The following is a 576,716-nucleotide window of genomic DNA, read 5'->3' as shown; positions in this document are numbered from 1 at the left end:
GGAAAAAGAACATGTCATAAGTTGAAAGTTTGTTTTTGTCTCTCCTATATTAATTGAAGCCTTAAGCCCCAATGTGATGGAATTTGGAGATGGGGGTCTTTGGGAAGTAATTGGGATTAGATGAGGTCACGAAGGTGGGGCCTTATGATAAAAGACACTAGAGAACTTAATCTCTCTCTCACCCCACCTCCCTTCACGCACAAAGAGGTCATGTGAGCACACGAGAGGGGTGGCGGCCAAGAGAAGTCTCATAATAAAACCTGCATTACCAGCACCTTGATCTTAAATTTTTCAGCCTTCACAACTGTGAGAAATAGATTTAAATTTCTGTTCTTTAAGTCACCCAGTCTATAGTATTTATTATGATTGCTTGTGATAAAACTGGTGGGGTCAATGATAAAACTCAGATTTTTAATCTGGATTCATAGAAAAATGATAATGATTCTGATAAACAGGAAGGTAAGAAGATCTAGTTTGGGGAGACACCAATCTAAACCCACATAATTAGGTCAACTTTAGCTGTCCCCATAGCATGAAAATCAAATAAATGCTATATATCCTGTGTATAATAAAAACAAATGTAATGGAGTATAAAATGATAATACTTGGGTATGTCTCTCTGTAAGATGATCACACATTGATTTTACTTTTGACACAATAAGATTAGCAAAGCTATAAGAATGTAAAAAATTCATTTAGAACTCTGCTGTTTATGTTTGAGTTTGTGTTTCTATTTATTCTTCTCTAATGATATTGGTAATGAGCTTGTCAAAGAATGTTTATGCCAGGATTTGAAATATTACATTCAAATTGTTTACATTTTATTTATTTATTTTTTTATGTCAGCAGAATATAATAAAAGGAAAACCCAGACCAAGAGGTTTTTTCATTACCAAACTTAATTCTTTTTGATGTTCTTCATTATCCACCTCCACTAGACCTGACCCCCCTCCTCACCTTCACCACACTGTTGTCTGTGTCCATGGACTATACATATATTTCATCTTGTTTTATCCAGTCCCCCCTACCCTCCTCCATTCTGAGACTCATCAGTCCGTTTCATGTATCAAGCCTCTGGTTCCATTTTGTTCATCAGTTTATTTTGTTCATTACATTCTGTCAGTCTGGACAACTTGTGTATAAACTGCATTCCATGCCAGGCCTAAAATGTTCCAAAGCTCAGTTTTGTGATAAAATTGCAACCAAGATTTATATATTGCAAAACTGGTAGTGATTTAAATGTATTCCTTTCGGTAAATTTCATTTTATTACAGGATAAATCTAAATACTGGAGGGACAGCAGGCCTTCAAATGAATTCTTACATAATTCGCTCCATGTATTTCCACTGAGAATTGGTTTCTCAACCAAACGGTATGACTTCCATGTATCTTCATCAATGTAAGAAACAGTTTCCTTGAAAGTTTGAGATGATGAAGGTGCCACTATAGGTGTTGGGCTCCAGCACAGGCACTCTGTGGAATCTCCGCTTTGGGTCGAGACAATACATGACAGTGTCCCATTATCGCAGGTACAGAGCTCACACATGTTCATGGTGGTGCTCTGTTCAGTCATTGGAGGAAATGTCTCAGATGACTCCAGTTGCTGAGTTTTGACAACTTCCAGGTCTAAAGATTGGACTGTGACTTCAGACGAGGTTTGCTGCTGAGCCTGAACAGGCTCTGGAAGTTGAAGTGTCACTTCAAGGTGCTTTGGAGGAGCTGTAGTCTGCTGCAGGGCTGTAGCATCAGTTTCCAAAGTAGGTTCGGGAGTAATGGTGAGTTCCAGGTTCAATGGCTGAAATGTGACTTCAGACAAGGTTGGCTACTGGGCTTGAACAGGCTCTAGAAATGGAAGTGTTACCTCAGGGTTCTGGAGGAGCTGTCATCTGCTGCAGGGCTATAGCATCAGCCTGTGAAGTAGGCTGAGCTGAGGGATGGAGGTTTGACCTCTTCAGTGGACTTTGGAGGATGGGCTGAGAACTCTTTCTCAGTTGCAGATGTTGCAGTCTTCTTAGGGGGCTCTGTAGTTATCAAAACCTCCAGATCCACATCTTAACCATGGATTGGCAACACTGGATGCTGAGTTGCGCTCACACCTAGGGGTGAGAACGTCACCTCATGATGTACTGAAGGTTGAGCTACGACATCCATAGAGGATTTTGGAGGCTGAGCTGGACCCTTCTGCTGGACTGGAGAAGGTTGTACACTAGCAAGGGCACGTGAGGCAGACTTGAGCTCTTGTGCTGGGTTGAAGATTGAACATAGTCAGGGGAGGGTAGATGCTGATCTGGAACTCCTTGGAGGACTAACAAAAATTTCAGTGGCTCATAGGACACTGTAGACTTCCACTTGTTGGGGTGGAAGCTAAGCTGAAACCTCGTAAGGATTTGGAAACGGGTCCATTTTCTTAGGGTCCTCTGTAGGCAGAGCCAAGGCTTCCTGTTGAAATGATGGAAGTTCAGCCTCTTCAGATGTATATAAAGGGCTTTGCTGATCCAAAGGCCAGGGCTCCGTGGGCCCCGGGGGGAGGGAGGTGAGCAGGACAGGGTCCAGGGCTAGTGCCGGTGGCTGAGCCGCCTGGACCTGCAGCCATAGCAGCTGCCACAAGAACAGGAGCCATAAGGTCCACAGGTGCAGCTCTGACATGACAGACAGAGGTCTGGGCACAGCAAGCGACCCAGGCAAGTGAGGTGCTGGCACCACAGGCTGAGCCGGAGCCGTGTCACAATCAGGAGCCGTGTCATAATCAGCAGCCATGTCACAACTGGCAGCTGTGTCATGCATGTGCCCTTAGCAACCAGGCACCTCAGGTTGTAATCTTATTTTGGCAACCTCTTTCAGTCTGGGGCTGAGAGTGACTGCAAAAGAGGAAACCTGTTAACCAGGATCACCAGGGACCAAGCGGTCCTTTTATCCTGCAGAAAAGACAACTACCTCCTGCTGAGTCCCCCAGCCCACACACAGTGAGGCAGAATTTGGGCTGCACACATGGGTGGGTCCAGACTCCAGCAACCCAGGAATGGTGGGATGGGGGGGTATCAAAGAAGGTGAGGAGTTGGGATGAGGGGTGCAGCCGAGTTTCCCAAGGAAGCCACAGAGCCTGGCATCCCAGGAAATTCAGAAGTTCTAGTCCAGTTCTGGCAATTGGAATCCTCCTCAGAGCTGAATCTGAAAGACATTCTTGCTCCTCTTGGCCAAACTGCTTCCAAGGAAAGTAGCTGGCCTGTAAAGTGACCACCAGCTAGAGCCGGGGTGGGGGCGCGGGCGGCATATTTCACAGTTCTGAAATGTTGCTATTTCCTCAAAATTCTCAGTATCCGTGTTCTGATTTTTTTTTTTAATCCTCACCTATGGATATGCTTATTGATTTTAGAAAGACAGGGTTGGGGGTGGGTGGGGGAGAAACATTGATGTGAGAGAGAAATATCAATTGGTTGTCTCCCTTACACATCCTGACCGGAGTTGAAACATAAAACTTGGGTGTGCTGGCCCGCTCACAGCACCTCGCCTGATGAAATAACACGAAAGGGCCAACTGTGGAGCTCTCAGAGGCCAACTGAGGAAGTACCAGCTGGCCTGGTCCTCCTCTATGTGAATTTGTCCTCTAAGTGAATTTGTTATTTTTTAGAGCTTAGAAATAGAATGAATAGCAGGACAACCCTGACCATAGATGTGGGCTGACTCAGCTCCCTCCCGCCTCCGCTCCCTCGGCTTATCGCCAACTGCCCCGCTTCTTACTTGTTTGCTCCCCACAAGGCCAACAAGAAATGCCATTTGCAGAAATTTGTAACAAGCCCCCTATACAATAAAAATGTAGCTGAATGTCGGGGCTGATCTCTGAGAACTCGGGATTAGTCGCTGGCCGGCTTTGCTCTCTATTTGGCTTTAATTTCGCTCTGGTGGTCTCTTGGTTCTCTTGTGCCACAACATTTGGAGGCCCTAGCGAGATCCTTCCTTTGCGGGGAAGCCCCAGACTGGACCACTAGACCAGGTATCGAAACTGCAAGAGGGGGCTAGTCTAGGGGTAGGCTTTGGAGGGACATTCCTCTGCCCTGAGATTAAGCCTGCCCTCCCAGTTTCCCTGGCCTGGTCTCAAATCCTGCTCTAAATTGAATTCTGAGAGAGCATCTGGACTCATCTTGAGTCATCTGGAATCTCACCAATGAGTACTGTTTCTGTTCAGTCTGATAGGCGCCTTTCAGTGGCAAGGGGGAAGGCTGGACGCAGCACTACTTCCCCGGCCAGGTTCCCTAGCGAGACATCTCAGGGAACTTCAGTCAGGTCCCCTGAAAAATGTTGCAGGGAACTTTGGTTTCAGTCTGTTGTCAGTTCTGTGTTTTTTTGTTTTTTTTGGTTTCAGCCCTGTCTGTGTTTTTTCCTGTTCGTTTGTTGGCCCTCCTGATTGTCTGCTGTTGTCGTCTGATTGCACTTCTCTTTGATGTCATGGGCCAAAGTCAATCTGGTACAAAAACTCCACTGCAATGCCTATTGGATAATTTTAAAGATTTCAAAGCTCAGGCAAAATGTTACAATGTCCCAGTGAGCTCTGGGACCTTACGGACCCTATGCAAACTCAAATGGTCTACCTTTGGGGATAATTGGCCACCTGAGGGTAATTTCAATTTGCAATTGGCTTTTATGGTCTATCAGAAAATATATGGGAGCCCTGGACACCCAGATCAAATGCCATATATTAAAAAATGTCAATGTCCAGAGGTTCAAAAGAAAGAAAAAACAGTTTTGTTAACAATGCCTCAGTCTGCCCTAAAGAATGGTAAGTTCTCCCAGTCCCCAAAGAAATTATATCCCATCTTGTAGGACCCCCCCTGAGGATATACTAAAATGTTAACTAACCTGAGTTGGCCTACTTTGGGTTCTTATTACAGAAAAGCTAGAGGATAGATTTGGATCTGTTAATGATCTGTTGATTCAAAAAATGTCTATTGAAAATATGAATATAGTTGCCAATTTGGGGGATGTTAATTACTTGTCACAAAAAAAGAAGAAAAAAAATCAACATTTCTAAGAGTTAAAAGTTCAGATTAAGTTAGAAAGAAATTACATGGTTTTGATGAAAGAAGATATAAGATATGGAAATATGTATATATATATTCTTTGAAAAAAAATTGTTCTAAAACTGGTTATTTCTGGATGGATAAAAAGGTTTATAAAAGTTCAAAGATTTGTTAAGAGAAATCTTATAAAGAAATCATAAATAAGATAAATAATGAATTAAATAACATACATAAATCTAAAATAAATTAATATAGAATTTATTTGTTTGTTTTTTTTGGCTGTTAAAAGGGAAAATCTTTTTTTCCCCAATATTTGCCTGGGAAGCAAAAGTTATATATATTATTAAAATGGTTCTATGTCATGTTAATCAGGTACTTGATTCCTTAAAGACCCATTTTCTTAATCATAAGAACTGAAATTTCACTGACTTATGTTTATGTTTAACATATGTTGTTATCACTTTAAATGAATAAATAATTAAATACTGTTTCATGATAATACTACATAATCTTGTGGTCAAATATATTTGACAGCCTTCCCAGGATTTGAATTTTAAGAAACATTTTCTTCACCTGCAATTAGCTTTGGGTCATTCCAATAGGCCCTAGAATTCCTCAAGGATTTGTTTTCTCTCCTTATGAAAGGAAACTAAATCAATGCAGAGAGCTTAACACAAGTCTGTTTCCTCACTGGAGTATGGGTAAGGGGACAACAAACTCCAAATGCAAGAGCAAACACACTACTAAGAGTGATTATTTGTTCACTTAGCAGATGCATAGAATGCCTCTTATATGTGGGTCTCTGCGAATGCAAGCTAAATGCAAAAGCTATTCTATTTCAACTATGATTTAAAATTTTTAAATTAGCAGATGCTTGATTTCTTTTTAAAATCTATTTGTTGACATTGGTTAATAGGATCATATAGGTTTCAGGTGTACCTTTCTGATATAAGAGCTGTATATTACACTATGTGCCCACTACCCCAAGACAAATCTTCTTCTGTCACCATATATTAGGCCCCTTTCACCCCCAACCCCCTTCCCTCTGGCAACACCACACTGTTGGCTGTGTCTATGACTTTCAGTTTTATATCCCACATATGAGTGAAATCATATAATTCTTAGCTTTATCTGACTGGCTTATTTCATTTAGCATAATATTCTCAAGTTTTGCATATGTTGTCACAAATGGCAGTATTTTGTTTTTTCTGATGTCTGAGTGGCATTCCATTGTGCATATGTACCACATCTTTATCCAATCCTCTATCGCTGGACACTTTGGTTGTCTCCATGTCTTGGCCACCATGAATAATGCTGCAATGAACATATGGGTGCATACATCTTGTGAATACATGCTTTTTAGTTTTTTGGGTATATGCCCAGGAGAGGGAGTGCTGGGTCATATGGTAACTGCATTCTTAATTTTTTGAGGAATCACTAGACTGTTTTCCATAGTTGTACCAGTCTACATTCCCACCAGCAGTGAATAAGGGTTCCCTTTTCTCTACAACCTCTCTGTCATGGGCTACCCACATCCCCAAGGTAAGGAGGCTCTCGAACAATATCTCCTGACTCTATTCTGGGGCATCCAGGAAACAATTTTGGCTATTCAGGGGCTTTGTGGTTCCATAGAAATCTGATATTTTTGTTGTTGTTGTTCTATCTTTAAAAATGACATTGGCCCTGGCCAGTTTGGCTCAGTGGTTGGCGTGTTGGCCTGAGGTCCCGAGAGACCCAGGTTTGGTTCCTGCTAAGGGCACGCACCTTTGTTGCAATTTGTCCCCGGCCCTGGTTGGGTTGTGCGGGTAGCAACCATTCAATGTGTCCCTTTCACATTGATGTTTCTCTCTCTCTGTGTCTCTCTCTGTCTCTCTGCCTCTCTCTCTTTCTCTCTCCCTCCCTCCCTCCCTCCCACTTTATCAGAACAAAAAATGGAAAAATGTCCTTGGGTGAGGATAAAAAAAAATGACATTGAAATATTGGTGGGGATTGCATTGAACCTGTATATTGCTTTGGGTAATATGGCCATTTTAACTATGTTGATTCTTCCAGTCCATGAACACAGGATGTTTTTCCATTTTGTTGTGTCTTTTTCAATCTCTTTTAATAATTCTTTGTAGTTTTCAGTATATAGGTCTTTTACATCCTTTGTTAAGTTTATTACTAAGTATCTTATTCTTTTGGTTGCAATTGCAAAATAATTTTTTTTTCTGAAGATTCATTGTTAATATACAGGAAGGAAGTGGATTTTTGTACATTGATTTTTGTGTCCTGCAACTTGACTGTATTTGTTTATTGTTTCTAATAGTTTTTTGGTGGACTCTTTAGGGTTTTCTATGTACAGAATGATGTTATCTACAAAAACTGACACTTTTACTTCTCCTTCCCAATTTGGATGCCTTTTATTTATTTCTCTTGCCTTATTGCTCTGGCTAGGATTTCCAGAACTATGTTCAATAAGAGTGGAGAGAGTGGTCATCCTTGCTTATTCCTGATTTTAGAGGAAACATTTTCAATTATTTGCCATTGACTATGATGATACCTGATGGTTTTTCATATATGGCCTTTATAATGTTGAGGTACTTTCCTTCTATTGCTATTTTATTGAATGTTTTAATCATAAATGGACATTGTATCTTATCAAATGTTTTTTCTGCATCTGTTGATAAGATCATATGATTCTTATCCTTTCTTTGGTTAATGTGGTGTAATACATCAATTGATTTGTGTATCTTAAACTATCCTTGTGCCCCTGGAATGAACCCCACTTGATGGTGATGTATTATTATTTTTTTATTTATTGTTGTATTTGATGTGCTAGTATTTTGTTTAAGATTTTTGCATCTGTATTCATCAATGATATTGGTGTGTAGTTTGTGTGTATATGTGTGTGTGTTTGTTATTCTTGCCAGGTTTTGTTATCAAGTTAGATTGGCCTCATAAAATGTGTTAGGAAATATTACCACTTCTTCAAATTTTTGGAAGAGTTTGAGAAGGATAGATTTTAAATCTTCTTTGAACATTTGGTAGAATTCACTGGTGAAGCCATCTGGTCCTTTCACTTTTTTTTTTGAAGGTTTTTGATGGTTGTTTCAATTTCCTCACTGCTGATTGGTATATTTAGATTTCCAATTCTTCAAGATTTAGTCTAGGAAGTTTATATTTTTCTAGGAACTTATCTATTTCTTCTAAGTTATTGAATTTGGTGGCTTATAGTCCTTCACAGTATTCCAGTATAATCTTTTGTATATCTGTGATGTCTGTGGTGACTTCTCATCTTTCATTTCTGTTTTAGTTTATACGGGTCTTTTCTCTTTTTACCTTTAGTGAGTCTAGCCAGGGGTTTGTTAATTTTATTAATCTTTTCAACGAACCAACTCTTTGTTGCATTAATTTTTTTGTATAGTCTTTTTGTTCTCTATTTCATTCAATTCTGCTCTAATTTTTATTATTTCCTTTCTTCTGCAGACTTTGGGTTACTTTTGTTTTTCTTTTTCTGGTACTTTAAGATGTAATGTTAGATTGTTTACTTGGGATTTCTCTTGTTTCTTAAGATAGGCCTGTAAACTTCCCTCTTATTACTGCTTTCACTGCATCCCAGAAGTTTTGATATGTTGTATTATGATTCTCATTTGTCTCTACATATCTTTTGATCACATCTTTTGTTTCTTTGTTTACCCAGTCATTTTTTAGTAGTATGTTGTTTAATCTCCATGTGGGTTTCTTTACTTCCTTTTTGCAGCTGATTTCTAATTTCAAGGCATCACGTTCACAGAATATGCTTGGTATAATTTCAATCTATTTGAATTTGTTGAGGCTAGTTGTATGATCCAATATATGGTCTATTCTTAAGAATATTCCATGTGCATTGGAGAAGAATGTATAATCTGATGTTCTAGGATGAAAGGCTCTGTACATGTCATTTGTGTCCATTAGATCTAATATGTCATTTAAGGCTGATATTTCTTTATTGATTTTCTGTTTGGATGATCTGTCTAGACTTGTCATTGGAGTACGAAGGTCCCCAACTATGACTGTGTTTTGATCTGTTTCTCCCTTTAGTTCTGTGATTAGTTCCTTTGTATATTTTGTTGTTCCCTGACCAGGTACATATATATTAAGAAGTGTTATGTCTTCTTGATGTAGTGCCCCCTTTATCATTATATAATGTCCATCTTTGTCTCTTGTTACTTTTGTTATCTTGAAAATTTATTTTGTCAGATATGACTATGTCTACACCTGCTTTACTATGGATTTTATTCGCTTGGTGAATTACTTTCTATCCTTTCACTTTGAATCTACCTTTATCTTTATAACTTAGATGTGTCTCTTGAAGCATACAGTTGGGTTTGTTTTGGGTTTTTGTTTTTTTTTTTTGGATCTTATCTGCTACTCTGTGTTTCTTTATGGTGAATTCAGTCCATTTACATTTGACATAATTATCGATGTATGATGATTTCCTAGAGTCATTTTATCTTTTGTTTTCTGGTAGCTCTGTACCTACATTGGTTCTTTTCCTTTGTGTTTCTGTTGTTTTTGTTTTGTGGTATTCCTTAGTTCTTTCCTCTGTTTCCTCTTTTTTTAAGCTATGTGTCTTAATTTGGGGATTTTTGTATGTGGTTACCATTAGGTTTCTAAAAAATAAAGTTGCATTATACAGTACTTTCCTTTCTTTTGAGTGCATCTGATCTCCAGCCTCCCATGCCAGTTCAAACTTTTACTCCCTCCACTTTTATGTTTTTGTTGTCACAAATTATCTCTGTTTATGCTGTACAGTTTTTGGTGCTCTTTTTGTTGTTGTTGTTGTTAATCTCCAATATTTTTCCATTGATTTTCAGATAGAGTGGAAGGGAGGGAGACAGGGAGAGAAAGAGAGAGAAGCATCAACATGAAGGAGACACATCAATTCTTTGCCTCCCACATATGCCCTAACTGGGGCCAGGGATCAAAACTACAACCCAGGTACATGCCATTGAACAGGTATCAAACCTGTGACCCTTGGGTGCTTGGGCCAACCTTACAACTACTGAACCACAATGGTGAGGGCTGATTGATTTTTTGCTAAAGTTTCTTCAGTAAAGTTCTCATTTTGTTCATTAATTTGTTTTCTGAATGCATTAAATATTCTATTTTCTTGCATCTCATTGAATATTTTCAGAACTGTGATCTTGAATTCTCTGTCATTTATATCACATATTTCTATGTGTCTCAGTTTTTTTCTGGAGATTTTTCAGTTTTTTTCTTAGGTACCTATTACCATGGTTATTCATGGTACTTGCTCATCTCCTCTGTCTAGGCATCTATATATTAATTGGTCCTTCTTTAGCAGCTTTCTCTGAATCAGTCTTTCTACTATTTTCCATTAGGTGGCATTGAATCACAAGATGTTTATCTCTGTGACCTCCCTCAGCTGACCTCTGTGGCTGCCATCAGACAATACAGCTGCACTGCTTGGGGGTGTGGTTTATTTTGCCCTCACTGTAGTGGCAACCCCAGACTTCCATGGGGTCCCCCACAAAGTGCCTCACCTGGGGACCAGTCACAGAAGAAAACAGTGATTCTGCTGCAATAGCTCTCAGTGTACAGATAATGTTCTCCTCGACCAACACCTAAGACAACGGGTGGCAAGTTTTGGGAGTGCAAGGAGCAGCAGGCTCTATGACTCCATTTGGCTGCCTGACAGTGAACAGCTGGACAGAACCCTTATGCTGTGTTCTTGCCCAGGCATCTCAGCTGGCTCAGCTGCAGTTCACACCACTTGCCATGCTGAAGAGCCCACAAAGACTCTCTGTTCCTCTTGGGCCATGGAAGCACCTACTACCAGTGGCTGTCTCCCCTCAGGCTGAGATGGTGCCAGCTCCCAGGTGCAGAGCTGCACCCATAGCCATCTGAGCTTTCCTTCCTTCTCACCTCCCCATTTGCTCCTGTTTGCCCACTTTTAGATGCTTCAGTGCACAGGTCTCAGGCATGCCTCTATATAGGGCAGGGGATCCTTTGTTGAGCTATGGTTGATCAGCTTGTTAAAGTTTCAGAGGAGAGACCAGTGGGATCTCTGATGCGGCCACTCTAACATCACTTACAAATGCTTGATTCATTACCAAACTTAACATTGTAAAACAATCACAGGAGGCTTCTTTAAAAAGTAATCAGCCAAATATTAATCTGATATCACACCAAATATTCAAGCCTTTTTTTTTTTTCTTTCACTGGATTTGTGTTGTGTAGGATAGTCCTCAAATGATTGGTGGAAGGCTACCCAATTGTGGTCCATGTAAAAGCTAGTATCCTAGTATTAATGGATTCAAGCCTGTGCATAAGCTTTAGTATTTTAGAATTAAGTATTTAGATTGTATAATTTTCTTTTGTTGGCTTCATTTTCCATTTATAAAAACCAACAAGATTTTCTCCAGTTTGATGAGGATAGTTGTGTAGATAAGTTGAAACAAATTTGGCTAGAACCTTTTGCTCCTACACAAAAGGTAAAAAAACAAAACAAACAAACAAAAAAAACCAGTACCATCAAAATCAACAATAGGCTGAAATAGTAGTAGTTTTTAAATATTTTAAGAACAAAACAAAAAGCCAAACCAACAAGTAGAAATTTTATCATACCTTCAGTGGAATGTGATTCAACATAAATCAGTAGAAACATTGTTATATAACCAGGCACCATCATCCAAAGCAGCCCCAGGGAATGAAGAATTCCAGTAGTTCAAGAGTACAACTTTAATTTGGGTATCTCCAGAATCTGACTCAGACAAATGCAAGTATCTTATTTGGAAGGTGATTCCGGGAGCCACTGGTGCAGTGAGACAAGAGCATCAGAACCACTCGGGGGGCTTGTTAACGCAGAGATGGCTGGCCCTGGCCACGTTGGCTCAGCGGTTGAGCATCAGCCTGCGGACCAGAGAGTCCCGGGTTCGGTTCTTGCTAGGGGCATGTACCAAAAAACAACAACAAAAAAGCAGAGATGGCTGTGTCCCATGCCCACAATGTTAGCTCTGAAACTGCATTTCTAAGAAGTACCCAGGTAATTCTCATGTTGATACTAGACCACACTTTGAGAATCACTGCTTTAAAGCAGTCTGGGCACCAACTCATCTAATCCTAATTACTTCCCAAAGACCACCATCTCCAAATCCCCTCACATTGTGGGTTAAAGTTTCAACACACAAATTTTGTTAGACACCAATATTCAGCCTATAACATCTGCCTTTTCTTCTCAGTCACCAAGTGTTGCCATGTCTTTCTTTGTGATAATGCATTCACCTGCCCCTTCTCTTCTAGTTTGATTATAAACATTTGATTTCTGTACCCTTATTATTTAATTCCTGGCCTGTTGCAATAGCTTTTCAGTAGCATTTGCCTTCTCTGATAAGAAGACTTTTCTGATGCCCTGTACGTTGCTCTGTATTTCACTCTAATAACACCTTGTATTTCTCTTAGTCCATTTACTACTCTGTATTATAATGTCCTTTATCCTGTGCTGTCTCCCTGGCTACACTCTGAGATCTTTAAGGGCAAGGAAACTGTCTTCCATCTCTGTTGTTTGGTGATTAACATAAAATAGGTGTTCCATAAATATCAAGTAAGAAAAAAAAGTCATAGGGAAGAGAGAGAGAAAGAGAAAAGTATTTGAAAGGAGAGGGAAACAGAGGTAGGGGGAATAGAAACCACAGTGAGGGCTTTAAATCCTTGATTATCTCAGTGTCAAGTCCTCCAGAAAGCAGAGTCTGAGTCAAGGACGGAGTGCGTGTAGTTTGTCTGGGAGGGGCCAAGGATACCTGCTTTGGGCTGGGAGGTGGTGCAGGGAGGAAAGAGAAGGCAAACCATTAAGGATGCACTATGAAGGCAGCAAGCACTGGGTGATGAAACTATGTGGGTGAGGGGAAGCTCTTGGAAACCATGTAAAGCACAGGAGTCCAGGCCAAGGGTAGAGGGAGCTGGAGTGATTTACCTCCACATCCTTCAGTAATTTGTTAGGGGCTCCACCCAAGAGTACTTTAATTCTCAGGTCTTTTCAGCCTGATGTGAAAAGGTGCTGGGTGTTGGAAGTCAGGCTGGCATGGGTGGAAAAGGATCCCAGGGGAATATGAGTGAAAAATTGACAGCATTTGCTACACTTAGAGACTAAAGAGAAATCTCATTAAGTTCTGTCCAAGAAAAAGAAAGAAGCCGAGTTGAAATATGGAAACGTGGCATGTTCTGGTGCGTCAATGAACAGAGTTTAGGCTTTCACATTAGAAAAATCAAATCAGTCCAAGGCAAATTTAAGGAGATGCAGCATCATTAAAAACTACACCTAAGCTTCACCAACGCCAAGCTTCTTGGACACAGTCAGCTACCTGACTCAATCATACTGAGGCAACGGTATATAAATCAGACAAAAGAGAAGGTATAGTTATATGGCTCAGGGAGAGACTTGGAGAGGCGAGAGTCTTTCTGACCATCTGTGGTCCTTAGCAAGGAACTGATAAGTAAAATGCAAGCAACCTCTGGCAGCATCCGCTTCTAAAGAAGGGCTAATCAAAGTGACTGAAAAGAAATGTATGAAAGTATTCTCCTGGCACTTACTATGGAAAATGAGTTCTTATAAACTCTTTACACAAGCCATATGAGTATGTTGTTGGTGGTAAGGCCATAGATTTTCTTCCAACTTAAAAGCACTGTTTTAAACATCACATAAATCCAAAAATAATGACATACATATACAAGTGCACTTATTTTTCATTTCTTACTATTTGCAATCATTTCTAAGCTCAGTTAATAAATCACCTTCGGGCGGAGTTTACTGTGTGCTTCATTAAGCGTTCAGGTAATGCTTTTATGAACAGAACATAGGACCAAGCACCATGTTTCACACAAAGAAGAAAACAGACTTTGCTCTCAAGAATATATGACCTCATAAAGGGGGAATGACAGATGTGTAGAAAAAATAATATTGCTATCATCACACACACACACACACACACACACAAAGCTATGGGAAGTCAGAGAGGGAAAAGTTTCTTTCCTGTGAGGGAGGGTAAGGCTCATGAGTCTGCTGGAATTGGAACAACGTCAGCATTTGCAGGATTCGGAATTATAGACGAACAACAGTACTCTGTGGATGCAAACCAGCACAAAGGCATGGTGGCAAAATAACGGATGATTTACAGCTATGAACACGGAATTCAACTTGGCTGGAGAGTGGAATACACAGAGGAAAGAAAACTGAAGACAGAAACAGGATTGCAAACAGTAATGAAAGTTCTAGAGATGCACTAATTGGGTAGCCATTACCACAAGTTGCACTGAGCCACTGAAATGTAGCTCAAAACAAATCTTAAGTAATTAGAAAATATAATCATTCTTATATGATATGTTGAAATAATATTTTAATATATCGAGTTAAAAATATATTGCTTTATTTTTACTTTTTAAATTTTTTTCTTTATTGAATTTTAGAGAGAGAAGAAGGGAAAGGGAGAAAGAGATAGAAACATCGATGAGAGAGAACATCAACTGACTGCCTCCTCCATGTCCCCCACTGGGGACCGGGTCCACAACCTGAGCATGTGCCCTGACCAGGAATCAAACGGGTGACCTCTTAGTGCATGAATTGACACTCAACCACTGAGCCACATCAGCTGGGCTATTTCTACTTTTTAATATAACTATGATAATATTTAAATTACATGTGTGGTACAGATTGTATTCTATCAGGAAATGCTGTTCTGGAACAGTGGCTGGATGTTTGCACTTTGTTCTGTAAGAAATCGAGGCTGTAGGACAAAGAGTGAATGACTGGGTCACATCATTAGATAGGTGCTTCAAAATGATTAAACTTGACTTAAAAGGGAGGTACTTGAGCAGAAAGAAGAAAAGCAGTTGGGTGTACAGAAAAAGAGACAGGTGTAAGGGACATTGGGAAGGTAGGACTGACATCTGGCCGTGGATCCGAAGTGTGGGAAAGGGCAGAAGTCAAGCACGGTGCCATGTTACTGGGAAGAATTAATTGGAATCAGTGTGATGATGTTAACAGAAACAGCCAGAGGGAATTGGTTAAAAGAAAAAAAAAGAAAAAAGATGAGCTCACCTTGAGACATAATAAATGTGTTGTAGGTCCATGGGACCTATAGGTGGAGGAGCCAAACAGTCAGAAATGTGTGAGAACAGATGTTCCTGCAACCTGGGAGATTGTCAAAGACCATACAGAGAAAAAAAAAGAAACTAATAAATTTTCTTAAGTAACAATTTTTACTCACGAAATGAAGCCCTCTTGTTCCTCTTAGATTCCATATAGAGGTCACACCTCCATGTGCTATAAAAAATATTGTCTCTCTATCTATTTAACTATCTATGGAGATATCTTTAGATTAGATAGATAGATGATAGATAGATAGATGATAGATAGATAGATAGATAGATAGATAGATAGATAGATAGATAGATTGATAGATAGATAGATCCTGTTAATTGTGTCTTTAAAAGGAAGTTCAAGGTATAGAACAGCATACAAAAAGGAAACCCCTCCTTCTTTCAGCTGTTACTCATGGAGATCCCCGGGGTCAGGCACACGCAGCCTGGAGAGGGGCCTGGACGAGGCTCCAGTCTGTTCTGGGAGCTTTCACAACCACAGTTTTCCTTCGGTAAAGTGAACATGTTAAGGAATGGTGAAGCTGGTATGAAAACTTATCAAACTGTTAAGCTGTAAAGATTACAGCCTCTAATAGAAACGAAACCTGAGGCAAAATGAAGCAGTCTCAAGAAAGGTATTGTTTCCTTTTTATTTTGTGACTGGCTTTAGTGTGATACAATACTAGCCTTAACACTGTAGCATTCTGTAGCGTTAAGTGTCTACAGTTTTTAACGCTGATATTCAGGAGTCTTTTCTTTCCAGTGAAGTCAGAGTCTGTTCTGTGCTCTATGTGAAGTCATGTATCTACTTTTAAAAGATCATTTCCATGATTAAAGATACTTATGGGGGCCTCTTTACAGCTGAGAAGACTAGACCTTACAAACTAGAAAACAAAAAACAAAAAAAAAACATCCATTTGGGAGGCAAATAAAATCACCACATCAAATTCTCAAAGCATTCGCTGGAATTGTATCGTGGTCCAGATGCAGTTGCATGGGGCCAGTCCCCGGCACTGCATAAACAGAACGTTGTGATGTGTTTGGGGCTAGGGAAAACAAGGACAGACAGGGAAGTCTTGAAGAATCATTTTCTCGTGAAGTCTGACCCCCGAGTGAAAGGAGGAGAGAACATAAACATTTCTCAGAGAGATGGCAGAAAGTAGCCACAGTTTAAGAGACTAAATGGCTATAAACAGAAACTTTAATCACGTTTGACGGTGTCTAAATACTGCACAGCACTAGGGTTGAGCTCTGTTGTTTCTGCTGCCAGAGGGTGAACCCACAGTTTTCCAGATCTGTACTGGTGGTCCTGGTAAAACACGATGTAAAATTCCTTACAAAAAAAAAAAGACACAAATCTTGCAAAGACCAAGTATGATGATTTCTTACCACTGACAAAGTGTAGTTACTCCAACTCACTTCCTTCCAAAAATAGAATAGAAAAGATAGATGCAGTTCCCAGACCCTGCTCTGTCAGAACCTGATGGTGTGTTCTAGGACACAGCCATATCACTGGGGAGAGAGCTGATGGTAAGTCTTTAAGCTTGTAATTAACCCTAAAATAAGAAAATATGATTGAATGATCATTTTAATAACAGAAGAATAAATGATGATACAGTGACAGATCAGACAAAGGAGTTCTTTCTCAGAGAAAGAATATTACTGCAATTTCCATTTTAATTTGAGCTGAACTATTATTTGGCAAAACTCTATAGATCCTTAAAGAATATTAATTCAAATCTTCTAAGCTGTCAGTGAAACACATTATAACTTTATTTTTCTTTTCCTCTTCATTACTTCAGAAGTCTAGATGGTAGAATGAAAATGTAGCCCCCATTACACAAAATGGCATTTTATGTGACCCTTATAATGATTATGGAAAATCAAGGCATTGATCTTATCCTCATTCCACATTTAAATGATGGCATGGTCAATGCCTCTTTCCCATTTTAACATTTGCTTAAGTTTAATCACTGTACAATTAGAAAGCCATCTCGTAACATTAAATGCAAGGCATTAATTTTAAAAAAAATGAAATGTCTATATTTCATGTCCTCTAAATACCAGCAAGGGGTAAGTCACCCTAGAATAAAGAGAATTTAAAATTTTTGATATTAACATATCCTTTGGTGGAGGGAGAAAAACGAACCTTTACTGATCTCTCATAAAATGCCAAGCTCCGGGTGAAGTACTATACATAGATTATGTCATTTAATTCTCATTCTACCTATGAGATCCTGAAACAGGAATGCCAGGACTGACATTAGTAGAAATGTGAAGACTTAAACAAAGTCTACCCCCATGCAGTCTCCTACCTTCCCACCCACCCACCAACACACACACACACACACACACACACACACACAGGCACACACGCACACATACACACACAGGCACACATACACAGCTTGCTGTGCCTCTACCTTATAAGGTTTGCTTGACTTACTGTTACAAAATAGACTATTTCCCTGACATCCCAGCATAAGCAGAAAGCAGACATTGAAGGGGCAATAGTCAGCATGTATTTTGGAAACTCCCATGGAGAGGAAAGTACACTCTAAATGTGCTGCTCCTGTATTTATTACACTCAAGTAAAAAACATGTTTTGGATTTTTTCTTTGTCAGAGCTAATGATTTTCTTTATCAAAAATAACAGAGAATGATAAGGATGGAGCAGAAATGTTTTACAAAGGTAGTGTAAATCTACTGCAACAGTTAATTGCAACATCAGTGGAGGCAAGGAGAAGCATAGAATCAGCAAATGTGGGATACAAGTAACCCACTGAATCAGAAATACTGGTTACAAGTAATAGAAATCAAGCTGAACTGGTATAAGGAAAAAGGGGAGTGGGTAGATACTAAAGACTTAGGAAATACCAGATCAAGTCAAGCACACTGAATTTGGAAAGAACAGAATGAGAAAACTCTGATTCCGGGAGTTCCTTAAGAAATCAGCAAGTGATGGATAATAAGCACATGAAAAGATGCTCAACATCACTAATCATTAGAGAAATGCAAATTAAAACCACAAAGAGATACCACTTCACACCCATTAGGATAATGGTTATTATTTACAAAAAAAAAAAAAGAACAGAACAAGTGTTGGTGAGGATGTAGAGAAGAAATGGGAACATTTGTGCAATGCTGGTAGAAATATAAAATGATGCAGTTGTGGAAAACAATATGTCAGTTCCTCAAAATCACCACAGGATCCAGCAATTCCACTTCAGGATATATTATGTGTTACAGGACCTTGAGTTGGCTCGGACTCCTGACAACCCTATGAGTGAGTGATGTCCATGACGTCCTGTCCTCAACAGCCCTGCTCAGCTCATGTAGACTCATGCCCATGGCTTTCTTTATGAAGTCATTCTATCTCATGTTTGGTCTTTCTGTTTTCATGCTGCCTCCTATTTTCCCAGCATTATCGACTTTTCCAAAGAACCCTGCTTTCTCATGATGTGCCCAAAGAAGGACAGCTTCAGTTTTGTCATTTTTGTCTCCAGAGATGTTTCAGACTTAATTTGCTCTAGGACTCACTTGTTTGCCTTTCTGGATAAAAACCCAAAAGAACTGGAAACAAGGATAAATGTTCATAGCCATATTATTCAATAGCCAAAAGGTAGAAGCAATCCAATGTTCACAGATGGATGAATGGATAAACTAATTATTATTCAGTCTTAAAAAAAAGAAAGAAAGAAAAATTTGACAAATGCTATAACATTTCTGGACAGAAAACAGGCCACACACACTCACCCTGACAAGCTCAGGGGAGGCCTGCATGGCAGGCTCGACAAACTCAGAGGCCAAAAGTAACCTCATAGGACAGTCTGAACATAAAAATTCCTAACTAAAAGCAGGTCATGGGGGGCAGTCATGTCCTAGGCCTATAGTTTCCTCCACAAAGGTCAATCTTTTCCTTAACTGAGCCTGCCTGTTGTCTTCTTGCATCTAAGATAACAAACCCCGTGGAATGTCAGAGTAGCTGCCTTTTTCTGGAGCCCTCAGGATACAGTCCTGCACCAGAGCACAGACCACAGAACCCCTCGTTGTTACCTTATTCCCCAAATACCATCTCTGTGCTATAAATGTTAATTATCCTAGACCATCACCTTTAAATAAGTATGTCTTTCTTCATTTCACTCTTTATTCAATCTCAGAGATTTCTCTGATTTGGTTTCTCCTGCCTCCCTAATACACCACCAATGAATTCCATGTAACCCTATGCTTATGCCTCCTCTTTGGATTCTAATGTATAAAATAAGCTGTAAATCCACTCTCTGGAGCATCTTCTCAATCCATTGAGATTTTGCTTCCCAGCAATTGTCATCAGTTTGGCTCAAATAAACTCATAAAAATTCTCTACAGATTTGGATGTTTTTTACACCCATCGACACATGGATGAACTCTCGACACCTTAGAGGTAAGAGAGTTTACCATCCCCAAATATGCCTTTGAAGATACTGATTATTTTAAGCTGATTATTTTTTAAGGAACAAAACTCAGGAAAAAGATTTGACCTTCCCCCTACCTGTCAAAAATAATTTAGACAGAGGTTTTCCCCCAGGAAGAGGGGTTATCATCACAGATAACTGTAGTTTCATATGAGCTAGTGTGTTATTGGGAGGAACCTAGAAGGGTCTGTTTGATCAAAGTCATCTCTGTGTCCCATTGTTTAGATGGCCCAGCAAACAGATGGAACTATAAGCCTTATGATAGCATATAAGCCTTAACTGCTAATCTATCCTCGGGTCTCATATTCTTATGAAACCCCCATATGTACATACGCAATAAATTTAGTTATTATCTCCTATTAATCTGGTTCATGTCAATTTGACCATTAGTCCAGCCGAACTTACAAGGATAAAAGGACAGTTTTTTCCCCACCCCTACAACATTATGCTAAGTGAAATAAGCTAGTAACAAAAGAATAACTATTGTATGACTCCACTTGTATCAAGTACCTAGAGTAGGCAAATTCATAGAAAGACAAAGCAGAATGGTGATTCCCAGGGCCTAGGAGGGGGGAGAGTGGACCTTATTGTCAGTGGTGCAGAATTTCAGTTTAGGAAGATAAAAAAGTTCTGGAAATGAATAGTGGTGATGGTCGCACAACAGTGCCAATGTACTTACTACCACTAACCTTACACCAAAAAATGGGTAAAATGGTAAATGTTATGTTATGTACCAAAAAGAGAGAGAAAGAATGAGAACAGGGATAAGATCACTGGATCTGATCATTAAAAAATTACCATGTATTGAAAGCATGATTTCAGCAAAGACAAAAGCCAGGCTGTGAAGGTGTAGGGGTCCCACGAGAGAGAAGCGGGCAGGGAAGCAGTGGACAGGTGCTCACAGAGGTAGGTAGGGATCTGGGCGAAGAACGGTGGCCAGATGACAGAATAAACTTAGAAATTAAAGGGAAGAGCCCTGGCCAGTTTGGCTCAGCGGTTTGAGCACTGGCCCATGGACCAGAGAGTCCTGGGTTCTGTTCCCGCTAAGGGTGTGTACCTCGGTTGCAGTTTGTCCCCGCCCCGGATGGGGTTGTGTGGGTGGCAGCTAGTCAATGTGTCTCTCTCACATCGATGTTTCTCTCTCTCTTCCTCCCTCTCTCCCTCCCACTCTGTCTGAAGATAAATGCAAAAAAAAAAAAAAAAATGTCCTCAGGTGAGGATAAAAAAAGAAAAGAAATTAAAGGGAAGAAATAAATGAATGAATAGAAGGTTTTAGATTAACCAAAAGAACAATGCAGTTGATGCCTCATGATTGATGTTTTGTATTTGGAAAGCAGTAAGTATATAAACTAGTTAAGAGCAGCTCCTATAGGTATCATATCCTGACCTTCTAATTGTCTCAGAAGAAAAACACTTTATTGGACTAGGTAAGTCATTTAGGCGTCCTTGGCCATAGCTTTATCATGGTTTCTATGGTTTTATCTCTAGAGATAATTGTCAGTTTGGCTAAGAGTAGGCAAAACTACAAAGAGAAGAAGACATGTAAAATGTTATCGTTTGAAATTCAAAGGTAAAAAACAAAATGGGGCCAAGTAGAGAAGAACAAAGAAACAAACACTCAAGTATTTCCATTTTGGCGATCTTTATGTGGGTAATACCTAATAGATGATATTTAATCTGTTCCATTTAGTAGCTTCCTTTTGAAACTAATTGTACACCTTTCTAGTAAAGTAAAATTAAGAGAAAGAATATAAAACTAATTATTATATCACTGCATAGAAATTTTTCTATAAAAATGTTTTTTAAAAGGAGTAAAGTGTCTGATTATAACAAAACTGAGGAATTATTTCCCTTATGTACAGAAAAAAAGTTAAAATTAAAGTTAATTAAAATTAAATGTAAAAAATATTAAATACCAATATAAAAAAAATGGCTAACCACAGAGCTTGACCAAGGCTGACATTAAGAATACAATATATAGCCCTGGCCAGTTTGGCTCAGCGGTTAGAACGTCGGCCTGCGGTCCAGAGAGACCCGGGTTCGGTTCCCGCTAAGGGCATGTACCTTGGTTGCAGTTTGTAACCGGCCCTGGTTGGTCGTGCGGGTGGCAGCCACTCGATGTGTCCCTTTCACGTCGATGTTTCTCTTCTTTCTCTTCCTCTCTCCCTCCCACTCTGTCTGAACAAAAAAAAAAAAAAAAATGGAAAAATGTCCTCGGGTGAGGATTAAAAAAAAAAAATACAATATATAGTTCATCAATAAAGAGAGTAAGCCTGGACCATGTGGCTCAGTGGATTCAGCATCGTCCCACAGACTGAGAGGTCCCAGTTGGATTCCTCGTCCAGGCACATGCCCGACTTGCGGGCTCCATCCCCAGTAGGGGTGTGCAGGAACAGATTGATGTTTCTCTTTCACACCCATGTTTCTATTTTTCTCTTCCTTCCTCTCTCTCTCTCAAATCAATAAAAACATAGTTAAAAAAAATAAAGAGAGAGAGCGCATCAGGTCACTTAACTCTCACCTGTGTTTACCCTTCCAAGGCAGTGCGGAGTAGGAGTTAAGCACTAAAACCTCAGAACAATGCGCTCGGGTTTGGAGCCTCTCTGACACCATCTATCACTTCATCTCCAGGAGCCTCAATGTCTTAATTTAGAAAACAAGGATGATGACAACTATTATGAATATGGTGGTGGTGGTGGTGGTGGTGACTAATCTACCTTGCAAGAGTGTTATGAAGATTAGACAAGGTAACGCATATAAAGTATTTATAATGGTGCCTGACACATAGGAAAAGGTGATATAAGTGTTATCATTGTCTATTCAAGTCACTGCAAGTTCTGAAATCTGTAATTAACGTTAGCAGGTAGGAGAATAAATGGTACCAGTTTTTATCACCTCCTGTTGATACTTATTTTCCATGTGTCACATGGCTTTATTGGAAAACATGCATATCCTAGTTCTCCCACAGGAGTACATGCCAGCCCAGCTCCCTCCTCTCCCTGTCTTGTTAGGTGACTCGTTTGATAGGCTTAGCCCCCCGCCCCTTCTCTGTTGCTTCTAGTAGCAGTCAGCAGCTTCTTGAAGTATTGTACAGTCACCCAGCGGTGTTGTGCAGTGGACTGAGTGTCATCCCAGGGACTGAGAGCTCCTGGTTCGATTCCAGTCAGGGCACATGCCCGGGGTTGCAGGTTCAATCCCCAGTAGGGGCGTGCAGGAGGCAGCCGATTGGTTTCTCGCTCACATTGATGTTTCTCTCTCTCTCTCCCTGAAAAAAATCAATAAAAACATATTAAATAAATAAATAGTATACAGTCACACATGAATGAATATATACATATGTTAGAATGACATAGCAATGCAAGTAAACCCAGAGAAATTAAATAATTGCCTGTAGCAAATAAAGTCTTTCCTGCCACAACGAACTACTCATGTGAAAAAGAAAAGGAGGAAAATTGAAGCAGGAATTCTTATTAAAATTACATTATTTAGCACTAACATCTTTTGTTAATGTACAGTATGTTTTAAATATTAATATTCTGCTAATGCTTTACCTACTAGGCACTGATCACTCATATTCTGTGGGTTTTTTAAAATTAGTTTTGTTATTATTTTGGTCAATGTTCTCCTCTATCCTCAATATTAATGTCCTTATAACTTCTAAGCAAAAGATCATCAGAACATAAGACAAAAACAACTCAATGATAAACTGGAGAAGAACCTTGTTTGGAAACCGGTGTAAGAGCTGTGAGGTAGTAGGTGAGAAGAACCACACGAGAGAACTTGACGGGCGGGTCTATGCGTCACTGTACTTCTCCCTGCCTAGCATAGTGCTCAGCGGGCGTTTAGCTAATAGTTGTGTGAATTTTGAGTGAATGAAAGAATTGTTAACTTTATCAAACAGAAGTTTCTGGATTATGCATAAGGGGTCAACAATCTGAGAAGTGGTTCTTAGCTAGGGGAGGAACAACCTACTTATGGGTGTCTGGAAACATGGTGGGTGGGGGGTTGGCTTGTCAAAATGACTTTGGGTCAGTACATGGGGCCCAGTTATGCTAAAATCTAATACGGAGACAAGTGCAGACAATTATAGGACAGTCCAACACAATAAAGCATTTTTCCATCCAAAATGAAAACAGAATTGATACGAAAAAGGATAAAAGAAACAAAGACAAGCAAATCAGAAATGTAGGGGGCAGAATGTGTGTACCTTTTTACCTTTTATACTGCTCAGAAGGCCTTTGCTAAGAGGGGGAAGGAACTGTTTAGCCAACTGAGCTGGCCTAGAAACGTCTAAATCAGAGCTTCTGTGTATGTGTAATGCCATGGAAGCAACACCAAGCATCTGCTCTTTATAGTAAAACAGATATGAAATAATGATAAAGTAGGGTTACAAATTTACTTTAAATTAGCATACGAGATTCAAAGAAATCCCATGTGTGTGGGGACATCGGGGGCGTGTTCCCAGAGCTCCGTATACCACGCGCCTTCACCTCCCACCCCCACCCGTGGGCGGTGCCTCAGTGGAAACACTGCCTGGGGCCTGAGCAGTGAGCAGTGCGTCAGAGAAGAACGGCGGCACTCAGTAGGGAACTTTGTGGGGGTAGCACCAGGATGGGAGCAGAAACAAGACATCTAAAGAAAGGTGTAGATGTTCAGGTGAGTCCACACAAAGTACACAAAGTGAAAACATTAGTGCATAACCTATTGACCACTTCTCTGCGTCAGGCACTGTGCCAGGCCTTACGGACAGAGACGGACAGGAGACATGGCCTGGTCCTCCTGAAGCTTACAGTCTATCACAGAAGCAGGCGTTAAACAAATCAACAGTGATTGAAACTCACAGAGCCTGTAGAGAGAGGATAGCAGAGGGATATATTTTAGATTGCAGATGAAGAAGGATTGCCCTTAAGAAGTGGTATCTTTCAGGGTTCTGAATGACGAATAGGAATTAGATGATCTACACAAACTGTATTCAGGGAGACAGCTCAGCCTGCACCCAGTCCCAAGGCAGGACAGAGTCTAGAACATTCTTAGGGCTGTAACAAGGGGAGTGTGTCTATTGTCTTGGTGAGCTGGGAGGAGACACCTGAGCGAAGGTGGAGGACAGGCTGGGCACAGACTCCTTCAGCCTCCTACAGGAATTTGACTCTCACTCTAATCAAACTGGGAAAGCACGGAGGGCTTTCATCAGGCATGGGCCAGTTTTGGTCTTAAGGTTGCACTGGCTACAGTGCGGAGAAAAATTGAAGAGAGGGGCAGGAAAAGGGGCAGGAAGACCATTAGGGAAGCTAGTGCAATGGTTCAGGTGAGAAACGATGGTGGCATGGTTGGGAGTAACAGCAATAAAAATAGGAAATGTGGGTGGATTCAAAGAAACGATGACGTACGCAGGGTGTGAGGAGAAGTGAGTGACGCGGATGAATCACTCACATGAGCAACTACAGAGGTGACAGAGGCTGCTGTGCTCTACAGTAGGCAGATCAGAGGAAGAAGGATTTCAGGAGAGGATGATCAAGGACTCAGCTTGGGACGTGTTCCTATCAGTGTCTGAAAGCAATCTGAATGGAGGTGTTTGGAGTTCGAATCTCCAGCGCAGATCAGGGTGTGCATTCGGGAGTTCCAGGCTCAGATTCGGAGTATAGAAAGAAATGTCCTTGGCTAAGATCACCTGGGTGAAGCATGGTTGTCTCAGCCCATCAAGAACACACTATTAAATTAATTCTCTGACGTCCAGTAAATATGACCTCATGGGGAAATGACTTTATTTCTAATATCTTTTCTGTTTTATTTCATTTGCTATCCACTGTTTTTTTCTGTCATTTATTCTAATACACTGAGTACACAACAAAACAAAACAGCACCTTGGTGTTCTGATTCTGTGTACTTTGCATTCAGATGAATGAGTCCAAGCAAGGATGTAGCAATTATTGTTTTCTTTTTTCTTTCTTTACATGCTTCTCGTAGTATTCATGAGTTTAGTAAAAGGGACACTAACCAGTTTATCAGAAGTTCATGTGACTCTGTGGCATACCGTGCATTCGTATGGAAGGCATTTGCAGCCTATTTGCACGTCTGTTTCCATGATTCAGATGCCGCTGGCCCAACATCACCTACAAAGTGAAGCCTCAACCCTAGGCTGCCTTTCCTTGCAGCCCCTGTCTTGTCAAACCCTCATAACCTGGCATTTTAGCAGGAAGTTCACACCGCTTCCCTCTGCTCTGCCTTTGCCCAGGCTTTTCCTCTGCCTAGCCCACCCTGCCCTCTCAGTGGCCCCAAATATTAAACATCCACAGTCAGAATGTTTCTCTGCAACCCCCAGAAGTCTCCATGATCCCCTAATTAGGTCACTCCCTCCTCTTTGCTTACTTGTCACTCTTCCTCCAAACTCCTTAAAATCAGAGCCTGGGTCTAATTATTGTCTGGGTCTGTCTCTCCTGGCACAAGGTCCGCACAGGGGAGTAATGGAAATCTGTTCAATTAAATTAAATTGACCAGTCATGATGCAGTTGAATATGGTAGAGTGGTTATTTTGTTTAAGTATAGAAAAAACTACCTCATACTTCAGGAATCATTAAAAAAAAAAGGTAAATAACTATTGTGCACTGGGAAATGTAGCTACTTTGACAGTTTTAAAGACACTATTTTTTGTTTGTTTGTTTTGTTTTTTTAAGTGCTCTTTGGCTCAGAAAAGACAAATTATCAGCCATCCAGGGATGAGTCCAATCTGTAGTTCCAATCATTCAGTGAGACCTAAATAATCTCTAACCTTTTGAGACTGCTACTCATGGTGCCATTTAAAGAAAGCGGAAGACGGGTCAAAAGTCCCTGTGAAGTTTGAAAGTGCTCAGTGCCTCCACATGGAATCCATCACCGCACAGAATGACAAGGCTTTCTTCGTTCAAATCATGTACTGCAAAATTATTCTAACCCTGCTGACTCACAACAAGTATATAATTAAAAAGCAGTTTCACTATAAAAAATGTAATTGCTCAAAGCAAAAGATAGTTCATCACTATGTTTATCTTACATTTTTTCTGTTAATCTCATAGACCAACATTCATATGTAACAGAGTTTTCCAAGAAAATGAGAGTTCAACAAGAAAGGAGATTCCTTTGGAGTTAGTCCTGGACTGGTGGTCTGGCCTTCAAGGAGTACTTTAACTTCCTAGCTACTTCGTTTCCTCATCTGTTTCATGGTGCTAATAATAATTCTGCTTTAAAGTGTCTTCATGTAGATTCCGTGAGAAAACATTCAGTTTACATTCAGTAGATGGTTGTAGAGCATGAATTATCAGTCTTACCACTGCACGTTAGGGTTAAGGTCACGGACTCTGGAGGTCAGACCACTTGCTGTGTGACCATAGGAAAAGTACTTAACTTCTCCCAGCTTCAGTCAGCTACAGAATTTGCAGAGTCTAATATAAAATGAAAACGCAGTGCTTCTTGTTCAAAAATTATTAAGAATTTCAAGACAGTGACAATATAGTATTAAACTAAATGCAGGGCCCCTCTGAGGCCTATGCCACTACACAAGTTACAGGCCATGTAAGCCAGTCCTGGCCTCATCTTCCTGCCTTGAGGACAATAGTATCTCCCTCATGAAACTGGTATGGAAAGTAAAACAATTAGAATAGTGCTTTGCACATAGTAAATATTCTGTAAGTATGAGCTACATAGATGTGTATAATGCATTGGGACTCTAGAATCATTTTTGAATTAGAAAAAGTCATGCTTCCCAAATAATAATTTTACAACATCAGTATAATAAAAGAGAATGCAAGGAAAGTCCCCAGATTTTGCATCTTTTTTCCTTTACCCTCCTTCCACTGAAAACTTCTGACACAGCTCAACATCCGTTCCTCTCCAGGTCATTCCCTCTTTGGATAACTCAAAGGAAGGGAAAGATATAATTGTAGGGACTATACATCAGTTTCTTCAGGAACTTGTGAAGATGATAAAGTGCCTAAAATTCACTAATCAAAACTCTTCTTGGAAAGATGTTCAGCAAAAAAAAAAAAAAAAAAAATTGAGAAGAGTAATGGAAAGCAACCCAGACCCAACTACACGGAATGTTGCAATCTCTGTCAAAGTTGAGAATGAAAGCAGGAGAGTCTGCAGCACTGAGACCTGGCCCTGAAGGCCATGTGTGCCTGCTCTGCCCTCTTTACTTTGAGCAGAACAAGCCTCAAACCCAGAATGCAACTATTAGAACTCATCACGTCTACACTGATTTTAAAAGTTATACTTAACTATATTGGAAAAAAATGTTAGGATTAAGACAGAACAACCAGTTTGCTAACATAAGAAGGTGACTTCATTGAAAGTCTCTAATTTCTTTAGAAGCAGAAAGTAATTTCAATTAGTCTATCAATGGATCTTGAAAAAGTAACAGCATTTCTTACTGATTTTATAGGAGAAATAGTATAGATATTTCCCCTTTCCCAGACATATTCTTTATGTCCTAGAAAGGGGGGAAAAAAAGGCCAAAAGTGGTAGCAATCATCATCATCATAGTAATAGTGATTTTCTTCCAAGGAGTTTAAAGTACTTGTTAAATATCATTTTATAATAAAAGAAGTAAAATGGACTATTGGACTACTGGCATTACTATCATTATTTGGATAATGTAATAGCATCTGTACTAAATTTTAAAATAGCTGAGAAAATCAAACATCTAAGAAGTATTAAAAGGCACAGGCATTTCTCTTATTTTGAACTCTGAACTTAATTTTCTTTATAAAAATACCTGGGTGATTGAGTTCTGATAGCTCATAATGTAAATGACACCAGTGTGAGCTTAAGACAATATAACAATTTAGAAAATGAGTGGTCAAATAGGAAATGTCACGTTAATCTACCTGTCTGGTTACTCAGTGTTCATGACTCAAAAATGGAGCAGCTTTTTCAATACTGGCATTTGTGAGAAGTCTTATGGTACTCCATGCAAATTAGATTATTTGGGAATAAACACTTCAACAGCAGAGCAATATTTATTAGTTAGTTGTTAGTCCACCACTAGACATGTTGTGGTCGTTTTAGTGTACCCGTAGCAATGATGTCCTCTGAGCATCTATTAACACATTATCACTAATTGTTGTCAACCAATGAGTGTTTGATTCTCAAATGTAAAACTTTAGTACAATTATTTGACAGGGAGACAGATATAATCTCACTGTCAATATAACTGAGCACATTAAAAGACATGACTCACTTTATAGAGGCAGAACAGGTCATTGGAATAGTTGTTGATCAGTGACTTTGGAATCAGACTTGGAAGGCAACTTCTGTCCCCACCACTTAATATCTGAACAAATGTGGACAAGTTACTTTAAAATTGTCATAAAAACAGTACTTGATAGGGTTGCTGCAAGGAGTCAAGGAATAACCTCTAAAAAGTGCTCAATATACATGAGCTACCATAACTCTCATTATTTATATATTAAGATGCATTTAATAGTATATTATAAAGAATATAGTGTTTAATTTAACTTGGGATATGAGTAAGTTAAACATAACCTCAAAGATCAATGTTATCGGAATTTCCAGCCACTACTACCAGAGCAGTCGTGTTTGAAGAATGTATCCAGGAGTTCTGAGGAGTCATGTGAGGCGAGGAGAGAGTGACATGGAGGGTTGCAGGAAGGGAACTGGGTGGGGACCAAGATTGGTAGGACCAAAGTAGAGGACGTGCTCTTCCTGTAGGTTCACCAGAGCATCTGAACATTATCTGAAGACATCACTGATTCTTAGCTTTCTCTCCCACTCCCATCCTATCTATCAGCTAATTGTCAGTGCTACCTTCAAAGTTCATCTGACCATGTCAGACTGCCTCTAATTCCACCACTCTAATCTACTCCACCACCAATTTTTGTTGTCCTCCCTTCTGCTCCCAGGCCTCACACAATATCTGTTCTCAACACCACGGCCACAGTGGTTCTGTTGAAACCTAAACCTGATCTGTTACTCCTGTATTCAAAACATTCCAATGGTTGTCCTGGCTGGTGTTGCTCAGTGGTTAGAGCATCAGCCCACACACCAAAGGGTGGCAGGTTTGATTCCTAGTCAAGGGTACATACCAAAGTTGCAAGTTGGATCCCTGGCCTTGTGAAGGAGTCAACCAATTGATATGTCTCTTTCACAATGATGTTTCTCTCTCTCATGGATGCTTCTCTCTCTCTCTCTCTTTTTCTTTCCTTCCCTCTCTTCCACTCTCTCTAAAAATCAATGAAAAAAATATATCCTCGGGTGGGTGAGGATATGTAACAAGAAAAAACATTCCAATGGCTTCCTAACTAATTTTACTAAGAATAAAATCCAATATCTTTTCTTTGGCCTACAAGGTCACCCACTACCTCTCAGACATTATTCCCTGTGACACCCTCCTCATTCTCTCTGATGCAGCCTCACGGTCTCCTTGCTGTTCCTCCAACACATCATGCACACTCCTGTCTCAAGGCATCTGTACTCATGATACCCACTGTCTGGACCCCTCGTCTGCGTGGCACCCACATAGACATTTCCTTCAGACTTCTTTTCAAATGACATTTTACCAGAGATGCCTTCTCTGACCTTCCTACATAAACCAGCTTTCCCACACCCCACCACTTTTTTTCCCTACACCTATCATCACCACCAGACAAATCCATTATTCAGTTTATTGTCTGATTGCTCTACTAAAAGGTAAATTTCAGACAAAGAGAAATTTCTTACTTTTTAATTTTCTTCATTGTTGTATCCCAGTACTGCCTAAACTAGTTCCCAGTACACAGCAGGTACTTAACAGAACTTTATAATTGATTGGCAGAGTGAAGGCAAGAGCAGCATCCTAGATGACTCTCAGGATGCTGGCTTGTGAAGTGAGCTGATGATGATGGCACAAGTCACTGAATCCGAGACAAGGGCCTGGTCAGAGGTACATTAGTTCTCTGCATAGGAAATTACTCCCCAAAAGTAGCAACTTAAAACAGCAAGCTCAGAGTTTCCAAAATTCAGAAATATGGAAGCAGATTAGTCGGGTACTTCTGACACAGGTTCTCCATGAAGTTGCAAACAAGCTACAAGACACGGCTACAATCATCCCGGGAGTCTATTTTGACTTAAGAATCCACTTCAAAACTTGCTCATGTGGTTGTTAGCTGGTCTCAATCCCTCCTTAGTTAATGACGGGAGACTTCAGCCTTGCAACATGAGCCTGTCCATAAGACAGCTCACAACAATGTGGTAGCTTGCTTCCTCAACACACATCCTCACCCTCCCTCATGAGACATCAAAAAGAAAGAAAACGCAAGTAAGAGAAAGTTTTCAAGATGGAAGCTGCAGTGTTTTTTTGATGTCACTTCTGATATTATGTACTGATCACACAGACCAACCCTGGTATAATAGGGGAGGGGACACAAGTGGGTGAACACTGGGAAATAAGGATTAAGGGCCAGTTTGGAGGCTAGCCAACATAGGGGGGAAACTGTGAATTCAGCAAATGACAGGATGACTTTGAGGGGCCTTTGATTTTTTTTTTTGTTTTTGTTAATCCTCATCAGAGAATATCTTTCCATTTATTTTTAGAGAGAGTGGGAGGGAGGGAGGAAAAGAGAAACATCAATTTGAGAGACACATCGATTGGTTGCCTCCCCCATGTACCCTGACAGGGGCCGGGGATTGAACCTGCAACCCAGGTATGTGCCTTTGGTACCCGAGACCATTCAGTGCACATACCCAATGCTCCATCCACTGAGCCACACTGTCCAGGGTACCTTTGAGATATTTAAAGGGAAGTGTCAAGCAGACAGTGGTGGAGATAGTTCTAACAAATGACCACAGGTCAAGGGATCCAAGAAAACATCCGAATTTAAGTGTGCTTCGATTATAATCACAGTTTGTGATTCAAATGTGTTATCTTGAAATGTCAAAACAACTGAGATTAAAGTTGATCTACCTTCATTTTATGTTATACTGCTCATCTTGTTATTTCTTATGTATGAATTTTGAAGAATGTATATAATTATTAAAATTTAGGAATATCTTTCATTCTATAACTAATAACTAATATTAAACTATGTAATTAAATGAACTATTAATTTGTTTCTAGTAACAACACTTTACTTAGTGGATTAAGAAATAGTTATAAAATAGGAGAAACATCTATAACAAAAATTAATTAATTAATTTAAAAAATATATAAGAAATATTTATAAAAGATAAAAATCAGAAGACATAAAATTAATTTTCCATTTATCCCACACTTCATTGTGAAATTTGAGATCATCAGGCAAGAACAACTCAATATTCCTTCACCCTACTCATCTTCTCAATTACCTTCTATTTCAGAGGGAAAAGATAGTGCCTCTCTCCCTGGCTGGTTTGGCTCAGTGGTTAGAGCGTAGGCCTGTGATCCAGAGAGACCCAGGTTCACTTCCCGTTAAGGGCACATACCTCAGTTGCAGTTTGTCCCCGCCCCGATTGGGGTCCTGCGGGTGGCAGCCAGTCGGTGTGACTCTCTAGCATCTATGTTTCTCGCCCCCCGCCCCCAGATGAATGCAAAAATGTCCTCAAGTGAGGATAAAAAAAAGAAAAAGAAAAAAAAGAATGCCTCCCAATATTCCCTTAATGCTACCTGGCTCCACCTTCTCTGAGAACTAGCTTGCGAATGATCTCCTCACTTCCTACTCCTTCTCAAAACACACGTTCTCATGGAACTCGTCCCCTCAGCTTATAGACATGTGCACATGCTCACAGGTCCTCTTCTTAAACAACCTTTCTTTGCCTTTGTTGCCTTTTCCTCATCAACTACAATATTACCCACTCCCTTTCTTTCTCCGCCAAACTTTACAAAGAAAACCCACCAACAACTTTCTGCGGTTTTCGCTCCAGTTACTGAAATCCAGTATATATTCTCATTGTTCTACCGAACATGTTTTCCAAGGTCATCAAAGAGACCTCCTAGCCATCTAATTCATTGGCTTTTTCTTACTTTCATCTTTCTCTGCAGCACTCAATTGTGTCAACAGCCTTCTTGTATTAAAAGTCTCATTTTGGTTCACTGTAGGTTCTTCGGCTCCCATTCCCCCTTTCTCTTCTCTACGTTGGCTGCTTTGTCTCCTGACACCAACCTGAATGTGGATCTCTCCCAAGGACTAAGCCATAAAGATATTTTCTCCTTGCAGTGTTTTTTGTTGTTTTTTTTTTTTTTTTTCCTTGTCAATTTTATCCAGACTCATGACTTCAAACACTGGCTGGATATTGATAATTTCTACATATCTATTTATAGCTCGTATTCATATCACAAGGTCAGCCCCACATTTTAAAGCACAACTCCGCGTTTTTAACTGAACCCAGTACATTTTCTCCTAGGAACACCAGCCCCCTGGGCCCTGGGCTGAAAATGTTTTCACACCATTAACACTTCACTTTTCCTTGATTGCCAACATGATCAATATTCATTCTGCCTTCAGAACAGCTATAACATCCATTTCTTCTTTATTCTTACCTTCATTCTCTCACTACAGGCCATTGTGATTTCTCATATGAAGCATTGATACAGTCTCCAAATTTTCTCCTTCCCTCAATTATGTTCCTTCCGCATTCTACTTTATATACAGTGCCAGAATAATTCAAACGTCCTGAGAAAAATTTCAATAACTCCTCATTACAGAATGAAGTCTGTAGGAGTTCAAAACAGGCCTCCACAATACGTGCCCCTTTGGCATGTGAATTGCTTAGAGATGAACACAATCAAGACCCCGCAGGCTCATGAGAACTTTTACCTCTCCCTTAAAAACTTTAAATTAAGGTCCTTGCCCATAATAAGAGTTGTCACCAGAATAATCTTTTCGTGACCTATTTACAGGACAGGGCAAACTACTAAATATTGAACATCAGTTCTTATCATCCTGCAGTGACCCTCTGAGGCCCCAAGGTGCCTTACCTTCCTTACCCTTAGCTCAGAATGTCACATATGCTTCATTTTGACTTTCTGTCTCTGAACCTTACATGCGTATGGGGCCTCTGACATACATACATACATATGTGATTAAGCTTAGTTATTTTTTTCTTGTTAAACTGTCTCATGTAGATTTAATTATTAGACGAGCCTAAAGAAACTTTTAGGGTAGAGGAAAACTTCTTTCTCCCCTACAAGTCTAAATCCTTACTCTGACATTTTATTCTCTTCGTGAACTGATCCCACATTGGTCACCAACCTCACGAAAAAGTCCCAGCCTTCTTGATTCACTTTCTGCTATTGAGTGAACTCAATGAGTTGAGGTTCACTACCAATATATTAAACAGCAAAAGTAGCTGTTTGGCCTCTGATCCACAATCAAATGTTGTATTTGTTAAAGGAAAAAAATGTTCATGACACTTGTGAAAATACAGGAAGGCAGACTTTATTCGGGGAGGCTATCCAGGTAGGAGTAGGGACCCTTGCAATGGGGTTTGCAGTAGGGGAGAGAGATTTGGCTCAACTCTGAATATAACAAAGAGAAATAGGAATTTATATTCAAGGAGTAGAGCTGGAGATTTGTGGGTAAAAAATTACTGAAAGGAAACATCAGGGGTCTGGGGGGATTCTGGCCAAGCTGATCTAAAAGGACTTTTTGTTGAAGGTAAGCCAGAGTGATCAGACATCACACGACGGATGCTGGAGGATGAAAAGCCTGATTATGTATTGATCAGATATCAAGATGGGAGATTCTTGGCAAACTGAATTAACAGGATTTTTGTTAAAACTGGACAATGCATAAACAGAAAGCCCCAAAAATCAGGACCTAGTTGAGAAGAGAGTTCAGAGGAGCCTGAGTTAAATTTGATCAAAATTGTCACACTCAGTTGAGTTAAAATACTAACAACTGTCACACTCAGTTGAGTTAAAATACTAACAACCCCAAAACAATGACCCCCAAGTGCCATTTTTGAAGAACAAGAAATGGCTTTCAATGAAAAATTTTTCATCAGCACATTTAATTATTCTTTATCTGCAAGAGGGCTGACAGTTCATCATTCAATCAAATCAAAGCATTGCTTTGTCTTTGTCTATTTAGAGGGTTAATAATTCAACCATGTAGCCAATTTGAAAGGCATCCTTTTCTTAGTTTTCTAATGAAAATAAAATCTTAAACGTTCTGTAGAAATGTGCCATGAGATATACTTTTGTGCTTACAAAAGACAACCTGATCAAAATATTAGCAAAATACTGCTCATTTGATTATTACTCATACTTTATGACTTAGTCCATGAATTTAGAGGTAAAAATCATTGATAATTAAAGTCACCAATAATTTTCATGAGCTAGAAATTCACCAAAAATATGTACATTATAATTCTACAGAATGTTGTCTAATTCCATCCAAGTCACTCTCAGATACTATTGTAAAATTTAAATGCATTTTAAACAGTGTGAACTACAGAAAATTTGACAAGAAAATAAATCACTTAAGCCAAAATATTCTCCTTTTCTTCCCCATATTAGACTAAAACAGAGAAAAGTGAGCGAACTAATTGATCATCCCCAAAGACCACTGCCTCTTATTCCACATGCTAATTCACTCTGCCTCTGCAGGCTGCATTCAGCCATGTCTTGGTTCTCACATTCCCAGCTCTAATCATGAGCCTAGCAGCAGTGGGTACAAAGCTCATTATTTAGTAGAGTTAGTACAATCCAGATAAACATGGAGGAAACCTACTTTGCCTACATAACAGGGAAAAAAAAATTTTAAGTGTTTCTTTGACCACCCCCCAGTCTTAATTCTAGAGCAATTTTTGTTACCTCCTAACATGAATAAAGCTTACACATCACATGTAGTATATTGACCTAAAATGAAAGATTTTACCATACATTGTTTGACAAGCATTGGCGAGTCATCTAATAAAGGCCTATAGGGAAAACACAGGACATGGAATGCGAAGAGCCAACCTGAGTCCCAGCAGCGCTGCATGTCAGCTCAGGGAACCAGCATGTTCCACATCCTCTTTGACCTGCAGTTTCCTCAGCTGTAAAACAGAAGTAATGATTCTCTCAGGTGACTGGATGTCAGTTGCAAAGTGCAACAATGCATGAGACAGTCATTTTGTGAAAACTGTAAAGCACTACACAAATGTAAGGCATGTTGTTTCTTTTTTTACGAGGCCTCAGAACCTCTCTCCTTAGCAAAACCAGATCCTCAGGTCACCTTCACATCACCGGGAAGCTGCTGTTTCTCGGGCTGGAAAACATCTAGCTCCACGTGTTTCTGTGTGAAACTGGAAAGCAGGTGCACTTTGATTGACTAACGGCTGTATAACTTTGGAAAAAAAAAAAACTGAGCTAAAATAGGACTTAGGTAATATTTAGGTGAAACTGAGCAATATTAGAGGCAAGAAGTTCTGCTAAGTTTGGGGTTAAGGAGCCCAAAGTGTGAAATAAAACTATGTATGTCTCTCAAAATCCCTATAGAACTTTCACTTATTGGTATCAGCAGACACTTTCTAAAACGTATCAATCACTTAAGCACTGCTCCAGCTGTGATCGTCCTGGAACAGAAGGAGAAAACCTTAATTTCTTTCTCTCTCAGTCTCCTCTTTTTTCATATGGCAACATCTTTCCTCAACTTTTTGGCCACCTGGGAATAGACAATTAATAGTGCATTTCCTTTTTTCCAATAATTAATATAAATCAAACACATCCACTTATAGCAATGGTGCTAAGTTCTCATGCTAGATAGATCTTGTTTATATTTACATAGCCATCACAAATACAAAAGGTGATAGATATATGTGGCTGATTAAAGTTAATCAAGAATCTAGTCATTGCCCTGGCCGGTTTGGCTCAGCGGTGAGAGTATCATCCTGCGGTCCAGAGAGACCCAGGTTCGGTTCCCAATAAGGGCATGTACCTCAGTTGCAGTTTGTCCCGGGCCCTGGTTGGGTCGTGCGGGTGGCAGCCACTCGATGTGTCCCTTTCACATTGATGTTTTTTTTTCTCTCTCTCTTCCTCCCACTCTATCTGAACAAAAAATGTAAAAATGTCCTCAGGTGAGGATAAAAAAAAGAAAATCTAGTTATTATATACAGAACTACACCAGAAAGTACTGATTATCACTAATGGCCAAAAGCTTAACACTTGAAAGAAAGGACTCACTATTGGACTATAATTACAGAGACATTAGAAGCAGGCCTAGCTTTAATGAAAAGATGACATTAAACTTTCCCTGTGGCCCTTCCATGCCTCTGCTTTTTTTCTTCCACAGAGCTCTCAGGCTACTCACTACCTGCCCACATAATCTCACATACACACTCTTATACACTCTAATATACACACACACACCCTACCATGACCCTCATTAACTGCCACAAATATCTCTTTCCCCTCTTTTAAACATAGCTCCTTTAGCATGACTTAATGTCTTCTGATCATAACAATTTTTATACAAATATAAAAGAGAACTACTTCAATTACTGTTTCCAACGTGTATATTCATATATAAATACCTAAATAACTTTTAAGCCTAAAATGCCAACTCTTTGGTAGTGGCTTTTTGGATTGCAGTATTCTTAAGTGCAAAAGAGATAGGTGATGATCAATAGATAGAGCAAGATAGATGAGTCAGGCAGCCAGACACTAAGCGCATATATGTCTGGGCATGTTTATATGTGCCTATTTGGGGCGAAATGCCTTTCAATCACATTAGCTTAGAAAAGCTCTTCGTCTGTTCTATGTGAGGTCAGCCATAAGATGAAACAACCATTTTCTCTCTGAGCCAAGTAAAACATCAAATAATGGACAAGATCTTTGCAAATGCTTTTTATAATGCAATCTCATAGCATTCTTTCATCTTAGGTAAAAATGATTTCTAAAATTGGTTTCGGACCCTCAAAGTGTTCATGATTGTAGAGCTCCTTACTCTGAAGTCTGTTTCTTATGTCTTTGTCTGTATGACAGGTTCCCAGAGAAATCTATTCTTTCCATCTTCTGAAGGAAGTTACTTGCTTCAAGAAACTTTCCTTTGGGATTCTCTTTCAAAGACTATTCCACTGAGAAAATATCTATGATCTTGTCATCTATCTATAGAGAATTATTAGACTTAGTCGTGTGATATTGATGTTTCAGGTACTTTTAGAAATTAAGGAAATAAGTATAACCTCAGTTTTATGATGATGAAGGAAAGCATATGTACAACTTAAATGTACAGAGCCAAATGTAACTAATAGTCCACTAATAGAAGCATCTGAAAATTAGGAACCACAAGTCCTTGTTCCACTTTCTCTATAGTTACTTAAAGAAACAACCACTCTAGCTTTCTGCTTTCTTCTAGAAACAACAACATTTGCCCTGCCTGACTCAGAGGGCCATGCTGAGAATCAGATGAGATAATATATTTTAAAACAATGTATTGCTTCATTATTACTTTTTTAGGCAAAGAACCTTATAAATTAGTGTTGGCTTTTTAGGAAAGCAGAGGTGTCCACCTTGATTATTAACTTCCAGAGCTGAATAGTTTTGATAGCTTCATTTTCTTGACTTTCGGGTAAAAATGCCAAACTGCAGATGTGAGGCATAAAGACCTTGGCAATGACAGATTCGTTGTGGAATTTTTTACGATCATGTAAGTTTAAGGCACAGTTTTTAAGGATAGTGGGAGGACAGCAGGGAGTTAAAGACACAATTAAACCAATCTTAGCAGAGTGGAAACAGCCCAGGCAGGGTCCACAGATTTGGCCCAGTGTCTTACCCAGCCGACTTTCACTCTCTGTGACTCTAAACTTGAGTCATATCTCTGCAGCCTTGGATTCCAGAAATAGCTGACTTCAGATTTCTTTCCTCCTCTTAAAAGAATATCTCTGAGTAAAGACTAAGTCTCTTGCAGCCCACTCCCTCTCCCCAGCTTTATGCATTTTATAAGCAATCATAGAAAAGTTTAGACAATTATTATATGCTCAAAATTTATATCCCTAAAATATTGCTTTCACTTTGTCATGAGGGTACCAAGCACATCTCACAGGTTAAAATGTTGAGGATCTGTCCTGTTACTGATATCTAAGCCTCCCTATCAAGAACTCTCTTTTTTGTGTATTCCCAAGAACAGAAATCTTCTCTAACATGAGTTCATTTTCCCGAAGGTTCTCATCTGTACGCAGACTGAAGTTCAGTGAACCAGACTATTCCCAAAAAGGAGCCATTAGCAGAATGAAGCCTTAACATCCAGGATGAAGGCTGAAGAACAGCAGTTTCATCTTTGTGTATGTGTTGGGGTAAGGAAGGTGTAGGGAAGCTTTAGGGAAATTTCACTCTAAATAGTTTCTTCCCAAGGTGAATTAAAATAAGCCTGTGAAATAGCCACAAAGAATTAAATTAAATTTAAGTGGGTTTACAATAGACTCAGGTGTTGCTAGAACCTGGAATGTTAAATATCTATTTCTGCATAGCTCTGGAATGGACATGTTTACAGTTGCTAATACTTATAATTATTAAACCCTATTGGTAAATAAAAGAATAAACAGGTTTAATTATGAGATTAATTGGATCAGGTCTCTTGATTGGACCTTATTTTATTCTAAATATGTTTTTATTGATTATTTAGATAGAGAGGAAGGGAGGGAGGAGAAAGATGGAAACAGTGATGAAAGAAAAACTGATTGGCTGCCTCCTGCACACCCCATACTGGGGATCAGGCCCACAACTTGGGCATGTGCCCTGGCCAGGGATCGAACCGGCAACCTCTCAGTGCATGAGACGATGCTCAACCCCCTGAGTCACACCAGCAGGACTTAATATAATTTTAATTGTCTATATTCTTTAGCTTAGAGATGTTATATTGAAGTTCTATAATTTATTCTGAATTAGCATTAGTTGGAGTGAAGTCCAAGCTGGCATAAAAAAGGAAAAAGTTCCAAGTGTATTTCTTCTTCATGCAGTAATTGAGAGATGGAATCTGTTACACAGTTATTCAGGGACTCAAACCAGTGAGGTGGCTGTAGAAAATCCTTATGGATTCTAATATCTATTTAATTCATATCCCATTGGTGATAACTTCGTCACGTGGGCATGCATAAAAGCAAGGGAGGCTGATATATATTGTCTCTTCCTGGGCAGCCATGTTTGCAGCCACAACTGGTAGGCTCTTCCAGAACATTGTTTGGGTCCATGTACGTACGCCTCCTCCACTATCGTCATGAGTATACAATACCACATGGTGTCAAGTCAGTGGCACTGACATGGCTGTTTAATCCATGCCAACAGTTCAGGGATGTCACACTTGGTCAGCAGTGGAGTTTATAAAGGATAAAGGACCACTCTAAATTTACCATATGCATCTCCTTTGTTATTGATAAAGTATTCTGGGATTTCGTCAAGAATTGCTGGACTAACTCATAAAGGTACGGGTTAATAACTGCAATAGAAGCTCATTACACTTTATTCGACAAGAGAAGAAACAAATCAGGTAAATTAAAGCTATGCCCATGCAATGGATTTTAGATTTTATTTTAACTGAGATTTATAATCTAATTTGTAGAGATACGGGTAATATTATGAAGGTTATGCGGACTTAAAGAAACTGTCCAATTACAGTTAAAATGAAGGTCTGGCATACCCCTGACTACTTTTTTTTTTTTTTTTTTTAATTCTCATCAGAGGACACGTTTAGAGAAAGAGAGTGAGGAGAGAGAGAGAGAGAAACATTAATGAGTTGCCTTCCATACCTGCCCAACTGGGGACCAAACCCTTAACCCAGGTATGTGCCCTGACCAGGAATTGAACCAGCAACCCTTTGGTACACAGGATGATGCTCAACCAACTGAGCCACTATGACTGGGCTTCCCTGACTACTTCTAATGGTAGATTTGATTTGATTTGATTTGATTTGATTAAGTAGGAGATCTAGGATTTCTGATATTCTTGATTAATTATTTTTATCTTTTGAGGATTTAAAGGACTAATAAATGTGATAAAAATTAGACCACATGGGCCATTGATGAAAGTGAAATTGGGTTTTAAATTATTTATGTACCTCCATAATGGAATAATCATAGCAAGGCCTATTTTATATTAAGAAGTTTGCATCCAAGTAAGATGAAAAAAACAACATTCTATATCAGAGGTTCTCAAATATTTGGTCCTTGAGGTTCCTTTAAACTCATAAAACTTGAAGACCCCAAAGAGATATTTTTATGTGGATTCTATTGATATTTACTGTATTAGAAAGTAAAACTGAGAAAAATTTAACTATTTACTTATTTAACTATTTATTAAATTAACTATTATTTAATATAATTATTATTTAATATTATGTACAATAAATTATTAAATGTTTACTTATTTAAAATAACAATAAATATAGAAATAGCTATATTTTCCAAAACAAACAAAAAAATTTTGAGAAAAAGGACATTCTTTGTTGTTTTAAAACTCTTTAACATCTGACTTAACAGAGGCAGCTGAATGATATTGGCGTGTGCATTCCTTCTGGGATGATATATCCTTTTCATTGACGTATATAGAGAATTCAGCCTGCGGTGATATGTAGGTAGAAAAAGAAGAATTTTACGGACCTCCTGAGAGGACCTCAGGACTCCGAGGTCTCCTCCTACCACGCCTTGAGAACCACTGCTCTGCATGTTCCCTGGGGCTTCAGTTTAGTCTCTTGGAAGGAATCCGCGCTTTCCTTGACCAGGGAAGAGCAGTCCTGGGGCCTCAACGAGGGCAGAGCTCAGCCCCAACCCACTGGTGCCCTAAGCCCAGCCTGAAGAGGCGTTTCCCTGTGGCTGCTGGAGGGTACGCTGGGACGATTCGACAGCAGAGGGAAGTACCAGAAGATGAGCAATAGGACCATGTTAAAGGTAAACCAGAAAAGAAAAAAAAAAAAAAAAGAAGTGGGAAAACATATAAGGTTAAACATGAGTGGAGTCCATTGAATAAATATGATAGTTGAAGGAAAAGAAATAACGGAAGTGAAATCCGTCATTCACGCAGGTCCCAATTTTTCTGAATAACTTGCCACATTTGGATATATGTATACATCCTTCCCCAAGCATAGATATCCAAAGATAAAATTTTTTACCCTCCCTTGCTGCTTAAGTGATGACGGGGGATGTAAATCCCACCATTATTGCCCTGGCCAGTTAGGCTCAGTGGTTGGAGCATCTATTCCAGTCAAGGGCACATACCTCGGTTGCAGTTTGATCCCCAGCCCTGGTCGAGGTCGTGCAGGAAGCAACCAGTCGATGTGTCTGTCATGTTGATCTCTCTCTCTCTCTCTCTCTCTCTCTCTCTCCCCCCCTCACTCCCCCTCCATCCCTCCCACCCTTCCCTTCCCCTCGACTCTATCTGAAGATATATAGGGAAAAATGTATCCTTGGGTGAGGATTAAAAAAATAATAATGTCCAGCCAGTTGTGGCTCAGTGGTTGAGCATTGACCCATGTACCAAGAGGTCACTGGTTCAATTTCCAGTCAGGGCACATGCCTGGGTTGTGGGCCCGATACCCGGTGGGGGGCATGCAGGAGGCAACTGATCAATGTTCTCTCCCATCAATGTCTCTATCTCTTTCTCCCTCTCCCTTCCTCTCTCTCTAAAATCAATAAAGGGAAAAAAATCAAATAATAATAATAATAAATCCCACCCTCAGATGCACCTGTGCAAGGCTTTAGTTCAGAACTGAGTTATACAAAGAGAGAGGAACAGAGGCTGCATCCAGGTGGGGGGATACAGCCAAGTGTGACTCTGGAGTCCCCAGCTATGGAAGATGCTCCGATCAGCATCTTACTGATCATGGGTGGCAGGACACGCTCTGGAGCCGGCTTCGGGGCTGGGGTGACACCTTCATAACTGGATGCTTTCTGGGGTTTTCAGAGGGAGCAGATAGTGCTGTCAGTCTCAGAAATTCAAACGGTATCTGTCAGGCTCCCAGAAGGACATAGTTGATATACTCAGAGAAGTTTAGCTGAAAAAATTTTGATGGGATGACTAATGTAGAGGTTTGGGAAATTTAAGGGAACCCAAAAGGGGTGGTTAAGTAACCAGGGACTAGCCAGCATTAAGTCTGAAGGCACAAGAGAGGCAATGGTGTTGCTGGAGGCTGTGGAGAGCTACGGCCAGGAAGAAGGAGCCTCCTGACACAATACATAGCCCTGTGCAGCCACGGCCAGACCACAGCATGGCACAGAAAGGTAAGGGGGAATAACTACCTAATCTCTTTTTCCTTCTAACTCCGATCTTGTGCCTGATGCCTCCTATTGGCTGGACCCCACTGGAAGCCAGGTAGCAAAGAGCCCAGCTAATGCAGTCCACGGAGGCCCATGTCCTGGGGTCCAGCAGGGCAAATCCAGAGTTGGAGTGGAGCCAGGTAGAGAGCTAGTTGGGAAATGCTGTCACACCTAACCTTAGGTTAAACTGGCCCATTCCCACCCGCAGTTCCTAAAGAAGAGATTCAAAAAGTGATTCAACTTTAGTATGGAGAAAGTACTACTCTAGCAGCTGGTACAAGAAATCCCCTTAAGCGGAATGTACTTTTGTTGAGAAAAGCTTTAGGGCATAGAGTGAGAAATCCCTGCAAAGCCTATCTGCTAATGCAAAGATCTGAGACAAAGGAAAGAATTAAGATGATAGAAATGGAAAAGAGAGATAAAGAGAAAGCCAAAGAGTTCCTGAGAGGACAGACCATAAACCTGGGGCTTTAAGACCTGGGAAGTCTCTGACACTTTGGAAGGCCAAGGGCTTCCACAAGCCATGGTATTAATGATTCAACTCAAGTTTATACATTTTGAGTCCAAGAGGTCACAAGTGACAACTGGCTTATAAAGAAGAATATATAGCTAATGACCATTAAGCCTGAATATTGCAAAGGAAAACTTAATCCTGTAAAATATCACTTTCAACCCTTTATTCATAAACACTCAGTGATTAGAGGAATGGGGAGATTTCCTGTTCCAGTTCTCTCATTCCTGGGCATCCTGTTTCCGAGAAATATTTATCACAAGCCCAGATCTCCCTGTCCAGGAATTTTGCTGTGTCTTTATTTGGCCTCTCCAGACCCCACCCTGCCTTCACCCTCAATGCCATGCCTTTGACGTCGGCCACTGCTGTAGAGAAAGGGGTTGGAATGGTCAGAACACAGTCGTCCCATTTATCCCCAGGGGCACTTTCTAAGATCCCCAGTAGATGCTTGAAACATGGATAGTACTGAACCCTATATATGCTAGGTTTTTTCCTATACACACATGCCTATAACAAAGTTTAATTTATAAATTAGGCATGGTAAGAAATTAACAAGAACTAATAATAAAATAGAACAATTATAACAATACACTGTAAGAAAGTTATGTGAATGAGGTCTCTCTCCCTCTCTGAAAACTAAGAAAGTTTCAAAATAATGAAGAACAATCAGTGTCTACAGCGTGGAAATGCTGGACAAAAGGATGATTCACGTACTGGATGGAACAGGATGTATTGAAATTTCATCACTCTACGCGGAATGGCATGTAATGTAAAACTTATGAATTGTTTTATTTCTGGAATATTCCATTTCATATTTCTATGGTTGGCCATGGGTAACTGATACCACAGAAAGGGCAACCCTGGTTGGGGGTGGGGGCACTGTAATTATCCATGCCCACAGAGTTACCATTTGTTTTCTTCATTCTCTCTAAACTGTCATTAGCCACCCTCCCTTTCTGGAGTTCTTATCACAAAGACCTGGCTGAAATGTAGCCACCATTCACTGCCCATGGCATTGCCTGCTTATACCAATAGAGTTCTGGGGTCTGGGGACCTACAGGCCCCCTAGGTAACTGCAACACCTGCAACGAAGGGTCACACTGAGTGCAGCAGGTTCTCAATGTGGGGAAAGACAAATGAAGAATGAGGGATGGAGAGTTCCCACGGACCGAAGGGACTCCAGGGTAGTTGGACTGAAGCAACTCATAACTAGGTTTCTGTTTTTTAAAATATCTTGAACCTTACAGCTTTCCTCAGTGTTTGCTATTTTAAAATTAATGAGTATTTATTTCTTTTGTTTTTTTCCTCAGGGTCCTGCAAAATGACTCTTTGACCCGAAGACATTTTTGCATTTATCTTCAGATAGAGCAGGAGGGAGAGAGGGACGAAGAGAGAGAGAGAAACATTGATATGAGAGAGACGCATCGAGTGGCTGCCACCCACACAACCCCAACCAGGGCCGGGGACAAACTGCAGCTGAGGTATGTGCTCTTAGCAGGAACCGAACCCAGGACTCTCTGGTCTGCAGGCCAATGCTCTAACCACTGAGCAAACTAGCTAGGGCAGTATTTATTTCTTTTATCTCTAGGATGCTAACACTAAAAATTCTGTAGAGATTCAAAGAGATTTGAGTGTTCATTTGGAAATCAGGGGAGAAAAAAAATCAAGAAAATTGTATTACTGTGTTTAGCTCCATAGTGACTCTTGAAACAAATAAATCATAGTTGTGCCTTAAAAGGAACTAAATCAGTCTAATCTCTGGGGAGCTATGGGAAGAAAGGGAAAGGAAGGGTAGGGTAGTGGAGGGGAGGGGAGGGGAGGGAAGGGAAGGGAAGGGAAGGGAAGGGAAGGGAAGGGAAGGGGATACGAGGTTATGCGAAGCCAATTTACGAAACCAATTGACCCTAAGATTGTAATGGGCAGAAAACCTTGTAATCTTAGCTTTTGATAACCTGTGCTATTAAGAAGCTCCTGTGGCCTGGCCTGTGTGGCTCAGTGGTTACAGTGTTGGCCCACACACTGGAGAGTCAAGGTTCGATTCCCTGTCAAGAGCACATATCTGGGTTGCTCGTTCCATCCCAGGCCCCAGGTTGGGCTGTATGCAAGAGGTGACCAATCAATGTGTCTCTCACATTGATGTTTTTTCTCTCTCTCCCTCCCTCCCTCCCTCCCTCCCTCCCACTCTCTCTAAAACTCAATGGAAAAGAGATCCTTGGGTGAGGGTTAACAAAAAGAAAAAGAAGAAACACATGTAGATTCATAAATATGGCAATGGCCGCCATTGGATATAAATCTCAGTGCCAGCTCTACCACTTAGAGCCTACAGCGAGTTATATGATCATATCTAGCATTGGTTTTCTTGTTCAAAAAATAAAAATACCTACTTCCCAGAAGCTAATAAACGAATGAGTGCGAAGAGCACTGGCAACCCCATCACCTTACACCTACCAGTGGGCAGCGCCAGGGGGCAGCAGTGGCCCAGGCCGTACAGCCACGTGGCTCTGCCGTCAGCTGTGGGATCTGCCGAGCGCCTCACGTCCGAACACTGCACTCCTCCCCTCTGGAGCGGACCTCACGGCCTTCTCCGCAGAGCTGTTGTTCAGAAATACTTGCACTTGGCGGCATCTGGCGCCTACGAGTACTCAGGCCGTGGGCGTGTCCTCCTCCCGCCGGATCCGCGGCCTCGGAGACGTGGCACCGAAGGGCCCGAGCGAGCCTGCTGGCTCCCGCTTGGCAGAGCCGCCGAGGCAGCAGGAGTATTTCTTCCTTGTGAATGACAACACCGGAGTTTAAATCTGAGATGTATTGGTTAAAACACCTCATCTTGCTTTAAAATTCATCCACAGCCCTAGCTGGTTTGGCTCAGTGGTTAGAGCATCAGCCTGTGGTCCAGAGAGACCCGGGTTCGGTTCCGCTAAGGGCACGCACCCCGGTTGCGGTTTGTCCCCGGCCCTGGTTGGGGTCCTGTGGGTGGCGACCACTCGATGTGTCTCTCTCACATCGATGTTTCTCTCTTGCTTACTCCCTCTCTCCCTCCCGCTCTATCTGAAGATAAATGCAAAAATGTCCTTGAGTGAGGATAAAAAAATAGAAAAATAAAAAAGAAAATAAATAAGTAAAATTAATCTACAGTTTGAAGATGGGGGCCAGGAGATTGCATCATAATCCACACATAGCTTACTCTTTAACTTATGATGCTGTAGCAAAAGAATAAATAACTTAATATTTGAAAAGGTTTTAATAATAGACTTCCAGTTTCTTCTCTGTTTTACTTTCCTGTTATTTAACCACAGCTATATATGTAAGAATTACAGATATCCAGACTCCCAAAAATCAAATTTAAAATAATCTAAAATCTCTGCTTTCTTCTTTTTATTTTCTCTTTTAAGTAATTTAAAAACAAAACATCTATCTCAATTTTAGAAGAGGAAGGGAGAGAGAGAAAAACAATGACGTGAGAGAGAAACATCTATCAGTTGCCACCTGCATGTGCCCTGACAGGGGATTCAACCCATAACCTGGGAATGTACCCTGACAGGGAATTGAACCTGCCACATTTTGATGTAGGGCATGATGCTCCAAAGAACTGAGTCACACCAGCCAGGCAGCTTCTTATTCTTCAGTTCTTCTCACCTCTATTTTCTGAGATGCTGCCTTTCTTTCCTGGGGCAGACTCTCGCCTCAGAGGGAACTCATTTACCATGACTATTAACAGCTTCCCAAGGTCATCGATCCTCTCTCTTTCTTTTGCAGTGTTTCATTTCTACAACCCATACTGAGACCTGCACCAAGTTACGGAAACTGCTCTTTTCCAGGGGAGTTTGGCCTGAATTCATCTTAAATTCCTGACCATGTTCTGGCTCTTTGATACTGTACACTTCTAACTCTTATCTCCCTTCTTAAAGCTGAAGATTCTTTGCATTATTACAGAGACAGAGAAGTTGAAACAGGAAACGTCTACACAGGTAAGACACTGAGATCTCTGGGCATGTGAACTCAGTTCTGGCTTCGTCTGTTTCATAGGTGTACCTGGGACATGTGCCTGGATACAGATGTTTTTCTCCCTAAAGATTCCCCAAAGAGTTCTGCTATTAATCACCAAAAGTTTCTTAAAATAGTTTGGCATAGCTAAAGCTAGCAGAGTAAGGACATTTTGATATATAATGAACTTCTGCAATAGCAATTGTGGGACTACAATAATACCCACCACAAAACAGTGCGATCATCTATTATACAAAGTTCAAGCCTCCCGAATTCCCAGTCCAGTGCTTTGCATCATGTCAGTGCTTACTTAATACAGGTTTGTGAATGAGCATTGAAATAATTTCTGATTCTGTACAAAAAGAGGAAAGACTAAGCTTCTTCTCCAACAGCAATTCAAATTCATATCCCTAATTTTCCACCAAGCCACCCTAGAGAAAAAGCCCCATCAGAAAGTGAATTCTAGGACTTTGAAGAAACTGGATGTGGTTATTATTAATTTTCTGCCTCTAGAACATGGAAGGGCATTTAATCCAAACACAAAATGTAAAAGAAATCAATTCTGTAATCTACAGTTACTGCTAAAAAACAAGACAAGAGGAAAATTCAACTATAATGAAAGGTTCACTTATTTCAATTACATCTCTTTTCAAAATGAACATTCTTTTACCTCAGACATCAGCAATTTAGTACTAATTTGCTCACAAAATAGCATCAATTATAATACTTTAACCAAAAGAAGATAAAATATATTCACAAATTATTTAATGGTATTTATAAATGTAAGAATTATAAACATATCAGATGGATCAAGTTCTCTATTTATAATTAATTCAATTATTATCAACAACACCATGGGATTTTATATATATATACATACACATATATATGTAATCATATATAATTTTACATATATAATGTGTGTGCATAGTGTCTATATATGCAGATAATTACTCCCTTCTCAGAATCATAAACACCCAAAGAAAAATCTTTTATATATCATCATGTCTTTGCCTTTTCAATTTCCACGAGTGTTCATGAACATGAAAGGTCAAGAAAAGTAATTAGCTGACTTTTTCTCTTACGTGGGTACATCTAATTTGTGCCCAAGAATTTATACTCGCTTTAACATTCTAATAAGGGAAATATTATCAACTCCTTCCATTAGTTTTAAATTTGAAGATGAGGGTAAAATTTAGTTCTCAAATGGAGACACGTCATGGCACAGTAAGCCTGTCTGGCATCCCCGGAGCAAAGAGCTTTCCAAGGCAGACAGGAACAGGCTAGAAAGAGTGGTCTTCAAGAAGTTTGTAACTGGGGTGAGCAGAACAGAATTTTTGTGCAGTGTTAGGAGGAGCTAGCTTCTACTAAAGAGCTGATTATTAAATATTTAGGAATCATCGCTGAAATTAGCCATGGTGGAAATATTTACACCATGAGAATCGGCAGGTGCTCTAAGCCTGGGCATTGGCTGCTCCCGATGTCGTTTCTGTTGCAGTCGTTGTCACTGGGAGAGCAGTTCACAAGCACAGCCCTGCCTGCAGTGTGGCCCAGAGTCAGCAGTCCAGCCATGAGCATTGCAGTCCAGCAGCCGGGACGGCAATTACTTCAGAGAGTGGCACCACACTGTAGTTGGCCAGGCCATCTTTCTGGAATGTTTGACTTATGATCAAAATAATAGCATATGATATTCATGTATTTCCCTAGCTCCCTAGCAGAAAGCTCAAAATTCTTTATTGTCCATTGTCCAGGTAAGTTTACAACTGACATATTAAGGTTTGTTATACATTAAAGAATGCAATATACATATTTTATAAGGGTTATAAGAAGTCTCTATATAGTAATCCCAAATTCTATTTTTAAAATAGAAATATCTGAGTTACAGTTCTTCCATATTTATTTCCAAGAACAAAAGTATTTTTATTAAAATGAAAATGGGTAATGATATGTTTCCCTCCATCATACAAAGATTCACTAAACCTTTATCATTCAAAATAGTAACCATTATTACTACTGCACAGTACTTTTTCTAAGACATTGATACTCCATCCTATGAGTTAGAAATTACTATTCCCATTTTACAGCATCAAAACTGAGACGCATAGAGTATAACTTACTTAAAGTCTCAGAACAAGGCTGGATTAGAACCCTCCCTCTGATTCCAAAGTTCATTCTTTTAACCACTATATTTTTTTGTCTCTTGTGCATACATGGTCTTTCTACACTCAGACACAAACCACTGATTCTTTTCCCCAGCTTAAAACCTTCAGAACTGTGTGCCAAGCTAACCACGATAATCATTGACACGCTGCTGATGTAGAAACACAGGATGTTTAAATCAATGGCCTTTAGAGAGTTTATTCTAAACCAAGTTGTTGGTTTTAATTAACCCATCAACTCAATATTTGGTATCAAATTGCCATGATATTTAATATCTGTAAAGTCCTTAATTATATAGTTATACCACAGTTCAAAATTTTCCCTACCTCTCACACCTCCTCTACTTTCTGCAATGAAATCGTTAGGTCAATGACCCCATACTCCATAAATGCCTTTGAGTCTACCTCTGATCCAAAACAACACAGCAAGTTTCTAAGTCCACATTTTCCTGTCGGTTTCCATATCTAAAAACTGAATCCTATAGTTGAATATGAAATTGTGAATTTGATACCACAATTTACATATCAATTGTATCCCTGTTTTTATCAGTAAGAGGGAAATCTACACATTTAGAATGAAAAAAGAAAATTGTTCTTGGAAATAATGGTAAGACATAGCTGATAGAATTCCACAATAGCAACTGACAGGAAAATATCATTTACTTTCTGAAACTGGCAAAGTTATCAGCGCTGGTATGTTGAAAATGTCTTATAAATGTTAGAGGAGAAAAAGCTTAAACCTTGGGGAAGTCACTGAAAGAAAGTACAACCTTATAAGAATCACATTACAAAAAGAGAATGCCCTAGGATTTAAGGGACATTAGGAAAACTGTTGGCAGACCTACTATTGGTTCACACACTATTCATTAACACATTATGAAATCCCAAATTCTCTTGAAATTGAAAGGCCCTTACCTGCCCACTCATTTTCAAGTAACTCCAAAAGGAGAATTTTACTTAAATGAATTTTAAGGATGGATACAGGGGTGTAGAGGGCCATCAGCAACTGCTCTTTAACTCAGAGTCATTCTTTAAACCTCCAAGAATAACGTAATTTGACTCAACTTCACTTTCATTTTCAGTGAGAAATAATTAGTTATCTGACATATGCAAGAAAATTTTATTTAAAAATCAATACTTTGCTCATTCCCATAAAAACGTGTACTCCAATCAGAAGCTTCTGAGGTATTATGAGAAAATACATTTATTTCACTAACAAGAAGGTAAATTTGAAACCTTATGATGTCCACTTACATTAGATCTGCATTTCTCCTGATACTGATATATTTCCAGTGTTCATTGATTTCCCACAGGAAATTATACATGCAGCTTGCTGAGAAATAGTGCTATTTTTATTTTTTCATTAGAGCAAGTTAAGAATTTATACTAGATTATGTCTAAGGTCCCTCCTAGGGCTAATTTCAATGACCCTATGTTTATAAATTTTTATATTCACACGAGAAAGCTCTGTACACTCAAGTGTCTTATATGTGTATGCTACTTTTCTTCTAACATTTTCCTGATATCATATGATAGCAGTAATTCCATTTGGTACTTTTTCTAACAAGTTTGGCAATGAGTCTAATGTTAATGACACCTGTTCTTAGATAATTATTCTCATAAACAATAGTCTTATCTTCCTGCTCAGCAAATGCATTGCTGCATCTGTGAAATCTCAATCGTTGCCATGACAACAGAGGTGGCCAACAAGGAGAAGAGGCAAAGCTTTTGTATAACATCAAGTAGAAACAGCATGTAATTTCTTAAACTTGTTATTCAAATTAGATTTCATAAGCTGATTCAGAAGGAGGAAAGAAATGTGTAACTTTCTCAGGTTGTTTTTTTTTTCCCTCTCTTATAGGATAACAGCTCTAGAAAAATATCTCTGTACGAGATAAAGTAATTAGTCAAATTCAATTTTTGTAAGCCTAATGGGCATACGTCTGATGGCCTGTGTATAAAAGAGAATTACTGCAACACCTGATGTTAGTATTTGGTAAAAATAGACCAACCCAAATTCTCCTCCGGTAACCAGAGCCTAGTTTTACCAGTTTGTTGAAATTCTGGGTGGTGAGAAGGCAGGTTTGGATGTAGATGTGTTTTTCTATCTGTCAGCACACACTGCCTGCAAAATTGGGGCACAGCACGTCTGCCAGTGTGTGGGGGTGGAACTGAAAAGGTAGATGTGGAGAACTCTCTGGGCACACAGACAAGGGCCCTTGGCGGTGCAGCTGAAGGGGTCCCCCCAGTTTGTTTTGTCCCACGCTGCCTCCCAAATCCCCAAGGATCCCAGAGCCTCTGATAGGAAAACAGATAAGAGTCAAGGCCAGAGCCTGTATAAAAAGAACAAGTTCTCTGTAGGAATGTGGGCCAACAAAGTGAATAAATATAAAGTAAAAATAAAAGCCAGGGGCATATCCCTGAACCCCGGTAGAGGCAGGTGATAGGAGAGGGGGTGCAGAAGTCAAAGGAAGAAGCACGCCGAACGGAGAGAAGCAGCAGAATCACTTGCCACCCTTGAAGTCAGTTCTGTGAAGAGTCAACAGAACAGCGTGTTAGAGTGAGTAACGCACTTGAGGGAAGACACAGTAAGCGAAGGACGCTGCACAGGTTGTACAGCTCAGGCCTTACCAGAATACAAGTGATTTGCCCACACACCGACAGTTCCTAGGTCCCACGGCCAAAGTTGTGACTTATGCAGGCAAACATTTGCTGTCCTTGCCCTGAGAATCAAGAACTCAGTGTCTGGGTGGCTCTTGTAGACCTGTCAGTTCTCTGCGATTAATGGTGATCACTCTGTGAACATCCTGTGGTGTGTGTGTGTGTGTGTGTGTGTGTGTGTGTGTGTGTGTGCGCGCGCGCGCACGCTGAGCATTTACAAAGGAACTGCACCCAGGGTCCCATTCTGAGCACAAACCAACCAGATAGAAATAAAAGACCCCCCACCCCGACAAAAAACCTCTCAGACTTCAGCCTCTTGCCCTCTAGAATATAAACTCGTCTAGGGCGGGGATATTGCCCTGTTTTGTGTACCAACAAATCTCCAGTACCTAGAATCGTGCCTGTTCGTATTAGGCGCTTCATAAATCCTTGTCCATAAAGCTGTGAGACGCTAGTTTCCTTACACCTCCCAGCTTGTTCCCTGCATTCCCTTCCAGAAGCTCCACACTCTCACTCGACTATGCAGGACAATTTATGTTTTACCCCCTACTCTTTTGCATAGCTGCCCTTACACATCAGAATAGTCATCAACGTGCTCTGACCAAGGCCCTCGTGCCCCAACCATCACGGCAGAGAGGCGCAGGCACAGACGGGCACCTCAGACTTCCCTTCCCCTTCAGTCTCTGCAAATAGTCCGTGTGGGATTAAAATAACCTGCTTTCTACCCAACTGCCCTTGGGTTGTGGAAAACACATTTTCTCCTTAAAGTAGCTAGAATAATCTGTGTGGAATTATATTTCCTAATTTCACTTATATGAAACAATGTTAATGAAAAGATCCAACCTGCTTTCTTTCTTTCTTATTTATTTATTTTATTAATTAATTAATTTATTTTTGTTACAGATGTTTCTCCTTTTCCCCCCACTGATACCTTCCTCCCCCACTCTCCCCCGCCCTGTCCCCAGCTTTTTTGTCCATGTCCATTGTTCATGCATACATGCATATAAGTTCTGTGGTTTCTCTCTCCTCCCGACCCCCTCTTCTGGGGATTGTCAGTCTGTACCCCACTTCCACATCTCTGGGACTACCCCATGCCTCAGACTGATATGTTCATTATATTCCACAAATGAGTGAGATCATGTGATACTTGTCTTTCTCTGCTTGGCTTGTTTCACTTAGGAAACAAGCCAAGCAGAGAAAGGTCCCTTCATGTAGTCTCAAAGGATAAGAGATCTTTCTTTCTTAGAGCTGCATAGTACTCCATTGTGTATATGTACCACAGCTTTTTTATCCATTCGTCTACTGATGGACATTTGGGCAATTTCCAGATCTTAGCTATTGTAAATAGTGCTACTATGAACATGGGGGTGCATATATGTTTTCTGATTGTTGTTTCCAACCTGCTTTCTTAAAAGTTTATAAAAAATATTTTATTTTGCATTACATTTTTTAAAAGTATGTTGCCTATGCCCTGGCCAGTTTGGCTCAGCAGTTAGAGCATTGGCCAGCAGACTGATGAACTGCGGGTTAGATTCCAGTCAAGGGCACATACCTCAGTTGCAATTTGTCCCTGATGCCGGTTAGGGTCATACAGGAGGCAACCAGTTATGTGTCCCTCTCACATTGATGTTTCTCTCTCTCTCCCTCACACTCCATCTAAACAAAAATAAAAAATTGTCCTTGTGTGAGGATTTTTTAAAAAAAGTATATTGTCTACCCCTAACCATTTTATAAAATAGCATGAGTCAGTGATTAGATTTTATCTAGTTAGACTCATTATTTTTTTTTATTTATGTTAAGGTTATGCACACACACACACACACACATCCCAAAAGCACGCACATATATATGACATTTAATCAATAATAATCCTTTCCTTGACCCCTTTTATCTGCATTTTCTATCCATAGTTAAAATGATACTGAAAACACAATTCTGTGCCCCGATGCCTTCAGGCTCTTGCACACTACTTCCCATACGAGCAGGCACAGGCCTGCTTTGAAACAAAGCACATCTGTCATGAGATTTAGCTTGGTTGAAAAAAAAAAAAAAAAGCCTCTAAACAACTAATGAATTGTTTGGGGTGATTTAACAAATATTTTTTACGAACAATCACTGTATCATAAATAGTGTCAAGGCACAGCCTGTGACCCAGTTTAATTTTCACAGTGACCTTAATTCTCCTGATATTTTCTGAGGCCGGCTCTCCAGACTCTCTGGCCAGGGCTGCCATAAATGGGTAGGTGCCATTTTTACCCATATATATAACTCCCAGGGCAATCTAGTCAAATTCTCTACCTCTTTTTCACTTTCTATGCCCAATAGTTAGTGCACTATGAGATACTGAACATTTTATATACCAACATTTAAACATCACTATTGGATCCTTTTTTATCTCATGCCCTTTTTATCTTGAATAAATTTTATTTTAATTTTTCTTTTAGTGGCTTTACTGAGATATAATTGGTATGCAATAAACTGAACATATTGGAAGTGTGCGATTTGACAAGCTTCGGCATATGTGTATATCTATGAAACCATCACCACAATGGTAATGAACAAATCCTTTATCTCCAAACGTTGCCTTGTCAATGCTACAGTGTGTGCTCTTTTTTTGGCTTCCTTCATTTAGCATAATTATTTTCTAGTCCTTTTATTGTGCAGTATGTTTCAAAATCTGTTCCTTTTTACTACTGATAGGATTACATTGTCTATGTATAAGTGTTTGTTTATCCATTCACTTTTTGATCGACATTTAAGTTGTTTCTAGTAATTGGCTATTATAAAATTGCTACAAACATTCATGTACAAGTCTTTGTATGGACATGTGTTTTCATTTCTCTTGGTTAAATACCTAGGAGTGGAATGGATGGATCGTATGGCTTGTATATATTTAATATTTTAAGAAATTACCAATCTGTTTTCCAAACTAGTTATGCCATTTTTACATTTCCACAAGCAGTGATAATTCTCACCAACACTTGGTCTGGTTAGTCTTTTTCATTGTATCTCTACTAACAGGTGTAGGTGATACTCCATTGTGGTTTTCATTTGCATTTTCCTAATAATTAATGAGGTTGAGCATCATTTCCAATAATTTTTGCATATTGTTCAAACTCCTTTTGCTTTTTGTTTTGTTTGTTTCAGACATCACTATACAGTTGTTCCAGCACCATTTGTTGAAAACACTATTCTTTCTCCACCAAATAGCTTTTGCACCTTCATGGAAAATTTGTTGTCAATATTCACGTGGGTCTATATCCAGACTATTGTATTCCAATAATCTATTAATGTCTTTGTTGATATCAACAAACAGTCTTAATTACTATAGCTTCATAATAAGTCTGGATATCATGTTATGATAGTTCTCCCACTTTGTTTTTTATTACACATTTTTTTTTTTTTTTTTTTTTTTTTTTTTTTTTTTTTTTTTATATCCTCACCCGAGGACATTTTTCCATTTTTTGTACAGACAGAGTGGGAGGGAGAGAGAGGAAGAGATAGAGAGAGAGAAACATCGACGTGAAAGGGACACATCGAGTGGCTGCCACCACACGACCAACCAGGGCCGGGGACAAACTGCAACCGAAGTACGTGCCCTTAGCGGGAACCGAACCCGGGTCTCTCTGTACCGCAGGCCGACGCTCTAACCGCTGAACCAAACCGGCCAGGGCTATTACACATTTTTAATATACTTGTTACCATTGACCATTGAATATGGTCTTCCAATGTTGAGAATACATGTAAGTCAGGTTCACATTTGGGGAAAATGGTCTGATCAATGCTACCAGCACTCTTCTTACTTTTGAAAGGCAGTCTTATTCTTATAAAATATGGGAAGTGTGGCCATTTACAAGAAGCCCTAGAAAGCACCAGAAGCACTAATAATAGGATAAGATAAAAATAATTAAGAAAAGCAACTCATCATACTGTTCACTTTCCCAAAATAACTCGTTCTTTGAGAATAGATCATGTTATATTTGCACACTATGTTCCCAAACCTTAACAAAGCAAGATGTCAATACAAACAGGATGACTTAGCTCATGGTCTCATCTAAGAGCAATCTCAAAACTGGTTCCCTTCTCTTCATTTTTGGCTTTGTGTTCTTCTGAGCCCCAGCCACAGCTTTAAGACCCCCCAAACATGTTCACTAATATGTTTGATTGTCCACTATAATAGACAGTTTGTGGATTAAATTAAACACTAGAGGAATGTTTTCTGCCACTGGGCACATGCCTCCTCCAGGTGATATAGTGCATAATAATTTCATAAGGAGCAAATTCAATCTCTTGTGGTTACTCTCTTTTCAAAAAGAAGAAACTCCTTTTCTCAGAAACTAGTTTTAAACACCTTGCTATTTTCTAACAATGGGAGATAAGGTCACAAATAAATAAAATAAAACGAATAAGTAAAAAGTATCTTACTGAGGAAGTTGGATACAGGGAGGAATTGGGGAGAAGATGGAGGAGACAGACATCCACAAGTGTCATGTTGTGAATATAGTTTAATAAAGTTGAATGCAAAGTATATTGAGTCTAAAGGAGGGAGCAAGTAGCTCTGTCGTGGGGGATGCAGGGACACTGCACAGGGCTCAATACCCTCATGGCAGAAATAAGACCCATCCATATGAATTAGCTAAATACCAATTCAATAGAATCAGTTCTAAATTAGCAATTTAAAATGTCCAGAAAGCAACTTTTTCTATTTGTTGACCTTGTTATACTCATAATTTATTCATTAAATTCAGTCAACTAAAATTACCAGAACCTACCACCTGTTATTCACTGTTATAAGCACCAAATACGGCCTCTCTAGATTTACACTCTAGAAGTGGGGAACACACAAAGAACCATTAGACAAATTCATAAATATGATTCTTCGGATAGTGGTGAGCCGATGAACGAAATCAACAGCATGATATGACGGTGCAGGGAGGGAGGGCCTTTAGATAATGCTGCCAGGAAAGGATTCCCTTCTGGAACCATTGAATTAAGAACAAATGACTTACACCCTACACAAGAATAAACTCAAAATGGATAAAAGACTTAAATGTGACTCATGAATCCATAAAAATCCTAGAAGAAACTGTAGGCAACAAAATTTCAGACATCATACACAGCAGAATTTTCACCGATACATCACCTAAGGCAATAGAAACAAAGGAGAAAATGAACACATGGGACTACATCAAACTCAAAACCTTCTGCACAGCGAAAGATACAATCATCAAAACAGAAAGGCTACCCACTGTATGGGAGAGCATAACTGCCAATGATATATCAGATAAGGGGTTAATTTCCAATATATAGAGAGTGCTCATACAACTCCACAAAAGAAAGAAAAAGAACCCAATTAAAAAATGGGCAGAGGACCTAAATAGAAACCTCTCCAAACAGGACATACAAATGGCTAAGAGACATATGAAGAAATGTTCAACATCACTAATCATCAGAGAGATGCAAATTAAAACAACAATGAGGTATCACCTCACACCTGTCAGAATGGCTGCCATCAACAAATCATCAAACAACAAGTGTTGGTGAGGGTGTGGAGAAAAGGGGACTCTAGTACACGCTTGGCGGGAATGCAGACTGGTGTAGCCACTATGAAAAACAATATGGTGGTACATCAAAAAATTAAAAATTGAACTCCCATTTGACCCAGTGATCCCACTTCTAGGAATATACCCTAAGAAGCCTGAAACACTAATCAGAAAGAATATATGTACCCCATGTTCGTAGCAGCACTATTTACAATTGCTAAGATCTGGAAACAGCCCAAGTGTCCATCAGTAGACGAATGGATAACAAAGCTGTGGTACATATACACAGTGGAGTACTACGGAGCTGTAAGAAAGAAAGATTTCTTATCCTTTGAGACTACATGGAGGAACCTGAAAAGTATCATCCTAAGCGAAACAAGCCAAACAGAGAAAGACAAGTATCATATGATCTCACTTATTTGTGGAATATAATGAACATAACAGTCTGAGGAATGGGGTAGTCCCAGAGACGTGGAAGTGGGGTACAGACTGACAATCCCCAGAAGAGAGGGTGGTGGGGGAGAGATAAACCACAGAACTTATATGCATGTGTGCATGAACAATAGACATGGACAACAAAGTTGGGGACAGGGTAGGGAGGGAGGGAGGGGAGAATTAGAAGGGGGAAAAGGAGAAACATCTGTAACAAAAATAAATTAATTAATTGTTTTTAAAAAGAAGATAAACAAAGATTTACCATATGACCCAGCAATTCTACCTCGTGGCATACACCAAGAGAAATGAAACTTATGTCCATACAAAAGTTATGCATGAATGTTTATAGAAGCATTATTCATAATAGCCAAAAGGTAGGAAAAAACTAATGTTTATCAACTGATGAAGGAACATCTGTAATACTCTCAACAATAAAGATAAATTTTTGAAAAAAAAAAAAGAACAAATGATTGTTAAAACACTGAGACAGGGAGCCATTATCATTCTGGTGGAAGCGTCTTCCACATGCAGAGGCTCTGAGGCACGCGTGAGCTTGTTTCATTCCCAGAACCCAGAGTAGCCTGTGTGGTTGGTGAGCGGTGAGCAAGGGGGGGTGGAATCAGGTGAATGGGAGACACAGGCAAGGTGCAGACGGGGCAGGACCTTGAAGCCCATAGTAAGGGGTTTGAGTTCCAGGTTTTGTTTCTAGTTGACATCATTGGTAACTATGGACAAAGTGAGCCGCTCTGCAGAGAATATGTTTAAATTATTTTATGGAAGAAAGTGGCCTCACTTAGTAGATATTTATGTCTTCGTACTGACTTAGGATACTCTAAATGTCTTTTCTGATCAAGATTGTTTTCTAAAGCTCTTCTGAAATAAACAACAAATATCATAGCTTTGCCTCTAGCATCACCCTTGAAGTACTTGGTGTTTATCAGTGAACTACTATCTCAGAGTTAAGACCTAAGGAAATAAAGAGGTAATTTATAAAAGGAGTAGGAAATAAGGCAAAACTAAAACATATTATTTCACATTTCTACCTAGAGACAACAATGCTAGCAGAGACTTTCTAAGACTCCTAACTTGAAAACAGGAAAAAGTCCTGGGGAAAAAAAGGTGCGTACTGTTTTATTTCATAAAATGATAACCCGTACCCAAATAGTGGTAGTTATTTTATTTTTAAAACTATGCTCTATGTTTATATTTGGCTACTGTACAGTCATTAAAAAACTATAATGTAATTAAAAGACAGCATTAAGAGGGCGAAACATCCCCAGGAGAGTGATATCCAAAACGTAGAGAGAACGGCCACAAAGCAGTAAGAAAAGACAACCCAATTTTAAAATAAGCAAAAGGCCCAACTGGTAAGTCCAAATGGCTGATTTTAAAATGCTCAACATCATTATTTATCAGTGGAAAGAAAACTGAGACCAAAGCCCTCATCACAATGGTTAAAATGAAAGAAACTGTCAGTCCAAGAGTTGAGGAGGATAAGATAGAAGAACTCTCAGAGGCTGCTGAGGGGACGGTACATCCGTACCGTCACTTTGCAAAGCCGCTGGCAGTATGTACTGCAGCTAACCACAGACCTCCTCTGCCACACAACACTCCGCATCCAGGTGCACACTCGAGGGTAATAAATTCCTATGTCCACCCACAGACACGTACAAGAACATTAATACAGCTCCATTCATAATAATCATAAACTATAAATAAGCCCCATGTCCATCAACAGTAGAATGACTAAAACGAGGATGGTGGGTACATCCCTGCCACAGCATAGGAGATGGCAGTGTGAAGAACTGCTGGCACCCTGGAGTACCACTGCCTGGCGTTAACCTTCTGGTTGAGGAGGTGCCATTTCAACAGCTTGAATGAACCTACCGCCAGCCTATGACCCAGCCACGAGCAGCCAGAGAAGGAAAGAGGCTGCCCTCCCCGTGAATGTTCTCTTCCAGAAAGCCCTGAGTAGACTGGATAACAGACCTGTCGACCTCCCACCTCTCTTCCTGCACCGTGTTTCCTGCTCTTATGTTGTTGTTTTTTTTAATTAATTAATTTATTTTTGTTACAGATGTTTCTCCCTTTTCCCCCACTGATCCCCCCTCCCCCTCCCTCCCCGCCCTGTCCCCAGCTTTGTTGTCCCTGTCCATAGTTCATGCACACATGCATATAAGTTCTGTAGTTTATCTCCCCCCATCCCCTCTTCTGGGGATTATCAGTCTGCACCCCACTTCCACGTCTCTGGGACTACCCCATTCCTCAGATGTTTTAAATGAGCCAATAGAAAATGCACCCATGAGACCCTGACCCTCCATGCTCAGACCCTAGTAAGGCAGAGCCTCGGGTCCGTGAGCTCTCTCTCACGGGGCCTCTGCGGCCCTCGGGCATGCCAGGTACCCTCCAGAACCTGCGACTCATAAATCTTGCTCCTCAGAGTCCCCTGATGGTTACATGGACTAAAGATTTAATATAAGACCTGAAACTGTAAAATTCCTGGAAGAAAACAGGGGGAAATCTCCTTGATATTACTCTTAGCAATGATTTTTACTTCTTGTATTTGACACCAAAAACACAGGCAATTAAAGCACAACTAGACAAGGGGGACTATATGAAACTAGAAAGCTCTGCAGGGCAAAGGAGACAATAATAGAGTGAAAGGCAACCTTTGCAAGGGGATGAAATATTTGCAAACCATATATCTGATATGGAGTTAACATCCAAAATATCTGGCACTCATCGAACTTGATAGCCAAACAAATATTCTTAAATAATGAACAAAGTACCTGGATAGAGATTTTTCCCAAGAAGACATACAAAACAGGGCCCTGGCCGGTTTGGCTCAGCTGTAGAGCATCGGTCCACGAACCAATGATTCCAGGGTTCGATTCCAGCCAAGGGCATGTATCTCAGTTGCAGTTTGGTTGTGGTTCATCCCTGGCCCTGGTCGGGGTCCTGTGGGAGGCAACCAGTCAATGTGTTCCTCTCACATCGATGTCTCTCTCTCTCTCCCTTTCTCTCCCTCTCGCTCTACCTGAAGATAAATAGGAAAAAAAAAATATCCTCGGGTGAGGATAAAAATATATATATATATATATATATATATATATATATATATATATATATATAATAAGTGTTGGTGTGGAGAAAAGGGGAGCCTTGTATACCGTTCGTGGGAATATGAATGGGTTCTGTCACATGGAAAACACTAAGGAGGTTCCTCAAACAATTAAAAAGAGATACCACATGATCATAATAGATACCATATGATCCAGCAATTTCGCTTCCGGGTACATAACTAAAGGAAACAAAATTAGTATCTCAGGTATCTGCAGCCTCATGTTCATTGCAGAATCATTCAAAATACCCAAATATGGGAACAGCAAAGTATTCATCAAAGGATAAATGAATAGAGGAAATGTGGCACATAGATACAATGTGATATTATTTAGCCATAAAAAATAAGAAAATATTGTCTTTTGCAACACCATAGATGAAACTTTAATTTATAAGATGATAATTTATAAGACTATGAAACTTTAATTTATTGTCATTAGGTGACTATCATTAATAATACTGTACTATAGACATGATACCAGCTAAGAGAATAGATCTTAAGTGTTTTCACCACAAAAGCAAAAAACTGGTAACTGTGTGAGGTGATGGATGTGTTAATTAACTTGATTGTGGTAATCATTTCACAATGTATACACATATCAAATCATCACATTGTACACTTTAAATATATACCATTTTATTTCTCAACGATACCTTATAAGGCTGAAGAAAAAATTAAATTTAAATTTTTTTAAAATATGTTATTAAAAATAAAAATAATAACAAAGCTTACTTCTAAGTGGTAGGATTCATTGGTGATTTTTCCTTTCATTGGACTTTCTATATTTTTTTCAAATTTTCTTTAATGAACATACATCATTGCTATAAAATACATTTTACTATCAATGCATGGTGTTAAAACGTATACTATTTATGTGGTATTTCTGTTCTTTGTTTTCTGACTATGCAAAACTTTGAATCTTCTATAAGAATTCTATGTGAGACCCTTTTTATCCCATATGGATAGATTATTCCTCTGGCAGAAATATTAGCTATTTCATCCAAATCTTTCCCCAGCAGAAAATGAGTGTCCCTCTGAGAGAAGCATGTCTTCACAGCTTTAGTTGTTAACCTCAATTAATTACCATTGACACTAGGTTGGAAAGCTAATACTTTCTTAAAGTAATTCAGTGTCAAGAAGAAATCATTACTATTTACATTATTACGTGACCATTAATAATCTAGTTCTTTGCAAAATTTTAAGGTGTCATAAATTAGTGAATTCCTTGTGAACTCATTAATTGTCCTAGATTTGCATGGACCAAAAATTAGTATATCATTTTTGTCCATTTTGCAGGCAAACCTTCCCATCCAGGAGACCATTACAAGAAAAGCATTACAAGAGGCAACAAGGCAATATTACAACCCAAAGGGCTAATTTTATTAACAAAGTTTAACCTCTATTATTCTACTCATATGGGTTAATGATAATGTTACCTGTGTTACAGTGTCTCTTCAATTAATACAGTACAGAGAAGAGATAGGATTTTTGTTTGCTTACTTGCTTTTTGCTGTTTTTGTTTGGTTTTCGCTTTTCATCCTGTGGAATGAAGTTGAAGCCTGTCTGGGGTCCTACTGCCGTCCCCTGAAGACAGGTGCTGCGTGGTGTCTATTAAGTTGTGAAATTGGTTCAAGGGAGAAGTTCGCCTTTCCCTTAACTACTGCATTTTCAACTGATTGCAGCTGGTACCAGGCAACACACTGTATAACCAAACAGACATTGCCAACCCCAAGGGGCTGTTTGTCCAGGCACCGTAATGACAGGCCGTTTATGAGCAGCCTGGTTGACTAGTGCGCTGCTCTGACCCAGCCACTCACCACGCTTCCTCACACTCCACAGGGCAGCGAGGGGTGACAAGAAAATCGGCCTAGAAATGAAAAATCTCACGAAATGTCAAAAAAATGAAAGGGCTGAATTACATACATTTTAGAAGGGATTAAGCTACAAACAGAAAAGCTTTCAGAATTATGCACAAAACAGTAGCACAGCTCTGATCTGTAAACGCTCTCTTCCTCCGAACTGCCGTACAAAAATAGACACAGCAGAAAGATTATAGTTGGCAAAATCCCAAAAGGCTTTGTTTATGCTGAAAAAAACTTACACCATTACTCTTTTCAATGTTGAAAGAATTACACCATCACTCTTGGATTAAGGACTAGGGCCAAAACTGGCCAGAGACTGACCTTCGGCCAGCTTGAGCACTGGCTCAAACTTTGTGTTCTCTCCGGGACCTCTTCTCTCTGGCTGTGTCAGGAATCTGTCCCGCACCCACATACTGACAGCAAAGTCTCTGGACTGACTCTCAGCAATCTCGGCTTCATCGTCGACTCCTCGTGTTGCCTCAAGCAAATTATTTCAGTTCCCTGAGCTTCCGTTCGCTCTCATGTGAAATGAAAATAACGTGTACCTCCTCACAGGGTCCTTGTGAGGATTAAATGTACGCACAGGATGGTGCCTGGTACATAATAAGTACTCATCAAATACAGTATAGGTGATACTACTCATTCCATCCACATAAGCTTAACACCTGAGAAAGGAAATGGAGACTTTTTTTGAACCTTCTTTGCCCTAGTAAGGTTGAAACTGAAATATGGTAGAAATGCTGTATACAAATGAATGTGAGCAGAAATGTAAGTTTAGTTAAAATTCACTTAAGTCAGTTTTTTTCAGGGACATATTTAAATTATTTTTTAATTTTTTTCCTTTATTGATTTTAGAGAGAGAGGAATGGAGAGAGAGCGCGAGATAGAAACATCAATGAGAGAGATCATCGATTGGCCGCCTCCTGCATGCCCCTCACTGGGAATCGGGCCCACAACCTGGGCATGTGCCCTGACCGGGAATCGAACCAGTGACCTCTTGGTGCATGGGTTGATGCTCAACTGCTGAGCCACACCAGCTGGACTCAGGTACATATTTAATCAACAAAAGTTCAAATCCTCTTTCATATTTCTTTCTCCCCACCAACCCATTCATAATTGGGTTACTACCTCTATATATCAGAGGCAAAGTGGTTTTCTTACTCTTTATAGATTCTTCTGATATAACTTTTTAAATCTCACTTTTCTGTTACAGCCCATCCTGAGTGGGAGTTCCTTCCTAAATCTTTTCTGCCCCTTCACTTTCCTCAACTTCTATGGGACCCATGCAGACTGAGCGTCACTCAATGCTACTATTTCAGATTGTTAAATATTTTTCTATTTGAAACATTTAAAGTTAAAAAGTAAAATTAAATCACTTTGAAACTATATCTTTGTATTAATTAAACCATAAGGAAAGCACTCAGAAATGTTTTCTGATTCCCTTAAATGCCACAGATGTAGTGTAAAACTAGCTCTCGTTTAGGGAATGCATTCTACGTGCCACCCTACTGACTACGAGCCTTTCATAGCTTATCTAATTTAAACCCCATGGGTTTGGGGGGTGGGTTCAATTAATAAAGATAGGAAAGAGGATTATAATTTGTAGATCCAGACATTATAAATTTTGTTCATGTTATTCACTGAATTATCCTAATAGTCTTTGACGGAGATGATAAATTCTCGCTTTTATAAATCAGAAAACTTAAAGCAAGTGGATTAAGTAACTGATCCAACACCATGTAATTAGCAAATGGCAAGTCCAAAGTTAGAATGCAATGATTTCTGATTTTAGCTCCTGTGACCTAAGCCTCGTTGGCTTGTGACCTTGGAAAAGTGAGTTAAACCTGCCAGACATCAGTCCCTCATCTAGAAAGGAATTATTTACACTGAAAGCTAACACTTATTGAGGACATACATGTTTATGGAACATTTTCCACTTTCTCCTCAGAACAAATCCATAAGGCACTTATTATCATCCCTGTTTTCCCATCCAAGTACTAACCAGGCCTGACCCTGCTTAGCTTCCGAGACCAGACGGGATCGGGGCATTCAGGGTGGTATGGCCGTAGACTATCATCCCCATTTCACAGATAAGGAAAAAGAGGTGAAGGGGATGATGAAACTTGCCAGGACCACACAGCTGGTGTGGTTGAACGGGAATTACACCCACCTTCGTCTGCATCACGAGCTTCATGCCTCCAGTGATGGAGAGGCCCGTCATAAACACTGCACTCAGTGTTGTGAGCACTAAGTGAAAGAACACATATGAAAACGCCTTCCACCAAAAGGTCAGCTTTGCTTACAAAATTTCAGGTAATACCAACAAATGTACTAAAGGATGAAACCGGGCTCTAAAAATTCTTTACAAGCAGAAAGGGGGCACCAATAAACAACATGACATTTCACAAGCTAACAGCAAGGCCCTCTAATGAAACCTAAAAAATTAAATGTACAGTTCTGAAGGGAGCATCTATGGTTAACAACTGAATTAAAATTTATAAAAGGATTTTAACAGATTTCAAGCTTCAATATGAGATAATATTACAATAAAGCTACCCGCCCCCCCAAAAAAGTCAAAGCGCCCGGCCAGTGTGGCTCAGTGCTTGAGTGTCGACCCATGCACCAAGAGGTCGCCGGTTCGATTCCTGGTCAGGGCACATGCCCAGGTTGTGGGCCCGATCCCCATTGGGAGGCATGCAGGAGGCGGCCAATCGATGTTCTCTCTCATCTATGTTTCTGTCTTTCTCTCCCTCTCCCTTCCTCTTTCCAAAAGCATAAAAAAAAATTTTTTTTAAAGAAAAAGTCAATGCCATCTTGAATGACATTAATAGAAATTCAGTGGGACCAAATTTGCATGGATCAGATCATATCCAGAGTTCTGGGGTTCTTTCAGAGAGTCAGTTTTAGAGGAACGATGAGAGAAGGGAGCAGAGGACTACACAGAACTCAGGCATCTGCCATGTCAGATACTAAAGTTATGAGAGTGTATCAGAAAACTTACACTAATGGTCACTAAATAGTTGAAAACTACATAAGGGAATAAACTTTCAGAAACAATTAAAGGTATATAAATTATATAAACTTTCTTATGAATGTGAGTGTTCTTATCACTGCAACTGTTCAAGCAAATGGTCAACCACCACTTATTAAAACTATCACATAAAGATACAGGCAAGAGCCTGGCTGGTATTGCTCAGTGGTTGAGTACCGACCCATGCACATGCCCAGGTTGTGGGCCAAATCCCCAGTGAGGGGCATGCAGGAGGTGGCCAGTCAATGTTCTCTCTCATCAATGTTTCTATCTCTCTCTCCCTCTCCCTTCCTTTTTCTCTAAAATCAATTAAGAAAAAAAAATTTTTTAAGGCCCAGGCAAGAGGCTAGGGCTTGGATTGTAAGGACTTGACATTAAAGCTTTGTGATTTTATGTGTGAAGAAGAGGGGGGGGCATTTTTTTTTAATTGACTTTTAGAGAGAGAGGAAGGGAGAGGTAGAGAGAGATAGAAACATCGATGAGAGAGAACATCAATTGGCCACCTCCTGCATAACCCCCACTGGGGATTGGTCCCACAACCTGGGCATGTGCCCTGACCAGGAATTGAACCGGCGACCTCCTGGTGCATGGGTCGACACTCAACCACTGAGCCACACTGGCCAGGCAGGGGAGACTTTTAAATCTGATAGAAGGAACCTGTTTAAATTAGTTTGTACAGTACATTAATAGCACCATACTCACAAGTGGCTTAATAAAAAGTTTCAAAGAAAAATGTTTCCTTCACAGCAAAATAACCTGTGTCACCTAATAAATTAAGAAACAGTTAAAATGCAGTTTAAATCTGCTCTATAAGATTGAACACTTTTATAGGTTTTATAACATACTAATTAATTTACCATTATGTATGGAAAACCATATGAGGGTTCTTTATCCTCTCGCCCTATCTTTCTCTTTCCCTGACTAAGCCAACAAATTCCTCCCTCCACAAGACTTGAAAGAACATCTATTGCCAGTGCAGACCATCTTTTAGAATTCCATAGCTGCATCATCCTACTCAATATTTCTATCTGGATGCCCAACAGGTAACTCAAAAATCATTTTTACATCTGAGCTCCTCATGGCCTGATCCCACCCACAGTCAATCCAGTCTTCCTCCAATTTTTCTAGACACAGTAACTATACCGCCATCCCCCAAATTTTTATGCCAGGAACCTTAGAACCATTCATGAAAGTTTCTTTTCCCCATATCCCGTATCTTGCCTGTCACCAAGGACTTAACTATTCTCCTCAAAAACATTACTCCATTGACCTCCCTCTATGGCTTCTGCCCACATTCCAGTCCATTCTAACCTCATCTCACACCTTGAACTACTTACTGCAAACGCTCAGATCTAGTCTGCTCTGCCCTAACTATTGCATCCTAATTGTACTGACTATGTTCCAATAGTTTTACTTTTAATTATCTTGTATTTCTTTGTAGGCAATCAAACAATATGATTCACTTTTTACTTCTCAATGTTTATACTTTTTTCCATCTTATGATTATTGCAATACGATATTGTATACCATCCGTGATAGATACTTGTCAGTGGTCTTTTAACATCTAGAGGGGAGGGGCAGGTTTTCATGCATGGGAAGAAATTCTCCCTATTTCCTACATTTGATTAATATTTAATTTATTGAATTTATACATTTTTAAATATAGCTTTACTTAACACCATAAGATAAATTGAAAGATCTTATTTTATTTCTGAGCTTTTGGCTACAAATAGAAACCTCAAATTCACTTGTTCTTTGAATAATGTATAATAACTCATAATTTTAACAGATTAGATCCTTTTAAAACATTTAATACCACTTACATACATAATTAATCAAATCCCTATAGACAATTTGAATCACAATTACCCACTCAATGTACCTGACTCTCTCAAATATGTTAAACACAAAAAGTCAGATATACAAATTGAACAAATAAATTTTTCTTAGAACTTTACTCTTGTAAGTCTAAGTCAGACATCATTTTAATAGGTCAAATTTTATTACACATTTCAAAAATTTATGAAACAAAAATAGAATCTTTGGGGTTAAAATGTGAAAACGTACATGTAAATTTTCTCCCTCCTGAAATACTGCTAAAACCCAAACTGAAAGGAATATTTTTAACAAAGAAATACATCTAATCTCAGACTTCTAGCTTATAGAAATGTGAGAAATAAACTTCAGTTTATGGTACTTTGTTATGGCAACCTGCACTAAAACAACACCCACAAATATACTGAAGAGCACAACAACAGGATTTTGGAAGTTAAAAAACCATAAAGTCAAGAACAGTAGATCTAAACCAGTCACAAGAAAAGCGAAGGGTCAACCCAGTTTGCAGCACAGAATCTTCAAAATGTCCAGGAGGAGGCAGCAGCAGACACTTCTGGTAGGAGAGCTTAGTGGTGGAGGTTGAAGTGGAGAGCTAATGTTCCTAAATCTCCTGCCCCCATCCCAATCCTAACATAAGGTTTTTCCACTTACTTTTATTTTTTTAAAGATTTTTTTATTGATCTTGAGAGGGAGAGAAAAGGAGAGGGATAGAGAGAGAGAAACACTGATGTGCGAGGAGCATTGGTCCGCTGACTCCTGCAAACCCCCTACCGGAAATCCAGCAGGAATGGAACTGGCAACCACAGGACAATGCCCAACCAACCGAGCCACACCTGCCAGGGCGACATAAAGGTTTTTTTTAGAGAAAGGAAACAGAAAGTCTCCAGACTGGTGGTACGGGAGAGAGTGGAGGGCTTTGTTATCATATCTGCACAGTGGGAAATAATGGGCCAGGCATACCACCGATGCAGCGATTCCCAGTAGCCTTCCTCCACTAAGCTCGTAGACGTCTGGCAGCCACATCTCTCCTCTTCAGACAAGTGGCGATTCTTTTCTAAAAATCTGACTTGCCCACGGTGACTGAGGGAATGACAGGAGGTCCCCTAAGAAACAGCCTATGCTAAAGGAATATTTTAAACAAATAAATACATCTGATCTCAGACTTCTAGCTTATAGAAATGTGGGAAATAAACTTCAGTCTATAGTACTTTGCTCACCTGGAGACAATTTTTCTATACCCCCCCCCCCCAACCCAGGAAAAATTTGACAATATCTGGAGACATTTTTGGTCCCAGCTGGAGGGAATACAACTAGATCTGGTATGCAGAGGCCAGGGATGCTGCTATATGTCCTACTAGCACGGATAGCCCCTTATAACAAAGAATTGTCTAGTGCAATCATGTAGAAACTTCATTTCTTTAATACGACCTTTGTTCCTTTCTTTCCCTTTGATTCAAACTGGCCTCATCTGGCACCCTGACTCACCAGCTCCTTCTCCCAGCAGGACCACTCCCTTAATCACCAAGCCTTCTGGACAGTGAGGTTCTGGTCAGTATTAAATAATCTTAGACACAAAGCCTTGAGTTGACTGACCACAGAGACAGAGTTTCTGTCAAACTAGAGATAACATCTAGACCTCAGTTGTGTTTCAGTTCCAGGCCCAGAAAAGCAGCAAAACCAGATGAAGCGACATCATGGCTGACATCAGGTCCAGATTCAATGGTCAACCACCCCCTGCCCAAGCACTGACCAATCCGTAGAGACCATGACCTCAGTGACGGAAACCCTAACTCCCTTAGTCACCATGATTAATGATTTTTCCCCTATATCACCCACCCCATGGAAGACATTGGGGATCCAGGACTTTGAGCATTAGGTCACCTGTCTATGGGCATAGGTCACTTTCCAAAAATACCCCCTTACTTTCTTTACTGCAAGCTTCTGTTCATGTCTCTTTGGGCTTGGGTGTTCACAGGCAAACAAACCCCTTTAATCCGGTAGCACTAACCCAAAATGTTAGTAACGCTGAGGCTGGGAAACCCTACCCTAGAAAGAAGTTCAAATTTAACAGATCCTGACAATGCATTCAAAGTTTCCAGTAAGCTTTTTGTTCCTCATTCTTAGTCACAAACAGGAAGCCAAGAAACATCAGAGCTGTCAGGAAGACATCTAACCAGGAAGATGAGAAAACAGCATCAAAACAAAAGAAGCTGAGGCCATGGATGAAGAATAAAACTTCAAAAATATATTGTTTATCTTGAAGAGATGAGAAAAGATATTGATTCTATAAAAATATAGAGAATACAGTAAAACAGCTCTGGGAAATTTAATTTATGATAGAAATGAAAAGGTAATCAATAAAGGATTAAAAGATCGCTCAAAGCTCCCAGAAAGTCAGCAACAAAAAAGAAATGGAAACCAGGAAAGAAAGAGGAGAGGCTTAGGCAGTGAAGTGTAATATCTAAATATATGTTCAAAAACAAAGGAAAAGAAAATAGAAGGGAGGAAATCATCTAAGAAATATTACAAGGAAATTTAACCAAACAAAAGAACATGAGTACCAGATTGGACATTCCAAACGTCCAGTTCACTGGTTTTAAATAGCAACTCTGGCCCTGGCCGGTTTGGCTCAGCGGTTGGAGCGTCGGCCTGTGGACCAGAGAGTCCCAGGTTCGGTTCCCTCTAGGGGCATGTACCAAAAAAAAAAAGAATTAAATAGCAACTCTGGAAGCTATAAGTTAATGGAATGCTTTCAAATTATGAAAGTATATTAACATCTATACTCAGCCAAGCTATTAGCTAATTTTTTATATTTTTAAAAGGTATTTCAGACATAAGATGCACTTTAAAGTGTATCTCCAGACAGACATTTAGAGCCACGGAAAAGAATAGAGAGGCCAGAAATAAAACATCACGTACGTGGTCAAATGATTTTTGAAAAGGGTGCCAAGACCATTCAACAGAAAAAGGACAGTTTTTTTAACAAATAATGTTGGGGAAACTGTATATCTATATGCAAAAAGGTAATAATAAAGTTGGACCCTTACCTTATACAATATCAAATGTTAACTCAAAGTGTATCACAGACCTAAACATAAGACCTAAAATTATAAAACTCTTAGGAGAAAACATCAGAGAAAGCTTTATGACATTGGATTTGACAAAAATTTCTTGGCTATGGTACCAAAAGTATAGGCAACAAAGCTAAAAATAGATAAATTGAACTATATAAAATTTAAAACTTCTGTGTTTCAAAGGACACAATCAATAGTTCCAGAGACAACAATTTGAATGTGCATAACATACTGACCTGTACATTTTTTTAAATCTTCACTCGAGGACATTTTTCCATTTTTCTGTTCAGATAGAGTGGAAGGGGGAGAGAGAGAGAGAGAAAGAAACATTGACATGAAAGAGACACATCGAGTGGTTGCCACCTACACAACCCAACCAGGGTCAGGGACAAACTGCAACCGAGGTACATGCCCCTAGCGGGAACCGAACCCAGGACTCTCCAGTCCGCAGGCTGACGTTCCAACCACTGAGCCAAATCGGCCAGGGCTTCAGTAGCATTTTTTTTAAAGTCTATCCTTTCTCCACTAAATTAGATTTAAACCTATGCCAAAAACCAATTGTCTACATACATGTGGGTTTATTTCTCAGCTCTCCATTCAATTTCCTTGACCTGTTTATCTTTATACCAACACCACCATGTCTTGATTGTTAAAACTTTGTTATAGGTCTAGAAATCAGGTAGTATAAATCATCTAACTTTGTTCTTCCTTTCGAAAGCTGGCATGGCTATTCTAGATACCTTTGATTTCCATGTGAATTTTAGAGTCAGCTCATCAATTTCTACGGGGGAAAAAAAACCTGCCAAGATTTTTACAGGGATTACAGTGAATCTAGAAGACATTTTAGGGAGATGATATCGAATCTTCTGCTCAGTATCTCTCTCTATTTAGTTCTTCATTTTCACTCAGTAATTCTGCATTTGTAGTCTACCAATATTTTACAAATTTCTCAGATATATTTCTTTTTTCTTTTTTTCCCTTTATTGATTTTAGAGAGAGAGGAATGGAGAGGGAGAGAGAGATAGAAACATCGATGAGAATCAGGCCCACAACCTGGGCATGTGCTCTGACCAGGAATCAAACCCGCGACCTCCTGATGCATGGGTTAACACTCAACCACTGAGCCAAACCGGCCAGACTCTCAGATATATTTCTAAGTAACATATATCTCATGTTATGGTAGAGGATATTTTTCATTTCAGTTCCAATTGTTCATTGTTAGTACTTATAAATATAATTGACTTTTATATGTTGACCATGCATTCTGCTAAACTCACATATTAGTCCTGGCAGCTTTTCTTTTTCTAGATATCTTAGTATTTTCTACTCAGATTGCCCTGCAGCCTAAGTATGAAAACAGTTTTGTTTCTTCCATATGCCTTTTGATTCTTTGAGCTAAAACCTTTAGTACACTCTTTAATGGAAGTAGTGTAAGTGGGTGTTCTTGCCTTATTTCTGTTCTTTAGGGGGAAAGTATTCAGTCTGTCGCCATTTAGTATAATATTAGCTGTAGGTCTTACGTAAGTTCACTTCAACTTTGCTGAACATTTTTATTAGAAATGAACATTAGATGTTATCAAATGATCAAAAAATGTTAGCTTTTATCATCATGTATTAAGATGGCTATTTTCTTTTTACCTATTTATATGGTGAATTATATCTATTACCTTTTAAATGTCAAACTAATCTTGCATTTTCAGGATAAATTCTGCTTGGGTTATCCTTTTTGTATAATGTTTTATTCTATTAACTTAAAAAAAATTGTATGTGCATGTTCATGAGACATATTGGTCTAGAGTTTTCTGTTCTGGTAATATCTTTGTCTAGTTTGGGTATTAGAGTGAATTCTGACCTCATAAAATGAGTTGGTATTACTCCCTCATTTTCAACTTTCTGAAAGAGTTTTATAGAATTGGTATTAATTCTTCAGGAAATATTTGGTAGAATTCTTCAGCGAAGCCATTTTTATGACTGTGATTTTTATGACTGTGTGAATGTGTGTGTGTGTGTGTGTGTGAGAGAGAGAGAGAGAGAGAGAGAGAGAGAGAGAGAGAGAGAGTAAAAAATTTTTAACTACAAATTCAATCTATTTAATAGACATAGGGGCTTTTAAGATCATCTATGTCTTCTGGACTGAAATTTGATACTTTTCATTTTTCAAAAAATTTATTCATTTATTGTGTTGACCTATCCTTGCCTTAGGATAAGCCTCACCTAATACTGATATACTGCCTGTTAAAAATATATTTCTGGATTTAGTTAGCTAATATTTTATCTAAGATTCTTGCAACAGCATTCATAAGTTAATATTTTTCTTTGTGTTGCCCATATATGGTTTTGCTATCAAGATTATCCTAGCTCCATATAATAAGAGGGGAAGCTTTTGCTTTTAGTTTATAAAGACTAGTTTATCAATTTTTAGAAGGAAAGGAAAAGAGAGAGAGAAAAATGAATGTGAGAGAACATCAACTGGCTGCCTCCTTCATGCCTCCTACTGGGGATTGAGCCCACAATCCTGGCATGTGCCCTTGACTGGGAATCAACCCAGCAACCTCCTGGTGCATGGGATGAAGCCCAACCAACTGTGTCACACCAACCAGGGCAAACTTTTGTCTCTCATTTATGGAATAACTTCTAAAGAATAAAACAGAAATCAGTTGTTCCATGAAAACTTGGTGCAAACTCCCCTGTAAAGCCATCTGGGCTAAATTATGGAGATAAAGATAGTTATACTTGAATTAACATTTAATTAAATGGATGGCAGATGAGGAGCGGATTTCTCCCTGTTGTAGTGGGAGGTTACAAAAAAGCAAGGGAGAAAGGCTAGAATGAACCATGCAACAAAATAAATATCAATGAGTCCATACTGCTATAAATAAATGATTTAATGAATTCATTAGCTAATTAATTAGGAGGAAGAGTCAAATAACCAGTGCAGAAGAATTCCAAACAATTTGTGTAAATACTTCACCCTCAAAAAGGTAGAGTATAACTTTCAACTCCTTAAGTGTGCACAATGACTTACTCCCAAAAAGTACAGAATGTAGAGGAGGAAAAAGGGGAACTATAGAGTGGGAAAACCTGACAAAATTATTTCAGCCAGGTGATCAAGGTCAGCATCAACAGTGAAGTCATATTGATAATATACACCCTTCATACAATGTAATGAGACTGGCGCTTGACCTCTGTGGTCTTTCTCCCAGAAACCCATAACCATAATGTAATCATGAGAACAGTATCAGGCAAATGCCTCTTGAGGGACTAAAGAACTAAATGGTCATTAGTCTTGAGGCCAAATAATGTGTTTGTTTGTTTTTAATATTTTCCCTTCTGGGTCATATTTTTAAGTTTAATCATTTTCTACCACCTGACCAGTACTCTTCAAAACATTAAGATCATCAAAAGGAAGGAAACTCTGAGAGACTGTGACACCTAAGAGGTGTCTAAAGAGCTATAAGGACTAAATGTGATGTGGTATACGGGATGGGATCCTGATACAGCAAAAAATAAAAAAGTAAAGAAATAAGGAAATCTGAAAAATATATGTACTTTAGTCAATAATAATGTATCAATATTGGTTCATTGGTTGGAACAAATGTCACATACAGTCGTCCCTCACCGCTTCACGCTTTGACTTTTGCGGCTTCATTCTATCATGGTTTTTTCAAATATATTTATTAAAAAGTTGATCGAGACAGTGAAAATGATACAGTGCACACTCGGTTGTCTGAGTCAATTATACACCCCTGTATTACTGTTAAAATTACTGTACGTAGGGACTGTAGGCCTATGTATTTGAGCACTCCTGCAAATCCTTCAATGCCAGGTGCAACCGCTGGACCACTCCTTGTGTGTGAGAAATAATTTTTTCCAAAAAATTGGGTGTGGTGAAATCAAGCCAATCAGAGCATGCTGTTCATTGATTGACTATCCTATCCTGGCCACTAATTGGCTCAACCTCATCTAAGTTTGTTTCTCTCATACAGGCTTCTACATCGCTACGCATTGGAAGCATCTTTGCTCTTGTAAGTGTTTGCGATTTCTGAGAACTTTTATCTAAGCCCCACGATGGCTCCTAAACATGCTGCTTCTTCTACACCTTCTGACGATAAAGTGCCAGAGTAAGATGCTTACGATCCAGGAGAAGGTGAAATTCTTGCATATGATCAAAGATGGCAAGAAAATCATGGAGGTTGCTCGCCATTAAGACTTGAATGAGTCTACCGTTCACTCCATCTGTAAAGATGAAAAGAACATCTGTGCAGTGACTACTCTCTTTCAACAAGGAAGCAAAGCTCGTCGTGACAAGTCGTAATAAGTTCATAGTGAAAACGGAGTCTACCCTAGCCGTCTGGATCAGCAACAGCCGCAAGAAAAACATTCCGGTGGATTCGCTCGTCATCCAGGAGAAGGTGAGGCAGCTCTATCAGCACTTTATGGTGGACGAACTTCAACCAAGACCCTCTTCTGAAGCGTTCATGGATTTCATGGCAAGCAAGGGTTCCTTCAAGAAGTTCCAGAAGATGTATCATCTGAAGAGTGTTGTTTTCCACAGAGAAGCTACCTCTGCTGACCAGCCTGCATCAAAAGACTATGTGAGCAACACATTCCAGAAGATCCTTGAGGAGGACAAGTATCATCCAGAACACGTGGATGAGCTGCTGGAGACACATTTGGATCCCTTAACTGATGAGCATCTAGTGGAGATGACTAAGTCTGCGAGTGAGGAGGAGGAAGAGCAGCCAGAGGTTCCTGGGGGTCAGGAGGAGGAAAGTTGGCCTTACACTTGAGCATCTCTTGCAAGTTGTGAGAACTGTTAAGGCAGTACAGGACATGATTGGCGAATGGGACCCACAAATGATGCATGCATTGTGGTTCCGGATGCACTTGATGGAGCGATAGAACACTACAAAAGCCTCCTCATGCATATGAAAAGATAGCACCAGCAACTGCCTATTACAATTGTCTTCAGCCGCGCACCCAGACACCCACTGCCTACTCCTAGTGCTCCTTCAGCGGAAGAAGACGACAACACACCCACTGAAGATACTGCACCACCTAGAGACTCTCCTGCTGAGGTCATCCTTCAGAGAAGTTGTATCCTTGCTCTTCTTTGCTGTGCAGTACATCTCTTCCTCTTCATCGCTTCATCATCGAACAAGTTGTACTATTTTCATAGGTTATTGGTTGTGTGTAAGAACGGTGTGTGTATGTGTAATTAAATGTACAATAATAATAATATGATATTTATAACATCTAATATGTCTTATTTTCTCTTATTTTGTCTACTATATTGGGTAATACAAGTGTAATGGTGACTAAAGGGTGTTATTTCATGTCTAGAGGGCTCTAATAATGCTAAAAAACATATTTAGAAGGTCGTAAACAGGTTTTCTATGCTCTAACTGCAAAAATATTCAATTTATAAATAAAGAATCCTGCTTCATGGAAATTCATTTATCGTGGTAGAGTCTGAAACTGATTAGCCGTGATAAACGAGGGCCGACTGTAACGTATATGCATGTTTAATATGTTTCCCAATAGAGGAAACTGGGTGGAACATAAATGGGAACTGGTTGTACTTTCTTCACAACTTTTCTGTAAATCTAAAATTATTCTAAAATAACCTAAAATCTAAAAACAAGAATAAAAATTTTAAAATAATAAAACAAAACAAATAGAAACAAAGAAAAGTACCCAGAAGCATGTAATGTGAATACTAAAATGACTGTTCAGATTGAAAATGACCAGATAAACACTAACAGTTGCAAAAATGGAATAGAGCCATAAGAAGTCCATCCATTCATTTCTCTTCCCTAAGACAGTATCTCATGTAATTATCTCCTATATTTTAGAGCCTTGGTAGAAGACCCAAAGCTTCCATCAGTAGGTCATTATAATTTTTTAGTTTTTTTTACTATTCCTCCCAAAATTCTTCCTAGCAGTCTAATTAAATTAATTACAGTACAATTTCAGCTCATCCTCCCTTTGATTTTCCTTAGTGAAGATATATATGTGGAGTATTATGCATTGGGAAAATGCTACACAAGTACTTGAAGACAATTATGGAAATGACCTTTAGTCTTGAGGCTAAATAATGTATGTTCTTTTACCTTTTCCCTCATGGGTCATATTTTCTACGTTTTTAATCATCTTTATGATTTCCTTTGAACTTCTTATTAGAAAGACTTAACATTGAAAAGGAAAAAAATATTTAGCAGACTTACAGAATTTTAATGGCACTGCTAAATTTCATCATGCAGATTTGCCCTTTCTTTAAGCCATAATCAGACTTCTGCAGTTGGAAAAAATGCCAAAACTTTGCCCTAAGTATTGGGAATTATCTTCTGTCATTGAAATAATATCTTTCCCCATAGTGTAATGTTAGAACTATGGACTTTGAAATAGTATCTCTCTCCAAAATAGTACTATTCAAATTGAAACATCACTGTAGTACATTATTGTCTAACCATTATGCTGTACATCTGAAGCTAATACAGAATAATATTGAATGTAAACTATCATTTTAATTTTTTTTAAAAGAACCATCATTGTAACTTTTCCAAAACTGAAAATATAGCATTCAAAATGTATCATTTGACCTACCTTGATGCATGGTCAATAATTAGATTATTACAGACATCCAGACTTCAATCAACAATAAAGAAAGTATCCTCATAAAATAAAGCAATTACTTTTCAAAAATTCTGGTCTGTTTCTTTCTACCAGTAAGCTCACTGATCTCTCTTTCTATAATGGCTTATGTTGAACAATGATATGTCTGATGATGAATTATAATATCACAAGAGTCAATCCAGGTAAATTGATCTGAAAAAGAATCATTTTGTCTTTGTAAAGCTACTTATTATTAGTTTCTCTATACCTGATGAAGTTAACTTGACTTATTTATATGTTAAACTATCAAAACCTTATCAATGCTCAAGAAGGAAGTGCTAATATACTAATTTCTTGGATGGCATAATCTTCCAATTTCTACATCTTTTACATTTAATTTTCATAACTCTTGTGTAGCTAATGTGCTTCCCTATTACACTCACCGTACCCATCACAAACTGAGAATATAGTGAAATTCATAAATAAGTGGGCCTATAAATCAATTCACATATCTTATTATATGTTACATGGGTTAATCTCAACGGAGAAGCACTAACTCCACAGTAACAGTGGTCATCCTTTCTCATCAGTTCCTCACTACCTCAGATGTAAGCATGCTGACCTCTCATTCAGGTGGGACTAACCTAAGTAATAAGAAGATGGAAATCTTTGGTCAAATCTGATGAAAGCTCCCTGTTCTTTTCTCGTTTTTGTATCTTCTTTCTCATTTCCTCTCTTTGTTCTGGGAATTCTAGTCTTTCATAAGATTCCCTCTGTGACAGACATCTGCCCTACCCGTCTTCCCCGGCTCCCGCCATCCCGTTCAGGCCGAGGGCTCCTTGTGGGCAAAGCCCGCAGCTCTGCCTCAGGACTCTCTGACGGAGGCAGCGTGTTTCCGTGGGAAGGCCAGAAATGCTGGGCAGTTGATGTCTTGAGGAGCAGCCCTAAAGAGCAATGCACAGGAACTAACGGGTAAATGCCGCAGCTTGCTTCTCCATTTTATGGGACACCCCAGGAATGCTTTACACAGAGTCCACGTGGCAATCTGCCTTTAACGCCCTAATTGGCTTCCTTTCTTCCCGGCGATGGTCCTGGACTCCCTCCCAAGTGGAACTACGTGCACTCAATCCTTACCTCAGGACCAACCTATGACATGATATTTTTGTCAATATTTGCTTTTTTTTCTTTTCCATTCTTAGGCCAAATGCAGAAAAGTTAAATCACCTCATTGATAGTTTTAACTATGAGTTAAAATTTAAGGTGTAATCATGAGATGCTGTATCTGAATGCATCATAAGCTCTAAAAATTTACAGTTATAATAATAGAGAACTTTGTTATCAAATGCAAGATAGCTTGAGGTAAGCAGGAGCCTTCTGCTTCCATAAGTATATCCAATGATACTATTTTACCTTTCAAGCACACAATGTTTTTTTAAGTGTTTGTTCGTCCTTTACCTTGATGGACATTATATCACCAATTTGTATATCTATTTCATGAATTCTGAGATGTCCAGCCTGGACTCCATGAAATAATATACTATTTTTCCATTGCCAAGTAAATGGACATTGGCTAAAGTTGCAAATAGTTTGATAAAATGTAATGAGATTTTTAAAAGTTAACGTAAATACCAGCTTTATTTAAATAATTTTGATTAGACTTATGGTATGTGACCATCTACCTGTGTTCTTGCTCTGGGCTCACAGTTGTTAGGAGAGACCTGAGGAGCAACACAGATTATTTAGATCCTCGGGACAAGAGGCCCATCCAACTTCACAGAACCATGCCTCCCCCTCTCCCACAAGGGAACTGGAAAATTTGGATTTTTATGAGAGAATTTAGGTAGAGACTACAGAAAAATATCTTTCATTGTATTCTAGGTCCTTGATTTTGTTTCTACATAATTGGTATAGTTTTAAGAAATAAGAATTCATCCTCATTTGATATCCAAAGGCAACCAATGAGATAAATTGCTGCATCACACCACTCACACTGAGAGATTAGTCTCGGGAATAATTTATAGGCACACTCACAGCACGAACAGGAGCTTCTAGAAAAACATTAAGGGAAGTGATGCTTGCTTTCTGTTAAATTTCTAGAAGAATGAATATAGGAACTGGCATTTGGAGAAAAGCCAAATAGCAATACATTCGTGTCACAACTTATTCCCCAGGTGAGTTATACTTAATAAAATAATTTTTAAGCCCTGGCCAGTTTGGCTCCGTGGTTAGAGCATTGGCCTGTGGACTGCAGAGTCGAGGGTTTGATTCCAGTCAAGGGCATGAACCTCAGTTGTGGTTCGGTCCCCCGCCCTGGTCGGGTTCATGTGGGAGGCAACCAGTCGATATGTCTCTCGTACATCGATGTTTCTCTCTCTCTCTCTCTCTCTCTCTCCCCCTCCCTCCCTCTCTTCCTCCCTCTCATCTATCTGAAGATAAATGGAAAAATATCCTCAGGTGAGGATTAAAAATAATAATGATTTAAAAAATATATTAGCGCTCCTTGGGTTAGAAATATAAAAATCCAGATGGTTGAAATGTTTGCATTATGATGGGCCCCTCACAGTACTTCAAAGCGCTGCAAAGGCAGAAGAGACGACCGGTCTTCCTGACGCAGCCTTCTCTGGGAGCCAGCTATCACACAGGGCCTTCTCCTCGCTCCCTTCATGGCATCTGCATGTAGATCCAGGTGCTATTTCATATCCTAGATTAGCCACTTGTAATGGCAACACAATCACAAAATGGACTCAGAAGTCAGGTTGCAAGGGGGACTTTGAATGTCACATGAGGTCATAAGGAAGCATGGTCATAGAGCTCTTTAAATCCCTTTAAGACAAGAGCATACACCAAGGCTGGGTTAATTTAAAAAATGTAATTTGTATCATCATAAATTTAGCAGTTACCAGCCACAAGCATAATTTAACCACAGTAGCCCAGATAGAACAAACACAACCTTTCTGTTATAATATTGTGTCTGGTAATATTGTGGCTGGGGAAAGAGAAACTCTAGCTAATGAAAGCAGGAGAGAAGCTGACACAGGAAGACAGATCTGTACCAACTGTGCCTCTTCAAACCCATCCTGAAGCTGGCATAAGCATTCATTTTTCAACTTACTATTTTCTTCATGTAAAATGCATCAGAAGAAATCTTGTTCAATAAATAATATGTGCCCTGGCCAGTTTGGTTCAGCGGTTAGAGCATCGGCCTGCGGTCCTGAGAGACCCGGGTTCGGTTCCCGCTAAGGGCACATACCTCGGTTGCAGTTTGTCCCCGACCCTGGTCGGTTGTGCGGGTGGCAGCCACTCGATGTGTCCCTTCACGTCGATGTTTCTCTCTCTCTCTCTGTTCCTCTCTCTCCCTCCCACTCTACCTGAACAAAAAATGGAAAAATGTCCTCGGGTGAGGATAAAAAATAATAATAATAAAATAAATAAATAAATAATATGTTAGCATAGTTTACAGCTGAAACATGACTATAATATTAAAATTAGTGTCAATTAATGATTTCCATGTGTGTAAAAGACATGAAACTAACTAGAGAAAAAAAATTTTTTTTTAATTTGATACTAAGTATTCCACAATGAATCTTTCTAATTTAAATTTCATGTAGTGAAAGACCATGACAGTAACTAACCTTCTTCCTCTGGGCTATCCTTCATGTCTTCTGACAAGAGAAGGAAAACATCAATTAGTAATTTGTCATTTAAATGGTGATTTATTAAAATATTCATTTAGGAAAATTATGCTTTAAAAACTGTTTTGAATGAGGTATCCAAAGTATGGATAATGCAATTCCATATACCACTTTCAGTGCATATATATAGTACAAATGACATTTACAGTAAGACACCAAGTATATATTGGACTATAAAATAATTTCAATAGAATGTATACCCACTAGAAATTTAAACAAATTTAAACAAATTTCTAGTTTAAATGATGCAGTGTTATCAGAGAGCTAAATGCCCCCCCATCACTTTTCCTATGCCACACCCCAGGTCTTGCCTGGTACCATGGTTAGGTTGCTTTATTCCCTCCAGAGGAGAGCCTACCCCTAAGCCTACAGGAAGCATCCCCATATGCACTTCCATCACCAAACACCTGCAGTTCCCACATCACAGTCCCTTCTCAGCACATCCTAAGCTCATTTTTATTGTCTGGAACCTCCTCAGATATTTGTTAAGCAGAATCTCTCTCAATGGATCCATGGTCACATTTTAATTATTAACCTTTGATTACGCATCCATCATTTTTGTTGGATCAAACTGTTAAAATTTGAAAGTAAATCGTATATACCAACCAACATGTGTTTGGGTCATTTCTTTATACTATTATTTTAGTGCCATTAGAAAAGTCATGATAATTTTAATTTAATTTAAGACAAATCACAAATGATAAGGATGATAAATCTACTGCCAGAAGAAAACTTGGAATTGGCTGAGTCTACGTGGACCCCAGTTTTCTCATTGCTCCAACGCAAGTCCTTTTCCGTTCTTGTATTCCACGATTCTTTGCTTCGCAGTTCAGCCTAATTAGCTTCTAAAGAGTCCTATGGGGTAACCTCACCACCACCAGAGGTCAGAGTGATTTCAGCCCTCAGATTTCTCATAGTCTGAAACAGAATATATAAATAGATCACTGACATGCAATATGACATTGTAAATTATTTCTTAAAGAAGGGAGGGTAGCCTGGCTGATGTGGCTTAGTGGTTGAGCATTGATCCATGCACCAAGAGATCACTGGTTCGATTCCCAGTCAGGGCACATGTCCAGGTTGTGGGCCAGATCCCCCGTGGGGGCATGCAGGAGGCGGCCAATCGATGTTCTCTCTCGTTGATGTTTCTATCTCTCTCTCCCTTCCTCTCTTTTTAAAATCAATAGGAAAAAATTTTTTTAAAAAAGAAGGGAGGGTAAAAAAAAAAAAACGGGAGAGTCAGGTGTGATTACATGTCTCTGGGGGTCAGAAAAGAAATAACATTTGAACAGTGTTTCTGTTTAAGTAAAAATTTTATTGACATATATATACATATGTGTATATATATATGTTTTATATATATATATATATATATATATATATATATACACATACACACACACACACACACACACATTGTTTTGAGAACCAGGAATGGGAAGCTGGCATTCAGAAGGGTAACTATTCCAACACCGTCGCAGAGCAAGCTGCTGCAAACAGCTGAGGCTCACTGGTGCGTGGAGCGCAGGGAAGCACAGGAGGGACGAGCCCAGGGGGCAGCCAGGGCCTCAGATGCTGTCCTGCAGTACCGCTACCTGCACTGTACACAGAAAAGTAAAACAAACAGTATTTACCCCCTCAGAAAGAGCACTCGAGCTGACCTGCAGAGCATGGATTTGAGTGTTGTAAAAAGAGAGTCAGGGAGACCAATTAAGAGACTGGCTCAAAAAAAAAAAAAAGGAGGCTGTTGCAAAAGACCAGCAAGTGCTGACAAACCAAGATGCTCCTTTGATCTCGTGTCATCGCTCTCCTCTGATCAGTAATAACAGTTACAAGGTTCTGATATTCATGCAGCTCTGGGCCAAACTACAACTGCTAACCCCAGAGAAATGCGAAAATAGACTCCTGTTCCAAAGGGAGGAAAAATAAAGTTTTTCTCCTACAAAATGTATTTTCCCCTTACAGACAGTATTTGGCATTGCCTTTGAGATGTCACTACAGTGCTGAGCTCCCCAGTTCCGGCGCGTGTACTATCCTCCCCCATTCACACACCTCCTTCCCTAGGGCACCGCTACGGTACCTGGAACCAAACAAGATGCCGTGTTAGTTCAATTCTTTCAAACAAAAGCTTGTTCATTCCCTGGAGACGATTCAACAAAAATCCATTTAAAAAGGGAAACCAAGTAAGGATTTTCATAATCCGCCTTGTACTACATGAAAACAGGAATACTGTTTTGAAACAATTTGAAGATGATGTCAAGAGAAGTAGAAGACAAGGCACAGACTGGGAGGAAGCACTTGCAGAAGACATAGATAAAGAACTGTTATCCAAAATATACAAAATTAAACCTCTCAAAACTCCACAGTAAAAAAACACACAAACAGATTAAAAGATGGCCCAAAAACCTTAACAGATACCCCATCAGAGAAGGTATATGAATGGAAAATAAGCACGTGAAAAATGCCACACATCATATTTCATCAGGGAAATGCAAATAAAACGACACAAGATACCACCACACACGTACAGAATGGCCAACATCCAGAACGCTGAAAACACCAGGTGCCAGAGATGTGGAGACTCCCATCCAGTGCCGATGGGAAGGCAGAAAGGTACAGCCACGTTGGAAGGCAGATTTACAGTTTCTTATCAAACTAAACGTACTCTTACAATACAACCCAGCAATCAAAGGAGTTGAAAACTATGTCTACATAAACCCTGAACAAGGAGGTTTATAGCAGATTTCTTCATAATTGCCAATACTTGGAAGCAATCAAAATGTCCTTCAGTAGGTGAATGGATAAATAAACTGTGGTATATCCAGACAATAGAATATTGTTTAGTGCAAAAAGAAATGAGCCTTTGAGCCATGAAAAGACAGGAAGGAACCTAAAATGCATACTAAATGAAAGAAGCCAATTTGAAAAGGCTGCATGATCCCAACTATATGACATTCTGGAAAAAGCAAGACTATGGAGACAGTAAGAGGATCATTGGTTACCAGGGACTGGGGGAAGAGAGAGTTAATAGGTGAAGCGCAGAGGATCTTTAGGACAATAAAACTACTCTGTATGATACTATAATAGTAAATATATGTCACTATAAATTTGTCCAAACCCATATTACACACAACAGCAAGAGTGAACCCCAATGTAAACAGTAACTCTGGGTGATAATACGGTATGTCAATGTAGGTTCATCAATTATAACAACTGTACCACCCTGGAGAGGAATGTAGATCATGCATGTTTGGGGACAGGAGATCTAAGGGAAAATCTGTTTCTTAACCTCAATTTTGCTGTAAAACTAAATTATAAAGGCTATTAAAACAAAAACAAGCAAAGAAGAGGGAAACTAAAGCTTTCCTAAATGCCAGATCCCCACAGAAACCACTGTTAGCTTTGATCTGGCTTCTATTTTATTTTATTACAAGCTGTGTTAATTTAGTGCAATAGCCATTCTGTTAAATTTCAGGGTCTAGTCAAAAAATGCTTCTGAATATTTATGTGCTATTTTACCAAGTTTTTTTTATCATTTAGAATTTGACTTCTTTGAAATTTTTTTCTGTTTACTTGTATTTGAGTTACAGCTTTAAAGACAATTATTCTAATTTTCAGTTAAGCAACAATTATTAGGCACAGTGCTGGGAAATTAAGAGTTTCAAAGAACAATGAGACCTAGTTCTTATCCTGGAGAGCGTATGATGTATTTGACAAAACAAGGAAAGCAAACATCATAGTCAGGCAGTGTTTTTTGAATATTAATCTAAACCAAAAATGAGTTAAGAAACAGTACATAATGGGCTACAATGCAGTAAATTACTAATTTCCAAATGGTAGAATTAGATAACAATTGTGTTCAGGAGATGAATACAATAGGGATGGAACTATTCATCCATAATAATTTTCATATAATGGAAAACTCTGATTTGTCATTTTGATAACCAAAATCCATACCCAAGGCTTTCTTTAAAACCTATAAATACAGTCCTACATTCCAGTTTCTGCCCGAAGGACAGAAATTTTTTGCGATTTAATATTGGTGGCTGACAGGCAATGAGTGTCCTTCCCCAGACTGAATATTTCCACCCCATCAGTCTGGGTTGATGGCCTTCATCTAAAGCCCATCCTCTTGATCACACTGGGTCGTGGGCCACAGTCTCAGTCTGTCCATGTGGTGAATCCTGCCCACTTCCTCTTTCCTTCTGGCTTCCTTTACAGCATCATGCTTGAGAGAAAGTGTTGATTGATCTAAATAACCAATTCTAATCCCTAGAGCTACACATAATTTTAGTTAAAGCAATATGACCAAATGTCCTTATAAGAAATACCACCCCAAAGGGGTTACATACCTAGCAAAACCCTTTTCTAGCCCTAGTTGATGGATCACATCAATTGAGCAATACCCTTACAATAAAATTAAAGTACTGAATAAATATATGAACTGTCTATTAGAACCATGTTCTTGTCTGGAGTTCTTTTTCTCTGGTTTCTACTACCACACTGTTCACCCATTTTTAAGCTCTCATAATTCCACAGTTTGCTATTCTCTTCGTCTAGGTTCTACCAACATTACAATTGTAATTGCATGGCACCTTTCGATTTTGTTCTTTTACTCTTCAATAGATAACCTTTCTCATGGGATTTTTTTTTCTATGCCTCAAAATTATAAATATATTAATCCCCATGGGGATAGCACAATTAAAAAATCACGCCAGTGTCTATGATCTTTGTATCATTGGGTAATGTAAGGTTGTATATATACAATTCTGAAAGTTCTCAAAACAATTATCAATTTACTTGAATACCACCTATACATTCCCCAAATATATCGAGGTACTTTTTCCAAGGTGTCCCATATTTCCATAGACCAGAGGTAATAATATTCAAGCTAAACTAAGGATTTTATATACATTATTTCTTTTAATCTATGTAACAACCCTGAAAGGTAACTATTATTATTTCTGTGTTACCAATTATAAACTGGAGTATCAAAAATCTTATATTCCTTTCTCCCCCAAGGTGTCATGAAAATATTTACTTGTTTCTTGGGTCCACCACAGGTGTCCCTGCCCCAAACTGTGTATCTGTCTTACTGTTTATCCACTGGGTTTTTCTTTCTCCTGCAAGTTGACAGTATGTCACCAAACTGTCCTTCAACTTGTCAATAAACTTTGGATTTTCCATGATATTCTGGAGTTATTCTGCATGTAATTGATCAGGTTTAACAGAAAATGATGAAAAATAAAACCTCTCAAAATGAATACATTTGAGAGTTTATGAACATTTCTTTGGTTTTTTTTTTTTCTGTTTAAGTTGTGGTTCCTTTAGGATTTATGGAAGGCAGCCTGCATAATGTTTAGGGAGATCAAAGTACAGTCAGCGATATCTCGGTCTACATCCAAGCTTGCCCACTTCCAACTTGTACATCCCAAGCAAGTGGTGTAACAATTCAGAGCCTATCTTCTAGGCTGTAAAATAGCTAATATTTCCTTAACATTACATAAAACAATAGGATTTGGGACATAGCAAGTACTCACAATAAAAGAGACCTTGAACCTGGCTGGTGTGGTTCAGTGGTTAGAGCATTGGCCCACACACTGAAGAGTTGTGGGTTCAATTCCCTGTCAAGGGCATGTACCTGGGTCGCAGGTGCCATCCTCGGCCTGGGTCAGGGCACATGCACAGGTGGCAGCCAGTGGATGTGTCTCTCTCACATCAATGTCTGTCTCTCTCTCTCTCTCTCCCCCTTCTCTTCCTTCTACCCTCTCTGAAAATCAATGGATAAAATATCCTCAGGTGAAAATTTAAAAAAAAATTTTTTTTTTTATAAAGAGTCCCTGCTATGATGATGATGATCATGATTCCTACAGCATGGAAATGCATCTTTCTAAGTAGAAATGTAGTCATTTCACTCACCCACCTCTATTTTTCAGGGTGAAGTTCTAATTTATTAACGTGCATGTGAGACTTGTTACGATCTAGCCACTGCTTCCTCTTTAGTGCCGTTTCAGCCTTCCACACTCTGTCCTTTGTGCGACACGGGCACTGCCACAAGTTCACTCTCACCTCCGAAGTATCCTGTCTGGACTCCACAGGTCTTCCAACCCTCAGCTCAGACACTCACTCCTCCAATGTGGATTTCTCAGCCCTTGCTCCCCTCATGCAACCCTCGATCCAGATTTGCTCTCCCTCCCACTGCTCCCAGCATGCCCCAAGCAACTTGTAGCATAGCAGGGATCATTTATCCTCTGGGGTTACCATCACAGTTTACTTAGTTATCTACCCATTAAAATTAAGTTCAATGTTGAGTGATTAAAAAGTACTTTCGATGAGATAGGCAATTTCCCCCTGAAATTCAGACTGATATCATCGATGCTGGTTACCAAATAGACTTTGGCTACTAAATAGACATTAGGCCATAAATACATTTCAAATATAGACGTTGCATTTATTCTTTAACAACAACAACAACAAAATTCAGACATTAGATAGAAAGGAACCAAGAAAAATATTTGCATGAATGTTATCAAAATGTTTTCACTATTTTGTCTTCAAAATTGTGAAAAAAAATCTGAAATTTTTCCATCAGAATTAAGAGTATGCAACAACAGAAATAACTGTAATTAAAATAAAATTTTAAGAAGTTTATTTTATTCTTTTTTCTTTTTTTTTTTTATCCTCACCCGAGGACTTTCTTCCATTTTTTGTTCAGATAGAGTGGGAGGAAGAGAGAGACAGAGAGGGAAACATCGATGCTAAAGGGATACATCAAGTGGCTGCCACCTGCACGACCAACCGGCCAGGGCTGTTTTATTCTTTATAGTGCAGTTTCACTTACTCATTTTACTATTAACCAATGTGGATAAGAATAGATTGCTCTCTCTAAAAACAGTTGCTGACAATTTCCAAAGACATAATTTCTTTTACAGTGCTAGAAATGATATAATGTAGGGTTCTGAGTCCTTGTTTCTCAAGAAAGTTATTTTTTTAATGTCCACTATCAGGTAAAATTAAATTTTTAGAATATTTGGCGGGATGGCGTAAATTTCACAGAAAGGTCCATAATGAATAGTTCCATTCAATCACTTCCATTAATAACAACAACAAAATAATGATCTCTTAAGTTTGGACGATGAAAGGTACAAGGTTACATCTTTAATGCCAGTCATTACACTTGGATGAGAAGAAAATAATAAATCTGATAATTTTAGTATTTTCTCCAATAGTTCAGGATCCTTTTCTGAGATGTCTTCTTTTTGTGATATGGATTTCCGTGGAGTCTTTTAGATCTTTTCCCAGACAATCTTTCCTCCACTAATAAAATTAAAGCGACTACTTCTATACTGAAAATGAGAATAAGTATCAGAGCAGACAACTCTATCCCAAAAACCACTCAACAGTGAACATTCTGGTTAAATGCATATGTGTATCATATATTTATTTTTATATAATTTTTATTCTGTTGATATTACAAGTAGCAATACCACAGAGAAAATAAAATATGTATTTGGATATCTTACCATTGTTCAGGTGGAGTCACACATGACTTAATCTTAATTTTTCAAAAGACATACACTGAATTTATTTTTTTATTAACATATTACTATTTCAGTCTCTAAATGACCTCACTTTTGTTCAAATAAATTTTTTTTTTCCTCTGTCTTATTGTAGTCTGTTAAATATAAATATACTGATGTTAGTCATTTTTATAGCAAAATTAGAGTCCACTTCTATACTGTAAATATCCACTTTACTTATCTTAGGCACAGTTATTGGACTAAACATAAACATTGCCTTATATTGGGAGAATTTTCCCATCAAAGGCATTGATAGGCCTTTCTAGGGGAAAAAAATAACAACAAAAATAATAACAACAAAAACATTTCGAGCAACTCAGGGAAATTTGTAACAGTGATGATATTTATGCTTTACATCTGTCAATGCATCTGTTTCATATTATCTTCACCACCCCATCCCTAATTCTAAGTATCATCACAGCCCGCCTGGCCTGCAGCGGTCACCTCTGCCTGGTTACCGCCACACACTCTGGGCTCCCCCAACAGTCTGCACGCTGTGAGGCAATGGGCATTTCACCATATGAAACTGGTGATATCCCCCTCCGACTCCAACTTCATCCTCTTAAAACTCTCCATGGCCTTGGCCTGTTTGGCTCAGGGGTTAGAGCGCCAGCCCGCGAACCAGAGAGACCTGGGTTCGGTTCCCACTAAGGGCACATACCTCGGTTGCAGTTTGTCCCTGGCCCTGGCTGGGGTTGTGTGGGTGGCAGCCACTCGATGTGTCTCTCTCACGATGATGTTTCTCTCTCTCTCTTTCTCCCTCTCTCCCTCCCACTCTATCTGAAAATAAATGCAGAAAAAAAAACTCTATATGGTTTTCATCACTGTGAATACAATCCAAATTCTTAACAATCAAAATTTTTAGCATAGTCTATCATTGCATTATTTACTCCTGTCTCTATCCCCAACTTCATCTGACACTTATTCTCCTCAGTTTACATGCTCCAAACACACTAGCCTCTTTTTTATTATTTATTTATTTTTTTTTTATCCTCACCCGAGGATATTTTTCCATTTTTTTGTACAGATAGAGTGGGAGGGAGAGAGAGGAAGGGAGAGAGAGAGAGAGAAACATCGACGTGAAGGGAGCCATCGAGTGGCTGCCACCCACACGACCAACCAGGGCCGGGGACAAACTGCAACCGAAGTACGTGCCCTTAGCGGGAACCGAACCCTGGTCTCTCCGGACCGCAGGCCGACGCTTTAACCGCTGAGCCAAACTGGCCAGGGCCACACTAGCCTCTTTATAGTCTTTCCACATCTCTTTGCTGTCTCCCAGCACCAACTCCAAATAGTCATACAGCTCCCACATTGGATCACATGCCCACTGTGTGGCTGGTGGAGATTAGGCTAAAAGGAGAGGAGATGGATCTTCATGTTCATAGTGGATATGAGGAGCCATCACCATGGATTAGGAGAAATCAAAGCCATTGTAAGCTGAACAGGTAATCCTAAAGGTAAGTTCTAGATTATGCTAGTTTTTAAAAATGTATGCCAGCTAGCTTCAGTGGGACCACGTGGCTGCTGCCGCTCTAGGTGGCTTCCAGGTCAAGCTCCCAGCAGGCTCCTCAGAACCCAAACCCCTGGCCCACCCATGTCATCACCCCCATGGCTCTGGGCTCCCAGTGGGATGAAAACTGTAAGACACTGATGAAAGAAATTGAAGAAGACACAACTAAATGGAAAGGTATCCCATGTTCATGAATCATAAGAATTAATATTATTAAAATGATCATTTTAATCAAAGTGATTTATAGATTCAATGCTATCCCCATCAAGATCCAATAGCATTTTTTATAGAAATAGATAAAAACAATTCTAAAACTTTATGGAACCCCAAAAGACCCCAAATAACCAAAGCAATCCTGAGAAAGATCAAATTTTATTACTAAGCTGTAGTAATCAAAACAGCATGATGTTTACATAAAAGCAGACACATAAGCCAACAGAACAGAATCAAGAGCCCAGAAATATACAGTAAACTAATATTTGGCAAGTTAGCTTATGTATTATATGCTTAATGGGAAAAGAATAGTTCCTTCAAAAAACGATGTTGGGAAAACTGGATACTCACATGCAAAAGAACGAAGTGGACTATGCTATCTTACACCATTCACAAAAATTAACTCAAAATGGGTTAAAGTCTTAAATGTTAGACCCAAAACTGTAAAGCTACTAGAAGAAAACACAGTGGAAAAGGTCCTTGATACTGGTTTTGGCAATGACTTTTTAGATAGTACACCAAGAATGCAAGCAACAAAAACAAAAATAAACAAAGTGGAACTATATCAAATTTAAAAGTTTCTGCATAACAAAAGAAACAATCAACAAATTAAAAGAGGAACCTACAGAATGGGAGAAAATATTTGCAAACCATTTATATGATAAGGAGTTATTTTCCAAAATATATAAGGAACTCATACAACTCAATAGCAAAACAACAACAAAATCAAAGGTTTAAATGGGCAGAGGATTTGAATAAATATTTTTCCACAGAAGACATACAAATGGCCAACAGGTCCAAGAAGAGTTACTCAACATCACCTATCATTAGGAAAATGCAGATCAAAATCATAATGAGATATCACCTCACACCTGTTAGAAGGACTATTATCAAAAGACAAGAGACGATAAGTATTGGCAAGAATGTGGAGAAAAGAAACACTTATCACTACTGGTGGACATGGAAATTGGTGCAGACACTACAGAAAACAGTATAGAGGTTCCTCAAAAAATTAAAAATAAAACTACCACCCTGGCCAGGTGGCTCAGTTGGGTGGAGCATTGTCCCGTGCACCAAAAAGGGTTGTGGGTTCGATTTCCGGTCAGGGCACATACCTGGGTTCCAAGTTCAATCCCCAGTTAGGAGGCATCCCATCGATGATTCTCTCACACATAAATGTTTTTCTCTCTCTCTGTCCCCTTTTTCCTCTCTCTGAAAATTAATAAAAAACATATCTTCAGGTGAGGATTTAAAAAGTAAAACTACTATGTGCTCTAGCAATCCCACCACTGGCTAGATCTCTAAAGGAAATGAAATCAGTCTTGAAGAGATATCTTTATCCCTTTGTTCACTGTGGCTTTATTCACAATAGCCAAGGCACAAAAGCCACCTAAGGGGCTATCAACAAATGAATGAGTAAAGAAAATGTGAGACAGATATGGATAGATAGATGATACAGACATAGACATAGGCACACATATAGATAGATATATAATGTTATTTATATATATAAAAAGAAGGAAACCCTGCCATTTGTGACAACATGAATGGGTCTTGAAGGCAGTATGCTGAGTGAAGTAAGTCAGAGAAAGACATACACTGTATGCTCTCACTTATATGCAGACTCTTTAGCCAAGGAATAGAGACCAGAATGGTGGTTGTTAGAGGCTGAGGTAAAGGAGATGAGGAGATGTTAGTCAAGGGTACAAACTTCCAGCTATAAGGTTAAAACATTGTGGGGACCTGATGGGCAGCATGATGACCATAATTAACAACACTGCATTATATACTTGAAAGTTAAGAGAGTAAATCTTAAGGGTTATCACCACAAAACAAAAGGGGCGTAAGGAGATAGGGGTGTTGCCAAACCTCATTATTGTAGTCATTTCACAATGTATGCGTGTTTCAAATCATCACAATGCTTATTACATTTCACTTATGTATTATATGCCAATGATATCTCAGTACAGCTGAGTGCTCTCCCTGGTGTCGTTTGTCATGGCTTATCGTTTAAAAGTCAGGATGGAATCTAGAGCACATTAGCCTACTTCGCCCATGCACATCCCTGACTCCACATGAGCATCGCAGGACCACTGTCAGAAAACGGAACAACGTGTCACAGAGTCCCTGTGAAGCCCATACGAGAGTGAGTGGGTGAATCGGTTCAAAGTGAGCTTTGAGCTGCTGAGAATATTACAGCATTTCCCAAGACGAATACTTGGCAAATTTCACAGCAGGTGTCATGATGTCTGTGGTTCTAGCCAAGAGTGACAAATGTTCAGCCCAGACCCAACTCTGGAAGTCACCCCTGCTGCCGAAAGGAATGAGCCCATGGGACTCCTTTCCTGGAGACGGGAGGAGCACTGGGGGAGAAGGCACAGGTGTATTTCTAAGCACTTGCTTATCGCTTGAGGTTCCTGCTCTATAAGCAGGTCATGAAATCAAACCACATTTCCTGGCAGAAATAGACGAGACTAGAATCGAAAAATAAGCGAGTGCAAGTGCATCACAGTGATAAAAATGCTGTCTCATTAACTCACTTTTGTCTCATTAATCTATGTACATGGATTTGTGTAATGAATTGCGATGTAAAATGTGTTTCTTGGTGTGAATCACAGTGAAAAAATGTTTGGAAGATACTCCTTTAGCAAAAAAAGAAAAAAAAACAAAAAACAAAGGCCATAAGTCATTTATAGCAGACATTTTAGAAAATGCTTCTTTACAAACACCACAAATAAAGATAAGGTATTGAAAATAAACTGTGTGCGATCTGGACCCTAGTCAAACTTTAATTCAATTCAGTATGTCAATGAAAACGCACCTGGATTTTCAATGCAGGGCCTAGACATTGGTGGTGTTGCGGCCGTGCGGCCTTGGCTACAGCTGTTACCAGTGGGATCACTGTGCTGTTTTGTTTCCAAGAGGAAGAGAATGGCAAAGCACGGGAAAGCGCAGACAGGTGGGCGGATGCATAGGGAACTCAATGCACAACTACTGTCATTTCAACAGTCCTACAGGAAGGGAAATTAGCAAATGGACTCAGATGATAAAGGTGTAGGCATGAGACAAAGAGAAGGTCTTTGAGGATTACTACTTCGTTAGTTAACATCGCACATCTGTAATGGTACTCAAAATATAACTAGCTTGACCTTGGCTTCACCAATCTTAAAATGACCACAAGTGTCTTATAGATGCAGATCTATCTTTTTATTTATTTATTTATTTATTTTATTGATTGATTTTAGAGAAAGAGGAAGGGAGAAGGAGAGATAGAAACATCAATGAGAGAGAACATCAATTGGCTGCCTCCTGCATGCCCCCCACTTGGGATCAGGCCCACAACCTGGGCATGTGCCCTGACCAGGAATCGAACCAGCGACCTCTTGGTGCATGGGTCGACGCTCAACCACTGAGCTACACCGGCCAGGTGAGATCCATCTTTTTTTTAAATCTAGATCTTGGACTGCATAGTTAAAATCATTTACACACAACATTGAAGAGTGTGCATTAAATATATTTCTACATTACAGTGTGAATGACTATTGCTATTGAAAGCTGCCCTTCTACTTATTTTGTCTTATATATATAAAATTTTTTGTGAGATATGAAATAAAACATTTTTATAAAGAAAAGAAACTGAACAATTACATATGCGGAACTGACCATTTTTCACAACTTCCCGATACAAGATCTCTGATACAAGGAAGTGGCAATTTGGTTCAGAATGGCATGTGTCAGAAATTGCATGGATCATAGGGAAAAAAAGAAACAGCACATCCTGGCAGTGCAGGGAAAAAATATTCAGAAACAGACTTGAATAAATTGGCTAAAAGCTAGGGGGGAGGGGCTGGTTGTTAGTTCCTTAGGAAAGAGCGTGTGGAATCACACTGAAGTGGAAAGGCTGTCTTAAATTAACCACATGAACGGAGTTCTCACGCTCCGGTTCGGATGCAGGACTTCTCCACTAGGCGTTTCTACTGTTCTCACAAACTTCTCAGTTAAAAACATCCCTTCATATAGTCATGGATAGAGAAGTAAAATGAAGAGATCTTTCCTGATTCTTGCAGTAGAAACCCAGGTAACCCATCAGAATAGATAAACCAGGCACTGAACCCCAATTATAGAAACCGCCTCACCAGAAAAATCGCTGCATAGGTATGCTACACCAGTTACACATAACCAAAACACAAGAAAACGTACTTACCACCCTTCAAAACTCAGAAAACCCAAACCATCAACCACAGAAAGCCAGGAAAATGAGTAATATGCCTGTAGTTTTGATCACCATCATTTCATATGTCACATGGATCATCTGCACATCCAAAAGCAAAGTGTTGAAGTTTCTATAGAACATTAATCAGTTCCCAAAACATTTATTATCAGTCTGCCTTTACATTCTTTCTGACTATAGTTTAAATGAACCAGTTATCACATAGCAAAAGTGATTTGAATTCTAACAGATAACGCCAATAACACACCTTAGATTTTCATACAAATTAGGAAACTGCTTCTTCTGTGCTATTTCTAGGCAAATTTTTAAAATCTGTTCCATACTTTCAGACTATTTGAAAATCAAACTATTTTTTTAATCTCCCTATTTTGCAATGGTTTTTGTATGTCTACATGAAGCCAAACGACTGTGAAATTCTGAAACCCCAAAAAAGACTTTACAAAGGTTTCATCTGTAGCCCTGGACCTCAAATGCACACTTTCTAATAACCCAAAATACAAGTCTTGATTTTTAATTGATTCACTTTTCTGAATTGCCTCACTTGAACTAATATTAAAATATGCTTGCATTAACTTGAAAAAGATCATTGATATTAAGTTTCAGGGAAGTGTGCTGGATTTTCAGGAAAGGTTAATCCTGGTGGAACTTGACTTCCTATAATCCTCAAAATGTGAGAAAATTTCACATAACTGCAAACTGAATGTATAAATACCATATAGTGCTTTGTTGGCTCCCCTTCAAAAATTCACCTATTAATACAGCCTGCAAGTTGTATTTTTGCTGCAAATTAGCTGTCAGTAAAGTGTTGAAACATTGTTGGACATGTATTTGCACTGAGGCTATATGTCATCAACAGCTTAGTGTTTCCTATCAGATGGGCCAGACTTCAAAAGACTTTGTTGCTTTATTTTTTGTTTCCCTGTGGCATTACTAAGATAAATGGTCTCCATGAGTATTCACAGTTTGAAGAATACTCTTGTTCAATGAGGTGTGTAGATGAAGCAATGAAGCCAGTCTTTTACTAAACTTTCATGTGCCATCCATTTCTCTTCATCAAAAGTTTATTTTATACTCTTATATGCAAATTTGTAACCACCATTAAGCAGCTTCTATTTCAAAACTTTGGGTGAGAAATTTCAAAGTATGCACAGCGGATGTCTGCTTTTAACTACAGAAAAGTAACAAAGAAAGTTATTGTTAATTCTAGCACCATGAAAGTGTAAAAATTTCAATGGACAAGAAATATAACCAAAATTTATTATACTTCTGGAAATGAAAAGGCACCACCATATTTACAATTGAACAAATAAGGTCTAGACATTTTTAAGTGAGTATGAGCAATTTAATTCCTACCTAGAAATGTAGCAGCAAAATGCAGAGTAGACACTCTGCTTCCTAATTTTCTCGTACAGAAAACAACCACCAATAATTGTATTTATTTAAAATGTAATTTTATCATGAAAAAAATGTTTATCCAAGATCTACAGTATATAGAATCATTTGAGTTGCCTCATATTTATGCTAAATGCAACTGAAAATTATAACTTTGCTTTAAAATCTTTATGTCCCTTCGTATGCACAGTGGACTATACATACACAATGGATGTCATTGACAAATAATTATCATTCAGAATGCAATATAAGTTAATTGACCATAATTCTTTAGTGGATTAAGTTAGGTTGTATGCTCTTTATTATTTGAGGTCAAGGAACTCTGAGCAGATTTTCTATGATAAAAAAAATTTTGGCTTCAACATACTTTTTCTTTCTTAATTAGTTAATTAATTAACTGATCCATTAATCCAGATATTGAACATCCCTTGTGTTACTGTGTGTGTTTTATGCTATTGACATTAAGATTAAAAGTATGATTCTCATAGTATTAATAAATGTCACCCTGAATAAAGATTTGTGTCTGGCCCAGAGTTGTGGCTTAGAGGATTGAGTGTCATCCCATGGACGCAGAGGTCCCAGTTCAAATCTCAGTTAGGGCACATGCCTGTGTTTCAGGCTCCATCCCCTGTAGGGGGCGTGCAGGAGGCAGCCTATCAATGTTTCTCTCTCACATTAATGTTTTTCTCTTTCTCCCTTTCCCTCTCTAAAAAAAAATCAATAAAAACATATTAAAAATAAAAGGTATGAGGAATGTGCACAATTAAGAAAATATATTTTAAAAAAGATTTGTGTATGATAGCTACCTAAATAAAAGTGGTTACTTAGAAAATGAATAGTTTGCTTTTGGATTCTAATTTACTAAATTTTGTCTCCCTTCACACAATAAAGAAATTGAACCAATAATATTTATACTTCACTTATTTGAACTAGTGCAAAAAATAATAAACTGGTGATAAATAATCAACTACTTGTAATAGATTAACCTTAGTGAGATAAAACAATAAGAAGGAGACCTGCTTCTGATTAATAGATGGGAAACACAATTATAGGACAGAGCCCAGGAATAAAACTGGCCTTATTTGATTAACATATTCTTCCTGTTCCTGCAATGGTCAGAGCCTGGGCCCAACCCTGGAAGCCGTCTATGGACAGGAGCATGAGCAGAGAGCCCTCCTCACAGCCCATCCAAACAAGGGGAGCCACATCTATCCCAACAAACCAACCATAAACTGTGGGCAAGTCTGTCTTGAGGAGAGGAAGAAGAGACAAAGATATTGGTCAATACTTATTCCTCTCCACTCAGTAGTTTGGTTCATAGCCTACCTTTTTGAAATAAAATATAGATAGGGGTCAGCTCGCTCGTTTTGACAGCTAACTGTAGGTGATTGAGGGGGGATGCAGAATAAACCACTTCTTCCTTCTTTAGTTACTCTGGTTCACTTAGAGACTTTCTAAAACAATTGTCAAGGGGAATACTTTTTTTTAATTCATCTTTATTATTGAATGTATTACAAATGTTCGCCCCCCCTTTTTTCCCCATTGACCCCCTCCTCCCCAATCCTGCCCCCCTCCTGCCCTCCTGCCTTCCCCACACTATTGTCAGTGTCCATTGGTTCTGCATATATGCATAGAAGTTCTTTGGTTTGTCTCATCTCGCCCTCTCTGCCCCCTTCCCTTTGAGGTTCATCAGTCTAACAACCAATTTGTACTTCTTAATTCTTTCATCTTTTTCACCCCTCCTCCCAGCCCCAACCCATCTGGCAAGCAACAAAAAGTTCTCTGTATCTGTAAATCTATTTCTGTTCTGCTTGCCTTTTTTTTTTTTTTTTTGGTAGATTCAATTGTTGATAGATATGTATTAATTGCCATTTTATTGTTCATATTTTTGTTCTTCTTCTCCTTCAAAAAGACCCTTCAACATTTCATATGATACTGGTGTAGCTTTTTCTTGTCTGGGAAACTCTTGATATGGCCATCAGTTCTAAATGATAGCTTTGCAGGATAGAGTAATCTTGGTTGTAGGTTGCTGCTTTTCATCACCTTGAATATCTCTTGCCACTCCTTTCTGGCCTGCAAAGTTTCTTTTGAAAAATCAGCTGACAGTCTTATGGGAGCTCCTTTGTAGGTAATGGACTGCTTTTCTCTTGCAGTTTTTAAGATTCTTTCTTTGTATTTAACCTTTGGCATTTTGATGATGATGTGTCTTGGTGCGGACCTCTTTGAGTTTATCTTGTTTTGGACTTTCCATGCTTCCTGGACTTGTATGTCTGTTTCCTTCACCAAGTTAAGGAAGTTTTCTGTCATTATTGTTTCAAATAGGTTTTCAATTTCTTGTTCTCTCTCTTCTCCTTTTGGCACCCCTATGATGCAAATGTTGGCATGCTTGAGTTGTCCTGTAGGCTAAGGACAATGAATTTTAAAACGAAAATAAATCAAGTCAAATATACATTACTACTAGGAAACAACTCAAAGCAAGTGTCCCACTTCGAGATTAATGGTTAAGTGTATTGTTGCAAAAACTAAATGAAAATCCACAAGCGCTTAGACAAATAAGTGCATAATAAACAGCCTTAGTAACACTGGTTAACATTTCTATCCAATGCTATAGGATACTCTCAAGCTCACCATCTCATCCAATCTTCGCAGTATCCTTCGGAGATAACTAATATTTTCTACAGTTTATGAATAAAAAAGAGTCTTACCAGGTTAAGTAACTTATCGATTCTACCATGTTACATCCCACCCATTTTAAATTACATCATCTTTCAACTTTAGGATAAAATTCAGTCCCTTTAGCATGGCATAAAAGGTCATGGTCTGACTCCTTGATTTGCCCACAGTAACTCCTGTGGTGGTGCCACACAGACCTTTCACCACATCACATCCCCTCCCCTCCTGATACACCAACCCCATTCCCTTGCATAGGTTCTTCCTTCTTCATTAAATACCTTTCCTCTAGTCTAACTCCTGTTCCACCCGGCATGCTCCTACCCATTTATCAAGACTCAGTTCAAGCATCACCTCTCCTAAAAGCAACCACCCTTGACTCTTCCTTACTCACCTTCTCTGGAGACAGGCTGCATCCTCTGTGCTCACTTTTTCACAAATCTTATCACATGGCCTTAAGCTTGGTCTGTCTCCTATCCGTCCATTTAGAAGCTGAGAGAGCACCAATAACTCTTCCTCATCCAGCTCTATCTTACCAGCATGTTGCATAATATCTGACACATGATAGGTGCTCTACATATGGTGGTAGAATAAAAGGAAAAGTAATATAATGAATAAGTGAAACAATGTACAGAAGTAAAAAGCAATAGACAGAAACTGAAACCCAAGATTTCTGAATCTAATTCGTTATGTAGCAGACATTTGTGAAGTACCCCTACTATTTTCTACATTTGCTACTAAATACTGGAGATAGAAAGTTGCAGAAGGCATGATTCATGCCCTGAAAGATAAATATACACATGCTATCATACCTCAAAAAAGTCAATTATTATAAAACTACTAGACACCTTATTTAAAATATTGTTTTCCTGGCTCTATGCAATTGCTCCGAGTTTGCTACACACAAGAGTCAGCTTTTACCTTTCCCTCTTAGGCATTTAGCTGTACACCTGGCAGTAATATTCTGAACTTTTCATCATCTCAGCAAAACCATTACACAGAAGACGGACAAAGGAAAATTGCAGTTTTTACAGAATACATAATTAGCAATCATTATTTTCAAGCTCCTTTGACTCTGCAGAACTGATTCAGCAAGCAAAGGTTCTGAAATAATCCTGGTTCTAAATTTTTTTAAGTGCTGTTTAGATGATTATCATAGAATAAAACATTGTATGAAGTCCAAGAAATTGACTGTGGTTTCTAGCAATGCTCTTCATGTCATCAATCCAAACCAACAACTATTTAGATTTTTGCATAATAAAAATAAATGTATTTTATTTGCAGTCATTAATGAATGAAATATGAAATAGTACAACTAAAAGCTATTGAAGAAAGCAGCACAGAACACACAAGGTCTCCTCTTGTTGAGGGTCAGTTTCAAAATAACGAGTACTTGTGACATCAGCTCCACTCTGGGATTTGAAGCATGACTCAGTTAGATGGGATCTTTCATGTCCGGCAGTGAGATATTTGCATATTCATACGGGAGATACCAGCCTGCCCATTAGCTGGAAAATGCCTCTGCGCAGGCCTGGCGTGACTGTGCTGTCCCTCCAGGTCTGAAATTGTCACCACTGTAATTTACCTATCAAATGCGGGAACAGGCCCTCGGGAAGATGGTTATCAAATGCACTTGGGTTAATTGAAGAGAGCTCTCTGAGGTTTTCCTTTAAAAGAACATAAAAAGTTTGGAGAAATGCAGGAAAAAAAGGGGTCAGTAAGAAAGATAATGAAAAGAGAAGAGAAAGCTATCTCAATTTTATTTAAGACCTGCGCAGCCACACAAAAATGCCATCTTTTTCAATCTTCTATTCTAACTGCCTCTAGAAATAGGAAATATATCTTTTATTTGAGTTTAATATTACATGAATCATTTTCTAGTTTTAATAAACATTTTATTCCACCCAGTTTGTATTACATTATAAGAATATTACATTTTGCCCAGCTGGTGTGGCTCAGTGGTTGAGCATCAACTCATGCACCAAGAGGTTGCCTGTTTGACTCCCAGTCAGGGCATATACCCAGGTTGTGGGCCCAATCCCCAGTGGGGGGCATGCAGGAGCCAGCCAGTCAATGTTCTCTCTCATCAATGTTTCTGTCTCTCTCTCCCTTTCCCTTCCTCTCTCTCTAAAATCAATAAAGAAAAAAAATATTACATTTTTTCATGTGCTGCCTTGAAACTGTTTCAAGCTCATTGTAAGGATTTATATTAGTCCAGGAACCATGTCTAATTTTAATTAACAACAATTAGGTGTCTACTATGTGCAAGGCACTGTGGGCTAGGAACTGTGGAAAATATAAAGATCAACAAACACAAGGGACAGACTGAGGAAATGGAGGAGGATGAAGAAAGAACATGCAATGGAGGTGTGAGAGGTATATTAACATAATGCTAACTTCAGTGATTTAATCCAACAGAAATTATTTCTTACGTATATCAGTCTAACACCTGTTTTATTGGTCTGCCAAAATCTTTCCTCCACGTGATGATTCAGGGACCTAGTCACCTTTTACTTATGGCTCTACCATCCCCAAGGTTCCAGACAGATGAGAAAAAGTAGAGAAGGCAAAAAGTCATCTCAATTGCTTTAGACCAAAAGCAACACACACCAATTATTGGTAAGACCCAGTCTGTAGCTGATTCTACCTTAGATGGAAGAGGGACTGAGAAATGCAGCCCAGGTAAGAACCTTGTTAGACAGCTAGCTATCCTTGCCTCAGAAGGGATGTAGCAACCAAGGTTTAAATTTCAACATTGATGTTAATTTTTTTTAATTCTAGTGGGATAAAGTGGTGAAAAATATGGGTCCTGCCTTGGCCGGTTTGGCTCAGCAGTTAGAACGTCAGCCTGTGGACCACAGAGGCCAGGGTTCGGTTCCCGCTAAGGGCACAAACCTCCGTTACAGTTTGTCCCCAGCCCCCAGTTGGGGTCGTGTGGGTGGCAACCACTTGATGTGTCTCTCTCACATGGATGTTTCTCTCTCTCTCTCTCTCTCTCTCTCTCTCTCTTTTCTTCACTTTCTCTCTCCCACTCTATCTCAAAATAAATGCAATATATATCCTAATTTGAAGGCATGATTACAGGTTAGACACAAAGCTATGCCCTCAGTGGGCACTTGGACCATTTTTCTTAAGTTATCTAATTATTTTAAAGGAAACAAATATTTCATACGATAGCCCCGCAAAAAAAGAATTTCTGGAAAATATACACCTGTCTCGTGTGTGTATCTGTCACTAAACAAGGTCTGGATTAGAATGACCTATAGCAAGGTATAATCATAATCATATTCAGGTACAGTATTAGAGTTAGAATATTTTATTCTTTTATTTTTATGCTTGTGTATTTCTAAATTTATCTACAATGAACACTTAATATATTCTTGATGCATAAATTATAACCATTTCTAAAGGTAAACACAATCAATGTTTTGATATTCTGGGATTTGAAGAAGTGGTTTTAATTTTTTTTCTTTTTTCAAAACCATGCAAGTTTATTCACTTGTTTTGTCTTTTAGATCACAGAAGTAACTTGCTTTTTACATTAATCTATTTTTTACCATATGTTCATATTAGTTGCTAATTCTCTCTTGGATCCATCATAATGCTCCCTCCCATAGAATATTACCCCACTAAACCAACTGCACAGAATGATAATAATAAAAATATTGGGCACTTATAATGTACCAGTCACTGAGCTAATCTCTTGTGATATCTATCATTTAAGACCCCCTATCTGATGAGATAAGTGCTATTATTACAACATTTTACCTGGGGAGGCTTGATCTTGGAGAAGTATATTATTCACTCAACCTCTCATAGCTAATCAATAGCTTACTATGAACCCAGGTAGAGACCGTGCATTCAAACACCATAGTACATTCCCTCCACAAAAACTTATGTCATCTAGCAACAACTTATACATGCATAGTAGTTTATAATATTCAGGGAACCTTTACAAACATTATTACATTAGATCTTTATAGCAGCATAAGAATTATCACCATCATTTTCCAATTGAGGTAATGAAGAGTCAAATACTTAAAGTTCCAAAGCTAGTAGAAGGTTGCATCAGTATGTATCCATCCAGAGAAACAGCAACCACATTCATTATCTCAGTTTAAGGTGACTTAATACAAAGACTGGTTGCCAAAGTGTTGGGAGGGCTGGAGTAGAAAGTGGGAGAGGATGATACTAATGGCAGGGAACCACTACCCTCACTAGAGCCGGAGGCACAGAAAAGCAAGTGTTGCTATTCAAAACCAATGCACACTGCATGACTGAGCAAAAATACAGGAACCTACGTGCCTCCTGACCAGAAATCAGAAGCCAACAGTCCTGCTGAAGCTCCTGGGCTGGTTGCTTTCACTGCTAGATTATATCGTTGTTTACATTGCTCCTACAACTGTTAAAACCAGATTCAGGTGAGAAAAAAAATACAGCTTTTTCCTTCTCCCACATTAAAACCTTATGCAAGTTATTCTACTGGTTAAGTCAAGGGTCTCTAGGAAATATGATTTTTAGAATTCCAGTCATGTGCATACAGAGGAGAATATAAAAGGGCAAGCATGAAGCTGAGAGCCAAGAGACAGATAACTGACCCAGTGGCAGAAACAGAGCTGAACTCAGAGCTTCTCATTTAGAATGAGTTATTTTCATGCAATGTATTTTTATGCAACTCCTCTGAGCCAGGCACTATGACAGCTCCAGAGATTACCATTGCAAACTAGACACGATGAACTAGGTTTATGAATTAGGTATGACCCCACCTAGTGGAGGGGTATGAACTAGGTATGACCCCATCTAGTCATGGCCCTATGAAGATTAAAGTGTTGTGGAAATGAATACTGGAACTGTTTCCATTCCAGTCTACCCTCTGAACAGGGCTGAAGCATCTTCTGTGGTTGAAAGTTTGCTGGATTTTGTTGTGTCAGCTCAGCTACGCTGGGAACTGTGTTTCACAGTGTTTCCTACTCTATGTTCCGAATTAGAATTGGCCTGAAGAGAAATGTGCTCAAGACTGGAAAGCAGAAGTGAAGAAGAGCTGTTATCCTCACAAGTCTTTGTGGTAAGAGACTGTTGTGGACAAAAAAAGTGGCTGGCGAGTCTCATCTCTGCTCTCCTCTGCATCGAGCTTGTCTTCCCGGTTGTTGGTTCTACCAGCCACCTAGCATTTGGTGGCAGGGAAGCCGTCACGGACAGCAGCCGCTGGTCCCGGCGCACTCCCTGGCTGCCCCTTCACTGTCTCGCTTCAGCAGCTGGATGTGCTTGCTTTGCAGATGTCCTGTGGCCACAATTTGTTCACTCATGCCAGCCCGTCAAGTGGGCTGGTTAGTGACTCCTTTTCCCGTCCTCCCTCTCAGTCCTTCAAGTCCCAGTCCCCCAACAACTGTGCATGGTCTGGTTCCTGTTAAAGAAATATCATCTCATGAACTCAAAGTGGGCCTGCTATCCTGACTGATAACAGCAGCCTCGAGTCCCGTGGTATTTCCCAAGTCAAGCTGTCTTCCCAATCCTGCTGTATTAAGGCATGGTTCATGATGCTTTCTTACCTCAGACATGTCTATCTCTCAGCCTATTTATCTCCCAATCATCAGTACTCTGGTCTGGCTACAAAATTCAGAGTCTGGTTAAACCTCCGACATTAAATTAATAAATAATTTAGAAAAGGGCTTCTGGCAATTCTCCTAGAAGCTCCAAGAAGACGACCGAAAAGATCGTTTGAAATGCCTCTACCTCTTGCTATAAAACAAGATTCTTTCCCTCGTTGCTTATGTTATTTGAATGTTTCTTCTTCCCTGGCATAATGCTTAATTCCCTGTACTAAAATGCTAACATCACAAGTCCTCTCAACTTCCTTGCAGGCAATAAATTGTCCTGTTGACTGTGTATTGGAACCAGAGTGTGTGAACTGATTTTCTATGGTGTCATGATAATTACCGGAGAGGATAACGTAGATTCAATAAAAGCCAGCTCATCAATAAAAATCAAGGGTTGCCTTCCTGATCTGCAAATAAGGGCTTTGGAAAGATGAACTTGTTATTTTCGGTGAGTCACTAAACCATTAAGTAAATTTCCCTCTATGGTTTCAACAACCGTGATAGAATATGTCATCATCCAAACTATTAGAAGTGCTGACCAATGGGGATAAAGCTAATAGAAAGATTTTTGACCACAGTAGAGGAAAAGTTCTAAAATCCCACAGCAATTTATACCCATATAACACATTTAATTAGTTGTAGTGACTACACCACATGGAACACAAACATAGGAGAGACTAGGAGTTTGTGGGGACTTGGTTAGCCAGAAGCAAGGACTCAAGTCAGAGTCCCAGAAAGTGAGCTGCACAGAAATCAAAGATCAATAGTAACTCAGTAAGGGTTATAAAAAATATAATGATTTTATTCAAGTGAAGCCAAACATTATAACCATGACCAATTACAAAACAGCTATGAAAATGTTTCTCCAGCGAGAAGATAAATTATAAACTGACGCCATCCTCAGAAAAGGTTGTTGTGAAGACACCTTTTTGGTTCATTTTCTGTTTTTCACTTTGGCTGATCCTTGACAGACTAATCAGAACGCCAGAGCACTTTAGCATGTTGGCTCATCCTAACCCAACACACCCCGGATTCAACTCTAACAGTGCACAACAGCCTTCTCGTTCCCAGGGGTACTCTGCTCCCCAACCAGCCACTTCACCAAAAACCCCTATAATTTCTACTAGCAACCACCTTGCAAAATTCCAATAACCCAATTTGATGATTACACACACACACACACACACACACACACACCTTTCTGATAGGAAGCTGTGCTTAATTTGGGGGCGGGTGAAAAAGAAAGAATTGTACAAAAGCAGCCATAGGAAAGTCTAGCCTCTTCCTTAGACTAGATGAGCGGTGACAGCCCTGGCTGGTTTGGCTCAGCAGTTAGCATGTCAGCCTACAGGCCAAAGGCCTGTGGGTTCAATTCCCAATCAAGGGCACATACCTGGGTTGCAGGTTCAATCCCCAGCCCTGGTTGGGATCATTTGGGAGGCAGCCAATCGATGTCTCTCTCACATCAATGTTTCTCTCTTTCTCCCTCCCTCCCTCCCAGTCTAACTAAGTATCAATGGCAAAATACCCTCCGGTGAGGATTAACCACATACACACACACACACACACACACACACACACACACACACAAAGATGATGGATGACAACCAAAGGCGTCCACTCCCTCTGAGCTTCTTAAACCTCCCCATCACAGCATTCTAGTCTTGCATGCTGCAGATCCAAAGGTACTGGGGGTGGGGGGGTAATCATTTTCCATCAGTGACCTACAGAGTCAATATAACAAGTAATTAATAATTAATAATACTGACCTTCTTCAGTCACTGGCTTCTTTGACTGAGGGGAAAAAACCATGGAGGAGAAACATAAGACCTTGAACAGAGGTAACCTATTCTTTAAAATTTAAGTCACTCATAGGCAGAGCGTATTGACTCCCCTGAAAACAAGGCAAGGGGAGATTTCGGGTGCCAGCCAGTGCATTTACTTTCTTGCCATGACAAATTCAAGATGCAATTCTTTTTTCCTTTGTTTCTGGAAACATTCATAGCTGACGGGATCAGGGCGTATGCAGCTGTTTGCCTTTTTGTCCCTTAAAGTCCAATATGTCTGCAGTTTCTGATTTACGAACTCTGACAGGGTTTGACAGGCCCGGTGAGTACAGCGCCCCTGACCAATTTCTTGCGGTGGGAGAGTGTGTAGACTTTTCCAGTTAACGCGTCTAAGAACAAGGGCTGCCGGGAGAAGTCGCCAGCTCTGCAGGGTGAGCGCGCACGAGAGAGTTGAACACAATGAAACTGGGTGTGCATGGGGCTAAACACGGGGCTCTGGGAATATAAAATGAAAACTTGTAAAGAAATCACATTCACATGAAATAATAAAAATGAGCCGTGTGGCCGATGTGAGGGAAGTCAAGTAAATGAGATTCTCAGTTGTGGGGGGAACCAGTTCTCTACATATTAGACCCAAAATGAACAGCACAAATACATTCAAGCAGAAGAGAAGCTGGGAATTTAAGACCGTGAAAAGGTTATTAGTAAAACATTTCCTGCTCGAAAGTGGAATCCCAACATTCTATACTATCTTGAGCCTCACCAGAAAAGCTGATCAGTTTTTCTCTAGGTAAACAGTGGAGCTTTGCAGGAGGACTTCTTTTACTAGTTATAATACATGGGGAATTTTTTGTTTTCAATAAAGGCAGTATTTCTGGAGGGAGTAAATTAGGTTCGCTGATCTGAAGGCATTTCGGATCCCAGAACTGGGGTGCAAAGTTCCCTGGGCTAAAGCTGCAAATGGAGACAACTCCATCCCTCACCTGTTAGTTTCTCTTTATTAATTTATGTTCTCCAGGACATACCAATCCAGGGGGAAAGCAACAGGCAGAGAGGAAAATCGCCATTCAAAATTACAATCCCCCCTGCCCAGAGCTGACCAGCAAGTACTCAGCCCCCCACAAATTCTCTACTAATCTTTCTGAGCGACCCCGTGGTATCAAACAGATAGTTCACGGCAGAGGGTTGGGCATCCCCTCCGCTGTCCATGGCATCCTCTGTTTCCTCCTCTCTTCTACCTGCCCCAGATTCATGTTAGTAGAGGCACCTCTGCTGCTCTGCCACGAAAGGCAGTGCCACTCTGTTGACGCCCTCGACACCCGAGCCATTGCTGCCCACCCCAGGTGCTGACAGTACGAGCCTGCCAACCATGCGTGTCCCAGGAGTGCCCTCTGCCACTCCTGCCGAGACTCCAGTGCCACCTGCGGTCACTGCCAAAGCTCCTGGCTTCAGTGCAGCCAACACTTAGCTTTTATCCAAGTTTAAGGGAAGGCTCTCACCCAGAGCTCAGCCCAAGGAAGCTCCATCGGGCTATAACCTGAATGTAACATATGCCGTCATCAAAGTCCTTCCTATTTTAAGACACCAGTCCTTTCAGCCAAGTTTGTGTCTTGATGATCTCTTTCTTTTAATGGAGTTCCCTCCAAAGAGGTTTCTTCTCCCCAACAGTGAATGAGGTAGACCTCTAGTCCTGTAGACATGTCCCAGCAAGTCTGAATCCAGGGCTGGATTACCATAATGCATTCATTCACCCATTCAACGAATCTTCCTGAGCACCTACTTGTCAGAGACTCTACTGAATGCTAGGGATGCAGTGGTTAAAAAGACCAATATACTTCACGCCTTCAGGAAGCTTTCCCTGTCCTAAGGAAGATAAAACAAAATAACAAAATAAACAGGGATGAGGGTTCTATAATTTCAAGAGCTGACTATAGAACGACATAAGAACATTTTTTGAATCTATGCTGTGAAGGGAGGAAAATCAATTTGCTCAAGTTCATCCTGGAAGTAGGTCAGCATAATAAAGGTGCCAATGATGATGACCTTCTCAAAAAAAAGTTTTGGAGGAACGCTCAAAATTACCAGGATGTTCTCCAGCACCAGTCCTAGGAAATTGAATTAGAGATCCCTCCCTAGGTAAATTTCCACAATTATTTCCTTCTCTGTCGGTGATACGGGCATTCAGTATAATTGGCTATAGTCAGCAACCATAGATTTCAAAGCACAAATCACCCGCAGAGCTCCCAAATTGTCTTGGAAATAAGATACCGGCGTTGTCCAAATTCGTTCAGAACCGCGTCTGAGGTCAGTCTCACGGCTCCCTGCCAAGGTCGTTTGGCCAGTGACGCTCCTAAATTTCCGGTGTTGAAAGAGCCCCGAAATCAGGGTGTCTGAATCTGCCCCTGAAGCCACTGCAACTTCCACTTTTCCCGCTATCCCCATGCCATCTACCAGGTCGCCCCCATTTTGCGTCGGGGTTCTGAGGATGGACGCTGAGAGACGATGGCCGAGCGCAGGGGCTGCGGGACTTCCCGCCACGGGGCCAGCAGATGGGAAGGCAGAGAGGAGCATCCTCACTCCCCGGTCGATGAGGTGCCAGGAACCTTCAAAATAACAATAAGGATATTTAAAAAGAAAATAAATGAGCAGACCTCGCACTTCTCAGACTGTAACGGCTGCTTGGAGGGTGAAAACGGAGCAAACAACAGTCCCAGGCCAGGTTAGGACAGAGCAGCCGTCATCCAGGCCCCCAGGCCCGGTGTGCACAAAACCATCTGCAGCACAGGGCCCGGCGGGTGCAAGACTCAGAGCCGCGGAGTGGTGGTGGCGGCGATGGCCACCTGGAGGCCATGGGGTAGCCCCAAGAGTGGACATTGCAGTGGAAGCAGCATGAGCTGTAGTGATGACCACGGAGGAAATACCTGCGGGGAACAGCACCGCCCAGGCCCGAGCAGCAGAGGAGAGCAGCAAAGATCAGGCATCAGCGCCGCAGGATACAGGTGTGTCCTTTCACGATCTTCTTGGGAACTAGAAGTGCTGATGGAGAATTGAACTTCCAGTAAGTAATCTGTGAGGCTGAGCTGGTTTTCTGACCCTATTGAAAGTTGGTGCTAGAGAAACATGTGTTACATCTGGATAGATTAAAATGGGGCTATTGCACCCGGCCGGTGTGGCTCAGTGGATTGAGCGCCATCCCACGGACTAAGAGGTCCCGGTTCAATTCCCAGTCAGGGGACATGCCCAGGTTGCCTGCTTGATCCCCAGTTGGAGGCATGCAGGAGGCAGCTGATTGATGTTTCTCTCTCCCGTCGATGTTTCTATCTCTCTCTCCCTTCCTCTCTCTCTAAAAAATCAATAAAAACATTTAAAAAAATACAATGGGGTATCAGTCTCCAGTGATAACAGGAGTTCTGGAGTGGGTTAATAAGAATAAAAACACTCTCCACATAGAGCATGCTTTGAAGCAAGTGAGTTCATCCTATCTGTGCTCCTTATACTTACACTTCTCAGTCCCCATTCGTACATCAAACTAATGACAGCATGCTTTTGTTGTCACAGGACCTCCCGCCTTGTCCTTTCAAGATCATTCAACTCCTTAGAATTGTCAGCATAGGTAGCCGGTTAGAATTAATAAAGGAATGGAGCAAAGGACATCAGACATTAAGCCTAGTAAACTAAGGAGCAAAACTGGCCAAGCTTGATCAGGTCAGAAGCTATGGCTTCACACTCCAGGGGACAGCGGCATTGTCCTGCCAAGGGGATTACTCCCCTCTGCCCCCCATGTAGGGAGGAAGGGCCAGCTTTCCAGTCTCCCCGGGGTACAACTAGCCATTAGCCAGGATCACCAAGGGGGGAATAAGAACAGCAGGGGAAATTCCTTTGCCAGATACATGTGCAGTGGAAGCCAAGATGGCACAGGGGACAGTCCTTCTACTATGAGCAGGTGCAGGAGGAGCTAAAATGGTGACCATAAAGCGAGGAATCTAACCCAGACAAATATTCTGTTTGAACTAGTCAAACATAAGTAGGCCTGAGAGAGGGCCAACTTCCTAGGTGTGCAAAATGTGCAGCTCACAGGACCCTGCTCTTGGTTTAACGTTCTGCTGTTACTGTCTCAAAATTCTTAATACGTTTTTTAACAAGGGGCCCTTCATTTTTATTTTGTACTGGGCCCCACAAATAAAGTAGCTGGTCCTACTCGAATGGGTCATGATTGCATAGTCTACATAGTCAACAGAATTGCATTTTAGCAGAATTGGCAGGAATCTTCCAAATAGAAGTCAAATAAAATCACAGAGAGAATACAAATCAATGAACATCAACTGCTGGATTATCCTGAGATTCAAAATGGGGAGACAAATTAGCCATCCCATTTTTGTCACAAACAGGGAAATACTCTTCTCTGCAACAGATCCTTTACTCTGTCCTTACTTTATGCTTTTAATCTCTCCTAAAAACAAACAAACAAACAAAAAACTCACAGAATTTCCGTAAGAAAAGCTTTAGCATAATCAGAGTAATGTCAAGGAAGATTTGGGGCTTAATATCCTCTTTATTTACGTGGGTGAATATGGAGCTTATACAGAGAACATGTTCTTAAAGAAGTGTTTTCTAGGCCAAAGGCAGAGTTGGCATGTGCTAAGGACAGGTGTAGCGCAGGGCATATATGGGACAGCGATGAGAGTGTGGTCAGACAGGGACAGACTCAGAGAATACTGGGAAGAAGTATTCAATGTGTGGACAATAGAGAAACTAAAAAGATTTTTAGGAAGAGAATAAACAAACAAGGGTAATTTTATTTTATGCCTTTTGGTCTGTGTGGAATATAGAAAGAAAAACAGCCAACTGGGAGAATGCTGTAGTCTACAATGATGGCAGTAACACTGAATTAAAGAAAATAAGATGTGTTGAAAAAAAAAAATAGCCTCTAGAAATAAAATAGCCTTTTGATGATCAAGGCAGAATCCAGATTAGAATAGAAAGAGAAAAGAGAAGCTAGCACACAACCCTGGGCTGGGTTTCCATTCAGCACTTACAGAAATGACTGAAACAAGTACAGGAAGAAGGGTGAGAGACACAGGAAAATCAAAAGAGGGAAAAACTATAGAACATTTCATATTGGCAGATATTTCCATGATAATTCAGTGAGGAGAGAAATAACTTAGTAAAGGCCCCTGGATTGGCAGCAAGCAATTTAATACTGTCCAAGATTTCACATATCATTTTAAAAGGTGCCACAGCGACTTAATTCTATTTTATAATTTTACCTTCTGTTCCATGGGATTCTGCTCACCATTAGACTCCCAGCACCTAGTCCAGTGTGATGAGACTTCAGTCGCCCCTCCAGAATAACAGAACCTCATATCACATCTTCTAAAAGTAAAGATCTTGCCCTGGCCAGTTTGGCTCAGTGGTTAGAGTGTCAGCCTGAGGACCGAAGGGTCATGGGTTCGATTTCAGTCAAGGGCACGTACCTGCGTTGCAGATTTGATCCCTGGCCTGTCTGGGAAGCAACCAATTGATGTGTCTCTCTCACTCTCGCCCCCCCTCCCTTCCACTGTCTCTGAAAAATCAGTGGAAAAAAATATCATCAGGTGAGGATTAATAGTGAAGTAAAAATGTTAACCAACTAAGAGATTTCATGTCTTACTCCTCTTGACAGGTGCTGTAAACTCTGTACACATCCTAACTATGTTACTGGACAAATATTGTGACCTATTGCCAATGTTGCCATCAAATGCTCTCAAAGAGCCTTTGGGAAGCATGGCAGGGCCCCAAGGTGCACTTTGTCCACCCCTGGGAAGCATCGTGCCATTTCGTCTTCCCTACGTAATGGTCATGAAGACGACCTCTGCCCTGCTGACCCTAACTAGCAAATCTTGGAGGTGGTGCTGGCTCTCCTCAGGCACCGAAGACAGCCTGTTTTGTCATGTTAGGGAACCAGGTTGACGGTGGCCCCCGCCTCCGGCTGGGGAAGCCTCTTCTTTCTGCAGTGCAGGGACACCACAGGGAGTCCTGCTGGGACAGCTGTGGCACTCATTTTCTGCTGCAAATGAGGATATAGAAGACACTCAAAAAATTGATGAGTGAATGATGGTGATTAACCCTCTACATTTAGGACCTCTCCATAGTCACCCATCCACAAGTATTGGTGGCATTGATTTTGCTTTGTTTAAAGAGTGAAGAGAACTGGGTCTATCAGAACAATGAAAGGGCAGAGCAAGAAAACAAAACGAAAGTTTTAATAGGTGCATTTTTCTCTTTAAAATAAAAACATCTCAAAAAACTTACCTTATTTGAGTTGAAAAGTATGAGAATAAAGGATAGAGGAATGATTTAAATTATTAGGAGGACACAAAGTGTGTATTTTTAAAGGCAAGGACAAGTCTTTATAGGAAATAACTAAAGAAAACCAGAATAAAAATGAACACCCAGAAAAAGTGGCACATTTTTCTGTGTTTCATTTCCAAGATGTCACAACTAAAAATGTTCATAGTCAGAAAGGTAATTAAACAATACCTCTGAAGCCATTGTGAGCACTGGCTAGAACCAGCACAATAGTACCGAGGTCACTGGAGGGCATAACACACAGTAAAGAAGGATACCACAAGCAGAAAAACATACAGGTGCAAAATAAAGAAGGACCCAAGGACATCTCTCTAAGGTACCATGAGGGGGGAAACTCAAACACTGTGCTACAGATACAGGGGTGAAAGCACACAGACAAGGGTGTGACTTCTATTATGCTGGTGCCATGCTGGATAAACCAATAAAGGAGCTTAATCGCTACAACAAAAGCCCAAGGTTAATAGTGACAAACTCCACCAATAAGTTGCACAGCAATAATGTGAAAAAAGATGACTTTGGACAGCAGCTCTACAGTAACTACTCTGCACCTGGAGAAGTTCCATAGATTCGTACAAAAGAACTCACATACAAATCTGTTCAAAAGAAAGAGGAAAACTCTTAGACAGACAGATGGTATTTTTTAAATTATAATAAAACCAGCTTCAGGGAAAATCTTTGACAGGGAAGTGAGACGAGAAAACAAGCTTCATTAGCAAATGGGTCCCGGAATCCAGTACAATGCAATGAGTGCAGAATGCACAGTGGGTTTAAAGGAACCACTAATTTAGTCCCGATACACCTAAAGTCTGGTCTCAGAATTGTCACAAAAAATAGAGGAGGTTGTCATTAATTTCCTGCTTCCAAATGACCTCTTTAAGCATAGAAATTTCCTTGGAAAATTCACAATCTCAATGGGCCCTCTGCCTAGTCCTCAACGTTAGGGGAGGACTCACCCCAGCCAGAACTAGTTGGAAAAAGGAAAATAGTGACATGAAATTTGCCTTTAACTCTCAAACCACAGTTAATTTACAAGGAAAATAATGTCTGGTATTTGTGTTAGAATGATCCAGAAGTGCACAGATATGGCAGAACTGAGGAATATGTGATGTTCCTATTTAAGTCTGAGAGATATTTTCATCATGGGAATAAACTGTGTAACTAGGAGGATATTCCTGCTCCCACCAAGCACATCCCTCTCCTAGAGCAACTCTGTACTTCTAAATCCAGTGTGTGTGTGTGTGTGTGTGTGTGTGTGTGTGTGTGTGTGACAGAGAGAGAGAGAGAGAGAGAGAGAGAGAGAGAGAGAGAGAGAGAGAATGAGGGAATGGCATAAGGAGACACAGCTCCTAAAAGTGTACCCTTTGTCCTTTGTCCAAGGTCGTATCATTCCCTTCACATTGCAAACCAGCCAGTACTAATCCCCTTACCCACAGGAAGCCTGATTTACAGGGACCTGGGCTGGGGCCCTCAGTGTGTGGAGAGGTAGTTAACCCACGTAGAGGACAGGGCCAAGGGCAGCCTTTATGCAGACATGCACCTGTCTTGCAATACATTCTAAGGCTTCCTACATTAGTAACGAAGAGCCAAGTTTGAAAGATGTTTCTTCCAAGTTCACCACTAATTTTATTTTGACTGAACCTTCATGTGATTAATAAATATTATAAGCTGATCATTTTCAACAAACCCACATACACTACGACTGCTTCCTTTCTTCTAGGTCCATCCTTTCTTCCTCGCTTCTCTTTACCTCACTTTCTTTCTGCTCAACATTTTTTCTATTTCTCCTCTTCTCTCCACCTTTTTATCTTCCCCATTTTGACCTCCCTTTGGCTGAATTCTTTCCTTTTTGTTTTTTGTTTTTATCCTCACCTGAAGATATTTTTGCATTTATCTTTAGACAGAGCAGGAGGAAGAGAGAGAGAGAAACATCGACATCGAGTGGTTGCCACCTACATGACCACAACCGGGGCGGGACAAACTGCAACCAAGGTATGTTCGGTTAGCAGGAAGCGAACCTGGGACTCTCCGGTTCATGGGCCTAAGCTCTATCTGCTGAGCCAAACTGACCAGGGCCTGAGATCCTTTCTTCAACCCCTCCTCCTAAGCCCCCCCTCCCCTCTCCCCACCACACTGATTCTCGGAAGTTTGCTGACAATCTGAAGTCAAGGTTTTTTAATATAGTACAATCTCTGTAACTCATCATAATTGGAGAGGGGAGAATGGTCGTTTAACTTGGTGGAAACTTCAGGGAAGAAAACTTTTCTTAAAGAAAGTGGGTTTCAAAACATTCCTGGACAAATCAATGGAAACCACTGTCGCAGGAAGGCAAACTGTGCAAGCTCTTTGACTGCTAACATATTTGTAATTAGTACTTCCATTGTCCGCATGCAAATGTTTCAGCTGAAGGCCTTACTCTCAATCAGCATCGCATTTCCCTTGCTTACTCTATTAATTTACTTAGCAACCCTTTTCATAGACGGAAGTTAAACGAGGATCTCACAGAGCTGTAAGGTCCCAGCAGATGGCCCATAGAAACAGCCTGGTTGGTCTAGTCAAAACAAATTTTGCACAACAAGCACTTGCTCTGTTCCACGGCCTGGTCACAATCACTCTCTGGAAGAAAACGTTTAATTGGGTATTGTTTGCTGTTTGCATTGTAAGCAGGCAGAGCTGGCCTTAGATATAAATATGAAAATAGTCTAAGTTTGTCAGCTAGGTCCTGATCGCTCCTTTTCTTATCCTGCTCTCCTCTGTCCCACGTGGGACCCTGGTCTCATGAACGAGGGGTCTGTTCCCTGCCTTCCAAGGAAGAGCTTCCTTCTTCCAAGCACCAGTCCTCGCTCCCTGGAAAAGTCACCTCATTAATAAGGTATTAAAAGGAAAAGCATTGCAGATAAAAAATCCTTTATTATCATCTTTTTTTGTTTGTTTGTTTATCCTCACTTGAAGATATTTTTCCATTGATTTTTTTTTTCTTTTCTTTGTGATACAGTGGAAGGAAAGAAGGGAAAGAGAGAGGGAGGGAGAGAGAGAGAGAGAGAGAGAGAGAAACATCAATGTGAGAGGGATACATTGACTGGCTGCCCCCTGCATGAACCCAACCAGGGCTGGAGATTGAACCTGCAACCCAGGTACATGCCCTTGATCGGGAATCAAACCCATGACCCTTCTGTCCTAAGACCAACACTCTAACTGTTGGGCCAAACTGGCCAGGGCAAAAAAAAATCCTTTAATTATTTTACCAATCAACCTTGTTGTCAGTAAATGTAACTTAAAAAATATATACTGAATTTTTAAGAATTTATATCCATTTTTTTATCAAATTAATATATAAACTGGAACCTGATTAACATGAGGTCTCAAAACATTTACACTGTGTTCTATAAAATCTACTCATCACTCACAACCCAGCCTGGACCCCGTCTTCAGAGGATGCACACACACAGCCCCTGGTGAGGGGTTTCTTTAGCGCTGTTGACTGCTGCACAACCCATAGACTGCTTTGGCCACCACTGATTAGACCAGGGCACCTTATCCAAAATGAGCCAATCAATTCTCTTTCCAGAGAAACTAGAACTAAGAGATTCCAGTCATCTGGAATCTAAGGGTCTATATGCTTATGTAGACCTAAAAGACGAAATGAGATCAGTTTTGGAGTAATGATGATTCATCCTCATTGCAAACTGGCCCCAAAATAAGTTGGCCATTTATAACCATTAGGTTCTTTCACCGAAGACAGAGGCAATAATATTTTAGCATCAGGACTGAGCTAAACTTCTCACCACAACTGGATAACAGAACCCAGAAACAGAATCTAATTGAGTCCTAAAACAAGATATGACCTTCCAAAAATGTAATCTTACACCTCATATAAAAAAGAATTGCATAAACAGTATTTCTACCCAATCCCTAATCTTTAACAGCACATATTTTGCTGATACAAAGTTTCTTCTAATGCCCTTTGTGCTAATTGTAAAATTGTCTAGAGCTAAGCTGAGATAAATATGTTTGAAACTTGTGGTAACTGTCTTTGGAGTATGGATTTCTGGTTAGGTTCTTTCAAATGCTAACTGGTGTATGTACTTCAAAATTTAAGTGCTGGCCCCTCAGGTGTAAATCAACTATGTATATATAGATGCATGAATACAAATACATATATGCATATATGCATGTGTGTATGTGTATATATGTGTTAGCAGAGAGGAGGATGACACAGGTGGGACAAGGAAACAAAGGAAGGACACCTGGGGGAACTCTTAAGAAAACTGCCTTCATTTTTGGTAATCTTTCTCTCTCTGGTTTCAATCCTCGGTGAGACCTAGCTGTACTTCCTACTTTGGGCTTATATGAGATACTCCTATATCATTATATTATATTTCCCCTTTTCTTTAAACTAATTTGAGTATATTCTGTTACTTGTTACCAAACAATCCTAGACTTAGAGATTAATACTAATATTATAGAATTAATATAATTACAAACGAAAATAAAGAAACTTGATATTTTAGTTGGCTTCCTGGCCTCATTACAGGTAAAGGTATGATTTCCATTGGGCTTATTTAAATATTGAAAGTAGCTCAAGGACCACAGTTGTCACCTTTATAGATTCTCAGGAACTCCCAGTTGAGAACCACTAAAACAGACGTATGAATGCTCAAATCCTAAAGATTTCTAAGCATATGTTCATTTTAAGACGATGCTTTTTCAAACTCAAGCAACCTTTGCTGAGTTTCTGATATAGTCAAAGAGATGTCTTAAGTGTTGCAGTACATTTAAAGGTAGAAGACATGATTCTTAACTATGGAAGTTAAGATTCTATTAGCATGCTAATGAAGAGATAGGGAATTCACCCACAGAAATGATTCCAATGAAGGGTCAACAAAGGTGGTAAATGTCATGGAAAGTATAAATACTGAGGGGGTGTGACAGCAGAGGATAGGTTACTCAGCTCAGAATGAGTCCACAAGTTCTCAATGTACTGAGTAGACATTGATGAACTGGTGTGCTCTGCACAGGCAGAGAAGTAAGGAAAAGAAGGGAAGACCTACCAAGCAAGAAAAACTATAGGAAGTATGGAGCTTGGAAGTCAGAAGATATGTTCTAGAAACAGTGGCAGTGTGGGCCAGCTGTGATATAAAACTGCCTGAAGACATCATGTGAAAGAAAGAGTAGAAAAGGTTTGTACCTGATTGTTGAAGGTCTTAAATTGCACACTAAGGTTTCTGAAACTTTATTCTATGGTCAATGTGTGTGTGTGTGGGGGGGGGGCAGTAAAATGGCATGATGAATTTTGTATTTGAGGAGAAATACCTCTGGCCACAGGATGTAGAAGAATGAGAAGACAAAGAGACTAGAGCTGCGAAGCCAGTTAGGAGGCTGTCAAAGCCCTCCGGCTGAGAGTTAATAAGATGCTATTCTAGGGTAGTTACAGTAAGAATAGAAATAAAGGGGTAAAATTAAAGTTAGAGTTGAGAAGTTATGATGACAAATTACATAGGAAAGCAGGTCTATGAAAAATGACTTAAAGCTTCTTAACCATGGAGACTAGTTTCATCTTCTTTAAGAAGGAGCTGATATTTTCTCCCTCACAATATTTAGTGATAATGAAGGGTATAATGCATGGAAAAGTGAACACTCATAAAGACTAGAAATTTTTTAAAAAGTTTTTTAAAAACAAGCTAGAGATTCATCTTTTATAGGAGTAACTCAGAGCCATAGTCTTTGACTGCGTTGAGAAGACTTTTCTAGGCAAGACCAAGCCTAGGTCAGAGCCACGCCTGGCGTGGGTTCCCCACAAGTTTTAGTACGTAGTTAATAGAAGGGTCCAGAGACATGTCAAAGATAAACATCATTACTCACTATTAACTCAGATATCAAAAGGGGTTATTGGTTATAAAAAATTAAACCAATAGTCAGAAGCAGAAAGTTAACAAAAAATGCCTTCAAAGTAGTTGACTTGGCAAATCAAGTACTGGGGAACAGGTCCATGTCAGCCATTAAAAAAAGACTAAGAGATAAAACGATGTCCAAATGGACCCAATGGCACAATTCTAAAACCAATTCCGTAATAACCGTGAAGCAACATGCACGACGGCTGTTTAGCGGGCAGCTCAGTGAAAGCTGCTGGTAAAGGGCAGGCTTTCAAAGCTTTCCCCGACCAGCTGCACGAGATCAGTAAGCCCTCATCACCCTCCTAAATCATTCATTGAATGTAATAAATTAATGTCTCTCCTTTGCATCTAAAATTGTATTTGTTAATATACCATCTTTGGTAAAACTGACAATAATCACTCATACCATTTTCCTTATTCTGTGGCTAGAACTGGAATCCCCTATTTTACAGTATCAAACTGCAACCAAAGCTCACACGGTACTAAGCAGATTTGCTGACCTAGGAATGGATTGCATAGAAAATGAAAGGAAAATGAAGAAGTAAGCCCTCTGAAGTTCCCCTTTTGAACCAATCTATGCAATAGCTAGAACCATAGAAACGCAGTGGATTAAAATTTGTAGTCAAAGTCCGAACTTTGAAACACTGGCCAGGTAGAAACAGAAGCAGACAGAGGAAAACGGTCATTCAGACAGGGCTGGCATGGGACCTTGACCTGTGAAGGACACTGCAGAGGACCGAGGGACAAGCCAAAGAGGACTCAATTAGATCAGTACAAAGATGATTCCTAAAGCTGTTCCTAAGTCATGGTTCTGCCAACTCCTGTTCAGGAAGAATTGGAGTAAATCTGTTTCCATATTTAAGCTAACTCTTTAGTATGATGTATATGGTTCAGTATATCATCAGAATCTTGTCAATTTATTTCTGTTTAAAAAAAAATCCCCTTTTTACCCTAGTTCTGGTCAGATACCGACAGGAGGAATATCTGTGCCAGGTGTATCCTAATTAACAACTACAGTTAAAATTCTGTGGTCCTAAGTGGGCAAGTCACTCAACTCTCATATGGAAATCATCTTATTAAGGCCTCCCGTCTAGGTGTGCTACACTTCACAAAAGCATCTGTCTTTTGGGTAATATATAGATGCCCACATTTTGTCTTGCTTTCTCTTTGTTAATTTTGAGACTTTTCCAAATCCTAGAAAGTATCTCACTCACTCACTCAACAAATATTCACTGAGCTCCTCCAGGGGATGAGTAGGCACTTTAAATCTTTTTTTTTCCTAACCTACCACCAACTCAGCTTACGTAGTCTATAGAATGCACAATTTGCATATCCATTTTCTTTTTAAATCTATCACCTATATATTTTCTGCCAATATACTTGATTTTCCTTTCCTTTGTGCTCAGTGAATTATGCTTCATAAGAAAAGTAATCAAATGCAGTGGTTAAGAGAAGAGACTTTGTAGCCTCATTGCCAGGGTTTGAATCCCGGCTCTGGCTCTTATTAGTCATATGACCTTGGGTAAATTACTTCAGCTCTGGGTCCTCGTGTTCTCATTTATGAGATAACAAGAATGATAGCTCCTACTGACCTCCTGCAGCTGTTGTGAGCATTAAAGAAGTTGATTTAGGTGAAGCACTTAGAAAGAACAGTTCCTGGAATATTAAGCAAGCACAACCTAAAGTGTCCGCTATTATACGAACTCCACTGTTAAAATGTTTCATGTATTTATGATACCTGACTGGTCAGTGCAACTTGAATTTCCCCCCCACTCTAAGTCTGTAAGGCTCAGTCCCACCAGACCCAATCCCCCGCTGAATAACAAATATTTTCTAGTCCCACAATTGCCATCATAAAATAAAATTCATAGATAATATAATGTACTAAAGTAGCTTATATCATAATCTATGAAATAATTTCTACAATGCCCCAACTTTAATAAGTAGGCTACACTAAAATTATAATAAAATAGTATTATTTCACAGCATAAATGCTTGTGCAGACTACAACAGCATCCTTACATTAAGTTTGGGAGGTACTGCCCTGGATGAGAAGACATAATAAAGTAATCTTTATGTACTTGAACTTACAGGTAGCCTTGTGAAGGCAACAGCCAAAAGCACACTAGTATGTGCCATGTTGGCAACTCGAATACTGTGAGTGACAATGCTACTAATAGTTTTCCAAAACGGAAAGATCCAAACAAAATAGATTTCCAGCTCTCTCAAATTACCCAGTAATTGTATTTGTAGAAAATGCGATGTATAGTAAAAAACAGTGAAAAATTACTTTGTGGTTATATGTAAAATGGACTGAGGTCCAGTGTCGGATAATTATAAACAATTTTCACCTATATGAATTTGAGGGTAGCACTCAGAAGCAGTGATATATGCGGGACAGTTCTTGACTGTGAAAGACTGTGCCACAAATCCTGCAGGACACCTAACCTCCCGTCCCGGCCTGCTGAGTCTACCAGCTCCACCACCCCAATGCACTTAACAACTAAAACAACCCAACACATTTCCCGTGCGGCCCGCGGCCCTTGGGTCCTGTACTGTCTCACTAAGAGCCACTGGTGTAATGAATGACAGAGGAGGAGAAAGAGGGAAGATGTGTGTTGGGACACAGTTTCATTCCTAAGAGGGGAGCAAGTTTGAGAGCTTTAACCCAACCGCTGAAAAAGGTCTGGTGGCAGGACTATCCCAGCAATGGAAGAGGAACTAAAATATTTCTTTCTATACTTAAAAATAACCTTCAACATGAAATACAATGAAAATATTAAGAAAAAAATAAATGAAGGAGAATTTTCAAAGTCACATGAATCAGCAAAAACCAAATTATGGAAAAACACCTACAGAAGTATCTTTATTGAGCAAATCACAAGGAAGAGAAAGAAAAAAGGAAAGGAGAGGGGTTATAGATGAAAAGAGATTTAAATGACATACCAGCCTAGCTGGTGTGGCTCAGTGGTTCAGCATCGATCATGCACTCAGAGGCTGCCGGTTCGATTCCCAGTCAGGGCACATGCCCAGGTTGTGGGCCCGATCCTCATGGGGGACATGCAAGAGGCAGCCAGTCGATGCTCTCTCTCATCAATGTTTCTATCTCTCCCTACTTCTCTCCTCCTCTCTCTAAAATCAATAAAGAAAAAAAATTAAAAATAAATAAAATAAATGACATACCAACCAGGTGCAATTCGTGGATCTATTGACATAATTAGAAATATAAACACTGACTGGATAGTTGATATTACAGAATTATTGTTAAATTTTTTGGTGTAACATTAAAATTATGCTTATTTTTAAATGAGCCCATATCTCCTAGAGATACAAACTAAAATAGTTACAGATTTTTTTAAAAAATGAGATTTTCTTCAAAATAATAAAGGAATGGGGCAAGAAGGTGGGAACACACCAAAAGCAATATTGGTCATGAAGTCCATTCTATTTTTTAATGTTTACATATTCCACAATTTAATAAATGACATTGTAAAGATGTGGTTACAGAGAAAGAAAAAGCTAAGAAGGATCACAGTCTGGTAAGATGCTACTTAATGCCATACTGCAGAGGGGTGGGGGGGACAAAAAATTTATAGACATAGAAAGGGAGAATCACCCACAATTCCATCACAGTCAGTTTTGTGATTTGAAATGTAGCAACAATATTTTAGTTTGTTATTTTCACCCACTCTCTTTTCCACTTCAAAGCTTTAAAAAAAAAAATGTTTAAACCTCACAGTAGCATTTTGGGGTCAGGAAAGAAGAGGAAACGGACAGAAAAGTGAGTTGTACTCCGTGGAGACCGATACAAAGCAAAGGCCCTACAGGGTGAACGGCAGTCCGCGGGATTTTGTCCCTTGGTTACAGTCCTGGGGCCCCCCACCAAACCGAGGTGATGTAAAGGTGTCCCAAAAACAAACAAACAAAAAACGGTGCTCTGGACATCACCCCGAGGCACCAGACGTGTGTCGAAGCTGCACTCTGGCAGACAGTGCAGTCTGGAGCCCGGCGGGTGAGCGCAGGAAGATGGCACCCCACCCCCACCCCAACCCCAACCCAATCCCACCCCAACCCCAACCCCACCCCCATCCCCCGGGGAAAGAAAGGAAAAGAAATTCAAGGCATAGGGGCAGCACAAAGATGGCACTCACCAGTCTCCTCCTAGAGGGCACCTGAGCAGGCCCCCAGGTGCGAGTGAAACCAGACGCCTGCCCCTAGGGGGTGCTCCAAGACAAGCACAGGAGACACGAAGTCCAGCGCCCCCCTTGCTTCTGCCGGAGCCCTGGGCCAGAGGAGCCCCAGAGCGCAGCCCCTAGGGGCCCATCTCAGCTAGTTACAGCTTTGCGATCTCCTAGGTGCCAACTCCACCGGTTTTCAAAGCTAGATGTTTGGGGGTTTTGTCTCTAAGGCGCAGGTCTTAAAAGTTGGGGGTGCCCGATGTAGGGTTCAGACCCTCTGCTCCTCAGGAAGAAGTTCCAGGTTTGGGGATCACTCCCAACTTACTCACTGCACCTGGGGTGGGGTCCTGGCCAGCTTATGTCCCAGCCCCCTTCCTGCTTGGACGTGGCCAGCTCCAACGTTGCTCAGCCAGTTCCTAGGGTTATTTCAGGGGAAGCTGCTCCGTGTGCAGCAGAGGATACATTGTCTTTGTAGGAGATGAGTCAGAACCCTCCGTCACCTTGGTCAACCGGTGCTGGACTTAAACTGTGGCACCGGACGTGGTAAAGCCCCAGAGCTTTCTACGGATGGACGTTCCCTGTCCCCAGGGATTTTACATCTCCAGTTCCTTAAAACTGCTGTCCTTACTCCCACCCCTACCTCTCCTTGCCCCCTCAAAGGAACACTAAACAAGCATGTGCTGTCAGAGCACCTTCTCCGTTTGTGGTGACGGAAGGGGAAAGGAATCACTGACTTTGCTGTAGGAGTTGTCCCCTAGATGAATATTATATCATCTGTAAATTATTTTTAAATACTTGAGCATAGAAATTGTGAGATATAAATGTGTTAGTTTTAACCTACACCTAAATATTAACCTATATATATTAAATATGTTTTTATTGAATTTTTAGATAGAGATAGAAACATCTATATGAGAAACATCTATCAGCTGCCTCCTGCACGCCCCCTACTGGGGATCGAGCCCCCAACCCGGACACGTGCCCTGACCAGGGATCCTCTCAGTCCATAGGAGGATGTTCAGTTCACTGAGCCACACAGTCCAGGCAATATTAGCCTATATTTGAGGTCGCTAACCAGGCTCACTCCATGGGTGGTTGGTTAGCATTTGAATAACACTAATCAGAAGCCCATGTTCCAGAGCAGGTTACCACAAGCATTTTTAACTACTTTAATCTTCTATCAGCTCTATAGGGTTTGTTAATTAACATAAGAGATATTGGAAATGACTTTTCACTGGTTAAATAAGAGATATTCAAGATATAGAGACTCCGTAGAAATATCTTGAGTACTTGGACAATTACATGTGTAGAAATATGTCACGCCATAGCTTATACCCTTGAAGTGACATTCTCTCTTATGTCTTGGTTTTTGCCATTAACAGAGAATTCTGTCACTTGATTCCTAGGTTACCTGAATCTTGCCGGTAGAACACTGTCTTTCTCCCATACCTGTTTCGTGCAAGGCGTCCGGGGCCTCGGAGCGGTGGACACTGCCATCGCAAGGACAGGCTGCCTAACTGCATCGGTGCCACTTGCTAATTGATGTTTATAGATACAGAGAATCTGGTGTGAGACTTGCTTGCCCTGTAACCTGCCTATTAGATGTAGAGATGGAGTTGAGGGAGACCTATAACCTTCACCTACATCAAAATAATATTGGTTCTTACATCTGCCAATAAAAACCTAACGGTTGATTGCGCACAGCCAATTTGGCTTAGATCGTTTTGTAACAAATGTGTCTCTGACATTTCCAATTAGACGTAAAATGCTTTTTCCTACAGAAACCTCAAGTTTCTCAAGTCTTTCAACATACATACAGGTATGTTTTTTAGAGGTATAAGGACAGCCCCCTTCTGTGCATACCAGGGGTCTACAAACTGCTGCCTGGTTTGTTACAGTGAGCTAAAAATATTTTTTACAATTTAAAACAGAAAAATTAAAAGAAGAATATTTCATGACATGTGAAAATTACATGAAATTTCAATTGCAGTGTCCCTAAATAAATGTTACTGAGACACAGCCAGGCCCATTTGTTCAGGTACTGACTATAGCTGCTTCCACACTGCAACATGAATAGACACTGTTACACTCGTACCTAAACTATTTACTATCTGGCCCTTTACAGAAAATGTCCCTCAATCCCTGCTGTATATCATAGCTGTTTTTGGACTACCATGAAAAAAGAAATCACACAATATTATAAAGAACTGCTTTTCAAGTTCCAAATAGCTAAGTGAAGAATTATTGAAGGAAGTACAAGCCATCTGTAAGTTGGGAACAGGTTTTAAGAGGGTTTTAGGTCCTCTGATTTTAAAGTAAGATACACATTTGGCTATCACTCATGCATAAAAGTTAATAATCTTCACCAATCCTGGACTGGTGCCAGGGTGCAGCACCTGACCAAACATATTATCAATCAGTGATCGAAGTGCCGTGCTCGTGTTCTTTATATAGGCAAAAGGCAAAAATGCCTCAATAAACTTGTCTCTGCCACACTGCCTCAATCTGAAATCCACTCCTATCTACTTCTCCCTCCTATTTAATCTTACAAATACATAAAAATGTTTTCATTTAGCATATCTATATACTTTATTATTTTTAATATGCCTACAGGGTTAGATGCATTAAGAGGAGAGTTATAGCAATGTTGGGCTCACAGTAATGAGCCAATGAAAAGCTTTTTTTAACAAGTTTTTAGGGCAAGAGCAACCAATTAGGTGTGTATACCCCTGCCTCCTGTCTAAGTCTTTCTGGAACAATTTGTCAACAAATAGGCCAAGAACTGCCATGAGCAGTTATTTTAAAACAGAAGAGGCAGACATATTTTAATATACTGATCTACAGATTTCTCTGGATGCTGCATCTCTTTTACTCAACCTCAGTAAAAGTCTCTTCAAGCTAGACAGTAATGTCAAAACAGTAGCTGAGGGAGAAGGTTCCAGCTCATTAGAATTGTGCTCATCACCATCTTAAGGAGCTCCTGGAAAAATGGCAAGTTAAGCAGAGCAATTGAGATCCACACAAAATAAATCCAGACAGTCAGAGCTTTCTAACCTATTGCTCACTGGCAGTAGCCATGCTGAACACTTTTTACCTACTGTAAAAGAAAAAAAAAAGTTGTTAAAAGTATATGTATTCACACATAAAAGCATCCCTTGATTTTTCAGATTCTTTCTTTATGTCAATTCACAAGTAAGGGTAGCTTAATTTCATAAACAATTGTGAATTTTAAAGTCTTAGTCTATAGCATGGCTTATTTTATTTTAATAGAGTAACTATTTCATTGACCAATTAGTTACTGAACGCCAACTTTGTGCCAGGCATTGTTCTGGTATTAACATGTATAAAACAAACACGGTTACTGCTTTTGTGTAGCATATATGCTGGGGGGGTGGGGGCTTTAACTCAACAGAATAATTTCTAATCAGAAGCCAGACTTTTAAGACAATACAGTGAGTTGGTACTGGGGAGTAATTTCAGATTGTGTCATCAGGGAAGTCCTCTTTGGAGGTGACAGTTGAGTGGAACTTACATGAAGAGAAGAGAGTCATGCAAATATCTTGAACAGGAGAGAGTTCTAGAAGAAGGGGAGAAGACACACAAAATTCCTAATGTGGAAAATAGCTTGTGTGGACAAGGAATCATAAGAAGTATAATTAGCAAGGGGGAAAGTGGTAGAAGTCAAGGAATTTGAACTAAAATAACAATCCCATTTACCATCACAGCAAAAAAATTAAGATACCTAGGAATAAACTTAACCAAAGAAACAAAGGACCTATTTTCAGAAAACTACAGGTCATTGAAAAGAGAAATAGAGTAAGATATAAAAAAGTGGAAGCACATACCTTGTTCATGGATTGGAAGAATTCACATCATTAAAATGTCCATACTACTCAAAGCAATCTATAGATTCAATGCAATCCCCATCAAAATACCAATGACATACTTCACAGAACTAGAACAAATACTTCAAAAGTTCATATGGAACCAAAAAAGTCCCTGAATAGCCACAGAAATCTTGAAAAAGAAGAACAAAGTTGGAGGGACCACATTACCAGATTTCAGGTTATACTACAAAGCCACTATAATCAAAACAACCTGGTACTGGCACAAGAACAGGTACATAGATCAATGGAACAGAATAGAGAACCTAGAAATCAACCCAAAATAATATGCTCAATTAATATTTGACAAAGGTGGCAAGAGCACACAATGGAGTAAGACAGCCTTCTTAATAAATGGTGTTGGGAAAATTGGACGGCTACATGCAAAAAAAAAAAAAAAAAAATGAAACTAGACCATCAACTTACACCATACACAAAAATAAACTCAAAATGGATAAAAGACTTAAATGTGACTCCTGAATCCATATAAATACTAGAAGAAAATGTAGGCAACAAAATTTCAGAATCATACACAGCAGAATTTTCACTGATACATCACCTAAGACAACAGAAACAAAGGAGAAAATGAACACATGAGACTAGATCAAACTCAAAAGCTTCTGCACAGCAAAAGAAACAACCACCAAAATGGAAAGGCAACCCACTCTATGGGAGAGCATAATTACCAATGATACATCAGATAAGAGGTTAATTTCCAAAATATATAGAGTGCTCATACAGCTCAACAAAAGGAAGACAAAGAACCCAATTAAAAAATGGGCAGAGGAGCTAAATAGACATCTCTCCAAAAAGGACATAAAAATGGCTAAGAGACATATGAAGAAATGCTCAACATCACTAATTATCAGAGAGATGCAAATTAAAACAACAATGAGGTGTCACCTCACACCTGTCAGAATGGCCGCCATCAACAAATCATCAAACAACAAGTATTGGTGAGGGTGTGGAGAAAAGGGGACTCTAGTGCACTGCTGGTGGGAATGCAGACTGGTGCAGCCACTAGGGAAAACAATATGGTGTTACCTCAAAAAATTCAAAATTGAACCATTTTACCCAGTGATCCCCCTTCTAGGAATATACCCTAAGAAGCCTGAAACACCAGTCAAAAAGAATATATGTACCCCCATGTTCATAGCAACACTATTTACAATAGTTAGCTGGAAACAACCCAAATGTCCATCAGTAGACGAATGGATAACAAAGCTGTGGTACATATACACAATGGAGTACTATGCAGCTGTAAGAAAGAAAGATCTCTTATCCTTTGAAACGACATGGAGGGACCTGGAAGTATTATCTTAAGTGAAACAAGCCAAACAGAGAAAGACAAATATTATATGATCTCACTTATTTGTGGAATATAATGAACATAACAGTATGAGGCATGGGGTAGTCCCAGAGACATGGAAGTGGGGTACAGACTGACAATCCCCAGAAGTGGGGGTGGGAGGAGAGATAAACCATAGAACTTATATACATGTATGCATGAACAATGGACATGGACAACAAAGTTGGGGACAGGGTGGGGAGGGAGGGAGAGAGGGGAATCCGTGGGGGAAAAGGGAGAAACATCTGTAACAAAAATTAATTAATTAATTAAAAAAGAAATAATTCCTAGGGAAACAGAAATTCCAAATCAAACAAAAAATAAATTTTTGTATGGTTTTATTATTTGAAGAAAGAGCTAAGAAAATGATGAAAATGAAAGTTTAAAAAAAAAAAAACTAGTCAAGGAATTTGCCAGGCCATATTAGAGATAGGCTATGTAGAGAATTAAGATAAAATGATGGGAAAGAAGTGACTGTGTGACTCTTTAGAATGGGTGATAAGGAAAGAACTTCTGAAAGGGGACATTAGGGACATTGAACTGGTGCAAAGGCCTTCACCAAAGAGTTGGAAGTTGTTCATAGTCTTGACCACAAAACCAGAGTCGAAGGAGTTTGGGGGAAAGAAGCCTGATTAGAGTGCATTAGAGAGAAATGATATTTATGGCATGTTTAGAGATAAGAAGACTCAAGAAAAAAAATTAGTTTTTTCACAAATTCAGGTGAAAATCTTCCCAGGATTTTATTATCTTGACATGAAGTTCTTAAAATTCATATGAAAGTACAAAGAGACAAAAATGTCTATGAATACTTTAAAGAATATACTGGGAGATATGTTTCAACAGTCATTACAAAGCTTCAGTAAATAAGATCATATGCTCTTGACTCGGAATTATACAAATAAACCATTGAAACAATGAAATAACACAGCTATCCAGGAGATAATATAAGATAGGGGTGTCATTACAAAACATTGGGAAAATGACGTGCTAGTCATTCAGGATGCTAAAAACAAATGTGCGAAAGGTATGAATAGGCAATTCAAAAAGAATAACACAATGACCAATAAACACATCAAAAGATACTCTATTTTTCTAGATGTCAGAGAAATGCAAATTAAAACCACAGTGAGGTACCAGTTCAAACACATCAGCTTGGCAAAATTTTAAAACCTGATAATTCAAGTGTTGGCATGAACATGAAGAAATAGGAGCTTCTCATTTAGTGTTCGTGGGGATGGAAATTGTGATAACATCTATCAGTAGAAAATGAAAAATATAGTAGCTATTCAATGAAATACTATACACAATTAAGATAAATAAATGTATACATTGATATGAATAAATCTAAAGAACATAATATTGACCAAAGCTGTAAGTTGTAAAATGACATATATGACATACTACTTACATAACATTTGGAAACTTGAAAAAAAAAAATACTATATATCGGTATAGGTATATAACTTGTACAATATATAAAAACATATGTAGATATGATAAACACCAAGTTCAGGTTAATAGTTATCTTCAGGGATGGGAGAAAATGCATTTGAGAAGGGTTTTAATTGTATCTATAACATCTCATTTAAAAAGGTAAAGCAGTCCTGGCTGGTTTGGCTCAGCAGTTAAAGCATCAGCCTGTGGACCAGTGAGTCACAGGTTCTATTCTGGTCAAGGGTGCATAGCTTGGTTCTGGTTCTTCCCCAACCCTGGTCAGGGTCATGCAGGAGGCAACCAATCGATGTGCATTTTTCACAGTGATGTTTCTCTCTCTCTCCCTCCCTCCCTCCCACTCTATCAGAAGATAAATGAAAAAATATCTTTGGGTGAGGATAAAAAATAGAAACATTTAAATAAATAAAAAGGTAAAGCAAATATAGAAAAACTTTAAGACTTAAAAAAGCTGGACAGTGGCTGTAATGTTCAGAGAAATATATTAGTCCCTAACTATTCTCTGTTTGAGTTATTTCATAATTTAAAAAGAGAATGCAAGTTAAGGAAGTAAGAACAATTAATATAGACAACTTGTAGTAGTTTTACTGTGAAGGGACAGAGAAATAGAGTGGTTGCCTAAAAGGATCAACATAAGTTTCTTTGCTAAGATGGAAGATGTTAGAGTATTTTGTATGCTGAAGTGAATAACCTAGCAGAAAGAGAGAAACGGATTCAAAAGAGAGTGGGCACACCACAAAAACAAAGTCCTTAAGTGGCAAAGCAGGACAGGATACTGGGCTTAAGTAAGACTCACCGCTCACAAGTAAAGCCACTTATTCCTCCTGTGTAATAAGAAAGACAGAAGGTCAGAGCAGATGCAGGCAGACTGGAAGATTTGATGATGGAAGTTGAAGGGAGATGAAGGACTTCCTATCTGACTATAGCTATTGTCTTAGCAAAACTGGAAGGCTAGGGAGGAGATTGTCAAAGTAGAAACATTAAGAAGGTGAAGAATCATTTTTCTAAAAGTGGGAAAGGGAATTTTTTACAGGAAATTCATATAAGTGAATTCTAATGAACCTAAGCCAATTTGGTTAAACTCAAATAGGTTAATTTTAGTGAGTAGTAGTGGGCAATAGTAGTTGAAAGTGGGTGAGAGTTTGCTATTCCCTTACCAGATTTTAGTAAAAGAAGGAATCAAACAAAAATCCCCCACACATACAGACCATTAAGTTAACACGTATTGGCAAACAGACCCCAAATAGGCCATTTAGCTTATTCTGTAAGCCTAATAAAATCCCTTTCCTGTGTTTCAACCATGTCTTGCATGAAGGGTTCCTTTAGGACGATGCGACAACATTCTGGATGCAAGATTCAGTTAGCCTGTGGTCATTAGCAGGCCGACTAGAATCCTCCGGAGAGGGCTCGGCACAGGACTGTTGGGGATCAAGCTTCCAACTTAATTTTAATGCTGAAAGATAACTTATCAGACTAATGTCAAGGCAAGGCGTTTTTCCAGAATGTTTTAGTTAATTCACAAATTTTATCTATCACTGATCTCATTAATGAGTGCCCATTGTCAATATCTATTATCTAACAAGCCACTAATTTCACCAATGAATACCAACCTCTAGCTTTCATTATGCTAATATATTAAAATCTGGCATCAATTGGAATTAAAGATTACTGAAGACTGTAGTAGGTATCTCAGGAATGTAGGTTTTTTAATTAAATGTTGACCGTCCCTTCCCTCCTTCCTAGCATATGTATTTTGACCTGGCCATACCTAGAGTATAGCTCAAACTCACACAGGCAAACACACAAACAAACACATGTGCACACATGTGTGCCTATTCCAAAATATTTAAAGTAAGATATAGACGTTATCTTACATAAAGTACAATACAGATGGTGTTGAATTCACATTTCACATTTCAGGTCACAGGCTTCGCTCAATATTTCTACTGACAGTTACTCCTCATGGGATCCTAACTTGTAATCAGAGACTGGACTTAAGTCATCATTAGCTTTGAGAAGTTAGGAACTTCCTTGGCCTGTAGCCTGCATAAGCTTCCTCACCTGCAAAATGATAATAGTATCTACCTAATGCAGATGATATGTGCGTAAACTGAACAGTGTCCTCCTATGTTTGTTATTATGGTTAGAACATTTTGGTTAGCATCTTTTGGCTGTCATCATTTGGAAAGGTTTTGAACTGGTTACTCCATTTCATCATCTCTGTGTGAGTAACATCCCTTTTAGATTGTAAGTCTCTAAAGGCAAATGTCTATGTTTCATGCACTAAAGTTACTTTGAGCCCTACAAAACTGTGGGATTCTGGAAACTTTCTTTTAAGGTACGTGCTTATTAGCCAGACAGAGCCGTCTGCTGCTAGGTATCTTATCATAGAAGCCTCTCAGTCTCTTCCTCCCCCTGCCCCACCTTGAACTCTGCTACAAACGAAAGTCTCTCCCATGCCTCCCGCTCTGCCTATATACAATTCTCTTTTTAAAAAATGTGCTTCGGTCCAGCTAGCTTGTCAAACTAATTCTCTCCCATTTCTCATTGCTAGATTATAAAAAAGGAGTCTCACTCACTGTCTCTTTTCCACTGCCCAATTACTCTGTAATGCACTGCAGACTGACTCCTTTCTCCATTATGTTACTGACATGCTCTCCCAAAGGTCATGGATTTCTCCCTAACAAGATCCAACAGCATTTCCTCAGCACTCCTCTTCCTGACTCTCTCTGCAGCCTGCGACCCTGCTGACCATTCATGCTCCTTGCTGTGTGTCTAAGTGCTCAGGCAATGAGCACTGGAAGATTTCAGACCTCTAACATTTTTCAATGGCATCATTTAAACTGAGTTTGGTATCTATAAAGTTCAAGTCATTAATGAAAGTTCAAAATTTATCATGACTTTATACAGAAAGAAATATATGTAACTGGCTGACACCGAACATATCTTATTGATTCTCTTAGCAGCCTGTCTTTGTGCTAATAACTATTTTAAAAACTGCTGGTGCTCAAGGAGACATGATGAAGTGGGAGGGTGGCACTACCTCTCCCAGGTGGCCCTGGGCAGGGCATGTTCCAGAGTAGGCAAGAGCATCCACTATATATGGTTCTTGGGGAGGGCCGGGGATACCAATATTCCCATTTCAGGCATCGCCATAGGGGTCAGAATGGAAATGACCTTAGGATCCGCCTTTACAGCAGGCAGCACCATCACAGAAGCCGACGGGATCTGTACGCACAAACATCCCCACAGGATGCCCTCCTCCTGCAGCACCCTTGCCTACTCCCCACAGGATGAGGAGGACAGCATGGCCCCCAACAGCACCCTGCACTGCTCTGACTCTGCCATCTCCAGCGACTCCCCCACTCTGAGTCCAGCCTGTCCCCGTGCTCTACCCCCTAGATGTCCGAGGACAAAGCGGAGCCAGAGCCACTGGTGTTTACTAAGCAGCCCTTGGTGAAGCCCTGTTGCCAGCTCTGCTGCAGTATTTTCAAGAACCCTGTGATCACCGAGTGTGAGCACATGCTCTGTCAAAGACGCACCATGAAGTCATTGCAGTGTTCCATGGACAATGCCAGGCTGGAAGTCATGGTAAACAGCACTGCAGTGCCGAGCAGATCCAGGAGTTCTCCATCCTCTGCAGGCATAGCTAGCCCAGCAGTCGGGGCTGGGAAGCCCACCATCCTTGGGGTAGACCTCGAAAGGTGCCCTTTCACCATCAAGCTCGGTAGCCAGAAGGACCATGAAGGTAGCTGTGACCACAAGCCTGTGCAGTGCCCCAACAACCCCAGCCGCTTGACCTTCCTCGAGATGAACCTGGAGGCCCACCTCAAGGAGTGAGAGCACATCAAGTGTCCCATTCCAAGTAGGAGTTCACATTCACTGGGAACCAGGACATATATGAGAGGTACTTGGAAACATGCCACTTGGACAGCCTGAAGGAGTTCCAGCAGCAGTCAGTGGCTTCCAGGAGATGCTTATGGCACTGGCCCAAAAGGACCAGGAGATTGCTTTTCTGCGTTCCATGCTGGGTAAGCTCTCAAGAAGATCGACCATCTGAAGAAGAGCCCTGAGCTCAAGTCTGATGTCCTGAACAAAAACCAAAACAAGCTTAGTGAGGAGCTCATGGAGTTCTGGGAAGATGCATCCATGTTGAATGAGGAGCTGTCCCATATCAATACATAGCTGACAGGAGCATCCTATGACCCTCAGCAAACCTTCAAGTGCAAAGGAAATTTCATGGGCCACTAAGGGCCCCATTTTCTACTCCATGGGTGACCTGCTTTTCAATAGCTCCTCTAACAAGCACATAAAGATGTGGGACACCTGTACCACCTACTAATGCCAAAGGTGCTGAGGGCCATAGCAGCATTGTGTTGGTGCTCTACATCTGGGGGTTGAAGCCCTGCCATGGCTCAGCAGACTGCTCTATCATCATGTGGGGCACTCAGAATTGGCAGAAAGTGAACATGATCTGGGACCAGCAACTGGAGTGCACTCTGGTCTCCTCGCACAGCATCCTCTTCAGCAGCTCCCTGACGGTGACCATGTCAGGGACACGGTGAGCATTGAGCTGAAGTTGAAGAAGGAGCTCATTGGCCTCAACTACTGGGTGTAGGCTCAGGTGGCTTCCCCAAACTACTTGTATAGTGACTATTACCAGACAAGCAAGATGTCAGTGGCAGCTCTATTCTGTCATCCTAAGGAATCACCTTGTCTGGGGCACCTGGAAGAAATTTATGCACCTGTAGGACATCAAGTCCAAGTAGCAGGCTTAGACCCTGATGGGTCACGTGGGCACCATGTATTCCCTGGCAGTCATCTCAGTGCCAGACCAGACCAAAGTCTTCAGCATGTCCTGCGGTCCCTCAGGGTCTGGAGTATAAACATCATGATCTGCATCATCACCAGGGCAGTGTGGCTGGGCTGGCTGTGTCGCAGGGCCAGCTCTTCACAGGGGTTGTGGACAGCACTGTGAAAGTTGGGACTTGCCCACAGAAATCGCAGCCCAGGCCCACCCACGAGGGGACAGGTTGGCCAAAAAACTGATCTCTGCCTGCCCTGTGGGCCAGGTGAGCAGGCTCATCCAGCCTGGCAGTGCCCTCCTGCCCAATGCCCAGCAAACCTCCTCCTGCTTGGCCTCATCACTGTTGCTGCCAGGAAAATGCCTAGTCCCAGCTCTCTGGATGCCAGATACAAGTCTGGGCTGGCCCACCCTCCTACCCCACCCAGATGGACTGTGGTCTTTTTACACACCTTTTCTACTGTTTTTAGATTGTATATAGATTTGATTACTCCCTGATTGAAATAAAAGCTGCACAGACTGTGAAAAATGTTACCTGCCTTTCTAGTGTTCAGCTTATAATTAGTTTTCTCAGAGAGGTACAAGTTCAGTCTTTCCTGTGTTACTATATTCCTTACCAAGGACTTGGAGAGGGGCAAGTAGGGAAGAGCTCTTTGCTAACAGCCCTTGGAGGAAGGCTGACCGGCTTTGTCTGCGCAAGAGAATCGGGTCATTCAAGTTCTCCCACACCAGGATTCATCAAAAGGTCTCGGAGAAAATAATGAAGATAGATGAGGATACACAGCCTCCTTCCCTGGGTTGCTGTCATTCATATCCGCATTCAAACCATCATCCCGGGCCTACACCTGCCTCCCTTCAGTCCTGCCCTTGCGCAGTCCGTTTTTGTCAGGTTCCAGCTGCTGCTCCTCCCCCGGCTGGCTGGGGGCAGCCCTTCTGTTTAATTCTGTGTCTTTAGCTGACTGCCAAAATGGAATGATTATCCGGAGGGTAAATACGAAGATAGCAGCCCACCTTGGCCTTCCCGTCGGCATTGCCCTGCGTTTCTTTCTGTGCTCTCTCTCCTTCCTAAGATAGTGGGTAATAAAGCAGGCAGAACTCTCTGAACAATACCGGATGACTTTGTATCAACAAGAAAAACATGTAGTCAAGACACCCAAAGTACAGACAAGGACACTGGGTGTTTATAGGCGGTAATGGAATCTGTTCTCCCCAGATCAAAGATTTAATACTCACGGCACCGCCCATCTGCCCCTCCTAGGACTGCTTTCTTCTCAGAGTAGTTCATCCATTCCTGGTCAGTCACTCATTGTTTTTTTAATTATTTTTATTAATTTAATTATTTTAATTAATTTATTTTGTTACAGATGTTTCTCCTTTTTCCCCATTAACACCCTCCTCCCCATCCCCTCAACCCCACTCCCCCACCCTGCTGGTTCCCAGCTTCCAAAAATATGGACGGCTGCCCTGGCCGGTGTGGCTCAGCAGTTAAAGAGTCGGCCTGCGGACCAGAGTGTCCCCGGTTTGGTTCCCGCTGGGGCACATACCAAAAAAAAAAAAAAAAATATATATATATATATATATATATATATATATATATACACACACACACACACACACACACACACACACACACACCTTCACTAATGTGTGTGCCATCCTTGCGCAGGGGCCATGCTAATCTTCTCTGTATCGTTCCAATTTTAGTATATGTGCTGCCAAAGCAGCCCAGTCATTCATTTTTGATGGCAATGAAAATACCTCAGGAATCTTCCTGGCCTACCTGAATTGCAGAGACAAAACAGCAGTGTGAGCCAAAAGAAACGAACACTGAGCGGACAGTAGTCCATCTACCAAAGAAAAGAAATAAAAACGGTCTAGATTCTTATGTAGTCTCCTAACCCACGATGTTCAAATAAGTAGATGCAATGTGGGGGAAAAGACCAATGCAAACAGCGAAAGTTGGATGTGACCCCACATTTTCACTGGCTTCTCTTTATTTTAATGTTGTGATATTGTAATTTATAATAAGACATATATATTTCGTCCATGTCCTGATTTAGGGCACAAAGCTCCTGAAATCCTTCGGAATTTCCTGAGTGATGAGAGCAGCAAAGGTATCTTATGTTAATGGGTGAGGTAAGACCCCACCTAGGGATGGGGGCTGGTTACCTAGGGGGCAAACTTTCAGTCCCACCTCTTTGACCCCTGGGGATGGAAGATTGAGTTCAGTTACCACTGGGCAATGGTTACTCAATCATGCCCATGTAATGAAGCTTCTATTTGGTCATCAAAACCCAAAAGGACAAGGTGTAGAGAGCTTCCGGACTGGTGAGCACGTGGAGATTCGGGGAGAGTGGGGGGTGCATGGGAGCGCTGCCCCCTTCCATACACCGTGCCTGTGCACCTCGTCCGCTTCACTGTTCCTGAGGTATGTGCTTTCGTACTAAACTGGAGTCTAGGAAGTAAAATCTTTCTGTGAATTCTATACGCCACTTGAGCAAATTAACCCAAGAGACAACCTGGAGTTTTGATGGGTGTCTGAAGTGGGGTGATGGGGGGCAGATGTGTAGGACTGGGTCCTTAACATGTAGGATCTGATACTATCGCCAGGTACACACACACACACACACACACACACACACACACACACACACACTGGAATTGGTGACCAGCTCCCATGATTTGTTAATTTGCCTGATGAGTATCAGTTTCTCTCTTAACACCTGTTTTCCCTACACTAGCGGGAACATAATGAAATACAATGAAGAAAAAGACAGGCTTTGGAATTAGACAGATGTAGGTTGAAAACCCTGCCTCACATTTACTAATTGCATAGTTGGGAAACATACTTACCAACTCTGAGCCCAATTTCCTCATCTGTAAAGTATAAATAAAAGTTGTACTCACCTTATAGAGGTGCTGGGAAGATGTCATCTAAGCATACAAAGCACCTATTCGAGAGCTCGGTATTTAGAAGGATCTAAAAAAATTATTATCTGTTGCTTAACAAATGGAATAGTTTTGGTTTTTTGTTGTTGTTTTTTAATGATATTAACCAATTCATTTTGGCAACCGTTTCTCCTCTCTCGTGATTTCAGATGGAGTACCTCTGCAAAGATATACTGCCCTTTACCCCTACCTTGTACATTTTAAATGCACTACTGAAATTCTGCCAGAAAATAAAGGGGGACGCTTACCTCTTTAAGAATATATAATTATTGTTGACAGTCAGCCAGTTTAAAGAAGCACTTCTGGATTAATTAAGAGTGACCCATAATTACACACAACAGTACTTAGAGAAAGACCCAATGATCCCAGAAAGCGTTGTTTCAAGAACAGTGTGTTTATTCTTATTTGCTTCCTACATCACAGTTATGAACATTAGTTACCCAGATTTTTAATTAAAAATGGAAAAAATTAACAAGATAATGCTATCAAGAGAAACTTTTAAATATTTGTCATCTTAATATAAATTTTTTAGTAAGAAGACTATCACATGGACATTGTTTTCATAACTTGAGACTGTTGCTTTCTCTCCTAGAGAAAGAACACTGATGCTCTGCAACAGGATTGGAACGTGTAACCCAGGGACATACAGCAAAGAGAGAAAGTTAGCACCCACCAGCTCTCCAGCCAATATGAATGTATTTTTAAAATATTTGTATACATATTCATAGGGGTGGGCAAAAGTGGGTTTATAGTTGTCCATATGGAAAAAATACAATAATTAATAAATAATACAAGAATAAATTATTTTCTGTCTCGCAACTATAAACCCACTTTTGCCCACCCCTGTATACATAAGTATGTATGTATTCTAAGGCCTTATATCACTTCTCCTAGATATAAAGTAGATTCATCTTTCACCTTGTTTATTTCTCATTTTCAGATGTGTTGTTCTGAGTGAAGTTCTACATCAATTTGAGTATTCTAATTTTCTTCAGATATCACCAAAATAAGCTGTAGTTAAAAATGAAGGCTGAAAACTCATTACCCTAAACTACCTCTGGATACCCCAAGGAAATAATATTAGAGGAATTTTTTAAAAATATGAAGCCACAAGAATAAACAGAAGGAGACAGCACTAATAGTTGGAGAATTTCTGCAGCAGATAAAGCAATGAGGTCATTTAGAGCAATCCTCCTGCTGAGGAAATGCAGAAAAAAGCTAGATGAAATATAAAATCATCTGACTGAAGGCCATGGAGAGCTTACATATCATGACACATTACCAGAAGGGAGATTTACAATATATCAGAATCAAGACAAGTGAGCCTAGATTTGGGGGCCACTTTTGCCCCGGGGCTTTTGTGATCTGTAAGAAAGACAGAGGCTAAATAGTGCTTTTGAAAATCTCTTGATAGGAAAGGGACAAAAGTTGAAGTGAGGGCCATGGTAAAGCCCTGGGAAACTCCAAAAGGATGCATTTTAGGAACAAATGTGGATACAACGTATACCATACTTCCCACAAGTACAGCCCAGCTTTGAATTATCTGTGTTGTTGAATCTTCAACTAGGAAATTTTATTAAGCTGCTACTGGGTTGCTAGTAATCCCAGGTGCTTGGAAGAAGCAAAGGAAAATTTTCTCTGGAAGGAGATACCTGAAACTTCAAATTCTTTCTATAAGCATATACTCTATAATAAACTTTTAATTTTAGAATAGATTTAGACTTACAGAAAAATTATGGAGTCCCCATATACCCCATACACAGTTTCCCCCATTATTACGGTAAGTTTGTTACATTTAATGAACAACTATTGATATATTATCATTAACTGAAGCTCATATACTATTCCAATTTTCTCAGGTTTTTTTTGTGTGTGTGTTTTTGGTTGGTTTTTTTTTTTTTTGGGTACATGCCCTTAGTGGTAACCGAACCTGGGACTCTCTGGTCCGCAGGCCAACGCTCCAACCACTGAGCCAAACCAGCCAGGGCTCAGGGTTTGTTTGTTTTTTAACTTAATTTTTTTTTTCTGTTCTAGGATCCTATCCAGGACACCACATTATATTTGGTCATCATATTTCCTCTGGTAAATCTTGGCTCTGACAGTTTCTCACTTACCTTATGTTTTATGGCCTTGACAGATTTGAGGAGTTCTGGTCAGAAATTTTTGTAGAATGTCCCTCAATTTGGACTTGTCTGATGCTTTTCTCATGATTAGACTGGGATTATGGGGTTTTTGGAAGGAGACCACAGAGGCAAAATGCCATTCCCATCACACCATATGAAGGGAGCATACTAATAACATGACTTCACTATTGATGTTGACCTTGATCAGGGTTATATTTGTAGGATTCTCCACTGTAAAGTTACCGCTTTCTTCCCCTTTTCTGTGTTGTACTCTTTAGAAGGAAGTCACTGTACACAGGTCACACTTTTGTTCCGCCTCCTGGAAAGTGAGTTATCTACCTAAATTTCTTAGAATTGCTCTGCACAGGATATTTGTCTAATTATTCAATAATTTATCTATATCAATATGGACTCATGGATATTTATGTTACATTTTGTGTTATAACCAGACACTATTTTATTCCTCAAACTACTTCAGTTTTGGCCATTTAGAGCCCTTTCCATGGGAGTCTCTGTTTTTCAATTTTGTTTTTTATTTTGTTTGAACGCTTCCTTACTTTCTGGCACTACAAGACACTCCAGGTTCATTGTGAGTACGTCCCGCCCCAGTTTTAGAACCAGCAGTTTCTCCAAGGAGTCCTGGTACACTTCTTAAAGAACGGTTAGGAACCAAGATTTAGGTGCTAAGTGTGTTCATTGCTTCTAGGCTCTCTTAGCTTATGGAGAAAGGAAAAAATGTGTATACTGACCAGTACACATACACACCTCTATAAATATATATATATATAACATATAATTAATTAATATGTTTCTATAGTACATGTTAATATATTAAACTGAATGTGAGTTTATAATGATGTCTCTGCTCCATTACCATGTGTATTATTTCTGTCTCTTTCTCTTGCCTGCTGTAACCTTCCACTTCTACTGTGAGAAGCTGGCTCTCACCATCAGCCATCCACTTGTTTATTAGTTCAGTATGCATGCTAGAGTTGTTTCAGAATGGTTAACTCATAGCCCCAAAGCAATTTGTTCAACGAGAGTACACTCCATTTGCCTCCAGTCTCACCATTTTACTCAGCTCCAAATTCATTCAGGTCAGCTTTGCCCTCACTCCCTTCAGTGAGTGGTTTCATACGTTCTTTGGTCTCCACCTGCACTGTCACAATTAGCATAATTAGTGCAACCTAAAGAATTACTTTTCATTTACATGCCTTGAGATTCACACCTCTGCTGTAAAGTTCTATGGGTTTTGAAAAGTGTATAGTGTCATGCATTAGAGTATTATACGAAATAGTTTCACTGCCCTAGTCTGCTATACTTCAATTATTCAAAGCACACACACCCCAAAATGCCTGCAGCTACTAATCTGTTTTACCTATTTGCCTTCTCCAGAGTGTCATATAAATAGAATGATACACTATGCAGCCTTTACAGACCGGCTTTCTTGGCCTAGCAACGTTCATTTAAGATTCATCCCAGGTCTTTGCATGGCATGATAGCTCATACTTTCTTATTGCTAACAACATTCCATCATATGGATATACACAGTTTCTTTACTAACTCACTCACCTACTAAAGAACGTTTCAGTTACCTCTTGGTTTTGGCAATTATGAACAAGGTTGCTGTCAACATCCAAGTGCAGGTTTTTGTGTGGACATACTTTTTCAAATAAGTTGGGTGAATACCTGGGAATGATTGCTGGATTGTATGATAAGACTACATTTAATTTGGTTAAAAAACTACCCAACTGTCTTCTAAAGTACCTGTACCTGTTTGCATTTCCACCACTAATAAGTGGGTCTTTGTTGCTCTGAATCTTTGCCAGCAATTTGTAGCGCCAACTTTTTCCTAATTTTAGTCATTCTAATAGGTATGTAGTGGTACCTCATTGATGTCTCAATTTTCATCCCCTAGTGATGTTGTATCTTTTCCTACGCTTATTTACCATCTGTATACCTTCTTTGGAAAGGGCTCTTATTCAGATCTTTAGCTCATTTTTAATTGAGTTGTTAGGTTTTCTTATTGTTGAATTTTAGGTTTTCTTTGTGTATTTTGGATACAAGTTCTTTATTTTTTATTTATTTATTTATTTATTTTAATCCTCACCCGAAGACATTTTTCCATTTTTTGTTCAGATACAGCGGGAGGGAGAGAGAGGGAGAGAGAGAGAGAGAAACATCGATGTGAAGGGACACATCGAGTGGCTGCCACCCACACGACCAACCAGGGCCGGGGACAAACTGCAACCGAGGTACGTGCCCTTAGCGGGAACCGAACCCGGGTCTCTCTGTACCACAGGCCGACGGTCCAACCGCTGAGCCAAACTGGCCAGGGCTGGATACAAGTTCTTTAACAGAAATGTATTTTGCAAATGTTTTTTCCAAGTTTGTGGCTTATCTTTTAATTTTGTTTACAGTCTCTTTAATGGAGCAGAAGTTTTTCATTTTAATACAATCAAAGCTATCATTTTTTTTTTTGTTCTTTTATGGGTCATGCTTTTATATTGTATCTAAAATCTCATCACCAAGCCTAAGGTCAAGTGGATTTGCTTCTATATTTTCTTCTAGAATTTTTATATGCATTTTATTTTTATATGCGTGATTCAATTTTCATTTCTGTATAAGGCATTACATCTGTTTCTAGGTCCATTTTTTGTTTGTTTATTTGGGGGGATAGCATATGATATTATTTGTTGAAAAGACAGTCTGTCTCCACTGAACTGCTTTTGCAACTTTGTCAAAAATCAATCGACTATTTGTGTGGGCCTGCTTCTGGGCTCTTTATTCTGTTCCATTAATATTTGTGTATATTCTTTTACAAATACCATTTGTCTTGCTTATTGTAGTATAACTCTTAAAGTATAATGTCTGGCATAAAATAAGAAAAAATAACTTATACAAGAAGTAAGGATAATAACAAAACAAACAAACAAACAAAATGCAAGGCAATAGAAACAACCCCCCACCCCCCATCCCACCACACCCTGCTGAGCTTCAGAATTTAGAATTATCAAATTACTCTTAACTATGTTAAATGAGATAAAACACAAGGTTTAAAACTTCAGCACAGACCTGGCCGGTTTGGCTCAGCAGTTAGAGCATCGGCCCGCGGACCAGAGAGTCCCGGGTTTGGTTCCCACTAAGGGCACGTACCTCAGTTGCAGTTTGTCCCCAGCCCCAGTTGGTGTCATGTGGGTGGTGACCACTCGATATGTGTCTCTCAAATCAATGTTTCTCTCTCTCTCTTCCTTCCTCTCTCCCTCCCGCTCTATCTGAAGAGAAATGCAAAAATGTCTTCTGGTGAGGATAAAAAAACAAACTTTAGCACAGAAGTATAAACTATTTTTCAAAATGATGAAGCAGATTTCAAAAAGAACCAAGTTGAAACCCCAGAATTTAGAAAATGATAACAAAAATTAAGAACATTATATCCGGCTGAAGGGAAAACAGTAAGATAAAAGATGAGTCGATATAATAAAACAAGAGTGAGCAAAAGGGTTAGAACAACATGAGTATATGAGATACACAGATTTTATGATAAAGACGGAACTTTGGACCAGTAGGGAAAATGATAACCTTTATAATAAAGAGTGGTAGGATGGGCAAAAGTAAACTACAGTGCTTACAGAGGTGTAGTTAAGTAGTAAAAGAATTAAGAAAAGCAAATAAATGATTATCATAGACATCTGAAAAATAATTACATATAATAGAGAAGAAAGATTTGTATGTGTGAGTGGGATCATGGTGGGGTGCTGTTAATATTCTCTGTTTTTACCTATATAGTACTAGTTTTCACTTAATAATAATTTTATTAATTGGACATGTAGGTTTAAGCAAAGTTTTAAAATATGGATTGAGCCCAGCCAGTGTGGTTCAGTGGATTGAGCAGCGTCCCATGGACTGGGAGGTCCTGGTTCAATTCCAGTCAGGGCACATGCCTGAGTTGTGAGTTTGGTCCCCAGTGTGGGGCATGCAGGAGGCAGCTGATCAATGTTTCTCTCTCACATGGATGTTTCTCTCTCTTTCTCCCTTCCTCTCTCTAAAAAAAAAAATCAACAAAAACATGTTAAAAATAAGTACATCACTTAAATAAATAAAATAAAATAAAATCTGGTAGCAGACCTAGAGAAGCAAATCTTTTTTTTTTTTTTAATTTTTTTAGTTTTATTCCTCACCTGAGAACATTTTTTCATTTTTTGTTCCGATAGAGTGGGAGCAAGCGAGAGAGAAACATCGACGTGAAAGGGACACATCGAGTGGCTGCCACCCACACGACCAACCAGGGCCGGGGACAAACTGCAACCGAGGTACATGCCCTTAGCGGGAACCGAACCCAGGTCTCTCTGGCCAATGGAGAGGCAAATCTTACACTGACAATAGACAAAGCTCAGAAACAACAATATATATGTGTGTGTGTATATATATATATATATATATATATATATATATCTAGATACAGATACAGATACAGATGTAGATACAGATACAGATACAGATACAGATACAGATACAGATACAGATACAGATATAGATATAGATATAGATATAGATATAGATATAGATATAGATATAGATATAAAGACATGCCAGGTATTTCTGGAAATGGTGGTAAATTGATGAAAGGGTTGGGTTGAAAATAAAAGGACAAATTGAAATATCTAGTAATTAGTGTTCCAAATCCCCTTCCCAATTCTATTCATTTGTGTAACTGCCTCTTGGCCACTCAACAGAAGGCTGAAGGCTTATTTTCTGGCAGGGTGAAACATTCCCTGGACTATTAAATATTTGGCAGATGTGAGAGTAAGGATACTTCTCTGAAAATAAGAACATTAAATTAAAATAGACGTAAGAATATGAAGGCCCTGGATGTCTTTCTCTGCTTATATACGGATACATTGAGAATCAGTCTTTATCCTAATATCAAAAGATTAGTAGACCTGTCTGGAATGTCTGGCCACCTGCAGAGGGAATAGTTAAAGATACCGAGTTCAGGTATTTTAGAAAGAGGGTTGCCAGACATAGAAAATGAAAATAAAGAATACTCAGTTAAATTTGAGTCTTAGATAAACAAATAATTTTTAGGGTATCACATACAACATTTGTGACATATTTGTATTAAAAAATTAGTTGCTGCTTATCTTAAGTTTAAATTTAACCGGGCATCTTGTATTTTATCTTGAAGACCTAAGGAGCAAGCAGCCCAGTCCAGTCACCCTACAGAAGACCACAGTCGACAAGTTTCAGTCTCACGCACAGAGCTTTCAGTCAGTTATTAACACTTAAATATAAGTGAATGGTCAATCAAGGATTACCAGACATTTGAGGAAAAAAAAATTTTTTTCTTTATTGATTTTAGAGAGAGAGGAAGGGAGAGGGAGAGAGATAGAAACACTGATAAGAGAGAACATCAATTGGCCGCCTCCTGCACGCCCTCCACTGAGGATCAGGCCACAACCTGGGCATGAGTCCTGACCACCGCTTGGTGCAGGGATCGATGCTCAACCACTGAGCCACGCTGACCGGACTTTTTTTTTTTACTGTTGTAAGTATTACAGATGTCCCCCCTTTTTCCCCATTGACCCCCTGCCCCCACCATCCGCCTGCTTTCCCCACACTAGTGTCTGTGTCCATTGGCTGTGCATATATGCAGACAAGATTTTTGGTTTATCTCTTTCCACCCTTCTCGCCCCCCATCCCTCTGTGGTTTGTTAGTCTGTTCCCTACTTCCATGACTCTGGGTCTATTTTGGTCGAGAGCTTATTTTAAGAAAAGTTTCTAATATAAAAAAAATAGAAAACAGAAAAGAAATTTTAAAATACAGCTTGGATGAAACATAGGCTACTTAAGAAGAAAATAATTTTTGAAACTGTTAAGTATTTTTAAAGAGATAAAAGAAATTATATCCCTAAAATCCTAAAACATTATCTTATTAAAATAAAAAAGCAAAGAAAAATTCCAAGATAAACCACCAAAAATGATTCCCCAGAAATTATAAATGATGGTAGACATTTAAAAACCAAAGAAAGGCCTGGCTGGTGTGGCTCACTGGTTGAGTGTTGACTCATGGACCAAGAGGTTACCGGTTCGATTTCTGTTCAGGGCACATGCCAGGTTGTGGGCCTGATCCCCAGTGTGGGGCGTGCAGGAGGCAGCCAATTGACGTTCTTTCTCATCGATGTTTTTATCTCTCTCCCCCTCTCCATTCTTCTCTCTCTGAAATAAATAAAGAAAAAATATATATTAAAAAAAAAACAAAGAAGGGTTAAAATATTAAGTTGAGAAAATTTTCTAGAAATCAGAGTTTAAAGAGTAAGAGTTAGAGGATAACAGAAGAAAAATTACATATTAAAAGTTAAAGAACCAGTTCAAGAACACTGTCATCCAAATAATATGGATTCCAGAAAAGAGAATATAGAAAACTAAAGATGAAAATCAAATATCTAAAAGAGGCTTTCAGTAACTTTAGAACATAAATCCCCATATAAGGGTGCTCTAAATGCTCCACATGATGGATTAAAATGGACCCACCACCAATAAGATCACCATGAAATATCAGAACATTGGAGACAAAGAAAAGTTTCAATGAGCTTCTATAGAAACTTTTCTATAGAAAAGATTCTATACAAGGAATCAAGAACAAAAAGGACTCCAGACTTCAGCAACACAAAAGCTAGAAGACAGTGGATTAATGTCTTCAATATTCTAAGTGAACGTTATTTCCAACCTAGAATTCTATATCCAGTTGTCTTAGTTCACTCAGCCTGCTTTAACAGAATACCATAGACTGAGTGGCTTATAAACAACAGAAATTTATTTCTTACAGATCTTGAGGCTCAAAATCTGAGATCAAAGTGCAGGCAGGGTCAGTTTCTGAAGATAGACAGTTTTCTGCTTCATAGAGACCGTCTTGTCACTGTGCCTCCCATGACGGAAGACACAGAGGAGCTCCCTGGTGCCTCTTACATGAGGGAACTAATCCCATTCACGAGGACTCAACCCTCATGACCCAATCACATCCTCAAGACCCCGCCTTTGGATACCATCACAGTGGCATTTGGTTCTCAATGTGTGAATTTTGGGAGGACACAGACATTCTGTCTGTAACACTGGCCAAACTATCAATCGAAGGATGAGGATGGATAGAAACCATTTTCAAACATAGGATCTCAAACTTATCTGCTGAGAACTTTCAGTTACCTACTGGAGCACATGCTCTGCTAAAGCAAGAGTAAGTTTTAAAAGGAGACCACATGGGATCCAGCAAACATGGGATCCAACACAAGAGAGGTGAAAGGAGCCCCAGGGTGACTGCGAAAGATCTTCGGATGCCTAGTGTGGACGAGAACGAGAAATGTACACAGCTGGAGAAGGTTAGAACGTCCTGGGAAAGACAGGTGACCTTGTGAGGAGAAAATCTACACATCTGGAGTAACATTGGGAGAGAATGTATTGTTTTGCATGCAGAAAATGAGGGGAAACTAATGAGACAACTGCAAAAACATCAAAGGGGATAATGGTTAACAGTATCAGGGTCCTAAACCGGTCTCTTTGGGTTCAAATCCTGGTTCTGCCACATATACCTTAGATTCTTCAAATATAAAACATAGATAATAATAATAATAGGGATTACCTCATGATGTTTTATTGAGTAATATATATAATCTATGGAAATATCTAAGAACAGTGTCTATCACAACATAAGAGCTCAATCCATGTTAGAAATTACGGTATACACTGTGGCTCAGCTATTAGTAGCATGTATGCAGTGACAAGGATATTAAATTGAATATCCAATAAGCTGAAAACACAGTGATACTGAGGTGGTTGGAGGGATGGGGCAAGTACATGTTTACAAGGAGTGGGGAGGGTGTGGAAGGGAAAGTATTCTCAATATTCATTATTTGATAATATCTGAAAGTGAAACATGAAAAAATACTAGTAGAAGCATACTATTTCCAGGTACGAGAGAAAATTCCAGAAGAATTAACTTAGAGAATTAAGAGTGATTGCCTTTAAATGGAGGTATGGCAGCATTATCTTTCACAAACATTTTCCTCTACTTTGTGCATGAATAACAAATTTTAAAAAATTAAACCAGACTCAAAACACACCAAAAACGTAATCTCTATGTAATGCCAGAAAGAACGCTGTTTATACAGCAGTACATTTCTAGGAGCCTTGCTGTCTCTGGAGACTAACGCGTGTTGAATCACCACCCACTTCCAGGGTGATTCAGCTTTCTCAATAGGTGTTCCTTGTGGGTGTCATTTTGGAAACATTTGACCCTAGCTGTCAGACTTCTTCCACAGCTGGCAGGACATCCCCTGGCTCTCTGTGTCACTGTAACAGGTAAATAATGAAGGAAAAAAGCATTCCTTCTGTCTGTGGACACTTGTCTACAATGGCGTTTCGGGTCCTGGAGCTAGGCGGACAGATGCTCTTCCAGAAGGTTAATGAGATAAGGTTCCTCCAGCTGGCCCTTAAGCAGAGATTACACCTGCAGAAAAGATAAGTGGATTATTCCAGAAACAGACACCGCTTCGTGTTCTTCATAAATTAGCACCCTCATAAGGTAAAGCAAGAAGGTTATCCTCACTCAGCTTGCATCGATATTTAATTATTTTCCATATTTCTGTCATTTCTTTTTAAATGAGATTTGGGGCTGTTCCGTGATTGTGATAGATTTACTGATGCACAAAAGTCAGGATGTATTTGGAAACCAGAAGGGCTATTTTTGTTTTTTGGATTTTTCTCCAAGTTCAAGGAACCAAAGGTAAGTTGTTTAACTTTGTTTGTTTTAAAATTGCTTATCTGTAAAATCTATTTGTAGATTGCATATAGAAGTGAATATTCAAAATCAACAAGGTTACTAGTATATCTCAGAGAGCTAGCATGTGATAGCCCCTAAATAAATATTGATTGATTGATTGGTTAAAGATTGTCCGAAATGGTTTTTACATTATTAAATATTTACTACATAATCTTAAGTGCAATTTATATTAACAAAATAGGAGAGATGAATGCATCCAATACTTTAAAATTGACAAAATTAATATTTTGTTATTTATGACCCAACAGAAGTGTATTTCTAACCTTCTCATAGTTAAATCATGAGTTACCTTCCCGTAGAAAATAGAAAGTGTGCTTTATCTTCAGGGTTTATGATTACAACCAACTCAGAAACTTGATAGGTTTTGAAGTTTTATGCATATAAAAACTAGGCACTGAATGTTCTTACAGCAAATCTTCACATAAACCAAAAATTAAAGCAAACCACACAACAGGCATATCTAAGAAAAAGAATATATTTTAAAAATTGTAGAAGAAAGCTTCACTTTTTTTTAAGAATCAGTCTGATTTTGAAAACATGATCTTTTTAAGACAATTGAAATTAATAATTTTCAGTTCTTTTTTTTTAATCCTCACCCAAGGACATTTTTCCACTTTTTGTTAAGATAGAGTGGAAGAGAGAGAGAGAAAGAAACATCAACTCAAAAGGGACACATCGAGTGGCTGCCACCTGCATGACCCAACCAGGACCAGGGACAAACTGCAACCGAGGTACAGTTCAGTTCCTTAGCGGGAACCGAACCCAGGTCTCTCTGGACCACAGGCTGACGCTCTAACTGCCCAGCCAAACCAGCCAGGACAATTTTCAGTTCTTCTTTAAGAATGACTTAGCTTCAGACAATTAACATGTTAACTAAAGCATTGGTTTGCAAATGTCCACAGAAAAGTACAAGAGCCCTGGTCGGATGCTCAGTGGTTAGAGCATCAGCCAATGGAAAGAAGGGTCACAGGTTCAATTCCGGTCAAGGACAGTTTTGATCCCTGGCGCCAGTGGGGGTTGGGCAGGAGGCAAACAATCAATGTGTCTTTCTCACATCAATGATTCTCTCTCTCTCTCTCTCTCTCCCTCCCTCCCTTCCAGTCACTCTAAAAAAAACCAAAACAAAACAAAAAACCAGCCCTGGCCTGTTTGGCTCAGCGGTTAGAGCTTCAGTTCCACGGACCAAAGAGTCGCGGGTTCAATTCCAGTCAAGGGCACATACCTCGGTTGCAGTTCAGTCCCTGGCCCTAGTCGGGGTCATGCAGGAGGCAGCCAGTTGATGTCAGTTTCTCTCTTTCCCTTTTTCTCTCTCTCTCCCCTTTCCACTCTATCTGAAGATAAATGAAAAAATATCTTCAGGTGAGAATTAAAACAAACAAAAAAATCAGTGGGAAAAAATATCCTCCAGTGAGGATTAACAACAACAAAAAAGTACAATAGTTGGTTGCATTTATAAGTCACAAAATAACCGATTCTGCCAGTTATTTTATATGTAATTTTTAGTGGTTGCATTTGGAGGAAGAAAAAAATTTATGGAAAATATTATATAAAAATTTCCTTTACATTTTGCTGCATAAATGATAGTGGAGGAAGCAAAGGTTTACTTACCTTCCCTTTCAATTATCAATTACATATAAATGTTTAATTTATTTTTTAAAATATTTTAATTCTAAGCAAATGGTGGTATTTCAGTGTATGCTGAACATAATATGCTAAGCAAATCAATTTGTTTCACAAACTTAACCAGGCAAATCAGCTTTGGTTTTTTGTTTGTTTAATTAATTATGTTAATTAATTTAAGTATTTTTTTCTATTTTAATATATTATATATCAACCCTTACAATTTCAAATTGCATAATTATATATAAAAAGTTAAATAAAATAAGCCCACCAAGAAAAAAATACTACAATTTGTTATATACCCATTTCTATGAAATAAAGTATTATAGCTGCAAAATAAAAAATCCTAACGTGTTACTTGTTTGGGGCTTTTTACACTGTAAGAATCTCAAATCTGTGAATTTCTGTTAATCTTCAATTAGTGAGGTCTACATTAATTAAAGTTTATTTACTTCAGCCAAACTGGTTTCCCATTTGTGACTAATTGACCATCATGAGTGTATTTACACAGAAAATGGTTTTAGGAGAGAGAAGAGCTCAATTTAACACAACTTGCTATTCAGCATAACAATTGGGTTATGCTTAAAAATTAGAGATCATGGGAACAGGGAGGAAGGGGTCAATGGAAGGAAAAGGGGGACATCTGTAATACTTTCGACAATAACGATACATTTTTAAAAATTATAGATTATTTGAAAAATCAAAAAGATATGAAAAATTACCCGTAGTACTTCCATCTAAACACAGCACGTGCTAGCACCTTCATATGGTTCCTCGTCCTTCCTCTATGTTGCTTACTTAATGTTTACACGATTGCAGTTCTATTACACACAATTTTATACCAGTCTTTTTATACTTCTAGTATATCATAGGAACGTTGTATATTGCTATTTAGTTTCGACAAGAATCATGTTATACTTAGCATAATGTTCTCTTCAGTTAATACTTAACAAAAGAGAAATAATTGTTTCTAATTATTTTGTTGTTATGAATAATATTGTGGCTGAACATCTTGGTGCATGAGCCTGTCTCAGTATCTAAGATTCTTAGCATAAATTCACTAAGGTAAAATTACTGGGTCCAAGCGATCTAAACAGTTTTATGGTATTTGATTCCTATTGCCAAATTATTTCTTAAAAGGTTTTATATGCTCCAAGGTGATTTTCACCCCCATTTGATTTCCAGAGTGCTTACCATGTACCCAATACAGAATACTAAGGGATTCAAAGACATGCCATTATTTCAAAATGTTTCCTTTAAGCTTTCTAGATTCTGAAGGAAATGGTTTTGATTTTAAAACATGCATTAAATACAATTTTTTAGTGCAACACAGGATAGTTCAGTCATTTCAAAGAACAGTCACTTCATGGAGATACCAAAGCTCCTGTCTGGTATCCTTGGTGGGCCCACAGTTGTACCGGATGTGCACGACACTGTTTTCTCCTATCATTCCATTTCACATACACAACTTCATCCAATCACTTGTGACATTCCAAAGTGTGGAATAAAGGGAAGAGAGAAAACCCACCCTTGGCACGCCCTAAAATAGAAATGGTGTCTATCACAGTATGTGCCTGTTGCATTACATTTGGTTATACTAAATGAAACCTTTAACTAAGTTATTATTCGTTCACCAAGGTAATTATTTTAGTAGCTGTGAAACGTCAGGAAATTTGCATTTGAACACACTCCATTTCTTGCTCATCCTTTGCTACTGGGAAATGTTCTCATTTCATAAAATTTCCCTGGAAGGTATTTTCCCTCATTGTGGCTCCATTAGCAGAGAACACAGCTTCATTTGTATCCCTGAGACAGCTGGCAATCCAGTCATGTTAACTTTGCTGCTCCGATATGTTTGTTTTGTTTTTTTTATGTTTGCTACAGTCTCAGGACAGTGTAATTGGAAAGGTTCAAAGTAGGTTAATTTTGTTCAATAATATCTGAGAAGGTGTCCTTAAAATCAAAGCTGTGCAAACTAAAAACACTTTGCATCCAATTGAACAAACTGTGGTGGCATCCTTCAAATCATTTGTACATTATATACTTACTTTAAAAAGAAAGAAACAACTGCTGCCTTGTGGCCCCTCTATGCTTATTTCACTGATCCCACGAAAGGGCTGTATATGTGTGAGCTCATTAGGAATCAATGGCATGACCTACTGCGCTCTTGGCCATCTCTGTCCATCATGAGCATGCAGCCACCTCAAACATCAACTATATTTGCATGCTAATGCTCTCTGGAAACTCAGATCCTGTATACCTTCAGAGCCTATATCATGTTTACAGATTCTATGCTGTTTTAAAAGGATCCATCTGAGGCAACAGTGTTTGTTTTTCTACAATAATCTCTAGGTTTACATTATAATTCAGAATTTTGTAGTAATGACCATAAAAAAGTCCTGAGCTCATCACTATCTTGTGAAGTATCCAACTCCAGGGTGTCTGAGGTCTCTTTGTGCTTCAGGGTAGGGAAGACACTTTTGTAGTTGTAGGGAGGAAACTGGTTACACCAACCTTGGAACACCTCGAAGCAGCTTGCTGGAAGGCAGGAGAAAGCCTTAGACCACAACGTGTCTCAACCTTACAAAGCAGAGTCTTCAGCAACCACTGGGACTCAGCCCACTGAGAATGAGAGACATTACCACTGGGATTTCAGCCTCACAAGTCAAGAGCACCAAGTCAGATGGAACCATTTCAATTTTGCTCTGTGTCCAAGGCAACCCTCATGCCAAAGTTTCTCCTGCAATGAGTTGACATGGTTGACCTGCATAGCCATGGTAATGTGAATCTGTGTATGGAAGTGACAATGTCAAGTGTGAACTACACATGCATTGATATAATTATTTATTGAAAATGTACTCCCACGAACGCACCTCTCCTCTGGCCACAGTAAATGTGGGAAGAATATGAAAGAGCTACAGAAGAGTGATAAATGCTCGAAGCTTGTGGTTGCATTCAGTAGATAAATAGTATCCCATGTACAGTCAGTCATTCTTGAGGAAACACTGTCTTTCTGTGTGCCTTTGTAAAGTCATCATCATTATCTCCAACTTGGTTTTCTTATTCAGACCTCTTTAGTGCCCTCACCCACCTCGGCCAACATTTATTATCATAATTGCTTCCCCCAAAGAAGGGTTAAAGGAAACTAACCAAAAGGGATTTTTGTGGAGGAAAGTCAAGACCTCAAAATTAATGAAAATTTCCACTTCAGAAATACTTTGACTTCATACAGAAAATAGCATGTGTAGGGCTAATTTGTCTCTCTGAAGGTTCCCGCTGCATTTATGAACAAACAAAATTAAGCCTAAGTATGAAACCCAAGGGCACTATGACTAACCCACTGTGATTACTTCAGACCTGATCAAACTACTTTGCAGATAGCAATCAGATTGATATTTTCTTGTAAAAGCTCGAGCAAATTTTTATTAATCTTATCTCCTACGATTTTACTGGTTGGTGGACAATGTGCTCATTTCTAGTCAGGAACCGAAGGCAGAGAATGCGAAGTAATGTTCCTAAAAGCATTTGAGGTGAGCAGATTAGAACCAAAGCTGGGATTTAAGCTGTAGTCCTCTCCTACATCCGCTTGGTCTATTAATCAGTCTGTTGTCATATGATGAATGCAATTAACATGGTTTTTACTATCAATTTAAAAGCCAACTTTTCTCTGCTGACAACACTAGATGATTGCCGATTCTGAGCCATTTCTAACATTTACATACCTGACTGATCTCAGGATTTGTGCCCATATTAGTCAACTCTACCATAAAAAACAGAAGCACCAATTTTAGAAGTTCTATTACTCATTATGAAAGAAATGTGAGATTTGAACTCCTCAAAGAAGTAGAGTCGTTTATTCATTGTCCTTTCGAATGCCCACCATTAAAGTCTAAGTTTCATGGCAAGTGCCTTATTTCAGATTGTGTTATGTACCTAAAGGCAATACTTGGCCTTGTGGCTGTGACTAACACAGTGGGAAAGCCCCATCTGAACCCAAAATACCTTCCTGTCAAACCCTGAAATTTTACCTCCAAGCTAGCAATATTTTCAAACTCAAGATATATGACTCTGAAACACCCCTTTCTAATAATTCTTCTTCCTTCCTTCCTTCCTTCCATGGAGTCTGATTTGTACTTTCATCAAACTACTCCAGTCCCTCAGCCTCTCCTAGTTTCTCCAGTTCTTCAGCCCATCCACATGTCAGTGACCTACGCATTAATCCTGGGTTTTCGGGTCCTCTCCTGAACCTCTCAACAGTCCTCTTGTTAGTACAGTAGAAACTTACTCCTTGACTTTCTGCTCCATTTGCTTGGTTATTCCTCTCTGGGTAGACTTAGCCTTCAATTTTTGTCACTCTCATCCCTGAGCTGCCAAGTGTTATCAGAGAATCGCAAATAAACAGAGTACTTCCATGAAACAAATCCGTGTGCTACAACTTTAATAGGGCCTCCAAGCTGTTCCACAGAGACACTCATCTCTGATTCCCTGACAGTCTCCCAGACTGATTTCCAACCTTCCCTCTCTCCTCAAGCCGGCAGCTTAATTCTTCCTCATCCACATAACAGCACCGTTACGAGCAGAGACTTCAAGGTTTGCATAGGACTGCATTCAACACAGGACACAGCGACACAGAACAGTTCTGTTACCTACCAGTTACATGACTTTCACAAATTGCTCAGTCACATATATGTCTCCATTTTGTGGTTTCTCGTCGATAAAAGGGGAATAATAATAGCAGTGTCTGCCTCACAGGGCAGTAATGAAGATAAGTGCAACAGTGTTCCCGAAGCTCTTAGTGAGGTATCTGCTACACAAATGCTCACTAAATGCTGCTTCCTAAGATGACTAGGATGACTACCACCATTACTGGTACCACCGCCTCCTACATGCCGAGAAGATTGGAGTCATTTGATTTAATTTGACATCTCTTCTTTCCACTTCAAAGTTTCTCTGAGTCTTTATCCAAAGGCTTCTCACTCTGTCTTGTTTCAGAGAGAATAAAAAGATTTCATATTTTTTATAATGTTGCTATCTACCTATGACTTCAACTCCATTTACAACTAATTCCTCCAAGAACTTTCCTCTGCCGGTCTCCTTTTCCATTGACTTAATTTTCCCAGCCTGAAGACTGTAATGAAACATTTCTCAGCACTAGTAAAAAAAAAAAAAAAAAAACCACCAGGGCTGGAGCGTTAAATCCTACATTGAAGATTCTGATTTAATTGATCTGGGATGGGATTCTTGTTAAAGCTATCCAGGTGATTCTACTATGCAGCCAGGTTTGAGAAGTATGATCTATTGCCCTTCTGTAAAGATATGACACACGAGTCATTATATTATTGGCCAGTGGGGGAATTTGTTTTAATCTCCCTCTCTTTTTAGTAAATTATATCATAAATATATTTCCAGTCTGAAGGGAGTGGTCTCACTATTTAATAGTGCTCATAGAATGATTTGTATAATCATTCCCTTCATTATACTGTTTCATGTTTTTAACAATTTTACATGAAACAGTGCTGATTATATTAGGGCATAGAGAGGTTACGGGAATATGTATTTTGATAAAGCTACACCGAATGCTCTAAGGCACACCATTAAAGACAAATGCTCCATGAGGACCAGAACTATGTCTACCTTGTTCTTCGTAATATCATCAGCACCTCTTTTCTGGCATAAACCACTCTGCTTCTTGCATTCTTTCTCATTTCATCCCGTCACCCTTTATCTCTAAAGTCAGGAATTGTGGTATCATCTAAGACATCGTCCTCTTCTTCCTATTGAATTTGTTACCAAATCCTATCAAATGATGTGCTGATAAATATTTAGCAATTATGTCTCGGCGGGGGGCAAAAATCCTTAATCATAGTGTTTGCCAATATCCATAATTTAAATAAATAGTCCTCCCATGGCCACTTTCAAACTAGCAACAGGACATCGTCTGTCGTGGATGTGCCAGGCAGCTCCCGGGAGCTGGGGGCCAGTGTGACCTGTTTCAGCACGACCAGCGGCACCAGCAGATTGAGTCCACAGACGCTACTTCGTCCCCGCCTGGCCGGTCCAGGCGCTTCCGGGGACCGTGTCTAACAAGCTTCTCTCGGGTTCTGCCCTCTGACTTCATTTCCTAAACCCACCAGAACTAGTCAGTCAGTGGCATACCCTGTCAATACAATCTCATAAAAATCCCTGTATTTCTCTGGTCTTAACTAATCCACATCCCCTGCTAGAGAAAAAGAAAAGAAAAGCGCTTCCGAAGCCTCTGGATGCCTTCAGAATAAAACCCAATAATGTCACTTGAGAGCTTTTATGATCTGGCCGCCACCGTCCTCGCCAGGCTTACTGCTTGAGTCTCTGCCAAGGGCTGTACTCATTGCTTTCTATAAGTCTCCTTACTTGGGACATATATCTCAAGAGTGTATAAAACATAGCTGTGGTATTTAGAAAACAATAATAACATGCCCACTTCCCAGATGAATAACAAAACATCAACAGCGTCTCAGCAGCCCCATCTGCTCTGCCGGGATCTCGTTCCCTTTGCTCTGTGCCAGAGGCAGCCACCGCCGTGAGTCTTGTGTTCATCGTGTCCTTGCTTGTCACTGGTGTCTCCACCTACAGATGCATTCTCCAAACAATGTGTTTCTTTGCTTTCTTTGTGATTTTCATATAAATAACACCATGTTGCATGTGCTCTCTTATGACTTAGTTCTTTGGCTCAACATTATGTTTTAAGATTCATCCACCTTGTTGCGTGCAGCTGACCTGAGGCAAGGCGTACCCGTTACGTCTCGTTAAGGAATGCATTTTCAGGGACCCAGGAGGGAAAGAAAACAAGGGGTGAGGCCGTGAACAAGTGAGAACCAACACAAACATGCCTCACCAAACTGGTCACCACTTTGTATCAAGTGCGACCAATTGCTGGTCTCAAAGAACTGTCTTCAGAGACCACAGGACTGTAGGACCTCCAGGCAGTCTGTGAGGGTGGGAATCTGGGGGTAAGTGGAGAAGAATTCATAAGAGATCTCTTCAAAGGTTTGCAGTGACTTTCCTGCATTGTGTGCTCATCTATGGACAGCAGGCGGGGCCTGATGCTTCTCCCATCTCTGCAGCCACAGAAAATCCTGGGGCAAGAGAAAGCAAACACCATGACAGAGCCATGAGGCAAGGCCTGTCTCCGGTAGCGGGTCAGAACACAGAACACATGAAGACAGAGTCGGAGAGAGGTGAGGCTCAGAGGACCTGAGATGGTTCATGAGAGGCATCTGAGACAGACTGGAGTCTAGTACAGATACACCACCACATATTCATCTTCTGTGGATGGACTTTACCCTTGTACATGTCCCCTGGTGCCCACCAGACAGGAGTTTCTCCAAAGAGAGGTTGGCCTCTCTCTCTCTCTCTCTCTCTCTCCCACTCTCTTGAAATCAATCTCCCTCTCTCACTCTCTCTCTCTCCTATATAGGGGAGAAACAATGTGTTGGGAGGTTTACTTGTTTTCAGCTTTACCAGATGATATCAGACTGTTTTCCTAAGTGTTTTTTGCCATTATGAGTAAGAGTTCCTTTTATTCCAGATCCTCACCCACACGTGGTATTGCCTGATTTTTTTTTTTTTTTTGCCAGTGTGCAGGGGTTGTAAAATAGTATCTCGTGGTTTTAATTTGTATTTCTCTGATTACTAATGGTATTGAATATCTTTTTACATGTTTTGGTTCTTTATTTCCTCTTCTAGAAAAGGCTTAAACAAGTATCTGGCCCGTTTTACACTGTGATGCATCTTCTCTTATTGATTTAGAAAATTTCTTTAAAAGTTGTGGATCTTGATTCTTTTGCACTTTTTGCAAACCTTGCAAATATCTTCTCCAACTTTGTAGCTTATTTTTTTTCTCTTAATGTCATCTCTGATGAGCATTCTTAATTTTAATGTCATTGAACTTATCAGCCTCTAACTTCATGTTTTGTGGGAGTTTTTGTCTTACTTCAAAAATCCTTTCCTATCTCAAGCCATGAAAATACTCTATATTGTCTTATAACAGTTGTATAGTTTTGCCTTTCATGTTTAAGCCACTAGTATTTACTGTGCGTGCATGTGTGTGTGTGAAGTATAAAGACAATTTTTGTTGTTGTTGTTAATCCTCACTTGAGGATATTTTTCCATTGATTTTTAGACGGAATGGAAGGGAGGGAGGGAGGGAGGGAGGGAGGGAGGGAGGGAGGAAGACAGGGAGGAAGAAAGAGAAACATCATTGTAAAAGAGAAACATCAGTTGGTTGCCTCCTGCACAACTCTGACTGGGACTGGGGATCGAACCTGCAATCCAGGTACATGCCCTTGACTGGGAATCAAACTTGTGACCCTTTGGTCCTTGGTCTGATGCTCTAACCACTGAGGCAAAGCAGGAAAACAGTTTTTAATATACGTAGTCAATTGTTTTAGCACCATTTACCAGATAGCTCCTCTTTTTCTCTCTGTGATACTCCTCCTGTCACGATTTGTCCCTGGGCCAGTGCCACATCACCTTAGCGTCTACAGATTTACAATAATCTTGATATCTTGCAATAACCATGTTATCCTGGCTCTGTTCTCTTTCTACAGAATGTCTAACCTATTCTTGACTCTCCATTCTTCCATAATACATTCTAAGATTAGTCACCAAATTCCACAAAACACCTTATTGAGGTTGGCTTAGAGTTGTGTTGAATCTAGAGATCAATTTGCAGGAGAATTGACACCTTTATAATGTTGTCTTTCTATCTAAGAACATGGAATATCTTTCTTTTCATTAGTACCTTACAATAAAGTTGCATAATTAATTTAATAAAGGGTTTCCACATCTTGGACTTATCTCTAGTTCCTTTATATTAAATGTGATCATGTAGGTTGCATTCTTATTACATTTTCTATGTAGAAAAGTAATTGGATTTAGAGCCTATAGCTTTGCTGACAACCTTAATGCTGAAAATTTACTCTCAGTTCATTGAAGTTTTCTACTTAAAAATTGTCATTTGTGAATAAAGAAAATTTGAGGATTTTTTTTTCCTGTCTTTGTAACTTTTATTTCTTTATATTTTCTTACTGCCCTTCATAGGCCAACCAATATAACGTTAAAGAGAAATGGTAGTTGGCTTGCATCCTTAATTTGATACTGATATTGAAGGGAATGCTTTCATAATTCACCATTAAGTATGATGCTTGTTTTAGATTTGAGTTTGTTTGTTTTTATTAATGCCTTATATCAGGTTTTTTTTTAAAGTTATTCTCTGTTCCTATGAGTTTTAATCATGATTAAATATAAAAATTTATTGGATATTTCTGTCTATTGAGATTGCCAAATGCTGTTTCCATTGTAATTCATTAATGTGATAAATTACCTTAATCAATTTTCAAATATTAAACCAACCCTACATTTCTGACATAAATCCAACTTGATCGTGACCTTTTTCACACTGCTGGATTCCATTTGCTAACATTTTATTTTGAATTGTTACATTCAAATTCATAAGTGAGATTGAAGCATGATATTTTTTCTTATACTTTCCTTGTCAGGTTTTGTAAGAGTTTGTATAAAAATGGAATTTGTTTTTTCTTGAATGTTTGCTAGAACTCTCTGGTGAAGATAGAGAATTATATTTATGGAAAGATATTTGACTACTAACTCAAAAATTTTCAAAGGATATAATAGTAAGTAGAATTTCTATCATGTATATTAATTCGGTAAGCTTACCAAATTATTTGTAGAATTATATAAATTTCATATAAAATTTCAAATTTATTGACAAAATATTATTCATAACAAGTATAATGGTATCTCTCTTTTTCAATCCTGATAGTAGTTAATTGTGGCTTTTCTTTCTTACTTGGTCAATCTTGTTTTTTGTTTTTGTTATTAGTATTTTCAAAGGAAAAATTTCTGCAGTATGTTTATCACACATGGAAATTGGCAAATGCTACAAAACAGGCCTTCTCGTTCATCCTCAAGTTGGTTATTAAACATATACCAGCGGCGCCCTGACTTTATTTGATATTAATATAACTGTACCAATTTTCCTTTGGTTAGTATTTGCATATCATAACTTTTCCCATCCTTTTAATGTCACCTTCTCTGTATCTTTTCATTTGGATGTGTCTATTAAAACAGCATATGGTGGGATCTTTTCTCTTTTAATGCAATCTGACAATCTTTGTCTTTTAACAGTGGCCCTTTATTCTTAAGTTTTTAATGTGGTCCAAATATTGCATGGGACATATTTATATTTTTTAAAAATTATCAGAAATTCTAATTTAACTGGGGGTTCTATGTTTTATTTGCTACACCAGGCAATCTTATTCCTATTTATTCCTAGCCCTAAACCTCAGAATAAATAGCAAGGTACCAGAGCATAATAACAGCTACCAATGTGCCCGGCCTTCCACAAAACTCTAGACATCTATTTTCTCATTTAATCTTTAAAACAAGACTATGTAACATGCAAACCTTAATGCAAAAGTACGGTGTCGGGATTATTGTTAGACCCTTTTGAGGTTAGAAATCTGAAGCATATGGAGATTGTTTGGCCCCAGTTCAAGTAGGGGCGTAGGAAGGCAGAGCTATCTTGTGTAATTTCAGCCCCTCAAGTACTTAAAATGAAGTTTAACTTGCTTCTCTGTGTGGACTGCGATAGGTCCTTAGGCACCCAAAAGTTTAACAGACAGAGATTTGCAACTATTTCTGACTAGTCTGCTCCAATTCTGCTCTCCTTCAGTAGTTAAAATATCATTCTTTTGTGATACTATTGTACCAGTGTTATATATGTAATTATCTTTACTCAGCATTACCAACATATTCCAAGATCAGATTTTTGCATGAGAGCATTAAAACTACAAAGTAGTGTACTGCGTGGTTTATAGTATTAGAATCACAGGCAGCAAAAAGATTCAGAAAGTAATGATGCTGGGCTAAACGAGACCTGATTCTGATATGAGTGCTTCAGATATGGTAAGGATCTAACAGGATAAATATGCCCCAAATATATAGCACCCCCAGGAACTACAGGGGGAAAGATGCCCTCCGTTCCGGTAGCCCAGCATGGCTGAGCCAGAAGCAAATGGCATATCTCCTGCATGTGTCCCCTAAGCACACCCACATCCCTGGCCCTGATATTTCCTTAGTGCACCCCCAGCCTCTGAAGTTAGCTTCTTCCTGAGTTCGGGGGAGTGTTTTTTATAGACTCTTGGTAGGTCTCTGAATCCCTGCCTCTTGTCTCCCCGCCCATTTCCAAACAGATCACAGACTGACTCTGCCTCAGGCTTGCAAATGGTCTGGTACTGTTCCAGCATAAGCCTTTGGGTCCCACATCATTCCACCTTTGTGTCAAGCCGGGCTACAAAAATGCTCCGAAAACTATAACATCCCATACCTTTTTGTGAGGTACAATTACCACTCATCGCCCTCATACCTCAGATTTACTTGTAAAATTCCATTCTGAACCTCTCATCACCACTTCTGCGTTTATGTAAGCTCCACATTTTGAAATCTATGGAGATGGTGCCGGAAAAAAGTACACATGATGGGTTAAAAAATGGGAAGCAGAAGCGATGAAAAAGGTTAGTAGAATTTAAGGTAATGTAAGGATGAGATGATTAAAAGTAGTTTAATGGGCTTGGTCCTACATGTATGCAGAGAAGGTAGCTGCCCGACCAGAATGATGCTCAGGGAGCGAAAAAACCCAGCTCTGGAGAAAGCCCTGGTTTCTCTTTGTCAACTCCTGGAAATAAGCCTTAGCTAAGCTGGCCAGCAAGTTGAACATAATTGTTCTCACTCTGTTTCACATCCTGATTTCTTCAGCCTGACCTCAGCACTAAACCAACTCCACTCACCATTTTTTTTTTCCGAAGTAATATACTTTACAGTTAATCACAGCTTATAGAAATATCCTGCTCTTCTAACTTACAAGACTGGCTTCTTTAGGGGAGAAAGGATTTTGCTGATTTTGCTTATGTATTCATGTGAAAAGCATTTACATTCCTTAACATTTTAAACTTTTCTGCTATAATTCCCAAGCAAATTTTGCACTCCGTGAAGAAGCATCCGGGTTAGTCCTGTGGTGCTCACAACCTGGGACACAGTACTGCACACCTGGAGGGCGCTTGACAGTCAAGGGCACCTGTGGCCTTGGCGTGGCAGGAGGAATGGCACCTCCAAAACAGGTAGTGCTGGGAGTGGACTTCAGCCAACAGGCTGCATTGTGACCTTGTAAGAGACCATCAAGCCGCCCATGACAAGCACCTCAGTTGTGTTTCTCTTATTACCCCGGACAGAAAGAGGCCATTCATCTTTGAGAACACCCCTCCCCTTCTCAGTATGCCCTCCTCTCTCTCCCCACAAATGTGATAGAAGTCAGCACAGATTTCTGTTCTGGGTACGGGTCAAGACAAGGCCCTGCTGACCTCCTGCCTCTGGACTCTTACCAGTCACAGAGAGCTCCCGCTCCACCCTGTCAGAGGGCCATCCCCTCGGGCACAAAGGAGACAACCCCCTTTCATTTTCTGCTTCTCCCTTCAACTTCAGCGTCCTTCCTGCCCACACACCAAGCTGTACATGCCATCAGCAAAATTTCTCAGCATCTCACCTAATTTTTTTTTTAGTGCAGCGAGGTAGAAGAGGGACCTAATACATAATATAGAGAGAGAATAAAAAATAGGAGTTAGCAACTTTTATTTCTTGTAATGTTTTTCCAAAGTTTTAACCCTTTCCTTTCTGATATATCAAGTGTAATGGCTACATCTGATGTTTGCAATGAAAAAGATAATGCAACTGCTCTAATCTTTGAGAGAAGGGAACACTGATATTCACCTTCGGTAGGGGGCGGTGTTGCTGAACAAGCTAACAAGCCTAAGGAGAGCTGCAGGGACATCCAAGTTACAAAAACTCCAGAGATGGCCAAGGTGCAGCACCCCCAGGCATCACTAGTAATCTGTCTGTATGCTAACAACTGTGAGAGAGTGTGCTCCTCATATTTCATTACAGAAAATCCCTGGAAGTTTCCTTAATTTCCATGATCTTCCCTTCTGTCCTTTATTCCGGCACACTTTCACTGGGGTGGGCATTGTGGAAGTTGACTGGGAACTGCACGTAGGAAGAGGGGTGGGAACGTGGGGCACAGGAACGCCTGTGCTCATGCAGAAAACAGGGCTGAAAACTCATGCAATGTTCTGCATCAGCACTAAACAAGGTATTTCGTACATTTGCAGATTTTTGAGTCATAGTCAGATATAGTAAGCATAACGTGCATTCAGTTGCCCTTGCTCTGTGAAGAAAAATGTTCAGATGTGTAACTTAACATCTCTGCTAATGGGCGGGTGGAGCAGATACAATAGATCACAAACAAGCCTTTGCATGAAGGCTGTAACCCCTCACTTTTTTTTTTTTTTTTGTAAGATTGGGAAGTTTATGGAAGATTAAATTATTGGCTGGTGTGGCTCAGCAGTTGAGCATCTACCCATGCACAAAGAGGTCACCAGTTCAATTCCCTGACAGGGCACATGCCCAGGTTGTAGGCCAAATCCCCAGTGTGGGTGTGCAGGAGGCAGCCAATCGATGTTCTCTCTCATCAATTGATGTTTCTATCTCTCTCTCCCTCTTTCTCTAAAATCAATAAAGAAAAAAAAATTTTTTTAAGATTAAATTAGCATTTTTTAAATCTTTCATTCATTGATTTGGTCTGAAATGTTATCCACTTTCTCTCTATGGAGTTCTGTTTTTCAAATGGAGATTTTTGTTCTGTAGTAATTCCAGTAACTTGTGTCTCTACTGTTAATTTGTTCATTAAGATATAACAGCCTTCTCCCCTTAAGAATGGGAACAAGACAGCAATGCCCACTTTCACCACTCTTATTTAACATAGTACTGGAAATCTTAGCCACAGCAATTAGACATGAAGAAAAAATAAAGGGGATCCAAATTGGAAAGGAGGAAGTGAAACTGTCATTATTTGCCGATGACATGATATTGTACATAGAAAACCCTAAAGACTCCATCAAAAATCTACTAGACTTAATAAATAAATTTGGTAAAGTAGCAGGATACAAAATTAATGTCAAGAAATCGACAGCATTCTTATACACCAATGATGAAATCACAAAAAGAGAAACTAAAAAAAAAACAAACCCATTGACCATCACAGCAAAAAAATTAGGATACCTAGGAATAAACGTAACCAAAGAAGTAAAAGACCTCTTCACAGAAAACTACAGGTCATTGAAAAAAGAAATATAGGAAGATATAAAAAAGTGGAAGCATATACCTTGTTCATGGATTGGAAGAATTAACATCATTAAAATGTCCATACTACCCAAAGCAATCTATAGATTCAATGCAATCCCCATCAGAATACCAATGACTTCACAGAACTAGAACAAACACTCCAAAAGTTTATATGGAACAAAAAAGACCCCACATAGCCACAGCAATCTTGAAAAAGAAGAACAAAGTTGGAGGGACCACATTACCAGATTTCAGGTTATACTACAAAGCCACTGTAATCAAAACAGCCTGGTAGTGGCACAAGAACAGGCACATAGATCAATGGAACAGAATAGAGAACCTAGAAATCAACTCAAAACAATATGCTCAATTAATATTTGACAAAGGTGGCAAGAGCATACAGTGGAGTCAAGATAGTCTCTTCAATAAATGGTGTTGGGAAAATTAGATAGCTACTTGCAAAACAATGAAGCTAGAACACCAACTTATGCCGTACATGAGAATAAACTCAAAATGGATAAAAGACTTAAATGTGACTCGTGAATCCATAAAAATTCTAGAAGAAAATTCAGGCAACAAAATTTCAGACATCATACGCAGCAGAATTTTCACTGATACAACACCTAAGGCAAGAGAAACAAAGGAAAAAATGAACACATGGGACTACATCAAACTAAAAAGCTTCTGCACAGCAAAAGAAACAACCATCAAAATGGAGAGGGAACCCACTATATGGGAGACTATAATCGCCCATGATTCATCAGATGCATCAGATAAGGGGTTAATTTCCAAAATATATAGAGTGCTCATACAACTCAACAAAAGGAAGACAACCCAATTTAAAAAATGGGCAGAGGACCTAAAAAGACACTTCTCCAAAAAGGACATACAAATGGCCAAGAGATATATGAAGAAATGCTCAATGTCACTAATCATCAGAGACATTGCAAATTAAAACAATTATGAGGTATCACCTCACACCTGTCAGAATGGCCGCCATCAACAAATCATCAAACAAGTGTTGGCGAGGGTGTGGAGAAAAGGGGACTCTAGTACACTGCTGGTGGGAATGCAAACTGGTGCAGCCACTATGGAAAACACTATGGTGTTACCTCAAAAAGTTAAAAATTGAACTATCATTTGATCCAGTGATCCCACTTCTAGGAATATACCCTATGAAACCTGAAACATCAATCAGAAAGAATATATGTACCCCTATGCTCATAGCAGCACTATTTAAAATAGCTAAGATCGGGAAACAACCCAAGTGTCCATCAGTAGATAAGTGGATAAAAATACTGTGGTACATGTACACAATGGAATACTATGCAGTTGTAAGAAAGAAAGATCTCTTATCCTTTGAGATGGCATGGAAGGACCTGGAGAGTATTATACTAAGCGAAACAAGCCAAGCAGAGAAAGACAAACATCATATGATCTCACTTATTTGCGGAATATAATGAACTAAACAAACTGATGAACAAAATTAACCCAAAGACAAAGAAGTGGGGTACAGACTGACATGCCTTAGAGGAGGGGGTGTTGGAGGAAGGGAGATAAACCACAGAACTTACATGCATGTATGCATGACCAATGACATAGACAACAAAGCTGGGGATGGGGGGAGGGGAGGAGGGTGTCAATGGGGGGAAAATGAGAAACATCTGTAACAAAAACAAATTAATAAATAAAGTAAAAAATTAAAAAAATAAAAGGCATTACAGCCTTCTCCCTTGGGGAAAAATAATGGGTTCACCAAGTGCTTATACCAGTGGCTGTTGCTTTCATAACAATATTTCCATGAAAGTCCCATTCTCCTTTTCCTGTTGTCTATAATTTTCACTCTGTGTATACAGTAATCCTTTATTGTAAGCCTGCAGAGTTGGAGGTTAGAAAATACTCCTCTAGAAGAATCTGGTGAGGAGGGGTCCAAACAGGTTGGTAAGAATATGATTTAATATGTAATCAAGCAAGAGACTAATTCATGGGCAAGGCTGAGCCCTGAAATAGAAACTTTGTAAGCAGCCTGTGACTGAAGGCTAACTTTGGTGCAGAAAGGATGAAAATATACTGTTTAGTGATATGACAGGGAGATGGTGTGGCCTGTAATGGCTTCCAGGACATCAGCCAATATCCAGGCCGAATGGCCACCAGCCTAGAACCTGAAGTGGAAAAGATACTTTTGACTCAAGCACTAGCCTTCACATTAACTGGTGGTCATGCTTAGGCAAAGCTTAGGCAATCTAACTTTACAACAATGAATGAAGAGTCAAAAGCCCAGTCTCCCAGAGCTGCCACTCCACCCTTGGCCAGACTTAACTTTTTCTTAAGATAAAGTAATGTTTGAATTCGGTATTTGAATCCAGTCATGTTACATTAATTTCCCTTTCTATATACCTGGAAATTTCCAAACTTGTCATAGCTCTACTGGGTTGCAGGATTTGGGTCAGCTCCAAGATAGAGTGGCTAAAGAAATTTAATGTAAACCTTCAGTGTCGACCACTTTGCTTTGCCTGCTGTAAGTTGACCTGCCCGTGGACATGTTCTCCTCCTTCCTGCTCCCGCAAATATTTTCCATCTGCCAGGCTTTTCATGAGAACTTCCTGGCCCAAGAGGAGTCCATCCCACCATGCTAAGTTTCAGCCCTTCCTCAAATGATCTCTTTTGCTGCAAAATCACCACCCTCAATACCTGCCCCATCAACAAATGTCAATACTCAATGTGAACAATTCCAAACCCAAAGAAGTGATTCCTGGAGTTACAGTTTCCCCATTAAGGTTTCAGTATATTAAGTGTTAGATAGCGACACCTTCTGGTGAAGCATCACATTAGCATGTTGAATACATGCATATGAGAGCTTGCTTTGTTTTAGGAAAGGAGATAAAGACAGACCTTTCCAAAAGTTTTGCTGGGTGAATAAAAAAATGGGTCAGTAGCTGGAGGGAAAATGGTATCAAAAGAATATTTTAAATGAAAGTAAAAAATAATAGCATGTTTGTAGGCTGATAAGCATAATCCAGTAGAAAGAGGGGAAATAATGATGCAGGTGAATGAAAGGAAAGTATGTGAAGAACGACCTTGAGAAGTGAAAAAACCCGGGATCCAGTGCATAAGTTCAGGAATTGGCCGTACAGAGGAGCACAGACTGCCCGTCAAGCAGTCACAGGAGGGAAAGCAGAGCACGTGAGCGCAGATGCAGCCAGTGAGCAGATGCAGTGCTGGAAATTCGTCAAGTGCTCTTCTGGCTCCTCTTGTTCTCAGTACAATGTGAAGCAAGGTCATCAGCTGAGAGTGAGAATTGACTGGCAAAAATGCAGAAAATCTGGGGAAAGTTGTGTGCAGTTCTCCAAGAGAGTTTGAAATTCAATAGACCAGGAAATGTAGTGCAATATAATTTAAGGATCATAAATTTAAAGGGAGTCTATGGGTTGTTTCTTTCTCCAGCCATGTTCAGCTACAAGGGTGCAGGTGTGGAGTAGGCAGAGGGTTGGATTTAACCATGGTTATGGTTTTGCCTATCAAGTACAATAACTGAGGGGCCAGGCAGTGGAGGGCTTGTCATCCTAGAAAACCAGGCAATATTAATATTCTCTTCCACTGATGTCCATGTTTTAATTGGTTCCATTTCTTACTTATTTACTCTTGGACAAATGGAAAGATTCTGGGAATGCTGACTTTACTAACATACACTTTAAGCCCAAACCATCTCCTTTCTGCTCTTTTAGTTTTCATTCACAAAGGAGTTTCTTTGTCTTTTCACTTAGGATATTATCTTTAATAAGATGGCTGTGTCTAATGCCTCTGATGTTAGACACTGTAGAAGCGAGTAGAAATTAAAAGGAAGGTTGCAATAATGTAGGTGGACAGGACACATGAAGCTATTTTTCATGGCCTAATGGTTTTTAAAATGAATCTAACATATATTGTAAAAGACCCATTGTTACTTCCATAAGACTTTTTAATTAATTCACTTAATGAATATGTATTACATGTCTGTTGTGTACAAAACATTAGGCTTGGGATAGGGCAGGATTAAAATACTGATATTTGCAGTCTGAAAGTGGTGTTTGCAAACACAAAGATATTTATAGCCTAATGACACGAAGTCCTGTATTTACAACAAATACAGCAAGCACTACAACACAAGTTCCATGACATTTGTTCAAATAATTTACCACGTATACTGTGCTGGGCCCGAAACAATAGGCATGTAATGAATATAGTGGATCAGTAAATGCAATAGAGATATGAGCCACACTGGAGAAACAGGAGGGGGCCATGAATGAATTCTGAACATGGGATCTGAGAAAAATTAGGAGAGAAAGCTTCGAAGCTGTCCCTATTAGGACAAACAGGAGCCCAACTAACAAAGAAGGATGAGAAGGGCCCTCCTGAAGTAACAGACAAGCTCGAGATGAGCACTGAAGCAAAGCATTGAAAGACTTTGGGGCATGCACAGTCTGGTCTGGACAGAGATGCAATATCAAGGACCAGCGTGTTAGCAAGGAACAGCGATGGCAAGAGGTGAGTACAGGAATGATCAGATCCAGGAGTTCTTACTGAGCACTTAACACTGTGCCCAACACAATTTTAAGAGCTGCACATGCAGTCACTCATTTTACATCACAGGAACCCTATAAGAGTGAGGAAACTCAGGCAAGGATAGTTCAAGGACATCCAAGTTACACAGCCAGTAAGTCACAAAGCCAGTGCCCTACGTACCACTGGCACTATTAAAACATTTTGAATAGCTAAATGACCTATGATTTGTGTTGCTACCACATTTTTCTTTTACAAACAATGAGCATATTTAAGTTTAATTTAGAAAGTAAGCACCATTAATATTAGCTATTCATCTGTATTTAGAAGTTCTGCCCAGACCCATGTCTTCATTTTCATTTTTGTCTTTTCCTCATTCAATGATATTACTGTTTCCAAAAACTATTGGCTTAGGATTATTTTCCTGTTGATTAATCTACAATAAAGTATAGTACAATTACATTAATTTTAGTCAAAATTTATCATCTATATAACTAAAATTTTCTAATATGCTTGAACTCTGGAAAAGATAAGGGTTTTTTTGTTCTTTCTGAAATCACTTTGCCCTTCTTTTCTCTTTCTAACTTTGAACTTCATCCAGAGACAGTTGTTAATGGCAGCCAGCTCATCATCAATGGTTAGACCCATGTCATGTCATCATCTCAGAGAAATATTTCTGCCTCAAAAGAATTTTCCAGTCTTCTATTAAATATTCTCCCTTTTGATAGCAAGTCTTTCAAATACCAATTTATTCTCATTAAACCTTTACTTATTTTTACCCAAATACTTATATAAACTAAAAATATCAACTCATGAAAATACGTCCAAAGCATCAGAATTCAGTTCAATATTAAGGATGCAGTTCATGCAGCACTGGAGGACAGCGCCCAATATGATCTCACTGCTTTACCCATGAGTGCTTTCATTGGCTCCAATAAACAGCAGCTCTTTTTACCTCCTTGAAATCTTTAATATTCCATATTTTAATTCTTTAAAAAATTTCTGGCATATTTAATCTGAAATCCTTGGGAAAGACACAGACTTTGTCACAGTGACCTGTCCTGTAAATATCCTTGGACCCAGGTAACCGGACCTGCCTGTTCTCAGAGATCTTGCCCCTATATCTTCTCTAGCAATGACTTGAGATGGGGACACAGTCAAAATATTCTGATCCCTGCTCAGGTGAAAAGTACTATTACAAGGAGTCCCCTGTGGTTGGCTTTATGTAATCTGGAGAAACACAGCAGGCTAAGGTTTTCAATACTCATGTGATACAAGAAACCAGAAAAAGGTAGAGAATGTTTAGCCTAAAGTAGAGAACTGCCTAATATAAGATAGACATAAAGAATTGTTTATGGAGGTATCTGTAATTAAGTCTTTGCATTACCAGAGGACAGAAATAGGACTGATGTGTGGAAGCCACCGGGAGGTAATTTTCAGCTTAAAGGAAAAAATGATCTAAACAGAGATATTAAAAAATGCAACAAGGGCCCTGGCCAGCTTGGCTCAGTGGTTAGAGTGTAGGCCCACGGACCAGAGAGTCCTGGGTTCGGATCCCACTAAGGGCATATACCTCGGTTGCAGTTTGTCCCCGGCCCCTGTTGGGGTTGTGTGGTGTCTCTCTCATATTGATGTTTCCCCCCACCCTCCCTCCCACTCTTTCAGAAGATAAATGCAAAAATGTCCTCGAGTGAGGATTAAAAAAAAAATGCAACAAGGTGCTTTCTACAGGAAGGTGGACTATTTGCCTTGGATTTCCTCCAGCAGGGAGACATTAAAGATCGGGTACTTATATGATTTATTTTTCAAACAAGGGCACATTTAAGAATGAAAGTATAACAGAATACACTAGGATATCCCAAGCAAACCAAGCCTCATATCATCCTAATTCATACCTGCTGACCACCAACTGTGTAAACATGTTCACGTGGGGAAGATAGGGGGAAATTGAACACTTAGGGGAATGGGAACAAGTCAGAGCTGGTGGAAATGCTGAGAAACTTGACCTTCTCACCCCCTTACCATCTCATCCTGACAGGGTGAAATCCAAAGACCAGATCAAGCAGGATCTGTGCGAGCAAGCCTTGAGATGAGTAAAGTGTTACGATCCAGAGGATCCAACTGGGAAAAATTTCAGGACAGGGGCACTCTGCCCAGAGCCAGGATGGAGTAAATACCAGTTATTCAGAGACGTCTACAGGGCCTAACATAACAAAGTAAAAACAGAGCCAAGCCCAGAGCACTGAGGATGGTGGGGGTGAGCGCAGGACCACTGGACTCCCCCTGTGCAGGCAGACGCTGAGAACACGGGGCAGCGCAGGCTGCTGGGGAGCTGGGTCCCCACCACCCGCACTCACCCCGCCAGGTAGGCCAGGAATTATCCAGTGGTGCACAGTTTCCCCTTTATGCTTTATGGTAATTGAAATATAAGTCCAAAAACTTAACAACGATCACACTGTAATTGATCACTGTTTGAAAGGGTTATTAAAAATTAACATTCCTAAACTAAAATGTCCATTTTACCAACGGCATTAGGCACTAATGGCTGTAGGCTCAGCTCCTGTTCCCTTCTTGCATTTTGCCCCGATGTTAAATGGGCACCTTCCCCTTTGCCACGCAGCTGACTCGGGGAAACGGACCCCACTCCACAGTTAGAATGCGCCTCGGGGGCGGTGTGGGTCCCCTGCCCTGTGCAACAGCTCGGCCGGATTTCTGCGCAGCCGGTGCTGGCCCAGACACATGGTGCATCAACCGTAGTTCAGGAAAAGGCTCTCTTTGAACGTGAACATGGGCAAGCACGTGTAATTTGGGGGAAGCCAGCCTGTGGATGACGACACCACGGAGGGAACTGAGCAACGAGAAGGGGAGCGTGGCAGACGGGCAGAGCCAGAGCTTCTGTTCACCAGACACCCCCTGCCTTCTGCTCTCCTCCGGGTGTCAGTCAGCCTGAGGCGGGTTATCTGGACTCCTCTGCCGGGCGCCCACGTTACACTCAGAGAGTATGACTGATCGGTGTGGTGTGCAGCTGGGCGAGCAAATGCACCTCTCAGCTCCTTTCCTTTCTGGAGATTCCTGAGAACTGATCACTGCCCCAAACTGACAAAGTACCCCGAGACTCCTCAAAGTAACAAAAATATGTGCTTCCACTTGGACTCTGTCGACCCCCTGGAATGAAGGAAGGATGTTTATTCTTGCAGCAAGATTTGAGTTGCTCTGCAGCTACCCTGCTTGGATTTCTGCTTGGTTCCCTTGTCTGCACAAAATTTCAAAAGATAAGATTTCGAGGGCCTTTTTTAGAAAAATGGGAATATAAATCTCTGTAAGTCACATGCCTATGGTCCCAAGGAGCCACAGTGAGTGGTTCTAGCTGTTCATCAAGAATACTTTTCTTAGGTGGGTAATGGATAAAAGGCAAAGATCAAGTGGGAAAGGGCTCAAGGTTTGATCACACTGGCTCAGCTGATGTAGCCCAGTGGTTGAGCATCGACCCATGCACCAAGAGGTTGCTAGTTCGATTCCCAGTCAGAGCACATGCTTAGGTTGTGGACCTGATCCCCAATGGGAGGCATGCAGGAGGCAGCCAGTCGATGTTCTCTCTCATCATTGTTTCTATCTCTCTCTCTCTCTTTCCCTTCCTCTCTCTCTAAAATCAATAAATAAAAAATAAAAAAGATTTGACCACACTGTTAACATGCTCTAATACCTCTACCCTCACTACCCTACTGTGTGGTAAACTGAAAAAACCTGTTTCATCGATATAGTAAAGCTTTTGTGAGAATGATATAATACATATGAAAAAAAGTCAAAACAAAAAAAGTGCTCAGTGAATGTAAGTTATTACTCTAGCGAGTTCAAATTGGAGTCTAGACCTAACCCTAAAGACACAGCAGAGCCGTAGGAAGAAACGGCTTGGGGCGTTGAGTTCTCTGCCAGTCTCCAGTCTTTGGTCTTTGCCTGCCCCTTCCTCTTTACCCTCAACACTGCATAAAATAACAAGCTTGCTCTGTAAATGCAACTCTGAGACATGTTCTGGCCCTAACTCACTTTCAGCCAGATTGACACCCTCAGCTCACCCATATGGAAATCTTCGGACTGCCGTTAGCCAGGAAGGCTGCTTTGTGGCCTTCCCACCACCACCCTAGGTTTTTAGAAGCACTCCACTTCATCAAGATATACCTCTGGGTACCACAATGCTATATTATTCCCCACTTGAACTATATGTCTATCAAAAGAGGCATCTCTCGGGAGGCTTAAGTGCTAAGTGGGGAGTGATTTTTAGAGAGATGTGTGGGAAATGATTTCAATATTTGGCAGTTCCTAAAGGCAGGATGATTTGAGTGTGTGTGTGTGTGTGTGTGTGTGTGTGTGTGTGTGTTTAATACTTGATCAGCTCATACTATTCCCTCTTTCTGAAAGTGCCTTGTCATTGGAATATTGCATTTGGCAGTTGCAGCAAAGTAAGACTTTCATAAACCAGAGGATTATACTTTTTAGTTTATTCTGTTCATTTATCATGTTTCACATATATCACAGAAATGTATATATTCACTAGGAAATCAATCTTTTTTTTTTTTTTTTTTCCCCAGACCTCTCCAGGAAAATGTGCCATTCTGAAACTAAAGACATAGACAAAGCCCCAAGAATCGAAACAGCTGAAACTACAGCAAAAACGTACAAGGTGTCAACCCTGAGACAGATATTCGATTTGGCAAAGCATCGGACAAAAAGATCAGCTTTTTTCCCAACTGGGGTTAAAGTCTGTCCACAGGAATCCATGAAACAGATCTTAGCCAGTCTTCAAGCTTATTATAAGCTGAGAGGTAAGGAAAGAGATGACACCTGTTTAGCCTTTCGTTCTTTTCATCCCTCCCCTTTTATTCATCTATAGGTCATATTTAACCCAAAACTTCCATTCTCTCATTTAGTCATAGGAGTTATAAAAAAAATCATCCAATTAATCGAAGAGTAATTAACAATAAATTTCAAAAGCAAAGAGATATCTGCTCTTATGTTTAATAACAATAATAATGTCCTGGGCAATGCAGAACCATTAGAGCATTTAACAAGTCACCAGGAAGGCCTTGACATCTGAGTGTTACCTTTTCTATTTTTGCCAAAGTCCGCTATTGAATTTTAATGTTGTTCTTAGGAAGTAAGAAGCACAGGATGATTGCAACATCCGGCCTCTGCGCAAGTTGATTTATGACTTAAGATTTTATTTCCAAAAGCAACATTACAATCCAGATACTCTCTCCCTCCTTGATAAGTTTAAATGGTTTAGTGCTGGTTCAGCAAAAACTTCTGAAGCTTGGGAACCCAGAGGCACATCCAAGTGCAGAGGAGTCACAAATTGACAGGGGTTGCCAAGGTACAATGCAGGGGTATTCATGGATTTGCAACACAGTTACTATGATTTCCAGCAGGGTTACAGTGCACTTTTTACCCCCAAAACAGCATCACAGAATTCTAACAGCATTCCTGGGAGTCCTTATGGAGTTCAGTTATACCACAGCCATCGTGGCTGTCCTTGTCATTTACTTAGCATGGGAGAAAATTTTTTCATGGTTTCTTCTTTACAGGAGAAAAGGAGTCTTTGATGACTGCTATTTAATTCTCCAGGAGCTCCAAATAATGCAAAGTATCATGTCTAGCTGAAACCTAACCTCAACTCATCTTACATGTGAAAGTGGAGGAGGTTTTCTGATTTCCACCCTGATCATACTAGATGTTTACTTCCATTCCAAAAAGCACAGTCTGATCTGTTTCAAGCCCATTGACTAGAGCAAGCTGGTTCAGTCCTGTGTGATGTGTTACACATCATGACAACTGAAAAGCATTTCATGATATTAGCATCCCCAGAAGTTCTTAAGTATTGACATCTGTAATATGTGCAAGGTTTGAACTAATCACAGGAGTTCTTATTGGGTTTTGGAGGCATAATTAACAGTATCAAAAAGATCAAGCCTGATTTTCCTCCTGTGTCTCATTCTATGTAGAAGTAAAGAGGTATTTGTTTTCTGACAGAAGCCACACCCTCAGAGAAATGACAGGTACTGACTAGGTCATAGTCAGAAGGAGAACTCTAATTGCAGAAAACCAAGGGCGCCGTGTGAATGTTCTGAGATCTAGCACAGCACCTCTGCATGATTGGTTCTCATTCAATGTTGTTGATGAACACAGGAGGCCATTGGGAATGCAAAGGAAAAACAGTGACATGTGCAAATTATTCATTTTGAATGTACCTACACATTGATCTGATAATGACATGGATATTCCATCTTCTTTGTCCAAAGATGGAAGTATAATCTTAAAGAATATGCATCACATTGACTATGAACACAACTACTGCTAACTCTTTCATGAAACTTCTAATTCTTTATGACATTCACAAATAGGACTCATCACAAGTGTCTGTAGAAAAGACTGTTTATTGCCGCAGCCAAATTTTTAGCTCTGAATTTTATTATTAGCTCTTTATTTTTTATTAGGTTTGCCTCTTTCATTCTTGCTTCCCTGAATGAATCAAACCACCACTTTTCTCCCCACGGCAATGACAGTCCATTATCTTTATGGCTGCCCCTGGGAGATATGAAATTTTACTATTCATCAACATGGGTTTCTTCAGTCTAGCAAATTCAGTTCATAAAGAAACTAGAAATAAGACCCCGCTACAAAGCAGGGTTTCTTTGACAGAGCAACCCACTTATTGTTCTTGTAGCTGCTTTTACAAAAGTATCTGCTGACATTCTTAAATTTAGGGGAGAAAGCACCTGCCTTCCTCAAATCAAATGGCATATTAAGCTATTTCTTTTCCCAATGCTTAAAGCAACACAAGTGAAAATGTTCTGAGCTTCATGGTAGACTCACAGACATGCTCATTCCAAAGCACAGACACCGAAGAGGCAAATCTGTTCCTGCTGGTGTCCCAGGGGGAGCCCTGTGCTCACACCCAGGCAAACTCCCTCTTTTGTGACGGCCTCCTTTCAAGACATGTGCCCCCATGTCTCTGCCTCTGTCTCCCTCCTCACTTCCTTGATTTCTCTCTTTCTCACAACCCCAATATCAAAACTAGATCTTTCTTTCACATTAATGTGTGATTTCGAAAAAGTTAAAGGTAGGGGCGAATCCTAGTTCTTGCTATTCCAGCGTTGTCCACAGACCAGCAGCATCACCAGCACCAATCAGGTAATTTGTCAGAAATGCAGATTCTCGGATCCCACACGAGACCTACTTTCTGCAACAACTTCCCCGGGGAATCCATTTGCACTTTCACGTTCTAGAAGCACTGATCTGAAGATCCTCGAGCTAACACTCCCAATGTACAGATCAGGAAAGTGAGGTGACGTGCTCAGTCAGGGTCACCGCTAGTGACAGAGCAGTTCGAACCCAGCATCCTGACTCAGTGTGTTACCTCTCCATCCACTGTGTGCCCACCCCTGTGGTTTAATGCAATCCTTCTCCCGGAGCACGTCTGGCCTCCGGGGCCTGTGTTCCCTGGAGTTCTGCCCTCGCCGTCAACCAGCCTAGCGTATGACATTCAGCAGAAAGCCTGAGCCTCTGTGGTCGAATTTCAGGCAGCGGCCAGCCACAGTGGGAGAACTGGGAGGAAAGGCTCTGGATCCTCCAAAATCCCTGTGGCAACCCTTCCTAGTAGATTCACAGAAGGACGGTGCAGAAGGTAAGTCAAGGGAGTAGAATTGTCCAACTTTCAGAAGTTTTTAGACTCCTCCAAGCCCCAAGATCCTTTGAGTCCTCAAGTTTCAAGGGTTCTTTTGATGCTCTCTTGGTGAGGACAAGGGACTTTCCCAATGGGTCATGGGATGGTGCTCTAGTTCTCCCAATCCCAGAAGGGTGCTATGCTTCCTGGTTTGTGTTACGCTTCCAGGAGGCCAAGAAAATGACATCAGAGGAGTCACCCAAAAAAACTGCCCCTCAAAAAGAGTCTAAAGAAAAGTGCCCTGGTCGGTTTGGCTCAGCGGTTAGAGGGTCGTCCTGCGGTTCCTAGGGACCCAGGTTTGGTTCTCACTAAGGGCACGTACCTCGGTTGCAGTTTGTCCCCGGCCCTGGTTGGGTGGTGCAGTAGGCAGCCACTCGATGTGTCCCTTTCACATTGACATTTCTCTCTCTCTTCCTTTCTCTCCCTCCCACTCTATCTGAACAATAAATGGAAAAATGTCCTCGGGTGAGGGGAAAAAAAAGAAAAGAAAAGCTACTAGTTCCTGTTTCAGCTTAACATTTGATCCCTATAAACTACCATGCTCCAAGGAGATAATTCTTCAAGCAGCTTCAGGCATTTATGCTTTGGGGGAAAAGTTCTCTCAGAGCCTTAGTGAAAAGTAGGTTTTAATGGGCACGGGGGCATTCTGTGTCCCTGAGGTAGAGAAAAAGGGCAGGAGGCAAAGGAGCAGAGCTAGGAAGATGCAGGCCCCGAAAACAAGCCTTAGATGGGACTGAAACAAAAGGAAGACAACCTGAGACCAAAAGCAACACAGGTGAGTGTGTGTTGAACTGGAAACCCAAGCATTATCACATTAGGTCTTCCCAGATGCTTGTAAGTTCATTTTGTTGTTGTTTTTGTTTGTTCTTTTGTTAATCCTCACCAAGAATATCTTTCCATTGATTTTTTTTAGATGGAGTGGAAGGGAGGAGAGGACAGAGAGAGAGAGAGAAACATTGATGTGAGAGAGACACATTGATAATTGGTTGCTTCCCCCATGACCCTGACCTGGGATTGAACCTGCAACCCAGGTACATGCCCTTGACCAGGAATCAAACTCTCGACCCTTCAGTCTGAGGGCTGATGCTCTAGCTGCTGAGCCACACCAGCCAGGGCCCTCCCAGATGCTTACTCATGGATTTTGTTCGAGAGTGTCGCCAACACCCTCAAAGGCGGGGCTAGTCTATTTTATGTATTGCTGCGTATCTGGCACTTACGTAGGTTTTTGGACTAAACTAGCAGGTCTACTGGGGAAAGATGAAAGGGCAAAATAACATCCCCCAAGAGAGTGTGGAGTATGTAGGCCAGAAGACAGCAAGGGCAGCTGGTTTGCTTGGACTGGACCCACAACTCAGAGTTTGAACAAATGTTGGTTCCTTCTTGCATGGTATGTAAACTCTTGACTGGAGATGAAGATCAAAAGACTTCATAGTGATTGGTATCAGGGAAGGCACTAAAACTCTCTGATCCATGCCTGACAAGAGAGAGATGTTCACAAACTTGGGTCTCCGGTGAGAGACTGTTACATTGGTCTCCAGGTATGCCGACCCTGTGACTTCCCCGAATGTGGGAAAACTCAATGCACATTTGAAGTGGTAGAGACTCACCCTCTCCTGGCTTGGTGGGTTCTGGTCAAGTTGCTGCTGATAAATAACCTGAGATTCTGTTAGCCTGGAATTTTCTGTCTCTTAAAACAGAAAGATAGGGAAATCCAGACATAGAATACATGGGAGCGAGGGGGCATGAAGCTCAGGAGGAAGAGACTCTAAATTGGTCTTTCCTCACCTTGTTCCCCCCACAACCCCTTTCTCAGCACAGCGGTCAAACTGTTTCTCTAGAAAACCCAGTGGTGTTGGCTTCTGCCCCAAGGTTTCCAACTGCTCTCCATTCCTCTAGAGGTTAAAAAAAAATCAATGTATTATAATTGCTTATAACAGAAGTCATCTAACTTTGTTTTTGCTTAGTCCTCTAAAATAATTCAAAATTTTTATCCGCACCGTTGCATGCTTTTCAGTTGACATCTAAAGTTTTTGTCTTAAGTTTAAATACTTGGATAAGATGTAACTTTTGGTGAGTTGCAAATATCGATATTGAAAACTAAACAAGAATCAGAGCATTCATACGTATCCAGCGGCATCTCCCACAGCCTCTCAATTCTCTCCAACACCGTCAACAAACACAGGAAGGAACTCGCGTTGACAGCAGGGAAGTCGCGTGGCTCCTTGCCCTCCACACACCCCCATTTCCATTCCCACTTCAGTCTGATCTTAATGGAATTTATTTTCAGCTTGAAAGTCTGTTATTTTTTGCTCTGAAATACGCCTCAGTATGCGCATTCATTGGAATTATATTTTTTATTTCTCTCCTGTTACTTTATGTGTACAAAGAAATGTCTTCTAGATTTAGTTGCACTTTTAATTCCTTTTAATATATAATTTATTTTAAAAAAATAGATATAAATTTGACAAAAAATTAAGTAAGTCATTATCAACAGATAGATATAAGACCAGATACAGGTTTTGTGGGTACCGAGGTTCATAAATACAGAATTAAGTACAAGGCCAGTTTAAGTGAAGGACTTGAGCTTAAGCTGCATTATATTAGGAAAAGCATGATAGGAAAGTTGAGACCTAGAAATTGATTCCATTTCAACTGTATGCCTGTTCATCGCTTGGAAAGTCTGCAAATACAGCCAGAGCCTATGCCCAGTTTGACTACTGGTCTACCAGCCCATACACTGCGTTCTCTCCACATCTTTCTGTCTTCCTCCTCTGCTTCTCTCAGCCTTGCTCCGGCCACACTGACCTCCTCGCTGTTCCTTCCATGCTCGTGGCATTCTCCAGCCTTGGGGCCTTTTGCCAAACTGCTCAAAAGTCACCTTTATAAGGAGACTTTCTTCAACCACCCTATTTTAAATTGCAGTCTTACACACACACGTGCGCACGCACACTCATATCCCCTGTCTTCTTTCTTTTATTTTTCTCCATAGCACATAGAGATGCTCAGTAAATAGGTGTTAAATGAACTCATTGCTCTGGGCTATAAAGTAGTGTGGCAGCATAAGCCATGGAGGAGCTTCCCGTATCATAAGACTGAACGTGGGTGGGGAGATGGGGTCTACTCCTAAAGGTGCTGCATTGCAGTGTGTCAGGAAGCAGTGTGGGAAGCATATCGAATCTTTCTGGATCGCATCCCTGACACCAGGGAATACCAGGACTGGGTCAGCAGCTGCCAGCAGGAGACTTTCTGCCTCTTTGACATTGGGAAAAATTTCAGCAACTCCCAGGAGCACCTGGAACTTCTTCAGCAGGTGAGCCGGAACACTATGTTTGCAACACTGCCCAGTCGCTCCCAGACCTCCAGCCCCTGCCCCTTTTGACTTGGTTTCCATGGCTTAAGGGTTGGGTGAAGAAATATTTGGAAATATCTGATAAGGCCAAGAATTTTATTCTTGCAAAATAACATTGTATATATGGGTTGAAGTGAAGTTAAAGGGAAAAGGGAAAGAAAATAGACTTTAGCTCTTCAGTTGACATTATCTCTTGGTAAAATTACTTTTCTATTTCTGCAGAGAATAAAACAGAGTAACTTCCCTGAGAGGTAAGTGCCCAAAATAGAGTGCTGCATGCTCTTGACTTTTGAAAACTAACATAATAGAGTGAGACTCAAGTATTGTACCTTTATGATGTTGAGTCAGCCACTGAGATTTATGTAGGTTATTCCCACATGACGGACAGTTTATATCTCTATTGTGCTAAACATAAATAAATATATAAAAAGGAAAGGCTAGGCCTTATAGATTGAGATATATGTTTGTACTGTGTTGTTAGATAAAAGTTTGTAATAAGTATCTAATGCGTATTTTCACTTATAAGGTATGGAGCAATTAAAATAGTATAGTTTTTAGAGTTTATGATAAATTATTAGTTACATCAGGGAAATATTTAATACAATAAGCAAGAAACCTGAATTTTGAATTTTTATTTGGCATTCTGTGAAGTGTTAGTATTTCTCAAACTAAATTACTGAAGCACTAAGATATATCCTCAACAAGGACTGAATATCAAATAAGAAAATCAAAATGTAAAAGAAAAGTACATTAGATACATGAGTAAAGGAGATGTAATTGCCAAATTGTAACCTCACAAATTACACACATTTTATAACATTTAGAAGTCTAAATCTGAAGACAATAATACTACAAAGAGAGACACGAATTTGGCTGTAAGAATTACTGACAATTCTGTATAATGCTTTTCACATTTTTCCTTTTATTTCTATTCTCTTTGCCAACAATCTGCCCCGGACCTTAATGATTTACACTGTGAAAATGTCAAATCTGATCTCCCTAACAGATATTGTTGGCTCTAACCTCTTCCCTACCTTAACTTTTATAACTGCTGCATGACTAATATGTCTGAAATATTCCTTTTCTTACATTGAGCCCTGAACAATGACTTTCAAAAGATACCCACCCACCTCTTCCTCTTGCCCCCCTAAATATTCCCTCCCCGAACTTCCTCACCCACTCTGCACAGAAGTCTGAGCAGGGCCTGAATGCCTGGCGTGTCGGGCCCTCTGATTCTGGGTAGGGCTGCAGAATAGCAGAAAGATGAAGGAGAATGGAATGAGGTGAGCAAATATATTACCTTTCCTCACCTACCACTTGTCAAGTCTTCGAGGGCTGCTGGTCTCCTTCAACCTCAGCTCAGTTCCTGTCAGGCAGCCCTCTCCACAGTCATTGGTCCCTAGTTTGTGCTAACTGCCCCACCCCCTCACCCCTCCTGGCCAGAGTGCTATTAGCACCCACTCTTAGCCCTGGGGCTCTGCTCTCTCACTTATGGTTGCTCTTAGACTCTTCCCACAACTTAGTTGGTTTTTGTTTTTTTTGTTTTGCCTATACTCTGTCTATAAGATGAAACTTTATTATGTCTTTGTGAAGAGAATACAGTTCTTAAAACACTGATCAAAAGTTTCCTCACATGTAGCTGACAGATTACAGTGCAACTGAACCCCCTGTTTCCTGCCCAGACCTTCACTGAGGCAAAGTCCAAAGTAACTCATCAAGGCCCTTCAGCCCCTGACTTTCCAGCTCTGCCCTTCATTACCCATGACCCCGCTGCTGCCACCAAGTCACATCCTCCGGGCACGCAGACCACACCCTCCTCACACCAGACTCTGACCCAAGCCTTTTTATCTTGACTGGAAGAACCTGCCTTCCCCCCTCCATCTCTCCAAATCCTATTCTCCTTCCAAGTCCCAAGTACAGTCCACCTCCCCATGATGTCTTCACCGCCTATTTGAATCTGCAGTGATCTCTCCCTGCTTGGAATTTTGTGTTCTATTTGCCACTTACCTTTTTATTTAACATCTCCTTCCTTTACCCTGTTTCCCTGTGAAAATATAAACACCTCCAGGGCAGGACTATTTTATATTTCTCTACCAACTGCTATATAATATATATAATATATAATGATCCTCAATATGTCTATCTTGCTACACTTTTATGAATTTTTAAAAGTTATTGCCAAAAGAAATAAGGTGACTTAGGAAAATATTAGTACTAGATAGAGTATTAACTTTGTTCACAAGACACAGAGATATTGGCTCCCCTGGTTTAAATATAGGGTAATACTGTCCGGCTGGTGTGGCTTAATGGTTGAGCTTTGACCCATGCATCAAGAGGTCGTCGGTTCAATCCCTGGTCAGGGCACATGCCCAGGTTGTGGGCCTGACCCCCAGTGGGGGGCATGTGGGAGGTGGCCAATCAAAGTTCTCTCTCATCGATGTTTCTCTCTCTCTCCCTTTCACTTCCTCTCTCTCTAAAAATCAATAAAGGAAACAAAATTTCAAAAATAATAATATATATAGGGTAATACTTAATGACGCCTACATTTTCCAAAAAGAAAATGAAAAAGAAAGCAGAGGCCATTCATAAGAAAAATATATTCAACAGAATGTACCAGGACTTGATAGAAAAACATTGAAGATTATAGGAAACAATTATTCAAGTGAGAAAGAGAAAGAGAATCATTCCATCTACCCTGTGCCTGGAGCATTGCAGGGAGGAGGAGGGAACAAAAGACAAACATTCTACATTATCTATGGTTACCAAGTTGTTTTTAAATAAGAAAAGGAAAGGAAAGAAAGAAACCCTTTTACTTTCAACCTTTCCAAGAAGACAAAACAGAAAAATTTCTCACCTGACTTGCCCATCAATCTGCCAGTTTCAAATGACTTTAAAATAAAAGCCAGTGGAAGACCCCAGCCCCCTGGCTTCCCACTTGTGCTCCGCGGTGCGGTCTAGGCCGCCGGGTAGCGGCAGAACCGCGCCTGCACCAAATAGGCTGCCGACTGTTAGCTGGAGCTTTAGTAACTATTCTTCTTGGTTATTTTCCCTTTTACAACAAGGTGAAACAAGGAGACCACAGTTACAACAGGAGAAAGGAGACCGTACTCTAAACAAAGATCTATAAAATAAAAAAAGAAAATTGTCTAAATTCCAAATGCTATAATATTGATATAATGAGAGTTTACTAAATATTACCTCCATAAAAACTATTAAACATATGGCATAATACCAGCAAAAACAAACAAGAATCACTAATTCCAATTCCACCATAAAGTCTGGTTTAATTTAGCCTATGTGCACCAATACCGTCACCCGTGTTTACAACTGACATCCATTCTGATCAGTCCAAGCCCATGCCAGGCTGAGGGATATATTTTGTACATTACCCCTATTAGCACTTTGGCAGAAATGAATGTGGTAGAAATATGTCCCGTTGGCTATGGCAAATCTATGTGAATCTACAACAGCAGAGTATCTAGCTATCCCCTTCTGTCTTCCACCATCAAGAGCCACAGAAAATTGGATCAAATATATTGGTCAACTATGACTATATTATACAAACACAGACACAGTCCTTTGAGACCTAATCGCTTATAGTAACAAATCTTATAGTGAGCTTCAAAAGCTCTCACTACTATTCCTTTCTAAACAAAGGTTGCTAGAATGGGCCAATATTATATGCAGACAACTCTATCACCATGACCTTGGATCTACCCTTAGAATATATTCCACATTGACACTCCATGGCACTGTGAACCTACCCACACTTCTTGGCTGGTTACCACTGCAGGCAATGGTTATGTTCAGAATAGAACATCATTCTCCAGAAATATCTCTCTCCCCCATTACTATAACCACAAGTTACTATATTAAATAAACTTAATGACTCCCTGGATTTGCAAATTTGAGGGTCTGAGATTTTATTTTATTTATTGATTTTAGAGAGAGAGGAAGGGAGAGGCAGAGAGAGATAGAAACATCGATGAGCGAGAACATCGATTGGCCGCCTACTACATGCCCCCTATTGGGGATTTGGCCCACAATCTGGGCATGTGCCCTGACCAGTAATAAACTAGCGACCTCCTGGTGCAAGGGTTAATGCTCAACCACTGAGCCACACCAGCCGGACAACGGTCTGAGATTTTAGCAAGAATATTTCAGCCATGGATCAAGTCATCGATTATCTTTGATGTCAAGGGCACAGTTTAAGCACAAGGGACTATAAAACATCAGGCCTCAGAACCATTTTTCTACTAGGGAAAAGTTCCCTAGGACCACAGAAAGCCAAGATGGTTATGAAAAGCCCTGGTGGCAAACAAAACCATTGGGGGAGGGGAGATTGAATTTTTCCTCAATGAAAATATATTAAAAGATTACTGCTATGATGAAAAAAATAGGTAAACCAATTTTAAAGTATAATTTTTCTCTAAGTTTTACTCTTTAGGTTTATTTAATATAGGCAAATTTAAGAGCATTTCCCCTATTGTCATCAAGGTCCTTTTCACCACTTCTTTCTTTTCTATTTTGCTAATAGAAAAGATGAAATATCCACAGAGGAGATATTAGGAGAGCGTGGTGAAACCCCTGTGTTTTCACCAGGTAAGCTTGGATTTCATTGTGTCTGCTTCTGAACCTTAATTCAAATCAGCAGGAAAGCCTGTTATTGAAAACGCAATCTTTAATTGAAGTTGACAAAATTTATAGTGTACTTTCTCAAAACTAATTTGTATTTCTTACCTTATAAGATAATTTAAATTTATTGTATAAAACTTAGTAAATCTAGAAAAGAATAAAAATAAAACCAAATTGCCCATTACCGTACAACTTGGAGGCAATCATTACCAATATCTTCAAACAAACAAATTCAGGATAAATATGTCTATGCATGTGTCCTTTATATAGTCACCAAAAGAAAAATTAACCAGATCTCATTAGGTAGAACCATTTAATTGAGACATATCTAAGACAGGACTGAACTTGGGTTATATTTTGCTTAAAAACATATTTATTTGATCTTAAAATAAAAATGAGCTCAGAGTGCATCTAACATCTTTAAATTACAGAATGACAGAAAAAACAGGTGAAATTTTGACTTTGTTTTAATGTAAACTCCTCTAGTCTCATTTTCATGCCAGTTATTTTTAAAATTTCCACAGATGGTGCCGAAGCCTCGCTCGGGACCCTCCCTCTCACTCCTAAGGACACACTCCTCAGTGACACCACGACGCCTACAATAGTAAGAAGTTCTGAGAGTCAATCCAGCTCTTCACGTGCCTTTTTTGTTTTATTAGTAAAATAGAACAAGAGAATAGATGGACGCCGGCCATTTAATATTAGTGCTGCCTTTTTAGTTTTAATGAAGAGTCAGTGACTTTGTTCTATTCAGTATACTCACTTCTTCCTAGGGGCTGACAGGCAAACTAGATTGAAAACTAGGGGTAAGGTGGGAGAGAGTGCAAGAAGCAACCTTATTATAAACTCCAGGGGGGGCCAGGGCTCTTTTCCCAGATACCTAACAGAGCTTTATATATAGTAGGTGCTCACAAAGCTCTAGCATGGATGGATGGATGGATGGATGGATGGATGGATGGATGGATGGATGGATATATGGATGGATGGATGGATGGATGGATGGATGGATGGATGGATGGATATATGGATGGATGGATGGATGGATGGATGGATGGATGGATAGATATATGGATGGATGGATGGATGGATGGATGGATGGATGGATGGATGGATGGATATATGGATGGATGGATGGATGGATGGATGGATGGATGGATGGATGGATATATGGATGGATGGATGGATGGATGGATGGATGGATGGATGGATGGATGGATATATGGATGGATGGATGGATGGATGGATGGATGGATGGATGAATGGATATATGGATGGATGGATGGATGGATGGATGGATGGATGGATGGATGGATATATGGATGGATGGATGGATGGATGGATGGATGGATGGATGGATGGATGAATGGATATGGATGGATGCATGGATGGATGGATGGATGGATGGATGGATGGATGGATGGATATATGGATGGATGGATGGATGGATGGATGGATGGATGGATGGATGGATGGATATGGATGGATGGATGGATGGATGGATGGATGGATGGATGAATGGATATATGGATGGATGGATGGATGGACAAATGAATGAATCTATCAATCAGTTAGGTTCTTTCTCCACTGAAGTGTGATCTCATGCTGACAACAAGGGTAGAAGTTTTGTTCTTAGTCATATCCAGCATGAATAATTCAGATAAACATCAAAATGATCGAAATCCTGCATGTCAGATGGGAAAATGAACACGGGGTTCACAGGTAAAGAGGAGCACTGGCAGTGCTCAGCTGAGTGAAAGGCACACAGGATGAGAATTGTTATGGGATTTCATGCTGGTTATCAAAAGGGGGGGCATTGTTTACCCCCCAAAAAGCTTTGAGCCAGACACTCAGGGCTGAAGCAAGAAACAGTCTCCCTACCCCGTGAGCGGTGGCGTGGAGGCGGCACAGGTGGGCAGCTGGTCCTCTCACCCTCAGACTGGCGTGTGGTCTGCCGGACCTGTCCAGCCCTGTCTCCTTCCAGATGGAGAGGACAGGAAGTTCAGCCTCACCAGCTCTACTTAAAATTCAGGGATGAGAACCCTTTAGGCCAGGTGGCCCCAGATTTGGTGGGACTGTGGTTATGAACAAAGAAAAAAGATTTTATTTTTCTCAGAAATACTATTCCATCAACAGTGAAACGTGCTACTGAAAAATATATATTGAGATAAACATATTCACTATAAAATTTATAAGACTACAGCTTGCCTTCTCTTCTTGCATTGCCTATGTCCCATCTTCTTTAAAATTTAATATGTCTCTCATCCCACAGTAAATATCTCCTGAATATTTTATTTCACATTCATCGCATCCTCCTCTTAACATCCTTCTTACCAACCGCACCTATTACTTAGTCTTTATTCAGCAAACATTTAACTAAAATTCGCTGCAAGATCTTAGATGAACAAGACACAGTTCCTACCTTTAAGAAATTTATAATGCAAATAAGTACAACAAAACAGTCTAAATGCTGTGATTGAAGATAGCAGATACACTGGGACAAATGAAAGGCTGGGACAGATGGCAAAGGACATGACCCCGAGTCATGTATATTTACTGAGAGTTGTGTATGTAAATGGCCTCCTGTTTGTTTGTTTTTTTATTTGGGAGAATCCATGAAGTGTGAGAATCATGTTGAATTCAATGAGATTATATGTGGAGGGACAAGATTTGCATATAAAAAGAAGACTCCAGGTGAATATATCACAGGTACCAAATGAGCAATTCAGATAGTATTTACTGTTACAGGAGGTCAGAGGAGAGGCAAAGCTTTCTACCCTCGATGGTCAGAGGAGATATTTCTTTCAATGGACCATGAGATATTGGTAAGAAGTTTTAAAAAAGGATGTGTGTATGAAGGGTGTGTGCATATGTTAGTGTGTGTGTGTGTGTGTGCGTGTGCACGTGCTGTTGCTGGAGGGCCCGGGGAGCAGTGAGGAGGGTCTTCAGTCAGAGATGAGCACAGCAGTGTGAAGCCTCAGCAAGAGTGAGTAGAGCCGGTGAGACAGACGGAGGAGTCTCGGTTGTCTGGAAAAAGAGTTTGGGTTTTATCATATAGGTAATTAGGGAATCACTGAGGGTGCTGGGTGAAAGGCATAAAAAATAAATCCAGTGAATGAGGATATGTTACAAAACTTCTCACTAATACATTTAAAGAATATATTTAAATGTCTCTCGCAAACTTCAAATCAGCCTAATGAAATGGTGAGCTTCTAGTCTAGAGGATAATACCACATCCTACTTTCTTTCGAAGTCTCATAGGTCCTAGCACTGTGTTATAAGCCATACAGATGCTCAGTATGTATTGTTTGAATGAATAAATGAGTGGGTGAGTGAATGAATGAATGAATGAATGAATGAATGAATGAATGAAAACATTTCCATTTAGCAAACATCAGGAACCTGGTAAGTATACATCCACATCCTCCATGTCCTATCAGAGGCTGTCCTGCTGGTCCCTTGTCCATGGAAGAGGGAGTTTGTGATAAGAAGTGAGGTGACAGCTGCCACCCAGATGAGTTTTGCCTCTCATGGCATTTTACATTGCTTGTTCTCCTCTCTCGGCTCCCGCAATTCTAATATCACTATAAGAGACATCTGATTTGATCAGAGACGGTTGATTTTCCACCGACATATTTGTGACTCTTTTGAGAGAGCTGTGCAGATCTCAGGATCGTGTGAGTCCCCAAGGCCCCAAATCAGTCCCACCCCAAGTTTGAAACACGGCCCCGGGCTTGCTCGGTGACCTGGCACCTGGAGTCCACGCGAGTTGAGAGCAGTGAGAGACTCTGCTTCCTGCTTGTTCTCAAACCGGAGGACACAAAGGAAGACTCCTGGCCCTTTTTATCGAAGTCCCAATCCAGGTCCTCAGAATAGCACTGCACTTCCTAGTCACATGCTTCCGAAGGTGGCCCACATCTGCCATTCCCTCTGAGAGAAGTTCCAGACCCTCTCTTGACTTACCAGTGCTTTCTAACTAGTTTCAGTGTGAAATTTAAGCACAAATGGTCTCATGAAAGTAGTCTAGACTCTTCTCTAAACATGATTATGTTAAATAATATCTCAGTGGCCATAGATTATTTTGTCTAATCCAAGCCTCATCAAAGAGTATTTATAAAGTATGTGACACGATCCTAGCGATGTCCCAGCAATATATATGAAGTATGCATGTGTGTATGTGTGTATGTAAATGCTTTCATGAAGTGCGGTCATAGAAGGATAGTGTTCTCAAAAATTCATTGGAGCTTTGGTGCTTTGTCTCTCAATGAAATTCGCAGGCCATTTTTAGTGACTAGGACTTTCGTTCTAAAAACCCTAGCGCCTTCATAATCCAGTTCTTGAGACAAAAGCAGTGTTATATAAAATTAACATTTGCTTGTGGTTTATATTAATAGGAGAACTTTTTAACTTAGGAAAGAGACATAGAAATCGCTGAGGTGGCCGAGGGCCCAGCGGAGCGGAGGGTGGAGCTGAGCCTCTCTCTGGCAAGCCCGAAGCTCAGGGCGGAGCTGGCCCACGCGCAGCCCGCGGATGCTCAGGAGCTCGCTGCGAAGTCGCAACTTCAGGTGAGTGAGCACACCCCGCACGACCACAGCCCGAGTCCAGACTCTGAATCTGGGAGCCAGCAGGAAATAAATCCTTTTGGCTGATAGCTCCAACTTCTTGTAACCAGGCATTCATTTTTAACCATTAAAAAAATATATCAAAACCTGCAAAGAACTCAAAAATGTTAGGAAAAGTAGATCTCCAGGATAATTTTTCATTCCAGCTTTTCTATCTTAAAAGTCACTTACATTTAGGTTTTCTTGAACTAGTAGTAGGTTTTAAGTCTCATTTAACTGCAAGTCACTAAGCAGATATTCTACATGTCTAAAATGTCCATAGGGACACCAGCTAGGGAACACGCTGGGGTGAAAAATGAATTTTTAATCCACAGTACTTTGTCTTACATAGCATTTCCATTTTTGCAGTCTGATGACATTCTTCATGGGTGACACATGGAGGGCAGTTACATTGCCATGTCCTCCAGCACTAAACTAGGAGCTGTCCCAAGGTGTCTCCTCCATCTCTAACCATCATCCTATCTGCCTCTCCCTGATTAAATTAAAAGGCTCTTCATTCCTTACAGAATAAATCTAAACTATGCTGAACGAGGCATCTATATGCCATGATAAGACCCTGCCTTTCTGTCCAGCCTCATCATAACACCAGTTCCTTACCATCCCGCTCCGTTGCGCTCTATTTGCCAGCAGCACAAACAGCTAGCACATCTTTTCTCGCCATTGGTCTTCCCCTGTAATGCCTCCTCTGTCTGGAATGGCCTTCCCTGGATTCACTTTATAAATGTCATGAAAAATTCTCTACCCATTCTGGGCTCAGGACCTCTCCTCTGGGCTAAAACCTGGTGTCCTCTGCTGTCACAACACTGTTACTCTGTCTTAGGATTGTTTACATGTCTATGGACTTCGCTGTCTCCATTCTTGTCTCCTTGTCCACCCACCACCCTCACTATCACCCGGCTATGAGCTTCCCCTTGAGGGCAGCAACTGTTTCTTTCGTCTCGGAAGCCGTACCTCCTAATACAGAGCTTGGGATGCAGTTACTACTCAGTACTTGTTCGTAGAAATGCAACTGAAAATAGAGGCACCACCCAGCCAGTGTGGCTCAGTGGCTGGGCGTCGACCCATGCACCAAGAGGTCACCAGTTCGATTCCCAGTCAGGACACATGCCCAGGTTGTGAGCCCAATCCCCAGTGGGGGACGTGCAGGAGGCAGCACGTGGATGTTCTCGCTCATCAATGTTTCTCTCTCTCTCTTCCCTTCTCCCTTCCTCTTTCTCTCTAAAACCAATAAAGAAAAAATAAAATAAAATAGAAGCACCCATGAGATTACATTACTATGAACCACACTGGGGACAGCCCAAGCATCTTATTCAGCAAGGCCAGGGAGCAAACGGGCCCCTAACTTCTCATACTTCTGTGCTTGCTTCCTCTCAAATGGAGGCGAGGAAGAGAAAAACATTCTTAACCTCCATCCTCTCCCTGCATCAGAATAGTCAATAAAATATAAGAAATAATTTCTACAAACTTCAAAGAGAAAGCATCAGCATGGGGTATTTACAAAACAGAAAAGTACTTAGACATGGGTTATTGAATAGAAGGCATTTTTAAATAGTCTGCTAGCTTTTCTACTTGTTCTTTGAAATATTGTCTTTAGCACATCCTTAGCCTAGTCAGAATGTTGTCAGAATTGGATAACTGGCCACACACTGCCTTCATTTACCTGTTAATTTTCTAAGCACCAAAAATTACCTGATATAAAATAATGCAATTACATTATAATTTTTTTTTTTTAATCTCAGTTGTAGTCTTGCCCTGGCCTGGTGGCTCAGTTGGTTGGAGTGTCATCCATAACACCAAAAGGTTGCAGGTTCAATTCACAGTCTGGGCACATACCTGGGTTGTGGGTTCAATCCCCAGTCTGGGTGCATATGGAAGGCAACCGATCAATGTTTCTCTCTCACATTGATGTTTCTCTCTCTCTCTCTCTCTCTCTCTCTCTCTCTCTCCCAACCTCTCTCACCCTTTCTCTCTATAAAAAAATTCAGTAAAAACATCCTCTGGTGAGAATTAAAAAAGCAAAAAGATAGAAATCTTAATCATAGTCTTGTTTCTGCCAATAAATAGCCGCAAGAATTTGGGGCTCACTTCCCTGACGTTAGAGTCCTCATTTAGAAATTAAAAATGACCTCAAAGTCCCTTTCCAAGTCTAAAACACTATGTCGAGAAATAATACCAACTGTTTGTTCTTAATGTTTTATATGTAGTAACTTGTTTCATTTTCACACAGTCCTATAAGTTAAGTAATATTACTTCTATTTGTTACAAATGAGAATACTGAGGCACGAGAGATTAATGAACACGCCCAACAATGTCACACCCATGAATTGGCAGAGCCGAGTCGCACCCAGACATCCTGGCAGAAACCCTGCTCTCAGCACTCTGCTCCAATTCCTATTTTCCCAAATACACATATTTATGGGGAAAGGATTTTGTATTATTAACAAATGAACATGCCCCTTCTAGCCTCTGAAATGTTTATTAGTCAAAGAAGAGTGTGTCTGGCTTGGTCTTTTTGCAGAGACCGATCACATCGGGCCTGCTGCTTCCATTGCATGGTCTCTGGCTTCTGTTCGATGGACCCCTCTGCTTAGAGCATCTGCCCCACGCCCCCACCCCCCGAGGCACACCTCGAAGCCTGCCATCAGATAACCAGCCAGCCCCACCACAGCCCTACACTTGCATTAGCACAGTCATTTGGACCTAATCGGGAATTAATGGACAGTGCTTTGCAGTCATTTAATTTCCACAATAAACTTAATGAGCAATTTAATATAGATGTCAAAAGGAACGCTTCGTTTTTGTCTGAATGCTTTCTCCTGCGCAAACATTCCAGAGAACTCAACACAGCTGCCTCTTTATAACCCCGTTAACGTACATTCCAGCAGAATCAGGGAGGCCCCTGTGCATTTAGTGTTATTAATGAGGTTAACTGGACACTTAATTAGCAATTTATTGGTTAGTGCTCCATGACTGGAAGGTTCCCAGAAGATTATTTAGCAGAATTAACTGAAGGCCTTTGTCATCTCCTCCCTAGACACCTTGTGTCCCCTCCTAAGCAGAGCTGGTTCCTAATCCATCACAGACAGGTTCATAAAGAGGACAGAGACACAAGCAATAAATCCCCTCCACGGGAGCCGCTGCCCCAGCACTGCTGGAGCGGAGGACAGCTCTCCCCAGCGACCACCCAAACCACACCGACTGCCGATGCCAATCGCCCCAGGCTTCTTGGGAGTGTCTGCACTTGACTGATTGTTTTCACCTATATAACAGCATCCCTGGTGTCCTGGACAAGAAAGAAAGACAAGTCAGGGTCTGAATCTTCTGCTCCAGAAACTGTAGCTCATTCCTAAACATTCAGTCCTAGGTGCTGTAACTGGAGGGCCTGACAGATGCCTTGTGGCCCAAAGCTATTTGTCACCGGAGGCCGGAGCAGACCTGAAGCCCGGACACATCTCCCTCCCACCTGCCAGCTCTTCAGAGCCTCGGCCCCCAGCTTGCTCATGTGGGCCAGGAGTGAGGGCCCAGAAACATTCCCGGCCCCCTGCCCTGACCCTGGGGGAGCCTCACCCTGTCCTTCCCCACCTTGAGTCTTTCTAGAACAACTGACCGAAGGCTTGCTCTGCCCGTGCTAGGCTCCGTGCTGCATGACCATTAAAGAGGTAGAATAAAATGAGTCTGTCCAGGAGCTAGTAATCCAGCAGGAGAGAGAATAGTAAACAAACACACCGATACAGCTGCCTCCCCGCCCCTGTGTGTCGGGTACTTATTATTCCTTACAGCAACTTTATGATGTGGGTGTTATTACCTCATTTTGGTTAAGGAGACCCAGATTCAGATAAATTAAGTAATAAACTCAAGGTCATACAACTAGAAAGTAGCAGAACCAATTTTTTTTAATTTATTTATTTATGTTACAGATGTTTCTCCTAGCAGAACCAATATGTAAACTCAAGCTTATACATCTATCTCCTTATCACCCAAAAGCTGAGTCACCTTCGTCACTGTAGGTACTGTACACTCAGGGAACAAAAACCATTTTAAAATTGGTGCAAGAAAATATAATTTAGAAGGTAAATCAGTCTGCTGAGAAAAAAATCCGTGGTACACTCCAAAGCCCAATGTAAGAGATTTGGGGATTATCTGTCATGCTCAAGTCCTTGGCAGAGATAATGTGGAGTAATTTTAGATACAGTGACAATGCGGTGGCATTTTGATGAGTTCAGAGAAGAGATGCACTCGCCATGATTAAACAAAACGTGCCGAGTCCCTACTATGTGCATGCCAATCGGCCAGGTACTGGGAAGGAGGGAGATAAAGATGAATAAGGAAAACATGATCCCTGAGCCCAAGGAGGATCGTCTCTGTGACGGAGACACATGCGCCCCACACACTGTTTTATGGAACATACAGTAGTATGTTCTAGTGTGGCAGGGAGAAGAGTAATTGAACCTGACTTTAGGGCCCCACAAATAGCACTTTTCAATAGAGAAGATGTTGGAGCTGGCTTTGAAAGATGAACGGGGAGAGGGATAGTCAATGAGCAGAGAAGGAAGAGGAAGTTGCATCTTGGACTAAAGAGAAAAAAAAGTATAGACATCTGGAAGAAGTACATGCTGTATTTGGGAGAGACGGTGGTTAGTGTAATGTGACTTGAGGAGAGAATATTGGCCAAGGGGGTAAATGTCAGGAAGTGTAAATGATAAGCTACTTGGGGAGTGGAGAGGGTAGATTGCACAGGGTCCTAAATGCATTTCTAAAGTACTGGGCCTCATTCAGTGGGCAGGGCAGCCCACCAAGGGCTTTAGTGAAGAGCTACAGATGCGGACGGAATGATTCACTTGGGAAAATAGTGTAGTCAAAGAGACATCTCCCCACTTCCCTTCACCCCAACTCATCCCAAAAAAAAGTTATCTTCTCTTCTTCCCACACACCTAGAAAACCATTTCAGTAATACAGGAAGGAAGACAGGAGGGTGAGCTGGCCATGGGAATAGGAAGAAGATGATGGAAACAAAGGGCATGTGGGATTCAAACGAACAGACGTGGTGACTGGACGTGAGGGGCCCAAAGGGAAGGTACTGGGGATGCTGAGCTCTCTGGTATGGAGGTGACGGTGTCCGTAACCTGAACGGAGACGGAGAGCCCAGGAGGAAAGGCCGACATATGTAATTAGCTGCAGATGTCCGGGTGTTCGTGTGGAGAACTCAAAGCTGTGCTCAGGGGATCGTTAAAGCCAAGGGAGGAAACAAGATCCCCAGTGAGGAGCAGAGGGAAGTGGGCACAGGGAAGAGAGATCAGGGCCCCAGGCACCTATTCAGCCTCCCTCACCTTCACCCTGCTCCCTCCCACACTCCTCTGCCAAACGACCGTCTCTTCCTCTTGGTTCTGCCTCCCAGGCTTCATAGGAGTGAGCTGGGGGCAGCGCCGGTCCACCTGTGTGGCCATGTGTCCCGAGAGCCAGGCAGAGCCTGTAGTCGATCCTACTGAGCAGATGGGAGCGTAAGTGAGATGCGGAGGCTGAGGACACAAACTGCAGGATCCTTGCAGCGGGAGTGGACAGGGAACACAGGAACAGGACAGAGATGGGGGGGAGTGGCCAGAGAGATGGAGGAAGAGCCAGAATAAAGGCAGGGAAGCCATGGAGAAAGAAATGGAAATGCCTTTGGATTTGGAGAGAGCCAAGAGACATGTCCTGGAGAGCACCCTTCCCCCAGGGGAACCCAGGGGCGGAAGCCAGGCATAGTGGTGGGAAGCAATTGAGTATAACAAATGTGAAACATTCTGATAATATGCCTCATTAGCAAGGTCAAATTAAGTAAGGAAATTTCCTGTGAAGTTCACATGTAATCTGCTTCTAACACTTAATTTAGGCACGACAGCCATTTTGACTTTAACAGTACCTTTAACACTATAGATATTTCCAAATCGTGTCATTCAGTTCAGAAAGTATTGCAGCTACTCTCTGTGTGTAAATAAAAATACTGGAGTCAAAAACATTTCTTCCAAGTACCACCTTAAAGTTATTTCACATTTTATATATAGTAGCCATTAAAGCAAATCAGAACTCCCCAATTACAGCTTTCCAGCTTTTAAATAAATAGCAAAACACTTTCCTCTGGGTTTCAGAAAGAGCTAAGAATAAATCTGGCTTCAATCATTGCATCAATTTTCTCTCCCCTCCCCCAACCCGCCCCCAACTCATCAAAAGTATTTAGCCTCTTTCAGTTAGATAAGATCTTATCCAGTAGAACCAAAGAGTGTTTCATAATTTTTTCTCTCTCTCTCTACAGTTGCAAAAGGTATTTAAAAAACTTCCAGGATTCAAAGAAATTCATGTGTTAGGCTTTAGGTAAGTAAGAGAATTGGACTCTTCTCAATTTTTAAATTATGTCCTTCCTATATTCTTTTGAACGTGATATCATGAGGATTATAAAGTCTCCTTTTCCCCAGTTGTTTAGCTCTGCCAGATCCCAAACACTGAACACATTTCCGACAAGGGAATTGTCTAATCAGCACATGACCTGGGTGATTGTTTAAGGGGTAACAGAAAAGCTGTGTCCCTTCCCCCCTCTGGAGTCAGAGGCTGCCCTTTCAGAGAGCCTCATCTGCTGTCCTTGCAATGCTATTAACAAACCTCTTGGAAAATTCCTCAGTAAAGACAAATCAAAAAAATTAGCAATTGCTTACCTTGGTGTCTGAGTGCCTAAATACCATCATTGCTTAAACAAATCCAGCTGACCCTAGGGAGCCAGGTGCAACGAATAAACAGTGGTCCTGCCCTCCAGGGTAGGGGGGCTGGAGGAAAGGGGTGGACGGAGACAGGGGGGGGAAGCAAGGCTTCTCAAAAGATTTTGCTATTTGGATGTCTGAACCATAGTAATCATTATAAAAATTATTGAATGGAAATTTTAAACGAAATAATCCAATAGAGATGCACGGCAGCAGGGTTCGAGCGTGTTCCCTTGGCAGGTCTACCTCCATCTGCATCTTAACATTCGAATGTGGGTTCTTAATTTTTGGCAAGAATTTTTGCATCTTTCAAGTTCTCATGATTCAAAACATCTACAAGTGGGGTCATAATATGTTTTCATGTGATTTTTTTTTAATGTTCCACAGTGTCAACATCAGCCCTGGTGTGACAGACTGAGATTCCACGCCCCACGGGGGCTGGCCCAGTGGGCAAAGCAGGAGTCACCCAGGCCTCATGGCTCCTTCACTGTCTGTTGTCTTAAAGCAAAACGGTGCCCAGAGCCCACTGCACACACTCAGGGAGAAAACTCTCAGGGGGACGCCACCAGTTTATTCCTGTCGAAGCTGTCAGGTCCCTCCGATCTGGATAATCCCGGAGGAAGGAAACACTGAAAAGTGAAAGTGATAAAAGATGAAACCCTTCATATTTTCCAAAGCAGACTCATTTTTCTTTATTTCAACATGCTGCCCCGCAGCATTCCATGTGAAATCAGATGGATTAGGGAGAAATAAAGGGTGAAAGGAGAATATTCTGCATAGATGGTCTTCTGGATAAACCACTGCAGTTAAAGAACACATTTTTAACTTAAAGCTGAAGGAAATGATAAGAATGTTTTTTTTTGGGGGGGGGGGGCTGTTGAGGGGGTGAATGTTCAACTGCTTATTATTTCCTCCTTCCAAATAAATGGAAAACTATAATTTAAAAATCTCTTTCAGAAGAAAACCAAAATGTTAGGTTGATTACATTTTTCAAGGTAAAACTTTTAAAGAAATATCCCTTGAAGCCGCATCTCTCCCATGTGTTTATCTCTGCAAGAATATATTCTTATTTTTGCCAAAAATGTTTATAAAGTAAATCTGATCACTTTTTCCCAGTGGTTTCTCTTATGTAATGAAGAGTTAGTCTCCCAAAGAAACATTGACCCAAATACAATAAATGATATGCTACGAGTATCACAAACTTTTAATCATTCATAACGATGCTCAGAATATTGTAAAGTAAGCTCATTATGAAGGAAATCGCTTTCTCATGGAGCCAGATCCCCACAAAAAGACGTAAAACCCTATGTGTCTCCTGGTTCTGTCTTCATTTCAGCTTATTTGGATAAAACCTGATCTACAATCTAATAAGTACTTTTATATCAGTGACCTCATTTGATTCTCTCAATCCAACTGGGAAATAGTTGGGACGTCTATTATTAACACAATCATAAGGATGAACAGTGGAAGATTCACTTTAAATATTGCTGTATCTCTTAAAGCATACATGGAAAACTATTAACAACCACTCAGTCTAGTTGGAGGGTATACTTCTTCGAAGACTTATACACAAATGTCCCTAGCAGCTTTACTTGTAATAGCCAAGAACTGGAAACAACCAAAATGTCCTTCAAGAGGGCAATAAAGAAACAAATTGTGACATATTCTTACCATAGACTACTGCTCAGCAAAGGAACTCTTGGAATAAGCAACAGAGATTTGCCTCAAAATAATTAAGTGAAAGATGCCAGACAAAAGGGAATACATTATAATTCTACTTATATTTAACTCTAAAAAATGCAAACTCATCTATAGTGACAGAAAACAAACGCGTAGTTGCATGGGGGGGGGGGGCAGACGCAGAGAGGGATGGGAGGGAAGAATTACATAAGGTAGGAGTAAACCTTTGGGTGATGAAATGTGCTCACTCTCTTGATTGCCATAATTGTTTCACTGGTGTATAGTAGTGTAAATCCTACTAAATTATATACTTTCATTTTTTAAATCTATCTTTTTTTGTTGAAAGTATTACAGATATCCCTCCTTTTTCCCTTCCTCCACAGAGCTCCCCCACCACCCAGGCCTTCACCACACTGTTGTCTGTGTCCATTGGTCATGCATATAAGCATATAAATTCTATGGTTAAAATCTTCCCAGTCCCCTCCCACCTCCCCCGAGATTCATCAGTCTGGTCCATGCTTCCCTGTCTCTGGATCTATTTTGTTTTTCAGTTTATTTTGTATATTAGATTACAGATATAAGTGAGATCATGTGATACTTGTCTTTCTCTGACTGGCTTATTTCACTTAGCGTAATACTCTCCAGGTCCCTCCACATTGTCTCAAAGGGTACGAGATCCTTCTTGTTTAAAGCCACATGGTATTCCATTGTGTAAATGTACCACAGCTAGGGTCTTAGTCCAGGAAGCCAGGCCTCTCTCAGGAGCATCATGGAAACAACCAAAATGTCCTTCAAGAGGGCAATAAAGAAACAAATTGTCATATTCTTACCATAGACTACTGCTCAGCAAAGGAACTCTTGGAATACGCAACAGAGATTTGCCTGAAAATAATTAAGTGAAAGATGCAAGCAAGCAAGCAAGAAGCCACCCCTGGATGGATGTCTAGTTAGTACGAAAGAAAGTCCCTTGTGTTCACAGAAGAAGAGCAGTAGCAGAGTCCATTCAGTCCTGTTACATCAGGGAGGAAAGTCAGATGAAAGCACATGAAACCCCATCCCATGCGTAGAGTGTCTTTGTTGACAACTCTAATTTGCAATGAAAAAACATGAATATAGCTTCTAAATTAATTTCATATATATACTCAGAGGAGTCCAAATGTATTTGTCAATTTGGTGACTAAATGACTTTTTTCAGGCATGAGCAGGTGGTGGTGTGGCAAAATGAACCCAGGCTTGAGGTCAGGCAGGCCAGGGTTTGAATCCTGCCTCTGCCACTTTCCAACCACAGCTTTCCCTCTCTCTGGGGGCTCTGTTGTCTGTGAAATGGGGATTGGTTGTGTTGTTGAAGAGATTAAATGAGGATGCATGTGGACTTCCCTATGCAGACCACCCACTCAGCTAACAGGTGTTTGTTTTCCTTCCAACCCATCTGTGGTGAATTGTACCATTCCCTCGAGGCTTACTGATTGCAGCACTTCAAAAAACAGTCAACAAAACATTAGTTCCAGGGTCTAGCCTCAGATAAATTACCTTCAGAATTAAATTTATCATTTAATGTGATTACAGGGGGGAGAGATTTATTTATAAAATACGTTTAAAAAACTTTCTGGCACCAGCACCACCCAAAATGTAAGATGTATAGGATATATTTGCAGTCACTTTAGGAGGAATTTGAGGAACTCAGAGTTTAAGACCAAAAGTACAAATAATATTTGAAATAAGTCAGGCAGAAAAAGCTAAGAACCAAATAATTTCACTCATACGTGGGATATAAAACTGAAACTCGTGGACACAAATAGCAACGTAGTAGTTGCCAAAGGGAAGGGAGTGGAGGGGCGGGGGGTAAGGGGGGCCCAGTATATGGTGATGGAAGATGATTTGATTTTGGGTGGTGGGCACACAGTGCAATATATTGATCTTGTAACATAGAAACCCACACCTGAAACCTATATGATCCTATTAACTAATGTCAACCCAATAAATTTAATAAAAATAAATAAAGTTCAAATCCTAATCAGAAACATCGTATGATGATGTTTACTTTCTGAGACTTATATGGTTCTCAAATTTTCTATCCAAATTCTGATGACAGTTTATGTTTTCTTCGAAGCTTTGGGCAAATATGGAAGATAATAGAAAGAATTTTTGTGTGTGTGTATGAAATGATACATTGAGTGTCTCAATGAATTTCATAAAAATTCTTTCTTCTTTGCATGCTATCATTGTGCTTGATGAAATGAAGACCAAAGAAAGAAGGAGATGGGTAATTTGGACTTATCTTTTAATGTTTTGAAATATAGTACATTTTCCTCCATAAATGTATATGCTGATCTTTTACAAATAAATTTTACATATAAATTCTGGGATAACTCAATGACTTTTTAATGGTTTCTTATTTAAAAGGGAATAACTGTGGTGGGGGAAAAAAAACTCTCAGGTCAAAATCACTCCCTGAGATAAGCAGGTAAACAATGACCTGATCTGTAGAAGAGGATCTATGAAACTCAAAAATCTAATTAGAAAAACATAAAGGCACATGTATGTGATGCAAGCATGCTTCACAAAAATATCATTTCTGATGGCACATTGTCTGCCCCAATGCATGCTCATACATGCAACCAACCTGTCTGGATTAAAGCAGAGAAACTAATTTGTTCCATGGTTTCAAGGTCAGTTTGAATTGGAAAGAGGCCCACTGTACCTTAGAAAGCTCAGTAATAAGAATGCAGCTTTGGCTCCTATAATTGACTAGTGAAATAATGAACTATAGCCTCTGATTGTGCGGCCCAGAGGACTGCCAAGGCTACGCATTATCAGTTCCTGTGGCCTTTAAAACACTTTGCATCTCTCTGTGTGCATTTAATGGTCTAAACTAGAAGGTAAAACCTGACCCTAGAGGATAGAGCTACGGAGAATTCTATTCTATTTTTACATGCAAAAAGGCATTAAATCAATAAATATGATAATAAATATGATAATGAGTATAGTTAATCATATGCTACTTCCCTTTCTCCTTTTTCATACCTTCCTTCTAAGATGTTATTTTTAAAGCAGCTTGGGTAGGTAAAAGATTGCTATATATAACTTAGGGTTTTATTTTTTTAATCTAAAAATACTCTTCACAAAAAGTAGAAGAGAAATATCCTTAAGGACTGAAGCTTTGATTTTTTTACAACATGGACATACGATTGTCCCACTGCCATATCCTACATTGCTATTTCACAGACCTTTTTAAATGAAGCTATTTGTAGAAAAAAGGACAATTCATCCTTCTTGCTGATGGGCTCTGCATGACTTTACATATAAGACCATCAAAAACACTGGTCAATAACAGCAACTCTTGACAATGAACACTTTTTCATAAAGACCTAAAGTGAACACCTCTAGTCATTGATTCAGTTAGTAGTCCCTCTTTAAACTGGACTGAACTCTCATCCTGACGTTCTATTTCAGAATTAAACATATGTCAATTCTTTTCCACATTTCAAATTTTTGATAAACATTGAAATTACTTTTGAAGTGGGATACTCTTTAAGAGCTTATCAGGAAAGAGGTTGAAGCTGTCCTGAAGCCTTGTGGCAACGTAGTGACTCTCTTTCCAAGGCATGTAACAATGGCCTTGAGTGTGATGTGTCCTCTGCTTCCACAGCTCAAGCTCCATAGAGGTGCGACTTGCGGCCATCTTTAAGAGAGACAGTGCAGAAGCAAAGAGTCCCACAAATGAGCTGCTATCTTTGGATTCCAACAAAATTGAAAGTGAAGGAGTCCTTCATGGAAAGATGGCGGAGGACAAGCAACCAGAAACCTTGCTCACAGCATTAGACCTCAAAAGGCTGATCAGCAGAGCACTGCAGGAAGACAAATCCTTGCACGTGGGGACGATTCAGTTCACTGATGGTCAGTTGGTAATTTCATAGTTCTGGATTTATCCTCATTCTGACAGAGAGACTAGGAGTTGTGAATGTCTCACAATCACTGGCCTTCTAGAGTCAGTCATTTCTGTGACAGGCACGTCATGTATGGTATCATTTCTGTCTTTCCTCACTCCAACCTGTGTCTCATTTGATGAGCCGCTGGTGACCCCGTCACACCAAGAATAGCACTAGGAGAAGCCAGTTAAGTCCAGATCAACCACAGTCATCCAGTAGAGCCCAGCGAGAGAGAAGGCCCCTGGGCAGTTCTGTACCCCTGGCAAACCCCAGATTCCCTTATCTAGTAAATTGGTCAGGTCCCAAAAGGAAACAGATGGCACGTTCAAAATAGGATCATTTCAGAAGAATTTGATAAAGGAACTATTTATAAAGGTTTCCTTAGTGCCCAAAGGAATAGAACAGTTCCCTTGGGCTAGAAGAAGCAAGGTCCCATTACTACCTCCAAGCCTGAAGGGTTTGTTTCCTGGTGAACTAAGCCATCCCAAAGGCAGAGGGCAAGCAATAATTGACATAACCCATATAAGTCAACTTCCTGGGGCAGAGAAGTAGGGAGGGAAAAGTAGGGTGGATCTAAAGAAGTCAACACGATAATCAGGCACACTCAAAATCTTCAGTGGGTGCCTAGAGTGACCCGGGAGCCTGGAACTCAGCAGGCCCAGTACTCCTGGCTTAGTAGACAGACAACAGAAATGCTCGTTTGATATAACACAGCATGAAACTGGCATTCTCTGCCAGTTCTGTCTCTCTGGTTTAGATAGTCAAACTCGAAACTGAAAAACTTCACAGAGACCTCTAAGCTGAACTTTAGATTCATCTCAGAGACCACATGGTACTCCAGGTTTGTCTCCTTGTTGAACCCACTGGGATGTTCTGAGAATAAGGCTTTGGGTTGAAAGTAGAACACTGCAAATTGTTCTTGGTTCCAGTATTTATTCTAGACATTTCTTTCTTTGTCAGTTCAGTTATGTTTTCATCCTCACTGGCCTAGCCAACCAGCCTGTCTACTTTGTCTATATTTGTACAATAAAACTAAACACCCTAAAAATCCATCTTAATAACTGCTCTTATCACATAAACATGCAAGATATACCCTTTGCATCTGTCCTTCAATTTATGACTCAGATCAATGACCCTTAGTTTATGTGACACTGACTTCTTAATGATTTGTTGTACCATTCCTTAAGAACTGATTAGTACCACATTTTCAACCCTAACTGTTTTATTGCCCAAACACAAAGGGAAAAAGAGTAAATAACAAAACACTCAAACCTTGTGATTTTTCATCCACAGAAATTACTGGATCATTACCTGGCTCTGATCCCAAGACCCAGTCAGTGCTGCCTACACGCCTTGCTGATACCACAAAGGTCAGTTTGTTGTCCTTGTGTTCTTCAAGTAGAAACAAAGCCTCAAAAACTTACACACACACACACACACACACACACAATCAACTGAAGACTGAAGAGAGTAAACTCTCCTTTGCAGGACTAATTGCTGCTTTTTACAGGCAGTACTTGATTACCCACTTTAATATCTGCATTAGTAAAATATAATACAACTTGCATTTCAAATGTCCTAAAATCCAGTGTCCTTCAGTGTAGTCAGATCTTTGTTTCCATTAGAGAGTCATGATTTGCTTTGTTTTTGATCAAATAAACATGTTCGTGAACTAAAAAGAACACTTAAAGCAGAATAAATTAACTTGAACTTCCAAAAATAAAAACATAAACATAATTTGTAAGTTTATTCTTATGTCTTAAGGTCTTATCTATATATTTTTATGGGAGTCTCATAAGTACAAATTAATGTCCTAGAAAGTAAAAATAAATTCAATAAAAGTTTTTATGTTTCATTTCATTTATGCCAAAAGAAGTCACTGGGGTATTCATAAATGGAAGTGCTGACTAAGCTTTACTCCCTCTTTAAATAAAGAATTCATAACTCCAAACATGACTGACATAATTCAAAGAATTTCAGTTATGAGTTAACCCTACATAGGCAGACTCAATTGGCCGAGAAACCAAGAAATCGCATCTAACTACTGTATTAATGCATGCATTCTGCTCAGGACATATTTCTCTATCAGAACCTATATCAGGATCCATAGTAAATTGAAATCAACTAAAATAATTGGCTTAAATTAAAATAAAAAATAGAGAGAGAGATTAGAGCCCTTCACATATACAGAAAAACGTCCCTTCTCAACATCTGTCTAAATTCATTCTTCAGGATGCTACTTTGAGTCCAGAACTTCCTCTTGGTCAACCCAGGCTCGAGACAGTGAAAAGAGAAGGACACAGTCTTCCTGGTGAGTTTTTCCTTCCCACAAAGTCTATGTTAGATAACAGTATCCTCTTTGAGAAATCAATTTATGACGCAACCTTAAAGCCCAGTGATAAAGTCATCCTTGGCTCAGGAGAAGATTTCCTCACACCAGTATTGCCAACAGGAAAGCAGTCCATTGAACCACCCTCTTCTGAAGAGGAGGACCTTGGTGTCCTCCCCTCGGCTCTAGTCCCAGGATCACAGAGAGCATAAATAGTCCTTCCCTGGTGAAATTGGTGAAAGAGGCTCAAACCAAAGCAGCTCCAACTGCTGCCCCCACAGAACAGCCATCTCTACTACTGGGCTTACAAACTGAGAGTTGGTCAGGACAAGGTAGGTCATAAGGCCCAAGTCCACAATGAGGGACCGTGGCAGCAGAGGATTGGGCCTTCACAATCAGTATGTGGATTCCTATTTGTCACATACAGGCTGACCATCAATACTGTCTGTTTTGTTCCATGTGTCTCTTTCACACCAATTAGATCATATACAATTGATCAATAAGGGTGTTAGTAAACATTGAAATCTTCTTGGTTCACTTTGGAATTTCCAAAAATGTTCATTTTTTAGATAATAGGGTCAAACGTTCTCATAATTAAAGAGAAATCTTTAATAATATATGAAGACCTTATGAAGGAAAAACAAACCTGAAAATTATGAAGAAGAGTCTATGTAGCTGATTTAGTGGCTTCAAGAACCCCTGTGCTGCCCACTTAATGTAGCTCTCTGGTGAAACTGCAGGTAACATTGTCTTTTAAGGAAACATGAACCCCGGGATAGAAGGTGGGTAAGGACACACTGTGATTCTAAGTGCAGATGCCAGTGGAGATGTGTCACGGCTAATATTTTAATAAGATTGCTACTGATATTGTTAGGGTTCTTCTTTACAAAATTCTATAAGCTTTGAGTGGTCCACCACAACCCTATTTTTCTCATAAACCTCGTGTGCAAATCAGTATGCAACTTTATGGAAAACTACATTTTTCACAAATGCATACATGGCATGATAGCAGAACCATCTATACAGATTATATTTTCTTTACATGATTACCAGTGAATGAGTTTTTAACCAACATTTATTACAAACCAACCCTGCAGTTAGTGGCTTGAAACAACAGTAATTTACTTTTACCATAAATCTGAAATTTGGGCAGGCAATGGGGCAACTCTTCCCTCCCCCATGTTGTATAAGCTAGACTATCTCAACTGACGTTGAAGATCCTTTTTCCAAAATGTTCACTTATGTGGCTGCTCAACCAGAGCTCTTGGCTGGGGTCTCATTTCTGCTCTCTATAGGCCTGCTCTATGGGCTTCCTCCCAGCCTAACAGCTGGATACAAAGAGTCAGTATTGCAAGAGACGGACAGTAGAAGCTGCCACTCTCTTAAGGGCCAAGAAACAGTGTCAATTGCTCACATTTTAATGGTGAGTCAGCCATGGAGCCCATCTTGATTCAAGAGGAGGGAACACGGAATGCATCTCTTTATGGGAGAGGTATCAAAGAACGTATGGCCATTCTTAACCACAATTCATATCAACCACTATTTTAACTCTTAAATCATTTAAAAGTTAGTTGGACAAAACAAAACAAACCTTTTGGTGAAATAATTGATATTAAATGCTCACTGGATATCATAACAATATGATATCATAAAACCTTATTATAAGATCAGCATTTCAGGTAGATTAATAAAAATAATAGTATATCTATGATGAAAGTACTATTGTATTTTCAAAATTGCTTTACTCTTCTCATTTTATTTATACATTCTTTCCATTCATGAATATAACATAGATATAATCTAGCTAAGCTACTGTGTTTCACAGATAAGAAACGAAGCCTAGAGATGAGAAGGGCTTGCTCAAGGTCACACTACAACTGCTTACAAAACCAGGACCATCATTCAAGTTTCCTCTACCTATTGCACTATGTTTGACTTAAGTGGCTTCATCATTACAAATATATATTCCTCAAACTTGCTTTGCCCGCAAACCCATCTTATTGTATCTCGATTTCATTATACTGTCTTTTTTTTTTTTTTTTAGCCTTCTGGGTCTTTACTATCTCACCTCCTAATCACCACAAGGTTTCACAAGTTTTCACTTCTAATCACAGGTTACAGGTACACAGTTTTCACAAATGGCTTCCTAATTCGTCAATTTAGCAACTTCATTTCCATCTTCATTTTACTTGATGCTTCTGGTGGGTGGCTCTGTTAACCACTCCCTTTATGAGACTCTTCTATTTGGTTCTCACAAAATGACTTCTTGGTTCTCCTATTCCCTGACTACTACTCCTCAACCTCCTGCACTGTGGCTTGTCAATAGATTTTTTTTATATATAATTTGTTTATTAAAACCCTACCTCATTCAAAGAAATTATGATGACTTACCAACATGCATAACATAAAACAAGATTTTATTTTAAAAACTTGAAAGAAAATGGAAGAAAAAGTAAAATGAAAATAAGTCAGATGACTTAGAGTAATGAAAAAGGCTTTGGCCCAACCGGTGTGGCTCAGTGGTTGAGCATCAACCCATGCACCAAGAGGTCACCGGTTCGATTCCCCATCAGGGCACATGCCTGGGTTGTGGGCCCAATCCCTAGTGTGGGGCATGCAGGAGGTGGCCAATCAATGTTCTGTCTCATCAGTGTTTCTATCTCTCTCCCCCTCTCCCTTCCTCTCTCTCTAAAAACAATAAAGAAAAAATTTTTTAAAGGCTTAGAACTAGATAGACACGGTGGTTGTGCAACATTGTGAATTTACTAATTTACAATTACTGAGTAGTTTACTTTAAAATGGCTGCTTTTATGTTACATTTCACCTCAACATGTCATTTTAAAAATCAGATAGATGACTGTGTACAAAACAAGCATCATAAAGTTCTTCCAATTTGTTTTAGGAGGCTCATAAATTGGGCTCTGAGCTTCTTAGCAGACTGCGCAATGAGGATAACACAAGCCATGTAATTTAGAGTCTGCATGCTTTCAACATGCAATTGCTTAGGAGAAAGAATTTCTCCCGTGAGTCCTCATAATGAGGAGAGTCTGGGTTAAGGGGCACCACGTGCTGTCTGCATCAACCTCCCTACCGTACAACATCCGTGTCAGGTGTTTCCTTACAGCCCTCGCTGGAGATGCCTAATGAATGCCAGAGCTCAATTCACAGTAGTTCTGTGAGGGGCTGGGTTCTGACAGTCCATCTTAATTCAAGGATTGATTTTAGAGTATCCAGAGGAATAAATGTGCTGCATAACTTTCAGTCAATGCTCTATAAATAAATATTATATCTCATAATTGGGTGTTTGATTAGTATTGACCAAGAAGCACTGTATTTGCTGACATGAGCCTAGAGTGCAAATATTCTGTTGCTAATTAAAGGCAGATCTATATGCTTTCATAATCAGTCCAACTGGGGATAGAAATTACATAGCTTAATGAAAAAATGAAGACCCTAAGTAGGAAAAATTCTTGATAAAAAAAAAAAGGTATTCACTTATATACATGGAAATGGGAGGGGGGAAGAACACTCTAGTCAAGACTGAGCATCCCTCCCTCATAAAAACACTTCTGGGTCTCATCAGTGCACAGGTGAAGGACAACCAGGACTCCACAGTTCTGCACCATGGCATTACTGAGATAATTTTAACCTGGAAAATGTTTAAGGTTAGTGTCACCAAACGCCCACCAAGCCATTAAAATCTCAGTACTCATAGAAATCTCTCAGCTTAAGCAGTTTAATGTAGTAGTTAATCCCTTGAGATAAAGTACTTGTAAATTATGTCTCTGAGACACTAAATGGATTGGTATCTTGTATAGAATTCTGAGGTCTTCTATTATTATTTTAGGGCGGTTATCCCAAGACATTCTTTCTTGCAGAGCCAGTTATCTTTAAAATTACTGTTCATATAAATGAGAGTCATAAACATATAAGAGAAACTCAACATTCTGCCCTCCATACAACATGCATCCAATTTGTTCAAAAATAGGACGAAATCATTAGGACAGAAATTTTTTGTGGTTTGGTTTGATTTGATTTGTTTCAGGTGTGTGTAGGCAGCAATACATTTTTCTTTTTGCTCATTAAAATGATCATGTCATCTACCAGAAGAGAAGCTCTTCAGTGTTCTTCCAAATTACACTTTTTCACTTGCTAGACATTCCATTTAAAATGTCTGCCTTAATAAACTGCAACATTTTAAGCAGTGAAGAAGCAAACTTTAGGCAGAACTATTCTGCTATCGGACATTGTTCTGTCTTTTATTTCCCTGTGTTAGTCCGGGTTCTCCAGAGAAACAGGACCCATAGGAGACACATATATACAAGGAACTGGCTCACGTGGTTAGAAAGGCTGAGACATCCCAAGATCTGCAGTCAGCATGCTGGAGGCTTGGGAGAGCCAATGGTGTAAGTCTCAGTCTGAGTTCTAGTCTAAAGGCAGGAGAATATCAGGTCCCAGCTCAAAGACAGCCAGGCAAAGAGAGTGACTTCTTCCTTACTCCGCCTCTTTTGTCCTACTCAAGCCTCCATCGAACTGTATGAGGCCCACCCACATTAGGGAGGGGAGCAGCTATACTCACTCTACTGATTCATCCAGAAACACCCTCCCAGACAGACAAAGAATAATGTTTAACCAAATATTTGGGCACCCCATGGCCTAATCAAGTTGAGTCACAAAAGTAGCCATCACACCTCCCATCTAGGCAATATGTTAAGTCACCACACGTTTCTGACTCTTCTTAGTCTCACCTCAGTTTTGGACGCCGTTGAAAGGACTCAGTGAGATGAGCTATACTGATTGAACTTGGTAGAGAACCCAGCGGCTAATGTCCCATGAGGTCAAGGACTCTGTCTCTATTCATTGTCGTATCATCAGTATCCAGCCAGGTGCTTGGCACATCCTGGAAAGTCAATTAATATAAGTTGAATGAACTAAAGGAGTAAACCAAGGAATTTGTATCATAAGACCTTCATGAAAATCAGAGTTGATGGGAATAATTTGATTATTTCCCTTTTTGCTCTACTCGGAAGCTCAGACAGAGCCAATTAAATGGTCCAGAAACAGCAGTCAGCTATCTATTCTGGTCATACCACTCACCATGGCCAAAATATGTCATCCATATTCACACTTCTGTGTCTCTGCACAAACTCTTTTCTCTCGTGCCTATAATACTCTTCCATTCTTCTAGCCTGACGACCTCCTGCTCACACTCTAAGTTCCCGCTGCCAGGACACCTCTTCTATGAAGCTTTCCCTGACTGCTCCCTGAAAGGACATAATTACATCTGTTCCCTGACTCTACTACAAAAACATGTACAAACAGCCATCAGACATTTACCACTCAGTATTGAAATTATTAGCAAGCATGTCTGGAATCCAGTCCAGACTGAGTTCCTGCAGTGAAGGAATGTGTCTCGGTCCTCAGGGCATGGAGCACGAGGTCTGGCACATGCCTGGGGTTTTGCCTCCGCTGTTACTGTTGTCAGCCTCAGGCCCAGCAGTGTTCTCAGCCTGTGAACTCCGGGAGGCGGTGCTGCTGCCCCCTGCCTCTCTCCTCGCCAGCTCGAGACAGCCCCACACGCAGGGTGACGCTCCCCACTGGTAAATACTGTTGTCAAAACGGGGAACTGTAATCAGCTCCACTGCACGTGATAGATTAGCGGCTACGCTGATCGATACGTAGGCACAAAGTGCAAGGAATATGTAATGTCACCCCCCTACCCAAACAAGCGTTCAGGTCCTAACTCTCAACCAGAAAGGACTGACAGAGATATTATTTAAATTGCTCCACTTTAGGAAGAAAGGATAATAGTAAGACTTGGAAAGATTTATAAGAAAAACTCAGCTGAACTATAAGCCACGATGGTTAATATTTTTGCCTTTTCTTCCTTGTTCTGCTAAATGGAGAACCAAACAGTAGGTTTCCTAACAAGAATACGGTGCTTATGAAAATTGGTCAGAGAGGTCCACGAGCAAAATGTCATCTGAAGGCGGGAAGGGGTGGCCAGCCACCCAGGAAAGACTCGCCGTTACACTCATCTCTAGACGCCAGTTGTACTGTCCTCAGAGAAAGACGAAAGGTGAATTGAAGTCTTTCCACCTCTCAAATTTGGTAGTTCTAGGTTTAACCTAGATGTCAAGTGAAATAGTACTGCCTTTCAAATTGTAAGTTTGGGAAATTCAGCGCCCTGCTCCATAGTTTGACAATTCCCAAGAAGATGTGTGTTCTGAGTTTCTGCTCCACGTGGAACTGACAGCCTGCACCTCCCGGCCGCACCTGCTGTCAAACCCTCACTCTCGCAAACCCCAGGCTCTTCCCGTTCCTTCCCCAAGGTATGATCCAACCTTTTATGGAGAGCAGTGGTCTGTTTAATGTCCTTCCAACATTTTACTGAACAGCGACTACGTTTTTCTCAGATAAAGTCGGCCGCTTCTGCAAAAGCAGGTAGAAGCAGCTGTCATCAGAAATCGCATTTTCCCTTCCTCCCATGCTCGTCCTTTACATGAACACTCATCACACCTGTGGATGAGACTATGTTTCTGTAACTGCTGGCAATATCCCGCCTCAATGCCACCATTTCTCCTTCTTTTCTCTTTTTCTCAAGGGAGCTCGTTTTCCTGCTTCCACATCACAGAAGTTGGCTCCCTGGTTTCCCCTCATGTGGCAGTAGGGCACGTTGACTTCCCCAAGGGCTCCACACAGCTTCTCTGCATGTCCTTAGATGGGACACTGGTCCATCACAGGTGAATTCCAGGGGCACTGGAGGCCACAGATCCAAGCAAACGCTCAATGTGAACCAGGGTACAAAACCAGAGTAAAAAAGATTTCAACAGGTGCACATACGTTGTAGCGTCTCTCTGGGATGCTGGGATCATTTGTTTATTCATTCAGCACTGATTTATGTTGTGCTTATTAGGTACAGGGGATAAAACGGTGGACAAAGCAGATACTGTTTATGACCATTATGGTTCGAGTCTTCCCCCAAACAGCCCTGAGACCAGGACTTGGTTAGAAGGAGTTTGTTTCAGAGGTGATCCCAGGAGACTCAGTGAAGCAATGGGGAACTGAAACAGGGAGGGAAAGGAAGCCAATGCAGCCAGCCAGCCCTGTGCCACTGGAGCTTATCAGTGGTGTGCTGGTAAATGTTTAACAACCAATCTCCAAAAATAGTAATCATAATAATGATGGGATAGATATGCATATAGAAGTTTATTATAAAATTGTACTGAGACAGAGAATATAGCACACACTTTACAACTAATAAAATGTACACACTCTTTCCTATCAAGTCTATAAAGCCAATTGATTCTCTGAAGAAAGTTATATTTAAACTGAGATCTGAGTGGCAGGAAGGCAAAAATTAAAATGGGGAGGGTTGGTAAAGAGAGTTTTCGGCAGAAGAGTAGCTGAAGCTGGCACAGTGAAGGAAAGTGAAGAAAGGAATTAGCCAGAACACCAGGAATTAGAGAGAATTAGAAAACAATGAAGCTCCGGAAACAGACCTTTATAAGCCCTGCAAAGAATCACTAAATGGTTTTAAGCACAGGAATGACATATCAAATTTGAGTTTAAATAGATCTTCTGACTGCATTGTGGAGAATTAGCGAGAGGTGGGCAAATACAAGTAATTAATTAAAAGAGTCTTAATAGTAATCCAGGCTAAAAATGTTGACAGCTGGGACTTGGGTGATAGAAGAGAGATTGACAGAGGTGAATTTATTTGAGTGGTATTTAAGAGGTAAAACCATTATACAGAATTCTGAGGCCAGGAATGGCTTCATCAAGAAAGCCTGGCCTGATTAATGAGCAATATCCATTCCAGGCTCATTAGTGGGAAGTGATGATACATGTGTCTGCAATGTCAGCACTAGACTCGTGAACTGGTTTTGGCCAAGCCTCTCAGCTGTCCAAATATTGCCTTCCTGTTACCCCTTTAGGACCCCGAGACTAGGGAGCACACCCCAGGAAATGCCGGCCTTCACTGGTTCTCAGAGCCTTGACATGGACATTGGAATATTTCCATCCATTTTTGTTGGTTCACATTTCCATAGCTAGGAAGGTTAAGTATCCATTATTAGTGATGCTTTTTATTGATCTGGCCAGTATTTTACAGAGCAGAGAAAAGTAGAGGTCGATAAATACAAGAAACAGTGCCACCTAAATGGGAAATATAAAGATTCATAAAGACTTAGGATTTCTCTTTTGACCTGCTTTAGGAAACTCTTTTCAAGATCACTTTAAATCTATAAAGCTAGTGGCACTTATGAGCACTTGACCCTCCGACACATCCCAATTTAGAGGTTCCATTCCAGCAACCTAGTGGTTTTTGTTTGGTTTGGGTCTTTAATTTAGGTTTTTGGCATCCGATCTTATTCTTTACTTTTGGTTTAGCATCCGCACTCTATCCCGTCTCCTCTCACAGACTGCAGGAATTGTGTTTGCATCCCACCCCCTGTAGCTGAAACACCAGCACCTCGGTGGCGCAGGCTCCGTGAGAAGTGCTCACACCACGGAGCACTGCATCCCCGCGGGACCAGCTGGACGCCCCCCCTCCCCTCGGTTCTGTTTCCTTTCACTCCGGTGCAGCTGAAACAATGAGCATAAACCTGTCGCACTGTGGTGCCCGGACCTTCCTTGGGTGGAAAACAGCTTTAATGACAAGCAGAATGTCTCTGCATGAATAAACCCTAAATGCATTTCAAAATTAAGCCATTATGACAATTTTAACAGAAATCATGGTTTAAAACCACTGAGTTATTACATGTAAAAAGTTGAGAAAGTGTTCAGAAGAAAAAAAAAAAAAACCTAAGACAAAAGGAAGAAAGAGATGAAGGTGGCATTGTGGGCCTTGTGCGGGGAAATACAGGAGGAAACACCTCGCCATCAAGAACGCAGTCCCATCTCTAGGATAAGAACGCACTGTCACAAGTGTCTGTGATGTTTCCAAGGTCTAGATTTAGGGATAAATTAAAATTTCATGTCGGAGAACTCCTAACTGTGGTAATACCACCGCTTTAGTACTGTTCAACAGACAGAGAGAACAAACCACGCTGGGGAAAGAAAATTACAGCCACACGAGACCGCAGTGCACTTTCCATCTATTTCCTTTATCCGAGACCTACACACGTGAAATGGGAACAATGGAAGATGTACGTATCAAGTATAAAGACTGCTTTAAGTTTTTTATAAACTAAGCCTATGTATATAACTGTTTAGGCTGGAGGAGAGGCACCGCAGGGAAAAGCAGAGCATGGAGGAAGGCATCCATGGAGCTCGAAGTGGGCCCCGTGGGTGCAGACTTTGCTGAAGGGAAGGAAGAATAGCATGCAGGTGAAACAGCTTTCATGAACAAAGAGGCAGAGGTTGGAGTGCGATTCAGAGAAGAATGCAGATAAATAAACAGGGAACGGATATATATCAAGCAGGACCTAAAAGTCAGAAAAGAAAAATTGTTTGGCCCTGGACAGTTTTTCTCAGTGGTTAGAGTGTCGGCCCGCGGACCAGAAAGTCCTGGGTTCGGTTCCTGCTAAGGGCATGTACCGCAGGTCCCCAGCCCCTGCTGGGGTCATGTGGGTGGCAACCAGTCGATGTGTCTCTCTCACATCGATATTTTTCTCTCTCTCTTCCTCCCTCTCTCCCTCTCACTCTATCTGAAGATAAATGCAAAAATGTCCTCGGGTGAGGATAACAAAAAGAGTTTATTCTGAATTGTCAGGAAATAAAGGGGGATGATGAAAATGGGGCTTAGGAAAGGAAGTCTGTCCACAGCTTGGTGGATGAAAATGGGGCAGGGAGGGATTTTGTCCCACATCTAGTGTGGAGCTTTGGGGACATAAATGAGGATGAGAACAGAGAGAGAGGAGAAGAAAGGAAAGATACAAGAGATTTCATTTCAAAAAATACAATAAAATAGCCCTGGTTGGGTGACTCTGTTGGTTGGAGCATCATCCCGTACATCAAAAAGTTTGTAGGTTCAATTCTTGGTCAGGGCACATACCTAAGTTTTGGGTTTGATCCCCAGTCAGAGCATGTTCGAGAAGCATCCAATTGATGTTTCTCTCTCACACTGATGTTTCTCTCGCTCTCTCTTCTTTCCTCTCTCTAAAACAATCAATTAAAACCTATCCTCCAGTGAGGATTTTAAAAATTAAATTAAATAATAAAATAAAATAAACCAGAGACTACTTTGACTAACAGTAGATGGAGGAGAAGGATAGGTCAAAGAGTCTGGATCAGCCCTGGCCGGTTTGGCTCAGCGGTTAGAGCGTCGGCCTGCGGTCCGGAGAGACCCGGGTTCGGTTCCCGCTAAGGGCATGTACCTCGGTTGCAGTTTGTCCCCGGCCCTGGTCGGTTGTGCGGGTGGCAGCCACTCGATGTGTCCCTTTCACATCGATGTTTCTCTCTCTCTCTCTCTGTTCCTCTCTCTCCCTCCCACTCTACCTGAACAAAAAATGGAAAAATGTCCTCGGGTGAGGATAAAAAAAAAAAAAAAAGAGTCTGGATCAGCATAAGGTTAAATAACTCAAGTCATCTGTGTTGGCCCAGCCAAATTGACACATGAACTTAACCATCACAGTATGTCTTGAATGAGCTCAGCAGAATAGGTAAAAAAAAAAAAAAAAAGGGTGATTCAAACATTGTCAGCAGAAAAAAAAAAAAAAAGCAAAGCCAGGACTAGAACAGACTGTATCAGGTTAAGTACAATTCTTTCCAGAGCATGTATATTAGCTCTGTGCTATTTGGAATGTTGGAACAACTGTTAATCCACACAATTTTAATAAAATAATTACTAAATATCATCCACAGTCGTCATTTACAAAGCTTAACCAAACTTTACTTATAGAGATGGAACAAATTAAATCATTTGTAGAGAGGTAAATGATAGTGACTATTTGTATTTATCTACTTGTTTTTTTGTTTGTTTGTTTTGTTTTGAAAGAACATATATTTAGACTTTTTTAAAAAATTATCTCTTTAGATTCTCAATCCAGATTTTCATCTTGTAGGATAACAGATTACCATTGATTTGGGTCCTTATGTGAGAGTATGCAATCATTTTAGTCAGGTTTTTCAGTTGTATACATGGGACACTCTTGAACAATCTTTTAGTACATTTCTTCAACTTTGAGAGCCAGAGAGATTCAAAGGTACTAAGCAAATTATGTGCACCACTTTTTTAAAACATCTTTTGTATTTTTAATTTAAGTAGAGGTAGTTAGACATGATGCTTTACAATATTCAAGAAACAGAGCAAGAAACATTACAGCTGGGAGAACTGGCAGCGGAGAGGAGGAGGAGGAGGAGGAGGAGGAGGAGGAGGAGGAGGAGGAGGAGGAGGAGGAGGGCCGGGACAAGGAAAATGAGATAGAAAGACTACAACTGAAACAGCTGAAAGGACCTTTTCATCGTGGGAAATATTTGTTATAATCACGGGCTCTTGGGGACAACAAAAGAGAAGCTGAACACGAAGAGAGACCTTGGGAATAAAGTAGCGGGGGTGCTGGGCAGCAAGGTGACCCATCGGTGCTGGCGGGCAGGGGCTTCCCGAACGGAAGCTGGGTCTGCAACTTGAGCACTCTCCTGAGAGAGCCCGTTAAAACGATTAACATTTGGTCAAGGACCAGGGGTAGGAAAAAGCATCCACCAGATCAGGAAAAGGAGAAAAGCAGAACTAATTCAAGGAAGCAGACACACCTTTTAAACTGGACAAAGCCACACGGCTCCTGAGCTGTGTACCTGGAACTGGCTGACTCTTGTAAACTCTCATGATTCCTGCATCGCTCTAAGGGGCAGAGTAGCTTTAATGACTGCCCCTGGGAAAGAGAGTGAGGCTGCTTCAGCAGGCTTCAAGAAGACCCTCTTGTCTTCCTGGGGGATGAAAGAGAGGGTAAGACTTGTGGGAGGGCCTGCATTTTTTTTTTTTTTTTATCCTCACCCGAGGACATTTTTGCACTTATCTTAAGATAGAGCAGGAGGGAGAGAGGGAGGACGAGAGGAGAGAAACACCAATGTGAGAGAGACACATCAAGTGGTCGCCACCCACATGACCCCAACCGGGGCTGGGGACAAACCGAAACCGAGGTACATGCCCCTAGCAGGAACCGAACCGGGGACTCTCCAGTCTGTGGGCCAACACTCTAACCACTGAGCAAACCAGCCAGGGCACGACCTGCATTCCATCCCAGGGGAGCCTTTCCACTGAACACCTCTCTCAGTGAGGTTTTCTTCTCAGGCAAAGAGGAAGCTAAACATAACCAAAGAAAACCAGGAAACTAGTACTGCAATACCTCGGCCCCAACTACCTTAATACTCGTTATGGGAAATGAACATGCTGCTTGGCGTGAGTCATCTGTGAGTGCCCTAATTCCTGGACTTAAAAAAAAAAAATTAGTTTAAGAACGTTTTTTCTGACATTTAATCCTATGTTAAAAGTCTCATCTCTGGAGCAGTTTAATCCATGCTATTCATCACAGACAAACGATATGAAGCTCTCCTGTTTTCATGCGAATCATCGGGGTTTTGTTGGTTTGTAGGCTCGTTTTTTGTTTTTTTTTATTGCAACCGTCACACATGAACTAATGAATTTCTCAACTCATTTCTCCCCGGGGAAGTCTCATTTACTGCCCTGGTTGCTAATGTTTTCCGCTTCCTCTCATGAAACTCAGGCTGGTAAAGAAATCCAGTCTGACATTATGCAGTTTGTAGCACTGTCCCCGTAATGGTAACTTCCAGCCCTCATTACCGACTTCCACTTTGTTTGAAAAGGACAAATTGCATTACAAGTGTTATTCTCTTTTAGTCTAAAGTCATTTTCCCAATTTCAACTTTTCTTGGCAAACCCATAATCTCAATGAAGTATCTTTATGTAGATGCCTATCTAGACCTGTGTTTAGTGTACTCACTACAAATTCGAAGCCAACTTGCCCAGGATTTGATGGACCAGGTGTTTTTCCTCAGACTTTATAATAATAATTTTTAAGACCTCTAATCTACACTGGGATATTTTTTTCTCAACTCCTTAGAATCCTCCTCTCATGGATTCCTACACAAGCTTGCCTGGTCGGGTCTCCATCTTCGTCACCGCATCCTGACGCGCTCCCTGTGCGTTGTACACGCGGGACCCAGGCAGGGCCAGCACGAGGGGGCAGGAGCCACAGGCATAACATTTTAGAGAGAGATAAAAAACCTCAATAATCAAAATCATACTGAATGCAACATTTCAAAAAATCAAAATTAATGCAAAACAACCTCATGATGAACAAAATATCCAAACGTTAAGGGTCAAATACATGGCGATGGAAGGATGCTAGACTTTGGGTGGTGAGCACGCAATAGAGTATACTCAAGACATAAAGTACACCTGAAATTTAGGTAATGTTATTCACTAATATTCTCCCAATACGTTTAATAAAAAAACACATCGATTTCAAGAAAGGAAAAGCCTCGCCGTTTTTTAAAATGTAAATAAAGAAAAGCTGCTGTTTGTTTTTCAGCCTGTGTTGTTGTATGACAGCAGCAGGCCTGTGGAGTCCGCCCAGAGGTCCTGGGGGTATGGCCCTCGCACCCCCAGGCGGTCCCGTGAGGATGCACATTAAATTGTGCTCTGTCTGTCTTTTTTACCATAATGCTTTTAATAACTTCTTTTATTTGATTCACAACAGGAGAGGATGTTTGCTAAGTGTGTACAGGGCACACATTTTTGCTTTTGCCTCAGGATCCGATAGGCTCAGCACAAACAGAGCTAAGTCTTGCTGAAACCGCTTTGTCCGGCGGCTGGGGCCGGACACTGGAGCGGCAGCGAAACAGTCCGAATAACAGCATAAACAGCACAGACAGGCTATTTGGTTTTTTTTGTTTGTTTTTTTTTTGTTTGTTTGTTTGTTTGTTTGTTTGTTTGTTTGTTTTTTAATCCTCACCTGAGGATATTTTTCCATTTTTTGTACAGATAGAGTGGGAGGGAGAGAGAGAGAGAAACATCGAGTGGCTGCCACCCGCACGACCAACCAGGGCCGGGGACAAACTGCAACCGAAGTACATGCCCTTAGCGGGAACCGAACCCAGGTCTCTCCCGACCGCAGGCCGACGCTCTAACCGCTGAGCCAAACTGGCCAGGGCCAGACAGGCTATTTGTAAGGATTTGTTGTAAATCAGTCAAGCATTATGTTGGGTCAGAAAAATATTAATTTTTCCATGGGTTTATTGAAATACAATAAGTCCTTTTCAGTAGGGTTCTGGAGTCAGCTTTCTAGTCGTCTTCCCTAATGACTCAGCCCGTGTGTGAGATGACAGTGTGTGATCTGGCCCGCCCTGGACATGCTGGCCGCGCACCTGCCGGGTGGCTGGTGATGCTGCGGCCCGCCTCCCGCCTGGTGGTCCTGCGGCCCGCGGCCCGCGCGTCCTGGGCTCTGTGCTCTCTGCCACTGCAGCTCCTCCGCCAGACCCAGCATTTCAGTATCGCATTTTGGTGGGAAAGTTTCCTTCTTCAGTTGACCCATAGCAGTCAGAATATAACAAGAAAAACTAGAAACTACTTCAGGCATTAGGTTGCCATTTTTATAGGTCAAACAGTTGAACATCAGCAGTTTTTAATGATTCAAACTATTATTTGCAAGAAAGAGAATTTAATGCAGGAAATGTGTTACCAGGTGGAGGAGGAGCCTTCAAGCCAAACAGGGCTCCGAGAGAGGCACAAGGAGGAGAAGGGGTCACCAGAATCCAGGGGTCAGCTCCCCCGAGGAAAGCTGGAATCTAGAGGCCTATCCAGAGGGAACTAGAGACACAGAGAGAGAGGATTGTTGCAGAACAGAGACTGGAGGCGCAGGGGGAGCAAGAGAAATAGCCCCCACTCTTCTCTACCGCCGCCCACCAATGCTCACGTGGACCAGAGGCCTTTGAAATGCAACTTACCAGAGTCAGCACCCCACCCCCACCTCCCTAACACAGAGCAGAAGGAAGGGCAAGGTCTTCCTGAGGGAAACCACCCAGGTCAGCTCAGAGCCCATTTCCTTGGGGGGCCCGTAGAATATGGTTCCTTTAGTAACCCTGAGAAGCACTGCTCAGCAGATGATCCGGGGCTCCCACTAGCCAACACTTCATTCCAGTCCTGTGAGAGCCCAAGCATGCAGGTCCCTGGACTTCAAAAGTATCCCTTACTGTTTGCACTCAATTAAAAACAAGAGGCTCTCGCCCTATGCAGTCAGTAATTTTAAAGTTACTATGCAGAATTACTAGTTTTCCCAGGAAAATATCTTTTTATATACCCAAGTCTATCAGTTTCAATAAAGTAATAAACAGCATAATCACCTGGAAGAGGTCCCATTTAGTGCTGACATCTTCTTGATACAGTTATCCATCTTAGTTTTCCTTGAATGGAAGCAATCTCACTATCATTTTTTTTAATCCTCACCTGAGGATGTTTTATTTTTACAGATTTTTTTTTTAAAGAGAGGGAGCGAGAAAGAGAGAGAGAGAAACAACGATCGGTTGCCTCCCTTACACATCCTGACCAGGGATCGAACCTACAACCTAGGTGACCAGAAATTGAACATGCAACCTTCTTTGTACGTGTTTGGGATGATGCTCCAACCAAATGAGACACCCAGCCAGGGCACACTCTCATTTCATTCTAACTCTTATCATGATATTGTTTTCCTCTGCCCCAGGGACACTCTTTAGAAAGACAGATAAATGGATAGAGAAATGGGTGATAAAAGATGGATGAATGTTAGTGATAATGAGAATGTCCATGATTCTAAATATGGGATGTTCCTAGCAGTGAGAATCATAAAGTGCCAGGGTTGATGCAGGGTCATAGATGCAAAATGTGAACCTCATCAGTGCAACATTTTATCTCTCACCATGGTTAACATGTTAAATTAAAAGTGAAAGCGATGGCCTGGCCAGTGTGGCTCAGTGGTTTAGCGTTGACCCATGTACCAAGAGGCTACCGGTTTGACTCCCGGTCAGGGCACATGCCCAGGCTGTGGGCCCGATCCCCAGTGGGGGGCATGCAGGAAGTGGTCAGTTAAGGTTCCCTCTCATCGATGTTTCTATCGCTCTCTCCCTCTCCCTTCCTCTCTCTCTCTAAAAATCAATGAAAAAACATTTTTAAAAAAAGTGAAAGAGAGGATTTGCTCAAAAAGACAGCAATGATTCGGGCCTTCTTCATGGCAGGTAGGGAGAGTTTGAATACATTTTCTTTACTCGGATAGTAAATGATAAACTCTTGCTTAAATTATTCAGAATTTCTTCTTCTTTTTTTTTTTTTATCCTCACCAGAGGACATTTTGCATTTATCTTCAGATAGAGCCGGAGGGAGAGGGAGGAGAAGAGAGAGAAACGTCAACGTGAGAGAGACACATCAACTGGTTGCCACCCACATGACCCCACCCGGGGCCAGGGATGAACTACAACCGAGGTACGTGCCTTTAGCAGGAACCAAACCCAGGCTCTCTGGTCCGTGGGCCGACGCTCTCACCGCTGAGCCAAACCGGCATGGACCAGAATTTCTTCTTAATGTTCACATTCCCTATGCCTTCAGCCTTTGTAGAATGCTATAAATCTCACCCCTACAACCACCTATAACGTCCTATGGAGTTGAATATTTTTTTAAATATTTTTTTCTTTACTGATTTTAGAGCGAAAGGAAAGGAGAGGGAGAGAGAGATAGTAACATCATTGAGAGAGAACATTGGCTGCCTCCTGCATGTGCCCCACGGGGGATCAGGCCCACAACTCGGGTATGTGCCCTGACTGGTAATCGAACTCATGACCTCTTGGTTCATGGATCAAACACCCAACTACTGAGCCATACCAGCTGGGCTGGAGTTGAATGTTTTTAATTTCTTAATGTTAGTATATGATTAAGCTATGATTTATTCAAATATAGTTCATTACTCTTAATAAATCTTGCAAATTCTTCAAAATCTTGTATAAAATTAAAGCAGAAGAAATATTATATTTTAGGTACAATTGTCAATACCAAGAGCTTGAAATTAACCTGGCATCTAATAGACTAAAGGCAGTTCAGGTGCTTTTGCAAATCACCTGGGGATGAGGGTTCAGAAATGTGAATTTGAACTATTTCTAACTGGCACTATTAAAGTATCCCCCAAAGAGTTAATACTTCTAAACTATTTTTTAAAAACAGAAATTTAGAACCAGTCTCTTGCATTCTTCCCTTCTTTGCACATGATAATTCCCTCTGATAGCTGATAGAATATGATGTACTCTAGGAATATCCTCGAAATATGGATCTTCAGAACCAACTTTCAGCAAGCATTCAGGCAGAAAAAGATTGTTTTTAAGTGGCTGAAATACAAATATCTCTTGCAACCATAATTTGGCAAAACCACTGAAAACGATCTTACTGGTTCTCTTCCTGTGGGGGAATTATATTCCATTGAGAAGTAAGCAAAGCAAGATGTTAACCAGCTGGAATTGACAACGTCCTGGAAATTCAAACATGCGTTTTAACATGTATTTGCTTTTTTAACAAGTTCTATAGATATACAGCAGAGAATGTCATGTGTTTTTTTTTTTAATCCAAAATGGCATTCATTGATATAAAAAGCATTTTAAATGTCAAATGGAAGAATGTTTTCAAAGGAACTTTAACGTGACCACATTATGGATTTCTTACCCTTCAGAGTTCAAAGCTATTGTGGAAAGTTGAATTTCCTTGCCTTTAATTAAATTAATTTTAATGAAGAGTTCCCCTTTTATGGACTTCAACAGATTTTGGTATTAAACATAAATGTTCATAGCTCTTCTTGACTTAAGTGTTTACCAGAAAATATAATCAAAAGATACCTGTAGATAAAGTAAGAACTACAAGGATCAAAGGCAGAAGGACATGTTTTACATCCTCTTCAAGGGCAAATCTAGGCCGGGCTGCATCACTGGCTTCGGTCACTGCATACGCTCCCATAACAAACTGGAGAACCTGTCTTCTTCTCCCAGTTTCTCAGACTCCTCAAATCAGAATCCCTGAAGAGCTTGTTAAAACACAGATTCTGGGCCCTTCCCCCAGAGTTTCTGATTCCCTGGATCTGAGGTGGGGCAAATTTGCATTTCTAACAAACTCTGAAGGGATGCTAATGCTGCTGAAAACAACTACTCCATGGGGATCCATGCAACTATAACTTACGTTTGGGCTTTAACATTTTCAAAGTTTTTTCATGCCTTTTATTTAACTTATTTCTACACCATGCCATAAAATGCACAGGATAACTATTGTCTCCATTTTCCAAACTGTCAGTGAGAAACACTGAGGCTTCTTCCTTGCATTCCCTGTCACAGATGACGACAGCCACCAACAGAGAAAGCGGCCCCCAAGCTGGGAACCTTTAGGTCACCCAAGATGCTTTTCACGCCATTCACATCCAGCCATTGTCCAAGTCATGTTGATTACTCCCGTTCTTAGGAGTGTCCTGCTCTCTTCCATTTTTGTGTCTTTGCATACAGGGTAGGGCAAAAGTAGGTTTACAGTTGTTTGTATGGAAAATAGTAATATGAGAATAAACTCTGTTTTGTGTACTCACAGCTGCGAACCTACTTTTGCCTCATCCAGTGTATTTTCTCTTCCTGATAACCTTCTCATGTTTAAAATTTTCTGGGAAAATGTTTCCCAAGGTTTGCTATATAAGATTAAATCAGGATGAATAGACCTTTTATACATATCTAACATCTTTTGTTCTCTTTTTAGTATTCATGAATCTGATTTCTCCTTCAAATTTGCTCATTTTGTGGTATTTCTTTTTTAAAAGCCACCGCTCCAGAAGTGTGTGATTGTGTCTGAAACGATTTTGCTTGAAATACGGGAAGCTGGTCTGTAAAACCTAGACTGCTTGTCGGAACGTGAGCCACTAATCCCCAATGCGGTGTCGAATCACACCATAATTTCTCTCTTTTTTTTTCTTTATTTATTTGAGAGAGAGAGGAAGAAAGAGAGAGATAGAAACATCGATGAGAGCAAACATTGACTGGCCGCCTCCTGCATGCCCCCCACTGGGGACTTGGCCCACAACCTGGGCATGTGCCCTGACTGGGAACCAAGGACCTCCTGGTGCATGGGTTGACGCTCAACCACTGAGCCACATCCGCAGGGCCACATTCCCATTTCTCATTCTGGATTCAACCTGCTCATTCTTTTCATAAGTACCTTGACTCTTTAGTCTTTCATTTCCATTTGGTTCATTAACTTCAGCCCTCACCTCAAGACCTGGGGCTTAAACAGGATGAGCTGCTCTTCGGAGAAAAAGTTTACTGCTAATAAATGCAATTGCTCTTTTATTGTGAGGTTTTATGAGGAATATAAACAGGCTCACAACTGTTCAAATGTACTGGATGTAATCTGCTTTAACTCACAGTCTGTGTTTTCACTGTAGAAAGGTTTCCCGGCCTCCTTGCTTAGAGATGCTCACATCCTGTCCTGGACCCTCCCGACCGAAATGGACAGGGGCATCCTGGCAGCAGGCCGGTCTCTCCCAGCACTTGAAGACAGTTACAGCACCTGGAAAATAGGATTTAAGTGATGTAGAGATTCATTATTGAAAAGTAAAAAGCTGACGCTTTTGTTTTGTATCATGTTAGCAAGCCTATGCGGCCCTGTGGGCAGCACGTGGTTCACGGAAGTGCAGCAGCGCCCTCTGCAGGATGGCCCTCCAACTTCTTTCCCTCCAACTCCCCGCGCGGGAGACCCAGCGCCTGGCTAAGCCTGCGGTTCTTGGAGACCCTGGGTGTATTCCCGCATAAGTGCACAGCCGTACTAAGTACCTCATCGCTGCTACTATATTAAGAGTTTATTAATCTTTCTGTGGCTCCGTTTTTTGTTGTTGTTGTTGTTGTTGTTTTTTACCTACTTAGCGGAGGAGATAGCCCTTCATAATTTGGATGTGACCTTTAGGTATGAAAACATACACAGAAGGTACTCGATATTGCTGTATTTTTCAGCTACTGTAAACGCTAAGGAGTGTTTGTTTTATTCATTACTATTGCTCCCGGTGCCTCACCAGTACCTGGCAGAGGGTCGATGTTTGGTACTTTGGGTGAGTGAATTTAAGCATGCATACATGAATGAATGCCCCCGCAAAGAGGAAAACCTGAACAACTTTTGGCTTTTTTGTGAAATAAAATGGATATGGTAAGAAAACTGAGTTTTAGTACTGAGCCTGTCCTAAGTTAATTTTAAGAAGGACTTTTAAGTTCTTTCGGCCTGAGATTCTTTATCTGTAGATGGTGTACAGCACCTACCTTGCCTTTCTCAACGGGTGTTAGTGTGTGTGTGTGTGTGTGTGTGTGTGTGTGTGTGTGTGTGTGTGTGTGTGTGTTTAAAATAAGAGCATAGGGGAAAGAAAGCAATAACAAAATATGCCAGCAATGAAAGTGTGTGTCGGGATGCATTAGAAGGAAGGGAGGAGAAAGCTCAAACGCAGCGTCTTGGATGCGGAGACTCCCTGGTGCAGCGCAGGGTGCGAATGCACCCGAGCGGGGAGCACAGGAAGCAGAGGAGAGAAAACCAAGACAAAAGGCAAAGAAAGGTTTATGTTTATTGAGTATATATGTAACTGATGTTGAATCAAATAGTGAGGAAAGTTTGGGCTAGGTATGGGGAATAAATTACAAATTTGTATGCAATGTAATTACCACTTATAATACTTATCAAAACCTTTGAGGATCATTTTGGATAAAGTATGTGGAAATACTTTGCAAGGTATAAAATGTCAGATAGAATAAAAGTACTTGGTATTCTTTAGCTAAGCTATCACAATTAGTGAGTGCACCATAAAGCCTCTCAAAACTCTGAGATTTGGAGTATTAAGAGTTCCTGCTTTAAAAAAGACTCAGTCTTCCCATCAAAAAAACTACAAACACTATGAGATAGAATGGAAATCATAATACTTTACAGGTTCTTATTAGCACTGTTACATCTTTATTCCACTTCAAATTCCTTATGGAATTAAGTAAGATTTTAGTAAGTAAAACTTGTGCGTAGGTCTTTGGCAATAATCTTACTTACTTGCCTATTTCCAAACAATTAGAAAAACTTTAAGAAGAGATTGACTAAGTAAATTTATAATCTCTTTCTGATAGTTGGATCTTTCTATTATACTTTAAACTAAAACAGTATCACACAACATTATTACCATACAGGCATTCTATCTCTGATTTCCTGTATGTTACATATCTTAAAGTAGCAACTTGCCTTTAGTATACTAAGACATTGTTTATATATCACGTCCTCAAGTGTACTGGTTCTCAATCCTGACTGCACAATAGAATCACCTGAGAAGCTTTTCAAACATACACATGCAGGAACCTGTCCTGGGGACTCATTGTCTAATTTAATTTCTCTGCAGAAGAGCCCAGATGCTGACAGAGTTCTCTAAGCTTCCCAGGATTCTAATATTCATTCAGAGCAGAGAACTCTCAGCCTTTTGATTCATGTTCTCCAAATATCTGTATTGAATTTTATTAACTGCCTTTGGTAAATGTTAAAGAATAATTTTTTTTAAAGGGGAAAATTTTGGTTCTCATTCAAATATAAAATGAACACATAGTGAAGATTTGATTTAACTCATTAGTTAATGAGGGAATCAGTAAGATGTTACAATGGGTTAAAGGAAAATCCTACAACAAAATATAAGCCGGAGTTGGCAAACTACAGCCTGGGGGCCAAATCTAGCCTATTGCTTGCTTCTCTGAAGCCCACAGTGAAGTATGGTTTTTACAATTCTAACTGGTTAGAAGAAATTAAAAATATGTAATATTTTGTGACACAAGAAAGCCATAAAAATTCAATTTTATCACCCATTAATAAAGTTTTATTGGAACTTAGCCATGCCTACATCTACTTTAGAGCTACACCGGCATAGTTAAGCAGTTGCAGTAGAGATTGTATGACATATACAACCTAAAATATTTACTATTTGGCCATTTCAGAAAAATTTTGCCAACCCCCGATAAAGGCAATCAGGAATGCTGACACAAATTTGCAAATTGCTGCAAACCTGGTCAAAATCCACCCAGCAGTAAAATATAATGTTTGGAATTATACCTTTCAAGAGAAGGAAATCAATGGCATAGTCATTGGACAAAATTTGTTTACGTCTGTATGGACTAGAATTACTTACAGTACCACTAATTTTCTATAGCTTATGGGGTTATAAAATAGCCCAAAGAGAATGGAAAGCACAGAACTTTCTAAAATTAGATCATCTCCAAAGTTCTGCTTGCTGATGCTCAGTATACCCTTGAAAAGACATCCAGTTATTTTTTTAAACACATTTCACACTCTGTCACAATTTTCCCCAACACAAACTATACCACATTAGCTTTTGCAAGACATCAGAGATGTTTTGAAAACTCTGCACAGAACTTATTTTATTCCAGATATGGTTGGGACATGGCCAGAGCCCTGTTTTAAAACACATCCTCTCTGCCTGCTCCCACAGCTTCACACATGCCACAGACTGATCACTTCTAGTTGACCCAATTGTTAACTTCTCATTCACAGACCGAGCATGAGACCTTACTGGGCACGTGCAGAGAACTCTAGGCAAAGAGCTCCAGTATTCCTCCAAAAGGCTTACCCATACCGCACTCTTTCATTTACTAATAGATAAACAACTCTGCATATAGCCAAGTCTCTGATCATTCTTCAAAAATATTTGTTTGACCTTTAAATCAACTTTATTTTCATTTAAACTGTTGACTACTTACTGCAATTAAGAAAATCCTTCAGTGTTTTTATGATATTTTTAAGAAAACATTTTGTGAAGTAAACAATTTTCCAAATTTGCATGGAAATATTTGCATTCTTTTAAAAGTGAATGCTTGCTTTGATCGTGGCACTTCTTAATCAAAATTGCTCAAGGTAGTTCTCTGAAGAGACTATCCTGAAACCAGATTGGCACCTCCAATGTATACTAGTTTGGTTTCTACAAATGATCACAGCCTGTGGTTCAAAGAATTGCACTTGCTAAAGTGCCTTCTTACATCATGCTTGGCTTTGCTCCTCGCCACAATCCTAAAGCCAGAGGGTAGATCTTACCAGGCTCATTTCGCAAACACAGATCCACCAGCTAATAAGAGCTGGGCCTCCCTGGATGTCCTCTTTCACAGCTTTTGGCATAGACTTTGTTTTATATAGTTAATGCCTGAAACGGAAAGTTTCCTGAAAACAAGGGCTAGATTCTTTGTGGTATTCTGATAAAAGCCAAAGTCAGAAACTGGTAGACCCAAAATCCTGCAATGCCAGGTCTTTAAGGGTTTCTGTATGTGTTGGTTATCTGTCACTATGACTTAGTGGCTGAAAGCAAAAACAAGCATTTATTATCTCTCTGAGTTTCTGTAGGTTAGAAATCTAGGGATGACTTAGCTGGATGGTTTGGGTTCAGAGTCTCTCATGAGGCTGCAGTCAAGATGTCAACCAAGACTACAGTCCTTGGCAGGGGCTGATAGATTTACTTACTCACATAACTGGCAAATTGGCTATAGAAAGGCCTCAGTTCTTTGAGCCTCTCCACATGGCTGCTTGAGTGTCCTCACAACATGGCTGGTGATTCCCTCCAGAACAATTGCTTCAAGAGAACAAGGTGGAAGAAGAAATATTTTGATGACCTAGTTTCAAATCATACATCTTCTATTCCGTAGCATTCTATGGAAAACAGTCCCATGCAGTGTGGGAGGGAACTAGGCAGGGATATGAATAACAGGAAGTAAGGAGCAATGACCATGACAGAAGCTACTATACCATGTAATGTTTTGTGTGCCTTCCATAATCCCAAATTCACATTTTATGTCATCTCAACCTTTATTCACCAATGTGGGTTCTCCTAAGAATGCAAATCTGGTTCAATATTGGAAAATCAATCAATGTAATCCACTATATTAACTGTCTAAAGAAGAAAAATCACATTGATGCACAAAAGGCATTAGAGGAAATTCAACATCCATTACAATAAAAAAAAAACTCAGCAAATCAGATCTAACAGGGAACTTCCTCATCCTGACATAGGGCATCTACAGAAATCTGTAACTAACGTCATATGTAATGGGGAGAGAAGGCTTTCTCCCTGAAATTTGCAACAAGACAAGGATGTCCACTCTTACCACTTCTGTCCACATCAGACCGGAAGTCCTCATCAGCACAAGAAGTTAAAGTAAGAAAGGCATACAAATTATAAAAGAATAAATATAACTATACTTATTTGAAGATAACATAATTGTCTATGTAGAAAATCCTGAGGAACCTTAAAAAGGGGGGGGGGCCAAATAAGTTTAGCAAGATTGCAGGCTGCCCCGGCCAGTGTGGCTCAGTGGTTGAGTGTTGACCCATGCACCAAGAGGTCACCCAGTTCGATTCCCAGTCAGGGCACATGCCCAGGTTGTGGGCCAAGTCCCCAGTGGGGGGCATGCAGGAGGAGGCCAGTCAATGTTCTCTCCCATTGATGTTTCTATCTCTCTCTCCCTTTCCCTTCCTCTCTCTCTAAAGTCAATCAAGAAAAGAAAGAAAAGAAAAAAAAAGATTGCAATATCAATATGCACATCTAAGTATTTTCCATATGCTAGCAATAAACAATCAGAAACAAAAAAGAATATTTATTATTTACTTAGATACTATGAAGACATTAGTAGAGAGAATAATGTACTTATTATTTCACTTTGTAAGTCAAAGGTGGAAAAGCACAACCTTTTCGATAATTGTGGAATAAATAATTCGGAAGCAATTCAGAATTGAACTACGGCCATGCTATTGAAAGGTACATCACTGCATATAAGATTCATGTCACAATTACTTCATTTGTCCCAAAATGTTAATTTCTCCAGAGACAGCAATAACAAATTTTATTAAGGACATCAACAAACTAGGAAAAGACATAGATGGGCTCTTTTTTCCAAATGCATACTTCCAATTTCCTTATATAAGGCTGATTTTACATCGAAAGCTGTTAGAGATGATGTTGCTAACAATACAAAGAAAGTAATCAGGGTGATGCAGCTCCGAGCTATATAGTTTTTATATCATATGAGGCAGAGTTTAAGTCTAATAAGATTTCATAGAGCCCAGCTGGTGTGGCTCAGTGGTTGAGTGTTGACCCATGCACCAAGAGGTCGCCAGTTCAATTCCCAGTCAGGGCACATGCCCAGGTTGTGGGCCCAATCCCCAGTTGGGGGCATGCAGGAGGCGGCCAATCAATGTTCTCTCTCATCAATGTTTCTATTTCTCTCTCCCTCCCCCTTCCTCTCTCTCTAAAATCAATAAAGAAAAAAAAAAATTTTTTTAAACAGAAAAATTATTTCATAGATCCAGCATTTTTGTTTAGTGAAGGAAAAGTGTAATATATCAGACTGGGGGGAAAAAATGTGCCTTTGATTGATGATTTGAGAAGACAACTGCCTCATGTTAGATGCATAGACATACATACTTCATTCTACAGATAACCCCTGGTCAAGAGGACACTGGTCTTCGTGCCTTGGGCTACCTCTCTGAGTGACCCACCTTATTCACTCAGAGGATATAATTAGATACTTTAAAGACTCCAATAATTCACATCAAGTGAGAACGCATAATCAGTTGGAAGCTTATAAACTGGCTTAAACTAAATGGAAAATTTTTAACATATCTTTTGTACAATGCCTAGAACATAACAGGTGCCAAATAAATTCATTTCTTTACATCTCATCCTCAAACTAACCTCTCAAACTTCTAAGACTAGATTTTGAGGCTATAACCTAATCGAAACATCTAACTAAAATAGTAAGAAAGCATAATAAAGCCCTCCAGGGCTTAGGAATTAAGTTCCTTATCAGTTTCCATTTTAATCCAGATGTTATTTTAATGTTATGAATAATACTAAAGATTGGGTAGTAAGATATTTTTGCTTCTGTAGTGGCTCTGCTTAAGATTTTTACTTAATATGTAGATACATTTGAAATCTTTCATTTATTCCAGATAACCAAGGAGCTATTGTTTTTATCTGATGTTTACAAAAATCTAAAAACATCTTTGAGAAAAACTTTTAAAATGTATATTTATGTAAATGTAAATTTATGTACTGTGTATTTATGTATTTCATGGAGAAGAGGTAATATTGGAGGTTCCAACAACTACAAACTTTACCTGCCCCCCCAAAAAATGTATATTTATGTTGAGTGACTAAACAATTGTTTTTTTCTAAAAATAGTAATTACCATTATTTTTTAAATAATATACACTCATTATTTTAAATGTTTTTTTTTAAGAAAAGCTTAAATTTTTTTTTATTGATTTTGTAGAGAGAGTGTGGGAGAGAGAGAGAGAAACATCGATGTGAGAGAGAAACATCAATTAGCTGCCTCCTGCATGCCCCCCACCAGGGATCAAGCCTGAAATCCGGGCATGTGCCCTGACTGGGAATCGAACCAGGACCTCTCAGTCCATGGGACAACACTCAATCCACTGAGCCACACCAGCCCAGCTCATTATTTAAAATGTTAAAGGGTGGAGAAAATTACCAAAAAAGTAAAGGAAAATAAAAATAATGTTATTAAATTTTTGCTAGTTAGAAATAACTAAATTATATCTATCATTCCAGATATCTCGCAATACAGTTTAAAAGATAGGCTAGTAGGCCCTGGCTGGTTTGGCTCAGTGGTTACAGGGTCAGCCCACAGACCAGAGAGACCCAGGTTCCGTTCTCACTAAGGGCATGTACCTCGGTTGCAGTTTGTCCCCGGCCCCTGTTGGGGTTGTGTGGGTGGCAACCAGTTGATGTGCCTCTCTCACATCGATGTTTCTCTCTCTCTCTTCCTCCCCCTCTCCCTCCCGCTCTATCTGAGATGAATGCAAAAATGTCCTTGGGTGAGGGTAAAAAAAGATAGGGTAGTAGAAGTACTTCTGTAAACACAGAATTGTCTGTAATGCCATACTAAGAAAATGGATTACATTTCATTTTACTTGATTTTTGACAGAAGAAAAGAAACTGTAATAGCGCTCAAGAAATTGCTGATTTTCAGATAAATATTTTCTTACTTCATGAGATATTTCTTCTTAAAAGGTCCCTTAAGGCTAGTAGGAAAACTCACCTAAAACTTTAATGTAGAGTCATTATTATTTACACTACACATACCAACAACATTAAGCAGCATTTCTGATGGACTGCTAGAGAAGAGAAAATCCAACCATCTCATAATCTAACCATCTTCACTCTCCCACAACCCAAGTTTTGGTAATTAGGTGAGTATTTTACCACTGTCAAGGTTTATAGATTTACAATCTATTCTGCAACCATAACCTCCTCTGCTTCTCGGACAGATTTCCACATTTAAATTGATTTAGGGCTCACTCTAAACCTTCCACCACAGCCTGTGTGTTCCGGATGCCTCTCTTTTTATTTCTCTTTCAGTCGCTGGAATCTATCATCAGATAATTGTTTCAATAATGGCTCACGGGCGCCAAAGCTCCTGAGGGCCTGGCTACTAAAAGGAAAACTATTTCTCTATTCACAGCACTTCTGAAATCAGATGTGTAGGGGTTTGGTTTTGTGTTTTGTTTTGTTTTGTTTTCAGATCAACCAATTTTCCAATTCTCCAGGTCGCTAGGCACCAGCTGGGTGTCCTACAATTCCGTCATGACACCCACTACCTGGAGTCGCACAGACCTCACAGGTTAAGGGCTCAGTTCTACAAGCCTGGTCCCCACCGCCGATGATGGTCGCAAGTCCCAGGCTGTCACTTGTACTTCTGGTCGATCAACTATGAATGGGGGTTCCAAACCTCTGTGCTGCCGCCTGAAGGACTGGCTCTAAATCACCGGCTCTGAGAGCCAATGGGGCTCAGCCTTCACAAGTCCCCGGCACCTCCCAAGGCCGGCCACCCCGCCCGTTTCTCCCTGCGGGGCTGGACTGCCCACCTTCCCGGCACTGCGCAGCGGGCTCTGCCAGGGACGCGGGCCAGACACCAAACACAGGGTGGGGCAGAGTCGGTCTGCAGTTGTGAGGACAGGAAACAGGCCGTTCTTATGTTATTACTTATTAATTCTTGTATTGTTTTCCATATGAACCATTGTAAGCCTACTTTCGTCTTACCTGTGTATGTTTCTGATTACTTCAGAGCTACTTACACCTGTAACATTCAAACATGAAGGATAACTTGACTTTCGGAGTTGCTTGCCCTGCCATTTTCGTTGATGCCCCTCTGAGATTTCTTGGAACTGCATTTGAATATAAAATTGTCTCAAAATAAAAATAATATTTGAAAGTCAAATCATATTAAAGAGTTCTGACAAATAGAGCACTTTGCAACCTCACGCTTCCTGGCGCAGCCCATTAACCAATAGATCCTTTGACCCCCTTCGCTATTTCTTCTGGTACTTGCTCTTCTCGTGTTTTTAAATCATATATATCTTCCACATTATCAGTCTTCTATGTAATTTACAGACTTTTTATTATCTTAAATAAGGATTTAAATTTCTCACAATACTATCCCCTCTCAATATGGTGGCAATTCTTATTAAATCAATATCCAGTGTTTACATTGTATATCATAGTTGATCTATTTGCTCTATGTTTTCTTTCTGTTTTCCTGGAGTTAATGTTGTTGTTGTTGTTTTATTTTTTTCATTTGCTTAGTTTTCTTTGTACTTATTGCCAGTTCTTCCCAAATTTTCCATTAAAATTTCCAAGAAATTTTCCACATCAGATAACTTACACTCCAATCTTCAGAGACCTTCGCTTTCTCTCTGGACTACTCCTCTTTAGGTTTTCTGGACAGCTGTCACCTAAGACTTGCCTTTGTTATTACCCCTAGAATGTCCTTGGCCTTTCTCTGAGCTGAAGCCCCAGATCCCTAGACCTTAGGCCTCCTCTCTGGCCCTCTCTCCTGTTCTGTGGAGCACGCTCATCAGCAGTTTGTCAAGTTAAAAATGTGGTACAATTTGGAGAGCTTGGCGACATAGGTACTCCACATACCTGTCTCTTGAGAATAATCTAATTTCACAGCTGGGTTACCTATCTCCCTAAGATACCCCTTTACCATCTTCCAGCATATTTCATTAACTTATTTTCAGTATCCCATTTCTTCCTATTTCTTGGTTTACCCTATTATCTTAGGTAAACCCATTCTAAGAAAGGTTGCCTGGGAGGAGTTTTGAAGACTTGGGGTGTTTGAAATATCTTTAGTCATCCTCACACTTGGACTGATAGTATAGAACCATGAAGGACACTTATATCTGTCTCTATAATGTGCCAAAAAGGAAGATAATAACTTTCTGGTCGTGATAAATAAGAATAGGTTTCTTTGATATAGAATTAAGAATGTCCTGATCATGCCACTTGAAAATCAAAATGAGATTCTGGAATCTTTTGTTTTTTAGATTTTTAAACATAGAATAGGTGACCACTTGATATTTATGAGTTAGTGTATATAAGTGTGTATACGTGACCCTTTGAAGTAGGATTTAAAATCGCCTTTCATCAGCACTTGTCCTTCCCACTTTGCTCATCTTCTCTTGGCCCTCTTCTGTCTACTAATGGGCTTCTGTCTGCCCACACTGAGCCCATCCTCACCCTTTACTGGCTTATCTCACTTGGGGCTTCAGCTAGGTCTGGGTTCCTCTACTTTGGTTTGAACTAGCTCATCTATGGTCTTTGCTTTTCGCCGGGCCTCCTTCCCAGAGAATGACCAAAATACCTCCTGCCCTACACCCAACAGCTTCTAGCCAGCATCCCCACCATAAGCATGCCTCACACCCCCGGCACACTCCAACACAGTAGCTAAATAGTCAACTTATTTTGTGTTGTGTGTTTTGCATACCTCAAGATGAAATGAATGGCCTTGGCTTTGGGGCCTGACTTCTCCAGTGCAACATAAAAACCTTCATGTTCAAATGACCTGTGTCACTGTCGAACCTAATTTCTATGTAAGAATCTGATGAAAATGTAATTATATGTACTTAAAATACATTTACAAGTAGTGGTAAGGTTTGTATGATATTTTTATTCCAAAGGAATTGATTTTGGCCTTCGTTTCAATATCAAGTCATGAGAGAGTAGGAACATTTAGCCCTGGCCGGTTTGGCTCAGCAGTTAGAGCATCGGCCTGCGGTCCAGGGAGACTCTGGTTCGGTTCCCACTAAGGGCACGTACCTCGATTGCAGTTTGTTCCTGGCCCTGGTTGAGTCGTGTGGGTGGCAGCCACTTGATGTGTCCCTTTCATATCATGTTTCTCCCCCCCCCCCCCCCCGCACCCCTGCCCACTCTATCGGAACAAAATATCAAAAAAATGTCCTCGGGTGAGGATAAAAAAAAAAAAAAATTAAAAAATAAATCACATTTAAATAGTGCTGCTAGATTCAGCAAAGAAAAATACAAGATACCCAGTTAAATTTTAATTTCAGATAAACAACAATATTTCAGTATAAGTGTGTTCCAATGGGAATCCTGTATTTTATCTAGCAAACTTACATTTAAATAGCCAACTGAAGTAGGGCACAGACTGACATCCCTCAGAAGAGGGGATGGGGGGTGGGGGGGTGGGAAGAGATTAACCACAGAACTTATATGCATGTGTGCATGACCAATGGACATGGACAACTAAGCCGGGGACAGGGTGGAGGGGGGGTGGGGTGGGGGGTGCCAATGGAGTAAAAAGGTAAAATATCTGTAACAAAAAAATAAATAAATAAATAAAAATTAAAAAAAAAAGAAAAGAAAAGAAAAAATAAAATAAAATAAATAGCCAACTGTTCTTATCAGTAAAATAACTTAGACAGGTTTATTGTGAAAGTGAATGATTAATGTTAAGATGCCACAAAAACAGAGTTAGAAATTTACTTGTATTGGTTTATGACATAATACAGTGAACTATTTTAATCTGGCTGAAGTCTATAAAGTGAGAAAGGTGTACGTAATGAGATGCTGGCCCAGGAGCAGAACAAAGACATCTGTCACAGTCCTTCTTCCCTGACCCTTGCCATCCGGAGGAGCACAGAGGTCACATCACAGGAGCACAAATTCACATGCATTTTCCCCAACACAAAGAAGTCAACTCCAATCACTGATAGCACCTGAAGCTTTCACTTAACGCATCCCAGATCCTACCATGGATGTCTTAGCTCAGGCTGCTGGCTATAACAAAATGTGATAGCCTGGGTGGCTTAAACAATAGAAATCTACTTCTCACAGTTCTGAAGGCTGGGAGTGCAAGATCAAGTTGCTGGCTGATGTGGTTCCTGGTGAGGACCTTCCCTCTGGTTTGCAGACTGATGCCTTCTTGTTGTGTCCTCACAAAGCAGAGAGAAAGAGACAGAGAGAGATCACGTCTCTCCTGCCTGCTCATAGAAAGGCACTAATCCCATTAATAGGGGCTCCACCCTCCTAACCTAATTACCTCCCAACAACCCCCACCTCCAAATATGGCCACACTGGAAGTTAGAGCTTCAACATATGAATTTGGGGAGAATACAAACATTCAGTCTATGGTCATGGATTGAATAAAATGACAGTGTATATCCAGAGAGATCTTGGATACTAGGAAACATCATTTCTGACAGTTGAGTGAACTATGAGTGGACACACCAGGCGCCCTCTCCAGGTGAGAGAACAGAGAATGCTTCTCTGAAAGCTGAGTACAGTTTGCCAACAGGCAAGTTTTATTTTAAGATACTGATGAAAGTAATATGATTCCACCTCTTGGAGCTGTTTATCACTTCGAATCTCAGTTTGGGTGATAGCATTCTCATAAATTAGCTGACTGAGAGTCCACAGACGATAGCCGCATCCAGACAGTCCATTCATCATGCTTAGCATTTGGATTTCAGTCCAGCTTCCCACATATTTGCCAAAATGCCACTGCAGTGATCGCAGAAAGTTCTCTGTTTTGATCTGTCTAGTGTCTTAAATATTGTCAGTGGCTCTGGATTTAGGTTTATTGGAATGCTTTAATAACCCACCAATGTTTTTATCTGATAGTTTTATTTCACCACTTCTCATAAACACTTACTAATTTCAATTTTACACCAACATTGGGATGGATGTCAGTAGTTCAATGTGTACCTACCTAAGACAGCAAGATGGTGGTAGAAATTATCAAGGCATAATCCTGTAAAAGTGACAAAACCTTTAAATATTATCAAATATTTAGCAAGTTGTGTGGGGAATATAAAGTTCACATTATACATGTAACCCACACCTTTACTCTCTCAATAGCATGTTGCAAATTAGCAAGTTATTCAATCAGATTATACAATTTCAGAAAAGCACAATTTAAATTTTAATTGGTAAAGCTACCAAAATATGATAACTGGAATCCCCAAAAAATCCAAATGAAGAAAAATACAGGCTTGCATGATAGGAAGGCAAATAAAATTTCTGGGCCAAAACCGCACAGCTCGTTGGGAATTCCAGGTGGGGATGTGGGATCCAAATCTATTCAATGTCATCTGCTGTTTGGCACCACCTGGTGACCTAGTCAGCTTTACCACCTGGTCCCCAGGTGTGCTGTGTCTGGCTGAGTGTAATTCCAGAAATTCTAGGTAATTTGTACTCTTTTAGTCTCAGGCATCTAGAGGTATCGGCCTGAATAAAATGGATTCAGGACCCATCTGCTGTCTCCCTAGGTTTAGACACAGGGTTGCCTGCCGTTTCTGTACCAAGTTCTTATTTTTAAAAATATGACATTAAACTAATCAATATAAATGTTATTTTTTTAAAGTTAAGTTTAACTCTGGATTTTTTCTTTCCTTCTATTTTTTGGTGCAATGCTTGGACGTAATGAATTGGTCTCAGGAGCTTTCTCCACGGACAGTTCCTTGTCTCCACTTGCTGTGGGCTCTACCTCCCTGTCAGAAACTCGACCTTTCTTTACGGCACCGAGCATCTTCTCTCTGCCTGCTCCAAGTGCCACCGACAGAATGTCCATTGACCAGACAGTGCTAGTCCCAGGGCTCACCATCCTCACTGATGATTATCCTGCCATCAGCCAAGCAGCTCTGGAAATTTCACATCTGCCTGCATCTTCAGAGGACAGCCGGTTGAGTACAGGCAGCCAAGATAGAGTCCAAGACTTCGATGAAATGGGTCAATCTAACACTCCTGCCTCCTCTGAGATACCACGATTCAGCGGGTATGTGTCCACCGCAGACCGTTTCTCAGCAACTACCACTCCTGTTCCAGCTTTCCGGTATATCACCACCAGCTCGATGACCACCGGCGCCAAGGGCCGAGAGCTGGTGGTGTTCTTCAGTCTGCGGGTCGCCAACGTGCCCTTCTCCGACGACCTGTTCGACAAGAGCTCCCTGGAGTACCAAGCTCTGGAGCAGCGATTCACACAGCTGGTGAGTGGGCACTACTTACAATTCTCTGTCTCTTCTTTTTTTTCTGTTGTTACTTTATGACACAATCACTGGCTGTCTTGAGCAACGCAGGCTGTAAGAGACAAGCCATTGGACCGCTACTGCCGAGGGCATTCAGCCCAAGTGCCGAGATGAGTTCGGATCCAATGGACAAGTTGGTTCTCTGGTAGACACAGGAGCAGACACTGGCCCCCAACCTCCTGGGAACAGACTTATATTTAAGATTTTTCCATTACAGTTCTTCCTAGTTTAGTTTTTCCAGGTATAATACATAGCCACTCAAGTTCTGAACTTGAGATTGAAAAGCAATGTGAGCAGAGTTGTCCTACGTTACAGCGTCACTGTTTTCCAGCCATCGGCCCAAAAGACTCAAAGCTAGAAAGGTCCGGCACAGATGAGGCCAAGTTCAGGGGTAAAGATTCTTTTTTAAGTTTCCCTTAAGTTTTTTTTTAAACTAAAAAGTGGCCAAAGGTCTAATCATTTCTGATCCATAACAATGAAAATGAGAAAATTATCATGATAGCATGTATCTTTGGTTATAAAACACCCCTCAAACCCACATTTGCTTTGTTTCTACATGTGTGATAAGAAACACGTGTACAGTAAGAAACACTGAGCCATGTAATCTCTCTGCACAATCGGTACCAAAGTCAAGTACACAATGCACATCATAGAGAGTGCAGAATTTGTGAAAATAACAGAAAAAATATTTGTGAACCTCATGTAAGTGAAATCATATAAATCAAAATCACATAAAATAGAATTCTTCAGGTAAACTTGAAAGGAAGACTTTGTGCAGTCTAGCCCCCCACAACCTCCCACAGTGAGGTGAGTGGATAACTGGGACAACCTCAGGGAACGGAGTCCCAGGGGATCGAGCCCAGGTGTGTTCGCTAGGGTACATGCTAAGCTGCCACAATGAAGAGGTAAAAAATACAGTAACGTAAGATACAAAGTTCACCTCTCTTTCACTTGGTGGGTGGGACAGCTTCAGTCTACAGTGCCATCCAGGAACGCATATTCCTTATATCTTGTAAGTCTGCCAATCCGAGGGTGTTTCCTTATTCACACAGTCAAGACTGGGTCACTTCCCTGTTTCCACTTGTGAGGAGGGGAGAGAAAGCCCAGGGCAAGCAATTTCCTAAGCAAGTGATACCAAAGTTGCATGGGAGCCTGGGAAATGTGGTCTCTAGCAAAGCAGCCCCTTTTTCATGAAAAAGAAGAGAATGGATTTGAAGGAAGGAGCAGCTAATCATTTGCACAGTGAGCAAAGGCAGGGACTTCCCTCCAGAGTCCAAAGCAATGCTCAGACACAAAGAATGAGTTCAAAGTATGTAGGCAAAATCATGATTAGATTGGAAAAAGAAGTTCCAAGCTCTAATTATTTTATTTTCACGGTAACCTTGGGGCGAGGGGGTTGTACAAGAATGTGGGTCAGGGTCTGAATCGAAATTCTGGTAGGGTGGGGACGGGACACAATGGAGCCTGTCGGGGCCAAGCCTGGGAGGTTGCAGCTTGCACCTGTGTGCTCCCTGGGCAGGTATCGGTTCATGGACGAGTGGCTCACTTTCAGGGCAGGAACGAGGCAGACAGGGCCGAATTACTACCATTTCTGGAGAGAGATCTCAAGGATGGCTGTGGCCCACAAGAGGCAGGTGTGGGAGCCTGAAGCCAGTGCCCTGGGGCAGACATCTGATATTGTTAAATTATAGTTGGGAAGAGGTCCTTAGGGAGCCACTTTTTCTTCTCCCTCACAGGCCAGATCAGGGCACCAAGGTACAACACCATGGCTAAGTGTCTCAGTGAAGGTCACACAGCTAGTTAGGACCAGTTCCAGGACCGGCTGCCAGTTCCCTGCTGTTTCCGCTGCACTGCGATCGTGTTGACCCTGAAACACACCCTGTGTACACAGACAGGCCGATGTCTGAGCTGTTGTTTATCTCAGTGGCTCATTTCGAGTTGGTTGCTTCCAACTAGAGGTCCCTTTGCACAGGCGTAGGGCAAGCAGTCTGCTCCTGGGCTCAGTTTGGAACATGTTTTTATTTACTTGGATTTTTTAAACAACCTGAACCTGGCATTCCTGCTTTGCTGATAACACTGGCCTGGATTTTTAAAATCCTCTGTTCTCACAATTCATTATGAACAGAACCGCTGCCCATCCATCTCAATACACAGAGAGAAAGGTGGAAATCTGGGGCATAATCACTGCAAATAGGTCGTTAAGTGGTGGAGTTCCAGTCTCCCGTTAAATCCAAACACACAAGGATAAACACGTAAATAACAAGGAAGGGGAATTTATGCCTCGGATAAGGAACAGTGAGGACAGGTGGGACTAGCCGCAGCTGAGCGCTTAGCATACACTTAAGAGCAAACCATCTCTCACTTCGCAGCTGGTTCCGTATCTACGCTCCAATCTCACAGGATTTAAGCAACTTGAAATACTTAACTTCAAAAACGGAAGTGTGATTGTGAACAGCAAGCTGCGGTTCGCCACGTCGGTGCCGTACAACCTCACCAAGGCCGTGCACGGGGTCCTGGAGGACTTCTGTTCTGCGGCAGCCCAACAACTGGATCTGGAAATAGACAGCTACTCTCTCAGCGTTGAGCCAGGTAAAAGCAGTCAATTCCGAAAGTGCGGGAGTTGGGGGTTTTCTTGGTTTGTTTAAGCTTGCAGATCAACTTTGAGGTCACAAAAATCAAATTAAGACCACACTTCCTAAAATAACCTTTTGGAAGCCATGAATCACCTTATTCAAAAGGTAGGGCCCTAAGACACGCAGGTTAACCAGCGGTGCCCAAATCGGGAACTATTTCCACCATTACTTTCAAAATTCTGTTTTCTGAACAACTGAAAGAAATTTTGTTTGCTGTCTGTCTTTACGTCCCTGGAGAGCAAGGGGCCAAGGCTGCCAGTCGGGTGGAAGACAAAGCTTCCCAGTAGGCCGCGAATTAGGAAAGACTTTTGAACATCCTCTCCAGCTTTCTGTGGACTGACAACGAAGGCAGAGAGAAAGGCCTTGGGCAAAATCCAAACAGAAAGCTCCTTTGGGAGAAACGTATCCTCAATCCAGCAGAACTGGTGCAACTTGAAGAAAATTGCCTCCTCCTTGTAAACAGGCTCATTAAAATGACAGGTGCCTTGGGCACTATGCCTGGCCTCTAATGGGGTGGCTGAGTGAGCCCTCTGGCTCCCCTAAGAAATCAAAGGCCCCCTCAGTGCTAGTCGAACACCGCCTCTCCCCCTGGAAACTTCCTCAGAAATAAGAAGGAACCAGGCGTCCTTGCCCGTCAAGATCAGGCCCATTTCTTCAGTCAGTTGAAAATAACAGCAGGGACCGTACAGGGAAAACTTGGAAAGTAGAAGGGAGGTGAGGGTCCAGTCCCTGCCTTCCTGACTCCCTTGGGGAGCTCAGTTTACTTAGAGACCCGTCCAAACACGAGGAAGTAAATGTAAGAACCGAAGGGAAGCGGGGGAGAACTGGAGGTGCTGCCCTGGGGACAGGCTTCTCGGTGTAGGCCCGCCCACTCCCCGTTCCTTCCACCGAGGCCAGGAAGCTGGTAGTGCATTTCCAGGGACGTGTAAGGGACCCTGGTGAAGCTGGGGAAAAGCAGAGTGGCACTGCCCCTGGAGGGCTGCCATCCCGGATGTGGATCCTGTGTGCTAACAGCAGCACTCAATTTCTGCAGCTGGAAAGTGGAAAGAGTAACAGGTGTGAGGATTAACTGAAATAATGGAGCCACCCCTCAGTATCCACGAGGGGGTTGGTTCCAGGACCCCTGAGGATACTGACCTGGGCCCCGAGGCTAAGGCGACTAAATAACTCCATTTTTATCATCAATGGAACTTCCTCGATATTTTTCCAATGATAGATTAATTACCCCTAGAATTTTGCCTAAGATTATAGTTGCCGCACGTGTCGGGAGGCATTTGCAGTGTCTGGTATTTGCAGGTACTTGTGAGCCCTTTTGACTTCTGTAATCGCTGTCACACCCACTACTGTACTGGTCCCCTAAGTGGGGGGCAAAAAGGGGATGGGGATTCTGTCTTTAAAATCAAATGAGCAAGAAGAATCTGTGCTGAGGATCTGGGGAAGCTGTACCCCGCAGCCCACAGGTGTAATGAAGCGCTCCTTTACAATTCGGCTGTGTGTCTCTGGTTATCTCGCTGACACGTTACAACAATATAAAAATCCAAAGATGCTCCAGTCCCTAGATAAAATGGCTGGCACAGTGTTTGCATGTAACCTGGCACATCCCCCTGTACCCTTGTAAATGCTATGTGAATAGTTGTTATGCTATATTATTTAGGGAATAAGGACAAGATAAAAAGTCTGTATATGTTCAGTACAGACACAACCATTGTAGGCCTAACTGTAAACTGTAGACATAGTATGCATCCGTAGGAACATGACATTTGTTTTCAAATATTTTCAATTCAGGGTTGGTTGAATCTGTGGATGCAGAACCCATGGATGTGAAGGGGACTGTATTTACAACACTTAACATAACACTCAGCATTTGCAGTTGACTAATAAATGTTTAGTTAATATTGCAACATCATCATTGTTAATGTGACTAACAATTTGTGACCTGCATAGGGTACCAGAACAATAACAAGCACGTGACAAGGTATATTTGTGCAGAGGTTGGAATTAAAATTATTTTCACCGATTTCCTGCGAGAATTCAGCTATGCGCCTATCCTCTAGGAAGCCAATAGTGGTAGAAATTAGATGGTGCTAACATCAGCTCCGATCCCTGCTGGAGCCAAATTTATGCTGCGCTACTCAAGAAATGCCCCCGGGCTGCCCCGTACTCTGTGGGGTAGATGCCCAATTTATCTCTTAATCGTGAAACAACAGGGGAAAGCCAGAGTGTACTGGATGACCTGAGAAATGATCCTACTCTATGTCTTACCAGACACTGGGAAAGAAAATCTGAATTCTTAATACACTGAAAATTCACAGAATGAACGAATGGGTGGAGGACAGGGGAAGGTCTGCCAAGAAATGACTGTGGCAAGGCAGCTAGAACATGAGTAACGCCTGAACCAGAGGTCTGAGGACAGCAGAATTAGAAAATAAATGTGGATTTAACAAAAGTTAAAAATAGCCCAGCCAGTGTGGCTCAGTGGTTGAGCATCGACTCATGCACCAAGAGGTCCCTGGTTCAATTTTCGGTCAGGGCAACGCCCAGGTTGTGGGCCCGATCCCCAGTGCAGGGCATGCAGGAGGTGGGCGGTTGATGTTCTCTCTCATTGATGTTTCTATCTCTCTCTCCCTCTCCCTTCCTCTCTCTCTAAAAAATTAATAAAGGGGAAAAAAGTTAAAAATAAACAACAATGAGCTTTATTAATTTCTCTATATAAATCAAAATAGATAAATCCAATATCCAAAAGGGCTCCTATTTAGAGTGATAAACCACTGTGCCAATCTGCCCCCAAAAGTGTTTCTTTAATCAATGCTGGGGATGGGAGAGAAGGCTGTAATGAGCAAACAGGAACAGGCAAGGTTTGGAGGGGGCTTCCTAACTCACAGCTAGGGACCCTAGTTTAGTTATTTCACCAAGGATAAAGGGTAGAGTCACCCAGCAAGTGCTTGATGATTCAGCCTTGACTATCTTGTATGTGCTTAATACAAAGCCATAAACCATCTGCCTGACCAGTGTGGCTCCAAGGATTAAGCGTCGTCCCATGGACTGAGAGGTCCAGGTTCTATTCCCATCACAAGCCTGGGTTGCAGGCTCGGACCCCAATAGGGGGCGTGCAGGAGACAGCAGATTAGTGTTTCTTTCTCAAATCCATGTTTCTATCTTTTTCTCCTGTCCTCTCTCTAAAAAATTAAATAAAAATAATTTTTTAAAAAACAATAAGCAATCATCCACCACCATATAACATATTAATGCATGAAAGTTCCTGACCAAAGAATCTGCCAGTGTGGTCAAAGAGGGACACCTCAGAATGATGCTGGGCTCAAAGTTATGCTCTGTTCATGCAAAAAGACTTTCCTTTTCTTTTTATTTCTTTATTTATTTTAATTTTATTTTTGTTACAGATCTTTCTCCTTTTTTACCCCATTGACACCCTCCTCCCCTGTCCCCGGCTTTGTTGTCCATGTCCATTGGTTATGCATACATGCACATAAGTTCTGTGGTTTATCTCTTCCCACACCCCACCACCCCCTCTTCTGAGGGTTGTCAGTCTGTACCCTACTTCCGTGTTTCTGGGTCTACCCTATTCCTCAGACTGTTATATTCATTATATTCCATACATACGTGAGAACATGTGGTATTTGTCTTTTTCTGCTTGGCTTGTTTCACTTAGGATAATACTTTCCAGGTCCCTCCATGTCGTCTCAAAGGATAAGAGATCTTTCTTTCTTACAGCTGCATAGTACTCCATTGTGTATATGTACCACTGCTTTTTTATCCATTCGTCTACTGATGGACACTTGGGCTATTTCCAGATCTTAGCTATTGTAAATAGTGCTGCTATGAACATGGGGATACATATATTCTTTCTGATTGGTATTTCAGGCTTCTTAGGGTATATTCCTAAAAGCAGGATCACTGGGTCGAATGGAAGTTCAAGTTTTAATTTTTTGAGGTAACACCATATTGTTTTGCATAGTGGCTGCACCAGTCTGCATTCCCACCAGCAGTGTACTAGAGTCCCCTTTTCTCCACACCCTCGCCAACACTTGTTTGATGATTTGTTGATGGCGGTCATTCTGACAAGCGTGAGGTGATACCTCATTGTTGTTTTAATTTGCATCTCTCTGATGATTAGTGATGTTGAGCATTTCTTCATATGTCTCTTGGCCATTTGTATGTCCCGTTTGGAGAGGTGTCTATTCAGCTCCTCTGCCCATTTTTTAATTGGGTTCTTTGTTGAGTTGTATAAGTACTCTATATATTTTGGAAATTAACCCCATACCTGATATATCATTGGCAATGATGTTCTCCCATACAGTGGGTTGCCTTTTCATTTTCATGGTTGTTTCTTTTGTTGTGCAGAAGCTTTTGAGTTTGATGTAGTCCCATGTGTTCATTTTCTCCTTTGTTTCCGTTGCCTTAGGTGATGTATCAGTGAAAATTCTGCTGCATATGATGTCCGAAATTTTGTTGCCTACATTTTCTTCTAGAATTTTTATGGATTCACAGGTCACATTTAGGTCTTTTATCCATTTTGAGTTTATTTTTGTGTATGGTGTAAGTTGATGGTCTAGTTTCATTTTTTTTGCATGTAGCTATCCAATTTTCCCAACAGCGTTTATTAAAGAGGCTGTCTTTACTCCACTGTATGCTCTTGCCACCTTTGTCAAATATTAATTGAGCATATTTCCTTGGGTCCATTTCTTGGTTCTCTATTCTGTTCCACTGGTCTATATGCCTGTTCTTGTGCCAGTACCAGGCTGTTTTGATTACCGTTGCTTTGTAGTGTAATCTGATATCTGGTACTGTGATCCCACCTACTTTGTCCTCTTCTTTTTCAAAATTGCTGTGGCTATTCGGGGTCTTCTTTGGTTCCATATGAACTTTTGAAGTATTTGTTCTAGTTCTGTGAAATATGTCGTTGGTATTTTAATGGGGACTGCTTGAATCTATAGATTGCTTTGGGTAATATGGACATTTTAATGATGTTAATTCTTCCAATCCATGAGCAAGGTATGTGCTTCCACTTTTTTATATCTTCCTCTATTTCTTTTTTCAATGTCCTGTAGTTTTCTGCAAATAGATCCTTTACTTCTTTGGTTAAGTTTATTCCTAGGTATCTTAATTTTTTTTGCCGCAATGGTAAATGGGATTGTTTTTTCAGTTTCTCTTTCTGTGATTTTATCATTGGTGTATAAGAATGCCAGCAATTTCTTCACATTAATTTTGTATCCTGCTACTTTGCCAAATTCATTTATTAAATCTGGTAGATTTTTGATGGAGTCTTTAGGGTTTTCTATGTATAATATCATGTCATCTGCAAATAATGACAGTTTCACTTCCTCCTTTCCAATTTGGATGCCTTTTATTTTTTCTTCATATCTGATTGATGTGGCTAGGGCTTCCAGTACAATGTTAAATAAGAGTGGTGAAAGTGGACATCCCTGTCTTGTTCCTGTTCTTAAGGGAAATATTTTTAGTTTCTGCCCATTGAGTATGATGCTGGCTATAGGTCTTTCATATATGGCCTTTATTATGTCGAGATATGATACTTCTATTCCCAGATTGCTGAGCGTTTTTATCAGAAATAGATGCTGGATTTTGTCAAATGCTTTTTCAGCATCTATTGATATGATCATGTGGTTTTTGTTCTTCATTTTGTTTATGTGGTGTATCACATTTATTGATTTGCGAATATTGTACCAGCCTTGCATCCCTGGGATGAATCCCACTTGGTCATGGTGAATAATTTTTTTGATGTATTGCTGGATCTGATTTGCTAGTATTTTGTTCAGGATTTTGGTGTCTATATTCATCAGGGATATTGGCCTGTGGTTTTCTTTCTTTGTAGTGTCTTTTTCTGGTTTTGGACTTAGAATTATGCTGGCCTCATAGAAGAAGTTTGGAAGTCTTCCTTCTTCTTGAATTTTTTGAAATAGTTTGAGGAGAATGGGTGTTAGTTCTTTTTTGAATGTTCGGTAAAACTCCCCCGTGAAGCCATCTGGGCCTGGGCTCTTGTTTGCTGGGAGAGTCTTGATTACCTCTTCAATTTCTTTAGTTGTTTTTGGTCTGTTCAAGTTTTCTATCTCTTCCCGGTCCAGTTTTGGGAGACTGTGTGTTTCTAGAAATTTGTCCATTTTGCTTAGATTTTTTAATTTGTTGCCATATAATTGTTCATAGTAGCTGTTAACGATCTTTTGTATTTCTGTGGTGTCAGTTGTTACTTCTCCTCTTTCATTTCTGATTTTGTGCATTTGGGTTCTCTCTCTTTGTTTCTTGATGAGTCTAGCTAAGGGTCCATCAATCTTGTTAAGCTTTTTGAAAAACTAGCTCTTTGTTTCATTGATCCTTTGAATTGATTTTTTGGTCTCTATGTCATTTATTTCTGCTCTGATCTTTACTATTTCCTTCCTTCTACTTACTGTGGGGTTTTCTTTTTGTTTGCCTTCTAATTCTTTAAGTTGTGAGGTTAGACAGTCAATTAGAAATCTTTCTTGTTTCTTGATGTAGGCTTGTAGTACTATGAACTTCCCTCTCAGAACTGCTTTTGCTGCATCCCATAGATTTTGTGTTGTTGTGTGTTCATTTTCATTGGTTTCCAGGAAGTTTTTAATTTCTTCCTTGATCTCCTCGGTAAGCCATTCATTGTTTAATAACATGCTATTTAGCCTCCATGTGTTCAAATGTCTTTGCATGTTCTTGTTGCAATTGATTTCTAGTTTCATGCCATTGTGATCTGAGAAGATGTTTGATATGATTTCAATCTTCTTGAACTTGTAGAGATTTAGTTTGTGTCCTATCATGTGGTCTATCTTTGAGAATGTCCCATGTGCACTTGATAAAAATGTGAATGTGAATTCTGTACTTTTGGGGCATAATTCTCTGTAGATATCTATTAAATCCATTTGGTCTAGTGCTTCATTTATAGTCTCTGTTTCCTTGCTAATTATTTGTCTAGATAATCTATCCAGTGGTGTTAACGGGTGTTGAAGTCCCCTGCTATGATTGCATTGCTGTTGATTTCTCCTTTGAAATCCTCCAGAAGATTTTTAATATATTTTGGTGCTCCTATATTGGGTGCATATATGTTTATCAAGGTTATATCTTCCTGTTGGTTTCAATAGTATGTAGTGGCCTTCTTTGTCTCTAGTTATGGTCTTCATTTTGAAATCTATTTTATCAGATATGAGCATTTGCTTCCCCAGCTATTTTTTTTTTTTTTTTGCTTTCCGTTTGCTTGGAAAATTTTTTTCTATTCCTTCACTTTCTACCTATGTGAGTCTTTTGTTGTGAGGTGGGTCTCTTGTAAACAACATATATGTGAGTCATGCTGTCTTATCCAATCAGCTACTCTGTGTCTTTTTATCGGAGCATTCAGTCCATTTATATTTAAGGTGATTATTGATATGTACTTATTTATTGCCATTTTTGTTTAGTATGGTTATATTTTTCTTCCTATTTCTTCTACTAATTACAGCAGTCCTTTTAACATTTCTTGCAGTGCTGGTTTGGTGCTAATATATTCCCTTAGCCTTTTTTTTTGTCTGGGAAGCTCTTTATTTGACCTTCTATTTTGAATGATAGCCTTGCTGGGTAGAGTAGTCTTAGATTCAGATCCTTGTTTTTCATGACCTTGCTTACTTCATGCCATTCCCTTCTGGCCTATAGTGTTTCTTGTGAGAAGTCAGCTGAGAGCCTTATGGGGTTTCCTTTGTAGGTAACCTGTTGCTTTTCTCTTGCTGCTTTTAGGATTCTCTCCTTGTCTTTAATTTTTGGCATTTTAATTACTATGTGTCTTGATGTGGGCCTGTTTGGGTTCTTCTTACTTGGGGCTCTCTGTGCTTCTTGAACTTGAATACCTTCTTCCTTCACCAAATTAGTGAAGTTTTATGTCACTATTTCTTTGAATATATTCTCTAACCCTTGCCCATTTTCTTCTTCTTCGGTGACTCCTATGATGCAAATATTATTACGTTTCCAGTTGTTCCACAGTTCTCTTCAGCTGTCTTCCTGTTTTTTAATTGTTTTTTTCCTTTTGGTTTTCAGATTGGTTGATTTATTTCTACCCTGTCTTCTAATTCACTGATCCGGTCCTCAGCTTCCTCTACTCTGCTCTTTATTTTTATTTTATTTTTTTTATCACAAATAGGATTTTTTATTCTTTGTCACCATTAAATGTCTGAATTTTAAACAGATTCTTGGAGTGGGGGCTCATATCCATCAGCTTGTTCCACTTTAGCACCTGTCTCATCCCCAGTAGCTTTTCTAGAACTGCTACCTTCACCATGAAGCTCTATGAGTTTTCCCAATTCAAACTTGTGTTTCTTCAGCATTTTGACTTTTCTAACAAAGACATCATGGAGCGGATAAATAGATTGGCAACCCTTATTTATGTCTTTTCTAATGCTATCTGGGATCAATTTACTGACCACTTTTTTCAAGTCATTTGTCTGCACCTCTCGGGTCATGATTTCCATCATCTTCTTCCGGATTTGGCGGACCCGTTGATGCAGAGCGTAAGAGGTCTTCTGAATCTGATTGTTGCATTTTTTAGTAAAACCAACACAGAATAGATGAAGCAAATAACCATCGGTAATCTTGACATCAACATGAGCTTCAATCATCGTCTGCCATTTTTTGACCATGGAGCACATCTTGTCACGGGTAAGATCCATGCCATGGAAATTAGTCAGGCAGTTTTTACCCTGAACATCTTCAGTAGTTAGCTTGAATTTTCTAAATGCAATTTCATCATTCTGCAGATCAGCTAGGCTCAGTTCAAAAACATGACCCTTGAGACCATCAGAAGCAATTTTGGTTCCTTGAGTTCTGGTGACCAGTGTTTTTCCAATATTTCTTATATTGAACATAGCTGGTGCTTTCACATCATACCAATCTTTCTTAGAAAATGGATCAACCAATTTCTTCTTGGCTCCCTTTTTGCTGCCTTTCATAAGTTGCTTGTTCTTGCCCACTGCCATGGTGCTGCAGAGAGAGCCAAAAAGGCTACTCTGCTCTTTAGACCTTCCAATGTGTTCTTTATTTCTGAAATGTCACTCTTGATCTCTTCTTGGTGGTTTTTAATTTCCAATTGGTTTATTTTCAGCATCTCTATGTCCTTACTCATGCTGTTGAGCCTCCTGAAGATCATGGCTCTGAATTCTAGCTCTGTTAACTTGCCTAACTGCTCCACATTGATATCATCTTCACTGGATGTCTCTTGTTCTTTCATTTGGCTTCTGTTTCTGTGTTTCACCATTTTGGCTATCACAGTGGGCTTTGGAGCCTGCCAAGTTTTCCCTGTGGGTATTGGTGTTCTGCTGTTTGTGGCTCCCTCTCCTGGGTTTAGATGAGCGAGGGAGGACCCACGTTAAACACCACTGTCAAGTCTTACTTTTCTGGTTAGAGTTGCTAGCCCAGGAATGGTACTGTTATCCTCTAGCTTTTTGCCTGGAGGCTAGCAGTCCAGGTTACTTGAAGAGTTTTGAGTTGTTAGTTGATTGAAAAACTCCCTCAGGTGCTCAGTGTAAGGGGATTTCAAAAGGGTGGGGCAGATGCTGGTTATTAATGAGTCTCAGTAAGCATTTCAAACGCCCACAGGGTGGGGTTGGATCTCCGAGGGAGGGGCTGCTGCCTCTCCCCAGGGCCCTGGGAAGGAGCAAGATGGCCACCGTCCTGCGTGGCTGCAAGTCAGCAAAAGCTCTGAGCACCCTCCCAATCCCGAGTGTCCCCACACAGTTCCAGTCCAGTCCGCCCTCCCTCCGCTGGAGCCCAAGGTGAGTGGCTGTGGCTGTTTCAGCCTCTGTCCCAGCTGCGCTGTGGAGCCGCCTGGGAGTGTGACCCGAGGGCGCTGCTCCCAGCTGAGGCCGCTGCCGAGCTGCCGACTGTGGGCTCCCAGCCCCCGTCTTGTGCCTTTGCAATCCACCAGGATCGAGTCAGTGTCCCTGGTTATATGGTCCTCGCAAGCTGCTTTTCTGTTGCTTTTTCCCGTCGCTTTATCTGTGTTTTAGTTGTAATTCCAGTTTGGTCCTGGGGGACGGTCTGTGTAGCTTCCGTTCACTCCGCCGCCATTTTGGAATCTCCCCCAAAAGACTTTCCAATAAGCACTTTCTGATATGCCACACTTAGCTGCAAATTTCTGTGGGTCTGGCAATCACTGAGTGATCCCATCATGAAGAAAGCTCTGAACTTTTCTTTAAATTTTATTTCACTGAGGCCTGGTGCCTGAACAGAAGAGATAATGTAGTGGTTGCGATTAATATAGACCCTTCTAGTCTCTGTGGGCTGGTCTTGGTGGTGAGGGCTGAGCATTCTGCAGCAGCCATGAAGGCAACCAGCACTGTTTAAAAACAAAACAATAATTATTCAATGATACTTGTTAAAGACCACCTCAATGGGTGTAGGGGACCCTGCAATGGAGTCTTGGGGTGAGAGAGAGTGAGGGGATTCAACTATGAACACAGCAAGTGGGAATTTACAGCCCAGTAGCAGGGTGGGGGTCAGTAGATAGCAAATGAATAACAAACATTAGGTGTATGGGGCATTCTGGCTAAATTGACTTAAAAGGATTCTTGAGGAAGGGGGGCCAGGGTGATCAGACATCACCTGGGGGATAGTGGAGGATGAGGAACCTGATTAGATATCAAGGGTGATCAGATATGGAGGATGGGGTGTGTCTAGCTAAATAACTTAGTAGGACTCTTGCTAAAATTGAACAATGAAGAGACAAACACAGAAGTCCAAAAGTTGAGGCTGAGTAAACATTTCAGGGGAGGCTAAGTAGACCTTGATCAAATAGACAATCTTGGTCAACACCAGAGCTGAAGAGGCAGGACACACAGTTGTCAGGGACAGCAGGACACCCTACTATTGGATGGCGATGGCTGCTAAGGAGAGGAGGGGGCCACCCAAGAATGAGATGTGGCCAGGGACCCACAGGCTCACAAACACCCTCCACCCTTATTTTTACATTATTCATGGCTCCTCCTCCCTGTGTACAGCCTGTTCCAGTCCAGGCAGAGGCAGACCAAAACCCCAAAATACAACCATTGTTTCAGAGCAGAGCTGATTAATTTCTCACCTCTATGAGTCTCCATCTCTTATAAAACTTCTTGAACCTGAATTTTTTTTTCAATTTTTTTTCCCTTTATTGATTTTTAGAGAGAGAGAGGGAGAGAGAGATAGAAACATCAATGAGAGAGAACATCGATCAGCTGCCTCCCACATGCCCCCTACTGGGGATCTGGCCCACAACCTGGGCATGTGTCCTGACAGGGAATCGAACCAGCGACCTCTTGGTGCCTGGGTTGATGCTCAACCACTGAGCCACACCAGCTGGGCTAACCTTGAAATTTAAAATGTTGTTCTAAAAAACCCTGTGGAGTTACAGTCAAGTGTTTTTAGCATCAGTTCTCCTTTATAACTTTAGTTTAGGAAAATATGCACAGAATTAGTATTTTGATCATAAAAGAAACAGGTACCTAGATTTTAAAACAAATTAAGAAAAAATATGCTCATAATTTTCAATCGTTTCTTTTTCCTTAAAAAAAAAAATCTAGACCATTACCGCTATTTGGCTTCTAATTTTTCAGCATGACTGAGTGATCCGGATTTTTCTCCCCTTGGTGGGATATTTGAATGTAAGCTGTCATGGTGATTGACAGTCAGGGTGATTAAAATGTCCTCTTAGTACAACTAGTCAGTGCAACCAACTTTTCATGCTGCCTCTCAGGTCCCTGGACCCTGAATGAAGATAATTACTCCAGGTTCCCAGTGAACAAGGAATCAAATTCCAGTTTACACAGCCCCCTACTCTCTCGCTGGCCGGTCTATCCTGGCGTCTAAGACTTGGGCTGATGCATGGCGGTGCCCGTTCCCTGGCATGTAGTAGACGAACTCTGAGGGGCACTGATCATCAAAACCCCTGACAAGACCAGAAGTCATTTTAGTAAATACAAGAAACCTCCCTGATTCAGGTTTGACCTTGCCAGTACTGGCTTGAAGTCACTGGCATTAGTCCAATCTGTTGAGAAAACTCTCCTTAAAAGAGAATTAAGAGGGAAATCTTTAGAGGGAAGAGGAGAGGCTGCTGGAAATACTGCGTGTCAGGAATGAACACCTGGCTTAGTCTACAGGAGAGACTCGCAAGAATCTGTCCTTGGAAAGGGGAAACTGCATCCTGTACTTTCAACCTTTTCCAAACCAGGATGGCAAAACTGAGTCTCTGGGTGTATTACCTCTTAGCCCTTTTCTTACCACCATTTTGGGAGAAAAAAAATGAGATTAGAACTTGGGCTACACTACACCAGAAGGTCTCCCACCTCGCATCCAATGTCTCCCCAGCCTGGCAGCCGCTGTCCCTAGCTCCCCTTTGTCCCCTAACCCTTGTCAAAGAATGACCCTCAAATATGCAAAACCTAATTACCGTACAAATAGATTGTGAGCGTATGTTAAAGTTTTATTTAACTAATTGATAAGGGAATTGTTAGGGTGACAAATCTGACTTAAAGGGGATATGGAAACAGGATTTTATATAGCCAGAGAACAAAGGAGGATTATAAAGTAAGATTGTTAAGCTAAATACAACACAGAAAATACAATCATCGTATGTTATCCATTTTCTATACTATAACTTCTAACTTTATAGACTTGTAAAGTGCCATGATCAATAGTAAATGATGAGTCAAACAAAGTTATTGCCTCCTAGGATAGGGTTTAGCAAAGCATTTGTTACAAGCTAGAGCACAAATATCCTAGGCTTTGTGAACCAAAAGGTAAAATCAAGGTTACTATGAAGGTGCGTGTACACACATCGAAATACCTGAGAACCATTCTCAGCTTGCCAGCTGTGGACGGCTGGCTGCGTTGGCCCATGGGTAATCCCTGTTTACTAAGGGGACAGCTGTTGCCCTAGGATGACATTGAAGGTCACACAGTCAGCTTTTCTCCTTATTCCCAAATGTTGGAGGATTTTTCTTAAACTATCAAAGATTTCTCAGCCTCTTAGTCCCTCTGGCCCTTATCTTTGCTGTTATAGAAAAATTAGACAAGTAATGAGTAATGCAATCATAATGTGGTTCTGTTCATTCACACAGTCAGTAAGCACTTCGGGATTATCTGCCAACAGTCAGGCACTATTAGCGGCACATGGACCCAAGGTGAATAGAGCTCATCTCTGCCCTCAAGGAGCTAACTGTCTACCGAGAGAGAAAGTCACACATCCACAAAGCTATAATAGCGTCTGCTGAATACTGTAATCAGGATCTGAGCAGAAATGTCAGGAAGCACAGAGTAGAGAGCAATTAATTCTGCAGAGACAAGGGAGCATCATGGCAGGCTTCCCAGACAGATGGCAATATTGAGTGTACGATACCTCCGTATATGATGATGCTGGGCCCAGGCAGAGAAGGGTGGGGCTGGGCTATTCCAGGAAGGGTGGGAAGAGGATGCAGACATTTCTTGGCTGGCAGGATACTTTACTCCCTGTGATGGCAGCTTTGGATACAAGTAGGGAGGTATGGGAGCTCAGCCTAGAAGGACGGAGAGCCGTCCTGGGCCAGCTCACTTAAAGCCAGGTTAGCTAAGAGCCCCTTTCAGCCTATCTGCATCCACTCAGGTGTTCTAGTTTTCCTTTAATGTTGAACTTTAATAAAATTCTGTAAAACGTAGAATGTCTTCAAACTGAATGTTAAACAGTTAAAGTAGTCTCAAGATTATAAAATAAAAACATAGTTTATCATTCATAAAATACTGCAAATTTGGAAAAATACTTAAAAATATATAAAAGGTAACAAAGGGTACATAAATAAATTTATTTTTAAAGTTTTTAAATGCAAAAAATATAGCAAAATTAATAAGCTATCTTAAGGATATAAAAAAAAATACTCAAAAAATGTTTTTTGGGGAAACCAGTCTTAAGGAATGGACAGTAGGTCAGCGGACCGATGGTCTGCAATGCAGGTGTCTGGAGGCCAGGGACGGGGCCAGGGCTGAGAGTAGACATTTGGGAAAGTATACATTTCAACTATACACGTTGAAACCAGGGAAAAGGTGAAAAATGGCTCAGGGCCATGTGGAGGGCAGGAGGAAAAGAGAACTGGGAAGAGAACTCAGACTGGCCGACACTTTGTGGGAAACAGGACAGTCAGTGCAGCCAGGAGAAGACGCTGCTGCAGAAGACAGGTCAGCAGTTTCTGCAACGGTGAGCGAGCAGCGGACCGAGGTCATCAGAACACCGCACGAGAAGCCTAGTGGCGTGGCAAGGGCACGGGCCAGATCTCAGTGAGGTTGGGAAGAGACAGAAAATGAGAGCGTCAGCACGTCCTGTCCATCTCTTACAAAATGAAGCAGGGCTCCTCCGTCCCACAGTCTGGGAGGCAGGGCCACTATTTTCTTTGAAGGTCGCGTCTCTAAGGAATGGCTCCCAGATCCTGGAGAAAGACTGGCAAGAAGCTTAAAAGAGTTTTACATCTCAAAGGGGCAGAGAATCGATTTGCAATTTCAGGGTTTCTAATCTAACAAGTGCTGTAAGAGAGGGGAGGTGGCCCGGAGTCGGGAAGAAGCCTGGGTGAAGCTTAGTCAGGCTGCGGGGATGTTCTGACAGTCCTGGTCAGAGGAGTCCGCACTTCTTGTCTATGCCCCAGTTTTAGTACATTGTGGTAGTAACCCTGGGAGAGGAGAGACTATCCCGTGAGTAGTTCTGAACTAAAGAGAAGAGAGGTTTTGAGAATTCTCCTGAGATTTCTAGGGGAGGCTCCCCCCACACCCGGACCAGCCTCTGAATTCCGGGTGTGTCCTCTGCAGGAGGTCAGCAATCAGTTACCACATAACATCGGCAGAAGCACAGGCATGTAGAAGGGACACGCTGTTATGACTGCCTGTGGCTTGCTCTTCGCCTTTTGAAAACTCCCTGAATAAATAAATCTGTGAAATAAAACGTATAAACCAATGTTAGAACTATCTGTGATGTATCAACTGAAAAGCTGAATAAATCACGGCTTGCTCAATATTCTGCCAGCTTCCCTGGCAACTGCATCCACCCTCCCTGTAGACGGCTAGGAAAATTCTTCAGAAGCGTGTAGGGCTTTTATTCCAGTTAGCTGTGCAGGCTGAAGATTTCACATATGCAAAATGACTTATTCTAACTCATTGTCTCTTTGAATTCCTAAGAAGCCTCCTCAAAAATGGGCAGACTTCAAGGCTGGTAAATGGTAAACACTGGAATTAATTACAGTCTGGCATCCAGGGTGCTTCCAGCCAGAATGTGGAGAAACAATCATTTTCTCTGGAAAGTTGCATAATTTGTAAGCCTCCCATTTAGTCACCAGCTCTCAAAAGGTGGCAAATGTCACTCATCACAATAACAACAATAAAAACAGTAGTTGCTACTACTGACACCCTTCATCTTAATCACTATGTGCAGTAGGTATTATTCCTCCTGCCATCACACAGCTAGGGAAGCTGTGTTTCGGGGAAGTGTGACACCTGTCACTGTCACTCCCTCACCAGGTGCTGTAGCTGGAACTCGGCACCAGTGTCCTGTGCTTCCCTTGACTCTACCTACCACCTCTTCCTAAAAAGGAGTCTTAGCAACCTTCCTATTGGGTATACAGAGGCTGTTTCATCTAGTCAGAAAAAGTGGCAACACACTTTAGTTTCATTAATACTAAATGAAGTGTTAGGTTCTATATTTCACCAAGTGAAATTCCCTATAATATTTTGAAATATTTTCAGAATGCCAAAACACAAACAAAAATAACCAAAAAACGCACCATCGAAGTTCACTCTCAGAAACGGAAGCCCCAAACTTCCAAATGTCCCCTTTATAAGTACCACAGCTCTGCTAGGAGTGTGTCTTCCTAGCTGGGGCAGTCGCAGGAGTTCTCCGTCCAGGAGACTCCCCAGCCTCCTGGTCCAGCACCCCAGATCTTCTGTTAACGCCTGTTTCCATTAGGAGACCCCAATACCAGCAGTGCTTCTAGATGCCTTTCTCCACGCTGCAGTTTCAACCTGTGCCCTCGTCCCACACCCGAACCACCCTGTGGAGCTTCCGTTAGACACGGCGGGAACCCTCCGTCCAGTCCCTTAGCACAAACCCTCCACACAGTTGGGGCCATGGCCTCGCTGCAGGGCCCCATCTGCCAAGGTTCTCCCTCCCTCCACCGCTGATCCTGGGACACTCGGGCCCTAAAACTAACGCACTCCAAATGCCTCGATTTGGTCAATACAAAGAATGACTGAGAGTGGACATTGTTCTTCAACCTCCCATCCAGGGCAAGATGTTGATGGGAATTCACACACCCACTCATATAAGAAAGAGTTTCTGAGAGCTTACTCCGAATAGTTGGTGGTGGTGGTTCTTGAGAAGAGTGGAGAACTGAAATGAAACCCAAAGTTTCACACATTGCATGGCCTTTTAAACCAGAAAAAACTCCCATTAATAACCTTTTCAATCCCACGAGTGTGTATCAACCTCCAACCACATGCACGGTGCTATGCCATGTGCTGTTTATCACTGAACAGTTATTCTCCCTCCAATCCTACCTTTCAGCAATAAGCCATACGCAAAACATTTTGGCCAATCATAAAATAATATAACAACGAAACATTAACTGAAATGTAGGGGGTTTTTTTTGTTTTGTTTTGTTTTTTAATAAAGTTGTTTCAGTCATTGCATTCAGTGCATCAGCAATGCTGCAGGTCCGGGCCAGCTAATGCTCTTGCTCTCTGTGTTCTGGACCATCACCTAGAATGGGAGACTTATTTTTGAACTAGAGGGATATTAGTGATCACCTACCTGGTTTACATCCCCCATTTTATAGAAAGGGAAAATGAGACCTAGGGATGCTAACCTACACTCCCAAGGCCACCAAGCGTTGCTGGAAGCCAGCCCTTCCTGGCCAGGGCGCTTTCCTGGGGGCTTCAGCATTGACAGCCCGGAGGACCCCCTCCACTTCCTCTGCAGGTGCAGCCAAATCCCAGAACGTTCTCAGGATGCGGGAAAGTAAACCCAGTGGGCCCCTGTGGAAGGTGAGGTCCTGCACTCCATCTCAGATGAGCCCTCACCGGGGCCACATCTCTTCAAAGTACTGAGCTAAGCACCCAGCGCTCTATCAGCGCGAGAATGACACCTTGAGAAGGAGACTGGCTGACCGAGGCTGTTTTAGGATTTCCTGGGCTCCGGGCCCTTTTGCCTTCATTAATATGAATTAATAAAAACATTGAAAAGTATATCTTACGACTGTGTTGGTATAGAGACGAATGCAATCCAGTTTGAATTATATTACATTTTTTCTTCTGATGTTAAAGAATTTGAAACATGTTGGTGAGCTCCAAAATGTGTGGAGGACTAAGGCTGTGAGTCCTGGGCCCTGCAGATTCGCACTGATCGGGAAGTGTAGGTGTGTCATTCCCTGGCTCCCCAGGCAAAGGCATGGCTCTCCCCTCCTCCCCACCAACAAGCGGGGAGGGACAAGCCTCGGTCACAGGTACCGGAGGGGAGGGCGAGGCCCCCCGCAGCTGCCCGCAGCGGGCAGGTTTGTCCGGGCCCAACGCCTGGGGACATCTGTCCGACGCGTGGGACATCCGTCCGCTCCGTCTGCAGTGCTCTCGGTCTCGCTGGGCGCGGAGCCGCCTGCCCGGGACTCCAGAGCCACTCTTCCCATTTGAGGTGGGGAAAGGCGATCCGGGAGTCGCCGACACACTTCCCCGACCAGCCACGCCCGACCTCGGCGGTAAGCTCGCAGTCCAGGCTCTGTCCTGTCCCCTGGAGCGGGTCGGCCACCGCGCCAGTCCCTTCCACACCTCGCTTCCTGTCGCCGCCCCGCACAGTGGTTTTTAAGGAGACAGAAAGCAGTTCGGACTCAAAATCCATCCCCCATCTATTCCTGTTTTTTTGCCATTGAGCGCCATCTCGTGAACACTGGGTCTCATTACACATAAATGAAATAAATCGGCCGCAAAGACCACTAGGCCCGGAGCCCAGGGAGACCCGGGGACGCCCAGTTGCAGGTACCGGGGCTGCGGCTGCCCCAGGACGGCCCGGCCACAAGGGATGCTTCGCTTTCCGGCCAACACTTAAGTGTTGAGAAGGAGATGATGAAAGAATAACAAAGTAACTGTAAAGAATGATAACGGGAGAAAAGCAATCAATACACAGACTCAAGGATGTAGAGCCGGGGAGGGGGAGGGGGGCTAATGAACTGAAGCTGGTGAGCTGCAGACTTGGGACCCTCAGGAAGGGGGCTGGCAGACAGCGGTGCCCGCGCTTCTGTAGCTGGGAGAGCCTTTGTTTCCAAGGACAGCATTTCGGGGAGTCTGATATGTAAACCCCTGCGCGTGGAGATGCTGGCAGAGGTCGGGCCTCCGACTCACTGTCCCTCATCTCCTCAGCCCCGCGGGGCCCTGATTGTCTCCCCGAAGCTCCATATTTGAGAGCTGCTAGAATGATGCCAAAAGCCACACATTGTGAACAGACATACAGATGTCAATCTTGAGTTACACTTTCTGGCTACAATGGGCTTTAATGTTCAGCGATGTCTACTTTGGAGGGTTGTTGTGAATATTAATAAAGACTTGTTTAAAGTGTCAAGCACAGGACCAAACACAAAATGACCTTCAATCAATGGGAACTCTGTTTATACAGTTGTCCCTCCTCATCCAGTGTGCCTCTTTCTGCAGTTTCAGTCACCCACAGTCAGCCGCGGTCTGAAAATGTTCCGTGGAAAATTCCAGAAATAAAAAATTCATAAGTTTTAAATTTCACACCTTTCTAAGTAGCGCAATGAAATCTCGAGCCTCCCACCCACCCCTCCTGGGACGTGCGTCATCCTGTCCAGTGGACCTGTGCGCTACATCCCTGTAGCCACTTAGCAGTCGTTTCGATGATCATATCGGTTATCAGAGAGAGACTACATTCACATAACCTTCATTAAAGTACATGATAATTATTCTATTATCAGTTATTGTTGTTCATCTCTTCTCGTGCCTAATTTATAAATTAAACTTTATCATAGGTCTGTATAGGAAAAACATGGTATATATAGGGTCCGGTAACTATCCCTGGTTTCAGGCATCCAGTGGGGGCTTGGAAGGTGCGTCATTGTGCTCCTGGGGAAGGTCCAGGGTCAGGATCCCTGGGCCACGTCAGGGACAAGGGGGCTTGGAAGGTGTGTCATTGTGCTCCTGGGGAAGGTCCAGGATCATGATCCTGGGGAGGGGGGCTAATGAACTGAAGTTGGTGAACTGCAGACTTGGGACAAGTCTGGAACAGAACGACACGAATGCTCTGACTGCAGCCAGAGTCCACACGGGAAGCTAAGGACCAAGCCAGGCCCTGGGTGCAGGGTGAACCTGGTCCTTTCCCGCCACTTGCAAATGAGCAGCTGCTGACACCACTGGGCTCTCTCTGGCCAAATGCTCTGGACTGCCTCTAAGGAGAGATTGTCAAATTTGCTGCCCAAATGGGTTAAGGATAGAAAAATAACTGATTTTGTCAGCAAGCAATTATAGTAAGCCCAGAGGGTGCCCCTACCCACACTAGGTGTTCGGTGGGTATGGTACAGTCTCATAGAGAAACCTTTCCATAGTACCCACCAAAAGTAATCTGTTAAAGGGAATTTAAGCAAATCCAGGAAGCTAAGGCAGTTAGACTAGTCTGTACGCCAATCATGAGGACTTCACCTCCTCAAATCCACACACAACTTGATTGTGACTTGAAAATACTTTTCTCAAAAGTGGCATCTGATCATTCTCTTTCTCATAGACTGTTGATCTCAACATCTCCTTGTCCTTCCTCTTTCCGAGATACAGACCATGTTCAGAACAGCGCGTTTAGTTGTTGCTACATAATGTTTACATGGACCAAATCAAGAGCAAACATGGGAAGTTTAGACTAATTTGTTTGGTGCAAATTCCTGGGGAATGTGTTAAGAAAGAGGAAAATCATTATATTTTCCCACCCATGAATGTGTCCAGCATTCCAAGGAGAAAGTCTTTGGGATATGACAAAGAAAGAAAACAGTAACATAAGGAAAGCTTCCTTAAGACATTTCTATTGGTTAAACTTTCATTCATTATAAAGTCACTTGCCTCTCTTTCATGATGCTTCTTCCTCAGAATAGTTCACATCCAGGTCTCAGTTTTTGCCTAAAGCCCAAAGTTATAGGTATCTTTCAAAGAATGGCATGTAAGTAAAAAGAATCATTAACATACCTAGGGAAAATATTTGTAAGGTATGAACATGGGAGCAGTGTGGGTTGCTTCACAAATTGTAAATGGTTCCTTCTGTTCTAATTAACTGCAATTGCCTTTACAGGCTATAGTCCAACAGCTCCCTCTTGGGGTTCTTTCCTTCCCTGGGACTCCTCATACCGTCCACAAGGGTGGGCAGGGTGGGAGTTGAGGGACGTGAGCACAAACAAGCAGGATAGCAACACTCAACTCACTAACTTCCAGCTTCCTCATCTGCAAAGTGAGCATATTATTCAAGGTCTCTGAACTACCTTCTAGCTCTAAAATTTTATCTGAAATATAAAGGCTTATATATGGATAAAATAAAAATCTCACACAATTAGTTGGTCTGAAATTCCCAGTGCTGAAGGTTTTGAAGGGCCAAATTGATATTTGTTGAATAAATGGATCTTCTTTCAATTCCCAGGAAGGGTACAGAGCAAACAAAAACTGAGCTCAGTGATTTTAAGGCTCCTACTTCTTGCCTGTAGACTGGTCCTGAATAAATAACACGGGAAAGCAAATAACCAATAGACTATACCTGCCTCGGGGCCCGCAGATTTGGACATAGTCATTTCTCCAGCCTTACTTTATTGTGTTTTGTTCAGCTTTACTGGTGCATAGAGCATGCCTGGCTGTTCTGAAGAAAATGATGATGAAACGGAAACCTTTTTTCAAACGTGAAGCTCATTCAGTTATCACACATTTCCTACTGGTCCTCAGCGGGGCGGGATCCCTGCCTTCCTCCAGCTCCCCAGTGAACATATGTCCCGGCCGCAGACAGGGAAACGCAGCGACTCTTCCCTCCTGGCTTCAGTTTTCAAGACGAAAATCCTGAGGGTAAATTGCTGACAGCTGTTATTTATTAAACCAGGCCCTCGGTGTGAGTCACCTGGGTTATCAGGGTAAATCTGAATTATTTTTCCAACAGTGACAAGGATCGGGTGATGTGGTCAACTTCAGGAGCAGTTCACCTTAGCCAGGCCTGGTTGTCCATAAGGGACCCTCAACCTGCAGAGAAATACAACCTCACATAGCTTTTTAACCAGTCTATCCTGCTGGGAAACCCAAAAATATGTTCTCCGGGGCCTGCTGTTGCCCTCGGCATAGGCTGGTCTCACTCATTTATCTTTCTTCCACCACAAGGAGGCGCTGGACCGGGAGAGTGAACCTAGATGCTGTTTGAAATTCTCATCCCAGAAGATGTGCCTCCACGACCCACTTACAGAGCTTCTGTCAGTAAATTTGGCAAAGCAGTTATGTTCTCCGATTAAAGATTCACAGTAGACATTAGCTTGTTAATGACCCGAAGAGGTTTCAAAACAAAAAGAGAAGGGGCTGAGTTTGGAGGGAGAGAGGAAGAAACAGAACAAGGGAAAGAGAGAGAAACTTGTATTTATTTCACCCTGCATTTTAAAAATAATAATAATTTAGCTACAAAACCTCTTTTTTTTTTTTTATCCTCACCCGAGGACATTTTTCCATTTTTTGTTCAAATAGAGCGGGAGGGAGAGAGAGGAAGAGAGAGAGAGAAACATCAATGTGAAAGGGACACATCGAGTGGCTGCCACCCTCACGACCAACCAGGGCCGGGGACAAACTGCAACCGAGGTACGTGCCCTTAGCGGGAACTGAACCCGGGTGTCTCTGTACCGCAGGCCGACGCTCCAACCACTGAGCCAAACTGGCCTGGGCTACAAAACCTCTTTTTAATATAAGACATATTAAGGCCTGCTGAATTTGAGTTCTGTAAATGTCCCCACTTGGAAAATACTGGACTAGATGATCACTGAAATTATCCTAAATTTGAAAAGTCTGAGCTCTATTTACATATTTTCTAAAGCACAATACTGATCATACCCCTTTTTTTGCCCCAAATCCACGGTGGCTCCCATCTGCCCATTAAAGTCCAAATTCCTTAGTACAACATTCGACACCTGCCAGAGTTCGGCTCTACTTCTCCCGTCTTCCCTTCCTTCCGTCCACAATCTCTGTTCCTTCCACACTGGGCTCCCGCTCTGTCTCCACGCCTGCTGCTTCTCGGCCCTGGGCTTCTGCTCATGCTGCGGGGCCAGCGGATGCCCTTTGTGGTCTTCCTGCTTGGAAATGCAGCGCCCTTTAACGCAGGGGCTGCGCCCTGTGGCCATCTCTTCTCTAACTTACATTTGGAGCTCTATTTAGAGCTGTTGTGCTAGACAAGGTCCTGGGCTCCTTGGGCAGAGTGTTCGGTACCTTCCCTTGGCTTCTTGGAAGAACGGCTTTATACACGGTTGCTGGTTCCCTAGTTCCTTCTTTGCACATAGCATATGTTTATTGAAAGAATAATCTGATGGATACATGGCTGATGTGACAGGAAACCCTCCCAGGTTAGAAAGAACAGTGGCGTCGGGGCCAGAGCCCAGTTCTGGTTCTGCCATCAGCATGTGGGGCTCAGGCCATTTGCTCCTCTGCCTGGGCCTCAGCGTGCCCAGATTTACAGAAACAGAGAGAGGCGGCAGGGCCCACAGGCCTTCCCGAACTAAATATTCTGAGACTCTCTAGATTTATAACCCACTTTATAAAGAATTTAAGACAATCCCACAGAATGAAAAATAGAGCGAAAGAGAATAATTAATGACAAAAAGAGAACAGACTAGAAGTCTATTTGAACTTTAATAGAGGAAAAACAATTAATCCAAAAGAAAGAATCTCTAACCTTAGGGCCTTAGGGGTCAGTAAGGGACTAAGAGGAAAATATTGTTTTAATTAGAAAATTACTCTGAGTTCTCAAAATTGTCCACATAAATGACTACTACTTTATACGGTACGCTTGATCTTAAATATTTATGTTTATAGTTCATCTTTGTCACCTTTTAAAATAACAAACAAAAAATCAATTCTCTAATGCAGTGGTTATCAAATTGTGATAAAGGAGGTCACTGGGACCTCCTGAGAAATACAGATTCTCAGTGCCCATCCCAAACCTCTTATATCAGAAACTCTGGGGGGCAGGAGGTGGAATCTGTAGGGTTTTTTGTTTGTTTTGTTTTTTTTAATTTATCTTTATTGTTGAAAGTATTACAGATGTCCCCCCGTTTTTCCTGCATTGACACCCTCCTCCCAACTCCCCTGCCCCCCTCCCACCTTCACTGCACTGTTGTCTGTGTCCATTGGTTATGCATATATGCATATAAGTTATGTGGCTTATCTCTTCCCTCCCCCCTCCCCCTTCACCCCGAGATTTGTCAGTTTGTTCCCTGCTTCCATGTCTCTGGATCTATTTTGTTCACCAGTTTATTTTGTTCATTAGATTCCACAAGTAAGTGAGATTACGTGATATTTGTCTTTCTCTGACTGGCTTATTTCACTTAGCATAATACTCTCCAGGTCCCTGCTCTGGCCTGTTTGGCTCAGCAGTTAGAGCGTCGGCCTGTGGTCCAGAGAGACCTGGGTTTGGTTCCTGCTAAGGGCACGTACTTCGGTTGCAGTTTGTCCCCGGCCCTGGTTGGTCGTGCGGTGGCAGCCACTCGATGTGTCCCTTTCACATTGATGTTTCTCTCTCTCTCTCTTCCTCTCTTTCCCTCCCACTCTATCTGAACAAAAAAATAAAATAAAAAATACTCTCCAGGTCCCTTTATGTTTCTCAAAGGGTAAGAGAGCCTTCTTTTCTTACAGCTGCATAGTACTCCATTGTGTATATGTACCATAGCGTTTTTATCCATTCATCTACTGATGGGCACTGGGGCTGTTATCAGATCTTAGCAATTGGAAATAGCACTGTTATGAACATAAGGGTGCAAATATTCTTTCTGACTGGTGTTTCAGGCTTCTTCCTAGAAGCGGGGTCACTGGGTCAAATGGCAGTCCTATTTTTAATTTTTTGAGGAAGCTGCATACTGTTTTCCATTGGAATCTGCTTTTTAATAGGGCGTCTAGGTGATGCTGACACACAACTAAGTTTATGCATAATTATATTTGGAGATAAATATGTTATCACCCGTGTCTGTAAACTTGTTTGTCAAAGATACAGAAACACGTGGTTCTCTTTTCACTCCAGTCCGTGATCGGTACTGCACAACCCACTTCCGCACGGGGTGGTAGCAAACATATGGGTTCTTGCTTTGACTTCTGCCAGTTGCCCTGCTCAGGCCCCATGCATTCATTAGTATGTACCCCATCTCTTACAGCCGACCAAGCAGATCCCTGCAAATTCCTGGCCTGTGGCAAATTTGCCCAGTGTGTAAGGGACGAGTGGACCGAGGAAGCAGAATGTCGCTGCAGACCGGGGTACGAGAGCCAGGGGCCCCTAGACCACCAGGGGACCTGGGCCTCTGCGACCCTGGAAAGGAATGTGAGGTCATCCAGGGAAACAGAGCTCTGTGCAGGTAGGTCGAGCACACCAACTCTGTAGACCCGAGAATTTGTTTGTAATCCTGAGAAACCTGTCATTAGAATGAATTCATGTGCTCCTTTAAAGCTGTGGTTCTCAAACGTCAGTGAGTGTCACAATGTCCTGGAGGAGGACTTGCTAAAACACTCAGGACTGGGTTTTCCCCTTTTTGCGAACACAATAGCTTTCATCATAAGAAAACCGGAAGATATAGAAAATAATGAGAAAAGAGATAAAAGTCACATAGACTCTTCCTACCTTTTGGTGTACATGTGTATACAGAATGTCCATATAGAATGTTCTAAAGCAAAATGGAATCGACCTGGCTTCTTGTTTTATAGTCCACTTTTTTACATAGAACATTCGCTCGTGTCACTAAATATTTTCTGTAACATCATTTTTAATGATTACAGGGTAGTCCGTCCCATGGATGTACTGTGATATGTTTAATCAATCCTTTCTGACAGAATGGTTAAAAGGAGGAGGAGCAGGTGAGATATAATTGGCCTTCTGTTCATGCACCAGACTTCCGGGTGGAGGTGGCCTTGTGAACAAACAGGGAACACAAATGTTCCTAACCCTTCTCCGAGCCCTGTGACACCCAGCTAAGACCCACACCGTGGACTCTGCCCGTAGGACTGCCGCGTGAGCTCGTCTTGCCTTCCCCACTGTGAAGCCGCGCAGCCAACGCCTGCTCGGTGTGAACCACCGCAGACCCGCGTCTCCATTAGCCCAGCCTGGTTTTCCTCCTGCTCTCGGACTCGTGCCAGTGACCACGGTCCCCAGTTTCCCCCGGGGACTGGTGGCAATCTGCTTCTTCACTCGGCTAACAGGAAAACAGTGATTTAGACTTTAGCGTGAGGAAACATCTCCTGTTCCTTTAAAGTATTAACACGTTAAAGACAACTATACAGCAGTGGTTGAAAAGCAATATTCTGGAGTCAAAGTGCAATTAAAATTTTGGTTTAGCAATTTACTAAGCAAGTGACCTTGGAGAAGTTACTTAACTTCTCTAAACCTCAATTTCCTCGTTGGATAATGAGACTAATAAAACCCACCTGCTGGGTTCCCGCAAGGGGTACATGAAATTAGGCTTATAAAGCATCTTCACAAAGAACATAAAGCACAGAGTGTCCCTTCAGGCGAGTGAGGATTATGATGATGCTATCAATTTTCTCAAAGTTAATCCTGATTAAAATCCCAACTGGATTCTTTATGGAACTTGACTTCCTGGTTCTAACGTTCCTCTGGAAATGAAAATGTACAGGAGAACATATTTTTTAATATGTTTTTATTGATTTTTTTTTTTAGAGGGAGAGAGAGAGAGAAACATTGATGTGTGTGAGAGAAACATATTTAGTTTTTGTTTCAATCAGCCCTATTTGCTGTGATTCTAAACATCCCTCTTTCTTAAAAAATACCACTTTAATGCTAGTTGTCATAAGCGAGATCAACAGAACAAGGCATGGGCCCATCTGGAAGTGAACAGCCCGTATGAAGGTTTGCAGGTCTCTGCTCCCCGCCTGTGACTGCCTCTGGGAACAGATAACATGAACTTCTGGTAATCAAAACCCAGGAATAAGAAGCTCCTTACGCCAATTCAATTCAACGAACATTTTTGAGCACCAGTGTGCTAGTCTCCATGTAGACGCTGGGCAGCAGACAAGAAGGAAGGGAGGACGCCAGGGAGAGAAGGCGGGAGGAGGAAGGAAGACCAGAAGGAAGGAGAAAAAGATCCTCGATTTCTTTTCGGAAGAAAAGAAGATCCTCAGCATGAGGACAAAGCCCACGCTCCAGCCGGGCAGAAGGACTCAGCGGAGAAGAAACCTGAGCCCAGCCGTTACCTCACCCCCTGCTCCCAGCAGTTGTCTCCGATCCTCTCACGTGCCAGCATTTATGTGTCTGATCATTTGCTTATGTGGGAATCGGTGACAAATTAAGACCTAATCTACCATAGATTAAGACACTGAATCATGTTAAAGGCTTTAAAATTACACCCAAGATCAAACTCAAGCTCCACCTCTAACTAGGAAACTTGAACAACATTCCCCCTCACTTTAAACCTCAAATTTCTCATCTACATAATGGGTGTAATAGGAACAAGTTCATGAGTTTAGGTAAGCAGTGAATTAGGTGCTCCTCAGTGTGAACTCCCAACTGCTGGCATTGTTGGAGCTGTTTGATAATCACCAGCAGAAGGCAGCCCCGGCCCCGGCCAGTTTGGCTCAGTGGTTAGAGCATCGGCCCTTGGACCAAAGAGGCAAGGGTTTGATTCCTGATCAAGGGCACGTACTTTGGTTGTGGGTTCAACCCCCAGCCCAATCGGGGTCATGTGGGAGGCAAACCAATCAATGTGTCTCTCTCGCATTGTTTTCTCTCTCTTTCCCGCCCTCCCACTCTATATAAATAAAAAATCAATGGAAAAATTATTCTAGGGTGAGGATTAAAAAAAAAAAAAAGGTAGCCCTGTAAGGAGAAACTGAGATTCCCTACTTGGTACTTAAACCTCAAACCTCAACTCAGAAGCAACTCGGCTGAGGACACTCAGCTGTGACTCTGAGAGCAGCATTCTCGAAAGAATTGTCAGCGTGGCCGCATTTCTGTTTTCCTACCTGAGAGTGAAGAAGGAACCAGGAAAACTGGATGGAGGGCAAGCGCATCGCTGAGATGAGCATCTCCCACTGGTTCCGGTCCTTGTCATTCTGCTGCTGAGCCATTGCCTCTTGTTTGCAGTCACCTCATGTTCCCTCCTGTGCTTCATCTCCAGGCAATATTTATGAGAATATGCCATGCATTTATCATCTCCCTCCATTTTACATGTTCTATACATAGACTCAGTTGTTCTGGGAACTTACTTGGCGAAATTCCCCTCAGAATAAACAAAATTTTCATTTTCAAAAGTCTCTTTTGTGACTTGATGAATTTGCTTCTATTAATCACAATTATCATCGTACATGCACAGAAAATGCAAGTCTAGATCTAAGGGAGTAAATTATTCACTTTTCCTCTTCAGATCCCAAGTTTCACTTTGTCCTTTAATAGGCCTGGTGTGTTCTCCGTGACATTATTTATAGTCCTGAGAATCGTTTCCAAGTGTAGGGGCCAGATTAAGTGATGGTACAAAGTGACTCTAAAGAAGGGGCTTTAGTAACATGAAAGCACTTGTCCCAGCTGAGGGAGGTCACAGGTGTGCCCGCTCACTGCACCTGCAACCCGAGGGCAGGGGACGGCCCGCCCCCTCCAGCAGCTGGTCCTCTCTCTGTGAGCCCTTTCACCTCTGGGTTAGAGGGAGAGGCGAGGGTGGACTTGACTACCGTCCAATCTAGTTTTTAAAACTTCATCTGATTAACAGTTCAATCAATCAGTCATTTTGGGCAACTCAGTTTTCCTGAAATATATAGTCAGGCTGGTAGCTCCTCTCCCCTTCCTGTCTCTTCTCCAAGCAGCTGTCTGGGTGCAGTGGGGGGAGGGGCTCTCCTTGTCTCACCAGGTCCTTTGTGAAGTTTCTGTTCCCGGCTTCTCCTCACCTGTGATCTCCTACTTCTGACCCCGGCATCTGCCTGCCCCTGGTAGTCTCAAAGCCTCCAAATCGCCCAACCAGGACAAGCTGACCCAAAATGCTGCCTTAGCTGGTTGTAGGAGAGACAAGGAAGTTGTTACTCAACCTTCTGGAAATATATCTCTCTCCTCTCTCTTCTGCGACCTACCCATCAAGCGCTGGGACCGCGAGAAGAGTTTCCCGCCTTCTGCAGTGGTGCCCACCTGCCCCCATTCCCTGCAGTTAGAATGGGCAGAGTGTTGGGAGAAAAAAAACAGTATACTGACAAGGGGCCACACGTCAGAAAGTACCCCCCAAATATGATACCCATTTTATAATGTGAAGAGGAATATAGCAAGGTGCTAACTGTGTATATACTGCCCTCGGTAATTATGAAATACGTATATGGATAAATCTGGAATGATATACATCAAATTTTAAAATAAATTTCATTTTGGAATTGCGTGAACGAAATGTTATCACAGGGTTGTTTTTCAGTAACCACAACTCAGCACTTGACTTGAAGAATAACTCCACTTCCTGCGAGATGAAGTTTCCCTCCGTCATTCTCGGGGCGCTGTTCAGTCCTGAGACCACGGCCAGAGAGACCGCAGCCGGCAGGGAGGACAGCCAGGGTGCGAGAGCGTGCTCCCTCCAGCTCCCACAAAGCCCCGCACGACTGTACCATTTCACTCGTCAAAATCATGTTCACACTAAAGCGGCAGGAAGTGGTAGTTGCTGTTAATGTCGATAAGCCCAGGAAACAGAATAATATCATGTTTTGCTTTCTGTTGTAGGTCACCAGATCACTCTAAAAAATCAAGGAGGGAGGTCAATAGGGAAAAAAGGTGAGACATCTGTAATGCTTGCAACAATAAAGATTTTTAAAAAAATCAAGCTCAAAACCTAGTGTTAAAAAGTTCCAACATCAGCAAAATAACAAGGTAAACTCATACTTTTAAATGTTGATTTTACTTACTGAATTTTGAAGGAAATTAAAAACACCTCTGAGCCTGAGCCTGACTCTTGTTTTATTATTTTATCCTCACCGAGGACATTTTTTTTTTTTTTTTTTGATATTTTGTTCAGATAGGGAGGGAGAGAGAGAGAGAGAGAGAGAGAGAGAGAGAAACATCGACGTGAAAGGGACACATCGAGTGGCTGCCACCCACACGACCCAATCAGGACCAGGGACAAACTGCAACCAAGGTATGTGCCCTTAGCGGGAACCAAACCTGGGTCTCTCCAGACCGCAGGCCAATGCTCTAACCACTGAGCCAAACTAGCCAGGGCACTTTTGTTTTAAATAGAGATAAGTAGAAGCCCCTGTCCTTTGTCAGGTTTTTAAATTTTATTATTTTTAATGGGAGAAAAGCTATTTCCTGGTGCAAGAAAGGGAGAGACAGAAGATTGGCATTAACTGAAATGTGCAGACAACACTATAAAATAACAGAAACAATTCAAGTATTTTATAATATTTTTGTTTTCTTATAAAAATATGCACATGATTTATCAATGCATTTCAACATGGTTGAAATTTTTATAATGATAAATTATATTCCTGGAATCAAATCAGTTTATGTATTTTTTTTGTTTTAATCCTCACCTGAGGATATTTATGCATTTATCTTCAGATAGAGCAGGAGGGAGAGAAGGAGGAAGAGAGAGAGAGAAACATCAACATGAGAGACACACATCGACTGGTTGCCACCCACACGACCCCAACCAGGGCTGGGGACAAACTGCAACTGAGGTATGAGCCCTTAGCGGGGAACTGAACTTGGGTCTCTCTGGTCTGTGGGCCGACACCCTAACTGCTGAGCCAAACTGGCCGGGGCTGTATATTCTTATAAAACGTCTTCTTTTGATTTTATATAATCAGCTGAAGCAAAAATATGTAGAAAAAATGATTTGTGAATGAGTAACTTCAAAAAATTCCTAAAAGTTCATCCTCAGATAAATGTTCCTTCTAGCGTCCTAGATAACTCTTTTAAATTACTCATCCATTCATCAGTTTACTTTACTAAAAAAACAAAATTTCTTTTACAAAGGGAAATAATGTATCTATAACCCGGTTAAATATAGCCCACATTGAGCTTTTTCAAAATGACTTTTGGGAAAATACTTTGGATAATTCTTACCCTGAAATCACCTAGTCAGGAATTACACCTAGTCTTTGAGGATAAAAATGAGTGATCATCAACCAGTGTCCACTCCACCTGAGACCTACAGTGTCAGACGGAAACACGTCAAAGCTTGCACCTGAACCCAGTTATGACAGTCCACGTACAATCAAGAAGGAAACTGAGGCGATCACACCAAGTGGTGATGGTAATGTCGTGTGTCCAAGTGCACACTGGGGGTGACGGGGGCCATTTGACTTCCTGAAACAAGGAAAGCTGGAAAGCCAGGAAAAGTCCAGACCAGAGCCATAGAATGACAATGGGATACAGGATCTGATAGTAACAAAACAGCCGGGATGAAGCAACCACCAGCTAAATCCTGAAGTGCCAGGGAGAATTAAGAACTGCAATTCAAATGAAGAAGAAACATGAAATAGTGTCTGCTATGGAAGGGAACACGGTGACTTTATTTTATTTTTTAATATTTTTTTTCTTTATTGCTTTTAGACAGAGAGAGAGAGAGAGAGAGAAACATCAACAAGAGAGAACATCAATTGGCCGCCTCCTGCATGCCCCCGACTGGGGATCGGGCCCACAACCTGGGCATGTGCCCTGACTGGGAATCAAACTGGCGATCTCTCGGTGCATGGGTCGATGGTCAACCACTGAGCCACACCTGCCGGGCGGAACGCAGTGACCTTAATTCACAAACTATTTCCTACCCCTGCTTCAAGAGAAGGTTCAACCTGAAAATCTAAATAGGTTTCAGAAAAGAAGAGATGGAATATATTTCTAGTAGGTTAAAAAGTTAGGAATATTTGGGAGGCAACTCTAACCTTTCAAAAAAGATATCCTGAATGGCAAGCATATTCTCTCGTCTATCAGCAGAAGTACTTTTGGGATGAATCATTGATTTGACCTTGGATGGCATTTCTCAAATTCTTAAAATTATTTCTCTTCCAGGTAACCAGGAAAAGAAGTTCTGAATTACTGACTGTAGGATATGAAGAATTCAGCCATCAAGATTGGGAAGGAAACTAAAAACTGAAAATGTCCATGTTATCATCTAATCTGTCTCAGGAGAGATGGTTTGCTTTCTCAAGGAAAATTCGACCCCTGTTGTCAAAATTCTGAAAACGCAGGCAGCATATTCACGGTCCTCGGGGGCCAAGCACGGAGTCAACACTGAGAACCAGCACGCACCGCATTCAAACAGGAATCGTGCGCTTGCCGACTGGGACGTTCTGAAGAAAAAGATGCTTGTTTATCGAAACCAAAAACACAGTCAGTGAAACATTTTGACTATTCCATTCCTGGGTGATGGTGAAGGTAATAGTAAACCAGGTTTGTTCCCAGCTGCCCTTAGAATATTGCTCACAGAAAATTTACAGGTGAAACTTACTGGGTTTTTGGTGTGTGGGAGGGTGAACAATACATCGGGAAGCAAAGCTCTTCATATGTCAGAACGTACATAGAAGTTGACTACTTGTGCAAGGAAACGCAGGCCTCTAAATGCATCGAACTATGTAGATGTACGTCAGTGTATATGCCCCCACACACTTCCATGTTACACACACACACACTCCTTCAGTTCTTACACACACTAGTTTTATAAGAAATTACTGCTTACATAATAGATTGTTTTGTTGCCAATAATTTCTGATTTATTTCTTTAAAAGGAAAAGTAACTAAAGTTCAGCTATACATACCGTAGACAATATTTTCTTGTTACTGCATAAAGCTAATTTAAAGGAACACACTGTACTGGGAGGGGGGTGGGAGGTTGTACTTTGTGACGTAACCAGTTCCTGTTCCCAGCACGGATACACTAAGTCTTCCTGTAACCTGTTCGCTCCCTTACACTAACTCCGGTGTGTGCTCGCGTAGACTGGCATCAAGGCGATCCAGTTCGGCCCATTTTTAATGTGCTGTTTAATGACAATGAATTATTCTGTATCTCTTTCCTATGTTCCACTAGCAGGTATATTTGCTGCAAAACCTTAATTACAATAAAATATAAGCACCATATGTTTGATTTATGATAAAATGGGTTTGTGTTTTATTAGATATTTCCTGGATTTGCTTTATGGATTATAATGAAGGATTTTAAGCATGATTTTAATGCAGCCAAAAGATATCAAAATATTAAACATTGACAGCAACATTTTAGCAGCAAACTTAAAAAGAAAAGCAAATGTTTGTCCCCGGCCCTGGTCGGTTGTGCGGGTGGCAGCCACTCTATGTGTTCCTTTCACGTCGATGTTTCTCTCTCTCTCTCTGTTCCTCTCTCTCCCTCCCACTCTACCTGAACAAAAAATGGGAAAGTGTCCTCGGGTGAGGATTAAAAAAAAAAAAAAAAAAAAAAAGTAAGAAAAGCAAATGTTTCCCAATAATAGAGAAGATATATGCGAAAGTATTATGTGACCCTGGTTACAAATCCTTGAAAACTCACTCATGCTGGTCTCACAAATGCATTCATGTCATCCCTATTCCCACCCCAATCCTCCCCAAAAGTGAGATCTATGCGATCTGACAAGGACTTCAAATTGCGACATGACGACCAAGTGCCGCAAAGCGAAGAACGGTGGTAGGAGGTGGACCTACTCACTTCCGTGCCCTGGGCCCCCCAGAGGACAACATGCTTGTTAGGAGCTGATAGGTCGACCAGAAGCTCTTGAAAAATTTGTACTGAGATGAAAATCTAACACTTTCATCTCCCATAATATGCCCTCCACTCCTTACATTTCAGTTGTGTTCTAACTACAGAGAAGGTGGTTTTTGATGGGGAAAGAGAAATAGGTGAACACTCCATTTTTTGTGGGGAAGGTCCTTTTTTTTTTTTATCCTCACCCGAGGACTTTACCATTTTTTGTTCAGGTAGAGTGGGAGGGAGAGAGAGGAAGAGAGAGAGAGAGAGAGAGAGAGAAACATCAACCTGAAAGGGACACATCGAGTGGCTGCCACCCACATGACCAACCAGGGCTGGGGACAAACGGCGACCAAGGTACGTGCCCTTAGAAAAACCGAACCTCAGTCTCTCCGGACTGCAGGCTGACGCTCTAACCGCTGAGCCAAACCGGCCAGGGTAGAAGGTCCCTTTTGAAGCAACTGCTGCTCACTTTTTGGATCACCTGCTTTTTATTTATTTGTTACAGATGTCCCCCATTTTCTCCCCTTTGTCCCCCTCCACTTGGCCCCACCCTACCCCAAACCTTCACCACACTATTATCTGTGTCCACGAGCTATGCATATGTTATTTAGTTAATCTCTTCCCACCCGCCTCCCCTCTTTCCTCTGAGATCTGTCAGTCTGTTCCATGAATCCATGTCTCTGGACCTATTTTGTTCGTCAGTTTATTTTTTTCATTAGATTTCCATGTAAGTGAGATCATGCTCTATGTGTCTTTCTCTGACTGGCTTATTTCTTTTAGCATAATACTCTACAGGTCCATCCATTCTGTCTTAAAGGGTAAGAGACCCTCATTTTCATAGCTGCATAGTATTCCATTGTGGATCACTCACTTTTTAGAGTGGTCTGTTCAAACCAGCCAGAGAAGAGCTGCTGAGGTCTGACAGCCCCGTCTCTGCACTCTCAGTGGCCCACCTGGATCAACGTAGGTTCCAGACGAGAGGCATGAAGTAGCCTACACAGACCAGCTGTATTCAAAGGACTCTTCTTTGGGTCCCCAGTTTTTACATCCTGTGTCATGTCACAGATTGGTAAGGCCTGGGGAAAGGTAGCCAAGATTTAGTTTTTCTCTCATCTAGGCAACTGGGGAGTTGTGGCTCACAGACCTGCTTGTTCCCTGGATGGAAAACCCACAGGAATTCGGACCAAAGCTCTAGGGCGCTTCAGTTACCTGAGTGCCTCACCCCGTCCCACAGCACCTGCTCAGGGCTTGCCGCTCTCTGGCTGGATGAACTCGAGTCCCAGACTTCTCAAACTTACTCCATCTGAGACATGGGGCACAAGTGCAACACTGGCAAGAATTTTAAAAATTGATTACACCTATAACTGTATGAAAAGCACAAGATGCAAGAGGAAGTTCTACACAGAAAGCATTTATTATTTTTATTTCGAGTACATCAGTATTTTAGTTAGGTTTCAGATACACATTTTTCAGGAAATGAGGTCAAACTAGGTAACAGTTACAATTAGATGAGTTTTTAAACGTGAAAAGAAAATAGTCAATTCCACCTATTCGAGGTTTGAAGGTGAGATTCTGCATAGGTACAAACTAAGATTAAAGATTCTCTGTTTGGTGTGTATTTTTCTAATTATCTCTTGAAAAGGATGACAACTAAAAGTACGACAACTTACTTCACATACTAGTCAGTGATGGGGAAGGAAGAATACATTGATTTGAACTTAATTATAGTCAAAGATCTGGCCCTGGCACAGGTAGGACCTACCTCGGAGAGTGTCTGCACCGGACCCCTCCGTGAGGCGTACCGCCCTTCTCCGGGGTGGCAGGCCATTTGTACAGGCTAAGAATTTACACACCAGTGCTATCTTGACCCAACTTCTAATAACCATGGGTTCTGCTGTTATATACAACTCATCCCAAAATTCAGCAGACTTAGGAGCGCTTTGTCACCAAACCTGCAAGAGTGTTTTTCACCCTGGGGATGGAGCCTTCAGAGGCACGACCCTTTTCTTTCCCCTCCCCCACTGCTCCTCTCTGTCCTTTTTGTTACAGCTGTTCCCCCAACTTGTCCTTACTCTCATTTTTAGATGTCCTCTGCCCTCTTCTCCCTTGTTAGTTCTTAGTCTTCTGTGACGAAAAAAATTCTCAATACACCCTGGCCGGTTTGGCTCAGCAGTTAGAGTGTCAGCCTGCGGTCCAGAGAGACCCGGGTTCGGTTCCCGCTAAGGGCACGTACCTCGGTGGCAGTTTGTCCCCGGCCCTGGTTGGGTCATGTGGGTGTCCCTTTCACATCAATATTTCTCTCTCTCCTTCCCACTCTATCTGAACAAAAAATTCCTCAGGTGAGGATAAAAAAAATCCCCAAACTCTCAATACTCATTGCTGGTAGTGAGAGAAACCCGGTCACACCATGAAGGTGTGGCATGACAGAGGGGCAGCCCTTGCTATGTCCTCGGAGGCTCCTCAAAGTGTTTGCTCGTTTTGACTCTTTTTACTCCTGTTTGGAGCAAAGGCATTTATTTATATCTCTTTCCAGGTCTAGAACTAAATCACTTGATCTCTCTGGATCTCTGTTACCTCTTCTATAAAAGGAGGTAGGTATACCACTAACATTGTATTAATTGACTGATTGATTCACTCCATAAATATTTATTTTACTGATCCAAGTACTTTTAAGTTACTTTGGGTAACAAAACTAAAGATCTACACATTTGGATCCCCTGAGAACCATAGTTAGTAACCTGTGAATAAAATATATTTTAAAATCCAATTAATAAAGTTCTGTAAAAAATAAATCCTCATTATGATTCTTGCCTGGAACTTTCTAGTCTCCATCTAAGCTTCTGCAAATACCACCTATTTTCCACTTGAGATGATCACTTCTTGGTTGCTTAGAAAATAAAAAGGTTCACTACTGGAAAGAATGACCTATAAGAAGTCGTTATAGAAAGCAGACTTCAAGTTACAATGCAGTGTCTTCGGTGTGGGTTTGTGCTCCTAGATGCGTTATTTCTCCCTCCCACACCTGTCTGAGAAGGTGCCACCTACTCAGCTTTACAACTAAAAGTCACTCTTTCTTGACATATGTGTATCAGGGAAACTTTCTTTCAGTGCATACTCACAGCTCATAATACATCTCGCATGTGTTAGTGAAATTAGGAATTACTTTATAATTGAACTGAATGTGAAAATATTTTGTTCTCAATTTTTTTTTATCCTCACCCGAGGATTCTTTTGCATTTATCTTCAGATAGTGCGGGAGGGAGAGAAGGAGGAAAAGAGAGAGAGAAACATCGATGTGAGAGAGACACATCGAGTGGCTGGCTGCTACTCACACGACCCCAACCAGGGCCGGGGACAAACAGCAACCAAGGTACCTGCCCTTAGCGGGAACCGAACCCGGGTCTCTCTGGTCCGCGGGCCGATGCTCTAACCACTGAGTCAAACTGGCCAGGCTGTTCTCAATTTTTAATATTTTATGTATGTCTACCTTTGCAAAGCATTCACTAAAGGAGGAGCTGGTATGGAGACAAACATTAAGAGATTAGTTCTTAATATATAATATTAGTTCTTAATATATAATATACTAGTTTAAACTTCTAACTTTAAATCTTAAAATGACTGATTAAAATATGAATTTAGCCCTGGCTGGTTTGGCTCAGCAGTTAGAGCATTGGCCCTCAGACCAGAGAGTCCTGGGTTCAGTTTCTGCTAAGGGCATGTACCTTGGTTGTTCGTCCCTGGCCCCGGTTGGGGTCGTGGGGGTGGCAGCCACTTGATGTGTCTCTCTCCCTCCTGCTCTATCTGAAGATAAATGCAAAAATGTCCTTGAACAAGGATAAGAAAAAAAGAGTCCCGGCTTCAGTTTCGGTCAAGGGCACGTACCTGGTTTGGGTCCTTCAGGAGGCAACCAATCGATGTGTCCCTCTCACATTCATGTTTCTTTCTCTTTCTCTCTCTCCCTCCTTCCCTCCCACTCTATCTGAAGACAAATGGACAAATATCCTCGAGTAAGGATTTTATTTTTATTTTTTTTTATACTTACCCGAGGACATTTTTCCATTTTTTGTTCAGATAGAGTGGGAAGGAGAGAGAGGAAGAGAGAGAGAGAGACATGAAAAGGAACACATCGAGTGGCTGCCACCCGCACGACCAACCAGGGCCGGGGACAAACTGCAACCAAGATACGTGCCCTTAGCGGGAACCAAACCCGGGTCTCTCCGGACCGCAGGCCGACGCTCTAACCGCTGAGCCAAACCGGCCAGGGCGAGTAAGGATTTTAAATATACATACATATATATGAATTTACTTTTTATTCCCCCCGTTTTCACCTAGCGCCTGTGGCTGAGATGATGAACAATGTAAAGTAGTTGCATCAACATCTCTGAAAACACAATGTGTGCATGTGTGTGTACACTGTATGTAGGGTACTGTAAGTGTGTCTGAATTAGGGCAGTTCTCCTGGTAACCGAATTCAACTCAGGAGACTACTTTAAATAGATAAGTTCTAGGACAGCTGTGTGACATAATTAGCGACAAATAGCCTACGACTAACTATAATTTTACTAGCTTTTAAAGTAAAAGACTTGTAACAGTGCTTTGCTGCGATATATTTCTTACAAATTCTTCAAACGATCATTATGACCGTTTCATGCTTGATCAGCCTGCAGCTGGTGCCCGTATGAGTCAGGAGGTACAGGTGCTGTCTCTGAAGTCAGCAATGAGGGGACACGTCGTTACACTATATTTGGTTACTAGTTGAGAAATTAGTAACAGTCACTATCCTATACAAATAAAACCACCAATTAAAGGCGAGTGATGAGAGGAGAGGGAACAGGTCATTTACGTTCAGTAACCTGACCTTCTGTCACCAAAAACGGGGACCAAACGGTGCAAGGGTGGTGAGTTTGTGGAATAGCATCCTCTTCGAAACACAAGCACTTCCACATTCTCGGGGCCACGGGGCTTCTTTCACAGAAGACAATCAGTTCCACGGAATCATGATAAATAAATATTTCTGCACAAAGACCTATGATGAGAGAAGCAACTCTGAACACAGTGTCAGTGGCCCCCAAGCACTACCTACTCAGCTGGGAGATAATTTGCTAACTGAGGTACACTTTCTAGGGGGGGGGAAATCACTGAAAAGTCAGTTCAAAGGTTAATGTCTTCTAAAATCAGAAAGAAAGAAAAAAGAGTACAGAGAGTAATTTTATTTTCTAATTTTATTCTAAAATACAAACAAGACTCTTTAGGATTATGTCAACATACCTCCTTAATGCATTTTTGTCTCCCCATTCCTAACATAAAAGTCATAAATATTAGGCTAGAAACTGCTGACATTTGATCAAAACTAACAGCACACAAAGAAAACTTTTTTTTTTTTAAATTATCAGTTACATGAAAGAAGCAATTACTAAGTACAGGGCTTTTGAATTACAAAGCTTATAAAACAGCTCTACAATTACCAAAATCTCAAAGGCCAAAAAAGACACTATGAACTTTTTAAAAACAAAGATGTTTTGAAGCAGAACACTAGCTTAAATCATATGAAACAACTTGGACAAGATTCTGATATAAAAATCGCCATTGAGATGAAGTTGAAGGAATATTTGAATTCAATCTAGTTAAGCCACAGTACCAACTAAAACCTATTTCCTTTTCTAAATGAAATGAAAGTTAGCCTAAAACTTTTAAGTATTTAAGTGATCTGAATTTCCTTTATTTGTCCATGGACTATAAGAAAAACATTCTTATAACAACACAATGTAATCGAAAAGAAAAACAAATCTGTGCAGAATATTATGAGTACCTTCTTTATCACAAAGTACATCAGTTACATTAAGGTTCCTTCTACAATGCTAGGACTTCCGGCAAATGGCTTTACTCAAACTGAGACACACTGCAAATGAAGGGGGAATAAAAATTTCCACCTTTGATGGAAATTTCCATGAATTTCTGCGAAAGAAAATAGAGAGCTTTTCTGATCAAACCACGGGTGCCTTGATCCTGTTAAGTGTCTTGATTTTTGTAAGAAAATTTAAGCTGTTTCATTACTCGTTATGTTATGGTGTGCCATCTTTAAAAATCTAGTATTTTGAATTATTTTTCAAATTTCTTTTCCTAGGAAGCAATTATGAGTGGACTTAAGGTAGTGTGCAAAGAATGAGACATATCAGAATCTGTCCAAGTGTAACAAGTATTAGAATAACAAGAGGTTGAACAGTTATAGGAAAATAATTTTTAGGTCCCAAAATCACTACCATCATTAACCTTAAATAAACAAGAAGCCATGATTAAGAAAGTCTGTTCACTTTGTGTAAGTAATTCTAACACGATGGTGGAAGGGGTAACTCTCCGGGGCGCACACCCTACCTAGTACCCCGGCAAGGGCGCCCAGCTCAGGTGGGAGGGGACCTCTACTTGAGCAGATTCTGTAGCATGGCCGTGGCGTATGTGGGCCTAGCCTGTCTGCTCTCAATTGCATTCTGAAGGTACTGGATGCCTCCACAGCGTTCCCAAATTTCTTCAAACTGTCTTGGCAAAATCTCAGCACCACGCTTTCGAGTCAGGCCTGTCTCCTCCAGGTTCAGCTCACACATCTCCATGTCATCCTTACCTGCGTAAACAAGGCATCAGAGAATTACCACCTCTCCTTCAGAACCATTAATTACAACCTTTATTGTTGAAGTAGCTATCAATTCTCACAAATTTGAAAACTTTTAAAACTTTATTTTCTTCCTCTAAGATTGAATTCTGCTTAATAAACTCACTAGAAACAAATCTGTCCTCCCAGACCCTTTCAAAATGTATAAACACTACAGCTGATCAAACAAATTTTCAGGGCTAATAAAAATGCTACATTTCCTAAAACATCACAAATCAACTGACATAATTAAATACCAAATGACAGGTTCTTAGGACAGACAGGCTTCTATGTGCTCTACAAGGACATACTCCAAGCAAGTTCACATTATAAATGAGTTAATCCTCAATGAACTGAAAATGTGATCCATTCCTCAACCCTGAAGTTTGTAATTCTTTCCTCCTTTATAAAATAGTTTCATGTGAGTCATACACACCAGCCACAAGAAGGATGGGTGGCTTGTCAGGATGGAGTTCCATCTGCCGGGCAATCCAGGGTCCATCAAAATGGGCATACCACCAGCCTTTTTTCTTATTCTGTGGATCTTTGTACTGGTCGGCGGGGCGGATGAATGGGATGCGGAAGAAGCGCTGCTGTCGGTTCATTTCGATCTCCTGCTGCCTGGCAGGAAGCTGAGCCGCTGGGTTCTGCTGAGCTATTACACAGAACAAAGAAAGTTACACCAGCACCCCAAGGGATAGCAAAACAGCCTTTAATCCTAAAATGTACCACACTTTTTTTTTTTAAAGGAAGAAGAGGGATTCCTCTTAGTGAATTTAAAACAAAATGTAAATAATTGCCTATAAATTAATACAATTCACGGTGTAATTCTTAAGAATTTTCTGTCCTTAAAGAAGTTCCTTTACATTGTAAACACACACACACACGCACACACACACACCTGTACAAACCCCAACAGCAGCAGCTGTAATAACCACCACCAACCCCTAAAATAATCAGCAACTAAAATAAAGTCACACGGCAGGAGAGCAAACTAGTATTATTTACTCGATTTATATTTTTCCTGCAGAGTTCAAATGAATGCTGAAGAATAACTTTTGCAGGACTATTTATGACAAAACAAACAGTAACTTCATAAATCTGAAGAATTATAGACATTTGTCAATTTAATCACAAGTTCCTCAAAAAAGTGGAAGACAAGTTTCCTCTTTTGCCAATCCTGAAATTTTAAATGGCCAATTAATATATTTTACAAGTAGTATTTAAACAACTCCATGACAAAAAAAAAAACTGTAACAGTAAGCATAAACTTCCCTCAGATATTTACTTACTCTGAAAACAGATTTCTCTTGGAATAAGATCTACTGAAATAGTTGAAAAATGTATAATATTTGGTTCTCTTTGCCAATAGAAAAAAAATTTGTTTTTCTGATAGTACTGGGCATATTAAACTTTTTTTCCTTGCTCGATTTTCATTACTAAACAATCAGGTTTTTATTTTATCTACAAATATAAACCTTTCTCTGGGTAACAACCTTACATTTTCAGCAACATAATTTGGGTAAGTCTGTTGAATATGCTTTATACTCACAACTTTCAAAGTGGACCAATCATTTACTGCAGCTCAATTAAGAATCTCACTGAAAAGCTAAGTATGTCAGTGAAAAATTATATAATATGTTTAAGTCAAGAACAGCCATATGGCTTTTGTAAGAATCTCCAAATACTGAAAAGATGAAAATACTCTTCTACTTTTTACACCAACAGCCAAAGCTTTGTAGCGGCTGAATTTATTTCTGTGCAGACCAGAGAAAGCAAAAGCAGTTAGCAAAGTTGCATGTGCCTAGGAAGGCGTGAAACAGAGGCCAGCTTTGTTAGTAACTTTAAAAAGCCGCATCACCTTTAGCAGTTAACAGAGATGAGCTTATTTATTCTTTTGCTCCTGTTCCCCCAAAACTACTTACAATTCAATGTTTCCATTTTAAGGTTTTGTTTGTTGTTTTTTTTGAAGAAAATACATTAACTCTAAGATATTTTAAAAATGTTAAAAAAACAAATCCTTCATCTTAAGCAGTGAATTAGAATTCAATGTCGAATTGATAGAAAACTTACTATATAATACTGATCACCACCCATTATATTAACCTATTTTTTTCTTTAAAATAAATCTCCTATAATTTAATATATTGGGTAAAATTAAGAAACCCAACATAATTTCTTTGATAGCTCTCTTTACTAACATGAGAAAAAAAACTGTATTAGGGAAGCCTGGAAACAAATATCTATCTAGAAAAGTACAAAGATACAGACGTTAAAAGCTTGAAACTAATCTTCTAAACAACTACTTCTTTCACATCCAATAATGTTATCTTTAAGAGTGTGAAATAGCCCTGGCCGGTTTGGCTCAGCGGTTAGAGCGTCGGCCTGCGGTCCGGAGAGACCCGGGTTCGGTTCCCGCTAAGGGCACGTACTTCGGTTGCAGTTTGTCCCCGGCCCTGGTTGGTCGTGCGGGTGGCAGCCACTCGATGTGTCCCTTTCACGTCGATGCTTCTCTCTCTCTCTCTCTCCCTCTCACTCTATCTGTACAAAGGTTGGGAAAATGTCCTCGGGTGAGGATAAACAAATATATAAAAATAAAATAAAATAAAATAAAATAAAATAAAATAAAATAAAATAAAATAAAATAAAATAAAATAAAATAAAATAAAACAAAATAAAATAAAATAAAATAAAATAAAAAGAGTGTGAAATAAATTTCAAGTATAGCCCTACAAATTACTGAAATCACCAAAAAAGAAAAAGAAAAAAAATCTGGTCCAACCAGTTGGCAAGCAAATATGGCATTACAGTAAGTCCTCACTTAATGTCTTCAATAGGTTCAGTGACTTTCAGTGAAATAACACACAATGTAACCAACTGTACCACAGCTTAATTGATGTCAGTAAGAGTTAAGTTCTTATGGCATTTCTTCAATGTTGCAATGAAAGGACATTGAATGGAACAAAGTTATTTGAGGACCTGCTGTATGTCTAAATTACTGTTGAAACTGATTCTAAAAGAAATTTACAGTACGTTAAGATGACTCAAATCTTTTAAATTATATTTTTTTAAAAGTATATCACAGGAAGCTAAAAAAGGAACATAACAATCTCCTCTTCCTATTAAGTAGTATCCTATTAAGTTTGTATTCATATTTTCATACAAAACTCAAATCTCTTTGGACAGAAATGCGTATCACACCAGTTTGAAACCAGCACCTAAAGTTAGTCTTTATTCTAAAAGATAAGCTGCTTATTAAGATAGAGTTTTGCTACAATAAGAATTGTGTTTATTCACAGTTTAAAATACTAGTTATTTTTAAAAGGTAGTAATCTGGTAAAACAACAGATTAATTAAATTGTATTATTAATTATAGTTTGGAGTGACCCAAATGAAAGCATCATGTCAAATTAAATATCTTGTACTGATAGACCAACATTAATGTACAATTCTACTTTTAAAAATTGTAGCAAAACATGTTTAATAGAAGTTAGTACTTGATAAAGTATTTTAACCCATCTTCCAGTTAGCTCATGAGTTACCACCCATTGACTTACGTGAATTGTTCAAAAATGGTGCAAAATCTGTGAACAAATATTTTATGTTGAAGAAAAGATAAAATTGCCAAAACTGTTAAGCGAGCATTCTTCTAATTTATAAAGCCTTTCCATCAATCGAGGTGGTAAAAAACAAGCAAATATCCTCTCCATAGACAAATACTCTCAGAATTACCGGCAAGTAGATGCTGCTTTCTTATTTTTTAATACTATTTTGATTGTGGTTTAGAAAATTCTGCTTGACCAAAATTAAAAATTGTATTTCATTTGTAATTTGGGGACACAATAATATCCAAGCAAACATCCAACACAATCACTTAATAAGGGACATTATGGTAACTTTCAGGCATTACTAGAATTTCTGTAGAAAAAAAGAGGATAAATTCTAAATTCATCAAAAAATTATATAATTAGAAAAAAAGCACTGCCATGTTTACATATATCCAGTATGTTTTAATTTCTTCAAACTGTCTAAATCTTAAACACAAGTCATTTTTATTTTAGAAATGATGAAATAGAATTATTCTCCAAAGTCACTGTTTTAAGCAACTAAATGTTATAAATTTTTACTGGGTAATTTTCCACTACACAAAAATTATTTCTGACCAGCTCTTTCTGTAGTAAACGTGGTGAGAGCACGCTCACACAGGAGGGCCTGAGGATCCGAACTCCTAATTATAAGAATTTACCATGATCTGTCAAAGTCTTAATCTTACAGGCAATAACATCAAGTTACATTTTTGTTAATCATGGATTGTCATCATTTCATTTTCTCAAATTAATGAATTCAAATCCTTCCAAACACTGAACTACAGAGCAGTTCTTTTTAAAGGCTGAGTAGCTGTCCCATTAATGATCCACCTAAGGACAGACTTTTCTCCACTGAGCTTATCAGTATCTCTGGGTCCTTCACCCCTGGGTCCTTCACCCCTTTCACCTGTAGCTCCTGTGGCAGAATTAGTTTTACATCCCAAAAATAAGCAAGTACTTTTCAGAGCAGAAGTTGTATTTTATCCTGAAAATGGCTCATAATCAAATTCTTTGAAGGTTATCAATAGTGCTCAGATAAAATTCCTAAATCTGTACCTGAATGGGACTCTCAATCTATGCTTTTGTTCTTCCCAAACAGTGTATATATATATATTATGAATGAAAACAGTATACGCACCAGCAAGGTAAGCCATGTATTATTTGCTCCTTTGGGGCAAAGTTGGATGAGGAAACTATCAAAGTTTGGTTTGAAAACACAAGAAATATTTGTATATACATTCAAAATGTGAATACAACATTAATTCCCCCTTTTTTATAAGAAGTAATCATTCAGATGTATAAATTGTGGCCCTGGACAGTTTGGCTCAGCAGCTGGAGCACTGGCCCTCGGACTGAAGGGTCGTGGGTTTGATTCCAGGCAAGGGCACGTGCCTGGGTTGTAGGTTCAATCCCTGGCCCTGGTTATGGTGGTTCAGGAGGCAACCAGTCGATGTTCCCTCTCACATTAATATTTTTCTCTCTCTCTCTCCCCCTCCCTTTTTTCCACTCTCTCTAAAATAAATAAATAAATAAATCAAATAATCCTCAGGTGAGCATTAACAACAACAAAACAGATGTATAAATTTAAAAAAAAAAAACATAATGAAAGACTATTAAGTAAAGGTCATGATTGGAACATTATTAAGAACAGACCACTGTGATTTGTACAAAACAAAGGTAACTGGTTGGAAACCTGGTGCAGACAGTGAACAGGTATGGAATCACCCTGCCCTCTTCAATTCCCAGAGGCACATTTCTAAACCGGAGAACACAATGGAGGTCACAAGAAGATCAATGTTGAAAGGGTTTTCACCTGCCACTTGCTACTGCGGGGCGATCACTGCCCTTCCAGAGCATTGTTCTGACTGCTGACACCACTTGACATCTAACATCTCTCTTAATAATACATTTCCCTCACTCAATCTATTTTTGCAACAACTTGGAAACATTGCAATTCCACCATTTCAATGACTGTAATCAAACACTGCTTTTAATTGCTAGGAAAGTGAAGGAGGCAAAATATAACTGAGAGCTCATTTTCTAGTCAAGTTGGGTCATGCTTGCCAAACTATACTATCAAGTGCTGAGACTGCACCCCTTTGAAAAATAAAAAGACATTAAATGCTGTCACCGTGACATTAACCAGAATTAGGCTAATAAATTGTGTCAAGTTAAAGGTAGTAAGTTGAACAAATGAAATTTCAATTATTGCTTTTAAGACCGAAATTACTACTCATATATTGAAGGTATTCTCAATGTATGTGAAAGCTATTGCATACTTTCCCGAGGTTATGTCCACCCTGCTTGATTTTCCAATTTCAAACACAGAACTTTCCTTGTGTGTAACAAAGTAACAAAATTCATTTTGGGATCTCAGTCAAAAAACTCAAATCTTGGTCTTGGCAAAACTCTGGAACAAACCAAGGTCCCATTTCTCACTTATGTTTTCACAGTATTGTAAAATAGTGTTTGCAGTAAACATAGTTTTGTTTTTCCATAGTAAGCTTTACATTTCCACACATAATCTTTATGTATGTGTATCTGTGTATATACATGTATGTGGAAAAAATACCTATTTACAATATTACTGCAAAACCTTTCCAGTATAGACAAGATTATTCTCACCTCTATAATATATCTTAAGAAGTAAATTCAATACTTCTTAACAAGTAAGACTTTAAAGATGTTTTTAACAGAAATAATGCTATGAAAGATAAGCCATCATGGTTGTACTGGGTTCAGTGAATCAAAGTTCTACAGTAAGAAAAAATTTATATTGTACATTTTACCCAATGTCTTATATATAGTTACATGTATTTATATATACTTTGGAACATTAAAAGTACAGATTTGTTTTTACCATAATCAGTAACAGACTTTGGAGCACGTTGCTCTGTTTCAGTATTTCTCTTCTTGTTCTTGGATTTCCAAGCATGATACACTTTTAGTCTCCTGTGAAATTCTTCTCTGCAAGCTGCCAGTAGCTCAATATCTATCGATCACATAGAAAGAGCCAAAAAAAAAACCAGAACATTCTAATTTAGTTGTCTAACATAATTATTCTGTGGCATAAACATATATATTTACAGTTTATATAATACATAGTTTTCATTTTAAATAGTACAAAATCAAAAGTAGGGAGCCATGCTGAGGGAGGGCAAAGGGAGGAAAATGGAGGACATTTGTAATACTCTCAACAATAAAAATAATAAAATTTAAATTTATAAAAGCTAAGTATTGATAAAGATGAATATTTTATGGTAATATTATATTTATATTTACAGAGTATTTTATTATGCATTATTACTATTTTGAATAATTTGCTCCACATAAGAACCTTGGACCAAATAGGTCTTTTATAGATGAAGAACCTAAACCACGGAGGTTAAGTCATTTGTCCAAGGTCACAGGCCACAACAGAATAAAAAGTCAGTATATTCAAATGTAAGCTAGATTTATATACAACACATTTTTAATGTTTGCAGTTATGTAGATAAACTCAGTGAGGTGGGAACAAACATAGTGAGAAGTTCTGTACAAATGTGATACTTTGGTTCAAATACTATGATTTAACCAAGAACACAACTATGTGGGATGCTCTGGATATAGTATTTTCCTTTGTTCTGCTGGAAGAAAAATAGTGTTAAAAAGAAAGGACTGCACTGCCATGTTTTCCTTTGTGTTCATGGACCAAAAGATTCCGGTAAGTATTTAACTATTATAAATAACATTAGAAGGGTCGGTCACTGATACAGCCCAAATAATAATTTCTCTATGCTTCTCTTTTCTGATCTAGGCAAGAGATGGGCAAAATGAATTTATTTAAGCATGTCCTTCTTTTAGCTTTGTCAATAAATTAGGTCTTCATTTCTAGGTAACAGTAACAAAGAGAATGGCTTATACTAATTTATATGCAAAGTTTACAAATTCCACCCAAGATGGGTATTTATTACCTGTCAGGTACAGAGCCTTCCCATTTTTCATGCTCTCCATACACTTACCACAAGAAGTATTGATGGTATCACGCAGGTCTGCATATTTCCATTTACTAAGATCATGTTTCTTGGTACCAGCAGCTGCCTTTGTGGCTTGTACAGCAGGACCTCTGTAATTATTACATAATTTTGCATATTTAAACTGGAAACATGAATGAAATGTTGACTAAAGAAGCAAGAAAGTGAGCTCAAGCTTAAGAACAGGAAATAACTACTAGAAAAACATACTAATTTTTGTATCTTTGATGGATAAAATGAAAAATGGTGTGCTACAGAATGCCCAGGTAAATTAAAATATTTCAGTGTCCATTTAACAGACATGTTAGATTTTTAATCAGAACCTGATTCCAAATTGTAGGGCCATCAGTTTCCCCCAGATTGCAGTTTAAATATTCTAATTGATGGATATATGAACATCTAAAGTTAAAGAATGATTATCTCAAAATCAGAAAAGAAATACTCAATATACCTGAACATCATTAGAAGCACACTAAGGGTTTGTGTATGAGTCTTCAGGCCACACCGTACAATCACCTGTAGACTACTGGAAGCTACAGATGGCCAAGCCCCAGCCCACACCTACTGGCTCAGAATCACCCTACTAGGCCTCTGGGTATTTACAGGGTCCACAGATAAATGTCTAACCTGCAACCCACTGTATTAATCATTACAGAAAGGCTAAAAAAGCGGCTGGATTCTGGAAACACCTGTGACTTTTTAGATTCACTGTTTGAAAAAACACAAAACAGAAAAGTTCTGTAAGCAGATAAAACCATACCCTCATATTTAGTGAATAATAAATTAGAAGAAAAATTTTTAGGTAATAAAGCTGATAACCGAGGCTTTGTTATATCTTGCCCTGTGTACGGTAATAGGAACGTTTGAGTGGGAAGAGAGAAAACATATTTAGAAAATTAAAAATATGTATAAATATAAAAATAATACATTTAAAATAAAATGTGATAAATTCAACTTTTTCATAGTAATGCTGCTCAGGGCTTAAGACTTGTTTCTATACATATAATTTAAAATAATTATTCAGAAACTATGGGAACAATTTGTTTTCTGTAATAATGAACATTATTTTTCAGCAGATGAGCCATAGAGGAGACACTCAGAATAAGTTACAAGTGGATTTTTAAGCACAATGTAACAAAGAAAGAATTTAAACATATCCTATTTCAAGATATGAAAAGATGACACAAACATTAAAAGGACTATTAAAGAACTAAAATATTGCTTCTCAGGTATCAAACAAAGAATTGCCCCTTTATCATCCACTATTCAAAAAATGTCATCGTAAAGAGGAACAATCAAGGTACAATACAAAACCTATTTTCTCATCATTTTACATTTTGAAAGAAAACATCAATCTTGACAGTCAAGACAGACACTTAATGAAAGTAATACTAAAAACTGATGTTTCAGAATATGTATCCTTCTTCCTGAAATAAAGGAAATTATTTCTTCAATGTTTAGCTTAACAATGAAATAAATAAGGTACTTTTGCCTCCTTAAATGGCCTATTTATGCTTTCATTTTAGAGAATAGAAATAACATACTTCAGCTTACACACTTAAAAACCATTGGACACACACAAGCCTGGCTAAAGAATAATGTGTGGTCATTTAGTCCTTCCTGCATTTTTGTAGTTAAAATCTGTTTTAGGTTTTTATTGAAGAATCCACACTTTTCATAAGCTGTATGACTGGCAATTGCCCATGTACGTAGCTTCTTCTTCTTAATTGCTTTGCTCAGAAAGAGCCAGCTGGGTGTCAGCAGGTCTATTACCCTTAACAATAAATTACGCTTTAACATTTACTCAACTATGTATTCTTTTATATCCCGAAACCACCATTCAATAAACTAACAAAAAAAATCCTCTTTTCTTCCTAGCTCTTCTAAGAGTCTTTTATAGGAGAGCAGCTGAAAATTTTTATGGGTTTTTCATTGTTGTTGTATTTTCTTTTTAAAAGAAAAAGTGAATTTACTCAACATACAGTTTTATAGACTGTCAGAAAACACATGGTGTCAATATACATAAGGTGTGTTTTGATACTTTTAAAAATAGTAACACAATTCAAATTATTATTGCCTGAAATACAGTTTTAGTATTACTAACTTTTCATTCATATTACCTGAAACAAAAATACATACACCTGCTTACAAACATATTCAGCATCCTAAGAATTACATGAATAAAATGCATTTAAGTGCCCCCTCCACATCTCTGCAGTTATTAAAATAGTAAAATAAAGCTGTAATTTACTGATTATTTAGACTTATAAAGACAATTGTGTTAACAATACAGTAAGGTAGTAGCGAAATCAACTTTTGATTTTTAAAAATATATTAAATTTACACTTTCAATTAAATCTGTAAGTTCAAAATTAACAGTTAAAATGTTATTGATTCATATCAACCTATAAGGTAATGGACCAGATCCTGCTGAGAAGTTATAGCCTTGAGTGGCTCAATTTTTACATCAGTGGTTTTTATTTTGTTCATCCTCACCGGGAATATTTTTTTTCCCATTGAATTTTATATAGAGAGGAAGGGAGGGAGAGAGAGACAGAGAGAGAAACATTGATGTAAGAGAGACCCATCAATCAGTTGCTTCTGGCACAACCCCACCCAAGTAGGGCCAGGAATTGAACCTGCAACCCAGGTACGTGTCTCTGACTGGGAATCGAACCCTTGACCCTTTGGTTTGAGGGCCAATGCTCTAAGCACTAAGCCAAACCAGCCAGGGCCATCAGTGGGTTTTTTTGTTTTTTGTTTTTTATCCTCACCCGAGGACATTTTTCCATTTTTTGTTCAGATAGAGTAGGAGGGAGAGAGAGAGAGAGAAACATCGACATAAAAGGGACACATCGACTGGCCCAACCGGGGCCAGGGACAAACTGCAACCGAGGTACGTGCCCTTAGCAGGAACTGAACCTGGGTCTCTCTGGACCTCAGGCCGACGCTCTGACCGCTGAGCCAAACCGGCCAGGGCCCATCAGTGGTTTTTGAACTGTGTACTATGGTGTAGGAGGTGTCAGGAGCCACATTCTCCCTCTACTTCCCCCTTTCAACTAGGCACAGAAGTTCCCAGCCAGGGAGCAGCACCACCCCTAGAGGGAGTTTCAAAATACTCATTTTGTCACGTTGCCGGGAAGGCTTCCCCTAAGAGGCTGAGTTGGTGAGGGCCAGTGATAAGCATAACAGTACCACCAACAAGCAAGAGTCCCATCCAAAATGCCAATGGGATCACCACTGAGAAACACCGATTTACAGGAACACTGGTTTTCATTTTTTCTATGTGAGCGTGCAGTGACATTTTTGGTATAGAAAACTGACATGAGAAGAGTAGGTAATTCATATAACAGGTTCTGGTCCAAATATTGACGAGTAATTTAAAAATATGATTTTGAGGTGACACTTATTCCCCCAAATTGCACTGCACTAACCTACTCAAGAATTCTGACATTTCTTTCGCCATTTGTTCCCTATAAAAAATAATAATACAGCATAGTTATATAAAAAGCAATTATGTATAAATTACTTAAAATATCTAAAAATATAATTAAAATTTTATATTTTCAAAATATATATTCTTTAATAGGATTATTGAATTACTACCCATTCACTATTATTTTACTTTGTAAAAGTCTGCAATATACTTAACATACACAGCCATAAAAGACAGCAAAATTTTTGTTTAAATCCAGGTAAAGTTATTTGAGCTTTCCTATTTTTGCTGTAAGAACTTTTAGATAAAATCTCATGAGAGCCATGCTTCTGTGGTATTTTTTTTTTTTTTTTAATGTAGAGAATAAAATCAGCATGTTCTAAATGCATACAGGAAACTTGGCAGGATACAGATTCTATATAAAAATATTTGCACTGAATTGCTTAGAACATATTAGACAAGGCATAATGGTGGTAGACCAAGCTGATCTATTTTACACTGCCAGAGATTAAATAATTCTAATGTATTCAAAGTTCTAAAATTCTAAATCAAAGCATATTTTTTAAAATTCAAATGCATCAAGTACTTGTTCGATATAAAGATCAGAAGTGTTCTGACTTTTTAAGGACAAACATTTCTCAAAGGCAAAATTGTATTTATCTTTTATTACCCCAAAGAGTGTAACTTTCTCAATATTTGTTTAAATCTGTGAAATGGAATGGATGTCTCATCATGTTCCTCAATACTTTAACTTCATGATTTTATTTTCCTGTCCTTTGCTGTCTTCCTTCATAATTAGTAAGTTTCTCGCTCATTCTATTTATCAGACTCTGGTAAACCTCAAAATCCACCTACAAACCAGCAAAACTCAAACAAAAGAAGATGGGTTGGTTGGCTTCAGGCACAGTTTCTGGACGCCTGCCCGCCCGGATGCTCTGGCTAGAAGAAAGCAGAGGACTCTTGGTCTCTCTTTCCTGGTAATGGACACTGGCTCAGATCAGGTGCTGCATGAGATCTAGCCAAGCAAGCCCAGAGAAAAAGTAATCTTTCAAAACTGATGATCAAGGACAACAAACACAAAGTAAAAACACAAATATAATCTAAAGAAATTACATGTTGAGCAATGTATTAATCTCTCCTTAGGCTAGATAGAATTTTCTAACTTTCAAACTCAGCGCGATTTTTTGGTAACAATGTTTACCTCTGTTAATCACCTACGTCTCAGTTTTTACCATCTCTCTCTCTCTCTCTGAAAGTTCTCTCCATTTCTTTTCCCACAGTGGGTTTCAAGGGAATCAGAGCTCTTTTACTACTTGGTCTATTGATCATGTATCGATTTCTCTGTATGCACCAACATGTCACTGGATGGCAATCTCTACAGATTTAATATTTCACCCGACCCTAGGTTACTGCTCTAGGAGCTACACCAATACACTGAATAAAAATGGTTCTGTACCCAGGAGGCTTTTCCTTCTGATTTTCCTAAACTACATGCAAATGCACACAATTTCACCTTAGACATCGGTTGCAGTGCTTAATTTAAGGAGTTTTTCTAACGGAGGGTGATAGTATCCACTCGGTATCATTTTCAAATTTTTTGGTTCATTGTGGTTAACAATGATGTTGGCATTTGATGGGGTAAGAGGTCTGGGATGCCAAAGGTCTTTCTCAAGGAAGAGCTGCCCTATGCCTCATGTGACTTTGACATGTCCACCAGACACAATGAGGCAAAATGCATATATATACATATATATATACATACATATATATATAGTTTTACATGTAAAATAACATTTTTTTTGCCTGGTTTTAATATTCAGATAACTTTTGTAAGAATGTACCTATTGTATAATGGAGAGGACACTGTACTTAGCTCTGTTCTGAACTTTACAAGGATTGTTCACAACTGCATGGCATTTATGAACTGGTAACATCTTACATGAATTTGCATTTGCAGCAGTCACATTCACGGTGATTCCTTATATAAATATAATCATTTGAGTATCTGATTATGTTTTTCTTTAGTTGTAACCAAGCACTTTCATATTAATATAAACATTGTTTTATTATAAATTACCTGTGCTTTAACTTCTCTTTTACATGTATTGTTTGTAGAATTGTGTATATAGGTTGCAACATTTATAAAACATTTGTTATTGGTATCGGTGTCTGAGAGAGTTGAGAACCATCACTATAAATGTCACAGTTGGGGTCTAAATGTTGTTAAAATTCAGATTTTCTATATATTCCAAAATTTTATATATATAATATACAGGCAAAAATGTATTTAATATGCATATCCCAAATGTTACTTAGATTCTCTCTCTGTGGAGGGATTTCCATAACAAAAAAATACATCAGTGCCAAAATTAACATTATATATGGAACTTCAGATTATGAGCAATTTTAGACGTAAGTAGAATAAACTACCATATATACTGAAAACTAAGCTATCTGCTATGACTCAAATATTTTATTTATTCTTACTTATATCTCCCTACCTGTTTCTATAAAGAAAGACATTAAGTAAAGAATAATTAAAAGCACATAAAACAAAATGGGTATTTAAATGAAGTTAGAAAACACAAAGAAGGAAACCAAATCATAAACTACTGTGACAGAGCACCAAAAAAAAGGGCACTAAACATTTTTCCTGGGCAAAAGATAAAAATAAAAAATGAGTTACCTCTTTTTAATAAAAGCAACTAATGTAAAATTCACTTTAATGAGAAAAACAATTTCTCCTAAAAAGTATCGACAACCTATTAAAAAGAAGGTTATATGACTAAGTCAAGTTTTAAAAAGCGAAATGACATACGGTGTCATTTTAGGTCTTGCTCCATGAATTCTGTGAAAATAATACATTTTAATTAATATCAGAACCAATTCTGAACTGTGAAAATCTGGATTGTGCCAAATCTATGTTTCAGTGACTTTACTGATTTAAAAAATTGCATAATCTTTAATCTACGTGTGAGATCACTCAAAATTTTAATGTTTTAAAATCTACTTTAGAGATGATTAAAGAGAAGAAAGTAAAGGCATTCAGTGAAAATTATGGTGCAAATATATTACATCTATATTACAAAATCTATAAATGGTGAGTTTGCTTGTCTGTTTTAACAAAATCTAGACATTATCTTATAATTTCAGGCACAGACATACCTTGTTTTATTGTGCTTTGCTTTACTGAGCTTCACAAATGTGTTTTTTCATAAATTGAAGGCAAAACCCCCCACCAGCAGAAAGATTATGATTCGCTTTATTGCAGTGGTTTGGAACCAAACTCGCACTAACTTCAAGGTATGCCTGTTATGTGGAATCATAACTTTGCATTAAGGATCATATGTGTAATTGATTGAGATCATATTTTAAAACATATTACATATGCGAAAAACAATTCTTACTTAGAAGTTACTGGATGGGTACCCAAGCTGGAAAAGTAACTTGAAATTGTTTAATGCAGTAGAATCCATCTACATATATTTTTTAACACATCACAGAACCCAAGAACAACATTTCCATGCTATATATTAAGAACAGAGTTAGAAAGTTCTCACTCCTAAATTGTTAGAAAGAATTCAGTACCAACAAAGGTAAAATAAACATTCAAAACCATTAATTTAGCCCCTGGAGTTAGATAAAATTATCAAACATGGGAAATTGGTATAGAACATCATCCATAACACATTGCTAACAGTTCTAGTTCAGAGTGTGAAATAAGCAGGAGGTTCCTAAGAGAAGGCATTCACAGGACCTGAGGTCGGTGAACGCTTCCAGGCAGAAGGACTTCCATACAGGAAGGACTGCAGTGGGCATTCTAGAGGAGGGGACGGCATTTCTAGGCCTGTCCCACAGGAGAACTAAAACTAACTCTTCTTCCTTTCAACTTATAACTGCTTGAATATCTCCTAATTTCTTAGTAGTGGTCCCACTACCTAGTTAATTCTGCTTAACTTAAATCACAGGTAACTTGTTATTTATCTTTTTTTTTTTTCCTCACCCGAGGATATTTTTCCATTTTTTGTACAGATAGAGTGGGAGGGAGAGAGAGGAAGGGAGAGAGAGAGAGAAACATCGATGTGAAGGGACACATCGAGTGGCTGCCACCCGCACGACCAACCAGGGCCGGGGACAAACTGCAACCGAAGTACGTGCCCTTAGCGGGAACCGAACCCGGGTCTCTCCAGACCGCAGGCCGACGCTCTAACTGCTGAGCCAAACTGGCCAGGGCTATCTTAAAGGTCCTAAATGGTCCACTCTTTCTCTGAGTCTACTCACTTTGGAAGAAGTGCATCTTTCTGAAGATGGGAAGCAGTCCACTTATCAGCCACTATATTATACATATTATATGGAATGGCACTGGATATTGCTGAATATTTCAAAAGCTCACACATAAAACTTGGCCATGAATACCACTAATGACTATCTTAATGAGTCCTTTAGAAATGACTTTCAGCCATAGTAAAGCCAGCTCTGTCCACTGCAGTACATCCTCACACATCAGGGATGGCAGATGTAAGAGCCTGGTTTGTTTAGGAACCTGGCCAACCACTAGTCAGTTATACACAAAGACTCCTAGCCATCCCAACATAACATAGGTGGGAGGAACAGAACAGCAGCTAAGCCAAGTCTGCAGATAAGAAAGCCATAGATGGGCAGGAATATTTTAATTATGGTGAAATGTTAATAAAAATCCCAAACACTGGACTCAAACCCAACAGCTTAAAAATTATTATAATACCTGTGGTTTGGTAGGCCTATTCAGTTTATTTAAATATAATGCACTTTTATATACAATTCAGGCCCCAGAACTTCCCAATATAATTACTTAACTAGAAAAAGTATGAAGGCAACTTAATATACCCTTTTCCTTCCTATCTTGTTTTCAGTTAAATAAAATCTATGCACTGCCCTATAATATGAACGAAGTTTTTCCCTTCACAAGGAAATAGCAACATCTACCAGTTGTATTTTAATTATATTTTGTCATAAACAGTTATCTAACATTCTGAAAAGCAGTTACATATATGAATGTGCCTCATAATATACACAGAATGTATTTACCTACATATCAAGGAACTCCACAAACAAGTTTTGCTCTGTTTTTACAAATAATCAAAATAACTAACGTTTCTACATTCTAAAATTAAAATGAAGCTATTGCATTAAAACCACCATGAAACTTTTAATAAGGACTTCCATATTAATGGTATTTAGATTTAATAAAATATAGTATTTAGAGAAAATTCAGAAACCTGAGAAGCCAAAATATTTCAATGTGATTAACCTTCCTTCTTAGAAAAAAATCTATTCTGAAACATAGGGTGTGTGTGTGTGTGTGTGTGTGTGTGTGTAAACTCTCTCCTTGTTTTAAATGTCAGGATATATATTTTTTAAATTTGCATTAGGAAAATAAATCCCAATCTCAAATATATTAAATTGCATTAGAATATATTGACTGATTTCTATTCCAGTATTTAATAGCAGGTATTTAGAAATTAGATGTCTACCCTAAATGAGATGTATCTTTTAAGATACAGTGCTCTGGAAATTTTAGGGTAAAAGTTTAGATGTTTTCTTGAAGTACTCATGAACTGAAATGTCAGATTTGTTTTCCAGTACACTCGTCCCTCGCCACTCCGTGCTTCAACTTCGCGGCCTCCCTCGATCGCGGGTTTTTTCAAATCTATTCATTAAAACGTTGATCGAGACAGTGAAAATGATACAGCGCGCTCTGTTGTCTGAGTCAATTTACACCCCTGTATTACAATTAAAATGAAAATTACTGTATGTATGGACTGTAGCGTATGTATTCGAGCACCCCAGGAATCCTTCAACACCAGGTGCAACCGCTGGAGTCTGGAACGAATTAACCGCAATAAACGAGGGACGACTGTAGGTTAATAATCTGATCAAATCAATTTGTTTCATTCACTTGGGTATAAGAATGAATACAAATAAGTTTTAAATGATTTTACTTAAAGTATACCAGGACCTAAGAAATACTGTATGATTTTCTCCCATGTTCTGATTGCCTTCAGGCTGAAATGAGAGGCAGAGAGGTAAAGACAGCAAAGAGAGCACTACCCCAGCCAGTGGCCCAGTACCTCCGGAGGGCCAGGTCAGCCTGGGCCTCGTCGCTGATGAGCTCCGCTTCACTCTGGGCGATCCTCAGGGCCAGCTCCCGGTCCCGGCGCTCCTGCTCCAGCACCGCCTGCTGCTGGGACTCCTCCTCCCGCTGTCGGGCCAGCTGCTCCTCCACTTCAGCCTGCCAAGGACCGAAAGCCGTTTCACCAAGTGTCTCCACATGGCCCCTTGATAATTCCCATTACTATTTAAAATTGTTCCAGACAAGTTCTTTACTAAGGAATATATCTTGTTCAACCAGACATCTCTTCAGACTCTACTCTCTTTTTTATTATGATTTATACTTGCTCTTTCCAAAACAGAGAAGTAGAGAAACCATAGCTGCACCATTCCATATGAGTGTCCCAGGTATCACAGTCAACCAACACCAGACAAGCAGATGGCGGGAATTTAAAGTGTTGGTTGTGCTCAGGATAAATTAAGAAAGCCAAGAAACTCAAATACATGATCAATTATTATCAGACATAGGCTTTTTTAAAAATGGGGGTGAGTGGAAAAAATAAAAATAAAAATAAAAATGGGGGTGAGGAGAAAATCATATCCTAACCTATTACTATTAGTATCTACAAAGTTATAAAGTAATATTTTATCATGTGTTTAATTGGAGGAGTTTATTTTAAAATTACATTTTAAGTAAATGTTCATCTGGCTTTACCCTAGGTATAATAATAGTAATAACAAACTAATATTTATTGAATTGAGCACTGTTCAAAATGCTTTAACATGTGTTAACTCATTTGATGCTCACAACTATATTTACCCACATTACTCAGAGAGAAAACTGTGGCCCACAGTCATTTCCGTCAGTGACAGAGGCTGGATTTGAACTCACTTCCCTAACTCCAAAGTCCCTTCCCGTAACCATTTCAGAAACTGCTTTTCATCTCTGGGATCAACCAATGACAGTTTATCTAGCAAATCACTTCGTTTTATAATTTTGTAGATTCTGTGTTGACAGAAATTCAGTTCACCTGTCTAATCATTACATACCTGAATACGTTTTTCATCATCTTCCCTTTTCTTTCTCTCTTCTTCTTCTTGTTTTCTCTTTGCTTCCATCTCAAGTTTCCTAAAAAAGAAAGAAAGAAAACTCTTCAAAAATTTAATAGAAAATAAGGAATGCTTCAGGAGGTGATTTAAACTATTAATAAATGAAGGTTACAGAATGGAGACTCACATTAACCTCCTGGCCATACACATTATCAACTTATTTTTTTTAAATCTAACTCTACTGATAGTAATTCTTCTGAAACAAAACAAAAACAATTATGTTGCATAACCTTTAACATCCTAGGTGAACTTGCTATAAAGCCTAGCGGTAAGGTCCTGATTACATGTGCTTCCCTCTACTCCTCAATTAAACAACTCTTATGTTCCTTCTGTCCACCTGATTATGCAAATCTTTCAAAATGTTACCAGTTTTAAAACTTCAGAAAAGTAGAAGTGCCTTTTTCCTAGCTTATTAAATAATACACAAGTCACTGCTTTAAAAAGAAGTTAAGGAATCCTCGGGTGTAAGAATCTAACAAATTCAGATTATAGTTAAAATCCTTTTATATTATTATTATAAAATGAGATTTTCTCCATTTTCCAACTTATTCAAAAAATTATAGTCATGAGCTGCATACCAACATTTTGGTCCACAACGAACTGCATATACTATGGTGTTACGCCATACAGCCCAGGTGTGCAGTGGGTTTGTGTAAGTTCACTCTGTGATGTTCACACAAGATGAAACACACATTTCTCAGAACTTATCTCCATCATTAAGCAGCATGCGACTGTAGTATTTTAAAATAACATGACTTTTAAAAATAAGAATACTTATCAACCAACACCACCAAGAATTCATGTTCTGTTCGCTTCTAATCCAAAACAACAATATAGATGCCTTACATCCGCCTTTCCTCCTCTTCCTTTCTTCGGCGTTGTTCATCTTCTTCACGCCTTTTTCTCTCTCTTTCCATTTCTTCTTGAATACGCCTCAGCCTTTCAGCTTCCTCTTCCTGCTGTTTTTTTTTCTGTAAAGCACTGAGGAGCTCCTCTGAGCTTTTAACGAGTGCATCGTATTCTTTCTGTATCTGCTCCCTTGTCATCATAGTGGACTTTAAAAAAATAATAAACATGTACTTAAAAAGTTATCTCTTTTGTTGCAACAATGACAATATACTGAACACTACTGAATTGTACATTTTAAAATGGTTAAGATGGTAAATTTAATGTTATGTTCCCTTAAAATAATAAGTATACACACACACACACGCACACACACATACAGCAAAGACTGGAAAAGTTGATAAGCAATAAGCCCATTATCCGTATTATACTATTTGTACATTTAAAGGTTATCTTTGCACACAAATATCTAGATCTTTTTCCTATTAATCAAGTAATCAATACCTAAAGGGGTATGTGGACAAAGTAACATAGTTAAAATTTATTTTTTAAGAAATAATTTTGCCGGCGTTTACTAACTCTTTAATAATAATGTTCAAACAGTACCTAGGGGATACTTTAAAAACTGTCATTCATCCAAAATTGTTGGATTATTTTCCTAAGTGAGCCCTCAGAACATGTGGCTCGGTTGATTTTAATTGATTAACGTCACATAAATAGAGAGAGCTCCTAACAGATTTGTAAAACCAGCTAAGCTTATCCAAAACATTTCCATTCTTCTCTTGACCTTCTTTCTCCATTCTGCCTCTAAGACTGACCACTATCTACATAAAATATCTGCAGGAAATATAATAAAAAGCTCGCTTTAAGGTATTATATCCCACATAATTGCACTGACTCATTAAACTAGAAGAGAAAACCATCAATACCCTAAAATATAACACACACAAAAATATGAAGAGACAGATTAAATGTAATTACAAGCATATAAAAAAAGTTTTCAATCCCATTGATAATCAAATAAATTAAAATCAATACCAAAAAAAAAAAAAAAGCCCTATTTTTTTTGACAAATTTGGGGGGAAATTAATTGCTATTTTCATAACAGTGAAGTAATTTATGATGGAGCCTATATTAAGACAATTATGGGAACAAGGCATATGGCATAATGATAGGGACAGAAAACTAAATGTACAGTAGGATAATAACTATGTAAAAATATGTGAATATAAAATAGGACAGGAAGGGGAATATACAATAGTTTGTATAAGGGTTGGCTGTGTTAGTTGTGTAAGGATTTTGGTGATCTCCAAATTTTTAATATTACATTACTTTTATCATTTAAAAATTCATTTCTGAAAGTAAAAAGAACATGAAACAAAAAAAAAATTGCATTTAATCCTCTCAGTAATGATTATGCAAAAGCTATTTTCAATAGCAACTAAATACAATAGTATTTTAGTAACAATAAACAATAAATAGTATTTTAGTTACTATTTGGGGGGAAATCTTTCTTAGCAACAGATGAAAGTGATTAACAGTGTTCTTTTTAAATTTCGTGCTATGAAAAGTTTCAAATCATTAGGGAGAGTAATATAATGAGTATCACTTGTCATCACTGGGACTCAATATCCGTAATGCTTCGTATCCTTAACAAAATAAAGGCATTTTCCTATACAGTTCCAACACTAATAACAAAAGATATTAAATTATTTTAAGAAGTCCAAGTCATTTGGATTGACATTACATACCTTAATTTTGGCCATTAAAGCATCAATGGAAACTTCGAGGTCCTTCACCTGTTTATTCACCTCCGGTTTCCCATCTTTCAGTGCACTTACTACTTCGTTAAATTTATCGAGTCGTTTCTTCAGTGTGCCGACCTTAACCAGGCCATCGATGCTGTAAAACATTGCCTCTTCAGTTTGATTTCACCATTTAATGCTATAGGTTGATTTTTCATTTTCATAAAATGCTAAACATATTGTTAAACAGGATATTTTACTCCTGTTTTCGTATTCAGTATTCTCTTTTTTAGATAACTTGTTGAGGGTAAAAACAAGAAATAATCAAATATGGGTGAGTGACACCATGCCTGTCAACAGGCTTTAAGCCTCCTAGATATACACTGAGAAATATAAGAATTCAAACTACAGAAGTTATCTAGTCTCTCTAAAAGGTGTTAAAGCTGAACAGTTATTCAGACCTCCAAGCTTAAAGAGTTGATCAACTAATGATAAAAGAAGCAAATAAGAAATAAAGACTCTATTTACAGTGAGACATTTCCTACAGATAATCCAGAAATTAGGGTCAAAACATCAATGAGATGTTTTTAAAAACAATGTCAAAGTGACATTTGTCAAGAAACGCAAGTCACTAAAATAATCAGAATAAAAGAGCTTCTTTCAACCACTCATTTCAACCTTTTTATAGTTACATTTTTGTAAGCGCCTTCAAATCCTTTTGTAGAAAGAGGCTAGTAATGTAGTAAATAAATATTTTCAAATAAATAATACAAGTAACAGAGTAATAAATCTTTTTACAAGGAACGTAAGAAAAGAAAAAACTCTGAGTATCCACACTGCCCTTCATTATGACTTCACAGCCATGTTATATTTGGGTATTTAAGTTTTGTGGGATTCTCTGGGCACTACTCATCTTACCGAGGTTTGTGTCTCCTTTTGCAAAGCCACATTCGAATAGTTTTTTGCATTTTAATGCAGGCTTCAGCTCGATATTTTATTTTGTTTTTCACTATATGTAAGAGAAAAATGTAATGATAGAATATTACTCAGTTTAAATCAGACCTATAATAGTTTTAAAAGCACTCACTTTCACAAAGCAGTTCTTAAGGAACACGAACTCTTAATGAGCATATTCTACCAGACATCAAAATGAGGAAGTTTAACATTTCTTTCATTCTGTATATTTCTTAAAATAAAAAGTATACCATGTATACAACTAGTTTTACATTTTATTTTTTCATCAATTAATTTATTTTTTGTTACAGATGTTTCTCCTTTTCCCCCCACTGATTCCCCCCTTCCCCTCCCTCCCCGCCCTGTCCCCAGCTTTGTTGTCCATGTCCATTGTTCATGCACACATGCATATAAGTTCTGTGGCTTATCTCTTCCCCCCAGAAGAGGGGGTGGTGGGGGAAAGATAGTTTTACATTTTCCATGTATTATTTCCTTACTATGCTACACTCTTGCTTCCCAAACTGTCCTAGGCAATACTGTCTATGAAACAATGACAGGTGTGTCTTGAGAAAGAGGATTCCCCTGTCAATGAATTCAGGAAAGCTATTAGCTACTCTGGAAGATTCACAATGAACATACTGAGTGAGTCCTCTGAGAATCCTAGAGTAAAGGAATGTAAATATTTAACTGCCTGACCTGGGAACACTTCCTGACTGGTTACTGCACAGCACAGTCCATGCACAAGGGTACAGTACAGATGTTTTAATATACTGTGTTGTCCACCAAGAAGCAATGTGTGAAGCGGAAAGCACTGAACTATATTTACAAATATGTTTATATTTTACTTGGAAAAGGACACGAAAAAGAGAGTCTGCCATCTTTTTTTTATTATAGTTTTCTTTTCATCTATATTCATAATTGTCTAACAAAAGACCTCAATAATAATCTTTGTCTGCGCGGGTCCTTTTCATTAGCTAAAAGGCATTTTATTTCTCTATTCATAAGGAACAATTTACTGACTCTTTTCCATGTGTCCAGCACTGTTCCAGGTACTCTGGTGAGTATGGGGGGAGGGAAATTATAAATGTAATCAAGTTACTGACTATAGCTCCCTACAATGAAAGGTTTCCAGAGCCCCTCAGGTAACCCAAAAATAGTTGGCCCCTCACCCTTTCTGGGGTCACAGGTAGGTCGTCTGTATGACCTGGCCAGAAACACAAGAAAGAGCAGTTCAGTCGAGTGCATCGGAAAACAGGGTCTGGGACAGCCGAGGCAGGAGGGGCGGGGAAGAAAAGCTGAAGCCCCATTTCGGGTGATCTTGAAGACACTCTAAGCCTTTCGACTTTGCTCTGTGTGAAAGAGAGCCTTAATAAGAGGCTTTCAATTTGGAGAGAGAGCTCTGGGAACCCAGGTGAACCGATGTGGGAGCTACTGAAACTACCGGGCAAGTGAGGGGCTCCACTGAGACACCAGCCCGAAGAGGGAAGAACGGACCAAGTTTCTGGAGGAGGAGTCAACAGGGTTGACAAGATTTCAGGGACAAGAAAGAAGAAACCATTCCAACCCTGAAATGTTGGGCATGTTATACGGATAATGCCATGCAGGTGGAAACAGTTCTGGCTTACGTCTGAGAGAGATGGGCGATGGTGTGGGAAAGGAGAGCACGAGGGAGAAGAGAGGAAGAATCAAGACAGTGACTTCTGTTTGTTTAGGACATGATGAAATTAATTCTCCTATAATACATTGAAATAAAGAAGTATCTCATACACTGAAAAAAAAAAGTCAATAAAACGAATTTATCCCATACTACACATGAGGTATGACTTGGGGGACCAAGGAAACAGTGAATAAGCGATGCCATCTCTGTGGTCCAGCACTGACCGCTGAGACAACTTTACAACATTCCACCAACCAATTCATTTCCAAAATAAGTACGGATCTTGGTGTAAAAGAAAGCACCTACATTTGATGACTGAGAGTGAGCACCACTGAACTTTCTTCCAGCGACTGCAGATGAGCCAGTGATTGACCCTTTTAACCAACTCTGCTAAATGGTCAGGGTCCGACTTCATAATCTGATCAAATTCTGCAAACTGGGGAACAAAATTAATTTAAAATTAGTATTAAAAGATACATGGGCTAAAACATACAAAGATACAAAACAACTAACTCAAATCCACAATCTAACGTTCTGGAAACGGTCACAAGCCGTCACGTAGGCACACCGGAGCGGGGAACACAGCAAGCCCAAGCCTGTGACCACCCTGCTGCCTTCCTCCTCCTCCCCTCCTTCAGGATCTCGAGGGGAAAGGTCGGCTACTCACTGCTACTTAGCAGATTCAATGATAAAAGTCGGGAAAAAATCTTAAATGACAATTATAGGTGGTTAGCAAAAAAAAGTTTTACTGAAAAAAGAAAGGCTAATATATCTCTAAATAGGCTCATCCACGCTCTCAGATATCTGTATATAGCTCCTGACAAGTGAAGGTCAGCTATATAATGTCAGATGCCACCAAAACTATTCCATCTCCTCTGAACCCCATCCCTTTTTGGGTCAGAGATTATAAAAAAAAAAAACTGTTGCTAAGAGACAGACAATATAAATAAAACAGCTGTCCAGTTATTAATAAAATGTATCATTTTCACAATTTATCACCAAGTCATATAATTTCTATCCTATACCAAATATCCCACCAGTGATTTTCAACTTTTTTTCTTCTCATGGCACACATAAACTAATTACTAAAATTCTGCAGCACACCAAAAATGCATTGTATTTTTTGTCGATCTGACCAAAACAATACGCAGAATTTTGATTCATTCACATTGGACTGCTATTGTGTTGGTCGTTGTTATTTTATTATTTGACAATCTAAGGGAAAACAGGTTACTGCCCTTGACTAAATAGTTGTGTATTGTATGTTGCAAAAATTCTTGCAGCTTACTAGATGAGAATCGCTATATCCCTCTATAATGCATTTAGGATATCACAGCTATTAATATAGTTCTGTATTATGTATATTTGGTTGTGAAATATTCTTAATTCAGTCTTGTAACCTAGTACAAGGACCTGTAAATACTAAAAATATAGTTTAGTCTAAGAAAATTATGTTACATACAGAAGTATTTATACACTCACTCATTCCAGCATTTGAGAGAAGTCAGCATGCACTCCAGTCCAATGTCCTATACCCTGTACATCTATCATACCCTAATAGACTTGTTCTCCACACAGTGAAGACCCAAAAGTACTGTGAAGTTTTTAATTATTAAAACAGAATTAATATGTTTTAGAAAAGCTTTCAACTTGTTTAAAACAAAAGTATTTTCTGGCTAACCCTCACTTAAACGAAAAATATAATCAATGCTCTGATTCCAATATTTCCAAGGCTGAAAAGAATTGTAAAATTTGTACAGAGTATTACACATTTAAACTTCTTACATACTCATATATGCATGCTGTTAGTGATCATATAATTCAAGAATAATTCAAATCACTAAACACTTAAAAATATTCACAGACTATCCCTCCACCACCACCTATTCATATTCATTATGTTCAAGTTTAAAATAAAAATGTACTTACCTTGCCAGGTCTAAAAAATACTTTTGTTAACCCAAACTTGTAGTCAATTTCATTTAAGCCCAAAGCTTTAAAAAGAGCCTGAAAAATAAAAGTTAAAAAGTTAAATGACAGCTAGCAGTTAATAAGAAAGACGTCTGTAGCTAAGAAACTTCAATCCAGGTGGTATTTGTACCTTACAAAATAGTCTTGGATCTAATCTTGCAAGTTTGTCCGGCATGTACTTTTTATACATGTTGTAGAGTTCATGAAACGAAGCTCGTGATGGGAAACCACCCTGCATCAAGTCCAAAACGGACACCATACCTAGATTCATAAACAAGCACATATTATTGCCAATCACTATACAGAAGTCAAAAAATAACATGCAAATGATCAATTTTACAAATTAATGTTTAGAAAAGTTTTCACATGTCTAAATGGTAACGGAGAGCTCCAGCTCGAGGAAATGGTTCACTATATATATTCAATATTGAAGATTCAGGAAAAGGTAGGAAGAGACAGATTTCAAAGAACTAAAGTCCAACTAGGAAGAGAGGCACTTCCTACCTTCTTAATAGGAGGGAAGGTAATACGGGTAGGTAGAAGTGTCTGGTAGCAGACAGGTGAAGCTTTGAGGTATTTTTGTTGTTGTTAAGAGGTGAAGCTGTCTGTTGGCAGAGGCTGAGAGATCTGAGCAGAGCAGAATGGGTCTGACTAGTTTCCATGGAGAAACAGAATATGCTGACCAGGAAAACTTGGCAGAGTGGGTTGGAGAGCCCTTTAAAGGTTAGTGATTATGAATTTATAATGGTGCCGATCTGTCTTGCCTACCTTATCTGTGCAGATGAGGAAGGAGAAAGGATAGAATTAGATTCAAAACAGCTAAAGTTTTGTGAGAGGGGTCAAGGGTAGATCCAGATTGGGGGACCTGATGTTTTTACAACTGGGGGAGGGCTATTTAAGAAAAAGGTAATTATGAGTTACAGAAGAGTACAAAATCAGGTGCAGGCTTGCAGAAGGAGCCCCTTTAAATGAGGGACCCTGAAGCATAAGTGACCTTCGCTTTATAATAAATCCACCTCTGAGAAGAGCAAACGAAGGAGTCAGAGGGCAAAAGAGTTTAAGGAAGTGTCACAAGCCTTTTGGAAAGGACAGGGCTGATGCCAGGGGAGTAAGTAGTTCAAGCAGGGATAGAGGCTGGGCATGGAGTCAAGGAAAAATAGTGAGCCTGGTGCCTAAGACTTCTGTGATCGAGCCAGGTTAGGATATGGCGGGTGACAGGAAGGAAATTATAGTTTAACCAAATGCATCAAAGTTCCACAGGAGCTGAGAACGTTGTGTTGCTTTCATTTTTTTTTTATTAAATAAGCAATGACACCAAAACCTACCTCCCGATCCAGTTAGGCGGGGAGTGAGAAATGAACCGCTGGACTGAAAAGGCTATTGGAAATCAACCCACTTAGGGAAGATCTACAGGTTTGTAGAGTTTTTATAAATTTTACTTTATGATGTTAAATAACTTTTTTCACAATAAACTATACCCCAATATTACTCAAATAATTTGCCAGCCATGCTTTTCTTATAATTAAAGGAAATGTAAGTTAGGAATCTTATTATACTTAAAAAATCAAGGTGGTTGTGAAATATCTGAAAACACTGGACATATTAAATTGTATTTGAGCCTAGACTCTTGACACACACTGACAGAGATTATAAAAATATGGAAATACCTGAACATTGAAGTTGAGACAAAATTTGAGCACCTTCAAAGTCGTGGCTTGTCATCTTTAAATTAGGTTTTATACAACGAATAAAACTTGCTCCCTAGGAGAATAAAGGTACTTTTTGAGACAATACATATAGCACTCTTATTGTCCTATTGCTATGAATACCAGCAACTTTCAGTGCATACTATCATTAATATAGGAACCTCTTTTAAAATAATCACTGAAGTATATATGTATGTTAAATCACTGTGCTTTACTCCTGAAACTGAGATAATACTATATGCCAACTATATTTTAATAAAAATGAATAAATATTTGGTGAAGAAGATGTGGTGCATGTACACAATGGAACACTGCTCAGCCATAAGAAAAGAAGAACACTGGCACTTGCAACAACATGGATGGGCGCTGAGAGTATGATGTTCAGCAAAATAAGTCAGACAGAAAAAGCTAAGAACCGTATGATTTCATTAATATGTGGGATATAAAACTTAAACTCACAGACACAGACAACAGTGTGGTGGTTACCAGAGGGTAGAGGGTTGGGGTTCAGTAAAGGGAAAAGGGGCCAAATACATGGTGATGGAAGATGACTTGACTTTGGGTGGTGAGCACACAATGCAATCTACAGATCATGTATCATAGAAATGTACACTTGAAATCCATATGATCCCATTAACCAATGTCACCCCAATAAATTTTTAAACATAAGAATAAATACAATTTTTAATTTTTAAAAATAAAATATAATCAGTAAGGAAATAAAACTCAGCATACTTTTATAACTTAAAGCTTAGAAATATACTCATATTAGAAAAATACACTTCTATTTGAGTGCCAAAAATTGTGTTATTGTAAAAAGAATAGTCTTTCATTGTGAAATATTTTAACATATTTAAACTATACATTATCTTTAATCCTAAAAAAATACATTCCTTCTCCATAACAACTAATTATTTTCTCTCTTCTCAAACTACAGGATAATCTTATTAACATCTAGAGAATTCTATATATTTATACAATAATTTGACTTCACATATATATTTAACCTTTTTTCAGAACAATGTTTACAAAAATGACAACCATTTTAAAAATCATTTTTTTTAAATGAGGGAATCTGGTTTCAAAAATATTTCTAAGTATTCCAGATTTACTGTGCTTAAGTAAATATTAATTAATAATTTGAGGACCATTTACAAGCCCTGTGTTATTTAAGTGTACTCACAGTACTTCGCAGTTTATCCAGAAGCAAATTTAACTGTGTCTGTAAAAGAAAGAAAATCACTTTGTTTTTCAAAAAGCAAAAACATAAACATACAATGTCACAAGTGAATAGTAGGCCTTCAACATTACAATAAAATAACATGCAATAATGTGAATATAAAACACATTATAATTTAACAACTTCTGGTACACAAGCTCTTTGACAGTAACATGCAAAGTGTATGGCTAGTAACTCACGTTGCTCATCCAGAACTTGTATAATTAGAAGACTGAACATTAGCACTACTAAAAACATACATGTGCACATGCAGGTGGGGTGGATGAGGAAAGGGCACAGGCAATGGAGTGAACGAACACGCTGGGGGTGCATTCCGTTAGAGATCAGCAGAGCAGCATCTGAATGAGTGACAAGCTGGTGCGGTCTGTGTCACACTCCATTAAGAATGAAGGCATGTTTAAAATATGCACTAATGGTACATATCTAGGTTGTTGTTGTTTATTTTATTTTATTTTATTTTATTGATGTTAGAGAGATAGAGGGAGAGAGAGATGGAAACACTGATGAGCGAGAACATCGACTGGCCGCCTCCGGCACGCCCCACACTGGGGATCAGGCCCACAACCTGGGCATGTGCCACGGAGCCACAGCAGCCAGGCTAGATTGTTTCACGTAACACTGATCATAAATTAAACTATTCTGCCTAGCTGTAGAAATCCTCTTTACTATTTTAAAATATTTCATATCTCAATTATTTTTAAAAGCTTGGACAGTTTTCTCCAAAACAAACTGACAATGAATGAATACTACAAGTTACTACGCTTTCCTATTTTTAATAATATTAAGTATTATAATTAACTCTCATTCAGTATTAATTTAATTTATATATTTGCTTTATTTCTCTGAAAAGTAAATTAACTATATAAAATTATTATATTAATTTTATACTAAGATGTTTATACTATTCATGAAAGATAAATTAAGATATATTTCTTAAATTAACATATGGGATCAGTTATACCTATATTTAATACTACTACTAATAATAATAGGTATACTTTACTGAATGCTTTCTGTGCATCAAGCATCACTCAAAGCTCTTCATGGGCATTATTGTGTTAAATCAGAACAACAATTCTAATTAAGAATATAGCATTAGCCTCATTTTACAGGTGTAAACGTTGAGGCCCAGAGAGATAAATTACTTGCTTAAGACCTTGAAGGTAGTTATGGTAAAGCCAAGATTCCAGTAACACTACACTATACTTCAGACATCACAGGCTTAAGATTCAATCTGGACATCACACAACTGAAAAGCAAGTATAAGAGCCACTAATTTGGAAAGAAACAACTGTCCCAAAGTCCATGCTTCTTAATCCACAGACCAAGCACAGTATTCTCCAAAAGAAAAGAAAAAAATGGAAACAGAGTCAATCAGGAGAGTAGAAGCCCCAAATAATAACTAATAGCATCTGAGAAAGTGGGGAAAATATCAAATATCAAAGAACAGCAGTCAAGCACCATACGGGATAAGGGTAAACAGCTTTACATAACTCATGCTTCATTTGTATTTTATTTTTATTTTAAAGCATACAAATGTTCATGTATATGATAGAATAAGATTTCCATCAAAAAGGATCACTTTTACTAAAACACTAATAGTAAAATGGTTACGTTTCAATAACTTGAAAATGACACTTTTCAGTGGAGAACCTCTGGTTCTCAGCGATGTTAGATAACTGATTATTGTAAATGCTGTTCTGTTTTGTTTTTTATTGCCTCACATACCTTGAATTTAATTGAGTGAGCTATTCTATTCTATTTAAAATTAAAAACTACTATTAATATTTCATTTCAAAGTATCTTGTAAAATATCTTAAATTTTATTATTAATGATGTCACTCGGTCATAGCTTCTAGCAGTTTAATGTGCAAAATACACCTTATTGCATATACGCGATTTTAAGGCATTTCAAGTCTCAACACAAAAGAGTACTTTAATCTAAACAATTTCAAGAATGTTTTTGTTTTTACTTATACTGTATAAAATTTCAGGTGTATTTTAGTATGTTCTTACCAGCAATACTACTGTATTTCTACTATTACAGTAGGAAAATGCTTAATGAATAATATCCATTTCATTAAATTAATGTTGCTATATATCTATTCAGAAATTTAAGAATATCCAAATTAGAGAGAAAAAAATTCCTCAAGAGAATTAGAAACTCATAATAAATGAATACAACTTATAAGAAAATTAAAAACTTTTTACTCAGTTACCTGAAAATATAAGCTTTTTCCTACACTTGTTTCAGCTTTTTAAAAAAATCTAGCTTTGTAAACATGACTTTATCAAGTTAGTCATTTAGAGCCCATTTCAATCAACGAGGGATTTCAAGAGGCTTACATGGTTACTATCAGTATTCTGATACTTAATTATTATTCCTAATTACATCAATTTTTAATATTTAAGATGCACATGTGAAAAGCATATGTAGAGTTTTCTTGCAAATATAACAACAATAAGAGTGAAATTAATTCTATTCCTTTGTTCTATATGTTGTAACCTTTTAGTCATTAAATTTTTAAATTATCTTTTTCTATGCTAAATACTCAACAATTAGAACCAATTAGATTAGTAGTGTTCTAAGACACATCATGTGATAATTCTTTGTCAGACCTCAAAGGATAAATTCCTGATCCAAAACTAATAAAACAAATGAAATGTTCTTCAATGTTAAGCAAGTCGAAGGGTTTGCCACACAGAGCACTCATCTTTCATAGTTTTAAAAGCTTTAGTCAGATTTTAGTGTAATATGCACACCCACAATGCATTGTGAGGGAAAACACACTGAAAGTGAATTGCAAACTGAATCGTTAACTGGAGACAGCCTCTTTTTAACATGGCAGCCACTCTATAAATAACAGACCGTGAAGGTGTTCATTTACCTGAAGCCCCTGGCTGTGCCTGCTTTTCCTCTCTCAACTCAACTAGTCCTCTCTAGCCATCCCGAGCTGGGTTACTCCAACTAAAACAAAACTGCTGAATGAGGAAGGAACAGAAAACACATGGGAAGGAGAAAGTTGGAAGGTCAACCAGACAGTAAGCAGAAGCAAGAACATTAGGAGAAGCAATCAGATATGTTAAGCACCAAGAAAGAAGACATTCATAAAGTTACAAGAATTTCAGTAGGTTCAATTACTACATTTCTTTTATGTGGTTTTGTTTTGGGGGTTTTTTTGTTTTTGTTTTTTGCATACAAGTATCATCAGTGCAGGGTCTGCTCTTGAACTTCACTTATGGGAGTTCCCACCATGCCTACATTATCCACTGTAGAGTATAAAACAATATATTTTATTTTAAATGCAGTAAAAAAATTTTTTTCAAGTGATATACTTAACACAGATACCTTAAACTTGTTTCCCACACTGATGAAGCTAAGTTTTCCTGCTTTTTGTTTAGTGTCTTTGTTGTTATTTGTGGATGATTCAAATAATTCCCGTATAAACTTATCTCTGGATTCACATATTAAGGATTCAAGAGACATATGTAAAGCATCATTATTTTTTTCCACAAACTGGGTCTGAAAAACAAAGCAAACATGAATGATTCGATCCATCTTGAGAAATGTCCCTTAACGCAGCACCGTTCAGAACCTCCTGGGATGACAGGAACGTCCCACATGCGCATTGCACAACACAGTCACCACCAGCCAATGTGCACACTGAGCGCCTGAAGTGGAGCCAAAATACTGAGGAAATACATTTTAAATTCTATTTTTTAATTTAATTTCAATTCAAATAGCCAGATGTGGTGCAGGTTATCATATTACATGGCACAGCTTCAACATCAAATGGTTCTCTCCTGGGACAAGTTATACTCACTGTTTCATAGCACACGGCCCCTGCAAAATGCCTGATGATGAAGCCTTCGTCATCTCTGATGTTCCTATGAACTGCCAGCTTAGATTTTCTGGGAATCTAAAAAAACAATACATAGATCAGTTATTAAACTACCAAAAATATATTACATAATGCTCTTTAGAGAACATGTAGGATGTGAAATACTTAAAGTTACAAAAGAAATTTTCACATTGAATGCAGTTATATTGCTTTTTAAGTATCTAGTAAATCTTAAAGTATAAGTGAAATCTAGCAAATAATTGTTTATATAATCTCTAAAGAAGACCAAAAAAATAATAAATCACACTATTTAAAAGCACATGCAAAACATAATGGGCATTTTATAAAGTTACCTGCCTGTCAAAAGGAGTGTTTCTTGACCTTGGCTGCTGACTTAGAATCACCTGGAGAACTTCTAATCCTGCCAAAGCCCACCCATGACATTGACATCAGGTGATTCCTACATGCAGCCAAGGTCGAGAAACACTGCTCTAGAGAAACACCGGAAAGCACTGGGACTCACTTTCCAACCGTTTTAAACCAAACATCCTAACATGTTTACACAGTTAGCCTGAATCTATTTGAAGAAAACTAAACCATTTCAGGATTGTACTATCTAATTATAATATCCCATATTTGTATCGTATTTAAAACTTTCCAAAATGGTTCACATAAAAGATAAAAGATCACAGCATGGAGGGACCTGGAAATGATTATGATAAGCAAAATAAGCCAGTCAAAGAAAGACAAATATCACATGATCTCATTTATATGTGGAATCCAACGAACAAAATAAACTGATGAATAAAATAGAACCAGAGGCGTGGAAACATGAAACAGACTGGCGAATCTCAGAGGGAAGGAGGAGGTGGGGGCAGGAAGAGATTAACCAAAGAATTTCTATGCATATATGCACTGCCCATGAACACAGACAGTAGGGTGCTAAATGGCTGGGGTGAGGTGGGAACCTGGTGGAGGGGAGCAATGAGGGGAAAAAGAAGGGGACATCTTTAATACTATCAACAAAAAAGATTTTTTTAAAAGATCACAACTGACTCTCAAAATAACCTAAGGTTAAGAAAGACAATCTCATTTAAAAATGAAAAAGCTGTCCGGCCAGTGTGGCTCAGTGGTTGAGCATCGACCCATGCACCAAGAGGTCGCTGGTTCGATTCCTGATCAGGACACATGCCCAGGTTGTGAGCCCGATCCCCAGTGCAGATGCAGGAGGCGGCCAATCAATGTTCTCTCTCATCAATGTTTCTCTCTCCCTCTCACTTCCTCTCTCTCTAAAATCAATAAAGGAAAAAAATTAAATTAAAAAAATAATAAAAAATAAATAAATAAAAATGAAAAAGCTAAGACTCTGGAACCTCACCAGGTGTCTTCAGGGTGAGGGAACTAGCAGACCACAAAGCCTCTCCTCTGTGTGAGGTAATAAAGAGCATGACAGAGAGTGAGGGCCCTGGAGTCAAAATGCCTGGCCTAATTCTCACCACTTTCCTCACTATGCTGAGCACGACTGGTCAACAGCCTCTCTGTGCATGCCTCATCTCTAGCAGGTGATGAAGACAGAATCTACCCTCAGAAGATTATTATGAGGATTAAATAAAATAATTCAAGTAAAATCCTTAGAAGATTGCCTGGCACATGCTAAGTGTTCAATACATGGTTATTATTACTTTTATTCCCAAAGAAATATAACAAAAATAATGGTCTGTACCAATTAGAATTTACCATCTTGCTCTGTTTTGAGAAATGTGGCCAAAGCCCATCCCAGAGGCTTTAGTTTGCTGTCCTTGGAGTTATATGTCTGAGACTCTGGTCACAATTTTGTTGACCAGCAATCAGTACCTTTGGTAAAGATGACCACAGATCCACAGGCTGGTCATAACAAAGACCAATAAGCAATGAATAATAAGATTGTAGATATATCTTCAATCTTGGCAAAAGTTTTGATGAGGATACATACTGTTTTATTTCTACCTCTACTGAAGCAAGAGAAATAGGCTCCACATCACCAGAAATATTTAAGGATATGGAAGTGGTCCAAGTCCATGGAACCCAGGTGGTTGTAGGACCCTGTCTCTAGAGCAGGTTATGGCAATTACATCAGCTTTTCAAGTAAATGCATTCAACCTATTTACCTAACACATTCTACTTTAATTAATCATGTGAGAAGATTTGTCATCATTCACTTAAGCTCATGAACCATTGAAGCAATGATTATTATATGACACTACAATTTTAAAACAATAAACAATATGGGAGGCATTTGCAACTCTAAGCAGTTTTTCTTTATTTTTTTTTGTTGTTGTTCACTGTAAGATGAGGGAGCACCTATCTTCATGAATAAAATTATAGTAGTCCCCCCTTATCTGCATGGGACATGTCCCAAGACCTCCAGCGGATGCCTGAAACCACGAATACTACTGAACCCTATATATACAATGTTTTCCCCTATATACACACATAGCTATGATAGTTTTAATTTACAAATCAGGTACAGTATGAGATTAACAACAATAACTAGTAATAAAATAGGACAATTACAATAATATACTGTAATAAAAGTTATGTAAACCTGGTCACTCATTTCAGGGGATCCCTTCCTGAAGTCTCTGCGTAGGCTCAATGTTTCCTATTGCAACACAACACCATCAATCTGAACATGTTTTCAGTCATGTCCTCCACCCACAAATTTAATGCCTTTTCCATCTTAACTAAGCACTTATAATACACTGTGGCTGTAACTTCTGCACTCTGAGGCACAACAGCAAAACTAACACAACTTTCTTCTTCCTTCTTCACAATTTGTGGATCTTAGGAACCTCAGCCTATGACGTATTCTTTTTCTTTATTAAGAACTCTCACCTTAAAGAAAGCACCTTGATGGCTTCTCTGTGGCATATCTGAATTGCCAGCATCACTGCTCTTGTGCTCTGGTGCCATCAGTAAGTAAAATAAGGGTTGTTCGAACACAAGCACTGCTACACCATGACAACTGATAATGGACACGGCTACTAAGTGGATACGGTGAACAGAGGGATGGTTACTGTCCCAGGCAGGATGGAACAGGACAGTGCCAGATTTTATCATGCTACTCAGAACAGCATGCAATTTAAAATGTGTGCATCGTTTATTCCTGGAATTTTCCATTTAGTATTTTCAGATCAAGATTGACCATGAGTAGCTGAAACCGTGGATAAGGGGGAGACTACCGTACAACCATAGTGCTAGTCAGCTCTTTCTGGGCACAAGGAGTTGTGCTTACAATATCTCAGGTGATGATAGTTGCGTGTCAAGATGAACACATAATTAGGTGAACAGGAAACACCAACAGCCACACAGTCCACACTTGAGGAAAATGGCCTCCTGTTCTTTGCCTCAGTGATTCGTGCACAGCTCTAGGACCCAATAGCGGTTCAGGAAACCAGGTGTTCCCACCCTTTTAGAAGGGTACTTCTCATTCATTTCTACTGCTCTCTGTGTCTGTTTTTCCTTTTAACTAACTCTATTGCTTCAGCTTTTATGTCTGTCTCTGAGTATATTTTCCATTCACAACGCCCTAGGAAAGAGCATCAGAATGAATTGGCTAGTCACTAACATGGGTTGCTTCCACCAGTCAGACTCGAAGCCACACACTTCACTGCTGGTCTTACAAACGTGCAGACAAGTGGTTGCTGTGTCTCTGGATGCTAACACCTGGGACGTGAGCAGGTCATGATACAGAACAAAGCAGCTGATGGCCACTTAGCTCAAAAGGGAGAACATAAAAACAGCAGGTACATCATTTGGTATGTTTTAGATAGGTGAAATGCATTTTACATCCAGCTAAAAGGGCCTTAGGTAGATCATTGTCTTCAAATATATATATATCTTAATTAATTAATATATTAAATGTCCATCTACAGAAGATGCTGTGCTGGATAAATTACAGTTACTCTAAGCCCTACATAACTTATGGTTCAAATTATTGGATCTCTAGTACATCTTTCTACAGGCGTCTCTCCCCAGCAGAGTCTACATTCCGGAACGGCAAACTCACGGTGAGTCGGAAGTGATCCTTGTGCTTCTGGTGAACTGCGGATGTAAAGTGTTGATCACTGGGCTGGGGAAGGCGATTTTCTTCATCCAAAATATCCAATATTCCCACTAATTTTGCTTCAATTAAATCTATTTCAAAATAGTAAAATATGATAAGGTTAAAAGCAACACTTTAAAGATGTGAATAATTTACTAATCACAAATTGCAAGGACTGGTCAGGAACAACGTAAAAGGATTCTGTTAAGTATTCTCTCAAAAACTATACAGAGCAGGTAAATGTTATTTCAAATCTGTTAATTTATTAGAAAGTAGCATCATATAGTTAATATAGTTTTTAAAAAACAACCCCTTGAAGAAAGTGACGAATGTAATAACCACTCCATTTATAAGTGAGGACAAGAGGCTAAGGATCCAGAAATTCCTCCTTTTCCAGATGACATCTACATTCACAATGATGTAAAAACTACAGAAGCTTCTGCATGCATAGCTTTGTAAAACTGCTGATAGATATTTAGCCAGTTTCCAGCAATTCATGTTGTTTGAATTCCCTGCTTGTCCACAATAACTGTAAAATGTAAACTGCTTGAATGCAGAATAGAACTGTTAAATGAACAGACTCTAAAAGCTATAGGACAAATGAAGAGAAACCGAGGTTCTAGCTGCACTGGTCAGAAAATTACGCTTGTAGGGCAGTAAGTGGTAGTGAAGAGGGTCGGGCATGCTGAACTAAGCTAGACAGAGCACTCTGATGTCGAGGCTGTGGAGGTAACTGAAGGAGAGGAGTTCCAGCCAAAGGCACAGAGATCTGAGAAAGGATAGGGTACACAAAAGGAATGTTGATAGGATGTAACAGTACTTTGGAAAATTATACTACTATAAAGAATTATTCTAGCCCTGGCCGGTTTGGCTCAGTGGTTAGAGCGTCCGCCTGCGGTACGGAGAGACCCGGGTTGGGTTCCCGCTAAGGGCATGTACCTCGGTTGCAGTTTGTCCCTGGCCCTGGTTGGTCGTGCGGGAGGCAGCCACTCGATGTGTCCCTTTCACATCGATGTTTCCCTCTCTCTCTCTTCCTCTCTCTCCCTCCCACTCTGTCTGTATAAGAAATGGAAAAAAAAAAAAGAATTATTCTAATAATACTATCTTGTCGCCCTGGCCGGTTTGGCTCAGCGATTAGAACATCGGCCTGCGGTTCAGAGAGACCCGGGTTCGGTTCCTGCTAAGGGCATGTACCTCGGTTGCAGTTTGTCCCCGGCCCTGGTTGGGTTGTGAGAGTGGCAACCACTCGATGTGTCCCTTTCACATCGATATTTCTCTCTCTCTCTTCCTCTCTCTCCCTCCCACTCTATCTGAACAAAAAATGAAAAAATGTCCTCGGGTGAGGATAAAAATAAAAAATACTATCTTGTCCAAATCTAGCACACAAGTTACTGACTCAGTTGTCAAAATGAGTTTTAAAAACTGTTACTGGACCGAACCAGGTCCAATTACCCAGCGGTTGTCAGCCAAAAAACATCTCCGATCAGATTTTATGAGAAGGAATGTATGTTATTGCACTCCAGCAGGCAAGAACACACCTGGGGGTGGGGGCTCGCATCCCAAAGTGGCACATCCTGAACAAGGGATAGGATTTGGCCTGATCTGGAGAAATCGTGCATACACATCAAGGTGAGCTTCAGGGTCGCATGTATGGGGGGGGTCATTCCTGTGTTTGCACAGTTAGAAAACATGCCTACACATACATCCATGTTCAAAATGGCAGAAAATCTCCACCTCTGGGAGGATATTTCGTATTATAATGAGAATAGTTCATGCACAGGTCAGTACACAGTCCTCCAGGCCACTTCAGCCAGCCTCAGGCAGCCTGAGCCAGATCAGAACCCTGGATCTGCAAATCAGCCTGGGCTTACCCCTGAAAAAGCACTGCTGGCGATCATCACCCTCAGGGATGGCACAGGTACGGAAGGAAGTTTAACCAATCACGTCTCAGCCCTTCTATTACATTTAGCAAATTAAAGGATATGCTTACACAAACCTTATAGCACCCAGGGTGATCTAGGGGGGTTTACAGGTTAATCTAAACAAAGTTATAAACTCTAAATAAAAGTGACAATCAACAGTTCATTTTAGAGATGTTGTGGGAGAGAAAAGGAAGTCTGAGCACTTGCAGGGTAGACAAAGAAATGAATACAGACAAGAACAGAGAGCCTACTCCCATGCACAGTAGTATCTGTGACACACAGAAGTCGTGAGGCCCACTTGCAACCAGCCAGGGGGTGCTACCAACGCACAGAAAACGGAAGTGAGAGCGGCCGAACAGCGGAGCCAAACCCTGTCAGACCTCACCTGGAGCCCGGCTCAACACGAACTTCCCCGGGACAGATCACAGATCCCTTTGCTGCTTAAGCAACTACACACCTGTTAGCTATTTGGGAAAGAAACCATAACTCTAGAAACGTACATAATATTGAATGTCAACTGTAACTGAAAAACTTAAAAAAAGAATATAAAATATTCATCACAGTAAATAAAATAATTTTTAGGAAAACTTTCAACGTATCTGAATTTGATGCCGTAGTAGAGAAAATAACTTCCTAGCAATATTAAAGAAGTAAAACCTCTCTGAAATACCAGTTTCGATAAGTTCTCACAGCCAATAATATCAATCACAGAGCACAGAAAAATTACTAGTAAAAGCATTCACTGTATCTTCCCAGGTTTCCCAAAAGTGGAGTGAAAAAAATACATACCTATACAATCCTGATTGTCCACATAATGCACTTCATTAACACCTAAACCTTCTTTTTGATAGAGCTCTTGTTCCTAAAATGAAATAATCATGACCATAGATATGGAAATACCACGTGACACACAATGGATTTGTTTTGTGCCATTTCTGATCATAACGTTTATTTGATTGGTCAGAATACAAAAGTTCATATAGACTAGTTTGGGGGGCTGGGGAGTATACAAAACATCGGGGAAGCAAAATCCTTGTCCCTAAAGCAATGTGAAGTCAAAAATTAAATGGCCAACGAAACATCTGATTTACTATGCGCAAACATTCCCTCCTGCAGATAAGCACTCTTTTCTTGAGAAATGGAAGCAGCTATGCACAAATCTGTGGATGAGCACTCACAGCCCAGGAAGACCAGGGCTCTGAAATATTTCAGCAATTTTAAAGTCAAATCTTTCAGGAGAATAAACCAGGGCACAGCACATTTTTTTTCTGCAAAGAGCCAGAGAGCGTATATATTCAGCTGTGACCACACTGTCTCTGTCACAACCACTCAGTTAGCCACTGCAGCATGAAAGCAGCTACACGTAACAGTAAAAGAAGAAGGGAGGAAAGGAAGAATTTGGATCTATTAAGTGAGAGCATACTGGTCAGACTTCATATAGTAATGGAAGAACTTAAGACATTTTCAGAGAAACTATCTTAACTGAGAAGTACTTGTTTGACCTATTTATTTATGGCACAGCTGCTTTAACTATAGTATGCAAGTAAAGATATAAATGCTGGAATGTGCTGGGAAAGCCATAAAGACAAAAACATAATAAAAATGTGGGAAAAGATGAGTGGAATGGGAATAGAAACAAAAACATTTCACATTTCCAGTCCAGATATAGCAGAGAACAGAACTTAGAAAACAGCAGTGCAAATATAAAGAAAATACACTGTTGTGGGCCAGCAGCCAGGAAAGGGGGTTCAATCTACAGAAATCAATGGACTGTTCTGGGAATTCATTTCTTCATCTGTAAAATGAGGGGCTGGACCAGATTACTTCTGAGTTGTCTTTTACTCTACTACTTCTATTCAGTAGAACATACCTCAAACAGTTCAAAGGAAGGGAAGTCAAAGGAATTGGTAGGAAAATAATGGAGAATTCAAATACAAAGGGGAAAATGGTGAGCCTTATCACAAATCAACTGACCCAAAGCTACCTTCACTCTCTCTGTACTCTACACAATTATAAGGTAACTTTCCTAGACTCGGACTGTGAGTGTCAGCCACATCCATAGTTAGTTACTACAAGGAAGTTCCTTATGGGATTGGAGATGGTGTCCGGCTGAAGCCACTGTTCACAGGCGACTGGCAAGGACAGCACTGCCCAGAGGCACTCCAGGCCAATGGCTCACTGAACCTCCTGATTTGGTGGCTTTCCTGCCACACACAGAGAGAGCAAGCAGGTAGCAGAAATGGCAGGAGCAGATGACAGAGGAAGGGTGGGAGATGCCACTGTCAGGGAAAAAGTAGAAAGCTGACTGGCAGTGGGGGAGTAAACACAACAGGAACAGAAAAAAGAACAAGTAGAATTTCAAGTCCAGTAAAAGTCACTAGTAAGAAGCAATACATGTTCACTTCTGAAGAGGTGCCTACTAGAGTTTTTACTGGGTCCTTAAGCTTCACCTGTACCAGTAACACGTCTGACATGCCTGAGCATCAGCTAAGACACTGGGACCTATGCTAGGCGGCTCTGATTCCCTGGGCCACCTTACATTACAGCCATCAACCAGGGTAACTTCAACATGCCTCTGTTCCCTAAAACCTAAAACAGCTTAATGTAGTTCTTAAATTTAAATTGTAATGGTAATTACCTCCTTCAGAATCCTTTCGTTGAAAAATTGTTGAAGTTTTTCATTGCAATAGTTGATGCAAAATTGTTCAAAACTGTTATGTTCAAAGTACTCTGAAAACATAAAACCAAAATCAAGAGTCATCATCAGATCAACTTCAATTTATCTTGGGATAAAACTGTATTGTATCAATGCTTAATTTCAGTTTACTATATATATATTTATATATATATATATTATATATATATTATATATATATATATATATATATATATAAATAATTGCTCTGTACTCTCCAAATACTCATTCCAAGGCTTAAATATTATTAGGCATTAAAATTAAGTATTAAAAGTACCTTTCTTGACAAAAAGGTATTTGTCAGCTGAGCTAAATGTCATTAAATGTAACATCACTTGAACATAATTTAAGCACAGGTGTTAAAGTAATCTAAATTAATTAAAGAAAATTACAAAATGCATCTTTTATATTTCATATTTTTCTGTGTAATCTGTAAAATTAACTAACTCATTTCTAAAATTAAGGGGTTGTATTACATTATCTCTAAGAACCCTGCAGCTCTAAAATGTTATGATTCTGTGTACGTGTTAACAGACTAGGAAACACATGTCTAAATGTAAAATCTTAAGTCAGTGAGAACAAAAGGTAACGATTTATTATTCATTTTAAAATAAGTATCACATTAAAACAAAACTCTGCCCCTCTCAAAATGTAAACATTCAGACCTCCCCTTGGCAAAGGTACACACACCACAAAGGAGGAAAGTACTACTCATGCACAACCAGAAGGAACATCCACACTGATAAAGCCCAATATAAAAACAGTCAGATTTACTTTGAAATTTTTACAACACAGTCATTCAGGACAAAGTAGCCTTCAGATGTTGGTGAGTCATTCCATTTTTGGTTGCACAGCTCTGCAGTTGTTCTCAAATATTCATCTTGATCTATTATTCACTTAGTGGAAACTAACTGGAAGTAGCTATCTGTTGACAATTAACACTAATGATAAATTTTTACACATAGTAATGAGTTTGGTCTATGAGTTAGATCAACCTTTACCCAGCTCTACACTGTGGTCAATGGTTTTAATGACTTAATTCTGTTTATCTGTAGCACTCAGCACTTGACCTTTACTCAGCTGCATTCATGTAAGAGTACTGAGATATCTATCTCTTAACTACAGCAGTACCCTCAACAACATTATTTTGTTGTAACACTGATGAAAAAAATTAATTCCCAGCCAGGGTGTTTGAGTTTGCCCAGTGATGGAAGAATGTCTTGTGGGGGGAGGTTTCCACCTTGCGCCCTGAGCTGCCAGGATAGGCTCTGGCCCCTCGAGTCCCTGAATTGGACAAAGTGGTTTAGAAAAAAAAATCCTCTTACATGTTTTTATTCATCTTTCGTAAATGTATGTATAGCTCACATTTATTGCAATGTTTAACATTAGAAATGTTGGGGTCTTTATTTGGAAGTTTGGTGATGTTTTTGTGACCAAAAATAGGCCTAGTAACTTAACTCTTGTTCATATCAATTAGCCTGTGGTAAAAATGAGTTCATTATACATCTTCTCACTTAAAGTCACAGCTTCCAAGAACCTATTGACAACATTGAATGAGGACTTCCTGTAGAGTGGTTTCAATCAACATGTTTTAATTTTAGCATTAGTGTGACCAAAACCCATGAGTCTTTCCTTTTTTTTTTTTTAAGCATCAGCTTCCTATTTAAGTCATATTATGAAATGAAATGTAGGTAAGCACGTATAACTGAAAACACATCAAGTGAAAGGTAATATGAGGGGCAGTTATTTTTTTAATTTTAAATGAGGGAAAAAAAACTGAATGAAAGAAAAAAATCAAACTAACTACAAACACACAAACAAAGCTATACTTACCAAAACCAGCAATATCTAGAACTCCAATAAAATAAGATGATGTTTCAAAAGGAAAACATTGATTTACTCTGTTTACCACGTGATCAAAAAGATGGCTATAGACAGTCTTTGCCAAGGCATCTCGAGCATTGTTTGCCTGCTCCACCTTCAGGGGTACCCTATAAAAGAAGACTTGTCAGTGAAAATCCTTCATAGTGATATATTATAAAAATAATGCCAGATACCCAAGATCAAAGTGTATCTGAATGTGTTCACTGTGAAGAACAAAATAGTTACAAAAGGTCCTTTTTAGATACACACAGACAAATGGGGTTAAGTACAGAGAAGAACTAACGGAATTATCTACAACCTGATTTTTTTAAAAATCTATTATTAAGTAAAGGAATTTCAGGCTCAAAATTCTTTTTCATCTCAATTTACACTTCACTGCACATGCAGAATATATAAAAATTATTCAGAGGAATAATCTTCCTTTTGACCTCTCGTAAATGCAAAAAAAAAATGTGTTTCATTTGGGATAACTTTAAAAGTTCAGTAACGTGTTTAACATTGCTTAGAAAAAAATGTTGATGTCTTAAAATTTGAACTCTATAATTTAATATAAGTAACTACCTGGTATAACAGTATTAGATGTTGGAGATACAGACACACAGCCCTTGTCCTCAAGAAAATGATAAAATGCCCTGGCCAGTGTGGCTTAGTTGGTTGGTTATCATCCCATGTACCAAAAGGTTGCTGATTCAATTTCTGGACATTGAGTACATGCCCAGGTTGTGGCTCAATCATCCGTGAGGGGCATGCAGGAGGCAGCCCACTGATGTCTCGCTCTCACATACATGTTTCTCTCTTCTCCCTTCCTCTCCCCCTAAAAATTAATAAACTATTCTTTAAAAAGAAAATGATAATCTGATGAAGAAAGACTGCTCATAAAAGAGACTATCCAAACGCCATGCTAAATGCTATCATAAATGTAAGTATGAGGACCATGAGAGCACCAGAAATCCTTATTTTAATTTGTTGAAAATTTTTCTGAAATATGTCGCTGGAACTCACAGCCTGCCTTATATAACAAGGGATGGAGGATCTGACTATTTCTTCACAAAGGAAGATCTTACTGTGCCTCAGAATAATTACTGAATATCCATTTATTTTTTTTTTATTTTCCCTTCATTTTTTTTATTAATTATTTTTGTTACAGATGTTTCCCCTTTTCCCCCACTGATTAACCCCTCCCCCTTCCTCCCCACCCTGTCCCCAGCTTTGTTGTCCATGTCCATTGTTCATGCACACATGCATATAAGTTCTGTGGATTATCTCTCCCCCACTACCCCTTCTTCTGGGGAGTATCAGTCTGTATCCCACTTCCACGTCTCTGGGACTACCCCCATTTCTCAGACTGTTATGTTCATTATATTCCACAAATAAGTGAGATCATATAATACTTGTCTTTCTGTTTGGCTTGTTTCGCTTAGGATGATACTTTCCAGGTCCCTCCATGTCATCTCAAAGGATAAAAGATCTTTCTTTCTTATAGCTGCATAGTACTCCATTGTGTATATGTACCACTGCTTTTTTATCCATTCTACTGATGGACATTTGGGCTGTTTCCAGATCTTAGCTATTGTAAATAGTGCTGCTACAAACATGGGGGTACATATATTCTTTCTGATTGGTGTTTCAGGCTTCTTAGGGTACATTCCTAGAAGTGGGATCATTGGGTCAAATGGAAGTTCAATTTATAATATTTTGAGGTAACACCATATTGCTTTCCATAGTGGCTGCACCAGTCTGCATTCCCACCAGCAGTGCACTAGAGTCCCCTTCCTCCACACCTTCGCCAACACTTGTTGTTTGATGATTTCTTGATGGCAGCCATTCTGACAGGTGTGAGGTGATACCTCACTGTTATTTTAATTTGCATCTCTCTGATGATTAGTGATGTTCAGCATTTCTTCATATGTCTCTTAGCCATTTCTATGTCCTGTTTGGAGAGGTGTCTATTTAGTTCCTCTGCCCATTTTTTAATTGGGTTCTTGGTCTTCCTTTTGTTGAGTTGTATGAGCATCTATATATATTGGAAATTAACCCCTTATCCGATATATCATTGGCAATTATGCTCTCCCATATAGTGGGTTGCCTTTCCATTTTGATGATTGTATCTTTTGCTGTGAAGAAGCTTTTGAGTTTGATGTAGTCCCATGTGTTCATTTTCTCTTTTGTTTCTGTTGCCTTAGGTGATGTATCAATGAAAATTCTGCTGCATATGATGTCTGAAATTTTGTTGCCTATAGTTTCTTCTAGGATTTTTATGGATTCATGAGTCACATTTAAGTCTTTTATCCATTTTGAGTTTATTCTTATGTATGGTGTAAGTTGATGGTCTAGTTTCATTTTTTTGTATGTAGCTGTTCAATGAATATCCTTTTTATTTTACAGTACTGAAAACAAAAATACTTAAAACACAGGATATGGAGCCAAAAGTGTACATAGGCCCAGATACAACCCAGCCTCTTCCCTAGACTCTTATTTTCCTATCATTTGTAATTTCCTCTAAATGAAGAATACTAAGTAAGGGGAAATTCCATTTGCTGAGTGTTTTATTATAGCAATTTCTACTTAATGGAAATTTTAGTACATGCCATTTGCAAGGAAAATCACTTTTAAAGTAAAGTAAATGATCGGCAGCCTTCTGGAACTAAATAATGGTGATGATTGCACAACTTTATAATTATACTAAAAATCACTCAATTGCATACTTCAAAAGAGTATATGATACGGCCAGTGTGGTTGAGCATCGACCAATGCACCAAGAGGTTGCTAGTTTGATTTCTGGTCAGGGCACATGCCCAGGTTGTGGGCCTGATCCCCAGTGGGGGGCATGCAGGAGTGGGCCAATCGATGTTCTCTCTCATCAATGTTTTTCTCTCTCTCCCTTCTTCTAATATCAATAAAAATAAATAAATAAAAAATTTAAAAAAGAGTATATAATAGCCCAGCTAGTGTGGCTCAGTGGTTGAGCATTGACCCATGGACCAGGAGGTCACTGATTCAATTCCCAGTTAGTTCAATTCCCAGGTGGGGCACATGCCCGAGTTTTGGGCTTGATCCCCAGTGGGAAGCACACAGGAGGCGGCCAATCAATGTTTCTATCCCTCTTTCTCCCTCTCCCTTCCTCTCTGAAAAAAATAAATCAATGAAACTTAAAAAAAAAAATTTTTTTTCCCTATATTGATTTTAGAGATAGAGGAAGGGAGAAGGAGAGAGAGACAGAAACACTGATGAGAGAGAACATCGACTGGCCACCTCCTGCATGCCTCCACTGGGGATCAGGCCCATAACCCAGGCATGTATCCTGACTGGGAATTGAACCAGCAACCTCTTGGTGCATAAGCCAATGCTCAACCACTGAGCCACACCGGCCAGACAATAATAAAACTTTTTTTTTAAAGAATATATTTCAAAATGTAAAGTTCTGAAAAACTGGGGGGAAAAAATGACCTGTCACCTAAAATAAATATTAACAGAATCAACTCATACAGGGTGGGGCCAGAGTAGGTTTACAGTTGTTTGTATGAAAAGTGATACAATAACTAATAACAAATAATACATGAACAAACTCTGTTTCGCATACTGACAACTGTAAACCTACTTTTGCCCCACCCTGTATTTTCATATTGTACAAAAGTAAACCTCTCTCTTACCTTATAAATTCCCATTTTGTGCCATGTAGTATATCTATAAGGAACAACTTTAAGAGCTATGAAAGTCAATGCTAATTTTTATGATGGATTACTGTGGTGAGATGCACAGAATTTTGGTCTATCAAGTACACGTTTTATAACATTATAATGAAAAGAATGAATAATACATAAAGATGAACTTTAAATCTCAGTGCTCTCAAAAACAGACTTTTCCTTGACAAACCCCAAGACAGGATTTTTACACGGCAGAGGCACTTACTTGATAACTGTTCCTTTGGTGCCCCCTGCTGTTGTCAGCATGACTCTTGTAGTTAAACTTACGCGAAGATCATCTTGATCCAAACCCAGTAATTCAGCACAGTATTCCAAAGACTGAGTAGACTTATTCTTCAGATTACAACCACCTAGTGAAAATGCATTTTAATTTGAAATTAATAAACATTATATTAACCATATTTTCAAGACCTTCAAATGATGAAATAGATAAAACTCATTTATGACCCTACAAATAAAAAAATACTAATGGTCAATGATAATTCTTGCTAACATATTAAATCTCTAAAGAAATGCAGTGCCTTATCATTAAAATTCCTATGACTACAGAAAATTTCAAGGAGTGATTTTAGTGGTGAATGCTGTGAAGCACTTTAGTAAGTGTGTGTGTGTGTGTGTGTCTGTGTGTGTGTGTGTGTGTGTGTGTGTGTGTGTACCCATGAGTTCATACTGCCTGGGGACAGAGGAGGAGGGTGAGGAGGCAACTGCTACAACCTGTACATTATATCTACAGACTTTTATTTATGGAGGCTATTTTAAAAAATATTAAATAGAAAGATGTTATACCATAGTGCTTTAGACCCTGGGTTGATATGGCTCTACAACTTACTAGCTGTGACCCTGAACAAGTTATTTACTCTCTCTGTGCTCCCTATCTTCATCCATATAATAAAAATAATAAAGCTGTTATGAAGTTTAATAAAGTTACATATGTGAAGTGCTTGGAATAGTGCTCAATACATTGTAATCATTATATAAAGGTTAACTATCTTTATTGTTAGTACTGATGTTAAAAATAATAAATATTTCATTAATATTTTAAGTTTTAATGATCCTAAATGATTTATTTCAAGACCAATTTCAAAACTACATATGAGAATCACAATGAGAATTTTATCAAAACTTATTAGTAAACTATTAAATACACAGATCTCAGAAGAAACAGACCTTGAGATTTTATATGAATAAGGGGTTGTCAACCTGGCCGGTTTGGCTAAGCGGTTAGAGCGTCGGCCTGCGATTTGGAGAGACCCGGGTTCGGTTCCCGCTAAGGGCACGTACCTCGGTTGCAGTTTGTCCCCGGCCCTGGTTGGGTTGTGTGGGTGGCAGCCACTCGATGTGTCCCTTCACATTGATGTTTCTCTCTCTCCTTCTCTTCCTCTATCTCCCTCCTACTCTATCTGAACAAAAAAATGGAAAAATGTCCTCACGTGAAGATAAAAGAAAAAAAAGAAAGAAAAAAAAGGGGTTGTCAAGACAAGTCATTGGGGGAAAGAATAGTTTTTTGAACAAATGGTCCTGGAAAAACTGGACATCCACATGCAGAAGAATGAGGATGGACACCCACTTCACACCATACACAAAAATTAACTCAAAATGAGTCAAAGACCTAAATGTAACCTAAATCTATTAAACTCTTAGAAGAATATACAAATAAAACTCTTAAGGATCTTGTAGTAGGTATGGTTTTTTAGACAAGGCAACAAAAGCACAAGCAACAACAACACAAAAAAGATAAACTAAATTTCATCTAAAAAAAAACTTGTGGCCCTGGCTGGTTTGGCTCAGCGGTTAGAGCGTCAGCTTGCGGTCCCGAGAGACCCGGTTCCGTTCTCACTAAGGGCATGTACCTCGGTTGCAGTTTATCCCCGGCCCTGGTTGGGTCATGTGGGTGGCAGCCACTCGATGTGTCCCTTTTACGTCGATGTTTCCCTCTCTCTCTCTCTTCCTCTCTCTCCCTCTCGCTCTATCTGAACAAAAAATAAAAAAATGTCCTTTGGTGAGGATAAAAAAAAAAAAACACTATCCAAGATTTGAAGACAACCCATAGAATGAGAGAAAATATTTTCAAATTATATATCTGATAAGAAATGTATATCTAGAATATATTTAAGAGAACACAACTTGATAATAAAAGGACAATCCAATTAATAAATGGACAAAAGATACAAATAGACATTTCTCCAAAAAGATATAAAAATGGTCAATAAAGCCATGAAGAGTTGCTCAACATCATGAGCTATCAGGAAAATGCAAACAAAAGCCACAAAGAGGTAAACACTTCACACTCACTAGGATGGTGTTGGTGAGGATGTGGAGAAATACTGTTGATAAGAATGTAATGGTACGGCTATTTTGAAAAACAATCTGATGAAATTTCCTCAAAAAGTTAATTCCAGTTACCTTATGACTCAACAATTCCAGTCCTAGACATATACCCAAGAGAAATAAAAACATATCCACACAAAAACTTGTACACAGATGTTTATAGCAGCACTATTCATAACAGCCAAAGACAGAAACCCAAATGTTCATCAAATGATAAGTGAATAAACAAAATATAGTATATACATACAATAAAATATTACTCAGCAATAAAAAAAAATACAGACACAAAAACAAATTCACAAAAAAACACATATTGTATGATTCAACTGATATGAAATGTGATAATAGGCAAACAGAGAGAGAGAAATTAGAACAGTGGTTGCCTAAGGCTGAGGGATTTATGAAGGAATGGGGGTTGGGGGTGACTGCTAAAGAGCGTGGAGTTTCTTTTGGGGGTTGAAATGTTCTAAAGCTGATTGTGCTTATGGTCACACAATACTGGATATACTAAAACCCAATGAATTGTACACTATTTTTTTAATGTTCTTATTGATATTTTTTAGAGACAAAGGAAAGGAGCCAGAGATAGAAACATCAATTGGCTGCCTCCTGCATGCCCCCTACTGAGGACTGGGGATCAAGCCCACAACCCGGACACGTGCCCTGATTGGGAATGGAACCAGGAATCTCAGGCCACGGGACGACACTTACTTAATCCACTGAGCCACACTGGCCAGGCTGAATTGTATACTTTAAATGGGTGAATTGTATGGTATGAATTATATTTCAACAAAGATGTTATTTAAAGGGGGAAAAAGAATACTTAGATTTACTAAACCTCTAACTCTGTAAAAATAAGTGTACTGTTAATTTTTCATTTCTACACACCTATGTGTTATCTAAAATTATATAACTGAAAAAAAAGATCACCAATAATTTGTTAATTCATTTAAATACTTCTTTTCTACTATTTTGTGAAGTTTCCTACACACTTCCGGAATTATGTAAAGCTAACATAAGAAAACATTTATTTTAAAAGTTTTTAAAAGGCGAAATGCTGTAAAATAATGTAAGGTTGTCATGTTTCTCCCCTCCAAAGAACTTCTTTGAACATTTAAAAGAAAGTTTTTGGTTATAATAACATATACTTTTGTTTTATGAAATTAGAAAAGCATGGAAAGTCCCAATAGAGATTTTCTGCATTTCCACCATGCAAAAACTATGCAGTAACAGTGTCTTCTACAAATCTACTGGAGAATAAATTTTCTAATAAAATAATTACCAAAAAAATTCAGAGCTTTTTCAGATTGTGAGGAAATGCCAAAATTGAGCTCTTTAGTGAGAAAAAAAGAGTCAATTCTAATTAGAAAGAAACTATTTGGGTCTATAGGAAGGGTCATAGGAAGGATGAAGAATAATATAAGTTTAGCTATTAAAATAAAGATAATCTTTTTTTATTAATTCTATTGATTTATTGCTTCATTCCAATTTTCTCGGCTTTCTGCTTGTTTTCCCTTCAACAGAAAAAAGTTTGAGAAGAAAAATAAAAGGATAATGTGAATATGTGCTCTGGGCCTTTTTACTGTTTTAGTGCTTTTCAACCATCTAGACCATGCCCCAGGTCTGATCCTCTACATACATGTGCGTGTTCTACGCCAGGATGACAGCTTGAGGTGGGAAAATGCTACAAATCCTCACAATCTGAAAAGGCTACCCCTTCTGAAACACTTCCAAAATTCGCATTAAATGTCCTCCTTTTGCCCTGGCCGGTTTGGCTCAGCGATCAGAGCGTCAGCCTGAGGACCACAGAGTCCGGGGTTTGGTTCCCGCTAAGGGCACGTACCTCAATTGCAGTTTTTCCCCAGCCCTGGTTGGGATCATGTGGGTGGCAGCCAATCGATGTGTCTCTCTCACATCTATGTTTCTCTCTGTCTCTTCCTCCTTCTCTCCCTCCCGCTCTATCTGAAGATAAATGCAAAAAACAAAAAACAAAAAAATAAATGTCCTACTTTTTTTGTGTTACTTAGAACTCCCACATGCTCCCTTGGTATAACAATGACATAGAGGAAATAAAATGTGTTATAACATTAATTACATTTTCAAAATAAATGTTAAAATTCCTCAAAAAAGAAAATCTAATTTAAAAAATTAAGGCACACTAGAACATAATTGGTTTTGCTTTTTTTCTCTCATTTTAAACTGGGAGTAATCTATATTTTTATTTTCATTACAAAAAAAATACTTATGCATTAAAAATACTCAGTGTGATTACTATGTGCCAGACATAAGTAGTCACATCATTTTACTAATATTTAACTCATTTGTTCCTCTTTATACCAGGAGGTAGGGTTGTTGTCCAGTACACAGGTAAGGAAACAGACAGGGAGAAGTTAAATTCCTGGCCCAAGGTCATGCAGGCAGTTAATAGATGGTGAACAGTCTGGTTCAAGAGCATGTGCTATTAAACACTACACTATGTTACATCTGTGCTATTGACTTCACAGCATCACAGGTCATTACATCTAAAAGTCATTAAGGCTGTCTATTTCAATCTGTTCATTCACAGATCACTTGGGAAGGTCAGTGACTAGGGGCACTGAGGGACAATTACCTGAGTTATTAAAACATGGGGAGAACCCAGCTCTCCCATCTACAATTTCATTAACAACCATTGTATTTAACTTATGCACAGGTTGCACTTGTGTAAAATGGAGATAATATCCCCTACCTCATTATCTTTATCAAGTTGAGATTACGACTATGATGTTCCTGATGAAATACAGTATAGAAAGGTTCTTGCACACAGCAGACACATTTTTAAATGTTATTTTTCCTTACTCTTGTATCTCTTCCCTAGATGCATGCGATTGCTAGAAACTACACTTTAAAAGCACTTCTCATGGACTATTTCTTCATTATTTTACAAATGAAAAAAACCAAGGCTCAGAGAGCTTCTGGGACCTGTCACCAAAGCCCCCATTATTGACTACTATATGAAATGGTGCTTTCAATTTTTTAACCCAGTAAAAGATATTTAAATAACATATTTATTTAGGAGTCAACAAGCTTCTTCTCTAAAGTGTCAGAGTTTAGGCTTTTCTGGCCACACAGTTTCTCTGTCACTACTCAGCTCTGCCACTGTAGCACAAAAGCTGGAACAGACAAGACATAAGTGAATGGGTGTGGCTGTGTCCCAACAACATCGCATTTACAAAAACAAGCCGCTGGTCAGATTCAGTCATGGGCCATAGTTTCCTAACCCCTCTGTTCACAGAACAAACTTAAGAGTATATAAAAATTCTTACTCTTTATATAAGACTGTACCACTAGAGTTGAAAAGTTACTATCATGCATGCATTTAAATGCTCTTTTCAACTTGCATAAAGCTCACCCTATTTTAATTTCTCAGTAATAAAGAATATGGGCTTTTGTGTCTTTAATTGTCCTAATTAATCTAAATTTAAATCAATGAACCTAAAAAATGTCAGTATACCTTAACAGATGGTAGAGAATTCTCCTGTTCATTAATTGGGAAAGTATAATATCAGTTACTTGTCCTTCATAAAATAAGTCTATTGCCCATCAGAATCACTAATTTCTTCAAAACAGAGCTCACAGTGATCAATAATGCTGCATCCTTCATTTGCATGATTCACCATGTAACACTATGTTCTAGAAATTTCAGGGTATTAACAAACCTGCACATGGATTTAATTCACACATGACAAAGAAATGACAGAACCTCTATTTGTACTCCCCCTTAAAACAAAGCAAAGCAAAACACAAGGATACCTGAACTGCTTCCAGCTTCCTCAAAATCAATATTCCCAAGATGCAGGACGCCAGCCACTACCCGGAACAGATCAAGCTTTTCTTCATCATCCAAACCAATCTTTTTCATGGCTGTGCACATTCTAATAAAATCTCCATGGTCATCTAACAGAGGATCCTTCAAAGAACCTGCCTTAAGATACTTTAAAATAAGAAGACGTCAATTAATTACACTTTATATGATTTAAGCATACTGAAAAAAAAAAAAAAAAAACTACACGAGGTCTACTGATGCACTATATAACATGCAAAAATAAAATGTGTTGATGGATAAATTTTAGTGTTCTAACAGATTCAAAAACTGAATGGCTAGGCAAAGTGTACACAGAATCTCTCTGAATAATTTCTTTCAACTGCATATGAATTTATTATCTCAATAATAATTTTAGTCAAAAATAGAATGAGATGTTTTCCAGTTAAATTATAATATTATCTCTAAAGCCTTATAATGCTAGGCTATTTGATAAAAATAAAAAATGAGTAAAAAAGAATGGAATACCAGTGGTTGGCATGAATCGACATGAACCATGGGTCAAAAGGAACTAAGGCAAAAAATTGTAAAAATTTTTTATGATTTAACATTATACTCCTTTAGGTGAACTGCCATCAACAGCCCTAATATTCACCAGCAGTAAAAAGTGAACAGGCTAATAACAGTTTTCATGGACTGAGAATTATTTTTTAAACCTTTCTGTGTAAGTATATATAAGGTAAAATGTATTAGTAAGCACTATGCTTACTCTGAGAATTTATGCAATGACTGAAAACGTTTCAGAAAAACAATGAAGAGAAAGTCTGCTTTCTCTCCTAAAAGAGCATGCATCTAAAGTATTCATTTGTTAGAGTCTATAACAAACTCAGAAAAACGAAGTAAAAAGTCAAGCCTGCAAAAACTAAAAGGAGAAAAGTAAAAGTTACTGGACACAGAAAGGTTGGACCAGAAATTTTCCAGAACTTGAGAATGAATAAATAAAATTAAAAATTAGGTAACACAGCACGAGAATTAATTGACCATTAAAGATGCCTCTAGAAGATGTTTCTTTTCCTCCCAGTTGCCTATTGTTTCTCAGTTGTGATTGCCTTCCACGAAATTCTTTAAGATGTTTAATTTAATGTGAAACTTCTGGAAAATGTCTAGATCAATAAATTTAATTTTATTCTTAAAAGCAGCAAAGGAAACAATCGCGTGCAGCCAAAGTCAACAGGAAGCACACATCTTGCAGAATTTTTAGTCTTGCAATGGAATGGTTACCTCATTTAAAAACTGTTTCAAATCAAATGTTAATAAATATATTGCTGTATGGAAGACTAAAAATACTGCACTCTCCTAAAACACAGCTTAAAGACACTCAGATGGAACTAGGCAAAGGATTCTAATTAGTCAAAGTGATCACCTCATCCTCCTGATAAAGAAGACATAAAATGTAATTTAAACATATTAATCCATAGTTCACTTATATATTTTTATATATAAACTCAATAATATGAATAAGATTCCTAACAAAGCATGCTGACATGAGAATCAGAAAGAGTACATTTTCTTCACAGGAGAGTACCAAGAGTACATGTTACTCTTTAAAGAGTATAATCCAGTTTTCTTTCCTCTCTACTCGATTATTCCATGCCTAAGGAAATGTCTGCATTATCTTAGTGAAAGAATACAATTTCTATATGTTGATGATGCTTTTAGAAAATATAAGATACCATGACGAAGGAAGAGACAATATTAACGTTACTTCTTTAAGTTCCAACCATGGATGAAAAAAAATAAACTGTGCAATTTATCATTCAGACTTCTGTGTCTCAAATGATAAATAAATGTCAACTTAAAAATGAAATGCTTAGGCCCTGGCCAGTTTCGTTCAGTGGTTAGAGCATCGCCTGTGGACCAGAGAGTCCCAGGTTCGGTTCCTAAGGGCACGTACCTCGCTTGCGATTGTATCCGGTCCCAGATGGGGTCCTGTGAGTGGCAGCCAGTCAATGTGTCTCTCTCACATCAATGTTTCTCTCTCTCTCTCCCTCCCTCCCCCCGTCCCTCCCTCCCTCTCTCCCTCTCTCCCTCCTGCTCTATCTGAAGATAAATGCAAAAATGTCCTCAGGTGAGGATAAAAAAAAAAAAATTAATTGCTTAAAATTCAAAATAATGGGAATTGTCATTTATTTTCTGTTCTTTTCTGTGAATATAATAAAGACATAATTCATCTCACTCATTTTGAAAGGAGTCAAAAGCATCTGACTCTGAGATGCAGGAGCATTAAAAACTGAGTACAGCCCTGGCTGGTGTGGCTCAGCTTGTTAGAGCAACATCCCATACACTGAAAGATCTCGGGTTTGATTCCCAGTCAGGGCATAGGCCCAGGCTGCAGGTTCGATTCTCAGTTGGTGTACATATGGAAGGCAACCAGTTGATGTTTCTCTCACACCAGTGTTTCTCTCTCTCCCTCTCCCTTCCTTCTCTCTGAAATTAATAAGATCCTCACATAAGCATTGAAAAAAATTTTAAAATTGAATACAATAAAAACTTTTCCAATTAAGTACTCAATTTAAATCTTTTAATAAAATTAATAAAGACAATAGAACTAGTCCCTATAATTAATCCTTACCTTGTATTTTATAATTTAAGCTCCTTGGGTAGACACAACTTCATACCATTTATTACTTAAACAATGCATATTAAAATTTATAAGGGTTGTAGTAGATGTTTAGATTAAGGATTTAACATTTTTAAAATAACACTTAACGGCATAATTATAAATAATGACTCTTGGAAATATAATAATTTAATAAGATCGACATACAAAACTTTTCAGAAAATATTACAGAAATATGTTTTAGAGAGAAATACCTTAATATATAAGCTTAATTCACAATAATGCTTACTCAGTGTCTATTGCAAAGCTTATTTTTGCCATGAAGCAGGCAATTATAAAGGACATATTTTACTTAACCCAAAAGGGTTATATGAGAGTAAGTTTCAAAACATATTAGCAAAGGATAATTCTTAGGCAACTCGACACAGTCGTACTGGAAAAAAGAATGAGGAGAGCAGTGTACTGAGGCCTAATCCAAGAAGAACCAGAACCAAAGCTCGGCAGAGACCAACACAGGCAGTAAGTACGACATATATTCTGGAGAGACGTGGATGAGTATTTCATTTTTAATAGTACAAGCTTAAAAGTAAGAAATCTTATTTGGGCTCCAAAATAAAAAATACGCCTTGCAGCACAATTATTTTTGTATTAAAGATTTTAATTTAAAAAAATAGTCTACTGTACCTCAGGACTTTTTCGGTTCTGCAAAATTTGTTTGTCAGTTTCCTTGTTTGCAAAGTATCTAGTGCAGCCTCGGTTTAAATACTGTGACAAAGAAGTGTAAAATATAATTAACAAATATGATCCTCAGGAAAATACTACAGAAGACAACACAACTTATCAAGCAGTGCTAACCATACAGAATTTCTAAACATAACCTGAGTATCATTTAATCTCTCAATTAAAATCAGTACTTCAATATAAGCACTTTATTCCTACTAAACAAACAGGGATGTTGAAAATCCCAATTCCTCAAAGTAGATTAAATGGTATGACTAACATAAAAACCAATACCATAAAGCTTTCCTATATTTAAAAGGCAGCAATTTTAAACATTCTCAGTGTCAAATATCTTTACACCGACTACAGATAATGAAAATCACCTTATTACTAAATATGCAGAGTTTCAAATAAGGACCCCACAAAGTGCAGTTTAATATTTCAAGTAATATTTTACATTCTAAATAATTAACAATCTTGGAATTTCTAAATTTTTTACTTTTATAATCAGTTCTTTAAAACATGCCTTTTATATTTACTCTCAGTTAACAATCACTATACATAAATTACAATACTTGCTATATGAACCTTCATACTCAAATAACAATTTCAACTTTTATCTCAAGGATTTATTTTATTATCCAGAATCCTTTGAAAGGCTATGTGCTTTCAAAACATAGAACAAAGGAAGTAGTCGAGAAGAAAACAATACTATATTGATCTTAAAGAGAATCCATTTCCCACCTTGAGGGGAGTGGGGGGTGGGATGGAACAGGAAGGAAGTACACAGGGAACAAGGTGGCAAATTTTAAAAAACATCTCAGCTTCTCTTGTATCAGGTCACTATGATTCCACTCATCATGGCATGCATTGCAAGATTAAATATATCACATTATATAGATACCAAGGAAAAAATCATAACAAACTTTGGATAATTTTGAAATAAATTAATATTTAGGTGATCAATGTATCTATCTTTTCCCCTCTATTATAATGAAATATTAAAATTGGTAAAAAACAGAAAATGGTATGAGTTTTTCTTTCTACCCTAGAATCTCAGGGTAGGGGGTAAAGGGAGGGATAATATTACTGGTAAGCATTTTCAATTAACTATTTCTAAAAAGAACTCTTACTGTATAGTAAGGTAATAGTAGCTTAAACTTATAGAGCACAAACAAATATTTTCTTTGCTAGCAAAAGTTTTATCCCCCCAACAAGTTAATTGTTTTATCAATGACTTGGCTTTTGGACAGATGGACTTAACATTACAACCTAGGAAAAACTCTTGTTTCTTCCAACTTCTCTGTAAGTAGAACGTTGTTAACTATTCTTGCCATCCATTTTCATTCTACTCAACCTTTATTTATGTTCAAGGATCTTTTTGCATGATTATAAAGAATGCTTCCACAAAACATATGCAAAAATATTTGAAAATTTTGAATAATGCAAGAATTTTAAACCTTTTATTTGCCAAAATACATGTGTAGTTAATACAAATGTCTTCAAACAGGTTTCTCTCTATAATTCTGTACATACTAATTTGGATAGAGAAGTAACAAAAAAATTTTGGAAGTGTTTACCCTACTGTTGGGTTCTCCTTTGTCTACAACCTTATCTATAATTTCTGTAAACTACAGAAAAACCTGATGAAGTTACCAACACACTTTCAAATCACTTTAAGGTATAATCATCTGTGGGGAGAAATACAGAGGTGTGTATGCATTCGTGAGAGGAATATCCAAGACAGCAGATGTGTTTGGGTGAAAGGTAATGCTGTTCCTCTAGTCTCCTAACACCAAAGGACTCTTGTAAAAGAGGAAATCATGCCTCCCAGTTCACACGACAGAGACAGGAAACTCTGACCTGATAAAAAATTTTAGTAGCTGACCCCTTAGGATGCCTGCCATTGTGCTAGGAAAATCAGTACATTCTGAGACATGCAAAAACTATGCTCCTAAGCCTCCAAGCAGAAACACTAGATTAAGACAAGAGTCGTCACATCACTTTATCATTAACTCATTAAGGACAAAGCCACATCATCATTATTACATTTCATATGATTCATAGTAATTTTATATTTCTTTTCTAAAAATCATTATAGAGATATGCCTCTTCCACTTTCATGAAGATAATGTGGGCAACTAACTGCAAATTCCGATTAATTTGGAGAGTTCTAGAGAAGTTGGACATTTTAGAAGTATATAGATGCAGTTATAAAGTATTTTAATACAAGTTGTGAAATTTTCAAGTACACATTAAAAGAACTAATTGAAGCTATACAGAGAAGCTGGGTTGTAAAAACAAACACAGGCACACACACTCACACACACACAGAGAATAAATATAAATGTGTGTCATGATTCTCAAATGAAAGATTCCTGTCCAAAGAGGACTATCAAAATTACCTGGAAAAATTTATACAAACTACATTTCTACATTTCTACACCCCACCCCATAACTCCCATATAGCCCTCACAGGGACACTATCTTCTAGCTGAGAATTTGTAAATTATGCTCACCCCCAGTCACCACTTCTTGAAACTCAATTAGCTGGCAATTCCTGGCAGTAATGATTTTCCCTGTACTTGCCTCCCAACTCCACTCGTGCTTCCTTTCTTGGGCAACTCTTTATCTATTCAATCTCTGATTTTCTACATTATGCAGTCTCTCTGGATAATCTCATCTACCCACTGTCATAGTTTTAATGACCATCAAAGTACCAACATCTCCCAAACCTGTCACTCCAGCACTGACACTGATCTTCAGATTAGTATACATAACTGTCTTCTGAACATCTCTGCTCAGATGATCCATAGGTTCCAAACCGGACTCATCCTATATGCTAAATCTTCCAAATGGCCCCAATATGGTATTTACATCCACCTAGTTTTCCTAGTCAAATTTTGGAAAATTACTCCACTCTTCCTTCTCCCTATCATACCCAGACTCCAAGTCCTACCAATATTACCATCTAAATATTTCTCACATCCCCTACTCTGTAACCCTCCTATCAACAAACCAAATTTAGGCACTGAGCAACTGTTACTTCAACCTAAAGCTATAGATTCCCAATCAATGTGCCCACGTTTCCATTTCAATCCATCCCATCCTCTATTCCCTTAAAGCCATCTCCCTATTAGATCTGATATCCAATTTTCTACTTAAAGCCCTTCAATAGCTCCTTATTAACTACAGAAGTGCAAACTCTCAAGCCTCACCTCCTACCATTTCCTGCCCTGCTGTTTCTTGCCTTTCTGTTCATCTTTGTTTTATCTACCAGGTACACCATTTGCATCTTTCCTTCTCTAACTAACACTTGAAAATCCTGCAGGATTCAGATCAAGTATCAGTTGTTCCAGTAAGCTTTTCCAAAATCCTCAGCATCCTATATCACAGCATTATATATATATATTTCTTATTATATATATATCTTTCTTATTATTCAACACATCAGTGTGTGTGTGTGTGTGTGTGTGTGTGTGTGTGTGTGTGTCCCCAGATCCTAATTTGCTCAAAAGAATTTATCTTTTTGACCCTGGCACAATGTCTGGCACTCACTGGGCAAGCCATAAATATTTGTTGTTGAACTGAATTAAGAAGATAATCATGAGTCCTTTATTAATATTAATTCAGTGGTCAAACTTTTTTTTTTTTTTTTTTTACAAAAAGTCAAAGGTAACTTAAAGCCAGCATAACAAACTAGTATAAATTTCTTATTCAGCTTAAATTGATAAGGGGTTTAACATCTACCCTCTTACCTCTTATGGTGTTATAAAGTCAGCAGTAAGTCTCAATAGAGATCTACCTAGTACAGATGGCATTCAGTCACGTTATACTAAATTTAATGTAAGTCACATAAAACTATCAAAATCCACTAAAATAAGTTTTCTAGTTGAAGGTAATTCAATTTTCAAATCTTGTTTGAATCTTTTTATCCAACCTACCCGAAAATTATCTGGGGAGTTCAAATGAAGTTTTTCCCTAATATCTTCAGAAGCACCAGCACACAACCTATAAAAGATATGATAATTCCTTTCCTCTTTGCCTTGAACACAGATCCTAGATTTCTCTAGAAGATAATGTGAAACAAATCCTCCAACAACTGAACTCTAAAAAACAAAACAGAGAGAAAATACATTTTTACATTTCAAGTCTTAAAGTATAATCAACAAATGTTAAAGTATTTATCTTTTCTAATAAACATTTGTCCATCAAAAAGGTTGTAATATTTATCAAATAAAGGGGAAATACATATGTCTAAATATAAGCTTAAAGTGTTTATAAAGGTCACAGTAAACATATATATATTCTCCCAGCCATCTAAAGTAACAAGAGAGAAACTTAAACAAATTTACCACGGATTCGAGTACAGCACCAATTCTATTGGACCCTTGTACTTTTCAAAACACTCCCCAAACATATCACCCCCAAACTCACTCTCACCTTTTCATTGAAATGTATTTCTACAAATTTTCCAAATCGACTGCTATTATTGTTGCGAACAGTCTTTGCATTTCCAAAGGCTTCTAAGAGTGGGTTAGCTATTTAAAAAGAAATGAAATATTCCATCAAAAAATTATCATAAAGGAAATTTATAAAACAATATAGCTAAAATAATGTTCTCAAAAATATTAACATGCAATGTCAAATCCCACAAATATTTACTGACTACACTGTATTCAGGCCTTATTAATGTGCAAGAGAAAGGAAAATTATCAAAATATATTTAAAAATATAAATGTTATGGAAAAGACTAAATTTTTAAAAGTTATTAGCTTATAAAATTTATAACTCAACCTTTTAAATTATTCCCTAAAAATGTTAAGATTTTCACAAGTACACCAGCCCTACTAGAATAGTGATTACAATATAGAAAACAGCAAACCTCTTGTGACAAAATAAGGCAACAAATAAGCTGAGTCACTTGTCTAAAATATTTTATATATTAATAAAACCTCCATATTTAATATTTTTACATGCACATCCAACAAAACTAACAAATTAGTTTATAGAATTATCTACAAAAGGTTCTCAGAACAATATTTTTCAAATCCCAATGAACAAATACAATACTTAATTGTTTTGCCTCAGCCAGTTTTTCTCAGTGGTTAGAGCATTGGCTCGCAGACCAGAGTCACAGGTTCAATTCCAGTCAAGAGCACATACGTTGGTTGCAGTTTGATTTCCGGCCCTAGCCAGGGTCATGCAGGAGGCACCCAATCAGTGTGTCTCTCTCGCATCGATGTTTCTCTCTCTTTCCCTCTCTCCCACTCTATCTAAAAATCAAAGGAAAAATATCTTCGGGTGAGGAATAAAAAAAGTAAAATAAAATTTAATTGTTTTTATTTTATAAAGAGACATATCACATGACCACAAAAAGGTTACCAGAGTCTATTCTTGTACTCACCTGTACTCAACTGTAAACATACCAGACTAGTGTCAATCTTAGTCACGTATTTTCTATCAACCGCCTCATAAGTTGCTTCACAATATCTACTGCTAGAATATTTTTTACGAAATCTTTTCAAGTCCATTTCTCTTATTCTATTCACAGTAGAAAGCTTAACTAGTCTCTAAACCCATTTAAAAATCACTCCCCAGTTCTTTCACTTGCCAAAATAAGTAAGAAAGTATGTAAAAGTAAAAGAAATGTTAACGTATATATCTCGCCTTTCAGGTGGGCAAAAAATCTGATGCCCAACAAGGTTAACGTGGAATACCACGTGACTGGCTACTGGCTAAAGAGGGACTTACAGGTCTCCCTGGCTCCTTTACTGACTCCATTACAGTTTTTCCTGAAAGATTTAATATACTAATAAAATATCCAAAAATAGGATATTTATATCAAGAAACATGAGAAACTTGACCGATGCAACCTTTAAAAATACTTATTAGAGTTGAATTTATATTCATCCACATGTATATTTTATACAAATGATCTAACAAAATGCATGAACATAGATAGGATAAGGGTCTCTACATCAGAAAACTTGATTAATGCTATTAATGACATACTCATTCCAACCTTCAATTAATATGGCATCTAAAGATTTCTGTGTCCTTCCAGTTTATCTATTATCCTCTAGTAAAGGGCTGTAGAAACATTCGGAATAATACATTCCAACGTTTCTCAACTCTAGAACACTACATGCTGTACAATACATCATGGAAGAAACCAGCCTTATAACCAATTCTCAAGCAAGCTTGCACTGCAGGTAAACAAAATCAGAATACTTATTACCATTTTGTTGAATTAACCTATAATTTGTTCTCTTTTATTTATTTATTTAATATTAAAGGGTGATTCCCTCACTAAAGTAGGTACTTTAGAGTGAATATAGCATTACTTATAAGATCCTCATTCCTGGTGTGTCACAATACCACAGTGAGAATTATAAGTAAAACTAAAATATTTATATCAAGAAACACAAAAAACCTTACTGATACAAACTTTTAAAATATTTCTTACAGTTGAATTTATAGTCATCCACATTCATAGTTTATACACATGATCTAGTAAAATGCATGAACACAGAACACCCCTAATTCATATCTGTTCAACTGAAATTTTTCTTTAAATTGTCAAGAATGTGAAAATATGCACTTAGTATAGCAGACAGTTAAGATGCCTGGGTTCATATCCCACTTCCACAACTGATAAGGCATATGGCTTTAGCAAGTTACTTAAAATCTTTCACCTCAGCTTCTTAATCTGTAAACTAGGGATAAAACAGTACCTAACTCAATCTGTGAAGCTTTAAATTAGATAACAGATTTTAAGCAAATCAGACAATACCTAATAAATACATCCTACATATGTTAATATCATCACTATTATTAAAATTGAGTGCCTATTAGGGGACAGTGAGGAAGGGGAACAGAGAAAGAGTATCCAGAGAGGCCAAACAGACTACCAAGAAACCACCATGAATGACTACAGCATAAGAATTCTAAGGAAACATGACTCAATTAATCAGAGGAGGCCAGACCACACAGAGCACTGTAGGTGATGTTATGGATTTGGGGCTTTATCTTGAGAACTAAGTGAAGCAGTTAAGGGGTTTACAGCAAAAGAGGTCATTCCAACTTCTACACAAAGAGCAGATTAAAGGAAAATAAGAATATAAGCGGGGAGACCAAAAAGGAATCTATGGTGTACAAGGGAGGTGCGGATTCATTAATTGTACTCTTCTGTTAAAATAATTTTCCCAAGCCCTGGCCGGTTTGGCTCAGTGGTTAGAGCATCCGCCTGCGGTCCGGAGAGACCCGGGTTCGGTTCCCGCTAAGGGCATGTACCTCGGTTGCAGTTTGTCCCCGGCCCTGGTTGGTCGTGTGGGTGGCAGCCACTCGATGTGTCCCTTTCACATCGATGTTTCCCTCTCTCTCTCTCTCCCTCCCACTCTATCTGTGCAAAAAATGGAAAAATGTCCTCGGGTGAGGATAAAAAAAAAAAAAAAAATTTTCCCAAGCCCAACGGGTGTGGCTCAGTGGCTGAGTGTCCACCCATGCACCAAGAGGTCGCCAGTTCGATTCCGGTCAGGGCACATGCCCAGGTTGTGGGCCCAATCCCCAGTGGGGGGCATGCAGGAGGCAACCAATCAATGTTCTCTCTCATCGATGTTTCTCTCTCTCTCCCTCTCCCTTCCTCTCTCTCTAAAATCAATAAACAAAAAAATTTTTAAGAGTCTTAAATAATAACAATAATTTTCCCAAAAAAAGCACCTTAATTCCAAATAACCCTCCTGCTCTGTTTTTTCACACACACACACACACACACACACACACACACAAGTAAAAACAGGAGGTCAAAGAGCTTCCTGTATTTCTTTCATTTGTCTAACAGATGCTTCCTGTGTTTCCTTCATTCATCCATTAATATTTATGGATCACTAACATGCTATGTATCAGGCACTATTCCAGAAGTTTGGAATATATAAAAATTACTACTGTCTTAGCACTTACATTGGTGGAAGGGAGCAGGTGAGAATGGATATCAAGTAAATGAGAACATGATATCTGAGCAAAGATTTATAGAAGGGAGAGTCTTTTGTATCTCTGGGAGAACATTCCAGACAAGGATTCTCACACATATCCAACAACATAAAGTAAGAATTTTTAAAATTAACAATACCTTCAACAATCCTATCATCAATATCTTGACCTGTTCCATAGGATTCAGTCAGATATCTGTTTAAAATATAGGACATAAACATTTAGATGACAATATTGTACACATTATAATTTTAATATTGTTCAATCCATGTAAAATTTAAACCTGGAACATCGTTGTAACTGGTTATTTAAAAATTACAAGTTTGTATTTAAATAAAACTATTCTGTTATAGCTCTTTAAACACTGAAAATTCTATTTGGATTGCCTTTAACATCTAAATCAGAATTATTTTTAAGAAACTATTTTGAGAAATATTCTAACTTTACCAACTATTTTTTTTTTTAATATGCCATACATTTCACACAGGAATATTCATTTATGCATCAGATTCCAAAGTCTTTTGTGATAGCCTATTAATTCAATGTTTCTGGCTAGATAAAATACAGTGATCTTTCACTGAACAACTAGGAAGTTACCACTCTCCGAGTTGTTACAGCGCTTGCAAGATAAAACATGATGGAACAACTGCTTGCCAGGCATATTTCAAAACAGTAACCTCTAATTTACAATATAAGTTTACATTATAAGTTTACAGTTCTTAATTATGTGTTCATTTTCTTTTTTTAATTTATTTTTGTTACAGATATTTCTCCTTTTTTTTCCCCATTGACACCCTCCTCCCCATCCCCCCACCACATACCCAGCTTTGTTGTCCGTGTCCATCGGTTATGTGTACATGCATATAAGTTCTGTGGTTTATCTCCCCCCTCCCCCATCACCCCCTTTTCTGAGGATTGTCAGTCTGTACCCTACTTCCACATCTCTGGGTCTACCCAATTCCCCAGACTGTTATGTTCATTATATTCCACAAATAAGTGAGATTATGTGGTATTTGTCTTTCTCTGCTTGGCTTGTTTCGCTTAGGATAATACTTTCCAGGTCCCTCCATGTCGTCTCAAAGGATAAGAGATCTTTCTTTCTTACAGCTGCATAATAATCCATTGTGTATATGTACCACTGCTTTTTTATCCATTCATCTACTGATGGACACTTGGGCTGTTTCCAGATCTTAGCTATTGTAAATAGTGCTGCTACAAACATGGGGGTACATATATTCTTTCTGATTGGTGTTTCAGGCTTCTTAGGGTATATTCCTAGAAGTGGGATCACTGGGTCAAAAGGTACTTCAATTTTTAATTTTTTGAGGTAATACCATAGTGTTTTCCATAGTGGCTGCACCAGTCTGCATTCCCACCAGCAGAGTACTAGAGTCCCCTTTTCTCCACCCACGCCAACACTTGTTGTTTGATCTTAATTGCTTGTTTATTTTCAAAGGTCTACATTAGCCACAGATTTACTATATGACTATTACATATAAGAGAAAGAACCTGAACCACTTAGAATTCCAAGAGTAACAGAAGTATTCATTTAACTAGAATTGTATATGCATAACAGGCAATAACAAAATCAAATTGGTTTCATATAAATAACTCTAAATAGCATACACTTTTGCATAATGAAATAGCAAAATTTACCCACTATACAGCGATCAACTGAAAACTACAATACAAGTGACAACACTGGTGAGAATTTAGAATGTACTCCCTGGTCCTAGCAGTAGCTTCAACACTAGATTTAACATCCCTGAGTATGTAAATTGAAAGAATTAAACTATAATAAGAATTACTGTTCCTTCTGTATTTAAAATGCTATAGTTGTAAAGTGTAGAGTTTAAGCAGCTTGGGGGATACACTGGGAGGAGGCTTGTGGGAGGTGGAAATAAGGTCAGTTGTCATTAGCTTAAAGTAAAAAATAGTTTCAACCGTACTAATTGCAGGAGCTATTGAGAACAGAATGTGAAGGTTAGATCTTGAAGGAATATTCTTAGAATTTCTTTGCCTATCTAGCACTGACCTCCTCCAGTATCCTCAAGAGAATAATGTCATAAATAGCTTTCAATCTACAGCTTTGATTCCTTATAGGTGTCTGTTTCTAAAAAGGGAGAGAGCTCATTAATTTAAACTATGTCAGAAAGCATGCAAAAGAATTCAAAATCAACCTGTTCAAATCAATCTCAAAGAGATATTTGTATCTTTGTTCATAATCCACTCATTGCAGCACTATTCACAATAGCCAGGAGGTGGAAGCATCCCTGTGCCCACTGACAAACGACTGGGTAAACAAAATGTGACATATACATACAATGGAATATTAGCCTTACTAAGGAAGGAAACTCTGACATATGTTCCAACATAAATGAACCTTGAGGATATTACGCTAAGTGGAATAAGCCAGTCACAGAAAGACAAACACTATATGATTCACTTATATGAGAGGTATCAAGAGTAGTCAAAATCACAGAAGCAGAAAATAGAGGGGTGGTTGCCAAGTGTTGAGATAGAGTGAAACGGGGCTAGTTTAATGGGTATGGAGTTTTGGTGCTGCAGGGTGAAAAGCTCTGGAGATTAGCTGAAAAGCAATGTGACTATACTGAACACTACTGAACTGTACACTTAAAATTGGTTCAGATGCTACTTTTTGTTATATATTTTTATCACAATAAAAAAAATCAGCCTGTTCAAATTATTCCAGAGGAGCTAAATATTCCTCACCTTAGAACAAACTTCGTATTTTCCGTTTTGCCAGCTCCTGATTCTCCAGACACAATGATAGACTGACTCATCTTGAGCACCTTCATGTCTCGAAAAGCCTTATCAGCTGGGGTCAAAATAATACATTAATGATGAAGAGTGAATTAAACACAGATGTACTCAATGATAGAAAATTCATTTACTATCAAAGAGAACTTGCTCCTAAAGAAATTTAAAATGTGTGTTTGTAATTAGTACATTTTTAAAATAAAATCATTCAAAAGTATTCAAAACATTTCTGAAGTATTTACTTTAAATGGTCTAGCAGCTTATTATCCTGACAGCTAAGTACTATGAAAGCCAAATAAACAACTCTTATGTTTGTACTAGAATGTCTCCATATTATGAGCTATAGCTCAGTGCTTCCCAGTGCCAAAGAAGATCTGCAGAGACAAGAAATGCTCCCTATGAATAGCTAATGAAGTCCTCAGAGAAAAGCAAGGAGCTGTCAATTAAGAACTCTGAAAAAAAATCTGGCAATCAAAAATTCTTCTGGAGAAAAAAATACATAATTGCAAAATAAATCTGTGTTTTTTTCCTGTAACACTACTGTACTACTAAATTTAAACATCTTGTAGAATTTATCAGCATTTCAAAAACAGGCAAAATTAACTCCTTTAATTGGTTCAGATTTGGAATTGTTTATATATATATAATTTTTAACTATCTTCATTACATTCCAACAAGTAATGCTATAAAATGTCTTAAGACTACACAGATAAATTGAGCATGATTTAATTATGTTAAAGTGGTCTCAAATTAAAACAATTTTAATTAAAAATTAGGTCCTAACAAATTCAGTCCTATAAGACATCTATTTCTCACCTCAGACATGTGCTACCCTTACCAATGAAGAAGGCTTTACAAATGGCTCTTACTCTAAGAACTAAATGCAAACCACATGCAACAGTATACCCATTCTCTTGACCAATTTTTCAGCAATCTGTTCCACTCACTTTTGTGGAGTCATTGTAAATACTATTTTTTAGCAGTAGAAAACTAAAAATAAAAGCCAGTTTATTTACATTTTAAACATGTAACTTCTCTCCACTGAGGAACTGTTCACATTCAGGTTCTAAGGATTTTGCACCATTCTGGTAGCTCATAGAAAACATACCAAGGCCCACTGGAGCATCTTAGAATCAAAAGTCAATCTGTGGTTGCACTGGATTTGGCTGACATATTCGGTCTGCCTAATAGTACACAGTACACAAGTCAGCCAAATCTGGAAGTGCTTGAAGTCTAGTTAGGCCAAAACACAGGCATGAAGTGAAAGCCCGAAGAGAAACAGCTGCACTAAAAATCAGAACCAAAACATCTTATAATTTAACTGCTACTTATGTCTGTATCCAAAGGGTTAGCTAATATCACTGTACTTGCAGTTACCAGCTATGGGTCAAAGAACTCCATCTCTGTTCCTCAGAGCTACAGTGCTTTACGATGAGAGAGAGCCTGAGAAAGGCAAAGGTGGATAAACACTGCTGTCTTCCCACACAGATTCCCAGGGATATGAAGCATACACCATTTTCAGTCATTTAAGTTTTATAAAGCCCTGATGCAAAATAAGGCCTGGAAGACATCTGCTCTTACAGCTCATATCCAGCCCAAGGAACATGCTCACAAGTGATGACCTGGGGAACAGCAGAAGGCCTGTTCCTCAAAGCTATAAAGGAGGACACCTTTAAGCTGGAGCTGATCATGCTGAAGAGTCAAAAAAAAAACCATGAGGTCAGCTTTTATTATGTCCTACTTTCAACTGGGTGGACACACTTAAAAAGACACGGGCATTTAACAAAGATAATGATATACAACTGCCCCATTTGGCTGTAAAAGTATTCTTCCCCACCCTGGGTAAAATTCATGCTCCTAACAATAGTGATACATTCAAAATGCATACAAGTTCTCCAAAATACATATTCAATTCATGGTATCTTCTATTAATCCATTTAAAAAAAAAAAAAAAGAGCAAATGTGTACAATGTAAGAAAAAATAAAAATTAAGACGCACTGAAATTACTTACCAATTGCAAAGACATGAGGTGGCATTGTCCCAAGAGATTTTCCTTGGTACGACTTTATTGTTTCTGAAGAATATATTTTAGGTATGTCAAAGTATGGGTTCACTGCGATCAGAATGTTGGCGACATATGTCTAGATAGGAAAAGCATAAATGTAAAATTTCCCAATTAGTATTTTCATTTAAAACTAAATGAGACTGATAGGTAAAGAAATACAATACATACCTCGGATTCTCTATGTAACTAGGATTGCCAAATCTGCATTTCCACCCCTTAATATTCCCTGATCTCAGGACTCGTATTTCTCTAATGCTTAATAAATACATCTTCTCATCCTATACTCCTCTCAAACTCAGCACATCCAAAATCAAGATTATTTCTCTTGACTTCTTTTAGCCTCAAAGAAAACATTCTCCTCCCATGTGCTCTCTAGGTTGGTTCATGGTATCACCACCAAGTCATCAGAAAAAGTTGAGTCTCTAAGCATCTAGCTCAATCAGCCTTCTTCTGTTGACTCTACTTATGAAATCTACTCTTAGTTCTATTCCTACAGCTGGAGTTTTGGTCATTTATATTCCTCACCTAGACTATTTTATACACCCTATTACTGAAGAATTGAATATAGCTCACAGGATCCTCTAGGCCTATTCCCATCACTGAATGACAAAAATTAATTTAGCTCTGTGGTGACCACTTGGTCCCAGATTTTTCAAAACAACACATGCTAACCATTACCTAGAATATTGACAGGATAAATGTTTAATGAACAACTTAAGCTTACTTTTAAATTTGGAATTTAACTGTGTCTTTAAAAGACCAAAAAAATGCACCAATAGAATTTATAAAATTCCTTGTGGGTAGAAAGAGAGTTGTGGTTTAGCAATTAGCTGTGGTTTACTGGTCAAACTAGGACACACAGGACCGTATTTTTCTCTTTTCTTCTAGTTGTGGAAGGGAAATGATGCGGAAATCCTGAACTCTCAGACTACTAATCTAAAATTCAGTGAATGCTCCCAAAGATGTTTCCTGGAGTAGGGTAAAAAATAAGACATTCCAGAAAATTATCTTTTTATGGGAGACAAAAGGAAAGGAAGAGATTTTAGTTACCAACAAAAATGTTCAAGTGAGCTAGCTATTGTTATACCTAAGTCTAAGGGAGAATAGTGAGAATTTTGGTTGATGAGAAATATAAAAATATCAAATTTAAACTCTTATTCCAAATTGCTTCCATCTCTTACATATAATAATAATAATAATAATGACTAAATTTATATATTGCTAATTTTTAATGGCTTTATAACTAAAAGGCATTTTGGCTAGGAAAAAGCATACCAATCATGGCTTTGGTTAACTTTGAAAATACTGGTTCTCCAAACAGGAACTGATGAGGTGAACAGCCATTATGTAACAGAGGTCATTTGCCCAAGGGCATACATATCTTAGGAACAGAGGGTCAAAAAGCTAGGAAGAACCCTAAAATTCTCCAGAGTGATATAGACGTTATACATGAGAAAAAAAAAACCTAAATTTCACAGATAATTTTTTTTATCAACCATGCAATTTAACAAAGACTCGTAAGTCAACTAAACTCACTGTGAAAAAGAGACAACTAATTTTCTAAATACAATTAATTCTGCATGCAAAACTCAGTTATTAATGGTTATAATTAGTACATATAGTACTACTATAACACATGAAGTATTAAAAGAGCAATTAGAATCCTGTGGGTAGTGAGCTTTTATATAAACATCCCAAATAAAAATGATGTATCTTAATTGCTAAGAAGTATGATGATTCTGCAAAGGTATAAAAAGTTTCTTAACTTCAAGAAAAAGATTTCAGTCAAAATCTGCACAAATAAGTAAGACTGGTCTACCACCATCAAGCAATATAAATAAAGAAAAAATAGGAGCCAATTCTATTTGAAAGATGATGTTTCCTGGTTATAGCCAGTCAACTTTTATTGACTTATTACAAGTTAAACTGCTTTAACAAACAATTGAAAAAATCTGTATTACTTTGATACCTAAAACGGCATTTAGCACACACCAGAGGCTCAACAGTAGTCTGCTGATGGAGTAAATTTTGCTTCTAAATATATTTCTAATCAAGAATAACCATATATCAACGTAAGTATACTCTCTATTTAGTTGATGTTGAAAAAAATAAAGAAGGAAAGCAAAGACTTAAAACTGTGACACGTATAACCGAAAGATGGCAAGTAAACTCTTTTGGAAAAGACTAGATTATTTCTATTTCCCAGCTGTCACTAACTGGACAGATGGCAAAGACTAAAGGTAATTTAGTCAGAATTAAGTAAGTACAATTAGGCAAATGGATAGTGTTATAAAAGATTAAGACTGTCATTTGATCTAGGAGGTGTCAAAGAAGCCATGTGTTTTCTTCGTTCAAAAATAATGAAGAGTCCCTTCTTTATAACAGGAGAACTACAGTGGGTAATTTATCTCCAGCTAACAAAGGAATCGACAACTAGGTCATATTAGAATAAATCCTCTAATGTGCCCAGTGAATAATTATAATTAAAACATACTAGTTAATTATCCATCTGAATGAGTTGGTGCAAATCTATTTACACTAAAAGCATTCTCTTTCATTTTTTAATATTCTGGATTTTTAAGGTAAGGTTATCTATTTAAGAGTTAATGAAATACTACAACTATTTAGACTATATAGTCAGCATTTCAGTTCTTGATTATTTCCTCAATACTGCCTTTACTGTCATTTACATTTTTTTGCCATCTAAGTTTTTAATTTCAATGTATATTTCTTATAGGATGCCTTGAATTCTTTTCAGAACAATATAGAAAGTGAATTAAACAGGTTTATAGACTTACATCAAAAATAAAAAATCAAAACCCAAAATAGTGTTTTTTAAAATAAAAACTGAACATTTTTAAATCTGATAGATACTAGGTGATGCTCTGAATTCATTATTTTATTCCACAAATGTTGGCCAAGTGCCTACTATGTACACATGTTCTAAGCCCGGGAGTTACAGCAGTAAATCAGAGAAGAGTCCTTATCCGCATGGAGCTCAACAGGCCCAGATCAAATATGATTTCCTGTTAGAAAATTTCAAGACTGAGAAAATTATTTTATATCATCAGATATAAAATAATTATCCCAACAAAACTTAAATCATAGGTAAAATACTTACATAAATTCTGTCTTTACTGTATCGAACTTTGATATTATGGAGAAGTGTGGCTTCATTTAAATACATTAGTGAACCTGAGACATAAAATGTACAAATCATTAGATATTTGAAGGGGAAAAAAAGTAAAGTAAAACAACACTATCTTAACCTGAATCACACTGATCCAAGCTAAAATTCACCTGTTAGATTTAATTCCATCTTTTTCAAACCCTGGTACATGTAAACCCAAGAAGCCAGTTTAAAATATATTCAGTTTAGCCCTGGCCAGTGTGGCTCAGTTGGTTGGAACATCGTCCCTTACTCCAAAAAGGTGGTGGGTTTGATTCCTGGTCAGGAATATAAATCCTGGTTGCAGGTTCAATCCCTGCTTGGGGCACATAGAGGAAGCAACTGAACAATGTTTCTCTCTCACATTGATGTTTCTCCCTTTATCTCTCTCTCTCTCCCCCTTCCTCTCTCTAAAATCAATCAATAAATAAAATATATCCAGTTTACATATGTGTTACAGTAATATTTATAAACAACAAATTTCTAATCAGGTGAGTACATGTAGTGAGTACCAAGTGAGTACACATTAATGAAGGCTGGTTACAAAGTCAAGTACAATTCAAGTGGAAAGAATTACAACTATATAGCACTGATTTTAATGCACATGTGGCATAACAGTGATGATGATAATTTAATCTGACAATTTGAATTTTACAGAACAAAAACATGAAAGATAACATTTTAGCATGAGATGGAACCATCAGATCCTTCAGCCAGTGCCTCACAACCAATATGACGAAGTAAGAGTCCTGGAGAAATTATGCACTTGACCCTTGAACAATTTGGGGTTAGAGTTGCTAACTACTCTTGCAATCGGAAATCCAGATATAATTTATGTCAGCCCTCTGCACACCTGAATTCCCAACCACAGATCAAAAATATTTATATGTCTTAACCCAGGATATGCAGCTAATTAACAGCAGAGTCAGGGTAGAAATCTTGTTTTTCTGATGTTTGTTCTATTAATATGTCAGAATATACATACATATGTACACACACAATGACATATTCTGTTCTCCAAGCCTAATCTACTCCCCCAGTCCTCCAATCTGAGCTCCATTTCCACATTTCCACCACATGCTAGAGCAGACAAAACTCCCCTTCTCTTCAACCACGTTGTTTCTATGATTAGTGCCACCAGACTACAAACCTTAGTCAGTACTTAGAGTAATTTTGCTCTCTCTCCTTGCTCTAAACCAATTTCCTACTCTTATTTTTTAAATCCTCACCGAAGATATCTTTCCATTGATTTTTAGATAGAGAGGGAGGGAGGGAGGGAGGGAGGGAGGGAGGGAGGGAGGAAGTGAGAGGGAAAGGAAGGGAGAGAGAAACATTAATGTGAGAGACACACATCGATTGGCTGCCTCCCACAGGACCCCAACCAGGGCTGGAAATGAACCACAACCGAGGTACTTGCCCTTGACTGGAATCAAACCCATGACTCATTGGTCCGCAGGCCTACACTCTAACGACTAAGCCAAACCGGCCAGGGCTCAGCTGACCTTTTCATATAATTTTCCACAACTTGCTTTAATATGGTCTAACTTACAGGCAGACTAGCCTATTTATTAAACTCAAATATTATTCAAGCACTGGACTTACCTCTACATCTCTAGGTGTCAAAAATCTACCTATCCCTGAAGGTCAGTTCAAAGATTATCTCACAAATAATACTTCCCCATTCTCACCATTACCACCACCACTAGAATCACTTTCTTGTTTGTACTTTCTTGATGGTGTTGAACATTGACTACCAGCATTGTAATTATAATTTTGTATATCTGATTTTGGCTACTAAAACAGATCTTTGAGGGCAGGGCCCTGCCTTATTCACTTGCTTGTTTGCTTGATTCCTTATTGAAGTTGTACACATGCCCACTCTGAGTTATGCCTAAAATACAATTCCACACCTAACCAATTCTGTCAAACAACGCCTCTTGCTATACCTGTCTCAAAGACTGTCCATGCTTCTACACTCACACAGTGTAGCCAATTCTTGCCAAAGACACATGGCTCACTCTTTCCTGATGCCATTTATGGCAGAATAAAACAGAGCAAGAAGTGGGTGGAGCCTCCTAACAGCCTTAATGGCAGCTGTCCTTTGAGTTGAGAAAATATATGGACTCAGCAATCCTACTTCTGGGAATATATCCTAAGAATTCCAAAACAAAAATCAGAAAGAATATATGTACCCCTACGTTCATAGCAGCTTTATTTACAATAGCCAAGATCTGGAAACAGCCCAAGTGCCCAGCAGTAGATGAATGGATAAAAAATGGTGAGGTACATTTACACTAAGGAATACTACACGGTTGTAAAAAAAGAAGAAACTCTTACCCTTTGCAACAGCAGGGAAGAACTTGGAAATTATTATGCTAAGCAAAATAAGCCAGTCAGAGAAAGGCAAATACCATATGATCTCACTAACATGTGGAATCTAATGAACAAAATAAAGTAATAAACAAAATAAAACCAGAGGCATGGATACATGAAACAGACGGACAAATGTCAGTGGTAGGGACTGGATAAAAGAAGGTGAAGAGATAAGCCAAAGAACACATATGCATAGCCCATGAACAGAGACAATAATGTGGTAAAGGCCTGGAGGGGGGGAAAGTGGGGTGCTGGGTGGAGGTGGGCAAAGAGGGAGAAAACGAGGGACATCTGTAATGGTATCAACAATAAGAAAATAAAAATACTTGAAAAAAAAGATTTGGGAAGGCAGGCAGCAGAGTTGTGTGTAGGCTGGATTTTTGGTCATCTACCTTTCTAGAACCCTGCTCTCCTTCCACCCTCATCCCCCAGGAGCCTGGCATCCAGACAGCCTTTCCTTGCTCAAAGCACAATGCTGAACCACTCCCAGATCTCTCCCTCACCTTCCTCCGCACTGCCTGGTTGTGTGATATCCTCTCTGCTCCCTTTCAGTAAGGATTCCTAGTCCCACAGTACAGCTCCCCTGGAAAAGCTAATCACATAAGCTACTGACATGCGACTGCTTGCTCTCATTTCTTTACCCCCTTCCACACTCCCACCAGCCTTCTCAGGTTATCTGTCAATTAAATAAATCTCTAACTGATGAAATATCTGCCGGTGACAATAAGAATATCAACAGGAGGGAGCTTCCCATTTTTTCTCAGTCTCTTAACGACCTAATAATAATAGCTACCATTTACTGAGAGACTCTTAAAGGTTAAGAAGTGTGCCAAGAATTTTAAATATATCATCTCCAGACATGCAACAGACACATTATTACTCCCACTCTACAGATGAGAGGCTGAAAGACTAGAGAGAAAGTGCCCGAGGCACAGAGCCTCCAGCAGCACAGGTGGAATCTGGGCTCGTGCTCTCCGGGGTCCACCGCTCCCCACCGCTCCACGCTGCCCACTCACACATGGGGGCTGTACAGTCTCACTCAAATGTGAACTCAAGAAAATCAGCATGGACAAAAGATATTCCTTTCTCTTATCTCTACTCTTCAAATGTAGAGTTTTTCCTGTCAGATACCTTTAATGAAATCCATGACAACTGGACATGATTCTTAAATGTTACCAAATAAAAAATAAATTATGATTACTACTTAATCTTGAAAATGTAAGAATTAACATGGCTTGTTCGCTGAACAAAGTTTTTTTCCACCAAACATGTTAAGATAGTGCTAAGTCAAAATAATGTTTCATTTTAATATAATGTCCTGGAATCCCGTTTTCAATTAGTACTTATAACACAGTATTTTAAAATGTTTTTTTCCTTCAAACAATGACATGAAATGGGTCCTCTTGACTCAACCTCCAAATTATTGAACCACATATACCTACTATAAACATCATCTGATTCTAGATGAGGCTCAAAATAACTTTCAAAACCATTACAAGGGATCTTGAGTTCCGACTGCCAGGTAGATGATCACCATTCCCTACACTTACACACTCAGATAACACTAGAAGGACATCCAATGTGCAAAGGCGAGGCAATAATACATTTAGGGCTTCTGAGCTTCTCTATTCACATGAATCTTCATTTCAAAAGGCTGTCTTTCTTATGAACCAGTATCGTGTACCTAGTAATGTAAACACTAATTTATTTTTTTGGAGGAACAGTTCCTTTTCTGTGCTGGGAACTATGTTTATACTTACAGTTATCTTCCACATCTTTTTTACTGTCCTCTTCTGCAGGGAACACTTGGTTTATGAGAGCCAAAAATGTCTAAAAATCAAAACACAAGTTTATTAAACTAGAGGTTTATAAATAGTAAGAAAAATAAAGAAGCTTAATTGGTTACATACATTGTAACAATGGCAACAATATGCTCTTCGTTAAAATGTAATACAAGATCCTACTATTTAACAAGTCACTAACCCAAAAAAACAGAATAATAACTTTACTCAAAAATCTTAACTACTATTACTATTACCATAAAATCAATCATAGAAATCGATAAAAAAATCCTATGCTCTAATATCTAGAGTAGGACAAAACATGAAGTATATTAACATTTAATACACAGGGGCATGCTATTAACAAGTAAAACTTTTAATGTTTGCATATACTACAGCAATTTTATTTTTAAAAAGGAAAAAGTAACATCCAATCAATCAGATATACCAACAGACTATTATTTAATTAATGCTATTGTCTGAGTAAACATATTAGACACAAATTCTTGTATAGGTGTGTGCTACAAATATAGAGTATCTAGAACTGCCCTGGCCGGTTTGGCTTAGCAGTTGGAGCATCGGCCTGCAGACCAGAGACTCCTGGGTTCGGTTTCCACTAGGGGCACATACCAAAAAAAAAAAAAAAAGAGTATAGGTATGCATGAATAGTTTGCATTTGTTATATCACTTAAATATTATGGTGGAAAGTCTAGAAATAAGATAGTATTTTGTGCTCTGCCCGGTTTGGCTCAGCAGTTAGAGCGTCGGCCGGTGGACTAAAGTGTTGCTCGTTCGATTCCTGGTCAAAGGCATGTACCTGGGTTGCAAGTTCCGTCCCTGGCTCCAGTTGGGGTCTGTGGGAGGCAACCAATTGATGTGTCTCTCTCACATGGATCTTTCTCTCTCCTTCCCTTCCACTCTCTAAAAACCAATGAAAAAGTATCCTCAGGTGAGGATTAACAACAACAAAAAAAGTATCTTGTAAGAGAAAATAATTGATCTCAAATTACATCTAGGGAGAATTAAATTTTATCCATGCCATTCTAACAGCAATCTATAAATTTATACTTCAAGCAATTACAATTACTCTTGTGGTTGAAGTTTTCATCAATATCAAATAAAACTCTAAGGAAAAAATTGTTCAATTATTTAAAAATATGTGTAGGTTTGTATATGTATACATATATGTGTAAACACATACATGAATATAAGACAAGGCTACTGCTATATTTTACAGTGTAAATCCTGGCTGCTAGAAGCAGCTCAATTTAGTCATACTCAAATTAGAAAACTGTTATGCCCTAAATATTCTGGAATTTAATAATTTGGAAGCCAGTACACATGTTCGTTAGTGTTATAACTGTAGAAAGATTTAGAGGATAGATCACAACATTGAAACTAATCCATTACGTACATTAAATATATTAATGGTAATATAAAACAACGCATAAATTATAATGATGAGTCTACAGAAAAAGGCATTCTGAAATAAATTGCTGTCATAGTCCTATGTGGCCACTTTCACAGCGATGGCTATGGGGGAAGGCCGCCCCCGACTCCAGGTGTTGGCTCTATCCTGTTAGGAACCCTGGGAAATAAAAGAAGCTCCAGGAGTCAGAAAATGGGGGAGAGGTGGAGGATAGAGTTCCCAGAATGGGGAGGCTAAGAGAAGGGCTGGAAGGCCAGTAACAAGTCCTAAAAGATAGTTTCTCACCCTCCTTCATCCTCCAGATTATCATCAGCCCCATCTTCTTCTCCCCTTTACCACCAACTCAATGAGAAAGAAAAAATTTGCATAACACAACTGTTTTCTCCCAGAGGCAGAGGCTTTTACTTCTATCAAGAGAAGATCATGTCACAAAGCACACAATGATCACCAGCAACAAACATCTACCCAGAGTCATCAAGCTCCAATGACAAAACAAACAAATAAAATAGTCCCTGCAGTTGTGGAGATTACAGTCTAGCAGGGAGGGGGAGATAAAGGTAAACAAGTATCTCCAATGAAGTATCACAGGAGGCTGAGGATTTATTCCACTCCTTGTAGGAAGGAGTAATCAACAGTAAATTCTATTGCATGGAGGAGGAGAAGAGGGAGATTTGGTATCTGTGGAAAACTTTCATAAAGGTGACCTCAATCAGAGTCTTGAGAAATAAATATTTGCTAAGCAAAGGGCTAGGGAGAGTGGCATTCCAGGCAGAAGGAGCACTGTGAACACCACAAAGCATCACCTGGTCCGTGATGGAGGCTTGATAAACACAGTGAGGGGAAGGATGAAAGAGAAAAAAATTCACAAGAATAAATACATGGCAAGAGTACGAGGGGGCAACTGCTGGTTGACAGAAGATAAGACTAGCAAAGTAGACAGGGAAGAGAAAATAACCCTCAAATGCCACATTTTTAGGGCTGCAGCCTGAAGGCCAGTCTGCTGCAAATAATGGAACACAAAATCAATTGAGTGGTTCAAGACAGCATTTTCAACAGAATAGGACATTAGACGATACCAGAATGCACACAGGCAGTAAGGATGCTTCATTTGACCAACTCTGTTTCATTTCATGAATACACATGCACACACACAAGACACATGCTTGATGACATGTCAAATCTACTTCTTATAAATACACACACACACATACTATACATATACCTAATGCAATGTAAAATCTATTTCTTACTATGGGTCACAATCAAAAAACGTTAGCCCTGGCCAGTTTGGTTCAGTGGTTAGAGCATCGGCCTGTGGTCCAGAGAGACCTGGGTTCGGTTCCCAGGACACGTCCCCGGCCCTGGTTGGGTCGTGCGGGTGGCAGCCACTCGATGTGTACCTTTCACGTCGATGTTTCTCTCTCTCTCCACCCCCCCCCCCCACTCTGTCTGAACAAAAAATGGGAAAATGTCCTCGGGTGAGGATAAAAAACAAAACAAAACAAAACAAAACAAAAAACGTTAGAAGTCACTGCTATCATCAAAGACATTAACCCCGCTAGAGTTAAATCATTCTCTCTGCTATGCTTGTACTTTATCAGCAAACAGATCTACTAGATTTGTCCCACACTTTATGCACTTAATTCATTGGTATTTACTTTTTTGCATTTATCTTCAGTAGGAGGAAGAGAGAGAGAGAAACATCAATGTGAGACAGACACATCGAGTGGTTGCCACCCACACGATCCTAACCGGGGCCAGGGACAAACCACAACCGAGATACATGCCCTTAGCAGGAACCGAGCCCAGGTCTCTCTGGTCCACAGGCCGACGCTCTAACCACTAAGCCAAACTGGCCAGGGCTTAATTCATTACTATTTAAAAGTTGCTGATCTTGCCCTGGCCGGTTTGGCTCAGCAGTTAGAGTGTCAGCCTGCAGTCTGGAGAAACACGGGTTTGGTTTCTGCTAAGGGCATGTACCACAGTTGCAATTTGTCCCCGGCCCTGGTTGGGTTGTGCGGGTGGCAGTCACTCAATGTGTCTCTTTCACGTCGATGTTTCTCTCTCTCCTTCTCTCTTCCTCCCACTCTGTCTGAACAAAAAATGGAGAAATGTCCATGGGTGAGGATTAAAAAAAAAAAAAAAGTTGCTGATCTCTATACCATGAATTACCTAGGCAAAAACCTGCTTCTCTTGTGGATCTTTTTAACTGTATGGTTATAATTTATACTTTACAATTTCTTAAGACTACAATCAGAAAGTAGGGGAAAATTTTAAGATTAAAGGCAATTACTGAGAATTTAACCCTCAAAAAAAATGCTTGTGAAAAAAAGCTTCAACTTTAGTTTATAGAATTATTTACAGATCCACAGTATTTATGGCTTTATAATTTACAATTTAAGGATTTTACTGGCTAATTAATATTCATAAGGCACAGTTGAAAGCATATAAAATATTTAAAATGTGAAAAAGCATATACCCATGAATCAAATTTCTTCTGTGCTTGAAATAAACTGTTGTCACCTATAAATATAACAGAATTACCTCATTTTGGCCTTCTGATTTACTGTCCTTATAAAATATGTTCAACAAAAATGAAAAAAGACTCTGAAGGATGGTGAAAGGCTCACTAAATTGCTGTCACCCCAAAATATGACACTTTTGCATATTGATTATTTTCAGTTAAAGGCACTTGAGAAATAGCAGGTGCAAGAAGGGCCCTCTGACCCTCCTTTTTATTCCTGAAAACAGGACTTAAACCCCCATGTGAAGGTGCCCTCCCTATGCCAGAAGGCAGGCTGACAGTCTTACCACAGAGAAGGGGAAGGGAGGCCAAGGGAAATCTGTACAAACAAACCTTGTTATACTAACACTTATCTTTTGTTGTTGTTAATCCTCACCCAAGGATTTTTTTTTTCCATTAATTTTTAGATAGAGTGGAAGAAAGAGAGGGAGAGAAGGAGAAAGAGAGACAGAAACATCGAAGTGAGAGAGTCACACCAATTGGTTGCCTCCCACACGACCCACACCAGGGCTGGGGATCAAACCTACAACCCAGGTATGTACCCTTGACAGGGAATCGAACCCGTGACCCTTCGGTACACGGGCCAACACTCTAACCACTGAGCCCAACCAGCCAGGGCACCCTTACCTTCCTAAGCACTTCTCCACAATTGACTGCCCCTAGCCCAAACCCCCCTTTTCACTGCTTCACAAATCATTTCTTTGTCTAGAAGGTAACAAAGCTTTCTGCTCTGGGCACTTCTTCAGTTCTTCATTCTTTTGTGGAGGCTCCCATGTGCATGTGAACATTTAATAAAACCTGCATGTTTTTCTACATAAATCTGTCTATGTCAGTTTCATTCTTAGACCCAGCCAGAGGCCCAAATTAATAGAGAAAAATGTTTCCTCCCCTACAAGTTCAAATAAGTAAAAATAAATTAGTTTTTTTCCCTCTTTTTTGAAATATGTACCGCACTATAAGTACAAATAGATGCTTGTTAATAAGAGAAAAAACTTAGAAACACTTTGTCTTTTCTTCCCCGAGGGTATCTTTAACTGGCCTCCTCTAACAGGCCACATTATATATTATGCATTTGGGCTCCTGGGTTGTTTACAGTAACAGAATCGTTTCTCTGTGAAAAGACTCAATGAGAGATCCACCTTGTTTTTCTAAGGTTCCCAGAAGGATGGCAGTCATATGGCATTAGTTAACCCTGTATCAGCAGAATAGAAATTATTCATGAACATTCAGAGTCCAAAGCAAACAGAAATGACCATCAACACATTTAATTTCACCAGAAGACCTCTTTAACAGGAAAGTTAATTAAGCTGAAAATACTGAAGATCACCCATAAAGAGAGTCCCTACGGTCCCCAAAAAGACTGAAAGAGATCCCAGGTCACTTTTCCCCCGAATTCCCATTTTGTGATACTATCTGGTCTGTGTCTAAGCATAAAACGAAATAGATACCATTATACAAAATTAAAGTATGCTTCGTGTTTAAAAAAAACAAAATGTTTTATCATTATAACAAAAACAGGAATAGATTGGTTTCAGATTTAAATATCGTTATTTACTAGAAACAAATTTATTCCAATTTCATGTTAATAAATTTAACAAAAAGTTTAAAAGAATTGTCTAGGATCTAAAGCAAAAAGCAAAATTTGATAACATAAGCCCATTCACTTTTCATATTTTTGCTTTGTACCATGTTGCATACATCACATAATAACTTTTATAATGTGGATAAAGAAGAAGAATGTTATATTTTATCATGCTATTTTTTTTCTTTAAAATGTGACAATGAAAGGCTTACTCAATTTCTCAATTTCTGTCTGATTTTATTATAGGGCACCATTTTTCCTCTAAGATATGTACTTCTGATTTAATCAAATAACTTAATAGAAAGCTAAGAGTCACTTACAAGAACACTGCTTTCCCCTATTATATTGTGCTAGGAATAGCTACTGAATTGATAAAGTAGACACCTATATAAAGAGAAATCAAATTCTGTAATCTTTCTGAAAAACTCACCTTGCCTTTTTGGGTCAAGGGTTCAATTGTCAAGCTGTCAGGGCCAATATCCACAATGTTGCCCATCTGAAATCCATCTGTAGGGTGGGGCGCCCAAACGGGCTTTCCATCCTCCATTCTGAAGGGAGCTATCCACTATATCCTGTTTCAGAGAAACAAGTAAAGCAACATGAATAACTTTGGAAATAAAAAACAAACAACATGTCTTTTTTTTTTTAATTAACATGTGAACTGCAATTCATAGAAACACATGTCTACCCGTCCCATGGGTAATCTCCACCCCCTCCCATCATGCAACACCCTCCTCCCCCTTTACCCACCTTTAGACAAGGACCACGCAGAAGCTGCCCTACCCTCAGGTAACACTTGCTCTGCTGCCTTCCTGCTGTTGTGACTGCCGTCCAGTACCACACTGAGCAGTACAGAGAGAGAGCTATCGTCTCAGGTTTTACCTACTGTCCCAGTGTGATTTATAACAGCACCCCCTTTTACTACCTAAAGTATTCTGATTGCACAAAAAATTAAGCAGTCATCCTAGGAATTGTATGGAGTCAGCTAAGAGTTGAACAGTACGTCATTTTAGACCTGAAGGGATAAATATGAACGAAATGAGAGATTACTTCCTCTGGAAACTTTCCCGAACAATCTGAGACTACAGAGATGCCTCACCCAAGTGTCTCCTACACACATCCAAACAGAACCACTCAGCATACTGTTTTTGTGGGTCTCTTATTTTTTTTTACTGAGGTAGACCTTATATATACAGTAAAATGTACAAATCCTAAGTATACAAAAGTTGATGAGTTTCAACAAGTGGATATACCCATTTAACAAACACCCATTCAATATACAAAACATTTCCATCACCCCAGAAAGTTCCCTTACGCTTCCTCTGGTCAATCCCTATTCTCTACAGATGTCTTCTGGGTTGGTTTCTATCATCGTAGAGAAGTTTTTGCCTTTCCTTAAAATTTATATAAATAAAATCATACAGGATATATGCTTTTATGTTTTGCTTTCCTTCAAAAAAATGTTTCTAATATTCAACCATGTCAGTGTGTATACTAGTTCACTGAATGATTGCATCACAATTGTTTACCTGCTGTACTGTTGATGAACATTTGGATTGTTTCCAGTTTGGGCCTATTGTGAATTCAGATCTAATTTTTCAAGTGTTTCTATAAAGCTTCTTTCATGCTTGTCATCTCCAGACCTAACATTTACAATTCTGTCTTTTGAGAGTATCCAAAAGGGTCCATGACATGTAAAATATTTAATTTTCATGAGCCTCGATTCTAGGAGACAATGTGTAATGGTGAATCAGCTGCTGAGTGATCCCAGATGTTCTAGTTTTAGCATTTCAATGAGAATTTATTTTTCATTACTTATCTATACTTAGAGTTCATGCATGTGCCATAACTCTCCTCTTACGCAGCACTTTTAAATCTGGGATTTCCCATGTTGATGTTCTCAGTTCTAGTCTCCCGTGGAAGTTAACGGTGTTTGGTATGTAATTCAATCAAAAAGCTGCTAACTAATGGCATGTTTGCAATATGCTTGTTGGTTAGTGTCTCCCATGCCATGGCAACACATTGGGATTTGCTTTCCCCATAAATGAGGGTCCTCTATAGAAGTGAATCAGTAACTCTGCTTCAGACTTCTTATTACCACAACTACACACTTTCCCTGGATAATCGTATCTAGTCCCGTGGCTTTAAATATCATCTATATGTGAGTGATACCAAATTTTTTTCCAATCAGAATACCACTGAGTTCCCAGATGTTTACTTGCCTACTGGACACTTACCCATGAATATAACTAATAGGGTAACATTGTTATTATTACAGTATTATTCTGTTCACCACTCCATCCTGTTCTTTCTTATATCATTAAAGTCACCAACAACACTCATTCAAATCAAACCTGAAGTCATCCTCAATTCTTCCAGCTCCTTCCAAATCCACCCCAACTCCAATCATGTCGGCTTTGTCTCTAGTGGGTACCTTAAATCCACCCACTTCTCTGTATCTCCTCTGCTGTCCTTTACCAGGACGTCTGTAATTAACTTAGCTGCCTACCCCTACTCTTGCCAATCTGCACAGGTGACCAGAAATCCTACTGAAAGATAAATCTGATCACATTAGTCCTGTACCATCAGGGCAGTCCTCTCAATGTCCCCGAGGCCGAGCCCAGAGCGGGCAACTCGGTATTCACTGAGTGCATGAATAGACTGTCCACAGTTTGGCGAGAGTAAAAGGATGTAGTAGACTAAAAAGAGATGAAAGGTCTTAAAACCTAGGAGTGCAACTAAACTCCAGCACGGTCTGACTCGCTCTTAAGCAAGTTACTCAATCTCTCTGATCATTATCTTTATCCTTACCCATATGTGATAATATCACTTACCTTACAGAACAGCTATGAGGATTAAGTGACATAAAACTGAGATCAACATTTTAATGACACCCAATAGATGCCAGTCACACTTCTTCTACCTTCCCCCATATTCCGTGTTTGAAGCCACCAGTAAAGTTCAAGAAAATGGTCTTGAGATAGTTATAAATATAAAGGAAAATTACAGAATAGGCATGAGGGGTCATTTGGGAATAATTAAGTATCTGGGGGGGAAACAATCACAGCAAGCAAAGCCCCCAAATTACAAAAAAAAAAAAAAAAGTGGCAAATTGCTTGAACTATTCAAATTGCCTTCCCATTCTGAACCATTTGCTATAGCTTCCCAGTTAAGAGCACCGACTTAAAGGTGCATACCTAATGTTCTTCAAACCCTAAATCTACAGTACAGAAAGTCCTTAAAAAATGTCAGTCCACAGGGAAGGGGAGGACCAAAGGGGAGACAACAACATCCTAGAAGTTGGAAAGCAAATGGCTGAGAGGCAACTGACAGCAAACCCCAGAGAGCTGAACTCCCAGGAATGACAAAACAACCCAGGAAAACAACCCAAATTATACCACTGAGTCTCAAAAGACATGAGACCTACAGTGTGAAGATATTTCTAGAACCAAGGGTGCAAAGAGGGAATCTAATAAGGAAGACCAGGTGAAAGGTGTTTGAGAAAGAGATTTCCTAACACCAATCGCACACATACTCTATGGTCTTGGGCAAATGACTCCCCAATCCCATACCACCCCAACAGGTGCCTAGAGGTTATTCTCAGAGAAAATAGAGGGTATCTGGAAACACCAGAAACAACTAAGGGCATGCATGCATGCAAAAAACATGCTGACAAAAACTCTCCTTGACCACCTTTAGTTAGGCTCCTCTGAGCCTTCCCGACTAGGCCTCAACTAGTCCTTGCTGGGCCTGGATAAGCCAGTTTAGAGAAACCCCCCTAGCCTTGCTATCTGATAAAGTTCTTCATCCCATACCTCTGATCTGCATTCAGCAAGTATCCCTTACCCTTGCTGTTTCCTCTTAATTATTTTGTATTCACCTAACTCTGCTCACTGGCTATAAATCCCCCAGCTGTTTTTGCTGTATTTGAATTTGAGCATGATCTCTCTCCCCTATTATAATAACCCTGTTACAGATTAAATATATGTGTTTGCTATGGACTGAATTGTGAACCCCAGACCCATAAATTCACACGTTGAAGCCTTAACCCCCAAATGTGACTATTTGGAGATAGTGCTTTTAGGAGCTAACTGAAGTTAAATGATGTCATAAAGGTGAGATCCTAATAGAACTGGTAGCCCTATAACAAAAGGAAGATCTCACCCTGGCCGGTCTGGCTCAGCGGTTGGAGCATTGGCCTGTGGACCTGAGAGTCCTGGGTTTGGTTCCCACTAGGGGCACGTATCAAAGAAAGAAAATTAAGTCGAGGCAATTTTTTAGAAAGCCAAGAAAGAAAAAAAAAGAGAGAGAGAGAGAGAGAGAAAGGGGGGTGGAAAGCAGAAGCAAAAATAATGAAAATGAGACAAGTAGAAAGATTCAGCATCAAAATACCAGAAGGGGCAGACATCCCGCCCCCTTTAAAAGGGGGAGACAATTCACCTGTACTGAAAGGCATGGTTTTCTAGAGTCTAGCCAAAATACTCATCAAGTCCTCAACATAATAACTGAAAGAAAGACACCATTTCAAATTTCAGAACTCCAGAAATAAAGAGAAGATGCTACGCATTCCTCAGAAATGAGAGGGGAAAAGAAGGACAAAAACAGGCAATAACCAAAGGATCATAAAGCGAAATGGCTTCAGCAGCACTGGCAGCAGGAAGTCAATGAAATGCCTTTCACATTCGGAAGGAAAATGACTTCCAACTGAGGACTCTATACTTAGGCAAACGACCAGTCCAAACTGGAGCAGTCTGACCCCAGAGACAGCCACACTGCACACTGCCGTCAAAGACATCGACTGCCCTGGGACCAGGTGAACCTGGCCTAGATTCTTACCTAAGCTCACCTTATTCTAACACTCATACTTTCCATAAACATGTTTCCATATAAAGAGTACTTAAAAAGATACTGTAAAGGGAATTTTTAAAAAGACAGTCTTAATTCCCAGCGCTGCTGTCCTTAAACTCATTAAAGGCTGACTACACACGCACTGCAGAAACAGTGAAAAACATAAAAGAAGAACGGTAAGAGGCACTGCAATCAGTTATGCAAATTTAAAATTCTTGACATTTCCTTAAGTTTTTCAGGAAAAGAGGAGGAATGCTCTACAATACCCTATTATCGTTTTTAGTGCTTATTTGACAACTGACATTTTTACAGTAGGCCCTAAAGTACGCTATAGAAGCATTAAGTAATCTCTAAAAGGCCATCTTCAGCCCTTCAGAGGTGACCCCACATTCATTCTTGTTGAAAGGTCAGAAACACATCACTGAGAGGCTCTCCATGAAGCAAACCTACTGAAGGCTAGATAGAGGGACAAACACATTCGCATCCTACTCTTTTTATCTCTGCAACCCCAGCGACGATCCCGGTAACAACCATGTGCCTTGAGCAGGATGAGGAGATCCATACCACAAAATAAAAGCCGTCACCTGTTATGCCACCATTACCTTCAAAGATTACCCTTTAAAAACTACAGTCCGATCATTACAGTGCCTTTTACTTTATTAGCTAGGGTATTAGAAATTGAACACTAGCTAAAAGTAATGTATAGTTGCTCAGAAAGAACTGGAATAAGATAGCAAAAAGGATAGGAAAAAGCATCAGAGGTATGAAGAACCCTTAAGACTGCCTTCCACAGTCATTCATTCTGTTAGCTTATTGATTTAGCCACCTACTATGTACCACATACTGCTAGGTGCTGGGGATATAATAACAATGGGCAAAAAGAGACACAGTGTGGCCGCAAGGATCTTTATAACAGGAAACACTCACTTGGAACAGAGCAGTAAACAAAATGGCACAAATCCCTGCCCTCCAGCATCTTAAATTCTAGTTGTGGGTAAGGGAGTAGCGCAGATGTATCAAGTTTGCCTTCTAAAAAGACTACTCTTTCATCTGGCCAGGCCCTAGCCTTGCCGATCAAAAGAATGTTATGTGCACCCTTGGCACACAAGCTTTAAACTGGCAACTTCTCTCATCTGTATCAGTGTGTCCTGAAGGCTATTAGCTTCCCTGGTGTCCAGACACTGTGAGAAAACTGGGCACCAGGTAATAGTAGGCTGTTGCTGGTGTGTTTTGTGTGTACCTAGTACAATCTTTCACTGAGCATTTCAGTTCCATAAGAACTTATTTGTGCACCAAAATTCTCTAAAACATTTCAGCAGGATTCCCTTCAGTTGTTAGACTGAGGAACCTCAAAGGGAAGGGGGGTCTGGAAGAGAAAAACCAAAGGACTTCTATGCATATATGCATAAACAATGGACACAATACTGTGGGGAGGGCAGGAGGAGGTAGGATTGCGGAGGAGGGGGTCAATGGGGTAAAAAAGGGGGGACATCTGTAATACATTCAACAATAAAGATAAGTTTAAAAAATAAAATAAAATACCTTCCTAGAAAATATTTGCAAGTTAATCCTGTTCAGCTAGTTGTACAAATGGGACTTACTGAATTGCTATAATATTGTATTGTGCATTCATTAAACATTAGTATTGGCTCTGGCAGTGTAGCTCGGTTGGTTAGAGCATCATTCCAATATGCCAAGATTTCAGGCTCAATGTCTGGTTAGGGCACATATGAAAATCAACCAATTAATGATACATAAATTGAACAACAAACCAATGTGTCTCCCCCCCCTCCACCCCCGGCTCTCTTGCTCTCTCTTCCTCTCTGTCTCTAAAAACCAGTTGTTAAAAAAACATTAGTAATAAGCTTTATTGTGACTGTCTTGGTTTTATCAGCAATAAACTTTCATTAACAAAGGGGGGACAATACCTATCACTAAGTCCAAACTCATGACAAAGAAATAAAATAAGAAAACATTTCAAGATAACATGATCTAAAAACTGACAACCTCAATTTAATTAAGAAATAATTTCAATATTTACTCACTTATTTACTAAGCTCCTACTATGTGCCACCCATTGTTTTCGGTTTAGATATTGATGAGAAAATACAGAGCTCTAATGTTTTTCAATCTAATACATCAAATAAGAAAAATGTCTAGGTCAACTACGCCAATCTTTCTGATTTTAATCGTTACAGGTCCAGTTGATCAGACATGGTTCTGATGACTAACCACTTTTCCGAAGGTTATAGTATTATGCTTTCAAATATAACCTTAGAAAGCTCGGTGTATTGATTGATGTGTAAAGCTAGGTCCATTACTACTCACTTCTTAGAAGTAGTCACAGAACACCAAGGCTAATTCAACTTAACCGCTACAGTGTTAGTGAGGATGTGGAGAAAAGAAAACCCCCGTGTCCTGTTGGGGGGGATGCAGACTGGTGCAGCCACTGTGGAAAGCAGTATGGAGTTACCTCAGAACATTAAAAATGGAACTGCCTTGTGAACAGCGATTCCACTTCTGGGACTATATCTCAATTTAATGAACAAAATAAACTAACAAAATAGAAGCAGATTCATAGAGACAGAGAACTGAGTGACAGCTGTCAGAGGAGAAGGGGTTCAGGGGCCGGGTAAAAGAGGTGAAGGGATTAAGCAAAAAAAAACCCAAAAATCTCATAGACGCAGACACAGATAACAGTATGGCGACTACCACAGGGAGAGGGGGGTCAGGGGAGGTAGAAGAGAGGAAAAGGGGGATAAATGGTGACAGGAGACTTGACTTTGGGACAGATGATGTATTACAGAATTGTGCGCTGGAAACCTATATAATTTTATTAACCAATGTCACCCCAATAAATTCAAAAAAAAAATTTTAATCATTCTAAAATGTAAAATAGTGATTATATGATCCAAAGCTTCACACATCTTCCCAGCTCATAAAGCAAGACATCGAAAAGGAATGCTATTTATAGGATTAAAAGGCTTCAGTTTTCCTAAACAGAGTTAAAAGTAAGCCGACTTTTGTTTTGCTTTTTAAGTAGATCTTACAATGAGAACCCTCTCCTCCACTGCACTGTGGGCATTTTGCCTTTATTCCTAACCACCAACACAGCCATGAATGGTTTCTTTTAAATCTGCTGCTTTCAACCTACACCAAAGCCCAATCTGGAGTTTTTACAGTATCAACTTTATTTATAAAGTCCCTAGTTATGAAGGTCAATTGAATCCAAAAACTTTGCCAGAGTAGTTCAAGTACTCAGTTCCTATTTTAATAAGATCATACATCTTCTGGACTTAATTACACTGAGATTATTCAACACTTAACATTCAACTCAGCTACATTTTAGTCTCAGTTCACAAGAATTGCCATTCTAGAATAGAATCCATTTGAACTGCTGAGTCGTCTTCATGAAGAATTTCTTCACACCATTCGAGCCTGCTTGTTTCCTTCAGTTTAGGCTTTAATATTAAAGTAGTATTGAATACATGCAATAGTCTCACAATCTCTATGCATTACTGATAATGTTTCATGAAAACACACTTTAGGTTAACATTTTTATTAAAGTGATAAAAGAACTAAGTTTTTAAGCCAATTATATCATTAAAGAGACTTATATAACTAAGAACGGGGCCCTGCCCCCTTCTCCTGACCCCTCACCCCAACCCCCCCCGCATGGTTGCCCTCTAGGCCTGCTGCCCAGCGTCCTTCGGGGACTTGCCTTCACTGCTCTCTCCTGGGTATACACCGGAGTCCTTTCTGCCCCAAATGTCTTTATTCTGCCTTCATACTTGAATGACAGATTGAACACACACCTACAAGCAAAAGTGAATTCTAGGTTGAAAGTCACTTTTCTTTAGGATTTTAAAGGTATAACAAGTACTTTTGCATTCAGAACTGCTCTGCCTTTCAGACACCAATCATTTTGCACTCCTCTTTATTTCTCGCCTCGAAGCTGGAAGCTTAAAGGATCTTGCCTTCATGGGTGCTCTAAACTTCCCTGCTGACAAGGCTTAATGTGCAGGGCAGGAATTCACCGTCTGCTCACCATGAGGGCATATTCAGTCTGGAGGCACAAATGATATACAGAGTGAGGCAAAAGTAGCTTTATAGTTGTGAATATGCAAAACAGAGTTTATTCTTGTATTATTATTTATTAATTACTGTATTATTTATTTGCATTACAACTATAAACCTACTTTTGCCCACCCCCTGTACATAGTTGAGGAGTGTTCTCATATTACTTCTATGATTTATTTTTATTTATTTTATTTTTTTTTTTTTATTTTTTTTTTATCCTCACCCGAGGACATTTTTCCATTTTTTGTTCAGGTAGAGTGGGAGGGAGAGAGAGGAACAGAGAGAGAGAGAAACATCGATGTGAAAGGAACACATGCCCTTAGCGGGAACCGAACCCGGGTCTCTCCAGACCGCAGGCCGACGCTCTAACCGCTGAGCCAAACCGGACAGGGCTATGATTTATTTTTAAATGTCCTCCTCTGTTCTTTTGTTCTCACTGAGTTTTATAGTTTGGTGCTGTACCTCTATGAGATTGCTCCTCTTTTCTATTACCCATTTCTTTACCTCTCTATTCCATCTTCTTGAATATGTCCCCACTTGACTTTCTAATTCTTCTACTGACGTTTTCTATTTCTATAATCACATCTTTAATTTCCCCTCTATTGTCTTTGCTTCTTTCTTGTGGCTTTTTTCCTACTTTGTTTCTGTTCTTGTCTTTCAAGGAAAGGCTTTCCTCAACACATCTAGTTTTCTCTTCACATTTATAAAGCACTAACTTTATAAAATGTAAGTAGATCAAGACTACCACCTGGTGAACTTCATCCTAAAGTGACTGGGCAGTGCTAAACTCTTTGGTGGGAATGTTCCCACCGCCAGTGTTAGTTCAGCATCCTCTAGTAAAGTTCAGTTTTCCAAAGAACAAAGCTTCTGGGTCTCTGGCAAGATAGTTAAGGAACTGGAGGCCTAATCTCTTCACATAGAGCCTTCAACCAGCCCCACAATCTTTCACCTTGAGTCTTACCCTCACCTTCTGTAGTAACTGAAACCTCCAAACCCTCAGTCTCTGATCTCCTCTTTGCAAGAACACAGAGTACTCTGCTTGAACGAGTCAGATAACATCCCTCTATCCAAATGTGCCGAAATCCCTCATCTACTACTGCCTCTTTCTAATCTCTTTGCCCTTGTAGATTTATACCTTTTTTTTTTTATTCCAGTGTTACCATTTTAATGAAGTATCAGGAGAGAAAGAACAGATAAATGTACTCAAACAAGAAATTCATGTTTAACAAGGAAAAACATTGTTACGGAATTACTGACTTCATTGTTTTCATCATTCATTGCACTGAGAATAATAAGCAAACCTTATTAATCTGACAATTTCACATTAGAAATTTGGTCATTGCTTTTTGAAAAGCCCCAATCGTTTATTAACAAAGTTATTACTTAAGAGGTTTTAAATCCCCACCTGAAGATATGTTTTTATTGATTTGAGAAACAGAGGAAGGGTGGGGGAGAAAGAGAGAGAGAAACCTTGATCGGCTGCCTCCTGGATGTGCCCCAACCGAGAATCAGACCCGCAGCCTCGGTATGTGCCCTGACCAGAATCAACCCCGAGAACTTCTGGTGTACAGTTCGATGCTCCCAGCAAGCTGAGTCACCCAGCCAGGACTACTTACGGCTTTTTTAACTTAACATTTAAAGTTTGCCATAAAATACATTTCAGGTAAGTGAATTATACTCCTACTGATTTGTATTCTCATTAATTTTCAATATAAAATTGGAAATTTTTCCTTAAGGGGAAGAGGGTTTAACCCCAGGGTACAGTAAAATCATTTAAAATCTTTTACATTTTAAAATCATCATGAAAAGAAAATACGTTTCACAGGAATGTTAACAGAAATACTCAAATGTATATAATAAATAAAAAGGCACAATAAAGGAAAAATGTAAGTACCCAAAGCTGGCAGAACCATCACTACTGCAAAATTCTTCACTTATTATACCCACAGCATGGTAGCAATCCCACAAAAGGCCTACAATATTAGTATTTTTACTTTATTTCACTATTCTCAAACCCATTCTAAATGAAGAATCTAGATAAAACAGATGTACAAATATCCAGGAAACTTCATAGAAGCTCTACCACTCTAAATAAGCTTGACATAAAACATTGTTATGTTTTGGAATAATGACAAAAAAATCATGTTCAAGATCTTAATCTCTGTGGCACAAATCTTTCTCTTTTAACTTTGCAATAAGTAATTATACAGTCCAATTTACATTCTAGGGAATAGTCTAATATGTTATTTTGTTTGTTATTTCATTAACAAAATAATTCATTATCCAGGATACCTCATTAATATCAAAAGAGCACAATCATTTGAAATGTGCTGGACTGCAAGATCAAGCCATGAAATAAATCCACCTTAGGCTAAAACTAAGAACCAAATAACAACAGTGACAGGTGTATGAACTCCACAAAAGAATATCAGAAGTGGACTGTTTTTACAACGTGAACGGTCAGTGACCCATGTTGTTGTGCTCATTTCCAGATACAAAAACAAAGGCTGGAAAAAGTGAAGTGACTCATCCATAGCCCCATGGCACAGATCACTAGGACAAGGCTCTCCTTTGTCCCTCCGCTCGCTTTCATTTAAACTGTGCCAACTCTTCTACTTTCTTTTAAAAATCTGTTTCTATCAGAGCCTACCAGTAGAAACATTATGCCGCAGGAAAACTCTCATTTCAATATGTATTACATAACATTCAGTTTATTGTTCCCCCCAAAAGATTCCAGTGTGCACTGCGATCTATAGCACTGAAAGCCATGAAGGAAGAGTCCGCAGTTAGTATGGCTCAAAAGGAACCTTTGAAAATATTCAACCCATTTGCTTCTGTTTTACAAGTGTTCAAACAGACCCCTATAAAAAATCAGAGTGGAAATAAGTTTTTTCATTCTTAAATCAGCTGAGAAAGCAGTCTCCTTGATGAAGTACTCTCTACTAATAAATAAACTCAAGAGGAAAGGATTTTAGCAGAATCTTTGTTTTATCACTAAGCCCCAATTTTTTTTTTTACCACTCAGTATAGCACATCTTATCACATTTTAAGCACATATAATTATAATTTTAATAATTTTCAGATACTGCCCGGCCAGTGTGGCTCAGTGGTTGAATGTCGACCCATGCACCAAGAGGTCACTCTAAAAAAGAACCAATCAAACAAAGCTGGGGAAAGGGCAGGAAAGGGGGTTTGGGAGGAGGGTGTCAATGGGGGGAAAAGGAGAAATATCTGTAACAAAAATCAATTAATAAAAATTTTTTTTTTTTTTAAAAAGGACCAATCAGCCCTGGCCAGTTTGGCTCAAGGGTTATAGCATCAGCCCATGGACTAAAGAGTCTCAGGTTTGATTCCCGGTCAAGGGCATGTACCTTGGTTTTAGGTTCAATCCCTGGCCCCAGTTGGGATCGTGTACGAGGCAATCAATTCTCACATTGATGTTTCTCTCCCCCCCACCTCTTCATTCCTCCCACCCTATCTAAAAATCAATGGAAAAGTTACCCTCGAGTGAGGATTAAAATAAAGAGAACCAATCAGAAATCCTGGAAGTGAAGCAATCAACTACAGAGATTAAGGAGTGAGCTACTAAGCACAGGAAACAGAGCCAACCAGATGGAGGAAGGAATTAGTGATACCGAAGATGGGAATATAGACATGATACAGAGGGAAAAAGACAGAGGCTTGAGCATAAAGAAAAATGAAAGTGCTCTGCAAGGACTAGATCCTCAAATCTAAGAAGCAAACAGAACACCTAGTTACCTCAATCCAAAGAGGCCATCTCCAAGGCACACGGTTTTAAAACTGTCAAAATTAATGACAAAGAACAAATTCTCAAAGCAGCTAGGGAAAAGAAGGAAGTGACCTACAAAGGAAAACCATCAGAATACCATCTGACTCTCAGCAGCTACTCTATAAGCCAGAAGAGAGTGGAACCAAATATTCAAATCTCTGAAAGAGAGAAATTACCAGCCATGAATAATATAGTCAGTAAAGTTATCCTTTAAAAATGAAGGAGAAGTAAAGACTTTCCCAGACATACAGAAGTTGAGGGGTTTTATCACCAGACAACCTCCACTGCAGGAAATACTTAAGGGAGTTATTCTTTCTGAAACAAAGAACACAGGTCACAACACTACAAGTAAGATTACCAAAAAACTTACAGCATAAACAGGGATAATGTGTGACCAAAAAAAAAAACTAAAACATAACAGGAAGGGGCTAAAGGTCTTAACTGGCAAAGTAGGATGAAGATCAGATGCACTCAAAAGAATAAAAACTACTGTACATAAGCAAATTTTTCATAATTTTTTTTTTCCTTTACTGATTTTTGAAAGAGAGGAAGTGAGAGTAAGAAAGACAGAAACATCAATGAGTGAGAACTTCAACTGGCCGCCTCCTGCATGTCCCCACTAGGGATCAGGCCCACAGCCTGGGCATGTGTCCTGACCAGGAATCAAACTGGCGACCTCTTGGTACATGGGTCAAGGCTCAACCATTGAGCCACACTGGCTGGACTACATGCAATTTTTTAAATAAACTTAATGGTAACCACACACAAAAATACCCAAACTAAGGCACATAGCTTAAAAAAGGGGGAAAGTATGGAATGCCCCCAAACAAAAACAACAGACAGAAACACAAGGGAAAAGAACCAATGGAAGCATTGAAAGCTCTAGATAGATCATCCAAACAGAAAAATCAACAAAGGAAATACTGGCCTTAAATGATACATTAGACCAAATGGATACAATTGACATGTACAGAGCCTTTCATCCCAGAACATCAGAATATACAATCTTCTCCAGTACACATGGAACATTTTCCAGAACAGACTCTCTGAATGTGATGCCTTGAAATTAGAAATCAACTGCAAAAGGGAAGTAAATAAATTCACAAATACGTGGAGATTAAACAACATACTACTAAAAAATGACTGGGTCAAAGAAGAAATAAAAGACATGATCAAAAGATATATAGAGACAAATGAGAATCATAATACAATGTATCAAAACTTCTAGGATGCAGTGAAAGCAGTAGTAAGAGAAAAGTTTGTATCATTACAGCTATCTCAAGAAACAAGAGAAATCCCAAGTAAACAACCTAACATTATCTCTTAAAGTACTAGGAAAAGAACAAAAGCAACCCAAAGTAAGTAGAGAAAAGGAAATAATAAAAATTAGAGCTGTAATGAATGAACTAGAGAACAAAAAGACTATACAAAAAAATAATAAAAGAGATGGTTCTTTGAAAAGATTCATAGAATTGACAAACCTCTGACTAGACTCACTAAGGTAAAAAGAGAAAAGGCCCATATAAGCAAAATCAGAAATGAAAGAGAAGTCACGACAGACATCACAGATATACAAAGGATCACACTAGAATACTGTGAAGGGCTATATGCCATCAAATTCAATAACTTAGAAGAAATGGATAAGTTCCTAGAAATATATAAGCTTTCTAGACTAAATCATGAAGAATTGGAAAATCTAAATAGACCAATCAGCAGTGAGAAAATTGAAACCATCAAAAACCTCCCCCAAAATAAAAATCTAGGACCAGATGGCTTCACTAGTGAATTCTACCAAATGTTCAAAGATTTGAAACCTATTCTTTTCAAACTCTTCCAAAAAATTGAAGAAGAGGCAATACTTCCTAACACATTTTATGAGGCCAATATAACACTGATACCAAAGCCTGGCAAGGACAACAAAAAACAAGAAAACTACAAACCAGTATCTCTGATGAATACACTTGCAAAAATCCTAAACAAAATACTAACAAATCCACTACAATAATACATCAAAAAAATTATACTTTGCCCTGGCCGGTTTGGCTCAGCAGTTAGAGCGTCAGCCCGCGGACCAAAGAGTCCTGGGTTCGGTTCCCGCAAAGGGCATGTACCTTGGTTGCAGTTTGTTCCCGGCCCCAGTTGGGGTCATGTGGGTGGCGACCAGTCGATGTGTCTCTCTCACATTGATGTTTCTCTATTTCTTCCTCCCTCTCTCCCTCCCACTCTATCTAAAGATAAATGCCAAAAAAAAAATGTCCTCCAGCGAGGATTAAAAAAAAAAAATACTTCACAATCAAGTGGAGTTCATCCCAGGGCAGAAGGATGGTTCAACATACACAAACCAATCAATATAATACACCACACTGACAAAATAAAGGATAAAGATCATGTGATCTTATCAATACAAGCAGACAAAGCATCCGATAAGATACAACATCCATTTATGATTAAAACACTCAATAAAATAGAAAAGTATCTCAACATAATAAAGGCATATATGATAAACCCTCAGCTAATATCATACTCAAAGGTGAAAACTGACAGCTTTTCCTCTAAGATCAGGAATAAGACTAGGATGCCCACTCTCACCACTCTTATTCAACATAGTTCTAACTAGGGCTGGGGATCGAACCTGCAACCCAGGTACGTGCCCTTGACCAGGAATTGAACCCTTAACCCTTCAGTGAGAGGGCCAATGCTCTATCCACTGAGCCACACCACTCAGGGTTCAATGGCATTGTTTAAAGAAATAGAACAAAAATAAATCATCAGATTTGTATGGAACCACAAAAGACCCCGAATAGCCAAAGCAATCCTGAGAAAAACGAACAAAGCTGGACGTGTCACACTACCTGACTTTGAATTATACTACAGAGCTACAATAATCAAAACAGAATGGTATTGGCAGAGAAACAGACACACAGATCAGTAGAACAGAATTGAGAGCCCAGATATAAAACCACATGTATATGGGCAGTTAATTTTTTACAAAGGAGCCAGAGTAAAGATAACCTCTTCAATAAATGATAGAAAAATTGGAAAGTCACATGCATAAGAATGAAATTGGATTACAGTTTGTCCCTGTGTACAAAATTAATTCAGATCAGAGACCTGAAACAATAAATTACATAGAAGAAAACACAGCTAACAAACTTATGGAACTTTGTCATAGAGAATATTTTATGAACTTAAGCCCAAAGATAAGGGAAGTAAAGGGGAAAATAAATGAATGAGACTATATCAAACTAAAAAGCTTCTTTTCTGTACAACAAAAGAAACCAAAAACAAAATGAAGAGGCAGCCAACCAAAATGGGAGATATTTGCAAATAATACCTCTGACAAAGGTTTAACATCCGGAATATATAAAGAACTCATAAAACTCAATACCAAACAAACAATAAAAACATGGTCAGGGGACCTGAACAGACACCTCTCCCAAGAAGACATACAAACAGCCAGTAGAGATATGAAAAAATGTTCAACCTCACTAGCAATAAGGGAAATGCAAATCAAAACTACACTGACATAGCACTTCACACCTGTATTCTAGGCTATTATCAACAAAACTAGTAATAACAAGTGCTGGAGAGGTTGTGGGGAAAAGGGAACCCTCATTCACTGCTGGTGGGAATATAGACTGGTACAGCCACTAGGGAGAACAGTATGGCAACTCCTCAAAAAATTAAGAATAGAGATATCATATGACCCAGCAATTCCTCTCCTGGGTATATAGCCAAAAAACTTGAAAATATGTATTTACAAATATATATGCACCCCTATGTTCACTGCAGCATTATTCACAGTGGCCAAGACATAGAAACAACCAAAGTGTCCTGTGATAGAGTACTAGATAAAGAACATGTGGTACATACACACAATGGAATACTACTGAGCCGTAAGAAAGGATGAAATACTGCCATAGATGGACATTGAGAATAATATGCTAAGTGAAGTAAGTTAGGCAGAAAAAGCTAAGAATCATATGATCTCACTCATATGTGGGATATAAAACTGAAATTTGTGGACACAAACAGCAGTGTGGTGGTTGCCAGAGGGAAGAGGGCGGAGGTACGGGGGGTGAAGGGAGCCTAATATATGGTGATGGAAGATGATCTGACTTTGGGTGGTGGGCACACAGTGCAGTATACCTACCTTATAACAGAAACCTACACCTGAAATCTATATGATCATATTACCAATATCACCCCAATAAGTTCAATAAATAAATAAAAATTTAAAAAATAATGTCCTGACAGCTGTATATTATATCTGTATTTAATTTATAATTTACTCATAATCACATAAAAAATGCCTAAAATTTATACACCCGTGATAAGCTCTTATAAAATTAATGTGATCAAGTCTTCATTTTTGTAATCAAGAAATGCAAATTACCCTGACCAGTCTGGCTCCAGGATTAGAGCATTGGTCCAGGGACCAAAGAGTCACAGGTTCAATTCTGGTCAAGGACTTGTACTTCGGTTGCAGTTCGGTCCCGAGCCCTAGTTAGGTCGTGCAGGAGGCAACCAATCAATGTGTCTCTCTCACATGGATGTTTCTTTCTCTCTCTTTCTTTCCCCTGTCTCTCTCTCTCCCACTCTATCTGAAGATAAAAGGAAAAGTATCCTCCAGTGAGGTTTTAAAAAAAATGCAAATTAAAATGAGATACCATTTTGCCTGCAGAATTAGAAAAAAAAATATTGTAATAACCAACACTAAAGAAGTTCTAGTGGAACATACATCTCTAAGCATTGTTCTGAAAAATATCAACTGGTAACTGTAGTTTTAAAAAGCAACATAGCTAATTATGCATATACCAAAGACTTTAAAATGTTTAGAATTTTTAGCCCTGGACAGTTTGGCTCAGCAGTTAGAGCGTTGGCCTGTGGACAGAAGGGTCCCAAGTTCGATTCCCGGTCAAGGGCACGTACCTGGGTTGCAGGATTGATCTTCAGCCCAAGTTGGGGTCGTATAGGAGGCCACCAATCAATGTCTCTCTCTCATATCAATGTTTCTTTTTCCTTCTCTCTCCCCCACTCCCTCCCTTTTATTCACCTAAAAAATCAGTGGAAAAATATCCTCATGTGAGTATTCACAACAACAAAAATGTTTAGAATTTTTGATCTAGTATTCTTATTTCTAGGCATCTATATTTAAGAAAATAATCAGAATTTTGCCCATAAATATATTCTCTGAAGTGGCACTTACAAAAAAAGAGGAAGAAGGTAAAGGAAAAGGAAAAAAAAGGAAGAAAAAACTTAGAAACAAGCTAAATGTTTAATAATAAAGGGTAATTAGCTAAATTATAGTATCATGTAATTCAGCATTTCATGAGTGAACAACCACAAGTTTGATTATTCAGTAAGAGCTACTCCAAAAAACTATACTAGTGATTTTTAAGGGGGCAATACCCACTTAAAAGTGTTATTGTGAGGATTAAATGAAATACCATATATCATAAAAATTCTAATATGCACTTTTTTTCACATGCTAACGTAAATCAGTGGTGTACCATTACTTATTTGACTGGGTTTTTCCCCTCTTTTTCAAACATGTGTGTTATGTGCTGTGGAGCCAGCTCTGACTCCTGGAGACCGTAGGAAGGAGTGATGTCCACAATGTCTTGTCCTCCACAGCCCTGCTCAGCTCCTGTAAACTCATGCCTGTGACCTCTTTTATGGAATGAATCATCTCATATTCAGTCTTCCTCTTTTCCTGGTGCCTTCTATTTTCCCCCAAATTATCATCCTTTCCAAAGAACCTTGCCTTCTCATATGCCCACAGTAGGACAACTTCAGTTTTGTCATTTTTTGCCTCCAGCCATGTTTTGCATTATTTCAGGCTTTATTTTCTCAAGGACCCACTTGTTCATCTTTCTGGTGGTATCCACAGAGTATACACAGAGCTCCCCTCCAGCATCATATTTCAAATGAATCCATCGTTTTCCTATCAGCCTACTTCACTGTCCAACTTTTCATCCATACACAGTGACTAGGAATACGAGATGATCTTCGGCTTGGCCTTTAATGACACGTCTTTGCCCTTGATGATCCTTTCTAATTCTTCCGCTGCTGCCCTTCCAAGCCTCAGCTTTCTCCTGCTTTGCTGGCTGTAGTCTCCATCTGAATGGATATATGAACCGTGGTAAGCAAAATCTTTCACAATTTCAATGTTTTCACTTTCTATGTTAAAGCCGTGTGTTTTTTCTGTGGTGGTGATTTTTGTCTTCTTGACGTTCAGATGCAGTCCTGCTTTTGCTTTCATTAGGAATCATGTCAACTCATCACTTCTTTATGCCAGTAAAATGGTATCATTTGCCTATCTTATGTTATTGATATTTCTTCCACCAATTTTCACTCCTCTTTCCTCTGAGTCTAGCTCAGTTGTTGGAATAATATGTTCTGCATACAAATTAAACGCATAGGCAAATAAAATGCACCCCTGTCTGACATGTTGGCCTATAGAAGACCATTCTGTCTCTCCATATTCTGTTCTGACAGGGGCTTCCTGTCCACAAAATAGGTTATGCATCGGAACAATCAAGTGCTGAAGCACACCCATTGCTCTCAGAGCAACCCATAGCTTCTCACGATCCACACAGTCAAAGGCTTTACTGTAGACTGCAAAACCTAAATCAACCTTCTAAAATTGTCTGGAGCACTCCAGTGTCCAACAAACATTCACAGTTAAGTTTGAGTGCTTCTATGTTGTTTAACCTTGAGCATCACTTTACTTGAGTATAAAATTAGAGCAATGGTCCTAACAGTTACTGTACAAATTGGCATCTCCTTTCTTTAAGACTGGGATAAAATCAATGTGTTTCTTAGAATTGATGGCTACCAGAGTAAAATTTAGAGTCAATGAAACCTGGTAATGAATTGAAGAGCCTGGCACAAATTTGAAAGTTATAATGTACTTTGAGATTTGTGACCTAAAACGAATCAACTACACAGCAAAGTGAGTCTACAAGTCTCTCAGGATCTTCCCTTAGTTCATCAGTTTTGCCCACTTTTAACATACAGAGTAACTCCATTATTGTTCTTAGTTACAGTGTAAATTGCACACAAAGGAATATCATATCGGTGTTAATGTTTTTCTTTTGTTTAACAATATGGCGAAAGATTTCTTTACGTAACTACTTTCTCTAACCTTCTTTCTCAGAACCCCTCTCCATCCATTCTCAAGTACTCCAAGTACTCCAGGCTGATCCAGCATCCACACCGTTGCTCAAGTAGCTTCCTCTGACAAAACCATTCCAGAACCAAGTTCTGATATCAGCTCTCTCTGAGTTTTCTCCTGCCTCAGCCCAATCTCTTTCCAACGCTCTTTCTCATCTTTGTTCTCACTTTATCCCACATACATTCTCACAACAGAGCTGAGAAGACGTTATTGCTAATATTTACTTATGTTCTTCTCACTAAACGGAAGCACCCTAATGATGGGGGTCATTCTGACTCACATATGTTTCCTCAAACCAAGGCAATAAAAAACCTATAAATGTTGCATAGACAGTGGAGTTTAGCGTGCACCACAGATAACTTGCAGAACTAACTGCGTCCTAGATACTCCAAAATATTCAAATAGGCATTGGAAGCACATTTTTAGTCCTACGTGTTTATGCCACAAAACGAAAACATAGTTCAACTTTTCTCATATATTTAATTTATCCAATATTTTCACAAAAGAAAATATTTGAAGAATTAATATGATACATCTTATACAGCCCCATGTAAAGAATTCCACAATTTATCCTGAAGGTAAAGTAACCTTGATAATAAAATTAGTAATAGATATAAAAATCCTGAACAAAATATTAGCAAACCAAATCCAGAAATAAATTAAAAGTATACTGTATCACAATGATATTTAATTTCAGAAAGGCAACTCTGTTTCAATATTTTAAAAAATCACCCAGCCAGTGTGGCTCAGTGGTTGAATGATGATCCAAGAGATCACCATTTTGATTCCTGGTCAGGGTACTTGCCAGGTTGTGGGCCAAATCCCCAGTGGGGGGCATGCAGGAGGCGGCCAATCAATGTTCTCTCTCATCAATGTTTCTATCTCTCTCTCCCTCTCCCTTTCTCTCTCTCTAAAATCAATAAAGAAAAAAAATTTTTTTAATCAATAAATGTAAAAGATACTCAAAATTATTATGGATGACCAAAAAGCACAGGGAAAAATGTTGAACATTATAACCATTGGAGAAATGCCCAGTAAAACTAGAGACTTTTTTTTTTATATCATTGCATAGCGGGGGGCAGGAGAGGTATGAGGTCATTGCACTGGGGGCGATTTGAATGAGACCGGACGGAAACAGGGGAAGGGGACGTGGTTCGGCCGAGACCCGAAGATGGCAGTGAACGTATATGCAACATTAGTCACCAGTGATAACCTAAGTCACCAGTGATAACCTAAGTTGACCTGAATTAATGAGTCACTGAAGTTGAATCTAACTAAAATCGAACAGTTGTGCTCAGTATGTGGACACGCTGATCCCTGGCTCCATTGCCTTGAAGGAAGTGAAATTCCAAGCTACACTAGAATATGAATACGTGCAGAACTTCAAAATACTACAAGTAGGTTTTAAAAGGACAGATGTTAACAAAATAATTCCTGTGGACAAATCAGTAAAAGGAAAGTTTCAGGAAAATTTGAATTCGTTCAGCGGTTTAGGAAGATTTTTGGATGCAAACTAGGATGGAAAAAGACTATCACTCTGTAGCTGCCAGACAAGGTGCAGAAACGGCAGCAGCTCCCTCCCTTGCTGTTCCAGCTGTGAACTGAAGAAACCTCTCAGCTCTAGCCCTGCAGCTCCACAGAGGCCACTGCAACACACAGAACTACTGCGGCCGTAAGGCTGGCCCAGATGTGGTGTGAAAGAATCCTGGAGTGGGCATCGGGAGTGACAAAGCCGCAGAACGGATGCAGCAGGCCATGTATTGAACCTTACCACTGAAGACTTGGAGAAAGAAAGATTTCTACTTTGGAAAGCTAAGGAACACTGAACTGATCTGCCAGGAGAACGAGGGGAAAACAACCCTGTATTGCAGAGGGTTGTGGACATTCTCTGTGTCACAGAGGAAGGGGCCCACAGGAGGAACAAGAAGAGTATTAACAGCCTGGACCAGCAGAGCAACATCTGAATTCTTTGCTGCAAATCATGTGATTAACTGTAAAATACTCCCTTTTATTACTCTTTAGGAGACTCACTGGTTTCTTTTCATAAGCAAAAAGAACCTCTTCTTAAAGTGCACTCTGAAGAAGTTTCATTCCTTCTCCAATAAGTTTGACTTAGGACTTTCCCCTTGTAGCAGAGCGGTACTAACATCTAGCTGGTTCACCTAGGGAACAAAGAGGCTGACCATGGGCTCACCGTATGGATGGTGGAGAAGGTGTTTTAATGTGCTACAATGACGTGGAGACCTCGGTAGAGAAATGCAAAGAATGATTTGAATTTTAAGCTAATGTGAAATCTTGGCAGAGAACATTTTAATAAATAAATGCCCATTGGAAATATAATTCCACGTTTCAAAATATAAAATGTAACCTAAAAGGAGAGTTTGTGTGTTGCCCTGTCTGGGAAGGAAGGGCCAGACCTTGTAACCTTTGGAACCTGCTGTTCACAGACCTAACCTTGGCCCAGAAGGAAAGTTTAAAAAGTTGCTCTGTAGCCCTGGTTGGTTTGGCTCCTCAATTAGAGTGTCAGCCCGCATACCAAAGAGTTGTGGGTTCGGTTCTGGTCAGTCCCCGGCCCTGTACCTCGGTTGCGGTTCAGTCCCCGGCCCTGGTCAGGGTCATGCAGGAGGCAACCAATTGATGTGTCTCTCTCATGTTGATGTTTCTCTGTCTCTCCCTCCCTCCTTCTCTCTTTTTCTCACTCTCTCTCTCTCCCTCCCACCCTGTCTGAAGATAAATGAAAAAATATCCTTGGGTGAGGATTTTAAAAACAAATAAAAATTAAAAGTTGCTCTGTAAAGCCATTTGGTGTCCTTGACCAATTGCATCTGTGCTAAGAGGCAAGAGGCATTGTTTTTGTTTGTGTTTAATATAGTTTTATTGATTATTTTAGAGAGAGAGGAAGGGAGAGAGATAGAAACATCCATCGGCTGCCTCCCGCATGTTCCCTACTGGGGATGGAGCCTGCAACCCGGGCATGTGCCCTGACCGGGCATCAAACCAGGACTCTCAGTCCATAGCAGGATGCTCGATCCACTGAGCCACACCGGCTGGTGGAGCAAGAGGCACTGTTGCCTGAATGAACAGAGGGTTTGCTTCAGCGCTGAGATGTTTGAGTTTATTAGCCTGATTTTCATTGAGCATTTCTCTGACAATTTTTCCAATTATCCTGAAATTTCTATGTATTGAGTTTTTGGGGGGGAAGCTGGGTATGTTCAGTTTTTAAATCTAACAACTACTTTTGGGGACTTGCCCACAACTCTGGGATTTGAATGGGGGTTGTGTTCCATTTTACTGTCTTTTAAGTTTTCACTTAACATGTTTCTCTGTTTCCCTTGCCCACTGGGGACTCCTTTGTGGCTCCTTGAACTTTCTGCTTAGACTGCAAGTTCAGCAGGCAGGTGATCATGCTCTTTGGACCTCTGACAAAGTGGGCGATGAGTGAAGGCCATCACTACCTTGGGGTTTACAAGGCTGGGTGTTTTGGGTACCTGCTGTCCACAGCCCTCCACTCTTATCAGAATACTCTGGCAAGTGCACTAATCTTTTCAGAAATAGAATTTGCTAGCGTGTTACTAAATGTTCCTTTTCTTTTGCAGAAAAGACAGTACCATGTCTAAATTAATAATATTTAAAACGTTTCATTTCTTAACACTCCCTCATTTGCATTGTGCACAGCCTTTTTCAAATCTTTTGTTTTGCAAAATATGTGTCACCTACTACTGGGCTTGTACAGCCCTTGATGTAATTGTATTGATTTGTTTCTGGTGGCAGTTTGTCCTCAAATGTGTGTAGAAATCATGTATTTACAATAAATTGTTATGCAGTGCGTGCTTTGTGTAGAATTCAGAGAAAACCCCAGATTCAGTGATTAACAATGCCAAAATGCAAGTAACTAACCACTGTTCAAGTAACAGTTGAACTATTTCTCTTTTGTGGCATTTCAGACCTCTGTTGCCCTAAAATTCCATTTTATTGGGAACCCATTTTCCACCTGGTCATTCTTCACAGGGTCTTTTCCTACTTTAAAGAGTTTCTAAAAAAAAAAATTCTATATTTCAAAACAAAAACAAAAAACCCACAGAGATGCCACTATATATCGGCTAGAAAGGTTTAAAAAATATTTTTAATCCTCATCCAAGGGTATACTTTATATATATATAATTTTTTTGAGAGGGAGAGAGGAAGGGGGGAAAGAGAGAGAGAGACATCTATGTGAGAGAGAAACACTGACTGGTTGCCTCTCCCCCACCCACTTGCCCTGACTGACTGGGAATCAAATTTGCAACCTGGGTACATGCGCTGACCAGGAATCTAACCCACAATCTTTCTGTGTATGGGACAATGTTCCAACCAACTGAGCCACACTGGCCAGGACGAGGCTAAAATTTTTTAAACTGGCAATACCAAACGTTAGCAAGGATACAGAACAACTGAAACTCTCATTGATTGCTTACCATACTACCTGAAATCCTACTCCTATTTATTTATCTAATAGAAACTTTACCCAAAGACATATCTGAATGTTCATAGCAGCTTTTTTTGTAATTGCCCCACAGTGGAAACAATTCTAATATCCATTAACAAATAAACAGATAAATATCTGTATAATGAAATAAACTGCTCAGCAATAAGTAGGACTAAACTAATTGCCACAACAACATGGATAAATTTCAAAAGCATTATGCTAAGTGGACAACATGAGATAACAGTAATACACAGTGTAAGATTCCATTTACATGAAGTGCTAGAATAGGCCAAACTAATCTAAAATGACAGAAGTCAGATTAGGGGTGGTCAGAAGCTGAAGAGGGGGAAATGAAACTGACTACTAAAGGGAACAAGGGAAGCTTTGGGAAAATGGAACTATCCCAAATCACAAACTGTTCTCCTAAAAACGTGAATTTTTTTTTTTTATCCTCACCCGAGGACATTTTTTCATTTTTTGTTCAGATAGAGTAGGAGGAGAGAGAGGAAGAAAGAGAGAGAGAAACATCAACGTGAAAGGGACACATCAAGTAACTGCCACCTGCACGACCCAACCAGGGCCGGGGACAAACTGCAACCAAGGTATGTGCCCTTAGCGGGAACCGAACCCAGGTCTCTCCACACTGCAGGCTGACGCTCTAACCTCTGAGCCATACCGACCAGGGCGTGAATTTTTTTTTATGTAAATTATTACTCCATAAATTTTACTTTTAAAGAATCAATCATTAGAACTCAACACGAATAATACAAAAGTTTGATAAAATTCAACAGTCAATTGTGCTGTGCTTTTTTTTTTTTAAGACCCTTAGAAAATTTGTAAGAAAGAATAAAAACCTTAATCTGATCTAAATGTCTATAGAAAAAAGAAAAGCCACACTTATCAGTAAAGCGTAGAAAAGTTCTCCTTTAAAAACAGAAACTAGGGGCCCTAGCCAGGTAACTCAGTTGGTTAGAGTGTCGTCTCCATATGCCAAGGTTGCAGGTTCAATCCCTGGTCAGAGCACATACAAAAAGCAACCAATGAATGCAAAAATAAGTGAAACAACAAATCAATCTCTCTGTCTGTCTGGCTGTCCCTCTTGCTCTCTATCAAATCAAGAAAAATTTTTAAATTTTTTAATAAATACAGAAACTAAGTAAGGAGGTCTGCTACCACTTCAACAGTTTACTTGAAGTCTTAGCTGGTGCAGTAAGGTGAGAAAAACATTTAAGAATTGAAAAGAAAGCAATAAATAAGACAGTTTTAGTGCAAATAAGACAGTTTGTATAAAATAGTTTTAAAAGCTATAGATAAATTATAATAAATGAGTTTAGTAAGCCTGTGGAATATAAGATCAATGTACAGAAATCATTTCTAAATATAGAAAATATTAATGGCATTATTTCTATATGTCAACAATGAAGAGTTAAAAAAATTTAAGTACTATTTACAATAGCATCAAACAATATCAAATACTTAGAAATAACTCTAATTGAAAAATAGGTACATCTCCCCAAGGATACTTATTAATTACAAAGCAGAAAGTAGTAACTTCGTATATAAGGAGGCAGACACCACCTTCACCAAATAAAACTCTTCGTAATTCATCATTCCACTTCTGTGATACTCCTGCCAAAATCTCATCATGAGTAAATATCAAACAAACCCAAACAGAGAGGCTTTATACAACATAACTAGCTTGAATTATTCAAAGATTTCAAGGTCATGAAGCACAAAGGGAGATGAGGAGTTGTTCCAGGTGAGAGACTAAAGCAATGTGACAACTGAACACAACACATGATCCACATTTGCTTTGAATATAAATTTGGGACAATGAGAGATTTCCGAGTAAGTTCCACAAATTTTAAGTAATACTATTGGTAAGTGTTACCTGTAGTCATGTGGGATAATGACTTTGTTACTAAGACACAGACATGGAAAGTGTTTAGGAGTAAAGGAGCAGGTGTAAGTATGCAATACACACTCAAAAAATTCTAAGTGCCAGCTGTATTTAGATATAGAAAGAGATGGAGAAAGACAAAGAAAATGTGGTGAAGGTGTTCATGGAATCTGGGTGAAGAGTAGGCAGGAATTTTTGTAGAGTATTGTTCTTGTAACTCTTCTGAAAATGTGAAATTAGAGCAAAGTATAATTTTAAAAAATATACAGACTTAACTTAGAGGCTTATTATATTTTTACTGCCAGGTATCACAAACCACCACCATGTCCAAAACTGCACCTGCACTGCCTCTTGCTTCTGCTGCAGAGCAGATACCCATGAAGAAGAAGAAGGTCCGCAGGTCAACTGGTGCCTCTGAGAACAAGGTGTCTCAGCCAGTGGTGCCCAAGCTCATCACCAGGGCCATGGCCACCTCCAAGGAGTGCAGCAGTGTGTCTCTAGCTGTACCCAAGAAAGCACTGGCAGCTGAGGGCCACAACGTGGACAAGAACAACAGCCACATCAAGTTGGGCCTCAGGAGTCTGGTGAGCAAGGGCACCCTGGTGCAGAACAAGTGCATCAGCGCCTCAGGCTCCTTCCAGCTCAGCAAGAAGGCCGCTTCCAGGAAGCCAAGCCCAGGGTCAACAAGGTGGCGTGGCCAAACCTAAGAAGGTGGCTAGAGTAGCCAAGAAATCCAAGAAGGCCATGGGGTCAGCGACCTCCAAGAATAGCGCCAAGAAGACAGTGAAGAAGGAGGCGAGGAAGTTGGTGGCAGCTGCAGAGGCCAAAAAAGTGACGAAGAGTCTGAAAAGGTGAAAGGAGCCAAACCTACAAAGGCACTAAAAGTCCAGCCAAGGCCAAAGCCCCTGAACCCAAGGCAGCCACGGCAAAATCTGCCCAGTCCTAGAAGGCTACCCTCCACAAGAAGTAAGGATTAAGACTACCTGAGAATACAAAGGCTCTTTTCAGAGCTACCTAATTAATGTGACAAAAAGTTTGTAATAACACTTTCACTGAATGGGGGTGGTGGGGCGATGGAGGTGAGAATGTTTATATTTTCCACCTTCTGGTGCACAGAGGTCTCACTGTAGTAACCAGAGCAAGTAGAGAAATATATTTCCCAGAAAAGATGGTTAATGCTGCAAAGAGCCTTTTGGTTTAAGCTTAGGACTCGCTGCTCCAGCTTTTCACTCAGCATTATGCCCTTGAGATCCAGCCAGGTTGTGACATATATCAATAGACCCTTTTCATTGCTGAACAGGATGGAGTGATGTCATGTATGAGAATTTGTGTAACTATTTGTGAATAGAAAGATACAAACTTGCTTCCACTTAAGGAAATGAAGCTGTTAAGAAAAAATATGTAAGACTACTACACAGAAAACTATGAAATTATAAAACATCTTTAGGAGAAATTAACAAAGGCCTAAATAAATTAATCAATACACTATGATCCTAGGTGAGAAAACAATTCTCTCCAAAGTAACCTCTAGGTTCAATGCAGTCACAATTAAAATGACAACAGACTGTATTTTTCTGAACTTGACAACCTGACTGTAAAATTTATAGAGATGCCCGGCCGATGTGGCTCAGCGGATTGAGTGTTGTCTCATGGACTGGGGGTCCCAGGTTCAATTCCCAGTCGTGGGGTGTGCAGGAGGCAGCTGATCAATGTTTCTCTCACACATCGATGTTTCTATCTCTCTCTCCCTTCCTCTTGCTCTAAAAAAATCAATTTAAAAAAACATATTTAAATTTATATAGAAATATAAGGGCCAAGAGGAGCCAAGACAATCTCGAAGAAGAACTAGATAGGAAAATAAGATTTATTATAAAACTACAATAATAAGACAATGTGGCAATAGCACCTGAATAGACAAACAGACCAATGAAACAAAACAATGATTCGTACATACATTAATATACCTGATTTACAACAAAAGCAGCAATGCAGTCTGAAAGAGATGCAGAGTAAAGCCTACCTTTTCTTTTTTTTTTTTTTTAAGCCTACTTTTTCAATAAATGCTACCAGGAAAACTAGATATATAGTTGGAAAAAAATTAAATGTGAGACCTGCACCTCACATCGTGGCCAAAAATTAAACACGGGGGGGGGGGGGGGGGGTAGAGGAAGTTTTAAATCTACATGCGTAAGGCAAACAATAAAGCTGGTAGAATTTTATCCAGGAGATCATCTTCACAACCTTAGAATAGGGAAGACCTTAAAACAGGGGAATAAATTAACCACAAATACCCTGGCTGGTTTAGCTCAGCAGTTGGAGCATCGGCCTGCAGTCCAGAGAGACCCGGGTTTGGTTCCCGCTAAGGGCACGTACCTCGGTTGCCCCTGGCCCTGGTTGGGTCATGCAGGTGGCAGCCACTCGATGTGTCCCTTTCACATCAATGTTTCTCTCTGTCTCTTCCTCTCTCTCCCTCCCAATCTATCTGAACAAAAAATGGAAAAATGTCCTCGGGTGAGGATAAAAAAAAAAAAAAAGATGCATACATTTGAAAAATTAAGAATTTGTATTCTTAGTTACTACACTATACTCTTTTCCCCCAAAGAAGGCATTTTAGCAGACTTTTCCTCTTTTCTTATGGCTTATATATTGCTGGGACTTTCTTCCTTAGTATAAGAAAGGCTGCTACTCTGTGCTTCAAAAGACTAACTTGTTGGGGAAAATCATACATGAACCAATGTGACTGCCACATTACACTGAACTCATTTCTCTGCTTACCCAGCAGCAGAAAGACTGACTGGACTTGAACATTTCTCATTCCCTTCTCCTGAGCTGTAGGAGCCTGGCACACAGCCGGCACCCAGTAAAAGTCACTGACTAAATGACTGGAATAAATGAAAATTTACAGTTACTGAATGAAAAAAGTTATACATATGACAAGTCCATATTTGGAAAATAAAAGTATGCACGGAATACTAATGCACATGAATTACAAAGTGACTCCTTACACAAGTACATCTGTGCCTCCTCTAAAGCCCAAGGATTAACAAAGTAAACAACAAACAGCTTTCAGTTCATCTACAACCCGTTCAAACAACAGTTTTCCATGTCAAGCAAGCTGGTACTTTATTCCTCGGCGCCATCTTCTTCTTCTTTGCCTCCTTGAGGTACAGACTTCCCTTCACTCTGCGCTGTTCCTTGCTGCCACGCCCTGTGGTCTGCTGATTCTCCCCAGCTTGATTCTACTACTACACTCCTAATTCTGGTTTCAACTTTACCTCCATTCTCTGTGCCCAACCATTTTTTTTTTAACATCTCTCTTAACCTGCAGCCCCTCAAAGAGAATCACCCCCACTCAGGATCTCTCAGTCCACTCATACAGAAAGTGCTTCCCACTAGGATCCCACTGAAGGCAAACCCTGATGAACAAGAACTATATTTAAACCTCTTCCCTCTATCCCTTTTTACCTTTAGGCAGAAGTCTAACTTCTGTTCCCCACTTTGAAGATTCACAAATATAGGTAAAGTTCAAGTAAGTGTGTTTTAATCTAGAAGGTAATTTCCAGCTCCTTCAAAACTGCAGGCAAACACTAAATGGCAATAAAAATGGCCATAAAAATGCCTTCATTGTCAAAATCATAGATTTTATTGACCTCCTGATACAACCCAAGGCCTTGTCTAATTATAGTATGAGTAAGTAGGATGTTTAAGACAACAATAACAAATGAAATACCAAATGCCATCCTAGAGGTGGAAACTACCCCCTCTGTAAAATAGGTCATTAATACAATAAGAGCCCCACCCTGTGAGCCGTCACCCACGTGCAGGAAGAGGCAAAGGGAGGAACGCTGGGAGCCTCATTTAACAGAGCTGTTTCAATGTCCTACTTTCACGAGTGCAGTTGCTGGTTCAGTGAACTCAATCATGTAATCTATGCAATAATTCTCATTTGGAATCAAAACAAAGACCTTGTACCAATAAGCTCTTTCCGAAAGGACAAAGAAAAATAAAACTTTGGGAGACAACGTCAGGCACTTTGCAGAAAGAAGAGACTAAGAAACTATCCGGAGATATCAAAGCCTATCGCTTGTTCTTTTGTCAAAAGCTCAACTGGCAAGAGGTAGACCTCAGAGAGATTCATGAAGACAGCCAGAATCCCTGGTCAGACAAACAGAGAATCTGTTTTCAGCGTAAGAGATAGTAAGCCCAAATATAATAGATACGGGGCAAGGAAGCAAGGACAGATGGAAAACAGCCTTAAAAGGGAAAAGGGAAAGAAGAGGAAGGAAACATGAATCGGGGGATGGGATATCAGCAAGGATGAAAAGTGTAACAGCCAGAGCCACAAACTGGTTAAGAAAACAGTAATTCATTTAGCACTGTAAATGCAGGCAAAGAGAAAATAAGAAGAGATTTGTATAATCACCCTACTCCATGACTGATCAGAAGTGTAACAGCAAACTGGTTAAGAAAACAGTAATTCATGCCCAGCTGGTATAGTTCAGTAGATTGAGCATCATCCCACGGACTGAGAGGTCCAGGTTCAATTCCTGGTCAGGGCACATGCCCAGGTTGCAGGCTCAATCCCTAGTGGGGGGCGTGCAGGAGGTGGCCCATCGATGTTTCTCTCTCATATTGATGTTTCTATCTCTTTCTCTCCCTTCCTCTCTCTCTCTCTCTCTAAAAAAATAAAACTTATTTTTTGAAAAAGAAAACAATAATTCATTTAGCACAACAAACTAAATAATTGCAGGCAAAGGGAAAATAAGAGGAGATTTGTAAAAATCACCTTACTCAATGACTGATCACAGATCTTTCTACTTTTCTTTTTAACCAGCTAAAGAGAAAAGAGAAAACAGATTGTATGGAAGCAGCAGCAATGATATCATCATCACCTTGAATATAAGGGTAAAAGAAGGGACAGAAACCAAGGTAAATCCACAACATTATAAAGCTACTTGAAAATAATATAAATTAAGATAATTAATGAATATTAATTGCAGTTCAACCTATCATTCACTTCCAACAAAATGCCCAGTGCAAATTCAGATTCAAAATGCAAAGGAAATGTACTTATGGAAATTCCACTAAGTCAAAGATCTGTGAAACCCATTCCAAAGTTATCTCTATCATCCTGCTCGACGTTACAAGCCTCACCTCACTTTAATATTTGGAGTAAGGTTACTCAGAATAATTAGTTTCGCTCTGAACTCCAGCACAGCTCCTCATCTGTCCTTGTGCGGTTTAGGTGACACCCCACTCCCCCCATCCCTTTGTCTTATCTTATCTTGAATAGAAGCAGTTTCTCCAAGTGACACTAGAGGAAACACACGCAATCTTGAAAACCTGGAAAGCTGAGTTATCACCCAGCACAGATCAGCATGTCAACTCCATTTTGGAGATGAAGGCACTCAGTATCCCTCTCACCAGACCGAAGGGGCCAACTCCAATGGTACCTTCTGCACACAGCCCCAAGCACACTGAACGGTCGCCATTCCGCACACACACCATTCGCACCCCTCCTGCCAGGTCTCTTCCCTGCTCTTCATATATTGCACTTCTACTCACCACTTCAAAAATTAAGCAAACCTCAACTCCCTGAAGTCTTCCACCATAATCCTTTTCAGAATCGGGGGCTCCTTCCTCTGCACCTGCTTTTAACTTTGTATAGCATTAGTTTGTCTCTGCTTTGCTTTATATTTTGTTGTTGAATTTTCATCTTTCCTTAGAATTTAAGGACAAGAAGCGTATCCTGCTTATCCATATACTGCCATCACTTCGCACAGTGATGGGAATTATTCAATCTTGTTGATTAAACAGATGCAGAATAAATATCCTCTGCAATCTAAATGGCTAAACAAGGCTGTATGTTAAGTCAGAACCTGTCCAAAGAATACAGTGTCAGGTGCTAGGACTGAAGTTTCCGAGGAAGCAGATGTGTACCATCAGTTTATCTACAGAATTTCAAGCCTAGCACACACCTTACCTTGTCTCTGTAAGGAACAAAAAAAATTCATAATATGTTTAAGTAGAATTTTAATATCCATATTTAAAGTGTCCTATTTTAACAATGATTTTTGCCAAAATGTTAATGAACACAACACACAGTTCCTAAAGTAAAACTGACATATTGCAACAAGTATCACTCGTGAAAGGCAACTTTGTGAACTAAAACTTAGCTGGATGTTTTATGATCATTTCTTTTTTCTGTCATTATTCAAAACCAGAGATGTATATACACACCGTGAGAGCAAGGCCAGTGACAAGGAGAACTGCAGAGGGAAGGCTGCTGCTCTGCAGAAAGAACAAGGAGCAAAGCCAGAACACCATGCAGGGAAGTGGGTGGAACCAGGAGGTTCCCCCGAGAGATGTGGGGAAGGAATTCCCTCTTCCATGTGGACTGTGTCAGTCTTCACATGGCTCCTTCTTTACATCCGTTGTTGTAGGAGTTCTGTTCACCTAGTCTTCAGGTGGTTCTCAAAAGTGGTTATTCTATGATTCAGTTGCAATTTTGATGTGGTTGTGGGAGGAGGTGAGCACAGTGTTTACCAAACTCCGCCATCTTGACCAGAAGTCTCCACGATCACTTCCTTTTATTTATTTTTTTAATATTTTTTTAAAGGGAGAGAGAGACACACACATTGAGTGATACAGATACATACACTGATCGGCTGCCTCCTGCCCGCCCTCTACTGGAGATGGAACCGGCAACCCGGGCATGTGCCCTGACTGGAATCGAACTGACACCTCTCAGTCCATGGGACTCTGCTCAATCCACTGAGCCACACCAACCAAGCAATGATCATTTCCTTTTAACACCATATTCCAGTTTGCTTCAGTTTGTTTATCACACAGATCATGCCACTATTAACCAAAAACCATAAATGAATATACAAATACTTAAATTTAACAGTGCAAAAGCTACACCCTTAATCATATATTTCAATTCTAATTAATACATTACTTGCCTATTTTCCAAAGCATTTTAAATTCTTATTTCTCTATTACTCTAAATCAGAACATAATATGGTGACTCAGTTCCATATTTTATTAAACAAACTGTGTTTTGTCAAGTTTGGAAATGTTTCCAAGGTCTTAGACTTTAAAACATCTGATCCTAGCCCTGGCTAGTTTGGCTCGGCGGTTAGAGCATTGGCCCGTGGACCAGAGAGTCTCGGGTTCAGTTCTCGCTAAGGCCACGTACCTCAGTTGCAGTTTGTCCCCGGCCCCGGCTGGGGTCATGTGGGTGGCAGCCAGTCGTCTGTCTTACACTGAAGTTTCTTCCTCTCTCTTCCTCCCTCTCTCCCTCCCAATCTATCTGAAGATAAAGGCAAAAATGTCCTCAGGTGAGGATAAAAAAAATAAAATAAATAAATAAAAATCTTCCTCTTTAAAAAAAAAAAAAATCTGATCCTAGAAACTTAAAAGTAAAGAATACATTTTCCCTGTGCCACAGCTCGAATCAAATAAAAACTAAAATGAACTGGAGGGGAAAATTTAGTGCATCCTTATATAAAATTGAAAGTTCAACTTTTTACCTTTTTTTAATTTTATTTTTATCTTTATTGTTGAAACTATTATAGACATCTCCCCTTTTTTTCCTCCATTGCTCCCCTCCACTTGGTCCCCCCCACCCGAGGCCTTCATCACCCTATTGTCTGTGTCCATGGGTAATGCATATAAATTCTTTGGTTAATCTCTTCCTGCAACCCCCTTCCCTAGTCTATGTTTCAGGCAGAGAGCCTTGACAGAATACCATATTTTATCTATTTGCATCATTTAACCCTGATATTTCCCCTTAGAAAAGATATTATAATATATAAGTTATACAATTAAACAATTATGAAATGCTTCTTTCATCATCCATCACAGTAATAATAAAACAACAGTAACATCAAGTTGTTCTGTTAGTGAGACTATAAACTAGTAAACTCTCTAAACCGCTACTTCTTAATATACACCGAGGATATTTATTGTACCACTGTGGAAAAAAAACTGCAATTTAAATACCTATCAATAAAGAAAAGAGTTTAATAAATTATGCAATATCTGGATTACGGACAGTACTGAAGCATTTAAAAACAGTCAGGTGGAACTTTACCTTTCAACACGAACACCTAAGGCCTGTTGTAACATGAAAAAAATAAAAGATGCAAAATATTTTGCAGAGTACTCTTTTATGTCAAAAAAAAAAAAAAATCCCATACAAAACTACATATTTCTACAGGCCTAAAACTTTAAATAGTAAAAGATACAGAAGTATACATACCAAAATGAAAACAATGCTTAGATGATGAGAACCAAGTAGTGGGAATACGAATGAGGGGAATATGAATTCTATCTGTATTGTTATGACTTGTTGGCAAATGAATGAATTCATTTATTAGGTGATTAATTATTTTAAGTGAACACAATGTAAAAGATACTATTCAAAAAAATGTATGAGGCTTTAATTAAGAATATGAGGATATTTTTTAAAAACTTCCCTAATAGTAATTCAAAAGATCACACTTTTCTTTCTCAGTGGCAAAGGACAAAATGACTAAATATTACAATTTTAAAATAAACTTCCAACCATGATCCAAAATAAATTCCAGATAAAGTACAGCTAATTAAAAAAAGAAAAGGAAGAAACCTTGAAGAAAGAACAGCATACTATTTATGTGATTTGGCAATAAGAATTAACTAATAAATTAAGTTTTTAAATTTTAAACATTTTAATAACATGCATACATAATTAATAAATTAAGTTTTATGTTTTATATAAATGATATGTAAAATATTAATACTTTTTTCTTTTTGTGGTACGTGCCCCTAGCGGGAACCAAACCCGGGATTCTCTGGTCCACAGGTTGATGCTCAACCGCTGAGCCAAACTGGCCAGGGCAATACTTATTATTTTTAAGTGGTGGCATTATAAATAATTTTTCTTTTCTCCTTTACACACTTCATATTTTTCAAACTTTCCAAAGGATAGCTATTGCTTTTAAAATTTTTTTTTTAAGTATTACCTTTAAAGTAGCTTTCATCTAAAAATCGCCCTGGCCGGTTTGGCTCAGCGGTCAGAGCGTCGGCCTGCGGTCCAGAGAGACCCGGGTTCGGTTCCCGCTAAGGGCACGTACCTCGGTTGCAGTTTGTCCCCGGCCTTGGTTGGTCGTGTGGGCAGCGACCACTCGATATGTCTCTCTCTCATCGATGCTTCTCTCTCTTCCTCCCTCTCCCCCTCCCGCACTATCTGAAGATGAATGCAAAAATGTCCTTGGTTGAGGGTAAAAAAAAAAGAATAAAAGGTATTTCTTCAAATCTTAAAAAAATATATGTTTAAAAAAATAAATAAATAAAAATAAAAATAAAGTCTATGAAGAGTCAAGTTGGTCCTACAAGTGTATATTTGTTTACAAGTGTAACAGTCTTTCTTACTCAGTTGGCCATATTCAACCCTGAGGCCAGAAAAAAAATAGTACATAAAACCTCAAGATGCAAGTTAAAAAATGGGAATGTGCCCAAATTACTGAATTTAGCTTTGAGGTTTTTCAAAATGATTGCTGTAGCTCTAGTGGTTCTAAGAAGCCAAGGTTAAGTTTTCTTCACCTATGGAAATGATCTCATCTCAGCCAAGCATCCTATACCACACTCTCCCAAATTATTAAAGAAAGGGTTCTTAAGATACATCCCTTCAGCTATAGTCTCCTCTTCCCTAAAAATTCCTTTCTTACTATCACTACTAGTTTGGATGTATTTTTTTTAGCAATATTCTTGATGCCCGGGCTCATTAAGCCCTTGACAATCACAGTCTCAGAGATTTTATGTGGATGAGATGACCTAGAACTTACAATTTGAGAAAAGCTTTAAAAGAAGTAGACAATATGTTCACATTGCGATGTGAATCTGCAATGAAATTATTCTCTGAGTGGACATTTACTGACCATCTATTATAACAGGGCAAAGTACTAGGCCCTGAACACACAAGAGTAAAACCAGAGTGTTTATGACCTACTGAAGGAGAAAGACAAGACCGTTGTACAGCAATACTTCAAGTGCTAACACAAGGTATTCACAGGCATGGAGACTGCTGGACAGTGGGGGTTGGGGTCAGTGAAAGACAAGGAGTAGGACACAGGGGATCCATTTTGAATATAGTATGAAAAGATGAGTAGAATGGAATCTTAAAGCAGTGATAGGCTACACATTCCAGTAACACAAAACAAAACACCAATGTGTTCTACATATCAACCTACCTTGTATTCACTCTACCTTGTAAGTGCTACTAATTACTGTTACTAAGAATGTATCAGTCAACTCCATTAAAAAGCCATTTTTCCATTCCGTTATAAGGATAGCAGTATGAACTTCTGACACAGGCCATAGTCCTTCAAATGAATGTATTACTAAACTTTGACAAGACATAAAAATTGTTAACCAGTAACAAAATAACATTAAACAAGTAACAACCCAATAAAGCTCAAGCCATGAATAGCCTAATTGGAAAAGGAGAGGATCCTTTTATAGGTCATATACGCCTCCTGACCTGTATTTGGCAATCTGCTCCCAGACTGTCAACAGATAAGCAGCGCAGCTCTCAAAACAGAAGACTGATCTTTGGCAAAGCCGGGCGTCCACCCGGGGTGCTGCTATCTCCATACACTGCCCTCAGGCGAGCCAAGGCAGGTCTGGAACTTGAGAAGGTTTATTTCCAATCTGGCCAGTTGCCAACATGTCTCATTCAAAGTCCAAGGGCATGGGCTAGCCAGCCCCTCATGCCAGACCCAAGGCAGCATTACCTTCTGTACGTATTCCCGACCCGGAGGTGACCTGCATGCATTCTTCCACGCCTGTTAATAGCCGTACAAGAATTTGCTTAGCCCAGTTACTATGCAGAGTCTAACCTTACCACTGTCAAACCAGCAACAGCCAATTCCAAGTCCTAGAAGGACCATATGTACTAGAGAAAGCACATTGGTCCTACTGGGACATAATTAAATGCCACTGCAAAAACATCACCTTATTTACAATGTACAAATGATAATACCAAAGTATAATCTTGCATACCTTACAATAAAATAATCCCCCATCTAAACCACCCAAAATGTAAAAAAAACCATCTCACAAACTGGGGAAGCGAGGGGATTAAAAGCCAAGAGGAAATCCAATTTCTTGATTTTGCTCACTGAAGAAAATCTCTAAGAAACAGATCATGAAATTCTAATCAAGTAAGAAGTCATTTTTTTTGTCAAGGCAGAAGAAAGTTGACACATGGAAAGTAAAACCACCCAAGTTGCTTCAGTATATTTCAATATTTAAAGAACCAACAGTCAACCCTGGCCAGTTTGCTCAGTGGTTAGAGCGCTGGCCTGCGGAACCGGATTCGGTTCCTGCTAAGGGCACATACTTCGGCTGCAGTTTGTCCACTGCCCTGGCTGCGTTGTGCAGGAGGCAGCCACTCGATGTGTCCCTTTCATGTCTATGTTTCTATTTCTCTCTCCTTCCTACTCTATCTGAACAAAAAAGTGGAAAAATGTCCTCGAGTGGGGATCAAAAAAAATAAAATAAATAAAGAACCAACAGTCATATAAAACACTAAATCACATTCGTTCTTTAGAATTGACCAAAAAAAAAAAAAAAAAGATCCAGTGGAATATAGAAGGATATTAGCAATATAGTAGTAGAAAAACACATGAATATATAAAAAGAACATATCAAAAATAAAAGTTTACTCAAATTATTGGATTATGAGAGGGAAGTCTATCAATTGCTTAAATTTGTATGGGGTTATAATTAATATCAGCTCATTAATACTACTGGGTGCAAAAATACTGAACCACCATGCTTTTAAATAATATTCTTGGAAAAACAAATACATAAATTGTAACCATTTAAATATATAAAATTTAAAAAACAAAAAAATGTATATTATCTGTTATATACAACATCTCAACAGACACATATTTGTTTTGGATTATTAATGGACATCCCTCTACTTAAGTCATTAAGCAGTTATTAAGTGGGGCTACAGAAGAGTGTTGTGGCAGTATTTAAAGATAATTACTTTTCTTTACACACAGCAATAGAGAAGCCACCAATCATAAATTTCAGATGTAGAAATGAAATTTCCCAAATCACCTACAGAAATAAAAATGTATCCAATTTTTTAGGCCTTCCAAAAAGGGGGGGGGGGGTATTTTACTTTAATTTCATTTTTCTAAAGAATATACAGGCAAAAAAATATATATATATATATATACACACACACACATATATACAGGCATACACATACACACAAAAAATATAATAAAATATCATCCACAAAAATACTAACAATAGTGATTATCTTTACATGACATAAATATCAAAGATTCTTGCCCTGGCCAGTGTGGCTCAGTTGGGTAAAGTATCATCCAGTACACTGATAAATTGTGGGTTCAATTCCTGGTCAGGGCTCCTATCTAGGTTGTGGGTTTAATCCCAGTCAGATAAATAAATAAATAAATAAATAATTCTTATTCATGTCATTTTGATTACATGAATTTTCACAATTAACAAATGAGTTAATTTGGGGGGTGGAGGGTTGTTAAAAGATGATCAATTAGTCACAATGTATTCCATAACAATCCTAATGTTTTACCACCGCCTCACACTGCTCTTTCTCACATCTTTACCATCACCTGCTCTCATAGCATCCACAGAACATCTCCTCTGAAGTACAGACAGATGATAAACAGGTATTTAACGTCTGTCTCCTCACTAGAACATAAGCTGAATGATGGTAGGGTTGTATCTGCACTGATCACAGATCCTTCTCTAGAACTCAGCATGGTGTTTTCACACAGTAGGCAGGCAAACGGTTTAAAATGAATGAATGAACAAACTGGTCTAAATCCCTCAAAATGTAGCTAAAGATGAAGTCTTCTCCTTTTTTCCCTAAAAAATTCCGGTGAATATATTATCACTATCTTCTGTATTTGATAACATGTCTACATCACCTCATTAGTTTTCTTCTTTTCTGTTTAATCAATTCCAGTTCCCTAAAATGTTCTCCAAAAATGTGGCTCTTTTCCTGAGCCCTAGTTTCTCCACAATGGTTTTACTTTGAAGTTTAGTATTAAGCCTAACATTCTAATTCCTATTTACTACTTATTATAATTGAAGGAATATTCATAATTTTGTATAAAATTTCAGCAAATTCGATCAAGTATTTACAATATCCTTCATATGCAAACATTCTTCCTTCCCAGAATATGAAATTTCAAGTTGCTAAAGTGACTGTTTCATTCTTACCATTCACCACTAACACTAGCATAGTGATTGCACCAATTGTATTAATTCACATCTTGCAGGTTCTATGTCATAATTATGACAATTACTTAGTCTGCTTTTAAGTGACTATCAAAAAACACATAGATAGCCCTGACTGGTTTGGCTCAGCAGTTAGAGCATTGGCCCACAGACCAAAGGGTTGAGGTTCAATCCCAGCTCTGGTCAAGGTCTTGCAAGAGGCAACCAGTCGATGTGTCTCTCTTACATCGATGTTTCTCTTTCTCTCTTCCTCTTTCCCTCTCTCTTTCTCTCTCTTTCTCCCCCTCTTTTCCTCCCTCCATCCCTTCCTCCCTTCCACTCCATCTAGAAATCAATGGAAAGATATCCTTGGGTGAGGATTTAAAACAATAAATAAAAATACATAGATAAACTTAAGAGTTATATAATGTTATTAACCAATGTCATCCAAAAAACTTAATTTAAAAAATACATAAACTTACAGTTTGTCATGATTAGCTATAGTTTCCTACCTCACAGAATAAATTTAAATGTTTTCTGAAAAAATCAGGAAAATATATATAAAATCTAAATCTTTGAACATGGTAGTTGAACAATTTGCTTTAATAATCAGTATTTTACTAAAACAACAAGATCACTAGCACTATTTGCAATACTGTTTCCAAACATCAGCACTCCAATAAAGGCTCCAATATCACCTCCAACCAGTAAAAACTTGTGATGACAGGAAGTCTACATGGGGGTGGGGGGCAGTAAGGTATAAAACCCCTCAGTATTCTGCCTCTCCAACTGCACACACTTCCACAACTTCATCCACACCTGAACTTGCCCAAGTCTTTTCAGAGTTGATGTCTCCACATGTGTCCCACCTGTTCCCAGTCCTTCAAGTGTCGGGGTGCTCTATACTGTCTGTAGACGGTTTCTTTTTTTTTTAATTGGGTATATTTTATTGTACACAAATTATATCTCAGTAAAGTTAAGGACAAAAAAAAATATATCCAAAAATCTAACCTCTTTTTACCATCTCTATTGTTTCCATCCTGATGTGTCTGACCTGGTTTTAGTCATTTCCTCACCAGTACCTTCTCTTTATCAGCAACATTAGTAAAATAATGGTTCCTAATGTAAAATGTTTCCTTTATCCTAAAACCTAAAATAGTTGCAAGGGAGAATTTTCTGCTTGGGTAATGAAGAAAGTTTACCTAACTTGAGCTATTTAGATGAAAAGGAATAATTTCAGTCTTCAATTATGTGAATGATAAGGATTGAAAATGTGTTTATGGCCCTGGCTGGTTTGGCTCAGAGGTTGGAGCATCAGCCTCTGGACCAAAGAATTTCGGGTTCGATTCTGGTCAAGGGCATGTACCTCAGTTGCAGTTCAGGGTCCAGCGGAGGCAGTCAATCGATGTGTCTCTCTCACATCGATGTTTCTCTCTCTCTCCCCCCCACCTCCCTCTCACTCTATCTGAAGATAAATGAAAAAAATATTCTCGGGTAAGGATTTAAAATAAAAATATGTTTATGTAGGGATATCTGTATATAGGTACACACCAATGATCAAATGGCCTACATTTCCAGAAGGATGTAAACCATCTATCAAAATATAAAGATAGAGCATTTTAGGTTAGGCATGAAGAACAAGAGACAAAAAGAGGTTACAAAAACTTCATCTCAGGAGCACTTTAAGATACAGATAAAACAGTAACTGACTTGTTTAGAGTGGTTTAAGCAAAAAACTAGAGCCAACAAAATTAACTTCTACTTCAAAATTTTATGATGAGTGACAGTATATTATTTTAATAATTTTCAGTAATTCTGTCTCCACCATAGACTCTGCTCTATTTAACTCCTCCATGAGACACTGAAGCTTTTAATAACGAGTGTACAAAAACTAAATTTTCAAAATATTTTGGTAAACAGTGTTAGTTTCCTCAGTATTTGACAAAAAGTTTTATTTACACAGATTTAATATGAAAAGGTAAAACAACTGAACTGTACATTGGAATCACCTGAGGATCTTTTAAAAAGTACTGATATCCAGGTCTCACTTTCCAAGGTCTGGGATTTAAAGGGTATAGGCTGTGGCCTAGGTATCAGGACTTTGAGAACAACCCTGGAGTTTATTTTTTCTAACAGCAACAAATGGAAATTCAATCAATTTAAAATTGATACAGTAATTATTTTTTAATTCTCACCAAGGTATTTTTCTATTTATCTTCAGACAGAGTGGGAGGGAGAGAGAGGGAAAGAAAGGGAGAGAGAGAAAAACATCAACATGAAAGGAACAGACACATCAATTGGTTGCCCCCCCACACAACCCCAACCAGGGCCGGAGTGAACCACAATTGAGGTACATGCCCTTGTCCAAAATTGAACCCATGACTCATTGGTCTCTGGGCCGACACTCTACCGCTGAGCCAAACTGGCCAGGGCTGGAAAGTCTCATTTTTATTGCAGGGAGAAATAAGGGAAAGATTTCATACTGCCTTACACACATATTTCCGGGAATTTTTAATGTTCAGGTTGTAACTTTGATGAGCTGATTTCTTCCCTTAAACTATATTTACAGAAAAACACATTTAGCATCTGGTGTACAATTATAAATACTGCAGCTTTGATGAGGAACAAGTACAGACAACTTTATCTTCAGCTAAAATATGCATTCATTCATCTCTCTTTCCTTTTTGTTCATTAATCATTTTCTTGGAGATATATACATACTTTAGGAAAGAAAGGCCAATAAAAGCGCCCTATGCAGAATCCTTTTACAAAGAAAACTTTTATAATAAAAAAAAAGCACTACTAACATATATGTGTGATATATGTTCACAATTCTGTATATTTCTTGGGCAGAGCCATCTACACTATCATTGAGAACAACACTACGATTCCCTAATTACACTGTTATCCACCAAGATTCAGCTAAATTGTCAATTTGACATAAAAAAAAAATCAATAAAGTTGTCAATGAACTGCCATTTGACCCAGTGATCTCACGTCTAGGAATATACCCTAAGAAGCCTGAAACACCAATCAGAAAGAATATATATACCCCTATGTTCATAGCAGCACTATTTACAATCGCTAAGATCTGGAAACCGCCCAAATGTCCATCAGTAGACAAGTGGATAAAAAAGCTATGGTACATATACACAATGGAATACTAAATAGCTGTAAGAAAGAAAGATTTCTTATCCTTTGAGACAACATGGAAGGACCTGGAGAGGATTATCCTAAGCAAAACAAGCCAATCAGAGAAAGACAAATACCACAGGATCTCACTTATTTGTGGAATATAAAGAACAGAACAAGCTGATGAACAAAATAGACCCAGAGACATAGAAGTAGGGGACAGACTGACAAACCTCAGAAGAGCGGGTGAGAGGGGGAGGGAAGAGATAAACCACAAAACTTATATGCATGTATACATAACCAATGGACAGAGACAACAATGCTGGGGTGGGGGGTTGGGAGGAGGGTGTCAACCGGGGGTGGGTGGGGGGAGAAGAAACATCTGTAACAACAACAACAAAAATACAACAAATAGCTATTAATTTTAGTGGAAACTGTGAATCATGTGTTTTTTAATGACTGTATGCTACTTATAACTATTAGAGTTTTAGTATATCAGTATAAATGTTTTTATTATTTCACTACTTCTTTGTATATTTGACTCAGATTTTAAAAGCTTCAGGGTCTCACCTGAAGAAAGTCATACAATATGCAAGAATAAACTTACGAAGACTCAACACAACTATTGCAGCCAAAATAAATGTCCATCTACTGATATGGCTCCTGTGTGAAGGGATATAAGAACTTTTTACTTTTTATTTCAAATTATTCTGATGTCACTGTTGATATACAGAAAGCAACATGAATAGTAAACTCAAGAAAGATAGGTAAGCCCAAAATCTAATCTATGTATATATAAATGCAAAATATATTTGCACTGTTTTAATATACATTGAGTTTTCCAGAAATACAATACCATATACAGAAAAAGAAGACTGTCTTTATTTGGAATCTTACCAAAAGGTGTTCGTCATTTTGGAAAAAGTCACGTCAGAGAGGAATGCTGATCAGGACATCTGAGTCACCAATAGAACATACCTATTTGTTAGTCTAGTTTGAGCAGCTGAATCTATGACTATACATATGGATATTAGTATCTCATTACTTTATTCTGTCTTATAGTATAGAAGTACCTAAGTTTCCACATACTGAAACACATATATTTATAACTAATACAAATAAATGGATATTTAAATGCAAATGTATATCATATTTATAATATAAATATTAATATTTTTAATCCTTGCCTGAGGATATGTTTTTACTGACTTTAGAGAGAGGAGAAGGGAGAGAGAGAGAGAGAGAAAAACATCAATCAGTTTTGTCCCGTATGCACCCCGAACAAGGACGGAACCGGCAACATAGGTACACGCCCTTGACCGGGGATCGAACCAGACTGGTCAGGGCCAGAATAATCCAGAGTGGGGGGAATAATTATTGATAAAGAAAAAGGTAAAGCAAGATCAGCCAGAAGTTACTAAATGTTTAATCTGGGTGATGAGTACTCAGTGGTTCATATACTCTTCTCTTCTTTTCTGAATATATTTTCCATAATAAAATGATTTTTAAAAGAAATGCTCCTCTAAAAGATGCTCAATTATTTTTTTCACTTTTATATATAATATGTTGTTCTCTTAAATGTCAAACCAATGATACTGATTTCTATCAGGGTATATTCTGAGGGGTTTTTAAGCAATGATTACCCATGAATTGCTGAATTATCTCAATTTCTCACGTAACCTGTCAACTGATCACAGCAAGCAATTTCATATTCAATTAGATGAAGAAAGAAGGTGAGAAAAATCTATGAAAGCTGTTGGTTGACTCCTCTGTGCCATTTCTTCTTATGAGACTTTCAGGATCAAGAGGTTCCTGGCCAAAAACAAAAGCAGAATTGGCCCATTCCCCAATGGATTCAGATGAAAATTGGTAATAAAATCAAGTACAACTCTAAGAGGAGACACGAGAGGAACCAAGCAGGGTCTATAAGGAACTGCACATGAGATGGCTCACGTATCTATGCTGTGTCCGGATCACTTACAACTTACCCCATCACTGGAAAGGTCACTAATATCTGGACAGTTGGGCTAATATCTGGACAGTTGGGCATGTTTTATTGGGAAATTATTGTAAGAATGATTTATCTCTTTGTTAACATTTTTCTGCACTACTAGGTTGGTTCAGTAATAAATATGTGTGACCTTTAAAAAAAATAGATGAAAGCTGGTACTAGAGTTCTGGGTCATGGAGTTCAAAAATATATCGCCCAAGGAATTCTATTTGACAGTACCCATATTACTGCATAAAGAGAAATGCTTACTTTCTAGTCATGGCTTTATATAAAATGTGTCTGAAATGATCTCTAATTTTTTTTTTTTTATCCTCACCCGAGGACATTTTTCCATTTTTTGTTCAGATAGAGTGGGAGGGAGAGAGAGAGAGAAACATCGACATGAAAGGGACATATCAAGTGGCTGCCACCCACACAACCCAACTAATAATGGGTAGCCTGGCCGGGTGTGGCTCAGTGACTGAGTGTTGACCCATGCACCAGGACAAACTGCAACAGAGATATGTGCCCTTAGCAGGAACCGAACCCTGGTCTCTCTGGACCGCAGGCCGGTGCTCTAACCTCTGAGCCAAACCAGCCAGGGTGATCTCTAAATTTTTTAACTGCACAATATTGACAGAAAAAATAAACTGAATCAATCAAGCCATATGAATTATTTTTTCAGTTCTGCCACTAATTTAGCTGAATGACCTTTACCAAGTCTCTTAACCTCCCTAAACCTGTTTCCTCAACTTCCTTTTTTTTTAAATCCTCATCCAAGGATATTCCTCCATTTATCTTCAGATACAATGGGAGGCGGGGAGGGTGGAAGAGGGAGAGAAACAACAACATGAGAGGGGCACATTGATTGGTTGCCTCCCACAGGACCCTGACCAGGGCCAGGGACAAACCGCAACCAAGGTACATGCCCTTGACTGGAATCAAACCTGCAATTCATTGGTCCGTGGGCTGACGCTCTAACTGCTGAACCAAACCAGTCAGGGCTGTTTCCTCGACTTCTTAATAAAGAACTGGAATAAAATTAACTCTGGGTAATGTCTAACTCAAACTTTCTAGGCTTCTACATGTCTGGTCTATAGGAAATATGAACACATTCACAACTTAAGTCAACAAGGACCTAGACCAGCAGTTCTCCAAGTGTGGTCAAAGGACCCCCTGGAGATCCCTGAGACCCTTTCAGAGAGTCAATAGGTCAAAACTATTTTCATAATAATACTAACACGTTTGTCTTTTTCACTGTGGTTACATTTGCTCTAACAATGCAGAACTAATAATGGGTAGCCTGGCCGGGTGTGGCTCAGTGATTGAGTGTTGACCCATGCACCAAGAGGTCACCAGTTCAATTCCCGATCAGGGCACATGCCCAGATTGTGGGCCCGATCCCCAGCGGGGGGCGTGCAGGAGGCAACCAATCGATATTCTCTCTCATCGATGTTTCTCTCTCTCTCTCCCTCTCCCTTCCTCTCTCTCTAAAATCAATAGAGAAAAAATATATAGTTTTTAATAATAATGGGGTAAAACTTTTACCAGTTTACCTTGAATCAAGGCAGTGGCACCAAGTCATACATACCAGTGGTCACTGCACAGACAGTAAACAGAATGCTGTCTCACTTAAGAACACCTTTGTTGAAGCAGTAAAATGTACTGAGTCTATTAAATCTTCACCCTCGACCATACATCTTTTAAATATATTATATGACAAAATAGAAATTGTGCATAAAGTACAAGTTACCTCAAGGAAAATATTTGTGTGAATGTTGAGTTCTAATCTTCAGGAACTGACTGACCTTTTTTTTTTTTCTTCTTCATGAAACATCATTTGCACTGGAGAGAATGACTAACCTTAGTTCTCAAACTCTGGTTTCTGGCAAACAGGTTTTGTTTGTTCATTGGTTTGCTTTTGAGTGAAGCTTGTCACTTCAAGGAAAGCAATGACCAAGTATTTGTTGACAATGATAAAATTCAAGTGAAAAGTAGAATCTAGGAAAACCTACATCAGACCTGAGCATAATAGTCTATGCTGTGTAAGTTTAAATACTTAAAAGATTCTGATGAGATCAAAATATGATTTTTTAAAATATGTTTTTATTAATTTTTTTAGAAAGAGAGATAAGGAGAGGGAGACAGAGAAACATTAATTAGAGAAACATCCATTGGCTGCCTCCTGCACGCCCCCCACCAGGATAGAGCCTGTAACCCATGCAGGAATCAAACCAGTGACCTCTCAGAGCATGGCACAACACTCAACCAACTGAGCCACACCAGCCAGGGAAAATAATAATTTTGCTACTACATAAATTTAGAAAATATGTATAACTCAGTGAAACAGTATGTTCCAAATGACCAATCCATCATGTTATAAAAGAATACATAGGTAAAAGATCCAAAGTGCTAAACAGACCAACGTGTTGTAATGTAACAGTTCAAAAAGTTCACTGATAGGTTTGGAACATTAAGAAATTACCACTTGCTGAGTTTCAATGAAAGATGAAAGAAGAATATACAGAATTAACTGAAAAGGTTAAATTAATAATTTCTTTCCCAATGATCTATCTGTATGAGGCCAGATTTTCTTCACACACAGTTCAACCAAAACAGCATAATGCAACAAACTGAATGCATAAGCGGATATGACAATCCAACTGTCTTCTATGAAGTTAGACCACAAAGAACTTTACAAAAATGTAAAACACTCTTTTCTTTTCACTAATTTTTGTTTTGGAAAATAGTTATTTTTCATAACATATGTCATTTCTGTTAAGTATTTATCAATTATTGTTGTTTTAAAATGAATAAAATAATTTTAAATTCTAATTTTAGCACAGTAAATATTCATAAATAAAACAAAATAAAGAAAAATTTTATAGGGTCCGCAATAATTAAGAATATAAAGGAGTCCCAAGACCTGAGATCAACTGATCTACATAAAACTTTATGATATCTTTTGCTAGGCAGTTCACATTCTCTAGTCATTCACAATCTAGTGTGAGTAGGGGAAAATGAAAGAAGATACACATCATGTAACCTGTGATAAATATTATAATACAGGTGTAACTACAAACTGTAAATTTGGAAAAGCTATTTTGAAAGATTTATTCAAGCAAGTCCTGAAATATGGGTAAGACTGACCTAAAAGAAAGTATATTTTAGCCCTGGCCAGTCTGCCTCAATGGTTAGAGTGTCAGCCTGCAGACCAAAGGGTCACAGGTTCAATTCCAGTCAAGGACACATAACTGTGTTGCAGGTTTGATCCCTGGCCCCAATCGGGGTTGTGCAGGAAGCAACCAGTTGACGTGTCTCTCTCACATCAATGTTTCTCTCTCTCCCTCCCTCCCTTCCACTCCAAAAATCAATGGAAAAATATCCTTGAGGAAGGATTAACACACACCCAAACAAAGACCAGGGAGATGAGAGAATGGGGATATGCTTGAGAACAGGTCATGGCAGAAGAGTGGCAAGGGCTAAGGTGGAAAAGTGGGCCAAGAGATTGGGACACACAGTTTTCAAACCCTACAATAAAAGTGTGGACTCTTAAATGTATTAGGGGAAGCGCTAATGTGGATTCCATTGAGCTAGAGAAAGTTGCAATCAGTTTTCTACTTTGAAATAGAACCCTAATGGTAATGCACAGGACAGACTGACACAGGAGATGTGGATGGAAGGAAAAGACGACCTTCCAGAAGCAAAAGAGGGTTTGACAACTAACAAACATGCCAAGTGAAGCGGGAAACAATGAGCAAAAGTTCTCAGCATGAGCAACTAGAGTAATGAGAGTATCATAAAGCAAACAGAAGAAATGCAAGTTTCTAAAAGAAGGTGGATATGATGGGAATATGTGAAATTTTAAAATATCTGTAGGGCAGCAATTTTTCAACCTTTTTCATCTCATGGCACACATAAACTAATTACTGAAATTCTGCATCACAACAAAAAATATATTTTTTGCCAATCCGACAACAACAAAAAAAAAACAGGTATTTTGATTCCTTCACATTGGATGGCTATTGTATTAGCTGTTATCATTTTTTTATTGGACAATCTAAGGGAAAAGAGGTCAGTGTCCTTGTCTAGACAGTCAGGTATTGCATGCTTTAAAAATTCTTGTGGCACACTGGTTGAAAATCACTGCTATAGAGGTATCAGTTTAGAAATGCTGGTTAAGATTATATAGAAGAAAATTTTGTGGGAAATCTGCATATGAATAAGAGTTGGAACCACGGGGCTGATATAATAATCAAAAATGTGAACAGAGTGAGTAGAGAGCAAAGTGCAAAGTATAGGATTTTATGAGAGATGAACAGAAAATTAAACAATAAAAATAATAAAGGAAATGTCACGAGACCTGAGAAAGTGCATGACCACAGAAACTAAGAGGACAAAGTTCAAAGAGAATTAGTTGGTCAGTAGCTGAAGAGGTTGGGAAAAAACAATGATCTAAATGAGGACACTGGATCTATTAAATTAGGTTACAGAATAGTCTGTTGAATGCTTAGGGACAGAGCACAGATTACAATGAATCTGAGTTCATGGCCTCATTAGTATGGTATTAGGTACAGAAATAACTACTTTACCCGGGGCAACATGAAAGTATGTTTTCCAAGCAATAGTTTGTCTGCTTTCAACTGTAACAACTTTTAATATCTCTCTAAAATTTGTGTTATTCTCAGAGAATTAATTTCAGAGTAGCATAAAACACTGATCTAAGCATTTAAACACAATACTAGCATTTGCCTAATAAATTTATGACAAAAACAATTTACTATCATGTTATATATTAAACCTCAATCTATCACTTAAAAGATTGTTCTTGGGGGAGATGAGCCTAGTAAAGTACATTGTAGTGCAAATCCAACAAATAGCATTTATTTAAGGAAAAAAACTATTATCCAATCCCTTTTTATCAATAATATCAAGCAAAGTTATGAGCTTGCCCAGCCAGTATGGTTCAGCGGATTAAGTGTCGTCCCATGGACTGAGAGGTCCGGGTTTGATTCCAGGTCAGGGCACAGGCCAGAGTTCTGGGCTCAATCCCCAGTAGGGGGCATGTAGGAGAAACATCACACTGATGTTTCTATCTCTCTCTCCCTTCTTCTCTCTCTAAAAAAATCAATAAAAACATGTTTTAAAAAAATATATGAGCTCAAACTTAATTTAGGCATATTTATATGAAATGTGTATACAGCCAGGCCTGTTTATATAAAAGTACTATGTGAAAGATCCATATTTATTAGTGTAATTTAGAAAACAATCATTTGTTTTACAAAAAGATTCTTCCCTTTGCAAAAGAAATCGCTAGTGGGATCCTTTAAATAAACATGAGGTTTTCCAGGATAATACAAAATTACAATTTACTCCTTTATATAATTTACACAAACTTTACAAAAATACATTTATTTAAAGCAAATTTATGAAGTATGAGTTAAAATGGGTAGTTGTTGTGGGGTTTAGAAACCATAAGGAATGGTTTGGACTCTTCATGCAGAGGTCTTCCTTCTCTCGCCAACCGGCTGGGAAAGCCGGAGCACAGTGGAGAGCAGAAATCGGAGCGTGAGGACGACAGAAGGCACCAGAGAGGAGGTGGCAAACTTAGACTTGAAAACAGGCAACAGCTGCATGAGTATCATGACGTTACCATCCTTGATTAGACAGAAAGACAAAACAGATCAATCCTGAAGGGGTTTTCAAAGCTTTGAGTCTTTAAAAGAACACACCAAAAAAGGTAACTTAGGATTGTAAAAGGCTCTGGGTCCAGGTCACCCAAAGACCTCTCAACAATCCCCTCACTACTGTATCACCTTAGCAAGTTAGTTAGACCTCAGTTCTCAGCTGTAAAATGAGATAATAAGAGCTACTTCATAAGGTTCACATTACAATTAAATGAGAAAATGACTATGAAACACTCAAAGTGGTGGCACATGGCTGGCCCTCAAGAATTATTAGAATCGTCCTGTTCTAGGGTCACTTTGGATCATTCATTTAATCCATCATTATAACATACTGCCAACTCCCAACCAGCAACAAAAACCTTTCACTGTTAAATCCTGATGATCTACTCAGTTGTCTATATATACTGAAAACACTAACTTTGTCAATGTTGTATGCCAAACAGTAGGATCCTAGAGAACATGACCAAAGTCCATGAATTCTGGACCAGCTCCAGAAGCACATCTTTAATAAATGGTAGCCCATTTCCTGACACTAACATTCTGTATGTAGCCATAAGGCTATCTCCATTGTTGCTAGTAACTCATTAAGTCACCAAATTAAACAAGTGGTTTATATATTCTTTTTTTTTAATCCTCACCCAAGGATATTTTTCTATTTATCTTCAGGTAGAGTGGGAAAGAGAAAGAGAAAAACATCAACGTGAGAGAGACACATCGACTGGTTGCCTCCCACACGACCCCAACCAGAGCTGGGGATGAACTGCAACTGAGGTACATGCCCTTGGCCAGAATCGAACCCACAACTCACTGGTCCACGGGCCGACGCTCTACCGCTAAGCCAAACCGGTCAGGGCATATATATTTTTAATTTATGTGGCACCTCCCTTTCAGAAAAGCAAACTTATCAGTAAAATATATCTCTATGAAATACAAAATTCTAACTGAAATACATTTTTTTTCTGGTTCCTAAAACATCTGTAGTGAAATCTGGTCATAAATTCAAACTCATTCACTTCCCTTCCTCCTCTCCCCTGCCCACCACACCTGATAGAAAATCACTCTCAAACTAATATAAACCTCCTCAATTAGCCATTGAGTACATGATGACTAGTTTTACATTTACACTCCTCTGTTGTCTCCATTATCTCAATGGCCAACACAAGCCATAGTTTTGTATGAAATCGCAAGCACAAACACGATAGCTACATCAATCATCTTGCGCTTCTCATCTTCAAGTCACCAAGGACCGACAGGAAAAGCAGAGAACCGAATACATTCCTCTTCAAAACACATACATATGCATATACTTTGTTCTTTCCCCAAAACACCAAAAGGATAACAGACAGCAAATCTTGCCCACAAACCAAAACACAGCTATTTCATCTAATTTTAGAAAAAGAATAACAAGGAACCAGAGAAAACCTTGCTCTGGAATAACTCAATCCTCAAATCAGGGAATTCAAAGAGTATAACATGGAAAAACCAACAACCTCAATTCTCTCCTGCGGGATACTAATTCTATCAGTGTCAAATCAAAATGAACAATATGTTTCTAGAAGGTACCACAACAGTTTGAAATCTCTCCTTTTAAAATAAAAAGCCCACTTATAGAGAAAATATCTAAATGCATGATTTCTAAGCACAGGTGCTATTTGGCTGCTGTGTATTAGTTTGATATGATTTCAAATTCACTTGTTTAAGACTTAAATGAAGTTGTCTTAATCCACTTGACTCCAGTAAAAGCTGTTTTAAGAAGTTGTTTTGCTAGAAGAATGAACTAAGCGGTGTCAGGATGCCATCATCTCATCTGTCGTCGTAGATGATCCCTCAATAGCCCAGCTGCTGAGGGGCCGCACTGGGGGCTCCTGGATAAGAACATGTAGAGAAGCAACTATGGCAAGGAAACATTCAGACTACAGTGAGAATCTGTGAGGACTGCTGGAGAGTTTGGGTCTGGCCAAGGTGACACTTTGTTGATGTAAAGAGCTCTCTGAAGACCATTGGGACATCAGCTCCTGTCTCGATGAAGCAATTCCTCCTAGACAGTGGTGAAAGCAGAGAAGCAACCCCAGCAAAGATCTTTCTGCTCATCAACAGGGGAGCTGGTTCCCTAGCAACGGGCTCTAGCAACAAGAGCAGCTGGGTGTCAGCTCTCCAATGGCCAAGTATTCTCTCCTGAGTGCCTACTCATGTAAAAAGGTACACCTAATCTAAATTTGGACTTTATTCCTTCATCTCCCCTTGCCTGGAACAACAGTGTAATTAACCTATCGTTGCTTTGGAGTATGTTATTTCTTTACTGGCTTACTAAGAGACATTACCCTAATAAGTCATGAAGATGTAATGCACAGAATGGGGAATATAATCAATAATATCGCTATAACGGTATAGTGACAGATGATTACCAGGCTTGTGGTGACCAATTTATAAGGAATGTAAATGTAGAATCATTATGTTGTACACCTAAAACTAATATATTATTGTATGTCAACTATATTTTAATATTTTTAAAGCAACATTATCCTGCATGCTATTGGCTTATGAGATTCGCAGTGAACCTATGTTAAATAAATTGCTGGCAAAGACAAAATCAGTCTCTGACCATAAGTTTGCATATGCTACCCCAAACAAAAATTAAACATTGATTTACTCCAAGCCTGTTATTTATTTTTTACCATCGTCTTTTATTTTATTTTATTTTTTTATCCTCACCCAAGGACATTTTTCCATTTTTTGTTCAGATAAAGTGGGAGGGAGACAGAAAGAGAGAGAAACATCGATGTGAAAGGACACATCAAGTGGTTGCCACCCACACAACCCAACCAGGGCCGGGGACAAACTGCAACCGAGGTACGTGCCCTTAGCGGGAACCAAACCCGGGTCCCTCTGGACTGCAGGCCGACACTCTAACCGCTGAGCCAAACCGGCCAGGGCTACCATAGTCTTTTAAAGACAAGATGAAAAACATATTTCTTCAAAGAAAAAAAGAAAGAAAGAAAATGACGCAATTTCATTTACACCTAGAAGTATCCTCTATTTGCATGTGCAAGTCTCACAGCCAGATGTCTGTCATGTGATTAATTTGCTCAGCCCTAGGTATACGGTTCTTCCTTTTCTGGAACCTGTGAACAAGACCCAGTCCAGCTGCTGCTTCATCTGAGTAAAATTCTGTACTTCTTTTTCCCTGGAACCCTCGAGAGAAGAAAAGACAAACTATGATCTAATTGTTTTGTGAGGGTACTGCTCATATAACTAGAAACCTTCATAACATCTCTTTAAGGAGAGAAACCCTTTTCTTTAGCAATCCTTGGGAATCTGTCCAAAATAAAGAGCATGGATTTAGACTTTTAACCAAAATTCAGATTAATGAGGTAAAATTAGCATTAGCAAAGGACAGTGGAATATCAGCAAATTGCAACAGATTTATACAAAAATTTAATCTGTCTTTAAAATGTATTGGGGAGGAAGAACCATTATTTCAGAAAAGTCCTATATATTACATTAAGTCTGTGTTCTGTTTTTTCTGTTATCAAGAGTGCAAGTGAACAGAAGTATAAATTCCAGAAAGTGAAGGTCGATTCTAGCCAGAATTTTTGAAAAGCAGTCATTAAAAGTTTTTTTTTAATAAAAAACAATTATTCTATCAAACTAAGACTACCCAATAAATAAAATTTCAGAAAACATCATTAAGGCCTAACAATATATTAAGAAAAATGCACTATGCTAAAAACCTAAATTATGTTTCTTTTTTTTATCCTCACCCAAGGACATTTTTGCATTCATCTTCAGATGGAGCGGAAAGGAGAGAGGGAGGAAGAGAAAGAGAGAGAAACATCAAAGTGAGAGAGACACATTAACTGGCCACCACCCACACAACCCAAACCAGGGCCGGGGACAAACTGCAACTGAGGTACGTGCCCTTAGCGGGAACCAAACTGGGGTCTCTCTGGTCCACAGGCCAACGCTCTAGTGGTTCTCAACTTTCCTAATGCTGCTAATACAGTTCCTCATGTTGTGGTGACCCCCAACCATAAAACTATTTTCATTGCTACTTCATAACTGTAATTTTGCCACTGTTATGAATCACCATCGGAAATAGGTGTTCTCCGATGGTCTCGACCCCTGTGAAAGGGTCGTTAGACCTCCAAAGGGGTTGCAACCCACAGGTTGAGAACTTCTGCTTAACCGCTGAGCCAAACTGGCCAGGGCCTAAATTATGTTTCTTATTAGGTTGTATAGATCACCAAAAGTTCCCAAAATAATTGTTTGATTAAATGAGAAAGTGAATAAACTATTTTCTAAAAGTATTTTTAAGACAAGTGGTCTCAAGAATTTTGCAGATGTATCACAATTCTACAAGCTGTTTTAAACGCACCAAGGAAATACTGCAAATTCCCAAAGGTTCTAATCAATGTCCTAGTTATTTTCCACTTGCTCCACAGCAGCCCAAAAGTCCTTCTCTGCTCTGCTCCTGCCCTGGGAGGATAAGGATACAGAAATCCTGACTTAGGCTCCCTGACTGGGTTCTAGAAATGGAAGTCACAGGCAGAGACCCAAAGACAGAGGGAAGAGAGGTCAGAGAGCCTCCCCTCTCTCCCTGCCTGCCTCAAGGCCACAGTTCCCGGGCCCTCCACAATGCCAGCTCTCCGCTCCGGTAATCTCTGGGGAAGTAAGGGCTTCTTGCTGTTGCTATTCCCTGGGTGCTTCGCCATCCCTTGTTTGTTCTCTAACCTCTGTAGTCTCTTCATTTGCACCATCAAGGATGAAATTTCTTTTTGTGCTGGGACCTCGCCTAATGAGGCAAACATACCAAGTCTGGTTATTCAAAACAGTCCATTACCTAAAGAAATCCAATTAAAGAGTTTAAAAAGGTCTTAAGAGCTATATGAACATTATGTCTATATCATTGCTATCTGTATAATTATTTAAAAATTAAATGTAACCAGCTTACTTCCACATGAAGCTGGTCAATAAACTGAAATATTCATTACAATTATGTGTGTAATTTAACACTGCATTGTTCTCTCAAAGTAAATGTAACAAGCCTCAAATAAATTTAAAAGAAAAACAAATCAATGAAGAGATTCTGGTAATGATATTTCACTTCCATCTACCTTGTTAATCTAAGCAATTTGTTGTTGTTGTTGTTGAAGTCCTCTCTAAGCACAGGATGAAAAAAAAGGTTTAAACCAGTAGTTCTCAAATTTTGGTGTGCAAGTAAACAGAGAAGTTTGTTAAATGCTAATGCCCAGGCCCCACACCTCCCTGATATGTTTTCACTAGTTTCCCAGATGTTTTTGATGCACCCCTAAACTTCAGAACTACTTAAAACTGGCCAACTTCAAGATTCCACCCAAATTTTCAATATACTGCTTTTTTCTTTTGAATTAATATTCCATATTAAACATGGCCCCCCCAAAAAACAAACCAGCAAACCATAGTAACAATAATGATGCGCACTAACTAAATGCCAGTGTGATATGTGCTTCACATGTGATATGATCAAATTCAGTCCTCACAAGAACCACACCAGGTAGGGAATATTGCTGCCTCCATGTTGTAAATGAGAAAACTGAAGCCAGAGAAACTAAGTAATCTGTCCAAAGGTAGTAAGTGGCAAAACCAGAATCACCTCAAATCTTCCTGTCCTCTTAATTACCCAGGAGCTGGACAACCAAGCACTGTGCATTTATGGAGGATTAAGCCTGAGGGCCAAGCAGCTAGACAAACAATAACCCTCCCTGTCTCCTCACCTCCCCTCAACTCCAAACACTCACCCAATAAGCTCTCTTGACGCTCCTACCCATCACACCCCACCAAACCCTTCCGCCTACATGGTGGCCACCGCACAGTGGAAGAATGGCACAGGTCTGTACATAAACCAGCGCACTTTCCACACGAGGACCTACTACAGGCCAAGTACTGTAAGGGATCCAAACACTGGCTGTGAGCTTGAGCAAATTTAACATCTCTGTGCTTCAGTCTCCTAATCTGTAAAATAAGGGTCGTAATGCTAAGTGCACTGAAATGACATAGTGATTAACTACGATAATGAGTTCAAACACTTGTCTGACATAGTACCTAAGAGCTCAATATACAATAGCTGCTAATAAAATTATACTTTGCCAACCACCTCTTACAAAATTCAACACATCAGTACAAGGTCTCGTTTATTTTCTCTCATCTCTGTTTCCTGCAACTGTGATAAAAAGAGAACATACTCTTATTTTCAGGAGTACACTGGTAACAGTGCTATAACTCGGGGGCCTGAAGGCCAGGAGTAGAATATTTTAGAGCAAATGAGTTTTTTAGTAGCCCTGACATTGTACCACTTTGACAACTGTCTATTTCCCAACTTTAGAGTCAGCCCTGTTGATTACATACTGGTATAAAGAGTCTATAATTAACTTAATTCAAAACAACAATAAAATGTCCCTCACTGTATCATCAGCCCTTTGAACAATGCCTGGCCCTTGGTAGATACTCAAATATTTGTTCAATGAATGAAGGTATAAAGATACCAATGCAGACACACCTTAACTCATGAGTAAGTCTTTACAAAAATAAGCATAATCATCAGATCAATACCAATGAGCCAACAACTTATAAGCTATTTTCATAATTCCCCTAGAATATTTTTCTTCTCTTTTTAACTAATTGTTGACTTTTCTTTAAAAACTCTTCAACTAAAATATATAGAGTACTCATACAACTCAACAAAAGGAAGACAAATAATTCAATTAAAAAACAGGCAGACACTTCTCCAAACAGGACATACAAATGGCCAGGAGACATATGAAAAAATGCTCAGCATCTCTAATCATCAGAGAGATACAAATTAAAACGACTATGAGAAATCACCTCACATCTGCCAGAATGGCTGCCATCAACAAATCCTCAAACAAGTGCTGGAGAGGGTGTGGAGAAAAGGGGACTCTAATACACTACTGATGGGAATGCAGACTGGTGCAACCACTATGGACAACAATATGGTGTTTTCTCAAAAAGTTAAAAATGAAACTGCCATTTGACCCAGTAATCCCACTTCTTGGAATATATCCTAAGAAGCCTGAAACACCAATAAGGAAGTATATATGTACCCCCATGTTCATAGCAGTGCTATTTACAATAGCTAAGATCTGGAAACAGCCCACTAAGTGCCCATCAGTAGATAAGTGGATAAAAAAGCTGTGGTACATTTGTACAATGGAATACTATGCAGCTGTACAAAAGAGAGATCTCTTACCCTTTGAGATGACATGGAGAAACCTGGAGAGTATTATGCTAAGCAAAATAAGCCAGTCAGAGAAAGACAAGTCCACATGATTTCACTTATTGGTGGAAGACAAGGAACAAAATAAGCTGTAGATGAAAAGAGATCCAGAGGCATGGAAGTAGGGAACAGACTAACAAACCTCAGAGAGATGAGGGGTGGGAGGGGTGGGAAGAGACAAATCAAAGAACTTATATTCATATATGCACAACGAATGGATATAGACATTAGGTTGGGGAAAGCAGGAGGCAGGTGGGAGCAGGAAGGAGGGGGACAAAGGGGGAAATAGGGGGGCATCTGTAATACTTTCAACAATAAAATAAATGCTCTTCAACTAGAAAAGTTCATTACCAACCTTGGCACCATTACTCCTCTATTAAAAATGTTAAAAAGATTCCACAATAATATATCATGCTCATCTTCTACCTTACACATAAAAACAAACAAAAAAACACAACTATTTAACAATAAGCAGTTTAGTGACCCTGACTTTTCAGAATTTCCTGAATCATCTGAATTAAAGCCATAAAATGAAATAAGCACTGCTAAGAGATTACCCCTAATTAACATATAGGAGATGGAGAACTGGGGGAGGAGGGATCTACTACTATGGAAATACACAGACAGAAGTTCCCTTCTCTGCTATGCTTCAAACAGCCACATATGTGACCCTGAACAGGTACTTAATTTTTGTCTCCACTTACTCATCTGCAGTATAGGAATAAGTTTACCACATCAAGTTGTTCTAAGGACCAAATATACATAAAATAATTTTCAAAACAATAAAGCAACATACAAAGGTATGTTAACCTTTGATATAAACATCTTCAGGTTTTAAATGAATGTTTCTATTTATCTTTCTTTTTATGTCTCTGCCACTCTTTATATTACCTAGATCCAAAGATCTGCCAGTACAGGAAAGATGCAATTCCCACCTATAGTCATGTAAACACAGTAAGCCCTCAGTAAATATCTGTTGAAAAAGATGTTCATCCCCATATAATCAAAATTTTAGATTCTGCTATATGCAATACTTTATCCTTACCTTTTAAAGTTTAAGCAACAGGTTCCTTCAAAATAAAATAACAAAGGACATAACACACCTAAAAGATGCCTGTGTTTTGCCAGGAATATCCTTTGTGTACATTATCCACCATGAATGTGAATATCTATCTATGTGAATACACCCAAGGAATGTGCTTCAGTATTTTGGTTTCACTGGAAACCTACTTTCTGCATAGAAAAGGACTTCCCTTTCTTTAACACTAGAGTACGATTTCTAAAGATGCCAGATTTGTTCTTCCGGTTTTACTTCCCAGGCTTCAGTACTCAGAAGGAGAACTTTTGGTGGACTTGTGGTAATTTTTCAAACCATTATGTCATTCTTACAATACTCAATAAGAAAAAAGTTTATTTTTGAAAACTATAAATAGAAAGATAGTCTAATACTTACATGTTAAGATTAACAGTCCACCACATTTGTCAAATAAAAGTATAACTATTTTTAAATGCAAGCATTCTGGTTCCTCTGAACACTCTACAATGCCTCAAAAATAAAATTTAAGCTTATTTAACTTTGGTTATAAGTCCCTGATTATCTACACATGCACCAGCGAGCGCACACGCACACGCACACGCATACACACACACACACACACGTGTCTTACAGATCATCCATTAATAATTTATATTAAGCTCTTGGATGATGGTTTTGTACTTACAGTTGAATATCCTTGCAGTACTGAGATACAGTTGAGTATCCTTAAGATGTAAAATTCTTAATAGTTCAAACCAAATAATGAAACACCTGTAAAATAGTCACCCAGCTCAGCTTTCCTATCATTTTTCTTCCTATCATTTATCCAACTACATTCTACTGCTAAAATGACTCCTACTTTGTTACAAAAGATGTACCTTGTGAGCTCATTTCTGGCCTTTATATCTATTACAGTTCAAGGAACATTCCTCAAATAAGCACAGGCCATACAAAAACAAATCTGTTCAAATAGTACAGGTGATAACTTAATCATAATCTGAAAACAAGTCTCCCCCCACCCCAGGATTAGAGAATTATGTAACATTTAAAAGACAGTTAACTGCATTCATGGGCAACAATCTGTCTAATTTGAGGATAATTTTTAAGTTCTCTCCTAACCAGTAACATAATACTATTTGTTTTAGCTACAATGAAAAGCAGTGTTACATTACAGCCTAATTCTAGCTCCCATAAACCAATCAAAATAAAAAGTGCACAATATGTATAATATTCTGGAATTTATACCAGACATGATAAAGCAATATCATATCACTGTTCAAGGCTGTCATCTTAAGAATGAAGAAACAGATGCAGGATTCAAAATTAGTTTCAGACCACATTCATGGCTTAGCTCATCCTCACCTCTTGTGTGCCTTCTTCAAACCTCAAGCTGTATTCTTTAACACTATCAGTTCTGCAGGTTTATTTGAACAGTCTACCAAATGAACTGAGATCAAAGCTGTCTGTGGGAAAGGACAGGGGGTTTCAAGGTCAGAAGTCTTGGGTATGAATCCAGACTTCATTCTTCTGGAGCTTCGTGACCTTAAGCAAAAATATTTTTAAGATTTTTTAAAGTGATTTTAAGAGAGAGAAAGGATGAGGGAGAGAGAGAGAGAAACATGGATGTGAGAGTGAAACATTGATCAGCTGCCTCCTGCACGCCCTACTGGGGATCAAGCCTGCAAAACGGGCGTTTGCCCTGACCGGGAATGGAACCAGCAATCCTTCGGTGCACCTGACGATGCCCAACCACCTGAACCACACCAGCCAGGAGCAAATATTTAAATATTTAGAGATAAGCCTAAATTTCTTCATGTGTAAAAGGACAAGACTACCAACCTTGAGTTATTTTGTAGATCAAGACCCTCAGCTAGTGCTCTGATTATAGCAGATGCCTAATAAACGGGCGACAGTCTTAATACTACTAAAGGACCAGTTCACAAATGATGAAGTATCTCATTAAGGGGATCACTATTAAATTGTATGAAATGTATTAACACTGTAATACTTTTTTCAACCTTTTATTTCAAATGTTTTAATATATAAAAATGAAAAATTCACAAAGGTTGGAAATCTTTTTAAGACTGACATTTTACATATCAAAGATAGAGCTTCATTTATCAACAGACAGTGAAAATTGTTTAATTTTTTTAAATATTTCAGGTACTCTCGTGGTCAAATATTTTAAAACTTTCTGAAGAAAGTTGTATTTTAGAACCTAGAGACAGCCCAGTTATCTAAACAATGGGCTACATGATACACCACAGTCTCCAGACAAAGTCACAACAGGATGAGAAAAGAACCTTCGGCCTCTCTCAGATTTCCTGGCCACTGTTATTTTAAAACTTGATCACGTAAACATAAACAGAGGAAAAAATCCATTTCAGATAAGCCCCATGGGTTATGATTTATGATCTCTGTTTTTAATACCTGGTTTACATTAAATATTGCAATAGCTTATTACATTTTTCATACTCATGTGTAAAACTAATGAAAAACATATTTATGTTATATATAAGTTGTATATATTATATACTTAGAGTTTTTAATCATGATAATCTTTTCTTAAAGATGTTCACCACTTTTGTTACTACCTTTTAAAATTAGTTTTTTCAAACAAAAATGTAATGCAAAAAGCTGGAAGAACAATAAATGGCATGTCACATAGAACATACAAGTACAACTGGCAAATCTGCATAAGACTAAAATGACTTGTCTACCACTGTGCATGTAATTCCTGCGCAACTGAAAATACTCAAAATGAGTTGGATATTTACAAGTCAATGAGTTATTTTGAAGAGTTGCATTGTTTCAAGCTCTGGCTATAGCTCAATTTGTGGTGTTTCTACAGTGAATGATAAAAGACACCAAGGTAATTTTTTCACTAAACAATTTCCCATTAGAAAACCACAAGACATCTATGAAGTTTAGTTAATTTGTACAGAAATGCGGTTTGACTGCCAACCTTTGTACCATGACCATTACCAGCCCAAGTTCAAGATTCACATTTCACAGTGTGAACAGTGTCAGCTAAACCTTAAGAATTTTATTTTTTAAAACTCTCAAACCCTGACTATATTTAGATATACTGCATCTGCACCACCGGAGCGTATCAGCAAATGAAACCTGAATTTAGCACGTACACCAGTCTGTTAAGCGGGGGCAGTGTTTCTAGTTCCTCGCTAATACCTGTAAATTCTAATTGAAGCATTCCTCCACCACAAACTTGATGCGGGGTAAAATGGAACGTGTCTCTGAAACTGAGTGGAAATATTCCTGACACAAATATTCTAGAAATAACCCTATCAAATGATTTCCTACTTCAAAAACCCCAGAAGAATTGAGCATTTTAATTGTCCTAAGGAGTTTTTGTCAATTAACAAATAGAGAAGGCTACTGTTAGGTAGCACACACACATTAACATACTCAAAGTATTGGTCCGTCTCAAGACTAAAAATACAGATCCAGACAGTCCCAGCCTGGTCTCCTACATGATTAAACTTAGCCGATCCTCACATCCCAGGACAAATGGCACTTTTCCGGCACCGAATTTAAAGCTTGTTGACGAAAGACAAAGCTATCACGGAGTCCAAGTCGGACACCTGAGTGCTCCGCGTCCACCCGGGAGCGGAGAAGACACACAAAGGTACCTTGGCGATGATAAAGCCGTGAAAGGAGACTCATTGTCCGGGGGAAACGAGAACCAGCCCTGCGCTCCCGTGAGCCGCCGCCGCCCGGGCCCACCCATCACCTGCTTCAGCCATTCGAGTCCTCGGGAGGTGAACCGAGCCGTGGGCTACCGGCGGCCCGAGGGAGGCCTCGAAGCAGGGCCAGGGGAAGCAGGGACTCCGGGGCACTCACCTGTGAGGACACGAAGGCAGGTGCGCGGCGGCGAGGCTACCTGTCGCCGCCGAGGCTGGAGGGCGTGGTGAGAGCTGACGAGGTGAGGGAAGAGGGCGATGACGCGGCCGAGCTCAGGCACCGGGCGAAGGCGGAGATCAGGCTGCTGCTCGCTTCCTGCTCGGACAGATCCCGGGTCCGTCTCCGCCCGCCGGCCGGCGCTCCACCGAGTCCCCCCGCAGCGCGCACGTCACTGCTACGGAGCGCCCGAGGGGGCGGGGGCGCCGCGGGCCGGGGCGGGACGGCGGGGCGCGCCGGGGCGCAGACCGCGCTCCGGGAGGGGACGCTCGGCGCCCGGGGCCGCCCCGCCCCTCCGCTCGCCCCGCACGGCGGCTCCGGGCTGGGGTGGGCGCTGCGGCGCGAGGAGGGCCCCGCTGGCCTAGCCCGAGAGCTCGTGCCTCCCCCTGCGAAATGGCCTCAGCGGTTGCTGAGCAAGTCCTCTCCGAACTGGATACGGTGCCTGTGCAGCCCGGCCACGGGCAGAATCAGTTTGGGGGGAGACGCTGTTCAGCGAGGGGACGAGGACCCCGAGTTGTTAAGGAGGGCGGGCCGAAGCGAGGCGGGGTTGTCGGCGAGGGAAGAACCACGCCAACTCGGCTGCTGTCCAAGCTGGCTCGGGCTGGGCTGCCCTGTGAAGGGAGTAACCTTCCTGCGCAACAAACTTGAGACTCTGCTTTGGGGAGCAGGGGGTCTGAGATGAAAATGTTGTGTTTCTTTGGCCTCCGCCGCCCTCCGTTTACTTATAAAGCCCGATCTTCTCTGTCGTTTAAATTTTATTGTTTCTGTAAATGACATACCTGTGAGTCATACTTGAAAATTAAATATTGAAGTAGCTGTGCATTGGAACGGTATGATGAATGTGTACATTGCCTTTACGATGAAAAGAAGCTTCTTTTAAGAAATGAAATGGTAATTTACTATAATGCTAACTGTCTCCGCTGAAAAAAAGCTAGAGTTACCTACAAATGAGAATTACACTTTTTCCCGCAACTTTTCCGAGTAGCAACTGGAAAATTTTAGGATATCTACAAGATTCTGATAAGAGACAAGTTTCAGAGATTAAGACGTTCCAGTTCTGTTGGTAGAAAAGTTATGATGAGATACTGTAGCACACAACTGAAACAGTAAAACATTAACCAAATAGGGAAGTAAGAAAGAGGAAGAGAAGCCACTAAAGGAAATAATTTACAGCAATCTCAGAAATGTAATTCCAGATTACCAGGATAGGTAACTCTTAAATATACAAAATTAGATTTTAAAACAAATTCGGGGAGAAAAAAGAGAAAAGAACGAGGAGAGGATCGTTTCAGTTTACTGCTTTGACTTCATTTTGGATGTAAGATTGCAAGGCTTTGCCAGACCAATAGAAGAAGCCTGTACAGTTTGTTGTGAGAAATGACGTGTGATTTTTTTCTTCTCTTTCTTTTGTCCCCACTTTCAACCCATTACTGAGCCCCTTTGCTTCTTGTCCCAGACCTCTTTAATGTATCCAATTCCTCTTTATAGCCACCACCACTGTCTAATTTCAGGCCACCATCATTTCAGGTCTTGCATCGTGTTTTTAGCATACCTAACCAAATCTAGGTTTTCCAGATTTGACCACTTCTAGTCCAGACTCCACAGTGCCACCAGGTTTATGTTTTATAAAATAAAAGTCTGTACATTATGTACTCCTCTTTTTAAATTCCTATACTGGCACTCCACTACCCTTAGCATAAAGTCTAAACTCCTTAAGATGTCTTACATGATCCTCTGTTTTTGTTTGGTTAGCAGAGTAGGGATCTCTTGTTAAAATGCAATTAAATTTGAATGCCCTTTGATTGTTCCCCTCTGTCACTGCCCTAAACCCCATAAAGCTGTCCTAACCAAGCTTCTTCACACAATCTGATTTATCTTTAAAATTGCTTACATTTTGCCCTGGCCGGTTTGGGTCAGTGGTTAGAGCATCAGCCTGCGGTCCAGAGGATACCCAGGTTCGGTTCCCGCTAAGGGCACGTACCTTGGTTGCAGTTTGTCCCCGGCCCTGGTTGGGTCGTGCAGGTGGCAACCACTCCATGTGTCCCTTTCACTTCATGTTTCTCTCTCTTTCTCTCCCTTCCACTCTATCTGAACAAAAAAAATGGAAAAATGTCCTCAGGTGAGGATTAAAAAATAAATAAAATAAAATTGCTTACATTTTGAATCACTTCCTTAGCCTTGCTTACTCCACTCTCATTTCCACCCACTGCCCTTCTTATTTCTTGCACTTTACATTCAAGCCATTCTGAAGTGCATGAATTATCATTATTACATTGGAGTGTTACCAGGTTAAATCCAATTAATCCTTCAGAACAAGAAGTTATCCCCAACTCCCTTATTCCAAAACTTGGTGCAATTTGGTGCTCTTTCCCATGTCTCTCTTAGCACCCATTGCAGATATCTCTTCCAACACTTACTTCATATTGTTACTGTAGTTTACTTATAGTATCCTCCAAATGGACTACAAGCTTCTTGAGGGCAGAGTAGGGAACTTGTTTATATCTTTGTGTCCCAAGTGCCAAGCATGATGACTTTCACAATGGTAGGTAGGCACTCATTAAACCGTGCCTGTTGTTGTTCTTGTTACTATTATTATTGAATAAGTGGGACAGATGGGTGAACAAACAGTAAGAGAATTGACAATTTGGAGAAACTGCATATACTGCTGTTAAGCATGGTGAATATAACTGTGTCATATTTGCTGTCAAATCTCATCTTAATTTATTGAAGATTTACATTTGTAGGTTTGTTCTCACCCATTAAATATTTGTAAGACTCTTCTCAGAGTCTCCTTGTGATATCCTCCTCCGAAACCATATGCAATATTGTGTGATTTTGTTCCTTCATTTTTATAAAAATCTGTGTCATAGGCATTTAAAGAGTCTATACTCTCCCTGGCTGATATCCACTTTAGCAGCTTCTACTGCATCTGTGTGACTAACTCCTAAAGTGAGGCAGACTGAACACCCCCATGAAACTCAATCTCTTGTCCCTCCCAACTGCCGCAAATGATTCCCTTGCCAACATACCCTATTATAATTATGGTATTACCAGCCACTAGTTTCAAGAAGCTGTGGCTTTTAAGTCACCCAGAACTCCTTCCTTTCTTTACTCCTAATTTTGGAGTCAGTGAATTCATTGCATTCTATGTCGTAAGTTATTTCTAAATTGATGTCTCTGTCTTCCCTTAGAGAAGGCCATCATCTTTACCTGAACTCTTGACACGGCCGCTACTCGTTCCAGTCCATTCTTGCACCACTCCTAGAGTGTTACTCCTCCCTCCGAATCTAATTATGTCATCCCCTAGACCAAGTCCTGGTGACTTTTCAGATCAATTAAAACTCATTTAGCCCTGGCCAGTTTGGCTCAGCAGTTAGAGCGTCAGCCTGCAGACCAATGAGTCTCCCATTCCGGTCAAGGGCATGTACCTCCATTGCGGTTCGTCCCTGCCCCTGGTTGGGGTCGTTCAGCAAGAAGCAGCCGGTAGATGTGTCTCTCACATCGATGTTTCTCGCTCTCTCCCTCTCCCTCCCTCCCTCCCACTCTATCTGAAGATAAATTGAAAAAGATGCTCGGGTGAGGATTTACTTTGTTTTTTTTTTTTTTGGTTGTTGTTGTTTTTAGAGAGAAAGGAAGGGAGAGGGAGAGAGAGATAGAAACATTGATGAGAGAGAACATTGATTGGCTGCCTCCTGCATGCCCCCCACTGGGGATCTGGCCCACAACCTGGGCATGTGCCCTGCCCGGGAATTAAACTGGTGACTTCTTGGTGCATGGGTCAATGCTCAACCACTGAGCCACAAGGGCCAGGCCTCGGGTGAGGATTAAAACAAAACAAAACAAAACAAAACAAAACAAAACAAAACAAAACAAAACAAAACTCATTTATATGATATACAAAAGACTTCACAGTCCTGAACCTACCCACATCATAGGAATTCAAACATACCAAGTCCTTCATGATGCGCCCCTCAATCTTCAAAACGCAATCTATTATTTTCTCTGTCTTGACTCTGGCAGAATTGGTTTTTCTTTTCCCTACTTTCCAGAGCACCCACTTCATATCTATATTGTAGCACTTATTGTTTCTATAATTATGTTGTTTTTTTCTTTATTGGTTTTAGAGAAAGAGGAAAGAAGAGGGAGAGATAGAAACATCGATGAGACAGAACATCCACTGGCCGCCTCCTGCATGCCCCCCACTGGGGACTTGGCGCACAACCTGGGTATGTGCCCTGACCAGGAATCGAACCAACGGCCTCTTGGTGCATGGGTCGATGCTCAACCACTGAGCCACACCGGCCGGGCTATGATTACGTTTTTATATTGCTTTGCTCTATAACAACTCTCTAAAACAATGAGCTATTTAAGCTAATTGCAATGAGCTAATTCTGCTCTGTTATTTTTTATCCCTGGAGATTAGCACATTGCTTATTTCATTGAATAATGAAAATGCTGAAATGTGTCGAATGCTTACGATGTGCCAGCACTGTCATCCCATTAAATCTTTGCTGCCCTTTGAGGTAACTTGGTGAGCATTTGCTTTTTGCCTCTTTAGCTTCTGAACTCCCATCCTATTTGTGGAGAATTCTTATTTTGAGTCTTAGTGGGAGCAGGGCCCACCTCACACTTTGGCAAGTGAGTTTGGGCAAAGTCCTTCTCCCCACTATCTGGCAACTAGGGGTAAAGAAATTGAATGCTCTCACCTGAAACTTGGAATCTGGACAAATGATACAAAGATGCAGAGCTAGAGATAGAGACAATTCACTGTGTGGTGGATAATTGTAGCAACCAGGGTCTGGTTGTGACAATGCCAACAGCGACATTCTAAATGATGGCCCTGCACATTTTACACACCTTGTTCTCCACCATCCTCAGTGATTCTGTGAGCTACATGACTTTTTGCCAATGCATTCTTTTTCTGGATAAGTTAGCCAGAGTTTGTTTCTGTTATCTTCAATCAAGAGCACCAGTTGATACGGAAAAGTTCTATCATTATTTCCATTTTACAAAGAGGAATGAGTAGGTGCTCAAGTGAATATTCACATTATAACTTCTAAAAGAAGTTTTGATCATTGCCTCAGTTATTAGCAAGTTGGCACTAATGGTAATCATCTGGAATTTATAGGGAAATAAGTAACAGGAAATAAGCAGGTCCCTAAAGAGATAGTCGTAATTTTTTCCTTACAGTATTATCTTAGCTCATCCTCATATACCATCACTATCTGCATCTTCCATACTTTTTTTAAAAACTAATGTTTAATGTAATCACTATAAAATCATTAACGGTTTTTGTAAAAAGATTGAGTGATGTTTTAAACATCATTCCTGAATTTACTCTAGAAAGTAGGCTAATATATTTTAAAATATTTTCAATATAAAGGACCAAATTTAAGGCTGAAATGTCATTTATCAATAGATACTTTTAAAAAATAATTCCTTAACCAGATCAGTATATATTTCTTATCATTCTACTTCCCAGAAATTTCTGTAACTATAGTTTCTCTTCTTTAAACTCTCAGCTAATCTTTCCTAGATTGTTCTTAGTGTCATTATAATTAAAACTGAAACAACAGCAAAAGTATAACCAAAGATCACTTCAGACACTTTAATTGAACTGTCAAATGTCTTTAAAATAATCTTGCATCTAATTTTATATCTTGTGAACTTCAGCCCAAATGTAGCAATTTGAAGAAAGGCAGAAAAAAGTCGATTATTTTTTTACACTTAAGTGTGTCAAATGTAACCTAAGCAAATTGTAGATATTAAAAGTAAGCATAGGCCATTCTGAAGATGAAGAATTATATTAAAACTTATTTAAGATTAAATGAATAGTGCTAGGAGAAACCAAGTTCCAGGCCTGACTGTCCAGGCCTGTGACCTCTATAAGTCACTTAATCTCACGGAGACTCAATTTACTCATCAATAAAATAGCAATGATAATAATACCTCCTTCTTGGAGAAAGGACTAAGATAATGCAAAAATGAAAGCATCTTACAAACTTAAAAAAAAAAAAGGTTTATAAACAACCTATTATCAATCTCATGTACAAATAATGTAAACACACACCTTAAAAAGAATACATTCACATACAATCTTGAAATTGTTACATGCTAGGAAAGTTTGTAAATATATTTGAGCAAGAAAAAAAGTAAATCTTTATAAATAAAACCAATTTGAAATTAGCTTTGTTGTAAACGTAGTTAATACAAAAAGTCAATTCTAGAATTTCTTTTTATTTGCAGTTTTGATTAAATCTGAATAGTAAAAAGTTTATAGTAAATTATATAAACATAACTTGTAAAATTTTTTTCTAATCTCTAAGTCTTCCTGCTATAGCTATGCCACTTCCAGATAAAATAAGTAGCTGAATGTCTATTTTGTTACGTATTATGAATAAGTGATTACAATTTAATTTATAGATATTATTTAATTTTAAATATTAAATATAAAATAACATTTAAGGAAGTTTTAAGAAAATAGAAAAACAAACTTGAATTCATTTCAAGAAAGGAAACTATAAATATATATGTTATAATTAGATAATTTGCATAAAAAATCCAGCAACAAGTTTGGCCGATTTGGCTCAGTGGATTGAGCATCGTCCCATGGACTGAGAGGTCCCGGTTTGATTCCCAGTCAGGGCACATACCCAGGTTGTGGGCTCGATCCCCAGTGGGGAACGTGCAGGCGACAGCTGATTGATGTCTCTCTTTCACATTGATGTTTCTCTCTCTCTCTCTCTTCCTCTGTCTTTAAAGAATCAATAAAAACATAGGTTTTTTTTTAAAGTTCAGTAATAATTTGGAAAGGTCAGTTCTCTACAGCCTACATAAATAGTACAGAAAATACTAGAAAAAATTAATGGTGTTTGAAATCTGAAAAATTTGTTTTTATAAATTAATCCCAAATTGATAACAAATTAATCATTTTCAGTGATTAGTTAATCCATATTTAGATACTAATATCACAAATAGAATTCAACCCTCCGATTGGATTTATTTTTTTTATTTTTTATTTTTTTATTCTCACCCGAGGAGATTTTTCCATTTTTTGTACAGATAGAGTGGGAGGGAGAGAGAGGAAGGGAGAGAGAGAGAGAAACATTGACGCGAAGGGACACATCGAGTGGCTGCCACCCGCACGACCAACCAGGGCCGGGGACAAACTGCAACCGAGGTACGTGCCCTTAGCGGGAACCGAACCCGGGTCTCTCCGGACCGCAGGCCGACGCTCTAACCGCTGAGCCAAACTGGCCAAGGCCTTGATTGGATTTAATGTCTACTGAAATATCTTATGCAGATCTATATGTTAGCACACTTCCTCTTTGTTGAATTTTATATTTACATGTCTGGGATCTCGCTGAAATCTTAACTATCTTTGAACATCCAGAGTTGGCTGGGACATAAAAGACATGCACTCGGTAAACAAATGTGGAATGGAACTGAGCTGAATGAACCTGAGCTGAATGAACCTGAGCTTTGCCAGGTCCATACTCTCGACAGTGGAGGTCCTTCAAAATTGAATTATTTTTTAACACGTTAGAACTTGGTTATACAGTAGAAGGGGATTTGCCCAGTTCTTTATGGAACATAAATTTAAATTTAAACCACTATTCCACAGGTGATTCAATATTTATAAAGCATTTATAGTGCTGGCCGGTTTGGCTCAGCGGTTAAAGCCTCGGCCCGTGGTCGAGAGACCCAGGTTCAGTTCCCGTTAAGAGCATGTACCCTGGCTGCAGTTTGTCCTTGGCCCTGGTTGGGATAGGGTAGGTGGCAACCAGTCAATGTGTCTCTCTCACATTGATGTTTCTCTCTCTCTCTCTTCTTCCCTCTCTCCCTCCAGCTCTGTCTGAAGATAAATGCAAAAAAGTGTCCTCGGGTGAGGATAAAAAAAAAGAATTTATATAGAGTATATATTTTATCTCATTTTTTAATATGAATTTTCACAATATTTATATTCATTTTCACCAGTTATCCTTCAGTTTCATCTCAAGACTATGAATTATTCAAAGTTTATACTATATAATACAAAAATTACTATATAATATTTAATAACAGGAAAAGTTTGGATATGGGGGTACTATTTAAACAAATCAGTGATATACAACATTCTTCAGAAAAATGTTTATTAAATAAATGAAAAGAATGGTAGTGGCTGGTTTCCCTACCTTAAAAATAGTATCTTGAAATCGATCAAGGATGTATCAAGTAATCACTGATCAGGAAGTGTCTAAATATGTGGCAGAGTTAAATATTATCCTACAGTTAATAACCACAAGTTTGAATGTACAAATCATTAAGTGGATTCACAGAGTAATAATATGAGTTCATTCACGTAGGCTTTATTGAGACTTACCAAATTATTATTATGTCAGTCAGCCTTTGCTGTGTAGCCAATAAAATCTCAATGGCATAGTCCAAAAAGCATTTTTCTCCCTGATTGGCTGCCTTCTGCACGCCCCCCACTGGAGATTCTGGACATGTGCTCAGGACTCCTCAATCCATGGGACGATGCTCAATCCACTGAGCCACACTGGCCAAGCACAATCAAAAGTTTTAATTTTGCTTTTGGATATTTAAAAATAAAATGTTTTTAGAGAAATATATTGATCATGCTAATTTGATTATGCCAATGACAATTATAATGTAAAGAATTAGAAAATAATCTTTCTCAATATATATCTCCCAAATTTTCCAAAATTCATTATTTTTAAATAAGTGTGATATATTCCTGAAACTTTCAGTTTTGTGTGTGAGACAAACATGGTAGGGGGGGTGAGTGATATAGGGGGAGACAGAGGGAAAGGTATCTGTATAGACAATTGGATTTTCATATGGGGCAAACCTAAAACATATTTATCAGTGATTTCATTGTCAAAAATAAGTAAAGTCTAACAACCATTCCCTATCCCAGAAAGGATGGAGTCTCCAGTCCATGAAACTTGACTTGCCTAGGGCATTTAGGTAACTTGGCAACGGGAGGAAGTCATGACCAGCAGTATGTCTAGAGAATACTTTCTCTAGAAAGTATCTATTTAAGTGTCTATTTAAGGATTAAAAACAAGTGAAGGACTGTTATTATAACATGCTAATTAGTACTTCAAATATGGCTGAGATGGCAAGTAGCAATTAATTTATTATAAAGCTCACAACCTAAATGAACATCGGATAGAGGGGTGACGGCAGTGAACAATTGGATCACTGACTTCAGCATTTGCTAAATTCTTCTCACCCTTTGTGTTGTTGGTGTCTCTTGCATTTGGTCTTATCTGTCTTCCTCTGTCTCAATCGATTTTTTTTTTTTTTTAACATACCTCATTTTATTGTTTTCCTCCCCAGTTCTGTATTATTTACAGAGGCTTTGTCAGACATTCTGAGTATCTCTTTTCCTGACTCCTCTCAGACATCTTTTTCTTTTATATAAGTTTTGAGATTTTAAAATCTAAAACAATACTACTACTGGCATTATATAAAATTCATTTACAGTTATATATTGGGAAGGAACTGAGGTTTTTACAGGATTAAGCTTTCCCATAAAGAACGTGATTATCTACATCCTTCCATTCCTGCAGGTCTAATCAATGAAATAGTGTCGTTTTCCCATTCAGGTAATGTGTTTTTCTTCTTAATTTTTAACTGATCTGTATAATTTAATGTATTACAGATGTCCCCTCTTTCCACCCTCATTGAATTCCTAAGTATTTTGTAGTTCCAGTAATTCTTGTGAATAATTCTCAGCCCCCACCCCACCACCAAATTTCTTTTCTAGATTCTCACTGTGTATTTTCCAGGCAATGTACCAAATTTTCTTCCTTTAAAACAGGTTATCTAACTTTCCTAGTTATATAATTACCTACTCGCCAAAAACCATACCTTTTATCTCTAACTTTCCAAATTTTATCAACTCTTTTCCTTTTTTTTTCTTGATTGATTTTTAGAGAAAGAGGGAAGGAGAGATAGAAGCATCAATGAGAAACATGGATTGGCGGCCTCCTACATGCCCCCCACTGGGGATTAGGCCCACAACCTGGACATGTACCCTGACTGGGAGTCGAACTGGCAACCTCTTGGTGCATGGGTTGACACTCAACCACTGAGCCACACCGGCTGGGCCAGTTATCTTCTTGTTATTACTTCTGCTATAAGTAAAAATAATTTGAATAGTATGAGAGCCTGTTTAGTGTTTGATATTAATTTAATTGGCTTTAAGTGTTTTACCATTTAATACATTTGTTACTAGGAGATTATAGTCTACATTATACTTTAACAGGCTCCTCAGTTCTCATTTAAAGATTGTTATGAATAACTGAATTTTTTATGTTATACAAATTGCATTTAATCTTTGACATAATTATTATATTTTTTGATACTGAACATTCTTGAACTTGGTCATAGGGTATCACTTAATTGAAATACCGACATTTTTAGATTTTGTCAATCTTGAAGCATGAATTATATAATCCCTTAGTTTTCCTTTTTTGACACCATCTTTACTGGAATTTTCTATTAAAGGGATGCTGGCCTCATAAATAGAGAAGTTTTCACTAATTTTTATGGCATGGAATAGTTGAATATTAGTCTATTTTTAAAGCCTTTCTGTATCTGTGTTGTCTCCTTTCTCCTTTTTATTTTTCTTTTCTCATGTTTTTTTCTTGATCAGGCTCATGTCTATATAATTTGTCTGATTTGTTTATCTTTAAAAAAACAAATTTGTGGGTTTTTGGGGGGGACAGGGAATGGTAGTGTGTAGAGTTAATTTTTATCTTCCTTAATTTTTTCTTCCTAATTTAAAAAAAATTTATTTTATTGTTCTGTTTCTAATTTTTTAGCATGAGGTTTAGTTCCTTTGTTTTTCATTTTTTGGGTTTAATAATGAAAATCTTTAAATCCATAAACTTCCTTTGGTACAGTCTTCACTATGTCTTATAGTTACCAGGCAAAATGAGGTAATGAGTAGACCAATAAAAGAAACAAATTGAAATTTCAGAAATAACTAGTAGTAACATGATTTAATATATGACAAAATGGGAAATCATTCTAATGCCAAACATATTTTTAATAAATTATGTTGACACAAATGACTCTTAAAGGAAATTAAGAATATAACACCCATATCTTTTGCCATACACAGAAATTCCAGTTTGAATACTTAAATTTAAAAAAATATATTGCACTTTGTAAAGTATATGAGTGTGTAACCATTATGCTGTACATGTGAAACTAACACAAAATAATATTGAGTGTCAACTGAAAAACAAAATTTAAAGTAATCTTGCAAGTATGTGACTATATACTATCATGAGTCAAGAAGATGCCTCTTAACTGAAAACTCAGAAAATACGTAAAAATAAAAATTTTGATATGGAAATTATACAATAAACAAAGTTTATAGACAAATACTAGATTATGAAAAGTTAGTTAGATGATAATGTAACATGCAGAAGGCTTAAATATTAATAGAAAAAACAATTTCTAATTCAATGGACAAATGGTAGGTACATCTGTCATGAAATTTAAACCAGAGATAAATTTAAACCAGAGATAAGGGAAATGCAAATCAAAGTAATAATGCCAGATACTTACAAAATTAAAAAGAGCTATAACACCTGTTGCTGCAGGAAAATTTACATTTTAAAAAATTAGTGGAAGAAATGTAAATTCCTATATCCTTTTGGAAAACAAGGTGATAACATTTATAATAAATAAAAATACAGCCCTGGCCGGTTTGGCTCAGCAGTTAGAGCATCAACCAACAGTCCAGAGAGACCTGGGTTTGGTTCCAGCTAAGGGCATGTACCTCGGTTGCAGTTTGTCCCCCGCCCTGGTAGGGTCGTGCATGTGGGAGGCAGCCACTTGATGTGTCTCTTTCAAGTCAATGTTTCTCTTCCTCTCTCCCTCCCACTCTATCTGAACAAAAAATGGAAAAATGTCCTTGGGTAAGGATAAAAAAATAAATAAAACATATTATCTTTGATCCAGCAATCCCTGGGAATCTATTTCAAGGAACTAAAACTACCAGTGTATAAAGAAATAAAAAACGGAGAACTATATTACATGTTCATGTTTGAAAAAAACTGGAAACAAAGTGAACGCCCATTAGCTCCTGGAAATATGGTTAAGCGTGCACTTTTCTTTGTTCCTTTTGAAGTTAGGAGGTGTATTGTGATTGGAAGTGATGTGCCACTTCTGGGTTGAAGCTCTGATCAATGTGCTTTGCCAGGTTCCCTTCCTTTTGCAGTGCCATGGCAGCTTCTAACATCAACGTAGACCGCCATCAGTCTGGACAGCTGCGTAACTGCAGCAGGGTTCCCTTGCTTTCCTCTTGGACATGTAGCATGACCAAAAGTAAATAAATACACTTTTTGGGGAGGATAAACCACTGAGATTTTGTAATTGTCACTATATCATAACCAAGCAAATTAGGACAGAGTAAGGGAATGGCTAAATAAATTGTAGTCCATCGTATACCTGACTTTGATTATACCTGATGGCATGAACTGATTTGCACAAGATATTGCTGAGAGCCAAAGATGCTGAAAAAATGTTTATATTATCTGTTTTTATAAGAAAAACAATGAATACATCTTTAAACATATATTGCTAAAAGATCATATGAATATGGGAGAAATATGAAAGGATACAAAGTTGTTAAAATAGGTTACAAAGGAAAGATAAATCCAGACGATATTTAAAAAAAAAAAAGCAAAGCTGTGTGGTGTGTTCACATGCTTGAGTTATTTACATATTTAATTACAATTATTGAGTAGATATGACAAAGTAATTTCATACAGTACTTCATTAAATCCAAGATTCTCTGATGCTTGGTACTTTCTTTGTCTTACCTGCATCAAAGGTTTTCACACACCTGACTAAAAATGCTACTAAGAAGAAATATACTCGCGGTTCTCAAAGTGTGACCTTGCCTGGGGGAACTTGTTCAGAAAGGCCCATCTGCATGGCCCACCGAAGCCGATCTTGAATTAGAAATGGAATGGGGCCCAAATGTTTTATCAAGCCTGTCAGGTGACTCTCATGCAAATTTGTTCTTTACTTGGTAAGATGTAGACTTAATACAGAGGTTAAAATATACATATGTGCCCTGGCCGGTTTGGCTCAGCGGTTAGAGTGTTGACCTGCGGTCGGTTCAGTTCCCGCTAAGGGCATGTACCTTGGTTGCAGTTTGTCCCCGGCCCTGGTCGGTCATGCGGGTGGCAGCCACTCGATGTGTTCCTTTCACGTCGATGTTTCTCTCTCTCTCTCTGTTCCTCTCTCTCCCTCCCACTCTACCTGAACAGAAAATGGAAAAATGTCCTCGGGTGAGGATAAAAAATAAAAAAATTAAAAAAGTATACATATGTAAAGTTTATCTTAGAAATAAAGTAACTTAGTAGACTCATTTTAACACACTGTGCTCTCCTCTCTCAGCTACATCCAATTTTCAATTTTTCTCTTACAATATAAATTCCCAATGATCAGCTCCGATGGCTTTCTTTCTTTTCTTTTTTCTTTTTTTTTTTTTATCTTCTTGGTCATATCACTACAAACTAACTTTTCTTTAGCTCAGGGGTCAATCCTAGATTCAATTAGCTGTGACAGGAGACTGGGATGGGAGAGGACTCGCTGTTACGGTGCTTTAGGCAGTTTCCCTGGGAAGTGTGTTTGAAAATGTCAGGCAACAAATGACCTAATTGGTTTAATTTTACATTGATAAAATACTTTTCCTGTGATGGAATGCTGATATTTTATGCTACTTCATACTTTCTTTTTTGTTTATGTTTTAAAAATATAACACTTTGGTGTTTTAAAAAATGTAATGCTTTTCCTTTGGTAGTTTCACATGCTTGATAATTGTTAAATCAATTATTTGTGATTATCTTCACTTAATCATTTTCTGTCCAATTTCCAGCTATATATTTCATTTATATTTAAGTATCGACAATAATGTGTCCATAAAATAATAAAAGAAAGTTCTGACTGGGACAAAGGAACATTCCTTCCTGTTGTTGCATCTTTTTAAAAGGAATACCTCAAATGAAATATCCAAATTGTCTTATTTTTTTAACATCCCATCATCAATCCCAGGCATAAGCGTACCTTATATCCTATGGTAAGTCATTAATTAATTTAATTACTACTGTAGAGGTTGCACTCATTCTTGCCCCCTGCCCATAGTGCTTTCATTCTGCCATTGTGGTTTTTATAGCATTCACAGTTGATCACGTTATCCTTCTGCTTGAAATGCTTCAGTAACTTTTTAGGATAATGACCAAAATCTTGAACAAGGCTTCAAGGCCCTGAATAATCAGGTCCCAGTTTACCTTTCTACCTTACTCTGAGATCCTGTCACACAGGCCTTCTTTAACTTTACTTTTTAAATTATAAAAATGTTTAAACATACTAAAAAATAACAAAGAACCCATATAACCATTTTCTATAGTAATCAAGATTCGCCCACACTGTATCTCTAAAAAAAATATGTACATCTTTTTTTTTTATCTGACCAGACTAACCTAGCTTCTACGGTTAGATGCTGTGTTCAGTGACCAGCCTTGCTGGGGAAACTATTTCTTTGGACCTCAGTTGTGCTTCTGTAAATTGGGAGTAATAACAATACATAACCCATATTGTCATTGTGAAGAATAAATGAATTCATACATTTAAAAAGCTTACTACAGTGTTTGGCATACAGTACATACTTAATAAGTGAAGCCATTACCACTTAGGAAAAGTCACACATCTTACCTCAGGGCCCCTGCACAAGCTGTAAACAATTCTTCTCTTGCCCTCTCAGACTTTGTTCAGTTTATGACTACCAGTAGTTTAAATGTCACATTTTCAGGGAAGACTTTCTCAATGAGGCTATATTTTCTGAATACGCATTATGCTTTTCCTGCATGGCAGTTATTTGGAATTATTAATTTGTGAGGCTGACCAACAGATGCCTTTCCCATTACACTATAAGGAAGCAACTTGAGAGGAGAAGATGGTATTTGTTTGGCTGTTTTATTCATTTTTTTAATTAAATCTATTGGAGTGACATTAGTTAATAAGATTACGTAGGTTTGTTTGGCTGTTTTAAATTTCCAACACCTAGTACAAAGTGGGTACGCCAAACATTTATTCAATATTTAAGGATCAATTTATTTTCATCTAATTTGTTTTAAATCAAATTCTTTCCTGTCAACACGTATGATAAATTTAGTAAGTTTAATAACAGCCTTAAAGAACTTGTTTTAAGTTATGTGAAGGATTACAAATATTGAAAGTAGCCCTGGCCAGGTGGCTCAGTCAGTTGGAGCATCTTCCCATGCACCAAAAAGGTGTGGGTTCAACTCCTGGTCAGGGCACATACCTAGGTTGTAGGTTCGATCTCTGGACAGGGTGTGTATGGGAGGCAACCAATTGTTTCTTTCACACATCCAGGTCTCTCTCTCTCTCCCTTCCTCTCTAAAAATAAGAAAAAATATCCTTGGGTGAGGATATATATATATATAAAGTAAAGTTAAAAAGAGTGCTGTTTTGCAGATTTCTTCAGAAATAACACAAAAAGCTTCTAGGTATACAGTTTGCCTGATGCAGTTCAACTGTAAAGTAAAGGATGACGACGTGGAAGTCCACAGACGTCTACGCTAGCAGTTAAGGTACAAACGGGAAAAAGCCTCCAGATAATCCTTCAATTCATTCATATTTTTGCACAATTTCTACTTGTGATGAGTTTAGGTGATTTGGTGACAAAAGATCGGTATCATCAAATCTGACTTTTCTAGAAGAACCCACTTATATACAAGAATTAAATGTGTAATTTTTTCATTTGTGACTATAGAAAAATGCTTCTATAAAACTTCATTTTCCCAGGACACTAGTCATGTATTTTCAGGTTTCCAAATCATATGCCTATTAGTGACATAAAATGTAAATAAAGCAACCTCAGATCTGTTTCAAAAGCATCCTTTCTTAAAGTTTGGTTCATAAACACACCCCAAAGAGTTAGTTCTGTCTTCTGATGTGGAGCATTTATAAGGCAGGTTAGAGAACCAGTCCGGAAGAAAAAGAAGATATGGCCAAATTCTGTATCTATCATGGTGTGCTCTATATTTTCCTCTTGTTAAATCATTTGTACTTAGCATATTAAAAGTTCCAAGGAAAATGCTTAATTTGGTTTAAATCTTTTACAAACTTATTTGACCACAGAATTTATAAATATCTCTCAAAACCAGTTATCTAACACACTTTGAGAATTGCTAGTCTGGATGCATTCTAGATTGATTAATACAGAATTCTATTAAAAATATAAAAGCCACCAGCCCAGCTGGTGTGGCTCAGTGGATTGAGCATCGTCCCATGGCCTGAGAAGTCCCAGTTCAATTCTGGGTCAGAGCACATGCCTGGTTTGCAGGCCCGATCCCCAATGGGGGTGTGCAGGAAGCAGCCAATCGATGTTTCTCTCTCCCTTCCTTTCTCTCTAAATACAAAAAAAATCAATAAAAACATATTTTAAAAAATACATATATATTATATAAAGCCCCCCAATAACCTCATGGACATCAACTCTGCCAACAACCTGAATCAGCCTGCAAGCAGATTCTCCCCCAGAGCCCAGCTGCACCAACACATTGTGAGCTTAAAGCAGAGAAACCAGTCAAGCCCTGGACTTCTGACCTACAGAGCTGTAAAATACTACCTTTGTGTTGTTTAAACTGTTGAATTTATGGTACTTTGTTCTGGCAGCAATAGAAAACTAATAGAAAAAAATATATATATAAAACAACCTTGATTGTAGTGGTTCCATAACTCCTAGTGACCATTAAGAGTTCACACATCATCCATTTAATAATTCACTTTAGAATTTGTAATTTGCAGGATCCTTATTCTTTTAGAAAACAAGATTTATCTGCCAGTTTCTAACCTTTGAGTACCTTAATAATTTTCTTTATAATTTTTCAAGGCTTAGTAACAGCAACTTAATAATCTATCTCTTCTATCAAGTTCTTAATGAGAATTTGAGGGATGGGAGTAAAGTGGTATCCACAGCATTTGAAAGAAGAAAACGCAGGCAAGCTTTTTACCTCTGGGACCAGCTGGTGTGGCTCATTGGATTTAGTGTCGTCCCACAGGTTGAGAGGTCTGAGTTCAATTCCAATCAGGGCACATGCCTGGGTGTGGGCTCACTCCATAGTGGGGGGCATGCAGAAGGCAGCCAATTGATGTTTCTCTGTCGCATTATTGTTTCTATCTATCTCTCCCTTCCTCTCTCTCTAAAAAAATCAATAAAAACGTATTTAAAAAATAAATAAAAGCTATCAGGGACATATAATGATCCTTTCAAATCAGTGGCTTGACACAGAAGATGCATACCAGAGTTACTTGAGGAATTATTTGAAAATACATGGCACCACTGGGGTTAAGACCTGAGGTATGTGTATTTTGAAGAACTCCCACGGTGATCTTGATGCATATTTCTAGATAAAAATTCTTGCTTTGGATTAAGATCTTCACTGTAATCATTTGCTAATTTAACTGTTATTTGTGATATAGTCAAGACCTGTAAACTTTTAAATTTTTTCTTTCTGTTTCAGGCCATGGGTCTATGGTATTTTCCTGAGTACACTACACTCTGATTTCCTTAATAGTAGTTTAACGTACCCTACCATTATTTCTTGAACTGGCTTGTCAGAATTAAGATGGTAGGGCTACTTTCCTCCAACGTATACTTTTCTTCAACTTGATCAACCAAATCTTCCTCTGTGGTTAAATTTAAGTTTAGAAGAGCAGTTTTCATAACCTTTTTTCTTCTTCCTAAGAGTAGAAAAAACAACAAAAGTACCAAAAAGTCCTACGGAGTTATTTCAGAACATTCTTTAGTAGATTACATTTCCCAATACCATCCCGGTATTGTCTTACTGGTAAACTATACATTTACATTCACTTGGCTACACAGTCTGTAGTATACCTCCAGAATAATCTCCCCCTTCTCTCTTTTTGTCCTCAAAGTAACCTCTAGAGCAACCTTGTTATCTCTATCTCTTCTAAATATACAGCACTACACTACCTCATCTTTTAAGGGTTCTGTCTGTTTCTTCTAATTTATTCTTTCTATCATATTCCAGTAGATTTAATCCACCAACTCTTGATCATATATATTTATATATTGAAATATATTCTTGCCCAGCTGAAGTGGCTCAGTTGGTTGTATGCTGTCCCATGCACTGAAAGGTTAGCAGTTCAATTCCTGGTAAGGGCACATACCTGGCTTGTGGGTTTGATCCCCAGTCCGGGAGCGTGCAGAAAGCAAGGCAACCATCGATGTTTCCCTCTGACTCTGTCTCTCTCCCTTTCTCTCTCTAAGCATGTCCTCCGGTGAGGATTAAAAAAATATACATATATATATATATATTCTTTATTATTCCTATTCAGTGAATTGTCTGCAACTTTAAGTACAATTTGTGATGTCTGGGAAATTAAAGCTGTTGTTTGTTTTTAATATCATATTTTACAATCTTCAGAGATCATAGTCTTTTAAAGAAAAGAATACTGAATTCATTTTGGTGACTTAAAACAAGATATACAATTTAGATAATTATTTTACCCTTTCAAAAAAACCTCCTACATATAATTGACTAACAGTTTAAGCACAGGTTACTCTGCTTAACTGATTTAGATTTATGTGAACTTGAAATAATACCATTAAGTTTTCAGCTGTCTTAGCAACACCAAAGGAAAAGAACTAGTTAAATGCCAACTTTGCTCCTAAACTACCACGAGCTAAGACACATACAAATTTTATGTCAAGTAATCTGAAACTCTTCTAAAAATGATTAACTGTTATTCTATCCAACAAGAAAACAAATACAACAGATCTATCTAATTAGTTAAGACACCAGATACTCGTCATGCAGTTTCAGTGTCTAGTAACAATCTTCCAAACTTTAAAAATTCTGTTTCACAACTTCCAAGTACTAATGACATATTTTAAAAGGTTGATAGCCACTTTAAACTACATAAAGAAGTACCACAGTACACAATCATCAAGTAAATATGCATATACACCAACGACTCTCTAGTCTAGTTTGGAGCTCAACCTCGCAGTCTCCAAAGATTTCAGTATATATATAAAACAAAATCACTAGAATAACTTTTAAAAATAGAATTTTACATGGAGTGGGAGAAATAGCAAATATCTGAATATTCTACCTCTAGAAAACTGACAGAGAGCAATCTATATTTTTTGTCGAAATGTGACTTGAGATGGCCCAAAGGACAAGTTATATTTTTCTCTTATCAAGAATTAAGAATGCAAAATGTAACCATTAGAAATTAAAACAAAAACAAATAAGCATTTTAGAATAGTTTTTTCAGTACCTTCAAATTCCGACAAAATACAGTACATTAAAAAATAAAATATATCGATTTTGTTTACTGCTATCAGGCATTTAAAAAAACAGTTTCCATTTTTTTGTCCATATTCAGTAAATAACAAAATTAAACTCTTATTTTTTCATAGCTGGACTAATAGCTCTAGGATATTCCTTAAAAAAAAAAACACAACAAATAATGTAATCAGAAATAAAAAATGTTAAGATAGTTCAAAGTAACAAAACTATAATTGATAATACTAATAATAACCTTCCCTAAGCTTACATTTTAAGGTTTCCCTTAATAAGTGTGTCTCAATACATTTTTTTGGTTGTTGTTAACAACACCTCCATCTACCCCAAACACACCCACGGACTTTACTAAATTCAAGAAAATACCCTAAAATGTTAATTACAATGCCAGAAATGGCCAGACTAAAAATAAAATAAATGCTGATGATGAAATTGGCCTTCCTTTTATTCTCATCTTTTTTTGTTGTTGTATGCGTATTTTAAATTTCATTATTTAACAAAAAAATGACTTTTAAAATATATATATTTCAAGTCTCAGAGTTAATGCAAAAGAAATGTATAACATTTCATTTGAAAACAATAGTTTTAGCAGATATATGCAAGATTCCTATATGAGTTGTAAATCTGTCATCAAAACCATTACATTTTAAAAATTTTAAAGGGGAATTCAAAGGTAGGAGATTTTTTTTTTCCTGCATTAAGCAATTGATTAAAAGATAGTACTTTCACATGTAAAAATAATTTACACTAAAAAACTCATGTGCAAAGTTTGATACTTTATCAAAATAACAAGAACAAAATGAGCAATGAAAAAATAGCAAAAGCCATTATAAAAAAATAGTTAATTCCTATTTAAATTGCTGTGTTCACAGATTAAAAATGTTTATCAATTAACTATATCACATAGATTGTAGAATATTTTTAAGTTATAATATAGAAAGGTAACATGGGATATTTGAAATTCGAGTTGCACTTACCAAAATAGTTTTAACCTGAGTCTTAGACGTCTCCCAGAAATGTAGTTGACAATAATATATGATAAAGTATAGTTATTATTTAGTAGTATAATTCAAGGTTATTATTCTTTGAATTACTGCTGCTTCTTAAATATTTATGTAAAATTATAAATATTTAATCCATTTTGGAGTTCTGGACACAGGGGAATATATGAATTTAAAAAGCTGTTATTTTTTTCCTGCTATACAAGCACATGAAGATGTCTTTCTTGTTCAAAATGTCTTTGAGTTCAGCTAATTTTCATATTTCAAGTTATTTTAGAACAAATGAAAAAGTCAAAAAATTATAGATACTTGAATATTCCCATGAAATATATCACACCCACTGAGGAATTTAATACAAATTCACTAAAGAATATCAAATTAATCATTTCCTCCTATAAATATTTATTTATTTTGTGTTTAGAAGTTGCAGTTTTAAGTACTATTAACAGAAAATACATAACAAAAGCTTCCTAACAAGTGAAAAAAATAATTATAAATGCTGGAAAAATTGGCCTCATTAACATATTTACAGACAATACATACTCCATTGGAAATTAATTATATGACATTTATACAAGCATTAACATTTCGAATCACTCTGAGTAGTGAGCACCTCCGTTCTTTACTGTCTGTACCCAAAGGTGAAAGTCACTCAGTTTCTCAGGACAACACTGACAAGAATCAGAAATGGTCAATCTGAGATACTGTCAACACACTGTTCTGTTCCTTCACCTAAAGATGTTTCTGTTGAGTAAGTGTCCTTATGCTTCTTTTTCTCTTTGCTCTGATCTTCCTGCAGCTTTAGAATTATGTTTCGAATTTCTTCTCTTTTTGTTCTCATTCTTGGGGGAGGAAACCAGTTTGCCAAATTCATAGGTAGTTCAAAATTGAGAATTGGATTCTGGAAAAAAAAAGTCAAATGCACATTAGTAAATTGTAAGAAATAATAGTTTACATAAAAACATAAAAGCATTCCAAAGTTAAAAATTACAAAATAGTAACTCATTTGGTATGTTTACTCATTATCTATCACAAGTCAGGTATTTTGCTAGGCACAGGAGAAAGTTTCTGCATATAGATCTTTAAAGTTTAGATCAGAACTCAGCAAACTGTGGCTGATGGGTAAAATTCTGCCTACTGCCTTGCTGGAATGCAGCCACACTAATTCGTTTACATCTTGTCTGTATATGTTTTCTTGCCACAACAGGAGAACTGAGTAGGAACAGACACACCGTATAGCTGCAAAGTCTAAACTACTTAGTATCTGGGCCCTTTATAAAAAGGTTTGTTGACTCCAGTCTAAACAGACAGATAACAATTTAAACAATGAACATGACAAATATGACAGGAGAAGCAGCGAGTCCTATGAAAATACATTATCTTGGGCTTAACACAATCCCCAAAAGAAGTAATGTTTTAGCTAAGACCTGAAGTTAAGTAGGAGTTAGCCAAATAAGAAATGATATAAGCAACAGGAAAGAATATTCCAGGTAAAGAAGTATGTATCAAGGTCTAGAGACCAGAAAGAACATAACACAATATGAGAAACTGAATGACATTCAGGTGGCTGGTATATAGAATGCTAGAGTGAGAATGCTAGGAATTGAGGCTAGCAGCTTGGACAGGAGTCGGATCATGCAAGCCACATGAATTTTTCTTTAATCCAAGAGCAGCAAGAAGCCACTATAAGATTTAATGTAACATTAGATTTGGATTTTTGGAAAACTGTGAAAAACAGAAGGTAGGAAGCAGTAGTTTAGAATAGTGATGCTAGTACTGAACTTCAAAAGTGGCACCAGGAATAAAGAACTGAACATATCTGACATGAAATAATAAAATTCACAGGACTTAGTGGTACACTGGATGGTGAATAAGGAAAAGGAAGGAGTCAAGATAATGTAAAGAATATCCAAAAGAAGTTATGTGTGGTATTGTACCTCTCAAGTCAAAGGAAGAAAGTGTTATGAGGAAGGAATGGTCAGTGTCAAATGGTGCTGAGAGGTCAGGAACAATTTCAATGAATGATGAAGGATAAAGCCAGATTACAGAGATCTGAGAAGCAGAATTTGTGAACATGAAGACAGTGAAATATAAATATGTCTCCAGAACTATATCTGTAAAGAGAAAAGAGAATGAAGACAAAGTCTGAATCATGGGAGAGACTTCTTAAGGTGGAAAGAGCCAATGAAGAGGGGAGTTGATCAGTGATGAGGAATGAGGTAACAAACCTTGGATCTGATCAACTATGCAACCTTTTAATGCCTTAAAAATTCTCCAATTTGGAAGTTTATTGCTCTCTGGAATAATTTTTGAAATGATAGTTTTTTAAACTCTTCAAAATATTTACTTAATGTTTTTTACACTAACATAAGGTCAAAAACGGTATTTTATTATTATCTCATTTCCAATAAATTGAAACCCACCTCAAAAAAGCTCTCTACATACTGTAATACGTATACACCACAATCACTGAAGTTATTTTGTTGGGGTACTTTTGGATTAGAGCCTTTCATAACATCTTTGGAAAAACTTCTTTTGCTTCCTTTTTTAACTTCCCATTCCACCTCTAAATACCTGCAAGAATGAATATATATAGTAAGAATACACATATAAAAATATATATAGTCCTTTATTTTCATCATAATATAAAGTACAATGTACAGTTTTGAACTTACTCTCTTAAAATTTTTACAACATTTGATCGAGAAGGGCCTCTGAGTGAGTCCATCAGTAGGATACAAGGCCTGCAGGATAGAAATGACCAAATGTTAACACTTTATAATGTTAAAAGTGCATTAACAATAAAATAAAATTTAAAACCTTCAATACTGCCTTTGCATGCCTTAGTAAAACTTGGGGGTTGGGGGTGGGTGGGAAATAAACCTTATAGACATACACACCCTAATAATACTTAAACATATCCATGAGTATGTATCAGAATATTAATTTAACCATATTTTAGTTATCAATATATTTCACTAAAATTCCATAGCTGCCGTTTCTAAAAATAGTTCAAAATTTAGTAGTAAGTCAAAACCATACTGAAAGCTTGAATGCCCTATATTCCAAATCGCCAAAAACAGGACCATGGAAAAGTATAAGAAAATAATCCCATTTTAACTAAAACCTATTAGAGATGATAACAAAACAGGTCACCATCACTTACAAGAATTAGTTTAGAATCCAGTGATTTCTGCAAGATTCCACTTTGAACACTTACTATAAATAAGACTGGACCTTGAAATTTGTTATAAACCCAAGTAAAAGTGAGGAAGTCTAATGCAGTGCAAAATGTCCTAGGATGTTGAAAGGTCTGGTTCTTTCTGGCTAAAATTTTATGGGATTTAGAGCAGATCTCTTAACTGCTCTAGGTCTCTATATTTTTCTGTATAAATGAAGTTTGCTTTTTAAAAGCTGTTAATGAAATTTCAGCCAACATTTTCTACAAAAAAAGTTTTAAAAAATGAAGTCTACGAATAGGCAATACTTCATCACCTAAAAAGTTTGGAGCCCAAGAGATCTCGGAATATGTTAGTTCTAAAAACCAAAACATACCCACTCTCATTTGGAGTGGAAATGTCTGTGTGTGCACGCATGTGCACACATAGAAAATGGGCAAACAAAGGATTGAAATAATTCTTTCTCCCCATTTGATCCTTGGACATTGGGCATGACTCAGTTTTCCTCACTGAACTTGACAGACATTGCAACTTTTCCTTAAGTAATTGTTTAAATAAAAACTGTCTCACCATGTTTTATTCTATGTAGGTACATAAAAAGTATCATGTTGTTTGCAAGTTATATAGTTAATGCTTACTGTTTACAGATAGTAGGCTTTAGATGCCACTGTCCTATTTCTGAATTGCAATTGTCATCAGCAAGGAATCCATCATCACTACTATCATCCTATAAAAGAGAGCTTACTGTTAGTACTGAAAATATACAATCTAAATAACTAATAACCTAACAAAATAGAACTGTGAGGACAAAAATCTTAATTTTTTTTTCTTTATTCATTTTAGAGAAAGAAGAAAGGAGAGGGAGAGAGAGAGATAAAAACATTGATGAGAGAGAACATCGACTGGCCACCTCCTGTATGTCCCCCACTGGGGATCAGGCCCATAACCTGGGCATGTGCCCGAACTGAGAATCAAACCAGTGACCTCTTGGTGCATGGGTCAATGCTCAACCACTGAGCCACACCAGTCAGGTGAGGATAAAAATCTTTATTTTAGCCCTGGCCGGTTTGGCTCAGCAGTTAGAGCATCGGCCCGCAGACCAGAGAGACCTGGCTTCGGTTCCCGCTAAGGGCACATACCTCGGTTGCAATTTGTCCCCAACCCTGGCTGGGGTCATGTGGGTGGCAGCCAGTTGATGTGTCTCTTGTGCATCAATGTTTTTCTCTCTCTCTTCCTCCCTTTCTCCCTCCCACTCTATCTGAAGATGAATGCAAAAATGTCCTCAGATGAGGACAAAAAAAAAAATCTTGATTTTAACAAGTACGTAAAAAATATTTCTAGTCAAGTGATCAAACACTAGAAATTTGGTATGTCACTTGATTCCAATTATCTAATGCCATAACACTGACATTTTAATTAAAAGAAACTAGAAATCAGGTCTCTGAAAAATTGTTACATCATTTACTCAATCTAGAGTAAATTTTTACATATATTATGACTGATTCTTCTCCAGTCAGATACGACTGCTCTGATTTTAGGTATTCTACAAAAATTTAGTTCATTGGCTAAGACAAATGTTTCATAATAGGACATGAATAACTTTTATTTATTATTCTTTTACATATTTTTATTTAAATCAGATATATTTCAAGGGTTTTTGCAAACACGGTTTTCCTTAACAAAACCATATGTCTACTTCACTTGAAGGAAGATAGCGTAAAGACATTGTGTCTTATTCTATAAATTATCTTGAATATAAAACAAACAAGGCTTTTTTTGTTCTATGACAAAGCTTCTAGCAAGCTTATGAATGACATAACTACAATGACCAAAGAAGCATGAGTGCTCATTAAACCTTATATGTAATCCGCATATATTGGAAAGAAAAGCTGTATTTTATAGTCACAAAACTTTCAAATATCATAGAAAATGGTTTTTTTGCCCTGGCCTGTTTTGTTCAATGGTTAGAGTGTTGGCCCATGGACAGAAGGGTCGTGGGTTTGATTCCCAGCCCCGGTTGGGGATGTATGGGAGGCAAAGAGTTGATGCGTCTCTCTCCCCTTTCCTCCTTTCCATTCTATCAAAAAAAAAAAAAAAAAGGAAAAATATCTTCAGGTGAAGATAAAAAAAAAAAAAGCTTTTGTTCACAAGAGGATTAAGCAAGAAGGAAAAATGGTGCACTACAGTTATCTTCACTACTAAATACAGTTTGTCCTAACAACTAAAGAAAGGTTAGATAATTAAAGAAATTGTATGCTGTAGGATTCTTCTAAACTGTTTTCTCATATAAATTCCTTTTTAACAGAAGTTATATTTTTAATAATATACTTTATTGTTGGTGTTAGTAAATTTTATTAGAGCAATGAGATGTTAAGTAAATATTAGAGTTCACCTGTTAGTTTTAAATAACATGATCTGCTCCTGCCATATATATTAAATTAGAGGAAAAAAAACCACTGGAAATGTAGAAGAAGTAATATAATAAAGTTTTAATGTAATCAAAACTTTACACCCAGCCAGCGTGGCTCAGTGGTTAAGCATCAACCCATGCAGCAGAAAGTTGCTGGTTCAATTCCCAACTGGGGCACATGCCCAGGTTGTGGGCCAAATCCCCAGTTGGGAGCATGCAGGAGGCGGCTGATAGATGTTCTCTCTCATCAATGTTTCTATCCTTCTCTCCCTCTCCCTTCCTCTTTCTAAAATCAATAAAGAAAAATACATAGCCCTGGCCCGTTTGTCTCAGTGGTTAGAGCGTCAGCCCATGGACCAATGAGACCCAGGTTCGATTCCAGCCAAGGGCACATACCTCAATTGTGGTTCGTCCCCAGCCCTTGTAGGGGTCAAGCGGGAGGTAACCAGTTGATGTGTCTCTCTCACTTCAATGTTTCTCTGTTTCTCTCTTCCCATCCCTCCTACCTATCTAAAAGATAAATGGAAAAATATCCTCAGGTGAGGATTAAAAAATAAATAAATAAAGGAAAATATATTTAAAATATTTTTGCCTTTTGAATGTCAAGTTAGACCAAAGGTTAAGTATGGCCCATAAATTATTTAAGAGGAAGAAAAAGGGCTGGTATGGGTGGTGGCTGTGTTGGTGTGAAATAATTTATTTAATATTAAAATGTCCGGGGTGGAGGGCATTATTATTAGTTTCATCCACAATGGCAGGAAAAAAACAACTCAAAACTAAAACAAAACAGCACTAATATATTTATCCTAGCAACTACTGAACTGAAAACTTAATTTGTGTTTTGAGATGAAACCCAAGTCCAGATGCATGATTTACTGGTTAAAAGAACTACCTATAGGACTCCAAAGAAAAACATTTAATAAAACATCAGTATTTGCCGAGTAAGTTCACCTGGTTGTCCTGATCTTCTGAGAAGTCGATGAGTTCATCTTCAAGCATTTTACTAGCTTCAGCTGACTCATCACTATAGTTTAGCCTGATTTTGCTTAAGCCATCTGTATTAATAACAAACATTATGTAATGAAAAAGGTCATAATTTACTGCACATAACTTACAGGATTTAGGCTATATGATATTAGGCAGGTAATCCAATAAAGGATATAGTAAATAAGGATACAAGATCTGCTTTAGCATGTAATATCCAAATATAAAATAAATTACTTTAATAAAACCCTGGATTGACATGTCAATTACAGTTATTTCTACTCTTCAGACACTAAAATTCATTAAAACTTAAAAACCAGGTATCAATTATATGATTAATTATAAATGTATATTTAAATACAAATATGTATGTATATAAATACATGTTTTTGTGGTAGGTATGTCAGATATGGTTAACTAATAACAGAAGCTACAATAGTCAGAAAATGACCTAAATGTATAACAAGAGCAAACTGTAGAACATAAAATGTAATACTGTACATTTTAAAAATTAAAATTATGAAAAATTGTACAATACAGGGCAAAAAAGTAAACATGATTATAATTAAGTAAAATAGGATTTCTTTTGGACAAATCATAAAAAGAAAATTACAAAAATTAAAATAATCTTCATGTTAGGATACAATTATGGACAAGTTCCCCAACTCTGTATATTTTTCCTTCATGTCTGGTTATATTCACAGACTTTTCAATAAAGTAAAACAACTCAAGCCTAATGTAAATGCTGGTAGTACAAAATAAATGACTCATAAAAAAATTTGAAATGAACACTTTTGAAGGTCCATTTCAAGAATCATCTTAAAATCAATGATTTTGGTGAAAGAAGCTAATCACACAAAATGTTTTAAAGGAACATATGATTTACATGAAAACTGAGTCCGGCACTTTCGTACTAAATATACCAATATCATTTATTGTAGAGCACACTATTTCCACGTTTTAAAAAGCATTAATTTTAAGATAGGAGAAAATTTATTTTGGCACATTTAAAAGGGAATTAAGAATAGCAATATAAGAAAGATGGAATGAGAAAACAGAGAAATAAAATGTGCTCCTAAAAAGACATATAAAAATCTAGATGTTGTTATAAAACAACATACTCCTTAAAATAACTAATAAAACACTACGGTAAATCCTTTAGTTATGCAAAGAATAACTTTTTAAATTTATCTTTTTCAAAACCCTATATTTTATGTTTGAAGCGAAACAACTATATTTGAATAAAATTTGTTCAAATCCTCAAGCAATTCAGACGTAGTCAATTATAGTCAAGTTATTCTAGCAGCGAATTATTTCTAACTACAAAACTGTCATATAAACATGAAGTTTATACAAATTAACTGTATGCACATTTCAAAAAATGAAGAACAACAATTTAAATAGTGTAGTCAATTTCTTCAATCATTTCATTCATTAAATAAATGCCCTGATATAAATTGAGAGGTGATAACTCCATCAGCTGTTCTCTCAATCAGTCTCAGTTCCTGAGAGCTTCTCATAATGAGATCATTTGAAGATGTGGAATTTGAGTCTAGAGATTAAACATACACATTTTTCATGTTCCATACAATACAACTATTTCATGTGGTGCCTAACTGAAAAAACAGCAAATGAAAGTAATGATACCACACATTATTTTCCTGCAGTTGACCTTAAAAAACAAACATAAAAACTAATTCCTATGATAAGATACAATTCCACTTGTCTAGTACAACATGTTAGCTGACATCAATAGACAACACTTATGACTGTATGTATTTAATGGCTAAAATTATATTAAAACTGTCTAAAATGCTTCATTAAGTCCTGCCAACTATAGTCCCAGCCCAAACAGAAATCAATTCCTGAGATATTAATCATGGTACAAAATTTTTACAACCTTTTTGTATCCTAATTTTTAGTAAAGTCATCATTTTATATAGGATAGACTGGATAACCATCCTCTCTGACGTACTCAAGTTACCTCTAGAGAATACTCTTATTTAATGTACTACTTGGCGAATAATCCCTTAGAAACATCTGATGAAAGCTATGGAACCTCATTCTTAAAAATGCACAGACCCACTGTAGAACACCATTTTTTAAATTGTGGGACATTATCATTATTGGAATTCAAGCATTAATGAGAATAAAAATATCAGTGTATCATACACAATAAAGTACATTAATTTCCTTTAAGGAAGATATTATATACATACTAAAAACAAAACAAAAAAATCAAATGCTTTAACTGTAATTAAAGAGAATACCTAGTATAAACAAATATTAAAAAGGCAAACTACATAAAACAGATTATTTCTTATTGTGGTCTCCACTAGCTTTTGTGAGAATATTTAATCAACTTTAAATGGCTATTATTACAACTTTAACTAAGGACTGGAACATTAATTTGTAGTAGAAGGTCACACAGAATTTCTGGACTTAGTGCTTATGAAGCCCTGGGTTTTTGTCCCATTGCTTGTTTTTAAATCATGCACTTCAATTAATTTTTAATTTGAATTCACATTAAATTGGATAAAATTACTGATCAAAGGGGAACTTAAAAAAATAGTTCAATGAAGATATAATTCACATACCATTCCCCTTTCTACCTATTATCTCCCAAAGGGCACAAAGATCAACATTCTAGTGCTATTAGCTTTATGCAGATTAGTATATCAAACTAAATAAAAAATAAAAACATTTTTGTAAGAGCTCAGCAACAGCTTTCTGACTTATTCAAATAAGCTGGTAGAGAAGTACCAAAAGTATGTTCAGTATTCACAGTTTTTGACAAGTTTTTTCTGAATCCACACGTTTTTTTCTGTCTTATACTGACTTTTTATATCCAAAGAAAATATATCTAGTCAGGGTTTAGTAAGTTTGCAAGGTACATAAGGTGCATACTATAGCATGTTATGGGTTTTATAGAGTAGACTATTTTACTTTGGGGTTGGAGAGGAAATTATACAATTGACTTCACATGAAATTTAAGTATTTGAACAGAAACCTCAGATTTCCGTAACAAGTGCTAGAAATATAGAAGTGATTCAAGAAAAAAAAAATTTATTCATCAGAAGGGGGGGGGGGGGCACAGGAAGAGGTTAACCAAAGAACTTATATGCATATATGTATTACCCATGGACACAGACAATAGGGTAGTGAAGGCCTGGGGTAGGGCATGAACTGGGTGGTGCAGGACAGGGGGGTTGGGGGACACACATCTGTAATACTCTCAACAATAAAGATTTTAAAAAAGAAACTAAAAACAATGAAGAAGAGTGAGGAATAAGGAACTAACCTTTAATTTCAATGTCAACAACTACTTTGGAGGAGAAAGCTTTAATTTCTGCCTCTGACCACTTGATCTCCATTTGTCTATCTGTTAATTGAGAAGACTGAACTAATTCACCTTTCAGAGCTAAGACTGTGCAACTATTGTTTATCCTGAATATCACAGTATATTTCCTATGAAATAAAATTAAATCCAAGATCCTATCAATGGAAAATGAAGACCTTGTACTACTACAATTTTAAAACTGCACTCTCTGTAGAGGTGAGGGACTGTGCAAAGGAATTTCTTTTTGGAGTGATGGAAAGGTTCTAAATCTCGACTGTTGTAGTGATTACATGACTATATACATATATATATATTTATCAAAGCTCACTGAACTATACTTATAAAATGATCAAAAGTGTAAGTAAAATATACTTCAATAAATCTGACTTTTAAAAAAAGTGTAGCCTAAAATCTTAATCTTGTTTATAAAAATCCAATTTACTCTGAATTCCTTGATTCTTTCAAAACATTTAGAAACATACCTGTATGGTGCATAGAACTTAAATATTCATTCTGTAGGCCATTCTCACTTTTAGTCCTATCAACAACTTTCTGGCATGCAGATTCTCCTTTATTTGATTCTTCATTTTCACTTGCAGTATGATTTATTTTTTTCAGACTACATTTCACACTGCATATGTTTTTCCGATAACGAGGGTCACTTTCTTCCTGTTCAGCACTTGAATCAATTACAGCTACGCAATGCTTTTTGTTTAGCATCTTCTTAATTACAGGCTTGGCAGAAGAGTTTTGTGAACAACTGTCCATTTCACTGGCTGAAGGAGAAGAAATACAACTGTCCTCTACAGTTGAACATTTTTGCATGGCTGTATTTTCATGGTAATGAGGATTAGGTTCATACTTTGGTTTTTCCAAACCAGGGAAACAAACAACAGCCAAAAACCAGTGTGCACTGTAAAAAACAAATGAAACTACTGAATATATGATTAGAAAAGTTTATTATATTTGGCAATAAATATCAATTGAAATGTTTTTCTAAAACTTTTCTGAAGAAATTTATAAAGAATGCCCAATTTTTCAATTCTCAAATTCATTGTTTAGATCATTGGTTGATCAACAGAATACAATGTCCAGTCAAAATTAACCTAAGTTTTGTTAGAATTTTGTAGCCTGTATTCACTTTTGCAAACAATCCTTTAAACCTTTTCTTGCTTGTGGAATGAAAAATAGATCGTTGGGGTTTTTTTGAGGTAATTTAACAAAGTAAGTGATATCACTGAGACTCATCATTCCCGTTTACCTTCTCTTTGCCTTATTTATGTCAAAGGACAGAAAACTATCTATTCTTAAGATTGAAATGTCTTCAGAAGTCTAATCAGACTATATAATTTTGAACATTTTCTAAATATTGTACATATATAGCTTTTTAAGAACTTGAACCATGTCTGTGTTTCTCTTATTAATAAGGTAGGATTGCTTACCACTAAAAGTATCAACTAATCTTTTGTCTCATGCTATACTGAAATGTAAATACACTGAAATAACATATCTAATGTAATCATTATAACAGAACTTAAAGTATTAGTACTGAGTTCCAGTTATCAAGTGGGTGCTTGTGATATAGCTGAATTCAGGCAGCTCCCAATAGTAGGATATAAGCCATGAGTAAGAAGTTAATATTGGCTAACAGTCATTAATCTAATGAAGAATTTCATTAAGGGCTTACTGTTTGATAGGCAGTTATGTGCTGGGATAAAATGAACAGGCCATAGATGTCAGAGAACTTATTAGCTGAGCACAATTTTTGTCATATAGTAAGATGTTCATTCTGAATAAAAAAAATGAATATATTTACATGGATAAAAGTTATGCTACATTCTCATTTCTGCAAAATGTTAAATTATCCCAAGATAATACAAAGAAACAGCACTGTCTTCATTAGACAGTGTAAGTAGAAAGATCAGAGGCTGGCTTCATCCTCAGCATTGTAAAGGACAGATGGAGTAATGCTTCTCTCCTGTTCTTAATTATTAATCCTCAGTATCCTATGGACTTAGGTCAGGCTAGGGTGGTAGAACTAGCACACCAACTTCCTCACGTCAACTCAAAGACATAGCTGATTGTACGTCACATCTCTATTTCAGAAATGTTAAAATGTGAAAAATGTGTTTTAAAATTGATTAAATACAGTATAATACAGTGACTCTCAACCTACAGCTGTGACCTAAATTTATCATAGTTTTTTAACATTTCTTAGTTATGACTATGTGAATATAAGCCATACAATTTTCTAATGCTTCACTGAAAAACTAGGAAAATTCTTTCTTCACCTAGCTGAAAGGAGAAAGCTGAAAAAAACAAATACACAAACAAAAAAAAAAACACCTGAAAACACTTTCAATCTCTAAGAGCCATGGTTTTGCTTTTATGATCCTTTTAATAGCAGCTACACTGAGCTTAAATCACCAGTGGGAGAAGAGGCTAAAACAGGTCATTTCACTTATCTGAAGATGGATTCAATCCAAACATCAAATTTCTGCCCTTGTCAATTACTGAGACAATTTTTAACAAATAGCTTTTAACTTGAAAGACATTACCACCACCAGGAAAATTGAAAATAAAGCAAATGACAAATATATGGCAGTCTATAGTATATAATCAGTGTATATAAATACTTGTGATTTTACCTCTTCAATTAAAAAAAAAACAAAAACAAACCAAACGAGCCCTCATGATTTGGAAGCTATCCTTCCATCCACAAATGGCATAGTTCTCTTGCAGAATCCTTTTCTGACTCCACATTTTTATTCATTCATTCTCTACTTTTCACCAAGATTACGGGAAACACTGATCATAGTTTCCATCCACGTCAGATAGAATGACTAAGAGGGATGTGCCTCTATTGCTAAATAGTGTGTATCTCAAATTTTATTTCTATTTTAAATTTTTATAATTAATTTCTCACAAATGGCTTTCTATATATATGTTCTATGTTTCACCTAGCAGGCAGCTCATATATTACTTTATATAACAAATATACGGCAAGAAACCTTATTTTGAGATGAAGAAATTGAAGATTAATTTTAAACCATGTTTCACTTTAAATATATATATATTAAAAAAGCTACATATGTATGTGTAGCTTTGAAAAAGTTGGGCTTTATCACCATAACCAATGTTTTGACCTAGCCTACCTATCTTTGGCTGGGCTAATTAGAAAGCACAGATCTTATAATTAAAGCAGGGTTTTAAATAAATATAGCTTGATAACACTACAGTGAAATTTTTTTTTCATGGTGAGAAAAAAAAATATTCCGAGGCTAGCCTGGCACAGCTAGGCTTATTAGACATAAACAATCTCACAGAATACTAACCTCAGACAAGGTTACTCTGCAACCATAATAAAGTGAGACAAAGCAAGACCATTTCGTAATATGTCTAAGCAGAGACAAACAAGGTCACCATGCAACCCCAAAATATCAAAAATCCCTCCTTTTTGCTCAATGAGTGAATACTGCTACTTCTTCACCCAAGCAAACCACTGCTTCCTTAGATTTTCCCCAAATCACCAAACCAAAGCCCAAATTCTGCTACAGGGTCTTTCAAACACACTTTCACTGAAAGGCTCCATGGCTGCCCATGGTATGTGTTCTCCTTTGATACAATAGGCCCAAAGTTATCCAACTACAGGTATATTCCTGGGGGTCTTTGACTGGAGGGCAGAGAAAAACAAAAACAACAAAAAAGAAACACAAACACACTTAAGTCTAAATTGTATAATAATAGTACCCTACACATCAATGCCTCTCTAACGATTGGGGAAAAAAATAACACAAAATGTTTAACCTCCCCCTTTTACTTAAAAAACTGCTTTGAATAGTCAGCATGATTTTCAACTTGAGAAAATGGCATAAATCTAGCCATCTTTTCTTCTTCTTGGTTAAGAGCCTAAATGTGCTTTAAACTAAACACTCAAATTCTTCTGTGGGACTTAATCATCTTTCTGTATAAAATAGCTTTTTCTATAGGATGTTTGCTAGACCACAAGCACCATTTTAAAAACTGACATTATTCCACATTGACCAATAAAACAAAATTAGAAAAACCTCTAGTTCAGTGTTTGTAAAATTCAATTATCTTACATGATTTACTGGAAAACTGAATTAATTTTCATAAAATAAGCAGTGTCAGTATAGATATACATAACAAATTTTAAAAAGTTTGAAACAGATGAATTTTTCACATCCTACACACCACATTAACAGAAAGGGAATTCTTACTTACGCTTCATTAAGGGGTACAAAAATAAAATCCTTCTCAAAAATATCTACATGCCGAGTCCATGTTTTTACTCTCCCATGCCGCTTTTGCTGTATTCTGCAAGACAAGACAGACAATCAAGTTTCTGAAATGTTCCTAGAGCTTCAGCTTATAGTCACCAATTTATAAATTATGAGTATTATGATGTTGTATAAGATGATTTAACAAGTTTGGGAAAGAAAACAGAACATCTGAGATAGAGATAGCAAGGCGTAAAACTGCCCATCCTTGAATCTGGAAGAACAAGATATTTAATTCCTGCTACTACATACTAGAGTAAACCAGTGCTGCTATTGTTTATTACTGTAGAAATGGTACAAGCAACCAGACGGAGAAGCAAGTCAGACCATGACTTATGATAACTGAGGAGAAGAGAGCAGGAAAAATGAGCATCTTACTGTAGATCTTACAAAATGAGCATCTTACAAAAATGAACATCTTACTGTAGATGAAGAATACACTACAACCATTGGTCAAAACCAATCAATATCATCAATTCTCAGATACAAAATTAGGAATCACTGAACTAGTGGATAATACTATTTGTATTATGCACAGTAGACCTCAAGTCATTTAACAACACTACGATAAAAATGTACCAATTCTATGTGTGTATCTTTTGACAAATTACCAGCAAGTATTGGAGATGGATACAATCACTAAATGGAGAGGAATTATAAACAAAAGTAATCAGGACTATCAGGCCTAATATGTAGAATAGTATGTCCTTTACTTATCTGAGAAGAATCAAAAGAACTTATTAAAAGCACAGATTCTCAGGTTCCTCTCTTAGATAGTATGGTATTTAATAAGTGTCCAAGTAATTTTTTTTAAACCATCAGGCATATTAGGAAAATACTGATCTAGATATTACACCTAAAACCTTGATGAATTCCACATATTCTTAAGGTTTTAGAATATTATGGATATTGACACACATTTACATTGGATTTAATCCAATAGGTGATTTTAAGAAAAAATGTTTTTACTGATTTTAGAGAGAGAGGAAGGGACAAGGGGAGAGAGAGAAACATCAATTGGCTGCCTCCTGCACACTCCTTACTGGGGACTGAGCCTGCAAACCAGATATGGGACCCTTTTGGTCCATGGGACCTTTTGGTGACCTTTTGGTCCATGGGACCCTTTTGGTGCACGGGACGACACAAAATCAACCGAGCCACACTGGCCAGGTCACAAATAAGTGATTTTTCACTAAGTTAAATTTGAGTAGCTTATTACATTTGTTAAATATTTTCAAAGAGCTTGACTTACGATAGATTAGTTGTTTCATGAAGATTCCTCCTCTCTCTCTGATTAAGGCGTTTATAGAAAAAAGAACTGAATATATGAATTCGGTCAGCTTCTTCTTTCTTCAGTTTTTCAAGCACCAAATATCTATTTCATAAAAAATAATTCAAATACAATGAATATAACAGTTTACCTCACACTAAAAATAGGCAGTAATTAAATATCTATTTAGCCACAGTCAATCTCTCTATTCCTTACAACTGAAAGAAACAAAGTTTACTTCATATTATACACAATAACTAACAGATTATTCCCAAGTAATGAAAAGTATATTTGAGAGTAAAACTGTGATTTGAAAGATCTAATATTTTAAAACAAGGGCACATTTACAAACATTCATAGCAACATTATTTATAACAGCCACAAAGTAGAAATGCTCATCAACTAATGAATGAAAAAATAAAATGTGATATATCCATACAATGAAATATACTCAGCAAGAAAAAAAAATAAAATACTGATTCAAGCTATAAAATAGAAGAACCTTGAAAACACTGTGCTAAGTGAAAGAAGCTAGTCACAAAGGAGCACATGTTGTATAATTCTGTGTACATGAAATGTTCAGAATATGGAAAACCAGAGAGACAGAGAAGAGACTGGTGGTTGCATAGAGCTGGGACTGGGGTTGGAGGTAAATGAGGAGTCACTGCTAATGAGTACTGGGGTTCTTTTGGGAGATGAAAATACTCTGATATTGACTATGGTGATGACTATACAACTGTCTGAATATCCTAAAACCACTGACCTGTACACTTTAAATGAGTGAACTGTGTATTATGTGCACTATATCTCAATATAGCTATTATTTTTTATGTGCTGCTTATTTTAAATAGTTCATTTAATAAACCATATATTACTAGACATACATATTTTTTTTTATCCTCACCCGAGGACATTTTTTTTGTTGTTGTTCAGGTAGAGCAGGAGGGGGGGGGGGAGAGAGAGAGAGAGAGAGAGAGAGAGAGAAAGAAACATCGACGTGAAAGGGACACATCGAGTGGCTGCCACCCGCACGACCAACCAGGGCCAGGGACAAACTGCTACCGAGGTACGTGCCCTCAGCGGGAACCGAACCCGGGTCTCCCGGGACCGCAGGCCGACGCTCTAACCGCTGAGCCAAACCGGCCAGGGCTAGACATACATATTTTTTAACAAAAGCAGAAAACAAACAGAAAGAACCTATACAGTGGTGAGATTGTAACAATGACTCATTAAAGTAAATTGGTTCTAATTCTTCCTTGCCTTTGTTGTTTTTTCTTAACAAACAGCAGGGAGTTTGTGTTCCAAACTCGCTCAAATGAGCTATGCAAAATCAAGTTCATGACAATATTCAGTTAATTAAAATGAGAATAGTCTGAAGCCTTGTGAAATCTTACAGAAACAGCAAATGTCCCAGAAGGCACACCTTGAGACATATCACTTATTGTAATTGCTAATTTTAAAGCTTAAGTGAAGATTCAAAGGACCTAACTACAGAATGTCTTCCTTTAGGGAAACTCAGTGAGTCCTCACAAAATAAATTATAAGACAGTGAATCATCTCATGACACAGTTTAAATCAATCATTGAATTTTACAATAATAAACTCAAAACAAAGCATGCAGAGAAGCAAGCAGATCTGAGTTTAGGAGCTATATCATAATTGGTGAACCATGCAGCTTTCACCAGTCCAAACTACAATGGCTACTTTGGAAAACTAAATCAAATAAACAAAGGGATGATTCAATTTAAAAAAGGAAAGTCATTTGTGATTTAAGAAAACTGACTTTCAACTTCATATGTAAACAAATACATGCCTTATAAAGTAACTAGTTTATCTTTCTGATCTGAGATACATCCACAAGTATTTCTGTGACTATATATAGTTGTTTTTTAATGTACATATGTTAGAACTATTAACTTTAATTAGAAAAGCCACACCTCTTATTTTAGAAATAAAGAGAATATTAAAGTTTATTACAAAAATCTTACGGGAATTTCTTCCATTTGGGTGCATTGTCTTCTTTCTATATAAATCATTTAAATATTGAATATCATGGTGATGCTATTCACTTGGTATTTCATAAAGTAAACAATCCAGTAATCAAATCATTATTTCTTTAACTATAGGATTAAGTTAAAAGATTATTTTAAGTTTACTCTGCAACTCTATGTGACTTTGAAAGTAATTTCTTTAATTATTTTCTTCTCTGCATTTTATTAACATTTTCTAGATGCAATGCTCTTCTACTTCTTATAATATTGGCAAATTTTGTTTAAAAGTTAGCTAGAAAGAATGAACTGGGGGATCACTTTATAAATTATATAATTGTTTAACCACTGTGCTGAACACCAGAAACTAATATAAAATAATACTGAATATCGACTGTAATTGAAAAGTAAAATTTTTAAAAAGCTAAAGAGAAAAGAATGAGCAGCTTTGATAGCAGCCAAATAACTGATTTTAATAGTGAAGTTTTAAAAGTTCCCTTTTAAAAATTCATTTCTAAGAATGCCACGGGACAAATATAAACCATAGATTTTGTTAGGTTTTCTTTTTATATGGAATACTAATTTGCATCACAAAAGACAGAACTTGTAGATAATTAAATTTACCGTATAAAATTTGTTTCCAAGTTTAACTATAAAATGCCAAGGGGCCTCCTGAAAATATAAAGAATTTCAAGAGTACAAACAAATGACTATAAAATATTCACTGTAATGTAAAAATTATATATTATTTATGTAGAAATGAAATAAACTAAAATATAAACAAAATATTGGGAGTTCAACTTAGTTTTTAGATCCACCTACATGCTTTCAAAAACAAAAAAACATTTTAAGTAGAAAGACTTAAGCAAGTTAAAAGTAAAGTGCCCTGGCCGGTTTGGCTCAGCGGTTAGAGCGTCGGCCTGTGGTCCAGAGAGACCTGGGTTCGGTTCCCGCTAAGGGCACGTACCTCGGTTGCAGTTTGTCCCCAGTCCTGGTTGGTTGTGCAGGTGGCAGCCACTCGATGTTTCCCTTTCACGTCAATGTTTCTCTCTCTCTCTCCCTCTCTCTCCTTCCCACTCAATCTGAACAAAAAATGGGAGGATGTCCTCAGGTGAGAATAAAAAAAAAAAGTAAAGAGGTAAAGAAATACATACTATGGAAACATAAACTGAAAGAAAGCTGGAATAGCTACATTCATCTTGAATAAAGTGGGCTTAAGAACAAGGAAGATTATCAAGGATAAAGAGGGACAATACATAATAAAGGGATCAAATCTCCAAGAAGGCATAAAAGTGTATGTGCCTAACAACAGGGCTTCAAAATACATATGGCAAAAACTGATAGACCTAAAAGGAGAAACAGACAAGTCCTTAATTACAGTTGGATATCAACAACCTTCTCAATAATTGATAGTATAACTATGTGGAAAATCAGCTAAGGATAAAGATGAGCCAAATACAACATCAAACAAGTTGACCTAATTGACATTCACAGAAAACGTCATCCAACAGCAGCGCTGTTGTTCTATATAATCACTTAAGACTTTTCAATAGCTTGGTTTGTCAGGTACAAAGTAGAATTAAGAATTAACATTTTTTAAATTATGAAAAAATACACAAAATGTGCAATCATAAGCATATTTAACTGTACAGTTCAGTACTGTGAAGTATATTCACATTGTTGTGAAATAGATCTCCAGAAGTTTTTAAACTTGCAAACTAAAACTCCATATCCATTAAGTAACAATTCCCTACTCCTGATAACCACCATTTACTTTCATTTTTATTTTTATTTATTTTTAGTCCTCACCCAAGCATATTTTTCTATTTATCTGCAGACAGAGTGGGAAGGAGACAGAAGGAGATGGGGAGAGAGAGAAAAACACTGATGTGAGAGAGAGACATCAACTGGTTGCTTCCCACAAGACCCCGACCAGGGCCAGGGACGAACCGCAACCTAGGTAATATGCCCTTAGCTGGAAACAAACCTGAGACTCATTGGTCCACAGGCTGACACTCTACTGCTGAGCCAAACCAGCCAAGGCCATTTACTTTCATTTTTGATGAATCTGATTACTTCAGTTAACTAAGTGGAACTATCTTTTTGTGACTGGCTTATTTCACTTTGCATAAAATCTTTCAGATTCATCCATGTTGTAGTATGTGACAGGTTTCCTTTTTTTAAAAAATTCTCACCTGAGGATATGGGTTTTTGTTTCGTTTTGAATAGACAGAAGAAGGGTGAGAGAGAGAAATAATAGCTGTGAGAAACACTGACTGGCTGCCTCCCATAGGTGCCCTGACTGGGGATCTAACCCACAACCCAGGTATGTACCCTGATGGGGAAATCAAACCTGCAACCTTTCAGTGTGCAGAATGATGCTCCAATTAACTAAGCCAGCTGGCCAGGGCCTTTTTTAAATCCTCACCCAAAATATGTTTATTTTGTTTTGTTTTTAATTGATTTTAGAGAGAAAGAACATCGATGTAAGAAAGAAATATCAACTGGATGCCTCCCATACATGCCCTGACTAGGGAGGGATCCAACCTGCAACCCAGGTATGTGCCGACTTGGAAATGGGATCTGCAACATTTCTAGTGTATGGGATGACACACTCCAACCAACTGAGCCACCCGGCCAAGACTTCTTCTTTTTTAAGGCAGAATATTACATTGTATATATTGTATACAATATACATTTTGTTTATACATCCAACCATCAAAGGACCGTTTGGGTTGCTTCCACTCTTGACTATTAGTGAATAGTGCTACTATGAACATGGTTACGCAAATAACTGAAACTCTACTTTCTTTAGATATATACCCAGAAATAGGATTGTTAGACCATATGGTAGTCTATTTTTAATTATTTTCCCCCTGTGGTGATTATGGCTTCAAACTCATTTTTAAATTTCTTTATTATTGGAAGTATTACAGATGTCCCCGCTTTTATCCCATTGACCCCCCCCCCCCCCCCAGGCCTTTACCACACTACTGTCCATGTTTTGGGTTATGCATACCTACATATAAGTTCTTTGGTTTCTCTTCCCACCACCCCCTTCCCTCTGAGATTCATCAGTCTGCTCCATGCTTCCATGGTGGTTTTGAGGAATCACCAGACTGTTTTCTGTGTTAGCTGTACCATTTTACACCCCCAGTAGCAGTACACAAGATGCCATTCGTCCATATGTTATTTTTCTTTTTTTAATAGCTTTTTTTCTTAAAAGTTGCCATCCTAGTGGGTGTGAAACGACATCTCATTTTGGTTTTGATTTATATTTCTCTGATGATTAATAATGTCCAGGATCTTTTCATATGCTTATTGGCTATCTGTATAACATTTTTGGGAGATATTTTTCCACTGATTTTTAGAGGGGAAGGAGGGAGAGAGAGAGAGAAAAACATCAATGTGAAAGAGACACATCGACAGGATGCCTCCTGCAGGACACCAACCAGGGCTGGGTATCGAACCTACAACCGAGGTACATGCCCCTGACCAGGAATCAAACCCATGACCCTTTGGTCTATGAGCCAAAGCTCTAACCACCGAGTCTAATGGGCCAGGGCGAGATAACATCTTTTGATTTAGCTATTAAGAACTTTGTTTAAACTTGTCATTTAATGACTGTTAGGTCTCAAAGGTGTCTACATCTGCAAAATTAGGCATTTAAAATCTAGGGCAGTTTCAATTGCTAGCAAATCTATGACACACTGATAATTTACTAAAATATATTCCATTACCATTAACACTTCAAAAGGAAAAAGTGTCTTTGAAAAGGGGGTAGATATTACCCCCTAATGTTAAGTAAATCTTATTGGTTGATGGTTTGTTGCATTCTTCTGTATCTTTGTTGATTTTGTTTAGTTGTTCTATCAACTGTTGAGAGAAGGGAATTAAAGTTTCCAACAATATTTGTGGATTTTTCTGTTTTTCCTTTTAGGCCTACCAGTTTTTGCTTCACATATTTCATAGGTCTATTGTATTGCACATACCCAAAAAGGACTGCAGGTCTTCTTGGTGGATTCACTCATTTATCACTATATAATGTCCCTCTCTATCCTGGTAATTAATTGTCTTTGCTCTGAAATTTACTTTATCTTATAACATAGCAACTCCTGCTCTCCATTAATATTTGCAAGCTGTATCTTTTTCCATCCTTTTCCTTTCAACTTATATATATCATTATCTTTTAAGTGAGTTCTTTTGTAGATAAGACATAGTTGGGCTATGTTATTTAATCCACTCTGCCAACAAGTTCCATGTGTTTGTAATTGTTCATTAAAGAATTTTTATGATAGATGCTTTAAAATCCTTGTTAGATAATTCTAGTTTCTGTGTCATCTTGGTGTTGAAAATCTATTGATTGTCCTTTCTCATTCAGTTTGAAATCTAAAAGGAATATTTTCCCCTCCTCTATCAAAATCTATTCTGATTCTGCAGTCATTGCTTCAGCTAGTGGCAAAATCATTTAGCAAAATCATTTAACTCAGAAAACTAGGAGTTATTTGGCACTCATTTCTATCCTTTTTAATATCCATTCAGTCAGGCTTAGAATCCTGCTAAACAACTCTACCTCTTAAAACCTTTCATTATTTCCTTTTCCCTCAAACTAAAATGACTTAATCAGGCTTCTTCTATCACCTTAAATTTCTTTTTTCTTTTATCCTCACCCGAGGACATTTTTCAATATTTTGTTCAGATAGAGTGGGAGGGAGAGAGAGAGAGAGAAACGTTGGCGTGAAAGGGACACATCGAGTGGTTGCCACCCACACAACCCAACCAGGGCTGGGGACAAACTGCAACCAAGGTACGTGTCCTTAGCGGGAACCGAACCCAGGTCTCTCCAGACTGCAGGCCAACGCTCTAACTGCTGAGCCAAACCGAATAGGGCTATTACCTTAAATTTCTTTAAATTATCTCTCATCTAGACAGCCACAATAAAAATGCTTGTCCAAATGATCTTAAGGAAACTTAATTATGACATCATTTCTCTGATCAGAACTTATTACTCTTTTTAACAATGTTTTCTTTCTCCAGTGGACTGCAACCATTAGTAGGATATAAAACCATTCAGCAGCTTTCAACTATCAGATTTTTAAAAATTGTTTTGTTTTATGAAATACGCTTGAATAAACCAGAAAGTATTGCACAGCACTAGGCACACTGACACTTAAGTTGTTTTTTTTCATATACACCATTTTATATCACAAACCAGTAAACACATACAAATTTATACATGTATAAACACACTGCACATACATGTATATGCATGTGTATACTGGGTCATGATGTAAGCTCTTCCAGGAAAGCTCCTTGGTTCCTCATATTTCCCAACCTCTAAAGAGAATGAAGCATTCTTTTTTCTACTTGGTCTTCTAGTAATGCTTTAATCCCATAGCTGTGTTGCCAACAAGACCAAAAACTTCTAACACAATACTTGGTACATAGCTGGTACTTGGTGAACATTTACTGAAAGAAATGAGTGAAATCATACTTTTGTGCTTGCTCAAGAAATTACCTAGCCTAGGATAGTAACAATGTTAAAGGCTTAAAACACTGTAAAAATAATAAAATAAGCTATCATTTAAGAACATTTAGTATGTGCCAGGTATTTTCCCTAGTGCTTAATTAACATGTATTACCTTATTTACCCTTACAACCCTTTTAGATATAATTATTCTCCCCATTTTTAAAATGAGGAACCACAGGTAGAGACATTAAATAACTTCCCACACTAAGTGGCAACAATAGAATTCAAAACCAAAGTAGTTTTGACTCTAGAAAACAAAGATACACATAATAGAACGTAAAAGATTTGATAAAAGGTTAATAGAAAATTAACTTACTTCAAATAAAAGTCTATAATAACATCATTTAAAAATTCTCCTTCACTTAAACAGTGCAGGTCCTCATTAGTAACGGAGATGCCTCCCTTGGCTGGAGGTGGTGGATATACTATCAATCTGTAACAAAATTTTTTTTAAAAAGCAAATTATCAAATATGTGTATGTGTGTATATAAATGCATACATAATTATATATATAATTGAAATGTAATAAGACAGAGAAAAAATTTAAGAGTGTTGCAAATGTAATGGAATTCTCTCACTTTTCTACAGGACCCATAAAGATGGTATGACTCTCTCCAGTTTCCTCCTCATCATCAAAAAACTGGAATTCATGTTTGCTTTTAAAGTGTATTTTAGATTCCAGGGGCACCTGGAAAAGGAAATTAAATGATCAAGTCACAAAATCAACTGGGAAAATTTTCAATAAAAAGAGCAAGCACAAGGTAAGAATGCTTTTCAATTAAAAAGGATTAAAACAATAAATCTAAAAAGTATGCATGATTTTTAAAAATTAAAACTAAGAAACAGGAAAAACTATGGTCTACTTTATTTTTTATCTCTAATTTCTGGTACTGTGATACTCTTCAATTTTTGTAACAATGGTCTCTAGTATGCATATCTAAAATCTCTACTATCCGTAAAATCCAAAGAACAGATATGTTTTTTTATTCTAGCAGTGGAGGCTACCTAAGTTCATGGCTAGGCAATCCATAGGATAAGGAACAGAGGCTGAGGGAACACAGTTCAATGAGCTCCAGTCCTCCTGAGTCAGGGAGCTAAAGGAAGAGCCTTCCATTGAAATTTGAGCCCATCGCAGCTGCCCCACGGCTCTAGCTGTTCTTTTTCCTCCGGAATTATCTTCTACAGACAATTTTGCAAAAGGAGAATCATTCCCCTTCCTTCTTCTGCTCTTTTCCTCAACTAACTGTATGAATAGTTCTCTGGTGAAGCCTTGTCAACTGTACTAAGACTGTACTTGGGATAGCCCTATATTTAACTGTATACAAGGCTGAAAGATTTTTAAGTGTTCCCAATAAATAAAGTCAGCAAAATTCAGCTGCTGTGGTGGGGGATAAATTTAGAGTAGTTAAGATATATTTATATTATTTATTATACTACATGTTATAATAGTACTGTGGCCTTTGATTCAGGTGGCTTCAGAGTTATCTACTGTATTAGTTATTCTAGAACTGGATACATATGTTGAGTGTCAGGATGGTAGGTATTCTTCATTTCCCAAGTTTTCAACCATGTATGTACATGCTACATATAAATGTACATCTGGAACCAAAATTCTGTGTGTTGATAGCAATGGCATCACTAGAAACCACCAGCAAATTTAAGAAACAGCATAATAAAAAACTAAAAAGTAGCAGTGTATGTATATATATGTTGAAGGTGAGAAAAAAAGAAAAAAAAAAAAGGAGATGAAAAGTAAAGACAAGAATAGAGTGTGGAAAGGAACTAAAAATGCTTCTAAAACCTGTGCCAAGTACTATTTGTGTCACAAGTCACCTATTTACCATTATATTTTGACACAAGACAATTATAATTTGTGTATTAAAGCAAATAACTATGAAATGGAATTTCAAAAAATCTAACTTTGGCCCAGCTGGAATGGCTCAGTTGGTTAAGTGTCACCAAAAGGCTGTGGTTTGATTCCCGGTCAGGTCACATGCCTGGGTTGCAGGTTCAATTCCTGGTCAGGGCACATACAGATGTTTCTCTCTCACATCCATGTCTATGTCCCTTTCTGTCTCTCTCTCCCCTCTCCCCCTCTCCCTCCCTCTCTCTATGTCCTTGGGTGAGGATTTAAAAAAAACAACTCTGAAATTAACAGTATTATAATACATAAAACATATTTCCCTTTAAAGCTACACACTATTTAAGATTATATTTAAAAAATTAAAAAGTATAATTACATTTTTAATTTTGTTTTCTTTTTGCACACAACTTCCTTTGATGCTTTCTTCATAGGTTCTTGTACAGGCAACAAGTCTGCTATTGGCTTCTTCAAAGGGAATTTTCACAAAAAAATTGGACACATTATTCTTTATACCAATTTCAGTAATGATACTTTCAAATACTGTATTTGCTTGAGGATCAAGGCCATTTTGAAAAATTAAAATTATATACTGTTCTTCCAAATCTGAAAAGAAAGCAATATAACTTTAAGTCCCCTCAAAAAGAGTGAATAGAAAGCTATTAGAAAAAGAGTAACAACTAGTTATTCCATTGGATCAAGACCAGTGACAGTGTTACCTGACAATGTCACTTAAGTTTTTAAGGAATCAGAACACATTACTCTAGCAGTAGTTCCAGAACAAATCTATTCATGAGTATAACTAACTTACTTCATCTAATAAGATCCAAATATATTTATAGTTTTAAACATATATCAATTAATATTTTTATCAAACATAAATAAGAAATTTCCAAGTGAACTGATAGTATCTTTAGAGAATTTAACTGTAAAAACTGCTATTCACTAATGTGCAAACTCTTGCAATTTTAACAGTAGCTATCAATTATTCATCATTAAGCTGAAAGCAGCAAATACTACTGATAAGTATTTATTTTACAACTAGTCATGATGTGCCATAAATATTAGAGGCAGAAGCAAACTGGAGAACCACATCACTTATAGAGATTAAAGACACATTCTACAAACTTGCAAACTTTCTATTCAAGCTAAGTTTCAAGGATTCCAGATTTATATGGTTGATTTACATTTAGTACCTATCAGTGCATTAAAAAAAATTATTTTATCTAACCCCTATGCTGTATACCTGAAACCAATACAAACTAATACTGAAAGTAAACTGCTATTGAAACAATTTTTAAAAAATCATTTTACTGAAATAATACAGTGTTAAAAAGTGCAGACCTTTTTTGAGTTTTAATCATTTTGAAAACTTTCTCAATGGGTAAACCTGTGTCTGTCTAATTGTCAGACCTTCCACTTTATGTGGGCCTTTCCTCATCTGTAAAATGGGGAAAGTAATATCTATCTTATGGAATAGAAATAGGAACAGGAATAGAATATCCATCTAAGGGATCTATCAAAGTGTACTCTCATTCTGCAGTGAATTCTATGTATCATTATAATCCATTTTATATAACTTACTTGTTAACTTATTTATTCCTTTACAATCATTCCAAACTTTATCCTCCATCTGCAGTTGCATACTCAGCTTCTGATAAACTGCTGGTATCGTCTGAAGAAACACTACTGGTAATTTTCGGACATTACACCATTCACATTTAGTTAAATCAGAGGTATTTAAAGTAATCCCTACAGGATCATTTTCTGGTTCTGGAGGAAAACAAATGGAAATGAAAAATGAATCAATTTTTAAAACAGCAATTCATAAATAAAGAAAAGTGTGAGAAAATACAAGTTAAAAAAACACATTTATTATGCTGTGTAAATAGTAATTTCTAGTGGGAAATGAAGAAAAATCTTTATAATTATCTTAAAGAAGCTTCTACATTTTTTCCCAAATGAAAAGAGGGTTCTAATGAAGTATAATTACAAAATTAAAGCTATGTTTTGTGATGTTACAGAATAAAATTACACTTTTAAGATATATGCCTTTTGTTGAGATATATATATGTAATAACTAATTATCTTAATGAATTCTATGAATATCATTTAATCTTTGATTCCTGTAAAGTGTTTTAGCATAAACAAAGCTTAAGTGAGTAAAAAGACATAATAGCTTACCTTCTAGCTGTATCTTGATAAAATCTAAACAAAACTAAAAAAATAAGACAAATTAATGCCAATCTAGACTTATGAAGCCATTGCTACAAACACCCTAAATGACATATGATTTGGTACTTAGACTACAGAGGGCAGAAGAACTGAATCATCTATCATGTGCTTAAATATAAAATAAGATATTCTCCCCACCCCCAAATTATCTCTCAGAAAAATAGGCTTCACCTTTTTTATTCAAGTACTGAGAACATTCTTATACTATTGATTTATTTCTCATAACTTCAAAGAAGGCTGAGAAAATATTACAATAAATATCTGAATACTGTCACCCAGATTCACTGTTAATGTCTTCCCAACACCTATTCAATCATTCTTTCTATGCACAGAGTAACTTCTCTTTTGCTAAACCAGCATAAAGGCAGAGGTTCTTTACAACATCTAAGAAAATCAAAATTAACTTCCTTCAACATACAGTTCATACTCATATTTCTCCAATTATTCAAAATTGTCCTTTACTGCAGCTTTAACTTTTCCCCAATTGATGATTCTGTCAAGAGAACATTACATTAGTCCCGTCTGAATACTGCTGTCCAGACCAGAAAGAAACCTCCCTATGTTCTTCATGACATGGCCTTTAAAAAATCCAAGCTGGGTTCTGAAAAATGACAACATCCTGGACTGCACCGCATTGGAAGGCACATGTCAGGCAGCCCCATTATCGATACAAGCTTAATCATTTGGTGAAGGCAGTTTATCAAGTCGTTTCACTGTAAAGATATATTTTCCCTTTTGTAACTAAATGGTAAGCTGTGGAGAAATACTTGAAAGCTTGTGACTATCCTATTTCTTAATAAATTTTCATCTAATGACTTTAACATCTATGGAAGATCTTGCCTAAATCAGTTATTATTGGTCTTTATAAAAATGTGACTTTGTAACTATTTTAATGTAGAGAAGACATAGCAAGCCTGATATGATACACCCTAAATTAATAATAATGTTGTTTATTTACAAAAGTTAAAAGAATCTGCCCTGGCCGGTTTGGCTCAGCGGTTAGAGCATCGGCCTGCGGTCCGGAGAGACCCGGGTTCGGTTCCCGCTAAGGGCATGTACCTCGGTTGCAGTTTGTCCCCGGCCCTGGTCGGTTGTGCGGGTGGCAGCCACTCGATGTGTCCCTTTCACATCGATGTTTCTCTCTCTCTCTCTGTTCCTCTCTCTCCCTCCCACTCTACCTGAGCAAAGAATGGAAAAATGTCCTCGAGTGAGGATGATTACAAAAAAAAAGTTAAAAGAATCAAAAAAGGAGGCAAGAACTTCAAAAAGCATTAAAAAAATAAGTTGGATCGATACACAGTGGGATGAATAGATACATGAAAAGCATATTTAGTACAATGCTAATGGCAGAATCTAGTTGGGAGTTTTATGTGTTCACCGTAAAATTCTTTCAACTATTCTGTTTGAGAATTTTCATAATGTAAAAAAGGAAGCAAGAAAATACAAAATAAATTTAGTAATTATAACAACTGCAAAGTCTAGAATGTCACTAAAATACCTTCTAAAGATCATGTTTAAAAATAAAACTTTAATTGGTTTCACTGGAAAGCAACATATTACTTGAAGACATAAGAATAGGTACACCCTAGTAGGTTTGGGTCAGTGGTTGGAGCGTCAGCCCGTGGACCAAAGTCGAGGGTTCGATTCCAGTCAAGGGCACTACCTTGGTTGTGGTTTGGTCCCTGGCCCTGGTTGGGGTCGTGCAAGAGGCAACGATACTTTTCTCTCTCCCTCTCTTCCTCCCTCCCACTCTATCTGAAGATAAATGGAAAAATATCCTCGAGTGAAGATTAAAAATAAAATAAAAAGAATACATACATACTTATAGCTTGGGAGACATTCCAACAAACATAGAAGCTGAAGTTATAGCCTTTAGAAAAGTATGTCAGAATACTCAAAAAGTAGCAATAAGGATGACATACACACTAAAGTGGAACCATTTGCCCAGCTGGTGTGGCCCAGTGGTTGAGCACTGACCCACGCACCAAGAGGTCGCCGGTTCGATTCCCAGACAGGGCCCATGCCCAGGATGTGGGCCCGATCCCCAGTGGGGGGCATGCAGGAGGCAGCTAATCGATGTTCTCTCTCATGATGTTTCTATCTCTTTCTCCCTCTCCCTTCCTCTCTCTCTAAAATCAATAAAGAAAAAAAATATTCTTTGGGAAAATCCCACGGTACAAAAAAGGTTAATAACAGATTGCAAACATCCATATTACAAGCACAACTACTTTTTGGCTGAACTATTTCATTTAGCATTTTAATTAAAAAAAAACAAAAAACCTATTATCAACACATTTTTATACTACACATACTGTCTTTTACTTTTTAATTTTTTTATCCTCACCTGAGGACATTTTTCCATTTCTTGTTCAGATAGAGTGGGAGGGAGAGAAAGAGAGAGAGAAACATCGAGTGGCCACCACCCGCACAACCAACCAGGGCCGGGACAAACTTCACCCGAGGTACATGCCCTTAGCGAGAACTGAACCCGGGTCTCTCTGGACCACAGGCCGATGCTCTAACTGCTGAACCAAACTGGCCAGGGCTATTTTTTAAAGTAAATTCAGTTCTTCTTCACTAGAACATACAAAGTAATCTATAACTTTCATGTAAAAAAATTCATTCAACTAGTTCTTGCTAGAGAGCCTTGAGATTATGCAACTTTTTTATCTTTATTGATTTTAGAGAGACGAAGGGAGGAGGAGAGAAAGAAACATTGATGAGAGAGAACATCAATCAGCCGCCTCCTGCATACCTCACACTGGGGATCAGGCCCACAACCTGGGCATGTGCCCTTACTGGGAATCGAACCAGTGACCTCTTGGTGCATGGGTCAACGCTCAACTGCTGAGCCATACCAGCCGGGCGAGACTATGCAACTTTCAACTAAATGCCTAACTTATTAGCCTTAATTATCGTATCATGGAGTTCTGAATAATGGTGCTCTGAATCATGTGGTTGGAAAAACCCAAAACCTATAGGGTATTCATTCCTAGAAATTTCTGAATTATAGAGACAAAGAATAACATTTTTGTTATCTGCCAGTACCAGGAAAGATAATCTGTATCATGAAGACTTGCAACAAAACAGAAGCTTCATAAATCCCATAAAACCCTGATATATAACAATGCTACTGGGCAATAATGACTAGTCTACATATAATTTGCTATAAATCTCTGAAGTACTTAAAGTTCTAGTTTTTAAATTGTGAGAAGCTGGAGTTTTTGATGGAAAAAAAGTGCTGGCTTTCCATATGGCTTTGACTCCTAAGAAATCAGGTCCACATTTCATTTTTTCCTATAAACAAACTTATAAACTATTTTTTCCCTTTTGATCGTATTTATTCTAGAATCATGAATCCTAGAAAATAGCTATTATTTACCATAACTTAAATAATAATAAAGCTACCTTTTAACTTTCCCAATATAATACAATGTGTTTTCTTAACACACTGTTAAGTATACATAAAGATCCTTCCTTATGTATAAAGAACAATACTAGAAGACAGAGTTTAAAAGGTTAGAAATGGATAGTCAAGCACACCAAGTTAAGGAATTATAAAATAAAGGCTTACAAAATAAGTGCAATGCTAAAGGAGGACTAATTTACTAACAATGTATAGAACATATTAGAAAGAAGAAAAATAATAAATAACAAGGCTACTTAAGGAGATTACATTAAAATTTCAAATAGAAAATACACATTTGAGCCCAGCTGGTGTGGCTCAGTGGCTGAGCATCGACCCATGTACCAAGAGGTCACCTGTTCGATATCCAGTCAGGGCACATGCCCAGGTTATGGGCCAAATCCTCAATGTGGGGCATGCAGGAGGCAACCAATTGATGTTCTCTCTCATCAATGTTTCTATTTCTCTCCCTCCTCTCTAAAATCAATAAAGAAGAAAAAAAAATTCTTTTTAAATAAAAAGAAAAAAAATGCACATTGGAGCTCTGGCCGGTTAGGCTCTGTGGTTAGAACATCAGCTCATGGACCAAAGAATCTCGGGTTTGATTCCATTCAAGGTCACATACCTCAGTTGTGGTTCAGTCCCTGGCCCTGGTTAGGGTAGTGTAGGAAGTAGCCAATAGATGTGTCTCTCTCATATTGATGTTTTTCTCTCTCTCTCTCCCTCCCTCCCTCCCTTGCACTGTGTCTGAAAATAAATGGAAATTCATCCTCAGGTGAGGATTTAAAAAGAAATGCACATTTAAATTGGATTGGTAGCATTAAAATAATTAAGAAAACAGGTATGACAGATAAAAATAAAGGACTACAAAAAGTCCTTTCAGTTTTGTGGATACTGAACTCCAGTGCCTTTTGGGTGGCTATTGTAGTCCAATAATCTATTTCTAGCAGTCTTAATGCTTCGAGACATTTTTGTACAGACTTCAAAACTTTTGGATTCTTCTTTCTGTCATTATATTCTTTTTTTTTTTTTAATCCTCACCCAAGGATATTTTTGCATTTATATTCAGATGGAGCAGGAGGGAGAGGGGGAGGAAGAGAGAAACATCGATATGAGAGACATACATTGAGTGGCTGCCACCAGCAAAACCCCAACCGAGGCCGACAAACTGCAACCGAGGTATGTGCCCTTAGTGGAAACCGAACCCAGGACTCTCTGGGTCCACGGGCCAATGCTCTAACCGCTAAGCCAAACTGACCAGGGCTGTCATTATATTATTATAATACACTTTTCATGCATTGAGCTAGCATAAGAATAAAATATTAAGATATTGGAGGGTTTTCTAACTCAGTGAAAATACTAAGTATCTTCCTACAATGAATATGTCACTACCTTGAACCCTGAATACTGAAAAAGTTTTTACTCACTGATTTTTATGGTGAGGAGTTATTTTATAATTGTTTATACGCTGTTAAATATAAAATCTTAAAATAATTTTAATATTCTATTAAATGAAATATTTTAACTTACAAATTTTAAAGTATTACGTATTATCCTTAACCACAGAATTCTGAATCTTATAATAGGTACAATGAATGCTTAAGGATGTACTTACAATTACAGGCTCTATTAATAGCCGAAAGAGTGTTCCTACTCGTATACTTCGACAGTTTAAAATGACACTGTCAAAGGAATTCTGGCAGCTTAAAGATACAGGATCAACTAAAGTTTCTTGAGAAATCACTTTGCGACGTTTTATAGGTGTGTTGATAATAGAATTACCAAACTGAAAAAGAAAAGAAAAATTCACTTAATAAGTTATTAAAACAAGGCTGTGAACTGAGTATACTTATGCAGAGAAGACCCAATATGAGAAATGTAATTATCAAAGCATAAGATTAATTTTAATTAATGAAGTGTTAAATGAAGTAAAAATTTATTGATTTTATACAATAATAAATCCTTTTATTTTACATAGTTATACATTATCTAGTTATTACTTGAAATTCAAATAGCACAGCACTGAGAAATGGTACTCTGGAAATCAGACTGCTTGGCTTCAAATCACAGCTATACCATCTTTTAATTATCTAATTTTGTAAACTTAACCATAATAACTCCTTAAGTTTTGGTTTCCTAAACTGTAAAATATGAAGAGTAAAAGTATCTACTCAAATGAGCTAATGCCTATAAGCAACTTAGCACAGTGTTTCATGCACAGTAAAATACAAGATAAGAGTTAGCTAGTTAACAGTGGTAGTGATTATAGAACTTGGGATTAAATCAAGATAATTTAGGGGTGTAATTATTTGTATCAAAAAAGGAAGCTTCTTGCCCAGGTGGTGTAGCTCAGTGGATTGAGTGTCATACCATGGACTGAGAGGTCCAGGTTTGATTACTGGTCAGGGCACATGCCCAGATTTTGGGTTTGATCCCCAGTAGGGGGCATGCAGGAGGCAGCCAATCAATGTTTCTCTCTCATATGAATGTTTCTCTCTCTCTCTCTCTAAAAAAATCAATAAAAATAAAAAACTAAAAGGATGCTTCCTGATATAATATTAAAAATATTAAACTACTTGATTTGTTAAGTAGTTTAACAAGATTAAGATTTCAGCCATGCCCTATTGCAAATTAATTATAAATGATTTTATGTAAGTATATAATTTAAATTAAAAGTAATTAAAGTTACGTTAAAAACTTTATTATTATCATCACAAGAATAAAACATCATCTCCATAAAACAAAAAATAAGAGAAGAGTCCAGCCGGTGTAGCTCAGTGGATTAAGCGTCATCCCATGGACTGAGAGGGCTTGGTCCTCAGTGGGGGGCATGCATGAGGCAGCCTATCGATGTTTCTATCTCTCCCTTCCTCTCTCTCTAAAAAAATCAATAAATCATATTTTTAAAAAATAATTAAGCTAAATAAAAAACAAGAGAAGAAAACGTCCAATGCATAGAGATAGGTACAATTCTGATTGTACCTGTAGAGACATTTCTATGATCTATGTCACAGGAAAAAATATCAAACCAAAATGTGATACATACACATACTTATTCCTTTAAACTACTCATTCAGACTTATTAACAGATTTATCATAAATATTTTCCCAGATATTAACAGCAACCTATCAGAGATTTAAAAAGTATTTTTAGCTTTAGAATTCTTTCTTCAAATGAGACATTATTTAGCTCAATAATAAGACAGATAATTTAGGAACTACTCCAGTTGAATCCATAATAGAGAGACTGAGTCTAGAACTAGGGTGGTTCATATCCTCCTCAGAGCCTCTAAGAGATCTCTGAAGAACCCCAATTGTTCAGTGTGCCAATTTGAAAATTGCTCAGCCACAAATTCTATCATATGGAAATTATTTAAGTGAAAAGCTCCCTATACTGACATCTGATTTGTTTCTGACCTTTTCTCATAATATACTATTCTCCAAGAAGTATTTTTGCAGCTAAATCCTGGTATACATAATTATTGCCAAACTGACCTCCAGCATAGTTATTTTATTAATTTACATATCCAACATTCCATTTCCCCAAACACTAGCCAAACTGAGATACTATTGTACTTTAAGGTTTTCAGCAATGACAGTTAACAAAATGTATTGTTTTAATTTCATTTTCAATACTTTATTACTATTTTGAACTATGGTGTGCTTCTATTTTTTTATTTTTAAGAAATTAAAAATATATAAAGGACCAAACTCACAGTTTCACACAGTTCACTATTTTTTCTTCATTATTTATATATCAAATTATGTTTGTTTTGCTACACTGTTTTGTACTTTTCATTTAATCAAACATATTCATCTTTTCACTCGCTATTATTGCTTGTGCTGAATGTTTAGAAAGGCATCCTTCAATATTATATTAAAATATTAATCTATATTTTTTCTTTTGTCTTCAAAATTGCTTTTTTTTAAATCCTCACCCGAGGACATTCTTCAATTTTTTGTTCAGATAGAGCAGGAGGGAGAGAGAGGAAGAGCGAGAAAGAGAGAAACATCAACGTAAAAGGAACACATCGAGTGGCTGCCACCCACACAACCCAACCAGGGCCGGGGACAAACTGTAACCTAGGTACATGCCTTTAGCGGAAACCGAACCCAGATCTCTCTGGACCTCAGGCCAATGCTCTATCTAACCACTGAGCCAAACCGGCCAGGGCCATAATTACTTTGTATTTTTAATTTCTTATGGTTCCCATCTTAACAACCAAGTATGTATGTTTTCATATTTGTATCAATACTCCTACAATCCCTGATATACATATACATGTAAACCCATATATAACTTTTTTCATCCTTACCTGAGGATTTTTAAGAGAGAGAGGAAAGCGGACAGAGAAACATTGATCAGCTACCCCCCCGCTCCCCCGCTAAATCGCCCTAACGGGAGATAAAACCCACAACCTAGTCATGTGCCCTGATTGGAAATCAAACCTGCAACCCTTCCGGTGTATGGGATGATGTTCCAACCAACTGAGCAACTTGGCCAGAGCCCCATATATAATTTTTTTATATGTGTTTAAAATTTAAGTTGTTTACAAAAATAAGAAAATATGCACATATTTCTGCATCTTGGTATACCCATTTAACAGGACCATGTAGAAATCCTAAGTCATTAATATAGCTCTAATTTTTTTTTTGTCAGTGGCTGCACAATAGTCCATCGTGTGGAGATACCATAATTTCTTTATCTATTTCCACATTAATGTGCAATGATTTTGTATGCAGTTGTATGCCAACAATAATATTTATACATATAGTCTTATGTACTGGAGAAGGATTCCTTTGAAATTGAGTCTAGGGAATGAATTACTAGGTCTTTCAGTACACAGTTAAAAAATTTTAATAGATGTTTTTACACTGCTTTCCCCAAACGTCACAACAACTTTCTTTTCCATCAGGAAATTACAAAAGTACTCTTTTCTTCATATTCTTGCCAGAAGTATATATTCATTGATTTTGTATTAATTTTGAAAGTCTATTTAGAATATGGTTATATTTTATCTTCCTTAATGGGCTCTCCCTTACTAATTTGCACTTCCTATGTGGTAGTTTATTATCTGAACTTTCTTTGTCTATTCCTTTTTTTCCTGCATTACAAATATTCCTCTCTAGATCTGTTTGTCTACTGACATAGTTTTTATCTTTTCCATCTGAACATTTTGAAAATTTTATACAGTAAAATATAATACAGTACAACAACAATGTAGTTGAATACAACCAAGTTAAAAATGACTTCTGCCCTTGCCGGTGTTTCTCAGTGGTTAGAGCCTCCGCCTGCAGGCCAATGAGTCACTGGTTTGATTCCGGTCAAGGGCACATACCTCGGTTGTCCCTGGTTGGGTTGTGTGGGAGGCAACCAGTCAATATGGCTCTATCACAGCAATGTTTCTCTCTGTCTCTCTCTCTCCCTCCCTCCCACTCTATCTAATAATAAATAGAAAAATATCCTCGGGTAAGGAATAAAAAATAAAATAAAAATAAAAATGACTTCTCCCTGTTCCAATTATACACATATAATACTTGTTTATACTTACATTTTGGTGTAACATTAAAATTGTTTCTTCTTTCTGAGTATTTTACACTTTAAGCTGCGATTTAACTGACTATTCTTCCAAATAATCTTCCCCGTGGTAGTTTAAGTCCCACTTAATGAATAATTCATCTTTTTCTCCTATTAAGACTGCCAAATTACCCTCCAAACATCCCAGAAGGGAGACATAATCTGAATAAATGTCAATAAACGTAAAATGTACCTGATCTTTCATTCTTGCTTTTCTTGGCAATGGGACTGTATTTAACTCTGAATCTGCTGGAATGCTTCTTAGTTCATGCTCTAATCTACAGGTATTTTCATTTAGTGCTGCTTCTACTTTTCCAGTGGATGGTGCTGGGGAAGAACATGCTGAATCAGCAGGTTGAGGAGATATGCTCTCTCTTCTGTTAGTCCTGTCACTGTCATCATCATCATCACTGGACAAAATGACTATAAAAAATGTTAAATACTTCATGTATTTCATTTCTGGCAGTTAAAAATATAAATATATTACCAAAATGGGGAATACACCAAATTTGCTTTGGATCTGCTCCAGATCTGAGATTAATAAAAACAAATGAAGATATAATCCACTCTATCTGGTAAAAATTTAAATTTATAAAACAATTAAAAATAAAGCATCAGAACTGACATCTTTTTTTAAACAATATACAAATGTAAAATTGATTCTGTAGTCCATCATCATTACCCACAAAGAAACATGCACCAGTTAAATGTTTAATCAGTAGGTCCATTTCAAAGTTCCAAAAAGCTAAAGTATGAAGATAATCTGTATACAAATTGTTCACAAAAGAACAAGCATTTTAAATGTGTGTGAAACTCTATGTGACCACATAATTTTATCTCTCACAGGAAATCACTAAAATCATAATTGGTCCTTGGGAGAACTTGGACCAGAGCCTAATGTTCAATTAATCTTGCTGAATGAATGAGTGTGGGCAAGAAAAGACATTATGAAGGTAATTTACTCTTATACCTTTTACTTGTTATTAAATCTTATCAAACCCATCTCTATATCATAATTCCCCAGAGCCAACCACACTGTACTTGAGTCAAAACCTAACTCTTTACTCTGGTTTATAAATGTACATAATCTGGCCCTTGCCTACTTCTCCAACTTTCTTGTATTACTTCATTTTTCCTCCTTTACGCTCCAAATTAGCCATTTACTCTGTTCCTCAAATACCACAAGCTTGTTCCTGTCTGAATTACAATTCCCCTAACACACTGCACTTTTGTTATCAACTATTAGCTTAAAAATTACTTTTTGCTTGACTATCCAATCTAAAGTAAGCACGTGGGCACTTACTTTTCACATCAAGTGATTTAAATTGTTTCTGTTGTACATTTTGTTTTACTTGTTCATTTGTCTCTTCTCACTACCTAGAAACTATGCCTTGCCCACTGCTACCTTCCCAGTGTCTAAAAGATTGCCTGGATGCCCTGGCCGGTTTGGCTCAGCGGTTAGAGCGTCAGCACACTCTAGAAAGAGTCCCGGGTTAGGTTCTCGCTAAGGGCATGTACCTCAGTTGCAGTTTGTCCCCGGCCCCGGTTGGGGTCGTGATGATGACAACCATTCAATGTGTCTCTCTCACATCGATGTTTCTCTCTCTCTCTCTCTCTCCCCCCCACCTCCCTCTCTCTGAAGATAAATACAAAAAAAAAAAAAAAAAGATGTCCTCAGGTGAGGATAAAAAAAAAAAAAAAAAAAAAGAGTGCCTGGCACAGAAAAAGCATACAAAAATCATCTGTTGAAAAATGCATGAACTTCTAGGAGCAATTTTCTTTTTTAGTATCCCACACATAAAGGCTTAGTTAATAACATCTGAGTAGTATATATGTCTTCAAGAGGAATCAATCCCAACATCTTACTAGCTTTTTTATTCTGCTGTCCAGTCTCAGGAGCAAATGCTAAAGACGGATCTTTTCCAGAACTAGTACTTCATTGAAAGAATACCTAACAGGCCAGATTAGATGGTCCAAGCAGACTTACACATATTTGTGTTAGGGTTTTGCCACGTACTTGCTATTTGCCTCAGCTTTTCCTCTATGTAAAACTAAGAATAATAATGGTACCTATTTAAAAGGACCATCGCAAGAACATATGCAAAAGGCTTAGCACAGTGCCTAGTGTTCTGTCTACAATTATTTGTATGGTGCTTCAGGGACACAGAAACTTCCATATCTACTATATCGAAAACGTATTTTAAAGCCACAATGCTGCAATAGGTAGACCTGTACTACATAGTTCTTCTTTTAGTAACTTGAAATAAATGAGAGTTGTGCTCAATATCACCATATTTCCCAAGCAAATGGGGAGTGTGCAATGGTATGATATAGTTAAAATGCTGTTTATAGCTGCTTTGATTCTATATAAAATATATTCTAATGAACATTTAAGATTCTTTGTCAGGGTCTACTACAAACTGAACTGTGCCCCCTCAAAATGCTATATTGAAGCCCTAATCCCTGTTGTGACTATATTTGGGAATAGGGCCTATAAGGAGGTAATAACAGGTTAAATGAGGTCAAAAAGGTGAAGCCTTAATCTGACAGGACTGGTGACCTTATAAAAAAAGATGCCAGAGGGCTCTCTCTGCACACCCACTGAAGAAAGTTCACGTGAGGACACAGGAGAAAGGCAGCCATCTACATGCCAGGAAGAGGCCTACCCAGACACACCAACCCTGAAGACCCCTAGATTTTGCACTTCCGGCCTCCAGAACTGTGAGAAAATACATTTATGTTATTTGAGCCACTCAGTCTGTGGTATTGTTATGGCAACCCAAGTACACTAATTCAGCATCTTTGTACTTATACTCCACACATGTTCCCTAGATATCAGCATTCCCCCTTCTTCCTCCTTCATTCTGGCTGTTCAAACGTTACTTTATCAAAGGTGCCTATTCCACCTCCTATCTTAAATAGCACCCTTTCTGATACCTCTATTCCCTGGACCTGCTTCGCTTTTCTACATAGAATTTATCACTACTTGAGACTTTGCACATTTTATTATTTGACTACCCTCAGCAAAATAAAAACTACATAAGAAACAACTATTTTAGTAGAAATACAAATTTAAGAATGATTAAATATATAAAGAAAACTAGACTTTGGAACCAGAAAAATGTTTTTTAAAATCTACACTCAAATAGTCCATATTATTTACACAATCTCAAGTTAAGGTTGCCTCATTTATAAAATGGGATGTATTAGTACCTACCTCACATGATTGTGAAAACTAAATTAAATAGATTAGTGTATAAACCTTTACCACAAAGCAGGGAATATAAGCATGCAATAAATAGTATCTTTTATTATTAATATGAAATGTTCTTTTAAAATAGAACATATTTTTTTCATATACTTACATGGGAAGTACTTAGTCTTTATTTATTTATTTTTTAGCACAAGAGAACAAATTTATGTTTTATGGTTTTAATTCATGGTTGAGATGGTTAAGCTCTGAAAAGTACACTGTTTAATACACCTAAGAATCACATGAATTTATTTCCTTATATTATCAGCCTGCATGGTTGACCTAGACATAGTATTTATTTTGTATTTTTTTACGTATCTACTTAACCTTATTAACTTCAGTCCCCCTCATCTTGGAAACTTCCTCAGAATGTTAAGTTTCCTATTTAAAGTATGGTTCTGTAATAATACCCAGTAACTGCCTGATAAGTGAGAGTTTTCTTCATATCTTACCATTAATAAAAATATTACCATTAGAAAAGATGCAAATTATATTAATACTTAATTTTACATTGGTATAACACTAAAATGTATCATAAAACATTCATCAAATATCAACATCATAATATCATAGTAGAGAATAGGCTGCACAGCCATCAGACAGTATCCTTTTTTAAATGTATTCTGAGAAATAAGCCAATGTTGTGGTACAGGCTAAGGTTTTTAGAACTTGACATTTCTGAAATTAAAAAGAAGAGCTTAATTTTATTCCCTTTATTTGTCAGTTTTCTGAGTAATAATTAGGAAACTTAAGCAATCTCCAAAAGAAATCAATGGAGTTTTTCTTAGGGGATGTTGGAGGATATCATTATAAATTGATCAATTTTAATATATTTGACATATTTCAAAAAATAGTTATGATTTTGTTTGTGACCCAAATATTCCCATCATTGATCAATGGGAGCTCTTTCATTTTAGCTCCTGTGTCCTTTGACATGTCCCTAGTAGTTTAAGATAGCCTCCATGCTTCTTGATATGAGCGTATGATCTAAGTTTATTAATACATTTGTGCTCCAGACCTTGAGTAAGCAATCTGAGAAGCTCTGGTTATTTTTAGTGGGAAATTATATTCAAAAACACAAACATGGGAACTAGGAGTTGTTTGTTTCTATATGAGGGTTGCTTACTGTTTGTAGGCATTTTCTGTGGGAAAAGCTAGGAAATACTTATTTTTTATTTAAGAGAAAATATACAAGTTCATATATTCTCTGATTCAAATTTAAAGTTACAAAATATTGACTTTTTTACTTTTGTATTCCTTTTTCTCTAACACTGAAAAATCCTGGTTTCTGGAAACAACAATATAATTGCTTACGTACTTTGTCAATGTGTTTTAAAACCCTAACACCAATAATATTAATAACATTATTACTCACTACACTTAGAATTTCTTTGTAGTTGTTTGACCTTAAGATATTTCATATTAGGATGCACAACCACAATATTATTTTAATTTAAATTCATTTGAAATAATTCCCCGTGTGTTCAAGCCACCAACTAGATATATAATGACATTCATTTCACATTGGTTTTTATTTTGTTTTTTAAAAAGCAATTTAATTTTCTTTTATAATCATGTAAAATGTTTACATGGTTCCCAAGTCAGATCTATAAAACAAGTATATACGTAGACATCTAGCATCTATCCCCGATTCCCACACTGCTTCCTCCCCTTCCAACCAACTACTTTTAAAATCAGTTTCTGGTATATCTTTCCATTAAAAACAAAAACAAAAACACCTAGAGTCATTCTCTCACCCTACCTAAAGGGTAGCATACTATACATTGATATTCAGCTTGCTTGATTAATTTAGTTAACAAGTCTTGGAAATCACTTATATAATACCAAATCACATCTTTCTCCCCTTTTACAACTACGTATGCTCTAGTTTATTCAGTAAGTCCCTGATTTTTTTCCATTCTTTTGCTATTATTATAATAGGACTGCATTCCATATACACACACATAGCACATGTGTCTAAAGATAGTAAAAAAGATTTAGGGGAGAAACAAAGTGGTAAGGAAACTAATTTTCACTAAATACTTTCTGTCAAATATTTCGTTGGGCTATACTAGGCACTTTATATGTTATTTACTCCTTCAAAAACACTGCCAAGGCAGAAATGTATCCATTTATAGATCAGGGAGATTAAATTAACCTGGCCAAAGTTAGAAAGCTGGACATACCTGGATTTGACTTAGGACTGAGGCCAAGTTCTGTGCTTTTATTATTTATGATGTAAAGGATGAGGACAGGGTCAGTTATTATTTTCCAAGTAGGAGGACAGTTTAAATCATCTACTCAAAAAAATTTTATGACTGACACAAGACAAATCAAAACTACACTGCATGTTCACTTTAAAAATATATATGAAAAATGTTGGACTGATATAAGTAATACCAAAAGAAGTAACACTTACTTGGATCATTTAGGTCTGAAAGGCTTGTTTTCCTTTCTTTCAGGTTTGTGGTTTTTGCTCCCTTTGCCCTAGGTAAAACGACTTTCCCATTAGTCTGTAAATAATTCTGTCTATCACCACAATTCACAATAATATCAATTGGAACCTTTCCCACACTGTTGCCATAAAACTTCTTGAGTGTTAATGTTGTGTTCTGTGACTTCTGTCCTCCAGAATTCTGATTTGACGTTCTCAATAATGGTCCAGTTGATTCATTCAAAGTTATAGCTTGTCTGTAATTTCTTTGCAAATCCTTAGGAAAAAGAATACAACTTTGGCATTTGGTCTGAATTTTTCTTTTTCTTTTTCACATTTTGGACAATATTCACACTGTTCAGAAAATTTAAGTTCCAAAAAAATAAAAGACTTTGGCATTTTATTTAACATCATAAAGCAAATACAAAATTTCAAAATTAACTCTCTCACTTCCCATCACCATCACCATGGCTACCACAAAAATCCTGAATATGACATATTAGTTAGAATTTATCAGCAAAATGCTAAAAGAATTTTTGAGAACTTCTAGTCCAGCAGTCTCCAAATTGACTATGTATACTCAAGGGCTACATGAAGATTTTTAAAAGCATATAGGGCATAAATGATCTCAAGAGAATTAATATCTAGATTATCCATTTCTACATATAACCTTTTCAAAAACCTAATATAATTATGCGTCTGATGTCAAAACATCTCCTGCCACACTGTTCTTCCCTTAAAAAAAAAAAAAAAGAATGCTAAATCTGTCTTCCACTTAAAATATTACAATGGGACTTGGATGGCGTGACACAGTGGTTAAGAGTGTCAGCCCATGCACCAGAGGATTGTGGGTTTGATTCGGGTCATGGGCATGTGCCTGGGTTGCAGGCTTGATCCTCAGCCCTAGTTGGGGCATATGCGGAAGCAACCAATCAATGTGTCTCTCTCACATCGATGTTTCTCCACCCCCACCCTCAAATTCAATGGAAAAAATGTTCTCTAGTCAGGATCAAGAAAAAAAGTAAAACATAAAATAAAATATTACAATGGTACACTGCCCTAGAATATAAAAACCACTAAACCAAAGGATAGTTTTAAATGTTGAAAAAAAAAAAATTAATTATAAGTACGGTTAACAAAACCTTTGCAGGACAATTGATTTCTAAGATAGCACTTCAAAAATATTTTAAGCCTTGGCCGGTTTGGCTCAGCGGTTGGGGTGTCGGCCTGCGGTCCGGAAAGACCCGGGTTCGGTTCCCGCTAAGGGCATGTACCTCGGTTGCAGTTTGTCCCCGGCCCTGGTTGGTCGTGCGGGTGGCAGCCACTCGATGTGTCCCTTTCACGTCGATGTTTCTCTCTCTCTCTCTCCCTCCTGCTCTATCTGAACAAAGAATGAAAAAGTGTCCTCAGGTGAGGATTAAAAAATATATATATTTTAAGGAAGGCCTAATCTAGGTTACAATTGTGTGATCATTAAAAAGGTTTTTTGACAACAGAGTATCGTGTGATTTGGGGCATATAGAAGAAGTTCAAGGTATTGAGTAATATTATAACATGATTCTTTCAATAGTCATGTACTTATTTACGTGAACAAGGTTCCTCAGCACTTACATCTGTAAGAAGGAAACACAGGAGTAAATGTTGAATCCTGTCTCAGTAATGTAACTTAAATTTATTCATGGACACATGCAGTAATTGAGAACAAGGAACAAGTCAATGTCTCTAATTAAAAGATGCATTTCCAAACATTACACGAAATAATTACTTATCACACTTTGTAACACATAGTTTTAATCTATTAATAATTATTTTTGTATGTTATATGTATTTATACTGCATTCTTTTTTATATTTACGTGTAAGTGATATAAAATATTATATTAGTTTCAGGAGTACAATATAGTGATTTGACATTCAGATACCTTACAATGTGATCACCACACCAATTCTAGTAATAATCTATCACGATGCAAACTTATCTCACAATATTATTAACTATATTTTCCTTCACCCTTTTCACCCATCCCTCCTCACCCCTCTACTTTGGCAACTATCCTTAGATCTGTTTACATGAGTCTGTTTTTGTTTTTAATAACTGAAATACTCAATCCAAAAGAAAACATTTTTAATACTTTGAGCCTCATATCACAGATAATTAAGTGAATAAATATTTGTTGTGACAAACAAATGATAGAATGAGATGGTAGTTATCAAGATGTATTGTATTTATATGCTACCAGATCCATATAGGAAGAGAGAGAACTAACCATTCTGTTTAAGAAGTTACTCCTGACAGTCTTATGGAAGCTCCTTTGTAGGTAACAAACTGCTTTTCTCTTGTTGCTTTTAAGATTCTCTTTGTCTTTAACCTTTGGCATTTTGATAATGATGTGTCTTGGTGTGGATCTCTTTGGGTTCATCTTGTTTGGGACTCTCTGTCCTTCCTGGACTTGTATATCTGTTTCCTTCACCAAGTTAGGGAAGTTTTCTGTCATTATTTCTTCAAATGGGGAGCTCCCATAAGACTGTCAGCTGATTTCTCAAAAAAAATTTTGGCACTGGCCGGTTTGGCTCAGTGGTTAGAGTGTCAGCCTGAGAATCAAAGAGTCTCCAGTTCGGTTCCCACTAGGAGCACGTACCTTGGTTGCAGTTTGTCCCCACCCCGGTTGGGGTTGTGTGGGTGGCAACCAGTCGATGTGTCTGTCTCACATCGATGTTTCTTTCTTTCTTCCCACCCTCTCTCCCTCCCACTCTATCTGAAGATAAATGCAATAAGGTCCTCGGGTGAGGATTAAAAAAAAAGAAAGAAAGAAACTTTGCAGGCCAGAAAGGAGTGGCAAGAGATATTCAAGGTGATGAAAAGCAATGACCTAAAACCAAGATTACTCTGTCCTGCAAAGCTATCATTTAGAATCATGGACATATCAAGAGTTTCCCAGACAAGAAAAAGCTAAAGGAGTTCTTCATCACCACCAAACCAGTTTTATATGAAATGTTGAAGGGTCTTCTTGAAAGAGAAGAACAAATATGAACAATAAAATGGGAATTAATACATATCTCAACAATTGAATCTACAAACAAAATGAGCAGGCAGAACAGACTCATAGATACAGAGAACTTTTTGTTGCTTGCCAGATGGGTGGGGGCTGGAGGGATGGGTGAAAAAGATGAAGGAATTAAAAGAAGTACAAATTGGTTGTTAGACTGATGAACCTCAAAAGGAAGGCGGGAGGGAGGGCCAGATGAGATAAACCAAAGAACTTCTATGCATACATATAATAAATGGTCGTGCGGGAGGCGGCCACTCGATGTGTCCCTTTCGCATCCATGTTTCTCTTTCTTTCTCTTTCTCTTTCTCTTTCTCTTTCTCTTTCTCTTTCTCTTTCTCTTTCTCTTTCTCTTTCTCTCTCTCCCTCCCTCCCTCCCTCCTTCCCTCCTGCTCTATCTGAACAAAAAATGGAAAGATGTCCTCGGGTGAGGATAAAAAAAAAAAAGATGAGTCATATATCAAAAAAATAAAATTACTCCTTTCACTATGTCAACTATTACTTTCTGTGAGACCATCTACACTTGGGATGAAAAATGTTCAAAGTCAACTTAAAAATACATAAAAGAGTACACAGTTATTTTAAATTATTTTAAATCTTTTAAGTGATAGGAGTCATCAAGTGGTTGCAGGAAGACTGACTGGTAAGTGGTAGCTGTAAAACATTACATGTGTAGCCCTGGCCAGTTTGGCTCAGTGATGTACCAAAGAGTTGCGGGTTCAATTTCAGTCAAGGGCACGTACCTCAGTTGTGGTTCAGTCCCCGACCCCGGTAGGCAACCAGTCAATGTGTCTAACACTGATGTTTTTTCTTTCTCTCTCTCCCTCCCTTCCACTATATCTGAAGATAAATGGAAAAATATCCTCGGGTGAGGATTAAAAAATAATTATATGTGTATATACAAATATCAAAATTCTTTTAACTGAATGTTTAAGTTCTATACATTTTATTCTATGTAAATTTGTAAGTCAAAATTATATAGAAAGTACACAAGAAAAACAAAAAGTCTAAAGGCCACTACTGCTCTAGTCTTATCTTCTTGTTTCAAATGTAAAAAAACAGACAAATTGTTTACCTTGCCTAACATGACCAATAATAAAGCCCCTTTCTTATACCATGTTACCTATTCAAGGATTTGTTCTAGATAACAAAAAGGAATAAAAAGGAATAAAAACCAAGTTTCAACCAGGGAAAAACTGAACTTAGTAAAACTTATCAGCTCACTACTCAGCATTGTGGGTTATAAAAAAAGAGGATATCTCTTTCTCTGACAGTACATGGGAGAATTCTGTTATGCTATTTGTGGATTATAGATATAAGAAAATTGTATTTCTCACAGCACTTTCAATAGTGTCCTATGTATTCAGAATACATAGGTAACAACTAAACTATGCATACAACTGGCCAGACACAAATATGACACAGATGGTCTCTCATATTTAGCCTATTGCCACACACAGAGAGAGAGAGAGAGAGAGAGAGATAACGATGCAAATGGTTGGCCATGTCCCACTGCATAAATAAAGGAGTAGTCAGTCCCTACCTACATATTATCCTGTGATGAAATACATAATCCTCTAAGAAAAATCTCAAGCCCATTCACTATTAAACACTGCTATTTTCATGATGAGCAAAGACATATTTCCACCTCTAGCTAGGCTTAAAAAATACTGTGGTGTACCCAAAAAAGTTCAGAGACATTCATTCATGTAGGCGATAGAGCCCTATTTGCCATGGTGAGAGTCAGTTATAAATAAGCTAACTCTGGGTGGAGAGATAAACTACAGAACTTATATGCATGTATGCATGAACAATGGACATGGACAACAAAGCTGGGGACAGGGCAGGGAGGGAGAGGGAGGGGGAATCAGTGGGGGGGGGGAACATCTGTAACAAAAATAAATAAATAAATAAATAAACTAACTGTCTTTTAAGAATCTGAGGATATGATCAAGCTGGTTACTAACTGGCTCTAATACTTACTGTCTATAATAAATAGGACATATTTCAATGAAAAGAAAGAAAAAAAAAAAACCAATGGAAAGAGATACTTCCAGATATTTCATTTTATAAAACTGTTAATGAAATTTTAAAAAGCATATCTCTACCATTAAAATGTCTAATATTAAAATATAGAATGAGCCCTGGCCGGTCTGGCTCAGCGGTTGGAGTGTCGGCCTGTGGTACAGAGAGACCCGGGTTCGGTTCCCGCTAAGGGCATGTACCTCAGTTGCAGTTTGTCCCCGGCCCTGGTTGGTCGTGTGGGTGGAAGCCACTCGATGTGTCCCTTCACATCGATGTTTCTCTCTCTCCCTCCTGCTCTATCTGAACAAAAGATGGAAAAATGTCCTCGGGTGAGGATAAAAAAAATATATATATATAGAATGAAAAATATTGTGAGTTGTTACCAAATACCTTCTGTCAGCTAAAAAACACATTAAGGAACTGTTTGTAATAATTACAATTAAGATACAGATTTGCTTAACTAAATACAATATCAAATTTTTCATGATAAAAACTAGAGACTAAGAATTTTTATCAACTTAGTAAGCTAAAAACTAGAATTCAACACCACTTAGATTTATTTTAGATATAAAAAAAAAAATTCTGAGGTTTTCAGTTGGCATGCTCAGTGGAGGAAGGATGATATATCTGGGAAGGAGCTTTCCTCTTTTCTCCTCCTCTACATGGGGTCAGAAAGTAAGCCAAGACATGTAGGGATGCCAATATTGTCTACACCAAGCTTAGGATGGCATGCCAAGAGACTAGTCACATAAAAGGCAACTGAGCAAATAAGTAAATACAGTGAAGATGATGGGAATCAGGTTTCTTACTGTCTGAGAAGGGAGTTTTAAACATGCAAAGTGGGAAAGGCGAAGATAAACATTGTAGTGTTGAATTAGAATTATCAGTGTGAACTCATAAATTTTAATATGTATTAAATATTAACACATACACACACATATATTTCCTAGCTCTGTACAAGACAGGGACTATAAGTATGACACTCAGTAGTAGCAAGGAGCATAACTAATTCTCAAATACATTCCTTCCACTTATAGGAACAATGGCTCCTTAGAGAAATATACACTTCTGGAACTAAGACAGAAGAAACACAAAAAAAAGTCTAGACCATCTGGTTATACCAAAAAGTAAAGTTCTCAAAGAATGATGGAAACATGTCACACACACAAAAAAACCCAAGAGCCAGACTGAAGAAATTGCCATGGGCCAAATCTGGGGTAATCTGAGCATCAAAATAAATGATAGCTACATAATATAATAAGAATTTGTAAGTAAATTCCTTATGGGTAAAATAAGAATTTATGTGTCTGTGTTGATATAAATAAAAGAATACATAAGTAAAAGCTCTACCTTATACAAGTCTTATTAATAAATATTGAAATATTATTAATTAACTTTATAGTGGACACATCTAGAAAAGTATAATTTAACAAGGTAAAAGTTAGTATCAGTAATGTGAAAATCTACATTGTATGCCTCCTGATAATAATACAGTAAGATTACAGCATCATTTCTGAGGATTCTTGAAAAAGGCATAAATCATGAAGAAACATCAGCCAAACCCAAGTCGAGGTACAAAGTAAGTGGACTTGACTCCTCCCAAATACCAAGGTTATGAAAGACAAGATAAGACTAAAGAAGACCAAAGATCACAACAATTAAATGTAACAGCTAATCCTGATAGGATCCTGTACTAATAAAGAACATCAGATAAAAATCTGAATGGAACCCTGGCCGGTTTGGCTCAGCGGTTAGAGCGTCAGCCTGCAGTCCAGAGAGACCCGGGTTCAGTTCCCGCTAAGGGCACGTACCTCGGTTGCAGTTTGTCCCCGGCCCTGGTTGGTCAAGCGGGTGGCAGCCACTCGATGTGTCCCTTTCACGTCGATGTTTCTCTCTCTCTCTTCCTCTCTCTCCCTCCCACTCTATCTGAACAAAAAGATGGGAAATGTCCTCGGGTGAGGATAAAAAAATAAATAAATAAAAAGAATATTTAAAAAAAAATTTGAATGGAGTTTGTGATTATACGATAATTTAAGATCTATGTTCATCTTAAAATTTTGATAGTTATAATCTGGTTATATAGGAGAATATCCTTTTTTGATTCTGTATTTTTTTTAAATCATATACTAAAAGATGTGATAGCCCTGGCCAGTTTGGCTCAGTGGTTAGAGCGTCGGCCTGCGGTCCGGAGAGACCCGGGTTCGGTTCCCGCTAAGGGCGCGTACTTCGGTTGCAGTTTGTCCCCGGCCCTGGTTGGTCGTGCGGGTGGCAGCCACTCGATGTGTCCCTTCACGTCGATGTTTCTCTCTCTCTCTCTCCCTTCCTCTCTTTCCCTCCCACTCTATCTGTACAAAAAATGGAAAAATATCCTCGGGTGAGGATAAAAAAAAATAAAATAAAATAATTAAAAAAAAGATGTGATAAATAAGCATTATACCTGTTTTTTAATACTCAAATGGTACAGAACAATACACTGACATGTATATAGAGAGGAGGAAGGTAGAAAGAAATCAAAGGAAGGGAGCACAATAAAGCAAATGTGTAAAACTGAGGAATCTGATATAAGGATATGTGAACAGCCTTTCTGTTACCTTGTCAAGTTTACTGTAAATTAAAACTTATTTCAAAAAATTATTGGTTGAGGCCCTGGCTGGGTAGCTCAGGCGCTGCTATAGAGTACTGTCCCAATATACCAAGGTTGAGGGTTCAATCTCTGGTCAGGACACATCCAAGAAGCAATCAATGAATGTATAAGAGCCGCAAAAATCAGTATTTCTCTCTCCCTTCCTCTCTCTCTCTCCGTCTCTCTAAAATCAATTTAAAAATTTTTCTGGTTGAGAACAGTTATTTGGAGTATGTTGCAGGGAAGCACTGATATATACTTTTCAAAAAAGAACATTCCAGATTTTAAATAGGTAAGAAAATATCAAGTGAAGGCAGAAAAATCTGCCTAAATAACTTTTCTGTGTCTCTTCCAGTTGTATGAGAAAAAGTCACCTACAATTCAATAAGCACTATAAATAATTTTAATAAAAATACTATGTGATTAACAACAAAGAATAATTTCTCTACTTACCTCTAAATCAGTTAAACATTTTTTTGAGGCAGGAGACAGAGGAGGAGTAGACTGATATGTACTGTGACGTTTCTGTGATACTTTCCTTTTAATTTCAGACTCTAAATGTGATTCAGACTCTTCTGTTTTCTTCATTATACGATCTAATGAAAGGAGACCAAAACAAAAGTATTAAAATTAAATTTTATAAATTCCTCACAATCCTTGCTATGAAAAAATACTAATTTGTATTATCAAGTTGCCTTGGTTAAAATAATGTTTCAATAATTGTTTCAAGACAATTACATATTATAACATAGTTTAATAAAACACAATTTTGAAGCATTAACCCAGTTAATATTTGAATCTTGAATTTAACAAAACATATTAATAAAGATTTCAAATTGTAATCACCTGAATGTGTAACCACTCTGTAATGATTTCATTTAAAATTAAATAAATTCTCTTGCCCCGGCCAGTTTGGCTCAGCGGTTGGAGCGTCGGCCTGCGGTCTGGAGAGACCCAGGTTCAGTTCCCATTGAGGGCACGTGCCTCGGTTGCAGTTTGTCCCCGGCCCTGGTTGGGTAGTGTGGGTGGCGACCACTCGATGTGTCTCTTTCGTGTCAATATTTCTCTCTCTCTCTCTCTCCCTCCCACTCTATCTGAACAAAGTGTCAAAAAGTGTCCTCGGGTGAAGATAAAAAAAATTAAAAATTAAAAAATAAATAAAATTAAATAAATTCTCTAGTTATAAAAAATGATTTTCTACATATTTCTATTATGCCTGGAAATATTCGAAAGCCAATGTCACCTCTTTATTTCTAGCTTCTATACAGCACTCAAAACCCTTTAGATAAAACTGCACACTTACCAACACCATGGGGCCGACTTGACTTTACTGAATTACTTTCAAATTTTTGGACATGAGATGGATATTCTTTCCTACAAAAAAAAAAAAAAAAATATATATATACACACACACACACACACACACACATATATGGTTTTATTCTAACAGAAAAAATGTTTTTTAAAATGGAAAAATTGAGGAAATACTTACAATATATTAAAAGCAAAGCATAGCTTCTTTGCCATATAAAAGCAATACTAAAACAAAACTATATTACACAAATATACTAAAGCTTAATAATACATTATAAGATCCCTAAAGTAACTATTTTTTTACAATGACTATCAATCAAAGCCTATAGCAGGCATCCAAATAATTGTCCTTTCAAAGTACTTCCTCAAATGCATAAAACTTTAGAATTTTTCTTTTGGAATTTCCCTCAAAATAACTCATAATATCTTTTTCAGTTTAATAATACTCAATTTGCCTAATTTTGTTGTAAATGGTTCTAGTTGTTTAAAAACAAATTAATTAATATAAGAATACAAGGATAAGATATTGGCCTTGAGAATTCCAAAATCAGTAAAAAAAAAAAAAAAGTGGTATGTACAAAACCAGCAATCATGAAACAAGTATTTCAGTCTTGTAATATGACTACATCCTGGGAATTATACTTTTTAAAATATATTAAATTACATTATCAAACTTCATATACAATTGATTTTAAGGATTCTGAATATAATCCTCAGTAAATAAGGGTCCTAAAATACCATATAAGTCCAAATATGCATTGACTTGGGGGAAAGGCAAAAAACATACAGCTATTGTGGGATAAAAGTATTGAAGGAGATTTGCAAAATGCAATAGACTAGAGAGCTATAACAGCTACTTTCCCACCCTAAAAAAAAGCTTCTAAAAATATTCCCATTTAACCAGGGAATTAAAAACAAGAGGTTATTCTATTATTTGTAAATCTATTCACACTAGTGATCAATACCAAATTAATTAAACAATTAATTATTAGTATATATTAGTATTAGCACTTTATAAATAAGGAAACTGAGGCACAATGAGGTTAACTAACTTGCTCACGGTCACACAACTATTAAATAGCAACACCAGAATCTGAATCCTGCTAAATTGCATTAATATTGATGAGTAATGGTGTTTTCATCATTACTGAGCAGCATTTGATACAACTGGGCAATTTCCACCCACAGCCAAAGTTTTAATATTTGTGAGGATATGAGTTGTGAAGATGAGAATATGCCTTAAGAGACAGTAGTAGTACTAGCAATGTAAAGAAGGTTGGTTTTTTCAGCTCTTAACTACACTATATTTAGCTTGAAATAAAATGTACTATTTTTATATTCCATATACTATCACACTAAAGAAGATATATTATGCCTTTTTAAAAATCACATATTTTAATCTCTAATTTTTATACCTCTATACTTTGGAAAAATAAAGACACCAACTTTAAAATGCAACAGAAGCAATGATTCTGAAGCAAAGCATGATGATACTTAAAATAAACTCCAAAAACTGTATAGTATATATTTTTTAAAATACTGGACAACATAAACAGATATTCTTAAATACTAAGGATTATGATGAACAAGGTTAGTGTGGCCAAAAAAATCTGAAAATAGATATTCTGGGGAATAGTGTAAGCACAGCTTTATTCAGTATGAACGACATAAATGATCTGAGACAACAAATCATAAATGTTCATGGATTGATGAAAATGCTGCATTAATACAGTGTTCTTTGCAATTTGATGAAGTGCACTGAACCCTGCATAGCTAATGAGGAACATACTGAACATATCATGTAATATCCATGACCTTACCATGTATTGTAATTTAATGTCAATAAACTATTAAGTGTATCTGCCGACACTTCATACATTATGGCTACTCTATATCCAATATTTGGTATGTGTTTCCTATGAACAGGATAAATGAAGTTGTTTTAAATTATTATAATAAATAAACTACAGAAATAAATGCATACTTTACATTTAATATAAAAATATAAGAATTTCAAGATATAAGCATTAGATTGAAAAAAAATGAAAAGAACTTTCCAGCCATAAACTATCTACCTGTGCTCTTGAAAATTTAATATAGTTTTAAAAAGATTTTTGCTAAGTGAAAAAATCAAATTTTATGTTAATTTCTTGGTTTAAGTGTTCCATTGCTCTACAAATACTAAAGTTTCTAACTCCAAACTTACGTGAAACTCAAGCCTACGGTTTAATTTCTCAGTGTGTCTTTCTTTCCAAGCAGAAGCAGAGAAGCTTCCCTATCATGCTATATACAAGGTGGGAGGTTTTGGAGGTTTGTGTTTTATGTGAAAATTTTAGAGAAAACTTCACCAACAGCCAACAATGTACAAGCGGCATAAAATGAATTGGGAGAGCTCTTTCCTTCTTCTTTACAGAATATTTAAGTTAATATTAGAATGCTCTGTTCATTAAAGGTTAGACAGGTCTCATCCCTAAAAGTTTTAAAAATAAACTTAATCTTAGAATAATTTTAGATTTGCAGAAAAGACAATTCACAGTTCTCTTATATCTCTGAGTTTCTCCTAATGTCAACGCCTTCATTACCGTCATACATGTGAAAAAAGAAACCAACATTTGTACACTACTAACTAAACTCCAGATTTTATTCAGTTTCACCAACTAGTCCACTAATATCTTTTTAATTCCAGAACCCAATCCAAGATTCACTGCATTTAGTCACCATGTCTCCTTAGTCTCCTCTTTGTTTCCCAGTCTTATATTGTTTTTCATCATTCTGACACTGGAAAAGAAGTGATCAGTTATTTTGTAGAATGAGCATCAACCTGGGTCTGATTTTCTCATTACTAGACTGAGGTTGTGAACTTGGGGTTGGAGTATCACAGAGATGAAATGCCCTTCTCAACACGTATCAAGAAGTACATGATATCAATATGATTTATCGCTGGTGATATTAACCTTGATCATTTGGCTTAAATAGACTGTTTCCAGGTTTCTCCACTGTGAAGTTAGTATTTTCCCTTTCTACACTCTACTTGGAAGCAAGGTCAGTCAGTCCAGCCCACCAAAGGAATGAGTATAGTTAAGCTCCACTTCCTAAAGAAGGGGCTATTTACGCATATTTTTTGGAATTCTATAATAAAAAGCTGTCCATTCCCCCAACTCATTTTATTGCAGCTTGTAAAATTCTTGGGTAGTTCAGTAAATAAATTTATTCAATCACTAATACCACTATGGATATTTTTTTCTACTTTAGATTATAATCCAATTGTTTCCGTTTTGGCCCTTGGGAGCTTTTTCAGTTGGCTCCTATGTCCTTTTAATGTAACCTCATTCCTTTGTTGTGTTTTTTTCCTGGTAAAATATAAATAACAAAATTTACAAAAATATATCATGCTTTACTATCTGCATGCCATCCTTGTAGGGGGGCCATGAAAATCTCTGTATTGCTCCACTTTTAGTGTATATGTATATGCTGTTGAAGCAAGTACCCATTTGTTTTTGTTTTTTTTTGAGTACTTGCTTAATTTCTGACACTATAAGATGCTAGACTCATTCTGTGTTTTCCTTAATCCATCTCTAGAATCAACCATTTCTCCATGTTCCTTTTATTATATAGTGGTATTAGAAAATAGGATCTGAGAGCTGGTGCTTTTTTGTTGTTGTTGTTTGGGTTTAATGCTAAACCATTTTTATCAACTTATCCATTGCTCTAACTGATCTCAAAAGATATAAATCTCTTTAAAATAAATCAATGTATTCACTTTACAATTAAAATCCTTTATTCCAAACTCATGTTAAACTTATAAATTAGTATTCAAAAACACGTATTAAAATCTCTCACAGACTTCCAGTCAAGATGGCGGTGTAGGTAACCATGGTATCACCTCCTCCCATAACCACATCAAAATTACAACTAAACTACAGCACAACCATCATTCAGAACTGCCTGAAATCGACCTGAATGGAAGTCCTACAGCTACAAAATTAAAGCAGCCACAACGAGACAGGTAGGAGGTGTGGAGGCACGGACGGGCTGGTCTCACACCCATGTGTGGTGGATAGAAATCAGGAGAGATTTGGCCGGTTTGGCTCAGTGGTTAGAGTGTCGGCCCGCGGACCAGAGAGGCCCGGGTTTGGTTTCCGTGAAGGGCACATACCTCGATTGCAGTTTGTCCCCAGCCCAGTTTGGGGTTGTGTGGGTGGCAGCCATTTGATGTGTCTCTCTCGCATCGATGTTACTCCCTCTCTCCCTCCAGCTCTATCTGAAGTGCAAAAAATATCCTCGGGTGACGATTAAAAAAAAAAATCAGAAGGGATACCTCAGCTGGGAAGGTCCTCCCTGAGAAGTCAGGGGTACCCCATCCCACACCAGGCACCCAACTTAGGGTTCCAGTGCCAGAAAGTGAAGTCCCCATAACTTCTAGCTGGAAAAACCAGCAGGAACTGAGGCTGAGGGAGGGTGAGGCTGCTGGAGCCCCAACCAGCTCCTCTTAAAGGGCCCGCGCACAGACTTACTCAGACTTGATCCCTCTAAGCTCTGAGGAGAGAGAGGCAGCTTCAAAGGCACCAGAGACATACAGGGAAGAACTGAGCTGTTTGGCCTAGGGACTAGGGCTGGAGAGGCAGCTTTCTCTTAGACAGATGTGCTGAGGGAGGCCTTTGTTCCTTTGGTGAGCCCTTCCCCAGGGCAGCAGATAGGCTCCAGCAACCTGGCTCACACTGGTTGCCTCACCTTGGTGATTCCCTGAGGCCCTGCCCCACCCAACATTCGGGCCCACCCAAGCTATTTCCGAAGGCTTTACCACAGGATTGGCCTGTCTTGGATCCTGCTTCAGTTTCCAAAAATCTCTCAAACAAGCATCATCTGGTCGCAGCAAGACCCATACCTTTCATTAGGTAGCCCCAGGCCTGGCACTAGAAGCAACCAGCCTGATTGCTTGGTTCACAACTTGGCTTTTCCTGGGCACCTCCAAGCCAGCACAAGCAACAGCCATCTGCAGATCACTTTGTAGCCTATGCCTGGTGGCCCCTGATAGAACACAGGTGGAGGCTGACCTTGCCCCAGAGCCAGCACACCCAGTGGACAGCTTCATCAGAGCACCCCATCAGAACAGTGAAAAGAAAAAAGAATTTTAAAAAATGAGGATAGTGTAAGGAGCCTCTGCGACAATTTCAAGCGTGCCAACATTCACATCATAGGGGTGCCAGAAAGAGAAGAGAGCAAGAAATTGAAACCGATTTGGAAAAATAATGACAGAAAACTCCCCTAAGTTCGTGAAGGAAACAGACATACAAGTCCAGGACGCACAGAGTCCCAAACAAAATGAACCCAAAAAGAGAATCTTAAAAGCAGCAAAAGAAAAACAGTTAGTTACCTACAAAGAAGCTCCCATTAGACTGTCAGCTGATTTCTCGAAAGAAACTTTGCAGGCCAGAAAGGAGTGGCAAGAGCTATTCAAGGTGATGAAAAGCAACAACCTACAACCAAGATTACTCTATTCTGCAAAGCTGTCATTTAGAATCGATGACCATATCAAGAGTTTCCCAGACAAGAAAAAGCTAAAGGAGTTCATCACCACCAAACCAGTATTATATGAAATGTTAAAGGAGAACAACAAAAATATGAGCAATAAAATGGCAGTAAATACATTATCTATCGACAACTGAATCTACAAACAAAATGAGCAAGCAGAACAGAAACAGACTTATAGATACAGGGAACTTTTTGTTGCTTGCCAGATGGGTGGGGGCTGGAGGGATGGGTGAAAAAGATGAAGGAATTAAGAAGTACAAATTGGTTTTTTGACTGATGAACCTCAAAGGGAAGGGGGGGGGGATGAGATAAACCAAAGAATTTCTATGCATATATGCATAACTAATGGACACCGACAACAGTGTGGGGAAGGCAGGAGGGGGTGAGATTAGGGAGGAGGGGGTCAATGGGGATAAAAAGGGCGGACATCTGTAATACATTCAACAATGAAGATGAGTTAAAAAAAAAAAGATGAATTTGGCCATGTGTAGAGGTTGTAGAGGCAAGAGGAAAAGCAGAATGATAAACTAGAAAGTGATGGAAATATTTCAAATTAGAGGAGAGGGTGGCTTACACTACTAAGTAGGGGAGCAATGGAGGTGATGAGAAATGGTTAGATTTGAAGGAAGAACTGACAGACTCGCTCATACATTAGGGGTGAGCTGTGAAATAAAAGGAAGAATCAAAGCTGATTCCTAGGTTTTGACATAAATAAATAAATAAGATAAAATCTCCCACAGTTGGCCCTGGCCGATTTTGCTCAGTGGTTAGAGCCTTGGCCCACGGATCAGTAAGTTGTTGGTTCGATTCTGGTCAAGGGCACATACCTCGGTTGTGGTTCATCCCCAGTCATGTGAGAGGCAACTGTGTGTGTCTCTCATGTCCATGCCCCACGCCCCGCTCTACCCTACTCTATCTAAAGATAAATGGAAAAATATCCTCAGGTGAGGATTAAAAAAAAAAAAAAATCTCCCACAGTTGTACTCTAACTGAAAACTTTCTGCAAATATTTAGGGGAGTATGTTTAGTTATATCACAACATTTAGTTGTTATACTCTTATAGACGGGGTCCATTACTAAAATGTGTTATTAAACTTATACTCAGGTTTTCTTTTTGTTTGCATCTCTTGTGCCTTTAAACAACCTTTTACTTACAAATTGTTATTTTATATCTCATTCTTGTAAACAACAATAATATAACTGGATTTAACCCAATCAGTTTCTTTTATTAAATTTATTCATCCTGGTCACATTATAACAGCTAAAAGACTTCATGTTTTCCTTTCATCTTACTTTATTAGTTATTTTTTATATTCTATTTATTATTTTACTGTTTCCTCTTTTCTACTAATTATAGTGGTTTGTACAATTGCTATTGTCACCCCCACCAGTTAACTTAACAAATGAACAGTTACCCTCTCTCTTTAGACCCTTTTTCCAATTGCATATTTCTATTCATTAATGATTTCAAGATTCCAACTATTTCTTCAAGCAGGATGTTTTACAGCATCCCTAACAGGATGTGGTCTTTAAAATTCTTTTACTCTGCCCCCTCCCCTCATCCTCCCAATCCACTTCCCGAGAAAAGGCCTTAAAGACTCTTTTTGCTTCTGCCTTTCCACCTCCCCAACTCCTACATTTCACTGAAGTAAGTTTGAATACTTGGTCACAGACTATTTCTTTTTCTTTTGCATGACATCTCTATATTAGACAGTGGAACATGCTTAACCTTAAATGAATGTCACTGTTTCACTGTATCAAGTTATAAACCGTATATAATTTTTTTTAATCTCTAAGATTTACCAGAAAGTAACATTTCCCTACCTAAAATGCCCCAAAGGCTTCTACTGAGTGCACAAATATAAAATTCAAACTTTTTGTTTTTTTAAATTAAAAGCCACTTTTTTTTTTTTTAAATCTTTATTGTTGAATGTAGAATGTATTACAGATGTTCCTCATTTTTCCCCCATTGATCCCTTCCTCCCCACTCCCGCCCCCCTCCCGCCTTTACCCACACTATTTCCTGTGTCCATTGGTTATGCATATAAGTTCTTTGGTTTATTTCTTCCTACCCCACAACCCTTTCCCTTTGAAGTTTGTCAGTCTAGCTATGAATTTGTACTTCTTAATCCCTTCGTCACCTTTTTCACTCATTCCCTCAACCCCCCCTCCCATCTGGCAACCAACAAATTTTTTCTGTATCTATGAGAATGTTTCTGTTATACCTGTTCATTTTGTTTGTAGATTCCATTGTTGATAGGTATATATTCATTGCCATTTTGTTTGTTCATATATTTTATCTTTTTCTTCAAAAAGACCCTTCATCATTTCATATAATAACGGTTTGGTGATGATGAATTCCTTTAACTTTTTCTTGTCTGGGAAAGTTTTTATCTGTCCATCGATTCTAAATGACAGCTTTGCAGGATAGAGTAATCTTGGTTGTAGGTTCTTGCTTTTCATCACTCTGAATATTTCTTGCCACTCCCTTCTGGCCTGCAAAGTTTCTTTTGAGAAATCAGCTGACAGCCTTATGGGAACTCCCTTGTAGGTAACTTGCTGCCTTTCTCTTGCTGCTTTTAAGATTCTCTCTTTGTCTTGAACCTTTTGCATTTTGATTATGATGTGTCTTGGTGTGGGCATCTTGGAGTTCATCTTGTTTGGGACTCTCTGTGCTTCCTTCAACAAGATAGGAAAGTTTTCTGCCATTATTGTTTCAAACAGGTTTTCAATTTCTTGTTCTCGCTTTTCTCCTTCTGGCACCCCCATGATGCGAATGTTGGCACGCTTAAAGTTGTCCCAGAGGCTCCTTACACTATCCTCATTTTTTTGGATTCTTTTTTCTTTTCACTGTTCTGATTGGGTGTTTTTTGCTTCCTTATATTCCAAATGGATGGTTTGCTTCTTGGATTTACGTACTCTACTACTGAATCTGTGTAAATTATTCTTTGTTTCAGTTAATGCCTCCTTCATTTCTGACTGTGCATCCATCATTTCTGACTGGTCCTTTAATATGCTCTTGAGGCCCTCACTAAGTTCACTGAGGTTCTCACTAAGTTCATTGAGCATCCTTATAAGCAGTATTTTGAACTCAGCATCTGTTAGGATGCTTATCTCCATTTCGCTTAGTTCTTTTCTTGGGGTTTTGTTCTGTTCTTTCATTTGGGACCTGTTTCTTTGTCTCCTCATTTTGGCTACCTCTCTGTTTGTTTCTGTGTATTACTTAACGAGAGGTATGAGGCTATCTGAGACCAGATGCTGCTCGTTTGAAAGAATTTAGGAAAAACCTAAAGCAGGATCCAAGACAGGCCAATCCTATGTTTAAGGAAGTGGCAACAGCTTGGGTGGGCCTGAAAGCTGGGTCGGGCAGGGCCTCAGGGAGTCACCAGGGCAGGGCTACCAGTGTGAGCCAGGTTGCTGGAGTCCCAGGTATGGCAACTGTCTGCTGCCCCAGGGAAGGGCTCGCCAAAGGAACAAAGGCCTCTGACAGCACATCTGTCCCGGAGAAAGCCCCCTCTCCAGCCGTTGCTCGTGCCAAACAGCTCAGTTCTTCCCTGTATGACTCTGGTGCCCCTCGAGCTGCCTCCCCTCCAAGCTTAGAGGGAGAGAGTCCGATAAGTCCGCGCACAGGCCCTTTAAGGAGCTGCCTGGGGCTCCAGCCGCCTCAGTCTCCCTGAGCCTCAGTTCCTGTTTTTTCCAGCCAGAATTATGGGGACTTCTCTTCCTGGCACTGGAACCCTGAGTGGGGCACCTGGTTTGGGACAGGGACCCCTCAGTCCTCAGGAAGGACCTTCCCAGCCGAGGTATCCTCCTGATTTTTATCCGCCACACGTGGGTGTGGGACCAGCCCGTCGTGCCTCTGCCCCTCGCGCCTCTGCCCCTCCTACCAGTCTGGATGTGGCTGCTGCTTTAATTCCGTAGCTGTAGGACTTCCATTCAGCTTGATTTCAGGCGGTTTTGAATGACGGTGGTTCTGTAGTTTAGTTGTAACTTTGATGTGGTTGTGGGAGGACGCGTTACTGCGTTTACCTACACTGCCATCTTGACCGGAAGTCAAAATTCAAACTCTTCGGATCATCTAACACAGACTTTTACAATCTGGATCCTTGCTAATCTCACTAAATTCTTCTCATAACTTTCTCCCCTTTACTACCCAAGGTTGACATACTGGCCCTTCTTCGTGTTCTTTGAACATGTCAAACTCATTCTTCCTACATTATCATCTCTCAGCACCACCTCTATCTCTATCCAGGAAAACCATCTCTATGATCGCAGCTTGACTGAGTCTTAGTCCTTTGATTAATGTTAGTTTCACAGTGAAGAGTTTCTCTTAACATGCAATCCATACTGTCACTCTCTACATCATTCAATTACACTTCTTTATGGAGAACTTATTTCATGTTCACTTGTTCATTATGTCTGTGCCCATCAAAATTAAAACATAGGAGTGCATGAATTTTTGTTTTGTTGATCACTGCATCCTTATGCTTAGAACATAGCCTGCTTATTGACAAATAGCCTTTTTTTAAAAAATGTGTATATATAAAAGGCAGAATGTGATTAGAAATGTATTTACCAGGTCAAACATTGCTACAAAAGGATGGTAATGTTGTCAAAACTGAACCACTGGCCACCGTGCAGTATTTACACGAATTCAAAATATTGTCAGTTGATGTACAGATATCATAATTCGGGCATCTGAATGACACTGTAAATTTGATTATATTGTTGATTGGACAGGTTTGTTGGAAACTGAATATACCTAGAGTCTCTAGTCTGTTTACTATCTAGTATATTTCTAGTGTTTTCATATTCAATCACTGTTTCCTTCATAATATTTTTAATTATGTAGCAAGACTAGTCATTCTTTCCTTCTCCCATTTATTCTTCTTTTAAAAAAATAATTTTGTGGCTCTTCTCATATATTGAATCTTCTAAATAAACTTCCGAATAAATTGGTCAAATTTTTTTAAGTCCCTGAGGTTTTTGACTAAAACAGCAATAAATGCATTTTAAGAATTTATACATAAATCAGTAATATATATTATTTATATTATTATAAAGTAAATAAATATAAACTTACTTTATATTTACCTATTTTATTTAAGGCTAATACCAAATAACCAACCAAAAATGTATTATATGCCCCAGATTACATTCTTTTAGTACATTTATAAAGAAATTATACATCATGCCCTGGCCGGTATTGTTCAGCGGTTTGAGCGCCGGCCTGTGGTCCAGAGGAACCTGGGTTCAGTTCTCGCTAAGGGCATATACCTCGGTTGCAGTTTGTCCCCGGCCCTGGTTGGTCATGCGGGTGGCAGCCACTCAATGTGTCCCTTTCATGTCGATGTTTCTCTGTCTCTCTCTCTCTCCCTCCCTCCATCTCTCTCCCTCCCTCCCATTCTATTTGAACAAAAAATGAAAAAATGTCCTCGAATGAGGATTAAAAAAAAAAATTACACATCATTAATTTTATTACTGAGTATTTCATTTTAGTTGCTATTGTGAATGAAATTTTAGTCTTTTCAATATACACTCCAATTGATCAGAAGTAAATGAAAAAAACTATTAATACTATTAGTCTTATAGCCTATCATAATGCTCAACTCATTATTTCTAAGACTTAAGGTGACGCATAATTACAAGAAAGACAGTATCATCCGAATATTATTTTATTCTCAAATACCGTGAGACAGCAATTTATAACGCTATTATATATTAGTATCACCTTTCTGTAAAAACAATTTAGCAGTATTAAAAACATTTGTAATCTAGCCCTGGCCGGTTTGGCTCAGTGGTTAGAGCATCAACCTGCAGTCCCGAGAGACCGGGGTTTGGTTCCCACTAAGGGCGCGTACGTGGGTTGCAATTTGTCCCCGGTCCTGGTTAGTTGTGCGGTGGCAGCCACTCGATGTGTCCCTTTCACGTCGATGTTTCTCTCTCTCTGTTCCTCTCTCTCCCTCCCACTGTACCTGAACAAAAATGGAAAAATGTCCTCGGGTGAGGATAAAAAAAACAAAAACAACACATCTGTAATCTAGCCCTGAGATTCATTTCCCAGAGTTGTATCTGACAAGATGCATTTAGAGCAGTGGTTCTCAACCTTCCTAATGCCGCGACTCTTTAATACAGTTCCTCATGTTTTGGTGACCCCCAACCATAAAATTATTTTCGTTGCTACTTCATAACTGTAATTTTGCTATTGTTATGAATCGCCATCGGAAATATGTATTTTAGGGGACCACTGTGAATGGGTCATTTGACCCCCCAAAAGGTCGTGACCCACAGGCTGAGAACCACTGATTTAGAGATTTATATATAAAGCTATTCATCAGTGTGTCATATATAACAGTAAAAAAACAACCAGAAATGGGCTAAGGGGTAAATAAATTCTTTATCTGCAGGGCAAACTTTATTAAATCATTAAAAATTATTTTTAGCCCTGGCAGGTTTGGCTCAGCAGTTAGAGCGTCGGCCTGCAGTCCGGAGAGACTCGGGTTCAGTTTCCGCTAAGGGCATGTACCTCGGTTGCAGTTTGTCTCTGGCCCTGGTTGGGTTGTGTGTGTGGCAACTACTCGATGTGTCCCTTTCACATCAATGTTTCTCTCTCTCGCTCCCTCCCACTCTATCTGAACAAAAAATAAAAAAATGTCCTCGGGTGAGGATAAAAATGGGAATAAAATTTTTCTTTCACAGAAGATAGGTAGCAAAATATTTATACAACCCATTCATTTAAACAAGTAATGTTTGTGATGTATTTCAGAATTATAAAATATGTCCAAAACTTTTACTGACAGGATCATCTTTACTTTAAATTTATATTTCAGAAACTTGGTGTTCATGAAGGAAGATGGAAAATATGTGTTTTATAAAATATTGCAAGTTATCTTCTTTGCCCTCTCTATACATTTAAACAAAATTATGGAATTAAAATTATATAATTAAAATCACAGAATGTCCCTTCTTTGGGCCTTCATCAATTATATGAAAGCATTTAATATAAGGACTCTTAACCTGGTTTTTGGGTAAAGAATTCATAAAATGCTTTTGAAACTCAGGAAAGCAAGAAAAAAAAAGATGCACATGCATAAAATATTCCACATACATACAAAGAGCAAAGAATCTATTCTTATGGACATCTGCTTTAGAAGAATCACAACCATTTCATATTCAAAGAAATGTGTATTCTTAAAATTTTGTTTCCATGTTATTTACATTATTCAACATTTCTGCTAAAGAACGTGTTTGCCAGTGTTGATACAAAGGGAAAAAACAGTGATCACAAAATTCTGTTATAAATTTTTGGGTCATAATAAGAATACATTTGATGTTAAGAGTTTTAACTCCAAGCTTAAGGTATTCTAATTCCATTTTTCCCCTCACTCTATTAAAGTGTAAATATAATAAGAAAGATTTTAATGATAGAACTAAAATCAACTTTATTACTAAGGCATTAAAACATTATATTTTTGAAAGGAAAGTAGTCACACATCAACATAAATATATAATAACCATTCATGAAAAAATGTTATATTAAGAATTATGGTGAAACACTACCAACATAGTAAAATATCATGTTGTGCTATTAATACATTTCCTTTTATTAAAATAATTAGTAAGCTTTAATGAGGATTCTAATCAATGGACATTTTTCAAAGCATATAAATCATTTGATATTTACTATTATATCCATGCTCTAATTTCATCAATATTAAGCTTACCTTTCCTTTTGGTCCAGACTGCTTAAAACATGAAAAAGAAAAAAAATGTAAGAGGCAAGACCTCATTTTTGATATATCATTGTAGTTTTAGTAACTGTAGTCAATAAGGCAAAACTCTAATTTGATTAATTTGTTTTAAACACATATGTTACATATTGTTTTGAATCTTGTCAGATAAACTGTTTTTCCAATCTGTCAATACAGAAAATACTTTATATCTAAACATTTTTAAGGAAGAAAAAAGATGTACAAAGATATAAAAAAATTCTTGAAAGCTTTATTTAAACCATCCAACATTTAAAGATATGTTATTTTAGAGTAGTTATGTAAGTCAGTCTTCAAGGAACAATGCAATTTCCTGAAAATCATAAAAAATTTTAGTGTTTCTAAGTAATAAAAAAAATTTTTAAGGGTTGAAACTATTGCACCAAAGACTTAGTATATGGTTTGGAATACAAGGAAATGCCTGGGATTTAAAATGATGGTCTCTAATCTAAAGCCCAATGTAAAAAAGATCCACCCTTCTCCACAGTTCACAGAAAACCTAAAAAGCTATCTGCATCAATTATTTAAGAGTAAAATTATAAAAACCCTCAATTTAGAATAAGATTCACATTCTAGAAATTTTCCTCTTTATTATAAAAGGAACTAAACATTCAGAACTAACTCTTAGCAAAACATAGCTTACAAATCCTCAAGTTCCCATATTAACTCTAGTACTATCATGTGGAGCACACAAGTAAAATCAATTTAATCCTAACAAAAATTTTAAAAAAGAAATATGGTAACATGGCTTTACAAAAACAATACTGAAAAGAAACACTAATTTTTAAAAAATTTTTCAATAGTAATAAAATTATTATAAACTTACATGATGCCATATTTCAAATTTTGTCTTTGCTATTTAAAAAATGGGATAATCTATATAAAATAAGTTTATGTTGTATAAATAACAGAAAAATGAGGGAATATTAGTTTTACACCCCTATTAAAGTGAAATAAAATATAAATGTAGAAGTTTAAATATTTATTTATGTATTTATATTTTTTCTTATAGAATTATATTTACAGGAAAGCAAAATAAAAACCAAAAGTTAGGTATTAATACCTAATCTAGTCATTTCCAACTCTACACTGTTGTCCCCAAGAAGTGGGAAGAGTTCAGTACTTTCTCATTTTTGTGTTGTTTTTTTAAACTCACCTGTATAGAGTAAAAGAAAGAGGTAGAAGACCTAGTAGCAGAAGAAAAAGGTTTGGTTCTTTCAATAAACCAAGGAAATTAGAAACAAAAACAAAACTATATATCCATGCTCATTTATTGTAATATATCTAATTAATGTCATGGCATGTCTATAAGATTCCTCATATGTTTATTATCAGTCCTGCTCTAGAGGAGCTTACATATTTAAATAAAAAAAGCTTTTAAAAAATGGGGAGGGAAGCCTAATTAGTAATGTAGTACTTTGTAAAATGTCAACTTACATTCTTGTTGGGCTATTTCATTCTTGAACTAGTGGTATACCAGTGCTATTAAAATGTTAAAGAAAAAAGAAAGGAAAGAAGACTGACTGATTCTGGTATCCATGACTCGATTTAGGACTTCAAAAATTCATTCAAAGTAGTGCTTTTCATTAATAATTAAATCTTGCTTATTCCAGGAGCCCATTTTCCCATTTATGGTGTATATATGCTTTTGTAGACATTCCTTTTTCCCTATGGGTCTTAAAAGTCTTTTTACCTATCCTTAATAAAAAACAAAACAAAACGAAAAGTGAAAAGTAAATAAAACATAAACCAGTAAATGTGCTCTTATAGCAAGTCTGATTAAAGTTAGGGGTGAAGATGGTATAGAGCTACTTAGATTTCTAAAATTTCTGCTTTTTTCCATACCAAATGCTATCATCCTCCTCTATCATTAGAGTATAAACAACCTATCTTTTAATATAAATTAACATTTGGAATAGCAGTAAGAATACAGACTGGAATCATAATATTCTCCCAAATGGTAGCTAATCTGATCTGATGCTTTAACAATCTTCATTCATTTCTTTTAAATTAAAAAGATGTGAATACTTGTTCCCCTATCTTACTAAAGTACTATAAATTATTCAAAATGCAGGTCTGATTTACTTAAGAGACAAGTTATACCACTCACCCCAAGAATAAATTTTATGTGTGAATTACCAACTGATGGTATTTCCTTTAATTTTTCAGATTAAGAATTTAGAAAATAAAAATTAGAAGCTATAAAAGCCAGTGTGCTCACCCTCATCTGAGGCCTGCACTAATTAAAACCAATGAATGCATAGCAAACCATCCTTTTCTCATGACTTTGAAGATATGGTTCCTACTGCATGCAGTGTTTTCTTTTAGCTAGCAGACTCAAAAGTTACTTCCTTTGTGAATTTTTTACCCCTTCCTTTTCTGTACACAGTATTATACATACTTTGTATCTCTACTACTGCACTTACCATGTAATCACTTGTTTACTTGTCTTTCTGACCTCTACTTCAATCAAACTTGAGCTTCAAGGCAGGGACTTTGTCATACTCATCTTTGACTACTCTGTACTACACTTATGCCTGGTATGAAATAAATGTTTTTGAAGGAAGAAAATTGGAAAAACTCTCAATGACTTGTCTTTGAATTTCAAAATATCGTTGATGACAGTCACAACGCAATGAGAAATAAGAAATGTTTACTCTGTAAATAAGAAATAAAAGCAGAATCTATCCTGCTGTCATAACTCCAGGTTTCCCTTATTGTCTCTAGTTGTTCTTGTCAGGTATTTTTACTCAGATTTATTTCTTTAAATACAAATTAACTGAGGTTTTACTTTTTTTAAAGAAATATTTTACTAGGGAATACCAGTTCCTATTAACAGAATCTAATACTTTATGCAGATAAGTAACGGTATACATGCAAGGTATGACAGTTGTGGAGACCTAGAATGAAACAAACCAAACCGATTTCCAGACTAAAGTCAGTTTTTTAACATTACCAATGAGGAAAGGGGGTTGGGGAGAACAGGTTACAGTGCAAATAAATCCAAACTAACAGATAACTTCTAAAGCAATAATAATCTTGGTTTTAGAATGTATTAGTTGGTTATAAATTAGCATTCAACTTGGAGCACATTTTCAGAATATCAAAAACATGGATCTTTATCAGCAATGGGTTCTATCAATATGATCAGTGTGTGAGAAAACTATACCTCTTCTTTTCTTTCCCCCTATTTACTCTCCTTTTATTATTTATTTTCTTGTTTATGCCACACGTAGGCCAGACAGCTTGATCTGTGTACTTTATAGAAAAACAAGCCAATTTTTGGTATATGCAGTTAATGTCTTTTTAATTAAATTTCTCAAATATTTTATGTGACAACTATGATTTAAAAATAATATATTTTAGTAAAAAAAAAAAAATTTTTACTATCCTAATCCATGAGAAAGATTTGAGATTTTTAAGTCAAAAATATGTTATAGCAAATCTATGTAAAGAATAAACATAGCAAGGGTTCCTAAGAGTCTGGGTTCCTAACTTTTTTGAATGAACGGCAGTCTAGACTGGTATTTTTAAATAATGAAGAACAGCCTCTAGTATATATACCAAATCTTTGAATTTTACTAATCATAAAAATATTTTCATGCAACAATTCATAATGCAAGAAATAAAGAGATTATTTAATTGTTGGAGTCCAAGAATTTTTTAGTAAACTGAAATTGACTCAGAACTAAAATTTCATAAACATTTATAGATATAAAAAATCACAAAAGCATTTAAAAGATTCAAGTAGTACTGTACTTTCACAACCAATAAGAACATCGAAATCAATTGAAACGACTAAAACATAAAATTTTGTTAAACATTTAAAACTAATAATGTGACTTATTTTGACACTATGAAATCCTATGAACCTTACAAAGAAAGGTAATAATTGCAGTTTTACTCATCAGAGCTAAACTACCAGCTGAAGATTTCTCTCTCAAATGCTGTAAGTTCAATGTTGTAAAATCAGTATAATTTAAATGGAATATAATATAATAGAATGGCTTTTATTTTAAAAGTCCCTATTTACAGAAAGTGATTTATTCAAAAGCAGATATAAAATAATAAAATTCTAGGACATAAATTATTTCAGAAACATGAATATATCTTTACATACAACAGAAACAGTAAAATTTCACAAAGTTAAAAAAAATGGTTTTAAAAAAAGTAAAAAAACTCCTATTAAAGGGGATGGTATGTATATACTAAACAAAAGCAATTAGAATCCTTACCTTTGGGCTGCTGTTTTTACTATTGGTACTTGTGCATTAGCATGATGAAAACATCTACCATCAATAACAGTTCCAGAACATAATGGTGCATTCTGTGTATTTTCACTGCAAATTCAAGAAACAAAAAATAATTAATATATATATGTATGCAAAATAAATCCTTTAAAATCTGAGCATATGCACAAAACCACTTCTAAAACTTTAAAGATAACCCCAACTGGCCATGTTAAATTGTCCATTAGGAGAGTTCCACTTTCTGAATTGGTCTCTGGAATGCTTACAATCCAGTTCATGAAAGACAATAAAAGAGTAGAACACGAGACATCAGAAATCCTAAATAAATGCTTTGTACGATAAGATTTTCATTAAATTAATTAAGGTATATTTTCTCTCCTTATTCTCTACTTAGAGACTATGTATAGGAAATATTTAAACCATGACTATTAGTTTTCTTATATGCCAAATAAAAACGTGTTACTTGTAAAGCGTAGTAAAAATGAGTCCTAAATTCTACTTATGATTCTGCCACTGACTCAAAAGTTACTTAGCCTTTATGTAACTTAGAAATGAATTAGTGATTTTTTTCAATCCTATTTCTGGAAGATGTAACAACCCAATCATATCAGTAACAGTGGTTAACTACGACAACCACTAGGAAAGGTGAGTTACATACATCTAGGAGAGGAGAAAAATAAGAAATATTTAAAGTAAAAAAAAAAAAAAAAGTCCTTTACTGAGATAATCCTGACAAGAATCCCCTAAAAATAATGACCATCTATCCTATGATGCCATCTAATTCTAATATCATGACGAAGATTTTACTTACTGCATGAAAGCAAGTTTATCTTATAAAATCCTAGTCTACTGAAATTTTCTTGCAATGTGTTTATTTAGAACCAAGAAATCACTAAAATCAACCCCATTCCCAAGATTTAAAGTAAAAAAACCACCCACTGGGACTTTACTTCTTGGTCATACTGACAAAAAAGAAAAGTGTGAATTCGGCCAACTGGCCACAAAGATGGTTAGTTTTAGTGTAAAAGACTTTATATTTTCTGTAGGAATGTGTGGTGAAGTGCCTATACCTCAGTCTCTTTTTGTTGCTCAACATGTTAAGTCCAATTGGGTTGCCTTTTAAAGGTTTTACATTTTCAGTCTTGTTTCGTCTTGCACATGTCTTCCAAGAATCACCAGAACCAGTAGCAACAATTTCAGATTGACGATTTAACTAAAAAAATCCATAAATGTTAAAGAGACAATGAATATCATAATATGATAATTTATCAACATCTCTTTGAAAACTCATTTACCAAAAATGTAGTAAAATGTACTAAATACTAAGGAAGAATGGGAAGGATGGCAGTGGCATAGATCTAAAAGTAATTCAACTATAATACATTTTTTCCCTAAGGACAACACAAATATATAGGAACATGGGCACTTATGATATTAATTTATTTTCATTTAAAATATCTCCAAAGAGAGATGCAAATTAAAACAATGAGGTATCACCTCACACCTGTCAGAATGGCCACATCAACAAATCATCAACCAACAAGTGTTGACGAGGGTGCGGAGAAAAGGGGACTCTAGTACACTGCTGGTGGGAATGCAGACTGGTGCAGCCACTATGGAAAACAATATGGTGTTACCTCAAAAAATTAAAAATTGGCCCTGGCCGGTTTGGCTCAGCGGTTAGAGCGTCGGCCTGCGGTCCGGAGAGACCCGGGTTCAGTTCCCGCTAAGGGCACGTACCTTGGTTGCAGTTTGTCCCCAGCCCTGGTTGGGTCGTGTGGGTGGCAACCACTCGATGTGTTGCTTTCACGTCGATGTTTCTCTCTCTCTCTCTCCCTCTCACTCTATCTGAACAAAATATCGAAAAATGTCCTCGGGTGAGGATAAAAAAAAAAAAAAATTAAAAATTGAACTACCATTTGACCCAGTGATCCCACTTCTATACCCTAAGAAGCCTGCAACACCCATCAGAAAGAATATATGTACCCCCATGTTCATAGCAGCAGTAAGATCTGGAAATAGCCCAAATGTCCATCAGTAGACAAATGGATAAAAAAGCTGTGGTACATATACACAGTGGAGTACTATGCAGCTGTAAAAAAAAAAGAAAGATCTCTTATCCTTTAAGACTACATGGAGAGACCTAGAGAATATTATCGAAGCGAAACAAACCAAGCAGAGAAAGACAAATATCACATCATCTCACATATTTGTGGAATATAATGAGCATAACAGTCTGAGGAACGGGGTAGTCCCAGAGACATGGAAGTGGGGTACAGACTGACAATCCCCAGGGTGGGGATGGGGGGGATAAACCACAGAACTTATATGCATGTATGCATGAACAATGGTCATGGACAACAAAGCTGGGGACAGGGTGGGGAGGGAGGAAGAGGGGGGTATCAGTGGGGAGAAAGTAGAAACAACTGTAACAAAAATTAATTAATTAATTAATTAAAATAAATAAATAAAATAAAATATCTCCAAAGAGCCCTGGCCAGTTTGGCTCAGCGGTTAGAGTCTTGGCCCGCGGACCAGAGAGACCCGGGTTCGATTCCTACTAAGGGCACGTACTTCAGTTGAAGTTTGTCCCTGACCATGTTTGGGATTGTGTGGGTGACAACCAGTCAATGTGTCTCTCTCACATCAATGTTTCTCTCTCTCTTCCTCCCTCTCTCCCTGCCGTTCTATCTTAAGATAAATGAGGATAAAAAAATCTCCAAAGAGCCTGGCCAGTGTGGCTCAGTGGTTGAGCTTCAACCTATGCACCAGGAGGTTGCCAGTTCAATTCCCAGTCAGGGCACGTGCCCAGGTTGTGGGCCCAATCCCCAGTGAGGGTCACGCGGGAGGTGGCCAATCGATGTTCTCTCTCATAGATGTTTCTATCTCTCTCCCTCTCCCTTACTCTCTCAAAAATATCCAGAAGAAGAAAAAATTAAAATATCTCCAAAGATATTTGAGAAAATAAACAGAAAAACAGGTATGCTCTCCCTATCAAGAGCAGGCCCATGGGCCCATGCCTTTCCTTATCCTTACTCCCTCTTATTCCCCGCAGGCATGTTACCTTTGCCTTTCTCTCTCCTAAGCTCCAAGGGCCCTTCTTTTGCTTCTGTAACTTATTTCCTGAGCCTCTGCAGCCCAGTTGCCACACTTCTACCTCTGTAACTGTCTAAATAAACATTCTCTTATAATTAAAAACAAACAAACAAACAAAAAAACAGAAGGGATGAGGGTAGAGGATCTTAGCATAGCTCTTTCTTAAGAGCAAAAAAATAAACACTTTCCCTGCTTAACAGGCCTTGCTGCTAACTGTAGAGCAGTGCAGCCAAATATGGTAATATGTCGTCATTTCAACTTGTACAATGACTTTGGTCTTAGCACAAAAGTTTCTATATAACACAGAAACCAAGATGTTTTCATACTTTTACAGTTGCAAATGATAATATAAACGTATCAGTAACAATCACTATTTAGATAGATCACACTATGACAACAGAATAGCTCATTCCTTGGGAAGCTCTTCAGCAAAGACACTTACTTTTATTACATGTATTACAAAGGACATTTAAAAGTTGCTTTCACACTCAAGACAAAGATCCTCAGTTCTTAGTGACCATTTACCCAAAACAAGATTTTAAAAATAATTCCTACATCCTTTAATAGTATTTTTGAAACAACAGTCTAATCTTTTATCTTTTTACAAGAATACATAGTCATAAGATAGCAACTTGGCTCCCTCAACCCCAATTATCTCTATAGAAACCTAACAGTTCCCTATAAAAAATACCAGCTACAAAAAAATCCTAAGGAGAGAGTTCATTGTGCCAGCACCATTCTTGTTTTCAGGCATATCTACATAACAAAATTCCAAAAAGACCTATTTCTGACAAAATGCGTATTACTTTCTTCTTCTTGAGATATTTCTTTACTTCCTAATCTTTTTATTTTTTTCTTTATTGATTTTAGAGGAAGAGGAAGGGAGAGGGAGAGAGAGATAGAAACACCTATGAGAGAGAACGTCAACTGGCCGCCTCCTACATGCCCCCCACTGAGGATCGGCCCCACAACCTGGGCATGTGCCCTGACCGGGAATCAAACTGGCAACCTTTTGGTGCATGGTTTGACGCTCAACCACTGAGCTATACCTGCCCGGCAACTCCTAATCTTTTACAGCCATATACTTTAGACTCCTTCACTTCTGTTAATGGCATATTAGGTAATGCAGATCAATCTTCCCTCAAGTCTCTGAAAATAACTAGAGAAACTGGACAAAACACAAATTTTAAAATATACACATATACATACATACATACATACATTTCAGGTATCTGAGGGCTACCAAGGCAGTGAAGTATTAAGAATTAAGCACTGGCCAGTGTGGCTCAGCTGCTAGAGCGTCAGCCTGAGGACCAAAGAGTCGAGAGTTCGATTCCATCAAGGGCACATACCTTGGTTGCAGTTCAGTCCCCAGACATGGTCAGGGTAGTGCAGGAGGCAACCAATTGATATGTCTCTCTCACATCGACATCTCTCTCTCTCTCTCTCTCTCTCCGATTTTGTCTGAAGATAAATGGAAAAATATCCTCAAGTGAGGATTTAAAAAACAAGAAAAAAGAATTAAGGCTGTGGGGGTGGGGAGCTGGGTGGAGGCGGGCAAAGGGGTAAAAAATGGGGATATCTGTAATAGTATTAACAATAAAAACAAAGAAAAAAAAAGAATTAACATCAGGGACAAGAAAATCTGATCCCAGATTCATATTTTTCCCTGTGGCACCTTTTAACTCCAGAAGATGCAGCTGAGAGGCTGAGAAGCTAAACTGAGCTTCCCACAGACTCAGAGGGCTAAGGAGACAAAAAGTGGAGTTCAAGATCTACCAAGTATGAAGGGCTTTGTAAACACCTCAAAATTTGGATTAGGATTATAGTCTATGAATAAGAGTGAATTAGAACTATAACAGCCCTCTCACAGATTGAAATCCAGGTATCAAACATCTCAACCTCCAGTTCAATTAAGAGTAAATCAGCCCTGCCCTGGCCAGTTTGGCTCAGTGGTTGAGCGTCAGCCCACAGACAAGAGAGTCCCGGGTTCAGTTCCTGCTAAGGGCATATACTTCGGTTGCAGTTTGTCCCCAGCCCTGGTTGGAGTTGTGTGGGTGGCAACCAGTCGATGTGGCTCTCTCACATCGATGTTTCCCTTTCTCTTTCCCTCCCTCTGTCCCTCCTATTCTATCCGAAGATAAATGCAAACAAAATAATAAAAAATAAAAAGACTAATCTGCTGTGATTTATTACAACCAGGTAACAAACTCAGGTAAAAATCAAGGCCATAACATTTCTGTCTTAGAATTCAGAAGTGAAATGGTTGTCATGAAGATGAAATTAACACATGTATTTAAAATGAAAACAGACTTTTATAGATAAATATTACATCTGATTTAATTGACTGGCTGGTCTATGTGAACTGGCCTTGTTAAATCAGTTCTATGTAGAGATTTTCCATAGACTACAAGAGCTAAAATGTAGGTACAAGTTTTAAAGAAAATACATAAAACAAAAATTAGAAAGTTATTTTACAAAAAATATTGCATTAGTAAAGGCACCCTGAATTTTTAAAAATTTAAAATTTTCCAATAATTTCTGAGTATTTGGTTTAAAAAAGAATCTAAAAGTAACAAATACAATTACTAGCCACTCATTAAGTCTTGATAAAGTCTTTTTAGTATATTTCACCCAAATGCAGAAAGCCAGTGACTAATTTACAAATTATTTTTAACTTTTAAATGTTGACTGCTATGTGATTTTTGGCACTTAACTTAAAAAGAACTAAATGATAATGCTATATAGCAAAACTCTTTCCATATCCATCTATTTATTATGTGACCAAGATTTCACAGTACTGATATACCCCCAAAAAAACTGCTGCTAAAAATTTTATTCTAGTGATAAATATTTATTCATGGATACATGAACTAAATGAAAAAGAAAGAAAACATCAGTGTCATTAATTTTAAAAGATATATTTCGAATATAATTCTACACAAGAGGTTTAATAATTAAAAATATCTGTAATATAGTTTAGGATTAAATATGTATTAATAATTGGCCCTGGCCGGTTTGGCTTAGCGGTTAGACCATCGGCCTGCGGTCTAGAGAGACCTGGGTTTTTGGTTCCCGCTAAGGGCACGTACCTCGGTTGCAGTTTGTCCCCGGCCCCGGTTGGTCATGCGGGTGGCAGCCACTCGATGTGTCCCTTTCATGTCGATGTTTCTTTCTCTCTCTCTTCCTCTCTCTCCCTCCCATTCTACCTGAACAAAAAATGAAAAAATGTCCTTGGATGAGGATAAAAAAAAATTGGCTGGTGTGGCTCAGTGGTAGAGAGTCGACCCATGCACCAAGAGGTCGCCAGTTCAATTCCCAGTCAGGGCACGTGCCCAGGTTGTGAGCTAAAACCCCCCAGTGGAGGGCATGTAGGAGGCAGCCAGTCAATGTTCTCTCTCATTGATGTTTCTATCTCTCTCCCTCTCCCTTCCCCTCTCTCTAAAAACAATTTTTAAAAACATTATAAAGAACTCAATCTAGTAAAAAAAAAAAGAGCCCTGGCCAGTTTGGCTGAGTGGTTAGAGCGTCGGCCTGCGGTCCAGAAAGACCTGGGTTTGGTTCTCAATAAAGGCACATACCTTGGTTGCAGTTTGTCCCCGGCCCTGGTTGGTCATGTGGGTGGCAGCCACCTGATGTGCCCCTTTCACGTCTATGTTTTTCTCTCTCTCTCCCACTCTATCTGAACAAAAACTGTCCTCGGATAAGGATTAAAAAAAAGAACCTTTTGCCCTGGCCAGTTTGGCTCAGTGGTTAGAGTGTTGGCCTGTGGTCTGGAGAGACCCAGGTTCGGTTCCCACTATGGGCACGTACCTCATTGCAGTTTGTCCCCGGCCCTGGTTGGGTCGTGTGGGTGGCAAGCACTCGATGTGTCCCTTTCATGTCGATGTTTCTCTCTCTCTCTCTCCCCCTCCCACTCTATCTGAACAAAATATCGAAAAATGTCCTCGAGTGAGGATAGAAAAAAATGAACCTTTTAGTGATAATATTATTATTTAATGTTAAATTTCAGTGAATGTTTATCATATTATTAAAGCATAACAAGATAATTTAAAATATTTCTATCGCATAAAGATACATTATATGAAGTTAAAATACATAAAGTAAAAATTCTGTGAGAAAGTTGAAAGGAAATATAAATTTAAGAAAAAGGCACAGCATAATATTTTCAACTATTAAAGAAGAGATAGCACACATTCGTTGTTAATCCTAACCCAAGGATATTTTCCACTGAATTTTTTTAGAGATAGTGGAAGGAGTGGGTAGAGAAAGAAAGAGAGAGAGATTGATTGACTGCCTCCTGCACGAACCCAACTGGGGCCAGGGAGCAAATCTGCAACCCAGGTACATGCCCTTGACTGGAATCAAACCCGAGATCCTTCAGTCCACAGCTGAACCAAACCGGCCAGGGCAAGATAGTACATTTTAAAAAAGTATTTTTAAAATAAATGCTCAGTATCAAATCATAATTATCTTTCGATATCACTAGGTACATATGTCAAGTAGGTTTTATTTTAACATATCCATATTTATATCCTTAAAAATGTGTAATAAGGCATATACTTTATTAAACGATTAAGGTCATCTTCAAGCAAAAAAAAAAATGTCAAGATGAATGTCACAGAAGTTAGTGATGGAACACACCTTTTATTTTTCTCCACAAAGTTCATTATTTCTGTTTACATGAAGAGTTACTAACAGCAGCACTCTAAAAAATCGAGACCCAGTGGTTGAGCATCAACCCATGCACTAAGAGGTCGCCAGTTCGATTCCCAGTCAAGGCACATGCCCATGTTTCACGCCCAATCCCCAGAGGGGAGCATGCGTAAGGCTGCCAATCAATGTTCTTTCTCATCAATGTCTCTATCTCTCTCCCCCTCCCTCTAAAATCAATAATAAAATATTATTTAAAAAAAAAAAGCCCTGGCCAGTTTTGCTCAGTGGTTAGAACATCAGCCCATGGACCAAAGACTCACAGGTTCGATTCCAGTCAAGGGCATGTACCTTGGTTGTGGTTTGGTCCCCAGCCCTGGTGGGGGTCATGCAGGAGGCAACCAATTGATGTCTCTCTCTCCACCCCCTTCCCTCCATCCCTCACTCCCTCCCACTCTATCTGAAGATAAATGAAAAAACATCGAGTGAAAATTTTAAAAAAAAAAGATCTCTAAATACTTTGCCGTAGAGATTTATCTACAGTCTAAAATGTTAAATAAAAACAAATGGAGGTGTTGCCCTGGCTGGTGTTCCCAGTGGTTAAGAGCATTGACTCACATACTGAAGGGTCTAATTTTGATTCCTGGTCAAGGGCACGTATCTGGGTTGCAGGTTTAATCTCCAGTCCCAGTCAGGGCACATGCAGGAGGCAAACAATTGATATGTCTCTCTCACATTGATGCTTCTTTCTTTCTCTCTTTTTAACACTCCCTTCTTCTCCCACTCTCTCTAAAAATCAATAAAAAAAATATCTTCAGATGAGGATTAACAGTAACAAAAAATTGAGGTGCCAAACTGTGTGGATACTTTCTCCAAAAAGAGTGGTATATTTTATAAATTAAAAATTAAAAAACAAACAAAACAACAACAATGGAAGGCTAAACCACAACAGGTTGCCTACAGATGAGAGAGAGGGATGGAGGAAATCAAGACAAACACTAGACTTCCCTGAATAAAACTTTAGTAGATCTGACTTTGGAACCATGTGGATATTTATTCATAAATATAAAAAAATTAAGTTAATAAAAAAAAAATTGTAAAACGCAATTCCTCAGCCAGGGCTCAGCCAGTTTGGCTCAGCGGTTAGAGCATCGGCCTGAGGTCCAGTGGGATACACTTGGTGGTACCACCAAATAATAAGGAAACAAACAGCCCTGGCCAGTTTGGCTCAGCGGTTAGAGCGTCGGCCTGTGGTCTGGAGAGACCCGGGTTCGGTTCCCGCTAAGGGCACGTACTTCGGTTGCAGTTTGTCCCCGGCCCTGGTTGGTCATGCGGGTGGCAGCCACTCGATGTGTCCCTTCACGTCGATGTTTCTCTCTCTCTCCCTTCCTCTCTCTCCCTCCCACTCTATCTGTACAAAAAATGGAAAAATATCCTCGGGTGAGGATAAAAAAAAAAAAAAGGAAACAAACAAAAAAATTTTTAATCACTTTAATAGTTATTATACTTGTATTGGTATTTTGAAATGATTTAATGTATCTAATAGGACAAAGCAAATAAGTAACTAAATTAATATCATTAGGAACCAAGACACTAAACCCTAAAAACATGTATTTCACAACATAAGAAAAGACATTTTCTCCAAAGCAATAACCACCAAAAGCAAAGACAAAAAAGCCTAGTGAAAAAAACTGGTTTAAAATATTAGCAACTAGCATTAAAGTAACAAGCCAGTGTCTCCAAAAAATGGTATTTCATCAAACTTAAGAAAACCTTATAAGATGCATCATTATTGTATGTACTAATTATGCAAAGCAATGTTTTAAATTAAACCATGTCACGTAATTATAATATGCATCTAGATAGATTTCAGATGTCAAAATGTGGGAAAATGTGTACTCAGACTCAATGTAAACAGAATTCCTATGAATCAATAATATTCTAAACACCAAATAGAAAAATAGGCAAAGGATATTAACGGACACTTATCAAAAAAGAAATAAATGGGCTACATATATGAAATGTTCAACTTCACTCACAATAAAAGAAATGCATGTTAAGACTACAATGAGATACTATTTTTCACTGGCAAAAATCAAAAGGTTGATAACACTGTAACAAAAATTTGAGGAAACAGCACTCTCAGACATTTCTGATAAAAGTGTAAATCAGGTATAACAAACTAGGAAATTTATCTGTCCTGATATAGCAGATCTACTTCTATGTATGTGTACAAAATAACAGACAGAAAGCTAATTTACTCAAAATTATTTTTGAGGGGAAAGGTTGATAATACCATAAATATGGTGGTATTGGTGGTACATCATAAAATGAAATACCCATCGAAAAGAATGAGGGTACTCCTAATAAATTTTCATGGATGGTCTCCAGATATATTAATTTTTAGAAGATTAGAAAGTGTACAGAATACTACCAATTGTGTAAGTGTAAGGGGATGAGACAAGAACATACATTATCATTTGAATGCATAAAATATCTGATGGGAAAAAACAAGAAGCTGGGAATACCGTTTGCCTCTGGGGTAGGAAAGAGAGAGGTTGGGACTTACGATTTAAAAATGCTAACATTTTCTTTTGAAATATTTATTTTTAATATATAACCTAAAAATGTTTTTAAATTAAGAAAGCAACACTTGCCGTTTTTCCTTTTGAGGTTTCAGAATCCTCATCTTCATCTACATTGAGTAGATTTGTCTCACTGCAAAGAAAATAAGAAGGGGGCAAAAAACCTTAAGTGGCAATTACAACCCATACATTAAATTCAGAAGTTTTATCCTCTTCGTTCACCAAATATTCAGGGATCAGCAAACTTTTCTGTAAAGGGCCATAGAGTAAATATGCTAGGCTTTGCAGACCATATGGTCCCCATATCAACTTTTTCCATTATAGTATAAAAGCTGCCAAAGATTATATGTGTGGCTGGGTTCCAATAAAGCAATTAACAAAAATCCAGTGGTGGGCCAGATTGGGCCTTGTGAGTCATTGTTTGTTGATCCCTGCCATAAACGAATATAATACTTGTTTTCTTATACATGGATTTCATATATGGTCATTCGTTTTTACTTTCTGTCTCGGATTTAAAATTAGGGAGAAAGGAAACTGGTAAGAAAACTTGAGCTAATGAAAAGAAAGTAATTCCAATGGTATTATCACAGTGAAAGTTATACCTCTAACATTTTGAAGGAAATATCAACCGTTCACTGAGATTTACTGACCTGAACTTCTAAAAGACCAGACTGATAACATCTATTAATCAAAAGTTCATGTTAATTTCAACATGTTCAAAAAGCTAAAGCCCCTGAGGATCCACTTATACCGAAGAACTGAAGAGTATGATTCATAAATGAAACGTAAAGGACAGGTTTTTACATACGCATAACAAATCTTCTCACAAAGAAACTCAAAATACACCCTTCCGAAAACAACTCTACTAAGCTATTTTTAGTAAAATCCTATTTATATAGAAACGTAAAATGGTCCAGGCAGTGTGGCTAAGTGGATTGCACGTCTAAGTAGATTGCACGTCATCCTACCGATTGAGAGATTCCAGTTCAATTCCTGGTCAGGGCACATGCCTGGGTTGCGGGCTCAATCCCCAGTAGATGGTGTGCAGGAGGCAGCTGATCGATGTTTCTCTCTCTCTCTCTCCCTTCCTCTCTCTCTCTTTAAAATCAATAGAACATGTTAAAAAAAAAAAAAAGTAAAATGTTTCATTACTGTTTACATATGTCCCAACTTTTTTAATGCTAAAAATTCTCTCCTTCCAAACATTTTACAAAAATGTTTAAAAAGTGGTATACTTTCTACTCAATTTAATTTCAGATTTAATTCCAATTTTTCAAAACTACACAGGTACTAAATGTCTGAAACAAAAAACAATTTTAAATTAAAATATCAGAAATAAAAGACCATAAAATACCAATTTTATGTGAGAAACTTCCCAGTTCTAAGCCCTCCTTCAAATAAAACTTCAGTTCAATAGCTCATAGGTGAAAGCATAAAAAATGGTAATGATGAATGGAGCTGTTGCCCAGAAAGAAATGAAGCACCCCCAATATTTAGCCATTATACTCTGAATGACTTCTCGTGTAAAATTTCTAAAACATATTTATAGTTTTGGTAGAACTTAGTGTATATATTTGTGTTTCTCTAAATTTGCTGTTTGTTCTAGTTAGGAAATAAAAACACAGGTAAATAAACCAAGAAATTAATAGCAATGCTGAATTTGTAATACAAATTCTACACAATGCAAAAGGTTCTACTAAAACCATTATTTAAAATTTTTCACAGAAGTAATTCCAAGTACATTAACAAATGTAATGAACACTTTGCTTAACTTCTGTCTGGGTCAACACCTTTGTTTATCATTTAGAATGTTTGTGCTTTCTCTGGTAGTAATCTGATCTAAGGTAGACATAGTGGTGAGAGTGTAACTGGGAGGAAAGTTACTATAGGACTTAAACTTTCATAGAAAATTCGGGGGTCTTAATCTTAGGGTCCACTTACTCATGATAAATAAATGGTGGATTTTCAGATCACTTAAAAGAATCCTGTGTTTATTTTTTTAGTGAGGAACAATTTCTTTAGATAGAAATCTGTAGTATGGTTGATATTTAACCATAGGTTGCACGTTTTATGTGCAAATATTTATACATTTCAAAATATGGAGAAATATAACAACAAAATTATTTACTAATAAAGAACTGCCTTTTCTTTCTTTAATACTATTGTAAAAGAAGTCAATATTTTCTTAAGTAAAGAATACCATACTCTTAAAACTATTTCCATGGAATATAAATTATTTTTTCTAATGAAAAGTTTCATTCTTATAAAAGAGCTGAGGGAAAAAAAAATCTTACTCTTTATCTGTATCTCCTTCACTTTCTTCTCCATGATCAAAGCTCCAATTATTTTTAAAACCTCCATCTCTCTTAGATTCTGATTTAGTCAAAGCTGAAATAAAAACAGATAAGTATTCATTAATAGAGATATTAACTATAAAATAATATTGAGTGTTCTCCAAGCCCTTTGCTTAGTCTAGATTTTCTTTTTACTTGCTTGCCTTTGACTATTGCTTATGAACATCTTATTTCCTCTAAAGAGAAAAAGAGCACTTTAATGTTATCCATATGTTTGAGTTTGCTAGAGAAAGAAGCTCAAATTAGTAAAATATAATAAAAATGGGGGGAAGACACATGAATATATATGAAATATTTTTAAAAATCAATCCTGTATCTCCATAATTAGCCACTGATTCTAGAAATCAGTGCCTGTTAGTGTACTTGCCTTATTTACAAAAACCATATCCAGACCACTAATCTTTTCTTCACTTCCATCGTCTCTGCCTTTTAACAGAAGATAAATAAATCAAAGGTGTCTGTGTTGGCAATATAGTGAAACTGATTTGCCAGAAAACAAAAACAACAAAAACCTCCATCAGAACACCAAACATGCTTCATCATGAGTTTAAAAAATTTTGTAAGTGCATGGCTGAAATCCCCTAAAGCCATAAACAACTGGAAAGTGGGAACCTGGAGAGAGAAATAAACTTCTGAAGTTGTCATTGAAGCCATGTGACAAAAACCGGATGGCCTACAGCCTCATTTTAAAGATCAAGTTTGGAGCTACAGAGCCCGGTCTGTGTGCTTCAGTTGGTTGAGCAAGATCCCATGCACCAAAACGTTGCCACTGCAGTGGGCTGGTTGGCCCAGTGGTTGAGCATTGACCCATGCACCAAGAGGTCGCTGGTTCAATTCTCAGAGCACATGCCCAGGTTTTGGGCCCAATCCCCAGTAGGGGCATGGCATGCACGAGGCATCCAATGAGTGTTTCCTCTCTCACACTGATGTTTCTCTCTACTTTCTCTCCCCCTCTCCCTCCCTCCCCCTCTCTTCTCTCTCTCTCTCTTAAATCAATAAAACATATTTTTAAAAAAAGTCTGGGGCCACAGCAAGATGAAAGGTCAGACTGGATACCAGAACACCTGAAGGGCAATACTCTGACTGGGTGATCTAGGGTGAAAAAGAAACTCACTGAAGCCCTGGTGGGTTTCTCGGTGGTTAGAGCATCGACCTACACACCAAAGGGTCGCAGGTTTGATTCCGAGTCAAGGGCACATACCTGAGTTGTAGGTTCAATCCCTGGCTCTGTTTGGGGAGCATGCAGGAAGCAACCAATCAATGCGTCTCTCTCCCTCTCTCTCTTCCCCTCCACCCATCCCTTCCATTCTCTCTAAAAAAAAAAAAAAAAAAAATCAATGAAAAAAATATATATCCTCAGGTGAGGGTTTTCAAAAAACAAACTAACTGAATAAATCAACAATGGCATAATAATGATGCCCTGTCCCTAGTTCTGGATTTTTGGATCGAAGTGAAGATGAAGTATTTCCACCCCGTGATTAGGGAATTCCTAACCATAAGCTCATAATTACTCAAATTTGGGACCAGAAGTTTCATAACTTACATGGCCCAGAAAACTCCTAATTTTAAAAGTCTCACAATAAAAGATGCTCAATATCACTAAACATAAGGGAAATGCAAATCAAAATTATGAGATATTAGTTCACACCCATGAGGATAGCTATTTTTTAAATATTAATAAGCAGTATTGACAAATATGTGGAAAAATTAAAATTCATGCACAGCTGGTGGGAATGTAAATACTGCAGCCACTGCAGGAAAAGTTGGGCTGTTCCTTAAAAAGTTAAACATAGAATTACTCTATGATCCATCAATCCAACTTGTAGGTATACACCCCAAAAATAATCAAGGGCATGGACTATGATACTTGTACACCAATATTACAGCAACATTATTCATAACAGCCAAAAAGAAGGTGAAAACAACCCAAAGGAATGAAATTCTGATACATGCTACAACACAGATAAATCTTGAAAACATTACAGTAAGTGAAATAAACCAGATACAGAAGGTCAAATATTATATGATTCCACTTATACGAGGTACCTAGACTAGGCAAATTCAGAGAGACAAAAAGTAGAATAGCAGCAGCTAAAGTGAGAGGAAAGGGAAATGGAGAGTTATGTTTTTTTTTAATCCTCATCCTAGGATATTTTTCTATTTATCTTCAGGTAGAGTGGGACGGAGGGACAGAGAAAAAAAGAAACATCAATATGAGAGGGACACATCAACTGGTTGCCTTCCGCACAACCCCAACCAGGGCCAGGGACGAACTACAACCGAAGTATGTGCCCTTGACTGGAATCAAACCCGTGACTCATTGGTCTGTGGACCGACACTCTAACCACTGAACAAACCGCCCAGAGTGGTCAAGATGGCGGCGTAGGTCAATGCAGTATCGCGTCCGCCCACAACCACATCAAAGTTACAACTAAACTACAGAACAACCATCATTCAGAACCGCCAGAATTCAAGCTGAATTCAAGCTGGAAGTCCTAAATTAAAGTTCAAAATTAAAGAAGCCCCATCAAGACTGGTAGGAGAGGTGAAGGGGCGGAGGTGCAATGGGCTAGTCCTACACCCACGTGTGGCGGATAAAAATTAGGAGGCTACCTCAGCTAGGAAGGTCCTCCTTGAGGACTGAGGGGTCCCCGTCCCACACTAGGTGTCCCGCTCAGGGTTCTAGTTCCTGGAAGAGAAGTCCCCATAACTTCTGCTGGAAAAACCAGTGAAAACTGAGGCTGAGGGAGACTGAGGCGGCTGGAGCCCCAGGCAGCTCCTCTTAAAGGGCCAGCGCATGAACTTATCGGACTCACTCCCTCTAAACTTGGAGGGGAGGCAGCTCGAGGGGCGCCAGAGACATACAGGGAGGAACTGAGCTGTTTGGCATTGGAGCGAGGGCTGGAGAGGGGGTTTTCTTCGGGACAGACGTGCTGTCAGAGGCCTTTTTCCTTTGGTGAAGCCTTCTCTGGGGCAGCAGACAGTTGCTATATCTAAGACACCAGCAACCTGGCTCACACTGGTTGCCCCGCCCTGGTGATTACTTGAGGTCTTGCCCCACCCAACTTTCAGGCCCACCCAAGCTGTTGCCACTTGCTTAAACATAGGATTGGCCTGTCTTGGATCCTGCTTCAGGTTTTCCTAAATACTTTCAAACAAGCAGCATCTGGACTCGGATAGCCCCATACCTCTCGTTAAGTAATACACAGAAACAAACACAGGGAAGCAGCCAAATTGAGGAGACAAAGAAACAAGTCCCAAATGAAAGAAGGGAAGAAAACCCCAGGAAAAGAACTAAGCAAAATGGAGATAAGCAACCTTACAGATGCTGAGTTCAAAACACTGCTTATAAGGATGCTCAATGAACTTAGTGAGGGCCTCAAGAGCATAAAGAAGGACCGTCAGAAATGAAGGATGCACAGTCAGAAATGAAGGAGGTACTACTTGAAATAAAGAATAATTTACACAGATTCAATAGTACAGTAGGTGAAACCAAAAAGCACACCATCGATTTGGAATATAAGGAAGCAAAAAATACCCAATCAGAAGAGTGAAAAGAAAAAAGAATCCAAAAAAATGAGGATAGTGTAAGGAGCCTCTGGGACAATTTCAAGCATGCCAACATTCGCATCTTGGGGGTGCCAGAAGGACAAGAGAAAACAAGAAATCAAAAACCTCTTTGAAACAATAATGGCAGAAAACTTCCCTAACTTGGTGAAGGAAACAGACATACAAGTCCAGGAAGCACAGAGTCCCAAACATGATGAACCCCAAGAGGCCCACACCAAGACACAGCATCATCAAAATGCAAAAGGTTCAAGACAAAGAGAGAATCTTAAAAGCAGTAAGTTACCTACAAAGGAGTTCCCATAAGACTGTCAGCTGATTTCTCAAAAGAAACTTTGCAGCCCAGAAGGGAGTGGCAAGAAACATTCAGAGTGATGAAAAGTAAGAATCTACAACCAAGGTTACTCTATCCTGCAAAGCTGTCACTTAGAATCAATGGCCATATAAAGACTTTCCCAGACAAGAAAAAGTTAGAGTTTATCACCACCAAACCGTTATTATATGAAATGATGACAGGTCTTTTTGAAGATAAAATATATGAACAAACAAAACGGCAATGAATATATATATCTATCAACAATTGAATCTACAAATAAAATGAACAGGCAGAACAAAAACATTCTCATAGATACAGAGAACATTTTGTTGATTGCCAGATGGGAAGGGGGGGTGGGGGAATGGGTGAAAAAGGTGAAGGAATTAAAAAGTACAAATTGTATCCTAGACTGACAAACCTCAAAGAGAAGGGGGTTGGGGGGTGGAAAGAAATAAACCAAAGAACTTATATGCATAACCAATGGACACAGACAACAGTGTGGGAAAAGGAGGGAGGGAGGAGGGGGGAGGGGGTGGAAGTGGGGAGGAGGGAGTCAATGGGGGAAAAACAAGGACCATCTGTAAAGATACATTCAACAATAAAGATAAAAAAAGAAAAAAAAGAAAAATGAACAATATGTTCATGCAGTAATAAAAATACAGTAAGTTTTCACTTAAGATCATCGATAGGTTCTATGACTTTAAGTGAACTGACATAATAAAACCATGGTATAATTTTACCATAGGCTAATTGATATAAACAAGAGTTAAGTTCCAGGAGCATCTGGGATTGTGCTCCCCAGCATATATCATCACTTTGGCTCAAATAAACTCATAAAAAATTTTTGAAATAAAGAGTTGCACAACCAATCAACACGGACACTAGGCTGAGGAAGGCAAGAAGGGGGTCGGAGCGGGAAAGAGTGGGTCAATGGGGAAAAAAGGGGACATCTGTAAACTTTCAACAATATAAATAAATAAATAAATAAATAAGAATTAAGTTCCTATGGCATCTCATCAACATAAAAATGACATTGAATGAACCGATGTTATTCAAGGACATGCTGTACAATCACTCAACTTATGATGGTGTTATGTCCCAATAAACCCATCCTAAGTTGAAACTATCATCTTGAAAATGCACCTAACCAACCGAACATCACAGCTTAGCCTAGGCTACCTTAAACATGCTCAGAATACTTACATTAGCCTACAACTGGGCATAATCATCTAATAATGAGTACTCCATAGCGTATCAGTCACTTGTCAACTCTTGTGATTGCATGCCTGACTGGGAGCTTTGCTCGCTATTGCTGTCCAGCATCACCAGAAAGTATTGAACAGCATGTCACTATCCCAGGGAACAATCAAAATTCAAAGTATGGTTTCTACTAAATGCACATCAATTTCACACCATTGTAAAGTCAAAAAATTTTAAGTTGAGCCATCGTAAATTGGGGACCATCTGTATTCCCTTCACTATAAACAGAGTATTAGAAATTCAAAGAACCATCTCATAACCCTATCAGACTGGCAAAAACTAAAACATCAGACATTATCAAATGGGTAATGATGTATATAAACAGGAAAACTTAAAAACTGCTATTTAGCCTGGCCAGTGTGGTTCAGTGGTTGAGCATCGACCCATGCATTAAGTCACAGGTTCGATTCCCAGTCGGGGCACATGCCTGGATTGTGGGCCAAATCCCTATTGGGGGTCATGCAGGAGGCAGCCAATCAATGTTCTCTCTCCCTCTCCCTTCCTCTCTCTCTAAAATCAATAAAAAAAACTTTTTTTTTAAACTGCTATTTAAAGAACTCTGGAGATCAATTTTCCAATATGTAGATAAAGTAGAAATTGTACATGACCCAATAATTCCATTGCTAAGAGATACACTAGATCAGATGTCAGCAGAATACAGCCTCCTGACTATTTTCATAAGGCCCATGAGGTAAGAATGACTTTTACATTTTTAAATGGTTAAGGGAAAAAAAAATTACAAGACTGTTTTATGACACATGAAAATTATAAGAAATTCAAATTTCAGTGTCCAAAAAGTTTAACTGGCACACAGCCACACTCATTTGTTTATGTTATCTATGACTACTTTCTTGCTAAAATGGCAGCACTGAGTTATCATGACAGAGACTGTTTGAACGGCAAAATATAAGATATTTACTATCTGGCCCTTTACAGAAAAAGTTTGCTGACTTCTGCCCTAGAGAAACACACAGGTGCATAGGAAATGTACTAATTTTTTTTTCTTTATTGATTTTAGAGAGAGAGAGATGGAAACATCGATGAGAGAGAACATCGATTGGACACCTCCTGCATGCCTCCCACTGGGGACCAGGCCTACAACTTGGGCATGTGCCCTGACTGGGAATCGAACCAGTGACCTCTTAGTGCATGGGTTGATGCTCAACCACTAAGCCACACCAGCTGGACACTTTTTTAAAAAGTTAATAGTAGCGACATGAGATATACTAAGACACTCCTAGTAACAACGTATATATTAGTAAAAAGTTGGATACAGCCTAAATTTCCACAAACGGAAACACATAAATAAAATCTAGTATATTCATACTATGAAATACTAAAGGATAATGGAAAAGAAAGCATTAAAGTCCTGGCCACATAGCTCAGTTGGCTGGAGCATCATCCTGCACACAGAAAGATCGCAGGTTTAGATCCCCAGTTGGGGATGTTTTCTCCCCCCTCCCCCCAATCAATAAACATATCTTTGAGTGAGGATTTAAAAAAAAAAAAACTGCCCTGGCCGGTTTGGCTCAGCGGTTACAGCGTCAGCCTGTGGTCCGGAGAGACCCGGGTTCGGTTCCCGCTAAGGGCACGTACTTCGGTTGCAGTTTGTCCCCGGCCCTGGTTGGTCGTGCGGGTGGCAGCCACTCGATGTGTCCCTTCACGTCGATGTTTCTCACTCTCTCTCCCTCCCACTCTATCTGTACAAAAAATGGAAAAATATCCTCGGGTGAGGATAAAAAATAAATTAAAAAAAAACAAACTTTTTAATGAAAGCACTAGAAGCATTCTTATCAACATTTAATCTCTCAAACAATACTGTAAGAATGACAGTTGCAGAAAAAATAACAGTATGACAATTTATAAAACATGCAAAATAATTTATACACACACAGTTCAGAGATACATACATATAAAGTACAGCCCTGGCTGGTATAGGTCAGTTGGTTGTAGTGTCATCCCATGCACCAAAAGGTCTCAGGTTCAATTCCCGGTCAAGACACATTTAGGTTGCAGTTCCACCCTGGCTGGGGCGCAAATGAAAGGCAAGCAATTGCTGTCTCTTTCACATTGATGTTTCTTTCTCCCTTCCTCCCTCTCTAAAATCAATTTTTTTAAAAAGATAGAGAGCCCTGGCCGGTTTGGCTCAGTGGTTGGAGTGCTGGCCTGTGGTCCAGAGAGACCCAGGTTCGGGTGCTGCTAAGGGCGCATACCTCAGTTGCAGTTTGGTAGTGCGGGTGGCAACCACTTGATGTATCCCTTTCACGTCGATATTTCTCTCTCTCTCTCTCTCTCCCTCCCACTCTATCTGAACAAAAAAATGGAGGGATTGTCCTCGGGTGAGGATAAAAAAAAAAAAGAGAGAGAGAGAGAGTAGCCCCAGCCAGTGTAGTTCGGTGAGCACTGTCCCAAGCACCAAAGGGTCAGGGTTTCAATTTCAAGGGCAAGTGACTGGGTTGCTGGTTCAAGCCAGCAACAGTGAGGGCTCAAGGGAGAGGCAACCAATCAATGTGTCTCTCTCACACAGATGTTTCTCTCTTTCTCTCTCCCCATTCCTCCTTCCCTTCCTTCCACTCTCTAAAAATCAATGGAAAAAATATCCTTGGGTGAGGATTAACAAAAAAAAACTTGTTTTTAAAGAGTGAAGTACAAAAAAATGAATGAGAATGAAAACCACCAAATGAAGGATTTATGTTTACCCCTGGAAAGGAGGTAGGAGGATGACAAAAGCTTCAACTGTATTACCACCAACTTCAACTGTATTACCACCAGCTCAACTGCATTGTTGATATTTTCTTTAGGCTAGAAAGTAGAATTTGAGTTTTTTTGTTTTTTTAATTGATTTTAGAGAGAGAGGAATGGAGAGGGAGAGAGAAACATTGATTGGCTGCTTCCTGCACACCCCCTACTGGGGATCGAGCCCAAAATCAGGCATGTGCCCTGATAGGAATTGAACCATCAACCTTTTGGTGCATGGAATGACGCTCAACCAACTGAACCACATTAGTAAGGGCTAGAACGTGAGTTTTTAAATATATTATTCTATTTCACATAGATGTGAAATATTTTGAAACTATTATTGATAAGATTTTACAATAATAAAAAATAGGACAAAAATTTTTAAAGGATCTTTGAGACAGAAATTAACTTCTGCAATTTAGATATATAAAAGCAGCCCAGCTGGTGTGGCTCAGTGGTTGAGCATCGACCCATGCACCGAGAGGTCACCAGTTCAGTTCCTGGTCAGGGCACATGCCCAGGCTGTGGGCCAAATCCCCAGAGGCAGCAAGTTGATGTTTTCTCTCATTGGTGTTTCTATCTCTCTCTCCCTCTCCCTTACTCTCTCTCTAAAATCAATAAAGAAAAAAAAAAAAAAACAGCCCTGGCCGGTTTGGCTCAGCGGTTAGTGTCGGCCCGTGAATGGAAGAGTCCTGGGTTTGGTTACCGCTAAGGGCATATACCTCGGTTACAGTTTGTCCCTGGCCCCAGTTGGGGTCATGTGAGTGGTGACCACTCAATGTGTCTCTCTCACATCAATGTTTCTCTCTCCCCCCCTCCACTCTATCTGAAGATAAATGCAAAAATGTCATCGGGTGAAGATAAAAAACAAACAAACAAAAAAGAAATATAAAAGCAGTAAAAGAAATATACAGAATTAAATGCAACTGTCACAAAATCTCAGTAAAGCAATTTTAGGTGTTGCTGAAGTGCTACAGACCCACTCTTTCTCAAGAACCTATCAAGATTCTCCAAAGGCAGTCTATTAGAACCCTGAGCCACAAAGTTACAAGTTTGAGTACCCTGATGTAGAGATGTGATAAAGAGGCCTTTAGGCCACAACTTTCCATACCTGCCAGAGGTCAGACATTTGAATAATGCCATCCTGGAACCTCCAGACCAGCCAAGCTACCATCAAATAACTCCCACATATACTATATGAAGCAGAAAAAGAAAAGAAAAAAAAAAAAAAAAATCACACAGGTGAAGTGATTTTTCTCAAATTCCTAATCTACCTTCTGTACCTTTATCCTTTGGTACAGAAGGCAGACAAATAGACTGGCCAATACTACTACCTCATGATGAAGTTTGAATATATTATATTCTTGGGAGGAATTAAATTAGACTTCTTTATGAGTTACCAAAACCATAATATTCTTTGCCTCAGACACCAGCTATTTATTGCTCAGTGTTCTCTGGTTTATCAACTTCTCCATTACAGTGGATTTCTATGGACCTTTTGGCAGGATACCGGACACACAGTTAGTTCTATCCAAGGCCATCATAAGGCAGCAGTTTGATGAAAGCTCACTGATCTTCTATGGAAGATAAATATCAAGTGGTGTCACCTTATCCCAAGGCAATGCAGTTGGGCCCCAATTTCTTAAAATACAGTTAGTTAGCTCCAGCTGATGCACACAAAGTTCAAAAGCCAGAAAATCAACAACTCCGTAATGACTGCAAAAGCCAAGAGGCTCCAAAAGTTCTTTCATCTACAAGGAAAGGAGGAGAAGACCATCAAGGTGACAGGGGAACTCAGCACTCAGTGAGACGGACCAATGAAGCACTTTAATTGTGAAAGTGCAAATATATAACTTGACACAGAGAAAACTGACAGTTCTATAATAAAATTAAAAGAAGATAGCCCTGGCCGGTTTGGCTCAGCGGTTAGAGCGTTGGCCTGCGGTCCGGAGAGACCCGGGTTCGGTTCCCGCTAAGGGCATGTACCTCGGTTGCAGTTTGTCCCCGGCCCTGGTTGGGTCGTGCAGGTGGCAGCCACTCGATGTGTCCCTTTCACGTCGATGTTTCTCTCTCTCTCTCTCTCTCTGTTCCTCTCTCTCCCTCCCACTCTATCTGTGCAAAAAATGGAAAAATGTCCTCGGGTGAGGATAAAAAAAAAGAAGATAAACTTGAGAAACAATAAGACCTGTAAATGGTGAAGACAAAGGAGACTCAGGAGTTGATATTCAAACTTGTGAAGAAAATGTTCAAGATTCTCAGACACAGCAAAAGAAACAAAAAGATTCTCAGACTTAACTTCTATTGTGACAAAACTAAATCATTCTTTGATATTTCCTGCAATGATTAATAGAGAATGAAGACCAAAGTGAACTGAAGAAAAAAGATTAAATGCTGAAGTTTTTAGAACCCTACTTCATCCAAAATGTGGCCACTGGAGTTATGGAGGCAGAGAAGACAGTCATTTCCATGGAGGCAAAGTCAACCAAGGTCATGATGTCTCCTAGATTCAGTAGCAGATTCAAGATTATAAGGGCAAAAAGTTTACATATTCCTGAACAGAGGAAAGACAACAGGTTACTCTCTAGTCTACAAAATAGTCTCAGGAAATTTCTAGCTCTTTATGCCCTAAAAGATAGCCTCAATCTTTGAAACAAAAATGAAAAAAGGTGAAATTTACTATACACTGGACACCAGCACTTTATTTTTCCCCCGTTCTGTTTCAAAGACTGCAATACAGTTAGTGTGTGTGTGTGTGTGTGTGTGTGTGTGTGTGGTGGTGGTGGTGGTGGGGGCATATTAAAAACCAAGCATGAAATGTTTTTTGAAATATTTAAAAATAAAAAAACCTCTAAAGTCAAGATGAGAACATGGCTTGTTTTTTTTTTACTACTTAAGCCTGTAGTTTCAGATGTCCTCAAGTTGTTAACTTGGGACAAGGCAGAATACCTAAACATCCTAATTTGCCTAGGACTGTCCCAAATTTTAGTACTGGAAGTCTATATCCTTTGTAGACAAGAGGTCCTAATTTTTGATGATAGATGCAAAAGGTCCTGGTAAGTACAAAACCCTAAGGTATCCCCCCAAAATAGGGGCTGAAAGTAATACCATTTTTATTTCATTTCATTTTTAATCCTCACCCAAGGATGTTTTGATTTTTAGAGAGGGAGGGAGGGATGGAGGGAGGAAGAGATGTTGCCTCCTTTATGACCCAGGAACAAACCTGCAACGTTTTGATGTTCAGGACAATGCTCCAACCAACTGACCCACCCAGCCAGGGCAAAGTAACACCATTTTTAGTGTCAAATGAATACTGCTAGATTACCTACCTTCAGTACTCACTGCCTTTTTTAGCTAATGATGGCAGTTTGCAGCTGATAATAATGGATCATCCATTGTTGCATCACTCCAAGTAATGTGACTTAAGTGTACAATTTAAGTGGGTTGCAACTGTGACCATTAACACTCTGACTTTGACTTTGTGGATTAACTGTTGTGTTTTATACTGATGTAGTATTGGGGTTTGGTTTTCTTTTGAAATAATTTTTTTGTTAATCATCATGAGAATATTTTTTCCACTGAATTTGGGGGGGGGGGCACAGAGAAACTTGGATGTGAAAGAGACACATCGATCAGTTGCCTCCCACAGGCACTCTGACCAGGGCTGGGTATCAAGGGCAACCCAGGTATGTGCCCTTGACTTGGAAACAGAACCCATGACCCTTCAGTGCATGGGCCCACATTCTATCCACTGAGCTACACCAGCCACGGCTCTTTTCTTTATTTTAATTACTTTATTTTTCAATCATAGTTGACATTAAATGTATTAGTTTCAGGTGTACAGCATAGTAGTTAGACATTTATATGACTTATGGAATGATCCTCCCACTAAGACTAGTATCCCCGGGCCCTAATACATAGTTATTACAGTATTACTATACTGTATTTCACATCCCCATGACTATTTTGTAACTGCCAATCTACACTCCTTAAGCCCTTCACCTTTTTCACCCAGTCCCCTAATCTCCTCCCATCTGGCAACCATCAAAATGTTCTCTGTATTTATGAGTCTGTTTGTTTTACTTGTTCATTTACTTTGTTTTTAGATTTCACGTAAGTGAAATCATATGGTATTTGTCTTTCTCTGTCTGACTTTTTCACTTACATTAATACCCTCTAGCTCCATCCATGTTGCTGCAAATGATAAGGTTTCATTCTCTTTAACGGCCGAGTAATATTCCATTGTGTACCATGGCTTTTTTTATCCACTAATCTGCTGATGGGCACTTAGGCTGCTTCCAAGTCTTGGCTATTGTAAATAATGCTGCAATGAACATAGGGGAGATATATTCTTTCAAATTAGTGTTTCAGGTTTCTTCAGATATATTCCAAGAAGTGGAATCTTTGGGTCATAAGGGAGCTCCATTTTTAATTTTTAGGAAACTCCATAGTGCTTTCCACAGTGGCTGCATCAATCTGCACTCTCACCAACCATGCATGAGGGTTCCTTTTTCTCACATCCTCACCAACTTGTTTGTTGATTTACTGGTGAAGTCATTCTGACAGGTGTGAGGGTGATATCTCATTGTGGTGTTAATTTGCATTTCTTGATGATTAATGATATTGAGCATCTTTTCATGTCTACTGGCCCTCTGTATGTCCTTTAGAGAAATGTCTTGATACGGTGTTAGTTTAATATTTAATATTATAAATAGTGTGACCATATTTTCTAAGAGTTTAGGTTATGAGAATGAAAAAGGCAACAATGGTAACTCCAGCATAATCCAGAAATCATTAAACAAAAGAAAAAAAGGAAAGGAAAAGTTTCTAACAGTATTCTTCATTTCTTCTTACTTAATACTTGCCTAGTTTCAGAAATTCGTGCATTAGTCACTGATCACAGAAAAGTCAAAAATGACAACTGTTTATGTTGTTATTCAGTCATACCTCTAAAAAAAATTACAAATTGTGTGGCCTACTTTGTTCTTTTTAGCTTCTTAAACTGTCCAGAAATTAGAAACTTTTGGATCTCATGAGAACTATCATTTTCAAGTTTAAGAAATACTAGGGCCCTGGCCGGTTTGGCTCAGCGGTTAGAGCGTCCGCCTGCGGTCCGGAGAGACCCGGGTTCGGTTCCCGCTAAGGGCATGTACCTCGGTTGCAGTTTGTCCCTGGCCCTGGTTGGTCGTGTGGGTGGCAGCCACTCGATGTGTCCCTTTCACATCGATGTTTCCCTCTCTCTCTCTTCCTCTCTCTCCCTCCCACTCTGTCTGTACAAAAAATGGAAAAATGTCCTCGAATGAGGATAAAAAAATAATAAAATAAATTTAAAAAAAAAATACCACATAGGTATGAGAGACGAGATGGCTGTGTATAGTCTTTGTCACTCTTCCCCTTCAATGGAATTCCCCTCCTCTTGAATCTGAGCTGGCTCTGTGACATTTTGGCCATTAGAATGTGGCAAAAGTAATACAGTCAAATGCAGTATTTGAAAAAAACCGTGATAGAGTGAAGCCACAAAAGTCGAAGCCGCGATAGAGTGAAGCCGCAAAAGTTGAAGCGCAAAGTGGCAAGGGACAACTGTACTGTGTAACTTCTGATGTTGGGTCTTAAGAGATCTGTGGCTTTTTTTTGCCTTCTTAAGAGTTCTGCTTCATCAACAAATGATAAGTCCCCATAATTCCCTATCATTTTGCCTTCTCTTGTCCAACTTTCCTCTCAAGGTAAAGTAGATAAGAGGAAGAACGCAGAAACAAAGGATAAAGAAGGGAAGGAGAAAGGAAATGCTGAAGGAGGTTAAGGCTATAAGTCAGGTCTCAAGCTCCAATTCTGATTTTCCCACTAACTTGCTAGGGGTCACATAACCAAACAATTGGCAAATATCTAGAAAAAAGTAAGTGAAAGAAGAACAATAAAAACTAAAATTCAAATAAAAGAAGAGACAAGATGGAAGAGAAGGGAAGCAGGAAAAAGAAGTTATTTTCTCCACGTACTAAGAAAACAAACATAGCAATACCACTAATACATAGTGCTTAGAATGACATGCCTGGAATTGTTCTAAGATTTTAATATATATTAACACATTTAATCTTCATGACAACCTTATGAGGTAACTACAATTATTATCCTTGTTTTACACATATGAAAACAAAGACATTAAATAATCTATCCAAGATCACACAACTAGTTAAGTAGTAGTGCTAGATGTTGAATTCCAGCATTCCAGCTTCTGAGTTCATGTTCTCAATGAATTTCTAATGAAAATCACTTCCATTCCAAATGAGATTCTACTCTATTGATCCATGCACTGATCCATGAAATCGAGTGATAAGTAGAATGTATTAATTCAACTGGGATGAAACCAGGAAATACATATACTTATGTAAAGAGTAAATAAGGAATAACACCATGATGCAGTTTTTAGAAGTGGTGCAATCAAAAGAAAAAGGAGCAGGGCTAAATGGAGAACTTTGTGGTGTGTTCCCGAGCAGACTAAAACTAAAGATCTTGCACATATTCATAGAACGCTGATATCTAGGAAAAACTGTGCTTTAGTTAAGCAGTATTGTCAAGTATTTACTGTCCCCAGTAGAAGTGACAAACTAATTGGGTTGCACTATATTTATATGCATATTTATAACCAATTAAGTATGGCTTAGGGGAAATGGAAGACACTTTCATTTGGAAATAAATGAAATGTTGCTGGTATAGAGGACAACACTGCAGTCTTTTTAGCCTACTGGGCAAAGTCCACAAAGGGAGATGGACCCAGAATAAATAGGAAAACAAAGGTGTGTGTAGGTGTGTGTGTTATAAATAAAAGGGAAGACAGAGAAATATGGGGAAAAATATTGCTGAGGCAATTATTTGGCAGAAGAAAAAAGGCAACGGGAAAGCAAGCTAGATACGAACAAGTGCAGCATAAAAAATAAGAAACAACTGGGAAAGGAAATAAACTTGTTAGAAGTTCCACAGAGGAAAGAAGGGGAAAATATCAAAAGAAAGGTTACAAAAACAAGCTAGCTAACATCTGCCCTATACTGCAATAGTTTCCTAACTGGTCATGCTGATAATCTTTTGTTGCTCTCTAAAGCTTTGTCTATGTGGTAGCCAGTGACCTTTTTTAAAACAAATCTGACAATGGTACCTCCAATCTTATCTGGTACCACTCTCCTTGCTAGCACCACAGTGTCCTTTTAGTTCCCTAAACATGACATGTACCCTCTATTTTATTCCCTTTGCCTCCCCACCTTTTCTTCTCTTATTTACCCTTCAAACTGCCCTGATTAGGTAAAATTCTCATTAATATGAATAATCCCCTTTTGCTGCACTTGATAGTTATAATTTTACATTTACAAGTGTGATTTTTGATCAATGACTTTCCTCACTGGACTAGAAACTCCATAAAGAAACCGTTTTCCCTCTTCATCATCATGCCTCTCACCACAGAACCTACATTACAGTTGCTCAATAAATATCTGTTGAATGAATGAACAAACATAAACCTGCCAAACTATCACAAATGAAAAGGGGGTATAAGACAACCTTAAATGAATAGAAGAGAAAGAATCAAGTCAAAGAAGAGAAAAAAAAAAAATTCAATACAAGCTGTAGTCTAATTAAATTCACAAAATTTTAGTGTGATATTATACAAAGTACAACATAGCGAGTAGACCTCCTTTTCCCTAATGAAGCCAGAAAAGAAAATAGTTGGTAACAGCATTTACTTAGTGGTTATAAGAATGTAAAACATCATTTAGAAAAAAGGCATCTCAAACTCAATTTGATTTCTCTTTCCTCTACCAGTCTACTCCACCTCAGTAAATGAAATTACCTCCCAACATCTCAAATAAAAACGCTGTGAGTCAACTTTGATTCCTTCCTTACTCTGACCCACAATATACAATCCATTATAATCCTGTTAGTTCTACATCCAAACATATCTTCAAGATCCTCTTCCCCAATCTCCAGTCACCATTCTATCCCAACCCTCTACTTTCAGCTACTATAATATTCCAACTCATGTTCCTGCTTTTACTCTTGTTCTTCTCTAAGTCATTCCACACTGGTCAGTGATTTTTTTGAAAGATAAAGTATATCTGACACCCCTTTGCCCCATACTCTTCAATGACTTCCCACTTCTCAAAATGAAATAGAAATGTATGATCTTGTATGACAGATTTATTGCTTCTCTTTCATATCACTCTCTTCTTTGCTTGCTACATTTCACCCATAACGACCCTTTTACTTTTTTTTATTTTTTATTTTTTTTTAATCCTCACCCGAGGATATTTTTTCCATTTTTTTGTACAGATAGAGTGGGAGGGAGGGAGAGGAAGGGAGAGAGAGAGAGAAACATCGACGTGAAGGGACACATCGAGTGGCTGCCACCCGCACGACTAACCAAGGCCGGGGACAAACTGCAACCAAAGTACGTGCCCTTAGCGGGAAACGAACCCGGGTCTCTCCGGACCGCAGGCTGACGCTCTAACCGCTGAGCCAAACTGGCCAGGGCCATAACGACCCTTTTAACAAATGGAATCATATATTATCACCTCAGAACCTTCACATGCATCATCCTCTCTGAAGTGTCCCATAGTTAAGATGTTACCTTAATTCAGATGTCAAGTCCTCATGAAGGTCTTTCCTCACTATTTAACACTATGTAAAATGGCTTTCCCATTCTTTCATTGTTCTGTATGTATATTTCTTCCATAGCCTTTATCATATTATCTTGCTTATATCATTAACAACAAGTATGTTCCAGGTGTAAAAAATATGATGGTGAAAAAACAAAATAATTGTTTTACAGAGTTTATTTTTAGTAGAACTGAAAAACATGAAAACATATCATGTGATAGGTAACAATATGAAAAATAAAACAGTGAAAGGGAATACAGCGTTTGTATTGTGTGCGGTAGCATGACGAATAAAGTAGGCTGTCAGGTCTAAGCAGACCTGAATAAAATAAAGACAGGAATGCGAAAACTTGGAGTAAGATTGTTCTAAACGGATTAATAGTTAGTTATTTAGAGTGCCTCGCATTAAAATATATTCTATGAAAGCAGGGGCTTTAACTATCTAATGCACTGCTACAGTCACCTTGGTACAGAGTAGGCTATAAATATTTCATGAGTGAATGAAAATCTACATCAGTTTTTCAAGAAGTCCGCTTAAGAGTGCCCTGGCCGGTTTGGCTCAGGGGTTAGGAGCCGACGTCGGCCTGTGGTTCAGAGAGCCATGGGTTTGGTTCCGGCTAAGGGCACATACCTCAGTTGCAGTTTGTCCCAGGCCCTGGTTGGGTCATGTGGGTGGCAACCACTCCATGTGTCCCTTTCATGTCAATGTTTCTCTCCCCACCCCCCCCCCCACTCTATCTGAATAAAATATCAAAAAATGTCCTCAGGTGAGGATTAAAAAAAAAAAAAAAGTAAGGAAAGTACTGTATGTAGATGTTTAACTATTAAATCCTAAGGGTCTATGAATAAACATTATGAAAACATGGTAATACAAAATGTATGACAAGTTACAGTGGAGCATTTTCTTATTAAAAGTGTAAAGAACCAAAAGAATTAAACTAAAAATACAATTAGAGAATAGTATTTTATTTATTTCAAAAATTGAATGAGAGCCCCAGCTGGTTTGGCTCAGCGGTTGGAGCATCAGCCTGCAGACCAGAGAGTTCTGGGTTAGGTTCCCGCTAGGGGCATGTACCAAAAAAAAAAAAAAAAAAAATTGAATGAGAAACTGAAATCCTTTCCCTTATGCTCATATTCTAAACAAGTTACCATTTGCCTTCTTTGTGAGAAGGCTGAAGAAGATATGATGACACTCAAATTTATCACACTTGGACACTCAGACCCTTAAGTTAGAATAAATAAAGGCAAGTTTGAAATTCACATCAGCCCTGTCTATGTTGGCTTTATTTGTGCTCTTGTTCACACAGTCAAAACATAAACTGAATCAGAAGCACACAGAGGCCCAAACGTTAACACCGCACAAAAGTACAATCATCTGCATACAGAATATAAGTCATCTTTTGAGGTTCTAATAGCACCACCTATAACACAAGCCGCACCACGACCAGCCTCTAACACGCACCTAGTCTGCCCAAACTAGAATAGAGGTAGAATGGAGGTTAAACGAACCTCCATTTCTGGGTTAAACGAACCTAGAAAAACTTACAAGCTTTCCACATCTTCTTACTAGGAATATTGTATAAAATTCACATCATTTTCAGATAAAGTCTGGCTTGCATAGCAAAGTAAGATTCCTTTTGCTTTGCTATATAGTCATGGAAGAATTAAGTAAATTAAGATTTCTTTTCCCACCCACATCTGTTATTCCCTATTCGTTCATCAGACTAACGCTGAGTACCTACTGTGTTCCGGACTTGTTAACAAAGCCACAAACAAGGCGGACCCATCCCTCAACACCCTCCTAAAGAACCTGTTACCACAGTTCATTTGTACTTACTTAATCTAGAAATGTTTCTAATTAGTTATTTTTTTAAAGTTTCACTTATACTGCATATGAAAATCATCTTGCCAATTACCCAACTTTACTGTAATAATCAGTGCGCCAGCAGATACACTCACCTTCCTAAACTCTGCGTGTGCGTGTACCCAGTGATCGCTGCAAACACTGAACCCATGAGCAAACTCAAACTAAGCGAAGGGAGCAATGAAGTTCTTGGTCCACAACACAGTGAGTTTAGCTGTATTTGGGGGTCCTTGCTTACTTCCTGGGCAAAGAGCCGGCCCTGGGACCCATTCCCAACAATAACTCAGCTTTCCTTTAGACTAGCTTTGGTCCACCTACAGCAAATGTTTAACTTCCCCTCACAAGTGAACAAAAATGGAACTACCCAACCTGTCTATCAGCTTTGGTGATGGTCCCACAATCGAGATTGTGAATATCATTCTTTTTTCCCAGATAAATGATTTCATTAAGTATTACAGCAAAACGCACCTTGAAAGAGGATCAGACAAGGCCAGGCCTAACCTGAATGCTGGCGGCAAAAGGGAGCTTGAAGCTTCGCGAAAGAGAAGGACCGGGGGCACGACACCGCGGCACCACCTCTCCCCTCCCGGCGAGGCCGGCCCAGGCCCCGGCCTCCGACCCCCGGCCCCGGCCCCGGCCCCCGGCCCCCGGCCCCCGGCCCCGGCCCCGGCCGTCTGAAACTTCCCACGGCCCCCGACGGGACCCGAGTGCAATCGGCTCTCACCCTTCTAGGCCACCACCGAAACCCCGAACGTGTCAGACTGACGCGTGCACTCGCCAAGGCCGCCCGCCAGCTCCGGAAGCCCGGCCCCCCCGTGCCCGCCCGCCCGCCGGGCCGAGACCCTCGCACCCACGGCCTCGAACCCTGCGCTCCGCAGCGCACTCCCTCCCGCCATCGGCCCCGCAGCCCCCACCCGGGCACCTCCATCGCCCCGAATCGACCCGGCGCGAATAACCGAATGCCGGAGGGCCGGGCCACGTCTCCCCGCGTCTCCCTTCCCCACCCGCCAGGGCGGACGAAAGTACCTTCCAGAAAAGTAATCTCCCCGGTGCCGCCGCCGCTCTTGCCAGCCGCCATCTTCCTCCTCCCACGCCGCCGCCTCCTTACTCCATGGCCCGCACGGCCGCCGCGCTCGCCGGGATGAGGGGCCGCGCCGCCGGGGGGTAACCGCCGCAGGGTTGCGGGCCTGGGCCGGGCCGGCGGGCGGGCGGTCTCCCGCGTCCGGTCGGCCGACACAAAGAAGGCCGGGCGCTCCGGGCCTGTCCGCCCGCTTTCTCCTCAGGCCGCTCCCGGGCAATGAGAGCGGCGGCGACGACGGCGGCGCTTCCCAGGCCCGGCTCCTCTCGGCCCACGACTCCCCATCCACCGCCCACCCAGGCCGCCCGAGAAGCTGCCCCAGCCGCGGGCCCCAGGAAGGGCTGGAAGACGAGCCCACCAACACGCCTCCCCTGGTCCCGGGCGTAAAAATGGCCGCAGCCGCCGCGCTGGGGCGACGAGGTCTCCGCTCCCGTCAGGCTCCGGCAGGCGCCGCGCTCCTTCTGCAGCCGCCGCTACGGCCGGCCGCCCACCCCGCCCAGGCGTGAATGCATCAGCGGAGGCCCCTGCGACTGTCCATGTGGACAGGGGTGGGTCCCTGCCACCGCCGCGCGTCCGTCGCCACAGCAGCTCGAGCCGCCGCCGCCGCCGCCGCCGCCGCCGCTCCTCCCCCCGCGGCCGCCCGGCTCCCGCCCCCGGCGCGACGCCGCAGCCCCCAGCGCCGCTCCCCCTGCAGCCGGCTCGGTTCGCGCCCTGTGCGCTGCGGCGGCCGCAACCCCGGCCTGAGCCCCGCGCCCGGCTCTCGGGGGCGGGCCCTGCGCGGCGCCGGCTCGGCCTGGCCCAGGGTAGCCCCAAATCCCGCCGCGAGCGCCGGCGCCGAGCTGGTGTGAGCGCGGCCTCCGCGGCGCCCCGGCTGCCCGGGACTGGGAGACCGCCCTTCCCGGAGGCCTCGGCCGGCCGGCACCCACTGAGGAGAGGGAGTCAGGCAGTGCAGTCGGAAGTGCAGAGGATGATTTGCTGTCTTCATTCATTTTTAAAGAAGTTTTCAAAATAATGTATCAGGGAAGATTGTACAGGACGCTTCGGGTGACCGTGCAAACAAACAAACAAACAAAAGCCTGTCATTTATGTTCCTGAGACTTCAAAAGCTACCTTACAAGTCAGGCCTGTAATTAATTGCAGGTGACTAAATCGTGTTCGTTTTTCTTTTCCTTTCTTTCTTTTTTTTAACGTTTTAAAAATGAGACGTGTTCAATAATGACAATTTGGAAAAAAGTTGAAAGAAGTAATGCATGGTCCCACTCCAGAAACTGAACTCCTTTAGGTGTGGAGTTCTCCAATCAAACATTTTTCTTAAATCCTTCACTGTTTCTCTTTAAAACAAAACAAAACAATAAAAATCTATAATGTATATCAGTGAGAATTAAAATGATGCAGAAAAACTAAGATTAAGTACGATCTTTGGGGGAATGAACTGTTCTAACCAGTTTAATTGTCCTGTTAACCAAGGTGTGAGCAGAATACCTTTTCATTTAAAACTTCTTTTAAAATTTTGTCCTAAAATGAACTAATAACCTTTCCTAATTTAGTAAGAGTGATATAATGAATATAATTCATTGTCAATTGTTATTTTTGTTGCTTGAGGATATCAGATGGTCTTGGTTGTAATGCTCTATGCCATAGTCTGTGTCAATGACAGTATAATACTGACTCGTGTAGATAATAAGCAGATGTGGGTGACTGGACTCACTGGTACAGACTTCCAAAAATAATCACTGATTTTAAAATACATACATGTTGGCTTTGAAAATGGAAGGTGCCAGAAATCAAGGAATGTGGGAAAGGCAAGGATATGGATTCTGTCCTAGAAGTTTCAGAAAAGACAACTTGATTTAGACAAATGAGACAGATGTTGTACTTCTGACCTTTCAGAACTGTAACGTAATAAATTTTCAAGTTGCTAAGTTACTAATTTGTTATAGCAAATTTGGTAATTCAAATATCCCATTTCCAATCATAACCACTATGACTATTTTCAATCTCATTATAATTCCTAAACCTTGACTCCTCTATTTTCTCTCTTATTCTTAGTTCTCTCCCTACCTAACTTTTTTTTCTCCCCACATAGTTTAGATTCCATGGTACTTTATTTCATTTATTCGTTCTTGAGTATATGCTTAACTCCATTGCCTTTCTGCCATTTTCCTGTTCCTGTCTCCTAAAACCCTCAACCTGACTAAACCTGTTACCCACCTTCTCTGTTGGGAGCATCCCTGAAGAAAGTTACCCCAGAGGTAAGTTTGGTTCCACTATAACATCATGACTGCACCTCTCAGGGAACTTCTCTATAACCAGCCTTTCTCCAAGGTTACCAAAACAACATGCTCTCCAGCTGTCCACAGCTATATCAAACTTTTCCAACCATTACCCCATCACTCTCAGCAGAATTCCTTGTTTCCTACTTCAAAGAGAAATATAAGGCACACGAAAAATAATCCCTTTGTTTACCAAAACTACCTGCATCTGTCTTCACCCATTCTATTTATTATTCCCTACTGTTAAAATAGAGGCAGGAAAAAAAAAAAATAGAGGCAGAGTCCATCCTTCTTTATTTTCAACTCAATCCACTCACGTATTCTGAGTTCCATAACCTAGTACACTGTGTGCCGCAAGGATTTTTTAAAAATACAATATCTGACTAGTCAGGGGCACTGACCTCTTTTTCCTTAGATTGTCAAATTAAAAAATTACAACAGCCAACACAACAATAGCTGCCTGGTGTGAATGAATCAAAATTATACCTATTTTTTTGTCATATCAGCAAAAAATGCATTTTTTTGGTGTGCTGCAGAATTTTAATAATTAGTTTATATGTGCAATAAAATGAAAAAGGCTGAAAATTGCTACCCTAGTACTTTCTCAAGATCCCTCAAGCCACTAGAATTTGTCTTCTTTGCAACAAAAAGTGCTGATCCTACTCTTTATAATTTTTAGGATATTTTGACTATACCATACATTTGAGAGCTATGCAGGCAATACACCCACGTAGCTGTAGCCTATTTAAAATGCATTAAAAGGCCCTGGCTGGTTTGGCTCAGCGGTTAGAGCGTTGGCCTGTGGTCTGGAGAGACCCAGGTTCGGTTCCCGCCATGGGCACGTACCTAGGTTGCAGTTTGTCCCGGGCCCTGGTTGGGTCATGTGGGTGGCGACCACTTGATGTGTCCCTTTCAAGTCGATGTTTCTCTCTCTCCCCCTCCCACTCTATCTGAGCAAAATATCGAAAAATGTCCTCGATTTTGCTAAGAGCCAGGGAAATCTGAATGGTTTTAAACAAGTGTTTTGATCTCATATGGTGGTGTTTTTTGTTTTAAGATTATTGTGGCTTTTGTGCAAAATGGTAGAGAAGATAAAGAATGACTCATTTAAATCTGTTATTATAGTAGTATGACTGAGAAGTGACAGTGTTAAGGCTAGGTTGGAGTCATTGGAATTGGAAAAAAATTAATAGACTGAAGATATATTCAGGAAGTAGAATTAGTGTCAAAACTGTTCACTGAGTAAAGAGTCCCAGGAAAGCAGCAGTTTTGGGAAGGGTCTCATGCTCTTGGGTACTTCCAAAGGATCCTGTACATTGTCTCAGTACTGTTTTTCTTTGAATTCTGCTTGCATGGGATGATTGTGTAGCCTTAAAATATTGATCCTTTGGACATCACCTTTGATCATTCTTTCTTATAGGACTCAGACTGCACAGAAAACTGAGAGGATTCTTAATATGGGTCCTTCTGAATACATGTTTTTTTAATTTATTTATTTATTTATTTATTTATTTATTTATTTTCCTCACTCAGTGAATAGTTTTGACACTAATTCTACTTCCTGAATATATCTTCAGTCTATTAATTTTTTTCCAATTCCAATGACTCCAACCTAGCCTTAACACTGTCACTTCTCAGTCATACTACTATAATAACAGATTTAAATGAGTCATTCTTTATCTTCTCTACCATTTTGCACAAAAGCCACAATAATCTTAAAACAAAAAACACCACCATATGAGATCAAAACACTTGTTTAAAACCATTCAGATTTCCCTGGCTCTTAGCAAAAAACATCCTAAATCCGTAATTGATCTACTAGGCCCTCGTTACCTATTTCAGTAGCCTCATCTTGCAGCATTTTCACCTTAATTAAGATCCAACCACTTTGTATTTCTTTCAGTTCCTCAAATACTTCATCTTTTTTTTACATTTAAAAAAAAATTTTTTTTCTTTATTGATTGTTAGAGAGAGAGGAAGGGAAGAGAGAGAAAGAGATAAAAACATCGATGAGAGAACATTGATTGGCTGCCTCCTGCATGCTCCCCACTCCCCAGGCCCACAACCTGGGCACGTGTCCTGACCAGGGGTAGAACTGATGACCTCCTGCTGACCTCCTGGTGCATGGTGCAATGCTCAACCACTAAGCCACACCAGCCAGCTCATCTTTTTTTCCTACTTCAGAGCCTTTGAACATGTTTTACTTTCCATCTTATGCACTTTTTATCTAGTCTTGCACCAGTAGGTTAATACTTATCTACTGAGTGAATGCAACATATTTAAAATAATCTTTCCCAAGGAAAATTCATAATCACAGTCTTCTAGAGCCCAGACTCCTTAGAGACCATCTAATACAATCTTCTGAGAGGTCCAGAAAATGTCTTTGCCTCAAGTAATATTTTGCTAGAAATCTAGGAAACATATCCTAAAAAGGATCAGCAATCTAGGGATCAACCTAGGGCTTGGCTTTGAAGATTACAATGCTGAAACAACTTGAGCTGTTTTGAGGAGGGCAAGAGGAAGACTTGATTTGGTAATATACACATAATAACAAAACTTTCTCTCTGTTTATGGCTACAAATTTTTCTTTTGTATCACAGCCATTGTTTCCTCTATTTTAGCCAGATTTAAAATATTGTATATAAAACTGTTTATGTAAACAGTAGCCCAAGTTTTTTTGCTAATCCTCACCTGAGGATATTTTTCCATTGATTTTTTTTACATAGAGTGTGGAAGAGAGAAATATGGATGTGAGAGAGACACATCGACTGGTTGCCTCCCACTGGACCCAGACCAGGACTGGGGACTGAACCGTAACAGAGGTACATGCCCTTGACTGGAATCAAACCTGAGACTCTTTGGTCTGTGGGCCAACACTCTAACCACTGAGTCAAATTGGCCAGGGCAGTAACACAGTTTTAATACATTTATTTCTTTGAAAACACAATTACGCATGATGTTCTTTTAAACACTACACTTAGAAGCAGCATATAGTTAGTTAGGTCATGACTAAATACAAATTTCAGAAGACAATAGCAGGTTCTGCAAATTATATCTGGTTGATGGTTTTTGAGGGCTAAATGCATTTGTGTAAGGGGAAATGAACAATGAGTGTTAAAAAGAAACAAGAGACCCAAAATGGAGTCACTTGTGGTAAACCCCACCAAAAAACAAAAAACAAAAAAAAAACTTAATACCTTACCTGTTAGCCTCTCCCAGGATTATTTATTTATTTATTCTATAGTCTTTACCCAAAGATATGTTTTTATTGAATTTAGAGAGTGGAAGGAGGAGGAGGGGAGAGAGAGACAGAGACAGAGAGATGGATCTATTGGCCTCCACCCCCACTCAGCTGAGCCACTTGGCCAGGGCCAGGACTGTTTTTTTTAAACCAATCAATCTGGAATTTCCTGGTCAGCATTTGTGAGATAATCTGCCTGCCTGAAATAATCCACTCTTTTAACTCTCTTTTCTGCCCTACCTGTAAAAGTCTTCTGTTTTATACAGCTCCTCAGAACACTGTTTTATTTATAAGATGGGATACTACCTGATTCATGATTCATCAATAAAACCAATTAAATCTTGAAATTTACTAGGTTGAAATTTTGTTCTTTAACAAGTGTTATGTGAAAATAATGTATAAGTTTCTATTATAAGTACTGTATATGTTTCTGTTTTAACATAATTTCTTCATTGTAATATTGCAGTTAACTTTCAACTTCTTGATTGCCTTGTTTTTGCTCTTGTTCAATACTACCATGCTTTATGCTTTTTTTTTTTTATCCTCACTGGAGGACATCCTCCCATTTTTTGTTCAGATAGAGTGGGAAGGAGAGAGAGGAAGAGAGAGAGGGAGAGAGAGAAACATCGACGTGAAAGGGACACATCGAGTGGCTGCCACCCGCACAAGCAACCAGGGCTGGGGACAAACTGCAACTGAGGTACACGCCCTTAGCGGAACCGAACCCGCGTCTCTCTGGACTGCAGGCCGACACTCTAACCACTGAACAAAACTGGCCAGGGCTATGCTTCTTTTTTTTTTTTTCAATCTTCAGCTCTTTTAGTCAATGCTTTCTGTCCCCCTTTCACGTCACACTTTTTTCCCTAATATTTTAGCAAGCAGTTCAGTAACAAATATTTTAATGTTGAATATTTAAAATTTTTGATGAAGTACAACTCAAGTAATATATTTAAAATTGTAAGTGAATATATCCTCAAAATAGCACATTTCTTATAATAGTCATTTCCTACTGGACACCTCCAGTGTCAACATTTATTACTTTACAGTCACATTTTCAGGTGATCAGGGCTCAATTATGACTTTCCTGTGCCCTAGACACATTTGCCATCATGGTGCCCTTCCTCCACAAGAAATATATTAAACAATTTTTTAGCCAAAGTTAGAGTGCTATTTATAAAACTATATTTTTAATTTTTACATTAGTTAGGTTTAAAGCTGCTTTGGTATAAAGATATAATACAGGCTGGATTCATTATTATATATTCATTACTATTATGTTAATTTTTCTTCTGATTTTAAAAGAAATAATATTAAAATGTTTTTTCATAAGACATTATTACTATTATCATTATCATCATCATCATTATTATTATTGGTACGTGCCCTAACCTAGCAGGAACCAAACCTGGGACTCTCTGGTCCGCAGACCAACGCTCCAACCACTGAGCCAAACTGGCCAGGGCTCATAATACTTTAAAAGTATCATGGACCCCAGGCACTGTGCCTCCTATGCCTAATGGATGTGTTAGCCCTGTAGATGACCTCTGGATCTTTTCATGTTCATTAATGGAAATGCTCATAAAAATCATGTCTAGCTGAACTCTGAAGTAGTGGTTCTCAAACTTTAACATGCATAAGAATCAAATGGAGAGCTTATAAAACAGATTCCTGGACTCCTTCTCATACCATCTAATTCAGTAGGTCAGGGTAGGCCCCATTACATAATTAGAATTTCTAATAGGCTCAAAACAATGCCAATGCTACTGTCAACATAAGAATGTTCAAACTCCCTTGGCCAGTTTGGCTCAGCAATTGGAGCATCGGCCTGCAGACCACAGAGTCCCAGATTCGGTTCCCACTAGGGGTATGTACAAAGATAAAAATAAAAAGAATGTTCAAACTTATGAAGAATTTTTGTAAGACTTTATTTGAGCCAAACTGACAATTGCCAGGAAGCAATGTCTCAAATTATCTGGAGAATGGGTTTTCCAGTTTCTTTTATGCATTTAAAATAAAGGAGTGAAAGGGACTTCCGGTCAAGATGGCGGCGTAGGTAAACACGGTACTCGCCTCCTCCCACAACTACATCAAAATTACACCTAGACTACAGAACAACCATCGTCAGAACCACCTGAAATCGAGCTGAGTGAAAGTCCTACAACTACGAAATTAAAGCAGCCACACCAAGACTGGTAGGAGGGGCGGAGGCAATAATGGGCTGGTCCCACACCCACATGAGGAGGATAAAAATTAAGAAATACCTCAGCTGGGAAGGTGAGGAGCAAGGGGTCCCTGTCCCACACCAGGCACCCAGCTCAGGGTTCCAGCGCCAGGAAGAGAAGTCCCCATAACTTCTGGTTATAAAAACCAGCAGGATCTGAGGCTGAGGGAGGGTGAGGCTTCTGGAGCCCCAGGCAGCTCCTCTTAAAGGGCCCGCACATGGACTTACTCAGACTCACACCCTCCATGTTCCATCACTGGGGAGGCAGCTTGAAAAATGCCAGAGACCTACAGGGAAGAACTGAGTTGTTCCACATTGGGGTGAGGGCTGGAGAGGCAGCCTTCTCCCAGACAGACAGTGCTGGCGGAGGCCATTGCTCCTTTGGTGAGCGCTTCCCAAGGGTGGCAGACAGATGCCATATCTGGGACTCCAGCAACCCGGCTCACACTGCTTACCCTGCCCTGGTGATTCCCTGAGGCCCTATCCCACCCAAATGTTGGTCCACCCAAGCTGTTTCCAGTGGCTTTACCATAGAATTGGCCTGTCTTGGCTCCTGCTCCAGATTTTTCTAAATTCTCTCAAACAAGCAGGATTTGGCCTCAGCGAGCCCCATAGCTCTTGTTAAGTGGCCCCAGGTCCAGCACTAGAAGCAGCCAGCCTTGGTTCACAACTTGGCTTTGCCTGGGCACCTTCAAGCCCAGCACAAGAAGCAGTCATCTGCAGATCACTTTGTAGCTTATGTCTAGTGGCCCCAGCTAGAACACAGGCAGTGGCTGGCCTCACCCCAGAACCAGCACACCCAGTGGACAGCTTCAGACCACATCAAAGCAATATCACCCAACCACCCTAACAAGCAACACACTCAATGAGTGGACTCACTGGGTACCAGAGCCCTGCTGAAGTAAGTCTTGCTCTGTGTGTTGGGCCCCTACACCACTAATTCTCCAAGGGAGTCAGAGGCCAGTGGTCAGTGGGCATAGCCAGTCCTTGCAGCTAATCAGCCTGAGTAAATTCCTCCCATTGACATGCAAACAGCAATCAAGACTTAATTACAGCAGAAGGGTGCACAGTCCACATGAGGGGTGCACCTCAAGGACACAGCTGGGGTGATCCGGGAGGCTCTGCCAATGGACCCTACAGGACACCTACTACAATAGGCCACCCTACAAAGCCTAGGAGACATAGCAGTTATACCTAATACACAGAAATAAACAGGGAAGCAGCCAAATGAGGAGACAAAGAAACATGTCCCAAATGAAAGAACAGAACAAAATTCCAGGAAAAGAACTAAACAAAATAGAGATAAGCAATTAATCAAATGTAGAGTTCAAAACACTTGTTATAAGGAGGCTCAAGGAATTTCATGAGAACTTCAAAGAACATAGTGAGAACTTCAAGGAAGTTAATGAAACCTTCAAGGAACTTAGTGAGAACATCAACAACATAAAAAAGAACCAGTAAGAAATGAAGGATGCACTAATTGAAATAAAGAATAATTTACAGGGAATCAATAGTAGAGTAGGTAAAGCCGAGAAGCAAACCATACCCAATCAGAACAGCAAAAAGAAAGAAGAATCCAAAAAAATTAGAATAGGTTAAGAAGCCTCTGGGACAACTTCAAGTGTATCAACATTTGTATCATGGGGGTGCCAGAAAAAGAGGAGAGAGAACAATAAATTGAAAACCTATTTGTAAAAATAATGACATAAATCTTCCCTAACTTGGTGAAGGAAACATACAAGTCCAAGAAACACAGAGTCCCAAACAAGATGAACCCCAGGAGGCCCATACCAAGAGACATCATAATCAAAATGCAAAAGGTTAAAGACAAAGAGAGAATCTTAAAAGCAGCAGGAGAAAAGCAGTTAGTTACTTACAAGGAAGCTCCCATAAGACTGTCAGTTGATTTCTCAAAAGAAACTTTGCAGACCAGAAGGGAGTGGCAAGAAATTTTCAAAGTGATGAAAAGCAAGGACCTACAACCAAGATTACAGTATTCTGCCCGGCCAGTGTGGCTCAGTGGCTGAGTGTCGACCCATGTACCAGGAGTCTGCCGCTTCAATTCCCATTCAAGGCACATGCCCAGGTTGTGGGCCAAATCCCCAATGGGGTGGCATGCAGGAAGCAGCCAGTTGATGTTCTCTCTCATCGATGTTTCTATCTCTCCCTCTCCCTTCTCTCTCTCTAAAATCAATAAAGAAAAACAAAATTACAGAAAAAAAAGATTACAGTATCTTACAAAGCTAATTACAGTGGGTGGACATATAAAAAATTTCCCAGACAAGAAAAAGCTAAAGGAGTTCATCACCACCAAACCAGTATTATACGAAATGTTGAAGGATCTTCTTGAAAAAGATAAAAATATGAAAAATTAAATGGCAATAAATACATATCTATCTACAAACCAAATGGACAAGCAGAACAGAAACAGCTCATAAATACAGAGAACTTTTTGTTTGTTGCCAGATGGGAGGGGGTTGGGGGGATGGGTGAAAAAGGTGAAGGGATTAAGAAGTACAAATTAGTTGTTAGACTGAGAAACCTCAAAGGGAAGGAGGGAGAGGAGGGGAGGGGAGGGGAGGAGAGAGGAGAGGAGAGGAGAGGGCCCTCATTGTTATCTTGTTGCCCAAATACCATCTTCATGTGCTATGAATGTTAATTATCCTATACCCACCAATATAAAAGAAGCATTTGTCTTCATTTTACTCTTTATCCAGTCTCAGAGATTTCTCTACTTTGCTTTCTGTCACCTCCCTAATCTACCACTAATGAATTCCAAGTTATCTTCCTTATGTTTCCTCCCTTGATTGTAATGTGTAAAGTAAACTGCAAAACTGCCATTCTCTGGAGTATTTTCTCAATTCATTGAGACTTGCTTCTGGCAATTGTCATCAGTTTGGTTCAAATAAACTTACAAATTTGTCTACAGATTTGGAGGTTTTGTACGTCAACAATATAAACACATGAGATAATCACCTCTTTCTCCATCTATGTGTGTGTATATATGATACCGTTATAATTAGCTAGTTACTAAAGATAGGCAAGAAACAGGGAAGTCCAGGTATTACAGGTGTGTCATTTGGGCAGCTTCATCAGGAAGCTGCAATTTCACACTCCCCAGAAAACACAAGCTTATTCCCTGCAAAATATTAGGGGAAGGGGCTCTAGTAAAGTTGGGGTAACGTAGGGAAGGTACATGCCTGGCAATCACACCTGGGTACAGAGATGGTTGGCCAGAATGGGTGTGGCCACTGCAAGCACGGAAATATTTGGGAATACATAATGCCCTAAACAAAGGCATTTTTGCTCTTGTTCTTATTGCTCCTCTCTCTTGCTCTCCTAGCTCTTGGCTCTCAGCTCTCTTGTATTCACCCATGTGGCCCACTGCCATGCGAACCCCCACACACAGTGGACTAATGGACTGCAGCAGGAATCACAAGCTAAGCTAGCCTGATGAAGGACCTGACCAGCTCCAACATGGAAAGGAAACTCTAGACACTGGCTCTGATTTCAACTCTACTGAAGCCCCAGCTACACTTCTGCTATGACTAGACAAAGGAAATGAGACTTTGGAAACCCAGAGGGTTTGATTCCACAGAAATAAAACTTTCTACTATATCACATCCTCCTGTGGGGGCCTCCAAAATGCTTATTCCAGCAGTATCCCAAGAACCCCACTTCCACAACCTGGGAAGAGGAGCCCCTCTCATATTCTGTAACATATACACATTGTGTATGTGTGCGTTTCTTCTACCTTTTCTTTCTGTGATTCTTTTTTTTTTTCTCTCTCTCTTTAGGCAGAGAGGGAGAAGAAGAGAGAGATAGCAACATTGATGAGAGAGAATATCTACTGGCTACCTACTATATGCCCCCCACTGGGGATTTGGCCCACAACCCGGGCATGTGCCCTTGACCAGGAATAGAACTGGCGACCTCTTGGTGCATGGGTCGATGCTCAACCAGTGAGCCACACCAGCAAGGCTTCTGTGATTCTTTTATTCTTCAAGAATATGGTCTAACACAAATGTAGGTTGTTTTCTTTCTTTCTTTCTTTTTTTGATCCTCACCCAAGGACATTTTTTTTTTTTTTTTGCATTTATCTTCAGATGATGATGGGGGAGAGAGAAACATCGACTGGCTGCCACCCATATGACCCCAACTGGGGCCAGGGATGAACTGCAACAGAGGTACATGCCCTTAGCAGGAACGGAACCCAGGACTCTCTGGTCCGAAGGCCAACGTTCTAACTGCTGAGCCAAACTGGCCAGGGCCTTTCTTCTTTTTTTATATCCTCCCCTGATTATATTTTTTCCCACTGATTTCAGAGGGAGTGGAAGGGTGGGAGGGAGACATCAATGTGAGGTCGTTGCCCCCCACACTGGGGCCGGAGAACTAACCTGCAACACAAGTACATGCCCTGACCAGGAACCCAACCTGTGACCTTCCAGAGAATGGGACGGTGCTCTAACCCACTGAGCCACTCTCCGGCCAGGCTAGGCTATTTTCTAAGTTGTATTTTTCAAGAAAATGCCTTGATAACCTCAAAGTTTACCAAACCTTAGCCCACAATCCAGTGTAGAGAGGCCACAGTGTTTTCACCAATCATGCAGACAAAATGAAATACATAACAGAAGAGATATTACAAGGGTAGATAAATGATCTAAGACATTATGGAGCACCCATTTACTGAAATGGTATGCTGCTATTTAAAGCAGTTACATAGATTTATGTACTGATCAGGAAAATATCCATGATAAATTAAAAAGAAAAAGCAAGTTACAAACGAATTTGATTTCATTTTTATAAAAATAAAACTTTAAGTATATAGCCCTGGCCGGTTTGGCTCAGCAGTTAGAGCGTCAGCCTGCGGTCATGAGAGACCCGGGTTCGGTTCCCGCTAAGGGCACGTACCTCAGTTGCAGTTTGTCCCTGGCCCTAATCGGTTGTGCCGGTGGCAGCCACTCGATGTGTTCCTTTCACATCGATGTTTCTCTCTCTCTCTCTCTGTTCCTCTCTCTCCCTCCCACTCTACCTGAACAAAAAATGGAAAAAATGTCCTTGGGTAAGGATAAAAAAACAAAAACAAAAAAAAAACTTTAAGTATATATAGCTAATCTGTTTAGTATATGCTATTTCAGAGAAAAAGGATTAGAGGGTCTTTCACTTTTTACGGAATTTTAAATAGTTTTGGATTATAGGTAAGCTGCTTTCTTCTTAGTGTTTTTCAGTATTTTTAAATAATCTAAAACTAACAAATAAATAAAGCTATGTTTTTTAGACATTGTCCTTGAAACTCCGAAGTTTAACACTATAATCTTACAATTTTCTTTTCGAAAAATACGTATTTTTCTTGAAACAAAAATGTAGTCATTGTGGATTTTCCCAGTTTGTATATATTTTTTTGTCACTTGTCAGGCCTTACCCATCCTTAGGGGTTTAAAATGTTAGGTATGAAAACCATGTAAATTTGAGAATCTTGAATGTGGGAAAACCATTTTATATACTGGTTAGAATTGAATTCTAGTTATTGCAGTTGATTCCTCTATTTCCTATTTCTTTATTATTCTAATGTTTATTAGGTTTATATACATTATTTTCAAAACCACCATGGAATTAGTGGAATCAAATTAAACTGCTGTTTTTGTAGGTTAAAAAAAACAGTCAGATGTTGGTATTTCATATAGCTCTACCTAATAATCAATAGCTGTCTTGAATTAAGTCATGTGTTATCTTTACCTGGAAAATAATTGTGGAAAAATTAGATTCACCTTAATATTGTATTACATGTACATGCAAAGATAATGTTGGAAACATGGTTTATTAAAGGTGTAGAATTTACATGGTGACTATTAAGCCTATAATACAAGCATGTACTATGACCTTGGTTTCATTGTTTGTTTGTTTTATTATTGTTAATCCTCACATGAGGATATTTTTCCATTGATTGTTAGATAGAGTGGAAGGGAGGGAAGGAGAGAGAGAGAAACATCGATGTGAGAGAGACACACATCAATTGGTTGCCTCCCACACTACCTCAGCGGGGTTGGGGATCGAAGTTGTAACCCAAGTATGTGCCCTAGACCAGGAATTGAACCCATAATCCTTCGGTCCTTGGGCTGACACTCTAACCACTGAGCCAAAGAAGCCAGGGTGGTTTCATTGTTTTATAAAAGCAAATGGTATTATATTAAGAACAGATGCCAGCAATTATCCATAAAGTGGTAAATTGGAGACTTAGGTTCTTGTGAAATTATCTTACTTGGGTAGATAAAAGGGAGGATGTGTCGGACTTCAGTGAGAAATTGCTTTAAAAATGTTTATGATGATCTCCTCTGGAGAAAAAGTCACAATTTAGTTTGAAATGCTTTGCATTGCAATGTATTATACAGTAAGTTAGAGAACATGTGTACTGGTCAAGCACCTCATGCCCATGAAAGTATTTTATTTTCTACATATTATTGTCATCCTCGGTGAGATAAAGCATTTAGGTATTTGGTTTTGAATGTGTCTTCACTCTGCAGAGGCTCCTGCCTGTTATGTAACCAACCTGGCAGAGCAGAACAAGTTCTTGCTTCTGATAGAACAGGCTGGGGAGCATTATGTCAAATCTGAACCTCAGCTACAAGCACGCGCGCCAAGACACTGCCTTTCCTCTGCAGCCCCTTTCCTCAGAGAGGACGTGTGGATGACTCCTGGAGCAGTCTCTAAAACCATGCCAGTTGCAGTCATATCTACCCTGAAAAGGAAACTGTGAGGCCAGGCATGAAAGAATAGGGGAACAGGATGTTGGTGCTATTTCCTTCTTTCTTGCTATTATCACAAAATCAGCCTAATTGAAAAAAATTTAAGTTCCTGGTCTATTTCTTTTCAATCCTGTATAGAGGTTAGGCTGCCTTTGGTGATTTTTATAAGATTTAGAAGCTGTCTGGAATATGTGGGTTCATAAATGAGCTAGCAATTTGTGGGCTCATATCTCTAAGAATGTTTTTTTTATTAAATCACTGTAACCCTGCCCCGCTGGTGTGGCTCAGTGGTTGAGGGTTGACCCATGCACCAAGAGGTCGCTGGTTCAATTCCCAGTCAGGGCACACGCCCAGGTTGAGGGCTGATCCCTGGTGGGGGCGGGGGCATGCAGGAGGTGGCCAATCAATGTTCTCTCTCATTGATATCTTTATCTCTCTCTCTCTATCTCTCTCCCCCTTCCTCTCTCTTTCAAATCAATAAAGAAAAAAGTTATATATATATATATATATATATATATATTTTTTTTTTTTTTTTTTTTTTTTGGTAGTGCCCCCAGCGGGAACTGAACCCAGGACTCTCGGGTGCGCAGGCCTATGCTCCAACCACTGAGCCAAACCGGCCAGGGCAAGAAAAATATTTTCAAAATAATAAAAGTGTAGCCCTGGCCGGTTTGGCTCAGCGGTTAGAGCGTCGGCCTGCGGTCCGGAGAGACCGGGGTTCGGTTCCCGCTAAGGGCACGTACTTCGGTTGCAGTTTGTCCCTGACCCTGGTTGGTCGTGCGGTGGCAGCCACTCGATGTGTCCCTTTCACATCGATGTTTCTCTCTATCTCTTCCTCTCTCTCCCTCCCACTCTAGCTGTACAAAAAATGGAAAAATGTCCTCGGGTGAGGATAAAAAAATAAATAAATAAATAAATAAAATAATAAAAGTGTATCACTGTAGCCCTGGCCAGGTAGTTCAGTTGGTTACAACATCATCCCAATATGCCAAGATTATACAAGAATCAATTAATGATTGCATAAATAAGTGAAACAACAAATTAATGTTTCTCTCTCCCCCCTTCCTCTCTCTCTCTCTCTCTCAAATCAATCAATAAAAATATATAAAATACTTTTTAAAAACCTTTATTGTTGAGGGTATTACAAATGTCTCCCCGTTTTTTTCTCCCATTGCTCCACTCCACTGTTTGTGCCCCACCCCAGGCCTTCACCGCCCTATTGTCTGTGTCCATGAGTAATGCATATGAGCATATAAATTCTTTGTTAATCTCTTCCTGTCTCTCCTCCCCACTTCCCTCTGAGATTTGTCAGTCTATTTCCGTATTTCTGGTTCACATTTATTCATCAGTTAATTTTGTTCATTAGATTCCACATATAAGTGAGATCACATGATACTTGTCTTTTTCTGACTGTCTTATTTCACTAAGCATAATACTCTCCAGGTCCCTCCATACTGTCTCAAAGGATAAGAGATCTTTCTTCCTTCCAGCTGCATAGTGTTTCATTGTGTATATGTACCATAGCTTTTTTATCCATTCATCTACTGATAGATACTTGGACTGTTTCCAGATTTTAGCTACTGTAAATATCACTGCTATGAACACAGGGGTGCATATATTCTTTCTGATTGGTGTTTTGAGATTTTTAGGATTTATTCCTGGAAGTGGGATCACTGGATCAACCAGCAGTTCAATTTTTAATTTTTGAATAAGTTCCATACTGTTTTCCATAGTGGCTCTACCAATTGCAATTCCCACCAAAAGTGTGCTAGGGTTCCCTTTTCTCCACATCCTCACCAGCACTTGTTGTTTGTTGATTTATTGATAGTAACCATTCTGGCAGGTATGAGGTGGTACTTCATTGTTGTTTTAATTTTCATCTCTCTGATGATTAGTGACTTTGAGCATTTTTTCATATATCTCTTGGCCATTTGTATGTCCTCTTTGGAGAAGTGTCTATTCATGTCCTCTGCCTATTTTTTAATTGGATTGTTTGTCACCCGTTTGTTGAGTTGTATGAGTACTTTATATATTAAGACTTTAAAAAAGAAATCACTGTAATAATGTAAAATCCCCTGCAATAATACCATCATGAGAGAAAATGTTTTCTGGCCCACAGTTCAATGTGCTATTTGAGAAAACAAGTTCTCTAGTATTATTGAGATAGTTGCCTCATTTAAATAAAACATTGTAGGAATCTCTACCTTCTCTCAAAGTGGGTATATATCTCTGGCAGAGAAATCAAATCAAATGTAAAAATAAATAGAGTACTTTCCAATGTCTGGCATGGTATTGAATATTTAGTAGGTATTCAATAAATATTTATCAAATTATCTTATAATTTAAGTACTTTCTTTTTTGAAGTCTGAACATATTATAGGTTTGGTGAGCTGTAGCCAAGCTTACCAAACTCAAATTTCAGTAAGGGCCAATGGTGTATTGTAACGTAAAAAATTGTCTCGTGGTAATATCAGTCCTTGAACATGGACTTGGGCTTTTTCTCAGTGGCAGAACTTAAGACATAACTCTGTGGGGGAAAAGAGAAGCATCAGGGAACCCCTTTCATTCACTGGTACCATTATACTTTGTTTAATCTTTGCATTTCTTTTTGATGGTTTAATTGTCATATAAAATGAAATCAACCTTAGTCAAGTCCAAAGCATGAATCTTGGAAATCTTCCAAGCTAAGTGTCTTTGTGGTTCTGCACAAAAACTAGTATTCTTCTGAAAACTTATTTCTTTAAGAGATTTCTCTAACTTAATTATAAATTTTAAAACACTAGATTGTAATATAAAAAAAATTTTATATCAACTAAATACTTTTCCTATTAAGTCCATAGAAGAACTTTGCCTAATCCTATACAGATAAATATACTTTATCCTCACAGTCTTAGGCAGGTCATGTATTTTGTTTTGGTTTTATTTTATTTTTTTTTAATCCTCACCTGAGCACATTTTTCCATTTTTTGTTCAGATAGAGTGGGAGGGAGAGAGAGGAAGAGAGAGAGAGAAACATCGACGTGAAAGGGACACATCGAGTGGCTGCCACCCACACGACCAACCAGGGCCGGGGACAAACTGCAACCGGGGTACGTGCCCTTAGCGGGAACCGAACCCAGGTCTCTCTGGACCGCAGGCCGACGCTCTAACCGCTGAGCCAAACCGGCCAGGGCTTGTTTTGGTTTTCTAAATTAAGGATCAAGTAAGTGTGTCTTCTTTAAATTTGTGCCAATGTCAAATATAAACTTCAGGTGTCCTAGACCCTTAGGATAACTCAACAAGATCCATTTCCAACTTGTTTCAATATTTAGCCACCATGGTTTTGGGGTTGACCTTAGCTCCAAGGTGTGCTTGGTTTGTATAATTCAGTCAGGTTAGTCTACTCATCCTACTATAGTGATTGCTTTAGATACATCAATCTAATCCTGAAAATACATCTTGATAACAGTGAGATGTTTTCTTTCATACTGAAGAAACATATCCAAAGACCATTAACATCATCGTAACAAGTTGGCTAAGTTTAGCAGTTTTATATTTATGTTAACAAAAAATAAGGTTTAGCCTGTAATAAAGAGTATAAAGTGATTATTTTAGCAAAAGAGAGATTGCAATCCAGGACATAGGTTCAGGTTTAGCAACCTAATTGTGCCCCACAGGGAAGAAAGAAAGGCAAGGTTTATAAAGGGCAAAATATAAGAGCTGTTCTCATTAAAATCCCCCATGTAAATGAAGTATGTTGGTTAGGTCAGTAGGGATTGGTTAGGCTATTAAGTAAATAGAGGATGCTGGTAATCAAAATGGATTAGTTCTTTTCAAGGTGAAGAATACAAATGGTCTGGTCACCATGATGAGGAGTGTGTAAAGTTAATATATGTTCATGTAGCAATCTCTGATCTGGGATGTTTGCTGTTCAGCCTTGAGCTGAATTTAGCAACAGGTCAGCAACTGAATAACAGTTCTAAGAACTAAGACTTGAAATGTGTGTGTGCAGGAAGCGGCTGATTGATGTTTCCTTCATCATTGCTATTTCTCTCTTTTCCTTCCTCTCTCTGAAATCAATAAAAACTTTACAAAAAAATACATGAAATATGCATTGGCCCCACTTTCTGAATGGCCTCCTGACTCCATTTTAAGTGTTTCTCTTAGCAATGCTTATTCCATTTTATTTTCTCTATTACCAATTATATTTAGCCTGTTTTGGAGTGTGAACTTTGTAATATAGTCCTCTTTGTGACTACTTGTAGAATAAGTTTATGGATTAAAGTTGGAGGTAACAGAAATGAAAGTGAAGAAAGAGAAAAAAATTTTGAAGAAGAAAAGTCATATAAAAGAAGATTGTTTTAGCTGTAAGAAACTTAGCCATTCTTCTGAGAGGGAACTAAGCTGGGAGATTTACTTGGTACTGTGTAACCTTTTACTTTGTGATTTTTGTACCTTGTGTATACATGTTGTCTAATAAAAAGTAATTTTGAATTGATGCTGTTAGAGTAATCTGAAAAGCTCTCTGAGCACTTCTATAGTTCTCATCTCATGCATACATGACAATAATGTTACCAAGCCATCGCCCCTAGGTGTTTATTTATTTCAGTTGTCAGTCTGCAGTAATAGATTTTATTTTTTTAGGGGTGGAGGGAAGGGCTGAGAGAGGAGGGGAGGGGAGATGGGGAGGAAGAAAGAGGAGAAGCAGAAGGGCTGGGAGAGGGTGGAGAGGGGAGGAGGGCTGAGAGGAGAAATGGGCCTGGAAGAAGCTGCAGTAAGAGATTTGTGATGATGCATGTACGTTGCCTTTTCTTCTTGTGTCTAACAATAAGCAAAACCATCATCAATGAATTCTCACATTCAAAATTATACTTTTGAAATTATACTCTATTTTTTAAAAACTCATCTCAATTCTACTGTATTTAGAACAAGCTCTTTAAAAATCGTTCTTTTTAATATTTTTTGAATGTCACCATCTCAACTATTGACCAAAGCACAGCTGATGCTAAAATGATAACATTACATTTTATTTAAGACAAAAATCCAGCTTTCATTCTGAAAGAATAATGAAAACAACAAAGATATGATCAACTGACATCAAATATCTACAATTTGGAATCAGCTAAATTGTAAATTCCTTAAGGACAGAAAATATTTTTTAAGATTTCTTTATGTCTTCTATAGTACAGTACCTTGAACATAGAATATATTTAATAGTTGTTCATCTGACTTTATGAACCAAAAATTGTAGCTTAAAAACACCAGAGGAATCCCTACATACACACTTTATTTTTAAGTAATCTTGCTGTTAAAAGATGACTTTGTAAAGTTGAATATCCTGCTGCTGAGATCAAGTTTTCTTTGCTACTCAGCATGACCAAAACAACTCAATAAGTTTTCTTTTTTTGTTGTTGTTGTTGTTTTTTTTATCCTCACCCGAGGGTATTTTTCCATTTTTTGTACAGATAGAGTGGGAGGGAGAGAGAGGAAGGGAGAGAGAGAAACATCGACGTGAAGGGACACATCGAGTGGCTGCCACCCGCACGACCAACCAGGGCCAGGGACAAACTGCAACCGAAGTACGTGCCCTTAGCGGGAACCGAACCCGGGTCTCTCCGGACCACAGGCCGACGCTCTAACCGCTGAGCCAAACTGGCCAGGGCTCAATACGTTTTCTTATATTTTTCAGATATTTCTCTTTTTTCTTTATTGATTTTAGAGAGAGAGGAAGGGAAAGGGAGAGAGAGAGATAGAAACATCGATGAGAGAGAACATCTATTGGCCGCCTCCTGCATGCCCACCAACGGGGATCCGGCCAATAACCTGGGCATATGTCCTGACTGGGAATCGAACCAGCGACCTCTTGGTGCATTGGTCAATGCTCAACCACTGAGCCACACTGGCCAGACTATTTTTTTGATATTTCTAATATTTTTTGTTATGTTACTTTAACCTTTAGTCACCAAAATTAAATTCCTAGTCAAAAACTTACTTTAAATATTATGTGGTGTGTCCACGGAACAAACTCAAAAGAATTCTAAATCATGATGCAATACCATACTGGCTTAAAGTACTAACTATGCTGCCTGCCTACCTTCTTGTGTGTGAATTTGTATTTATATGTTTATATTGTATTTATTGTAATTTAATCTTTGTTTAAAAAAATTGAGCAATACTTTTTACTTAATATGTGTTACCCAAGTGCTTTAAATACACAAAAATATTGGAATCCCTTATGGAACTTTCCTATATCCGTGCCAGAGTACTGGAGATGACATAGTAGTATAACAAGGTCTTTTGGTATTTTGAAAAACAAACTCATTTAGGTGGTTTGAAATTAGAGCCTTATATGGTTAAGTCCATGCTGTAATGTGTCATGTGATAGGATGATTCATAATACAAATATACATGTATAAACAAACACCAAATATTCTTCAGACTCACAGCTGTTGTGATCATTATTACTAATACTGATGTAATTTTTAAATTACCGATGTGATTAATGTGATCAATATTAATGTGATTATTCTCCCAAGCATTCATGGCTGATTAAACCAATAGATGATCAGCCTTCAGTAGAAGAATGTGCTTTGGTTGGCAGACACCAGCATTATCTCACCCAACATATGAAATTTCTTCAGAGAAATAATCTTACTGGTTGCTAACATGTTAATGGGATTTTTACATTTTATTGGCTAACATTCTACAGTACTTCTGTGAATTTTAAATCAATACTAAATAGTTTCTTAATGATCATCAAAGCATCAGAGGTTTTTTTCTTTTGTTACACTTTGTTTTAATATATCTGCAGCAATGTTTCGCCCACACTGACCAGCACAGACTCTGGTAAATTATTACAAGCCAGGATGTGGTCTCTCTTCTCTAGAGTTCTGGAACTTTAATAATCGCAGCTCTCAAAATACTCTAGCCAAGCACATAATACACGTGTGTGTGTGTGTGTGTGTGTGTGTGTGTGTGTGTACCCCCCACTCCCTGCCGCTTGCTGGAAGATCACTTTATTAATTTTTAAAAGATCAATATTTCCATCAGTTGGATTACTTATGTATGTTATCTGGCATCCATTTGCTGGTACTGTTGACATAAGAAACATCCAAACCTGTAGAGAATTTTTATGAGTGTCACAATTGTCTTTATCTATTCATCCATTGTTGGACATTTAGATTGTTTCCATGTCTGCGCTATTGTAAATGATGCTGTAATGAAAGTGGGGGTGAGGATATCTTTTTGAGTTAGTGTTTTCATTTCTTTCAGATAAATACCTGGAAGTAGGATTACTGGATCATATGACAGTTCTATTTTAATTCATCGAGAGAACTTTATACTGTTTTCCATAGTGGCTGTACAAATTTACCTTCTCACCAACAGTGCACAGGGGTTCCCCTTTTCTATTCATCCTCACCAACACTCATCATTTCTTGTCTTTTGTTTAGAGGGAGAGAGAGAGAACATCGATTGACTGCCTCCTGCATGCCCCACACTGGGGATTGGGCCCACAACCTGGGCATGTGCTCTGTCTGGGAATTGAACCAGTGCCCTCCTGGTGCATGGGTCGATGCTCAACCGCTGAGCCACACTGGCCGGACTTGTCTTTTTTATAATACCTGTTCTAACAGGCCTGTGATGATATCTTGTTATAGTTTTAACTTGCATTTTCCTGATAATGATGTGGAGCACTTTTTCATGTACCTGTTGGCCATCTACATGTCTTTTTGAAAAAATGTCCATTTAGATCTTCTGCCCATTTTTAAATTAAATTGTTTGTCTTTTTTTTCTATGAGTTTTTAATAATATATTTTGCTATTAACCCTTATCAAACATATGATTTGCAAATATTTTCCCCCATTTTGTTGGTTTCCTTTTTATTTTGTTGGTCATTTCTTTTGCTGTGCAGATGCTTTTATTTTTTTAAAAAAGTTTTTATTAACTTCTAGAGAGAGGAAAGGAGAGGGAGAGAAAGATAGAAACAGAGATGAGAGAGGAACATAAGTTGTCTGTCTCCTGCAGCCCCCTCTGGGATCCAGCCTGAAACCTGCTGGGAATCAAACCTCAGGTGCATGGGTTGCCTCTCAACCACTGAACCACACCAGCTGGGCAATGTGGAAGCTTTCTAGTTTAATGTATAGTATCTTTTTTAAAAAATTGTTTTCGTGATATGAAAAAAAAAATTATCAGTTATCTATCTACTGCTCTGTAACAAACTACCCCCAAACTTAGTGGTTTAAAACAATTATGATTTGTTATTTCTTTTTATTGATTGATTGATTGATTGATTTAAGACAGAGAGAGAGAAAGATAGAGAGAAATTTGTTCTTTCACTTAGGCATTCATTGGTTGATTCTTTTTTTTTTTTATCCTCACCCGAGGACATTTTTCCATTTTTTGTTCAGGTAGAGTGGGAGGGAGAGGGAGGAACAGAGAGAGAGAGAAACATCGATGTGAAAGGAACACATCGAGTGGCCGCCACCCGCACGACCGACCAGGGCCGGGGACAAACTGCAACCGAGGCACGTGCCCTCAGCGGGAACCGAACCGGGGTCTCTCAGGACCGCAGGCCGACGCTCTAACCGCTGAGCCAAACCGGCCAGGGCCATTGGTTGATTCTTATATGTGCCCTGATCGGGGATCAAACCCACATCCTTGGCATACCAGGACGATGCTCTAATCAACTGAACTACATAGCCAGGACTGATTTCTTATTTCTTATAATTCCATGAGTTGTCTAGGAGGTTCTGTTCTACATGGTATAATTGGGATTCCTTATGTGGCTTCATTGAACTGGGAACTTAGCAAGAAATAGAATGTTTAAGATAACCTAGGCTAGGGTCTCAATATAGCCTCTAATCATTCAATGATCCAGTTTATTTTTCTTTCTAGGGTGGCAGATGACTTGCAAGAGGGAGTGTTTCCAGAAGACAAGTTCCAATACGCAAGTTTTTATCATGCCTCTGCTTGCATCACTCTTCCTAATGTCTCATTGGTTAAAACAAGTCACATGGCTGAGGCTAGAGTCAATATAAGAGAGGATTCCACAAGGGCATGAGTATAGCAAGGCATGTTCATTGGGGGATTCCAAATAGAGTGTGCCATAGATATTGTCTTGGTTTTTTACATAGAACTGTTGCTTTTTAAATTACTGAATTTCTTTGACTAGTTTGAGAATATTTTTCTGACTTTTTATTGGGTATTTTTATTTATTCATTTGAGAATTACTGGCTGATGTGCTTTGTGGTTTTATTATTGATTTGTATAAATGTTTTATAAAGTAAAGAAATTGCTCTTTTGTGTTATATTTGCTGTGAAGTTTATTTTTTCAGTTTGTTTCTTTCTTTCATATTTCAGTTAATTTTTTTAGGTGCATATATGTAATGTTTGTATGTTGTCAATATTATGTTGCTTGTGTTATTAACAAGTTTCATCAGATGTTTGACACGTTTACTTTTATTTTCTGGATTTTTTTCTCCTTTTTCTTTTTCTTTTTTTTTAAGTTCTAGTATTTAATCTATTTTAATTTTATTTAGAAATATAGGGTGAGGTAAATGTACTTTATCCTCCAAGTATTCAAATATTGCCATATTTCTTTAATATTTTCTCTCATTGGTTTGTAAGTCCTCCTTTATCTTATATTAAATTATATAACAAGGTCTATTTTTGTGCTCTTAATGTTATTCCATTAATCTTTTATTTTAGGATATTACACTTTTAAGATTATTGTTATTCTGTAATTTATTTGAATTATTGGTACAGCTCCCCCCCCACACACACACACATTGTTTCTTATTTTTACCTAATCATAGTATATGATTTTCAGTGCCATATTTATTTTTCAAATTCTGAAGTAAAAATCCCTTTGGAATATTGGCTGAAATGATTAAATCCATGGGGAAAATGGAGAACATGTGGTTTCAAGTTCATACACATACACAAATGTTTTTTAAGAGCCTTCTAAAAAATATCACTAGGCTTTTAAAATATTTTTCTTTTTTATTCCTCCAAAGGTACCAGCTGTGCAGTTTTACTGCCAGACAGAATGTTGCTTTCAACTTCCACTGGAGGTCTTTTTCTTGTACTTTATCTGCATGCTCTTTTCTTATTATTTTTACCAGCATGACACTGAAGTATATTTTATAACGTGTTGCATATATACTGAGTTATTACATGTTCATTGCATATATGTACACTAACATAAGTTATATTTGCATTGATTTTTATACTCTCTGGATAATTTTAATGCAAATAAGCACAACATTGTATCATTTTGTTTTATTTCCTTTTAAATTGAACTTTTACTTAAGTTTTTTTCTTTTTAGTCTTTGATATTTGTCTGAGATCTTTAAGAGAAAAATATTTTTTACCCCTTTCCAGAGTTACTAAGATTTTTCGAGGCACTATCAGATGTGCCAACGGGCTCAGGAGCCCGCTGAGGAAGACAGTCTCAATATAGCTACACTGAAGACAATCTTGGAACCATACCTTTAGACTGATACCTCCAGTTCCAATTCAAAATGTCAAGATCTTTTCTGGTCTTCTCACTTTCTATGTATGTAAGTAGCTTTTCCAACTGTGAGAGATCAGGCTGTCATTATTTTCAATATCTTTGCTGATTGTCTCAGTCAATTTATTATTTTATCGTTGTATCAATCTCCCAGTCTCATTGTCTTCTTTGCCCACCATCTCCGTGCAATCCCCCACCCTGTCCTGCATCTTTGGGTGCCAGTGTACACACCTCGGAGGAGCCTCCTCGTGGCCTCCTGCTCTCTGCTTTGCCCTCTGTCTCCTTGGGTTACTGGCACTGATGTACCTTTGCACAACATCCCGTTAGCTCCTTGTCACCCTGCCCGGAGAAGGAGTTAGGAGGGAAAGGAACAGGACAGGAAGTGAAAAGGAAGGGAAGAATAGAAAGAGGAGGGGGCAGGATCGGGAGGAGGGTGTGAATGGAGGGAAAAGGAGAAATATCTGTAGCAAAAATAAAGTAATTAATAAATAAAAGAATAGAGAAAAGGGGAAAGAGGAAGGAAGAGAAGAATTTAAGATTTTAAAGAAAACAATAGAGTAATTAGATCTATGAGTAAAGAAGACTCCAAAGGCTAGGGCATAAGTGAAACTCCAGCACTTGTAGCTGACCCTGGGTAAAATTTACTGTCTTACACAACTTTATTTTATTGTTTGAGTGCAGTATTTGAGCAAAGAACACCGTTTTAGATTTTGGCTAGTTGTTTCTGCTTGAGTTCTAATTTACTGAGGTTTGATTGTTATGATAGGCAGGGGAACAATAAGCTGGTTGGCAGAGAGGTTTTCTTCTCTAATCTTTTTTTTTGTAATGAATTTATGTACACTTAAGAATTTGTACTCCGAGAAACATTTCCCTTCCCTCTCCTTTTCTCTCTCCTTTCATCTTTTCTTCTTCCCTCTTTCCCACCTCCCTCTCTTATTTCCCTCCTTCCTTCAAAAAATTTTTAATATATCAAACTAAGTCAAAGATTCTGTTACATCCGAGAAGATAAGCAAAAAAATGTGACTAATCCCAAGTATTAAGAGTCAACATAATTTGAGGGCTTTTTAAAAATGAATTATCATTTGAGAAGGAGTTTAAAAATGCATGACCTTTTTGGGTCAACTAAATTCACATTCTTAAATTTCTATATGAATAATTATAATAACACCCATTTTTGCTTGTTTTGTTATGGCATTTAGAGAATTATCAGTTTTAAAGATAATATATGTTATATTCTAATATTACATTTTAGACTGCATAAATTATATAGTTCAGTTTCTAAAAATAATTTCTCATTTGTTACCATATTTTTGTAATGTGTACAATTTTATTTTCAGAATATCCATTTATGTAGTCTTAAACTTACTTTACTGTGGGTAAATAGAAAAAAGTCTCTTTAACTCAGTGTTTAATTTAAAGTTGAATTTAAAATTATATTCAGTGAATAAAAATAACATTACTTTAAAAACTAAGTCATATATGGTAGTTAAAAAAATCAAATAGTTCTATAAAGTGAAAGAAAAACAGTCATTTATTGTTTCACCAGTTCCACTTCCTAAAGGCAAGTACTTTCAAATCTTCTAGTTCTTTTTTCTATTTGCCTCTGTATTCCTAAAAATCATACTTAAGCTTTTATTAATATTTAAGCTGATATTTTCTATTAATTGCAACTGTAAAAGATGAAGATTAGCTTCTTTATTCAAATACACCTTCACAATGACAGATATTTCCCTTGTTTTTTCCTTCCCTCATTTTGATAGCTCAATTTCTAGTTTTTATTTATTTATTTATTTATTTTGTAAATTTTTTATTTATTTTTTTTGTTACAGATATTTTACCTTTATTACCCCATTGGCACCCTCCACCCCACCCCACCTCCGCCCCGTCCCCGGCTTAGTTGTCCATGTCCATTGGTCATGCATACATGCATATAAGTTCTGTGGTTTATCTCTTCCCACCCCCCCACCCCCCACCCCCTCTTCTGAAGGATGTCAGTCTGTGCCCTACTTCCATGTTTCTGGGTCTATTGTATTCCTCAGACTGTTATGTTCATTATATTCCGTATATAAGTGAGATCATGTGGTATTTGTCTTTTTCTGCTTGGCTTCTTTCACTTAGGATAATACTTTCCAGGTCCCTCCATGTCGTCTCAAAGGATAAGAGATCTTTCTTTCTTACCGCTGCATAGTACTCCATTGTGCATATGTACCACAGCTTTTTTATCCATTCATCTACTGATGGATACTTGGGCTGTTTCCAGATCTTAGCTATTGTAAATAGTGCTGCTATAAACATGGGGGTACATATATTCTTCCTGATTGGTGTTTCAGGCTTCTTAGGGCATATTCCTAGAAGTGGGATCACTGGGTCAAATGGAAGTTCAATTTTTAATTTATTGAGGTAACACCATATTGTTTTCCATAGTGGCTGCACCAGTCTGCATTCCCACCAGCAGTGTATTAGATTTCCCTTTTCTCCACACCCTCGCCAACACTTGTTTGATGATTTGTTGATGGCGGCCATTCTGACAGGTGTGAGGTGATACCTCATTGTTGTTTTAATTTGCATCTCTCTGATGATTAGTGATGTTGAGCATTTCTTCATATGTCTTTTGGCCATTTGTATGTCCTGTTTGGAGAGGCGTCTATTCAGCTCCTCTGCCCATTTTTTAATTGGGTTCTTTGTCTTCCTTTTGTTGAGTTGTATGAGCACTCTATATATATTGGAAATTAACCCCTTATCTGATACATCATTGGCAATGATGTTCTCCCATACAGTGGGTTGCCTTTCCATTTTGATGATTGTTTCTTTTGCTGTGCAGAAGCTTTTTAGTTTGATGTAGTCCCATGTGTTCATTTTTTCCTTTGTTTCTGTTGCCTTAGGTGATGTATCAGTGAAAATTCTGCTCTGTATGATGTCCGAAATTTTGTTGCCTATATTTTCTTCTAGGATTTTTATGGATTCACGGGTCACATTTAAGTCTTTTATCCATTTTGAGTTTATTTTTGTGTAGGGTGTAAGTTGATGATCTAGTTCATGTTTTTCTTAATGGCAGCCTTTCTGAAAACCTCCATCATCCTGTTCCAGTCTCTATTGGTTGTTTGCGGTCTTGGGCTCCATTGTCCACCTGGATTTTTCACTTCACTGATTTCTTAGGCATTCCCTTTTTCTTTCCTGGATCTCATATCTTCCCAATTCTTTGTTTACTTCCTTGTTTGGTGGAATACATCCACCAGTACCTTCTAGGGAAAGGATATAAGTAGCCAGCCTTCCAAATGTCCCTCAATGATCCACATTCCCTGATATTCACATCCTTGAGCAGTCCTCTCTCAATACAATAGTAGTAGAAGTGATGGTCTCTAACTTCTGAGATTAGGTTTTAAAAGACTATAGCTTCACCCTGGCCGGTTTGGCTCAGCAGTTAGAGCATAGGCCTGCAGTCCAGAGAGACCTGGGTTTGGTTACTGCTAAGGGCATGTACCTCAGTTGCAGTTTGTTCCTGGCCCTGGTTGGTTGTGCGGGTGGCAGCCACTTGATGTGTCCCTTTCATGTCGATGTTTCTCTCTCTCTCTCACTTCCTCTCTCTCCCTCCCACTCTATCTGAGCAAAAAATGGAAAAATGATTAAAAAAAAAAAAAGACTATAGCTTCATCCTGGCAGTTTTGCTCAGTGGTTAGTGTGGGCCCGCGAACCAAAGAGTTGTGGGTTCGATTCCAGTCAAGGGCATGTACCTCGGTTGTGGTTCAGTCCAGGGCTGTGAGGGAGGCAACCAATCGATGATCGATGTTTCTCTCTCTCTCCCCCTCCCACTCTATCTGAGAATAAATGGAAAATATCCTCTGGTGAGGATTTAAAAAATAAATAAAAGACTATAGCTTTTGTTTTGGGAAACTGGCCTCTATGTCTCAAATTATTTGCTTGGTGGGAAGTAAGCTGCCTTGCTGTGAGCAGCCTTATGCAGAGGCCCATGTAGAGAGAAACTGAAATCTCCTACCGACAGCCAGCAAGGAAATAATGTGCCTACAATCACATGAGTACTCTTGGAAGCACATTCTTCAGCTTGAGTGCAGTCTTGAGATCACTGCATCCCTGGCTGACAACTTAACTTGCAAACACATGAGAGACCCTCAGCTTGAATTGCTGACCCACAGAAATTGGGAGATAGTAAACATTTGTTGCTTTAAACTCCTAAGTTTTAGGGGAATTTATTATGCAGCAATAGATAACTAATACAAAATGTGGATGAGAGATCAATTTCTTTAGATATTAAGTGTCCAAAAATTCATTTGTTTATCCTCATACTCCTTTGGCAGTTTGGCTGGGTATATAATTCTAGGGTAGAAATAAATCTTCCTTGGAATTTTGAAAGTATTGTAGTTGCATTTGAACAATAATCAGCCACCTTGCTTCCTGAGTCTTTTCATTTGTCCTTCTCCCCGACCTGTGACCTTGTATATTATTCCTATAGATGCAAGTCATAAGAGGATGTGTGTGTGTGTGTGTGTGTGTGTGTGTGTGTGTGAAGTTACCACACGGCCTAGAGACTTATGTCTCTAAAAGTTTTTTTTGTTTGTTTGGTTTTTTTTCCTCGTCCGAGGACATTTTTTGATATTTTGGTCAGATAGAGTGGGAAGGAGAGAGAGAGAGAGAAACATCAACATGAAAGGGACACATCGAGTGGTTGCTACCCACATTACCCAACCAGGGCCGGGGACAAACTTCAACTGAGGTACGTGCCCTTAGCGGGAACCGATCCCAGATCTCTCCAGACTGCAGGCCGACGCTCTAACCGCTGAGCCAAATTGGCCAGGGCTCTAAAAGTTTTTATACAGCAGGGAGCATCTTAAAAATAGGGCACTGGGCCCAGCTGGTGTGGCTCAGTGGTTGAGAGTCGACCATGCACCAAGAGGTTGCCAGTTCGATTCCCGGTCAGGGCACATGCCCAGGTTGTGGGCCCAATCCCCAGTAGGGAGCCGCAGGAGGCAGCCAAACGATGTTCTCTTCCATCAATGTTTCTATCTCTCTTTCCCTCTCCCTTCCTTTCTCTATAAATCAATAAAGAAAAGTATATTTTTAAAAAGATTTAAAAAATTAGGGCTCTTGGGGTAGCTGAACATGGCTCAGATTATATGGTCAACTTCTCCTTATCACCTCTCATCGTTCAATCATTATAAGTGATATTTGCTTAATAATGAGGAAAATGTTCAGAAATTATTAGGATAAAATCAGGGCAAAAACTTGTAAATTTATAATAATCTGTCTAAAAATTATATTTGAGCAGAAAAATAGACAAAAGGACATTTCTTTTGGTGGTGGTGCTTTGAATGATTTCTTTCTTTTTTTAAAAAAAAACATATTTTTATTATTTTTTTTTTAGAGAGAGGAAGGGAAAGAGAGATAGAAACATCAATGAGAGAGAACTACCTCCTGCACACCTCTACTGGGGATCAAGCCTGAAATCCGGGCATGTGCCCTGATGGGGAATCAAACCAGGATCTCTCAGTCCATGGAATGATGCTCAGTCCACTGAACCACACTGGCCAGGCCTGAATGATTTCTTTCTTAAAACTTTCTGTGTATTCTGAATTTAAAGATTACTTATAAAATTTAATATACATTTTAAAAATAATATAATGACCATAGTACACTTGAATAAGCTGTGGAGGGTTGCCAGGAATTTAACACTCTTTCTTACTCAATCTGTATACCAGATGAGTTTTTTCTCTCTTTCTCTTTTTTTTCCTGTCAATTACACCTTAATATATTTTGCTTATATGTTAATTTAATTAGCTAAAAATGTTCCAGTTAAATAGTTTCAAACTTTTATTCATTTTCATTTATCTATATTTTAGTTGTATTTATCATGAAGTTTTCCCCCCAGCTTTATTAAGATAAAATTGACATAAGGTGGGTACTAAATATATTGGGGGAAAATTGCTTCATAAGTTATATAAATGTCTAACCACTATGCTGCATACCTGAAACTAATATAATATTGAATGTCAGTTGTACTTGAAAAAAAATTTTTTAAGGAATAGAAAAAACAAAATTGACATATAGCATCATGTAAGTTTAAGGTGTACAATGTGATTATTTGATACACATGTATGTTGCAAAATGATTATACAATATTTGTTAAATATTGACAGCAAGTGAGCTTTTTTCTTTGTAGGTTTATATTAATCTGTTTTCCTCTCAACTGAAGAATCAAGATTGATAGCCTTTTACATCCTACTAAATACAGCTAATTCTATGGTGAAAAACAAAATCTGACCCATAGTATAAAATTACATTATGTGGCCCTGGCTGGTTTGACTCAGCAGTAGAGGGTCAGTCCATGGACCAATGAGTCTTGGGTTCGATTCCAGTAAGGGTACGTGCCTTGGTTGCAGTTTGTCCCCAGCCTTGGTTGGAGTCGTGCGGGAGGCAATCAGTTTATGTGTCCCTCTCACGTCGATGTTTCTCTTTCTCTCCCTTTTTCTCCCTCCTACTCTAACTAAAGATAAATAGAAAAATATCCTTGGGTGAGGATTTAAAAAAAAATTACATATGTACCTAGTCAGTGTGGCTCGGTGGTTGAGGGTCGACCCATGCACCAAGAGGTCACTAGTTTGGTTCCCAGTCAGGGCACATGCCCAAGTTGTGGGCCAAATCCCCAGTGGGGAGTATGCAGAAGGCAGCTAATCAATGTTCTCTCTCATCGATGCTTTTCTCTCTCTCTCTCAAATCAATAAAGAAAAAAAAAATCGTTTAAATTACGTTACATAATAGTAGTAGCCAAATTTTTTAAAGAATAAAATTTGAATTATTCAAGAACATATTGGATGGAAAGTTAATGTTTCAGCTTCTTTAGTGTCTAAACTAAGATTATTTTAGGGAAAAATAACAAACTCCTCAAGGTAAGGTTTAGCAAGGAGGGCCAGTTTTATTGATATAGGGTATCTCTAAAAAGTCAAGGCAGGGTGCAATACAGGCTACTTTTAGATCATGAACCAAGTGTTGGAAAACCATTAGGACTTTACAGTTTCTTCTTCAAAAGAAGATCCTTCACTTCAGTCCCTCCAGAGACACATGGATTCTCTCTCATCTCTGACTCTCTCTGTTGTTTTTCTCCGCAGGCAGGTTTTTCCTATTTCTTGCACACGAACATTTTACATCCTTGGCTCAAATGGCCATCTCACACTAATGAATGTATCAAAATTTCAAGTCCAAATTCCTAGAACAAGAGATTTTGATGGGCCTGTCCTGAGACACGTGTCCAACCCAGATCAAGCACGCATGGCCAGTGAGAGGGTCACAGATTACTAATATAGTTGCTGAAGGTCTGATGTGAGGAAGGAGCGATGTTTACAGAAGGATGATTTCTCTGCTGTGTGTGCCTTTCCTAAACACGTCTGTCACAGCACCTGATAAGACTTTGTTTTATTTTATTTTTCTGTATTCTTTCTTCACTGCTACACCTTTCCTTTCTTCACAACAGGGATAGCTTGCTTAGTGTCCCTGTCACCATGAAATTAGGCAATCACAAGAGTTAATGTTTACTTAGCACTTATTGTATGCTGGGTATTAAAATGTTCTTTTTTAAAAAATATTTTTTAAATTGATTTTTAGAGAGAGAGGAAAGGAGAGGGAGAGAGAGATAAAAACATCAATGAGAGAGAACATTGAT

The 576,716-nt window shown here is 38.8% G+C and overlaps 4 protein-coding genes, 1 non-coding gene and 4 pseudogenes across 17 annotated transcripts; 4 read left to right on the top strand and 5 right to left on the bottom strand.

Annotated features, from left to right (window-relative positions):
* Window positions 1–1,066: 1,066 nt before the first annotated feature.
* Window positions 1,067–2,757, bottom strand: LOC118620703 (annotated as a pseudogene).
* A 124,853-nt stretch (window positions 2,758–127,610) lies between these two features.
* On the top strand, window positions 127,611–134,664 carry LOC118620702 (annotated as a pseudogene).
* Window positions 134,665–135,787: 1,123 nt separating this feature from the next.
* Window positions 135,788–135,890, bottom strand: LOC118622051. The gene has a single exon (XR_004957890.1). It is a non-coding gene; the product is annotated as a U6 spliceosomal RNA (small nuclear RNA).
* An 11,872-nt stretch (window positions 135,891–147,762) lies between these two features.
* Window positions 147,763–270,805, top strand: IMPG1 (interphotoreceptor matrix proteoglycan 1). The gene is made up of 16 exons (XM_036249068.1): window positions 147,763–148,014; window positions 173,052–173,285; window positions 179,326–179,492; window positions 179,754–179,782; window positions 184,069–184,133; window positions 184,691–184,770; window positions 188,576–188,728; window positions 195,075–195,133; window positions 199,436–199,456; window positions 200,843–201,090; window positions 202,416–202,492; window positions 203,355–203,433; window positions 236,223–236,767; window positions 239,176–239,395; window positions 263,832–264,029; window positions 270,659–270,805. Exons 1-16 carry the CDS (start codon window positions 147,948–147,950, stop codon window positions 270,679–270,681), a joined length of 2,265 nt encoding a protein of 754 aa, XP_036104961.1. The 5' UTR covers window positions 147,763–147,947; the 3' UTR covers window positions 270,682–270,805.
* Window positions 247,623–248,417, bottom strand: LOC118621710 (40S ribosomal protein S3a-like). Its single transcript, XM_036249069.1, has one exon. The coding sequence runs from the start codon at window positions 248,415–248,417 to the stop codon at window positions 247,623–247,625; it is 795 nt and encodes a 264-aa protein (XP_036104962.1).
* A 6,790-nt stretch (window positions 270,806–277,595) lies between the features above and the next one.
* On the bottom strand, window positions 277,596–423,332 carry MYO6 (myosin VI). 4 transcript variants are annotated; one of them, XM_036247981.1, is made up of 34 exons: window positions 423,153–423,332; window positions 361,072–361,213; window positions 355,086–355,155; window positions 350,905–350,978; window positions 347,730–347,859; window positions 345,670–345,775; window positions 343,076–343,131; window positions 339,388–339,485; window positions 338,889–339,053; window positions 334,909–334,989; window positions 333,028–333,036; window positions 331,595–331,775; window positions 325,680–325,824; window positions 321,720–321,877; window positions 319,830–319,921; window positions 317,981–318,053; window positions 315,234–315,361; window positions 311,168–311,263; window positions 310,693–310,866; window positions 307,287–307,325; window positions 306,065–306,158; window positions 304,528–304,658; window positions 304,356–304,433; window positions 302,733–302,862; window positions 300,734–300,824; window positions 299,822–299,972; window positions 298,071–298,279; window positions 297,165–297,243; window positions 296,135–296,295; window positions 286,577–286,680; window positions 285,436–285,567; window positions 282,546–282,572; window positions 279,425–279,643; window positions 277,596–278,961 (listed from the first exon to the last, which is right to left on the bottom strand). In XM_036247981.1, the coding sequence occupies exons 2-34, from the start codon at window positions 361,186–361,188 to the stop codon at window positions 278,762–278,764; spliced, it is 3,798 nt and encodes a 1,265-aa protein (XP_036103874.1). In that variant the 5' UTR covers window positions 361,189–361,213; window positions 423,153–423,332; the 3' UTR covers window positions 277,596–278,761. The 4 variants fall into 4 exon arrangements, with proteins under 4 accessions (XP_036103874.1, XP_036103876.1, XP_036103875.1 ...); XM_036247983.1 differs by lacking the exon at window positions 282,546–282,572; XM_036247982.1 differs by lacking the exon at window positions 333,028–333,036.
* Window positions 381,711–382,503, top strand: LOC118620701 (annotated as a pseudogene).
* LOC118620924 lies at window positions 387,228–387,874 on the top strand (annotated as a pseudogene).
* Window positions 423,333–443,696: 20,364 nt separating the features above from the next.
* On the bottom strand, window positions 443,697–544,107 carry SENP6 (SUMO specific peptidase 6). 10 transcript variants are annotated; one of them, XM_036248141.1, is made up of 26 exons: window positions 544,026–544,092; window positions 524,558–524,651; window positions 522,336–522,396; window positions 513,000–513,142; window positions 511,915–512,019; window positions 507,635–507,655; window positions 496,199–496,294; window positions 494,368–494,438; window positions 493,518–493,660; window positions 485,356–485,647; window positions 479,877–480,106; window positions 475,721–475,891; window positions 470,649–470,682; window positions 470,049–470,237; window positions 468,844–469,070; window positions 467,182–467,291; window positions 466,920–467,036; window positions 459,068–459,190; window positions 457,760–457,852; window positions 453,997–454,427; window positions 450,142–450,245; window positions 447,419–447,507; window positions 446,277–446,345; window positions 446,025–446,175; window positions 444,334–444,502; window positions 443,697–443,749 (listed from the first exon to the last, which is right to left on the bottom strand). In XM_036248141.1, exons 1-26 carry the CDS (start codon window positions 544,075–544,077, stop codon window positions 443,712–443,714), a joined length of 3,423 nt encoding a protein of 1,140 aa, XP_036104034.1. In that variant the 5' UTR covers window positions 544,078–544,092; the 3' UTR covers window positions 443,697–443,711. The 10 variants fall into 10 exon arrangements, with proteins under 10 accessions (XP_036104034.1, XP_036104032.1, XP_036104037.1 ...); XM_036248139.1 differs by lacking the exon at window positions 443,697–443,749 and having other exon boundaries at window positions 443,995–444,502; XM_036248144.1 differs by lacking the exon at window positions 443,697–443,749 and having other exon boundaries at window positions 443,995–444,502; window positions 479,877–480,010.
* Between the last annotated feature and the right edge of the window lie 32,609 nt (window positions 544,108–576,716).

This window comes from Molossus molossus, unplaced genomic scaffold (assembly GCF_014108415.1).
Source record: "Molossus molossus isolate mMolMol1 unplaced genomic scaffold, mMolMol1.p scaffold_m16_p_8, whole genome shotgun sequence".
Classification (NCBI taxonomy): Eukaryota; Metazoa; Chordata; class Mammalia; order Chiroptera; family Molossidae; genus Molossus; species Molossus molossus.
This window is presented reverse-complemented; position numbering and strand designations above follow the sequence as displayed.

Bases quoted from the DNA above. Each gene is read 5' to 3' on its own strand.
- IMPG1 (XM_036249068.1), top strand. From the start codon at position 147,948: ATGTATTTGGAAACCAGAAGGGCTATTTTTGTTTTTTGGATTTTTCTC. The intron at 148,015-173,051 runs GTAAGTTGTTTA...TTTTTTCCCCAG, and splicing joins CCAAGTTCAAGGAACCAAAG to ACCTCTCCAGGAAAATGTGC. The intron at 236,768-239,175 runs GTGAGTGGGCAC...CTCACTTCGCAG, and splicing joins AGCAGCGATTCACACAGCTG to CTGGTTCCGTATCTACGCTC.
- LOC118621710 (XM_036249069.1), bottom strand. From the start codon at position 248,417: ATGGCAGTGGGCAAGAACAAGCAACTTATGAAAGGCAGCAAAAAGGGA.
- MYO6 (XM_036247981.1), bottom strand. From the start codon at position 361,188: ATGGAGGATGGAAAGCCCGTTTGGGCGCCCCACCCTACAGATGGATTT. The intron at 345,776-347,729 runs GTAAGTAATTTC...TTTTGACCCCAG, and splicing joins ACCTCATGTCTTTGCAATTG to CTGATAAGGCTTTTCGAGAC. The intron at 304,659-306,064 runs GTATTTCCATAT...TTATGAATCTAG, and splicing joins GTCTCAACTTCAATGTTCAG to GTATGGTGTCCGTTTTGGAC.
- SENP6 (XM_036248139.1), bottom strand. From the start codon at position 544,077: ATGGCGGCTGGCAAGAGCGGCGGCGGCACCGGGGAGATTACTTTTCTG. The intron at 457,853-459,067 runs GTAAGTCAAGCT...CTTGTCTTGCAG, and splicing joins CATGAAACAACTAATCTATC to AATACAGCAAAAGCGGCATG. The intron at 444,503-446,024 runs GTGGGTTTCAAT...TTTTTTTTCCAG, and splicing joins ATGTAGAGAGCTTTTTTGAG to AATCCAATTCTCAATTTTGA.